The sequence below is a fragment of the Tinamus guttatus genome, unplaced genomic scaffold (genome assembly GCF_059628265.1).
Source record: "Tinamus guttatus ecotype Peru unplaced genomic scaffold, ASM5962826v1 Tinamus_guttatus_pri_ptg000659l, whole genome shotgun sequence".
NCBI classification, from domain to species: domain Eukaryota; kingdom Metazoa; phylum Chordata; class Aves; order Tinamiformes; family Tinamidae; genus Tinamus; species Tinamus guttatus.
The window spans coordinates 1,974,623-2,551,338 of record NW_028289193.1 but is presented as its reverse complement, the minus strand read 5'-3'; the positions used below and the strand labels follow the sequence as shown (position 1 = coordinate 2,551,338).

The 576,716-nt window shown below is 42.0% G+C and overlaps 3 protein-coding genes and 1 long non-coding RNA gene across 6 annotated transcripts; 2 read left to right on the top strand and 2 right to left on the bottom strand.

Moving 5' to 3' along the window:
• Positions 1–4,774: 4,774 nt before the first annotated feature.
• Positions 4,775–52,261, bottom strand: LOC104564775 (coiled-coil domain-containing protein 178-like). Its single transcript, XM_088536367.1, has 12 exons — positions 52,159–52,261; positions 41,766–41,846; positions 41,021–41,148; positions 40,353–40,387; positions 38,058–38,152; positions 36,488–36,688; positions 32,349–32,569; positions 23,841–23,936; positions 12,883–12,996; positions 8,486–8,631; positions 6,890–7,049; positions 4,775–4,792 (listed from the first exon to the last, which is right to left on the bottom strand). Exons 1-12 carry the CDS (start codon positions 52,259–52,261, stop codon positions 4,775–4,777), a joined length of 1,398 nt encoding a protein of 465 aa, XP_088392493.1.
• A 22,498-nt stretch (positions 52,262–74,759) lies between these two features.
• Positions 74,760–96,653, top strand: LOC148591983 (uncharacterized). The gene is made up of 3 exons (XR_015913982.1): positions 74,760–74,830; positions 94,697–94,760; positions 96,571–96,653. It is a non-coding gene; the product is annotated as an uncharacterized LOC148591983 (long non-coding RNA).
• A 25,357-nt stretch (positions 96,654–122,010) lies between these two features.
• ASXL3 (ASXL transcriptional regulator 3) lies at positions 122,011–505,294 on the top strand. The gene is made up of 11 exons (XM_088536351.1): positions 122,011–122,119; positions 123,473–123,584; positions 133,003–133,124; positions 145,754–145,871; positions 146,792–146,911; positions 151,169–151,332; positions 173,540–173,636; positions 174,093–174,198; positions 178,494–180,447; positions 183,356–187,056; positions 505,280–505,294. The coding sequence occupies exons 1-10, from the start codon at positions 122,042–122,044 to the stop codon at positions 187,022–187,024; spliced, it is 6,540 nt and encodes a 2,179-aa protein (XP_088392477.1). The 5' UTR covers positions 122,011–122,041; the 3' UTR covers positions 187,025–187,056; positions 505,280–505,294.
• NOL4 (nucleolar protein 4) lies at positions 231,767–400,565 on the bottom strand. 3 transcript variants are annotated; one of them, XM_088536343.1, is made up of 12 exons: positions 400,299–400,565; positions 369,141–369,290; positions 357,987–358,098; positions 357,372–357,484; positions 353,691–353,823; positions 306,104–306,387; positions 277,968–278,147; positions 277,051–277,242; positions 266,373–266,486; positions 244,981–245,161; positions 241,075–241,155; positions 231,767–233,702 (listed from the first exon to the last, which is right to left on the bottom strand). In XM_088536343.1, the coding sequence occupies exons 1-12, from the start codon at positions 400,563–400,565 to the stop codon at positions 233,509–233,511; spliced, it is 2,001 nt and encodes a 666-aa protein (XP_088392469.1). In that variant the 3' UTR covers positions 231,767–233,508. The 3 variants fall into 3 exon arrangements, with proteins under 3 accessions (XP_088392469.1, XP_088392470.1, XP_088392471.1); XM_088536344.1 differs by lacking the exon at positions 277,051–277,242; XM_088536345.1 differs by lacking the exons at positions 353,691–353,823; positions 357,372–357,484; positions 357,987–358,098; positions 369,141–369,290; positions 400,299–400,565 and adding an exon at positions 322,411–322,509.
• Positions 505,295–576,716: the final 71,422 nt, after the last annotated feature.

Genomic DNA, 576,716 nt, shown 5'->3' with positions numbered 1-576,716 from the left:
GTCCAACTTTCCTCACTAACTTTCTCTCCTGGTTCCTGGTCTGTTTATGAGACTTGGTAAGAGACTACTAGTTTCCCTATGGACTTAGAAGTCTCTTCTAGTCTCCAGAAGAGAAGGTTCTCTTGTTCCAATGGACATGTCACTGTCCACTCTTTTCCTGTCAAGTCATTTGAGCCTTTTGTGCTTGGCAAAAAGTTTTTCCATCTTCTTGTTCTCACTTACATGGCTTCCACTTATCTTCATAAAATCTACAAGTCAGCACTGAAAGGACATTATGTTAGACTTTTCAGAGATCTAAGATCAATCTCACTAGTGTTCTCACTTACTCCTGCATCATTCTTCACTGCATAAGGTTTAATAGTTCATTCTATCCCATCTTAAAAATGAGCTAATGAAGACGATGGCTATTTTTCACTTCCAAGCTGCACTGCTAGCTCTGTGCTCCTGGCTCTATATCTTGGCACCTACATTTCTCCATCAGGAGAAGGGACTACCAAATAGCTTTCAATTTTCAGAGTCAAAATCTTGCTCTAACTCACCTAGTGTCTAACAGCACTTCTCACACACCAAACAACAATATGTATGTTGCGCTGGGTTAATTGGGTTAATTATGGATAGGTGTGAAATATTATCATGCTGGAACAGCTCATACTGGCCGTTGTCTCCAGGCACATGGAGGACAAGAAGGTGCTCAAGAGTAGTCAGCATGGATTCACCAAGGGGAAATCTTGCCTGACTAACCTGATAGCCTTCTATGATGAAATGACCGGCTGGATAGATGAGGGGAGAGCGGTGGATGTCGTCTATCTCGACTTCACCAAGGCTTTTGACACCGTCCCTCACAACATCCTCCTGGGCAAGCTCCGGAAGTGTGGGATAGATGAGTGGACAGTGAGGTGGATTAGGAACTGGCTGGATGGCAGGGCCCAGAGAGTGGTGATCCGCGGTGCAGAGTCTAGTTGGAGGCCTGTAGCTAGCGGGGTCCCCCAGGGGTCAGTCCTTGGTCCAGTCCTGTTCTATTTATTCATCAATTACCTGGACGAAGGCACAGAGTGCTCCCTCAGCAAGTTTGCTGATGATACCAAACTGGGAGGAGTAGCCGATACCCCAGAGGGCTGCGCTGCCATCCACAGGGACCTGGACAACTGGGCGGTGAAAAACCTCATGCAATTCAACAAGGCCAAGTGCAAGGTCCTGCACCTGGGGAGGAATAACCCCAGACACCAGTACAGGCTGGGGACCGACCTTCTGGAGAGCAGCTCTGCGGAGAAAGACCTGAGTGTCATGGTGGACGACAAGGTGACCATGAGGCAGCAGTTGCCCTCGTGGCCAAGAAGGCCAATGGGATCCTGGGGTGCGTTAAGAAGAGCATCTCCAGCAGGTCAAGGGAGGGGATCCTGCCCCTCTACTCAGCCCTGGTGAGGCCGCATCTGGAGTATTGTGTCCAGTTCTGGGCTCCACAGGACAAGAGGGATGTGGAGCTGCTGGAGAGAGTCCAGCGCAGGGCCACAAGGATGATCAGGGGCCTGGAACATCTGCCCTATGAGGAGAGGCTGAGGGAGCTGGGCCTGTTCAGATGGAGAAGAGAAGGCTGAGAGGGAACCTGAGCAGTGTCTAGAAGTACCTCAAGGGAGGGAGTGCAGAGGATGGTGCTGGTCTCTTTTCAGTGGTGGCCACTGATAGGACTAGAGGAAATGGCTGGAAACTGAAGCACCAAAAGTTCCACAGGAACTTAAGGAAAAATTTCTTAACAGTGAGAGTGCCAGAGCACTGGAACAGGCTGCCCAGAGAGGTTGTGGAGTCTCCTTCTCTGGAGATCTTCAAACCCGCTTGGACGCAGTCCTGTGCCACGTGCTCTGGGTGACCCTGCGTGTGCAGGGGGTTGGACTAGATGACCTCTAGAGGTCCCTTCCAACCCTAAGCATTCTATAATTCTATGATTCTATGATTTTGTGATATTCACAGCCTGTTTAAGAGCATCCCCTTTCAGTTTTGTACTTCGTGATACTTGAAAAAAATATTCTAGTTGGTTTGTTCAACTACTGAGACAGTAGCTGTCATTCAATGTAATGTCTGACAAGAATTTCTAGGAATTCTAAATCAGAATGTCTTGAACGTCTCTCCTACAGTAAACTCCTCTATACTCTATAAGTTAGAAGCTTCCTATTTTTGATTTTCCCACTGTAAGGACTGTTTTTTCAATCACTCGTCTCTCACTTTAAACACAGGCATAGCCCTGTCTTACTCCATTATCTTTCAGTCTCTCTCTTTCACATGTACTTCCTATCCTATCTGTTTAACTTGGGTTCAGGCCCCCAAAATCAGAGCCTGTAAAAACTGGTCACAGATGTGTGTTCCACACTGGGTGACAAAGCCTCCTAATCTACCACAAAGCACTTCCACGTTGCATTACAGCATCATTGCAGTTTTCTGTGAGGATGGTGCATTTTTTGGCCTGCTCTCCATACAGTTCTTTCTTTCTCAAACACTCCTGGGCTTCTCTTCTTCCCTGACTTTTGTGAGTCTTCTTCACAATCTCTTAAGCAACCTCAAGGGGAAAAGTCCTTGCAAACAGCCAGTTCACAGCTTCTGCTCATCTCAGCAAATTTCTACATCAGTGATTTATGAAAGCTAGAACAACATATCGGGATTTTTTTTCTCACACTTTTCCCAGACCATTCACACTAGCCATCACAAAATGAAAAGATACTAAAGGGCTAGAAGGACATTTCATCCGATTCAATAATGGAACTTTTATGTCTTACATCTGAACAATGAAGACACTCTTAAATTCTCTGCTGTTTTAAAGTCATCTGCTAAACATTAAATTCCTTAAGTCCCTTCTTTCTCCCCAAACAGTTTCTCTCTTCTACATTAATGTTATAAAACCTATCATACTTCTTGTAATGCCTATATGATACTGCACCAATAAAAACAGATGTATGTGTCTTCTTTTTCGAAGATATTCATGCTGCATACATCACGAAATCCTGCATTAGATTATTTTCAGTGTCAGTTATATTGCATTTGCCAATTTTCTATAAGACCAAAGAGAGATGTGCTTATGTCATATTTTGCTTATGTTAGACACTTGCAAACCTCTTCTCCCCATTCATCTTTACCTTCTATAGTCAGAAACTGCAGTGGTGGTCTAAAAAAACCAGACTTTTTATAAAGTAACTATCACCACCATAAAGACTAAGGCAAAAAGAAAAATACTACACTGATTCATTCATTCATCTTTCTTTTTTGTATTAAGTGACTTCACTTTATTTTTAAGTATTGTTCCCTCATCTTGCATCAAAGTGAGCAGACTTCTCAATCCTGGGCAGATCTCTATTGATTAGAGTTGGTCTACATCTCAGCACCAAATAAAAGAGCAAAGAATCACTTATGTGTGGTAATGTATGGAGGGTGTTGCAAAATATAGGTGTCACAGTTCGATAAATGTCACTCTTCGTTATTACAAATTTGTGAGGTGACAACAGCTGGTATTAAAAAAAAATCACTGTCAGCAGAATGAGGATGTATGTATTCCTCAAACACACTGCTGAGTGTCTTCAACGGAAAATCATGCTTTGGCATAAGACAAAACAAAATAAATCACTTCAGAGTTATTGGGCTTAGAAGAAAATTAATAAAAGGTCATTATAAAAGCAGGGACAGTGACTGAACAGCCAATTGATGTAGTCTCAGAATTATGAAGTTGAGCTACACTTCCAAATGAGACGTAAAAAAATTAATAATAAAAGTACCTAGACCTGTTGTTGTCAACCAGGGCACACAGAGGGGGACCTGGGACAGTACAGAAATTCATCTGCATACACTTGCATTTATTGCAGCTCAATTCACAACCTATTCAATATGTAACACAAATAGGCTCTTAACTGCCTAGCTATCTATTTTTATGCAATCATACAGATATGTATTTACTCAGCAAGACTCCTAATCATGTTGCATTTTAAGAATCTTCCTAATTACCAGTATCTAGTTAGAATGAGTTCTGCAAGGTAACAGTATAACACCTAAAAAGTCTTTTCTATCTTTCACCCATCCCCTGCATTTTCAGAAAATCTCTTACATCTTTCATTGTATTTCCAAAGACATTATATTTCCATTATATTTTCCATTTTTACTCTTTTGTAAGCTAAATAGTCAACACTCCTAAGCTGTCCTGAGGAACGTCACTGTCTATTCCCCCTCCATATCCTCTGATAAATGAAGACCTACAAAAGAAACATATTTTTATCTCTTTCTTTAAGTATGTGCAAAGAAGGGAAATGTATGATAATATTTTATCGCCAAAAGTTTACAAAGAAGAGAATATAGTGAAACACTACGAGAACTACTATGGTTCACATTTCAAAAATGAACTCATTAAAAACACAAAAAGCAAGTCTTGAATCTGGGGGGAAACAATCACTCAAACACTGACAGCTCATAGTGATCAAGGACCACGTGCTTGCTGCCAGTCAAAAATCCCTAACACATCACACACTTTTATCCTATTTAAATGGCTTTGCAAAAATGCCTGCTATTGCGGAAATTGCAATGAAGAAGAAGAGGAAAATCTACTGTAATACATGGAAGAGAAGAATTTTACTCCTCACAGGCATAAAGAATTTCTAGTTACCAGATAAAAATAGTAGATGAACCTGTGAATGAAAAATAGAAATTTGCTGCCCTGGGAATACGAAGCAATAATTATCTGGATTACAAGGAACTGCCAGTCTATCTGTCAGAGAGGAAAAGAAAATTAATTTGGAAAGAAAAATTAAATTCTCTGTAGAATCTGAAAGGGAAAATTATACTTACGAAAACCAAAGGCACAATGAGGTGATTTCTAATGGTGACACTCTCACACAAAGGGCTCCCTAAAAGGTTAATCATGAAGTGTAAGATATGGACAAAGACAGAAACAGACAGATTACTGTGAATATTTTTCTGTGAGAAAAGGACAGTAAATGGAATAGATTAGGTAATGGAGAGAAAGAGGGGCATTTTTTACTTAACAGAAGTACATCGGATTTTTTTTTCTCAGTTTTTTTTTTTTACACATTTGCAAATGGATTAGTGTGATTTTTCTGGTTGCTGTGAATAAATGCTTATATCTGCATTTCCCACAAAGATATTGAAGAAAGAATTTAAAATAACTGGGTAATAACATGTAAATATTTAAAGGGCGATAGGTTGTGCCTCCTTTTCAGCTGCAGGTGTAGAAGAAAAGATGGTATCATAGAGACCAGAAATGTGTTCCACTTCTTGGTTCCTCTTTCTTGTGTGTAACAAAAACATTGTACTAACATTAATTCAATAAAGAAATACTGTTACCCATAACTCAGTAAGCAAGATAGATGGAAGTAGATACTAGATGTAGGGAACTAGGAAAAAGTCTTGAAGTTCTGGAGAAGGAGCTAAGAAAGGTTCCTCATTGGAATAATGGAACATGGAGTGATTTCTAAATTTAAGATGAAGATGAGATAGTGCATACACCAGGAAGTATTTTTGACCTCAGAATTAATTTAACAATAGCAAATACTGTATTTGGAATGGATTGGTATCTCTGTTAAAAAAAAATAGAAATTTCCCCTTAAAGAAAAAGTGTTTTATTATTATTTCATTTTCTTTTATATCCTAGTCAATATAGATTTTGTGAAAGCAAAGCAAGTATGCAACAGCCTAATAAACCACAGCATCAGCCATGCAGCATTGAGACAAAATAAAAATCAGTGTAAATGTTTTCCACATCACTACTATGAAAGGAGATTTCAGGATATCATTGTGTATTAATTTTCCATCTTTTTGCACAACTGAAAACAACTCAATGAAAGAGGCAAGAATATTGATATGTTTACATAAATTTCATGAGTATATTCTTGGTTTCCAAAAGTGTTTATAAGAAATGGAAACTAAAAATGAATATTAAATACAATTAAGTAACTAGTTTATTTTTTTCAGCTATTTAAAGTTATTTGAGGAAAGTGTATAATGAACATGAAAGTAAAAAATACAGAACTGAAATGTAATATTTATACTGTTTTTAGCACACTTGCAAATGCAAAAATATTAACCTAAGGATAACTCCCCAATCAAAGGAAGGGCAAATATTTTAAAGTGGTCATTCTCTCATAAAAACAAACTAAAAATAAACATGAGGAATTAAGTATTTTCCTAATTTTAGGGAAAAAAGTAGGAATATTGCAGAAAAGAAGTCAGAGAATTTTACTGCATCTGCTTTCTCTGAAGATTTGGTACTAGCTACAGCATATTTCATACTCCTGTTTCCAAAGACTCCGGTAGCTCAGTTACATCCACACAGACTCTGGCTCCCATCTGCCTGGTATCAACTGCAGCATCTGAGATCCAGATGGGGGGTCACATAACTGAGTAGCTCTTGACAGGTCAGAAACAGCTTTATCTAAAAACACAAAGTTTGCCTGCCCTGCTCTTAATTCTATATGCACTGAACACTATTCATGTAAGGAAGTGATGAAAAATTGCAGACTGATCAATGCTGTGAGATTTTATACCGAACAGTTAGTGAAAAGGATGATTAATGAGAATAAGTTTTTCAAGTTAAGAGGAGAGATTTGCTTCTTTCCATAGGAAACAAAATCAAACTTAAAGAAAATATAGAAGATAAAATATGCTTAAATATTAAGAGAAAATTAAAAGTGCAAGATCAAATGAACAATTTTATAATTTTTCCTAAAATCACCTATTTATTCTCAGAAATATAAAATCCTACCACAGAAAAACAATGATTTTCGCATACTGACAAGAATATACTATTGATTTTAAGCTTTAGATAAAACTGCACATCTAAAAAGAGTCAGAAGGAACCAAATAGTTTACTTCTATAAAATAACACAAGACTAGTAATACTCACTTCCAAGTCTTTCAAGTTTTTCCTTCTAGTCTGTAGTAACTTTCCATATGTTTTTTCTTCCTGAGTTAATCTTTTTTCATATTCTGCTAGCTCATCTCGGAGATCATTAAATGCCATCTGAACATTTTGCTGCTTAGACATCACATCACTTAATTTTTTCCTTTGAAAGAAAAATGTTTCAATTATTTAATTGAGATATTCTGCCCACACAGAATGTTAAAGCATTTATTTATCGTTTTAATATTTAATTTAATAATCAGTAATATAGTATGAACCAAAAAAGATATGACTCCTCCTGCGCATCTCGATATAACATTTCACTGGTATGAAAAGCCTGACTTCAAAGTGGTTTTGAGGCATGAAAAGATGCCTTCCATTCTTGAAGGTCAATAAGCTCAGCTGCACATTCGGTCCCCCTGAATCATTGTGTTTGAATAAAGAGCTGAAACATCCACTCACATACAGTTGGCTTAAAAATGTACATAGAGAACTGCTTTATTTTTTTTTTCTAATCAAGAACCTAACGGAATAGTCTTGCAACACAACAATACGTAAGTGCATGAGATGGCAGACAGAGAAATGTAATACGATGACACCTGGGTCTTCCTTTCATGAAGAGGGATCCTTCCTTTCATGAATCCTGTAGGATCCAGCACTACCAGCTGCGTTCCCTTTGGCCTTGCCCAGCGGGTTCACCTTGATCCTTGCAGAGGAAGCCTGCTGGGCAACCAGCACCAGCACACTTCATAGAATCATAGACTGCTTAGGGTTGGAAGGGACCTCTAGAGATCATCTAGTCCAACCCCCTGCACACACAGGGTCACCTAGAGCACGTGGCACAGGACTGCGTCCAAGCGGGTTTGAAGATCTCCAGAGAAGGAGACTCCACAACCTCTCTGGGCAGCCTGTTCCAGTGCTCTGGCATCCTCACTGGCAAGAAATTTTTCCTTAAGTTCCTGTGGAACTTTTGGTGTTTCAGTTTGTGGCCGTTTCCTCTAGTTCTGTCGGTGGCCACCACTGAAAAGAGACCAGCACCATCCTCCTCACTGCCTCCCTTGAGGTACTTCTAGACACTGCTCAGGTCCCCTCTCAGCCTTCTCTTCTCCAGCTGAACGGGCCCAGCTCCCTCAGCCTCTCCTCATAGGGCAGATGTTCCAGGCCCCTGATCATCCTTGTGGCCCTGCGCTGGACTCTCTTGGCCCTCCAAGGCCTGCGTGGCCCAGCAGGCAGCCTGCATGTGCCGTTGGCTAGAGCCCTTTGAGACTATTTGTGGGACTCATCAGTCACAGTAAGAATTGGTCCATGTATCTTAAACCAGAGAAAACACAGAATGTGAGGAATCCTCCATCAATTAAGGATGCAACTGACCATGAATATTATTAGATTTCCAGAAATAATTCTGATGCCTGGAATTCCATTTGCTAGGCAGACAATTTATCATGAATGACTTCTACAAAGGCATTAAAACTGTAAGCAATAATCAAACAAAAATACCTTCAAATCATTGAGGAAAATTGTGTTATATTTCCTAGAAATAATACTGTAAAAGTAATAACATAACTACCCTTAAAAATTCATATAAGAGGTAGCTCTTACCCCAAATCAATTATAGATTTTTCTGTATTTTCGATCTGCATTTCCTTCATGTTCCATAATGAATTTAATTCACCAAGTTTGTTTTTAATATCTTCAGTAGTGTGAGAGTTTTCAGCAATTTGACTTGAAACAGCTGAATATTTTTCCTGGAAATTAAAAAAATATATGGCATGTACAGTAGGCAGGCCTAGATTTCCAGATACTGTATTTTAAGCACATGATTGTGGGCAACAGGGCATGCAGTTGTATCCCCAAAGAAGCAGAACTGCTTTCAGGGGGGGTTGCTGAAGCACTTAGTGCAACTGGAATAATTGTATATCCTTAAGAGCACAACTTCAAACATCCCAGTTAGAGGTTCCCAAATTCTTGCATGGACCTTCTACTATATATGAATAAAAATTTTAATATGACATTTGCATTTTTTGCAGTTGTGTGTGGGTATGAATGTTTGTACTCCTTCCTCATAAAACATATATCTTCATTTAATTTGCTCTCACATAATAAAGTTTTCAAAAAACGGTTTGCGCTGCAAAGACATTGTTAGTGACAGTGAAAGATAACAATTTTCATATTCGACACAGGTCCTGCCTATTTATTTCAGCACACATAGAGTAAGAGATTTAACTGGCATCTTTTATTACTATATCATCAAAATACTTACATGATTTAATACTGTTTCAAGGCAGACACTTGAAAATCTTGACTTTTGGAACAGTCAGTATTTCTAGATGTCATTGGCTCAAAGGAGCATGCACTCATTAGTTCTGAAAAACTGCTATTATTCATTTAGTTGACAAATAGGCAACTAAATTTTCCTCTCAGATATGAAGAACACTTGTGCTACACTATAGATAGTGAATGACTAAAGCACAGAGTATAAGACTTGTGAATTCAGCTTTAAAACTTTTCTCATCTACAAGTACACTCCTTTTCAAAGAGATGCTGAGGTATCTGTCTCCGTTGAAAACTGAAGCCTGATGAAAAACTTTAAATATATATATTTTTTCACTGAAGTCCCTGTTCTGCAGGGGACTTTCTTTCGTTTTAGATTCAAAGTTCTTTTCCATTCAAAAAGTGGCTGACTGCCACAGGGTCAAGAAAATGTAAAGATTCATTATAGAAGCAAACATTACTTTCAGTAGAAACAGTATTTGGTAAAAAAAAAAAAAAAAAAAAAATGCAGCTTCTCCAAAACAAAAGGGGTAAGCAAACCGTGGCAGCAAAACAGTAATACACAAGTGGGAGTCTACTTCTGGCTAATACTTTTAAAGTGGTCTTGTTGCATGCAAGAAAAATTAAATCTTGTAATCTATACTAATGAGTTGTGAGGAGCTATGTAAGTGAGTTAAATTGAGAAGGAGGACAATACCTTTTGATAACCCTTACACACACGGACACACACTACATATATATAATTTAAGTATGTTATGAATATGAATACTAAATTTCCATACCAATCCCCATATGAATACTAAATTTCAAGACCTCACATTTCATTAGACAAAGAATGTGCCAGAGTATTTAAAGATTACAATTCTTCTGTAAATACTGCCTTATTATGGCTCAAGCAGTAGTCTGATGTATAGTCCATTTTTTTCTTAGGAAGAAAAAGGCTTCTTAAAGGCATACCTGGTAGCTCACAAATTCAAGAATCAGTGTTTCTGTAACAGATATGAACAACAAAAAAAAAATTACAGTGTTCAAGGTGCCACAAACACATGACACTTCTCAGGCCTCTATCTGAATTTTATGAAGTTTCTGTACAGGATTAGATAGAAAATTCAGATTGCAAGCAGGAACATAAAATCGTTAAAAGGAAATAAAGATATGGTAAATAATGCAAACCCTGAGGCAATTGAACTGCCTACAGAGTCTCAAACCTCTGAGGAAAACTCTTATAAGCTGAGACTCAATTCCAGGAGAACCTGGAGAAATATCCTGTGATATACAGAATGCCACAGCTGGCCTGGCCTTAAACTTTATGAAATAGTGAAATCTGAGATGCCCAGGACCTAATTATATAAATATGTACAGAAAAAATCACGACCTTTATTTTTGTCCAAGAATAGCAAGTTCACATACGAGCTACTTTACAACCAAACCACCAATGCAAAAGAATTTTCTTTGACTTCTTGTATTTGCTTTGGGAGTTCTAATCTTTACAACTGAGAAGACAGATAAAAACAACAAACAAACAAAAACCCTAAGATTGGCTTCCAATGAAATGGAACACTAGCCATTAATCAGTGAAATCTGGTATCTATTTTAGAAGACTTCACAATGAGGTTTTAAAGCAAACAAACATAAATGCTCATATACTATGCATTCCATGATCCAAATGTTGGTAGGACTGAACATCTTTTTGGCTTGCTGCAGTGGGTAACAGCCAATGTCTTATCTAGCCTGAAAGAGTTCCTTGACATTGGGTCACTACCTAATGAACCCATTTTTTCTTAGCTGAAAAGACGACAAATGAATTACAGAGTAGAATTCACCTGCTCTTAACTAGGTATTTTGATTTTAGACATTTAAGTGCCAGCAAGCCAAACTAAGTTACTTAGAATTCAATGGTGAGAAGCAAACGATTCACCTTGTCCAAAAAGAGAGAAATTATGAAAGATTGGGTGAATTGCTTGATCATCTGGATGTTGGATTCCCCATATTATTTCTGCACTAAGAACACTGTAGAATCATAGCCATTTTCGCTGTAAGATCATTTAGGGTACACACAGGACAAACGTTAAACAAGTTATTCTTAACAAGTCAGAAGAAGCCTCGTTTTCCTATGATCATGTGAGCTTTTTATCTGATTAATCCTAGCTTCGTCCCATGTTGCCAACGCCGTGGCATCTTTGCTTCCGAGTCAATCCTCTCCCACCTATCTAATATGCCTAATATGCCTATATATCTAACAGCAAACAGGTGGAAACAAGGCTGTATTATTACTGATAAAAATAAGACAGCCCCTTTTATAAAGCCTCAGTTGATTCCTTTGCAGAGCTACCAGATGCTATATCAGACTCTAAGAATGTAACTTTTAAGCTACCCAAATATTGTTACTAGACATTAAGAGGATGGGGCAAAACTCTTCTCAGCGGTGGCCAATGACAGGACAAGGGGTAATGGACATAAATTCAATTAAAAAAGGAAGTGCCATCTCAAGTTTCATCTTCCTCTTCATACGAGGAAGAACTTCTCTGGTGTGAGGGTGCCAGAGCCCTGGCACAGGCTGCCCAGAGAGGCTGTGGAGGCTCCTGCTCTGGAGATCTCCAAACCCGCCTGGATGGACCCTGTGCCCCTGCTCTGGGTGTCCCTGCTGGAGCAGGGCTTGGACTGGGGGATCCCTAGAGCTCCCTGCCAACCTCAACCGTTCTGGGATTCTGGGATCAGTAATCTCATTAAAAATATGTTTTATTCCACTTACCCAGAATGTTACTCCACTATCTCAAATTTTGCTCAGATAACCAACAGATAGAGTTATTGACACAGTTATTAGTAGAAGCAGCCTCCAAAAAAACATCTAAGAAGGAAATCTCCTTAAAAACAGCGTAGTTCCTGACTACTAGGCTGACTCATCAGTCATTTCCACGTGTTCTACAATCTTTCTGTAAACCACCAGTTTGGCAGAAAACAATCATTAACAGGGAGAGGTGTAAAAAATCTGTCTTCCCTGCCAAATTTAGAAACCTGAGAGAATCAAAGAATTTTCCAACTATTAATTTAAGATCAGTCCTCTATACAGGAAGTCAAAGTCTTGCTGTTTTACTATATAGGCTACCAGTTATTCTGAGCTACGTGAAAACCTTTTTTCTCTCTGTGACACACTTTGGTATTATTAATGAATAACTTAAGTTCATACAATATAAAACGAAAAGATAATAAAAATGAATAGACTCTTGAAAACAAAATGCTTGTTTCTTATAATGCTTATAACCATATTTTTATAAAGCATAGTGCTCAATAATGAAATTCAAGTAATTTCCTTCGGTGGGTTATAGAGTTTAGTAACTCATAGAGTAGATATAAGCCATCATTTACAAAAAGATGCCATCTGCTGAGCAAACGTGCAATCAGCAGGCACTGGTTATTATACCAGAATCTTTTTCTTCCTTTATTGATTTTCTCCATTGTATTTCAAAAGCCCCTCCAGCAATCTGAGCCAGTGTAGCAAATGAAGAAAGCAAAGGACTTCTCAATGACCCCAATATCAATTCTGCTTTGTACTTCCACCCTGTCTCAAGGCTATGGACCTGATAGGTTAGTTCAAGCAAGAGACAGAAAATAGTACCTACACTGCAGGAATACACATACATCCAAAGCAACTGCGCAGAAATGACAGCCTAGCCTTTGGAATTAAATATATTTCCAAAAAGCCATACAAGCACTACGTTATTCACCTGTATATCATTTAATTGCTGCTGCAGAGTAGTGCTTTTTTGTTCCAGTTGTTGTTCTGTTTCCTTCTGCTCCTTATCTAGCTCTTGTGCCTTCTGATCCAAACACAACAGTTTCTGGAAAATATATGCACAAGCAGATGTGTTAGTGTTCAAAAGTTATTTTTCTCCTTTCTGTAGAAACATATCAGTTGTTAAATAACTCCTTTAAGAATTACCATTCACAAGCATATTTTTCTTTCCCTTTAAATATCTGTAATTCTATCTATATATTACTTCCTATGTTTATATATTCTGCACTTTGAATGACAAAATCCCAAACTTGAAAATAGGATATATCTTTGCTGCTTCATATAGCATTTACTGTTTTACATCAAAATTTAACTTCTTTTATTCTCCACGTATTTCTTTATTTATTACTTGGCAAAAGAAAGTAAAGTTTTGTATTCAAAATATGTATTTTGAATAGCTGCCATGGGAGTTCTAAAAAGCACAAAAGAAATGCTTATGATTTATGATCATTACAATATAAGAAATTAGAAGTGGGACAGTTAATCAGAAAATGGAAGAAGGAAGAAAATAAAACACTGCGATATTACGTTTTTATATTCTTCATTAACCTATTCTATTATTAACTAGCACATCGAGAAAAACAGTTCTTGTCTATTGCATTAAAACTGTGTCAACTATTAAAGGATAGAAATCATTATTGAAGAAAGTAATAAGTAAAACTTTAAATTGTATATACAGATTGCACAATAGTTATGTTACTCAAGGTCTATGTTCATATATAACAAAGAACACTAAAATGGGTAATAATATTTCTACTCTGAAAGAATATTTTAAACCTTTAATCAATGAGAAACTTCTTCCCTGAAATTCCCAATACCTTTTACACATCATTCCCATACAAATCTCCCTGTGCAAACTTTCCTTCCAAGCTTTTAAACCAGAAGTGAACACCCAGGCACAGGCGATGATGTATAGCCTACAACACACCTCCCTAGGTTTCCCAGAGACTAATGATGTGATCTTTGTCACATTGTTTCTATTTAGTTTCAGCTGGGGAAGGGCTAACAACATTAGTCACTGCCATTAACGCGTTGTTTTGAAAATACTATTAGCTATTAGAAGGTATTTTTTAAAAATAATTCAATTTGACTTATTAAACCTGCACTGAAAATAAACGATCATACAATCCATTATCTGAAGTGAAACAATTCAACACCCTCCATCTCTCCTCCAAAAATGGCAAGATATCGCTACACAAAGATGCTGCAAAGAACCCTTCAGATAGATTGAATAAAACTAAAACCTGTGGAAGAGGATCTCCAGTGACAAGCTACATACTGCTACTCAGACAGCTACAGGCTGATTCAGAGACAAAAACATCACATGGGTGAGAAGCAGCAGCAAAAATTATTGTATCTGTGCACTGGTCTGAACATGTTCAAAAAAACGTTGATCTTATTTACCTAAAAGAATGCTATATAAAAAAATATATGGCTTACAGAAAACTATCCCTGGTTCTGTACAAAACCAACAATTTTGTTTCCTCTTTATTTTGAAATAAAAATGAAGACATTCTGCTTTTTCTTTTCTGGCAGTAACGTCCATTGGAAATGCCCACCTCTTTCACACAGTTAAGAAATAATTATTTCTTGAAATACATTGATTACTGTATTTTCAGTTCCATTTCCTAAGACACTTATTTCCTTTGCCAAAAAAGTAAAGCTTCAAATACGTTCTCTAGATTGTGTAGCTGCTTCTCACAGTGAACAAGGTGTCCCTGACCCCCCCGTCATACAAATGTGAAAGCCAAAGTGTTGCAATCATGACAGAAGACTCAGAGCTTCCCCAAAAGTACAAGGGTGCAAAAGGAGTGTGCAAAAAAGGAAATACTTTTAATTTTAAAAAAAATCTCTGAATAAATTTCACACAGTTCTGCAAAATAATTATCGAATGGTTTTGTCTGAGTTTTTTTCTGAAATATAATGTACAGCTATTATGCTTGGTCCTAACCAAATTATGTTTGGTTTAGAGTCTGGATATCTCATGCCATTTCAGAAAAGAAAGGACTGTTTCTACGTATTTTGGTTGAGGTGGTGGGGGATATGGAACTATGTGCATTGCTGCACTGCCTGCAAATGCCTGTCCACCTTGCTTCAGGCTCATATTTGTAGGACAGCTAGCTCAGGTATTTTCCAAAAGCATCCATCATCATCCCACTGTGATTCTAAACACAGTAGCTGATTTACACAGCAATGTCACTGTACACCCTGTCCTCTATTACCACCCTTGTAGCACTCATTTCGTATGCAACACTTTGAAAGACCTTAGAAGTCATCAGATCTAAAAGACGAGATAAACCTAAAGAAGGTGTGCTTCTCAGTCATACACTTTTATTTAGCATTTCTGTTATCCTTTTGAGGAGGAATAGACAAAGGTTACTCTGTTAAGTAGGTAACAAAGGTTACATGTTCATAGAATCATAGAATAGAATCACAGAATGCTTAAGGTTGGCAGGGACCTCTAGAGATCATCTAGTCCAACGCAGGGTCACCTAGAGCACATGGCACAGGACTGCGTCCAAGGGGGTTTGAAGATCTCCAGAGAAGGAGACTCCACAACCTCTCTGGGCAGCCTGTTCCAGGGCTCTGGCACCCTCACTGGGAAGAAATTTTTCCTTAAGTTCCTGTGGAACTTTTGGTGCTTCAGTTTGTGGCCGTTCCTGAGGTTGACCCATTCACATATCCTGAAAATATGACAGAAGAGGCTACGAGGGCATCATCGGACAACGGGAGGAAAACGGCCCCTTGGCCGTCCTTCCAAGATGACCAGAGGGGCCAACCGAAGTGCGTCCGATCGTGACAGTAGAAAGGGCTCTACCAGAAGCAAAAGGAAAAAGGAATGGACCTCCTGGCATATTTAATTTAGACAATTCAAATAGGTTGAGAACTTGTTTCCAAGACAAATATCTATATCTATCATTACAGACAGCAGACCCTTCACAAGAGGAATGAAAAAATTGTGATTGTTATTACTCATGAATTAGGAAAAAGAGTCCCTGGACTGTAAATACACTCTCACACATAGTTTGTTCTCTTCATCTTATAGCTATAGCAAAGAGGTATAGAGGAAATATAAGCAAATAGTGCATATTCTTCCCTTTTGTATCAAAATAGATCACACAAGAGAAAGACTTTGTCTAATAAGGAAAGCAAGGAAGTTCAAAACTAAGGCTGATGCCTTGTTTCACAAATACAGTATAACCCTTCATTGAAAATCTGGGCAGTATAGGATCACACCTGAATTCTGGGCTACAGGTTTGTTGGGTTTCTTTGTTTTGTTTTGCTTTGTACTACCTAAACAGCAAATAACCTAGTGAGTATTCTTGAATCTACCAATTTACCTCATGGTTTTCTTTAAATGTATCTTTATTTCTTCTAAATTTTGTTTCTAGTTCAGCTACTGGTCTCTCAATCTCTTCTATTCTCTTCATGTCTTCTTCTTTTTTCTTCAATCCCTCTTTTCGTTTTTCCTCCAGCTCACTATAAATTGCTTTAATCTCAACCTGTTTTTTAAGAGTATAGGTAGAATTAGTTTGCAATATATAAACCAGAAGCAAAAACAGAACATGAAAAAAAATCCAATTTTGAAAGAACATTTATACTCTTAATTAGATATGATGAACTGACCAAAAATTAATTCTACATACATGCACAAAAACCAGAGGTTAAGAAACACATAAGGAGATTTAAAATATCCTCAAAATGAAATAAAAATTAGTCATTAAGCCAGAATATGCCAGAAGCCCTTGAACAAGAAAGATTGAACAGCCAGCTGAATTGGCAAAAACAAGTATGTATGCATTACTTTGAAGCATACAATGAAATTACAGTATTACATCAGCAACTACTAGAAAATGATTCCATAAAAGAGCTTCCTTCCTAAAATGTTAAATATTTATTTAAAGAGTGAAAAAACCCTCCGATGAAAAGACACCTACACACATATTCCTCCTTATTGGAAGTACTCCATGCTGCATAATATTTTAAATTCGATATAATGAAACAGTATTTAGTGAAGTTATGGATAAAGTTCCAGATGACAACATAGTTGGTAGCAAAAATGGTTAAGATTTGCAGGAAAATATTAATATTTCTCATTTTCTGGTGCTTTAAGCTTGGATGCCTTCAGGAGCTGTGCAAGAACAGCCCACTGCATAACTGCTATGCACTTTGACAGTAACTCATTAGTGATAGCTTAGTTCTTAGATCCTGCAACAGCCCTTGACATCATGATTAAGTTTTGTCCTATTAGTAGGACACAACTCTCTTGACAGCAGGGGTATGGAGACTGTGACAGAGCTTCAGCTTTAGAAGGAAAACAAAACATTCAAACAAACAAACAACAACTAAAAAACCCACCTGAGAAGTGTAGGATATGATCAAGAACTCAAAAAAGAAAATATTCTAAAAACACATGAACCGTGAAGAAAAAAAGAAAGGACAAAAAAGACAGTTCTGAGCACTAAATCTACATTCTCTTAGGGATTTTTTCTTTTTCCATATGTAGGTCAAAAGAATCTTTTAGCTAAAATTTGCCCGAGTGATCTTTGTCAAAATGAAGAGAAGGAAAAGGAGAATTTTTGTTCCAGTGAATGATCTAAATGACAAGCACTGAGGCCCAAAAACCGAGGAAGCACCAAATCCAACCTGTCATGCTATGGCAGTCAGGCCCAGGTGTGTTTTCTTCATCCTTTTCTGACACAAACCCTGGAAACCAGAGGGGTCTTCACAGCCCACAAATACACGTAACAGAGATCTTGTGCACCACATGGCTTAGAAGAGGAATGTTTAACACTTTTATTAGTACCTGAGATAAACAGGGCATTCAAGACCACTCTCAGGGCTCATCTTTCTAAACCTGGGAGACCCAGGTACTCGACTCTGCTACTGCAAAGTTCAAAATCAAAGAACGGGTGATCATAACAGAAGCAAGATGGAGACTGTGAATGAAGCAAATCTAAGGGTTCAGAACATCAGAATAGTGACAACGTAGGAGTGATGATGAGGAGGGATGAAATAAGATGAACAAGAACGGTGAGTGTGGGAGGCACAGTACTGGGAATATTTTTCCCTCATATGAAGAAAGACATGAATCTCAGATGCATTCACCTACCAACTATGAAAAGGTTCTCAGGATAGGTTATGTACTGCTATGTTAATGACCACAGCAGATCTTCAGTATTAGAGGAATCTTGGACGAGAAGCAAGCAAGCAACTGGTACTAAGTTGTATGAAAGAGTTTTGTTTTTTTTTTACTTCTTGCAAGGAAACTGATTCAGCCGGTGCAAAAGGGTTGTTGCCATTACCACTGTATCACATCTCCATACAGGACTTGTAAGCAGACTAAAAATCCCAGCAGCACTAGTAACCCCTGGAAATCCAGTACTTTATCATGTCGACAGGAACCAGGGCAAAGACAGTATCAAAGCCAGTTCAACAGTCACTGATTCTACTTGGTCTCCTGTCTCAGTAAGGTCTTTATTTTGCTGGATTGAAACTTTGAAGGATACTTCAACGCTGAAAAACGCTGAAAAGATATCAGCATTTCTATGAGGATGGTCAGAAAGTATCAGTGCAGACCAGACCAAAAGAACTACATTCTCAATCCAAATACTAAACCATTGGTGTTAATTTGACAGGGTACGCTAGGAGGAAAATTGTGTTAGTGTTGCATTGCCATGAAGTATGGCTGTGAAGTAAAAACAAGCAAATAAACACAAAACAACAACTGCATAACTGTGGAAGAATTTCAATTTGACGTAAACTGGTTATTGTGATATTTACCTGAATCTTTCTCACAATTCCTTTTTGAACTTGAATTTCTTTTTTAATAGTCACCTCCAATTGCTAAAAAGAAAAAAAGAAGTAACGCATTAGAAATAAATACACGGACAAGATGATCCCTAGAGGTCCCTTCCAACCTTAGCCATTCTGTGATTCTGTGGTTCTGTGATTAACACTAACATTGCAATGAGAGTGAACACAGTTTGTCTAAAGTATCAGACTATTAAAAAAGGAAAGTGTATTTGTGGACAAATACACAGACCACCTTTTTATATTTTATGGCGGATATAAAAATTCCACATGTTGCATTCTTTTCATCTGTATTTCTGCATGCTGAATCTTACACATTACAGTACTACTGATCGTAAAAAGCACTATGCAGATGTTCAGGATTATTTACTAAGAATTGGGCAACGGAAAAAAAAACATCAAAAACATATGCAATTCTTCACAGACATTGCAAGGTTGCTACATCAGGATGACTTTCAATAACAATTCTTGATAACCAATCACATCCTACTTCGAAAGAAAAAAAAATAATGTAGTGTTTTAGTTTCAATGGCAATTTAGTATCAACAAATTGTATCAGATTGCTCTGATCATTGACTTATATAAAGAATGAGATTGTTATTTACTTCCATACATTTCACATCATTTAGGAATCACAAGAACTTTGTATGGTTGGAGTCTGTCAACTGTAATCTTCAGCCTTTCACTGCTTCTGGCCATTCAGTAATCAGTTTAGTTTCTCCTCAAGAGGTTACAGTTATCCACTCTTTTTGAGTGTTTTAAAACACTTGCTAAAAATCGAAAGTTTTGTGTTATTATTTCCTTGATGCTAGATTGCTCGTAACAATAAATTTCTGATATGAATGGCAGTATTTTCTATTTTTCCACTATAAAATGATTAAAAAATGTACAACCTTGTAGTGGATTTTTTCACTTGTTATTTTTTTTTCCAAGTCGTCATACTTTGCTTTTTTTTCACTGTAAGACAATTCAGCATCATAGAGATTTTTCTTCACTCTTTGTATTTGCTCTTCAACTTTATGTATGTTTTTGCAGACAGTCTTTATTTCTGACTCATATTTCTTCTTTTTTCTTGAGCTATTGAAATAAAATGAAATGATATTACTTCACATTACTTGCTTATAAAGTATATGGGATAAAATAAAAAGAAAAATTTATTGAATAATATAAAATATTTTTAAATAAAAATCAAAAGCAATATTATCCTTCTGCTTTGATGCTGAAAACAGCATGCTTTTCCCCAAAAATCCTCTTTTTTCATAAGCATTTGCCTTTACAGTTCACTGATATCAAACTATTACACATTTTTGTCTTGCACATCTGCATTATTAATCTGTAATATAACACTATCATTTTGGGATAAGGAGAAAATGGCAAAAAGAGCCACTAAAATATTAATATTACTCGCACAACCTCAGTTCATCTGTCTTTCTTATAATATATGAGCATGTTCAAGGAACAGAGTACTTCATGCCAGTGCTGGGAATACTTCATACTAGTGTTGTGGTGCAGGTCAGCCATTCAGCATTTTGCTATTTGTATAATTCTTAAGTAGCATAACACAGTTGTAGTTCACTTTATTATAGTAATAAGAAAGAAAAACATTCTTTAGAAGTGAGCTTTTTAACTGAAGTGAACTTAAAATATTATCAGATTAGAATATCAGATTGCAGAGCAGAAAACAAACTAATAGAAATAAAAAACTCCCAACAGGTCAATCCGCAGGTATAACCCCTGTATAATTAGAACTTAATGTTCTCCAATCAAATGTTTCTTTATGGAAGAATGGGATTCCTGAAAAAATAAACTGCTCACTGAGGATATCTGCTGAATCAGCATGATAAAACTGAACAGTACTGTAAGGATCCCCACAGGCCACACACATCATACTTAACCTGCAAACCCTGCACTGATTACCCATATCCCCAGTTGAATTAGGGGCCAGAATGATCTCTCAAAACACAGAGTATCATTTGTTCAGTTAAAAGAAGAAAGCATAAATAACCTTGCAAAGTGCAAAGGTTACTGCACAAGGACTAATCTTCATAAATTATTTCTTCCACATAGATACACACATATTCTACTTTCAGTGCACATGAACCACTCATCCTAAATACACAGTTTTACAATCAGCAGTATCTTTTATATAATTCTTGAACATTTTTGCACTTTGTAAGGCAGTGTAGGCCCACATCAACTTAATTTGCCTTTCTGAAATTCAAATAATACAGAAGAACAAACCAAGAGAACAAGGAATATTGTCATTATGCATCTTGGTGAACTACATCTACCATGTATGTAGCATGTACTACAACTATCCTTCCTCTGTTAAAGGACTGTCATAACCAACGCTTAAGCAGTTGACTAATGTGATGAAGACAAACCTCACAGTCCTGAGAGAACTGAGACAGCAGTATGATTTTCCCAATACTTAAAAGAAGATCTGGAAGCTTTAGGAATGCCACACGCCTGAAAGACACTGTGTTTAGAGCCATAAGTGACTGCTTCACATCTTCACATAAAATCATAATGCAGATGTTTTTCAGAGATATTGTAGAAGTTGTAATAACCCTACCAGGCTATGTGAAACTGGAGGCACTACTGCTGCTGCTTGATAGAAAGTGCTGCGTAGTGACCAACCAAGTTAGGCAGTTCTTAAACAAAGGCCTATGTCCAACTGATGAGACCAAAACCAACCAATCAAACAACAACTCAACTTGGCAATCTTGGCATATACCAGTAAGATCTTGTTTCTTGTAAATTAATACACTGGAGATGACAAAAATCTACTATGTGGAGTAAAGCATCCAGTCACACAAGCATGTTAGGAAAAAGAGAGCTGAGACTATGCAAGCAAATGGCCCAAATTAGCCTTAGATGATAATAAGAAAGAGCAACACAGGTCTTGTTTATAGGGAGGCAATACAAAGGCAGAGGTACTCTTGTCCTTCCAAGTCTAACACAATTCAGTTAGGAAGTATCATATGAGAAGGTAGTAACACTCCTATTCTTTAGACTTCCATAGGTCTGCCTGTGTCACATACAATGCTGACACTTTCTGGCACATCAGTCAAGTTAGCAATGTGAGTAGTTTCAGGTGCTGTGACATAACCATGAGTTTATGAGAGTTATGCTCACCTTGTACAGAAAATAGGAATATTTAGAGTGCAGGTGTCGCTAAAAACTTAGATGACCAAGAGATTTATTTCCTGAATGTACTGCATGATCTAAATCGGAACGACCCACAACGAAGCATCCCAGAAAGAAGATGAGAAACAAGTTCTTTCACTTTCTTGTAGCCTTTTAGGAAGTGGCCAAACGCTCATTTTTTAGTCCTGTTTAAGTAAAGTGCCAGGACTCCTGTTTGTATGCAATTAATCAGAACAAATACTCCAATTCTTAGACTAACACAAGACAATGTATTGGTTTTAGAAATTACGTTCTCATGAATTACTGCAATTTCACAAAACATAGCGATTTTTCCCCAATAAAAAAGGACATAGTAAAATCAGAGTGCACTCAGAAAGAAAATAAAACATGAATATGTTGAGGGAAGAGCTGCGAGAATTGCTATGGTTGGCTCTGAATCTGAAACAAATGTTCTGACATGCCCTGACAAATATTTCTTAAATAAGGCAAGAGATTCAACGTTGTCTTCAAATCATCCTTTGAAGATATAAATAGACTGAGCTCCTGGAATCCTTCACTGCCAGGAAATGTCTTAATCATTCTCTGGCTCTTGGATCTGAACTTTCAAATACACTTCTTGAACCCCTGAACATGTTGAAGAACACAATAGTCATACAGACTCACTGTCATACACACTATAGTTGAAATGAATAACACTCAAAGGATTTCTCTCATGAATTTGTCCATTCTTTCTGGGTTGCTTGTAAACATTTACTGCAAAATACAATCTCAGCTAATGATACTTCCCAAAGCAGTTTTCCAAAAATTCCCTTCTCTCTCCATGTTTGCCTGTACATATTCTTAGAAGCTTGTGACTCATCTTTCAGCTACCAGTTAATATTCCAAACAAAGGCAAAATCCCTCTTCATTGCCTTACAACTATGAACAAATAAAATAGTCTTAATCCATATAAAAACTAGTCAATTAGTCAATATAATTGCAAAAAAAAAAATTAAGACGACAATGTTCTCTAATTCTAAAATGTTCTAATCATCTTAATATATATGTCCATAAACAGCAGAACTCATGAAACCTGGATCTTTACTCCTTTGTGTCTCAAGGTTGGTTGACTTTGGTATATAAAGGTAAGATCTAACTTAGGGCATTAGGAAACTGTGTGCACCTATCTATCTGCTTTCTTTTTTCTCTTTTTTCTTTTATTTTTTTCCTCTTTTCCCACATCTCATTAATACATATATTAATATATATGACTTTATAATAAAATACTATAAAGTAAACATTACAATTTTGTAATATTAAAATATTAAAAAATAAAAATAAAGTAAAATACGAAGTAAAATGAAATATATGTCATAAGTGATAACAAAAAAGTTTTGGAAACAGAGTTTTCTGTTAACAAAAAGAATATTCTTTTTTTAGAATATTCCTTTTTTAAAACAAAAATAATTGACGAACTTAATACTTTATTTCTGGTAGAATTTTAGTTTTGTTCTTGAATTTTAAATGAAGGTCAAAAAAGATAAATGGTAAATTTCATCCAGACTTGATTTTAAATTATTGAAAAACTACACACAGACTTAAAACAACAGAAGTGAGGTTCTCTTTTATAGGCATGCTTTTAGTTAAAGCATAACAATTGCTTCCTACATTTACATTGCATAATGTTTTAATTACCTATCTGCAGAATTATGAAAAAATTCTTCACTTTCCCGAAGAAGTTCTTTATTTTCATGTTTCAAAGCATTCAGTTCTTCACTAATATTGAGTAGCTTTTTTTTTATAGTCTGTAGATCCCTTTCCCAGGTGAATTTCTAAGGAATGTTAAGACATTAAGACATTATTTAGTAGAAACTGAAACTATTTCAGGCTAGCATAGATGATGCAAGCACCTACTTCAGTTACATAAAAAACAACAAAAAAACTTACTAATTTTTCAGTAGCTTTTGTCACTTCAGAACAAGCCTCTGATATTTTTATGTTCTCATTTTCTTGGGCAGCTATTTTATTATTCAAATCTTCTATCTAGAAAACATGTTATAATTAAATGATATAAATACATCCTATATTTATTTGCAACAATTAAACAACATATTTAAAAATAAATTTAAAATAGAGGTAAGAAATGAAGGTTACTGAACAGTATCTACGAGGAAGGACTAAGCGAGCTGGGACTGTTTAACCTGGAGGAGAAGGCTGAGAGGAGATCTGAGCGACATGTACAAGTCCCTGAGGGGAGAATGTAGGGAGGATGGGGCCAGGCTCTTCTTGGTGGTGGCCGGTGACAGGACAAGGGGTAATGGGTACAAGTTGAACCCCAGGCAGCTCCATGTCCATGTGAGGAAGAACTTCTTTGGTGTGAGGGTGCCAGAGCCCTGGCACAGGCTGCCCAGAGAGGCTGTGGAGGCTCCTGCTCTGGAGATCTTCAAACCCGCCTGGATGGACCCTGTGCCCCTGCTCTGGGTGTCCCTGCTGGAGCAGGGCTTGGACTGGATGATCTCTAGAGGTCCCTGCCAACCTCAGCCATTCTGGGATTCTGGGATATTTCATGCTTTGTTATTCATATGTACATGCCCATTATCTTTATTATCTTTAGAGTTCAGTAAGCATATACTTATGTCATATATGAACTGGCAGGGTGCAAGTGGTATAATTGACTCCATTAGTTCCTCTCAGCCTCAAAATTGTCTTTAGTGTTCCAATATTTCCCAATATCCTTTGCTGACTTAATACAGAGACTTATACATAGATTCAATGACAGATCGGTGATTACTTGAACTTAAGGAAAACAAGGATGTTAAGGGAAGGAAACATCCACAGGGTAAGAAAAACATCTGAACTGGCCTCAGATAAGTAACGGCTTCCCTGCTCACTGGGATTTTGATAAACCTTTTTTTCCCTCACCACCCTCCTTCCTCTGCAGAAGCTGAGCAATCCCGGCAGAACTTGGCAAAGCCTTATCCTTAGAGATATGGGTCCAGCTGGGATACGTCTAGACTGCAAGCATGCCCAACCACATAAACCCACACATATGTTCATACACACACACATTTACACACACACCACTGTCCCAGGCACTTAGCCACTGCTTTAGATCTGCTTCATCCCATTTTCCATTAGTACTGCACACATCTGTTAAGTGCAAACACCTCGTCAGGCAGTGCAATGATCTTTGGATTTGAAGGTGTCCCATACAACAGTGCAAGGTGCCCAAAGGAAAACTGGGCTCATACAGGAGAAAACTGCGGAAATCTAAATAAAGGAGGTTATCATACAGTGAGCGTAGTGCATCATTTGTTATCTCAGTTAAAAAAACCCAATGCTAATGCACTCATGCTGTCCTGAATACATTCCTCCAGGTGATTTGAGAAAGATGAGCCATATTAAGTAGCCATGCATCCAACAACTAAAAATATACATATCACTCAAAGGACTGTGAGATGATTACGATACTTTCCATATACACAACTGTGAACTAATACTACAATACAAGAATAAACAAAATCAAGAATTCTATACAATAATATTACCTTTTTAAAATCAGTATTTACTTTTTGCTTTTATCGAGAACCTTAACTTTTAAACACACAAAGTATTCAGGCATTACTGTACTTTTCAATAAAAGATACTCATTTACTTGCTTGCTTATAAATATTCAATACTCACTTTGCTGTTCCAACATTTTGCATCTTCCTGGATTTCTACTTTTTGCTTCACTAACTCCTCAAGGTGTTTTTCATCCTTTATAATCTTCTCCTCTGTTTCTTTTAACTTTATACAGTATTTGGTCCAAATACTTTCGGAATGCTTTAACTCATTCCTAATAGAAATACACACAAAGTGAATCTATCTATTGGAGATATTCCAAGGTAGTCCCTCTCCATAAAGGAAAATGTAAAGTAGATCTGAATTAATAAAGATTTATTTTGGTTCTCTATGGTGACTACATTTCCTTTACAGGTATGCATGAGACAACTTCCAAATATCTACCCTGGCAGGTTCATACAATTTCAGCCAGACATCAAAACTACTCATGCTGCCAGTTCACTTTGTTTCACATCCCACATTAATAAGTAAATAAAAACAGAGAGCTTTCTCTACTCGGGGATAAACCTAGTTCGGAGCCTTCTTATTAATCCAGTACAGTACCATTTAGCGAACAAATGTCATTTGTGAAGAAAAATCCTTTTTTCTTCTATATAGTCATGTAACCAGTATATTTGTTGTCATCGTGCAGTTAGACTTTCCAGTCCCTCGGGTAAAAAGGAACTTGCATATAAAAGACGATGAGGTAAAGACCTTACACCCTGAATCACAGGTTTATCAGCAGCCATTGTATTATCAAAACGAAACCAGATAACAATAACTGCAAGAATAGCCATAAAAATACTCCCACGGGACAGGCTACACACAGGCTTTTTCTTAGAGCTGTGTATGAGAATGAATTTGGTGAAAGGCAAGAGAAATGGAGGGGATCAGGTTAAAAGCTTACACTGACTACTGTCAGTGTCCGTGGTGCTTGTCCTTAATTTTCAATATTGCTCCCTCATGCTCCCTGGAGAACCACCTTAGTCAGTAACGTATTTCTGGAGTTTGCATTAAGTAGCAAAATACACCCACCGCAGCAGGACTTAGACAAACAGCAGTCACGATTTAAAGACATTTACTGAAATACAGCCAATAAAAACCTTATCCAGGTGTTGCACACTTAAACGCAGTATAAAACAACAGAAAAAGCAATGAAGAGAAGATGTCACCAGTAGTTCAAGAACCATTCCTACAAGATTGCTTGACAGACACTCCTCTTTGCTTCCAAGATCTCTGGCTAGTGATGGAGTAAAGACTTATTTTGCAAAGAAGTTACTTCTGAAATGTCACAGAATGTATATTATGAGTATGAAATCAAATACTCCTAACACATTCTCCACTCTTGTAGGTCCCAGCATCCATAAAATAAACATATCAATGACATTTCAGTTTATTCTAAAAATAATAAAATAAAAAACGCAACATACACAGTATATGAGAAGGTGTGTGCAAACAGTGGAAGCCCGTACTATGCACAATGCAAGCTCCTCTGCACATTTTTTGAAATCTGCTCCACACACGACATCTAAGAACTTAAAAAGTTTCCTATAGCATCAACCCTATATATTAAAAAAACAAAATGAAACAAACAAACAAAAAAAAACTTTGGGAAAATATAAGGCTTTAATTAGAAAACATTTATTTAATTCTTTTCTGTCACAGACATGTAACAGAGTCATGTTACACAATGTAATTTTTCTTTTCATATTATCCATTGGCCATAACTTTTGTGAGTATACCATCAATAAAAACACAGTGCTCTCAGCCACAGAGAATATGTGCCTGACTGTCTGATGCACTTGTATGATTGTAAGACGTACTCCACCATCAGTACTGGGAGTTTCATGCAGCATTCTTCATTCTCTCCCTGATGGCACTAAACACACGGAAGAGAATCCACTCAAGATCAGTACTTGAAGTCTGTCTCACAGCAAATTTACCTTTCTCACAGCTATCTCATGTTATTCTAGTCCTCCTCAGATGGCAACTGAAGGGTTTTGAGTACACAGAACTGAAGAGCCTACTAATTTAAGTACGACCTGAATTACCACTCCTGCAAAAGGCTGCAAGAAAAAGAAATCTACAGGATACAAAAAAAAAAACAAAAGGTGATCACTTAGGAACAGAACAAACAGTCTTCTATTCAATTCTTTCCTGTAAATGTGGGTATTGCTAAGAGCACTTCTCTCATTATCAATTTTACTTTAGTTTGCATTCACATAAACAAAACAGGTTACGAGATTCACAACAGTCTGTATCACTGTCCCGTGATACGAATCATAACTACATGAACCAGGAAATAAACATGGTAGTTTTCATTTCATAGATGATGAATTTGGTCATTGGGATGTTTTGTACACTACAACTTGTCTCAAAGGGATACAGAATCTTTGTAAAGCAATTATAATGCCCCTTAGAACATGAAAACTTAAAAGTGGTAATTGGCCAGTAACTGAAGATCTGCACAAATATTTTTTCTTCTTGTATGTAAAACAAACTCAGAGCCTGCAGTTTCACCAAGACTACCAAAATAAAGCAGGCTCGTAGGTGGGACTCAATGAGAGAATTCTAAAGAAAAATAAACAACCTCATCCCCGCCCCATAAAAGACTACCAAAAGTTAAACAGTCATAGAGTAAGATAAAGAATCTTAATGCTATTGAGAAAAGATTAAATGATCGGTTTTCTTTTAAATGGGTCAACATCATGACATCTCAACATCCCATATCTGTTGTCTGGATATATAATGATTGGAAAGGGTAAGGATTAGCAAAATCAAAGATCTGCAAAGAATACGATTTGTAACAGTCAAGATGAAAGAATTGAAATTTGAGAAAATTTTCAAGACAATCTAAAGAGATGTGAAAGACAAGAGCATATTACATTTGGTACTCTGAAGAAAAATACATCAGAGAGAAAAAGATTAAGCAGTTAGTACCTTAAAATTCTTCATTAACTGTATCAAATTGAGAAACACCTCTACATATTTTCTCATAATACTTATAAATTCTACTCAACATTTAGTACAGCTAAAGCTTTTAGAATAAAAAAGAAACCGTATGAAAAACATTATAATAAGAAATAAGATGTCCTTACTGAAGCCATTTACCCATTTCAGAAAAGTATATCAGATAAATGAAAAGAAGACAAACACCATCACGGACAAGTCATAAGATACAGGAAAAGTCTTATTAAACTATACTGAAAATAATGAAAGCTGCCTTAGGAAAAGAGATAAGTAAGAGGGAATGAAGAGGGAATCCAAAATCATAGAATACAAGTTAGTCAAGGATATTCATAATACACAGAAAAATTTATCATCTTACCTTACAGCTTAGATTCACAAACTACAGACCTGATATTTCCTTAAATTAAAAGCAACAGGAAGGTCTGCAATGAACTTTATGGTTACAGAATTAGGGTCTGTGCTGCCTGATTTCTCTCAACTGTAATCCAAGCAAGAGCTAACAGTGATCACAGCATCCTTATATATAAAATTTCAGGCATTATCAAGACAAAACAACCTGAGTCATTCCAGAGGTTCATATATAAGTATTATCTCGTACTCTGCACGTACTCTTCAAGTCATATATGGTAACTTTCATTGGAGAATCACATGGTGATTTCCAGTAGTCAGTCCAGTCTGCCCACTCACCGTTTTGTTACCGTAGATAATGAAAACAGTTTATTTACAAAAAAAAAAAACACAGTTATTCCTACTTTTCATATGAAATAAAAAGGTCATAGGCAGTGCCCTAAGCTCTCACAGCTACAACAATGACTGGCAAGAGACATCTTGTAGTAAAAAAAACTGCAATGTCTTAAAGTTTAAGAGACAGAACTAGCACAGAAGTAGAAATTTGAGATGGTACATGTATCTCTTGATTAAAAAAATCTTCTTCTAAAGCTAAAGGTACCCCTATTCTTTTTTGAGAATGAAGAAATACTGTGATCAAAAATCCCTTCTTCCCTTCTGCTCTGCGGTTGCTCTTTTATTGCTCCTCGGTAAACTAATGATGTCATCTCAAAAACAAATGCTAAGGAGAATGAGCCTTGAAAAGACAGAAGGAACTGGAATTAGACGGAACAGTCCCTGGCAGTGACTCTGCTGCATGGGGGATGACCAGACTTCAGTTTACATGTACGTCTTAATAACTACACTAATTTTGCTGCCTGGAGAGAAGCACCAACAAGCAGGGCATGTTTACGCCTTCTATTGCATATCGAGGGCTTTTGGCATCGACTGTCTGGAATTAGCAGGACTGTATGTGCTGTTTCTGCTCAGGCTTTGCATAGCACAGGTGGAATTATGGAAGTGGGATACAAATTCCTAGAGAACATGAGGTAGTTCTGAATGAAAATCATGGGCCATATTTATTTCTTACCTCAAAGGGTAAGTACACTGTAATTATTATACACAGCTTTTGAAATACCTGGTGTTTGAAGCACAGTTGCTGCCGCACGGCTGCAGTATTGAAACATCTGTTGTTGCCAGGGAGGGTACCCTGCCAATTTCTGCTCTTCCAGTTATGCCTACAAGCTCCTCTCAGCTCAAGGGAAAACAGTCACTATGTCACTTGGTCACCAAACACAGCCTAGCCAGCAGCCATAGGCATAGGCAGCAGAGTCGAGTACAACTTCCTACCAACAACAAAAGCACTCGCTATTCTTGTTCACTGCCACGGATCTTCTGGGTCCTTATCAACAGCTAGGGTTCTTCTGCCAGTAGGAGAAGCTGTCCTACAATCCAACAAAATTATAGTAGCCTTGTTTGCTGGGTAAAAAAAAAGAAAATATAGGCATGACATTTGCTAAGCTCAGATGTTTGAGCTGTTGGCTAGAACTGTTCTGGCTAACAAGTGAGTTGGAAATTAAGTTATTATTATAACTATGGTACTATGGTAAATGCTGATGGTTGATATAAGTAAGTTGTGCAGTCAGTAAGACTGACAGTAAAACGTTCTATCTATCAAAGGGTTTAAAAAATCATAAATAACTGAGTAAAATAAGGTAAAAATTGCATGCCTAAGGAGGATTCATGAAACACGCTGTTTGTTTGACTGATCTATCCCTTCCTTACTCCCCTTAGGCAAGGAACAGTAAGCAAGGAAAAATGTTCCTATATATATGATTCTTTATATACAGAAGACTATTCTTCAATTATAAAAAAAATATTTTTTTTCTAAATGCAAATTTTCTATGCTTTGATTATCACTGTTAAAAACTGCCAGCTTTGAATAGCTCTTACTTGTATTGACTAAACAGCATCTCCGCATATTTGATTTTCTGAGACATAGATTTTATCTCCTTTTCAGCCTCTTCATCAATTCTTTTCATTGTATTTTGGATTTCCACAAGTTCGCAGTGAACGTCATTATATATTTTTGATGCCTAAGAAAATAAAGCATTTTTTTCTGAAAGATGTTTTTATGAAAAAATCATTTATAATGTTCAAAATACAAAAATGATTATATATTCGTCTGAATCTCTGCTGTTTTAAAGTGAGAACCTTGAAGCAACACCTTGTGATATCATACAGCCTAACAGCAAACACTGTGTGGTCTGCAAGAGATGCAATCGTGGTAAAAGAGAACAGACTATCTCTTGTAAAATTGTGTGTCATTAAGAAGCCAGTGTTAGCAAGAGGGCTTTCCTTCTATCACAAAACTTGAACTGTTGAACTTCTATTACAAAACTTGAACAAAACTATTGTGAAAAGGTGGCTACTTCCATGGGAAGATAGTGACCTCTGGAGCAGAAAGACAGAAATAAAGTTGAAGGGAGCCACTAAGGTTTCACTCAGCAGTCTGACAGGACCATTACTTAGAGGTCTCCTAAAGGACGTGCAAGTCACACTGCCACAGATATAAAACAGGGCCTGTGACAATGCAAATAATGATGGCTATTTTCAAGGGTATTAACAGCAGTGAACTACTTTGTTCCTAATAACTTCAAATGAAGCTATGCACGTGGCTACTGCCTCTGCTTTGAAACTAAAACCGCAAATATCGGCAATTAACATGATCTAAAATCATTATTATAATCCAACACTTACTTAGCTGCTCCATCTGGTTCTCTGGATATTAAAAGCTAGAGATTCAAATTAAATAATTGTTTTAATTACAAAGAAAATTAAAGTGGCAGCTTCTTTTATTTTTAAGGCTATTGGATTAAAAAAACACAACAGAAAATGAGAAACAAACATACATACATTCTAGCACAATAAAAGACATAAATATTTTAACTAATAAATAGTAATTGTATTGCAATGAAATATATAAATGAGCTAGAGTAACACCAAACTCTGTTCCTACGATATGCAGTGTAACTTCTTAGAAAGAAAAGAGGAAAAACAAGGAAAAAGCTTTTTTTTAAAGCAGCTTCTCAAAAAAGAATTTTGAAGTCATTATTTTAAAAAATAAATTAGGAAGACAATGCGCAGCATCAATTAAAAAAAATCTTACAGCTTTTTCTTCAAAAATCTTTAGCATCTCTATATCCCACAGAGAAATCTGAGAAGAAGAATTTATGCATAAAATGGATAAAAGCCTTCCTCTGCTTCTGTTGGGGTGAAAAATGCCAAACACAACCTACTTATAAAGTTCAATTGTATGCCGTATATGCTTAGAAGACATGCATTAAAAGCCAAGAGCATTAATTTTCTCTTCCCTAGATCGCACCTGCTCCGAGCTCCGGTATAAAGCAGACTGCAAACTGTGTGCCTCTACTTTGTGTACTGCACTTAAAGCAGTCTTTGGTCCCACCAAAATATTGCTGCTTTTTGAAGTCACTTGCAGCTATCTAGTGGAAAGATTCTAATAAGAAGCCCCTTGGAATTATTTCTAGTTACCTTTTCATAAGCCGCTAACACATCGCTCAGGGCTTCACCTTCCCGCTTCAGCTTTTCCTCCAGCAGAGGGCTGTGTTTCTTCATGAAGTCTACATCCTCCTGAAACTTTTTGTTGGCTGTTTCTATCTTAAACACTTGATTTTCTACCTGTTGTAGCTGGCGGCTTTTACAGTCAAAATGCCATTGTAGTTCCAAGATATCTTGAGTACATGTTTCATATTCTGTTTAAAAGATATTGAGCATTAAAAAGGTGAGTAGCTGAGTAGCACTACAAATACATAATGAGATGGAGAAATATGCTGATGCATTCCAAAGTATTTAAGACTTGCAAAATTTTGCTGTAAACTACTTTAAAGGACATTGATTATAAAAGATATCACTAAATACTGCATTGGAAGTGGGAGTGTTTTGGAAGCCAACCATAGTATATCATTCAAACAAATCTTCAAAAAGTGAGGGATTTTTGCTTTTGTTTTTATGTAGGTTATTAAAACATCTAGCCTTCGGGCACATCCAGAAGAGATGATTTTAACACAATAACAGCTATACGGAGCTTCCTAGAATGCAACAGAAGACATATGAGGATGTCTCGTGTATATATGAGGAATCCTCATGTATACACCCTAGGAAGAACAGAGTATGTACCATATTCCTCCTGAAATTCTCTTATATGCCAACTATTTTCATTTCAGTCAACTTTATGTCAACTATTTCATTTAATTTTCATTTCATTCCATTCCTGAACAGAACATTTTAGAAAAATGAACTAAGGATGCAAATTCAAAACTTACTTACTTTTGCCTTACAAAAGTAGGTCTATTTACAAAAGTTTTTTATTTACTTCTGCAAGTAACAGTCACTTTTCCAGGCAAAAAAAAAAAAAAAAAGACATTTTGGCCAGGCTTGCCTTCATTATGTGCTGCTTTTTGCTGAGCATTTACCTTAAATACACAGGGTTCTGAAAGTCTCTGGCACTATTATCACTCTCTGGATTGAGAGGCATTTGCTAAACAACTCAGGGTCACATGCACCAGAGTGTGGACACTTAGTTTTCATCCAGGAAGGTACTGTTCCAAATCATGCAACTTCTCTCACTCTATCTTCGACTTCCTTTTGGCATCCAGTACCATTCTTAAAACTGTAGTACAATTCTATGCAGATCACAGCTATGCCTTGCTAATTAGTGTTTAGGAATAAGATCTGTCTTCCCACCACCCCTAAATAAACAAATTTTAGTTTATCACAGGGTAACAAAGACATGTGGCAGGACGCTGTGATGGATGAGAGCCTCCAATTTCCTGTTTCACAGCATCCAAACAAGGAAGCAAAAAAGTAGCCAACAAAGAAAGAGAAGATGGGACTGACATTTCCTGAGGCTCTGTTCCTGGAACAGCTACAAACACTGCTCTGCTGCTCTCCATCTCAGAAACATATAATAGAATGAAAGGAGAAAACTGTGTTTCAGAGCAGAAGTAGTTATCAATCACAGGAAACAGAGTTTAGTGAAGGTACATTGACCACTGAATCTCTAACAGTGCAAGTATGCTGCTGTGGAGATATTTTCTCCTTCTAAGACTTCTCAGTGATAAGAGTTTGCCAGGGATTTATGTTATCACTAACAGAATACTTGTATTTATCCTTTCATATAAGCTTAGAAGTCTATAAATAGGTATGCTGCTTTTGGGTAGCATACCAAGCCTTAAATCAAAGGAAAATGTACCGACTACGTTGTTACAAATTGGAAAGTCAGCAGGCAGAATTATCTAGAGGGTCTGTGAAACAGGTATGGGGATTGCCAGCCCCAATCTGTTGATTTGCTAATGTCTCAAGATGTTGTAGGTTCTGCCCTTCCAGCTGGCGTGGAAGGGCCATTCAGTCCCAATGACCTTCTTGGGTCCACAAAACTTTAGCTTTTACCAAGGAAATGTGGTCTGCTTGGGTTTGTGGTCTTTCACAAAATTTTACAAACATCAAAGAAGAAGTAGCAAAGTTTCTTTTTAAGCAAAAACAGACTATCCTGTCCTCTTCAAAGACAAATTTCCAGACAAAGATCTACAGCGCAAATCAGAAAGGGACAAGAAGAATAAAAAAAAGAAAAAAGTTGTAGAGATTTTGCAATACAAAACAAGAGGTTCATTTTTATGATGATACCCTTCTTTGCTGAGTAACCTACTATGGCTTATTAATCCTGTTCACTCCATGGAACAAATGAGCTTGCCTGCCAAAGTTTGCCATTTTCTGTTGGCCAAGAAATGGCTGTAGCTTAAATCATACGGGCAAATAATTTTCCCCAGTTCTCAAGTACTTGTACAAGAACTAATGCATGTTCTAACGCTTTGCAGAAAGAGTCCCTAGCAGAAAAGAAATAATCCACCACTATGGAACCTATTCTCCAAGACAAGCAGTCATCTTGTGATTTCTTCTGTCGATTGCTCTCACATCAGTATCTCTGTTATGAGAAGACTCTTCCTACTGAGGGAGAAAATTATTGATGTCTGATCAGTTAAACTGACTCCTGTCAGCAGCTTAGGAATTTTCATTCTTCCATTCTTTCTCACATCAGAAACTCCTTCCATCTTTGCAATGTGCATGTACGATGCTTAGCTGTTTCCTCTGGTGTTCATTTTCTTTGAAACCTCAAGTTTCTCTGACACACACATGAGGTTAGTGCTTGTGGACACAGAGGTCTGAAACTGAAGTGTCAACCCCATAAAGGCAACAAAAGTGCATTCTATTTTGCAAATAAACTGTTTTCTGGTTCCAAAGACTGCCTTTTTGTTTGATTTGAGGAGGTTATTCTGGAGTATCATATGATAAGTTTCTTTCTGGACTTTCAGAGGAGCTAGCAGTCATTTGAAGCTTTACACTATACTCACTTTCATTTGGATTCATTAAAGCTTGTAATGAGGGCTCTGGTGGACTGCACTGTGAATCATATACTGTTTCTTACTGTGTTTTGTTTAAATACTGGGATGGCAGGGATCTGTTTCCCCTCAGCATCTTGCATGGGCCAAAATAACTGTTAGACAAGGCACAAACAGGAAGAACAAGCTCTGGGTGGAGGTCAGGTTGTTCCTAAATCCAGTGCAGCCCTGCATACATCTCACTACAGCTTTACAAACAATGATGGTAGGAGTTTCACAAGATGAGAAGGATTACTTTATTATTTTCATATTATTTTCAGATGTTATTTTCATTTTGCCTACAAAATAAGTATGTGTTTGTTAAAAAAAAAAAAAAAGGTGAGATGCTTAAGACTACTTCTTTAACAACTGTAATACAGTCCAATATTAAACTCCCTCTCACACTGGCCCCCAGAAAAAAAGGAAAAAGAAATAAACAAAATCAAACCCAGAGGTGAACTATCGTTGCAAAACTGTATCATAGAATGATGGAAGAGTCAGGGCTGGAAGGGACCCAAAACTCCTTTGCTCAAGCAAGGTCAGATCGAGCAGTGCCCACGAATATGTCCATGGAAAAAGACAGGCAGCCTCGTTGGGCAGCCTGTTCCACTGCCTGTTTACCCTCATAGCAAAGTATTTTCACGTGATCAAGTGGAATTTTCTTGTCCTCTCGTTGGCCACCACTGACAAGAATATGACCCTGTCCTCTTGACACTCGTCCAACAGTTATTTATACAAATAACAATTAAAAAAAAAGAGGAATTTGGAAAAGTTAGTAATCCACCCAATACAGCATGCAGCATTGCCAACTGAAATGTATGATGTTTTCCATACGCTATAGCAACATATACCACCAATGGATGTATGTTTACTTTTGTCCAGCAACATCATGCTTTCCTGCAGCAACAGGCTATAAGCCTAGAATTCAGCTTCTGAGTGTACTTGTTTCCCATAAGAACTCTTGGTCAGGAGACAAACAGTTCCTCTATAGCTTTTTCTCCTCACATTGATTTTTTTTTTAAACTGGCATCTATATAATAGAATTTATCACAAAAGGCCATAGTAAACTGCCTTAGAGCCTGAGATTTAAAGAAAAACTATCATAGGTCATACAATTCCTATTAAATATTTAAGAAGAATAAATATGTTACTCAGAGAAGACAACTATAGGTGATCACAATTCTCATTCTTAATAATGAACTGACTAAAAATAGCAAATCCTTTCAAAACGAGCACCTTTTTGGACGGCTGCAGGGACCTGCTGAAGCCTCCAGAGTGACATGTAATCAAGTTTCATGGCAAGCTTTTTCCTTCGCAGTTTCTCCTGCTCCAGAGCTGCTTCTGCTTCTTGGCAATCGGCATCTAGTCGCTTAATGAGCTCAGTAACCTCCAGTAGCAAAGCTTTTGTTTCCAGCTTTAAGGTTGAACTCTTGCTGTCTTTAAAAATACATTAAATGTTATTTTTTTAATGAAAGGTTAAACATATACTGTTTATTATACTCCATTCTTAATACAAATCTAGCTTATTCACATGTATCCAGTAAACACAACTGGTTACACTGATGTGTTTAAAAATACATTCAATTTTTTTTTTAAGAATGCTTTAGCATACAGTCTTCACTCCAGTTTAATTCCCAATATTAAGTGGGACCTCTCCGCAGATATCAAACAAAACACAGTTTGCAATACAAAAATTGCATACTCAATAGCAATTTCCTCCAGTTCCATTTAAATATATTCAACAAAAAATAACAATTGGGATTGTACATGATTTTCATCTTTGTCTCATTGTTTGGGGAAGTAATCATTCAAATAATTAAGTTCCAAATTACCTCTTTAAAAAAAAAAAAGTACTTCTTATTTCATTTTATTTTCCTAAGTATCAATGACTACATTAAAATCTTCAGAGTGCTAATAATATTCAGTGTAATATCTCACTGTTTTACTATTGACTCATGAGCATTCAACATTTCGTTCTGTGAAATGTGGATACCAAAAACACATCAGACATTTACTTCCATGCAAAATGCCTTGTGCTCATCCATCATCCTCACTTGGTTATTTGATCCATTAAAAATAAAAAATAAAAACAAAAACTTACAGACTCCAAAAAGGGCATCCCAGTTTTAATTCCACAGTTGGAATTATTTTGATTAAAGACTACAAGCATTGAAAAGAAAGTGAAAGAAAGCACTGAAAGAAAGCAAAATTGCTTAATATTTGTGGTGACATTTTGGCTTCACTGCCATCTGCAGAATTTTTAACACAAAATCTGCTGTAGGCAAGTCTCTAGCCTCTACTTCCAAAGATTGTATGATAGCTCAAAAAAATACATTTAATCTCTTGAATATTTAAAAAACAATCCAAAATAGTATATTCAGAATAAAAAGGTAAATTAAAAAAAATAAAAAGGAAATGATTATCAAGAACTCATTATAAGTATCCTTCAACAGGGATGCACTTAATTATTTTACAGAAATCCTCCCCCCTGCAAAAAAGCTAGAATTTCCACTAAACAAACACAACTTAGTTGCTTTGAATCACATAAAAGTTAAAACACAGTATGAATCTAAACACAGAAATGTAAATTATCTTCTTGCTAATTATTATTATATTGCTTCTATATTGCTTAATAAAACATTTACAATTTAGATGTCTTTCAGACTGACAATAATACAAGCATGCACATATCAATTACACAGGACATATGCCAGGCAACTGGAAACTCTTGTTAAAAATGCAAAGCATCTATTAAATGAAGTAAGTAACTCTACAACTCAGACTGAGTATTAGGAAACATTTTTACCTTCACAAGATACACGAGCATCTTGAAAATCCAATCGAGTGGATAGCGGTAACCAGGTATCATCATTAGGTTCAGCACTGACCTTTTTTGTTATCCTGCAGATAAAACAAACTCTCAGCAAAAAATTCTAGACTGTATTTAAATTAATATTGTTAAATAAATATTACTAAGTCAAAAATTTACCTTCTTTAATCTTATAGATTTAAACACGGGCTTAGTTAAACTAACGTAGAGGTTAAAAAATATCTCTAATGGTACAGAAGAATTCTTAATTGACATTTCTTAGCCAGGCTATTGCCATTTAAATACTTTTCTCACATTTCTTTACAAAAACACTTTTATAAACATATGAGAAACAAGTTGCTGTAGATCCTCAATTTTAGCCTCAAATCTAAGGATTTGCCAAAGAGAAACTGTTGTATATAAGTTGCTACACTTCCTCGGTTTCTTTTATCGGATTAAGAAAAGTTGAGTCAACAATGAAGAAATACTTTAAGATTTTTTTGCACAAAAGAAGGAAAAATGATCAAGGCATCTGCTTCATCAGTCTCCAAGCCAGACAAGTTTTTGATACTTGAAAGGGTCAAGGGCAGGGAAGGGTCGTGCACTGTCAAAATGAAACCAAGACAAATTTAAGCCAGAAATCAGGGAACAAAGACACGGCATAAGAAGTCAAAGAAGAAAACAAACAAATCATAGCTCTTACAAGAACTCAGGAAATTCTAGTCGCCCTACTGGAGCTGGAAACGTATATGCACAATGTGGAGGAGAAAAAAGAAATCTGAAAGCACTCCAGGAAAATGTTCCATTTCCACGAAGTAACAGACACAAAGCCTATGCCAGGCAGACAAAAAGAAATAAATCTGAAGCCTCCCTAGAGCAACAGAAAATGCACCTTGTATACTGAGAATAGAATGAAAAAAATCTAGATAGCAGTGGGAAACAAAAGACATTGGACAAGAAGATTGGGACCAGGTAATGGAGGAGAATCCAAACCAGATACAGAAACCGGAGTTTGATAAAGGGCAGTTGGGTAAACAGACAAATACAAACTAACTCAGCAGTATATCTGACATGAGTATAAAAATGTAATAAAACACAAGAAAACAGGGGGCTGGTTGAGCAAAAAGGCTGCAATATGAGTTCAGTGCATAAGATACAAAGATGAAAAAGTATGAATGGGTGAATATAACTAACACTATATCACAGTCTGCTTCAAAACAATTCAATTTAAAAATCACATAGTGGTCCTAAGACCGAGGACTTTCTCCTTTCTTTAGTGTATTTCAAAATTTCCACAGTTATTAGGAAAAAAAAAAGTGCATGCTTTGTGCTTTAAAATTACATTCAAAATTTATAACTTAGAAACTTTGAGTATATCCAGATATTTCCAGTGCAACTTATCTACAAATACAGCTCATCAATTTGCTCTTTTTAATTTAGCAATTGAATTTTCTGTTGTTCTGTCTCTCTTGTTCTATAATCTGAAGTTATTCAACTGTAAACACTACAAAATGGTTCAAAGCAATTTTGTTACTCAAAAATGCACAGAAGTTTGAAAATGCAAAAAATACAAAAACGCAGAGAAGTCAGTGTACTTCTGACCAAGTGCACTGAAAGCAACAAAAATCACTTATTTATTAAGAATCTAAATAGTATGCAGGATAGGAAAACTAGGGGTGTAAGAAGAATAAAATTTTGTGGGTTTTTTCCCATGTCTTATTACAACAAGCTATGATGCAATGGCTTTTTCATTCAATTTTTTACCTCTTTGATGTATAATTATTTGTCCCATCACAAGACTCTAGACAATTGGAAATTAGATTAAATTTGATCTCTACCAAATTCAGCAAATTGTATTCAGAAGCATTTGAAGACGTTTACACAGATTGGAGTATGCAGAAACATTTTAAAATTTTAAATTTCATGTTCCCAACATAAAATTTAAAGCAACAAGAGCCTTTTAGCCATATTTAAGTACCTGAGAGGAGGCAGAATTTCAGAAGTATTAATAACTAACAACTCTTATCTACAGAAAGTCATCATTAGGTGGGTCCTGAGACCTGAGATCATCTTGAATCTTTGTAAATTAAAAAGTGAAATGAAAAATTCTCCACCAACACTTCTGGTTTCTGAAGCAACTAGCTCCGACAGGCACTAAGGATGTTTATTTTAGGTGCATTCTAAATAAGAACCTAGCAAACCCTGCAGTTCATAGAGCAGATTTTATAGCCCGACTAGCTACCTAAATAATTACTTGACATTTTAGCAAAACTGGTTCTGTATGATTCTTACCATGGTGTTTTCTCCTCCTTAAATACATGATCGTACTGCAAAAGCAAAAGACAAACTCTGTTAGACATGTCAGATGGTATCTATTTCTTCTGTTTCCTAACAAAAAAATATAATAGGCCAGTGAATTTTGTATCACAAGAGGGTCTAATCAGCATAAATTTAGATGTCGTTGAAGCTCATGTACCTTGGATTCTGCAGTTGCAGAAATCTCAGTGCAGAGAATTTAACAATGTTTGTGGAAGACACTGTAGTCTACGTTGATGTTTATGCTATGCTGCTATAATAACATTCTTCTCAGTACTGGAGCTAGCTTATTTAGGTATAATTTGTCTGCACAAGTAGTGAGCACATCTTATTATTATCCACTTCACTGAGACAACCATGTGAGCATCCGAATTATCATATATGAATTACTAATTAATTACTAATACTTACAATATATTACATTATATTTATTATATTTATTTGAATAATATAGATTGACTTGCCAGAACTGTAAATAGATAAAAACACACCGTGACTAATAAACAAACCTACTAGGCAGTGTTAGGTAGAGTACATCCATTTAAAGTCAATTTTTTATTAAAAAAAAAAGAAAAAAGTAAACTTGAATCACTTAGTTAAAGATAAAAAAGGATTTGGCCATTTTCAATCAATCACAAACATACCTGCTGAAAGCATTTCTCCAACTTTACCTCTAACTCTTGAATGTGATGAATAGCTTTGTTAATACATGGTAATGGAGTATTTACAAAAGCACAACTACGCTGCCTTGTTGTGATATACTCGCTCTTATCTGGAGAAAAGAAGCAGACAGAAAAAGCTGCTAAACTACACATGCAGGCTGATAGGAGTGAACATATATTCTTCTTTTAATTTGGAAATTAATAAACTTTGGTCTTGAAATTGCCTAGTAGGTTGTAATTGATATATTCATTAATAGACACACATTTTCCACAAAATTTGGTTGCACTTCAGTAATCCCCTGAAATAAGAGGAGGGAAACTCAAAAATCATGAAAAAAGATTTTAAAAAAAAAGAGAGACATGATAAAGGGGGATAATGTCAAAATACTATTTGCTATAATTAATTATAAATAACCACAGTGAGCTGAGCTTTAGATTTTACTCTAGTTCTCAGAGAGAACTAGATTAGACCCTTTCACACACACACAGAAAAAAAAATCCAAAAGGGTGAAAGTGCCAGCATCTAATATGCTTCTAATATATGACTGCTCCTCAAAGTGCCCAGTGGTATAATTGCTACAAAGGATTTCCAGCACCTTGCCAGAAACAAGAATCAAGAAGGAGGATTAGACATTGTTGCAAATATAAAATACAAAGCAATTATTTAGATCCTATATTTAAGCCTTCATTAAACTACGTGAAAGGGAAATCGTAAGAGACAACATACCTGGGGATGGCTCACCAGCGTCCTTAGAAGAACAGGGAAACAACTGTGCTTCAAACATTACTGCCAGTAGTACTTTCCACCCTAAGAATAAAAATATATACCTGTATATTTACTTTTGAAAACTCTTATTTTCATCAGCAGATAATTTATTCTGTTAGAACTTTATCTACATTTTTCTCTAAAGGTTGCCAAAAGTCTGTTTTTACATTTTCTATAAGACATAGAACCTATTAAAGAGGTGCGGCATTACAAACCACAGAGTAAAATTTAAGTAATGAAAATGCAATTTAAAAAGCAAATAAAAAACAGGACTGAAAAAATTTCACGTATGTGGCCTGACTTTTTAAATTATGCAGGTTATTTTGGATACTACCATGACAACAGTAACTAACACTAACTGCAAAGATGCGTCAAGCAAAATGGATAACTATTATATGAATTCTAATTAAGAAGTAGTAGAAGGTAGATTCATAAGTCTGTAGTGAGAAACACTGTTGTCTCAGTGGATAAAGACAGGTAAATTGAAAAAAATGATCTCCTTTCATCTGATATAAGCTTATATAATTAAGTTACTTATATAATTTACAAAATACAAAAGAATACTGGCTGAAAAGTTAGATAGTTAATTCCAGAGACATCCAGCAACTTACCAGAATGTTTTAGCACAATTGGAGCTCAAACTAAAGATAAATAACTCGATTGCCATATGGAGATCCTCACAGACCCCATACACATAGGAAACTGTGCAGTTGGCACTTCAGAACTTCACAGTAAATCACAGTTTCTAACTGCATCCATCTACAAAAACTGGCTACTTAAAAAAAAAGAAGAAAAAAGTCTTCATCAACATGAAATCCTTGAATCAAAAATCTTATGGAATTTAGCAATCCATATTCTTGTAAGTAAGACTATCAAAAATACAAATAAATTTATTCCAAATTCTTTGCAATGGAAGATAGTCGTCCAAAGTACAACTGGTTCTATGGCAGAGCAAAAATAAAATAAAATAAAATAAAATAAAATAAAATAAAATAAAATAAAATAAAATAAGAGCAAGATCAAAACGTGCTCTTCCCACTTCACCTGCCTCCGTTTGCTCATCTCCCACACTCCGAGTGAAGTGTGTTCCAAAGGCACGTTGGAGGAATGCAAGTGAACGACGCTTGCCAAAGGAAACGCCGAGTCCATGGCTCATCAGCTACGTGAACTTCCATGGGGAGCAGTGCAGCAAATATTACTGTTCTGTGTTACTGTAGCAGATTAATTGACTTAGAAAGCCTGAACAATGCCAACAACAACAGCTTTCAAACTAAATCTCTGGAACAGATTTCTTTATTTAAAGCCCACAATACATAGACCAGGTTCAAGACACCACATTTTCACCTATGTATCTCACATTAGGAAATGTACAAATGTGATATATGATCCATTCTTGCATGTAACTATTTCATCTGCCGATTAGCACTTTTTTCCACGTCTAGTAGCTTCTTCAGTTTCCTACAAGAGCTATGGCCAATGGTGAGCCTCAAAGATACTCGAAGAGAAATGCCAACTTGGCAAGCAAGAATTTTTAAGTATATCTGTGATAGGATGTCAGCTTCTTGGACCCTGCAAAGACATAATCTACCCTCCAACTGGCTCATCCTGACGGTCAAACCAGATGGACCACATTAGCTCCAACAAGGACTACAGAAAAATCTGAAACTTAAAAGCCAAAGGAAATCTGCGTGCTGACAGGCAGAATATCTCCAGAGCAAGGAGAAGAGAGGGCAGAACCACACACATGTATGAAAGGATGAAAGGGTAAGAAACAGCCTCAATTTGTGACTGCTTACTTAACCAGTAATGCAACAGGAAAAAGCTATCAGCAGTTATTCACTGGTATGTGAGCACATGTTAAGAACAGGAGGAGAACATCACTTGCTCGATATGCAACTACTAGTGCTACACACAACACAAAAACTCACTCCACTGTATAAATGTGCACGATGATCTCCGGAAAAAACACACACATTGCAGAAGCTCACAGCTGGGGACAAAGGATATCCCTGCAATGTGATGCTTAAAAAAAGTTCCGAACTTACCTCATTGAGTGTGTCTTGAAAATGCTGCTCCCAACATTGAAATACTAGATTGTGTTCACAACCGTAGCTATCAAAACACAAATGAACTCCTTCCTTTGATATTAGCCTACCCCAAAAAATAACATCCATCTACGGAGCCAGCCCTCCTGTCCCTGCAGGATATGCCTCTTGCAGCCCACAGCTGTTTTATGCAATTTAAATTGACTGCCTTGCTGTGACAAAGATAATCATATTATTGATACTGCCACAATAATACCTTTATAAAGTCACTGTACACCACTCCATTGAGGAAAGGTAAAAAAAAAAAAAAAAAAAAGTACTGTGAATGTTTCATCAGATTTATAAATGTGTAAAAAGCATCAACATCCTATTTTGCACTTTATTAAATATATCTGAAAGTAAGTGCATGCACAAAAATTAATTTCTTGGTACTTTAAGCTGCTATAACAGAAATCATGCATCAGGATAGCTGCTAGAGACATTTTTTAAGATCAAAATCTTAAATAAAAGGGTCAGAAACTAGCATTTTTTTTTCAAAAGCAAAATCCTCAGAAAAGCATAAAGTAAAACTTTTCAGTGTAAGAGATTAGAAACCAGACATTTGAATTACTATCCACCAAACATAAATTACTATTAATATTTTATATCAAAAGTACTATTCCCTAGGCAGGATCTTGGAATATTTTACAATTCATAAATATGCTCCATAAAAGGACTATTCTGTAAAAACCTTTCTTTCATCAATGTTCATACTTAACACCTCATCAAAACTCTAATTCATTATTAATGAAATTTAGTGCAAATCCAGACAATCATAACAGATTATGGCCAAGTTACAGAAGAATTTTCTTTAAAATATTTTCAATGGTTCCTGCTTCACTGTGACTACACTACGTGTGTTGCGAATTTTTCCTCCTTAAGTGAAACAGTCCCATAGCTAAAAATTATAAACTAATACATATTTTAAAGGTGTTAACATTCCGTGAAGAAACTTCATTTGATTTCCATCTCTCCTTCACTTGTGCATGCTAACTTTCTGCAAGCAGAGCATGCTACCACGCAATGTCGCTAGGGTCTTTCAAACGTGAAATCAAGACTTCATGTAGAATCACGACAGCCTGTACAGACGGGTCAAAACAAACAACCTACTCTGACAAAAAGAATATCACCCCAAAAGAATATTGCACCCTATAAGTGTAATAAAAAATAGGAAAAAGTCCTGAGGTCAATTGTTGTATTTTTTTCCTTTTCTAGGGACAAAATTCCTATACAAGAACTAGTCCATTCGAAGCTTCAGGAGAGACATCAGGATCCCCCATACCTCTGCCTGTTCTAGTGTACTCCCATGAACTTCTGGTAGCATCCAGAGCTAAACAGATTAGAGCTGAGAATACCCTACTATCATAAATACCTGAAATAAATCTCACAAGGTGTTTGCCTTTTTGACAACAGCAAGTTCAGCCTGAAATATTCTTTAACATCAGATAGCTTTCTGTAGTATTGATATTTAAACAGTTGTATTATACACTCTATTGGTACAGCTGTACACCCACTTAAGTACATTTTTCCCTTTCTGATTGCATCTGAATTTCCCAGGTCATCTGTTTATCAAAATCACTTTGATTTTTATCGAGTATTCCAAGTCATCCCAGCTTGATAGTCTTCAAATTAAATAAACTTTATTGCTCTTCTTTAGCCATAGACCTTAGTGCAAATATCTTTAAGCAGAAAAAACAACAATTAATTAGGTGAAAACCAGGGACACCAGAAATCTCCATCACAGAGGACAATTCCATGCACTTATTCCACACAATAGCCATGAATTATATACTCTGTACTTCTCTGTCTATATTTTTGCATTTCCCCTTCTTGATATGATTCCGGCAAGGGAAATAATACTCCTACCAAGCAGTATTAAGATACATCGAGGGGGTTAAGAAATCGTGGGTGGATCGGACAAAATATTTATAGCAATCTTTGACTAAAAGCACTAACCATTTTCTATGGTTATGGCACTATTTCAGTTCTCCTCCCCACATGCATCAAGTGAGAATTAAAACGAGAGCAGGATTATTCTCTTCCTGATTCCTGTGAGGTCAACGAGACCTGACAGTAGTAAGAACAATCTCCCTGTTAAAGGGAAAAAATAATTCAACTGTTAGAAATGAGCAGCCAAAATTCTTTTACCAAAAGAATGATCCAAATATGTTTTAAAGATGATTACTACCAATGTTCATGCTACTAAGCATGTTAATTATTTGATCTGTCCCCTTACACATAATTAAAATATCATGTACTATAGCACAATATTTTTGCAGAGATTATTAAATTTTAAACCTACCATTTTCAATTCTCTTGTATATGTCTAAATGAAATACAGGGAATATTGGTTGCCATAGTAACTAGAGAACTGAAGAAATTTAGTTTTGGCATAATTGCTCCATATGTTTGCACAAATTACATCTCCTATTCTGAGCATTAAAATGAAGACATTCTATGTTAAAAAAATGAAGAAACAAAAAAAAATAAAGTATTTACAGACATAATAGAACATATTCTTGTATAACTCATTAACTTTTTTTTGTTGTAACAAATTTGAGTATATTTTCTTCTACTATATTAAGCTGTTTGGCTAAATACTGTTTAAACTATGTTTTTACTTATTTTACTGATAATTAAGCCATTTTTGTCATTGTCATTAAACTCAAAATATTATTTTAAAATAATGCATACATCATTAGTCAAACATTCAGAAATGCCTAATGTAATTCCACCAATAACGGTCCCCCAAAAACCTAGAACAGATAAGTTCTGTTTCTTTTCATTTGCATGAGGCTCACATTGAATAAGGACACATATATTTGTTTCTTTAATTTCAAGAAACATTAGAAAAAGTGCTCTAGGCATGTCAACACTGACTTATGATCCTACAAGAGCATAATTTACTCAGCAGCATTAAGAAACACCCATTCAGGAGGAACACATTAATTCAACCAGCTGGGAATTGGTTCACTTCTTCATCCACTCCCAGAACGACCTGAAGTGTCTCAAAAACAAAAGGGAAATAAAAAGCACCAAACAGACAGAAAGAACCAAGGTGACATGGCTAAACAAACAGGAGGATGCCTGGACTTCTCTGGAGTGGTTTATTTCAACATAAGGCTTTAATCCTCTCCCTTCCCTAACTTTATTTGCTCAATGACTTAGCTCTGATTCACTTGCTTCAGGGGCACCTTGTATCCTTCTCGCCTAAGGACTCATCAGCTTCTTGACCATTAGTAGTAATTAGCATAATTGATTTTAATAATCCCATATATAAACATCAGAATTTCAAAGAGAGCTCAGGAAGACATAACAGACTGAGGTAAAGAGACAAATAAATGTTAAGGAAAAAAAAACAACAAAACCACTGATAGATCATCTTGAAAGCTTTGAGTCTTGGAAACTTAAAGCATTTTCTTAAACCTCCACACACATTGTACAACAACTCTGTAGTGGTAAGCCAACATATTGCAACAAAAAGATGCAAAAAAACAAACATCCAAGAGGTTGTTTTGTAGCAGTTTCATGCTTCTAGCTTGAAGCGCCAACAGTATCATTTTTATTTCAGCTTATCTCTGCAGACCATGCTGGTAACTACTGTGCCTGTGCTTAAAGCATTAGCAGAACAAGGTTTTAATAAATTTGTAGAACTGATATACTCCAATTTTGACAGATGCAAGGGCTAACAAAATTAAGATAAAGAGGTAAAAAATGGGTGACTGAAAAATCATGTTGTTATTATTTAGAATATTATTTAATTCCTGATGGGCTAACTTCCATTGCAAAGAACGTGGAGAAAAAACACACTACGGGCATTTTACAGAGAGAAAACGAACTAAAACACAGGAGTTCCCATTAGGAGTTACAAAGCCCAGTGTCCCACGCGCCCAGGTCCTTGCAGAAGTGCCAGCTCCTCCGGTGTCGCAGAGCACGGTGCCCATCCCGGCTCCTTCCACGTCCCCGCTCTGGGCACAGCCCCTGGCCGGCCCGCACAGACTCACTGTAACTCCCTGCAACTACGGAACTATTCTGGGTCTATCTTTCCCCTACTTAGCTGCCAGTTTTCATAAAACCTGCGGGAACTTACCTTCTTTGAGGCTTCTACCCTACTGTAAAACCTGGTTAAAACTGAAATATGTTCAGAAGTTGGAGGAGGACACGAACTGACAGCCTATCTAGCCAATGGGGCATACCCTGCTTCCTTAGATATACCAAGAAAACCTCAAAAGTGGAGGCAAACTAAAGTGACTGTCTTGATGTATTTTGTAATCCTTCTATCAAGCTGCATTTTGTAGGGATCTTAAATGTGGCTACTTCAGCAGTAATGTGGGTAATGAAGAAAGACAACATCTTGCATAAGCCAAGAAATAAAGAACAACTTAGAAAAGAAATAAAGACAAAAAAAAGCAGAGAAGTGAATGAGCAAAGCAATGAGGGTGCTGGCAATGCTAAAGTAAAGCAAACAGGGTAGCGCGTTTCCAGGACTGAGCAGAGCTTGCAAGGCAGTGCTCAAACACATGATTATGCAGTATGAAAAAAGGAGTCAGTAAAAAGATGCCAAAGAGGGATAAACACTAGCTACTAAAATTGGAATGGGACAATACAATTAAAAATGAGATAGGGTCTAGCCTGTAGAACTTAGTGCTAATTGAGTTCTCATTTTCATTCTTTATTTTACAGATTAAGTTCTACAGTGTAAGTCAATGAAACTGAAGTAGAAACTTTGCTTTCCCTCTAGCAACGCCAGAAGCGCTGTGGAATGTGAAGACAAATTTCATTCACAAAATAATACCTCAATGGAGTGAAAAATGCCAGGCAGCAAACCTAAAGTTTTCCTGACAGACACTTGGCAAATCTGTTTTAAAAATCTTCTTGTGGCAGTTTCCACAAAATGTCTATGTAAACTTAAGGCAAACTTAACCATCCTTGCCATGAGTTCCTTTTGCTGATGTAATCTCCTAGCGCTACCTGAAGTGGACACTAAGCAGCAGATCCCCTTGGTCTTGTGAAGCACCTCTTAACTCCTTGGGAATGGCCCGTCCCCCTCCTCTGCGCTAACCAGCCCAAACTCTCCCGTTCTCCGCTCCGAGCGGAGCTTCCCGACCTGCTTCCCAACCACCTGATGATCCTCCTCCTTCTTCCTCCACGTTCTCTCCAGTTGGTGACACGCAGCCAAGCGGCACCAGCGCGCAGCAGAACGTAAATATTACACAGTGCTCTGGACTGTGTATCCCACTACAACCCCCACTTGTATCACAACAGCGGTTTTTCCCATTTAGCTCCATAATCTGGAGATCTTTTCCCACCTAACTTCACATTTTCTCCTCTACTTTATTATTCTAATTTCTAATACTTTGTACTTATCCTCATGGCAGAGTGCTTGCAGTGACCTGTGCTTAATATATTTTTATGACAAAACTATGCTGTTTCAAAAAAAAAAAAAAAGAAATCAACATTTTAAAATAATGATCCATCTCTATTGGATTTTCTTTTTCCAGTTGTATATATTTCATTATTTCATGTCTCAAGATTCATAATTAGATATTATTTTTAGCCAGTATGTATGTTATCTAAGTAGTCACAATCATTAGCAAAATAAAATTACTGGAAAATCTGATTTTTTTTAAATAAAAAGGAACAGTACACACTACTAAATAATGTGAAACTGCATCTGCATCATTTCTACACTAAAGAGAATATCTTTTGACAAACTTCAAATCAAGTAACTGTAAACCTGTTCTGTTGGAGTAAGATGTACTTTGTGGCACTGCTCAGACCCTGGCAGTTAATTCATTCCTGATGCTATGTAAAAGTATTATTAAAAATGAAAAATAATAGAAAAAATAGCTTGAAAGATACATTCTCAGACTGCCTTTTACAAAGATTCAGTATCAAAGAGCACATTTTTGCAACTGTCCCTCCAATAAAGCCTTAGAAGACAAAGCCCCAAATGACAAAAATAAAAATAAATAAGACGATAATAATTAGGAAATCATCAGTATCACCAAGCAGACAGGAACAGCTGCAGTTTCAATCTAATACTTCTTTACTATCTACCTTCAGAGTGAGACACACTAAATCATAAAAATTGCTGAATAGGAAATGCAACTGTTATTTTCATTTAGTGTTTGTGCTCCATAATTTAGTAAAATAGGTTAAATAATTATTTTCCAGGTAAAACTAAAACCAGTTAACTGAACAACAACAACAACAAGATTCTAGTTAGATTTTAGCACGTACTTGAGCAAGGAGAATACGGGAGAACTTTCTTGGTCTAGATCTACCCTGTCTCTAATAGTGTTTCTTCTTCACCACTGGGTTGTCCTCAGCAGAATGCACAATGTTCCACACGAACGACATGCACAGTTCAAAGGTCACATTAACAGAAATGTTCATAGAATCATAGAATGCTTAGGGTTGGAAGGGACCTCTAGAGATCATCTAGTCCAACCCCCTGCACACACAGGGTCACCTAGAACACGTGGAAAATGTTCACGACAGAGTTTAATTCTCTCTCAATTTGCACAGACTGGCCCAGGCCTTATTGTCTTTACTGTCCTTTACAGGAGGTAATAGCTACACCAGTACATAGTATTTTGCCTACTTGCAGTTAGAGTAATATTAGAACTACTGTCATGCATTAGTCACAATATTACACTTTAAGGTACAAGTTTTGTGGATAGACATGTCCTGTGAATTTAAATATGAAGAGCCTAAGGGATCCATGCTCCATACTTTCTCAGTATTCAGCACTAAATTGTTTCTTCTTTATACTGTGAAGGTAAAAGATTCAGAATACGAGAAATGTTATGTATATCTCAGATTTGGATATGAATAACTTAGAATTCAAAATCAGCTAAAGTATTTTACATATTTATACATATGTATAATCTAAATTTGATAGTTTCACACTGCACCTACCATTCAGGCCATTCCAGCATAAAAAAATCAAAAGCCCCATAGAAAGCTGGAACATATAAGGTTGACTTATTTATAATTTGAGGAGTTTTTCTTCCTTACAATTTATGGCCATACTCAATTTTTGATTTCTAATCCCATTGCAAAGTCTCTTTTAGCATCAAGCCCTCTGCTGCAACAGGCAGCCTGTAAATATCAGCAAAAATAATTTTATAGTTTAGGTCAACTTCACTAGAACTTCAATGTATGATACGAAGAATTTTGGTTCACTATTGTGCTGTTGACCTCTCGTATTAGTGCAGATTATCATTTGGAAGAATGTTATCTCCTGCAAAACTGTGGCAGCCACCAAAGGGGGAACGTTCCTGCAGCATACAAAGTCATCAGCCTTCAAAAGGAGACACTTTCCCTTGTTCTGTCTTGAGGACCTTGTGGACCTACCTGCCCCATTCTGTAAGATAACAGCCCTGAAGCAATCCACTGCAGTGCAGTTACTGCTTCCATGCTCTCCTCTTCTTTAAGTCCACCTGAAAGCTCTCTCTACAAAGGCTTACAATGTGTTATTGAAAATGCAGCTTATTGTATCAACATTCTGATCTTTTGTGCAGTCAGGTACTTCACCAACATAAAACTCTAATCTCTAAAGTCTCACCTAGGTTGCTCCCTCTAAAGAGAGCATTTACAAAAACGTAGCAGTAGCATAGAAGGCTTAAAAGATGCATATATAATTGTTTGCTCATTTAAAGCAATAGCCTGACAAGATAACATTTTGTTATCAACTGATTTCTCCATTTAATAGTGACACGCTCCTCAATGAAGAGATAGCAGTGCTGCAGCTCTATGAAGAACAATTCAGATTCTACCAAGATTGCAGATAAACACCTCCAAAGCCATAGCAAAACTCTAAATTCCCAAATGAACATTCCAAAAGTATTTCATTGTGTTATCAAACATAGATTCAATTCTCCAAGCAGGGCAATTTGAAGAAACCATATCAGTCCCTGATGACTGAAATGATCAGACACTGTGTTCTCATTTTGGGTTATGAAAAACCCCCATCCTCCAAAATCCATCACAATATGACGAACACTTGAGTACAAAAGGATTGGGGTTTGGGGTATATTGCGCTGAAGAACAACAGTGGAGCCTACAGTGCTTTATGGAAATGTTGACGTATTCACTGGGCTCCACTGACTACAGCTTAATCAGAGTTCACTCAATGACACAAATTCCCCTATCCCTCATTAACTCTTTTCCCAAAGAAAAATAACTAAGTACAGGCATTAAGTACAGGCATTAGAGATGAAATATAATCTGCCTTAGTCTTAGTAACATCCACCCCTTCTTGCCATCTTCTACAAGGTCTACTCCACTTTGGCGCAAGGTCATCATGGAACGAACTAGGAGACTTGGTTCTTCGGAGAACGCCTCACACTTTTGGAAGGCAGTCATATTCCGGAATAACTCCCATCCCAACCTCCCCATCCCATCCTAAGCACTTGGCTTTTGAAAAGGAGGGAACTATTTCATCAGAGACACCCCCCCAGCGATGGCTAATCACATTCTTCAGCTGGGCAAGACGCTTCTGTCACCCACCTGAAACTTGGAAAGGCTGAAAACTCTTGTAAGTTGTATCACAATATTTTTTTTTATCTGATCAAGAATTCTGCAAGTCCAGCCTGCAGATGCACCTCCCTAGGACGCGTTAGCTGCTGCAAGAAGGCAGGGGCTTCACCCCGGTACCCCCAACAAGGGGGCTCTTCCCGGAGCCCGCAGGCTGTGCAAGGGGACAGCAGCCTCCGCTGCGGCCAGGTGAAGGCTGAGCGCTCCCTTCGCCTCCTCCTGCCACGCGCAGCCCAGGGATGAGGAACGGGAGGAAACGCGGATCCGCCGCACGCTGCCCCGCTGAGGTGCCCCGCGGCCGCGGAGCCGCCGCCGCCCCCGCCGCCCCGCGCTACTCACGGCTCCGCCGGCGCCGGGAGGCCCCAACGGCCGCGCGCGGCCAGCGGGAGCGCCCGTTGCCGCGGCAACGGCGGCCGCGCGCGGGAACGGCCTGGGGGAGCGGCCGTTATCCCGGGGAGCGGCCGTTATCCCGGGGGGAAGGCCGTTATCCCGGGGGGAAGGCCGTTATCCCACGGGAACGGCCGTTATCCCGGGGAGCAGCCGTTATCCCACGGGAATGGCCGTTATCCCGGGGAGCGGCCGTTATCCCGGGGGGAAGGCCGTTATCCCGGGGAGCGGCCGTTATCCCACGGGAATGGCCGTTATCCCGGGGGGAAGGCCGTTATCCCGGGGGGAAGGCCGTTATCCCAGGGGAAAGGCCATTATCCCGGGGGAAAGGCAGTTATCCCAGGGGAACGGGGATGGGGGCGGGGGCGGGGGAATGGCCGTTATCCCGGGAGAAAGGTCGTTATCCCGAGGGAACAGCCATTATCCCGGGGAAAGGCCGTTATCCTGGGGGGAAGGCCGTTATCCTGCAGGAACGGCCGTTATCCCAGGGGGAAGGCTGTTATCCCATGGGAACGGTCGTTATCCCCGGGAAAAGGCTGTTATCCCATGGGAATGGCCGTTATTCCACAGGAACGGCCGTTATCCCACAGGAACAGCCGACCGGGGGGGCACCCCGTGGCAGGCCCCGGCAGGAAGGAGCGGGCGCCTCTTCCTCCGGCCAGGAAAGCGCCTGGCTTCGTTACTCGTTTTGGGGACAAACTCGCTGCTGATGAAGGTTGTGCTGGGAAAACTTGTCCCGGTTGACAGTGCTCCGCAGTGCCAACACCTGGGAATGGCTGTTGCGGAGAGGAAAGCCAATTCTTTTTCATTTTTTCCTTTATAAATCTTGTAAAGTAACCAACCTGGTTCAGACCGACCCCACCGGTGGATCCTGATTATAAAAACACCTTCCTGGGAATCCTTGCACAAGGGTGCAATCTATATGAGAAGAGGCTGCGTTAAATAGAGTGCTGGGCTCAAAGGACTCGAGAGGGACTTAATTAAGGAAATGCTGGTTTCCCTCATGAGACAATTCCCGGAAGCCTCATACTACTCCATCTCACCTATTTTAAAGGGATTAAAATCGGAAATTTTAGGAAATTCCTATGCAAACAGGAGCAGGGTGTCTCAGAACACCCTAATATGTTTATATTTACTCTTAAATGACTGTTACCTTGTACCATGTCCAAAAAACATAGCAGACAGCTCAGTCCCTCCTGTGCTCTTCGCCCTCATCCTTTCTTTGCTCTGCATTTGTGTGTGTGATAATTTTACTATGTTCAGCCTGTGTGTTTTCAATGAAGAAAGAAAAAATAAAAGAAGGAAGGAAAGAAGGGTGGCATTTATCTTGCCTCACCTGACTTCACTTGCACAATCTTAGTGAAGACAAGATGTAGGTAGTTTTTTTCTTAGAAAAGGTAGACCAGGTAAAACCCTACAGTGAAGGGATAGCACTGGCTCTCTGTACAAATTTCAAAACTATCCTTATTTGTCAAATGACAGTACATTGAGATAGATATCTCAAAAAATGCTCTTTCATGGAGAACAAAAAAAAAAAATCCTTTGGTCCTCCCTAGTGGCAACGGTTATTTAGAGAATAAATTCTCTAGAATTCTTTGGTATTCTGTAGCCTTTGAAATCATAGTTTCAAGCTTGAAATAATTATCTGGAGCAAGACTGAAGAATATTTTGTAACAGAGAGATACTGCATTTTTATCTTTCAACCTAAATCCAGGGATTCAGATCTCCAAGCTGTTGCGCATCTTCCTCATATGCTGATTTCTTCACTATTTATTTGGCAGTACGTGATTTCTGGCCAATTGCAGGCTTTTCCAAGGAAAAAGGAAACCACTCTGGAAGCAATAAAGGGATCTCTTTTGCACCTCAAATAGATGACAAGTCACACTGTTACTGGGTTTGTTATGGTCATCTTGTATTATGAGGCAAAGAGGATTTTGATTGCTATCGTAGAGAGTTTCATGGTCATCCTCAATCATAGAATTTCTTGAACAAATTAAGAAAAATTAATTAAGATAGCCCTCAGCTATTTGCTACATTTGAAAAAAAAAGATGCTTTATTAAAAAAATATTTAAAAAGGTGTTGGAGGACAACTCCAAAAGTTGGAGTGTCCTTTGTAGTTAGGTCTGTAATTTATCTATAAATGGGAATGAAGCTTCAAGAGCATATATTTATTAATCTCATAGAAAATATTGTCTGGTACCTTTTTTTCTTGTTTGACTTATTCTTACAGTTAAATGCTTTCAAACTTAGGATCAAAGACTGTACCTCTTACCTCTATGATGTTCAAAAGAACCAGAACTAAGCACATAATGTTTTATTCATGTAAATATGCACAAAGAAATACATATATATTTTTGAAATGATAGCATTATAGTCATATATGACAAGGGGCAAGAAAGCATGGAGATCAGCAACTGCTAGTCAGTGTGATAAGCAGTTAGTGTATCTGATGAACACCTCTCATAACCTTTCACCTTCGTTACAAGCTGATTAGAATCTTAAGAGAATAAGAAAAATCCTGAAGATGTTTTTTATATGTTGCTGTTTTGAGCAATTCGTGTAATTATCTCACAGAATGTAAAATGAAACAGTAGAGAATATTGCAAAAAGGCGCTGTACTCTAAAATATGTACTATTCTACTCTTCTGTAGGCTTGCCGCACTGTCCAAAACTGCTGTGCCTTCGTTTTCTTTGTTATTGGCAGTTCAACACATGCTAGGTCAATGTAAGAAGCAAGGGCAGATGGTCTGCAGGATGTGTGCTGCAGAAATGCAGGAGACACGGACTAATCCTGCCGTTCACCCCAGCCTGTCATCCACTCTGCACCAGGTGGAGCAGGAGCGGGAGGCAGCCAAGCTGCTAGCGCTGAACGCTGAGTTGCAGTACTGAAATTCAGAGTCCACTTTTGCAACCCTCCTTTCTGCCACGTGAGTAAACTTGTACCTGTAGGACGGGAAATTACAAAAGCAAACACAACGTTATATATCTTTGCTAACGAAGATGAGAGATAATATTGGAGAGATGCTAGGCCACACAACATGAGGCATCAGACCAGGATTCACAAAGGTGTTTCTGCGGTCTAGCTAATAACGGGTAACTTAATGCTTTTAATCTGAATGAATTGTGTAAAATCTTCCACAAGACAAAAGCTCAGTGCTTGAGTGTTGTTGTTATCACTGCCGGTGACTGACCAGTAACCGCCTGTAGTGGGAGAAGGCTCGGAGCAGGCGGGCTGTATGCACCCTCAGCAAGGTTGCTGATGATACCAAACTAACAGGAGTGGCCGACACACCAGAGGGCTGTGCTGCCATTCAGAGGGACCTCAACAGGCTGGAGAAAGGAGCAGAGAACCTCATGAAGTTCAACGAAGGCAAGTGCAGGGTCCTGCACCCAGGAAGGAATAGCCCCAGACACCACTACTGGCTGGGGGTGACTTGCTGGAGAACAGCTCTGTAGAGAAGGACCTGGGGTCCTGCTGGGCAGCAAGGTGACCATGAGCCAGCAATGTGCCCTTGTGGCCAAGAAGGCCAAGGGTGTCCCGAGCTGCATTAGGAAGAGCATTGCCAGCAGGTTGAGGGAGGTGATTCTCCCCATCTGCCTGACCCTGCTGAGGCTACATCTGGAGTAATGTGTCCTGAACCAAACGTTGGTAACATAAAAAACCTTAATGCCCTTCTTTCTTTCTTTTTCATACTTCATTAGTAATAAAATAAATTCTGTTGGACCTCCAAGCTGTGCTTTAATTACACCCATGCCCTGACTATAACAATGCAGCTTTTGGCAGTGTGCAAGGAGCATGACAGTCCAGCTCACCTTGCAATGCTAACAGGAACAGAAAGCTGAATGTCGCTCTCATTTACACTGTATGCACCACAAAGGTTTTAGCAGATACAGGGAGAAAATCTACTCATTTAGCAGTGTAACTTTCTTAGCATGTACATTTTTCAGAACAAAAACGGTCCTTCAGACTGACTTTTTATTAGGCTTTACATTTTCCGCCTTTATGAAAAATCTGAATAACACAGTATTGCATTGTGTGGGAAAACATCTACATCCCAGATTCACTTCATAATTTTTACTTTCAACAAATCAAGCAGAGCAAAATTAATTATATTTAGCATAATGAGGTATTCATTCTACAACTTTGAGAAACTCCTAGGGTTATGGAGGAAATACTTAAGCTGTTCTTGTATCATACTGAAAGCCCATTAAGTAGGATGGTGGAAACGAAGCATATTGCAGGATCTAGCACTGCTGCCCTGTCCCCAGGTGCTGCAGTCATGTTTTAAGACAAGGCATGAACAAAACCCTAAAACAGCGGTGTGGAGCACTTAACAGCAGAAGTATTTATAGAAGTTCATGGAAGACACGAAAGAGATTTTTTTGGTGGGAATTTGTGGTGAATTCTTATAAACTATTCTATGAAACATATTTTCAATTTTAAAATGTATTCTGTAATGATATGGATTGCATTAACAACTTAATAAAACTACTTAAATGCAATCAAATCAAATCAATTTAGATAACTACTCCACAGCAATGAAAACCTTAGTATAAAAATTGGCAGTGTTGGTATTGGGGAGCAGATGAGACTCCCAGCAAGGAATGGATTCGTGTTCTGTTATGGCCTGAGCGATGCTCAAATATTTGAGTCAGGTTTGATGAGGGCTACTTTCCTGAAGGCATCCTCATGGGATTGAAAATAGCAGTTTGAGTTTCTCAAGGTAGAAGAAAACACTGCATGCGGGTTTCTTATGTCTGCGTTGGCTGCTCCATTGCTGCGTTCCTGAACAAATGCGCTTTTGTGGATGCAGATGTCTGTGTGCTTTGCTTTTCTTTCAAGTGCCTCAAAATAAAGATGTCAGTATAGAACAAATGGTATGTCTAATTTAGCACAAAACTTTTGGATGTGAAAAACACAACTTTGCTTCTCATGACTCATTTCTACTACACATATTTCTCACTTTGCTTGTGAAGGCAAATATTTAATTATTCATGCAAATTTCTTCAGGACGCACTGCAGTTATGTTAGTATTCCTTTATTCCAGAAAACACTGTGCTTAGAGATGATGCCTTGGCTGCAGAAACCAACATTCCTGCACAGGAAATGTGTAAAATTTAATAATAGTGTTTAACATTTCATGTGCTGAAATCGAGGTACTGTGACCAGCAGAAATTTGCTTAAAGAGGTAGCTTTTGTAAGTATATAAATGCCATCTCTGTTGCATTATCTAAATACAACAGCAATTCCACACTGTACTCATATACCTTTTTCTATCTAACCAGTTTTTGATAATACTTGTAAATCTAAAGGAAATTGTCAGTGAAAGAATAGAATTGCTCACTTTACCCTAGTTGGTTAGTACTGAACCTGAGGACCGACCTTCTGGAGAGCAGCTCTGCGGAGAAAGACCTGGGTGTCATGGTGGATGATAAGGTGACCATGAGGCAGCAGTTGCCCTCGTGGCCAAGAAGGCCAATGGGATCCTGGGGTGCGTTAAGAAGAGCGTCTCCAGCAGGTCGAGGGAGGGGATCCTGCCCCTCTACTCAGCCCTGGTGAGGCCACATCTGGGGTATTGTGTCCAGGTCTGGGCTCCACAGGACAAGAGGGATGTGGAGCTGCTGGAGAGAGTCCAGCGCAGGGCTACAAGGATGATCAGGGGCCTGGAACATCTGCCCTGTGAGGAGAGGCTGAGGGAGCTGGGCCTGTTCAGCCTGGAGAAGAGAAGGCTGAGAGGGGACCTGAGCAGTGTCTAGAAGTACCTCAAGGGAGGCACTGAGGAGGATGGTGCTGGCCTCTTTTCACTGGTGGCCACTGACAGAACTAGAGGAAACGGCCACAAACTGAAGCACCAAAAGTTCCACAGGAACTTAAGGAAAAATTTCTTCCCAGTGAGGGTGCCAGAGCCCTGGAACAGGCTGCCCAGAGAGGTTGTGGAGTCTCCTTCTCTGGAGATCTTCAAACCCGCTTGGACGCAGTCCTGTGCCACGTGCTCTAGGTGACCCTGCGTGTGCAGGGGGTTGGACTAGATGATCTCTAGAGGTCCCTTCCAACCCTGAGCATTCTATGATTCTATATCTAGGATCAAAATAGATGGTATAGTGAGACAGACATTGTCTTCCCACAAGCAGATGCAAACAGCAGGGATGGAGTTGTTAATAACTCAGAAGCTGCTGCCTTGAATTTGAAAAGAGAAGTTACTCACTTAGATCAGAGTAGAAAAACCAGCAGCAGCATGTGAAGATACTGCATACAAACACATGCTATGGGCGTAATCTACAGAAAGTAATTTAAAATAGACTGTAGCAACCAAGGCATTAATAATAGATATGGAGATGCATCACTGTGTGGCATGGAAATAATGCTGTTTATAAAACTACGGTTAAATTTATATTCATTTAAATGTAAGTAATGGAATTGAAAATTCTATACTTAAGGCTTAGAAATCATATAAAAATCAATTTTAGGGAAATAAACAAAGACAAAACATTGATTTAAACCAGCTGAGTACTTGGATATTTGTTTCTTCCCAAGAAATACATCTCTATAGAGGAAATATTAAAATATGTGTTTTTATTTTTATCTAATCCAAAAATAAGTACATTAATATATGATTGTCAGCATTCCTAACTAGAAATTAGCCATTAGCAAAATCACTACAAGTTGCAGTTTCATTGATTTAGTGTCATTTACTTGCATTTTTAAAGGAATTCTTACTTCACAACAATGTAATATCACGGATCAGTATCCAGAACGGCATCCTGAAGGCGAAGGGGGTTTCACTGGAATTAGCTCCTATTAGTGTATCAGTTAATGTATATACATCCCCACATATACATACACCCACACATAGAAAAAAAAAATACCCTTTTTCACCTTTGTGATACAGATCTATATTCTTCCCTATTTTCTCAAAAAAAAAAAAAAGAAAAAGAAAAAAAAGAACCCTTGGTTGTGCGTTTTGATGTTCAACCTCCTTTACCATATGCAGAGCACTGCCATGAGTTATTTATGAACCTCGCTGCTTGGCCATTGCATGCTGCTACATAACTCAGCTCACTGAGGTTTTCCAAGTGAACATTATTTGCGTGAAGAGCCTTGTTCATAATTTTTTGGGGGGCAAGGTTGTTCACAGGATTCTTTTCCTCAAAATACAATATTTTTAATATTTAACATAAGTCTACAAATATTTATCTCCTTGGAAATACCTAAAACTCAACTAGATCTGACTGATCCAGTCAAAGTTTGAATTTGGCCCTGCTTTCAGCAGTGGGTTGCATGTTGTTTCCTGCGGAGATCCTCTTGAACTGAAACCTTTCTGCTTCCTTCATACGACTAATTCAGTCTTTCATTCATTTTTACACCCTAAGATAATATGCAAACAAATACAAATAAAATAATAAACAAGAATCCATTTTTTCAGTCTGAAGGTGTTATTTTATGTTTCATGTACAGTTTCTTTAAAAATGCCTAAAATCTTGGTTTATCTTTTTTATGTTTGAAAAGGAAAATACTTGCTAAAATTTTGATGAAAAATCACAAAAATAATGATATCTTAAATTCTATGGCATAAAAACCATTTTAAATGTTTAGATAAAAGACATAATTTGGACTACTTTGATATTCACCATTCAATTTGCTGTCTCCTGAAACTGCAACATTTTTCCTGGGCATCACTTCCTTGCACAAACACTCCTATCAGATGCTACCGAATCAGGACAGGCTTCAGAATATATCTGAGATGGCCAGTACACTTATGCAGAATTTAATAACAATATCGGTATAAGGCAGTAAACTTGAGACCCTGTTTCTTTTTAGTATATGCGATTTATAGCAAACATAAGATTGAGAAAAAAAAAATCCAATGTAAATACGTTACCAAGTGTACTCCTGGCAATAAAAGCTGTGTTGTACTTTGGAATCTGTCTACAATTTGAAAACTTGCCAAGAATTGTTTCATCTTACATCTTATGTATAACAAACAATAATATTTTTATTATTTATAATATAGCTTAGCTGAAATTAAAGTTAAGGAAAATACTTAAAGATAGATAGAAAGAAAAATCATCAGTCATTTCAGAGCTCTAATTGCTATATTCAAAGGTCCATCCCCACTGTTTGAACTGTCATTCAAAACGTCTCTCATAGAAGGCCCAAGGCCTGACAAGTGTGTGGCACTTTGGTGGCTTTCAGGCACAAAGACCCTCCACTTTATTGCCTTGTGAGAAAGCAGGGGGGTTTTCCAAGCACCATCATCTTTCTCAAGACTTAAATCATATGAACAGCAACACCGATATAGGTACTTGCAGCACTGATGGTCTTATGCCCTTAATTATACTTTATAGGTCAAACTCTTATAAAGAATACATAGGAAAAGCACGGAGAAATTTTTTTCCTCCAACATCATAGATGTCTCTTATCAATCTAATGAAATTTTAATCTAGTTAGCATTTTATATAACTCTAAAATGCATGTAGTTTGAAAAAGTTAGTTTTATTGGAGAAATGTCTTGTTCTTATTTCATTACATTATTTCCATGGATGTTATTGGACAATAAAACTATATCTTTCTATTGCCAGTATATTTTCATTTAACGGTATCTGATGAGAGCAGAAAACTAAATATATATTTACGAGGTTTCTGGAAAGCACTGTAGTGTTTTTCATTCACTATGAAGAAATAGCAGGAGAGTTTCCTTTGATTTATTTTGCCTGTTATGCTCATGAATTATTTTACCCACTACCAATTTGCCTAAGAGAAATATGTGTAATAACAGAGAAAAAGAGAAAAGGAAAAATGGATTCTGGTCTGTGCCAGCATGCAAACTACGATGTTTCTAGCATTGCTTTTAGTACTTGCTAAACTTGCTAAATACATTCAAAAGTAAGAACAGCTGTTTATCTTGGGGGTTAAAATGAAGACATGTGGACTTGTCAAGAAATAACATATTACATTTTAAAGAGATGTTTTGTTTCTTTACATTCATTAAAAATGCACTGACTAGTTTGCATTTATACTTGGATATATCACTATGTAGTTTTCAGTATCCACATATTCCAAACAGATTTCGTTTTCTGGATAAAAAGGGTCTGTTGCAAGATCCTGCAAGTAGGACCTTTGAGTGAAGAAAGCACAGGAAAAGCAGATCAAATCAGTTTAAAAAAATGCAGTTATAAGCAGTTAAAAGCGGTTTTAAGCTGAGTAAACTAGCGGTAACCGCTACAATATTTGTTGTTTTATAGAAAGTGCTAACAATACTTGGACTTTGACTGTGGACACATTTTCCAGAAGCTCTTAAGTGGTCTGCCTAGACTTCTAAACAAATTAAGGTTCAGTATTTTATCATCTGGAATTTTACCAACAGTTGCTGAAGCATCAGTGAGAAGCTGGAGGGATTCTAAGAAAGCAAAGTGCAGGAGGCACCACAAAGTCTTGGGAAGGACTTATCTGAAATAAAATCTAAAAATACATGCAGCTAGAGTCTGAAATTCTTATTTTAAATAAAATGTAAATATATGTGGGGAAAATATAATTCTGGATCAGAGTATGCAAATGCCATGTTGATATTTCCAGTGAAATGAGCATTTAAAAATATATATTCTATCCAACTGAAACATGTTCCTTCCTTTAATAAAGTCAATTACTTGTTGTTGATTATGTAGACCTTTTGCTTCAAAAACATAATGATGTGATGTTTTCAGAAAATAAAAATATATTCCATTCAATTTTATCTTTTCATTGCTATAAACTATCCTTCTATAATGAATTGATAACATGCAAAAAATAAATGTAAACAGAATAATGTTTCTTGTTCACAGAAATATTAAGTGAAGAAATCTATTACATATCACATCTTCATTTGTGGGGTTCGCTATGTATTAGCGACATTTGTTCTGCATTCTGTTTCTAAAAAAAAAGGCAAGTATTCAGATAAAAACACAGTCTCTGGTAATTTTTAGAGTTGTTATGTACATGGATGTAATTTAAAACATTTATTGGTACAGGAGCTTATGTATCTTTATAATACCAAGATTGATATATTTGATGGATGGAGTGCAGACATGTTCCTATGCTCTGTATTTCTCTCTATATTTTTGTTATATTTAAATAATGAACCTGCTCTCAGATGACACAGCTTCTCATTTGACTTTCTGCAAAGAAAATTCTGAACCGAGATAAGAAATGTATGTAATTCCTACCAGGTAAAAAATGTGTTAAATAACTACACTAAAGTTATTCAAACCCTCCTTTTCTGACACTAGCAGATACTCGTAGACATTCATACTATTTTGATCAAAATGATTTTTCTCTTTTTTTCTCCTAATTCTGGGCGTAACTATCACAGACACATTTTAGCACTATTTAGGATTTTAAACTGCTCTAATGGTGTTTGAATACCTTTGTTAATTGCAGAAAGAGATCTAGTGTTCATTTGTGATGGAAAATGTGTGCTACAAAAATAATTAAAGGTATCAGGCCTTATCTGTATCTGATCTGCATATTAAATTGACACCATTATTAAGTAGTGATTTGATAATTAATACTTAATTTTAATGGGGAATTAGTTTAAATAAATTACCAATGGTCTCCTAAAGCAAAATTGTCAGTTTAAACAAAATAGAATCCGTCAATTAACTTTATTGCTTTCAATAAAACCCTGAGTGATGTTTTAATAATATTTTCAGCTACTCAATTCAGAAAACATGACAAATCTGTTGATTTCTGATGATTTTTTTAAAATGAGCTGTTTTCACAAATATCTATGTCACTTGTGATGGAACACTGTTTCTAGATGACGATGAATGAAAGCATGCAGTTAGATTTATAAAATATCTTACATGTGTTCACGTGAATTAATTGGGTTTTCACTTGTCAATATTGCTGCCCCTAGCAAATTCCAAGGCTCGTGGAACAGTAGCCACGTGCTCTAAAGACATGAATTTCGAAAAGCTCTATATGATCAATGTTCAAACGTTATATAGTGGGTACTAGAAAAATATCGCGACCCATGAAGTCAATAGCAAAATTTCCATTGATTTTCTTCAATCTGATTCTTTGTTCTTTAATTTCTGTTAATGTCAGTTGGAAGCTCTAGGCTGTTCTTTAAAGTATTTTGTCTCTCCTTTCAATATAAATGCCACTTTCTTTTTTAGTTTAAACCACTTTTGAATTAAACATGGTTAGAAGAATATTTATTCAAAAAAGGAGAAAATAAATATAAAACTTTTGTCAGTTCTTTTAATTGAGAATGTTAAATCTCAGAAAAACCTGGTAAGACAAGGTAGATGTTTGTATAAAGTCTGACTAAGCAACTGAGGAATTATTTCTATATACATATATATATATAGGTATAGTGATACACACCACCCACTTCCTAAAATAAAGCACTTACTTACTTTCTATATGTATCAACTGAATTCTTCAGTGCTTTAAGCAGATTTAGATAATGATTTAGTACAAATTGTCAGTCATGGTCTCGTGGGTTAGGAACAGAGGATGAAATTGTAGAATTCCTTCGTTACCATCAAAGTTTCAATTCTTACGGTTTTATGGAGAAAGTGAGCTCTCATCAGATATCTTACATTTTTAACGTATTTGTCTGGATTGAATTGTCTCTTTTAAATATATTCACTCCATACAATATGTATGAATTACAATATTGTCAATATATATATAGGATTAGTGCAAATCAGAAATTTAAGAAAGAGACATCTCCCAGATATGGTCATAATTATTCCATAAATTGCTGCGAGACACTATGAATAGTATTGACTTTCATTCCTGAGTTACAGAAGCGTAATACATTATCTGAATTATTTATTTGGAAGAAGAACATATCACTTTCCCAATAAAATGCTGGAGAACTGTTTGAAGTATAAATAGCATAGGCACATGAAATACAAACCGTTCTGAATCTCAACATTTTTACATTTTAAATCAATCAATTATGGAGCACTGCAGAACATACTATGTGGATTATAGAACTCTGAAAAGCTATGGAAATCTGGCCTTTAGGAAGAAGGTTAAAACCTTTAAGATTCAGATGGAATAATATTCTGAAAGCTGAAATTCCCCAATGGGGAAGATTGAGCACTTGAAGAGCTAGTGTTCAAAGATTATTTGGAATTTGAATTTTAAAAGAATAACATTCTGAAAAAAATGGAGTAAAAGCTGAAAGAGTCAATACATGATATTTTGTGTTATGTTTTTATGACCTTCTCTTACTTTTTTAATCACAAAAAAAGCCATTTAATTTGGTGTTTGTTTTCTTATTTTTTTCTAACTGCTTATGCCAAAAAAAAATCCTCTCTTTGTATCAAGAGCACAACCAAAATGCTTACATTTATTGGGGGACAAAACAAACAGTGTGAATAACACACCAGTATTTCCTGCTTCTCCCTAGAATCGCCTAAAAATAATGTAGGCTCATTAATTACCTCTAGTCTCTGAAATCGCCTTGTGTGGCCTTAATATTATACACCCAAATATACTATGTATATAAGAAGAGCAAACCATATTGGTTCCATGGTTTCTGGTAATGAAAATATGATTAAACTTATGGCTGAACTGCTCTTCAATATCCAAATTTCAACCAGTGATACCTTCTCGAAGAGTACTTTTCTTCAAGATAAAACTTCTTAAGTTAGTTACAATTTAATTTTTTTTGCCAATATTTTACAATGTTTGGTGATGTCAGTCACAAAATTCCCATTTATCTTAATATTTATAGAAATATCAGTAAGTTCTTTCGTGCGATGGCCTCAGAGATGAAGATCAGGATCCCGTTCTATCTGACATACCAAGAGATTCTCGGTCCCTGTTCTGACAAGCTTTCATCTGAATAAACAAGGAAGACAAATGGAGGAAGAGATGAAATATTAACATCTGTAGTTAGAGGTGGGGAATTGTGCTAAAGAACAGAATTACTTCCAGGGATTCAAAGAGGGAGCAGAGCTAGGATCACAGTTTAGAATTTCTGTGAAAATGTGTCTTACAGTGTCTCTGTAAGAATATTATCTTTCTTTTATGGCTCACAGGATTTCACATGTGATTTTTAAAAACCAAATCTGATTTGCAATCCTGACTGCAGCAACCACAGTTTTTCTTGTTTAACCATCCTCCATTTATTCTGGAACTTGAAGCTCTTGTTCCAGCCTCTTCCCCACAGAGGAAATGCCAAACAAAAAAGTGCTTTAATAATGTATGAGTAACCACAAGAGTAAAGCGAGAGTAATTTTAAGTGAAATCTGATCTTATCAAAGAAAAAAAAAAGCCATTTAACTATCTCAGTGTTTTAAAGTATAACTACATTACATTAAGTAAATAAGACTATACTTTTTTCAGAAGCAGAGATGGAACACAGTGTATTCACGAAGAACCTTGTTTAACTCTGATGACTTCGACTGTTTTCTTTCTGTGTGTTTATCTGTGTTATACTACACCTAACCAGAGGTCTAGTGCTTATTATCCTTAAGGTGGTTTGAGGGATTTTGCCTGGCCTCTCAGAGAAGGGATGCACAGAAGCAGGGCTGCAAGAAGCGCACAGGGAATATTTGGTGGAAGAGGCAGGCTCCAAGCACATTTCCAGACAAGGAAATTCTTGAACAGAGCTTTGGGATTTGTGATTTTGGATTAAGGCATTTCTGCCTGAGTCTAATTGAGGCATTTTAGTCCTTTTTGGCATTTAAGCACGAGAATTTTTTCTCACAATTACCTTATGGCTGCATAAAATGAATCCTGCATGTAAATGTTTACAGAACTGGTTTTCAAAAGAGTTACTTAATTAAAGGGACATCATTGCCTACTTTTCACTAACTGTAGTCTCCTGATTTGGAAAACTTATAAAGAACATTTTTTTTCTTTGAAATTACAAGGACACATTTAAGCACAGGTTGCACATACCTCACCAGGTGCAGTTGCAATATGTGTGGTTGAGCTGCTTCGTGAGCACTGAACCATCTGAGCAAAGGCAGGAATCTCCGTGAGGCAGCAGATTAAAAACACATCTGCTTATTCTTGCTATAGGATTCCATTGCCCTATAGCTAACCCAGGCTAACCCCCTACGCAGCACACAGCGTAAAGGATACATAGGAGTGAGCTGGTCCCTTGCTCAAAGGCACGTTTCCATCTAGGAATATAGGCAGAATATGTGTGGTTTTGTTTAAGTAAGTTTTATTGTAGGTCTTTTGCTGCTGGGCTGTAGCAGTCACATTTATCTACCTGAAATACCTTTGTATCTGGATTGGTATAACTGATGTTTTCTTTTCCACAATATTAATATGGAACATTGTCTTATACTCTGAAAAACTGATTATAATGCACTCCTTGGACTGGTTACCTTGTTTTTGATAGATTACCAATGTAGACATTTTAAATCAAATCAAGAAAGGCATTTTCTGCACTTTGTACAAAAAGACTTATTTTTGCTTTCTTCTCCCACATGTACATAAACGTCTGGCCTTGATAAAAGCAGGATAGATGCCGCGTGTGCAGTATATTATTCTTTTGTAAGCATTTGCAGTAATTATGCACAACTTTTTTCTTTCCTTTTTTATAAATTCTAGCATGATGAATGCTGAAAATAATGAATTATTTTAATGGTCTTTTAAATGCAAATTGAGTGGACCAACCTAGTCAGCTATGAAAGCATTTGATCAGAAGTGATATTCTCCTGTTAATAACGTGTTAAATTCTTTCACTTCCAAAAATAACTTCCTTAGAAGCTTTTCCCTCTTCTCATTGTTGAGCATAACCTACGAGCCAACTATTTGGACTGATTGATCTAAAAAGCTCACAACGCACAAACCTTTATCACATATTGCACACTTATAATCTGCCTTGTAACATTTTCTTCTTCTCCCTGCCCTAGCCTCAAGCTCTTAAAAGAGAAGCCATCTTCCATGCAAATCCTTAAATTTTCCAAATTAGCCTCCCAGTAAGTTATCGTAATTTAGCGAAAGTGTTTCCAACCCATAAACTCCACAACGGCCATATAAAACCCAATGTGGTTGTATAGATAACTTGCAGTTGCGACACTGAATATCCATAGGTGATAATTTTCTAGAAGAATATACAAAACCATCTGATTGTCTGTTTAATGAATTTATTGAACTATTTATTGAAAACATAAATTTCTTAGGTCGGAATTAACTCTGAGAATTTATAAACTCCCATTTTTAAGAGAATACTGTAAAAAGATATTGGGAGATTAGAAGGTTCAAAAATAAATTTCCATGAATTATCTCTCTGCCTTACCGCAGGATCCGTTAGGGATGCAGGATAAGTGCTACACTCACTCGTTTTCCATGCCTTGCAAAGAAACAGAAGATCCAAACAGATGTGCATCTTCTCCATGGGCTATCTGCAGTCCAGACAAATATCTTCCAATATAAGTACTAGCTGCTGCCACGCTAGAAGTATGTTTCTATTAATGTTTAAACATTTCCTTAACAAAATGGTTCTGAACTTCAATAGGATATCTATGTATTTTAAATTTAAAAAAGTATAGATCTGAAATGGATTTGAAAGTAGCAAGGGCTTCACACTTCAGCTTGCTTTACATTTGAAACTGTTATGGGAACAATACATGTCTTATGGCCAGTAAAAACTGTGATGCATGATATGTTTTTGCAGCCTATGACATGCATGGAGAGCTGGATATACACAACAGAAATTAAAGTTTTATGTCTTAGCTATAGCAGGAAATTCTCCCTTATTAAAGATAAAAGGTGGTATAAAATAATTTTCCTATATTATAGTATATTAGTTATTACAGTAACTACTTTATTTGGCCTTTGTATGGCTTTTATACTGCTTACATTTAATTAGCTAATATATTATAAATTAAACTCTAGTCTGATAAGCAATTGTGCAAAATGGCACTGCATCTGCAAACATTTCCCAGGGTGGAGGCTCTTGCAGACTCAGGGCCATAAAGAGCAGAATTGTTCCAAGCACATGTAGATTCATCTGCTGAGTTTAGGAGAAAGATGTTTACTGCTTCTGCAGAGTCAGCACAACTCCAATCCAGAAAACTAATATAATAACTCTAAAATAGAGTCATTTATTGACTTCTATTAGTGTCCAAGTATTATGTATTCTGTGGTGTCACTGAAGGTTGATTCCATAGCCAGAAGGGAGCAACAAAGGCAAAGGGAAAACAAAGCTCCAACACGTCTGCCCGAGTCCTGACTACGCACACAACGAGAGAGCCCCACACTGAATTTTCCCTTCGTTTTGCATCAGCACATCTGTAAATGCCCTCTGCTGTTTCCCATCAACACTGCATTTTGGGAGCCCGCGTTCCAATCTGCTATCATTAATTAACCAACACCTTGTTATCTTTGGGCTCTTTTTTCATTATTGCCTAACAATTTCTAAGGCAGGCACATAGTTACCTGGAACTGGTGGGAGGCTGCCCGGAGTATCTTGTCTGGGAACACAGGGAAGGACACTGTTTTATTATGAGGAAATGATTGAAAATATTTTAAACTTTCCCCTTGGCAAGCAAGGGGATTGAGTAGGAAGCATTCTGTGCTTGGGCAAAATGTAGTTTATATGAAGTCCCTCACCCCAATAGTCTTGAGAGGCAGCATAAACTCTGACTTCCCCTTTCGCAGGATTCCAGGGTTTTGCACATACAAAGCTAGATTTGAACTGCCTGCAAAAATGATCTGTGTTATTTATCTTTCTGTTGCATTGCTGGCATTATATCTGATTGAGCTACTACCTCAGCTTTGCATCTTTTCAACCTAGCAACATTTAACTTGGTATATATAGCTCTCCCGGGCAATAATTTAGGAAGTGATTACATGGTGCATTACTCCTTAAATTTGTAAGCAGTTCATAAACAAGATTCTCCAAGCTTTTCCTTCCAGGTTAGCCGCAAAGTCTCTTTCAAAATCCTATTGAACATTGTTCACTGCCTTGATGGTAACCTGATAATGACCTTTTATATATATTTCTCTTTCTCAGAAAAACTTAACTGAAATTATAATGTATTTGGCTAAAAAAAAAGCCAAGAAAATGACTGTAGTAGCAGATGTCACACTGTAAATGCTGCGTTTGGTCATTTTATAATGTCATTTACTGAGAAAGGGAAGGCTGTAATTCTTTCACTTATATACAGGGTAATATCTTAATTCTGGTGAATGACATAGAGATTTTAGAGAAGCTTCTGTCAGACTTTTCCATCTGTGGCCACCAACACTTGTTCCGTAACTGTTGGTTTGTACTGACCATCTCCTTAACATACGTCATCATGAGCAAGATGTATACATTTTGCTCTTATTTCCTCTGGAGTTGTATCTTGGCAATTCCTAAAAAATACCATGCACCTTGCTGTGACATTTTATCACGTACCTGTGTTGTGGGTGAAGTTCACTCTGTTGACTAAAAAGTGGTATTTGAATAGCATCAATGTATTTGGAATTTCTGGATCACCTTCTAGAGAATAAGATATGTAATTGCTGTTAAATTGGATACTACAAGCGAATCGTTTCATTTTTTTCTCTTGTAATTGCATCAACCATAATTATAATTTGTGCAACAACTTCCTTATAATCAACTAGATAGGCATCTGAATAAGAGCAGATGAGATAAACTATCAGCTGCTGTGTTTTCGATTTAACTAAACTGTCATACACACACACAAAAAAAAAAAGACAGTAATCCTGCTAGCCCTCTAGTTCCTGCTCCTCTGGGTCTTTCGGTTGTTCCACGAACTGCCCAGAGGTGTGATCTGTATGCAGTGTGAACATAAAACCTCAGCAGCAGCTTCTCTATCTTTTTCTGTGGCATTTTCTTTCTAATATTTTTCCTAATTTCTATCTAATATTTTTCTGGTGTCTCATAAGCCCTTCTTGGTGGTCCTCATGGGCGGGGGTAGAAGTGGCTCCACATTCCTCCTGTGAGCAAGTGACAGCCAGGCAGACTTAGGAGAAGGGCTGTCTGGAAAACTGACTGCAATTGTAGCTGGTTGAGAGACTAGTTAAACTAGGGGCATTACCGTGCACATACTGAGAAGGTAAAGCAGACACACGGTTAGCTGTAATTGTATTTATTAGACAATTTATTAAAATTGTATTATTTTCTTGTGGCATTGCCACAAGAAAGCCGAGTGTTCATCTGGCTCCCAGAAGGCATGGGGGAAATTAAAAAGATGCCCTAGGCTTACAGTAGTTGGCCACCCCTGTGCTGAGATGGTATCCACACTGAAATATTTTATTGTTTGAAAATTAGCCACAGTGACTTATGTCCAGGATAAACTTTAGGTCCAACAAAGTGGCAGGACAGTTCTACAACCGATGCGTAGCTAGGAATAAACAATGTAGACCTTGACTTGAGACTTTAAGGAAAATCATGACTATAATTCCCTAAATAGATTCCCTACATTCTGTATAGAATTATAAATCCTATTTTTATTATTTTTATTTAAAATTGTTTTTGGAAAGTCTGAGCTCTGCTACATGCACTACAACTGTTTTTTCAGTCTCAATGGAGAGATGAGATCCCTAAGAAAAGACTACTCTGTGCATCTGGCTGGGTACTCAGCAAAACCCAGCTCAACCCTCCTGCACAGACACGCTGAAGTGCACCCTGCAGGCGTTTTGCATGAGCTTCAGGAGTCTTTCCAAATACAGGAACACATCCAGATAATATTAGATTCCGGGCTCGTTATTAAGAATTATTAACATATTTGAAAAGCTCTGGATGTTGATGCAAGTCCATATGGCACATGATTAAAAGAGAAAAGTCCATTAAGGGTAATAAATGCTGTGAAATTCATGTTGTCTGAATACTTGGTATTAAGCATTCTTTAAACTAGGAGTAGAAAACACACTGTAAATGGATGGCTGCCTGTCACACTGGCATTGCATTCACACAAAAACAAACACTGCAGCTTGATTTTTGTCAGTACTGTGGGTACTGTGGGGAAACTAATTCAAAAATGCACTGTCATTCTGGGCTACGTTTGCGTTGTTTGTTAAATCTTGTGGCTCAATATCTCTCACTGAATTGTGATACATGAAATATAATTCCCATTAGATTGAACTTTAAATTCTGAGGGTGAAGGCTTCTGCACATCTAGTGTTTCTGCATAATGGTTGATACTACTTCTTTGGTAATAGTTGAAACTGGAATTTGCACTGTAGGACCGTTTCGTTATATTGAAGCAATGCATCCATATATGCTTGCACATTTAGTGCAGCTTAATAGGAATATCACTATGCACACCAGAGACTTGGCGGTAGGCATCTACGGTTGTTATTTATAGGCAAGAATCAACATGAACAAGGTTGTTCTTCAGATGGATCACCCGATAAATCAAGAGTCAAACTTCTAAAGCGTGGCAGGAAGATGCACTCATGGGGTATTGAAACTCAGACCCTGATGTCCAGCATTATTTAGAAGTCTATAGCCACTCTTCTGATATTACAAAAGGCAACATGACAAAAATGCATCTATAATATATATCTTCCTCTACCTATAGGCAAACAGTAATATCTGGCACTGTATCTTCACATTAACATTGTTGAGGTAGCATATTATCATATATTTTAATATAACAATTTTAAGCAGTGCTTGCATAAACTTGTGCAGGTAATGTAATGTGAATGACAATGTACTGTGAAGGCAGTATTAGCATATGCATGTAGGCATGCATGCATACACACGTACGCAACATACATATATATGTTGCCTATTTACATATATGGGTGTATAGATGTATACATACACACACATACACATATATGGAGCTGAGATCATGACTCTGAGAGGTAAACACTGCAGTGCTGAGTGCTGAGCTTCTAGGCACACTTCCCGTGGTCCCAATCTGAACAGTTTTTGCCAGCTTTTCATTCTCAATTTTGCTCATCGACTCCGTTAGAATAGTTATGGTGTTGGAATGTCAGCTGCTCTTCATGAAGGGAATGCCATCTACAATCAATTGGAAATGTTTTCTTCTGTAAGCTGAATTTGACCTTCTGCTGTGCTTCTAGACTTACTTACACAAGGTTGTCAGCTTCCTGAGAGCAGCCACACAGTGTTCCGTTGATTTACCTGGTTTCTGTGAATCCCAGCATTGTTTACAGGATTCAGCTACAACACCTATGGAAGAAAATAATTTCATTTCAGGAGCACAGCTTCATTTTTTATCTGGAGGAAAGGTAAACAGAATGCACGCTGGCTCTCTGCTCCGATACAGTGAAGAACAGGGATGGATTTGTTTCTTCAGCAAAGTCAGTGCCATTAACTTCCAGAGCAAGAGGAGGAACGTAGGAGCATGTGCTCGTGCTTGGGATGGTGCAGATGAACTCAATGGTGGGACTCGTCCCATTGCTCGAGCAGCTGAACATAAAGGGTGCGACACTGAAAAGATTATTCCATGTATCCAGAGCAATACCAGATGAAAGCATCCGACTATAGCGGGCACTAGCACCAATAAACCAATCCAAAAATAATTAGCCTAGTTTTAGAGCAATTAAGAGCTGTGCTCTCCTCCGTCCATGAAATGCAATTCATGTTATGTATTTGGTGTAGTATGCTCTGCCAGGGGACCATCCTCTAACTGTGAACTATGTTTGGTAACTAGTGCAGGGCATTATTTTGAGTCCGAAAAAAAAAATGAAATGAAAAAATTTACTTATGACGAGGATGACTGATAAACTTCTCTAAATTTTTCATTTCTGTTGTAGTTTCAATACTGAAAATCATGAGGTATTTCAAAGTCAGCTTTAATTAAGTACCTAATTAGTAAAGATTTAGGTTATTACCACGGGGGATGAGAATGAAGCCTATGTAGTGCAGAACTCAGAAGTTACTCAAGGAGAGGAAATACAAAAGAGAGAAAAAGGAAGTAGGAAAGCAGCATAAAAGGCAGAGAACAAAGAAAAATAAACAAAACATAGACATAAAAGTTATGCTAGCAGCAAGTTCCTTCCTGGAGGTGAGGAAAAGTTACTAAGGAAATAAAAAATAAAGATTAGGAACTTGTACCTGTTTCTACAACTGGATTATCTAAGGGACTACCTAGCTCTGTTGAACCTTCTAGTGTCTACAGCCTTCTCCTTAGGAAGAGTTTGGAAGCACATGCAGAATGATGTGGTGAATTCTGAGGGAAAATGCAAGCAAGAGCCGAGAATCAAAACTGAATTTCAAAGCCAGGAATCAAAACTGAATTTCAAAGCTGCTGCTCCAATAGCTGCTCTGTTTCATTAATGATTTTATTTTCCTTCAAGTGGAAATCTGGAAAGGTGTCACGATGAAGAACTATCTTCCCTGTATCATATCCAACTATAGTAGAAGGATTAGGAGCACAAGCAGGACGTGTCGTCGGTGGGGATCCTGCGCACCATCTGAACGCCTTTTTGAGCCTTTTGGAAGAGGGCTAGTGGGCACTAGCACCGTCCAGGGCATGAGGTAAAACGGCCTTACCACAGGGCCAGCCAGGAGGGATGGGTTTTTTTATTGGTGATTTAGGCGATCTCCTTCCCTGGAGAGCTTCCAAACCCGCTTGGACGCAGCCCTGTGCCCCCTAGGTGACCCTGTGACTACATGATCCAACCTTAATGGTCTGCCCGAACCGACACCGGCGGCGGCGGCCCCGGCCCGGCCCGCGCGGCACCGCGGAGCTCCCTATCGGGAGCTCCGCGGTGCCGCGCGGGCCGGGCCGGGGCCGCCGCCGCCGCCGCGGCTCTCGCGAGCGTTGGCGGAGGCCGGGGGCGGCCGCCGCCGCCTCCGCGCATCCCTCAAGCTGTCAGCGCCGCCGCGGGAGCCGCGCGGCCCGGCCCCTCCGCCCGCCCCGCCGCTCCGCGCCTCATTGTCCGCGCGCAACCCCCGCCCCGCCGCGCGCGCGCGCAGCCCCCGGCCCGCCCTTCCTCCCCGCCTCCCCCCGTTCCTCCTCCTCCTCCTCCTCCCCCGCGACCCGAACCAGCTCAATGAGATGCAAACATGAAAGACAAGAGGAAGAAGAAGGACCGCACCTGGGCCGAGGCTGCCCGCCTGGTAGGTGCCGCCGCCGCGGCGGAGGCGGCCGCCCCGGCGGGGCCGCGTGCGCGTCCCCGGCGCCGCCCGCGCCTTTGTTGTCGGCGGCCGTTGGAGCCGTTGGAGCGCTCGGGGCGTGTGTGAGGGAGGGGGAGAGCGCGAGGCTGTGTGAGGGGGCGGCCGGGCGTGTGAGTGCCGGAGCGCGGGAGGGAGGCAGCGGTTCGCCGGGCAGGGGCCGCCGCCTCCCCGCTGCCCTCCTCCGCCCTGGCCGGCGGAGCGGAGCGATGGCTGCGCGCGGCCCCGGGGCGCTGCGTGCGCGGGGAAGCGGCGCCGCGTCGCTCCTCCTGCCTCTGCGCGTCTGTGCGCGCGTGTAAATACCCCGCGGCTGCTCCCGTCGCGCTGCGTCCGCGCATCGCGTTCCCCAGGAAAGTCCTTTCTTTTCGTTACGCAGGAAAGTGAAACATCGGCGGCGGGAGGGCGGGCTGCTTTGCGTCCCTGTAGTGTGGAGAGCGGGGGAGAGGGACAAGGACATGAGGGAAAACTCGTGTCTTGGGATTTCCCTTCGCCCGCCTCGGAGCAGGGCAATATCCAGGTAATCAGTCCCCTCTGAAGGCTCTCGCTCTGGATCTCTCTGTACCCCTTTCATTAGGAAACGTCTCCCCTTTCCTCCTGTGTCTGTTTCCATGATTCCATATTATCGTCCGCTAAGTGTAATACAGCGCATTGTTTGCATTGCTTCTCAGTTTCAGGCTATGTCCATTTTTTTTTCCCTAGGAATTTCACAATAAACTGTATGCACAAGGCAGCTGTATAGTTGTACACTTTGGTATGTGTGTCTCCTGCAAAGTTGGGTCTGGTTTAGCTTCAGTTGGTGCATTTATCAAAAGAAAGCAAACCAAGAAATATATGCTGCTCAGGACGTTGGTTTTCTGTTTTTCATATCCACGTCAAGTTTAATTTTTATGCGTTCTTTGATACATTCTTAACTGCTTAAGTAACATGTCTATCACAATGACATGCATTTTAGTGTACTGATGGTGTTATTACTTGTTTAGTTGTGAAGCACATTTCTTGAAAAAATAATGTTTTTTTTTCACCCTGACGTATGAATTCCAACATAGGAAGTTCAGCCTTTCTTTCCTGCATAAGTAATTATAAAGTATTAGACAGAGGCTACCTATAGATGTCTCTGTCAGCTGTACCTGGCTATTTTCGCATGTTTGGTTAGTGCTAGATTCTGATATGGTTCACTTATCACATTTTGCAGTAATTCAGCTTTGCTGAGGGGGTTCTGGTACCTATATTTTGATATTTGTATAAAAAACCACTTCTGCTCACAGAATGAAATGGTGCCACAGTCTTAGAGTGTCGGCACTATCTCTTATTTCTCACAATTCTAACAAAATTTGAATGTTTAAAGCTGCTGCTTCATGCTTTCAACTGGCAAAATGTATTAAAAAGTGTGTAAAATACACCAAGTGCTCTCCTAACTTTACCCTTTCAAGTGATTGCTGCAGTTGCCACAATAATCTGTCTTTTGTTTGAAGGAATTTTAATGTGTATCTATTAAAATCGCTACTCCCATGTGGTCCAATATGTGGAAAAGTTTAAAAGCCTCCGGAGAACAAAGGCCGAAGCACTGCTGAGGAGAAGGGCTAAGACTTTCTTTTATTTTCATGATGTCATATCACCCCACACTGCCCCCCTCCATTCCCCAAGCAGTCGTGATGTGCCAAAATCCAGTAAAAATGATACATTGCTGTGTATGAGGGGGAGATGCGCACAGAGCGTGCAGTGTGGTGCTTGGCCTAGCCTGCCAGCATTGCCCGGTTACAGAGAGCCTTGTCCCAAGTCCCTTTCCTGGGGAATGATCCGCAGCTTTGCTCGTGTCGTGATTTATGCTTGCGAATCGCACTGAAGGGCGCAGCCAGAACTGCCAGGCCGCACCGTGTTTTATGTTAGAGCCCTCATGGTTCATTATGACTTCGTTTTCTTGGGATATATCAATAATGTATTACTGCTAGGTTTGATTAAATCAATGTCTTTCCAACGACAAGTAAACAATGAAGTGATTGATACCTACTCGCGAAAAACGGCTCATGACTTACCTGGATCGATATGTTGTAAAATTGTATGCTACTGAATTATTTTTAGGAACAAGGGGCAGATTTAATATACATAGCAAATATCTATGTGTTAAATTTGCTGCAAAAAAACGTATGTTACAAGAATGTTGGCCTTTCAAAGAGAAGTACTTAAAACTTACAGAATGACAAAGTTAAGCTTTGGGCGTTGCTTTTTTATTTATTTATTTTATTTTATTTTATTAATTCTGCTTTATCGTGCTTGTTCCTAGATACGATCCAGACTTTAACCAACATCTTTATATGCTACTTTCCCTAATACTTCAAGCTCACTCTGTAGAGCAATGATTTTCCTTTTCTTTTCTTTGTTCAATGCGAGGTGCCGTACTTTTTCCCTACCCCTTTCAAACTCTGTGCTTAAAACATATTTTTCTCTTGCGTTTCAGTGGCACATACATAGCTATTATTAGCCATACCTAGTAGCTTCCCAAACACAAATGTTTCTATACTTAAAACATGCCAATGAAGTTAAGCATTTTGACCTCTGCTTTACCCATGCAGAGTTGAGGCACGGAAAGATTAAGTACCTTACCCCGAGCCGTACAGGAAATCTGTGGGAGAGGCAGTTACGGTACCAACAGTGTCTCCACAGTAGTTCCGTTTCCTAGACATAAAATCATCTTCTTTCGATGCCTGGAGTTTTGCTTTGTTCATTGTACAGTAATTATAAGTGAAATGGATACGTTCATGTCTGTGAAATCTCTATATTGAAATTCGTAATGCACCATGTAATAGTTATCGTGGGTAAAAAGAAAGTACAAAACTGGACTCGAGCCTGAAATCATTACAGATCTCTCCTTCATTTGCCATATTCACAATATAAGAAGCAGAAGTACATTAGAAAAGTATATTACATGATAGCATTAAAATAGTAACCTGTAAGTCGAAGTGGTTGGGCTCCATGCTGACAGATGGGCTTGCATATGTGGTTTCTTGGTGTTAGATTAAAGGTCTTTGAAACTTAGAAATTCCTGCAGTGCAGTGGCTTTCAAGATACTCCCTTAATATTTAAAATGTAAGCAGCAAAGGACTTGCATTGTATTCAACTTGCTGTAAATAGCTTCTATGTGGTATAGCCAGTGAGACAGGAGCTTTTGGAATGTTCTCTATTGGGTCTTGCATTCTGGGGAAGCAGTCTCCTGCAGAGAGCTGACTCCTCCTGTGCGTAACACGCGGCTTTTTTCTTTTTTTTTCTTTTTCCTTCCCCTCGTGCAAGTCTGCTTATCTTAGAGAAAGGCATAACCCAGCTTACAAGCATTCCTGAGAAATGAACGCATGTGCAGGATCGGGGGAATGGTGGCATACCACTAACAGTTCATGTTACAGAACCCATTTTGCAGAACGCACGTTTTTATGGGTGAAATTGCAACCTGTCTTTACAACCTGCCAAAGGGCAGATCTTTGATGTAGACCCAATATGGGAACTCACAAGCATTTTGCTGCAATGTTTATGTACAACCTGGACATTATCTCCATACGGTTTTTCTGCTGTTTATGTCTAGAGGACTAGAGCACATTTCAAAGAACAATAGCAAAAGAAAATCTTCAACAGGGAAACGAAAAGCTCCCTGTTTTTCCTCTGTTGAACCCCAGTTGTTGAAACTGTAGGTGCTGCCCACTCACATATCGGACCCAAGAAACTGAACAGAAGAGTTATGCATTTGAATAATTTAAGCAATTTGTAAAAAAGCTTGTGTCCCTTTACCTTCACCTGTCCTTAAGCTCATAAGGGCTCTCAAGCAGTTTGTTAAAGTCCTGGAGCACTGAATTTTGTCCTTTCTCATTTCATGCAATAAGGTACAGCATAAAAGATATTGAAATAAATTATACTGAGAACAAAGCACGCCCCACATGCCCAAGAATACACCACCAGGCAGGAACTGATAACAGTTTTAAGCTGGATCACTGCTACCTACTTGTTGTATCATTGGTTTTGGCCGTCGAGCATTATCCCTTGATATTTGTCTTGAAAGGTAAAAGAAACCTAAACAGAATGAGTACAGGCTGCTCACCTTGGGAATGCAGAGCTCGGCATATGAATGAAGCACAGAACATCTGCACACAGAAGGTGATAGCTTATGGTAACCTTTTAAAGGGATTTTTTTTCTTTTTTCCCAAGTAGTCTGCTGCATTATTGTTCACTTTCCTGTAAGTGGTGTTAAGTCACTACCCCTAGTTGACTTAAAGAAGAAAAAAAACCCAAGAGAACAGTAGTGTTGGTGGTATTATTCATTCATTAGGTGCGGCTTCCCGTTTCCAACGTTCTTGCTTTTTCTCTTCCAAATTTCCTTCTCTGAACTTCATTCTGGAAGGAAGGTTTCGCTTATGTTACTGAAGACCATATACGCTTTACGGTGCTGTGGAGAGCACCTGAGGTTCAGGTGGTACGTGAACCTCGGGTGAGCAATACTCGCACCTTAATTCCTGTGTTCCTTACAGTTGTTTCCTGACAGGATCCGACTCTTAATTAAGAGTTGTTCTGCTGCTCTTGTAAACTTTAAGAAAATTATGCCAATTAATTAAGAAAACCAATGATAAAAAAGCCAATCCCATTGTAATTGTTAACTTGTGTGTCCCTGTTTAGTGTGGCTGCCTGTCCAAACACTGATTGTTGTTTCATCTGGTCTGCTAAGATAGTGTAATTGAAATAGATCATATAGTGGTATGAAAATATTTTTGCATTATAACTTCATATTTAAAAAACACAAATTAAATGAGAAATTAGAAGAGCAGCTTCTGCCTTTGACTTTTATCTCAAGTCTTTACTTCTGTTACTATAAATACTCTTTAAAACATTGTGAGAGGAGATTCATGTATCTCCAGACATGGGGGATTTGACGTGACTTTGTTTTACAGTATTAAGGATTTCTTTGTACCATATTAAGGATTTCTTTGTTGCTGCCTTAACACAGGCCTACTATTATTTCCATATTAGTTCTGAGTTGATTCTTTTACAGACATGCAGAAACACTGAGGCTTGGGAAGTTCTGATGGCCCTTCCCTTTGATCCACAATCAATGCTGCTTTGAAGAGCTATATTTTATTTTGGTTTGCTCTAGGGTTTCCTCCACTTCATTTTATTCAAAGTAATTTTTGCAGTTGTTAGACAAGGTCAAACCTGCATTTCTGTGCTTGTGTTTTAAGTGTCAGTTTCTCATTTTGTTGGTATAAAATATTGCAGAAATTATTATGATTTTTTTTAAGGTGACCTACAAACAGAATGTAAATTTAATACATTTCAGCTCACCCTTGACATTCTTCAAGGGCAGCCCGAGAGGAACACAGATTCTAACTCTTATCTTCAGCCAGCCCTTTAACCCTTGACATCACAGACATTTAGGAAGGAAGGAAACCTACCCAAGGACCAGCCCTGTTCTCAGTAATGTCACGTCATTTCTAACAAAGCAGGATAACATCAGGAGAAAGTCCTTGCAGAAGTGTTCATCTGAACATTCCCACAGCGCCTCAAGGTAGTGTTTCCTGCTCACTGACCTGGGGAATGGTTCTAATGGCTCCTCGCTTACCCTCCTTTCTCTGCAGGAGAAGAACCGGTATTTTCCTGCTTTACTGCATGTTTCTGTTGAAATATCTGTTTTTTTTAGTTTTACAGTCAGTTTGCAAGTTCCTCACACACAAGATTTGGTCTGTTTCATTTGGGATCACTGGGTTGAGGGATGACCCTCAACCTCTAACAACCAGATCCCATATTAAAAGCTTCGTAAGGGCCCCAGATACTGCAGAAAGCTGATACAAGACTTGTCAGCTCATGAAAGACATGTCCATGGGATCAACTGAAATCACTGCCACTCACCACACCCTAGGCCTTGTCCCCTGCTGTCAGCTGCCTTGCAGTGTAACCTGTAACCTTAACCCTGTAACCTACACTTTGGCTTTGGAGTAGTAAGTGTTTTTGGGATGTTGTATGTCTCAAAAGGATTCCCAATTCCCAGAGAATCGTGTTAATCTTGATATGAGCAGTAAATAGCAGTAACTCAGCATTTACCTCCTTTTCCATTATGTATGGTTTCAGGACCAGGCAGTAGGTGTGATTAGTGGCAATTATTTCAGCAAGATTCCATAGCTTCCAGTTGCAGTGACCAAATCCTTCCATTTATGAATGGAAGGAGTCAAGCATCCAAACAGCCCAGGCCCTACATATGTCCTCAAACTATACTCCAGTAATTTGCTATAGTAATTTAGCAGAGACATAATGAGATGTTGTGAGATACATTAGTAGTCACCTGGCAGCACATACCTTCTTCCTAGGTCTTCTTCAGTGTCATTGCGTTGTTGGGGTGGTGTTTCCACTTGGTGTCCAAAGAACTCGGGGCACTTCCACTAAATTTTATTCTACGGCAGTTCTGGTATTTCTAGCATTGGAGCAGGCAGCAAAGGGGCTCTGCTCCCATCCACCAAATGCTAAGTGTTTGACTCTCTTTAGCAGCTTAAGCTCAGCATGACAATGTCTCTGTAGACTTGAACATGTCTGGAGCTGGGCCTGTTCAGCCTGAAGAAGAGAAGGCTGAGAGGGGACCTGAGCAGTGTCTAGAAGTACCTCAAGGGAGGCAGTGAGGAGGATGGGGCTGGCCTCTTTTCACTGGTGGCCACCGACAGAACTAGAGGAAACGGCCACAAACTGAAACACCAAAAGTTCCACAGGAACTTAAGGAAAAATTTCTTCCCAGTGATGGTGCCAGAGCACTGGAACAGGCTGCCCAGAGAGGTTGTGGAGTCTCCTTCTCTGGAGATCTTCAAACCCGCTTGGACGCAGTCCTGTGCCACGTGCTCTAGGTGACCCTGCGTGTGCAGGGGTTGGACTAGATGACCTCTAGAGGTCCCTTCCAACCCTAAGCATTCTATGATTCTATGATTCTATATGAGTTTCCTGCAGTATCTGTGGCCCTTATAAAGTTTTTTAAAGTTTTAATATGGGATGTGGCTGTTAGAGGTTGAGGGTCATCCCCGCCAAGGGTCACCCTGTACCTCATGTGTCTGAAATGAACCTGTGCTATAGCACTGTGGGTTTAACTTCTGTTAACAGCGTTTGTCAGCATTGGCAAACACAGTTCATTCTGCACACTGGGAGCACTGGAGACATTCGCAACTCTCAGCAGACGACTTTCCAGGTCATGTCCTAGAAGATTGTTCATGATTTTGGAGCACCAGAAAGTGATTTATTTAGCAGGCAGACATTATGTATTGTGTTTTAAAACTCGTCTTCCTACATGCCTAGGTTGGTGAAGTCGAGTCGCTCCGAATGAGAATCTCTTCACTGCTTTGCAGAGGTTCAGTTCTAGGGATCATTTTCAGCAGAGTAATAGTCACATCCTACAGGAGATAACCTGACCTACAGGTAGTAACATTCTCTAAAAATCTACAACTTCAAAAATGTTACTCGACAGACAAGTGTCTTGAGGTAGTAGATGATTTGGAGAACTTAATGTACAAAGTATTTTCTTTTTCTTCCTGTGATCTTGGTTATGGAGAGGACCAGGAATTTGGCGAAACAGTTCCCCTGATTAGGTTCTGTATTAGTATATCCTGGTCAACTTCTTGAACAACGCAATGTTTAGAAAGTGAAAAAAAAAACAATCAAAAAAAACCCCCACAAACTTAATCGAAGGATATATCAACCAGTTGACTCTTAGAAGCCTGAGCAGTGGGTCACTATAGTTGAAATCCTTGGTGAAATGTCTACAAAATATAGTAAATTATAGTCAGACCTTCATATCCAATATCATTTTGTTCTTTCTTTCATTTCTTTCTTTCTTTGTTCTTTCTTTCATTTTCCTTTTATATGATCAGGCCTTCCCACCATCACTGTATTGCCAAAATACACAACTTCATCCTTCAGTAAGTGATAACTTTCTGCTTTGAATTTTTTGTTTGTTTTAGTTTCATCCATTTAAATAACAAATTCGACATCCATATAATTCAAAAATCCTTGTACATTTTTTGGATAAATATTAATTTTTTTTTTTTAGGTTCTAAAATTCTCAGTTACCCACGAGCTACTGAGATGCATCTTGGTGTTACTATATCAGACAGGTAGGCATATTAATATATGACATTGTATGGATGTGATAGTCCTGTCATTAAGTGCGCTTATTTCCTAGCAGGTTTAATGCTAGAAAATAATAGACGTTTATTAGCATTTAATGTCTCCTTTGTAAAGTCCTCACACAACTGTGACTTCTGGTCTTCTGGACCAAGGTTCTAGCTATCTTGAAGTCATGACATTCTCTGATCATGTCAAGCTGGAAAGCTGAAGCTAGATAGAGCCCCAAGAAGTCACCCTGTCTATTTACAGGTGAAAATAAGTCACATGCCCCAAGTTAGCTTTGGTTTTGTGAAATCAGTAAAATAATTTTTAGACTTCTCTACCCATTTTTTGAGCTAGGGCTCTTTTGGCCTTTGCCAGCATCTGGTCTTTTTATGGAATTTCATGTCCTATATGAAATGGGAGAACCAAGAGAATAAAATGATTGTGAAACAGTGCCCAGTGGCTGTGATTTAGAGTTCAAATGCATCTTTACCTCTTTTTTTTTTCTTTTCTTTTTCCTGACAGTATCTAGGCAGAAAACCCCATTTTTCATCACAAATGCTCATTTAATGGTGCTGCTGCCTTTTTGATTTTTTTTTCTAGAACTTAAAGGCTTCAAGCATCTTCAATAGTTTGCTACAGCAATGATGCAGAAGGTTCCTTCCTAGAAGAATAGGCCTAATGTACTATATTTAATAATTTATTTCATTCATAATGCAGATTTTGAAGACATCTTTGTGTCCAGCTGGATGTCTGCAAGCAGAATTACTTAGAGGGCTCATCATCCAGCTGTGAAACAACCTCAGTAAATGTAGATTGCTGCTGCAATCATTGCACATAATTTACTATTGAAGATATCTTACTGCCTTTCCATCACTGGAATGCAGTACTTGTGCAATACGTGTTTGATGTTCATATTAACTAATTGTGGAGTGTTACTTTAGCCTCCAGACCCACAACAGAATTGTCGCTTGAGGAGGAGACTGTAGAACTCATAGGGGGTTGTCTGGGGAGTCGTTCAACAAAAAGAGTGTAAATACGGGAGAAGTGAACAAACAGATGCCGGACTGGGTGTGCTGGAGGAGTGCAGGATACCATGCCAGAGATGAGGGAGAACGGAGGCACTGAGGGAGAAAACAGTTCAAGTTGTTGGGTTCATGGACTGCAAAAAGGTCGTCTCTGACCGGGGCTTTGAGCTGCGGGTTGAAGGCTACAGCAGCAGGTGGGAAACGAGAAACCAGACTTGACGTGTTGGAGCACTCGAGGCAGAGCGGTGGGGCGGGAGCGCTTTAGTGCCTGCATGGTGTATGGATGTGCAGAGCGGTCCAGAAGAGGGTCACCCGCCGCCTTTTAATCTCTTCGAAAAACAAAACGAACGCACTTAAAATATCTTAATCTTTCACATTAGTTTGGCCAGTTTGGCCTAGTATTTAAAAATATTTTACAAATTAACCTCTAATGAAGGAGTTAATATGTTGCAAAAGAGAACATTTCTATCTCTTCCCATCTGTGGGGTCGCTTTCAGACAGATTCTGTTTGAGATTCCCTCAAAAAATTCTCATTTTACTAATTCCTGAAGTCTTTAACACTTCCATTAATTTTTTAAAATGTAAATATGTGTGTAGCCAACGTTAACTTTGCTGAATTACATCAGACTTAGTTTCATTCTGAAATTCTCCCTTGCTCACGCATTACATTAGTGTCTGAGCTGTCTGCGAATGTTTCAGATTAATTATAGATAGCAGTGCTGCCGTCTTCATGCTCAGATCTGCAAAAGTGACTGCCTGGATAAGTGAAGCTGGAGCACCCGCATAGGGGTTGGGGAATGCTTCCTGAGGAGCTGCACAGTGAACAACAGGTTAAAAAACAGATACCACTGCACCTGCTTGCTGTTCTCAACGTATTTAAAGCCAGAATGGCAAGAAGCCTCATGCAGTGCTTAAAAGTTGCAGTTAATTTTATGGAAAAAACAATAGGGTGAAGGAAGAGGGGAAGGATCTGGGGATCAGCATTCTGAAGATTAATCTTCCAAAAAGATTTTTTTAATGGTATATGCATGTATAGTAATAGGGGTGGAGCTCATTACTGTACATACTTACATGCATTTTCAGAGATTAGTAGGAGAGAATGAAACTAAGTCTTGGTCTGTTGGCCTGCTGTGTGCCGAACAGGGAGCTGTGCCTGAGTAATACTGATGATCCTGGGGGAAAGATGCTGCTGCTGCACTGGGAAACAGTAAAACAGAGACTGATGTTTTCACACTGGACAGGCATCCAGTGTGAGGTAGAACAGAAAATATAATTTCATGTTTGAAAGTGAAAGGAATGGAAAAAATACTTCTAAATTCTAGGGTAAAGTTGATTTTTTAAAAATTTACTCATCATTTTGCTTAAACACTTAAACAGGTAACCGCTAAAGTCCCTAAACTTCCCATGTAATGTTTGGATTCTTCTCAAGCTTTGATAATGCAAGAATGGCAAAGATGCACCAAGATAAAATATCCTGACTTCTTTGCTCTGTAAAAGATAGAGCCTTTGTCTTGGAAATGAACTATTCTGTTTTTATTATGTTGCAGTCTATCTAATTTTGGAACAATTTCCTTTATGGCCCATCTCAGCCAAAGGGGTGTTGTTGAAATTATAAGTAATTCCTTTGAAATAATTGAAAAGAACCATTTGCCTTCCGAAATATTCTTTCATCCATTTAGTAATAAAATCTCCTATCAGAATTTTCAGGATTAGTTTCAAGTGATCTTGCCCAAGTTATTTTGAGGACAGCAAATCACATATATAAATAGTTCTTCTAGAATCTCCTGTTTGTAAAATCTATCATCTGGCATGATGCTTGAAGATGAGACTGTGATAGTTTCCTTGTTATGAATCTGGTGTATTTTTGTTTCAACATCAGGGAACAGTGTCTAAATCTTCTGTGCATAATTTTGTGTCTTTATATGAAGTTGCTTGGCACAGATAAAGGAAAATTGTGTTCCTGAATTTGAATCTCATAACTTACTTGTATTGGTTCAATGGCACATTTATGAGTTCAGTAGCTGAAGTGGAAGCCTAGGCTGAGGCAGTGTAAACTTTACATAAAGCAGTTTTCATTTTTTCTGTTCATTTGTTGCTTGCTATTTTGGGGGAAAGTGGAAGATATAGCTAAGATGTTTATCACTATCATCTTTTAAAACATATCTATAACATTATGACTAAAACCACAGACACTGAAGTCCTTTGCCAGTAACGTTTCCTAGGAGGTGATGATTTTTACTGCTACATTTCCTGAGGAAGTGTGATGTTTGGGAAAACTCAGATCCTTAGATGTATGCATGTTGGTGCTAATAGAAAAGAATAAAATCGTGAGTGAATCCATTATCTAACTACCATGTTTTAGCCTTTTGTGGTGTTTTTTTTTGGGTAGTTTTGCTTGCCAGGGAGCAGCTGAATCTGCTCAACATTTGGGGATGGAGGGGACAGTCTGAGGATAAGAAATACACTGGGCAAATTAAAATCTATTAAAAATAAAAGTTTGTTTTCCACAGGAAACTTGGCTTTATAAGAAGCCTCTGTGTTTATATTCCCTCAGAAAATCCAGTGTTACTCCTCTCTGCTGCCTGGTTACTTTGCTGAGTGAGGAGATGGCAGTTTGTGGAAGTGCTCGCAGTGTGCAGCTCCTCCTCAGATCCCACTGTAACTTGGTCAGTGGTTGCCCAGCTTGAACCAGGGAGTCATCCAGGCTCAGAATAACCCCTTTGAGCACGCTCAGGGGTTTGGGGCCTCCACAACAGGCAGGGATTATCCTGAGCACCTTCAGATTTTTCTCTCGTGGGCGAAGACGTGTTCTGCACTTTGCACTGTTGGTTTAACAGTCAGCTCTTTATCTCCCCACGACCTCCAGTTTTGAAGTCACAGTTCATCTTTCATCTTCTTTATAGGCTGGAGGCCCTGTTGAATGGGTTTACCTATGCCACATAATTGCTCCTATTGGTTTAAATCTCTAGGAAAAATAGCATCCAGCTGGCAAACAGCTGTACTGGTGAGGACCCACTGGTTTTTCTCTTGAGCTCTTACCATCAATAAGAAATCCCCTTAGCTTCCATGATACTTCTCCCTTGCCATAACATTACCGTGTTACCCCCCTGACAGGGCTGGTCTCAGTTGGTGATTAGGTTGTATGTGGATGTGGTTGACAGTCTGATAAAATTGTTTAAGTCAATGCTTGAGAAGCTTGGATAAGGAAATGCTTTGTGGTGAGAGCTCTCTAATAACATGTTCCATTTGAAATCAAGGGTAAGGTTGGGAAGATTGGCACCTTAGCAAGATACCATAGCATCCAGAAAAGGAGTATTTAAGAAAATTAAGAAAATTCATTCTCCATTTTGGGGGAAAATATAGTCCTTGCCCCTTTTGCAGAATTTCTGCTTATCATGGTTTCCACGTTCTGATCACAATGTGATCTGAAGGGTTTTCTTTCATAAGAACAAAGTCTTACATGTACATTTCCCTAAAAGGAGTGTGTGTTAAAAGATTATTAGTTTACGTTCAGGATGGTCAGATTATTTTGTAATGTCCTTGGAAAGAAATGGTCATACAGCTTTGCTGAATACTTGAGGAAAACTGTTCCTATCCCTTTTTTTTTTTTTAATGTATTTGTATATGAATGCAAACACAGATAAAAATCCATTGTCCTCCTTCTGTTCTTCTCATGTGTTTCTCAGTAGTAGTTGTTAACTAGTATATTGTTCAAGCCTTTAAACAGATGCGACAAGCAGCACTCTGAGCCAGCAGTATACACTTCAGTCCTGCAAGACGTGATGAGTTTAATGGAGCAAAGGTGGGAGGACTTAGGCAATGAGGTGGGGGGAAGGACTGTGTGCAAAGACTGCAGAAGAACTGAGCAAATACATGACATAAAATGCATATGAATTAGTGAACCATAAGATATTCTCCTATTTTTGAAAAGCTTAGATGAGAAATTGTCAACCGTGCCATCTGTAAGGTGGGCTTCCAAACTCGTGGCAATTAGGACTGCTCAGCATCCCACTCTAGCCCTATATTTTGTTCTGTGTACAGTCAGTACTGAAGACTAATCTCTTATGACATTAATCGTCTCATGAGGAGAGATGGAATAAATCACAGTAGCCCTTCCTCTCTTCACTCATGAAGATAAATGCCATAACATGATGGCTGATCTTTGTTATGACACTAACCATTATATATTTAACAAAGATAGCAAAATCCCACTGACAGCTAACAAAAGAATTCTCTCCTTACATGTTCTATGAGGAAGCTGTATTTACTTTGCTCGGAAACATGACTTACCATATCTGTTCTCAGAGCATTTTAAGCAGCAGATTTGGATTGTGCCAGTACACGGTGATGTCATGATTCAGGCTAATGAAAGCTGATGTCAAATCATTTTGTAAGTTTTGCGGGAGAAAAATGAACTCCGTAACACACAATGACTCTAAAGCTCTTCCCTTTTGTAATGCAAGCTTTGCCAAGAAAGAGTATTTCTCTCCTATTTGAAAAAAGAGAAAAAAAGCTAACCCCCCCAAGTCAAAAGCTTTCATCCCTCTTTCTTTGCTAGAGTTTTCCTGTTTATCATATAGCCTCTGATACAGGTGAGTTTAAGGAATTGAGAATGGCTCTTTATTGTGTCTGTAATTGCAAAGGGTTTTTTTGACCAGCTATATTATTTGTTCTACACCTCCCAGGAATTTATTTTCAGTTTTGCCATGCACTAGACACATTCTGTTCTTTTTTTCTGGGATAAAATTACTAAAAAAGATTCCTAGTAATTTCCTGCATCTCTGCGTACTTACTACTGTTAGGTGAGCAATGCTCTGTATCATCCTGTGGGTGAGGAAGAGAGCAAACAGCAGAGTTTTTAAGTTTATAGATTCTCCTTGTGAGGTTAAGAGGATCAGTGGTACTTTAATTGGCTTTTCACCTAAGCATTAAAATGGCCTGTAAGTTTTATGAGTATTTTCATGGAATCTATCTCACAGATTTAAAAATGAACTATAATTTTGACAGTTAGCATTTTATTTGTGTACGGGTTATCATTAATGCTATATTAGTAACGTGGACAGAAATGCTTCTTGGGTGGTTAAAGACTGCGTCACGCTGCATCAGTGGTGGCGGTGGCGTGAAACCTGCCTTATCATTTCAGTAAGTGACTTATTTGCAAGAAATACTTAAAAGAAGATGGCCAAACTGGAAATGTAAGAATGGAGTGTGGATGGAGCTGCAGCGTGTATTTAAAATACTTCATTTGTGGTATGTTATGCTTCTAGATTTTTTTTTCTTTGCCTTGGAAATCTTAGGTCTATATCTTTAGGACACTGTCTAACATGATAAGCTGGGGTAGCAGAGCAATGGCAAGAAAACCGGCGTTACTGTCTCCTGTTGTCAAATCTAGTCTGCTCAGAGAGTAGCCAGTAGGAATTTTATTTCTCACGTTAGAAGCAAGCCTTACACATTACATTTGCCTGAAGAAATTAAGTGTCAAAGGCTTTTAAAACAAACACATTCTCTGTATTGATTTTATGGTAAGTCTTCTGCTTCATATTTTCTTTTGAGCTTGCTCTGCTGAAACATCAGTTATACAGCAAACCTTTTTCAGTCTCAGAGAAAAACTCATATTAGCTTGTGTTAGAGAAAGCAGCATGCATGGAGGTGAAGATGCTTGGGGCTCCTCATGGTATTTCTTCCCCGTTCTTGGTGCTGTTGAATGCCCTCATGGGTTGGACTCGATGATCTAGGGTTGGTCTTGATGATGTTGAAGGTCTTTTCCAACCATAATGATTCTGTGATCCTGTATTGCTCATGCTCCCCCCGTTGCTGTAGCATAGCGACAGCTGAATGAGCCGTCTTCCACCCCGCTCCGTTAGTCCCGGTCACCCCGTCACGGCCTCTCAGGGGTAAGTGCCAAAGAGGAATTTTTATCCCTGGTGGAATTAGAGGCATTTCAAGATCATGGCCTGCTTGACCACCGAATTAGTGCAGATTTCCATGATTTTGGGGGATGGTGGATCTCCATTTTGCTGCTGGCCCCTTCTCTGTAATAACGACTCGTAGTTGTAAACAGCTTTGATCCACGATTTTCAGCGGGCCGCAGTGACACAGTGACCGCAACTTCCATCCTGACCTTCTGGAGGAGGCCACGCGTGCCCTGCAGGAGCCGGCGCTGTTGCTGGTGGGTCCTGTGGGCGCCTCGGAGCCGCGGGGCGCGTGGGCGCTCCCTCAGCGCGTGCCCGTCTCCTCAGCGCCCGGTGCCGTGCCCGTGGCGGGGTTCGGGGCAGCCCGCAGCGAGGCGCTGCGTCCGCGTCCTCGTGCTGGTGCCGGGGCAGAAGCTTGAGAAATGTGTTTGGGGAGTGTGCTGCGGTGAGGAAAAGAGAAGAAAGGCTCATCAGAAGGGAGGCAAAAGATGAGAGAATGTGGGTCGTCCAAAGATGGGAGTATCAGCATGGGAGCTGGGAAGGGCAGGAACGTGCGAGGCGATGGGGAGGTGTGGTGGAAGTGGAGGGAGGTAACGCTCGCGTGGTCAGCAGGAGCCTTCGGAGGCCGGGCTGCCCTGCCAGGACTGCACGGCCCTGCTGAGGGCCCCACGCGCCATCCTTGAGCTGAAGCCACTCTTGGTTAATTCTGCTGATAATAACAAAATCCGTTGCGGGGCAGAAAGGTTGGCATCCTGCTCGCTAGGATATCCGTCCTGGACCCCGATCTCACACCGAGATCTGGTCAGATGAGCCCAGTGAATATGCAGAACCCTGTTAAGGTTCTTGTGTTCAAGGATCTGTGCTGACAGATCCTGAGGTGAAAGTTGCTGGCTACTTAGACAGACTGATTAATTAGTAAAGAGAAAAAAATAGGAAGCTTTTCTTTGTTTCAGTATGGTAGACCAGATCAATAGGTTGGTATTAGAAGTCATTTGTTTAGGGTTGAGAACTTTTCTCTGTTTTCTTATAGCATGATGGCTGAATCTACTAGCAACAGCAAAATGTGCAGCAAGACCTGTCTTTGCTGCCACACTTTATGCTCTCCAAAGGAATAGCCCAAGTGAACAATTTTAGCTCAATTGTAATCCAATTTCTTTTGAATTCAAAACGTCAAGTGTGCAGTTTGTTTGGAATTTCCGAAGCACTGTTGCAGCCCTGATACCAGGTTAAAAACATGACATTAAAAAAGATTATAATAATACAGGTTCAGACATTCCAGGAGCATCAAGTCAGCCAGTCAAAGCAGTGGAATGAACAAACAGATCTTTCAGCTTCTTTCCTACTCTTTCCTTTCATCTAATATTTTAGAAAATGATTATGTCTTATATTTTTGGTGGCTTAGCAAAGCTAAGCAATTTCAGAGCAACTTGCAAACCAATTTCAAAGTAGAATCTGTCCTACAGGAAACGCTCTCCCAGTTGTTCCCTCTAGTTCAAGCTATAGAAACTGCAGCTGAAGTGTTTTTGACCGGAAGAGGGTTAGGAGAAAAAAGAATTGGGGTCAACAAAACTTCAAGCCATTGGGCTTTATAGGTCAACAGCATTACCTCAGAACCTACTAAAGTGTGGCTTAGTAAGCATGAAGTTGGTAAAACTTCATTTAAAGTATTTCTGCAGTTTTTACATATTTGTATGTGTTGTTTTCTTGTTTATGCAACATTCTTGTTCCTTTCCTTGCTTGTTGCTTTTCTTTCTCATCTGGATTGATGCATGAATTACAAAGGCAAATGCAGAATACAGAGCATATCATGAAGCCATCTTTCACAGAATGCATCTCCTTCCACTTGCAATTTTATAACCTCCTTATTGTAATTGCAATTGCTTATATAGAAAAGTCCTACTAGGAGAATTACTGCTCCCATTTTAGGGTTTTGTTTGTTTGTTTTTAAATGTGTTTTTGGCACCTGGAAACTACCCTTTACCTTCTTTCAGTCACCATCAGCAAGAGCTCCAGGAATGTCTGTTTGAGAGCTTCTGTTCAAGTATCTTGTAGTGTCCTGTGTTATTTTCATCCCTCTTTTCTCTTTTTCGTATATTGGTCCCCTTCTCTCTTCTTTTTCTTCTTGCCTTTTTCTCCTATTCATCTATCTCCATCCACCTCCTTTCTTCTCCCACTCCGTCCTCTCCCCTCTTCTCCTAGCCCATTTGCCCATCTTCCCTCACACAAAAGGCTTTGAACTTTTACCAGACAGCCGATAATTCTCCAAGGACTAAAGCCGTTAATCAAAAATGAATACAAAAGATTTGAGTGGGGTATTTCCCACAATAGAAGTCAGTCCTCCTGTTAACCTCACACAAGCAGCTGGAAAAGACAATGCTGGATTTATTCCAGGATGCTGCTCTTGCACCCTGTTTGGGACTCCATTTTTCAATTCACTAACTTAGTAATGGTTGACTAGAAAATATCGTATATTTTCTGCTTAGGAGAAGAAGGAAAATTGCTTTTCTGTTCTTTTATTCAGCCTGCCCTCTTTGAGTAGTAAAAAATGCCTGTTGTGCAGTTCAGCTTGACCCTTGCATTTTGAGTGGGAGAGCTGGCGCTAACTGTACTATTCTTCCTCCTCCTGAATTATTTAAGTAACCTTGTAAAAGAGAATTCCTCCAGTCTGTGAGTTTGGCTGATAGTTTGTCCAAGCAGAAATGATGGAGCGGACCTCATTTTTGTCCCTCGCTGACCTTCAGATCCTCGCAGGCTGTTTGCAGAAGGGCTGCGCGCGGTCCCGGCTTCCCCGACGCGGGCAGGAGCGGGGCCGGAGGCCGCGCTGCCCCGTGCCAGCCTGCACGTGGCTCCCAGGAGAGGCCTCGTCTTCCTCGACGTGTAACCGGTGGCTTGGGAGCGGCGGCCGCTTCTCCGGTGGCAGCGCTGCGTTTACAGGTGGCACTTGGTGTGGCGTACGGTGACTTTGGGCTTTGCCTTACTTCATGCTGTCCCTCTGCTTCTGTCCCCTCTAGTGGCTGCAGCACAAACGGGTGAGCAGCGCTCCTCAGTGGAAGGTACAAATGAAACAAATCGCCCATCCCTTGCATGGAGGTTCTCATGTAGCAGGTCAGCTGCGTGCCCTGGGTTTCTGCCCTAGGCAGAGCTGCGAGTCCTGCCTGCGCTCCAGGATTCTCCACTTAGCAGCTCCCTGGGAGATGGTTTTTCCCGGTGTGGCATCTGCTTTGCTGAGCATTGCAGAGGCCCAGAGTGACAGCGACCCTGCTGCGAGAAGGAATTTTGATTGCTTCTTGTCACATATAACTGACATAAGTTTCCCATTAAAGGGGGAATTCTTGTGTTTGTGGGATTTATGCAGTTATTTGATCTCTCTCGAGCTGGGGGTTGCTGTGTGTTGGTGATGCAGCCATAACCGTGGCTCGGAGCACCCCTTGCTCCCAGCTTTGCTTCCCTCCGCTCGCGCTCGGTAGGGTCGGCATCTTCTTGTCTGTGGGTGCTCACCCTGCGTTTGAGCGAACGCCAACAACACGTTGCTCGGTGCAGTGATACTGCTGTATCTTGCAGACTTCCCGGTGGAAGTCAAACCATTTGTCCCACTTAGGGGATGTCCCTTTCTGTGACATCGCCTAGCTGTGGCGATGTGGCATGAGTAAATAGGGCACATTTGATCCCTGGTGCCAGAGGTGCCAGTCAGTGCAACCCGTTCTTCTGCCACTGCCCTCCTTGACAAAATGCTGTGAAACAGTCATGCTCTTCCTGGCAGGTACTTCGGCTTGTTTTAATTTCAGCATTGCTAGGCCCTGCCCAACAAGATCCGATAGAGTGGGTACGTGGAGAGGGAGGAAGGAGAAGGATATTTAAACAGATAAAGCCTCTTCCTCCTCAGCGTTACTTTTCTCTGACCAAGGAGTCTGTGACTTCATTATGCTAATGCATGTGTTTTATTATGTGCTGTAAGGGACAGTTAGTAATCTGGTTTGATTTTCCAATGCTATTTTTAAAAGACGTATGAATGCAGAAGTTACTGTGGGTTTTTAGTGATGTTGGTGGCAAGAGGCACTAGTGCAATTTTCAGTTCGTTGTAACCTTTAGCTCACAGACTCTTAAATAATACTGTTTTCCGTAGCTGAGGGAAGAAAATAATGGAATTGTCATTAGAATGCTTTTGTGAGTAGTTATTTTTATTTTCCTACCATGACAAATGGTTTGGCTAAAGGTGTTTTGGAAGCAAGGATGGGGGGCGGGTGGCAGGAGGGGCACCAAAAACATCCTCACAAACATTCTCAACTAAATTAATCTTTACTGTGATAAAGAAAAATAACTTGGCTGCATGGTAAGATTGCTTTCAAGTTAAGCACTTGGAGCTGGACGATTGTCCAGGCCTGTGTGTGAGGGCTGCGATGGGCAGCGTGGGGCACGGGAGGTGGCCCGTCCAACACGCTCCGTGTTCCAGCTCGCCGCTACCCCCTGGATGTGTTTGCTCCACGCCGTGGCATTCAGCACCCGCCGCGTGGGCTGGGTGAAGTGGTGCCGTGCATCCTGCGTGTTGCTGTCGCTTGTGAAGACGCCCTCCCGTCCCCGTGTCCGGCCGCTGTCCCCACCGTCCGGAGCGCGCTGGCTGCTGGTGGCTGCGCAGCTCTTCTCTTTCCTCCTCGCCGTCCTCCATCCCACCCGGTGATACTCAGCCCTTACACTGACTTGCTAGAGCAGGATGCGGGGGCGTAGAGGAGGGGACAGGGCTACCCAAATTTTCTCAATTGCAGGGAGCAGCTGCCCAGGTGTGCTGAGGGGCCTGTACTCAGGAAGAGAAACAGGGAATCCTCCACAGTGAGTAACCCCGCTTTCAAGTGCACCCAGTTCCTTCATAGCCGTGTCCAGTACAGTGTAGTTTCCTCTTCTGTCCTTTCCAGTTTTACCCAGTTTGCCCTCTGGAGTGTTCCCAGTTCAATTCAACTCTCTCGTTTTCTTTCCATTTCAGTGTGCCATTTTACTTTGTCTCTTTCCTTTGTCTTCCTTCCAAAAGTTAAGGTTTCCATTTTTGTCTCTTCACAGCATTAATCCTTTCTCATCTTAGTCTTAATCCAATATACATTGTCATCCTTGCAATATGTTTATGGTTCTACCAGTAATGCATCATATAATTTCTCCTCCCTTGCTGTGCAAAGGCCCTTTTTCCAGCTCTTGCGGTTCCTTCTGACCGTGGTCATTGTCATACTCTTTCCTGAGTACTGTTCTTTGTCCTTTCAGTCACCTTTTGGTTTTCCTTACCCAACAGGTCCCCTTTGGATCTTGCCTATTTGTGTACGTGCAATAAGCTCAGTTCAGCTCCCAAACCTTTCTAGCGCAGCCCTCACTTCTGCATTTTCCTTTTGTAGAACTGAAAGGTAAAGGGTACCAAACTCACCTCTAAGAGAAGATCCAAAGGATTTGGTACACGGTGTTTTGGATGAGAAAGGGGAGAACAGGCAGAAAATCCCAACAGTGAGATGGCAGGAGAGGGCTGAGCTGGGCAAGGAGCTGGTAGTGAGTAGGGAGGCTTTGTCTTTGGCGGGCCGCTCGATCCCAGCCCTGCGTAGCGCCCTTCCCACTTGGTGATTTGCATGGTACGACTTGGTGGTGTCTCTAGTTCCTCGTGGGCAGGTGCCCACACAGTAGTGCCTGCTTCCCCAGTTGCCAGCAATCGATAACCACTAAAGAGAAGCTCAGGATTGGATGAGTTCGGAGACCAAACCGATTTCTCGTTTGCCCACGGTGTAAATGCAAGGCATTGCTGCAATATGTTGGCAAGACGTGGTGGGGAAGGTTGCATTGCTGGTGCCTCTGCTGCACCTTTTATTGCCGAGTCAAAGGGCTGTCAGCCCGGCACCTTCCATGGGCAAAACAGTGACTCATCTGGGTAACTGCTTAAAACTGCTGGGGCAAAAAGGAAATGGAAAAAGTAGCAAAGCCCATAGAAGGTGGTTGTAACTGGGAAGAAGAGTGGGTTAATTTGGACTCAATTGGAAAAGGCACAGGAGTGGAAAACTGAGCTGAACTGGAAAAATATACTGCACTTTGAGTCATGTAGCATCTTACGTGCTTCTGTGACTGCTCCAACTACTTCATTTTTCATCTTTGTTAGGAACAAAAAAACATTTAAAATTAAAAACCTATCTGTGTCAAACTGTGTCACAGTAGCTCCTCCTCTGCAAGTGGAAGCTCTTAGACAATTTTTTGAGGTCATGACAGAACCTAAGTGTAGAATATTCAAATGACCTAAAATAGTTTTAAAGAAATAGGAGAAGAAAACTAGCTGTCTCTTTCATTTTTGCTTTTTTTTTTTTCTTCCTGCCTGAAAGAAACTGTTTCCGTGTCCTAAAATTAGTTTCATACTTTAATTCTTTGATTTATTTGGAACCTGGCAAGAATTTTTCCCAGGCATTTCAGCAGATGATGCAGACAAGCAGGAAGTAAGTCTTATTCTTGCTGCAGTTTCCTGGATTGTGTCTGGCCTTCCAACAGACAGAGGACTCCAGTCTCAACAGTAGAGTTCCCTGCCTTTTACAAATGATCATATAGAGACTGCATGTTCACATCACCTTTAAAATTCACAAGACAGCTGTGCCTTGTCACTTAAACATTTATTATTTCTTTTTAGGCATTGGAAAAATACCCCAACTCACCAATGACTGCAAAACAAATATTGGAAGTCATTCAGAAAGAAGGGTTAAAAGAAACAAGGTCAGTGTTCATATATTAATATTTTTAGTGTCTCTTTGAAAACCATCTAGGAATTGTGTGTGATCTTCAAAAATGCTGAAGTGCTGATTAATGACTGAGTTTATATCTCAGTACACAAGGTGGGAAGTGTGGGGTTTGTTTGTTATTGCAAGTCTTTTAAAATGTGCCTGGCTTAACTTAATACCTTCCCAAAAGAGTCTGTGGGCCAGCCCCAGGGCAGTGGCTTTTCCAAAGGAAGATGGTGTGATCTGCTCAGGGGGCCCAGGGCTGCTTCTCCTCCCTGCACATAGTTCCAGGCTTGGCGTCTGCGTCGCCTCTGCCACCACCTGCATGGACAAAGCAGGACATGGAATGGGAAGCTCTGACCTCTGAGCTCTTGGGTTTGTGGTCACTGCTGATGTTGCCCGTGGTAGTGGGGGCTGTGCTGAAAAGGAAGAGGGTTGGGAGGGCAGCAGTGTCTGAACTTGGTGGCTGCAGAGGTTGCATCCTGACTTAACAAATTACAATGAACTCTGGATGTAGGTTTCTGCTATAATCATTAAATCCTTAGAGGACAGGCAGGTTTTCCAAAGCCTGCGGAAATCAACAGTTACTTTCCATTGATTCCAGTGTGTTGCTGATCTGATAAGCATGGCCTGCAACAGATAGACATGCGGCATCTTGTTCCTCCCAGGTGGCTACATGGCAGATCTTCTAGTGAACTGCAGATGAAAACTTGGATAAGAAATAAAGGAAAAAGTAGTGGTTAGGAGGTGGTCTCCTGTAAGATGCAGTTTCTTCTTCTCCAAATGATATAGTAAATATTTTTGTTCTAATAAATGATTTTAATAAATGTTGCTGTCTCAAAGCAAGCAGAGGGAGACATCTGCTTTTATTTTAATTATGTTCTTTTAGCTTGGCACCTAAAATCTAGAGCAAGGGAACTTCAAAGACTGTTTAAAAGAGTAAAGACACACTAGACATGTTACTTCAGAATTTACTCTGGTGACCCAGAAATAACCATGGGATGTCATTTTCCCGTATGTAATATTGTTCTTAAGAAGAAGAAATGCTCTGCATGATCATTTGCAGTGTACAACTATGCACCGCTTTGTTCGTAGCCTCCTAACATGCTTATAATATCTGTATTTTGGTAGAATTGCAAAAGAGATCATGTGCAAGAACTTAAATTCACTACCTTTGACAGATAAAACATGTTTTAGTTTCTGTCAAGAAACTGCTTGAAGTATGTTAGGCAATGACAAAGAAAAAAAGGGATAGAAACTTTTGAGAACAAGTGTCCAAACATCTAGGTTATGCTGCAAGGATTTGCATAAAACAAGCAAATAAGTTGTTTGAAAATCTGTTTTATTAAAGTACACTTTCTCACAGCAGTGAGTAGATTGCTACTTCTTCTTACATCTTGTCATATGAGAAAACTGCATGCGAAAGACTGGGTTCTAATTATGGTGATAATAGCATTTCTTTGTGATTTTGAAAGTTCTTGATTGCCTGAATAGTGTGTGAATAGAATCTGTTGTGCAGGAGTTAGGAGAGGAACTGAAAGCAGCTTTTTACTGTGATTTCCATACAGAAAATGGGGAAGCCCTTTCTAATTGCTGCAGAGTAAATAATGGGAGAAACACTCCTGTAAGGAACCTGAAAACCAGATCTTCCCTTTCATTTCTTCAGTAACTCAGAAACTGTGGATGTCAGGCAAACAGGAAGGAAAATCAGATACGTTCTAGCATGGTGTGTGTTCATAGTGTGGTGTGTGCGGGTGTGCATGAGTGTGTAATAGATTATAGGGTGTTGTATGCAGTGATGAGTATTTAAATAAGTCAACGGGGATTTAATGTTTTTTGCTCCTTACCTGAAAAATTGTTTTAAGTTACAGGTTAGATCACCCTCAATTAACTAGCCTAAGAATTATCGCTTCGGAAATTCTTAAGACATAAAATGTGATTCTTTATTATTTTTAAAAGTGTATGGATTATTATTTAGCTTATGATTTAATTTAAAAGTTTGTGTTTCTGTTGTATTTTAATAGTGATTAGGCACAGACACAAAGTTATCTTAGTGCTTATCTCTTAATAGGAACTCATAAGCTATTAGCCTTGATGCCCAGTTGTTAACTGGGTCTCAGTGCTTAAGTCGTGCTCTGTTTTCACAGTACTAGGCTCCAATCATCCATTTACTTAATTAGTCTCTGCAATTTTCCCCAGTAGTCATGATGACTTTGCCATTGCTGAAGATGGTTTCTCCTGGTGTCCATGACAGTCAGCTAAAATAGACAAGGCTATAGATTTCATGATGTGCTGTCATCTGGTCACAAGCACCAGGGTGGCACTAGCCTATTTCTTTCTGCTTTAAGTTGTGTTTTCTTTAAAATTGGACTTGAACCAGCAATATATTAGTACATCAATATCCTTTACTAATTACACTGATTATCAATGACAGCAGAACCTTGGCAGTCCTAAGTGAAGTTCTTCAAAATTTCTCCTCCCTAGTCATTTTTCAGATATATTGTAGCAGTAATTAATTTAAGGGTTTTTGCTGAAGAAAAACAAACGTTACTCATTCAGATTTACTACCACAGCAATCTCATTGTAGTCATCAAGGGTAATCTTTAAAAAGACACACTCAGACTTTGCAGTTTCTTCTCTTGTTTATTTTTTTTGTGTAAGAGAAATATCACATTCCACATTTACATTTTTATTATTGATTGTTATATGCATTAGGTGGAAAGTTCAAAGTTAAAAAGCAGATATATATTGGAAATTAAAATAAAAAGCTACTGGCACATTCCGTGGGGGTTTATACAGCTACCCAGATTTAGATGTCATTGGGGATGTACATCTCGGATTTGTATGCTAAATATCTTTCTAGCTACGATGGTTGGTTGTATGACCATCACCTTGGCAGTTCCTCTCTGGCTTCTTAGAAGGATCTACATCTCGGAGATGTAGAAAACGGGGTTTTATTTGCCCAAAAAGTGTTTTTATGTTTGTATTCATTTTATATTCATGTCTCTGGTGATAGTAACAGTACCAGACTAACAGGCTTAATATTGGAATTCCCTTAATGAAGGAGGTAAGCAGCAGATAGCCCTAGTGCACACTGCTCCGGATTTTCCTTCGTAGCAGCCTTTGTCCTTGTTATTTTGAAGGTACCTCCCTGTCCCATAATAAATCTCTGCTGACTTCCAGCCTGGTGTCCTATGCATCCCATCATGAGATGGTGGCTGTGACTGCTGGCCAGGTCATGGTCAGCTCTAACCTCAGTGTTCCTTTTCTCCTGTGCTATTGCCTAGCTGCTCACTCTCCATCTTACATTTCTACTGCTGTTTACTCCTCCTAAGGTCTAGAATTCCCCATCTATCTTTAATGCATTGCATCTTGGTTTTCTGCAGGCTGTTTCTCAATTTTACTAAGATGGTTTTAACTAGTAATCTTGTCTTTCAGTGTGTAGGTAGCCCATACAAGTTCAGTGTCATCTGCATATATGAAATTATTTCCTTTTGCAGGTTTATAGATCTGTCATTAGCTTATGAGAGCCCCATGAGAAACAATGTCTAAAGCCTCACTGGTCAGGCTGCCTACGGCTCCCTTATCTAGAGCTTTAATACTATGTCAAATATATTTTGTTAGGTTTGAAGTAACCTGTTTTTCACATATCTGTGTTGTTACTGATCTTATTATCTGCAAAATGCTTCTAATGTGTTTGTTCCTTACTTTGGGGAAACTGAAATTAAATTGCTGTGCCTCTCCTTCCTTGGCCATGCTTTCGCCCTTTTTTAAAGGTAGTCACTAGATATTTTCAAGTCTTTTGCAATAGCTGCTGTTCTGTATGAATTCTGAAAAATAGCTGTTAATAATTCTGACACTGATCCAGTCACCTCTAAATGCCTTAGGGAGAATTTCAGCAGACTTAGTTGATTTGAGAACATCTAACTTACTTAATTACCATCTAACCATTTTTTCCGTGGTTTGTCCCCAGTGTTGGTTTTATTAGTGGTCTAATCAGGCAGTTGAAAATTATCAGAGAGATAAAAATAGGACAGAAGTTAGTAAGAATCACGTGTTTAGATTAGGGAAGAGAAGATTTGAGTTTAGATACAGTAAGTCTTCAGATAAGCAAGATAATTTATGTATCTGATACGACAAGAAATAAGGCTTTTAAACTGTAGCAGCAAAAGATTCAGATTAGATAGTAAGAGGGATTTTCTAACAAGGATAATTGAGTGCTGTCATAAACTCCGGAGTCTATATCTCTAGATCACTCTAAAAACAATTTAGGCAGATAGACATCTGCCAGGAATTGTGTAGATTTGGCTGGTTCTGCCTTGAACTAAGGGAAGGATCTAACAGATCCCTGGCATTATTTTTCTGTAGCAATTTTTAGTTCAGTTTGCACTGCTTAGGCCATCCATATTGGGGGGAAAATATCCAGCCAAATTCTGGGGGGATATCCAAAATATCCCCCCCAGTCTTGGGGGAAAATATCCAGCCCAATTCTGATAACTGTTTGATGCTAATAACCGTAGGTCATGTGTTGGCTTTTCTGTAGTTCCCTTGCTCCTTTGCTTGGTGAGGCTGGGGAATTGACTTGTTTTCTGCCTTCATGTCTGGAAAAGATTAAAGCCAAAGAGCCTTAGTACGAGTTAATAGCCAATAAACTTTGAAAATGGGACGAGCAATGTTTAATTTTTTGGAGTGCAACTTTACCCCACAGCTATGCTAGCTATTTACTTTCCTCCTCCATTAGACTGAGGACTCTGAACCCTGGAATGGGATCATTTCATAGTATTTTTGCTGTTCAGCTAGGAGGACTGACCTATGTATTGTCAAGTAACTGAGACTATTGTCTCCAGTTAATTTACAGAATCTAAACAAACAAACAAAAAATCCTCTCGCCATTTTCAATTTTCCAAACGGAATCTTGAAAGTCCTTTTTCTACATGTCTCTTCATTGATCCTTATCTCAACTACAAGCCTCAGTGCTAAGTCCTCCTCCTTTTCCCCTGCATGTTTTGTACTGGGCTGTGCAGTATTAAGCACTCTATTGATTAATTGCCGTGACAGGAGGCTTTCAGAAGAGCGGGAAGAGACGCTTGCCACTGGCAGGAGGGCTGTTTCTGCTTCTCTCCACGTTGTTGATAATATTTATCATGAATTCTATCATAACTTATTCAGGCTTCTGAACCTAGGAAAGTAATTAATCTCAAGATACTCTCTTACTAGATTTACACTCTTGTGCAGAAATATTAAGCCCGTGGTTTAGCTGGAATTAAAACCAACTTTGAACTGTGGAGCGGAATCACTGATGCAATAAAACATCTGATGTGTGCAGGGTCTGCTTTTAGCTCTTCAGTGAGATGGTGCTCCCGAAAATACTCTGCCTCCCCTTTGAGTGCTTTGATCTGTGTGAAAGTGTCTGTGAGCCCTTGAACGCTTCCTCCTTAGATCCTTAGAACTATTGTCTTAACAATAACAACAAAAAAGACATTTCTGAACATGACTCTTTCTGTAAATAGGCTAAATGAGCTGGCATCTTGGAGCCGGTTCCTTGTTTTGCTATATGCGTGTAGGTAGAAAGAAACTTATACTTCCTGCCACTATAATTTCAAGGTGTTGTTGTGATGAAGAATTAGCAGCATGTCAGTCACCTTCCCCTTAAAAAAGTCAAGTGTAATCAAAGTTTCTTAAAAACCTCACTGAAAGAACTGGTTTTTGTCTTAAGGAGGAACGCCGCTAGTTAAAAGGCTTTGGTGGTTGCTTCTGTCTGATGGAATTTATTGGGAAGCCTGTTCAGCTGGAGGAGACCACAGCTTTGGCTTTAAGGTGGTTATTCCCTACCCTTTCAGGTTATTCCTGAAAAGCAGACTTGATGGGAAGAGAGAAAAAGCTTTTGCCTGGTCCTATTAGATTGATTCTTATGCCTCTACAGATGCTGCTTTTAGCTATTGAGCTCTGGAAGAAACAACCTTTCAGCGCTACCTGTCTTCCTACATAAATAGACCTCTTTGAAACACCCTTCTTCCTAGTGCAACAACAAACTGCCTGATCTGTACGCAGCTGGGATTGCAACAATTTGTCCTGCTCCTCCCTGTGCAGTCATTCTGACATGGTCATAGAATGCTTCAGGTTGGAAGGGACCTCTAGAGATCATCTAGTCCAACCCCCTGCACACGCAGGGTCACCTAGAGCACGTGGCACAGGACTGCGTCCAAGCGGGTTTGAAGATCTCCAGAGAAGGAGACTCCACAACCTCTCTGGGCAGCCTGTTCCAGGGCTCTGGCACCCTCACTGGGAAGAAATTTTTCCTTAAGTTCCTGTGGAACTTTTGGTGTTTCAGTTTCTGGCCATAACCTCTAGTTCTGTCGGTGGCCACCACTGAAAAGAGGCCAGCCCCATCCTCCTCACTGCCTCCCTTGAGGTACTTCTAGACACTGCTCAGGTCCCCTCTCAGCCTTCTCTTCTCCAGCTGAACAGGCCCAGCTCCCTCAGCCTCTCCTCATAGGGCAGATGTTCCAGGCCCCTGATCATCCTTGTGGCCCTGCACTGGACTCTCTCCAGCAGCTCCACATCCCTCTTGTACTGTGGAGCCCAGAACTGGACACAATACTCCAGATGCGGCCTCACCAGGGCTGAGTAGAGGGGCAGGATCCCCTCCCTCGACCTGCTGGAGACGCTCTTCTTAACGCACCCCAGGATCCCGTTGGCCTTGGTCCCTGCAGTGGCTCCCAACGTGGATGGATCTCCTCCCTGCTGCACGTGAGACCGTAGTGTGGATGACCATGCCCAGGTCGTTGCTGGGGTCACTGCTTCAGGCTCTGCTGGTGACGTGTCCCCAGCGCAGCGCAGGGCTCCGTGTGGGTCTGGTGGCTCCTGGCCACTGCTGCCGCATTCCGATTGCAGCGCCACTGTTTAAAGCTTCCCTGCATGTGCCTGTACAGCAGTAATTCTGGCTTTCTGCTGCTTTGGAAGGCTGTTCCTGGGTAGTAATGAAATAGATATTAAATAATAAAGCTTCAATTATATTCTACCAGCTAACTGCAAAGATGCTTACAAGTTTTTTGTTTTTTCCTTTTTTATCAGTGGGGCGTCTCCTTCCATTGTGTATGCCTATAAATGATATCTTTCTATATAAAACTTTCAAATGTTCAATGTTGAGCTTCATTAGCTTCATTTTTTAGTCCACTCTCAAGGTTTTAGAAATTATTTATAATTGATTTTTCTTTTAATGCTCCTTGTCTTTCTAGCTTGGGATCCAAGCAAGCTTTCTTCTCTAGTTTGATTCCAGGACTATTTTTACGGAAAGAAGAACCTCAGAGCAGTGTCATCATTCCAGCATGTCTGGGAGCTTTAATACATAGTTTAGCAACAGTTGAACCCGCCATCGCACAACAGTTGATTCTCCTATTTAAGATTGTTATTTTATTGCCACTTTTCCATACATATTTTTATTTGTGAGTTCAGTGCTGCCGTTTTCTATTTAGTGAGCTCTGGTACAATAATCCCCTGTGTCTGGGTGCTGCTCCAGCGTATGTTGTAACCACCATTCCAGCCTTCCTGGGAGAAAAATTGCTACTTGATTTCTTGAAGAAGGCATTTGCAATAATGTTATTCATTATGCATTTTAAATCTATTAGCAACTCCGCAAAGGCTTTTGTAAAGACTGGGAAATTTGGAATGCAATCTGAGTGGTTTGCTTCCTTGGTACTATTAAGAATATTTCATTTTACGTGTGTAGTGTAATTAGCTTTGTGCTTCTCCCACCCAAGCCTGGCCTGTGTTTTCTCAAAGAGCAGTGTGTTAGTGGAGCTGCTTTTCTGTTTGCTTGCTTGCTTGCTTGATGCCTCATTGTTGAGGGAGAGTGCTTTGATTATCATGAAATATTAAAGTTATAATAATCTCATGGAGGTATAAAAATTTTACAGTTAGTCTGTTTTGCTGTAATTGGAAACATGATCACTATTAAATTTTGTGGTGTGATAAACATGTTTCACCATTTTAAGATCTGTATTGCAAAAATGTTTTACTTTTGAATGCATGCCAACTGTGTGCTCAGGTATTGCAGACAGATTTGCTGAAATTAAAACCCACATAATCAGTTTGTGACATATTAGAGATATTCCTGTTTTAATACAAGAGAAAATTGAATAATTTCCCTGTAACAAATAGCACCAGTATAAATGTTGATGATTGTACTTATAAGAGTTAGTAGTGATTTTGTGCAATAAAAAGCAACATTTTATGGTAATGGACATTTTATTTGGAAGTAGGAAATGGCTATCAACTGTGAAAATTAATTGGTGTTAGTTTATCAACAAATTCAGTGTTGGCATTTTTCCATAGTGAAATAATTATTTTTTCTGTATATTTGGATATTCACTGTAACAATTTAACTGTTTTCCTATGTCATGCTTTCAATGTAGAATATCGATGAAAAGAGAAATCTTTTGTATTATGAATTTTAGTTACTAATTGTGAATTTTAGTAACTAAAATGTATAATTATAAGAAGACTGTCAAGACTTCCAACATTTTCTTAGAAAGTGTAACTTCTCTTTTTGTAATATTTAAATAAGCATTTATTCTATAGATCTATTTTCTTTAACTTTTCTGTATTTCAAAGAATAATTCTTCTTTAAATTTTGCTTCCCAAATTCAGAAGGAGAAGCTCAGGAAGGATATCTGAGAGATGTAAACACATTCAAATCAGATACTCGAAGCAGATGAAGGTGGGAGAGGTTGTCCAGGTCACTGATCCATCCTCCCAGCAGCGCCCGTGTCGCCTGTGTAGGGCATTTCCCCAGCACAGTGCTGTGTTAAGCCTGATTTCTTTTTTAAACGACTAAAGAAATGAGAACTTCCAGTCTACAGATGGTTTTCCGGCTTCTTTACCCAAAGTTTGTCTGCTGTTGTGTAGATTGAAGCATCATTACTTGGGAGGTAGATACATGCTCCTAGATTTTACCACCTATATCAACCAGATTCGCCAGCATCTTTTGTTTAGGAGGAAATAAGACATCGGAGAGCTTTCTAGAAATTCCTGGCCATTGATGTCCTGAGTCAAAGCTTTCTAATAACTCTTTGGGAAACTGGGATTTGGGTTCGCTATTCTCAGATGGAGAGATGGATATATTGACAGGAAAGTATATAGGTCCTAAACCAGCCTTTTAAAACAAAAATCAGAAACAAGAATTGCAAGAGAACTGAATGTTCATGGTTTGGGGCAAAATGCAAGAACTGCTGGTGAGTAGCCAGCAACCTTCTTCAACTCTCCTGTGTTTACAAAAGACAGGAATAATCTACTCTATTTCCTTCAGGAAGTGTTTCAGCAGAAGTGATTCAGTTCATAAGCTGAGAGTATCAGGCACATACATCAAGCGTTCCAACACAGAGCGATGCGGAGGCTTTAGCTCGGAGGAGTTCCCATTTGAATGAACACTCGGGTGAGATATTCTGAGGAAAAGAGCTTAATCTGTCCAAGACTTAAGACCTGCAGTGAAAATTGGAAGTCTGGCTGGGGGCTCAGAGACATGACTGGTTTAATGGATTTGAGAGCTTTTTTTGCAACATCTGAGTAACCTTAAAAGCTACTTTTTCTTGCAGGTGCAAAATGAATTATTCTAGGTTTCAACCTGCCTAGTTGCTGTTTGAGATTTATTTGGGGGGTTTGGATATATTTTGGGCTTTTCTGTTTTGATTTCTAGGTTCCTCTTGTGCATTGAAAAGTTAGGATTTAAACCTATTCTTTATTTCAGCAGCAGCTTTGAATTTCATTTATTCCACAGCAGACTTTTTCTGTCTGTACCTCTAAGCACTCTTATCTTACAGGAGATGTGCACAACCTTCCACAAAATGTTATAATCTGTTTTTTTTTTTAATACTATTTCTAGTATTCAAGAGCAACTGAAAAAAAAATGAGCCTAAAGTGAACACTGCAACACAGGCAATTCGTTAGATTTTCCGCTCAGTATTCAATTAATTGTCAAGTCCTTATTTTCATCATTGCTATATTTTTCATAGAGCAGAAGCATAGTCACTTTTGACAGATTGAATTCGATGTGTTATACTTGAATGTGAAAGAAGTAAACATTGTCAGGCTTTTTATGAACACATCAAAATCTAATGGTTAAATTTATTTTTTGGAACAGTTGGCTATGGATATCTTTATTTATCTGTAAAGACGGGTGTATGTGTTTCAGTCTATCTGTAATTAAGCCACTTTTTAATTGAAAGAGGAAAATGGGAATAATGAAAATTTTCATACTGAAAATATTACTGCTTCTATTTTAATGCGCTGGAATATTTCCTTTACATTTCAAAGCATGCTTTCATAGAGTGAAGACCAAAAAGGGCCTCAGAATTTCTCTGCCTAAGAAATATGACACAGATCAGCTATAACTGTTGAGAAAATTTGTAACAGACATGGATTTCTTTTCCATCCAAGGCTAGTTGATAGCGATTCTCTTTTGTTTTGAGTCTCAACGCTATTCTTCCTAATTACTGTGAAATTAAATTATTTGCACACTCCTCATTTCAAAACAAAATTGTAATGAAAAGCCCTTAAACTTTTTCTCTTGTTTACTTACCTACTGTTATCTGAAAGAAAAAATATGTTTCTTATAAGATCTGTTTTTCTTTCAGTCATGTGGAAAACTCGCATCTTCTGCTTATAATTCAAATAAACGCTGCATTTTTTACTGATTTTTTCTTTTATGATAGCTGTGTGCTAAAACTAGAGATTGTGCGGCTGGCAAATATTTTTATTATTAATAGGGAAAGCAAACATACGTATAAAAATACAAAGAGGAGAATGTAAACATGTCCAAATGTGTGTTCATGGGCTTGGGAGTGCAAATTCACTACAAATTCACATGTCTGGACACACGGACACATGCATGCACATATGTATAAAGCTGCATATCTAATCACAAAATTACGTTCCCATACACTCACTGCCAAGTTGTTCCAACAGCTAAAACTTTATGGAAAATAGCTCAAAAGAGTCCTAAGAGCTGTTTGTTCTCACAACTTAAAAGAGGACAAAGGGATTTCTTTTCCCATTTCTTTTGGTTTTCATTTTATTTCTAGTCTAAGAAAAAATAAATGGGATCTACTGGCTGTTAGAAGTTAGTACTTCATAAAGGAAAATGGGCAAAAATAGCTAAATGTAGTCACCCTATTCAACATCTTATAACATCCATAGCCACTTTTAAAATGAGATTCCTTGAGATGTATTTATCTGCTATTAAGAAGCTATCAAGATAGACTGTTCTGTACCTTTTGTTCTTATAAGAGCGTCCGTTACTTTATTTTATATTTCATTCACAAATGAAATAAAGCAAGAGAGGGACATTGACTACTTTAGATTGCTAAGTCAAGAGGACATCACCTGTCCTCTACAATGACCACAGAGGAAAAAAAGCTCTAACCCAAGAAAAAAGAACAAGTACGAACTTTCTGAGAAGAAATTTTGAAAAACATATTCCAAACTGTTATTTTTTAAAGACTGATGACTTTAAATCAGGGAAGCTGTTAATAGTAAGTGAAAATTAGTCAAATTTCAATCTGTCTGCTTTAACCCGCACTCGCTTTCCGCAACACGAACACCACTAAACCCAACTCAACCTATAAAATTTCTCTGTTATAGTAGTATTATAAGAACAGGAATATAAACAATTGCATCAAAATATTATTCAACTAAATGATATGCTGAACTACATGAACTAAAGTAATAATGCTGCTGTGTAGAAAGGGAAAGCTCAGGCTTGCTATTAGAAAGTGTAAATGAAAACCATCCATCTGAGTCTAGAACATAAAAAGGTAGCAGTTCCCATTCACAATGTGCTTTTGACTGTCGGTAGATTTAAAACTATGTTTATTTTTTTTCTTTCTTTAAAATTTCGACCCAGTGATCAGCATGGATGACACAAATCTTGAGAATTTTGCTTGTGATGATATATTACATTACATTTCTTTGACTCCGTATGTATGTGTGTGTCAGCCCTTTATTCAAAGTTAATTTATTATTGACTGAAGATTCTCTTCAGGTGGGATGATGGCCCTATAAACTACGGCCAGTCTAAAACTTTTATTTATTTATTTTAGGCAACAGGGCTTTGATTTTACAAATTATTTGATGTAGTATAAATATTATTGCAATGTGAAAGCTATGTCTGTGACATTTTGAAATTAGATTGATCTTTAATTCAGAACTCAAAGCTTTCAGTTCAAATATTAATGTACTGTTATAGGTCAAAAAAAAGAATAAAGAGATCTACTAATAGTTTGATTTGCAAGAACAGATGGATTAAGTTAAAACACAAGACTAAAAGTATCTGCTTAGTGCTTTGAGGGAAGGAAAGAACCTTTTGCTATGCTTTTTGTGCCAAGTTAAACTCCCTTATGCGCAAACAAGCATAACTTAAATGTTTTACACTCCCCCCCAAATATTTTAATTTGAACCAATATGATAAAACATATGCTGCTATATTTTTTAAAGGTACAAGATGTGCAAGATGTTAGAAGATGTTACAGGATAACCTATTCCGTATTTATTTCCAGGCTTTCCTTACAGAAAAGGGCACTTACTTAGCAATAATATTTTAAGGGCATAATTAACTCTTATTAGGCAGCAAAATTATAGTCGTTACATTTATTTTAATGTAAGATACAAAATCACCTTTTTGAATACAGAAGTATTTTTGTAGGAATAAATATTCCCAGAAAATGGTAATTTTCTTTTTGCATGTATTATTTGTGGTCGCATCCAGCTACTTCATTCTTTATATTAATTTCATTTTTCTACTTGTTTTGCGGGTTGCGAAAAATATACTCAAGTGTGGAATTATGCTTTAAATATAGACATATTGAGAAAATCCCTCTGTAATGGAAAGAAAATTTTGTATCGTGCACTTGATAGACGAGATAAAATTATTTAAGTGATTATTATCATACTTAAGAGTATGAAATGAAAACACATAAAAGAGTGCTTCTGCTGTATGTTCTAATTTCCTCTTTGTGGGTTGAAAGCTTTATTTTGAATGCTAAACATAGATACGACATTTTTTCATAATTATCATAGAATTTGGGATTTGGTTTCAAAAATTTTAAGTTCTGCCACTAAAATTCATGCAGGGATTGGAGATGAGGAAGCCATTAATCACTGGAAGAAACAAAGAAAGAAACAAAACCGTCTTGGTGATTTCCTGGATTTTTGCTATGGAGAAGGAAGAAAGTGCCGGGGTTCCGTGTTGCATAGTGCTGCGCTGTTGTGTTCGCCACACTCTGCAGCAGTCGTCATTTTAAAATCTCATTGCAAGGATTGATTTTTGTTTGTTTGTTTTGCTTTTGCAAGCATGCCATACCAGTTAGACATGTCGTGCATCTCTGTTGATGTAATCCCAGTTTCATGATTTGCAAATTCTTCTTACATAGCTTTAGGAAAACGGGTAAGGCCGTTACTCTACAGGTGCGTTCTTCAGTTCTTCTTGGCTGTACTATCCAACTGTTTGCTATGTTTTTAGTATCCAGATTCGTTTCTTTCCATGAAAACATCCTCATTCCTTTCTTTGTGTGCTCCTGCTGTGCATGATATAGGTTGGGTTTTTATTCCTCTTCTGTATTTGAAGTTAGTCTTCTGATTTCAACATGGTATTTACTGTGGGCATACCGTGACGTTGCAGACTTTTGAGGAATATGGCAGAGAAACAAGGACTTCTTATTTATATCTAAATGTTGCTTACAGGGAATGAGAGGCGATGCAAGTGAGGCGAATGAAAACATAACAAGGGATCAGAATTATTTCCAAGCAGAGTATTTTTCTAAAGCTTTTCACCGGATTTTAGTTATTTTTAAAAGAAAGAAAGTCCAAAACAAATAGTAAAAAGGATAGAAATCCAAGCAGGCCTGCTGTGGTCAAGGAATGTGTACTTGGATGCTGCTAGCAGCAAAGACAATATGTTTATGTGCCTGGGAGAGCTTGTGTGTGGCACCGGGATCTGCTAACCAGGACCTTCAAATCGCTGTCTACCAGGTAGAAACACTAAAACCTGTACGTTAAAATAACTCTGCTTTGGCAGTTTCGGCATTGCTGTTCAATGAATAGATGTATTCGTCTCCGAAAATATCCATAGAAATTTCCATAGAAACTGTATTAAGGATTAAAAACTTTCTAATTGATTCAGAAAAGTGGTTACTTAGGCAGATGGGTTATATGAGCGCAGTGAGACGATGTAACAAACTGCACGAGCCTGCGTGTTGGCACATGTCAATCTTAAAGAATGGCCTAAGATAATAATGCAATTTCATTAGGATAACTGGAGTTTAATAAGATTCTGGGGAGTGAAAGTAGAGAAAGAAAAATTAAATCTCCACTACGTTCTGTACAGCCATTTGTTTTAATACTGTCTTGCAATCAGAGAGTAATTTTTTTTTATAAAATAATCTCATATTACAGCCTGGCAGCTCAACATACTCAAGATTTAAAGTTTCCTAAAGTGGAAAAAAAAAAAAACAGAAAACCCGTAATTCTCAGCAAACATAAACAGCATTTTAAAATTGTATGGGGGTTACTGCATTTGCCTAGTAGTACTTGTGGATTATTATTTCCTTTAGGTGGTTAAATACTGGAATGATTTAGCCATTCTTCCTTTTTTCCGAAATACGTTTATCTTTTAAAATTCGATTCCAGCAGGGCTTAATGGTATGTTTTGTTTTGTTTTGTTTCCTGGGTTTTCCTTCTGTTGCTGGGGGAGGGTTGGGAGGAGATGTCTGTACGCGAGCACCTGTTCTGATCCGGTACGTGCGGCTGCCTTTAAGGACAGTTACTGGAAATTGGAAATTTGCTATTGGGAAGGCGCAGGGAGCTGGTGCCGGGCAGCGGGGCTGCCTCGAGGGGCGTGGGGCTGCCTCTGGTGTTAAGGGCAGTTATTGGAAACTGGAAATTCGCTATTGGGAAGGCACAGGGAGCTGGTGCCGGGCGGCGGGGCTGCCTCAAGCCTCGGCCCGCAGCAGGGCCGGCTGCCTCAGGCCTGGGCCCGCAGCAGGGCCGGCTGCCTCAGGCCTCAGCCCACGTCAGGGCCGGCTGCCTCAGGGCCGGCCCCGTTCTGCCCGCTCTGCCGCTTCCCTTGCAGCCCCTGCAGCCGCCCGGGTGGCTCTTGGGTTCCTCGGCCCCCATGGCTTTGGGATCAGCTGGCAGGATCTCCCCGACAGCAGTGAAACGTGGGCTCGTGCGGGAGTGTGACACGAGAACCAGCTGTGTCAGGCGGAGTCTGTCTTTCTCCGGATAGTGTAGCCAAAGGAATAATTTGTCCTTTCTCTTAAGATGCTCTTCCTGCCCTGTGCTGCCCACTGCCCGGGTTCCAAAAAAAGAAACACAAATGGAAGGGAAAAGCAAAAGCAGGGCACGGAGGCAGGGGGGAGCGTCACGACGCCTCAAGGGAAGTTTGGCGGCTGCTCCGAGGGGCAAACCTGGCTGAAAGTGACCCATGTTGGGCGCTAAACTCGGTGCACTGCGTGACCTGATGAGAAAGAGCAGAGGACAGAACAGCGCAGGTAGCATTGCAGTAAACATCTACAAACCACCCGACCCATTGCAGTAAACATCTGCTACAAACCGCCCGGCCCAGGAGAGGAATTGGGTGAGTGCTGGATAACTGCTGCAGACCTTGTCGTTGCAGACGATCATAGGAATGGGGGATGCCCGTTAAGGCAGGAGATTTCTGGAAGTAACTGATGGGACAGCTAGGGAACATGCTGTGCTGGACTTGTTGCAAACAAATAAGGAAGAAGTGGTTGAAGGTGTGAAGGTGGATGGCAGCCTGGGCCCCAGTGATCACGGACAAAGGAGTCCAGGAAAACTATTGATGACTCCAACTAGTGATCAGCTGGGTCGTGTCAGTGTCACTCACGCTTTGATACTGAGCTCGATGGCATTGAATGTTGCTATTGAAGAACTGAACTATAGGACAGTGGACTACCTACTTAATTAGGGATGGGGATAGCTACAGCAAGGAGCAAGACTGCCCTTCAAAGGGACAAAGGCAGAAACAAAGGAAGAAATGCACTAAAAGGAACACTGTAAAACTTAGCACAGGCAATATCAAAGTCTTGCACCCTGGGACTTAATAATCCATGTGCCAGAACATGTTGGGGGCTGGCTGGCTAGAAAGGAGCTTTGGAAAAACAATCTGGGAGTGCTGGTGGTCAACGTAGTCCATGGCAGCGGTGCACCCTTGCAGCAAAGGCGGCCATGCCGGTATTAGGCTGAGTTAGCAGGAGATAATCACCAGTAGGTTAAGGAAACCAGTCCTTTCCTTCTATTCCACACTGGTGAGACCACATCTGGAGTAGTGTGTCCAGTTTTGGACCACCCCAGTCCAAAGAAGACATTGACGTGCTGGAATGAGTGGAGGGCCACCACGACCATGAGTTTTCTGGAGCGCATCATGCAAGAGGAGAGACTGGGAGAGCTGTGCTTGTTGAGACTGAGAAAAGGCTCACAAGGGATCTCATGGTAGTTCACAGCTTGCTAGCTGGAGGCTGGAGAAAAGAGAGGCTGTCTGTTGAGTGCACAGTGATAGCATGAGAGGTGATGGACACAAACTGGAAAACAGGAAGTCCTGATTAAATATGAAGAAATATACTGTCACAGTGAGAATGCAGGACGAGGTTGTCAAGAGAGGTTGTGCAATCTCCACTCTTCGAGACTACACAAAGCCTGACTGGCCAAGGACCTGACCCAAGTGACCATGCTTTGAGTTGGAGACTGCACTAGCTGGCTTCTGCAAGTCCCTTCAATCCAAAGGAGTCCATGACTGTGTTAGTCTATGAACTTCAGTGGAGCTGAATGTTCCTTAAAACAGCAATAACTTTTTTTTTTTTTTTTTTTTTTTTCTGGGGGGAAGAGAAGGGTGACCTCAGTAACAACACAAGATATTCTCAAAGCGGTAGAGAGAAAGTTGTTGTTGTGGAGACTGGCCAATTAAAAAGCCAAATTAAACAACAGAATTTGAGATAACCTCAGAGAGGTCCCTCGTGTAGGATGACTAAATTTTAGAGGCTGAATGGCACTCAGTGGTTCCTAACCCCATCTCCTTCAGCATAGTCACTTCACTTTCCACCTTAATTTTTTGCTGAAGAGTAAGCAAACTTAACTCAAAGCCAAGAATATTTGGAAGGGCTGCTTTTTTCATTTTATATATTGCACATTTTGTGGCAGTGTTTTTCTTGGGTTTAGTACATTTCTGATTGTAGCACAGTCATTACTTCATTTTTCTAAACATATGTATTTAAAGCCCACAAGGGCCTATGAAAGCTGATACTAAAATAAGATATCGTATGTATCAAAACGGTGGTTTCTTTAGGAAAGCCATTTTTAACCTCTACTTCATAGTTCTTTTTCTGTGTCAGGAATGCATCTTTTTCCTTTCTTTATAATTTTGTCCTTCACAATAGTCATTGATATTAAAGTAGAAAATGAAGAATATGCTACTGTTTTTAATAAAATCCAATAAAATCAGTTAGAATTACTCGAAGGAAATATTTTATTAAAAAGGAAAAGAAAAATCATATGGTCTTGCATAGGAAGTAGCTGTCAGAGAATTGTATTATTCGACATGTATAAGAATTTGTTACACAGATAAATAGTTTCTTTCCAGGGATGCTAAACGAGGAGGGTGTTCCTTGCCCAAAGGACTCCTCAGCTCACATCTCAGCTCTCATCTGTTGTGACCGTCTCTGATGCATGCTGATTTCTTGCTCTTATGGTATAATTTCCTTTCTGAAGGAAACATTTTTCTTTTAGAATGATTTCAAAAGGGACTATAATTAGAATATATATTCCTGGATAGTCATGTAGGAGAGCTTTGCTTGACCAAGAAACCTAAGTACCTTTTCAGATTACATGGTCAACTGGCCACTTGTGACTGCGTGTGAGCTAAGGCAACCAGACTGACAAATCCTGAAACACAGAGGCAAACCCATCCTTTTCTTACCGGTATCTCACCTTCACCCTCAGCTATTAGTTTTGTTCAATCGTCCCCCTTGGTTATATAAAATAACTGGCTATATGATGGCAAAAGCTTTGCTAGCTTTGTGCTGTGCTCAGTGAGTTCGTGTCACGTAAGTAGTGCACGTAGTGCCTTGAAGAAGACTTACAAAAGCTCTAGGAGGAGAACTGATGCGTGTAGGAGGGCACCAGAAGTGGTAGGATAGGTCTTAAGGAGAGAAGCGTGTTTGTTTATAATGTATATTCTTTTGCAGAAGACTTAAATAATATTTGTGTGTTTTTCTGGGTGGTTGCTTGCCACTCCACCAAGAAGACAGTGAGATGTTTAATGCCTCAGAGAGTGTGATAATTCATAGAAAATACCTAATAGTTCTGTACATGCAGCTTCAGCTCTGGTTCCTTCGCTGATTCCAGATTTGTTTTTAATTTTGGATTCAAAAGTTATAAATGAGATTTTGAGTAGCTTTTCTGTTATCTTGCTAAAGAATGAGGAAAGTTATTTTTGTGTTATACTTGGCTTGAACTTGGTATACATGCAGGATTTCTCTCTGGTGTTCCTCCAGATTATTTCACTTTCAAAGGACAATGTAAAGATAAATTTCCGTGGTGATTTATCAGATATATGTGAATTGTGATTGCAGTCTTCGTAACTCCCTCACGAGCGACAAAGGGCAGCGTTCAAGTTCATTGCTAGGTTCTTCTCTTCAGGTACTTGGGGTTTACAACTTGGGTTAACTTCAATTAACAGTGAAAGCTGATGGGCAATATCTGTTTATCTTGTGAGACAGATTCAGAATAGTTTATAAAGAAAGTATTACGTTTTAGCATGCACGTGCTGGTGTTTGGTAATTACATGCTAATATATTTACCCTTCTCTCTCTCTCTCTACCCTTCTCTCTCAAAAAATCTGAAGGTATGAAATGATGTTAGTAGCGTATATAATGAGAGCAGTGTCTTTTCTTATCATCTTTTAGGCTTTATTTGCCGTCTCTGAGGCTTTATGATCAGAGCACTTGTGCTGATCTGTCTAGCTGATTGCTGGCTGTAGTGTTTCTGGCTACTCAGTCTGCTCAAGAATAGCAGTTGTGTTTCTGATAATGCTACAGTTGAAGTTCAGGTCCTGAGTGTGAAATTTGTGTAGGACCGGAGATGTAACCTTTTGTTTAGGGCACTTTCTGAACGAAAACAAAGCCAACGTTAATCTTGGCTAATAGAGATAAAATTAATTTTAAAACAAATTTTAAATTAATATAAATTCAACTTTCCCTTAAAATACATTTAAATATGTAATTGGGAGGGTTTATATTATGATTAAAGCTTAATTATAATTTATTCAAACTATATAAATAGTTTTCTGTCAATATGCACTTCTTATAAAACCTGAGCAAGCTTCTGCATAAGTGAATTGTGTGGTTAAGACTTTAGAACTTAACTAGTTTTGACAGTCACACCTACTGTAGATATCAAGAGTATTTTCTGTAGTGCAAATTAGTAGTTCCTTTAATATTCAGAAGCTAAATGGAAGTTCAAAAAGAAAAAATGCTTTTCTTGTTCCAACTTATGAATACCAACTTTGTGTGAAGGCCAAGCCTACCAGTCCTACAGTCCTGCATTAAAATAGTAGTGGGTTCTCTAACTACAGATAATGCTTTCAGTGTTTTATAGATTGTAGGATGTGTAGTATTTTTCCTTTTCATATCCAACTAATTCCGTATATTTTCATTCAGTTCTTAAAAGATCTTTAATCTATTGCAATTTCTTTTCAAAGTAGCTCAACACAAATACTTGTACAAGCTCTTGTAATCATCTGGTAAATAATATGTCATTGTTTTCCTAACTTTGGGTTAGAATACTTTCTGCAAGTTAAGTTAGAAAATTGCTGCATATGTAGTCTGATCTCCTAATTAGCAAAAAGCAATATTAAATGGTGTGTAAAGCTTGATTTAATTGCTGATTGGAGTATTTTAATCATTTCAAGCAATGAAATAGAAAAATAAGTTGACAAAATATGAAAGGAAGATTTAAATAGATTTTTTCAAATCAAGTTGTCTATTTGATGCTTTAAATTGGTTTAGTTTTGTTTAAGCTGTTTAGTCTGTGGTTTTGCAGTCTGGTGAAAGAGAATGAAGCTGAATGAATGAAATTTTATCTGGCACACCTGCTCTATAGTGAACACTGGATAAGCAAATGAATGTACTGCTTCTGGCCTTCACAGCCAGGGATCTACAAAATAACCAGACTGTGTTTGTAGGTAGTTGACCAGAAAACCTGCACTAATCAATATCATTCTCAGCCCTTTTTTTGTGCTCTCTACTTTCATCTTTCCAAGGGAATGATCCTGCGCCTGTAACATTGAAACACAGCGCAATATATGTAAATATATGTAAATAGAGTGGTGGGAGGATTCACTTTTCTCTTCGTGGGACCTAGTTCTCCCTTAGCCAAGCACGGCACGGTGGGAGAGAGGCTCTGGAACAGCCACTGCCCCTTTCCCAGGATAACGGGACAGTTATCCCGGCATTGCTCCCAAGCAAGGTCGTGCCTACATATTTTTAAGGCAAGTTTTGGTGTTTTGGGGGAATGTGATTGCAAGCCCATGGGCACACAACCCTTGAAGATAGTGGCAATGTTTCTTCTTTGGGTCCCTGGGCATCCAGCACCGTGCTTCATAACACACCTGAGCAAGCAGAGCACGCCTAGACAGGCAATGAATTCATCAACTCTTCAGGCTGTTGAATATATCGGAAAAACTGCATTTAGGGTATATGGTTAATCTCTTGGTTAACAAAATTTTGATTTGATAAAGAGCTAGAGTGCTGGGCACACTCTCAAGAGATCAAACACGGGGGTAGGTTCCAGTGTAGGCGTCAGCCAGGACAGGTATTATCTGCTCTTCTGCTGAAGGTCCTTCTGCAGCTCCCTTGTCCTGTTTTGGTGTCATTCAAAATAACAGCAGCTACATTCACACTTGTCATGCATCTCTGGACATTCTTTTCCTAGTAGTCATAAAGAACATTTATTTCCATTACAACTTACAACTGACTCTTAAACTTTTTAGAAAAACTATAATTATGCCTTCTTTTACTCCGTGCTGTGGACCATGCAAATTTCTTTTCTGCAGCCTTTCTTCCTAAGTCTGTTACCACTCATAGAGTTCTTTCTAATTTTTGTCTGTGTCTCTTAAAAAGGTTCCAGAATTTGATAGCTAAATGCTAGCAGTAAATGTAATAGGGTATTTACATCTCGAGTCTCACAGAGGACGTCTGAATGACACATTCTAGTAATACAATTTGTGCTGCAGTTGCCTTCGGATCCATGTCATTGTGCCTGTGTCTAGCCCTTCAACTTCCCGTGAAAAAATGCATTTTCAGCATTTGATTTCACATTCCAGCATGGAGCAATTTGCATTTCTTTTGGCTGAATTTCATCATGTCGATTTGAGATTCTCGCTCCAGTTCATCAAGATGCTTCTGATTTCACATCCCATCTTCCAGAGGGCTTGCAGCCCTGCCCGTGGGCCTAACCTACATGCATTATAAGCATATTTGATTATATGTGACTTCGTATCGGGTCTAGAAATTAGTGACGAAGCCTTTTGGTTTTGCTCTGTTCCCAGCAGCGAGCAGAAATCGTTCTTCTCTTGTGGCTATTTATGGATCCACAGAAAGCGAGCGGATGATTTCAAAGGAGTAAATCGTAATTACACTTATGGTAGGGAAGCGCTCCCGGTGCAGGGGCGCCTGCCCCGTGCCCAGCTCCCGGGAGCCCTCGTGGTTCCTGGAAGGGGCCTCCGGAGCGCGCGGGATCCCGGCGGCGCCGGCTCCGGAGCGGAGCCCGTTGGGTTCCCGGCTGCCCCCCTGCAGCGCGCTGGCCGCGGGCCACTTCTTTTCCATATTTAAAACATCCGTGTTTGCCAAGATAATCATTCTGCCTTGGCAAGCGGTCTAGCAAAGACCGTTAGAATTAAAGTGTAACCATAGAAGTTTTCCGTTTTCTTTCTTAAAAAAAATAAGTCCCCAAACTGCGTGTTTGGGACGATTTAAATACAAGAATAAGTAATGTTTTAACAGATTTTTGTAGGGATTTGGGACAGGCATAGGGGGAGGGCAAAGGAGAGAGCCACAGAAATCTGCACTTCCCGTGTGTGTTTTTGCTGGACTGTGTACATGGAGATAGGTCCAGGGCTTTGATTTCCATAACTCCGGCTGCGTGACCAGCAGAGGGAGCCCAGAATCCCAGAATATGGATTTATCTTGACCGGGGGAGCTGGGGTGAGAAGCTTGGCTTTATAATACAGAGAAATATTGTGGTTATCCTTGGAAGGAGGCGTTGAGTACTACCGATTTACAGTAACTCTGGTGAAGGGCACACGCGAAGCCCTGAAACACCTCCTGCCTTTTAAATGATGAAACTGCATTGCCAATTTTTATTTTGGAATGCTAATCTGAAATTATTTCTCTTTCCCATGTTACCGGCTGTTGTGACTCCATATCATCAACACAGAAAGTAAGTAACATTTTAATTTTTTTTTAATCTTGTTGAAAGGATGCAGGGGTGGGCAAAGTGCTTGTATGTGTATGTGTATATATGTATATGCATATATATACATATAGATATGTATGCAAGACATACCATCAGAACGTTATGAGTGTTAAAGGCATATTGGTATGGACAATGATTCCCATGTATTGCTCTTAGGATACTTTGAGAGCCTAAAGCGACATCACCTGGAAGATGATAAATAGTATAAAAGTATAAAACAGCATAGTAAAAAAGTCAAAAGTGTAAAAGTGGAGGCTGGTTGATGTGGCTGCCAAAGGACACCACTGAATTTCGCCTTGAGCTGCCAGCTCAGCCCATCGAACCCTGCAGTGTCCGCATCCTTATTTCACTTGCAGCTGCAGTTGAGGTGTGTTTTCTTTGGCACCCATTATACCCAAGCTCAGTTTTGAGGAAGGGAGGATATGAGGCTTTGCTAACAGCCCAAATTATTTGGGAATTGCTGCTATCTGTGTGCAACAAGCATTGCAGAAGTTGAAGTGCTTCTTGGCTTGGTAGCTGGTAGGGATTTTGTCGTAAGGCAGCGAGTAGTTTCTATTGTCCACTTGCCAGTTGGCTACAGTCCGAAGATGAAGATATCTGCTGCGAGCCCGGCAGTGGTCATGGCATATTGCCAGGTCCTATATCTTGGGTTCATTCATCTTGTGTCATTTTAATTGCTTAATGACACCTAACAATAAGTGTGGAGTCCAGAATTTCTGGACAAGGATGAGAGAATGATGCAAATCATTGCGTAGACGCACACATAGGGCTGTTTCGTGTCATTTCATGCACGGAGCTTGTCTTCTGTTGCAGAGTCAGCAAGTTCCTCCTGTCTTGAAGAAGAAATCTTAATCTGTGATAGTGTTTCACTAAAAAATCAAGAGCGTGAGATGCTAAATTGCTTCACATTATGTATGTCACCATATGGAAGCAATTATGCAACTAGAATTGCTCTGTTAAATGCCTTGTGTCTTCCACTGGCAAACAGTAATACAATAAGGAAAATACATAGAAGTGTACTCCTTATTCCAAATATGTTTTAAGTAATCGTTAAATTCAACTTCAAAGAAACTTCTTACCATATTCTGTGCTACTGCTAGCAGTATCCTGTATTTCTACCATACTTACTTTTGTATTCTGATATGGTATTTTATCAAAACCAGATGTGGTTTTGCACTAGTTTGATTTGCACGGAAAAAGTAAACAACAAAAACTCCTCAGAAATTTCATACCGAGTGATCATATTTGGAATACTCATAAAATAGATTTCTATTTGATTTGTTATGTGGTCAACAAGCTGCATTTTTTCCAGTCTTTTTGATTTTGGCTGAAGAATGAGTTCATAAGCTGAAAGTCAATACAGAAGTAGATATTGCAGTAATGTGATACATTAGGGGACCGACAGTAAATAAATTATATTGGACAAGATTTCCTGTCCTGAAGACATTTTATAGCTGTTTAATTTTTACTGGAAGAACAATTATCCCATTATCCATCTTGCCATTAAATTAATATATGTACATTATAGAGCAAATTCTGTTGTAACGGAGCTATTGAGCTCAGCAGAAAATGTCTTCTTGTGGAAGGTGCCAATTTGGAGCCAGTTTTATTTAAAGAAAAAATCAGCCATGCAGTTTTTCAAGGGCTGCCTGTTGTGTTATGGGAGGTGCCTGAACTATTACTGCTGTATATATTTTAATACGGAGCAGTAGTAACTGATGGACTTCTAAAGCCCTGATCCTGGTTTCCAGTGGATTATATAATCAATCCTGAAGTTCTCCGCTACGCACTTAATGTAAAGCACAGGCCTTGTTCCACTTAGCCACAGGAAGAAATTCCACTCGGATGAAGATCCGGGCGCTCCCAGGCTAAACCCCCCCGGGAAGAAGCGGTTTCAGGGTCAGTCCCTGAGTGCACCAGGCAGCAAAGGGGCACGGGGGAAGATGGGATCTAGAAATCTGTAACACTGCTAAATTTCATCTTGAAATTAAATTCAAATGTGACAGTTTTGTGAATAACTCCTTTCCCACTGTTTCTAAGATAAACCTATATCGTTCTCAAAAGTTTATCTGGTATCAAAATGTTTGCTGCTTTTTCTGCTGTATGCATGCATGTATCAGAGATGTGTGTGCAAACACTATTTTGTTCTGTTGAGTTTCTTCTTAAATAGTCTCTTAGCACACGTTCCACGACAGTATTGCATTTAATTACTACCCTGAATGGGTTAACCTCTTCATCTCAAACAATCCTAAGTAGAAAGCATAGTGATTCACAGAAGTATAAATGTACGTATATTGTATGTATAGTAACACATACAGGCCACGTTAGGAGGAGGTTTAACTATATATCACTCTTAATTTTAAACGTGCTCTTCCTGGGCTCTTTATTATTCTTTTGTTGCCTTTCATCCTATGGGATGCAGCTGCCCTTGAATTTGGTACTGTTTTGATCATTCATGTGCAGCAGCCACATTGTCTGTAACGTTTTAAAAATGAGGCTTCGTGGTGTTATTTGCGAAGTAATTCCACATAAATATTTGGACTTTGCTTCTTGCAGAATGTGGGGCTGGTTGCTGTGCGAAGAAAAGCATAATTATAATTCACAGACTTTTAGCCTCGAGCCTAGGGGACAGATGCATATGATTAAGTTTGAAACTGGCCTGTTATTGTAATGTAGATGTTTTCAGGGTTGAGAGAATTAAAAAAAAAAATAGCCAGGCAAGTATGACTTAAAAAAAAATAGATCGAGGGAATAGTTTTACAAGAGGCGCTCAATCTTGGACTGGTTTATTTTTGCACAATTTTATTTTTCAGTGGAACCTCTCCATTAGCCTGCCTGAATGCAATGCTTCATACTAACACTCGTGTAGGTGATGGAACATTCTTCAAAATCCCTGGGAAGTCGGGACTCTACGCGCTCAAAGTAAGTTCCCATTTTTGTGTATAGAAAATACACAGAGCTATTAATCCACTTTATGAATGTCTCAGTAGATATAAAGGTAAACAGATTAGATTCTTTGGAGAGGAAATGACCTGATAGTCCTTCTAACTGCTTTCAGATGTCTTATAAAAGGATTTATAATGAAAGTAAACACTCACTGTTTTATCTTAGAAAGCGTATACATGTTCTTGAATTTGGCATTTGGTGTAAAAAACATGTTGTAGCTCAGCTAAAGTGCTGCTTTTCAGAGCTGTTAACAGAAAGGTCTTTGTTTTGTGAGTAGTGAGCTCAAGAGGATCGCTGACTCTCTCATTAAGTAATTGTATTAACGTTTGATTTTTGCGTGGTAGAAAACTATTTGCAAGTCTAATATAAATCAGCTTTTAATTTCCAGATTGCGCTATTATTTTTGACTGGGAATATAATTGTACTGAGAGAGTCTTGACTGAGTGCTGTTTTTCTTGTTCCTCTTTTTTTTTTTTTTTGATGTACATATGATATTTTTTCATGGACAAAAAGAAAATTGTTCTAAATATATAACCAAACTAGAGTGGCTTCATGATAGGAACGGGGGAATGTGAAGCAGAGGTGAGAAAGAATAAAGTGAGATTGCATGTTTGGGGCAGTCTAAATGTAATCGATTAAATTTGTTGCTGTGGGGGGAAGGATCTTTTGAAATTCGTGGCAGACAAATTACATGTACGGGTTAGACGCAATAAAAACCGTATGCATTTGCCTGTTCCTGTTAACTACAAATTGTACATTTGTGATCGAATTAATGGGTTACAGGAGCTCCATTTTCTAATTTACTAAAACAAATGCTGTTGTTTTGCTTTAAATGTGGAGATATTCTTGGCACAAATCCAGGTATTCACAATCGCTCCCATGCTTGTGGGCTCCAGGTTGCTTCAGCCATTTGAATTCAGGAAACAGGCAAAGGCAAAGAGAAACATTAAAGGATCTGTGTTTTGCTGCAGCACTCTGGACATTCAGCTGGAAGCCTAGCATTTCTAACGGCCAAACAACAAACCTGTTTCTGTTATTAGAGGAAAAAAAAAAAAGTGAAGGAATTTTCATTTTATTTGACAGTTTTCAAATAAAGAGCATATTATGATCGCAAAATAGCTTTGTTGTTTTTCATTTGCAAGTTGTCTTGCTTAAAGGTCTGTTTTAACATAGTCCTCTGAAGCAATTAATTTACAAGTTATTTTATTCTGTATTTTGGAATATAAGCATGCAATACATTGCAAAAATCTATTTTTGGAGATGCGCCAGGATCATGATTGATTTTTTTTTTCATTTTGATTTTAGTTTTCTTTTCTTTTTTGACTGTAGAAAGAAGAATCAACGTGCCCTGCTGATGGAACATTGGATTTAGGATGTGAATCTGAGTTAGATGGCACTGAAATGGCTGAGACAAACAATAATAATGGAGATGAAAATGGTGGTAGGTGTTATTTCAACATCAGAAGTTATGCGGGGGGGAGAAGTAATATTTACCTAACATTTTCATGGTGGGATTTCTAAATTGTGTAAGTAATGCTTTGCGCTCAGTGAAAATATTTTTGATTGCTCTTTACCTGTTTGGGCCTTGTAAAGAAATCTGGGCCATCAAGTGTCTTTATTTGCCTTAGTCGTGTAAAACCTATGAAGTGCTGATGCGGGGACTGTTGTGACTAGACAGGATTTTAGCTCATGTTGTTCCAGACCCCACAGTGCACTAAGTGGCCTTACTTAAAACCTGCAGAGGTTGGACAGATGTTCATAACAGCTCAGTGGGGTCAGTGGGGGTGTGTGTGGGTCCTGGCATAGAACAGGGATTTGTGTCTCTCTGTTTCAGGCACAGATTCTCCCGCTGCCCTGTCAGTATAAAGACATGCTGAGCTATCAAAGCAGGTGAATTCTTTTTCTCTGAAACAATGACAAAATGAAATATTTCAAGCAAATAACAAATGACAACCTTAGAAAGCAGGCATTTCCATTTTTGAGAGCTAATAATTGCACATAAAGAAAACACGGTTCCTAAACCACCTAAAAGTAATAGTGGTGATTATTCTTATTATGAGGGATACACTGCTGTTCTGCTTGTAAAGCGGATGCGTTGTACAAGAATCCAGCTTCCCAGGGCTGTGTGCTGCTGCAATAAACCTTTCCTTGAGCTGTTCTTCCATTGTGCCTACCCCCCTGGAACCTGTCCCACTGCTGGGCTGCAGTCTCCTGCCTGGGATTGCTCTGTGCGTTGCAAGAGGATGTCCTATTTATAACTAGGACATGGAAAGACCTGGTTCGGATCTGTGCTCGGCTTCCTTTCTGATCCTGAGTGACTGACTTAGCTTCTGTGCTCTAGCTGCACAAGGCTGATGTTGCTAGTGCAGTATTGCTCCCCAGCAGTGTTCAAATATTACCAAATACTTGGTGATATTGGTAACAGAATGACCTATAAGTTGTTTTGAAACTAGTGGGGAAGCATATGAAGCCCAATGGAAATGGAAAAGTCATGAATTTTTAATGGCTCTGCTTCTTCGTTTTCTTTGATACATTATGGTTTTGAGTTAAGCAGACTGCACGTGCAGTGTTTTTATGCTTATGTAGTGTATGCTCCATGTATGACTGATTATATGTAAATATATTGAGTTCTTCGGCAATCATCCAAGAAGAATTTGTTGGTGTACACTGCCCAAGTCAGAGGAAGAACCCAGCAGTGAAAAGCAGGGCAAATGCACTTAGACATAGGAAGAGGAAGCCGAAGTTACTAAATAAACAAAAATCATAGCCAAAGCATGCCAAGTATTTACAAACGGCAGGATGTTAATAAGGATGCCGAGATGCCAGAAGTGTCTAACTGGGGGGGATTGTTTTGAAGGAGGTCACTTCTCCTTCTTCACTTCACTTTACAGTAATGGCTTCACTTCTTCACTTTACAGTAATTAGAAAAATACTCCAGCAGTTATGAGAAAATAAAAGGGCAGCTGCGAAAATATAACATTTTTATATATTGGGGTAGAGCATAATTTTCACTTAGATTCTTTTTAAAGCTGAGAGTATTCCCATGCGTCTTTAACAAATCTTGGAAAACTGTGAGGTTTATATAGATAAGAAATAATGTATGTTTATGTATATATCTATATATAATGCAATCAGTGTATTTTAAGAGAGTAAATGAGATGAGAATATTGAGTTTGTATTACATATAAAGGCCAATGCTGAGTGTGATCAATACAGAATTGAAGATGACAAATCTTGTATCTGTCATCTGATACAGAATACGGTTTTATCAAACATGTTTGATAATAACAAGTTTGGTTGATAAAGGTAACTGTTGACATATATTTAGAATTCTATAAGGCATCTGATTTGTGTGTTAATACCTGGCTTAAAAATAGTATCATGCCCAGTCAATGCAGCCAATTTTAAGTGGATTAAAAGCTGCAAATGATTAGATCTGCAAAGGAGTAGGAATCATCATCCGAAGTAGGTATTTCTGCTGCTCTCTTGAGAGATGTGATTTGGCCCCTTTTCTTTCGGTATCTTTTTCAATGCTTTTGGAAAAGCATAAAAATCCTTCCTGATTAAATGTATTGATGAAGCAATAAATAATAATGTTGAGACCCCTCTCGATTGCCCTGGTAAATGATTGCGTTTGGACAGCAAAAATTTAATTACAATTTAAAGTAAAGAAAATAGATCATATTTGCAGTGAAGATATATATTCAGGAAATCAGGAAATCTGAAAAGCACTTAAGGATCACAGTGGAAAGTGAATTGAACATGAGCGAGATGCTCTCACTAATTAGTTCAGTGCAGTTCTTGGGCTGTAACTCTGGTAATATTGATTTAGGAATATAGGAGTGGTTTTTCCTTTGGGTATAGCATTAATTAAATGATTGTGACTGTATTGCATTCATTAGAGCTGTAAGAAAGAATTACGAAACACGAAAAGCAGTTAAGCATTTAGAAAAGAGCTACAAGATCTCCTGGCTGAACAAAGACCTTCCTTGTCCTGAGGAATTTAAGAGGTCCTTTCTAGTTTCCCAAAGATAAGGAGGTGACCTGATCAGTTCGGAAATACTTGAGAAAAGGTATTTCCACAGGCAATATTTCATCTAGCCGACCAGGCGTATCAATAGTTCTTATCTGGTTAATTTTTCAGATTAAGACTTTTTCCCACCCCCCAGCACAGCATTGCCCAGTCTAAAGGCGACGTTCAGGCCAGAACATCTCCGCGCCTTGGAAACGCTCCGGAGTTCAGATGTGCTGTATTCTTAATTGCTTCATTGATTGGATTTTTATGGGGTAGGCTCTAGAAGCTCCAGTTCCGATGGAGGAATTAAATGTCAAGAGAAATTGTTCAGCGAGGATCTAAAAAGTATTCGCTTTTAAGAGAGCAGGAAGCAGAGGATGAGGCTGTAACAGAGGAACTTCAGCAAGAGCCTCCCTGTCTGGGGGCTTTGGATGAGACTCTGCAGACTTCTGAGTCTGCAAGTAGCAGCTGGCATTCAAACGGGGAGGAATTGCATTATTCACCAGCAGGCACAACTGAGCCATTTTATTAACAAATTAATATAGAGATTATCACAGTTCTATATTCATATATAGTGTAAAAATTCCTCACAGTATGTCAGTGTTGTCGAAATACAAGTCAAACAGTTGACTCGTTGAAAGCTGTTGACGCTAGCTTTACTAAACTGGTACCTGGAATGCCCATACCTGTGGATTTTGCAGATGCTGTGCAGAAATCTGCCTTTCCCCACCTTCTTCCCAAGCCATGTGTTAAAGAAACTCTTCGTGTTGCCTTGTTAACCTTGTGCAGAATAGGATTTCAACAGAAACTCTGTAACAATCTTTCATAAATTTTTATAAATCCATTCCACTCAAAAACAGAGGTAGTATGTAAAGATGCAGGCAGTAAGGAAAGTATTAAAATCCCAGTTACTCCTGTCTGGGAAAAGGATGGCTATAAATCCTTTTGCCCATCAGTAGAATATTCTGTTGTCCAAAACACCCGTCCCCAGGGTTTCTGAGAGCAGGGTAATTCATAGAGAGAGCAGCTGATTAGAGACTGTCTTCCCACTGCACTGCTCTTCACCGCTATTCCCAGGTACAATGATCCGATGTGGAGGAGGCAGCAATCCCGCTGCCTGCGCCTTCCCTCCCCATCCCAGTCCAAACACAGGTCCTCAAGCTTGCCCAAATGTGGGGAATCTAATTTCCCCTTGAGACATCGTGGTTCCCAGCACTTCCTAAAGTTTTAGGAAAAGTTTTAGGAAGTTTTCCTAAAGTTTTAGGAAAATGAAATGAAAATGAAGTGGCTGAATTCATTTCTGATGCAGTTTTCTTAGAGGTGGTAGACGGAATGCTGGGAGATAGAGGATCAGATTCACGCCGAATCCTGGAATTTGGCATTTGCAGCTGCTGTGCTTTTGAACACCTTGTGCTTTCTGCACTACGAAGCCGTTCAGCCAAGTCCTGTGGGGAGGAACGAGTATTCACCATTGCTTGAGAGCTGAATCCACATTTAGATATCCACTTCCTTTGCACGAATGGAATTTGTGGCCGTTCAGGAAAACCTGTCGTTCTTAGCACTCTGTTCCTTGGGAAAGCCAGTAGAGGATTCTGGTGAATATGTCTGGAGTACGTGGCAACATCGGCGTGCACGGTAGGGTCTTCGGAAGCAAAAGCAGCTGCTAAAGGAAGAGTTGGAGAATATTTTGAGTGCTGGCTGACACGAGAGATTCAGTTTTTCATTTTTTCCCCTTTTTTCTTTCATCTCTCCACAAATATCTATAAAAATACTGTATCTGGGGTTGAGCTTAGCTTTCATGAGTCTCATTGCCATGAAGGGGCAAGAATGAGGAGATGCTGTGGAGTTTCAGGGAGAAATCCTTCTCATCTGCTGTGTTTTGCTGTGTAGTGGAGTTAATGGGTGGAATCGGTGGCTTAGTGATGACTGCCTATATTTTTTAGTGGTAATTGTTGACTTCTTTTGGCGTAGTCAGTTTTCAGGGATTCACCAAATGTTTGGGCCTAAAAGTAGGCAGAATAGAATGTGATTCAATGTGAGTTACAATCCCAGTGATGTATTTGTGATGTCTTCTCCCCCTCAAAAAAGTCGAATGTTACTCCTCATTTCAAAATGCTGGTTTTGGCTTCCAAAAAGAGTATCACAGTTACAGAGTTGCCCTTGCTGTATGCATCTGTTTTTGCATAATTGGTGAACTCGTACAATTAACGACATCCCAGGTTGGTTTTTGCTTTTGAAACAGTCACGCTCTGAACTGTTCAGAATTTGCAAGTTGGGCTCTAGAGATCAAAGAATGATTTAAGTAAATTGCTTGATACATCTGTATTGGCAAACGGTGACCATTTATGTCAATACAAGTATTGATCGGTGTCACCCAGAGAAAATATTGAATTTTATGGATGTTTTAGAGAGATTTTGTGTGCTTGTTTTTCTAGAGCAGTTCTCTGTGTAGTTTCATACCTCAAGTGTCCGTGTATTTTATGCTTGAGATAGACTATGGTCTTTAGCATATGGTAGCAATATTAATTAGTGTTTTGTAATGTGGCCATTAGTAAACAATCCTTCACTTCTGCTGTGGTTTCTGTAACAAAGAAGGAAGTGAACTGCTGTTGATTTTACTGGTTTGATTTTAAATCAGTATGGGCTGGCTGGAATGAATCAATTGTGTTATTTATTTGGGGAAAATAATCCCCTTAGAGCGCTCCAGGAGCTTTTCTGCCTATCTAGTTACATAAATCTGTTTATAATTATTCCTAATAACTTTTAGTGGCAATGAGACAGTAATTTTAAATTGTATTCCTGTAAAAATTATTTCTTTGAAGAAACTTACATTCTAATATATTTTGTGGGGCTATCATAATTTTGGGGGGAAGTTAACATAAAAACTCATATAAAATTTGTGAGATGTCCTATAAAATTCAAAATTAAAAGACACTTTTGCAGACTCCTGTAAAGCGTAGCTTTCTGCCAAAATTATCATTGCTGGTCTTGGAAAAATGGAGGGGAGAAGTGGTTTTTTCTGTTGTTTTTCTGTTTGTTTTTAAGAAGGTTACCAAAGGTGTTTTTAACATGCTTCTCTTACGCCCTGTAAAAACTCACTAAGGAGTCTTATCGTGAGAAACCCAGCTGCTCTTCTAGCTCATAACCCTGCACTTTATGATTTAATAGTTGCCTTTTGCTTTATTCCTTTGCTGAGTCCTGGCCCTTGGAAGAGCTGATTTAAAATCGGTACTAGTTGTTCTCCACTAACTGGAATTGCTGGCTGGAAGCTTCATATTGCTCTTGTTTTCTTCTACCATGGTGAATCCTCTTATTTGTTACTCAAATTTTTCCTTAATCTGTTGCATTCTTTCTGGATTCTTCTCTTCCTCCCATTCAGTTTATTTTTTCACAGACTTTTCTCATTAAACTTCCTTCTAGAGGACAAGAATCTTGCAATATTCATGTATCTTCACTGCTCATGGACAAAGTGGTTCCAGCTTTCCAATGCTGGGTATATGTACCAGGACCATTAGCTCTTCTTGAATTGGTTTTTCAATTGCTATTTGCTTTGTTTATCGCAGTAGAATGAAAAACATTGTAAACTCCAGGGTTTTTTTTTTCCAAGAGGACTATCACTGTTCCCTTCATATACTGACACAGTTTTCTGTTACATTTTTCCTTATTCCACTTCTGCCTTGTTCAGAGAAAAGCAGTTGTACCCTTTCCATATAAATGAATGAATAAATAAATAAAATTTTCTATAGTCACAATCACTGTAGAATAGTGAGAGTTTGGCTTGAGAGATTGATTTAAATAACGAATTTAAAAAAAAATGCTTTAAGACCTAAATTCATTGTTTTGAATTTGTATTTAATTTCATAAAGAAATGTTTATTCATGTTGTTTGGTAAATAATAAACATTTTTCTTTGTCACTAAATAAAGCCTGTATATCCATTTTGGTATTACTTTTGCTAGCAAGAGAATAGCCTGTTTATGCTCTTAAGCTAAAAATTAGCATAATATATTCAGATTTTTAATATGTATAGCCAGTATTGTTGAAAAACAGGTACTGGTATATTGTATGTATTAGATGGTTACGTTTGTACCTGGATTAAAACAGAAATTTAATTGAAACGTGGAAATGCCAGTATTTAAAGTAGCTTCTCACTATTCTAAGCTACAAGGAATATGAAGGAATATATTTATTATGAATAAAATATTTTATAAAGCAAGTATCATTTATAGTTAATAAATGAAATCTAATCACTCTGTCCTTTAGAATTTGTAAGCAGTAGATTCCAGCCTCATGTAGCTATTTCTTTAATCATAGACTACAGGAAGGGCAAGATTTTTTGTCCTCGGGTTGCCCTTTTTTTCCAAAGCTCCAAAGAAACCTATTTTTGAGTTGTGCTAATCCGAACCAGTTTACAGTGCGTTTCTCCTCCTGTAGTTGCAGAAGAGATGACATTATGGAAAGCTACTTTCTGACTTCAGCAGGGTTTAGTCCCAGTAACTTCACCAATTAGAGTGATCCCTTTTCCTTGATTTAACTTCTTTGTCATTTTTTAATGAATCAAAAGAAACAAAAACACTGATAATAATATTCTATTTAATGTTGAAGTCATGATCAAAAGAAGCAGTATGGCCTGGAACATGTCATAACTTCACTTTTAAATTTAAGAGGTTGTTATTGAAATAAAAACAAATGCAAGCACAAAATGAATGTAGAATTATCTTGATTTCTGACCCTTGCAGGGTCGAGAACCACCAGTTAGTGTGGCCATGCCTCTGTGACAAACCTTAGAGCCAAAGTGAATAGGGGAGACCTCGGCATAATGTCTCCAAACAGAGCCACAACAGTCAGAACTGCCCGTTTGGATAAGAAGGTAGTAGGAGTCCTAGTCATCCCAGAGAGTAGAAATCCATTTTCATAGCAGGTTGGGGACAGGTAACCGTGTCCTAGTTTGCATTCTTTGCCATTTTCACACGTGTTCTGTCCTAGTCTCCCCAGCTTTGGCCTTTGCTGTCCTCCCAGTAGCTCTGCTTTCTCCTTCAGTTCTTTGACTCTCAGACTTTGCCAGAAAACATAGTAGAAACAAACAAACTCTTTTTAAAAGAAGAGACCAAACGGAACCTGGGTAATTTGGCATGACAGGTTTTTATTCTGGTGTGGGTGTTTTCGGTCACAGGAGCAGGGATTGCAGAGATTTAGAGGATATAAAATAGATAGTTTGTTTTCTGCTGATGCTCTACTGCTCCTTTATGCCAGCTTTTTTGATAGTAAGTTTTGCTCATCAGCTGGAAAAGACTGTTCCAAACCGGATGATGCTGTACGTAAAGAACCCCCTCAAATATCAGACACCATAGGGGCTAATATTGGTTATAAATCTCGTGAGAAAACTGACTTTGTCTTATCTAGCGATGAAAATTCGTTATCTACTATGAAAATTATGTTGACACAATGTCAATGTCATAAAACAAAGTATATTCTCCGAGGTAGGTATTCTGGATTTATCCTTGCAATAAGGAAACAAATATTTAATATGTTATCTTATGGAGGCCTTTAATTATTGATAGTTAAATTGTCTCACAAATATAAAGAAAAAGCCATTTAAATATTTAGTCTATGAGGCATTGCTGAAAACAGAAGAATATTGAATGCAACTTTAGGTGTCTGCCCATCCGATTGAAGGATGGGAGGAGAAAAACAGGCAAACAAAGAGCTAAAATTATTCCTGGCACATGTCTGTGCAACTTGCTTTGAGGTTCTTCAGGCTGCTTTGAGTTAGATGTGTTGACTACGGCAAACCTTGGAAAACCACACGCAGTTGCAAAGCATTATGAGGAAAATATGTCAGCATGTGGAGCAGCTTCGAGCAGCGGGCTGGAAGACAGGCCTTGAATTGCCCCAGCACAGGAGAATGGGAGAAAACGGCCCAATTTGGGCATCCACGTTAATGCTGGTTTAGCTTGGCTGTCTTAAATCACTGGTGAGAATAACAGTAATGAAAGGCTTTAAGGGTGGAAAGGGCTTTTTTTTACCATCTTTTTACAGTGTTTTTGTCAAGTATGCTGGCTACCAAGATTAATAGGATCCTGCAGCTATTTTCATAGTTTTCAAGTCTATTAAATAAAGCTGGGTTTTTAAAAGCAATTAATCATATTTCCTTAAATTTTTCACCAAGAGACTTTTTCAGTGTCTCAAATAGCATGTATTCCAGAAGCCGTTTAAAGCAAGTACTGTAGTATTTATTCATTAGAACATGTATTATTAAAAAGGCTGACAAATAGCAGTGTGTATTGCATGAGAGACCAGGATTCCTCTTTGCAGGCTATTCCAGTCCACCCATTAAACAGGCGAGTGTGTGTTCTTACCAAGAAGTGCTTATAAAATAGATTAGTCTGGCTCCAAAGAAGCCATTACAATTTGTTCTGAAGTTACATATTTATAAATATTTGTACAGCACAGGTCATCAGTATCTCTTGTATAACTACACCTTTAGAGACACAATAATGCATTAAAAATGTCTTGGGAAGGAAAAGAATTTTAGTCTAGCTTCTGTGGGAAAACCACGGATAAACTATTTCAGTTACCTTGCAGGACCTGGAAGGCAAAATATGCAGGGCCTCCAGAACTGCACAGAAAGGATATGATGAGGTATAAATATTCGTGCAGCAAAGCATTTATTTAGAACATGGCCAGGTTCTCAGTTCATTTGGACTTCAGGATTAGCTGAATTTTATACCTGACTCTTTGTTTTCCAGGTACTGGCTTATTTTTTTGGCATTTTTTTTCATGACTCTCCAAGATACATAGGAAAGATAACCCCATAACAGTATTTTTTTTTTCTTTTTATAAAGTTTGCCCAAAGCAGACATCTGAAGAAATGTCTTCCAATCGTGATTCAAGCCTTACTAATGCACCCGTGCAAAGCAAGCTAGTATCTTCCTTCCAGCAGCACACAAAGAAAGCACTTAAACAGGTAAGCTGGTATTGCCTGAGCCCGAGGTGCCTTTTCACTGCCTCAGTACTACACGAACGAGAGATCAGCGGGATTTCAAGGTGTTTCTGCGGGGATTTTAACACTTTGTCTAGCTGTGCATTGAGGGGGGAGAGGGGGCTGCTGCTGCAGTCCTGCTATTTGCAGTATTTTTGAGGTTTTTCTTAAATGCTTTTCAAGTAGAATTGTTTGTGTTGTCACATCCCCAGTTTTCTTATGTAAGCATTCATGTTGGAAATTGCAAGTTAGGCTAAAAAGAAAAGAATTTAGGAAGAATTACAGTTAGGTATTTCTGCTGCTGTTCATTTTTTCTGTATAGTCTGTTCAGTAAAATATCTTTTACGTACTGTACCTGATAACTGCAGTGCATAAATTGGGGGGCTGGGAGGGAATCACATTTTTGAGCGAGCTGTGATTTTGAATGATTTAGGTAGCACAACAAACAGTAAAGCCTTTAAAATTAGCTTGAGTATTCAAAGTCAGATAGTAACTGAGAGCTTAACAAAGTGAAAACTACCCTTCTAACAGTACCACATTAGCTCAAGTTACAGCAGATGAAAAAAGCTTAAAAATGATCATTCAAAAAAAAAAAGCCACTATCACCTCTCAATTTTCAATATGTAGAGATTATTTCAGACTCATAAAGACTGTGAAAATGACATACAACTTTTCCAAACATTTTAGTATAATGAGATGGTGTTGCTTTAATTTTTCTCCTAACTGTTCTCGTGGGTATGTGCAACTGAGGTATAGTATTTCACAGGGTATGTTATTGCAGAGTTACTGAATTAGGCTTCAGTTAAGCAAAGCCTGTCCACATCTCAAAACACTTAGGTATTTGCACTTAATTTTTCATGTCATTTGAGTTTAAATGCTCTAAAATAGGTAGACCTCAATCATCCACGTAAGGTTATCTTGTACCTACAGGCTTCGAGGACTGGGGGGAATTGTTTAATTAGGGTTTCAGGTCTGCTTAGTCAGGAAAACTGAGCTGTAGGCAAGAAGCAGCTCGCTCTGTGGATGGCTGTGAAAAATATGTGCAACTTTGGGGGAACTTTTTCTTTTATGTGCATCTGTTGTGCTACGTGAGCTTCCTTGGGACCGGGGAAGGGCAGAAGGGACGGAGAAAGGAGAGCGAAGCCACTTAAGTTTGTATAACTTGTACTATAACTTGTATAAACTGTTTAAACCCTGCGACTTTGTCACTTAGCAGCTTTGTAGCACTGGGGATAATTTAAAAAGGGCAAACTAATCAAAGTAGCTTAATTAATATATAAAGTCATAACAATGATGGGAATCTGAAAACATTCCCTAGGGCAGCTGGGTTAGATGAACATCAGAAAGTTAAGCAATCAATAGTAAGAAATCAGTTTTAATTAAGTAGATGGTAATTAGATCTTGTACTTCAGGTTATGAGATTATTATTACAGCTCTCACTAAAATGTTTTGTCTATGAACAGTATTTTGCAAATGGACATTTGTATCATGGGGTAGTTTGAATGCATTTGCTATTTATTTAATAATATTGCAATATAACCATAAGTATAAATAACACAAACATATAGCAAGATAACAATATAATAACAATATAGTGATGTTATTATGCATGCTGCTGATTTCAGTTGGTATTGTAAATCTTGTAGCAAAGGTGAATAAATTTTAACAGTGATTTCATTTATAAAATTACTGTTGGAATTTTATTCTTCTTTCCATTCGCCATTCTTTCTATTGTGTTTATGGATACATAATACATTTAATTTGTATGAAGAATAGCCTGTAGTTCTTGATACACAAGAGGATCTAAGCAGCTTTATGCAGTATCCCTCCAACTTGCATTAACTTACGGGTTCAGTTCTGAAGTAGCAGAAGATGAGCCATGATCATGCTCTCAGCTACAAACATTTATACTCTATAAACATGTGCATATTGTATATATGTCATAATGGACTCTTCCCATTATCCTGTTGCCTTTTTTTTTTTTGTATTACTAAACAGCCCTCACAGATTGAAAAGCTATAATATAGTCTTTCAACCATTGTTATATTTACTTAAGAACAACGACTTCAGCTAATTAACTTGATCTTGTGTGTATTTGTCAAGTGAGAGGCAAGCTGACAGTGTGAAGTACTGCTGAATATTGGAGCTAGAATGGGAAGATTTTCTCTGATGCTTGTGTTGTTTGTTAACTCATTCTATCCATGTGCCATTCTGTTTAAATATTTTATGCTGGATTTATCTATGATTTGACTGTTTTAAAGAATTGTAGAGGTTATTCGAGGTTTAGATTGCAAAGAGTAATATCACATTTTCATTTAATTATCAGCATTTTGAGATATTCCCATGAGGCAAATTAGTAACAATATTGGATTTCTTGAGCTGAGCTTGGAGGACAGGGCATTTTCTGAGCTCTGGCTCTGGATCTTGGCTTTTCCCACGTAGCACTGGCACGGGGACGGTCCCCAAGCACTGGCATGGGGAGCAGTGCGGGGGGACGTTGCCACCCCACGGGACCCTCAAGGGTCTGTGACAGGTCAGACCACATCTCCTCACCTGCCCAACACAGGCTGCCCTTCTAGCCTGGGAGCTTTCCAGCCTCACGACCATTCCTAGTGTCCCTGCTGGGCAAAGACATTTTGAGCATTTCATCACTGATATATGTTTCATTTTTCATTTTTGAAGGACTTTCAGGTTTGCTCTTGAATAGTATCTGAGTACAAACAAAATATCCCCCACTCATGAGTGTTTAGACAGAAAAGTGTGTGCTGTAGAACTGCATTTTGTGCTTGGCTTTCTGATGGCAGATTTGAAAGATTTCTGTTTCCCTTCTGCTTTTGGGAGTGAGTGGGTATGTGTCCCCAGCCATTGCTTATCCAGTACCTTTGGAGAAGGGGTGGGTGACTTGCTGTCACTCCCGTCAGTACTGATCAGTTCCATACTGATTTGCTTCATTTTCACACTTGAGAGTTTTGGCATGTAGATTCGTGTAAGGACATCTTCCCAGGAAAGTACTGAACTACACCTGCATCTGCTAGTGGTGGTCACAGCCTTGTGTGAATTATTCTTGCTCTGGACAAGGCTAACTCAAGTATGGACATCAAGTCATGGCATAGTATCTACCCTGCCTTTCTGTGGTCAAGTTTCTCTTCCGTTGACTTGGGGTGATACTTTTTTGGAAGTCTTCTCTATGTACAGATTGGGCTATCTATCAAGATGTTCTTGGAAGATGTTCTTGTTTCTCAGAAGAAATTATTATACCTGCAAACTGGCCTCATGTAGGTAACACTGAGCATGTGTGAAAATCCAGGACCTTGAGGTGGTATTAGTGTCTGGTGGACTCTCATAGCCGAGTGTAAGAGCATCTTGTCCATCAATGTACCAGTTGTTTCCTGGGGCAGTGCCAAGAGAGAATAAAGAACTCGAAGACGCAATGTAACGATGTCTGGGATGATAGTAGACCTTCCAGACATGGAAGAAAAGCCTACCTCACTTTTGGCACTTGGAATCAGCACCAAGATGGGTTCCCATAAATATTCTTTTGGGAGAAGAGAAGGACACTTCCATTCAGACTCAGAATCTGAATACAGACCAGGACATGTCTGAGACTGTGCTGGGCATCCAGATCTCTTTGTAGAGACAGAAACTCCAGAAACAGCAGCCAAGTGGGTTTGGGAGGAGAGAAGCTCAGGAAATAAGGGAGTCTACACAAGGTATGTTATTGCTGCTGTTTTGTTTTGTTTTTCCTACTTTGGGCTTTGTCTGCATGCGTGGTGGCTGGGTTCATATATGTGCCACTATTCATAAAGTGGGTAGATGCAGTCTTTCATGGACAAGGAATGTATATGATCTGTTCTTGTAGCAGAAGCGGCGACTTCGTGCCCCTTTTTCACAAAGGCTGCTTTTACAAAGCTGCAAAACCCCACGCAGTAAGAGAGCTATGGGCAAGATACGCTTTGGCTCATGCGTTGATTTTGAATTACAGGACATTAGATCTGTACAGTTCCAAATGCATTTCACGCTGACTTTCTAGCACAACCATGATTATTAGAAACCAACCTACAACCTGAAGGCACAGAAGATTAAATTTCAGAGCACAATGACAAACAGTGTAATTTAGCCCTAATTTGCCCAAATTCACAGGACTACTTTATCAAGGGTTTGTTTACTTTTTAAGGCTGAAGCTGTCAGAGTGCCTACGTTGGCACTGAAGGTAGAATCCTGAACTCCCTTGATGCTGGTGTGGATTTGCTTTCCTTTCTTCAGCTCACATGCACTTCTTGTCTTGCTATGAGAGAAGAACAAGAGCAAACTCACCAGTCTGGCCCCCATCACACTCATTCTGCCAGGACTTCTTTCCATCACAGCAGTCAGATGCAAGTTATCTTGAAGCACTTTGCTGTCCATAGTAATCACTATTTGTCTGTAGGGTAGTTTCTGTCCTTTGGCTCCATCGAGGAACTGCTCACTCATATATTCTGATATAAGCATCGTATGTGCCTGCCCCGCTTCCCCTTCTCTTCTGCCAAAGAAATGAAGGTGACAGATCATGATGTCCTTATCACTTACAACTTGAGCGCAGGGTGTCTTCCGGAAAGGCTTTGAAATTCCAGAATGAACAAAGAGATGATTCTTGCACTGAGTTCCTTGATGTAGAGAGTTTGTTGGATTATCTCAGGGTCTCTGTTAACCGTTGTCTTCTGTTTCATTTCAGATACTACAAGTTTATCAAGGCCACATTTGGAGAATTCTGGCTCTGTAGCTGAAGACTTTGATCCGACGTTTGGCAGCATAACTGATGATTCTTGACAAATTTTCCAGTCAACAAATGGGAAAGAAGAAAGGCCTGTTGCTTTTTGACTTCTAGAGAGACTTGAGAAGGGACAGTGGAATTTACAAAATGCATTCAGGAAAATGGAAGGTAGAAGATGATAAACTAAACTGATTTTCTCATTGCCAAGAGAAGTCTAGGGAAAAGGACAGAGAAGCCATGCCAAGGAGACTGCATAATGTTGAAAAGAAGCTGCAAGAGCAGGAGGTCCCGCAGGAGCTCTCCCGGGAGCACTTGCATAGCCCGAAGGCAGGCTGCACGGTATGTCCCTCCGAGGGTCCTATGCGTGGGCAGCACCTCCCAGCTGCTCCACACAGTGCCTTGGTAAGACGCAGGACACTAGTGCTGGGACCTTCTTCTGGGTCATCCCCATGGTCCTCGGGGGAGCCCCTGTTTGTGATGGAAAGAAAAGGGGTAGGAATCTGCCTGATCCCTGTATTCTTTCTTTGTATTGTTATTTAATAATTCCTGGTTTCTGGGAGGTCTGCTTGTTTTCTCTCTCAGGTTGTTTGCGTAACATGATCTTGCAGCTGTTCTGCATGTTTTATGTTCTAATAAACGTGGATTCAGAATCTCTTACTCCGAGAAATAACTAAGAAAAAAATTTAGCAATCTCAGAACGCTACTGTGTTGAAACATAGGTACCCCTTCACTTTAGGGGAATACCCCTTGTCTAGAATGTGTCCTGACTTGAAAGTTACTTTTGGTTAAATCTGCCATCCTGATAGAGTGGAATCCTCTTCCCAAACAGGAATTGCAAGTTGTCTCTGAGTTCTGTTGTGTAGATGCTATTGCTGCTCCAAAGTCTCTGATGTTCAAGTTGATGGCACTGTAAACTTGATGGTTGTAAACATTGCACTTGTCTGATAACATATTTTTAAGTAACCAAGTGAGCTAGTTGGGTAGGGTTGGTTGCTCCTGCAGTATTAATGACCTATATCATCACTGTAGATGAGAGCCCCATTTTGCTGGGCTCCGTTCATAGCAGCTAGTCTTTCCACATTACATTCCCAAGTGATTTTTCCATATACTAGCAGTGTGTGTCTAAGTGACTGTCGTCTTCTGGACCACGTTGAAAAGACTAGGTTTTGATTTGAGTAGTCCAGCATGTAAAATTATACTGGGTGAGCACGAATTTTGCCTTGATTTTCAAGCATTCCTAGAAATGATTGCCATTTTCAGGGGAGCCAGGAGTGGGAACAGCTCCCAGTGGTTCAGGGCTGTAGGGATGAAGGCCCCTACCAGAACCAGCTTCCTGCGAATGTGGCTCTGGTCTGTTGGGGAGGTTTCTGGAGGGCTCCATGTGTGGACACGTGTGTGGCAGAACCCAAGCTGAATTTCTGGAAGCGGGGCAGGACGCTCTAACTACTTGCACTGCTGCAGTGTGTGCAGTCCTGCACGTTTCTGCAATGGAGATAGTTTATCTGGAGGATGGTAAACTAGTCTTGTAGCTCCCCTGTATACTTGGAATCCTGTGCAAAGTCTGTCTGCAGATTTGACTTAAAGGAAAGCCTTAACAATTTGTATTGACATTTCTACCTTTATTTTAGTTTGTTTTTAAGCTGCTGTGTGCAAGTGGTTTCCTTGTCTATATGTACTTTGTTCTCCTGAAAAAGAGATTTCCTCATAAAAGCACTTTGAAAGTTACTGATATTATTAGTTCAATATTATGCACACAATTTCAAAACAAAACAAAATCCTCCTCTCTTTTTTGGAAAAAAAAAGAAGTATTATTGAGTCGAAGCATATGCCATCTTCATCCCCATTCTCATGCAAGTCTGAAGAGGTGTTGAGCCCATTGTGGATTTTCTTGTCCTTCTCTCTTGTTTCTGCTCTTGGGAAAGCAACAGAAAAGGTTTCTTGGCTCTTGATAGTGATCTGCAGCAATTGCAGCAGTGGTTGCATTATTGTTCCCCCTGTAGAAGGTAGAAGTGACTTGCAGGTGTGTGAACACTCACATAAATGCACATCCATATGTCCATCTCTGCACCAAAAATATCTGAGTACTTCATTTCCATGTTGGAGAACAGATGTTCAGTTGTTTATATATACTGTAGTTGTACTTAAACTGCCTGACCACTGCCAAGGCTGCTCAGGGAACAAATATGTGCCCTTTATTAGGCTTTTTAAAGAATTATCTTTGTTCCAAGAACAAAAATAAATATGTCACAAGGCAGGAAAGTGACATGGGCAGGAATGGGCATGTATTTTAGAAGTTAGCTAACAAAATTTACAAATACAACCTAGATTTCCAAACTTGCAGCTTGGTATTATAGCACCAGACTTCTCTTGATTTCCAAATTATCGCTCTTGTACATGTCGCACCAGTATTTGATCCACAAGACTGCCTGGAAGTAAATTAACTGGTTCTCTGTTTGGAAATAGTACTTTGTATTTTGCAGTTGTTTCTATGAGAGATCTGTTTTATTGTGTTAATTTTACATCTGTGTGTTTACAAATGAGTACTTTTAATGCATGTTAATTATAAGTAGTAGTGGCATCCCGAGAATAACGTGTTTGCTCTTCATGATTTGTAGTGCTCACTCTTATATTTTAACTGCTCAGTGCACCCATGAAACAGGTTGCCACTGAGATTGTAATTTAAGAGAGACATGGGAATAAAAGTCTTCCTTAATTTTACTAACAAAATGAGGATAAGGAAGAGGACAAAGACTGAATTTTATGATGGTGTTAAATGAATCAGTGATAAACTATAAATCTGTTTCATCTTTGCCAATTCAGGATCCATGACCATAATGTAGAGTTGTTATTTATTTTGTGCAATAGACTTTTCTCAGCATATCATAGATCTTGTTTTTCACATGGCAGAACAGAAGAATTCCATAGCTTTATATTTCTGATCCATAATGTGTGAAATTTCAAAGGTTATGTTTCATGATACGAGCTTCAGAACTTGACATTTATGGAACAAATAGAAATCTGGGACAGTGTTGCTGAATGCAACCAAGTATAACATAGCTTTGTTGCTATTTACTTAATTTTTAATATTCAAGCATGTCATGCATTTAAACTCAAATGAAAGTGGTTTTCTGCATTAATGGTTTGTTTGCATGCTGCATTGTTTCATTATGTGTTGAAAAGTTGTGAGAAAAGAAAAATAATTTAAAAGAAATCCTACGCAGCAGTAAGATAAGAACATAGAGCTTGACATTTTGCTCTTGGGGCTTAGACAGGATCTACTGCATTCTTTTGGGGATGTATTTTTTCCCCGCAGTTACCTTTTAGTTTATATCGTTTTCTTTCATATCTGCTTCAAGGAAAACCTTTTTATTTTATTCTTATTGAAGATGGTCTGCCATTTTGTCACATCAGTTTAAAAAAAAAAGTCTTTCCTATGTTGAAGTCAACTAAATATGAAAAGACTGTTCTTAGAAGGGACGGTGGCATTGGTGAAGCCTCCAGCAGACTGGTGCGCAGTGGGGATGGACACTCCCAAAAGTAGAAGGAGATCTGCCCTTATGACCTCTTCTTAAAAAATCATCTTGGATTGGAACATTACTGTTAGTTGTATCTTCATTTTTTCTTTTGTCACGTGTTTTCAGAATTTGTGTTTTCTTAGTACACATATTTTTGTGTTATTTTGAGTTTCTTTGGTTCAAATTGGGTTGAGAGGTTACTTAATGTTTTCAGCATTTAAACAAATGCCTTTAATTATGCCAGACCCTGCCTAATGACCATGGCAATGTTATTCAACAGATGGTCACAGGTTCTGTTTTATGAATAGGGATATTGGGAGTTCTTCATGCTCATTATGTACGAGAGATTCACAGATGTACTTTAAGAATTCGCTTATGAGAAGCTGGACGTAAGTACTATATTTTGGTGATGATTTTGAGAAGGATTTTAATGTTTAACTTGCATACCACATGAACTTCTGTTTTCTTTATTTTCTCTATTTCTGTGCTGTGCAGGCAGAATGGTAATAATGTTTTACAGATTACTTTGACGGTGATCAGTTCTTCTAGGAATTTAGAGCTTGCAGCTTTTTTTTAACTCAAGCATTTACCACAAAGTGATTGAAAGCATTTGAAATGTAAACATGGAAGCTCATCTTTTTAGGAGAAAATACGCTTTATGCAAGCTATTATACATGCTGTATATATTTCTGTGTTACTTGAAATCGTAAAAATGATTCTTTATCATGTGGCAGAAACATTGTCTCTTCTCACAGACAGCCCAGCTAGGAGGTCATATATCTAAATATGCATGAGATGGAAGAGGTTATGTCTGTAAAAGCTGCAGATGTGGCTTGTGTTAGTTGCTGTCTCTGTATCCACAGTGAGACTCGGAACAATTTTTCTTTGGAATCAGTTTAAGAAATTCTCATTTTCTTCAGTGCTTATTACAAATTTGACTCATCTACTCCGTGTTTATTCCCTTCACCCAAAGCGCTAAACCTAGAGATTTGTCTGCTAATGGGGACTAGGAAAGCACTAAATGAGCTGGTACGCTGAGGCCTCAATACAGCCAAGCAGTAAGTGTATGTTTCACTTTGAGTAATCCCATTGACTTCCTAGCTAAGCAGAATTAATCTTGGGCTACAAGATTCTTGTCTCATCCTACAGTAGTCTGGTATCCTAAAATTAATACCCCTCAGGCTAAGCGCGGAGCAGTTATATATTCCTCCTTGGCAGTGGCTGCTCACGGTGCCCTTGGTTTATACTTAACTCCTCCTGCTGTTTGGCTTTTCTAAAAACTAGACTTCAGTCTGCAATTTCTTGGTTGCTGCTAATGTTTTCTTGCAGAGACTTGCGTCTCCTAGATCGTAGACCTACAACTTTAAATTAGAGTTATAGAAATGCAAGTGTGATTAGCTAGAAACGGTCTCTTCTACTAGACAGGATGAGTCAGCAAAGCCCCAGCCATCTCTTTACTGTATATACCAGAGGCTAGACTATTTTGTTGATATTTTATTTCCTTCCTGCCCTGCCTCATATCTTTCCTTTGTCAAATGAAATGATGGAGGGGTGCAAGGAAGAGTATTAGTCTGCTTGTTGGACACTGCACATTTCATTGGCACTTTGTGTTAAAGTTTTGACATAGCAATGTCCACCTTGTTTTAAAAGATGTTCGTCCTATAGCCTGTCTTTCTGCTTTCCCCATGCGAGCATCTCTTCTGTCAGTCAGAGTCGTGCTGCACACCCTAAATTTTGCACTCAACCATGGGGCCCGCGTGGCGATCTGCTCTTTGCATTATTCACAGAATCCCAGAACGGCTGAGGTTGGCAGGGACCTCTAGGGATCACCCAGTCCAACCCCTGCTCCGGCAGGGACACCCAGAGCAGGGGCACAGGGTCCATCCAGGCGGGTTTGAAGATCTCCAGAGCAGGAGCCTCCACAGCCTCTCTGGGCAGCCTGTGCCAGGGCTCTGGCACCCTCACACCAGAGAAGTTCTTCCTCGTATGGATTCTTGTGAAAGCGGAGACGGGCAGAGGCACCAGCAGTGAAATAATGAACGTTGCAGGGAAAAAAAGAAAGAAAACTTCAAAGCAAAAATGTGTCTGAGGGGAATGTCCTCGCTAGGGTTGTTTCTCACCTGTTGAGGTGCTTGCCTGCTCACTGAGCCCGTCTATCTCAGGGGCGGGCTGTGCGCCACATGAACCCTTGTGGACACGAGTCCCTGGCGCATTTTGTGGCTCTGAAAATTTGTCGTGGCAAACGCTTGTTGTTGCTGAAGTGCCAAAACTACCCCCACGCGCTCCAGGCCCACCGCAAGTGGCCCTCCCGCGTCTCAGAAGAAGGTAAGTGGTTCTGCTGACCGCCACGGCCGCTGCCCTCGCCACAGCAGGACGGGCGCAAAGAGCGCCCCCGAGACGCGCGGTGACGGGAGCGCCGCCCGTGCCTCACGTTCATGGCGCCCGACCCCGCCTTTGTTTCACTGGATCTATAAACCATAAAGATGGTGTATCCGAAAGGCGCTGGCAACAAAGTTACGGCCTTTGCTAGGGGACAGAGCGACCCAGTGATCTTGCAAGGCCACTTGCTGGAAAGAGGCTGAATTTTAGACTGGGAGATGACGGGGTGTCGCTTGGGCAGCAGTGAGGAGCCCTGTGGTGTCCTCTGCGATGCGTCACCCCAGCAGCACCAGGGCTGGGTGGCACTTCGCGCGTACACGGCCACCGCTTGGCTCTCCTTTCAGTTGATCCTTAAGGGACTGTTTGTTACTGTGTGCGTCACTTTGCTATTGAATGAGGGTCACACGGCTTGACACGTAGCTTGGCAGGACCGTGCACTTAGCAACAGTTTGGGTAATTTGGGGTATTATTTGAGAAATGTTAATGGTTTGGAATTTTGTGCCTGCAAGTGTGACTGTCGTTGCCCAAAAGCAATATGAAATCTCTGTCTGGAAAATGACAAAGATACAGTTTGTTTTTCATTGCTTTGTGCTTGCTGCTTTGGATATGTACAGATCTGACCAGCTTCTTTTCTTTGTTTGATTCCAAGTGCTGTAATTTGCTTTTTATTGTGAAGTCCTTATGTGTATTTTAAGAAGTGTACTATAAAAGGAGTTAATCAATGAAATAGCTTTTGTGTGGCTCCCTCTATTTTATGTTGTAAAGTGTGTTATTTAGAAGAGTAGAGTGATATTGATTTATTTTTCCAGAGGGTTTTTTGACTTAACTATGGGAACATTTTGGAAAGATATTACAGATTAATTGAAGATACAGACTAAAATGTATAAGTCATTGGTCATTCATGCTCATAAAGCTACAGGGATAATTCGTATCAAATACATACCTTATTGGTACAGTATCACTTTAATAAATCCTCCCGAAGACCGTAACACAAATCACAGCTATAAAAAGAGAGTGCACAGTAAGATTAGACAAGAACAGACAGGATGATGTAAGAGATCAGTATTAAGCCCAACCCATTCTGATTTGTTCCACAGTTTTAATGTTTGCAAATCTATTAACTGGCAAATATTCATATTTGTATATAATAGGACTTTTGAATCAGACAGCATTTTTCCATATAAAACAGTCTGCCAGGTATTTGCTATTTCTAAGCTTTAAATATTTTGTATTACATTATCAGCCCTGCATTCAATCCATTTATGAAACACAAAGCACTCCCATTTGTGGAGATTTATTTTTGTATCGTTTTTCCCCAGATTTGCCAGAACACCATCATGTTCGTGTTCTGAAGGTTAATGCCCAAAGTCAAGCAGACAGAAGCCAAGTGCCGCAACGTTTCCAAGATTAGGACTGATTCCCTTCACAAAAATAAATGATTCCTGCCATGTTCAGTGATTTTGTGCAGCGCTACTCACGGCTCAGTGAGTGCATCAATACTGTAGTCCTTACATGCTGTACATGCTGATGACACTCTGTGTTAACTTGATTGACTGAGCAGTATACTGGAGAGGATGCACCTGCAAGAGATACGCAGACATATATTTTTATTCTGGTTTTAAAGCTTTTATTTTACTTATTTTTTTTTTATTTGGAAGTCTTAGTTGCAAATTCCATGGGTAATCATGTTGTGCTGCTAAGGTAGAGCAAACAGTTATATGCTTCTTTGTTGTCAGAACTGTATTGGAAAATGATATAAGGTGCATCTTCTTTCTTTTTATAACCAAAAGCCTGATTTTATGTTTTAAAGGAAAATGACATAAAGGGGACGAGTATGAAGTCTGGCAAATCAGTAGCTATGTAAATTATGCTTTCAGAGATTCAGTTTAATGGTAGAGAAATGTCTCATGCAATTCATTTATGAGCAGTATTTTTTGTTACATTTTTATGTTTTGTTATCATTTTTGTAGGCTTTAAGACAACAGCAGAAAAGAAGAAATGGAGTCTCAATGATGGTAAACAAGACTGTTCCTCGTGTTGTTTTGACACCATTAAAGGTGTCTGATGAGCAGTCGGATTCACCTTCAGGTAAACAGCTAAAGCTCTGCTTGAAAGATCACTTCTAGTCACAGAGCCTTCCTGTGAATCAGATATGCAGCAGAGGGGGTTTGGAGCTGCTGAAAATAATAATTCCATGATGGCTTTGTTTAACATTCTTTTTTTTTCTTGTCAAATCTGGTGACTTCAGGATGCAGATTTTTCTTTAATTTTAATAAATAGCTGAAGAGACATAATAAAATGACAATTGAATATAGCAGCAGCTTTAAAGGAATGCAAAATAACGTTTTGTTGGGCTCTAGTGGAGGACCACATGCTGGTACTGAATGCCATAAAAAGGGGAGAGAAAAAAAAAAAAGACAGGCTTTTCTGAGGGTGTGAATTTGTGTCTCAATTCTGCACTGCAATACTGGGAATCTTTTGTTAGCTTTTCTTGTTCTGGTACCATTCTTACCACCACAGCGTAATCCTGACCTTTAGTTCTGGCTGTTAAATTGCTTCATTTTATGAGATTCCTACATCTGTGTTTAACACAGATTGACAATTGGGTTTACAGGCATAGCTTTTTATGAAAGTTATTTCACAAAGAAATGTGTTTTTTTTTCCTCCTTTAGATTGCTTCAGAGCCCCATAACTTAATGTTAAAATTATTTTTAAAGATATCTCTTGGGCATTAGAGGAAAACATTATTTTTATTAGATCAGTGAACATTTTTATTGACTGCAGTGTTCAGTAAACTTTAGTTTTCACCACTTAATTGATTTATTGAGCTTTTACTTCCATTTCCTCTGATGATGAGGAATCGAATCGTAACCAGAAAATCGTGACTTTCAGCCAGCAGATGTCATATTTTTTATTAATCTTTTTTGTTGTGTTAACAGTGTGTGTGTGTTGGGAGGGAGAGAAGTGCATCAGTTTCACATTTTAGATTTTTGTTTTCTTTTCCTCAGGGTCTGAATCTAAAAATGGTGAAGCAGACGGTTCTGATAAAGAGATGAAAAATGGGCAAAAGTCTCCAAGTGGAAAACAAACAAGCCAGCACTTAAAAAGGTTAAAAAAATCTGGTTTAGGTGAGTAAAATGAAAATAACTGTCTTATCTGTTACTGTAGTACTGTTATTTTTGAAGACTCTATGTCCTCATTAGAGTTTTATTTTTCTGGCTTATCATCTGGGTTCTTCCTGAACTCAGGAGATGACTCCTTCTCCAGCAACGTTTTTCTTTCTGTCCTCCTACAAAATCTATAGGGCTAACTCTCCCAGAAGGCTTCTCTGTTGTTGCTTTTTGAGGTTTGACACACCTTAAAAGACCTAAGCAGCCAGTGGTCACTTAGCAGTTGGCTTCTGATTGCTGCATTATGCTGTTGTGTGTTGTTTATTTTTAACCAGCAAATATTCTTTTTTGCTGTTACATACATTTTTACTGCCAAAGCAGATAACATTTTCTTACATATATGTCTTACGAAGATGACCCTCTTTTCTTCCAATGCATTTTCCCTTGTCATACTGAGTATTGACATTATCATTTTTGGTTGATTTTCTTTGTTTGCTGGCCTTGTTTCTTCAGTTGTATCCTTAATTATTTTGAAGCTATATCTCTAGAGATGTTTGATAAAATTTCTGTTTGTTATTTTCCACATTTTTCAGCAAGATTCATGGATGATCATCTGTAATTAATAAAGAATGTTCTCTGAAGAGATGATAAGAGTAAATTCTTAATAGCTCTGTGTGATATGCCGATTTTCTTGCTCTGCATGGAATATAATTGGAAAAGTTCCCTCAGGAATAGAAAATGTAGTGTTCACTCAGACTCTTGTCTTAGCTAAGCAAAGCAGAATAATTATATAACTGCTCCTTTATCTTTACAGAGGACTTTTTGCATTCAGCAGACCGCTGAATCATTTAGAGAAATATTTCATAATGTGACCAAGTTGGAAAAGTTAGCGAAAATCTTTTTGTAGTGCTTGGATAACCTCAAAAATTATTGAATGTCTTTATGGTGATTTTTTTTTCTTCTTACCTTGTCATATTTATCACATAACAATTCTGTAAAATAAACTTATGATACTTTATTTGCTAAATAACGTAGCTTGCTTGTTAAATCTGTTATAACCAGTTTCTGGTGAACTTTCATTCGAGCTTTAATATTTTCCAGCCTCCTGTGAAATTCGATTTCGTATATAATCTTCCTGCAGATTATTCATCGGTCTCTGGGAGATAGGTCATATTCTATGTTAATCTAATGGCATTATCTAAACCTGAAAATCTTCTTCAGGATTACCATTTTTGTCATGCAAACATATGTCCAATCCTAGATGATTTCCTGTAACTTTCCTCTGGATTTGATTGAGATAATGCTGTGGTCTATCAAGTCCTCCCCATGCCCTGATATCCCATCAGCTCTTGGCCTCTGAGACCATGTGTAGAATAGATGCATTATTTTGTGTGTGTATTTCAGAAAAAAATAATCTCCCAGCCTTTTTTGGACACAATCAGGATTTGGAAGGCTGGAGTCTTGCTTCAGGTTTACACGTCTCTGTTTGGGTGCTGATGAAATGCTCACTATATGGCCCAGTACTTCTTGGGATGCTCCCAGAACAGTTGTGGAGCATCTTGGAGAGTTGTCCAGGATCCTATACAGGGTGTATTTCCATTCTAGGCATTGCTCACTGGTCTGAAGCTCTGCTGGTCTACCCAATAATCACTGCATATTCTATTAGATAGACTTGGTGATCCTCAATTAAATATGGCTTCCCCCCCTTTACTTAAAAACTTATTTTGAAGGCATGATTTCCATTTACTTCCTATTTTGTTTTCCATACTTCGATGCAGAACTATGGGGCTTCCACCCCTTTCATAGTTGTTGGAGACTAACCTTTCCAAGCTTCCAAGTTTGAGCTTTTCTGTCCTCTTTCATGTCTCGTTTGTGATGCGGTCAGCGGTCCCTCCATCCCTGAACGACGACAGCAGCCACGTAAGAATTCAAAACGTCTTTCTGGGTAGGAAAACGCCGTGATAAGCACTGGCTTCCAGCTTCCTCAGAGGCCCCATGCTATTCCCAAGCATTTCCCTAAATGGCATCACCCCGTCGACACCTGCAGCAAAGATCTTAACGTGGCAGCTGGTTTGTATCTTAGAAAGGGGGCAGGAGACAGAATTTGCTGCCCTGAAGAGCTTCTTTTTTTTAAGTATAGCTTTTATATGCATCCTTAGTGAGCTAATGGCCTATCATCCTAGGAGTAATATACATTTCTCAAGCAATTTCCTCCACAAATTGATGCAATCTCTGTAGTAGCCTGGATTACTGGTAGGAGGTCAGATAATGCAGTAGAAAGATGTTACTACCTTTGCAGTCCTGTAGTTGGTTTTATTTTGGAATGCCTGGGTGTTACATGCAAAATGTTGTGGATATATTAGGTTAAAAAAAAGTCACTGGAATTTGGAATCACACAGATGATAGGAACTGGTATTCTGTATTGGTTAAGAAAAAAAGGAACATATATATATATGCATTAAAATTAGATACACCGTACTGCTTGTTTTACACGTGGGGATTGGGTTCTTTTTTGCATTTATATTTAGTGGGTTGAACAGATGGTGAGGACAGTTTATTGCGATGTACTCATTAAAATGAGCACTTCTTCCACACAATTGTCCTTTATAGCAGGGCATTCATTTGTTTGTAATGGAGTCTTTGCTATATTGAAATATAGTAGGTTGGAAATATGTGTTGGAAAAGGTTGTCTTCTGCTGAATGCAAAGTAATCCTTGTCTCATTCAGTTAGTACTGCCTGCTAAAAGTAGCAGAAAATTGCAGGAATGTTTGTGGGAAGCTGTGACTGCGGGGGAGCTTGCAGAAGTTACAAATTTGCTGCAATTTGTTATTTTTTTTCTTTCTCCATTTCACTTGTTTTGTGGATGATGTCATAGGCTTTCAGGGAAGCCCACACCATAGACTTCTAAGGAAACAAAACCATAATTTTCATTAATGTTACTGTTAAGTGCCTTGTAGCATTTGAGGAGTCCCTTATTATGAGTATACACAAACTCCTCCAAATAGATCTATTCTTCTTGAATCCATTTGAATCTTGCTGAAAGGTCCTGTGTGAATGCCAGATACTGCTCATAGTAGGGGAATATTTTTCCCAATTGTTTTCCTAGAGGCTCTGCAGGAAGTTGTACAGACCAAAGCCTGAAGGAATTGGAACTTCTTGGTGTCTCCTGGCCACCTGTGTCCCTGACTTATTCCAGTTTCAGATTGGATGCAGTGGAACGATCTGTTAAGAGTGGATGAAACAAAGGACTGGATCACTACGTAGACACCCTCGAGCAGGCTTTTAAGGGCTTTAAAAAGTATCCCTTAAATCCCAGAATCCCAGAATGGTTGAGGCTGGCAGGGACCTCTAGAGATCCCCCAGTCCAGCCCCTGCTCCAGCAGGGACACCCAGAGCAGGGGCACAGGGTCCATCCAGGCGGGTTTGAAGATCTCCAGAGCAGGAGCCTCCACAGCCTCTCTGGGCAGCCTGTGCCAGGGCTCTGGCACCCTAATGTTATCATAGAAATAATAATTTCAAAAAATGGTGCCGGAAGGGACCTCCAGTGGTCGTCTAGACTGTTCAGCAGTCCTACGGCAAGATCAGTTGTACATTTGTCATTCCTGACAGATATTCTTCAAACCTATTCTCAAAGCTTTCCAGTGATGGAGACCAATGCCTCCCTAGGGAATCTGATCCAGTGTTTCCTTGCCCTGCTTTTTTCCAGTATCTAACACAAATATTTCTTACTGTTTAAGCTCATTACATTTTCCCAATGCATAGCCAGAACACATTGTTCCCTAAGCCTTGTGTATCCACCTTGTGTGCATTCTCCCTGACCTGCACCTTTTGTGCAGAGCCTCTGTGGAGTCCTCTTCATCTTGAGCATCTCCAGGTGCAGTGTAACAAGTTAGGCAGCCCCAGTGCAGATGCAGAACATGCAAGTTCTGCCTAACGATTCATTCCCACCAGCCTCATCACGCAGCCTTTCGCTTAGGACTAGATGCTTGCTAGATGTTGATGAAATGACAGGAAGGTTTTCTTCTGATGCTGGGCTGGAACATCTCTTGAGCTGGAAGGAAGAATATCTCAGTTACAATGTTGGCTGGAAGCTCAAAAGGGAATATAAAAGAAGTTGTTCAAATACTTAGAAAAGGCTCTGTTCCCATTCTTAAAGTACTGTTTCTCTGGAGCTCATTGTATTTCACAAAATTATGAAATGTTTAAAAATAATTATTGTTCATATTCTCTTCCTTTGTTTGTGTTTAAAGTCACTTTTTGTTTATTTACTCCAGGACATTTGAAATGGACCAAAGCTGAGGATATTGACATAGAAACGCCAGGATCTATTCTAGTGAACACTAACCTGAGGGCTTTAATCAATAAACACACCTTTGCTTCTTTACCTCAGCATTTTCAACAATACCTCCTGCTTTTGCTTCCAGAAGTAGACAGGCAGGTAAGTAAACACATACTATATTTATTGTCATACTTAATGAGACTTTTTATCAGTGTGTTTACATAGGTTGACTTCTTCGACTTGCAGTTTTTCTAGGAAAAATAGGAAGAAAACAGCTGTGATTTCTTAAGTAAGGAGACAGAATGACTGTAAATTTGCCTTTGCCTTGACCAGCTCCAGCTGCCTTGGGGCCTTTGTTTCTTCCCCACTCTGAAGGCTCTGCAGCTCTGGGATTTGTCGAAAGGCAACTGGCCAGCAGATTGTCCTAACTTCCAAAATCTCTTAATCAGCTTCTCTACCTACAGCATTAAAGATAAACCTAAAAATTCTCATTGTCAAGCTTATGTAGGGTCTCCTTTCATCCATTTCTCTTCCTGGGCACTCCACCAGAAATGCCCAGTCACTCTGAGTATTTTGGGAGTGCCAAGGTGGAAGCAAAGATTCACCCTGTTTTACCATTTCCAACAATGTTTAGTCCTTTTGGACCTACTGTTTAGTTTGATTGCCCCTAAGAGCAAGAAAAGGCCCTCTGGCATGTCTAGCAGTTAAAAAATACCAGAGAGGTCCAAAACACCTTCATTTTTCCCCCTGTCCGACTTCAGGATGTCAGTAATTTCATTGATTTCAGTGGGATTACTCATGTACTTAACTCAGACACATTCTTAAGCACCTTGCCCAGTCAGAAGGCATTGCATTTTATGCAGTTGGCCAGTATTCCTCTTTCTATGTATTTTCCAGAAAATGCAAGTCTCTTAAATCAGACTGTAGAATGCCATGATTTTATTTTTTAAGCTCTCTCTCTCTCTGTAGTGTGGTTAAAATCTACCACAAAAAATAAATCAGGAAAAATCAGTTCAGTATGAGGCAAAAGAGAAGGATAAAATATATTGACATACATTTATTCAGTGACTTACCAAATTAGGTCCTTTATTTTATGGACCAAAGTTATGCACTTTAGTAGTGGAATATTGGAAAGAGAGCATTAAGAAACAGAGCCATAGCAGTTTCTTGAGTTCCTGTAATGCATTCAGAATCAGTATTGACATATTTTAAGAGAACCTTTTATGCTAGCTGTTAAACAGATTTTAAAACTAGTACATTCCAACATCTTGCTGATAGTTTTGAAGTTTTTTTTTTTCTAATGCATCAGAATAGATAAAAATGCCTGATGGATAAAAAACACTTTGTCTCCCACCATCAGTGTTTGTGTTCTACACTGTAAATATCCCGATTTAGAGGTTTCTTATTTAAAGACTGCAGAACACTGGAGTCTCTGAAACCGAAAAGCCTTTTCTGCTTCGTAGTAGAGGTCTTAAAGGAGAGTTCTTGGTGCGAAAATGAGGATATCTGTGTTGATTTCAATCATAACTGAGTGGTGAAAATCTCGTCATTTCTTTGTAATTCTTGTGTCGGAAAATGTTTGCATAAAACATACATCTTAAGTGTTACTTCTACAATGCAGTGTTCAATGCAATTGAACACTACTACTTCCCAAAAGAACTACTCACAAAAGAGTATTCTTCTTGCAGTTCTCTATGGGTTTCTATAGCATACTGTGTTTTTGCTTGCATTTGCAAAGGCAGGAGTCTCCATACATCTCTGGAGGATTAATTGAAGTGTTAGTCTTCTATATGTGATTGTTTGGGGGTCCTTTTCTTCTACTGAGTAAAATAGCAGTGGGCAACCCCTGATTCTCACTTTGCAGAAGGCATAGGGGAAAAAAAAATGCATCTGGTTTTTGTCACTTATATGTCACTTATATCCGCAGGTGCAAACTGATGGAAATAATTTGATAAGCTTTTCCTTCCTGCAGTAAGTGCAAGACACCATTATAGTGTTCAAGAATGAGGAAGAGAGAATGTGCTCAAGAGAGGAAGAGGCAATTCCAGCCAGGAAGTTCTTGTCAGTCCCTGATGTTAGTCACTCTTCCTGGTCTAGGCAGGAATTTCTTTGTCCAGTTTTGTCTGAACCAAGTGGGGCCTAAGACAAGCAAACACGAGGTATTCTTTGACTTAGTTTTCCATCTTTGAGGGTTCTGTTTTCTTGTTTGATTTGTATTTTCCTTGTTTCACCTGAAAATTAGTACTTCTGCTCTTCTGGCACGGAGGTGTTTCCTCTGGGTGTGCTGCTCTGCTGTTGGCTGCCTGTATCTTCCCCAGAAAAAGCTCCATTGCTCTCTTGTCATATGGGTGTAGGATGTGGAGCACCGCAATGAATGGCACTATAAAAATGTAATAGAGTTATGCTGGTTGTGTGTATATATAGTGCTCTGTGAAATAAATTACTAATGAAGTGCAGTGTCATTTAGGCTTTATTACTGCTTCACACAGAAGAACCCCGTGATGAATGATCTTTTGTCATGTCTGTCATAAACACCATTTTTCTGGGTGGTGTAACTCCTCCTCCTCAAATCTTAATGAGCTGAAACTTGTCGTGCATGTGTCAGTTGGAATAAGCATTTTTGAGAAACCATTAGTTAAGGGAGTTGAGGTTTTCTTGTTTTATTTTGTTGTGTTAAATATAAATAATTAACATCTCACTGAACGCGGTCACTCCAGTATGTTCAGAAGAAGTTCAGGACAAAGTCAGGACCTTCCCAGGAAGTCTTTTCTGCATTTTCTTTTGCTTTTAAGTTTTGTGATTGTTATCAGGGAGTCATAGGAACCCCTTATGGGAACACGGAACAAAGGCCCTTTGGAGTGATGTCTCAAGGTGCAGTAAGTTGGGATCACCAACTTATCTGCTGATGTTGGTGATACCCTTTTTCCTACTCCAGCTAGGTTTTTGCAGGCACAGAACTCTAGGATTGTTGCCTCACTTTTTCCTTATGAAAAGATAAATTATATCATTAGCTATTCACAGTTCAAATTGTGCCTGTAATGCCTGTAAAACAAATTGGGGCAAGCTGGCAGTCACATAGTTGTTTCCTCAGGATTTTATTTAGTTTCATTAGTGTTGAGAATGAAATAATATGTGGACGTTGTTTACAGAATAGAAACCCTGACCTGGATTTGCCTGTTCATAGGGCTTCTCTGGAATTTTGGATGCTTGGAAAACGGGAACCTCATGCCTAGAATCTGGACATCCAGATTTTCAGCTCTTTTTCAACCTAATGCACTTAAGGTTCAAAAACCTTAATGCTGCTCTGCTGTGGAAGCCTGGCAGGAGGTTCCCCAGGAGAACTAGGTGACCTAGCTGACAATAAACAGAGGTGTTGGTATCAAAAGCAAAGGCTCTGCACAAAAGATGTCAATTATCAAAAAACCCTACAAAGACTTTTTTTTTTTTTTTTTTGCTGTCAGCTCTAATCAGAACATCCATAGCTGAAGAACAATGGATTTTGATCAAAGAAATCTACCTTTGATATTGATACATCAAGGTGATGATTATGCGTAACAGAAACCTTGCTAACCATGCAAATACAGGAAATTTCTCTCTTTATCTGGATTTTTATAGTGCATCAGAATCTCTTTAAGGTGAATACTAATTAAACCATGTAGGTTGTGCAAGGATGTGTGTGACAGGCTCTGGAAAAGACAGGTAGCAGCAATAGCTTCTTTGCATGAGCTTTCCTTGTTGCTGCTATTGGGACAGTCCAATTCCTGCTATTAAAAACAGGGAAAGGGGAAGAGGAAGGGAAGTATGACTGTTTAGTCAAACTTCTCCAGGAACAGGAATACTGCCTCATCTGCCCTGTGCCAGAGAGCTCAGGTGATTTCCTTCACCCTCAGAGGCCTGAACAAAATGGCTCCTAAAAAATACAGCTTTCCAGACTCTGCAAATGCTTAACTACTTTCTGATCTTTAATGTAATTTCCCTTCTTGTATTTTCTCTTGCAGGGGTTCTTCTAAGCTTCTTATGGTTTACAACTGCATTGCCCTTTTTACCCTAGGATGGGAATTTTCTCTTGTAGATATAGCTGTGAAGGATCCTAGGGCTTCCTGAGACCTTTGAGAAATTTGCCATGCCATTTTATCTGACAAATAAAGGAATTTAAAACAGTAAATGATGTCCAGCCAAAATCGTATCCTCTCTTAGCTCTACTTGCTTGGTGGAACAAATTTTAGAAAACTCTTATTTTCCGCCTTGACTCAATCTACAGTTTATAGATAATCAAGAGAGTTTTTTAAATACAGAATTCTAAACTTGGAAGGAATTTTTAGAAAGTGATATAGAGAATTCCATTTCAAAGACACTGCTTTCATGCAGTTTGAGTGTGTTTAATATCTGTTACTGCCATTTGAACAACAGTATGTAACAGATAGCCTTTGATTTGCTATGCCCAAGTTACTCAAGAGTCTTTGGTGTACCAGTTCGAGCACCTCAGTGGAGAGAGGCAATGAATAATACCAAAAAATACAAAAGAAATTACAGTTGTACAAGACAAGGAAAAGGGTCTGTCAACTCCCATTCTGACACGTAGTATTTATTTTACTACTGGAGTACAAAAGAATAAAATAAATACTATTTAGTGTATTTTTTACTCTATATAACGTGTGTGTTAGAAGAGAGCAGGCGAAGCCGCGTGTTCGCGGTTCCTTCCCCCTGGCAGTGTCACCCCCTTCGTGGTTGCTCTCAGCTTCATCTCTGCTTTCAGGTCACGCTGCCATTGTCCTTTCTGCCTTTCCTTTGTAAGACAGCAAACTGTACAAAAATTATTCGTGTGTGTATTATTTGCTCCCAACTTTGTTTTGCATTTCTCTCCATGGAATTACTGTGCTGTAATAGCTAAATGGTTGCCTTGTTTTATGTTAGTTGCCTTTCCTGCTAATATTCCAACCTTTTAATTGTGCTTTTCAATTCTCAAAGCTCAATTTTCAAAGCTATTGAGTTTTCTGTTATTTATTTTAATGTTCGTGTAAAAGTTTGTGTTTTACTCTGAAATAGTTTTAAGGTTATTACAAAATCACTCAGAGGAGAACATTTAAGTAGGTTGAATGTAACATATGTTTCTGCACCTAAGCACGAGTAGGCATATTAAAAAAGCTGTTAAATTGGCACCCTTCTGTGTGTAGTAATTGAAGGTCATTCTGTGCCACATTTCTCCCTTTAACTGACATGTTTTCTTAGGTTTTATTGGTTAACGCGGACAGGGTAACATTGCTGTAATGTGCTTTATTTATACAGCTTTCTAGGGTAGTTTTAGGCTAGATGGATGAAGAAATTCCGAAATGTGTGAGCTGTCTTTCCAGCTCTCCCTCCCGAGCCCTGCCTTTCAGGGCTGTTTGGAGAGGTTACTCCCCTCGCCAGGCCCCGCTGTCCTGGAGCTCCCTCCTTTTCAGCAAACCCCGCGGGACGGATCGTGTAGTTCAGAAGTGTGGATTGGTGTTTTCCAGCATGCAGCGTGGATGGTCTTGTTGTGGAACCTTGTTGTTCAAAGTCTCTTGTTGTAGAATCTCGCCTTTACAAGCAATGATTGCAGAGCGTTCTCAGAGCTCTTGCAATCGCACTGGTGTGTAGCAAGGCCCAGCTTAGCTAAAAGCTGAAAAGCTAAAGCTCTGGTGGGTGCTGGATTCCAAGAGCTGTGGCTCTCCCCAGCGTCCTTTGCCATAAGTGCTTCTGGGGTGAGACAGGCCCCGACCCCCTGCTCGTTTTCCTCGTGTGAGCTGTTGAAGTGTTCACTCCTCTAGCCTTCTCTCAAGGCTAGACAAAATACAAGTTTTATAAAAATACAGGTTTTATAAAGCACTCTGCATGGCTGTTACCACCCTCCCCACGCATCCAATACCACTGCCATTTGTGTTAGTACGAGCGCTTGGGAAAGAGAAATCCTGCCCACCACGAGGAAACTACAAATGCACTTTTAAAAACTCCGTGCTAGGAAGCGCTGTGGGAGTGTGTGTGGAGCATAATAGTTATGTGTATGGACACAAGGGACTGGCGTGCTTCAAATTATGTGTCCAAGGAAGTGTGGCAGCACTGCAAGATACAGCATTTGAGCTGTTCCTTCCTGGTCAAGGAGTGACAATTAAGTGACAGACCTGGTCTGCAGCGCCTCCAAGGTCACCAGTGTGGGGCTGCACTGGAATTACAGGGGGAACAGAATATTCCTAAGAATATTGAGTTAAAAGATAGCCGAGGACCTAAACACAGGATGTTGCCTGCCGGTGATGGGAAAAGGAGAGCAAGCTGGAACGACCCATCCATCCTGCTGCCTATTCTCTCCTCTTTCCCTCCGTTGTTTTCACTCTGCCTCCTTCAGTGTCATAAATTCGGGATGAGATAAGATTAGCAGACAGTTGTCTAACATTGCATTTACTTTACTATTTACTTTACAATTTTTTAAAAAATATTTCACCCTAGCTTAAAGACAAAGGGAAAAAGTGAGTGAGTTTTTTTTGAACAGTCATTTCAGAAGATGACTCTTCTTTGTCTTAGAATTATCTGAGTTCACATTTTCTTTTATGTTTTTCCTAAAAGCATATAGGTAGGCAGTGTGTTCTAATAACTAGAGAAAAGGGACAGGACACATGTTCATTTCTGCCATTTATGACAAATAACTGACCAGTGTTAGATCCATAGCATCCCCTCACCTCCTGTTTATCCAGGTCAAGGCATATATGTTTTGTTTTATCAAAAGGTAAATTAAGAGACTCTATCTGCTTACACCTGTTTTTCTATGTCTTCCCCAACATGTGAACATTGCTGAATAATGGAACAATTTTTACGTTTGCAAAACCGCCAACCCTTTTATTTTTTATTTTTAAACAAGTTTCATACATGCTGTCTTGATCACAGCCTATGGATTTTTTTCCCGCCAGACTTTTATACCTATTTTAGTACCTTTATAAATATTTGTAGTTTTTTTACATGTTCTGGCATGCTTTGGTTTGCTACTTGTATGACGGATACAATAGAAATACAAGTTTTATTTGCAATTTCTCTAACAATTTAAATGCCGTTTGCTACACCTTCTGGTTTTCCTTATATTTCATTTGTTTTTTGCTTCATTTTAAAACACGCTTTATCTCTCCTTTTTTCCAAGTTTATTATTGTGTATAAATTTTTCATTTTTATTTCTCGCATCTCAGCTCGACAGGATCAGATCCCATTGTTGTTTTTGACACTACAGTGCATTGGAATGAATATAGCTGTCCCACGTGTCTTCTTGATTTAGACAAGGTCTAAATGAACATTTCATTTTGAAAACATATGTTTGCAATTCCTCAGTCTTAACTTGGCACATTTCCTGCTTTAGAAAAGAAGGAAAAGGTCTTTGTTGCTTTCTTCAAAGCTTCTTCTTCCTTTTCTCCTCTTCCTGTCAAAAACAAATAGTGCTGTAGTAGTAGATTTTATTTGTATGGATCAGTTACCTCGTAATGAGGACTAGATAAGATATAGGCATATTCTGGGCCAGGTGATACTGTGTAGAAAAGACAACTCTGAGAGCAGTTAGTAAATCTAATGCTTTTATTGCTGTATCCTTTCTTACAATTCTTATGAGTTTAAGTGACATCTGTTTTATGGTCACGACAGCAGAAAGATCCCAATCAGTTGCACCTACTCAGAAGCAATTTTCCTATACTCTGTTTTCCGTACTTTAAATTCTTCCTTTGTCGTCATCTTTAAACACATTGGATCTGTTTTGAGAGAGATTTTTCTTCAAGTCATAGCACTGTGTGTGAGTGTGTACAAGTATTTTGTGTTTAAGATGAGTGTCTAAATATTCCTTATCTTCAGGCAATGAAGTGGTTGCAATCCTTTTGTCTCTGCGTTTTTGGCAAGTCTTGGCTGTGTTTTTAAATGTTCTGCAGCTTCCAACTGCATTACTTCCCTCACATTCCTACCATCTGTGTCGTCAAGATCTGAAATATGTGTTTTGTGCTAAACTTGGTAATTTTAAACTTATTTACTATTCATTCTTCCTTTTTTTTTTCTCTCATCTATATCTATATTGCACTCTAGGTATTTTTTCCACCTGTTTTTTTTTCTTTCTTTATGAAACGATTACTGAAAGTTTGCCTTTCTTCAGGAAAGATACAGGAAAGACAAAAAGGGAGTGGGAGGATGGCCCTTTAGGTGAGCAGACTCTGGGTTTATTAAGGGATCCAGTCAGTGGTGTCCAGTTGGAGGCAGCTCTGGAGGGCAAAAGACCTCAGGAAAGCTGGCTATTCCATAAAAACAGCATCCCCCAGGGGATGGCCCCATCCTAACACTTGGGATAACAGGTATATGTATCAGGAGACCACCTTTGCTAAACAGGTAATGCATGGGGAAGGTCCAGTGCAAAAAGGCAAGTGAAGATGGATTTGGGAATGGGCTCCAAGGAGGGTTTTGGAAACACTACCCCAGCAGTCAGCTGGGGTAATCTGACTCGTTCTTACCCTTTCCAGGTAGTTCATTCTGTATCTGAAGATAACGTCTTTCCCTTTTCTATTTGTGTGATTTGTATTAGCCACCAAATCACAAATGAAGATTTATTAAAAAAAAAAAAAGGGCATTCCAAAAGTCATTATTTTCTTTCTCTCTCTTTTTTTTCTCCCCCACTAAAATATTTTGCAGAGACATACTTTGGATTTCATCCTTAATTCCTTAAATCAACCTCACACAGTTATTTATCTAAGAATTTATTGAGTCTAGTGTTTTTTTTTCTTTTTCTTGCTCACTGTACAGCAGCTTCCATTTGAGATGCTCTTGTTTTGCTGTCCTCAGCTTTTCTGTTGGCCCTGCTCACATAATTTTTTGGGGGGCCAATAATGTTACTTATTTAATCTTCATGTAGTTCCTTTTCCTGGATATCCAAAATGTCTTTCATGCTGCTTTGGAGGGAAACATGGTTATTGAATTAACCTGCAAATCTCCAGGTACTTCCTGTGTTCTGTCTTTCTATAAATGTTTCTCTGTGCAAGGTTTACCCCCAAATTTAGAGATAATCCAAACCTGAGCTCTATGATGAGGTATTCTAGACTAGATATTTAGGCTTAATGGTGATAGTGGCGATTTGGAGCAGGAAAAAACACATTGTTTTGCCCTGGAGATAATGATATGGTTTATTCCACTGATAGCTTCTAAATTAGCTTTGAAGAGATGGTGCAGCCATGATTGTGAATGGCACAGTGACACAAGAGCAACAAAGAGGCTGCATTAAGAGATAAAACACCATTTCATTAAATAAATAATATTATGTCATCATCTTGAATATTAACTATGGTCAATATGGCTATGGAAAGCATCCAGAAAAAAGGCAGTAAGAATTACATCAACCATAAAAAACTTTTTTTATATGAAAAATTACTGGATTGGGGCTTTTATTCCACCAGAATAAAATTAAATGTGAAGAGCAACATTTTGGATTACAGTCAAGTACAGTATTTCATTCAGTAAACAACTAACCGATGGAAGTCTCTTGCATGATAAAAGTAAGTATTGATTTGGGACAGATTTTATCATATAAATAGAAAATGGTTGATGCATATACATAAGTAGCAGCCGCAGTTGCATTAAATGGGCTAAAATACTTAGGAGAAATAAAGATCCCCTTTGTCAGTCATATTCCAGCCATGTTAAATAGAAATACCAAGCTTGGGCTTCACCAGCTTTCCTAGGGATCAGCCGTTACGGGATCCTTCGCAGCTTTCCTTCCATGATCCCTCCTTTATGATTTTGCAAGGGTCACTTGAACACTGAACCTTTGATTTCATCTGGTTTCATGGGCAACATATGGTACCACTCCTATAATAGGGACTCCTGAAAAATGCAGTTTCTTTGCTTAACGTGGAGTTGTGTAGCAGAAGAACTGTCAGTTTATCACAAATACTGCCATTGTTTAACAGAACTTACAGATTTTCTGTGACAACTACAGCTGCTTTTCCTCTCCTTCCCCAGGCACATTCACACTCATTCTCTATTAGACTTGCCAACTGTTTCAACATCCTTTTAGTTTGGTTCCATTTATCACAGTCTCTTTGAATTGGAGTTGTGTGCACAGAAAAATGACTTTCAGAGAGGTAATGGCATACTGGAACAGTCAGCAGTATCCTGTAGGAAATGAAACCTTCCCCAGTGATTTTCGTAGTAGAAGTACATGCAAGTTTCCCTAAAAGTGTTTCTCAGATGGATACACGTTAAGTTTTATAGCTGACAACTACTATTTGACAGGGAGAACTTCAGTCGTGGAAAACTCCTCGACACCAGTAGCTTCCAGATCCTTAGCCAGCGTTTTGAGCCGGAGAGTCACTCTTACTTTAAAGAACTCTGGCTTAGAGAAATGGAAGTAGATCTTGCTAGAGGTTTTTGAAGACTATGTGAAACAGAAATTAAGCAATCCAGAGATTGACAAGAGCAAATATAAGCAAGTTCCTTTATTAGTACCTTGTCCATTTTGCAATAGTAGCAAGTTTTTCTAAAATAAGTTTTTCTAAAAAAAAGTTTTTCTAAAAAAACTTGCTACTATTATGGACAAAGCCTACAGCCTTCTAGTACTCTTTGCTGCCATGCTAGAGATGTATTATATATTTTCAAGTGATAGTCTTACAAGTGGTAGCAGACTCTAAATTATTTATGAACCTTTTAAAGACCTCTTTATATATCAACATAGTAAATACGCTTTAAAATGATCCTGAGAGGGTGTTTTACCTGGTCTTCTCTGCCTTAAGGGAGAATCAGCCATGTCTGCTGTTTGTGGTGCTTGTCTCATCTGGTTTTGACTCTCCAGTGATGGAAGCTCCACAACTTCTCCCAGTGATTGAATCTAGTGCTTCACTTTCTGTAAAATGGGAATCCTTTTCCGCAGGATCTGCTTTGAGCCCGTTACTCACTGCTCTCTGTTCACTGTGTTCGTGTAGCAGGAGCCTTCGAACATGAAGGCAGGAACCCCACCTCCATGTTCCCTTTTCGTGGGACATAACCCTCCTTAATGCCGTCTGCATAGAGATAGGACCCTAAATCTGGGGACAATCTCATTTCTTTTCTCTACACTTTATACTGATTCCGAATTAGAACAATCAAAATTAAGCATATGACTCCAACTCTGATGCTAAGTAACACCAAGCATGGCAGAATTGCTTTTATGTTTTACTCATTACTTCCATTTATAACACCTAGTGCCTTGCTCATCTTTTTGCAATCATATGTCAACTTTGGCTTATATTCAGTTTTGATCAGCCTACATATTCATACTCTGCAAATCCTTCTCTGCAGAAGGATTATTTAGCCAGTCAGTCAAGTTTCGGAGATCCATTTTGTATTTATTTAATGAATTACTACTTCTCGGCTTCTGGAACTTTGCATCTCCCTATACTGAGTTGTCCTACTCTACCCCATTGTTTCCAAAGTAATTTTCAAAGTTGTTGAGAGAATTCTCAATTTTAGTTCTAGCTTTCATCGTGCACTCAGTTTCTTTCAGGTTCATACTATTTGCAAATTCCTTCCCCTTTTTTTCGTTGTTGTTTTTGTGTCCCTGCAATGCATCCCTCTGATAAGAAGTAAATAGTGTTTCTGAGTCTCTCAGTTTTCTAGCAGTTCTGCAGTCACCTAATTGCAATCTTATCTAGTTCATATATCTGAGATTGGTTAAGAAAACAGCATGTCACATGGTGTTGTTAAAACTCTTGTTTCAGCACCAGGCCTCTGATGCTGTCAGCAATTAGAATGATTTGATATGATTTGTTCTTGACAAATCTATGTTGGCTGTTGCTCAGCTTCTTGTTATCTTCCAAGCAGTTGTGTATAGTGCAAGTTCATGTTGTTTCATCGTTGCATATATTCTCCAGGACGTAAAGGTGGGCGGACCAAGCAGGATTTTAAAACATTGGCTTCTAGCAGCAACTGAGAGCGGTCTGTGATACGTACCTGGTACCTGGCTCCTTCGGAAGGGCACTGGTCCACTGTGGATTCTGGGATGTATCTGCCTGTTTGATAGGAACTTCTTAGGTTGCCCTTGGGCATCTCGGGAAGGATTAGAAGGCAGCACAGAGGCAGCAGAGTTGCCCTGAAGCTGGCTTAGTCTTCGAGAGACAATATGCATACATATTTACATAATACATGCGTGTATATATGTATATATTCCATATCTTTACTGCTGTCCCATTCTTCAGTGCTGTATGCACTCTGAAATGTGACTTCTGACAGTTCTGAAATAGATTCAGCATTGAACATTTAACTGGCTTAAGTCCATCAAGGCTAGCTGATTTGAATACATTTAAATAACATTTGCTCAGCTTCCTGCTTATTCAAGGGTGAGATCTTACCCTTTTGTTGCTGGTATTAATTGTATTAAGCACCTCAGTGTAACAGATTTTCAGTGAAGATGAATGCAAAAAAAAGCATTACATATATCAGTTTGTCTACATATCACTCTGCAATTTTTTCTCTTTTTCAGCCAGTGGACTAGCTGCTTCTTTCATCTTCTTGCTGCTAATGTACTTACAGAATTATTTCTTCACAGAGCGTGATGTTCCTTGCAGCTCATTTTGGCCCTTTGTGCCATGGCGTTCTGTGTATTCCTGCTCAGTAATTTGCCCTCATTTCCATTTTTTGCATGCCAGGAGATCAACAGTGAGTTCATAACCAAGACAGTCGGCTCTGCCTGTACAATCCCCGTTGTTCCTTAGCAGCACTCAGTGTGGTCAGTATTGTTTAATGAACAGTGAGGTTTCTTTAGCTGCTTTTTTTCACTTGCACAGAATTCCTAGGGGATTCCCATAGCTAATTCAGCATTTATATAAGTATGCCTATTTTTTTTTGTTCCATTCTTTTCTTTTCCATATTCTTTTCTTTTTGTCCTAAACAAGCTTTAGTCTTTTATATTACTATTAGTCATATGAATTATCACATCTCCATTTTGCCAATGAAGTCAAAATGTTGATTGTCAACTGAATCTTTCAAGTCCTCCTAAGTACCATTTATAGTCTTTGCATTAGTGTTCAGCCATCAAAGGCTAAAATAAATATACCACTGTTGTCATGTTGACCCCTTCTTTAACCTCTCCTTTTTTAAATAAACTTAGTTTTGGCAGTGATCCACAGCATTGTATTCTATACCTAATAGTTCTGGGGTTTGAGTTGTTTTTTATCTGCTCTGTTGGTTTAGTTTGAAGTGTGCCTCACTTGTGGGCTTGATTGGTGATTATGATTACCCCATGCATATAAATATGGCCAAAAGATTTTGGAGGAATTAAGTCTGTCTTTATAGCATGTTTCCTTGCTGTCCAGTGGCTTTTTTTCCAGCTTTCATTACCTATTGCTATACCTAAGTACAATCTGGGACATCAGCCCATGTTGAAGATGTCAAAGCTGTTCTGCCATTTCATCTATTCAAGCACAGGATCATTACAAGTTTATGTCTGTTATTAAAAACATTAGCAGGTCTTGGAGACTCCTTCTCATTTCTGATCTACTCACTGTCATTTCTGGCTGTATTTGGAGAGCAAAGGTAAATGGACATCCAAGCTCAATAAATAATCAGCAGAGTAGATGGATTTGCGGGTCTGACACCATCCAGAATTTTAGAACTCCCAAAGGGTTCTTCTATTGTCCTTACTCCCCTCGTTTCCCCTTTGCAATCCTGTTTGGAGGTAGTGAATCTCTCGGGTACTGGGAGCCCTGTCTTTTCTTCCTCTGTTCTTGGGATTAGTTGCTCTCTTTTGCTCTGGCAGATTTTGATTTGGACAGTATTTTCTATGTATAAGAACGTTGTATTAAGTGACTACGAGGGAGAGAGTTTTGTATTCTCTGACTCTATGTTTTGAGTCCGTTTTGCTGTTATATATAATTTTCACGCTTGCAAAACAGGCATTTGTACATGTAAACTCATTAATAGTGCCTGAAATTGTTTATTTAATATTTGCTTTTGTCCATTTTATATATGTTGTCTCCAACAGAATAGAAATATAGTCTTTGTATCCAGTGTAACAGACAAATGAACTTATTCTCTGCTATGTTAAGGCTCAGGAACATGTTTGTGACTGCTTATGCATGAGACATTTTGCCCAAATGTATCTGCAGAGTAGGTACCATGTTCTACTATGAATCACACAGTGTGTCTTTTTAAGTTTCGAGTTGTTCATGTCCTTTGGAAATGCATTAAATTATCTTTTTTGTCGTATTTTTAGAAGTATTAATGCAACTAATTTGTTACATTTTCCTGTTACTTTTTCCTGTTACTTTAACGTGTTGCTTCTTTAGCATATTTCTGTTGAGTTTCTGATCTCGTTGAGGCAGAGGATGGGATTCAGCTCTAGCGTGAGATGATTCCATTTGGATGTCTGCAGGTGTGCTGAATGTCTAAACTCCTGTGCAGATCTAGCCAACACACGGACAAGAGCTCTTGGAGAGCTATTTGGCTCACCCTGAAGTCGGTGCCTATTGACTGATTGACTGGATAGTTCTCAGCTCCATTGACTACGACCACGTCTAGGCATCTCTGCATTAGTTGCTTTAATCTGCAACTTCATTACACCCAGGAATGTTGCCACTCTCTGTGCCTTTCTAAGCTGTGTTTGGATAGAGCAGTAGGGCCTAGGTTGGGGTGCTTTTAGCACTGCGCTATAGAAATCGTAAATAGAAATGTTCATGACCTAATGAGGATTTTATTATTGAATGCTGGTTTGTAAACAGCAGGTTTCCACTGTGGTTGCTGGCAGACCATCCTGTTGACGGAAGCCCCTGGTCGCACGATGCAATGGGCCAGTTTTGATGGTGCACACAGAGATCTACCTGCATCACCTGGGGTCAGACTTGGTTCTTGTGCTGTCAGTGTTCCATTCCCATACCCGTTCAGGCAGCTTTGGAAAAATCTCACACCTACACCCAGAGTTTGTAGTAAGTTGTCCAATGGCTAAAAATACTGATTATTTACATCAGTTCTTGGGAGGCTAAAGCAATTTGAGTAGGAAGCCTGTTATTTTAAACAGTAGAGACTCCAAAAGAGATGGCAATTTGCTGCTGTCACAACATAAACTACCAAGCCTGGTGCTAATGAATTGTGAGATCCTTGTTTTTGTTTTTTTTCCAGCAAAGATACTGTGTCATGAAGAAGCAATTAATACCTCAGACTTCATGATGACCAGTAGGAAGTGGTAGAAGTGTATGGGCCAACAAACATGTGAATTTGCATGGATCAGGTTAATGGATGTGTAAGAAAGGCACAAAAATTAGTCATTAACGTGTGTTTTGGTACTCATCAGATTTACAGTGTCTGCATATCGTAGCTGAAGCTTGCTCATGTTGGGACATGAGTCGTTTTGCCACAGGCTTTTAGCTAACTATCCTTTTGCACCAAATTCGGCACTGTGGAGCAGCTGATAATGTTGGACATTAAAAACATTTCTCTTGATATTGGCTTTGGATTTAAGCTTTGTGATGAAGCAGGCTCACACTAACCAGCATACCCAACTATTTTAGAGCACCTAATTAGGAGCCTGGTCTCCACTAGGCTTCCTTTGCAACTGCTGAAGATAGAGGTGCTCCTCTGGATTGCAGAGCACCCAAGTTGTTTTTGTGTGCTTGGACTCGCACAGTTGTTTCTTGCAGGGTCTCTTCTGTATTGGTCAGGGAAAATACAGATAGGGCTTTTTGCTGTCACCTGCCAAACTTTGTTGTGTGATTATCGAGAGTAAAATAAGCCAGACCTGGAATGTTGTCTACTGGGCTGAGAAGGGCTTCGCTGTGAAATGTTGTGTCCAGAATGCAGTTGGTTTAGCTCTTTGTCCTATTCCAGTATAACACACGTGCTAATTTGATTCCTGCCTCCTGCCCAAAACTGAGATTTTAGTGTGAGAAAAGAAGCCGCCGTGAGCAAGTTTCTTACACGTGTCTGCCCTGTACCTGAAAGAAGGGAGACCACAGCACGTTCAGAAGGTCGCCCGCTGCGTTATCACGTCTGCAGCGCCTGACGCCTGGCGGGTCACTCCATGGAGGTGCCCAGTGCTAGAGAACACGGTTTGTTCCATGTTACAAAATGGCAATGGTGTCTTTCTACAGATAAATAACACACAGGCTTTTTTTTTAATGTGTGTAATGTAAACACTGCTAATCTTTTCAAGTTTAGTCTTTGGGAGTCTCCGTAGTGCAATGGATACGAGCTGTCATAATGTATTTACTCACAACTTCCCTCTTTCACCCATAATTGCTTTTAAATATCTTGGGGAAATGCTATGAATTATAGAGTTTTTTTTTTTCCCCAGCATAAATATAAAAGCACGAAGCCTAGTAGCAGTTTGTGAAGAGTGTATAATTACATGACTGATACAGACTCTTAATTTAGGTGCATCTTCACTTCTCTAGGTTTCTGTGTGTCCGTGTGGTGAAATTCTGTGACCAAATCACATGATATTCACATGCAGAAGCTCTCATATAAGAAACATTTGCTACTTCACAGGAACTACAGAGAGTAGATGGCAAGTAGTTTTATAAATACACAGGGACAACTTTGAATCACTTGAAAGAGGGATAGAAATAATAAATTTGCTAATTCCTTGCCTTGTACCTCACCTACCTATGCTGTATCCCTGCCAAAACACCAGTATGCATCTTCAGGCAGAGCTACACAAATAATCCCTGCCTCTTTGTCACGAGAGATTTTGCAGTTGAATTTGGAGCAAAAGAATTAAATAGTTGGTTAAAAAAAAAAAAAAAACCCTGTCAGCTTAGTTCTATGACAACTAGGTTGGACTTTTTAATGTTCTGTTATGCAAGCAGATGTTTTTTAGTAGATGAGTTGGGTGGTTTTGGTCTGCTTTCAGTAAAAAGAGGAACTTTTGACAGCCATTGTGAATTCTGCATAAAAGTATTAATTAAATTGTAGAACATAAATAATTCTACCATTGTAGAAAATCAGAAAAACAGAAATTCAGAGCCTAAGAGAATAAAACATAAACTTTTCAAGAAATGTTTGCTGTTCCAGCTCATTAACACACTGTCTCTGTTAGACAGCATTTCTTAAAGACCATAAAAATTAATAGTGTTTTTAAAGATCTACTATGTAGGCATGTTTATTGAAATTCTAATTTAGACATACTGGTTAATTGCATAGTTTCCATTGTCAGAGGACAGAGAAGTAAATAGACTCTTTTGCTTCAAAATTTTTAATTCCCCTTTCAGCTTTTTAACTTATGGAAATACATTTCTGAAAATGTATTTTCAGAATACATTTAATTACAAAGAATACCGAGAAATGTATTTTGTGAAAACACATTTTCTGAGTGAGATAAGATTTCAGTAGAGCAGCTATTAGCTAATATTGTAAGAAAAATATCTCTTGGTTCTTCTGAGTTCAACAGAACAGTATTTTTAGCCTGATTTCACATGCCTGGTGTATTGAGAAAAGGATTAAAACTTTTTTGTTAGTGTTGTCATTGTTTCTAGTAGATCTTTGTGAAGACCGATGATATCTGTGATGGAATGAGGTATTAAAAGACTTACTTTTTTCCTTAATTATTTGATTCTTTTCTGTTTGCTTTTCTGAAATAAAGTTTAGACTGTTCCTCTTCTTAATGCAGAGCTGAAGTAGTTGAGCAGTAGTGTTCCATGTTCTGAGATGGAAAGTGACTGCGTTATTCATTCATTCTCTGTGACTCAGTCTCAATTAGTAAGAGTGTTGTTCAGACAACTTCAATATCCAGATTTGAAAACCGTAATTATGTTTAGTTTCTATGGATCATTTTTGATCCTTTATCCTGGAAGATCCAAGAATCATAGAATCATTCTGGTTGGAAAAGACCTTCACAATCATCAAGCCCAACTGTAAACCCACCACCACCATACCTACTAAACCACAGAATCATAGAATCATAGAATGCTTAAGGTTGGAAGGGACCTCTAGGGTCATCTAGTCCACCATGTCCCTAAGTGCTTCTTCTACATATGTCTTGGACACTGCCAAGGACAGTGGCTCCACCACTTCCTTGGGGAGCCCCTTCCAATGCTTCATACTCTTTCCGTATAGAATTTTTTCCTAATATCTAACCTGAGCCTCTCTTGGCGCAACTTGAGGCCGTTTCCTCTTGTCATGAGTTATTTTGGACTTGGCCTTGTTCAACCTCATACAGTTGGCCTCAGCCCATCCACCCAATCTGTGCATATTCCTAGAGCCTTCTTACCCTCAAGCAGATCACCTCTTCCTCCTAGCTTGGTGTCACCTGCACCCTTGCTGAGGGTGCACTCAACCCATTCATCCAGATCATCCATAAGATAATAAAGTGGAGGGGCCCCAACACCGACCCCTGGAGAACACCGCCCGTGACCGGTCGCCAGCTGGATTCAACCCCCTTCACCACCACTGACTGGGCCCAGCCGTCACCCAGCAGAGTCCACCTGTCTAAGCTGCCAGCTTCTTCAGGAGGAGGCAGTGGGAGCCTGTGTCCAAGGCCTTCCTCATGTCAAGGTAGACCATGTCCACGGCCTTTCCCTCATCCACTGCGTGGGTCACCTGGCCACAGAAGGAGCTCAGGTTGGTGAGGCAGGACTTGCCTTTCATGAACACGTTTGGCTGGGCCTGATCCCCTGCGCTCGCCCTTGAGATGATCTGCTCCATAACGTTCCCCGATACCAAGGTCAGCCTGGATGATTGTGTTTTTCCATTGTTCAATTATATTTGCTTCTTTAAAATGAATATTTATATGGGATTTTGCTGGCTTTGTGACTGTTCACTGTTGTCCTCCCACACACACACACATAAAAATCTTCAAAGGAATCAAAAGTAGCTAAAAGGTGAAATTTCTTTGGCCATTTGCTCGTGGGTTACTTAGTCTGCTTTCTACTTAGTATTTCTTTCTTCCTTACAACATTTTTGGGTTTTTTCCTGTCATTTACTTGACCTCCTCATTGTGAGTTCCTTTTGCTTTTGTGCCATCCTCCCTTTTTCCTCTGAGCTTTGACTGAGTGAATACATTCTTCCTCTCCCATTCCCAGTACAGACATTCTTTGATCACAGATTTTCAAGCAGGTGTAGTAGCAAAGCAGTAGAGAGTGGCCAATTTTACTTCTTGCATTTTTATTCCAGAAGAAGTGCTGATTGGCATGCATTATTTTAGCAAATTTTGTCTGCTTAAAACGATTCCAAAGCTTTTTCCTATGCTGGTGGATTTTAAAGCTTACTCCCATGACATTCGACTGGAATGCTTTTGAATGTTTTGAATTTATTTGGTCCTACCCTGAGTTATGTTTACCAAGTCTAGCTAGTAATGGTGTTTTCATGCATCCCTCTATCCTGTTCTTTCAGCCTGAAATGACTTTTTCAGATCATGTTAAAATAGGTCACTGGCGGATCCTCCTCTACTTAATTAGCATGTTTCTGCTTCAGTATTATTCTATAATTTTCTGCCCAGCTTTTGGCTATTCCAGCTATGTTTTTCCTTAAAGCTTTCCTGGGCTCTGTGTGCCATGAGCAGAGCTCTTAGTACAACTTGTCTGCTTGATCACCAAAGTTATAGCCATCATGAAGTCAGCAGTTACTTCTCTTTGGGTTTGTTCATCTTGCTTTCCTTAGTTAAGCATCTTTAACCTCATTTGATATCTTGAAAATGTCGCTCCCTAATACTGGGAGGTTTTAACAACTAATAGCTGAAGTGGTGAATGCAGCATTCACAATGTTCTTTATGTCTTCAGCCGTGTCCACCAACGATCTCGTGTGCCATCGTTCTTAGCTGCCCTATACTATTAAACCGCTTCGCAGGTAAACCACTGTGATCTTCCTCTTAGCCCCTGCTTGTTGCTTTTTCTGGTCTGCAGGAGCTAAAGCCTTTTTATCTCTGTCCCTTCTAACACCTGCTTTTTGTTCTAAAATTACTGCCTATTTTTTTCTCTCAAGTTAGGAACAATTTGCTTAAATAATGAAAGAAAAAAAAATCTGAAAAAATCTTGACCATTAAAGCCTGGGCGTTAAATTCTTGGCTCTACTTAACATTTGAATTTGGTTGAGTCACTTTCTAGCATTTAGCTTGGAGTTTGCAGTTTCTTTTTCACACCTTATAAAAATTAAGTACACCAAAGCTCAGAACTTTTTCCAGGTTTATCAGCCAATATAATAAAAGATTCAGTAACTCTTCCTACAAACCTTACTTTTCTCGTATCCTATGGCAACACAGCTACAACAAAGTTAATGCTGTTCGTCTTATACTCACATGCTGATCTAACTTGGCAGTCTTAGTAATGCTCTTGATTTATGCAGTCTAGTGAAATAGCTCAGTCACACTTCGCTTGTAGTTTCAGATAGTGTCTACTGCAATTTTCAAAGGATTTCTGCTGAGAGGTGGTATTCTCCTTCTTGCTGTGCATTCTGACTTTGTATGAGATCTAGTGGTTGTATGGCCTTAGGATCAGTTGGATCATCTGGTTGATTTAACAGAACATCAGTGTCTGCAAACTATTACTTTCGTGTGGGAGTTGCTGATCGGACTAACAACTGTGTCTGTCCTGTGTATGACCAGCTGAGCAAAAGGATTTGGGAAGACCATGCCTTTCACAGCCAGCCTTTAGTTAGAGATTAAATTCAATAATAATAAATATGTGTATTTCATGTCACTGCGGAAATGTTACATATCCACCCTGCTCTTGAATAAAGTTCTGTGAACTGTTGGCAAAGCAAGGCCATCTAGCATGAGCTCCCAGGCAGTGCTGCAGGTTGGTGTCCAGCCGAGACCCCGGGGCTGTCCCGGCACGCGCAACATCCACTGCTTCCTTGCTGGAGTCCTTGGAGTTACTTGTCTGTCAGAGGGTTATCGCTCTGGTTCTCCTTTTACTACTCTGCAGGTTTTTGTTTTACTCATACATGCCCTTATTTTGGAACAGGACATGAACTAGGCGATAGGAAAATGAGCTAAAACTGCTCTGAAAGTGGGGCCAGAATTGTCAGTGAAATCCAGAGCTCACTGAGGGTGCTGGACATCATAGAATCATAGAATGCTTAGGGTTGGAAGGGACCTCTAGAGATCATCTAGTCCAACCCCCTGCACACGCAGGTCACCTAGAGCACGTGGCACAGGACTGCGTCCAAGCGGGTTTGAAGATCTCCAGAGAAGGAGACTCCACAACCTCTCTGGGCAGCCTGTTCCAGGGCTCTGGCACCCTCACTGGCAAGAAATTTTCCCTTAAGTTCCTGTGGAACTTTTGGTGCTTCAGTTTGTGGCCATTTCCTCTAGTCCTATCAGTGGCCACCAGATAAGTACCACTAAGTGCTCCTGTCACATCTGCTTCTTTCTGCCTCTTGATTTGAAACAGGTTCTGATAGGCAATATGACATAACTAAAATATGTGCTAATATGCTGGAAAAAATAAGGTATTTTGTTTTAAAAAATATGTTGTCAAACATTTATTTCTTATTTAACTCAAAAGGTATGAAATGAACCATAGTGAGGGTGAGTTTCAGTTCAGCAACAGTAATTCCTCCTTTTGCTGTTACCTCTCTTTATCTCTTTATTTACTTGCTTTTCTTGTTTCTTTCTGTATAGCCATAGTGGTGATGATACCCACTGCTAATTTATTCTGTTTAGTTACTTTTGCCAGTTAGTAAAATACTCGAAATACTTAAATAGTTGGACTGAAAAATACTTTAACAGTTGGAGATATTCTCACAAACTGAAAGTAAGTATCCAGTTCTATGGTACTGGGAAGCTCCATACTTAGATTGCTTTAAAAAGTAATTGCAGAAAACACTGTAAGATTTCTAATGATGTCAGATTGACTGTTTGGCAGACGCAAAAGGTAAAGATAATTATTGGTTATTTTTCTACAGATTTTACTGTTGATGCCTATAAAATTATGTGTGTAGTTGGTTTTGGTTTTAGTGATGAGCTTTGCTAAGGTTACTTGTCATCAATTCTGCTTCCAGTCCAGTATATTAGCTAATATGAGCACTAGGTTTATTTGGCATTGAGAAAGGCAGGAAAGTCACTGTCCTCGTTATATTTAATTAATTTGTTTTGCGCTGCATTCCAGGCAGACGCACAAGTACAATAATGGTCTTGATTTCCAATTGTATACAACAGCTCTAGCCATAATAGTCTCAAGATAGAGGGCTGTGATTAAAACATGTCAATCAAGTAGTCCTGATGACTGATTGCTGGTGAAGAGAGCGCATGGACGTGGATTAGGCCACTTGCATTTACAGCAACGACTATAATGAAAACGCTGTTTTGGTAGCAGTAGTTGATTTCCTTTGTTATTCCCACTGCCTTTCCCTCCCTATTTCCCTTAATTGGAACTTTATTCCTATGTGATCATAGTTGCAGCTATTTCTGACTGTCTTCTGCTGCCGTGGGCTTGTTTTCTAGATGGGAAGTGACGGAGTTTTGCGCCTCAGTAGTTCCGCTCTGAACAATGAATTCTTTGCATATGCAGCACAAGGGTGGAAACAACGATTGGCAGAAGGTAACTCCACTTGTTCTCCCATTTACCAGATATTCATTATTGTTGTGAAGGATGCCTTTGTTTCGCTGTTCGAGAAATACTTTTGGAATGGAAAATGTAATACAGCAGCAATTCAGCAATGAAAATATGCTGATGCCATTTTGAATTCTACAGCCTGCCATGGCAGCTTATTTTGACAGTTAGAAAAAAAATACAAAAACCGTTTTCATCACTGTCAGACTTGGAAACATAAATGCATGGGACTAAATCCTCCCAAAATACCTTGTAAATACTAGAGTTATATGCTAAACGAGATCTTTCTAGGTCAAACTCACTTTTGCTTTTCATCATTTTAATTTTGGCTTGCTGGATGACTGTAAGAGCATCATGTCATATGTGTATCTGTAATTTACAATGATCCTATTTTAGACTAAACCTTGACAACTTTTATTCAATATGTTAGTATTTGTTTTTTAGGAGAATTTACTCCAGAAATGCAGTTGCGCATCAGACAAGAGATTGAAAAGGAAAAGAAAACTGAACCTTGGAAAGAAAAATTCTTTGAAAGGTTTTATGGTGAAAAGTAAGTACTGAAGCAAATAAAAGCATTTTTTTTCATTTTCTTTTAGGAGGAAATGAAAATATAATTCTCTGCTTCACATAGCGCAGGCATATGCTGTAAAACTTAATAAGGCAGTTATCAAAGGCAGTCATTCCCCGTATAAGAAGCTGTGGGTAGAATTATAGCGGCATGTCTGCACTTGCATTACAATTGCATTTTTAAGGTTCATAACTCATCCATAAAAATTCATTCTGAGGAAAGTTTAGGACACAAGGCCTAAGCATATATTTTATTTTTATTTCTAAAGATAGCATAAGAGCAATTCTCTCCTCCTGTAAAATATAAAATCAGTCTCTGCAGAATAGAAGACTACTGGCTTGGTTTTAATTATTTTTCTAAGTTAGTTAGTTGTGAAAGCTTTTAAAATCAAATGGGGCTTTTGAGTGTTTGACCCAGATGCCCTTTCACTGGACTGAAAAGTGCAGCATGGAGAAAACACTGGTTAGAGACCAACCCCCCTGGAAGTGACACTAGCTGCTCTTATTTTGGAAGTGCGGTACAAAGAACAAATATTGGCTGAAGTGAGTTAGAAAATATCATTCCAGGTGCTCAGCTCAGGTGGCTCAGCACGATTTTCTTGATGCTGACACAGAGATTCTGCAACAGCTAAAGATGTAGCCCTTAAATTCTGTCTGTTTTAAAAATATGTTTTCCAAGATTTTCTTAAGATGTAAGAATGTTGCTTTTAAAGATGACATCTGAAAAGTTATTCCATCAATACTTTGCATTACATCTCTGTTAAAAAACTCAGAATAATATCACATTTTTATTTTAAGGTAGGTTTTAATGTAATTTCTTAATAACATTTAGTAGACAAAAATGTCCCAAAGGAACCATTATGATTTGAGAGTTCTTAATATTGTTGTTAGGTACGTTTTATTTAGGAAATCAGGAGCACTGAGAAGCCTACAAGTGAGCGATTAACTTAAAAGCTATAGCTCTGAATAAAGCATTTGTGTAACCAGCGGCTGCTGCTCTCAATCCACTGGTCTTGGACTACTAAAAAGTGTTGTGAAAACAGGGCAACAAATAGACAGATGACTATAGTGTTTACCTTGTTTATGTGCTTTCTCCTGGTATGAAAGCTATTTCTATTCCACCTTAAATATAAGGCAAGTTCTGTGGTCTTAGCATGGCAATTTTTTGTCATTGTTGTCAAGTGCTTAATTTCATATTTAAAAGCCTTGAGACCTCAATTTAGTCCAGCTCAATCCATTTCATATATCTATAAAAAAAAGCATTAATTAACTTGTTAGGTAAGCAGCATAATGGCTTCTCGTTATGCATGTCGAGATAAGTCATTTACAGATTCTGCACGAAGGAGGAAGCTGTGTCAGGTGCTGCCACAGAAAGTAGAAGTTTAATAACAACGAAGCACGAGCGGCTCATTCCAGCTAAAATGTATTCCCAAGGCACAAATGAGTATCACATGCACTGAGAATGTTACTCGGGATTTTGCAGAGCCAGGAGTCCTGCTGTGCCAGCTGAATGCTGGATGCTCTAGCAGTTGGCAGATAATAACTCAGTCTGCGGTGGTACATGTCATTTGGAATGATAGATTCCTGACATCCACATTGTTATGCAAAATGCCATATCCTGCATAATATCTGTTTGTGACTACAGAAGTGAATCTGGTTCCCCCTTCCCTCCCCTTCCCTCTCCCCACTTCTCTTGTTTCAGTTCCTTCTTTCTCCTGGCTAATATGCAGGCACCTTCCACTTCACAGCTGCTTGCCTGGTCTTTAGTATCTTTCCCCATTATTTACAGGCTGCCTGGTAGTTCTTGCTATAGTTACACCTGATAAAAATTCTTATCTTTTTTACTTCATCAGTTTTTAAAGTTGCTTTGAGTGTAATTGGGCTTTGTCTAATTTCAGTTTCGTTGGTGCTACTGAAGCAGCAGATTCTGAGAAGCTTTCTGAGCTGTTTTGCTGTGACTTTGGTAGTTTGGTCTTTAGGTACTCCATAACTAAATTCAGCTTTTACCTAAGGAAAGGATAATTAATAGAATCTTGGTAATCATTTTTACGGACTATGGAGCTCATGACTTTGAAAGGCTTCCATGTAGGCTCTCTGCACTGTTTTTTGTTTGCTCACATCTGTGCCCAGGCCGTTCAGCATGAGGCTGTCAATTGTAGTTTCCACACCTCCATTTTATGTTTTTTTTCCTGCTTTTGCAGTTCTGTTTCTCGTGGTGATTCCTCTTTTCCTCTCTCTGACTTTGTTTGAAAAACCAGGACTTCTGCAGTTGTTTATCGTTAACGTGCTGATGCGCGTTCCAGAAACGCACGTTCCTCTGGCTTTGCCCCCAGGATTGCAAGGGTTGTATTCCATGGCCTCGCTGTGTTATTTCTTTTCCCACTCTTGAGAGAGTTGGATGTCAAGATGGTGCTGTCAGACCACTGAATCAAAGGTTTATTTTGGGCATATTTCTTCTAAATTTTATTGCTGATTTAACCCTTCATTAATTTTTAATATTTTCCCTAGTTCTTCTCACAGCAGTAGAATATCAGCCTCTCTGAGTAGCTGTTTTGTCTTTTTTCTTTGATGAGTGGCTGCCCTAACTTTATCACTTGAATCCTGTCCTTACCGGAGCTTTCAGAGATGGCCATTTCCTGCTGTTCTCATATTTTCCTGCTTTATTGCAAGCTTCCTTCCTTCCTTCCTTCCTGCCTGCCTTCCTCCCTCTCTCCCTGGAATTTTAGGGGAAGGATTTTTTTCACCTAAAATCAGTTTTCTGCTTCCATATATCGTCTATCAGGAGAACCCCATTTTCAGAAGGGTTCTTAGTGTGGGAGCAGTAAATTAGCTGCTCTGGATTTCTCTCTGGAGGATCCTCCCTCAGCCTACTGATGGCACAGGGAGACTATGTACTATGTATTAAGTGACTAGTGGTAGCCAATATTAATAAGAGAGTCCTTCTTGGATTCCAATTCTAGCCTGATTTTTTTTATGTTTATAACTAGCATTGTGAATACTGTATCTTTTCAGTATTTTTCAAATGCATGATCATAGTCTGATTTTTAAACATTTATTCCGTGCTTTCACATGAATAGGCCTTTCTGATCTCTCTGGCCATACCCTGACACAGTTCTCTTGCTTCCTTAATTCTGAATATCTGTCATGCTTGCTTAGCAGCCACATTATTCTTCAGTTACTTTGTTTAAAATGAGAATAGCCAGGCTTCTGTGTATTTTCTGGTGTTATAGAATTGCTCAGGCACAGTGTGTGGAAGATCATATTAAAGATGCTGAACACCAGCACTCCCACTCCCCACAGTATGGAATAAGAATGTCAGGGAGCTTAATTTTATAAAAAAACCTTCTTCCAGCCCCTGGTTTTTGTTTCCTCGTTGTTTTTTTAATCCTCTCAAAGTAATGAAGGTAAGAACATCTTCTGAAATATAGAGAGATTCATATGAAATATACCGGTGCTTCATTTGCACTTCATCCTTGAAAATGCATAAAATATAAATATAGCCCTTGCATAGTATTGGATGAATGGCATATGCATAGATTGGCTTGTTTAGGAATAGTTTATTAACATAAATGGAGTATTTATAGGGTGCTGAAAAACATACAAGTTGTCAAATGGTGTCTTTATAATTGACTCCTGACTGGTAAAATGAGGCTGGGATTGAATTATTTTTGTTTCCATCACATGTATGAAATGATTGTAGAATTGCAAAGCTGAAGTGAAAGCATATTTTGCTTTATTAGTTTTAGATGCAGAACTTTCATTCAAGTGCAGCATTTAAGCTGTGTTGACTCTAAATACAGTTGTAGGAGGAAAAGGGATTTTCTCCAGAACTGTTATTGGTGGAAGAAAATACATTTATGCTTTTCTTCTGCAGTGTCAGCAGTTAGTTAGTTAGTGTTTCAGTATTAAGCTAAAACAGAAAAACTTAAATAAATAAATAAATAAAACCCCACAACAGCTGTTTAAAGAGTTTGAATAGAGGTGAATCTGTATAGCTTGCTTTTTATTTAGTTGAAATTCAAATAGTTAAATAATGAGGAATAAGGTATTTGGGTTTTTATTATTTTACTTTCTTAACAAGGGTAAGACAAGTAGGGTCATTCATTTTCCAAAATATATAAAACAAAAATTTCAGTCATAGTCTGATACTATTTAATCAAACTGTTACTTTAAACGGGATAAAATGTATTTTTCATAAATAGATATAAGAAAAGAATGACCCTATTGCTCTTTATGTTTGTGACAAAACAGCATTTTAATTTCTGTGTTTTTGTTTAGATCGGGAATGTCGAGAGGAGAATCGGTGAAACTCACCGCCGTCCAGAACAACGATGAAGATGAAAGCAGTTCTTTGTGTGGATCTTCTGACCTACCTGGTCCTTCTAAGCAAGCAGCCCTTGAGGATCACGAGCAGAAAGGTGCTAAAATCCCACCATTGCCAGAGAGGGATCGTTGCCCACCTCCCTGTACCATGGAGCAGGCTCCAGCCAAGGAGCTGGTGTCAGAATCAGAAGATATACTGATACCCGAGGAATCCATCATTCAGGAGGAGATTGCTGAGGAGGTTGAGACGAGTATTTGTGAATGCCAGGAGGAGAACCATAAAACAGAACATGAGTTTTCTGAGGAGTCAGTAAGTCCAGCAGGCACAAATGAAGAAACGGAGGCAGCGCAGCTTGGAGACAGTGCTGAGTCTTGTGTCACGATGAATGATGTAGCTGATACTGTGTCTCACATTGAAATTAAAGTGGAGGTGAAGTCAGAATGCCCTCAGGAGGAAATGTCAGTTGTGACAGATCGGCTGGAGGATTGCGTGTCGCCGGCACGATCAGCCTCATCTACAAACTCTGTCAGTGATACAGCAGAGAGGGATCCTGAGTCTGCAAAAGAGCTAATTGCTCCAGAAATGCCAAATGCTGCTCTGGAAGGCTCCTTGTTCACTGGTGGAGGCATTGCGGTGGATATGGAGCTTCAAAGTGACCCTGATGAACAACTGTCCGAAAATGCCTGTATTTCGGAAACTTCCTTTTCCTCTGAAAGTCCAGAAGGACCATGTGTCTGCATTGCCTCTCCTGGGGGAGACACTCAGTCGACTTCAGAGGAACCGTGTACTCCAGCATCTCTTGAAACAGCTTGTTCATCTGAAGGGTCCAGTTCTGAAAACACTGACGGTGACATTCAGCAAAAGGCCACTGATGAAAACTTGAACACACCCCTGATGTCAGAAATTTCTCCAATGTCCACCTCACCTGTAGCTTCAGAAGCATCTCTTATGTCAAACTTACCTTTAACATCAGAGGCATCACCAGCTTCTAATTTACCTTTAACATCAGAAACATCTCCTGTATCTGATTTACCTTTAACATCCGAAACATCTTCAGTATCTTCTGTTCTTCTGGCCTCGGAAACCTCTGTGGCAAATAGTTTACCTCTTCCATCAGAAACATCTCCAATTTCTAATTCCTCCAGCAATGAAAGACTTATTTTGCAACAGAGGAAATCACCATGTTTGTCGGAGGACTCCCTTCCCGCTTTGAAAGAAGAAAGCTCTACCATTCCTAAGGTTGTTCAAGAGGAGAATCTTGTTCTTCAGCCAAAGCAGCTTCAGAGTGCACCTGAAAATATGAAAGTTGGTCCACTAGCAATTGTGCCAGATATTTCAATATTGGAAGAGACGCAAAGCAAAAGCCTCAGTCATCAGTCATGTAAGTCACATTCTGAAATTGAGAAATCCTACATTGCATCCATCCCAGAACACTCTCCACCAGAAGTAATCAAAATTAAAAACCACAGTGTTCAGCAAAGAAGTGACAAGAAAGGTACTGTCCTGTCATCAGAGGTCGGTGTCTTATCAGAAGGACCAGTGGGCAAAAATATTGAACTGCTTCCATCAAAACCACATGATAAACTGTATACCTCATCTCTGGAGAAAGCTTCGTTCTCCGAAGTGGGCAGAAGCAAATCTCACAAACTACCTGGCAGCAACCAAAGCCGCCTGGAGAGTTCACATTCTTCCAAGCCATTAGAACCCACAAAATCAGCTGAAGTGAGGAATGAGAGTAGAGACCCAGAGATCCCAAAGAGGAAAACAGCAGAGCAGCACAGTTTTGGAATCTGTAAAGAGAAGAGAGCTAGAATAGATGATGATCAGCCCAACCGTAACGCTTCATCGACGAGTCCATCTGATAAAGATCAGCCCCCCAGAGAAGAACCCCGAGTTCCACCCCTCAAGGTAAAGTAGTGAAACAGGCTGATTTGGAGACTAAGGGTTTATTAGCCCTCCTCTGCTGACTACCTGTACACATAATGTGTGCTGCATGTTTTTGTGATGTGAGTGAGTTTACTACTGACTTTTAGCTTTACTCTTCCATTCCTACTGTGCCAAATTACCTCCTGATACTGGTTTACCTGTAAGTGTTCAGTCAGATTCTTTGCTACAGAATTGCTTCTGTTCATGGAAAAGCTTTTCAGCCTCCATGGCTTGGTCTAGTTCTTGAGCCTCTCCTCACTTACACAGTGCTACTTTCCTGTCTTCTGATTGCCCAACTGTATTGCCCCCTTATTCTCCTGCAAATGGGTTCTCCAAGAAGCACAAATAAAAAATATTACCAAACAAATACTGAGAAAACCAATTAGTGCCTTAATCCAGCAAGAGAATCTGAAATTAGAACCAACCAACATTTACAAATCCCCTTGTGAGGCCATGGCTTGGTTAAGGGTGAAATGTAAGAACTCCCTGTAGAATTAATTGAAAGCAGAGATCTTGTTATCGAGGGAAGTGGCTAATTGATATCTGTACAGATATCCTAGTTAATGGCAAGGAAAAAAAAAAACTATACACCAGCTAAGTGTATCCTTTTTACCTATTATTTTGCTATGCAAAGAAGTGAATTCCAGTTGAAAAACTCCCCCTGCCCAAGACAGGGATCTATAGATTTAATTAGATTTAGTCTCAGCATTTTGTCCTCATAATTTGGTACATGATGATCCAGTTTTCTGGACTTAAACCATTGGCTTTGCAATAGTAGTTCCTAATTATTCAGAGATGCCCTTTTCTGCATTTATTTTTAACTACTGCAATCACTGAGCATTGTTAATATGGCCAGGGGGGCAAATACAGTAACTGTTTTAATCACTAGCATGGCAGCATATTTCAGCTAATTTATTTTTATGAGCAGTGATGCAATTGGAAGTTAGCCCATTCTCAGTCTAGTAATATTTTTTCATATTTGGAAAGTGTCTATCTAGCCTAATAAATTGCAATCATTCTCTAAGCACAAAGAAAAGTAGATCACTGGGGAAGGAGAAAGGTCATAAGTATGTATTTCTATGTATAATAAAAATAATCTATGTATAATAAAAATAATCAAGCTATTAGAGCTTTAGCAGTTCTGATGATGCAAAATAGAAACTGAAAAAATTGATGTTGAAATGAGAAGCAGAATGTTTAGAAGTAATTGTAAGATTGTAATACACTTCAAGTACATTCATATAAATGTTAATTCAATTGTTAAACAATAGATGGAGAAATCTGATGATGCAAGAGATTGGTTACAAATAATGGATTTTTTCTTACATATCATGCCAGACAAAAATCCAACTGAAAAAGCATAGTACCAAATTCAGAATTGGTCTTTTGGCAGGGGTTTGTTAACATATATAAAATGGAGCAAGCCTGACTCCTGTTCTCATGAAAGAGGGTTTCACAAAGCTTCACAACATTAGGCACCAGTGAGCAGTGTTTATTGACAGGCCAAGAACTGACCTGTTTGCAAGAGTGAAATAGCCCAGTCCTCCAGACCAGAATAGAGCCTGCCCAAGTGTAGGGGTGTCTGAAGAGACTTACCCTGTCGTTGTCTATCTGATAAAAGCGGTTGTATGTGGGAGAACCATCTTCATTTTGGTTTCCACTCATCCCTAATGGAAAATCAGATGCTTTCAGCCTTGCCCAGTCTCGCCAAATTCATCTTCCTGAAGCCTCCAGTCAGTGAATGAAGATATTGAAACACTGTTTGTCTAAAAAATAACTGCACAGTCATTTCAAGAATGACTTTGTGTGAAATACATATTTGGCCTTTATCTGATTCCACCCAAAACACCCTATCTTTTATTATTAAAAAAGGGAAAAGGATCATGATTCTTCTAAGGCCCTGTCACATAACTCCTACTTCCCATCATACCTTATGACTGACCATTTCCTACAAGTGCTACCTAGCACTAAGTTTCTTTCAGAAGAGAAAACACAACATTAATCAGTAAGTCCTGTTGTTATGGACAGCTAGTAAACATATGTCCCTTTATAGAAATTGGAAATTTTTGCCAAGCTCTGGTTATCCAAGATTGTGTAGGAGCTATACAGTGCCTCCAGGACTCTTAATCTCTAAACTTGAAAACATAATTCCAGTGATTTTACAGGTTATTCTTTTGCTTAAAAATTTGGATATTTAATTAATATGTAGATTTTTAGTATTTGTGAGCTTGAAGGTTTCGTTTTTGAACTGCAGTAGTGCAGGAGGTGTGCCAGGGATGCACTAAAGTGGGTGTCTCAAAATTGTGAGTGAGGAAGGGAAAGGTGCATCCTCTGGTGATGCACTTTTATCCTACTAATTAAAAAGTTCTGGGGTGTAGCATGTTCTGTGCGAGTGGAGACTTTTCTGGGTCCTGGGTAGAGGTAAGATTGATTGCCCATTGAATGAAGCAGAAGCCAGGCAGTTCCTCATGTCTCAGTGGAGACCAAAGAGCAAAAGCACTACAAGATGCTTATTTTTTTTCACATATCTGCAGCTTAGTGCTTAGTAATAGGGGCTTTTTTCCATGTCTGTTGGTCTTCTCAATCGGATACACTGCAGATCAAACAGGTTTGGCATTATCAGATAAGCATTATCTTGTCATCCGGTTCAGCCTTCTTTATTCCTGTCAAAGGGGCCAGGCTAATACAGGTGTCCATTATTCCTGCCAGAACATGATAAAATACAGCAGTGTAAATATAATTAATTTTTATCATTTTTCTTTCCAGCTGCGCTGAACAATATTTCCCTTCACTATCCATCTCTGAGCCTTTTAAGAGATAGCACGTCTTTTAAGATTCTAGCACATCTATGATCTCCTAAAAAATACTGTTTTTTTTTTCCTTCCCGTAGATTCAACTCTCAAAGATTGGACCACCCTTTATCATAAAGAGCCAGCCTGTTTCCAAACCAGAACCTCGAGTTTCCCCGAGCACATCAGTGAGCAGCGGGAGAAACACAGGGGCTAGAACCCTTGCAGATATCAAAGCACGAGCTCAGCAAGCAAGAGCACAGAGAGAAGCTGCGGCGGCGGCAGCCGTGGCCGCGGCGGCGAGCATCGTCTCGGGAGCGATGGGGACCCCGTGCGAGGGCGGGAAGACGAGGACACTGGCACACATCAAGGAGCAAACGAAGGCCAAGCTGTTTGCAAAGCACCAAGCCCGAGCTCACTTACTGCAGACGAACAAAGAAACGAAGTCACAGTTCAACTCAAAGGAAAGTACCTCATCTCTAGAGATCCCGGCTTCCACTGATACAAAGATTGAAGGTTCTACTGGTGTCATTATAGTTAATCCTAATTGCAGGTCCCCTAGCAACAAATCTGCTCATCTTCGGGAGACTACGGCGTTATTGCAGCAGTCACTTAACACAGCTACATTACCAGAACCTGCTACTGACATACCGGTGCACAGTTCTGATGAAAATATACCTATGCCACAATCGTGTGAGAAAATTATTTCATCTACCTCTACTGAAAATAACAGTGTGCCAGTGCTTTATAATAAAAATTCAGTCTCTGTGTCTGCTTGCAGCACTGCTATGTCTGGAGCAATTAAAGAACTTTCTTTTGCAAGTTCTGTTGATAAATCTTCTGTTTTAATGTCTGTTGACAGTACAAACACAGCAGTTTCAGCTTGTAATCTAAATATGCTGAAATCCATCCAAGGGGCTGATACGGCATGCATAGCCGTTGCACCAAAATGCATTGATAACAGTAACGTGCCAGTCTCCATAGAGAGCACGGGCTTATCGAGTGCCATCGAGGACAAAAGGTTGCCACTACCAAGTAGCAATGCGAGCAATGCAGTCTCCAGTCACTATGCCACTGTGCCAGCTTCATCTATTGCCAGTAATTTGCCAAATCATCTCTCTGGTAGTTCTGTACTGATTCCCCCGGTGGGGACTACCAACAGATTTTCTTCTGATAAGATAGCCATAACTGGGTGCAACGAGCAAAGCACTGTCTCCATTCACACCACTGCTAGGGCAGCTTTGAGTTGCAGTGAGGCTGTTGCAGTAGCAGACTCTGTTGCGAGGCCACCCATTTCAATGTTTACTGGTAACATGATGACAATAAGCTCTTACGATAACGCTACTAAATTAAATGCTGATCTCTTAGAAAAAAGCTCCGGAGCGCGAAACCGAATGGATCTCACGGGTAAATCTCAGCCCGTGAGCTTTACGCAAACTGCCATGAATAGATCTATACCTTGCAAAGTCATTGTAGACCACACCACAAATCTGAATTCCAGCCTGTCACTGTCTTCTTCTATTGAAAGTGCAGAGAACAGCATAGACCTGCAAAGCAGACCCGTGAGGGCAGAAGCTGCCTTACAAAGTATCGCATGTCCTCAGGTCTCAGTAATAAGCAGGCCTGAAGTAGTTTCTAATGAAAGCCTTGAGCACAGTTCCAGCTTTATGACCATTGCAGCAAAGCAAGACGGCAAGAACTTGCAGGCAAGTTGCTCCGGTCTTCGAGAAGTGCCTCTTGCTCCTCAAGATAAATTAATTGAGGTGGTTGCTTCCAGCCAAGGTTTTGTTGAGCAGTTAAGAGGTCCTTCAGCCTTTAAAAGTGAAGCAGATGCTGCCTGTGCCAGTCAGTATAACACGAACAGTCGAATTTGTTGGCATGACGAAGAGGCCATGAACACAGACCAGCCAGTGGTCAGCCATCTTAACTCCCATAAGCATAAAGAATATGCTGAGCAAAACTGTTTGAAAAATGTCAAAACCGAACCTTCCAGTTACACGCAGATGTCTGAACTGCAATCCAGGAGTCTTTTGACAAGCATGGCTGTTCCCGTGAAATCGGAGACTAGTGAGTCTGACAAGTGCTTCAGGATGGACACCGAGGACTTTACGGGACCCGAAATGCCAACGCAGCCTGCAGAAATAGCCACAAGTGTACAGCCAGCCCAGACCTCCAAGACATCCCTTACCGATGCCATGGAGGACCCTCTGTCACTGACAACGGACACCCTGAAGAGAGTGTCAGGCGCTGGGGGCTCTGGCTGCCGCCTGTCGTCAGTGGAGGCCAACAACCCCCTGGTGACGCAGTTGCTGCAGGGCAATCTACCCCTGGAGAAAGTGCTGCCGCAGCCCAGGTCTGGGGCCAAACTGGAAATTAACAGGCTCCCCTTGCCTTTGCAAACTACCTCAGTATGTAAAACGGCAGCGTCCGAGAGAAGTATCGCTGAGCATCCTTCCAGCTCTCCTAATCCGGATGGGAAAGGATTTGCGGCAGGCAGCATAGCCCCGCTACAAATCAGGAAGCGGGAAAACCATCCGAAAAAGAGGATGGCCAGGACCGTGGGGGAGCACGCTCAAATTAAGTGTGAGCCTGGGAAGGTGTCAATGGACACAGATGTTAAAGCGGCTCCTTGTGTAATTAGTTCCAGCATGAACCAGCTAGGGCACGGTCAGCCGTTCAAGCAGGAGTGGCTGAACAAGCACACGATTCAGAGCCGGGTCGCTCACAGCCCGGAGATCAAGCAGCAGAAGAGGCCGCTGCCTTCGTGCAGCTTCCAGCAGAGCTTGTTTCACGTTGATAAAAACGGCAGCTTTCACGCAGAAGCTAGTACCTCACACAGACAGCATTTTTACCAAATGTCCATGGCTGCAAGAGGCCCCGTTCCTACGGCAGCTTTGCTGCAAACCGCTTCAAAAGGCCCGCCTGGCTGCAATGCCTTTGCTTTCGGCAGACACCTGGAACAGAAGGCCTTGGGAGACGTGACTATGTCCGCAGCCGCTCACCAGCTGAGGCTGGGAAGCGTGTTTTCCCCTAATCTCCAGATTAAGGAAGGTGACGACGTTGCCAGTGCCTCTCAAACGCTGCAGAATAAAACCCTAGCGCACCCTCCCCCTCCCCCGCCGCCCCTGCCGCCTCCCCCCCCTCCCCACCCCAGTGCCGAAGTCCCCTCCGATCAAAAACAACCGCCGGTTACCATGGAAACCACTAAAAGACTTGGTTGGCCTCAGCCAGCAAGCATCTGTAGCAATATAAAATCTGAACCCATTTCCTTTGAGGAAGGTTTAAGCAGCAGCTGCGAACTGGGCATGGTGAAACAAGCTTCCTATGATCAGAACGAAGTGAAGGAACAGTTGAAAGCGTTTGCATTAAAAAATGCCGATTTCTCTTCCTATTTGCTGTCCGAGCCGCAGAAGCCTTTCCCCCAACTCGCTGCTCCGAAAATACAGACGCAGCACCCACAGCAGCAGCAGCTCTGTGGAAACTACCCGACGATACACTTTGGTAGCACGAGCTTCAAACGGGCAGCGTCTGCCATCGAGAAGTCCATGGGGATCTTAGGAAGCGGCTCGAGCGCCGCCGCGGGCCTCCCCGGCCAGAGCGCCCCGATGCCCGTGCAGAAATTCGCTGACAGCAGCAACGCGGACGAACTGGAATTGAAATGCTCCTGCAGGCTGAAAGCCATGATTGTGTGCAAAGGCTGCGGCGCCTTCTGTCACGATGACTGCATAGGGCCTTCCAAACTGTGTGTAGCTTGCCTGGTCGTACGGTAGAAACCGGATCAAAGATGCAGTATCCCTTGTGTGTCAGCACGGGAGAGCAGGACCCAGAAACGGAGCAATTGTGACAGGTTAGGCCGTGGCTAATCATGGCTTTCAGTTGGTCGATTGGTTTTTTGGTTTGGTTTGGTTTGGTTTTGACTTTATTCCTTGCGGTGCTTTCAGAATTTAGTTATTCCTCCCTGATTGACATTCCCTGGAAAGAAGAGGAAATATGTAGAACTAGTTAAAAAGAAACGACAGCATTGCTCCTAAGGCTTCTATGAGCTCCCTTGTTATGTTAAAGAAAACAAAACAACAACAAAAAAAAAGCAGCTATTAATGCATGTCATTCCCAGCTTCTATTTATTTGCACAAAGTGCAGCACATTTTCCCCCACTTTTTAGATGGTTAACACAAGCCGCAGGTTAAGGATCAATGGAAGACTAACTCGACAAAAAATGCAGAAAAAAGCTATGCAGAATGAATAACACACTGAATACTGACTTCTTATTTTGAGTGGGGTGGAAATGTGTGGGTTATCGGTCGTGATAGCATCTAAGTTGGTTTGCATTTTTTTTTGGTTTTCTTCGATCGACTTTTACTGTGTGCGGCTAAAACAGAGCCAGTTCACCTAGCAAAAAAACGAAGTTAGATTGATAGAGATTCCCTCATGTGCCTGCCAGGGATTATGGAACTGAAATTTTAATCATCATCTCTTCTTGTTGACTCTTTGCAAAAGATTTGTAAACGTGATGGGTTGGTGGGACCAGCACTGGAATCTGACTGGCTTCGGTCGAGACTGCAGAAAGCAACTTCTCCACCGGAGATTAGAATCCTGTTTTCCGGTTTCCTACTCAAATATTTTATATCTGTTTTTGCCTCTCTAATCTATCCACTTGGTTTGCCAATCCTAAATATGGGGTCAGACTTATGTAACAGGTTCTGGATGTTTTACTCTTTCCATGGCCTAAAATTGATACATTGCTATGTTGAATGGTTAAGGAAAGATTCTAATTGTGTATTGAGTTGAACATTAGATTTTGAGTTATTTTTGCTCTTCTGTGAATTACTCTCTATTTAAATTATATTTCAGAGTTTTGTCATTTAAAGTAATTCTGAAAATCACTTGTAACTACCTTTTTATTTCTTAAAGGAGTACAGGCCACTTACTTTTCAGAAATTGGACATAAAAAGGCATTTTTAAAAGGGATACTGCATCTTTAAAGTAATCTTCAGTATTTATCCAGTACTGTATTTACACTTAGGTCTGTAGCTGCATTCCAGATGCATTAGCCACTATAACATCAGAGAAGAACAACAATAACTTTGGGCCAGTAGTCACTTAAAAGGAAAATATTATAAAGGGATAAAAGCACATGCAGTTGCTGGGGAGGTGAAAATACCTTCGTTTTCTTTCCTCCCAGTTCAAGAACATTTAAGGTGGAGTGCGAGTCATCCATTTGCCAGTTTGTGGTTGGATCTGCCCAAATACGAGCATCAAAGAGAAATGGTATTTTTGCCATTACAGTAGAACCTCACTAATCCAAATACCTTACAGTCTGCTTAAAAAACCTTCCAGAGTTCTCAGAGAAAGATGTACTAAGAATGTGAGACATAATACTGCTTAGATGTCAGTGTTTTAGTAAGTATGTAAAGCTGCGTTTACTGTCTCCTCTCAGATATTAATGTGAACGGTAAGACTACGTTTAAGAAACAGAAGCTACATTTTACACTATACATTTTTATATGATCTTTGTTTGCATACCTGCTCATAAGGGGTGATTGGTCTCCCAGACATTGGTGCATATTAGCGAGGTTCTACTAAGTAAGTGGAGGAACTACACGTATTTTCTTGCGGGACCATTTTTGCAAACGTGGTAAATGCCATTTATTGTCTTAAAAGTGAGCTGGAATATCTGATGACATACATTCCTGCTGTGGGAAGCTCTACGGTGCACCCTTATATTCTATTTTGTTGTAATTAGCAACATATCAATATGATTTTTGACACTGTGTGATACAAAGGCCATTTGTTGCTAATACAATAGTATATTTTTTCTATACAAAAGTGCTCCTTAATGTGAAACAGCTTCTCAGCACTTTCAGGTTTTCTGGTAGGAAAACGACAAGGCAGCCAAGCAAAAACCTAACAGTAACCATCTGAAAATCAGCCTCCAGTGCCATGCCAGCCGCTGGCCAAGGAGAACGCTCACGGGCAGCATGGGCACAGCCAGTTAATGCATATCAAACTCATATTCGAGGAGCCTTTGTATTGGAATTGTATTGTATTGTATTTATACTTGGTATAGGTAGGTTACATTTATTTCTTTAAAGAGAGTAACCAGTCTTACAATTCTAATAACCTGTGTTTCTACAAGCCAGCTGGGAATCCTTATTTCTAGCTCAGGTTTTCCTGTCCACAGCACATAAGCCAATATTTGTTTGTACTTGCATCTTGAAATACTTCTTGTATTGACTGACAAAGTGCAGAAATAAATTCCAGCCGCAGAACCGTTTTGCTTTGTTCAAAGGATAAAGGTTTGGCTAATGTGGTAGGTACTTCATTCCTGTCATGTTGTCATTTTGTATCAGGATTGCAACTTGCATGTGTGAGGTTATGATAAAATGTTATTTTAAATGGCATTAGACTGAATGGTGCTATGTTATATTATTCGACTGACCAAACTCTTCCATAGTGCACTTCCATTGATTTCATTCTTGAGTCACCGAAGTTGCACCAGGAATAAATCTGACCAATTAGTTAGAGACAGTTGTGAAGTGTTGTTACTGATTAATAGTTTTAGGGTATTAAAATTTTGAAAAGCAGCTGTGATGATATAGGAGCCCTGTTCAGGACTTCTGTCCTTGTTTAGGACTGAATCCAAGTACGACTGGAAATCTTACCTGGATTCTTACATCACACAAACGCTTGGAGAGAGGCGACCCGTGCTCTTAAATGAGAACACAATCACATTCAGAAGTTAATTTGAGCAATTCCTTTTTGTTTGTTTAACTGTCCAAATTTCAAGCCCAATGTCATTATGTTTTCTAATGACCATGTAGTTTGCAACATTGGGTGTTAATAGTTTATGCACTGAAAAGTGGTGAAATAATGGCTTAAGCTCACACTGCTCTTTGTTCGTGTGTGTGTGCGTGTCCAGCGTGTGTTATTTACATCCTTTCCATTTCTTTTTAATCTCCAAAGTTGTTCCCCCACTCCTACCCCAGGAGCAGCACTTTTGAGAGAGAGGGAGAAACACTCTTATTTCCTTCCTCCCTCTTTCTTTTTTCTTTAACTGCGTACCTGTGAGATATGCAGAGAACGTTAGGGCATTTGCAGTGTTTTTGTGTGTTTCCATACAGAACTAACCTTCCAAGCAAAAATTCCCTTTGAAATAATGTAAAATTTAAAAAAAAAATACACAAAAAACCCACATGAATAGTGAACGGAATACTCCCTGTTTGCGTTTTATTTACCTGCTGAGGTCTAGTATGTGAAATAAGGAACTGTTTAAAGGACAAAGATCAAGGTTGAGCCATAGAGGGGTGTTGAGTGTCCTGGGCCTGCGTGAGGGCAGTGCGTGTGGTCAGGGCAGGCCGCAGCGCGCGGACGGCGCGCCGGGGCCCTGCGGCTCCTTGCAGCTGACAAACCGATGCATATGGTGCTTTATAACGCAATTTCTGAGGTAAAATTACCCGATGCTGCACCCCCCGCCCCGTTGTGAGCACACACACAGCTCCGGAATAGCTCTTGTGGCCTCTGGTTTAGCCGTTTCCCCCGCCGTGCGGCGAAGAACCGGGACGGACAGCGGCGCCGCCATGGGAAGCGTCGCCGCGAGGGAGCGTCGGAGCCGGCAGCCCTGCCCGGCGCCATCCGCACGCCCCGAGGTCCCGTGTGGCCCTGTGGAGCTAAGTGTGTCCGGGTCTGTGGAATCCTCTTGTCGTCATGCTCTGTCACTGTAAAACCAACAGAAAAAAACAACAAAAAAGCATTTTTTAGTCTAATTTAAGGAGCTGCTTCTTTTATAGCACATAATATTTCGCTTTGTACTATATTTGATAGTTAAAGGATAATTTAGTCCGTAGAATAACTTTGTTGTATTTGTACTGTTCATGAATGTTACAAGAAAAGTGCTTTACTTTGTTGCCATAATTCTCTTGTACTGCTGTAAAATATTTTTTTCTGCTTTACAGAAACTTAACTCGATTCACATTTCCAGTACAGGGTTTTTTTGTGTGTATGTAATTTTTTTTGTCAGTATTCTGAATGTTTACATCTGTTCAACATTAGCCATCTTATGCCTTTATAGGGCAGTATTACTCCTGCAGTATAACAGCAATGTGAAATCCACTCATACTTAACATGCATGAGAAATAGAGATTTACTGGGGAAATCCCGACCATGCATAGGTATTTTTTCCATCCACATTCAGTGAAGTAAATACCCTCCTTCAGTCGTCTACCAAAGAAAATATTATTCCCACAGGACAAGCTCCGAAAATGGTTCTCTGAATCTTCCGAAGGGGGAGTAGGTGATTTCAGCGGGATCGCTACCGTTCAATGCTGTTATGCTTTGCGTTGTTACCCACCTAGATGGGACTGGGTGAAATTTTAACAAGTTTTGGTTTTGAGACAGTGTTTTTTTTTAGAATTCAGGGATCATGCTTTCTTTAATGGTGCTGTTTGTTTTATTTTTTTTTAAGAATACAGAACATTTTATTGCCTACAGAAATGACCATTCACAAAATCATAAATAAAATGATTTGTCTTCATAACTTCTCTCTTCTCCCTTTCCTTTTCCCTTCCTTTTCCCTTGAAAATAACAACTTGGGCTTCAATATTAAAATATTCTGAAAAAAAAAATAAAGAGATAAAATAGTATTTGTCATTTGCTTATTTTATGTTCAGTGCCTTAGGCAGAAGACCCTACTTGTGCACATCTATTGTATGTACAGGTTGGTGAAATAGAAATGAGAGAGAAAGAATGGTTCTACTTGAGAGTTTTAAATGATGATGATGATGTAAGACAAAGTCGGAATGACTTCTGATGTAACTCAAGTATTATCATCCTATAATAGCAAAATAAAACTAGGTGTTGTATATGAAGTTGTTGTAAGTAGAACGGTTTTTGGATGAAAGTGCCTCGGGTAGCGACGTCTGGGGTGTTTTAGTATCCAACCGCGTCCAGAATGCGCTTAACGCATCCAGGGCCGCCCTCTCGTTGCCATCCCCACAGCAGAGGAGATCATAAGTCCATCGTGCACAAAAGCCCGTGGGTTCAAATTCAAGCTGTTAAACCCTGCAAGATCTCCTGGAAATGGGAATTTAGTGGCCATTCTGTCTAAGCAAAACAAACCCTCCACATGGTTACGCTGCGTGGAGCCAAAGAGGTGGGAATGGAGCTGCTTAGAGGAATGGGCGAGCAGACGTCTCCGAGGCCGTGCTCGAACAAACAGCCCTCTCCACAGTTCGTTTCTGTCCAACCTCCTCGCGTGGTTATTGGAACTGCGGTGGCCTTTGGTGGCCTCGTTAGCGGGAGCCGCAGCCTCTTCTGACAGAATTTGTGGAGCCAAGGAGAAGATGGTGCCATCTCACATGGTTGTCGTCTGAGGACCTTTTTGTTTTTTTCACATCCCAGCACGCACGTAAGGTGAAGGAAACTCACCTAATGAAACATGCAGATGGTTATTTACATTATCTCACTTTGCTGAGATATCTGTCTTTCCGGGGAGCTTTGCAAAGTCAGGGACTAGGTCGGCCTGTGGCAGCTACAGCTTTTCAAGCCAATTTTGAGCAATCTGTCATCTAAGCAAACTGAAATCAAATCATTCCCTTAATCTGTTAGAGCTTAAATACTTACTTTTGTCCTCTCCTTTTTATTTTTAAAACCTGTAAAATGCTTTTGCACATTTTTATTTGATCTTGAAAAATAAATGTGACTATTCTGTGGTGCTTTCTAAGTGCCGTATCAGTATCGCTCAGTAGTTATCCTTGTGATGCTCTGCTCCTAGAGCACATCTCTGGGTCTGCTCTGCTCTTAGGTCACATCAGAGCAGTTTAACCAGCAGATGGCATCAGGAGAAAACATGCTGCTTTTTTCCAAGGAAAAAAAAAATGGCCTGATTCTCTTCAGTCTTGTCCTTCAGAAAAAGCTCAGAATACACAGAAAAGCAACCTGGAATATACAGATGTTATCTCTTATTCCTCCAGGATTGCTTTATGCTTTTTAGATGTAGTCCTTCAGTGTAAGATGCTTCGTTCTGGATTATGCATTTCCTAATGGGATGCTTCATTCCAGAATGGGTCATTTAATTTAATTAGTTATTTTCCAGTACAGACCCAATCTCCTTTGACACTTGGGTTCTCGTGCCTTGCTGTTTTATGATAGCAGTGCACTGGGAGAAAATACTTGGGAATCTTGCCGTTACTTCAATGTGGGGCTCTTGCTGTAGTAAGAGCAAGTCCTCCTTTCCCCCCGCAATCCTGTAGCTTGGATTTTGATGGAAATGATCCCCTGAAGCTGTGTTGATTAAAACGATCCCCCGAAGCGCACATCATCTTTCCCTGCGCTTGGCAGCTACCCTTGAGAGCACTGGCAAGGTTCTGCAGTCATGGAGGTGACGTCCTGGCCCAGGAAAAGCCCTTTCCCAGGCCAGAAGCCGGGCACATTTTCCTGGTGTTTGCTTGGCCACTCGTGGATGAAGATAAATAGCAACGTGATTGATAGATTGTATTGAGGTTCTTCACAGATGCAGGTGATGGTGCTTCAGTTGTCTGGCAAGGAGAGGCTCTGCTGCAACCAGCCTGATGTCTGTCAGATCCCTTGTCCTACAGTGACACGGGATGGTCACAGCTTTGGGCACCCCTTTGGGGGCATCCGGACACGGTAACGAGCGCGATTGGAGTCACTCGGTACCCGCCGGTACCTGCCTTTGGAAATGGGTTGTCAATAGTGCTGCTGGGTTGTGCGGAAACCGGGCTGGACCTGGAGCCAAAGAAGCATTTTTCGAGATATTCTCTCCCAGACATCTGGACACCATTTGCTGTATTGTAAAAATACATAGTGGTCATTTAGGAGAGGAGTTTGTTATATCTGTCAGTTAAATGACAAACACTTACTAACTTCAGGTATTAACAGTTCAGTGCTCTCAACTGGGAGGTGCTGCCTGACTTGCTACAGTGGTTTCACAAACCCATGAGGGAGAAAATGCCTGGAGTTTAGTTTTGGAGGAGTAATGACAACCTGGATAGAAGTGAGTTTTGTGGACAGCTCTCCTTTCTAAGCTGTCTTTTAGAGCTTAGGCCAGGCTCCATAGTCAAATCTTTGGGTCCTTCCAGCGAAAAGCCAAGAATTTTCTACAGGTGGCTCTGAGCATCCTTATGTGGGTACAGGAGGGTAGAGGACAGCTTAAGATGCCACAGAAAAAAAAATCATGTTTGAAAATAAGATTAATACCTTAGTTAATTGGCTTATATGAATAAGAAATCTTGCTAAGATGTAAGCTTATGTTGCTATTAACATAAAAAGGGTGTTTATATATACATATATACACATTTTTTTAGAATATACTAGGTCTTGCTGTAAACTCTCTCGACTGCCTCAAATTCTTCCCCAAACTGCTCACATTCATCATAAAAAAAAATCTATTTTGCCTCCTCCCCATTGTGAACTTTCAACCCCTCGTCCATCGCACAAGGTCTTTGCCACCAGTTCATTTCTGGCTTTTAAAGAAACAAATCTGGAGGATGAAGGACAGACTCGCACACGGTGCTGCCCCTTTCAGCCATTGGCTTCAGCTACGTGTTGCAAGCGTGGTAAGAGAATAAAGATAAAATTAGCCCTTAAAATGTGATAATCCTTGAATATGTGTGTGCCTTCCTTTAGGTTATTGAGAGGAAAAGTCCAAGCCTCAGCTATTTTAGTGCGTGTGAGCAGCAGAGAAGCCGCAGCAGCCAAAATAGACCATTTACCCTGGGTTCTGTCCAGAAGTGAGTATTTACAGTTCAGCAAGTCCAAATAAATGTCCTTAGACATTGGGAAAACATAGCCAATGAAGATATTTTGTCACTGAAAATAAGCAAGAAAAGGAGAGAGTTGGCATAAGAGTAGTGAACCCCAGTTCGGTTTTGTTTTTGGAACAAATGATTGTGCCAATTGTTTCCAAATTTCAACGTCTGTGCAGGTTGGGAATATTAAGAACATCTTTTGTAGCTCTTAATTGGGTGAAAGATTTAAACATATAAGAAAAAAAAAGATCCACAACTATTTCATAGTATAGCATTATAAAACTTTATTGCTAGGTTCTTTAAAATGTCTGTTTAAAAGTGTTCCATAAAGTATCTAGTTAGAATATTAAAAAGTTGCTGGAAATTAAAAAAATACTCAACATTTTTCAAAATAAGGATCTTTATTTTGGTTTCCTAAGTAGGAGTTTCATCCGCTTGCTTTAGTCTCCTGTTTGTAATAGTCTTTGCCTGGATGGCTAGGCCTAGCATCTGATTTACATTCTTTGCTGTGTAAGAAGTTGCAAAAGCAATCTAGGTGTGCAGTCAGTGGCAGCCATTTCAGTTAACTTAGAACACAAAAACACATGTTTATTTTCCATTTTTTTTCCCAAATTTTTAATTTGCACATTTATTTTATTTAAAATCAAATGAAAGGATAGTGAAAATGGCCATGGGATTCAAGGGGCTCTGTTGTTGGACTTGAGACACAGCACTTTTGTATCTTGCATCTTCTGAATTTTCAGAGAAGGAATATAAAAAGATCTTTCTGAAGTGTGTAGGTGACAGTAAAGAGGAATGATATATACGCCAGTGCCACCGGTACTTGAATATTTAATAAAAAAGGATTTGTAGAGATTTAGGCGGAAAATGAAATAACACTTTGGAGAAATAGAAAGAAATCTATGTGACATGTCAGTGACAGGAAGTTGCTGTCTCTGGCATGTGATGATTGCAGCTGAAGAGACATGGTAAAAAAAAACTGATTATATTTAAAGACTACCAAAGGAGACTAAGGCATTGGGAAAGTGGGCCATGAAGAATGCCTAAATGAGGATTATGTATTAGAGCATTTCTCATGATGCAGAAAGAAGGCCGTTTCTGTTCATAAATTACAGGATCACAAACACAGGATTGCCAGGAGTCAGCAGGCCGGCCTGTCCCCCCTGTCCTATGCTGGGCTGAGCCGTGTCCGTGTTGTTGTTGGCACTGCTACGTCTGGCCCTTGCTTAAAAGACACTGAGACAATTTGCTTCAGTGCTTCTCTTTTCTTGCAATTAGGAAGCTTATCCTAATGTTTAACCCAAATCTTCCTAGCTCCAATTTAAGCCTGTTCAGTCTTATCTACGCCTTGCAGACATTGAAAATAACTTATTCCTTTCCTCTTCCCAGCAGTCCATTAGATAGACTGTTAATTAGTCTCTAGGTTTTCCATTGTTTAAGCTAAACAACCCTAATATGAAGTCTTCCTTTATAGGTCATGTTTTCCAACCTCTTATCATTTTCATTGATCTTCTGTGGACTCTCTCCCATTACTTCAAATCCTTTGCAGCGCGGTTCCCAGGAGTGAATGCTTCACATCAGCTGGAGCTGGGCAGAGCGCTGGGATGGGTTTGCCTGCTCTATAGGGTAAAATTCGGTTTCTGCTTCCCAGAATAGCGCTTGGTTTGTCCATGGCCTGTCTCACTCAGGTCCGGGTTGGACTTTCCAGTAAAACTATTTCTAGACACTTCTTCCCCATCCTACATTTGAACAGTTAATTATTTCTAAGCGTAAAAATCTCTTTTTATCGCTACTCAATACTATCCTAGTATTTTAAACTATAACTTAAGCTTGCAAAGATGATTTTAAACTCTGGTCTTGACCACTAACAAAGTCATAGTCCTTCCCAGCTGAGTATCATCTGCAAATTTAGGAAAATAGGATCATGGGATCATAAGATAATTCAGGTTGAAAGGGGACCTCCTCTAGGCCAGTCGCCTATTCATTACTCACTATGTTGTTGTCCAATTGTCCATATAATTAATGAAAACGTTGGAAGGAAATGGAGTTATGTCAGAACCTATTCTGGTATATTTCTCATTATGACAATATAGGAAACATAGAATCATTATGGTTGGAAAAGACCTTCAAGATCATCGAGTCCAACCGTAATGATTTTCCAGCTGCTTTTAACTGCCTGAATAACAGTTTGGTCAAGGCCAGATTTTACCAGTTTGCTTAACAAAACATTACTTAAGCAGTGCTAAAAGCCTTATTGAGATCAAGAACAAAATCTGATGCAGCTTTGTCCGCTGTGCCTGTTACTCTGTCGTGGAAGGAAATTATATTGGATTGACCTGGCTTCTTCCTCACAAAGTCAAGCTGACCGTGGCTGTTCTGCTCTTCATGTCTGGGGCGCCCACAAGCCGTTCTCTTGTGCTAGCTCCTTTCCAGAGGGTGATAAAAAGCTGATGATATCAATTCCCTTCACTCCTGCTTTTCTCTCTTTTGAAATCTGGGCACTTCCATTTGTCCTTCACGGCTCCTCGTTGCCCTCCCGTCCTTCCTGAGTTCTAAAATAAAACTCTACATGGCCCTGTGCCCTCATCAACCATCTCTTCAAGGGATAACAAATGAGGGCCATACGCCCATGTCATTTTAAACATATCACTCATCCAAATATTTTCTAACCTATTCAAGGCTGAGATGGTGCTTTTTGCTTCCAGTATTTATTAACTGTGATAATTAGGTTATAATCCACCTTTTTATAATCCCCCTCCCCTTCAAGCAGCAGACGGTCACTTTGGTGTTCTTACTGTTGATATATTTCCAGAATGACTTTTTTGTTACTTTTTTTGCCCTTGGCTGGTTGAATCTAATTTTGTGCTTGGTCTTTCAGATTTCACCTTTACACGTGTGTGCTCTAAGCTGCCATTTCTGCATGCTAACATTCCTTGAGGAAAGAAGGGCAGGTGTTAGCAGAAGTTGTTGTTCTGCTATAGATATTCTTCCCCTGCTCTCTTCTTCAAACACGAAATTCTGAAGAAGAGAGCAAGAAACAGAAGGAAATTCTGAAAAATTCTAGTCCACAAAGTCACATTAAAGTGAATTGTAAGATACCTATTGATCATTACTAAGTAGTAAAAAGTAAAAGATTAAATGGATTTCAGGATCTTCAAGCAAAATAATAACATACAGTAAAGGAACATTAAGATCAGAAGAACATATTAATAAGAAAGCAGCATTTTTATACAGTAAAAGTTATCATCAAGTTCTGAAAAAAAAAAAGTTTCTGTATTAAATATCACAGAATGACCTGAATAAAATGATGCTATATAACAATGAAATAATAATGAACATAGCATCTGTTTAATTAAAATATTGGCGAACCTAATGCATTAAACCCATTCTAGTGTAGAAAAATATGCATTTCAAAGAACTACTTCAGCTGATCATAAACAGTGAATTAAAACTAGTGGCAGTTTACGTTGCTGCACATTTTGCAGAATTTTGTATTTAATGTATTTTTGCCAGCTTTTCCTTTGCTTTGTAGTTTGTAGGTATTTTCCTGGTGTTATAAAGTGTAACTGGATATGAGTTCACAACTGCAGGATTTGAATTTCATTTTAAGTTTCTTTCTAACCTATGTAAAAATCTGGGTTGCCAACAGCAATGAACTATTTCCTTTAGCGTTAATAGAGGATTTTGGGCCACCTCATGTGAAAACGTTGGAAGTGCATGATGTGAAAACTTTGGCGGGGGGGGAGGATATACCAATATTCAGAGCATATGCAAGGTAAATAAAGAAACCCAGTGATTTTATTTATGGATCGAGGTTGTTTTGGAGCAGGAGTGTGTATGCAGGAGGAGTGTGCTTGGTTGAACTGCCAACCAAAGTGCAGTAAAACAAATGCAGAGGCTGTTGATCCCATCCCAGGGCAGTAATGCCTCCTCTTGCCTGCCCAAGAACTGGCTGTTGTGGAAAATAAATAAGTTTTCTATGATCCTAGCAAGCAGTCAGGTCTCAGCTTTGGCAGGTACAGGAATGTAGAGGAAATAAATGATAATCCAACATTTTGAAAAACAAACACCGCTTTTTTTTTGTGACTGTCCCAAAGTACTTGGACATTACTAATTGCTATTGCTTCTTAATTACAGATGCACTTATGTTGTACATAAAAGTTATACCCCGCGTACAGTTCATACCTGCAAGTGAGTCCTCCTTTTCTGCTGGGGAGTGTTACCCTCCTAGATGAGGAGGACGTTGCCCCCGGTTCCTTGCTATCCAGCAGGCCCTACTGGCTCTGAGCTGCTAAATGGTGTGTGCTGGGAAATTCTTGGTGCAGGACAGCACGTGTCTATGCTAATAAACTCCCTTAGCCTCCAAAACCAGGTTTTTCCATGGATACTCCTCTGGGATGGGCGCCTGGCCTGCTCTGCCTCGAGAAGAGGCTCAGGAGCTCCCTGGAGCGCTGCTCTTGGCACGGCCCAGAGTCTCGGCAGAGGGAATCCCAGCAGTTTATTAGGAGACATGACAATGTTTAAACTCTGGCAATGGTCCCGAGTGCTTTTTAATTTGCAGCTGGACATGAAGCCAATGTGTGTGTCAGGATGTATAGGAGTTACTTGCTGTGTTGCATAGATGATATGTGGAGGCACAACCCTGCAAGCTTTTTTCCCCTCTCTATTTATATAATTTTGTGTCTCCAGAGCTGTCAGCTGGAAAATGAATAGCAGAACTGAAAAAAAATCTTCTAAGAGTGAACTAAAAACTTTATTACAATTAGGAAATTCTGTTGGCATAAAGACAAATCTTGCTGTTATTAGCTATGCATAGAATCACACAATGGTTCATTGGGAAGGGACCTCTGAAGATCATCTAGGCCAACCCCTTGCCCAATGGTCAGCATGTTATCTAGGTCCCTGTCCAGACAGCTTTTGAATGTCTGCAAGGGAGGAAACTCCACAGCCTGGGCAACCCGTTGTGACAATAAAGAAGCTTCTCCTCGTGTCCAGAGGGAACTTCCTGTGCTTCAGGGGGTGCTTTTGGCCTCTCCTCCTGTTACTGGGCACCACTGAAGAGACTCCGGCCCCATCCCCTTTACACCTCCCTTCAGATCCTTATGCCTTAATAAGATCTCCCCTCACTCTTCTCTGCTCGTCCTCACACTCTTCTCCAGGATGAAGAGCCCCAGCTCTCCCAGCCCTTCCTCACATGAGAGATGCTCCAGTCCATCTCAATAGCCCTTCAGTAGATTGTTCCAGTAGCTCCACGTCTTGTATTGGGGAACCCAGACCTGGACTTCAGATGCAGCCTCGCCAGGGCTGAGCAGAAAGGTCACTCCTGTCATCCTGCTGGCACCGCAGAATGTTAGTGTGTGAAAGGGACAAGAGCCAACAGCTGGGGCCTGGAAAACACCTCATGAGGCTGCATGGTGATCAGGACGTGCCTGGTGTGCCCAAGAGGTAATTATGGGCAGAGCCCAGCTGACACTGCTAGTAAAAATCATTAGTTTGAACACAGTATCAAATTGATCAAACTGTAGAGAGAAGTACGTCTGAATAATGTTTGTTTAATATTTTGTGGGTGAAGTAGAAGAGAACTGTACCTTTCTTTCAATAAAACCTGCTCCAAATTCCCTAAAGGCACATAACTTTAGGACTGAATTAATTTAATTTAAAATTGCTTTGGCATCAGCCAGGTAGATAGAATTGTTATTATTTCTAAATCTGTCTCTCGTGAAACAGCCTCTTGCTGAATGAGGCAAGTTTCCTCATTATATCTTCTTGACATTGCTATTGGAAAGATGACAGGACTTAAGGAATTTATTTAAGTGAAAGTGCACATTTATAAAGCAGCCTTTTATGTGCCTAGTTCCCTGCATTTCCGTAGTCCATTCCAAGTAATCTAACTTCAGCTTCTCAAGTCTATTGAGACTTGGAATTAGGCATGCCGGATAAAAATAACTTCTCAGAAACAGAAATTACTCTCATGAAGTTCTGACCTTGTCAAGATATATACAAAGGCTGAGGGTGTTTTACTAGATTATTAGATTTTATGTATTCCTTTTTATTATATTTATGATCTAAATGCACTTAATAGAGCTACTTTAATACAATAAAAATGAACAGACTATTCTGGGAAGAAAATGCTAATTTAAAAATTTTTGGAGGAGATATTTTTCTCTCTGCAATTCCCAATAATTTACCTTTAAATGCACTTTGATTGATATATAATCTACTACTTTTTGTCCTTTCTGGGAAATATACAGAGATTTCAAATGTTAAACTTTTAGCAACACATTATTTGCTACTGAGTTCAAAACTTAACTTTGATCAAGCTATGGTTTCATGCATGTTTGCCTACCTATGGTAAAGAAATAGGTACGTTCTCCATGAAAACTAAATAACTGCATATTAATTTAAGCCAACAACTATTGGTCAAGATAAATTTTGCCAGCATAGACCTAAAGATTGAATCAAAAACATACGTGTTTCCATATGTAATCATCAAATTTCAGAAGATAGAGGTTACATTGCTTCTTTATTTGGCTTTTGTGCATCTGCAATCAAAACCCTCTAATTCTGGGGGTGCACAACTGAAAAACAATTTTGAAACCTTTATGAGAAGTTGCCAAATAACCATAGAAAAATTTAAAAGACTGGGAAACCTGAAAATGAAAGACTTTGGAAGTTCGTAGTATCTAAACAGTGAAAGGGAGAGTAGTTAAAGCAGTGACTTATTCGTGCCCTATGAATACCCCCAGGAGGAACAGTAATTTATGAATAGCTCGCTCTGTCTGTTGAAGGTATAATAAAATCTTGTGGTTGGAAACTAAACAGGGTAGTTTAGCTTGCAACCAAAATATGCATTTTTAGCAATGACAAGAAAATGCTGGATGATGAGGAGCTGCTAAATTACCAGGCGCTGTGGAGGATTCTCTATCACTCTGAGACTGTAAGTTGAGCTTGACAGGACATTTTACTAGAATTTTTCTGTTTCAACAACTGCAGTTGAAGAGACACAAGTGTCATGAGCAAAGCAGTGCCCAATGGGGCAGTTTGTACATAATTTAATGGCTATTAACATTGAATTCTGATCACAGTTTGGGTAGGGTGCAAAGGAGACTCCACAACCTCTCTGGGCAGCCTGTTCCAGTGCTCTGGCACCCTCACTGGGAAGAAATTTTTCCTTAAGTTCCTGGGGAACTTTTGGTGCTTCAGTTTCCGGCCCTTTCCTCTAGTTCTGTCGGTGGCCACCAGTGAAAAGAGGCCGGCCCCATCCTCCTCACTGCCTCCCTTGAGGTACTTCTAGACACTGCTCAGAGCTCTTGTGCCGCTGCCCCGACTCTGCTCCCCTGGTTCGTGAGTGCGGTGGTTTCTCGCTGCTGTTGCTGCTTTCACTTGTGTCACTCTGTCCCCACGGGGGTGGCCATGGCTGTGGTCCCTCAGGGGGTCCCTGCCCTGGCTTGGGGTTCCTCTTCCCAAGGTTGCCCCTCCAGCAACATCTCCTTCCCTGCCGCCACGGCCTTGCTGGGAAGCAGCACGTTCTAATACCCAGGAATTGCTCTCTGCTGCTTCGTTGGCTTGTTCCATGTTGACAAGAAAGCAGGTTGCCCAGAGAGGTTGTGGAGTCTCCTTCTCTGGAGATCTTCAAACCCGCTTGGACGCAGTCCTGTGCCACGTGCTCTAGGTGACCCTGCGTGTGCAGGGGAGTTGGACTGGATGATCCCTAGAGGTCCCTTCCAACCTTGAGCATTCTGTGATTCTATGATTCTATGATTCTATATCCCGTTATGGCAGAAAAAAAAAAAGATGTAAAAATGCTGATTTTCACTGCAGCTTAAGGCAACATTTCTGTTGATTTCAGTCATTCAGATACTTTTACTTCTGTTTTTAAATCTCCATGTTAAAGGCACCTGCCTAAAATAAGATACCAATTTAGCACGATAGATACGCCTGTGTGGAACCATAAACGTATTTAAGTTGATTCTTTCTCCCAGAAAAGAATCTGAGCTTCTAAATATCTACCTGTAATTTAGAAATTCTATTTTTGAAATAAGCTCTTTTCTGAATATCAAATCTTCTTACCCTTTTGCAATTAAAACTTTTATTGAATATGTTAAGTGGTAAGATTTAGCCTTGAAACATACCCTTTTATTACATTTTGATAAAGCTACAAAAACACTTTGAATATGGAAGAAAAAAAAAAACTATTGGTGACATTTGTTACTGATTATATCAGGATCTGATAGATGATTTAATTTTAGACTGCAAATTCAATTCCTGACCCACATGTCACTACACAGAAGGTTTATGTAATTATCATTAGTGGTTGTTATTTATCCATGTGTAGATCCCGCTGACTTTTTATTATTTGCCGCTAATGTTGTCATTAAAAATGCATGCCAATTAACATAATTTTAAACAGAGACATGAAAAAATACCTAATTTTGTTTTAAATTTCAATTATTTCATTGATTTATTTATCATCCCTTTCAGCATTTGTGAAATAATGTTTCAGGAAGAGAATGGCTAGAGAACAGCACCCAAGGCTGGTCATTCTTTTACCCCTGTACCTGGAGGTGGGAAGCTCATTTTGCGTCAGGGAAATGATGGGCTGTCTGCTCTCTTGGGTCACTCAAGTTAAAAACGCAGAAACCTGGCACAGATGGCACGTCTCGTTGCAGCGTTAGTTCCAGGCCTTTCATGACTCTTTGTGGATCACTTGAGTACATTAAACAGCATCTGCCAATTTTATTTTAATGGTTTTATTGAAACCAGGAAATTGGTGACACACAAGTATGCGTTAGTCTCTACTTGGTGCTTTGTTATAGAACTCACTTCTCCAAGATGGCAAAGTCAGATGTGTTTTCTGAGACTTTTGGATATATAGATATTTTTGGCTCATTCACTTGCCTGAGGAGGTTTAATGATCTCAATTTTATGAGCTCTGTTCCTGACAATGCTAAAAGTTTTGACATCTCTTTTAGATCGACTTTTTAGATCCTTATATAGAGCACAGTGTTCATGGAAGCTTCAAGATGAAAACTGGAAGTGGAGCAGGTGCTTTATGGGGGGTGACCCTGTGTGAGGGATGGGCCCCTTCCCCAGCTCAACCTGACTGCTCACACATAGCCCTATTCAGGTGTTAACTACCACGTTATCTGATCCTGGTGGCTGCCTCCCTGATTTCTTCCCCCACCCAGACATTAACCATCAATAACAGTCCTGATGGCCCTGTCCTGATGGGGAGATAAGGCTAACTGTGAGTGCACCAGCCAACAGTCATTTCTGAATTGAAAGAATGACTATGAGTCAATCATCTTACCCCATACACATGGGGACAGCCCGAGAGGCCATTGAGCTCTCCTTGCATGGCAGTGGGCTGCACACTGGGATCTCCCCTTGAGCAGGGACGCCTCTCAAGAAGACTCCTCGTGGTTGAGAGATCCTTCCCACTACAGACTCGTGGTAAGTGACTATAGCGCGTCTTTCTCTTTCTGAACTTGTAAACTTTGTAACTGGGCACAAACCCCTTAGTTACACAACGTTGACCAGGTCTGGGACTAAGGTTGGATCCAGCCGCACCCAGACTCCTCTCAGAAGGAGTTTGGAAAGGAAGGGGGTCCAATCTGAACCTTGTGACCCAACGGGAGGGTGTCCTTGGTAATTCTGTGTGGATCTCGAACCTCCACGCAGTGACCTTGCCATAGAATCTCATGAAACCATTGTCATTACCACTAAACCCTATTCCTATTTCTTTCCCACGAGTGAAGTGCATCGTGTCACTCACGATGGGGGCACCACCACTCGTTCCGTGACACCCTGCTGAACCCTTTTCACATGAGGACATTCTCGCCCTGCCCAGGAGAGAGCTGTTCCCGGAGGGAACCGCTGCCGCCCGCCGCGTCCTGTGAGAGGGGCTCAGCACGAGCAGCTCCTGAAGCCAGAGACCTGCGGACCTAATGCTGGAAAGGTTTAAATGCACTGGAACAGGTTGGCAAGAAGGGCTGTGGAGGCTCCTGCTCTGGAGATCTCCAAACCCGCCTGGATGGACCCTGTGCCCCTGCTCTGGGTGTCCCTGCTGGAGCAGGGGCTGGACTGGGGGATCCCTAGAGGTCCCTGCCAACCTTAATGATTCTGGGATTCTATGAGCCAATGGCTGCTGACTGAGTCCCTCAGGCTACTCATGGCTTAAGGCTAAGTTTCCCACCATATGCATACACAGCTCTTTCCAAAATAACACTTTCTTACACTCAGAACCTTGCACCTTTTTTTTTTTGATATTATCTTCTTTGCCTTTTCTGAGCAGATCGGAAAGCAGCCCAAACAAGGTTACAGTTTCTTCCAGGACTCACACACTGGTTCACTAACAAAAATGTAAATGAATTTAGGAGCAAATATTTTGATGCCCTCTTTCTTTTGATTATCTTTCTTTTGAAGTCATGCTTCAACTTCACTCGTCATTCCAGTTCTGCACCTAAGCTGTGTTGCTTACTGCCAACAAATGGAGTTCTTGGAAGTTAGATCTTACAGTCATCAACTTTTTTTTATATAACTTTGCTACTTTCTTTGTTTTAAGGCTCCACCTCACCAGTCCTGTCATCATTTTTGGTTTCTTTTCCGTTTTTCAGCACTGTGGGCTAGTGATGGTGCCCCAGCACAAAAGCTCTGGTGACCTCCGAGCTGATGGGGACCAAGATCCCACAGTGAATCCACAGCCACGGGGAACAGAAGTGAAACATGGCATTGATGTTGATCATTTGAGTAATGTGGGGAAAGGAAACGCTGCCAGGGTTAATACCCTTGGTTTGTTTGCATGTATGATGTGAAGCATTTGAGTGCTATGCACTACACAGGGGTATATTATCCGCTGGAAAATGCTTTTTCTCTCTGGACAACAGCACGTTCAGGGCTTTCAGGTGCTACTATCCTCAATAGAGGGAGGCCAAGGCAAGGAGGGTGATGAGGAGCAATGCCCCTCTTTGCTGGGCAACAGCTTTTCTGGCCTCATGAAGACATTGGAGCTGCGCAGGGCAGGGGCCACCTTTGCAGATTGGTACATGAAGGAATTAAAAATTAATATACTGGCTCTCTCAATTCTTTGCCTTTTTTATTTCCCTGATGGAATAAAAGTGCCAAAGTATAGGCAGTGTTTAGCAGAAAATGTTCCTGTCAAAGATTCAATCAGTTTTAACATAACTTTTATGTTATTTCTGATGACGGCAACAAAACTACCTCAAAAAAAAATAATTAGGCATATTTATCTTGAAATGCAGAGCATTTATCAGAAGCAGGATAACTGATTAATCAAATAATAATTATAACCATGGTAATTTACTACTTCAGAGGTGAAATATTAGGAAAAAAATACAGCTTTTATGAAGCATATTCATTGATAGAGAAGTCTGGGAGTTTTAGTCTATGTTTTGTGTTTTATTTTAATTCCTAGCTTTAAATACAGAACACACACAGCAGCCTCATGAGAGAGCTTTATGGACTAGGTTTATGTGTCAATTTACCAAATTATCCATGAATAATTTAAAGCAAACATTGGATTTAGAGAAGATGAGCTGTATCGTCTAATAATAAAATTAAAGAAAAATTAAGAAACAGGTAAGTTTATTTGTTTATTCAGCGAAGAGATTTTCATGTGACAGATTAGTCCTCTTTAATCAGAACCGTGAGGCAGCTGGATAAATCCTAGTGAGAAAAATATTGGGTCATTTGTTAGCCCTCCAGCCAGATCCAGCTGCAGCTGCTCCGTAGTCTCTTTCGCTTCTCATCATTGGGCTTGAATGTTTTTTCCTTGAAAACGCTGGAGGATGCGGCCTCAACGGGGGAGAAATGCAGGGCACAGAGCTCTGACAGCAGCAGGGGGGCGGTGGATAAAACAGGATCCTTCTCATCCACAGTGGGGAGCCTCAGTGAAACCTGCCCATGGAAATGGGGAGCTACAGGATCACGGTTTGGTCCTGCTGCTGAGACACGAAACTTCGGGGGAGTTTGGTAATATTGTTTGATTTTTTTTTTTCCCTTGGAACTAAAAGAAAGCAATTTTTTTCTACGGCTTTTAGCAACTGTCCTGCAACCCATGGGTGTTTCAGTACCAAATAGACTTTAGTGACCCCAGCAGAATAGAGGTGATTTTTATCTATTTTGTTCTCTCCAGAGGCTGCGACTGGGGCCCTTTGCTCTCCAACCCAGCGGGTTGAGAGCAGCTGGGTTAAAAGAGAATTCCGCTGGATCTTGCTTTGTCTAATAAATACTGTCTTTGTAACTAAATACTGATGGTTTGTTGTGCCACCTCCCCCTGCGGAGCGGCCGGGGCTGGGACATTCACTGCCCGGGCACAGGAGGAAGGACACGGGACACGGAGGCCGGAGCCGATGACACCGGGTCGCTGCGGAACGGGCCGGGCTCTGCTTGATGCAACCACGGAGAGCAGCACCGAGGGCTCGCAGAGCGGGAGCCAGAGCAATTTTGGCTGTTTTCTCTGCTCCCCCTCAAAAATTAGGATTGGCGCACATCTGCGGAAGGACGGGACACTGAATTATTTTAAAGACCATATTCTGGACACTCGTGTGTTGTGCGTTTTCTCGCAGCGCCGTGGGAGACCTTCTGGTGCTCAGAACCGTTTTGTTCCCGTTTATTTCCGCGCTGCCCAAAGGGCTCCCGGCAGCTCCCAGCCCAAGCAGCAACACGCGCCCCGGAGCACGCAGGAGATGCTCTTTATCTTGGAAAAGGACCACAGGGCTCCAGCTGCGAGCCAAGATGGCAAGAAATCAGCCTGAACGCCATTTTTCCCTTTTTTTTTTTTTTTTTTTTTTCTGGCTGCATTTTTGTGTTTTCACAGAATCACAGTATGGTTGCGGTTGAGGCTGAGGCTGAGGCTGGAAGGGACCTTTAGAGATCACCTAGTCAAACCCCAATTTTTTGTTTGTTTGTTTCTTCTTTCTGCGGTGGCCAACACTGTCCCAACAAGCTTGCTTCCAGGAAGGAACCCATCAAACTCCATAAACTCCATCTAGAGTCACTAGAAGAGTCAGGCCCCTTTCACAGGATACTCACATCTCATCCATGTGACTCCTGCCTGGTCTTTTTCTTCCTTGTTTTTTTTTTTTTTTTCTTTTGATATACCAAATTTATAGATATTTCCTCAGCAAGTCTTGTCTCTGTGTAGCAAAGGTTGTCTGAAAAGTCCTCAAACATTGGGAAGCAGTTCAGGGAAACGGAGGTCCTGATGAAATCTCTTCTCCAGAGCAGGTCATCTCAGCGTACGAGTTCCTCAGTTCAGTGGTTTTGCTTGCCAGGGGCTCGCGTGTCACTCTGGGGCACCAAATTGTCTTGGAAAGAAAGGAGATGCTACAGCTATAAGAAATATTTGTATTTAAGGAGCATTAAGTCTATTGATTAAAGTGGAATTGTCCTACTCTACCCTATTTTTCTTCTGTGTTTTGGGAAATTTACCGTGCCTCAGTTGCCCATAGGTAAGGAAGGGATCAAATACCTCTCCCTTTCTCTCTTTGACATGGCAGGACAAACGTGTTTGTTACAAACTTGCAGGCAGGCTGTTGGGAAAGATCAAGGGACCCTAGAGGTAGTTTCCAGAGCTAAAGTGACTGAGGTTTTCCCAAATCCCTTGTTGAAACTAGAACTTTATACTCGCCCAAACTGAGAAGAAAGCCAAAAAACCATGGGTAGGGAAATATTAGCATAGCATGTGTGGCATGAGATGCAGTTCTGCAAGTGCTTAGAAAATGTTGTGCAACTTTTTTTTGCTCCTCAATCGGTTGTGCAAGATAAAGGGGAATCTGCTTCTTCAGTAAGGCACAGCGTGGTGCCCAGGTCACCAGTGCATCATAGGCACTGTCCCCATTCCACCTAAGACTCCTTCCAGCTGCACCCTGGGCAGAAAAGCCAGCGGGTTGATTAGCCACATTTCCTACCCTCTCCCACTGTTCCTCCTGCAGTCCATGAGAAGTTCTGGCACAAAAATGGACTGTTTCTCTGCTTTACAGCAGCCAGCAGCAGCTGAAGCCTGTGGGATATTTAGGTGCTAAATTCTACCTTATGTCCTATTGACTAGTCCTGTCTAATACACCAGCTCTGTGCTGCAATATATCCCCTGGGTTACTCTACATGGTAATAACAGTATGTGCTCTATCTTGTACATGCTAATTTTAAATTATGTTTACACAATGTATGAATGTGAATCAATTGAAGCTTGACATTCCTATTTCAGGGTAGAAACAGTAGTCAATATGAGCAGATAATATTGAGTGGGCTGTTTGTGTGCCTGTTTTATCAACTGTACAGGTAATGAATATCAATATACAAGAGTTTGCTCAAATATTTTGTAGTCAAAAGCAGGAGGAGTTCACTGAATGTTAAAGGCAGTCTTCCATGTTGAAAAGCAGCTGCCAATATTTTGGTAGAATAGATTCATCTGTAATTTAAAGTATACGTAAAAAAAGGAAATGTGAGATCCTCTGTCTTGGAGGGAAAACATGAGCATATGTTTCGTGGCACCCTTGTGCCGTGTCTCACACTGCAGGGTGGCTTCTCCTGGGTTTGGGCAGGGGTGGAGCTGGCATTAGGTCCTTGTGCCACCACGGCCGTTCTTCTCTTCTGGCATCTGAAGCAGTTGCTCTATGATGTCTTGCCTTTGAAACTGGCTCCACGAAGGCAATCAGGAATGGATAATATGTCATTAGTATTATGTCATTAGATCACTAAGTATTCACTTCCCCTTAATTACAGTCTTTGTAAAAGAAGAGACGAAATCTATTGATGATGGGAAAAAATGAAGACTCTGACCATGAGCCAGGCGCTGCCATTACTGACAGAGACTCCAAACACACCACGGGGAGCAGCAGTTTTTAAAAATTATTTTAACATTTGAACTTGAGAGCAATTAAGTTAAAGTGAAGCAAACTAATGAATCAACTCTCCCTGTTTAAAATGGGTTTCGCCCCACTCAAAATGCTGCTTGTTCTGTCACTCAGGGTTCCTCACATGGAGTCGGTCAGCCACATACCACAGCTTTTCTTAATCTGAGAAAGCACTTGATGTTCTTGAGATGAACTTGCCATTGCTTGTCCCCATGGTAGAATGGGAAAAGTAGTAATGGGTTGTTGCATATCCCCTAAATTGCCCAGTGTTGAAGCTGGAGGGACAAAAAGCTGCTTCCACGAGGGCAGGAAACCTTCTGCCTGTGCCCCATAGCTGGGGACGCTGGTGTAAGTGTTACCAGCATCTACTTCTGCCTAGCACTGAATAAATGAGGTTAGAAAGGCAGAGTGGCAACACGAATATCTCAGTTCATGGACATGAATGCTGACGTTGCTCCATTTGGCTTACCATGGTATCAATCTTTTCTAGACGATTAAGGAGCGGGCACTTTTGTTTTTATTCAGTGATGTGCTGTGATGAACCTGAAGAATGTTGGAGAAATTTTGGATTCTCCCGTGGCAGCCCATCACCTGACTGAATCCCAATGCTTTTATATTTAAAATCTTAAGTCTAGCTTTTTTTCTGCTTTTATTCTAGCTCATGACTCAGACCATTTGACTTACCTATGATTTTCTGAAAAGATCACATTATAGAATTATTCAATTAAGCTTGTTATCTTTTTTTTTAAGTAAAGGGAATAGCTGTTTTAAAGGTTGGATGGTTTCCTCAAGTTTGTTGGGGAAATTGATGGTTGTTTTAAGGTGAGGTGATATTCTAATTAATTGGTAGACTGTTATAGGGGTCACTTCACTTCCTTATAACAAATTCACTCTCTTGTTTACCACAGCCAAATTCAGTTTTCTTCTGTATGTTAAAATGATTTCATCTGAAGAGGCTGCACTTGAAATGTGTTGGCTGCTTTGATGAAAAACTCTCTCTGCTCCCAATGTTGATATTCTTCATAACCTTCAGGAACATCTTAACTGGCCTGGGGTGATTTACAATAATCATCTAGGGTGTTTTCTCTTTCCAAGAGATTATATTAGGTTTTCAGCTACATCTTTCTCAAAGCACTTTCCTTTCTTTTGATGCCCTGAATTTGCAGGTCACAATTCTGTATTTACCATGCAGTATGGTAAATCTAGCAAGAGTGGCCTGTGCTCTGCCAATTTGTAGGTTTAATTCAGTCTTGTTTATCCTACACTGGACAGCCAGAAAAGAATAATCTGCAAGTTGTGTATTTTATTTGGATGCTAATTTCTCTGGCAGAGGGGTCATGACAAGTCATGTGGTCTTACTATGCAGAAATTTGGAGACATGAAAGTCCTCTTGCCTTTGATCACCTTTGGGATTATAAAAATGTTAAGGGATGCAAAATGTATACTAATTAATGCTCTTTTACTGGCACAAGATAGAGAGTTGCAGTTATAGAATACATGAATGGAGGGCTGGAGGGGAAACGTATCCATCCTGCTGCTGGGTTGCCTGAGGAAGATGAGGACCATCCTTCAAAGTGGCATCCTCAGTGCTCGGAGCTCCAAACAGAAGCAGCAAAACAGAAGATTTTGCCTGGTATATTCCTGTATTTTGTAACTTAGCTCATCGTATTTATCTCGTACCGAAGGCAGTTGCTGCTCACACGCACACACACACATATATATTCCTTTTTCCCATTACATATGCAATGTGTGTGTGTGTACACACAGTGTTTTCAAGCAGAGGTGGGAGTGGGACGATGCAGCCACCTGCTGCTAGAATATTGATAGATTATGAAGCCAAGGGGAGGACTGTGATTTGACTTCTTGTGTAATACTCCTCTGTGTACACTGTGTACAATAGTTTGAGGGGAAAATATCCCACTTCTTTGATTTGTTTGCTTACTAGTTGGGTCAATCAGTAATGCTCAATAGTGAGGAACTGACGGTGTTTATTTTGTGATAAGTTGGTTACTCACTGAGACAAAAACTGAATTAAAAATATTGCCCACCTCAGCAGTTACTGGATTCCTTCCCATGCCCTTTCTCTCTGTCCCTGGCTCCTTGCTCCTTGTAATCTGCACAGATGAAAAAGTCTTGCCCTCCAATCTCTTGAAGTTTTGTTTTTATTTTCCTCAGCTCTCCAGTAAGAGGCATTTTAAATTTCACTTACTGTCACATTTCCTGCCACCTTCTGAGCTGACAGTTTGGTCTTTGTTCCTTTAATGCTTTTTGCTTCTACTTCTGCTTCTACTTGTCAGCCATACATCTGGTTCCCTTCCCTCCTTTCTTGGAGGGTGCCCAAACTCTGCTTTTCCCTCAGCCTTAGTTTTGTACATGAAAGAGAAAAAAAGAATCTTCCCTGTCTGTGTTTCTTTAAATAGTCCATATCTTTGGCTGTTTTCCTGCGGCTCCCTGCTCCAGGGGTGTAGCTCTGTCACCGTTTTCCGCGTTCATGTCTAATTTAATTCCTCTTTTTGTAATGACTTTTCCTGCATTTGCAGATAAGCATTTTGGGCTGCCCCCTGCAGAGCAGTTTTGCTCGCAACCTCTGCCCCTCGCAGACGTGGCTGGGTGGGCTGCCCCATCTGTTTTTAATGTGCTTTTTCTTTCTTTCTTTTTTTTTTTTTAAATTTGTGTTGTTGTTAGGACGCAAACAGCTCTGTTTTTGAGAACCCTGAGTATCGCTCCACCAAGCTGACCTCTTCCTGACGCTTTCTTTTAGTTCCAGCTCTGTTTCTTTTTGTCCAGTGAGTGTTTTGCAATCAATACTGGAAAGAAAATGCTTTTTCTTGAATTTTCCTTCTCTGTGCTCACACAGAGGGGGAGAGGCCCATCCAGTACGATGAAGCAAGGGCTGCTTTTTGCATCCTGCTTCTGCTGTGTATATTCCCTTTCTTGTACTAGGAGGAGGAAGCAACACATTTGACAGAAAACGGATATATTTTCCTCTAGATGGGGAACACATGTATTAATCTGTATTAATCTATTTCTTTTGACAGCTACCTGTGTTATTTTGTTCACTAGGAGGTTTCTACAGCTCTCATTCTTGGATTGCACATGCTTAGGTCACTTTTGCATGCGCAGAGCTGATAATCTTCCCCTGCTTTGGCTTGCTTACAGGCCAAGGAGAACTAAAACCATATTTAGGGTTTCTACTCGAAGAGACCCAAAACAAGCAGATATCTGCACCAAAAAGCAGCTGCCTGTGCTTCTTCTTTCTTGCTTCTTCGAGCACACAGAATGGTTTTGGACACACAGTGGTTTTGGACAGCTCTTTAACTCCTAAAAAGAGTAAAGAAAATATCCTGAGCTCCAGATGCCTGCATGGGCAGTGTACAGTGTGCTGGAACCTTTATGGCATTAGGGATATGGGGCAGCCACTAGAAGGCAACGTGATCACACAAACAGCACAAACCTGAAATTCCCTCTGCGCTGGTTAAGCTGAAACCTGCACTGCTGCTCAGCCAGGCCAGTTCTGACACCTGCACGTGTGATTAGAGGGCAAGCTGTTAAAAACGCAGCATTTTACATCTGCAGCGAATGCGGTGCCACGAGATTGCAAAGACAGGACCGTGGCCACGTGGGCATCTCAGTGCTGGGCTTGAGCATCATTTACTGCATTGAACAACTGTGTTTGCAAGCCTGGCTGGTGGCAATTTATTGGAAAATAGTTAAACGCAAATGGTAAATGTTCATGACGGTCTTCACCGATTTCTTAGGCCTGAAGCTCTGTGTAGAGAGGCTTTGCTCTGACAAGTTGTTTCTGTGGAATTATTAGTAATAAATAACTTGTCTCTATCAGAAATCTAATGCTGTCAAAACATAGTTAAACTTAATATATTCGCATGTCTAGGTAGATGTTACCTAGCCATGTTGCTGTTTCCCTTTCATCTTTCTTACAGCCGAGAGCCCCAGCAGATGGTCCTTTATGTGCTTCTGTGTTAGAAATGTAGCATAAAAGATGCTCTAAGTATTTTCTGTGTTTTAATTTTCTGGAAGACATATAAATGGAGGAAATCTTACCCTGTGGATCAAAAGAACTGAGCCCAATTAGCATTACTGTCTGCTCTGTCAGGGTGCTGCCCCAGATTAAGTATTATCCATCTTTTAAGTGGACCATCGTGAGCTTTTACCACCTGTTCCTTTTTTTTTCTAGCAGTTACCTGGAATTTCACCCTTTTGCCCTAATTGGTTTGTCTCTTACAGACGCTTTTGTCTTACCTGTGAGTAACAAACCCTTTTTTGATGTTTTTTCCTGCGTTTTCCGTGTAGCCTCCTCAGGCACCTGTCGCTGGCTGCAGCAGAAGCCGCCGTGTGACCTAGGACACGTTTTCTTCTGCAGCATCAGGCAGGTATCCTGGTGCAGGTAAGTAACTCCTCGCCCTGAGTTCTCCTCCTGACTCTGGCAAGCTCATGGATCCAGACGTGTATTTACCGTGCGGCCTGACCAGACATTAAGGTTTAATTAAGCCTGATAGAAAGAGGAACAATAAAATAATCCCATTCTGGCTTTGAGAGGCAGGTGCTGGTCTCCTGGCTTTGCTGATTAAACCTAACAAAAACCTGCCCTTCGCACACCTGCCTTTCCACGCTGCTCCCAGGCCGCTCTAAGGGGCTGTTACCAACCCGCCATTAAGCTGTTTGTGGGCTTAGCTGGCAGCAACGCGAGCTCCCACCGCGAGGGCTCGGCGAGGGAAGATCCACGCGGGTCCCCTTGGGCCCGGCGGGTGTTGGAGAAACGTGATGCCCACTGCAGGTCTCAGGGTGGGTGAATGGGTGCCACACTATCAACATCAGGCAAAAACTGCACGTGGGAGCCTGGAGGTGAAGCAGGCCCGGTGAGCGGAGCTTGGTCTTTCCATGGCGAAATGACCTTTTCCTGGGACCTGGGGTGGGCCTCGTGGGATGGTTAATACCTTCCTGAGAGTGCGTATGATGGATAGGGTTCTGATGCATCGGGCATCGCAGGCAGAAAAAGGCCAGGAGGACAAGGGATCCATCAAAGCCTGAGGAGGGCTCATGTGAGGGAGAAAGGACCTTTAGACTCCTCGGGTGACTGCTGCACATCAGCCCTTAGCAGTGTGTTTTCGTGATACGCCCGGGCATGTACGTGGGCGGCTGCTCCTTGAAGCTGGAGATGGTGACTGCTGTTTCTGAGATGATTCTGTTCGCAGGAGGGCAGGGAGACCTGCTCTGAGCACGGCTTTTGTAACCGCCCTTCATATGGCCAGGCTGACAGAATGAATGCATTCAGCAAAAACGACATCATTGCAGCGCGGAAAACTACCCCGGTTCCTGCAAAATTCATCCCAGGACTTACACTTGCTGCTCTGATTGCGCTCGCTGCCTCCTTTCCATGTCTAGGCAAAAGGACGGTGTGTGCGTGCCTGTTAGCGTGATCATCTGTGCATTTTGGATTGCTCATCTGAAAAACAGATATTTGCAAATGTAAAAGGTAACTTGCAAATTCTTTATTTTGCAACAAAGGCATCACAATATTACTAACAGCCAAATATCCCAGGAATACCTGAGTCATGTGCCTTCACGGGGAGTGGAATGATTCTTATGTGGACTCATTCTCTGTGCGCTGTGTATGTTTGCAATAGCAATTATTATATATGCATTTTTCTTCCGTATTGAAAGGAAAACCTGCAGTCTCTTGCCCCCTGCAGTTTTTAGTGAATACTGTACATAAATCATTTATTTCTTTCTTTAGAAAGGGCCTTGCTCTGCACAGCATCTGTCATCCCGGGATTTCCTCCTCCCCCTCCTGCACAAACGTAGCTTAAAGCTGTTTGAGTCCATCTGAGCAGAAGTCGGAGTCGGTTGTATTAATTCCATCAAGCTTCACATACTCTTTAACATTCTCTTTCATCTGGTGAGGACCTTCATTAATATGCACCATTTATGATTAAGGTAGCACTTAAAGGACTATCGCAGGGTAATGTGCAGATTGCTACATTTCAGAAATACTGCCCTGCCATTCGCCTGTGAAATTCTGCTTTGACTGTAAAAAAGCATTAATTTTTATTTTAAAAACACTATTTTGAATCACTTTCATTCTTAATCAAGAAAAGTCATGGTAACAATTGCTCTTTCATATATGATCTCTTGAAGTTGCTACGGCAGGGGATGGGCAAACGGAGGAGATTTCAACTGTTGGTCAGGGCAATATGTAAATTAAAATAGACCAGAGAAGCTGACCTATAAATGTCAATAACTCACTGGGACCGTAGGGTCTGATGCTGTTTGCTCTTCCTGAGTGGAGAAATAACTTTGGTGCACTAACTACTGCATGGTAGCAACTAAATAAATGTAAGTAATCATGTGAATTGTGATATATTTTTTTTTCTGAAATAAACTCCAAAATAGCATAGAACTTCTGTGTAAAGGCTGGGAAAATTCAGGTATCGGCATGAGATTAAAAGGCAAAAGCAGAATGGGTAAAAGAAAAGGCAAACTTGGAGAAGAGCAGCAGAGGTCAATTAGGAAAAAAGATTTAATGGCTAAGTAATTAGAGGAGTTTTCAAGGGAAAGAAAATGGATAGAAAACTACATATGGTGGAGAGAGATTTTTGAATTCTTAAACTTGAAATGCAGTTGTGCCTGTCCTCATGGTCAAAACTGAACCCACAGAAGGCACCAGGCAGATCTCAACGGGTGCATTACGAAGCCTACAAAAAGCACAAAGAGCGTCACTGTTCAAAATGGGAAATGCCACTGCCAAGGGGTCCTGCTGGCACTTCAGTGATCCCAGAGAAGGGCTGGAAAACTGTTACCAGTGGAGAGGAGGAGGCTGAGCACCCGGAGCACAGCTCTGCCGGCCTCGTGCCCTTCCCGTGTTGCCAGTGAGCTGGAGCCGAGCGCAGGGCCCGGGGCCTGTCGGGAGAGCAACGGGTACGTTGAGCAGCTCCTCTCCTGCACCGAGTGCGTGGGATTAGGAGCAGGGTCTGGGCCTCTTGCTGAGAGAGACATCAAAAAGAACGGAGAGGTAGGAGACCCATGGACACATCAAAGTCAGCCGTGGTGCTCGTATGCCTGAGCTGGGGCTGGGAGCAGCATTGCTTGCTCAGTGAGCAGAATGCTGAGAACTTACCCTTATTTCAGCCCAAAGTGCATTGTTTTGTTGTTTTGTTATTTAGCAGGTCAGTTCTATGACATGTGGTGGGATGCATGGCTGGGATGTTGGAACACATTTATGAGAACAGCATTTTGAGGCGCAAGGCAGCAAGAATTGCAGTTGAACCAGGGGAAAAAGAAGCCTCTAAAAGGGAGGAAAGCCCTTGTTTACAGGATATTAAGGGATCTCTGAGTAGGCTGATCCTATGATTTCAGTGCTGGCAGAACAGGGCTTTTTTCCTTCTTTATGTGAATAATGCTAGCTGTGCCTGTAAGAGGAAAACTCTGGCTTTTTAGAGTGGCCTTTGCAGGACGGCACATGGCTGCAAGTGTGCAGAGGAGCAGCAGGGCCTGTGTGCCTAAGAAAGATGAGACTCTACCCATTCAGCAGGAATGTTGTAGCACGTTGGATGGAAGGATGAGTTCCAGTACACCGAGCTGGAGAAGAAAGGAGATGGTAATGGGACAAGAAAACAAGAACACAGGGTGGGTGACGGTGTCTACAGACCATGGCCAAAGCCTGGTTGCTTTAAAGGTAGGCAATAACAAGAGCAAAGATGGGAGCTGTGGTTGTCCTTCCTTTTCTCAGAGCATATGGATCACAGACAAATAAATCAGCCCTGGCAGGGAGTTGCTTTCCCCTTCCTTAGCCCTGGCTGTGCATGTCTGTGTAAAGTGCCATAAATAGAAGTTCCAGGATCTTTATAAAAAGGGAGGTAATATCCATGTCACATCTGTAGTACATCACATATTTGCACACCAATCTCCTTGCTTTCTCCTTCTACTGTTCAGAATTTCAGATATAGTGTAGTTGAAAGCAAATATTAAATATTCAGTAGCTACTGGCTTCTTCAGCAAACACCATTCAATCATGGGACCACACGCTACTTGCTAAGAGCAGGCATGGATGCAGGGAAATAGCGAAAGAGCCTAGCATAAATAGTGGAAACTAGGTACTGGTTTTAGGGCTTTCAAAGAGAGTATGTGAGCAGTAAATGATGGCTGGTGGTGAGGAAGGGCAGGGCTAGTGTGATAACATTAGGCCCCAGCATCAAAAGCTACTGTCTGGGTGAGGGGGAAGGAAACTGGATTTCAAGCCTTGCCTTCCACAGGAAAAAGAAGTTTCAGTCTGGAAGCGAGTGGAGTACTCAAGGTTTAGCTCTGTGCTTATGAGGAAGGCGACCAGCCCATGGAGGGGACAGGAGTAGGGAGGCACCTCATGGCGGGTGGACGCCGGGCGTGTGGGGAGGGAGCCGCTGCCGGCCTGGCAAGGGGACGGCCTCCCTGGCGGCAGCCGGGACGTGGCCCAGGCCTGTGGATCAGAGCAGCGGCCATGGGGACGCAGAAGGGAGGAGGGCAGTGGGAGTGAACACGAGTGACTGGCACCAAGGTCGCCTCACGTCGCCTCACGAGGCAGCGGTGTGAGGCGGCCTGCGCCGAGGGTGCCTGAGCTCAAACGAGGCCCTCCCAGGGGGCTGCCATGTGGCGTTACTCACCCACGAGGACTGGGTTTTGCTTTATATATTGATTACTACAATTTTTAAATCTTGCAGCATTGTTGAAACCAGAATCCACTCTCGGATACTTGCTTTTTACCTCAGGAAGGAGAGCAGAGATGTTGAACGGAGGAAATGTGGCTGTGTCAGGTGAAACTGGGGCATCTCCTGCTCGAATCACCAAGTTTGCCACCCAGAATTGGGGCACATGTTAGTAAAGGATGTTTGGATAAGAAATGGAGTCAGTCATCTACCTTCCTACTTTCTTTTTTTTACTATTAGCTTCTTCCCCTTTCATCAAGCCTCCCCATCCCTGCCCTCTTTGCCAGCTACCCTGTCATTTAATTGTGTCTTTTAATTAACCTGTCTCGTATATATGCCCTGACTTTCTCCAGAATGGTAGGAAGGGACTGAAGAAACAAGGACTAAAATACAAGTCAGAGTAAAAAAAAAAAATCAACAGAAGACTCAGTGCCATGTTGGTTAAGTGTAGCATTCTCATTCAATGAAATTAACAGTACATTCCCATAATTAATTCATTTTTCTTGCAGTTACATCAATTAGCATATAACACAGATAAAGAGAAAAGAGGCCATGGGTTGGTATTTTGCCTCCAGCAGCCAGCAGGGCAGTGTGCTAAGCCATCAAATCATGCGTGCACTGCAGATCATCTCTCCCTTTGAAAAAAACGTCCACTATTAAGGCACTAGCAAAGAAAAATGAACCACAAGTTTAAGGCAAAGGGGCAGTGCTTCAAATGTACATTTTATGCTGCTCAAGCAATCTGCAGTGCTGTGACCAAAATCCCATTAAATGGAACACTTTCTATGCAAACCTGGGACGTGTTCCTGGTGTTGCAGAGGGGGCAACACCCGTCAGGCTCAGGGACGGCTCCGAAGGGCACCGCTGACTCCGACTGTCGCTTCTCAGCACAGCTCCCCGGCTCTACGAGCTGCAGTCTCGCTGCACATGGACCCTCAGCTTGCAGACCTTGCACAGAGGAGGCGAGAGACTTAGTTCTCTGGTACGAAACCCCAAATCGTGCACAGAAATTAGCTTCCTACTGCATCAGGCAGTTCCGGCTGAAGTCGATCTTTATCCACTATTAGCATTTGACATTATCTAAAATACCACCCTGAGCTTCCTCTCAAAGGCTGATTCTAGCATGCTGGGTACACTGAGTGCTGACTTGCATTAAACGCTGGCTGTTCAATGTTTAATAAGTGCTGTGTGCATGGAACGGGGAATCCAGGAGCTGGCAAAGAAAAAGATGCTTAATGAAACCTTCATAAAGTCTTTCATCTCAATCTCCCCAAATATTGATGATGTTATAAACAATAACATGAAGAGAAAGAAGGAACTGACGTTAAACTAGGAGTTCTATTTTGCCTGCTAAGGGGGCTAAAATAATCCCCCGTTTTTACATTCTCTATAAATAGGGCTTTTTTTTTTTTCTTTCCAGTGCAAATGCTGTTCTACAATCATGACTGATAAAACATACAGAACTATGGCATTCTTATTATTATGAATATTATAAATATTCATATTTACATGGATTATAGAGTATGGAGAAAACTCATTAGATCTGGGATTCCTCTCCTAGAAAAAAAATCTGGATATCAGTAGCCAGTAGCTCTGCTGGAGCTGTGTTTTACTTAGGAATTTTTTTCACGTCTTGTACTAGGATATTGGGAGATTTTCTCTTTTCTCTTTTGACACTGGTTGGCAAGTAAGTTTACTTAGAGCTCTGGTGTCCTTAGCTCAGTTCCGGGACAGGTCTGGAATACAATGGGAGGGAATAACTTCCCGGAAAGCATTCAGTGTCTAACTAAAGTGATATGATTCTCTTGCAGTTCTCAGCAGACATCACAGTTACTGGGAAAACTGATCCTCTCCTTGAAGGTCTCGGAAAGGACGCAAAGGCCTGGATCATCTACGAAACACAGGCTCCAAGGTAACTGATTTTTCCAAAGCAGTGCTTAGCTACATCAATTGGGCAGCACGGAGGAGTCTATATTGGTGCTTATCCACTCTGCAAATAAACAGGACTCCAAGGTCTTCCCTAGCTCCTGCTGTGTGAGATGTCAAGTTGGCCAAACCACTCCCCCAAAAGCACAACTCAAAAGGAGGCCAAGAGCATTGATACATATCAAAAGTTAGGGGTGTGTTAAAATACGGTATCTGCCAGGTAACTGAGTCCAGGTAACTTTGTCACAAGTGCATTTTTAATAATTTTCCTGGCTAATACCACAGTTCACCCAACTCCTCGGCGCTGCCATGCAGCCGTTGCACCGCATTTATGGCGCAGCAGGAATCACTGCGCCAACCCCAACCAGCCGCTCCTCAGAAAAAGGAAAAACCCCACGTCCCACAAACAACCCCCTGGCTTGTGCCAGCGGGAATTAGGCGGCAGAGGACAGGGAAGCTCCTTCCAGCTCGAGTGTGCACAGCACTGGCAGGGAGGCCGCAAGGGAACGGCTCAGTAGGTAGCACATTGAATTAATGTCTCCTCCACGCTTGCTCCCTTCCAGGGTGGCCACGACACGTGGTGCAGAGAACCAAGTGCTCCGTTAGGCTGAACAAAAGCTTCGCTCCCGCTGCTGCTTAATGCTGTAACTTTTATTAGCAGCAAGTGACAGCGGTTTAGCCTCCCTGCCTTCTCCTAGATGATTACACTGCTAAGCTGATTGACTGTGTTGACTAAAGGCAGCTCTTGATCCACGCTCTTTCCTCTAACACACACAATGGCACGGCAAGAAAAGAAATGCCAGCTTTTATAGGCATGGGATAAGCGTAAGACTTTGGTTGCCTGAATGGAGGTGGAAAATCTGTCGGAGGATCTCAGGAGCTGGGTATCCCTGTGGGAACAGGCTGCATGTTTGCCGTGGGTTTGGCACCCCGGGACGCAGCTTCCCTTGCGCGGCCACTTTCCTTTCCCTCTCCCGCCAGCCTTGGTGGGGCAAAGGAAGAAACGAAGCGTTGCCATTCCTGGCTCTGTTTCTACCTCCAGTTCCAGGCAGGTGCCCTGCTCCACGTCCAGACGACCACAAGGACAGTTAAAGTGGCAGCTCTCATTTCTGCTAAAGCGTGGGGACATAGGGCCAGCGTAGGGGGTCTCCTTGGATAGTGCTGCAATGGCTCAGTTCATTACACTCACAAACGATCCTTTGAGCTTGTCATTTCAACTAAATACCCTACTAGTGAGGATGATCCTGGGAAGTATTCCCCATAGCCAAAAATAGCTGACGATCTAGCTCTTGCCAAGGTACTTGTTTTTAAGTAAGTAGCTTGTGTATGTGAACAAGAACATAATTTTACCCAGGAGAAAAAATGACAATGGAAGTGATTGGACCAAGCAGATTACAACTATAAGAACCCCATTAAACTTCATTCAAGAAACAACGTGCCTCAGATATCACCTTCTCTGGTGTAAATTAATGGAAAAACCAGTCTCCTTCTGCAAAAATTTAGGGGGAAATTTTGTGACGCAGCATCTGTTGGCTGGTAGATTCATCAGTTACAGGTCTCAGGAGAGGTTGGTCTAACAAGAAGGCTCCTGCTACTGCTTTGCCTCAGGTGAGATGCAATATGCTGCTGAAAACCACATCCCACAGTCTTCACTGGCAAAAGAATGCAAACGAGGAAAGGTGATTTCTGTGCTGCACGAACCAGTGATGCAACTGATTTGCAGTGTAAGGGATCTAGCCCATAAACTCAGATTATTCCTCTCAAATAAAACTGCTGGGTGTCTGGTTAGGATCTTCTCCAACTAATGCTGAAACACACACTGAAAATCTTTGTTGTGTAAAATCCAGTGCATGCAGCCAAAATACGATAAGTGTTTTTAAAGGGGATGGTCATGTCCGAGAAAATATTTTGGCATTTCAAATCAAAATCCTCAGAACTGGTTGACACAAAAGGTACTTTTCCTATTGGGAAACCACCCTATCTGTGCAAGTCTTTTGGAACCTGCATAAGGAGAAAGTTCCCTTTATTGTGCTGCATCTTCCTGGCAGGAAAGACAAAATGCAGTCTACAAGTGCTGATGTCCCTTCCCTCCTTCGCTCGTCTCTGCCTATATACGCTTAAGCTTCCATTCAAATTTGTGTGACATGAAATGATTTATGCAGTTGCGGTATTGGCCAGACATACCCTTAGTAAACTGCTGGAAAGCTGCTTGAATCTGCCCTTTGCACGGTGCAAATGGATTTATTGTAGTGGAAGGACTTAACAGGGATGACAATTTGATAACTGATTTGTTACAGACACTTAAGAACATGAGGAAACCTGGACTGGATCTCAAAACTTGAGCGGACACAGACAGCACTCACTGGTAAACCACGGCCCGAGGAATGAAACTGTCACCAGTGTGCTGTCAAATAGGTGAATTCTACTCAGAAATGATATAAGACACATTAGTTAGTTAAGCAAATAGCTTTCAGGACGGTAAGAGAAATATGAGCGTGAGTCTGAGATAGAACAAAATGCCTGAAAGAGTCCAGTAAAGGAAAATGGAAATGGGCTGTAATTTTGTAAGGCAGAAAGTTGCCTTTTGGAAACATTTTGGAAGATTACACACCCACTGAGGGACTGATGTGGTAAGACAAAGTATTATAAATTCAACGCTCAGTGACTGCCTACTGTTCATGCAAGTCCATCTTCTATGTTTGTTTATGCAGATATTTTTGACCCAGCAAAGAACAAATGATAAAGGAAGAAGGTCAAAAAAAAAAAAAAAAAAAAAAAGCTAAATTCTACCACCTCTGTTCACAACACCTTAAATCCACCCCTTGTGTCCTCAGAATTAGTCCATCACTGCTATGCTATCTCAATTGAAAAGGAGGTCAGATTTACATACAGCAGCCTGGGTAGAATGTACCTATTCAAGCTGCTTCTCAGTGAGGAGCTATCGTTTGCCATAACTTCAGGCTAAACCATCAGCTATCCCTTTCAATTAACAATCCTGTCTTTCATATCATTACTCTCTTAACTAGGATAAAAAAAAATGAAATTCAGCTTCAACTGAAGGCAAAACCCAAAATGAAGAGTCTGGCAAGGACTCCAGCGCACAGAAGCTGAGCAGAAGATGCCTAACAAGGACACGGTTCAGCCTGAGCAGAGATTTTCCCCTCCTTTCAGCTGAGCAGTTCACAGGAGCATGGACAGGCCCTGCCCCACTTCGTTTAGGACTGTCCAAATGCAGGGAGGACATAGGTGTCCCTTGCAGGTAACGTGGCAGCAAAGCAAACATCCCTCCTCTCTCCTCCCTGATTCCTAGGCTGTGGTGATGGTACCTCTGGGGGTACCTGCATCCATCATCACTCCAGCGAGAAGCAGAACCCTCAGCTGTGCCAGAGGCACCAATTTCCCCCTTCCCAAAGAGCTGTGCCTGGCTTCTGGCTGGCTCTGCCAGTAGGTGTCATGATACTGCAGCCTGTGAGAAGCTCCATGCAGCAGGAGACAATGTGCTTAAATAAACAGTAATAATTACTGAGTTTCAGTTATATCATTGGATGTTGGTGGGTAAAATGGTGGTTAGTTTTGATAGATACAATCACCCAGACTTCTTGCTTGGGATGTGTTACAAATAAAAATCTCTGTCAACCCCAATTTTTTCTTTTCGATCCCCACCTAATACACCTTTTTCCCTTGTTCCAGAAACCACGTCTGCCCTTCAGTGAGATTCACTATTAACAGGGCGGGCAAGTAACATCTTATTTATGGTGAGTAACATCTTCCTATTGGGGAGGATGATCAAAAATAAAGACACTTGAAAAAAAAAAAAAAGAGTCATTTTAATGTCTGCATTCCAGATTGAAGTAAATGACCAGAGAGCAGGGAAAGCGTTTCAGCTTGGGCACATCTGCATTCCCTGAGATATATATTTTTTTAATCTTAGCCCTTAAGGATTGTAGTATTAAAAAAAAAAATCCTTACATGATAGGCTCTGCTACTGCTCCGTGAGGGAAGGGAAAACTGGAGCATAACATCTTATTAGAGCTTTACAAACCCTCCTTCATTTACCCTTGCTTCATGTTCTCAGCAAAGTTCTTGCTCTAAGCTCTAGGGATCATGTCAATCCACTCTAGGTATTTTTAATCATTTTGCAAACCACATTCTGAAGCTGTTTTTCATGCATTTGTGTTTACAAGAGAATTTCTAGATTCCTAAAGGGCTAATATGAGGAAATAAACCCTCAGGACCAGTGAAAGCAGAAGTATTTAAGAATATGTATTTCCCGTTACTGACAAAATCCTAATCCTGCAAATACAGCGAAGATGCTAAACAAGAGTGTGAGAACAAAGATGCCATCAGGTTAAGGAGGCACCAAGGAGGTGTCAAAGGAGAAAAGGACTCCTGGTCAAGCAGGACTCACTGAGCTCTCTGCCTCACACTGCAGCGGCACCTTTCAGGGCTGAGCACGGAGTGTACCTGAGCGTTGGGTGTCACACAGCACCGCAACGAGCACTGCCACCTACACAACTGAGTGACAATGTTGGAGTCACTACACTTGGCTAATAACGTTGCTTTTCAAATCTGACATACGGAGGTTTTACTCTGCACTTCTCGAGTACTGCCGTTCTTGAAGGAGCTGCAGCTGGACATTATCACTCCATAACTTGCTTCAGGGAAGGGCTGCTGTCTGTTGCATTCCTACCAAGAAGGGTTACCTGGCCTTTCTGGAAGTAAGGAAAAGAGGAGACAGTGACACAGGAACCAATCACGGAAATATTTATCTTAACTCTTACTCCTAATTATCCAACTCTTTCTGCAACATGGAAAGAGAGCAGCAGTTACTTTCCTCTGAGTGTTCTGCTATTGCTCAGTAGCTTGCAGAAAAGCTGGTTTTGTAGCATGGTGCCAAAGTGGGCCAATTTTTCACTCATCTCTACCTAGGTCTCAATTTCAAAGCACTATTCCTCATGTAAAACAAAAGTGAGAAAGTACAACTGTGTGCATGCTTGTCACAAACAACACCCCCTTACAGTGAGCTCTTCATTTATTACTGTTCACACTGAGTCTGCTACTCTGCAGCTAAGTTTTACAGTGAACATGAGTAAATTAGATAGCAGGTTTCAGTGGTAGGTTCTCTGCCTCCCCAAAATAAACGCTTGTCCTTTTGTTGACTTCAACAAGAATCAACCAGTAATGAAAGAGCATTTTATCTTTGTCAAAGTCCTGGGCAATAGATAGAGAGTTCAGTACTGATAGTCTGGGTCACTGGAAGAACTATTAAAACATAAGAGAGGTGTAATCAGCTCTGCACTTTATCCAGATAAGTAACGGGCCTGTTTTAGTTAAATGTGTTATTGTTTTAGTTGTAGTGCAATGTAACTCTGCCTACTTTCATGGACATCCCCACTTGTGTTGGGATGACTATAGTGACCACTCAGGTGACCACTTCTTTTTTTTTTCTTTCATATATACATACATACATATACATATATGTAAGCTCTTAGCCTGTTCAGCCAGTGTGTCTCTCTTCTCCCACTCAAGAGTGACCTTGATAGCTGCTACTTCCAGGAACTAGAATGTTTGACCCATAGATTTTTTTCTAATTTTTCTAAGTTTTTCTAATAGTTCAGTAATACAAATTTAGTAAACAAAAAGCTGACATGCAGACTATAGAAAATTGCATTCACCCAGTATAGGTGGATTTGAGTCTTGAGTCGAACAACTTAAGACAAACAGATGTGGATCTACAAAGTTCTTCCAGTGCTTTGCTCTTATCAAGGCACCTAATGCCTACTGATTTCTTTCATGGTGCTGTGGTGGCATTTACTCTGCATTACCATAACAATATCATCCTCTTGTTGGTGGGGATCAATAGAGTTAATAAAAATCAGTATCCCTGTCAGTACTGTTATTCTCCCCTACAGAAGAAAAAAAGAAAGCTGTCGCTTAGAGTGACTATCAAGGCCAGATCGCCCTTTTTAACCAAATGGGAGAAATTCATTGTCACTCCTTCACATCACGAAAAGGTACCTTCCAGGGCGATGTACAATTTGGTAGCTATCAACCACATTTCTCTCTCAATTTCCTGACAATGGAATTCACTTCCAATAAAATATCAGTATGAAGTCCCAGGGACAGTGATATAGGAAGGGATATAGTGCCACTGAAGATTTTCTAATCTATATTAAAACTCCCTCAGACTGCTCGAAATATCTAAACCATAGCATTTCATAGAGATTTTCCACAAAATTTTCAGCCCTTTGATGGTCAATATGTTGTCTAGATGAAAAGGTTCTGTGAATCTTAATGATCTTCATAAAGCTTACGAACATACTATTAAAGTCAGCCTCTACCTAAAATCAGATTATTATGTAACACAAGTCATGTTTCTATGCATTTATATTCACACTAATTCAAGAAAAAACATTCCTAGGAATGCAATGATTACTCCAAAGACCATCAAAATTGCAGTCTTCCTATAGCATCATGCAGTAATCATAATAACGACATACACCTACACATATTGTAGAACGGGCCAAGATGTCAACACCCATGCTCTAAATGAATTGATGTTTCAAAGACCAAACTTTAGTCAGAAACTGTGTAGTAGTCTTTGACCATAATTTCAAGTCCTTCATCTGCAAAACGTTCAGAGGGAAACAGAGTATTTGGCAGGGAGAATCAACAGGGGTGTTCTCCTTCCTTGTCTAATTGGGATGAACTGTAGGGATAGAAGAAAAAGATCTGGAAGGAAGAAGAAATCAGGTCTCTCTGTTATGTAAAATAAGACTCCCCTGGACTTCTTTAGGATTTCTTTCCATCTTTTTGAAGTATATGTCTTCTTTCATAAGTTCCCTCCTGTCTTTTCTGCATAACTTCTTCCTCCCCCTTAATAAAAAATGAAGCAATCATATGATTCTGTATTTTAACACTGAGACTATTAAAGTGCTTTCTGAATCTGAACCTCAGCTCAATGTTAGGCATTAAAGATTGATATCAAATCTATAATTTTCACTTTTATTTCTCTTAGTATTTTGATGTTTGCATTGAAGGAAAAAAAAAGGTTGGAAATAAGCACTAAAAATAAAACATAAAAATTACCCTGTGCCTCTAGTTACTAGAGGACGGATCTGTAAGTGAAGCCCTGTGGCTTCTAAATTTCAGGTGTGAGGAATGGCAAATGAAGGGCAAGGCTGCCTGCTGGCTAGGCCAGTAAGGGCTTTTCTCAGCTATTCCTCCGTATAGCCAATCCTTTTCTCCCTGCCATACAAGATGAGAGGAAGTAAATAAATCAAACTGGCAGTGCTAAGGCACTCTGAGTTGGTAACCAAAAATAAAATTAATTTAAAAAGTTAATCAGAGACAAGCCTGAAAGATTAATAATATGAAAAAAACCTATCCTTTCTATGTTTCCATTTTTTCCTAAAAAATGAGCGTAAGAAAGAAAACAGCTTCAAGAACTAATTATCAGCCCTACAATCACAAAACAGCAGCCTCACAGGATAAAGGGAAAAATTATCTGTTTTAAGTTTCCAGGGGAGCACTAGGAAAAGCTTCAATTACAAACATTTTTTTAAAAACCTTGAAACTCTCTAACACTGTTTCTCCTTTAATGAGCTCTGTGGCCCTTGTCCCGGATGAGTCAGCGGTTCCCTGGAATCGCAGGGGACACAAGGACAGTCCTCTCGGTGCGGCTGGATCCTCTTCTCAGCAACCCTCACACCACAATTTTGCAGCAGGCTTGCCACAGCAGAGGTGTACTTACAAAACAAATTAAACATATAGTCACAATAATTAGAACCCTTTCCCATTGTTTCCAGACATTCATTGTTAGATTAGGGAACAAAAAACTTTGCATTAAAAAAAATCTTTCTCCACATTCAGAGAAATTAACTGAATTAGGTGGCATATCATAAAGTCTCTATTCATAAGGCAGGTATTAATTGTACAGTCTTTCCAGTATCTTTGTGCTCCTTTTTTCAGTGGTGAAAAAGAGATTTAAACAGGTTATTCGGATTAGAGTATAAAAATTAGAGTATAAAACCACTTCTGCGTCCTCTCCCTCAATATTTGATCCTGTCCTGAGGACAGCCTGGCTGGAAAAAAAGGGATTAGAGGGCTGGACTTTACACACTGTACTTGGCACATCTGGAGAGCATTTTACTGGGACAGGATATTGGAAGGCAGTCAGAAGACCTGGCCCAGGCATTCACAGGTTGCATGGCCTCAGGCAACTCATTTGCTTTTTTTGCCTGTTTTTTCTTCCCATTCACTGTTATCCATATAGATAAGGAGTGTTTTTAGAGACGTGTGGTGTTTCACTCTGTATCTACAAAACACTCAGTACAATGGATTTTGGTACCTTTGGTACCTTCTGGATATCTCGGGAATTTCCTGAGTTCCAAACTGTTGTAGCCCACAGAAGAATATTTAGGAAGCACTGCTATATGACTGTTCTCCTTCTGCTCTGCTTTATCTATTACAACTATCCCTGCTTATTTATTATGAGAGTCAGGATAGAAGGGCGGGTGACCTGTTGGTCTTACCCAGGACAACCACTTCATATCCTTATATATTCCAGTAACCATCTGGTAGACTTTGCTTGATTCGCACCATTATTTCACAATTCATTTTCATGTGCTGTTTTTTTTCATACGTTTGGAGTCAGGGCTGAATTCAATAGCTATCATATCTGTCAACTAACAGCTTTCCTTTGAACAAAAACCTTTGCCTTCCTTATGAATGCCTTGCCAGCGTCTCAAACACATTTAAATCTACAGGAGTTTTAACGAGGTTACAGGTTAACATGACACAGTGTTAGCAACTCTGAGAAAAACGAAACTGCTCCTTGTTTCAGTGCAGTTCTTCCACCAAAAAAAAAAAAAAACCCAAACTGTAGTCAGCAGGTAACTACATCATTACAGAAAGAATACCCGATTTCTGCAGTGTAACTGGTCAGGTACCTTGTTCATTTGATTGGCTTCATTCAGAAAATTCTCCAGAGGGGATAGGCATTAAACCATTATACCTGGAACTGTTAAAAAATTCTCTTTTGCTTACCTACATGGTGGGTTTCTGTAGCTTTTGGTAGTCAGCTTGACTCATATGGTGGCTTTTTTCTTCAGGGACAGGCAGGAAGGTGCCAGTCTGGAACAAATCATTCAATTTCAGATGTCTCTTCATGTGTTCTTGCTTCAGTCTCTTCGGCTGACAATGTGAAAAGCGTCAAAAGCTACAAACAAATCTAGTTAGTTCCTGGTCACATTGCCCCACAACCCAAGGTTGCACCTATGGCTGCTACATGGTGGTAACACATGCAAAAAAAACAGCCTGTCAGAGAAGGGGGAAGAAGGGGACTTGTCTCCCCGGTGTGGACAGTAAGCCCAAAGAGTCACAACCCAGTTAGAGAATAGACAAATTTGGTACTCAGCTTTGGGCCCCCAACAGGATGTGATTTTTAGGGTCAGTAGAGATCAGAGCCTTCTTAAACCTCCCACCACCCTGACCCTTCCAGCCACCCCCTGTAGGACTGAATTTCTTACAGGACCAATCTCAAGGAAACTCCAGGATAACTGGGAAAGATATGAGGCCAGCCCAAGGAAAAGCAACACCTACCCCTACACACTGATGAGGTTCTGTAACTTGAGAGACTGGTATAGTAAGGATATTGGATAAACTCTAACATTTTCCGAAGGCAGTCTTAAGTAACAGTGGTGTATGGACATGCCCATGCTAGAAGTGGTTGGCTCTACCCTAACTGTGATACTTAGCTCTGGATTCATCACGCAGTCTGCAGCTGAGAGAGATCTGCTCAACTTGAGTCCTCATTTCCTTTGGATGTTCAAGGCAGTCAGAGAGTAGGTGGTTCAGGGAGTGATATCAGATCCAAGAAGACAGATTTGATTCTGATGCTTGGATCTGTATATAATGCACAAAAGTTGACTTAGGCTTATGGTCTCTTGCTCACAGGGCAAGAATAAATTCAGTATCCACTTGGAAGAGAGAAGCTAAAATAGTAGTTGAATCTAAGACTGTTCCAAAGCAGAGATGAATAAACTCAATACTTAAACGTGGAAACAGCTACAGAGTGAAAACTCTCTGTCAATCTGCTGGGATTTGGCCCAGATAAACCATCTGAGAACTGAAAGCTAAGTGTCAGTGTGAACTTAAAGAAAAGGACATAAATTCCTCCTGCAATTGAAGAAGGCCCTATATATTTCAGAAGTGGCAGCAGGGGAAGAGGATGTAATATAAAAACGTATTTGGAGAACTACGATGGAAGGCTAGGAATAGAGCAGGAAAAGGTGGACACAAGCCATATGTCTTGAAGGTCATACAATGACCCCCAAATTCTCTACTTCTTCCTCAAAAGAAGGCATATTTGGGGGAGAAGGAGGGAGAAGGTAGAGGAGAGAACACTGAAGTAAATCTCTTACCTCCTCTTCTTCCAGTCTGTTGTTGTATCTGGATTTAGCAAGACAGCTCAAAGCAGTGACACTGCCTAGTTGAGACGCACTCCCACCTGGCAAAAAAAAATGCTTAGACAACCTGCTGAGTTGCTGCTTTGCTGTCTGGCATACAGACCCTGCAAAACAGGACTAAGGAAACTCTGAACCCTTCTCTACGGAAAATGTGTGCCGTAACACCTCTGGCTGAGGATCCAATAATGACCTAGCACAAGGCAGTGCTTCATCCCCTCCTGAGACGCAAGACAGGGAAGAAGTTGTAGATCTTGGCTGAAAGTCGAAGAGATGAGAAGGCACTAGATCCCCAAAAGACTTTTGAGTGTCTTGGTGAGACCTAGGCCATGTTGTAGAGCCAAGGCCTTCGATAGGCTTTGACATGCAGGGTGAGGAGATGCTAGGAGAAAATACCTTTCACAAGTGATGGATAGCAAGAATTTGTAACAACATTCTCATATTGAAGAATCAGCAACTTTAAAAAGGCCTCCATTAGATTTTTAAGAACACATGCATAATGGCAAAATCGCGTTACTTCCAGCCACCTTTAATTACAAAATGTTAAGTGACTCAGATCTTCTGATTTATGGAACACCAGCTTCTGCTCCTAGCAAGAGAATTCTTCATTAAAACAAAGTTCCATCTAGATGAGCTGACTGGATCTACTCAATAATTTTGAGAAATCTGCTTTGGCTGTCTGAATGTATTGCACTGGAAGTCCCCTTTTCCTGTTTAAAGAAAATAATGCTTATAGCTTTAAATGCTAGGTGAATTTAAATGGTATAATGTTTCACAATCATGTATTTAAACACAGAAATCTGTTTATTTACCCAAACAAAACAGAGGAAATGATTCCAGCCCTCAAGTTTTGAATTCTCTTTTAGATTTGTGAACAACAGTCCACAATTAGAGATGTTTGTAGCTACGTACCTTCAAAATACTCATATGTCATAGGCTTTTTTCACATTAATATTCACCAACAGTATCACAAAAGTTCTTTTTCTTTTACATAACTGTAAGCAACAGTAATTCTAGAAACACTAGAGAAAATAAAAGCATAGCAATGTCCACAGTTACAAGAAAAAGTGCACATTACTTGGTCACAATCACAGTCATTACTTGGAAAACTATATGTAACAAGTAGATATAAAATATCACTGATGCCTTAAACTCATTGTCAAAAATGGAATTACATAAAATTTTGTACATGAAATAAGGCAAATTTAGGAATGCACAAGGAACTTGTTATTCAACAAAAGCTAAACAACAGAACAGATAGTACAATAAGCATAAACTAAAGTACTTTTTTCTATATGCTTAAAAATAAGCCTGCTGTAGTGCACAAAGAAAACACCATTAATGTGTAATCAATATTATAAAATAAGAAATAGAGGGGTTGGGAAGAGTTGGGGGTGGGGAGAAAAGAGTTTCATTATCGTTGCAGCTGCATCCATTTACATTTTAGTACAGTTTTAGCTAGGCCTGGGAATTATACAAGTCATACCAGAAGTGTCAATGACCTTCCTCTATAAGAATTTTGTTTAAATTAAGGAAAACAAAATAAATACACACAAGAGTGCAAATTTTCAGATTGTCACTTGCAACCTCTTAACATTCAGTCATCTACATCCAATCACAACTAGAGGGACTTGTACAGGACAGCAGCAGTGATCATGGAGTTAGATGAGCTCACCGTAATAAATCAATTTTTCTTTTTTTTTTTTCCTCAATGATATGTCTTAAAAAAAATCTTTATTAGTTACTAATAAAGCTGCAATATATTACAGAATGGAGTTGAAAGTGGCAGGAAAGTAGGAAATGCATGCTTCCTTTGGAAGGTGTTCCAGAGATGGCCATTTACAGTACACAGGGGAAGAATTATCCAGCATCAAGAGTTGCTTGTTGTAGAAAGAACATGAAGGTGGGGAGAAGGGCACAGTCAGGGGTTCAAGAGAGGAAGGGGGGACTTACAATAGCTCCTCAAAACATTTTTAGGACCAGTGAAAAAGTTTACCGAAGTAAAAATGAAAAATCTTGAATGAAAACAAAAATCTTTTGTTTTGTTTTTTTATAAAAATTACATTTTTTTAAAATACAAGATCCTTTTAATTGCGATTGTGCCCTGTAGCAACAGGACATTTGGCAACGTTTTGCCATATACTGCAGCTTTAAGTCCAAGGAGTCAGTATCACATTCCACTAATATTGCACGTGGATCTTGAGCCATTTTTTTAAAAAAACCATCACAGCATCTTCCGTTTCTCCACTTGTTAGAAGGAGTTAATTTCTAGCCACTTTTTCGATATTTATGCTGACACACTAAAACAAAAAGCTGGACACAGTAAGGTACCTTGGAAATACCAGAGGTTGAAGTTCACTTGAAGCACCTTAACACATCACTTTATGGATCAAGAACAGCGTGGCATTATGGTAATTAACTCTCCTAAAAGACTGTGCAGGAACTGAAGTGTGTGCTCTGAGAAATCAAAGTGTCATTAGTGGAAATGCTGAGACGAGACCGGGCCAGTTTGAAGGTCACATGCCTCAGTTCTGCTGCAAAATAAGGTTTTCCAGTTCATCTGCAGAACGCAGGAGAAACGCGGCCGATTCTCGGTACCCTGCCACGAGCTGCCGCACTGCGTTTATTTCGGTGGGACTCAGCTGGGGTCTGGAGCTTGTACTACTGGAGGATCCGGAGCTGGTTGCTAACTGCCTCTTCATACTGAGATCTGTTGGACCTGCAGAAAACAAGGGGAAAGAAGGGAAGCCTCAGATCTCGCTGCTAGAGACCTTGCACCACCACGGGTTTGGAGTTAGAAACTCAAATGCAGCAAATTCACTCATGGTTGAGTACCAGTGAGGAGCAGCACACAAGCACTAAGTGTTTCATTCCTGGTTTCCTCGGCAAGCAAAACAGCAGTTATTTTCTATATACTACAGACACCTCTAAAGTTCTGCTCATGTAATGTGAGGTGCAGCCCTACTGCCAGCAAAAAATTTGCCCTGAGGGATCCGAGCTCCCTGGTTGCTCTCGTGGCCAACGTTTCCCTAGATGTGATGCTGGTGAGCAGGACAGAGAGCTCCTTACCTGTGTCCCCAAACTGCAGAGCCCTTCGCAGCCCTCATGGCAAACTGCAGCCTTGTGCTTCCATCACAGAGAAGCAGGCCTGCATGCTCTCTCTCTCTATATATGTTTCCCAACTGTATGTCCTTCAGATAGCAGGTGGCCAGCTTGTGAATCCCTTTGTGATGCAGATAAACGGGCGCCCACTTGAACGGCCCCGATGCCGCGTGATCACTTACATAAACAGCCTGTCATGAACGAGTTTCATTCTGGCCCCGGCCTGGCTGCTACAGCAGGGAATACACTCTTGGCAGAGCTGCTGCTCCTGCGGGGAGGAGTGCAGCTGGCAGCGTGTGACAAGGACCTGCCGAGGCCTCCCCGCTGACAGCACGACGTGCAGCGCTCACCGCGTCGCGCCGGCAGCGTTATCCGCGACACCGACACGTGGAGCCCGCTCGGAGCCTCAGCCCGGGGGGACTTCCCTGGCATTGCTCAGCTGCAAGGTGCTCTGATGAGGTGCTTGCATTCTTCACTTCCTCTTTTCCTTGTTTAAAAGATGGCAACTATACCTATTCCAGTCCTGTTCAATTTATTCATCAATGACCTGGATGAAGGCACAGAGCGCTCCCTCAGCAAGTTTGCTGATGACACGAAACTGGGAGGAGTAGCCGATACCCCAGAGGGCTGTGCTGCCATCCAGAGGGACCTGGACAGACTGGACAACTGGGCGGTGAAAAACCTCATGCAGTTCAACAAGGCCAAGTGCAAGGTCCTGCACCTGGGGAGGAATAACCCCAGACACCAGTACAGGCTGGGGACCGACCTTGTGGAGAGCAGCTCTGCGGAGAAAGACCTGGGCGTCATGGTGGACAACAAGGTGACCATGAGGCAGCAGTTGCCCTCGTGGCCAAGAAGGCCAGTGGGATCCTGGGGTGCATTAAGAAGAGCATCTCTAGCAGGTCGAGGGAGGGGATCCTGCCCCTCTACTCAGCCCTGGTGAGGCCACATCTGGAGTATTGTGTCCAGTTCTGGGCTCCACAGGACAAGAGGGATGTGGAGCTGCTGGAGAGAGTCCAGCGCAGGGCCACAAGGATGATCAGGGGCCTGGAACATCTGCCCTGTGAGGAGAGGCTGAGGGAGCTGGGCCTGTTCAGCTGGAGAAGAGAAGGCTGAGAGGGGACCTGAGCAGTGTCTAGAAGTACCTCAAGGGAGGCAGTGAGGAGGATGGTGCTGGCCTCTTTTCAGTGGTGGCCACTGATAGGACTAGAGGTAATGGCCGGAAACTGAAGCACCAAAAGTTCCACAGGAACTTAAGGAAAAATTTCTTAACAATGAGGGTGCCAGAGCACTGGAACAGGCTGCCCAGAGAGGTTGTGGAGTCTCCTTCTCTGGAGATCTTCAAACCCGCTTGGACGCAGTCCTGTGCCACGTGCTCTAGGTGACCCTGCGTGTGCAGGGGGTTGGACTAGATGATCTCTAGAGGTCCCTTCCAATCCTAAGCATTCTATGATTCTATGATTCTATTCAGCAGTTTATGAGGTGCAAATCTGACAAAATTCTGCTCCTTCATTTCAACAGAGTAGCAAATCTAGATTTTTTGCAGAAGATCAGCCTAGTCTGATGCTTCTCTCCTTGAAACTGAGATGGAGTTATCTAAAGAAATGCATCTTGCTTTCCTATGTGGGCCATTTCCAGAAAAATGTCACCATTCAACTTAATATGGAGAATGCGTATCCATGCTCCAGCTTGCTCAGCATTGGCACACTGGACAGACTTTGCTTCCTAAGGAGACTGGGTTAATTAAAAATTTAACACATCAAATACAGAATGCACCTACTTATTCTCTAGAGATTCTCCTAAATAATCTCAACAGGACCCCATGATTCAAAACAATATATATTAGCTTGGCCACTATTTGAAAGAGATGCATTGATCTCCAGATGCTGAAGATCTGGTCATAATCATTACTGTTTTTTCTTTCCTTCATGACTATCCTGTGATATAGTTGAGACCACTAAGAATGCCACAAATGCCATGTTCCCACTCTCATTAAAGTTAATGAAAATCTCCCCTTGACTTGACTGAATGAAAGCAGAGCTGGGACTGTGAAAAGAAACGACTCAGACGAAAGGGTCACGTTAGATCTCCTAATTTCCAGCTATGCAACTAGCATGCACACCACTTCTCAGCCTTAACATTATTTCACCCAGCTTTACATGTGCATAAAGGAACTGATTTTTATTATTTTTCCAGTGTGCAAAGGACAAATAAAAGGACAATTTGCTCAGGGGAGGTACTGCAGTGTGACAACACCCTACCGGGAAATGACTATTTTGTGAAGAAGCTGGGAGGATTCTACTAAGGAAGCAAAACCTCATCCTGGGCCTGAGAAGAGGGTTGTACAAATAACAAAGCCAGCTGGACTCCGTGGTTGTAAGAAGCCATTGAAGACTTCAATGTTTACCAAGGCAGTAGTGAAAAAGCTACTGCTTTTTTACCTACTTTATGTTCTTTCCTTGACTCTCACTCATGTCATTGCCAAAAACACACACACAATATATGGCGTAACAGGGCTTCCGTGGCAGAGCAAGTTTGGGGTTTTTTCCAAAGAAAGTGAAGGGCTTTTCTCCATGGTAATTCAGGTTGAATAGGCTGTTAAATTTGTTTCTCTCATAAGAAAAAAAAAAATGAATCATTCCCCTTGTTTATGTCACTGAATTTTCCTTAGAAAAATAAAGAGGCACAGTAAAAACATCACTCTGAAAGGAAAACTAGGAGAAGGCCAGATGTCCTGCAGGTATAATTCAGTGCAACACCTCATAAGTCTAGAGCCACTCTGGTTTACACAAACTGAAGATCTGGCCCTGTATCTCTAATAGCATTGATTAACTCTCATGAGGAAAGTTTCTCAACTCTTCAGAATATGCATCTTTGATGGAACTGGAAAGAAAGTTTTGTGCAACTGTAGCTAAGAATGAAAATAAGGTGCAGCCTGCATGTGCAAGGAAGCATCAGGACTCAGGACTCCTCCTGCTCTCGAAGGCTTATGTGGACAACCAGTGCTTGCACACAAAGGAAATGAGAAAACTTGGGTTTTAATTCACCCCAGCCACTGCAAACTATTTGATATAAATTTTTATATAGTAGGAAAATGCCTTGTACTTCAGCCTCAGTGTTGTCCTCCCACTCCTTCTCCAAGAAAAGCCTCAAACAAGAAAGTAGAAAGATCCAGCCATAGAGAAAAGGGTTCCTGTTTTGGGGCAGTGAGTGCCTTCCCGGGAAGGGAAGCTGCTCATGCTGGCAGAGGTCTGAACAGAAAGAGCGCGATCCCTCCTTGATGTGGGAGTAGGAATTTCAGCTCTTCCTTCTCTTAGGTGACCCCTGCACCTCACCTGTTTAAAATAAGTAGCTAAGGAAGACAATTCATGCACCTCTACCTTCAGAACCCATCACTACAGATGACTAAATCTGGAGCAAGCTGATCAGTTTAGACACTGCTTCTTTTAACGACTGTCTTGCACTTTTAGAAATATTTTCTTAGTATTCTTAACATTATTTATTAAGTTGCCAATTTCCACAGCACCGAGGAAATGTATCCTTATATAGAGAAAAGTCTGATCTCCATTTTTTCGCAATGAATTTTGCAGTGTTAGTTTCCTCCACAGTACTCCTGCACATTTTAGCATGTCCTGTTCCATCCCAAAGAAGTTAAAGCAAGTAACAAATCCTGAGTGAAGGCATTATCAGGTTCCACAGTGCCAAAGATAAAGCACATCTTGCAAAGATGAAAACAGGATATTTTCTTTTCTTTTTTTTTTTTTTTTGGTGCGTATTGTTATAAATCAAAGTCGTTATCTGCAGTGCTTTCATTAAGCAGTGGGCTTAACGAATTGCTGAGCCAGATTCTTTCTTTAATATTATTTCCAAACAGTGTTCCTGTGGCAAACAGTTCCTGTGCCTCTCGGCCAGGCCACCCGACTGACACTCCAATAAAGGGACATTTTACATGAACCACCTCAGTTCAGCCCCATAGACCTGACTTCGCTTGTGAAGTGATTCCTGTTGGAATCACATCAAGCAGAATATGGAAACGCTGAAACCCACTGCCCCTGCGTGCTCAACCATCTACCACATTAACTGCTGGGAACATCTGCTAGTAAATGCACTGTGGGGCAAATGGCTTTCCTGCAAATTGCAAGACTTAAACAGAGCTAGTTATTGCCCCATGCACTCCTACTAGAAACATGACTTATATCAAATTCCAAAATATGGGTCAGATGTAGATATGTCATTAGAGGCACCGATAACAGTACAAAAACAGTAACAAACGTCTCAGCAGAAATCCCTTAAGGACTGTCTGTTCTGATTGGGTAGCCTTCAATTTTAAAGTTAGCAATTATTGAAAGAAAAGAAAAATAAACGTATCAATGACTTTCAGAGTGATTGCCACTATTGCAGACAATAATTCAGAATATCAAAAATAATTTTAAAAGGTTATATTTGTGTTTAAGCAACAATGCTGCTATATTTTCACTAACTGTTAAGCAACGTTTTCTATCAGCCAAGGTGTAAAAAGCAGTGGCAGTTATTTATAGAAAAACACATTTTCCCTATGAAGACAGGAATTGCCTGTGCTTTGAAATCTCTTACATGTCTTTTCTAGAGCACCTACTCTCCTCCCCGCTCTTTTCTTCCCATGAGTGACTTTGGGAGTAATGAATAAGATTCTCAGCTACTCTGGTAAAATTGAATAGAAACAACCATCCAATATGATACTTTTCTGAATCAGATGTATTTATTATTGCAAGAATGTTTTACTGTGATAATACACATCTGCCAATGATTCTCCTTTTCCTGCCTTCAAACAGAAAGCAGATGTATCTAAGACTATACAAAAAAAAAAAAAAAAAAGATGAATTGGACCTTTTAAGCTTCTTTCTCTACCCTACACCTTCCTCCCAGGAAAGAGATTTTCAGCTAATTTAGACAGCAGAAAAAACCCTGCTGTGTAGCCTGAGGAAAGAGATGTTAAAACACAAAGATGCCTCCAGCCATTGAATATAGTGCATTTTCAACAAGCCACAAACACGATGGTTTGAGGGGGAAGGATTACCTAAGGTCTTCCTACGAAACTACTATGAAACATACACCTAGAAAATATGTTTCTGCTCCATCATGGAGATTAGTTATATGGCATACCTTGTCATATGGCATGTCTTGCCTTAATGGCAAAGGTAGAAGAATAAGGTACCTCCAATAGCTATAGACATTTCATCCCATTTCGTATGGTGGAACCAGAATTACACCTGTGAATCAGGAATCATGGACAACTATTACGTAAACCTCTTTGTGTTCAGCAATCTGAAAGAGGAGGAAGGAAGAGGAGGAATGTAGGGATGATCTCAATATAGAACCAGCCAGTAAACAGGGAGAGAGAGAATTCCCAACTTTGCCACAGCATTGGTCAAACCACCTCGCTTCTGCCAACCGCTGTCACCTTTTGCCCTTGTTAAATGAGGCTAAGCAGCTTCCCCCGGTTCCTGACTCTCTGGCTGTGTTCTGTCTCTCTTCATGCCCCAATCTTCACCAGGGTTAGTGCAGAGCTGTTTTGGCTTTCCTTTCTGCTCCCACTGTGATGCCAGTGGAAGAGCTGGGGAGAGCAGCCACAGGGAAGATCCTTTTCAGTGCCTGCATCATGGCCAGCCATGCTGTGGGGAACCCAGCCAGCACTTTAAGGGCTGCCTACGTATCGGATATTTTCAAACGGATTTTTGTTTTTCTTAGTTTATTTGGCAAGAGTCTCTACTGAATATGACTTTACTGAATTTAAATGCCAAGATTTTTTAAAGGGTAACAACCTCATTGAATCTGAACAAATTTTCTCTGAGCTATGACAACGTGTAACTCCCCTTACCATGGTCTCCTGAGCACCATGAAGGTGCTAGAGCTTCACATGTGCACATGGGATAAGTGACATGTCTTCCCAATAACCTTTCCCTGAATTGTTTTTGAAGAAATAACTCCAAAAAAATATTGAGCCTGTGGCTCAATTCAATCAAGACTTTCAATTCAAATAGTTCAGTCTTGGTCCAGCTATAAACATGGAAAATAAGGTTGTATAATAGGGAGAGTGGAAAAGAAAAGAGATGTGGCAATTTCCTCTCACATGCCTGAAGTTACTACATCTTAAAACTGTCAAAATTTGAGATGCAGGTTTCTGTGAATTCTCTCATTGCTCTTGTCAGTGATATCATCCTCTGAACACTGTTATTCCTGACCACAGCCATAGATGTGTGGGGAGGGACAGGGGTGAAAACCTGCACAATGACTTGAGCTGCAGTAAGCACCCGGAGCTCCAACACACATCATCTGTGTTAACCTACACTGGGAGGCACCTTTCCTTCAGCCACACCATTAGCGGGACGTGCTCAGCCCTCGTCCCTGGGGCATGGGGACACCACTCACCCGTGCTCCGTCTCGCCTCCAACCAACCCTCCATCCTCAGCAGGGCTGCCCCGCTCGTAGGGACCCCACCTGGTTACTGCCAGTCCAAGAGCTACCCTAGAATAACTTGACTTATTCTCCAAGGAGTGAGGGATCAATAGGCAAATTGAACTTCATGCTAATCAATATTTGTGCCTGGTGCTGCAATTATAACTCCATTATATGCTAGTTACAATAGCAGCAAGGTAACCTGGACGTAACCTCAGAACTGTGTATGTGGTGGAGTGGCGACCTCCTACACTACAAAGCCACCACAGCCTGGGTGTTTGGCTGTGTGGTGGCCGGGTCAGGAGGTGCAAGTGCCAGGCAGAAGGCCAGGTCAGAAAGGACAACAGCTTGGAAAGGGCTGCCCGTGTGGACCTCCGAAAGGAGGACGTGGGGATGGGGCAGCGGTGCCATGGGCGCCCAGCAGCTAGAGGCCAGAAACAGGGCTGCCCCAGGCTGAAGGCCTGTCTGTGGAAAGGGAGGCTGAGAGAGAAGCCTCGTAGGGCCACGGACTTGTCTGCTTTGTGGCTTTATTAGAATTTGGCTGAAAGACTCACCTGAGTTGGAAGGGGATTGGACATTTGTAGTGCCTGGGATGCAGTGCTGAGTCGCGGCCGTGGTGGACGTAGGCTGAAGATCTGTGTAGAGAAATGGGGACAGAACAGCTGCTTTTTCTTGTCATGGAACAAGGGAAGGTCTTGCATGGGCAGTCTAATCAGAAATTAATCTGAAATGCCCTCTCTTTGCAGGGGTAAACGGAAAAGACAGAAATTTCTACCAGAAGATCAGACAACGACACAGAAATAACAAGCCCCAAATCATCTTCAGGAAACCAAGCAATGGCAACAGAAACAGTCACTGCAAGCTCTTAGGAAAAATGGATCTCTGAAAACTACGTGGCTGTAAAGAGCTGCCTCAAACAAGCCAGCTCCAGCTCCAGAGACCACTGGCCAGCTGACAGTCACCAGCAGGCCTTTGAAAGGACAGACAGAAAAGTGCTAAGACACCGGGAAAACATCACCAAATGGTGACCCCATTTCTGTCAGGAGAGGTTCTGGCAGCACGCAGGGACTTGGACAGTTTCTGGTGGTCTCACTCCAACAGAGCAGGGCCTCCTGCCCTCGGCTGGGATCCCTCCACGCTCCGGCCGGGTGCAATGGAGAGGGGCCAGCGGGGCCTTTGCGGCTGACTCGGGGCTGGGAAGTGAATTTCATTCACACTCAATGGCCTACACTGCCTTGGAGCTTTGCTGTTACTTCTGCTTCTCTGCTCTAGCCCATGTACAGGCTGGCAGAGGCTCTTTCAACCCACAGATTTCATGGTCACGGGGTGAAGTTTTCAAGGTGGGTGGATTGGCCCAGAGAGTCAAAAGCAGCGGGGAGAAGCCTTGGTACTTCAAGCCTTTCCCCACGGTGCCTTTCTTTCTCTCTGCCTACAATAAAGAGGGGCCATTGCACAAACTGCTGGGTTCTGCTCACTTGCATGGAGCAGCTGCATGGAAGTCCTCCCATATAGAGTTGTGTAAGGAGCTAATTATGGTTTTGCAATTAGCCATGTGGAAGGGCAGGCTGAGGAAGGAGGCACTTGCACCAATGGGTAGAGACAGGTCCCCAGTCAGAGCCACTGAACAGTTGGCTGGGCAGATAGCTAAGACTATAACACGGGATCATGGTAGGGATGAACCTTACAGCAGAGGAATAACCCATTAAATGAATCACGGTTTATAAAACACACAAATCAGCTGGGGGGATAGAGGGGATAGGGGCCACAGTCATTACACTAATGTGCAAAGATGTCCAGAAACAGGTAGGTATTCAGTCAGCTAGCTTTAACTAGCCTTTGCAACCTCTCCTTTTTGTTTTAGCAGATAGACAAAACCAGACTGAATTTGTTTATACACACATCCTGACTGAGGTGTAGATTTATTTTTACACTAGGAGAACATTTGTAAACATGTCAAGAACTTCTGAAGGGTTACTAAACTGAAAAGGAAATGCATTCTCAAAATTATTTCTTAGGTCCTGAAAACAATTCAGACACAAATATCCTACTGTGCAGAGAGGGAACTCATTAACACTTTTAACAGCCTTGAATATATTTGGAACAAGGGTCCCTGGAGAAGAATACTGGTTGCAAACAACTGTGAGATCTGTCAGGAGAGCAACAGTTAGACCCAGCTGCACCTCCACCCACTCCTCTTACTTCTACAAAGAAACAGCAAATATTCTTGGACATACCAGGGAGGACAGACAAATAAATGGCCTCCAAACTCTCCCTTCTGTACTATAAGGAGACCAGCTAACACCAGACATCGTACACCCCGTAGCCAACAGATAACCAAATTGTCTGATTCTGTGGCGAGGTAACCAAGAGATTGATGGAGTTGCTTTTCCACAAGTTTCTTAAGGAACTTCCTGAAATGGCAGGAAGAATACAAATAAGTAATTAGCTCCCTGACAGCATCATCAGCTGGTTTTGCAGGAGCCCCGTGCGCTGGATCCTGCGAGGTCCCTGTGGAGAAGATGGGCACCCTTGCACGGGTCTCCAGCTGAGCACAACCCTCAGCGACACTGCTGGGACGGTGGCCTGCCACAGCAAGGGGACATGCCGACAAAATTTTCCTATTTCTGGGCATATCTCCATATTCCGGGCATATCTCCATATGGAAACTGTCAGCATCTACCAGGGTTACAGTCCCTTCATACCAGCAGTACTACATGGAGCAGGACACAGCTCTCTGGCTGCACTAGTTGAGCAACATTGGGCAGCTCAGGATAAGCACTGCTGGGCCTACAAAACCCACCGTGTGTTTTAACTGCGCTAAAGCTCTGGTGTCTTCTCCATTAAATACACACGGAAAATGGTGCTTCTGATTTGTGACCTTCAGTTTCTACCTCAATTTTTAAAATGGTATACAGAAATGACATAGAATACTTTTTAAATACTACAATTCACTGAAAAATGGGAAAAATGAGTGAAATGAGTGAAAAAAGTTTCCTTCTAAAAGGACTTTGAAGGGAAGAACAAGGATACAACAGTTGTGATCCCTTACAATTCCGGATTTTGTAAAATGGGAGAACAGGCTTCTGCTGACAAAAAAGACAAAGGGAACTTAATGCCACCCTTAGTTAGGTGAAAGAGAAAATGCCAACTGTTTTCAGCGGGAACTGGCTCGGACCTCTCTGCCCACAGTACAAAGACAATTTTAAAGTTGTTGTGTGTTTTCCCAAGAAACCTGATTTCCACAGCTTGTCTTATACTTATGAAAATATTTGATCAGCGATTGTATTCAGTGCCTCAGATATATTCTCCATGCATATGGAAACAATTCTGATCATCATTCACTCTTTAAGTCAAACACTTTTGACAACTAGAATATTTTAAAAGGCTTTTTAAAGCCTTTTGAAAACTTAAGGCAAACTATTCACAGACCTTTGAGGATTTTTTAGGGAAGTGAGAAAGCGGACGTGTATGAAAGTCGCCAGGATACCACAGACTCCTTGCAGGCTGCAGCCCTGGTAGCTTTTGAAAACTGCTTAGCACATTGAAAACTGAGGCTGTAACTGACCTGTCTTGCCAAAGCCAGCCCAGGTACCTGAAGCATCACTCTGGATTCACATCTGGGATGAAAGAGCAGGGATTTCCCTGTCCTCTGAGACTGTCTTTAAATCTTGCTCTTGGAGGCAGGAGACCCTCAGTCTTCTAGAGTAATCACTGTTCTCTGACAGACAGACGATACTCCTGTTGTCAGAAGGGGCAAACCATTTCCTTTCCTCTAAACTCACATGAAATTAATTTGGGGACTTTTTCAAACAAATGAAACAATACATTTCTATTTGTTTACTCTAGATGTTTGCCAACGTAAGGAGAAGGTCATGTTGTGTAAACAAATGATGCTACTTTTTGTTCAGAGGGACATACAGTCTCGTGGTGACACATAATTACCTGCATCTTTTTCAGCTTATGGTATAAATAAGGGGGGGTCAATTTCTCATTTAACATTGGTTATGCCAGATTCTCATCTGCAGTAAATTAGCTAGAGAGACCATCCTGAAATCCCCTCCAATTTACTTCCATCACAGAATGTGGAGTTTAGGATTTTCAAACTGCAGCCACAAAGACATAAACGGCCTCATTTTGTCCCTGGTATAGGAGAGGGCAACAATGACAGGGTAGGTCTTCCCATACTCACGTGTATTTGCTAAAGAGCTAACCCAGCATTTTTTCCTCAGTTTTGTCAGAGACCCTAGGTACAGTCTGTAAATCAGCAGTTCTTGAAGGGGGACAAACATCCCGTGGGCAAGTCTTTTTCCTCAGCCATAGCAGTTTGTGGGATTGTTTTCCTGCTCAGTATCTGGCAACAGTCAATGGATATTGAACCCCTTGGACTAGCTCTTTGTACAGCCAGGGCAAACGTACCCAGCAGCACATAAACACACAGGCACATTTTGTGGGCAGCTCACCAGTGCTAGAAGCATCGTTGAGATTTAGCAGGCCACCTCCGAGCCCTCTGTAACTATGGTAACTGTAGGTCCCGTTGCCATTGATGTACAACACCTCCTGCGTGCTGGAAACAGCCGATGTTGAGTAAGTGACCTGGGCTGGCTCTTGTTTGTACTGTTTGTCAGCTGCAGCAGCCTCATCCTGCAAAAACAACCAGAGGTTTTCAAGTTATTTTTACATTTCGCTTTCCACGAGATGGGCTTTTCCATTTTTAAGACTTCTCATCCATTGCTTTCAGGAAAGTGTAACGCACATTAAACAAGCACAGGCATGTTTCTGAACGATCGCTGATAAGAAATAGCGGATACAGGTAGGGATACAGGCTTCCCACAAAGCCTGATAATGTTTATGTGTTTGTGCTCCACTAGCCAACCAGACTGTTCCCCAAAGGGGCAGATTCAGCCTCTCACAGTCTCCTCCAAAACCAAACTCTAACTAGAAATCACATGCAAAAGAGCAGAAAACAAAACAAAACAAGCATTGTTTTATGGCTACAAGAGTGAGTCTTCTGAGTCAGAGTCATCTTCCTCAGTGAAGTAAACCAAAACAGAACATTAGCTGATTCTCAAATGCTTTGGTCTCAGAAATGATGGAAGGAGCAGCACAAAGCTAACCCACTGTTGATGTTTTCAGAGGACTGAGTGAGTGACCATCCACACGGGCAAAATGGAAAGGTAACTCTACAAACATGACCTGAAAGCATCCCTGGTGGTGTGTGAGCAGTGACTGCTGCAGGCCATGGGCTCATCTCACGCTGCTTGCCTTCTAGATGTTGGCATATTCAGCAGAATTTAGCAAAATGGCCTTCTAACCTTGGCTTAAAGATGACCATGTTTGAGGGGAAAAACAAAAACTCAACTCTCTTGCCTATGTCTGTTTTTGTCAGCTCTTGCTTAGACCACCTCACCTCCACTCATGATCACAGAGCGTCTCTGGCGACTCCAGCAATGACTCAGGTGAAAAACAAAACATCAAGAAAAGGCTGAGTGCATTTTAGTAGCTGAAAGGAGGGAAAACTGTGAGCATGCGACCCTTCAGCCCACAACATGGATTTGAGCGTTGAAGTTTCTGGTTTAGTCTTCATTTGTATTTGATTTTTTTTTTCTCTACTTTTAGACTTTTTTAATGGGCCTGGTTTTGCATTATTATCTGGTGAAAATTTTTCAGTGATTTCATATAAAACGCATCCATGAAACATCAGCATTTAAAAATACAGACCAGTTTAGAATATTAATATCTCTCCTTTGTGTCATATTTTGTCTGGTTTATGCCTCTCCCTTTAGCACAACCATTTAATGGTTGCTAAACATATACAAATTATTTAGAATGTTATAAATCATTTTAAAGCCTTATTACAAAGTGTATTTAAAAATAAGACTTTAAATACGAGCACAGGAGGATTGCAAAGTTACCTAAGTATTCAATTTCTGTGTCTGGGCAAAAAAAAATCTCAAGTAGCTTCATTCTCTCCATGAGGAACAGAAATCAGTTCCACCCCTCAAAAATGAGAGCATCAATTTTCTGAAATGAAGGGATGCCTGTCTTTGAGTTATTTATTGGTTAAATAGACTGGGACACAACTGAGATGTCTTACAAGAAAGAATATATATTATTAACAGAAATTTTAATATTTAATACAGAACAGGGAACCATCAGATAATTAATTCCACAAACAATTAGAATGAGACCTTTTGGGCACTAATACAGATTGAGGCAAAGCTTTGCACTGTTAGAAGGACTGGCCAATTCTAAAGTCTCCTATGTATTTTCTTAATATTAGAGCCAAAAAAAAGTTAAAAATCACCATGTATTTTTGCCAGGAATCCAACTTCAATATCACTTACCTTTTATCTTCAGAGGTCGTTGCTGTCTCTTACAGAAGAGAATATATTATTGCCCTTGCTTTTAAATTAATGTAGAAATTAAACAAGTATAGACTTGAGATTTTTTAATATTCTGTGTTAGCTGTTCAGCACTTCACGTGGATAAAACTTCCTCTCTTGCATTTATATTGCAAAGGCTTCCTAAATTATTTAAAATATATTTTGATGTTTTAATTCCATAATAATCAGTAGTAAGCAAGCTTAACCTAACTAATGGGAATACACACTGGTCTAATTCATAGCATACTTGTCGAGTATGAACTAACCATTTTAAAGCTATTTATTATTTATCTTTAATATGAATTATGGTGCAAATAAAATATTTGTCCAACTGGAATTTGACATATAGAATCTTTATTTGTATATGTCAATAGAAATAAGTCATACTGCTAACTTTTCTTTACTTTGGAAAAGAAGTGATCTAGATCTTGAGCATTTTTTTTTTTGGAAAATGTTGGGAATAGCAGAAATGGAAAAAATACAGCAATGTTGAAGATCCTTTCTGTTCCCCATCTTTTTCATACTGCCACCTCCACAATAATAGAAGAAATTAAGAGTTAAAATAAAAACCTCTGCCAATGATATACCACTGAGTTTTGACCCCAGATACTCAGCAGTGTCAGCAATGGAGGCACTGCCATTAAAAGCATTGCTATTCCTCTGTCTGTTGCTCCAGCGCATGTAAATCCCAACAGGGAGGGTTTCTGCAGACCAGCTCCCCTGGACAACGCTGACCGACCAAAAACCTGACAAAAACCTTTACAACAAGGGCATAAATGGTAACGCTTCCGAAACGGCAAGGACGGCCACACGCGTTGAACTCGTTGCCTCTGAAACGCCGTGTCTGCCAGTGTCAAACCAACAGCTCTGAGAGGGGCTTTGAGCTGCCCCCGCGGCCACGTGCATTTTTCTACTCAGTTGGAACAGAGAGAAAAATAAGGAAATATATTTTTGCCTTATGTTGCTTAATGCTTTTTGAGGACGTTAAACTGACAAAAAGTGGCTTTCTTGTTGTTCTTCTCAATAAATACTTCCCTTAGAATGCCCCTTTGATGTTGGAATTACTTAAATGCAGCTTAGCCTTCAAACAGACAGGCAAGCCAGGGCGCCTGTATTTGCATATGGCCTTCCATTTTTTTTCAGCAGAGGGAAAAAAAAGTCATTCACATGAAAAAAACAAACCATGCTTTCATGTGCTTTACAAAAAGTTTAGCCTCAGCAGCCTGTAGTGTGGTTTTAGAAGAGCAGAGATAATTTTTCAAATATTTTCCTACATTTGCCTGTTTGGAATACACCAATTTATTTTACTTTTGATTTTAAAATCACAGAAATAAACAGAAGTACACGATAAAACCATGTAGCGTTTTTCAAAGAACGTCCAATTAAGCCTCACAATAGTCCTGCTAGACAGGACCTTTATCACTGCATTTCAGATGGTAAGATTCAGAAAAGAAAGGGAACCTTCAACTACCTAATATGTAAACAGCTTGAATTCTGCAACCACAACATTTTATTATTATTAATGACATAAGAAGCCCACATTCCATCCCAGGGGATATCCCAGTGAATCTGCAGGGAGGATCTTGCAGATCCTCTCCACCATACTCAGCCTTCCATGCAGAGAAGCAAACATGGAGCAGGGCCCTCAAAGAAGGATGAGCCACGGAGCTCCTGGCTCTCACTGCCGGGTCCGTGAGGTGGTGAGTCCTCAGAGACCCACACGTTTCTGTCCTTTCCTATCCCCAAGGACTGACACCATTCACCCCATGCTATCTGTCTTCAAACGTGACTCCTACTGGCTCTTCCAAATCCCTGACTCCTCATCCTTGCTTCTCCAGTTCTACCTCCAACCTTCATCCCAACTACAGTCTCCTTGCCTAGAAAACCTTCACCCCTTCCTTCCAAGCACGTCTCTTACTTCTTGACCTCCGAGTAGCTTCAGCAACTCAGGTGCTTTCCCTTCTCAATTTGTATTTAATGAGCATTTCACCCTCTTATGATCCTGTCTGAGTTTTCTCTTTCTCCTCAGCTTCTTCTAAATCTCATAATCCTCAGAATCCTGTCCCACAAGGAGCAAAGCCATTTTCCACAATTAACTGAGATAGCTCCTATTTTCAGTCCACATGATTTTTCCTCCATCATATTCTGACCCTCTGACATCACTAATTCATTAATTTAATAGCAGTTCCTGGTTACATTTTCCATTACGCTCAGTCAGCCTCAGCTACTTGCTTCCTCATCCAGGCCCATTTCATACTCTCGCTTTCCCTCCACCTCCTTTCATCACTGATCCCATCATGGTTCACAGCCCCAACACTGACCCCCTTCCCTCAACTTTCTACTCACACCTGCTGAAATTCAAATAATCTGGGAATTTAGCTATTAAAAGGCTTTGTATGTGTAAGCAAGGGCATCCAAAGGCACATCCTTGGCATAAATGTCACCACTCTAATGTCAGGACCAAACACACCCACACAAATGTTAAGATATGGTAAATATGCTCAGGGACCAAACTACTCATAAAGGACAAACCTTTATCCCTTCTGGGAAATGGCTGATATTTTCCCTGAAAAAGTTCAGCACATGGAAGACAGAATGGAAAACGTAATGCCTCATGGCTGAAGGTTAGGAACTTATTATCAACTATTTTAATACAAAATGTCAAGTAATCTTAATAATGATACTACCAACTGCTTGAATGACATATATTGTTCTAAAAAAAGCCACCATACCTTTCATTAGCTTTAATTACCTTAAATCAATTCTCTAGTGTTTGACTTATCTTTTAATTTTATGACCAAGTCATGGGAGCCTACACAGTGAAAAACATTTTGGCATATTTTCCTTAAATTTTCCTTAAACACTTAAAATGTTCCTTAAACACTGCAAGAAGACTGTTGATTCAGTATGTTTAGGAATGATGGAAATGATATTTCTGTAAAATGACAGATGGGAGTTTTGACTTCACTTTTGGTTTCCACTTGGTTTCCATTTTTCCCCTCTTCTAGAGTTGGTTACTGTTCACCAAAAACAGCCCGTTCAAGACAGAGGCCTGACCACAATACACAAATGCACATGATTTATTGAGTATGAAATCCAAATGAGGCTTTTCAGCAGTGTTTTGCTGATGACCTTCACATCTGAAGTAGTAAATATTATAGTCCCTTAAAAGCACAATGCATTTTAATATTGTAGGAGGTAGAAGACTGCTCTTCGATCTGTGCTGATCTAAGCATGGAAGCATGGGAAGGTTTGCAGGAAAAAATAAAGTTTTCTCCCAGACTAAGAGAAGAACCAAAAGTTGATCTAATAAAAGATATTACTTTTCCCTGAAAACCTTATTTCTCTTATAACTCGAAAAATGTGTTTAGTTAAAAAGTCAGCCTAATTGCAGTATCTACAAAGAGCAAGGCCAAACATCTACCGCAGATTCCCTGCTCATTATAGTTAATTTGTGTGACCTATTTGCCACGGTGCATACTGCTTTCATACCTCAAAACCATCCTGAATATCACCCTCCAAGATTGTCCATCCCAATATTGAGGGATTACTAATTCTAATTTAACATCTACCTTAGGTTACAACTGATGATACCGAATTTATAGCTGAAATCTAAATAAACACGGAATTGCTAGAATCTTTACGGTCTATTTAGGAAAATATTTAAACATACCAGAGATGTATTTCATCTGACAGCTGAAGTTATTCTCTGATAACTTTCCAAGACTGATATCTATGCCAAGTATTTCTCCACCTTCCAGGCTGGTCACAGGATTCTTTCAAGCTATCAGTCTGATGATATCCCCTCAATCTGTTGTCGAAAATCATCAGGCTAAATAGACCAAAAAAAAACCCAAAAACCAAAAAACAGAAAACTCTGTCTCTGCACAGATTCCTTCTCCATTAAATTTAGTTGTTTTTCACAAACAGTATTGCCGACCTTTGTCAGGGATAAGGTACTAAAACAATGGGTGACTACTTGGCACACCCCATGAAAAGGCTCCTGAGTTTTCCCATGGAAGTATTAAAAGTAAATTTAAGCAATGTTTTAAATAAAACACAAAATCAAGTGTAAATAATCCCTCAGAATGTAAGCCAGTTATTGGATTGGAAAGATTGGAAAGTGTTTGGCTAATTCAGAGACGGACTTACCTGTGAAAGCAAGAGGACCACAAGTGCCTTCCTTGTGCACGGACACTCTTCTCCTCTGGTAAGACACATCTAGGGGACTGCACAGCTTTCATTTCTCACTCTTCATACTCACATCCCTGTCTTTCCCAGCCACACTCCCTGCTTTATTTTATTCACTCTCGAATAATTAAATCAAGACTAGAAACACCGAAAAAAGAACAGGAAAAAAAATATATATGAACAGAAGAAAATCCGGACAGATCTCACAAGAAATTCTGTTTTTGGGACACATACTGCCCCATTTTGCAGCTCAATTAAAGATGGTTATTCCAGTTAGGCTGAACACCCACAGCTCGGCTGCTAGTCTAACAACTCACCCCTCACTACGTGGAGTATCTGCTTACAGCTTTCAGGCACAGCAGTAACATTAATGAACAAAATGCTGCTCGCACGAAATTACAACTGTATCTAACATTACTACCAGAAGACCAGGTATTAATGACGACTTGCTGTGAAGTCCAATATCCAAACGGTTTCCATATTTTAGAGACAAAAATAAGAAACGTAATATTTTAGGTGGGGAGAAAATATTGATATGCTAGAGCTAACAGAGAGTTCAGTTAGGCATCTAGACTCCCTGTAATAGCACTGGAGAAATGTGGCAACTTGAATAATATCTGTTAGGATGCTAAGTTAGCTGCCAAAAGTTTGAGTATCTCCAAAATGTCTTCATGACACAGGCCACAGAGCAAAGAAAAACACTGTATTTCAGCTTCAGATCAGAAGGGCAGTATGTTCTCTTCTGCATTCAGGTTATTAACACTGAAATGAACCCCTAGCATCTCTGCTGTCACCAGGCGCCAAAAAATGACATATGTCAGTGTTTGACAAAAAAAAATAAAGCATGGAACTGACATGAAAAAAGGAAGATCATAATAAAAAGTTGCTATTGTGCAGAAGACTGAAAAGCAAACCTCAATTTTTCGCATTCCTGATAGAATGACATATTATTTGTAGGTTGAAACGGGCATGTTAACCTTAAATAAAAGGTTGGTATTTTCACATTTCAGTGCTCCAGTCTTGTTTTTTCATCACTGCCACTTCACCTGCAGAACTCTGTCAGAAGAGGTGCTCAGGCGGCTACTGCAAGGAGTTGTTCAAAAATTGCTTTTGTTGGAGCAGTAGCAAAGCAGAGGGATCATTTTTCACAGCACTGTCAGTTTTAGCCAGTTCATTATCTGCTGCAATAGCAGAAGAGCGGATGAGGTTTCCGAGGTCACCAGTGCTGGTGGTCGGGATGGAAACACAGAAAAGTCACCGGAGAACCTGGATTCTTCTAAACCATATCTCTCCCTGTTCAGATTAAATAGGATAGAATTTAACTTTATCTGCGGTGCTTGGGATGAACTTGCAGGTTTTACACAAAGCTCTAGATGTGCTCTTTTTCCAAAAGAGACCAAGAAAGAGTAGAAAGTGTGACCGAGTGTAGCAATCACTTTTGAGAATGGAAAGCGTCCTACAAATTAACTTTGTACACGGTCCCTGCTGGTTTTGTCTTAGGTTACAGCTATCGCTCTGCACAACCTCTTCAAGAATTCCCTGCTGCACCAGAGATAGAAGTTAGGAGCACTGACATGGCCACGCTCTGGATTTGTCTTGAGAATCTTAATGTATGAAGAAAATATTTAGTTAGGTTAGCAGTTTCACCACTAGCAGTATCAGCTGAAAGTGGTCTTTAGCTAGCAGTAGGTAATACAATAATGCAAAACTGCAGTGTGTAAGGAACAATGCCTTCCTCAATGTAATTTTAATTATTATGAATATTTCCAGGCATGTAACAGGCAGAACTAGACCTGGTTCAAGTAACAGGAATGGAACAACGTCTTTGAGCTCTGGAAAAACCCTGCACACTACTTGTGGAGTGATTCAAATAAACACAGGCATTTCACGGAATACATATAACATTTGCTATGAAGAAAGCCACATCCACCTAAATTCAGATAAGGGGACAAAAGTAAAGAACAGAGGAGTCCCTAGAGCTGCCATTTTCTGTTTTGCAAAGGAGCATAAAAGGAGAACGCATTTTTTTTCCTCCCCCTCATACCAGCAGAAGATTTATTAGATTTATTTTTGTATACCATAAATACTTAGATTTATTATTTAGTCTGCAGCAGATGTGTTAGTCCTCCTATTTTTTCCTTTCAGGAGAGGCAGAAAACAAAGGCAGGTTTTGACTCTCACCTGAAGAACAGCCTAGCTCAGCCTTTCCCTCAGAGTTTAAGAATTAGGCCCTGTTTTAGCACATGACCTTGAGAATCCCTACCTCCTTTCTCAGCTTGAATTTCACTACTTATTCTCAGCCAACATTTTCCAGGAAAGAAAAGCCAGTTTTTCCCAGGGGACTGCATAACTGAGTCCTTCAGAGGATGGGATTAGAGAGAATATGAAAGGATACCACCTTATAGCACCCGCATGGCCCAAGAGAGCTGAAGGCAAAAGGCAACACGGGGCAGGTAGGCCGAGCCGGGCCCTAGGAGAGCTCATCTGGTGACTGCCCGATCCTACAACGGAACTGCTGGAGAAAGAACTCCAGGTTTGCGATGCTCCTGCTCAAAGTAGTTAGATTAGTGGGAAACCTGAAGTAAACAAAGGCAAAACTTCTGTAAACACAGGTTTCTCCTCAGCAAAAAGCCAAAACCAAAACCAAACTAAACCAATGAGGTACATTCCAGTGTACCCCTCTCATCCTCTCACAGCTGGTTCTCCTGGAGTGGCTGGCAGCTTGCTGGACACCAATACTGATCATTTTTGCTGCCTCCTTGCTGACAAGCACTACAAACAGATGACTTGGAATATGTGGCCTTTCATCCAAACAAGACCAACCTAAACCGCACGAAAACAGTGCCATGTTTCCCATCCCACGAGACGCTTTGCCTGCAGGTCACAGTGTTGAATGAAGGTTGTGGAGTCTCCTTCTCTGGAGATCTTCAAACCCGCTTGGACGCAGTCCTGTGCCACGTGCTCTAGGTGACCCTGCGTGTGCAGGGGGTTGGACTGGATGATCTCTAGAGGTCCCTTCCAACCCTGAGCATTCTGTGATTCTATGACTGAGTGTGCTCTGGAGCGGATCCACAGTATTTACTGCTGAACCAGACGGACGCAAAGCAAGAGGAGCTCCTGCTCCCCGGCGCACTCCTCTCATCCAGAGCAAGGCTCGCTACGCCTCAGGCAGCTCCGCTTTTTAGGGTAAGAACCAAGACGTTTTTTTCCTGTGTTTTTCATATTCCCGCGTGCTGTCCTTGAGAACCCTTCTCAGCACAGCACTCCCACACGAAGAGGATGTTCCCTCTGCTCCCCAGCGTGCCACTTTGCGGTGAATCTGACGGCCAAGACGTGGAGCCAGGACGGATCAGCTCCGCTCCACGCAGCGCAGGAGGGCTGCGGCACCGGAGCATCCACAGACAGAAATGTTGAACTCGCCAAGAAATGCTTAGGAGCAGCAGAACGTGGGAGTCGTGCAGAAACGCCTGTGCCAGCTTGGCGGATTTATTGCTACAATATCATCACGGTCACCAAAACGAAGCCTCCCACTGTAGGTCTCTTCGCCTAGCGCGTTACAAGCGACTCCGCTCCCACCACTAACAACAAATCTTCTTGACACAAAACAGCTTTCCATACACCTGCTCGCTCCAGGGCAACTGCTCCAAAAGGCTTCCATTTATGAAAATGAATTTTATGAAAAATTATGGGATATCATTTGGACTCGTTAGAGCTTTCTCCTATTTCTCTTGTGCCCCACACTGTCTTTTAATATTACATGTATTGGACTCTGTGGCAGGGGAATGGACCAAAGCATTTTATATTAGATTCTAAATGAAATTATTCTTCATTTAGAAACAGAAGATGGTAAGTTAGACATGAAGCACTTGAGGTTAATGCTGAATTAACTTCATCGGTTTCAACTAATTAAAAATGCCTGTGTGTTGTGCCTTGGAAAGTTAAAAATAAGCATACTGGAGATTCTGGCATATTGCCATATTTATATTCCGTTGTCTCTTCCACAGGTAAATCTAGTAGAAGTTATAGATAGCTGTCTTGCAAACAAGAAAACCAAAACAATACAAAAAACCCAAACAAAAAAAAACACTTTTCTTGTCTTAAATAGAATGTGAACAAGTTCTTCCCTGCATGCATTTATTGATGGCTTCTTGCTTATATCAGTAGGTTTGACATTTTTAAAGTGCTTTGTCATGTATTTGATACATTTGGCTGGTAGCTACTCCAAATCTGCCTTCAAACTTGAAGTACATGTTTGTGAAAATGAAAATTCTTTCCAAGAACTGAATGCAGGATGTCTGTTCTTAAACACTGCCTCAGGCATAACCTGACTTTTAGAGTTTAAACGAAAAGGAAAAAAAGTTTTTTTTAATATATAGTAAAAAGGATCTTAAGAAACATTGACCTTCCCTCTCTCTCCTAAACACATCTGGTAGAAAGACAATGTTTGGCCCCTGAAGAACAGCAGACCTACTTTAAATTTTTGAGAGAACTTTGCACACTTTGATAGTGTGCGAGTTTTGTGTTTTACAGGAAGGATTGGTGACAAGCTGTGATGCTTTGGGTATGGCCTTTCCATTCCAAAACCATCAAACCAGAGTAGCGAAAGCTGTTGGAGGGAACACAGGAGTGAACTTTGACTTGCCTTTGGAAGCTGCACCCTCTGATCTGCTTCATTAATGGAGAGAGTAAAGCTCAAGCTCAGTATGAAATATCCTAAGTAATAAGCATGAAATTTGTGCAATGTGGGACAAACCTGTTCCCTAAATATTCCCATTTCAAGGAGGATTCTTCTGGCAGGAGGCCGGGCTGCCTTGCCCTGTGCCCACCCTCTCCTGCAGCTGCTGCTGCTCCCCGGCAGCACACGCAGTTCTGGCTCCCAAAGCTTGTTATATTTTATTATCTTTTTCTTGGAAAAAAATATGTTTCTAAATGTAGCTTAGAGACATCAAGCCAAACTGCTGAACTACCAAACACAGGCAGCCTGTGCATACATTTCTACATGGAGAATTGCATTGTTCTAACTGAGGAATACAGCTGAACATCTTGCGTAACTGCTGCTTTGAATTTAAGAGCAATCTGTGATTGCTGAGAAGCTACTAAATGTACTGATTCATTGAGCTAAGCCAAAACAAGCCACTTTTCTCTCAAAAAGCAGGAGTTTGCACACTGGGTTTGGACAGATTTCACCAAGTGGCCCAAGCTCTGCACAGAACAGGGGGGTTATTCATTGGACACTCCCTTTGCTCCAGGCAGCAGGATGCATGAAATGAAGTCATTAGCTAAATACTGGAAAGCAAAGACACAAAATCAAGCTTTTACATATTGGTCCTTAAAGCTTCTCACTCTTTAGAAAAGGCTTCAAATTTAATATTTTGTTATAAGAAGGGAAGGGATAAGTAAAACCATCTCCATCGCTGGCTTTCAGCATGGGGATAGGAAGAACAGACCCTTTCTCCAAAATCTCCATCTTTGGGCCTGCAGTTTTATGTCTATATTTCAGCTGGCCTTTCCTCTTTTGTCCCCCTCATGGAAGATGACTAATCCAGGCTCAAACAGGGCAATATTCTGCTCCCTGCTCATTCCCACTCCACCTACAGCAGGAAGAGCGATGCCTTAAAATTACTACCTAAGAAACAGCTTGCTACTCCATTCCCAAGCCTGCAGCTGTGTCAGCCTCCAGACTGGAAAACTTGCACTAGCATTAATTTTATTTCACAGTCTAGATCCTTTTGCAGCTCGGGGTCTTTAAAGTGTTCTCTTAAATCAGCAGCTTGAAATTCGACATATAAGCACAGCATAAAGAGTCTGGAGAAAAAAAAAATATATATATATACATACATAGAAACCTACAGTGTTTTCTAATTTAATGATCTCTGTGCTGAGGTGAAAAACTAGATGTTCACCTTAAGGCCTCCCTATAAAACCAAGGCATGAAATTCTTTGCCACTGCATGCCTTGTACACAGCAAATTTAACGTAAGCTGGGCTGCAACGTGGTGGCAGGGGGGTGTTGCCCTGTGATGCTCAGTAGTCTGTTCCAGCTGCATCTGCTCATCACAGAATCCTGTCCAGCACTGCTGAAATCAGGAATTTTGCCACTGACTTGAAAGGCAGCAGGATTTAAAATTACAAGGCACACCGCTTATTTTCTTCCCCTTGACAATACGGCCATCGCATTGTGGGTTTCTCAGCACTGCTACATAATTTGATCTCTGGACAATAATCCACATGCAGCTGAACAGTGCCTGCATAACATTTTGTGCCTCAGTGGTTACCGTAGATTATTTGGAACCACAAAAAACACACACGCATGCACAAAAAAAAGAAAACAGAGACCAGCTCAGAAGTAAAATAATCTATGGGCCCTGAAGGGTTGAAAGTGACTAAGGCCTGAGATGCCAACTAGCATGCAGGTATCTGACAACTTTATAATCTTACATCACTTTAAGCATAAAGTCCAAAAAAGTATTGATGTTTAGAAGACACTCCAATTCCTAATAAATACCTAATCACAAAAAGGTGTCAGAATGAAAAAACAATTACTAGGCTTCATAATTGGCATTGAGTCCTTTGCAAGTTAAAGTGACTTTCATGTCTTATGGATTTTAGGAATTCAGTTGCTATTTGGTGGCTTTTTATTAAATCACAGAATTATAGAATCACTATGGTTGGAAAAGGCCTTCAAGATCATCAAGTCTATTCTTCATCCTCTGCCCTTTTCTACAGCCCAAGACCAGCCTCCCATTCTGAACTGAAAATCACTCTGAGCCTGATTATTTTTGGTCCTTGTGTAAACACACAACGAAGGCTCCCTCCCTCATCCCTCTGCACTGCAGCCAGCATGGATGAAGCCAATCCAGTGATTTGCCTTTCCTCTAAAGCAAATTAGTCTCCAATTAGTCTCTGCGAAATCCACGAGGAAGTGAACTCCCAGTGCCTTCTCCTCCACCCCTCGCAAAGACATTTAGCTGATGTGCTCTTCCTGCATCCTCAATAGCTGTGGCAAGGGTTCAGTCTCCCTGAAGCAAACCCACTTGGGAATTCACAGCCCACTTTCACAGATGCTGCCTCATGAGGCCGATCTCCAACTCTCCACTGGGAGAGATTTTTACATAACTCCATTTTCTGTAACCAATGTTGTCAAAGCCTGCCCTTGATACAAAAATAAATATAAATATATATATATAATATATATATATACATACATAAATAACAGAGCAAAGGGAGCATTTAAGAGCCCTACAAACGGCTTCTTGCTTCCTTTGAGGAGCTGCGCGTTGATCAGGCAGCAGAACAGCAGCGCACACAGTGACACCAGCACTCAGTCCTCTTCCCCTCTTCTGCTGTCTGAAGTGTAATGCAAGACATAGGTGCTCAGTGTCAAGATTTAGAAGCTATGCATTAGTGATAGACCTGAGAAACATTTTTTCTGTACTCAAATATTTGGATTGAATATCTTTTTTTCCCCTCTCAATGCTGAAAAACAGATGCAGTGATCCTGACACGGCCCATGCCCTAACTACCATTCAGATTTTCAATTAGTTTCTTCCAAAACAGTTCTACAATTACCTGTAATTTGTTTGCCAGTGATTTCCTTCCTTCTTAATAGGGACACAAACTGTTCCTGGCCTGTGACAGCCAGGCTTTTCTTTTGTTAATAAAACTGTGTTTCAAGAGTCTTGCCTTAATTCAGCCCCCTTGCTCCATGCACAGAGACGGCACCGTAAGTTGTATGGGGGCAGCTCGTTAACATCTCCTTCCAAACATCAATTTGTTTCAAAATGAACATTTAAGAATTAGAGGCAAACAGAAGGCGCCACAGCAGCAGCGATTTCTACGTGGCGGTGCGTGTGCCCTTCTATTAATATTCAGATGTTTTGCATTAGCACAGAACTTGCATCCCGTCTGCGAGCGGCACTTGCAGCAAGCTGCTCTATTCAGCTGCTGCTATGACAACTATCCAGAGGCAAATGTCAGGTCAGCTGCCAGCAAACGTGGCTGGGCCATAATTGCTTTGTCAGAAACCTAATAGCCACCTACTCCCACTCCTCTAACGGCTAACAGCAATATTGTTAAAATTACTAAATGATGTGATATTCTTAACCTCCTATTCGCATCCTACTAGAGCACTGGAAACTTAACATTTGCTGTCATTTTTCTGCAAAACGAGAAGAGGGGAGAGGAGTGTGTCTACTTGCAAATTAACATTCATTTCAGTATAAATCTGGGATCCTTAAATTTCTCTTCCTTGGGGGTTAGATATTATCTTTCATTCTGCCATGATGATTATTGATACTTAATTTGCATGGCTACAAATCACAGCACAGAAAAAAATCACAGCTTTCATTTTGATGAGGATTTTTTTTTCAAAACTGTATTCAGTGTGTAGCATAACGAACAGTTTCATAGTATCAACCTGAAATGAAAAGCTGAGGTAATCAATGCTTTATTTTTTTTCAGTTTAGCTTTTATACTTAAACTAGTAGACTCCGTAGGGCTCAAAAAAATCACATATATATTCAGTGTAATTAGTATTCATACGTAATCACTAGTATTAGATAGATCAGTAGATTACTGAGTAGTAGATCAGTAGATTACTTACTAGTATTAGATAGATCAGTAGATTACATATGAATCATTAGCATTCATATGTAATCATTATTCATATGTAATCTTACATTATATTTTTAATGTTATACACACATAACATTTTTACATACATACACACACATAACATTTTTAATGTTATACACATATTGTCTTTGTCTTATAGGTAGTGATAAACTAATTGAATTAAATCAAACTAAACAGATTATGAGTTTTACATGAAAAGTATTATTCTTATGTCTCTGCACTACAAAGGTGTGAAGACATCATCTCTCTCAGGCTGCAAAGTTCTATGGCTGTTGTTATTTTTAACTAGCTTGTGGAGTGAAAAGGAATTATAGCTTTTAAATTCACAATTTTAAAAAGGATAATACAGAAAACCTTTTTCTTATCATGCATACTCTGTAAAATATTGACTGACAAGCACTTTGTGAAAAGCCTGCTAATTTAAAAAGCACCAGCTGTGGCTGAGAATGCCTTGATTAGGCTGGAAGATAAGTAGGCTGAATTTCATTCTCCTCTGAGCTTAAGCTCTCTTTTGGCTCCACTGGTAATTTCCTAGGTGGCTACAAACAAATCATAATTCACATGCCCTATTAGTTTGGGCACCGGTATCCATGAAGTGTATTTACTCCACTCTTTGGGCTATTCAAAATTCTGCGTGCTGTGGTAGCCTTTTCATGACACTCTCCACGGAAACAGAGGCCAAAGTGCCAAAATAACATGGATTGGCTTGAATTCAGGAGATAACTCCATCCGCTGGCTTTCCAGGCATATGTGACCACTGTTTTTCTATATACAAATATAATAATGAATTCACAAAGGCTCAGATTCCTAATGTTACTGACCAACATATTGCAAACAAAGCTACGTCGATTTTCTAAGTGATCCAGTTAACTATACACAACATGTCTACACAAAGGGTCACAGGGCTCTTCAGACAACATTCTGTGATTCAGTTCTGCTGTTTATCCTCCCCCTGCCCTCCCCAGGTGCTGAGGTTTCTTTCTTAATCACAGAACACTTCTTTTGATTAGAAGAATAAATACTCGATCATAAGTCTTGCAACATGATAGCACACAAAAAAGGATCAATTCTAAGCAACAGAACAATGAAACATAATACATTTATCACATAAAGCTCTTGCGTCCAAATTAAGATGAAGACAATCTTTTCTAGTATTATTTTTATTTTTTTCCAAATAAAGATTTCTCCTTGCCACTTTCCTTTGGAAAAATAAAGGGGCAGGTGTTCTCATATGCATTCACTAACACATAATTTAGTTTTTCCTCTTACAGCTTCTCAGAAGGAAGGCGACTGGAAGAAAATACTGCTCTTTTATTAATACCACCTCAGAGTATTTGCCAACCTTGGAATATTCAAAGAGGTCAGAAGGCTCATGCAAAAAGACCTGATATTCAACTTTGTCTTTCTGATTTCAGACAAGAGGAAAATAATCCTAACCCAACGGCACTTTCTACAGAGGATCATATAATCACATCCCAACACTACTCCAGGCTGCCTTATGATGAGTTTTATGAAGACGAAAGAAAAAAATAAGAAAGAAACAAGACACATCTACCTCCTCTGCAGAACTCCCAAGGGATGCCACATTTAAGCTCTCAGAACAGGCTCCCACCTGGGTGACTGACGAGACACAGAGGGACGTGGCCACGGACTTGGCAGCGGCCGTCCCACGGCCTGGGCATCCCGGCTCACGTTCTCCCTGCCCACAGCAGTCAGGTCACGGAGACTTTTCCCACTTTCCTTGTGTTTAATCATTCCTCCTTTGCCCAGTCAAGACACAATGAGGTTTGTAAAATGAAGAAAGTGAAAAGGTCATGTTGTTCACCAGATGTGACGAAAGCAGGCCAAGAGGTCTGCACTTCTGCTGTCCTCACTTTATTTCAAGACCGCCTTGTCCACAGCAGTCTAGAAACTCCACTCCAGAGCAACGGCTTCCTACTTAATCTTGTTTGAGATGCAATAACGCCATCTTGTAAGATTATTCCAAGACAGTATCCCAAGAAAATATGGAGAAGTGCAGCAAATCTTAAGGACTCAGACAACGCCTCTTCTGTCTCTAACTGAAACAAGGCATAAAAGGTCAATCTGACTATTGCTCCTCCATTTGTGATCAACTGTCATCAAAAAAAAAGGTCCTCAAAATCCAAGACTGGAGTGACTCTATTTTAAAATCTGGATTCAGTGGAGATGATTAGGAGAGCAGTAACCAAAAACTCCATGACTGCTGTAGAGCCACTTCCTTATCTGGATGATGGAACAGTCAGCCAAGCCCAGCCCAATGTCAGTGGCCATTGCATCTTTTGCAAGTGGCCTAAATAAAACTACATAATTTCAAATTTTAATCTATAGAATTTACGTAATGGAATAAATTCTTCTTCTTAATACCAAACAGCATTAAAAGGAAATGGAAGCAACAGAACTCTCCATCAGGTAATACATATTAAATATGTAACTTCTCTGCATTTAAGCTTGCAGGCCAACCAACAGAGCTTGATTGAAAGATAATGAAAATGCACTAAAGTTAAAACACTTGAGTAACATCTAACACAGTTAGACAGCCAGAGCAGTATAGCCCAAGCTGCCATGACCTAGTAAACACATTTATTTCACTTACAGGGAAGTCTCAGAAGCTGACAATGCTTTTATTGCTACAGTTTCAAAAACTACAGAAATGTACTAGTTTCCTTATAGACAAGATTCCCATTACGGAATCAATGATGGTCTTGAAATAACTAATTTTGAAAAATAAGAATTGATACCAATGAGACCATTTTTCATTTACTTTGTACTTTTGCATGAAGAAAAAAAAAGCCTTGAGTTAAGAAATATAAAGACTATATGTGTGGAATTTGAAAATAATGGCTTATTCCTTTAGACTAAACTATGCAAAATTAGCTATACCAGGGCTATATTAAGCACTGCCGTTTTCAGAAATACTTCTAGAATGTCATTCGTAAGATGCAGTGTTCACTGTGTCTTCCCCACAGATGATATAGAGAGGTTTCTTCTGAACAGGTAATAAGTCAGTGCCCAGGACTCAAACCACATAAACCCAAGCTTTCATATTTTTTACTTATGAAAGAAACAGCTAATACTCATGAGCATGGCCAGTACACTAGGTTTACGAAATAAATAATGAGCTCTTTAAAATTACCATTGTTTTTACTTTTGCCATTGGCTCTTTCTGCTGGGAAATCATTGAAATGTTTTCTCATCAAACAACTGCTAATATTTATACTCTAGGCAAAATCATTCCAAACCATCTTTGGTTTGGAAAGTCATATTTGCATTTTACCAAAGCAGAGGCTTCCATCGAGTGCCTACATGCAACACACTCAGAACTCCCTGCTAAGGGACTGTGTTCTGCTATGGAGAGGGAAAGAAGTGGAAAAGTAGAAGCGAAAAGGGCAAAATCAAGAAGAGAAAAGGACTCAAGAAGTTGTTGAACTTTTGTCTTACTTTTGGGACTGGGCAAAAATCTTGTTGGTGTGTTTGGAATACAGGACAGCTGTCATTCTAGCATGGGCTGCTGTGTTAGATGCCCTGAGCAGTTTGTGTTGGTGATGACAGCAGCCTGGCCACGCGGGACATTGCCACAGGAGGTGGCTCTGCTCAGCAGGGACATTGAACCTCTTCTGCACTTGTGGCACTGAGTGCGCAGAGCCTGCAAACCAGAGACCACGAACCTGCTGTAGGCAGTTTTCAGCATAAATACATAGACATTTTCTGCAGAGCTACACATATAAAGACATGAGGGAGACCAAGAAAGAAACATGTGAGTGAGCACACAAGAAAGTGTGATTAGGACCTTCCCAGATTTCATCCAATTTGAAAAAGGATCTGACCAATTACATCCTTGAGGTCCTTTTAAACACCACCATGCATTTGCTTTCTTATCTATCGATATCTGTAAATGTACATACTCCATAACAGTACTAACATATATACACATTTTGGAGTAATATTCTGAAAAGCTGGTGGAAGGGATGCAGATTAAATCTTGTTTTGAGACAGACTGACTCATCTGGAGAATACAGGGCAGACCTCTGTGCTGCATGTGAGAATAAAGCAGCTTTAATTCCCTGCTTCCAGCCAGCTTTGAAGGGAAGTGCTGAATGAGGGCTCTTACAAATCCGTTTAAGAATCTGCTTTCCAGGACTACGTAATGATTGTCCTCCATTAGAAGTCTCTCGATACAATTTATAAAGTGGTAATTTTCATTATCCAAAGCCAGCTTCTTCCCAAATTTCCACTAAATGGTCCTCAAAGCTTAAGTCTTCCCTATAGGTGTAAAGCCCAATTTTACAAATTTATGTTTACAAAGGAGAAGGCTTTCTATTTGCTTATTTGAAGCAGATGAACAGGGAAAGCAAACACAAAAAAGGCAGGTTGAACTAAACTTTCCTATCTCATTCTTTTTAAGACAAAAAAAATTATTCAAAATATTTCATTTTGGATATTGGTAAGAAAAGTGAAGGAAATCTCGAAGTAAATAAAATGGAAAAACAGGAAAAGGAGAATGACAGAGTCCTTTTACCTAGGAGGCCAGGATGTGAGGAAGCAGCTCAGTTCCCATCTCAGCCTAAGCACGGAGCACAGCAGCATGTGTTAAATGCCATGCTCAGAAATATTCTGGTGTGCTTTGCTCTCAAATTATGTGGTTTGTGTTATGTATTTGGAATAAATAAATAACTTTTCAGTAGGACTGGGACTAGAACCTAGAAACTAGGTTTTCTGCTTCTCTAATGACTGCCCTAACTGTTCACCTTCAGGGTAAATTTCAGTTTTATAAAACCACCAGTACTCTCTCTATTTTTTTTCCAGACGAAACTATTCAGAAAATCCCTCCTGAAGTCACAAATAGTTTAGCAGCCACCACAGGTACATCATCCAGTTAATTTACTACTTGCTCAGGCAAATGGCTGGTGCTATTTGCAGCCATCTCCACCGTGTTCCTGGCACTCTCTGCCAAGGAGGGAGCTGAAGGAAGCGGAACCCAACACATTTATTTTTCATAGACATATTTGCTACTTTAACACGACCTTTGTACTGAAGGCCATTTGAATGGAGCAATTTGGTCTATGGATTTTGAATTTTGTAATGAACTGCAAAGAATCCCCTCTTTCCTCAATGATAAATGTTATCAAATCCTTCAGTGACAGTAATGCCACAAATAAAAGAAAACCCATTAATAGTCTTTTTGGATCCCGTACACACCTTTTTAAAAGAAATCCCACTAATACTCTTTTTGGCTCCCATATACACCTCTTAAAATGTTTTTGTTTCAATTACTCTCTATCTTTCTGAAGAATATTATGGGCTTCCTGTTAAAATTACTCAAAAAGTGCCTCACCCTGGCTGGACCAATGAATTAATTTTGCTATTTCTGTGATTATAAAGGACAGGTTAAGTTTCAGCCAGTGCAATGAAGGTAACTGATGTTCCTATAAGCCTTTCCAGTTCTCCCTGGGCTAAGCACATTGCCATAATAGCTTTTTTTTCTGATCGTTACTGACAAAGCAGAGAACAAATGATAGAATAAACCTGCACAATTTGAATGAGCTCTACTTCTAGGCTATGTCATACTAAACACTAGAGTGCTTTGATGTCCCATATAATTTGTAAACCTTAAGGCACATGTACAGCATTAATGAAAATATTACCCCAAATTTTTAACAGCAAAAGCCACCAAGACCCTCAGCCCCTAATCTATCACTATTATAAGGATAAAAGTAGGAATCCTTTATTCAAATAGGTCAGGACCTGAAAGAAGTCAATGGGCTATCTATAAAAGGAAAATGCTATTTTAAACACTAAATTCCATGAAAAAGTTCATCTACCATGACACAGGCAGATTTCTATACAACTGAGATATTACTAGGATTTGTCTTGGTGACAATCTTCAAGAGAAATAAAGCATAAAAGTGTTTGCAATAAAAATGTCATACATTCACTATATCCTTGGAGCAACTGAATAATCAAAGCCTGAAACAAGCACCAATTTGATTATAAAAAATTGGAAGAAAATATGCAGCTCTCTGCAAGTTAATGATAACGAAATACTAGCCCACAATAGATAAATAATCACATAAAAATAAAAGAAATATTGGTTTGAACTTTAAAAACTCATTAATAAGTCATATATATCACAACAACTCCTTATATATCATAATAACTTTTCTGTTTCAGACAAATAGGTATTTTCAGGAATTGACACAATTTCACCTTACATTTACAAATCCATACAAAAATGTGAGAGTATGCAAACACACTGACTCATGTATACACACACTAATTCTGTTATGTCCTTAAATTATACATGCTATATGCTGTATTTCTTATAACATTACTATGCAGATTACACCCTATGCCCGGAAAATCTACAGATCTTAATAAACAAACATGCAGGTTTATCCAACTGCACTTCACTAATGCACTAGCCTCTCATGCAGCTTATGTAAATATGTACATAGGCACACCTGTGTATTCATTTAAACAGCTACGGATTTTGTCTTTTAATTGCTCTTGCTAACGAGAAACGTATAAGGGATTGCACCACCCTTTTGTATGGCATCCTATGTAAATGAGTCTAACTCCAGTGCACGTATAAATATGGATGTGGCAGACCCCCAAACAACACAGTACCTGCTGTCTATCCAAGCGCATCCTTTTTGCAGCATTTCTGCTTTCACTCTCGCAGGCGGAGGCCAGGATACTCTCTGCAACTGCTGAGGTGAGGTGTGAGGGAATAGGTCGTGACTATGAGAGAAAAAAGAAACACAGCAATTATTCCTCGGATAATCCACGGCATCCTCAGCAGAGCACACAACACTGTCATCAAAGCTGAAAGTCCGCTCATTGAAATGTAGTTTATACCAACAAAACAGGGAAATGAAACTTGTAAAGATGAAAAATGAAACTAGTTAGATGTTAAAGCTGCAGGTGATCCATAGATCCATCAGAAGCCCTTTCCCCCCACAGCTCTATTGTCCGGTGTATTTAGTCTGGCTCATTAGGCTGTATTTTGAACACACACTGGCATATTCTCTGCGTTCCAGCAACACCCTGATCATCTGATTCTTGTTAAGAAAACTGCAAAGCTTTTTATCCTGTATAGCATGTGACAGAGATGAGTAGTGGGTTTTTTTATAGTCATAAGAAAAAAGCAAAACAAAAACCGCAAGTGATAGGGTTGAAACATCACTGAAAACATAACAGATTGTCAGAACATTTGAGTGCAGTCTCAATCTGTAGTATATGTGTATTAGCGTTCTGTACTGCAATATGACTGATGTGATTAAAATGACTTTTTTTAAAAAATGCTTTTCCTTTGATAATGCCAGCCTTCCAACAACGTAGATATTTTATGATTAAAGTAGATATGGCTTAGTTTTCTGAAACGACCCCCCCCTCCCTATTCCTCATTTCACAGCTTTTACATATTTTAGGTCAGATGCACCAATTTAGGTGCAACGAATCACAAAAAAAAAAAAATCTTTTTGGCTTCATTGCTGGTTATGAATTCCAGTATGATCTTTGCTACCATTTTAGTAAGGTGCTGAATTCATTTTCACACTTTTTTGGTCCTAATTACTGGCAAATAATATCACAGAAAGATGAAGATCATGCTAAGACCAGTCTTCCTCATTAATATCCAAAAATAGATCTAAATCAAGAAAATATCAAGAAAATTCAAAAAATGTGGATAATACCCACTTCTTAACTTCCTTAAATTTTCAAAGCTTCATTGAAGTCAAAAGAACTGTGTAAATTATACCTTCTTAGGAACTGGTTATATGTGTCTTTTGTGGAAATCCACCTTTTTACTCCCAACATCGTAAATATGAACCTGAAGATGAAATATCACCGAGTTTTGGAAGCAAATTTTAAAATTACTCCATTCAGTACTTAGACAACTTTAGAACCATTTATTTAATTAACTCAACTGATTGTAGGCTACAGAATCTGCAAATGATTTAGTATTTCACTCCGTAGTACAGTACGGTCTCCAGTACAGTACTACCTCTATGTATACTTATCTCCAATGCTATAGGATTCATTCTCTCCATCCAAACAAGAGCGATCCATTTAGCATTAGTGTAATAACAGTGTAAGGAAGACAGACAGGGGCTACAAGAGTACAATAAAATATGTCTTTTGGATTAATCAGAATAAACAAGTTACTGAACTTGTTCATGGTTTGCACAACAAAATATTCCCATGCCTTTTTTTTGACAAAAGCCGAATTAGTCTAAGAGATGAGGGACACTGATGTTAAACCCTGGGGACATGGATTACAGAAGTCAACATTGCAATACAAGCACATGTCTTCCTCAGAGCTCCACAGAAGGGTATAAGCCCTTCAGGGTGATTTTCTTGGCAAAATATTACAACACTTTTGTCCTTAGAAGGGGCATGTTACTCTGTATACATCACTTCACCACTTAGCCACACTGCAGAGTCTCTCCATACTAAAGACGAGGACAAGTATCACTATAGATGCCACTGTTTTACTTTATATTCAAGACACCTCTATTATGTTGGCCGAATGGAAGTCTCTATTCAGTGTGGTGCTCTGGCAGTGGCCACACAATGACATTCTAGAAAACTGTGAGTCCTGCTAAGATGTAAAATTAGCATTATAACCATATATACATCAGTGAATTTCAGAAGGTGGTGCATGAGCCAAAAAAAAAAAAAGTTCTTAAGGAAAAGTAAAATGAACCCAGGTTCCCCCAGATTATATGTTTATGGGAAGGAATATTGAGGTGTGTATGAAAGGAAAAAAAATCAACATCAAAATCAAGGAGTCCCATGTTTTTTTCTCTAACAAGAAGTGCAGTAGTTTTGTCTACCATTAAAACATGACATACAAAAGTATCTGCAGTATTGAGGAAATCTCCAGATAAAGGTGCGTGCTCCTCCTGACATAGGTGAGGAGTGTTCTCTTGCTCCTCACTGCAGCTGCCCGTTGGTATGTTCATGTCAAGAACTATCTACAGCAAACCTTAGGGGGATGTACTGAATGCACAGCCCAGGCACCTGGGGATAAACCCTGTAACAAAGCACAGAGGAATCATCTGACCCGGGCTCCGGTTCTGCCAGCTTAACTCAGGCAGAGCTCTGGCAGTGATGGAGGAGACAAACATGGGCCTCTCCTGCTGATAGCGGAGCTGTTGGGAAGAAGGTTTTTCTGTTCTATGGAATGTCAGATTTGTGAAATGTCAAAAAGATCAATTTTGAAATGCCTTGCCTTAGGGGGGAAAAAAAAAACAGGCTTTGAAATAGTCACAACGTTTCTTCGTACTTATTTATTTATTTACATTTTAATTTGTAAATAAGCTGAATCCATGACCCTGTCTTCTAAGCTCAGAGGCCAATTCCAGCTCAGTTTAATGCCATCTTCTTTGCTTTGACTACACATGACCTGTGCAATGACTCTCAGCTCTCTGTACACATGCTGAGGTGCCCCAATCCTTACTGAGTTCCCAACACATCTAACACCAAATCCCAGGGTGACACACAAAGACCTTGGGACACACGGCCAAGGATTCACCATTCAGTAAAATCAGCTTTCAGGCTCTGTGAGCTGCAGCCTGGAGAATCTCAGCCAAACTGGTGTTTTCCAGGTTCCCAGGCTCCCTTCTAAATTTCCCACAGGAGGAAATTTGGCTGCCAGGGAGTCCTTATTTCCAAGGGTGCCCACATTCCCACAGAGGCCCTGGAACCCCAACCCACTCGCTAGACTCCCAGGAAAACGGCTTGCATTTTACTGGAGTTTGACAAAATGGAAAAACATTTGATGAACTAACATTTCTGGAAGGAAAGAAAAGCATCAGCAGAAAATTCCTGGCCAGTAACTTCCCATTGCTGTAAATCAGGCAATATCTATACTGGAATTGCCCATGTGTAAAACACTGGAAGAAACTAAGCCTCTTTATCAAAACAAGGGACTCACACGGCAAAAATAGAAAACGGGATAACATTGTTTCCAAATGACAAAAATGAAAGATTGAAAAGACATGACTGACAATTTTATAGTAACTAAGATGAGTAGATACATAAAATTTAAGAGAATCTTAAAAACAGCATTACACAGACCTTCAGAGAAGACTACATGGCTCTGTCCATCACACAGCAGCAGCAAAGAACTTCTCTGGAATTTACTTGGAAACTAGTACTGCCTGTGACTGAAGTAAAACAGCAGCATCACTCTGAATATGCCCCGTTCTTTGTTTTTGCTAATCAATTTGGATGGCACCAATTAATTTTTTAAGCCTCCAACATATTGTAGGGAAAGACAAAAGTCGCAGGGTAACCTGTTAGGTTTTATGTAAGTGCATAAAATCATACATGCATCTGCTTTTACCCTCGATTGAAATGACTGACAGTCAGGAGATGGTTGATATTCCCTCAGTAACCTGTGGGAAATGTCCTACCACTTGCAGTCCTCTTGTGTTTGAAACTGTAGTTTAAAACAATTCACACCTGGTTCTTGAGACCACGTTGTCACCTTACAGTGACAACGATGAGGACAAAGCAAGAGGCCCACATCCTATTTGACAGGAATTTTTGCATAATCATTTCATAATCAAAAAGCCAAAACATTTTTTTGGCAAACTGTTATGGAGAGGACACTTTCTACAATCAATCCATTTTTGTAGAAAATGTGCAAAATATTGGGGAATATCTTTTTGCAGATTTCTTCATGAAAAATTAGCTGATATTCCTTATAGTCAATTACCATTTGCCTGCTTTAAAGAACATTAAAGTTAGCAAAGATTTTGGTGGTCTATCAATCTGGTTCTCAGTAATCCAAGAATCCTACAAGCCTTGTTGGAGTGATGGAATAGTCCTGCAAGGTACTTTATTTTTTTAGTAAATGAAATCAGAAATCCTTGGGGATGACTCCCTGAAAATTAGGTGTATTAGCATAGTCTCTGATTCCTTAACCTAAGAGACTACAATTATTAATACACTATGCAATATCCCTTCAAATGAGGCCCCTTTACTGTATTTCCATGGGAAACATAAAATACCCTTTTTGCTTTGTACACACAATTCCTGTATTTCTATAGGGAATCTAAAAAACTGTTGTGTTCTAATTTCAATTGTATAGTTTTGGTCCAAAATAGAGCTATAAACATAGAAATAACACGTATATATTTTAGTCTAAACCACTAGAAGCAGCATATTCACAAGAAAGGAGTTTGCAGTACTACTGTATATATTGTGGTTAGATGACTGTTGTCTCTAAAGCTAATATCTTGGCATTTTGAGGCCCAATGTTTACTTATAACATAAATAAAAGCCCAAGCTGGCATACAGAAGCTTGGTCTGGGTGCTCTGATGCACACTACAAAGGTCTGAGGCTATTCTGTATAATAAATAAATATATAAATAAAGCTATGGGCACACACACATCTGCTGAAACACTGAATATCCTGACATTAATGCATGAATAGTCCCCTGTAGCTTAGGCCAATTACCCCTGAAAAGGAGAATCGTTCAGTATACAATTGCTGCAAGCACATCAGCACAAAGCAAGTTACTGCTTTTTTAATAGAAGCTCCAGCATAAATGAATGAATGAGGACACACGTTAACTATTACCCAAACACGAAAACACACACAACATTTTTCATATGAAAATATGCAGAGTGCTTTAGGAGAAAGGGTTTTCCTGGCTGCAATGCAGACAACCAGCACAGCCGTGGCCGGCGCCGCTCCGAAGGGCTCCGCAGCGCTTTGGTCTGAGCTCTCCTGCAGAACGTGGGACACGCGGTACCCGGGGGCTGCCTGGGATTTTCACATTAACAGCCTGCACCCCATTGGATGCAGTTTTATAATTATTATTTAGCACAGAACAGCGAAATATGAACAACTCAACTGGCATTTTAATGCCTGCAGCCCCGTGCAAACTGGGCTTGATTATTTTGCTCAGACTCACAGTCTGCAAAGGAGCTGTGATAAAAACTCAATTCTGACACCTATCAAGGGATGGCAAGAACAACTAGAAATATTCTGCTAAAAAGCAGAAGTGGCTTTTTTTAAACATTCTGTGAAGTTCATACAACTTTTTTCTTTTCATTTTTCAACTTCTAAAGTCATTTAATTGAAATACTGCACTGTACACCTTGATTATGATAGCACATAAACAAAATAGCCATATTCCTGCCTACATGTTATGCAAGTGACCCATTCCAGCCGAGCAGAGCTTTCCTGCTGCTGTGGTGCCTACCTACAGGGCTAAGTCCTGAGGTCCACATATTCAAGTGCACAGTTTTAGTGAAGCTGCTGAACATTTTAAATGACTTATATGATCAGCAGAAACAGGATCCATCTAATACGACTTTATCCATCTAACACCTATGTATTTTACCTAAACCAGACACCTGGCTTCCATTTTTAAGTCATTGGAAAAGAGCTATTTCCAGAAGTGGATTTATAGCGTAGCTGGGGATGCAACATCCTCTGGCTGGGGTTACCCAACTGCTTTGCTGGTTGTGGAGGGAGTCCATGTCACCCTGCTTCTCTAGATCCTTAACTCTCAGCTAGCAAAATTAGGTAAGATTCCCCTTACCTCAAGTATATTTGCCATTTCAAAATGAAATGGAAACAAAATACCAGATTCCAGAAGTTACTAAAAAGCAAGCGTTCAAAACACTTAAAGCACAGTTCTGGAAAATCACATCAGTATTCATCTTACTGTTCTGTTGGGATAAAAAAGAAAATCAGATGCTTAGAAGAAATGATTCTGGATTTCTTTAAAAGAGCAGTAAGTCCTAACACAGAAAGTCCAAGTTTGTCAGAGAATAATTTCCTCCTTTGTTAACCAACTGTACTCATTAATGTTAAATAAGGTAACTGGTGTCTAAGAAGAGATAGATGCTTAAAAATGAGCAGTTTGAGATATAGTGCAAAACAATTCTATTTTCAGTTGTACATCTCCATGAAAGGCCCAGAGAATTGAAAACCTGAGTGGCTGCGAGGGCAGCTGGCCTGTTCAGCACTGAGCTCAGTAAAACGTGAAGCCAAAAGGGAAAAAGGGAGGTTAGAGATCCATCCTGAAGCATCTTCATGAGGACGATGTCAGAAAGCATAGGAACATTTGCAAACCAGCCCCCACGAAAGTTGCTCAGTTTGCTTGCACAAAACGGAGGCGCTCCAACTCACCAGACACTTCTAAAACATGTGCAAATCAGTTGCAAACCATTAAAACACCTCTTGCAGACAATCTGCACAAGCAAAACACAGAAGCAGTGAAAGACATAGAGCTTGTTTATTTGTTGTGGATAATGCTGTTGTGTGGGAATGGGATAGAAGGAGCTGAGATGCACATCACTGGGATCTAACGTGGGATCTAAGGGATCTAAGCATGAACCTTTTCTTCTTTCTGGCCAATACATCCAAACTCGTCTTCCGCCAAAGAAAGTCATTTATGACTGACCTTTCTTTCCAATTATAGCAACATTTTTCTCTTTGATATTGTTTTACAGCAGTGCCTAGGATGCTCTAGGATGTTTCCTAGTGCCCTGGATGTTTCCTCTTGCTTGAGCAAAGGAAAAAATCTGTGTGTTGGTGAGCTTTTTGGTTTAGGGCCTTGCTTTTGCTTTGGGGGTGCACCTGGGAGAAAAAAAAGGCACATCTGTGCAAAAGATACTGTAAGGTTCAGTTTCAACCCAGGTTCAGCAAGTGAGATTGATGACAGATCAGGAAGATGGAGGGATAGGAGTAAGACAGGCAAATAGGAGTAAGAATATGTAATTATTGGGTTATTTCATATTTGATCATTTCTATCAACTAATTTTTTTCTGCACTGTAACTAAGTAAATAGATATCACACATCCTCAAAAGTTTTCTTCTATTATTTCCTATGGGTACACAGACAGAGACAAGTCTAAAGGACAAAGAAGAAATTATTAGTGAAATAGGTCATTTGGCCATTTCAGGAAGAAAATTCCTCTTGTATGGCATGTATACTTAAAGTATATACGGAAATTCTCATTAACATCAATCCTTGGGAGACAGGCAATAATATTATTTTCCTTTGGCCTGTGGGCTTATGAAGAGGAAAAGAAAGAATTTCTTTAACAACGTCTTAAAGTTCACTAGAGCTTAACGCAGATGACGATACAACCTACAAAGTCAATGACTTCAGGACTAAGCCAACTTACTTAAAAAAATGAGGAAGAAAATAGAGCTTAGTAAGAGAAAGTTCTCACACAGACTGTAAGGAAGATAAAATGGGAAGAAAAAACGTGTTTTTACAATTGACAAGAAAAACTTTGACACTGCCTTGTAAAGGGACATCCTCGTGTCAGAAGCAAAATGAAAGCAGCACAATCACAAACGGAATAACCAAATTAAGTGGAACATTCCCAGTGCTGAAAGGGGACTTCTCCAAGTAGTATTTGTAGCAAGTAGCTATGCAAGCTGCCTTGGAGCCCAAGGATACCCAGCTGGCATAAACACAAGCAAGATAACTACCTATAAGCAGTCACTTAGAAACAGATATTAAGCCTAAGAAACACAATAACTAACAATGTGAACACCTGCAAACCCAAAACTTTCCTGTTTCCTCAGAGCTGCAACTAGCCTGCTAAGCAGCAGCAAGTGTCGGGAAGACTACAGATGGCAAATAATACCTGACAGACACAGGCTCCAGGCAGGCGTTTCATCTTTTCCATGCTGTCTTACACTAATTAAGCTCTGTTTACTTTTTCTCTTAACTTTACACACGATGCTGTAAGATAGACGCACTGTTCCACCTATAGTCTGAATTTTCATAGGCCACATCTGAGACTGTTCTCGTTTCTCTTGCAACCAGGTGCTCAAAATGTAGTGTTCTTGCTCTGAACAAAATGAAAAAGTTATGTTCAATATGACCATAGCAAAGGCATCTCCTGTGAAGACTACTACCTGACATGCTATTTAATATAACAATGGCAGCACTATCACTCCTGAGGAGATCATTATCTTGCTTTGCTCTATTTATGGGAGAACCTGACTGAAATCAGCACCAACTCGTCCTCTCATGATTGTTTTGAAGAAATGTCATTATCCGAAGTGATTCTCTTCCATTGTCAAAATGGCAAATACATTAAAATAATCACAGTCAAGTGCCTCTGTCCAAGGTAGCACTTTTAAAAAATGCTTATAGCCACGAGGTACTGATAAAGTAATTGAGAAACTGGAACATAATTAAAAACGTTATGAAGCCTTATTCTCTCCAAAGGTGAATGGGAGATCTTCTGGAGGCTTCGGATAGTCCTTGGCTCATGTTCCTACCTGTGAGCAGGGAAGCAGGACACATTTCCCTCCTGCCCATGAGGGCTGCAGTTTTTGGCGGGAGCGCCAATGCACTGTCACCTTCATTCATGGTCAGCAAAGTCAATAATTTGAATGGCAATTTTTTGTTTATAAAGCAGTAAACCCCACCATAAACTGTAATGGCACATTTTATAAGAGCAGGGAGTATTTCTGAACTACAAAGATTGCCTATTTGAATCACGTCCTGATAATCTTTGTGCCTTTTCCCCTTCCAGGAATAAATTTGATCCTGCAACCTTTATTCATATGAATATGTGAATAATCTGCTGAAGTCAAACCAACCTAGCTGTTACGGGGCAGGCTGTAAAGCCCTTATTCACGCTGAAAAGCAATTTTGCAAGTCTTCCAGATGACAAAAACGAGCCAGTTTAAGTAAGTGCTCACCAGTGTGAAAAATGACAGTAATGGGGCCATAAATTGGAACAGGGAGGAGATCTTCTAGCACTGGCTAATTGTGCAAGCTTTTTCAATGAAAGTACAGCAAAATAAAAATATTTGGCACAGTGATGCCTGAACTTGACATTTCTTACTTATCTTTAGCCAGAGTGAGTAGATGTAACTTGATGCTACTTACTGAAAATATCTGGTTTCTGGTTTTCCTGTTTTTACTTTGGAAGGCTACACAATATGACATGTATACCACCAGTCAATCCTTGGCAGTTTTATCCATGCAGATGTCCTTTTTCCTACCTGTCTCTTTTCACCTACGTTTTCATTGTTCAAAACCAGCATTAACCCATGTTTCAAATAATAAAACCATGCAGTCGGTCAGATTCATGAACACAGACAGAAATTTAGCTCCTGTCTCTGCTTTTTGAGCTATCTGTCTTACTCTACAGATGTGTCTGATATTTTGCTCTTACAACTGTCAACTTGCATTTTAGAGCTGACATATGGACTTCATAAATATCCTGCTGAAACTGCAGGAAAGTGAAAGACAGAGAATTAGAGAGAAACAGTAAAATTCAGTCATCCCCATTTTTTTAATGTAATCAATGGGTTTGCAAATGATTCATTAAAATAAAAAATGATATGTTTAATCAGTAAATAATCTCTATTTGCGATGATGAGGTGATTTAATTGTCATCTAAAGGCTAGAGAGATAGATATGATAAATCAAACATAAGTTACTATTTCATTTCCTATAATTTTCTTGGGTTTGGGAAATATAAAAGTTTTTTAGAGATTCTTAAGTTGTCAGCCTGTGCACATAGCTATTCTTTACACACTCTTGGGTATTGTGTTGTATGAAAATATTAATGTCTGAAAACACTGCCATTTGGGCACCAACGTTGTTTTCATGGTCTTTGGTTCAATACAGTCAACAATCCATTGGGATGGCAGAAATGTAAACTTGAAGGTGCTGATGTTCTAAAGCCCTACGTAGATGTGCAAGACATTACACCAGCTGAAAGATTTCAAAAGGATAACTTTAACTGATTGTTAATAGGACAAAATATGCAAGAGAACAATCAAAACCTTCAACTTTTGCGACCGAAATGTTTCTACACTGGCTGTTTGCTTGGGTCTAGCACTTCTCTAATGGAATCTACTTCACACAGAGCTCACGGAAAGCCAGTTAGCAGAAGAATTTTAAAGAAAAAATCCATCTTACTGCAAGACTTTGACAGGCAAAAATCTGCTCTAACCATAACCTAAGGATTAAAATCCTACATAAGCCTTAAATTAGTTTCTTTTTTCCCATAGATTCATCGTAGTGTACCTTGTGAACTATACTTTTCTTATGTATTCATACTAGTTTATCCTGTGAAGTATAGCATCTCAAAGCATTTTTAAATCAGTGAACAAAGGGAATAAATTCTGGAAGAATGAAGGAAGGAAAAAGAAACCTCTGACCTCATATTGCCAAAATAAAAACCCAAACAAACAAACAAACAAAAAAAGACACTAAGATGAAAACAAAATAGTGCCATGGATTTACATGTGGGGTTTTGATGGAAACTAGGGCTGGGTTTTAAATCAAAACTCACCATCTCAAAACCACTTCTTTTCATCCGCCTGCAGGACTTGAGGTAAGTACGTATGCGTTTTCTGGCACGCTCTTGATACTCAGGGAATTGTCGCCTGCATGAGTCAATGATAGCCTGGATCTTTTCTTTGGGCTGCTTAGAGATTGGGACCATTCGGTCCAAGTTTTCATCTACAAACAGCCTGACAAACATCTGTTGGCAAGAGGGAGACAGAGGAGACGGGTTTGGAGGGCTGCTCTCTTCTCTTCCTAGCTTCCTGTCTTGATTACTGAGAGGAAGACACTTTTACTATCCACTGAAGAGCTTTGTAATGGGAAGCCAGAAATATTAAGCAAACAATTCTTTAAAGGATTATTTGGGGGGAGGGAGTGGGGGAGGACTGACAAAAAAAAGACAAGAAAAGAATAGTCTATAGGATACAGAGCTTGTGAGATAAACCAGAACAGACTGTGGAAATAGGCAACACTTCAGTTTCATTATTAACAATAAGTTGTGATTGCTACATTGTTTTATCGAACTGAATCTTTTCTTTCTTTGAACAATTGCCTGTGTTTTCATGCATAATTACATACATTGGGAAAGCAAGTGGAAACAGCTGACCACTAGAATGGTCTTCTGATACACTAGCTACAGCCCCTGTGCATTCATTGGGTGAACATGCACACACACACATACACACACATACACACACACAAAACAGAGCTTTGTTGTGCTCACTGGTAAAGATGGCCTTAAAATTCTAAATAAAACACAGTAAATCTGGTGTCTGTTGGCATGAGTTTAATGTGTTTTAAAATAATAATCCAAAGATCCTGCAAATTAAATTAGTGTGCCTCTAGTGTTGTCCAACTTATCCATTAAAAAAATGTAAAGGAAGGTAGTGGAAGAAAACAGGCAACGAGTGTAAAAGCACTTACATTAAAAGCTTTCAGTCGTTCAGCTTCTACCCCATCTGATTCGGTCACTTTCTCAGGATCTTCCTGTTCGTCATGGTCATCCTCGTCCTCATCGCCTCGATTCAGAGACAGATCCTCAGCACCTCTGTCTACACTCTCGTTCTTGCCAGAGTCATAGCTTGAATAGCTATGTGCAGGGGACTGAAAAGAGAGAAAAAGAATATATTTATAATGGACCATGTAAATAAGGTCTCCACATGCTTTATAAACTCCTAAAGAATTCTGTGATTTTTTAAAAAAATCTTTATATTACTCTGCCCAGAGGAAACATAAAGTGCTCCTAATTCTTGTAAGAGGGAAGAATTCACAGTATTATTCATTTCAGTACTTTAAATAAATGACAAATTCAATAAATCAATTATTACATGAAGCTTCTATAATAATTACAGTTAAAATGAGACATGAGTTATATAGCCCTGTTTAAAAACTACATACAAACAACTTTATAAATATTGGTTTCTTTATGATAATCAAGATGTAAATAAGATCAGTGCATTTCCACAAAACTCCAAAGGAATAAAAAAAAAACATTCTAAGGCAACAATTAATTAAGTGGCAACCACTGATATTCATCCAGTCCTTAACAAGAGCTGCAATGTTATTGAAAACATGGCAATTGTTGTGTTCTATTTTTTACTCACAAAAACCCATAATGAATTAGAGATGTATGTGTATCTTAATGTTACTATTGCTCCTCTAAGAATTGCAAAAGTCAAAATGGCAAATTTTATTTTCCCATGTCAACGTTCTGCACTTTCTCCTGAGGAGAACAGTTACTTTGCTGGATAGATCAGATGACCATCTCATTAGATTGTCTAAAAAGCAGTCAGGTACAGAAAGTGTCAACACTGTTCACTGCAATACCACATTTTGGCTACCTGGTTCCTCTGCATACACTTCACACTGCAGATCCCAAAAAGATAAACAGTAATTAGAAACCTTCCATGATTTAACACTTTAAGGTCAAATTTTCCTCAGCTACAAAAAAAAATACCATGGAGTATCTCCATCAAAGTCACCACATTTACGTTCAAGTAATCCAGAGAACAACTTAACTTCTGTAGTATTTTAGTCTTGTAGCATACCAAAATTTTCTTCTCTTGTGCTAAAGCACATTGTACTCCTGATGAATTTCACACTTTTTTTTCTGTATCTCCTGTCTAAAAATCGCAAAAATCAGAAGCATTAATCCTCAACCAAAAATATATTCCAAATACACATGTGTAAAATTACGCACCTCCATCTACATTTTGAACCCACTGAAGTCACCTTTATTTCTGAGGCATTTTCACCAAGAGCGGGGCAGGAAGGTAGGAGGCAGAGGCAAACAAAGCCCATCAGTTTCGAGGCACATATCTTACTTCGTATTTGTATTCTAACTAATTTTTCTCTCCCTGATTTCATTTCCAGCTCATGTTGGTCGCCTGTACACTGTGAGCTTTGCGGTCAGTCCTGTTCTTTGCCTTGCCTTTGCAGCAAAGCGTTGCACGTTGCAATCCTTAATGCTCCTCATGTCAAAGCATTGCACGTTGCAATCCTTAATGCTCCTCGTGTCAGACCTTGCAGTCTCTGCCCACCTTTCTTGGGAGTCTTCACCCCCTAGAGCACCACATCCCACCATGGGATAAGGAACTTCTGCTCTTCATTTCACCCCATACGTTACAGCTGTAATTCTAGTGTTATTCTGGGAGCATGTGGAGGGTATCTAGATAATCAAGAAGCCATTTCTGCTCCTAGATGCTATATAAAGTTATAGTAAGAAGGAGCTGCCCTGAATAACTCTACTGTCTGGAACCCTTATTCTGCCAACACTTGCTTTTGTATGAGTCATTTCATCAGACAAAATACAATTAGACTACTCATGTGCATAAAGTTAAGCAGATGCAAAACTGATTTCAGCATGTACATATGTTTGGGCTGAATGCCAAGATCGTAAATTATGCACCAAGACCGAGATTCGCTTTCTGTGAAGGAAAGAAATTTAGGCCAAAATGGATTAGCTATGTCTCTCTAAAAATTATAATACTAATTTTTTAAGAAAGCATTATACAGAGAGTCCTGTCCAATATTTTCTCCAAAATATTTATTTTAAGTGTAATTTTGGCACCTGAAATGAAATTTGGAGAATTGCACACTCTCAGCAAATGACATGGCAGAAAATTATACTTATTTATCAGGCAGCTTAAGACTGTTTATAGTAGCAGGAAAATAGGTGGATTTTTTAGAGTTGGTTTGTCATACTAAGGAGAGGGGTTACAAAAGCTTAGTTCGGAATAAAATTTTTATATTTATATAACTTTTTATATTTCTACACAGATGAATCCTGTGTGATAGCAGACATCAGCTTTCTCACACTTGCGTTGACTGAAGTAGCACAAAAGTCTGTAAATATTTATTTTTGGTGTTCTAGTGAGCAGTTTTGTACGAACCAAACATGGGGCATGAGAGCAGAGGACAACTTTTCTTACCTGCATTTTCTTACCTACATTTTTGGGCCTTGTGCCATTGGCAGCAGATCTCTTCAGCCTGGCAGTGTCCCTTACAAAGGCAGCTGCCACCCTCGACTCATCCTCCTCTCTTTGCAGCCCTGCCCTCGTGCTGCCCACACACATTTTTTTGCGTCCTGCACTGAACTAGTTGGCAAAAGTGACCCTGTCAAAACTATCTTTTCCCCTCTTTTTCCAGGCTGTTCAGCAGCAGGATGAGTTCCTGGCTCCAGCTCACCACCTGAAATGCTTCAGCTGGCAACAGTAAGTCAGTTGAGGTCAGGTTTAGTGTGAAATTATAGAAGAAAAGGCCTGGAAAGTTATCACAGTGTTTCCTGTTCTCCTGCCACAATGCAGGATCAGAAGGACATTCCTGACCACTGTTTGCCTGTTCTTATCTTATAGATTCCAGTGATGCAGATTCCAAGGATCTCCCAGACTGCCTATCCCAGCGTTTCACTGTATTCACAATTATTAAGATATTTCTGACACCTGTCTCCATCTCATAAACTGTATTAAGCCTGTTTCTTTCTCATCTCCCTACCTCATGTGGCAATGGAGGATGAGTGTGGTTGGAGAAGAGAGAATTCTCTTCCCTCTTTACTAGGCTCTTGAAGCCTGCTAACATGTTTCACACACTCAGTCTTCTCAAATCATTCATTCATTCTTTGTACCTCGTGTTTGCCCGATTCAATCTCGTTTTGACTGGTCTGCTATGGATGCCCTTTATTTGATCAAAACTTTCCTTAAAGAGCAAATCCCCAAACTGCCAAGGGTCCTGCTCCTAAGGGCTTTCTATGGAGTTATCCTATGGAGTTATTGACTGATTTCTAATCTGCTTGCAGCAGCAAGAGCAGATCATCCTATTTGCCCGACTAAAGAATTCCTCATATATGCAACAGATAGCAATGCAGAAACCCCAGAGCTGCCAGGAGAAATCAATTTGTCAAGAATGAAGATGCATGAATAAAACATGGGAAAAAAAAAAAAAAACCCTCTACCGTGGTGCCTCCAGTGGCACTGCTGGACCATCGGATATGATCTGTGCAGGCAGGATGATGCCACACGAACTAAGCTTATCCACTACGAGAAAGCTAATCATTAAGGTTGGTTATTTGTCATGACCAAAAATCATGACTTCGTGATTTTTTAAAAAGTTTTTTTTTTTTTAAAAGAAATAGCTATATGGAGAAAGACTAGCATATTTTTTTTAACCAGACTTCATTTTTCCACATTTAGTTGGATAGCATATAATGATTTCAGTCATGAAAAGACGCATTCATTGGTTACATAACCCACAGCGCTCCTGTTTAGTGTAGAGATTTGTAGGCAGAAATTGGAAGGGTTGGCAGGTGTTAGCATGGGTTTCCATACTGCATGGAAAGGACAGGGGTTGCAAAACGATATTTATGTGTAGGTAGAGATGAAAACATTGCACTGGCTGTACATGATTCCCTTTCAGAAATTTGTCTCCATAGGTATAACTTCGTAATTGTTTTTCATCACCATTTTTCATCAAATCCCCTGGGTCACACCACCAACCATTTCTTCCTTCTCTTTCCTTTCCTTAGTCTCTAGCACTGAATATGTCAAATTCTGTAATTTCAGCAACTACTCTTACAAATTAGGTGCTTTTCTGAATATATTTTCCACATTCAATTGTGCACATATGTTTTTATAGAAATCATTTATATGATAGAGAAATTGATTAAAATATTGCGGCAGTTTGATAGAAGACTTTTTCCCAAAATTGTCAATTAAATTAGTATTTGGTTTTAATTATTTATTTTAGCTTTACATTTTTAACAGATTCTATGTATTACGGGATTTTTAAGGCAAGCATAATATAACAGTTTTCAGTGAACTGACTGTATGAATAATGCATTTTATTCTAAACACAATCAAAAAGTCAAATCTGTAAGGTTAAGGGCAACTTGTATATTTATATCTTCCTCTTAAAATTATATTTGACCTTAATTTATTAGAATGCTATGCAAATGCTATCTTTCTCATTTGGCTATGCAAATGTGCATTTTCCATATTTTCATACGTAATTTAGATATTTTAATACAAAAACTACAATGTATATAAATATCACAACGTACAGCATTAAATTAAAAGGCATGCATGTCCTAGAGCTGTTATTAAGAGTTCATTAACCCATGAATTCAAACACACCTATTTTTTTCTCAATTCAAACACTAAAGTATCAGACAAAACAGGGTTTCCTCCTAAGCGTTCCCCTTTCAGTTTTTACAGACAAAAGTCCAAACTTCTACTATTTTTTGCCTGTAAGCCATTTTGTCCATAATTTCATTTAACCCTTACACCTTCTTCTCTGCCAACCTTTACTGCTATTATCTTTTTTTCACATGGTCTCTTTAAACTTCCATACTACCATATGCGAGGAGCTTCACTGCCCACCACTTTTGTTGCATTACGGAAGGGACTGTAAAGTCTCCAACACCATTCTACTGCGGCACCATTTATTTCTGGATCCAATTAACCAATTAATGTCACACATTTGCTCGTGCTCCCTATATCTTTGCATCTCCCTCCTGTCATACCGCAATTCTGGTGCACACATCACAATTTTAGCTTTCTAAAATTTCCAGCCTGATAATGGAAAGACTCCATCCTGCAAAGTTTCTGTTATTTGAAGCATGAGTATTAGAGCATTTTTAATGGCAGAAATGAAAGCTGAAATTTAGGATTTTGTAGGCTTGACTCTCTAGAAGTGTTACCTAACAAGTAAATTGTTTTGGAGTAGATCCTATAGGAAATTTTACCATAAAACTTACATTACACTGAAATATTAAAAGATCTTTTCTGTTCTCTTTGTGTTAATGCAAGGTCTAGAAAGATAATTCTTAAGTTATTTACAGTATGAAATAAGAAAGATTTTTTTCCATGAATTATCTTTGACATGGTCTTTTCCGCAACTCTTCTGTTTTTTCAATAGTCAATAAAGGAATAATAACTGTTCCCAAGACTACCTGTTCAATCTTTCTCAGTAATTAGCCAGCCTGTATCATATTATCTGTTTGCCTATGACATTCCCTTTACGAAAGACACACATTTATTAACAATAAGTAAAATAAACTCTCCATTATCTAGACAATTTCATTCCAGTAGAATTTATCTGGATAGATAGAAGTCTGGATAATTGAAAGATAAGAGATAATTGGAAGCTCTTGTGAAACAGATATCTTCCAGCTGTACGTTTTCTTCCTTTTAAGTAAAATATATTTTATCCTGGGTCTATCCCACTGGTATTGACTGACTTTACAGAAATGTATCACGTTACCCTAATAGAAATAATCTCAGAAATTAAATAGAGAATGAACAGAGAGAGGCACCTGAAAATGTTCAGTCAGCTAGAAGGATGAAGCATGCTTAGAGCTGATACACAGGAACTTCTTTCTAATTCCTCCTCTAACTCCTGCTGCTGCTGGGCACTAGGTTGTTCTCCCAGGCACTCTGGAGGAGCAGAGTTCGGAATGGAAATGTCAAAACCTGCCCAGTCTGCCAGTGTAAGGACTAGCAGGGCACAGCAGATTTAAGAGAGCAGAAGCCTTGCCTACTTCTCACAGCTTTTGTTTCATGAAGTTCCTCTGTTAACGACTTACAGAACTCCTGTCGTTGATGTGGGAAGTTAGGCACTTTCAACCAGCTATTAAAAACTAGTTATATAGCAATAATTGGTTATATATTGCACAATGTGCATGCTGTGTTTTTTGGCAAAAAAATACAATGTTCTTCGTGGGAGTTAAAAAGCTAAATAGTGACAGATTCATATAAAAGTCGAAACTATTTTCCACATCACACATTGCTGTTTTGAAGCTTTGAGAGAATTCAGCAGACTTTCTGTGAATTTATGAAGCAGCCGTCAGACAAGAAAGCTCCATCACCATCATCAAGAAAGCTCCATCATCAAATAAGAGCAGGGATAGACACGTGGGTTAATAAAAGGTCAACACTGCATGGTTTGTGTGCCCTGAGAGTGGCAGCACCAAGAGAGAAGCATCAGCTTTGGTGGACAGAGAGGAGAAGAGGGATGGCAATGAAGAGCAAGGATCATAGAATCATAGAATCATAGAATGCTTAGGGTTGGAAGGGACCTCTAGAGATCATCTAGTCCAACCCCTGCACACGCAGGGTCACCTAGAGCACGTGGCACAGGACTGCGTCCAAGCGGGTTTGAAGATCTCCAGAGAAGGAGACTCCACAACCTCTCTGGGCAGCCTGTTCCAGTGCTCTGGCACCCTCACTGGCAAGAAATTTTTCCTTAAGTTCCTGTGGAACTTTTGGTGCTTCAGTTTCCGGCCATTTCCCCTAGTCCTAGTCCTCCTCTGTCCCCTTCTTGCCAGGCCTTTGGCAGAAGGCTCCTATCTGAGGTTCACAAACTTAGCTACTACCTCCAGAGTCTGCCGAGGATCAGGCACTCCTGGCTGTAGTAAATGCGGAACGTTGTTTGCTGAACTGTGGTCCTATCTGTCCCAATAAGGACGGAGGAGCAGTATGTTTTGAATCTCATTTTTATCCTGACTCATATGAGCAAGAAGCACACAAAGAAGAACAAAAATATAAAATAACGAGGAACTAAAATTGATGGCCGGGACAAGAAAAGAACAAGGTTTAACAATGGTATGAAAAGGACTTCTCTTGGTGCGCTCTTTCCTAATTTACTGCAAGCTCTCTTCTGTGCCGATTTCTTCTAACTAACTACTTCATTCCTATACCTCAGTATTTTAAAGGTTCTCCCACCTTTCTCCTCTCCAGTCTGAACATGGCAAAAGTTCAAATGTTCAGGAAGAGGATTAAAACCAATTGGTGGAAGCAGCAGAGAACTCTCCTGTCTCTGAGACAGGAGACACGTTTAGGCTCAGACCCTAAAGTCACAGGCCAGAACAGGTGAGAGGAGACAGCCCTGTCCCTCCTCCTCTTCTGATCGTGTGAGTCTGACCAGTCATTCACATCTCGAGAAGTGCAGACTGGAGGGAGAAAGAGAGCAACAGTATTCAGAGACAGAGACTTATTCGGACACAGGCTCATGTGAAAAAAAACAAAGCCAAGTGGTTGATGATAATGGCAATGGTAATGCATGTAACACAAAATAACCCGTTCAATACTGCACAGACATTTAACAAACTGATCCTGGTCATCAGACGACATCTTAAAGCTTGCCCTTTTCCAGGGAAGGCAACGGGGGTGCTACACAAATCGGCTGCAAGTACAACAGGGGAGTGCACTGGTTACAGAGGAACACGGGACACAACTGGAGAGGGGAAAAACGCCTCCTTCCTTCCTCTCTTTTGTCTCTGTTCATAGCTGCAAGCTTTTCCTTTGCTACGTTTTCTTAAATGTCTTTGGAAGAAAATCTGCCAGCCTGTGTTAGCAACTAGCTTAGACTAATTGCCTTAATTATTGCTTGGGGGCCAGATGGGGGGATTTTGAACTTGAGCCAAATCAAGAGGGGACAGATCAAGACAGTACCGCTGAACTGAGGGTCTGCTCCTAGCTCTGCAATATCGGGTTGATGGCAGAACAGCTGAAGCTGGTAGAATAAATTGCTGTTTATTTCCCTACTTATCTGATATAAATGGATCTTTAGACTGGTTTATAAGAAATGCTTGTAACTTGACCCTCCTTTTCCTATGTATCCCACCTCTCCAAGAGAAATATTCCATTAGAGTAAAACAGGCCTATTTCTTGAGGCTAGCACATGATCACAACCGTAAAAATAACATTGGAAAGTTCTTTATAAAAGCAATCTTTAGTCTTTAGTCAGCAGATTAGTGTGTCCTCAGCATTCATACAGAACGATCACCAAAAACACAGAAGTGACAGAACCTTTCAGTCCTAGAGCCACATTAGCTCTGCTCCTGCTCAAGACACATTCTTTTTTTCTTTTCTTTTCTTTTTTTTTTTTGGTAAGAAATGGAGAGCAATACTATAAAAAAAAAATTAACATGACTCCCAAAACAAAAGGCAATTTCTGATCAAACTATTCCAGAAACCAGTTGTAGCAACAACACAGTATGTTGAAGAACACTCCAGAAGAAGTACGGAGATCACGGTAGCCTCCTGAATCTCTGTCAGCACCATCAAGCGTCTCTGTTGCATTGTAGCTTTCATGCTACAACTCTGAAGCAACCAGAAACTCTCATATATACATTACATAGAAAAATGAGCAAGAACTTTTGGATGGCCTGAACATAAAGAAGCCCTATGACTTTATGCCCAGCCTGTTGAATTCTCAGTGCTGTTGGCATCATGCTGATAGCCTGGTAGCATGGCATGGTGTAAGCCCCCATAACACCTGCTTTGGGAAGGAAAATGCAGACAGTTTCCATCAGTGCAGGAGAACATTGCTGAACTTGACTCCTGGCTCCAGGAACCTCCGTGCTTTCGTGCAGCCCCATAATCGTTGTTGCCTGCAGGACATTTCTGTCACAGTGACATTTAAAGCTCAGGTAGAGAGGATGCTCTGCAGCCACTTCACAGCCCAGGGGTTTCCAAGATGACTGGTAGAAGCCCATGGTCACTTATAATGGACATTTTTTTTTCTATTAGTACAGATATTTTGAGTTGTAAATTCAAGCACCACTTTGCCACATGCATTCACTTTGGATTATTGATTCAGGGCATAAAGCTCATCTCTATTGCCAGTCAGCAACGGGGAATTCCTTTAGCAAACCAGAAAATCCTATTTGGCAAATCTCAACTTCCTCCACAAACCAATCCCAACCCACTGTGCTTGCTTTACAAGAAAGATGTGTGAGGAAAAACTGGTAGAAGGATAGCAGAAAAGTGGTAAAAGGAGAGCAGTCGCAATGCTTTCTCATATTAATACCACAACCTAGGAAGTGCCTAACTATGCACTTGCTAAGCCTAACTATGCACTGCTAACAACAGCAGTGACCAGCTATGGGAATTGCTCAGCGTCTTGCTCTAAGCCAATTTACCCGGATTTTTTCCCTAAATTCAGGAGAAGAGGGATTTTACCCTATCTTATATTCAGCTGACCATGTAAAGAGAATTAATTCAGAAGTTCAAATCCAGACCTGAATCAGTTTATCTGCAAGGTGTGAGATTGTGATATGCATACGAAGGAAAAGACAACAGTTTTTAACCCAGTATCTTTACAACTTCCTTGCAGTCTATTAAATGACAACATTTAGTGGTTCCTAGGGGTTAAACTGCAGTCCAGTTCTGTGGATTCCAAGACAGCTGTGTAAAATAGAAAACAAAAGTCATCTGCTCTCCCTGCTTTACTGATTTTTGCACACAGGAGTTTGAGAACTCCTGGTGTGCATCTAAAAAGCTTCTCAGCAGGTTTCCAATTAGACACTGGACATTAGTAGCCAAGAGTCTCTAAGTGTAGGAGTCATCAACGAAACCGGGACTCAGCTCACCCGGATGAGTTTGTGGGGGCCCTAAAAGGTTGCGCTGGTTTTATTTGGAAGCAAAGGGATTGCAGGCAGATTTTCTAAAATCCAAATGTAAACTCTATGGCTCAGAAAATGCTCCCCGGGCAGTAGGCTTTCCTGAAATACATATGTACCAGTGCATTTTTTAGAGAGATATATACACCATCATGCTTTGCAAAGCTAGAATTTTGAAAACAGTAATGTTTACTTATCTGTAATGCAGCATTCATAAGACCACTTCCCATATTTTACTTTCGACCTCTATATATTAATCTGTTTGATAATCTGGTAGTCTACAAAGTAAATATAACAGCATTCTTTTGCTGGCCCTGGGCTTGCAACCTGTGTGCCAACAAACCCTTGTAATAGGGCTCTATGTGAACACAAAAGTCTCTTCACATGTAGCACAGGACATTAACAGCTTTGTTTTCCATTATCAAAATGTAATATTACACAGATCATAAAAATATATAGAAATTTGTTTTCTATGACAAACGACCTCTTCAGTCTTGTTAAGAGAATTTCCAACTCCAGTACTACTATTTTAACTGAATATATATATATTCTTATATATATTTACCATTCTATTATATCCATTATATATACATATCATATATAAAAAGAGTGTGATTTATTTTGACAGTATATGGACTATCTCCCAGGAAATCCAGGGTCTGCTATGTCAATACAACTCATAGAAATGAGTCCCATAAAGAACAGCTCTACCTTCCATTTAGTAACTCCTGTACCGAACTATTCAGTATAATTATACTTACGTTATATTTATTGAATTTATAGGTTGAACAAGTTGATCTTCAAAAAGTAGAACTGAAAAAAAAAAGATATCCTACTGCCTTCCATCCCACATCCCCAAGCATCAACCATCCCCTTCATCTCACTCCACATCACTCCTGCTTCCCCCAGGGCAGGAGTTTGTGCCTTGCTGCAGGCCAGGACAGGGCTCATGGTTGCACAAGGGACTTCTGCCTTTTCAAACAAAAGGCCCTTTCAGACCTTGACCTCAGTCTTTCTACTTGAATCAGACGCAAATTTTCACAAAACGTGTCAGACCTCATCGTTATCAGGATTACTGCTTTATGAAATTGGAGCGAAATTGGCCAAGAGCTTCAAAGGCTGGGTAGGGAAATACACCAAGAGAGCTGAAAAAGAGTCTTTAGGAAATAAAATCAAGACCGCCTACGATCAGCAGGAACCACAGCAGACAGATCCTTCCACATTGATGGAATAAACAATATCATACCAATAGCAAAATGATGTTTTTTCTAGATAAAACTTCTTTGCAAGCAAGACTTTAAAAGACATTTCTCACCCGGGTCACAAGTAAAATAGGCAGAGTTTGGTATAAAATCTCTAGAGGGCACTTTGCATCCAAATGTATTTCTATGGAAAGTCATACTTGAAAAAAAAATGTAGCAGGTATCTTGCAAATTCTTGCTCTTAGAGAGACTGAATTTCAAAGACGTGTGTGGGAAGGTTCCATGCAGAGAATAACCCCATAGTTATTAATCACCTCAATATCACTTTGAACATGTACTCTTAGTTTGCTAGATATGCACAGAAATATGAATATATTTGGTGGCATTACTATGTAGCTCACAATAAACATTATCTCCCAGTCTCCTTCTGTATTTCTTTATTTAATATAATTGCACTTTACAGCTTTAGCAAATGAAAAAGAAAGTAAAATGACGGGTACAGAAAATCTGTCCAAGGTGTGAAATAGCTCTCTGATGAAAATGAGAGGTGATGCTTTCAAAAAGACTGAGTTTTCCAAGTAGCAACTCTTATTTAATAAATCATTAGGAGGTTAACCAATGCACAACGCAACAAGCCCTGCACACAGCCACGTTCTCACCGATGTGCCACCTTCCAGGGCTGCCTCTTAAGACAGGTCTGACAAATGGAGCATCCTGCAGTTCTTAATTGCTAATAAATTCTGCTTGCTATGCTTAATTAAGGCTCCACTTGTGTTTTAGGACAACCTTAGTTTTTTTTTTAATAAAGAAACAAAAAAAAATCAGGATTATAACCTGAAAGCAATTTTTTCTGCCAGTTACCATTCATCCTTTCAACACTGCATAAGAAGGATACACAAACTACTCTAATAGAGTGTTATCAGTGTGGGAAAACCAGCAAAGCAGTTACAGCTCTGCTTGCCAGACTGCTCCCATACCTCAAACTTCTGGATTTGCACAGGAATTCCCCACCAGCCTTTCCCCGAACAAATTCTGCAGGAGTTTGATGGAGGCTGATTTCATACTAACTCATAAACCTTCCTTTTCACAAAGCCTTTTCAGATTACAAAAACAAAATGTCACCAGAGCCTGGCAAGTCAACTCTTATGTTGCCAAGAAGATGCAACTCTTCCCTCTTGCAAGAAGTTTTTGGTCTGATCCCTCGACTAACTCTCAAGAGTACTCCCCCCCAAAGGCTTTTCATTGAAAATTAACCACAAGGAATTATTCTCCCTACCACCACTGCTGAAATGCTTTTAATACATTTATGCTAATAATATCTTAAATAAATAAGCCATTCTTATTTTTCATCTTATTAAAATTGAGAAGCAAACATTCAAGCAAAATTGCATACTAGCCTGAAAAATGTTGAAGCTAGAAAACTCTCAAGAGGCAGCAATACTCCATTTCATTTTACTATGTGGGCTGTATTCACAGTTTCTAATGTCAGCATTTCAGTAGCTGTTCTATGAGGAGCCTTAAAATAAACCTGGGGCCTATTAATCTTTTGTTGTTGTTTTTCTTTCTGCAGATGAATCAGACTGCAGTCTGGCACTTCTTGACTAAGGTATCTACAAAGTGTTTTTGCAGTTTTTGGGATTCTTTTGATTGTAAAAATTTGACCACAGACAATTCCATGGTTTAGCAAATTTCTGAAGATCCACAAGTGACAGGAAGATTGTGGGGCCAAACTTAAGGCTTTGCTGTCTTGCATGTTTCAGAGCTCACATTTTGCCAGGTTTAAATACTTGGAGCTATGGAAACACACTGTAAACCTTGTACACCAAAAAGTTGTTTACCTTGGCCAGCCCTTCGCTTAACCTGGGCACTGAAAACTGCAACACAGTTAACTAATTCAGGATAAAAGCCTGTTTTCTGTTTTTCTGGGGGGAAGAAGGGTTTTAGATTAGGATTAGTGAGTCCCATGGAGTTTTTGAAACTAAGTGTCTTCCCTTTGCCAAGGATTCTGCTATTTCTATGCCCTGAGGAGGGTGTTTCCCCTACCTGTGCTGTGGTCACCCTTAGCTCCTGGCTCTTGCTGCTCTCTGGCAATGCTAATGCTCAAACCCACCCTGATCTCGGACATCCCCTTTGCAGAATTACCTCCCTTTAGTGCTCTGCCTTTCCCCATTTCCTTGTTTGCTCTCTTCTCAGAAGAACTTTAAGAACAGCTGCTCTAAAAGCACCGTAAGAAAACACTGTTGCATCGAGTCCCAACTTCAACAGCCTACCACACATTTGCTTTGTGAAAACTCCACTAATTACTATTACACTGTTTCTCCCCCGCATTTTCAGAATTTTCCTTTTTATTTGGCTGTCCTCTTTTGCTACTTTCTCACAGACAGTGCAATGACCTGAAATGTGTGCTCCCAAGGTCATGCACGGAGTGTCTTCTAACTATTTCTGCTAATCTCACCACTTTTTCTGTTGAGGACATCATCCACTTTTGACTGAATCTTTCTGAGGCTCTTTTTGCTGTTGTTGAAACCAGTGGTAACAAGAAGAGGTCGCTGAAATAAGGCAGCGATGAGGTAAAACTCATTCTGTGAACTGAATGGGCAGCACTTTGGATTCCTCTGCTGGCTTTTGCCTTCACACATCGTACCAGAGGCCACAGGGAAAGCTTCTGCTTCTGGCACAAGTTAAAACTGTGTCATCATCTGTTAGGATAATCTTGAATGAAGAAAAAAACAGCATATAAAGCATATAGAGCATATGCATCTTTTGAGCTGAATAGTCTCACTAATAACATGGCTGATCTGGATTAACTTGTGAAGCTGACTGGGCGAGAGGTCCCAACAGCACGACAGACAGAAGGTAATAACATAAAAGGTCATTCTGTGATTTAGGAAAAATGGACAGATGAACTGAGAGCATAAAACGGCTGCAAAACAGTGGAAATTTCATGTCCTGGTGACAAAGCCATTTTTGCAGAGGAAAGAAGCAAGAGGCTATTGCACACCCAATCTGTACCCTACTGCAGAAAACTTTGTGGAGCACCGAAAAAGATGGAGTATGTTCATTTTTTCCTGCAGTTCTCCATATTCTTTGCTATGTAAAGTAAAGAAGCTGTTAATTTTTGAACGTTTTTGGGTTTTCCATGTTAGCGGTTCCCATTACCGCTTGCTCACGAAGCAGGAGCCCGGTTTGCCGCGGCGGTGTCTGCATCCCCACACCACACTGTGCCTGCAGCGGCCAGCAGTGCTCAGCACTGAGCAGGATTTATATATATATACATATATATATATATACACCACTGCTGTGAAATAGGAATTTAAGGAGGCAAAGAACTTGCTTGATTTACCCATACAGACACACACATGCATGCACATTTATTCTGCATATAAACTGTAAACCTAGATTTCAAGTCCAATACTTCAACGATCTGAACAATATTTTGAATTTTGTAATTTTTTTCATACTTAAGCTGAAGTTTCCTGTCTGGTCACACAGCTTCTGACACTTATACAGGGTTGATGTTCTGCACCTCTCTCAGTTTTGGCTACATACTCATTGCTTAGTTCAATCAATGATCCAATCAGCAAGTTACCATCTGCACCTTGTCCAGCTCTGCAAGGCCATGGCCTTGTTCTGAGATACGTTTAAGGAAATTCAAAAACCAAATTTTGGCCTCCTATTTTCAGCATGCAAAAAAAAGGACTAAGTCATAAAGGTAACTAGAACTAACCATACTTTATATCAAAGTACTCTGAACCTGGAAACAAATGTATGCTACATTAACTGATCACACTGAGCTTCCTCTCATGCTTTTGGTTTACATCCTTCCTTATTGCCAAAATAGGAATATTCATATGAAGATATAGTTGGCATGCCTTCTCTAGAACCTCCAAATCTGGCTCACTGCATCCAAATAATCCATCTCATATAGCAAGTGGCAGGAAATAAGAGAATAAGGAAATCAAATACCTTATAGCACACATTGAAACAACGTTTTCCACAGAGTATTTTCGACATTCCTACAACTTCTGATCACTTGATAAGTATGTTCCATTCCCTTCTTATTTACATATTTACATATAAAAAGATAATATAAAGATAATAGTCAATGCTACTGAAATAAATAATTTACATTTTGTATTTCTTTTTCATTTTTGACCAAAGAACCCTAACATTCTTTCTAAATTACATCTTTGCTTATGAATTGCTAACAGCAGGATTATATTGCAACAGAATGTTAACAAATGAGCTGGTAACCAGTTGTTACAAAATGTAAACAAAAACCCTTTGCTATGGTTTCTCTCATTATATTATTTCTGAAATCAGTAATATTATCACTGACTGAAGCCCTCAAGCCAGTGGCTGCCTGTGGCAAAACAATACTTGATATTACGGATTGAAGCCTTATTTAGAATCTCTTTGGTTGTGGAGAAGTCAATGAATTATGTCCTGCCTATATCTCCTAATCAATAAACAGTGATGGAGTCTGCATCCCTCATGGGAGTGAACTCAAGTTAAACCGATTTATTTTTATTGATGTTTTGAGAATGCCAAACATGCTATATAAATGCAAAGAATTAAGATACAGGGTCCCTTGGCAATGAATATAAAGGCTCAGATACAAACATCTCTGTCTTATTGTATGAAGTTATGTAAAGGATTATCTCATTAGAAATAATATAGCCTAAAAATATATTAACTGTATGAATTATAGATATCAAATGACAAATGTAGGAAATGACACTGCGGCATAACACACAGGGTACAGGACATAGTTCTTCACTAGGATAAAATAACGAAGGAGCAAAAATTTTGCAGATCTTCCCAACACGAAGTCAAAATTCATTTTTGCATTTGTTATTTAACAGAGTCCTAGACGTATACTTTTGGTACTGTAAACATCATTAGAAAGCCAGCATAAACTATGAAGAAAATTGAAATATAAACACAGAAGCAGAAAATATAGAACAAGATGAAAGTATCAAGTCCCTGTTAAAAAACAAAAATAAGACAAGGCCAAGTTCAGGAATAGTCCTAAAACTACTTACCTAATACACTGATAAGAATAATTTGAAATTGACATAATGACCACAGTAAAAATAAATGTCCTCTCCTAGGGACTACACCCCAAACATGATGCATGCAGGACTACAATGTACTAAAGATTGTGAGATACAGGCATCCAAGACAGATTTTTCAAAAACTTATGCCAAGGAACTGGCAGCTTGAGAGGCTAAAAGCCTTATTGTGTCTTTAAGCATTCGAGATGCTTTTACAGATTCATGGATTTTATGCCCAGAAGAGATTTCTTGCACTGTAAATCATCACCCAGCAAGCCCTGAAAGGAGGGAATATCTCCCACCCTTTTCTTAATTAATACAATGGTACTAAACAACTTGCAGCTAAATTAGAAGAAATATTTACAAAAAGAAAGCCTATCATAAACAATTCTTCATGTAATAATTCACTACTTTCATAGCAATAACTAGTTACAATCATAGTAGAGAAGTTTGATCTCATTTCCAATCTGTTTTTTTTTTTAATTTAACTTCCATCGACTGAGTCTTAAATTGTCTTTTAATTTAAAGACAAACTATGAACTGCTAAGAACCAGGGAGAAAAATCAGTCACGAAATCACCACTTTCCTTTATCTCTGAAAAGGTCATTCCCTCTTTGTATAGCAAGTTTTTCATTTCTTCATTATCATTTTTTTCTGAATCCAGTATAGCTTTTTTTTTTTTTTTCTGTATTACATAGACCTGTGCAATACTTGCATGACTGGTTAACTGAAAAAGCCCTGGTGCATCACACGGAATCAACAGCTTGGGGAGATGGTCGCCTTTGAGGCACAAGTAAAATAAGACGCACGTGCCAAGACAGGCCACGTCTCCAACTCCTGGCTGAGCCAAGGGGGTCTGAGGTGGCACTCATGCCCCCCACACACTTCTCCATTCCCCAAATGATCCCTATAAGCAACCACACAGAAAGAGACTGGGATCTTTAGACATTTATTTTAATTGTTTAATACATTTTTTGATGGGGGTCCAGTCCCACGGGGTTCTACCTGCAAAAGATTTTTTAAGTGCACATGACTAACTGCACAAAGCAAGAGAGATATATGTACAGGAGGGGGAAGAGGTGGAGGGGAGGGAAGAAAAACTTACACATCATTGAGTCAGTACTAAGGTCCAAGGAGTATCTACAAATATTTTTGAACTCTCAATATGATGTTGAGGACTGAGGACATGGTACATCAGGGTCATTTTTGCTAGCCCCTCAAGAAATTAACTCACCTTACCCTGTTTTTCAGGCAGATTCTCTAATCCATCTGGAGACTCCACAGCCCAGTATCCCAGGGGCAGTAGGTACAAAGCAGAAATACTGAATAGTTCTGCAAGGGATCTTCCTGCTGGAGCCAGGCGACTCTCAGATGCCACAGGAAACACAAGAGAAGGAAAATATTATCTCGTGAGCTCTATGGAGCCTTGGCCATAAAATGGAGTGGGAGGTGACGTACAAGATGATACCTTCCTGGTTTTAATTAAAATGCACACAGAAGAACATTGTACATTTTGTCTACGGGAGCACCCGTGCACAAGGTCAGGCATATGACAGAGCAGATGCCTCAGTGACTCGCAGAACTGTGAGCTCTTCATATGCTCTTGGTTTGCCTGTGTGATGGGGTCAAGTTTGGGGACATACCCATTGGATAGGCTTTTTGCAAGAAACAAGAGGAAAAATTAACACATATGGGCATGCATATATACATGTATCTATACAGTGCATAAACGAACAGAACAGCATGGATCAATGTCCATCAGACCTCAGGAACAGCTCATGGCATCTTCGTGACGGGAGCGGTCAAGAAACCTCGGAATCAACAGAGGAGAAGTGACACCGAGAATGACAGTCTGTGAACACAGCAGCTGAGGAGACGAAACAGGTTTATGGAAAAGGGTTGCACCATGACAAGATCGAAGCAATACCTTCAATATTTCATGGAAATAATGCGAGCTGCAAAGACCAGCAGCTTATCAGAAAGATCTTAAACATTCATATGAATTCACCCAATATGAAAGTGTTTCTCTCTAGGCCAAACCTGTCTGAGCGGGGTGAAAACCCATGCCAGTTACAGACCCCTACCTTTAGCTGCATATTTTCACACTTGGTCATGTTTTCATGCCCTGTCATCACTGCCCCAGTGAACAGGATATGTTGCCTGTTTTCACAGTTTTCAAATACCAATTTCTAGGATCCTCTGCTGCTTGCTCAGGGTTACTCTTCTGTAATATCCATAACAGTTGGTGGATTGTCTGTTACCATGTATTTTAAAACACTGAAAGATTTCCATTAACTGTGTTTAATACAAATGCACATGGCACATACTTCATGGCTTCCACAGCTTAATTACATCGCCTCCCTCCCGCCCCCAACCTTGATATGTATATGCTGCTTTTTTTCATGTTTTCTTTGAAGTATTCAAATATTTCAAGTATACTCAAATACCTGAAGTATTCAAAATTCGCCACCATTAGGGGCAAATTATATGGCAGGATGTTTTGATGAAACATAAGGCATACAGCACCCCAAGCACATCAATAAGGACTATTGGAGGCTGTGGTTTTTTCCCTTTCTACTATGCAGAATGATATTCTTCCAGGAACTGTCTGAGAATTTCACCTAGGAATATTCCTTGCTGTTGCAGGGATTTAGTACATCAGTAATGACTTCATATCTCTTGTGCTGTGGCACATTACAGCTACACCACTGTTGTTTACTGTAAATCCAAAGGTTATTGTAAATCTTGAAGGATATCTGAAGGTTATTCTGCGGCTTGAATGAGTTGAGCTGTTGTGGACCCCCTTGGATTAAATGTCTGGTGAACAAGTTGCCATTTCCAGAGGACTGGACTCAACAAACCAAGTGATTCCTCTTTTATGGTAGTCGACTTTATCATCTAGAACTACCGTTCTGTTCACAAACACAATATTTTAGCTAGGTCTTCCTAGGAGGTCTTTGGAAGTAAATGAGACAAGCAAAGCAAGAGCAGCAAGCAGAGGGTTTAAAGTCTAGTAACAGAAACATAAAAAAGATCAAAATAATTAAACAGTTTCGAAGCTGAATTCTACTTCTCCCTTATTCCTTCCCTCTGACAAAAAGAGATGTAAGTCTCTTGGTGTAAATGGAGCTTCTGTCCGTTCAAGAGTCACAGTTCTACTACTGCATTGCCTAGCCATTTCTGAATGAGTTCTCAGGCCTGCTGAAGAGGGCAAATGGAGAGTGCCCAACAGCACGGTATGTTTGAAGGTGGGTCAAGCACGCAGTAAGACATTTGACTACTGGCTACCATTCATCAGAAGGCAAGATTAGAAAGGGAGATGTTCGTAAGACAACTAATAAAAATTATATTTATTTTAAACTCCAGCAACATGTTGTCATAAAACACTCATTAAGATTAAAAAACCTTTTCTTCTTTCCTCTCTTTCTTCAGCAACTCACTTGGTTTCAATATCAGAATAAATTAAATAAAAAAGAAATGGTTAGTGTTTCAGGATTGTCAACTCCTTGAAGAACAACATTGTTTTGGAAGAGTGTAAAGTGGGTAGGAAGTGGCCGGCTCTCAAGTCATTCATCAGCTCTTCAACCTCTGACATCTGAAAAAGAAAAAAAATAAAAAAGACAGCTCATGAGCTGCAAACAATACTAAAATTAAGTTCAGTATGGTGGGTAGCAGTTATTGCTGCCCCATTAAATCTTGATCAATTTACCATCAAATAGCATTTAATCTTCCAAGAGCAAGAATTGCTCTCAGGCTTCTCCAGTTGACAGAGGTGGTTCAAATGTGATAATAGGAGAAGAGAAAGCTGCTGTGAATCATTTGACCTGGCGGGACTTCAACACATATTCAATTTCCTTCCTAAGAAAAAGAGCCACAAAAATAAGAGTTAGGAATTCAAGACATCCACTGCAACAATGGACAACCCTGAAGAACTCTGTCGGGAACAAACTCTGGTTGAAGGCAACAGGAATTTGTCTGGAAGGTACAGGCTTGGGTTCCCAAGCTGTTGAGTTAGTTACAAAAAGTTCTTGTCTGTGCACAGGGAGGGGTTAGTAACGTCATACACCTTACCTCACAGCTGCTGTTGCCCTTGAGAGCATTCCTTCTTGTCTGAACAGACGTGCAGCCACTAAAACCAAGTGGGACAGAGTCCTGCATCCCCTCCAGGTACAGCCGCTTCTGTGTCAGTGTGAGGGACCAGGGGCTCCGGAGGTGAGTGTGAATGAGAAGAGACAACTGCATCCGTGAGTGATACCCATGCAATCTGGAGTCAATAGCACAAATGTCTGATACCTGACCAGTGTGCACCTGTATCCTTTAAAAAGAAATCTGAGAAATTTTTATGAAAAATCACATTAAAAGTTATTCTATTCCTTGCCAGTGGTATATTAGCTGGGATTTTATATGCATACTGAGCCAGATTGTATTCTCTATTACCATTATGTAAATCTGGAGTAACATCATCGACTTCAATTTAATTGTTCTGGATTTACATCATTGTAATGAATACCCTGCAGGAAACCAATTTCATTTTCAAGAGTTTTCTTTGAACATGAAAACCAGCTACTAAATATATTTCCAGTGGGAGGGATTAGGAACATAGAACTGATGTTATCATAGACAAAGGACTTTGATGAATGCACTATTTTGCTAGAGCATTCACATTTTTCTTTCATACACTTATTGCACTTTTCATATGCCTGTAGTTCTTTCTCTTTGTAACACTGCTCTATTTAGAGATTTATTATGGCAAACCCCCAAACCAGAAGATTCAAGTGTGGGAAAGATAAATTTCTTATAAATTTGACTTCCTTTTCAGGGAAAGGACATCTTTGGCCATTTTCCATGAAGAAAAATAAATTTCTTTGGTATCAGAAAGCTGCTCAATGGTCTGTCTCAATTCACGTCTCAAAGAGCAGCAGAAAGGAGGAAAGATGATTTGCTCATACGGTGATGCACCTTTCTCCATATAACCAATAGGCTGACCTCTGCAGCTAGACAAATACGATTTTCTCGGCTTTGTCATTTTCTAAAGATAGGAGAAAGTAAAGCCACAAAATTCGATAATTTGGTTAAGCAAAAAATGAAAGGCTCAGTCTTTGCAATGAGATGAACTTCTAGAAATCCTCTATATGAAGTAGGAATTAATATGCAAAGAGTTAATAGGACAGTTTCACTCTTGCATGGCCGCTCCCTTGTTGCAATCTGAAAATAGAAGAACAAGGTGCTGCGTTCAATACAACATTTGATACTCCCCCACATACCAAAGCCATAAAAGAGGTGTGGAGATGCGAGCTACGAGCCACAAGGTGTTGTAGACACCTAGACAAGATGGCTGCAGGGGTGCATTTCGCCTTCCGTTCAATTCTTCCATCATTCCTGCTTCCAAATCTCAGCACAAACTACTTCCAGGTATTCAGCAGTGTTGGATCCATCCAAAAACAAACGGGGAGCAGCTCAGAGAAGTCCCCCCCTTCTCCGTGGTGCTGCGGGTTGCGAGGGCAGGAGCAGCTGAGGGCCAAGCTCAGCCACGAGTCCTGCCCACGCACCCTACCCGCCTGCCTGACCTCTTCACAGATCCCTCATTACGGCAGCAAACAGAATTTCGTTCCAGTTATCTCCCCAGTTCTAATAATTAGGCCTGTCAAACACATGGACTGCAGACTCTGAAGATGTTTGCATTACAAAACAGCAGTCACTAACTCATGCCATTGCTTTTGCACCTTCTATCTGACTATAGAAGTAAAGCAAAATACAACAATTAAGGGAAAAAATAAAGCTCCAATTTCCTGTTATGCCATACCTAGGAGGAGAGATCCAGCTTCAAGCAAAACAGATGAGTGAGAAGTTTTGCAGAGAGGATGAGCTAGAGCCTAAAAGTCCTTTCTAAAAAGCTTAACTAACTAAAAGCTCAATGCAGACTCATTATTTGTAACCTGAGCCTAAACAACATGAACCAGAAGAGCAAAACCTTTTTTTTTTTTTGGTATCAGAACAGCCAACCTCGCTGAGTTCAAGGAGAAATTTTTACCCTAAACTTCCCAGTTTTCCTTTCTGCTTATAGCTTGGGTGAGCGTCTCATATGAGCACCAGGTGACAATGTTGTAAGTCAGCTGAAAGCCTTCTATGCCACTTGAATATAATTAATGGATGTTGATAGAAAAAAAAAATTTTTAGTTCAGTAAGTCAGTACAACTTAGAAAAAAAGGAAGGAAAACTCAGAAAGTAAATAATGTTGCTAACCCTGCTCTTCAACAAGCCACACTCCCACACATTATATTTTACCTTTCAGGTAGATGCACATCTGTTTCATCCTTTAAACAGAATATTTTTTTAAAATAAACTAAATTACTACTCAGTGAGATACTAGCAGTCTGTAAGAAAGCCACTATAGCTCCTGAAGGCACAACTTACTTTGGAAAAAGCCATATGCCCACCTTAATCCAAGCACTCCCCAAGCAAACATGCAAATAAAAACATATATAAAGTCAAACAGACAGACTGTGACTCCATAGGTCTCAGAGACACAATGTCAGACCCACTGCGTGTTGGGTTTGACCCTTCATACTGTACTAGGATATAATCATATCTTCAAAAAGAAAAGTGAGAAAGAAATACACTGGAGCTCTGTTATTCCTCAGAGATGCAATGAGCTGGCTGTTGCTGCATTCATGTGCAACGTTGGAAACCAGCTGGACTCACACACCATTAAACTACAGCAGGCTTATGAGCATATTCATTTTTTCAGGTCAAGCTGCTTGGATGGTAAGGCTCTTTTTCTTCAGTACTGATGAGTTCCAGCAAAACAGATGCTGTGAGACCCTGCAGCTGGTCCAACCATGAAGATGACCATGAAGATGAAGTTTGAACTGGAGCAGAAGGCAGTAACTTCAAACCACACCTCATCCAGGATCCCGCAGGGTTTCAGACCCCCGGGTTTCATACTGCTCTGGTTTCCAGACCCCAAGCAAGGTTAAAGATCTGCTCAGCGCGACAGGGACGTAGCAGCGGGCTCCTGGTGACACCCGCCACGCTAACCTGTCCTCATGTAAACGTGTCCATCAGCAACACCTGCTTGAAGCGGCAGTGCTTGGGGACAACCCCCCGGCAGTGGCCCAGGGCAGTGACACTGTTCTGAAAACAGGCTGAGGAATAGAGCTGGAGAAACATTCAAAAATGCAGCGTTACATGAGTGACAGAGAATAATGTCTTTTAGAAATGACATGAGAGCCTTGCTCTGTTGTGGACCACAGTAATTATAATGAAATGAACATTATAAACACAGAATTAAACAGGTTATTGGATGCAGCAATCATTAATTACTGCTCTGTCCTTCAAAACTGATTTTCTTCTTCAGTCCTAAAGAAAAATTACTTATCTTGTTTACATCTCCACCCAAGCACTTACACACAAGGACATATTAACCATGGGACATACTAACTCCGGCTACTAGACATCCAGAGACCCTGGATCTGTCCATTTTTTTTCTGCTGGAAATTTGTGTGGTAGAAAAAAAAAAAAGGCAGACATTAGCCAACTGTCTGCAATGAGTAGGCAGATGGACAAGACGAACACTCAGTGTGACCCCCGTGTTACTTGACTTTAATGCATCTCCTAGGCATCCATGATATATCTGGCAAAGCCCCAAAAGAAACATGGAAGTTTTTTTGCATTAAATATGTCCTTTGCAAGCATGGAAAGCTAATTATTACCCTGGCTAAAAATATACAGTGTAATAAAAGTACAGCTTGCTAACTCAGAAACATATTTTCCCATATTGCTTCACAAGAGCCTTGTCGTAGAGCATTTATAGATCAGCAATGTATGTCTTGTGTACTACAAAAACTCTGTCCTGCTAAAATTAATATATATGTAGATGGTTGCACCTGTACAACGTTTCACTGGCTTCAGCAGAGCCCTGAGTGGGTGCAAGAAGCTGAACTGCTGTGAACACCTTGTTCTCATTGGAGGATCAGGTCCTTATTACCAACTTAATAAATGCATCTATTTAAAGCATATATATGCACACACACACTTATATATACAAGCACACACACATGCATATATTAAGACTATGAAAAATGAATTCCTGCTTCTATAACTTTTTTTTTTCAGTAAATGGTAAAACCCTTTTAGACCAGCTTTTAAGGTTATGTTACAAGCTGGCAACTGCCACACGTAGCTTGTGGTCTTTCACACAAGGAGACGCTGTGATACATTCCCACTTCCTGAAACTGAGGGTCCTAGGGAGTAAGGTTACACGGTCCTCTGAAATGCAACTCCATCTAAAGAGTGTTGTCAACATTAGCTTTCAAAATCATGTTCTAAAGTGATTCAAACAGCGCTCTTTAAATAATATACCACAGTACACTGAGATTTTGAAAGAAAATTTCTTCACAAGGTTCTCTAAGCTCCAATTATTCTTCAGCCCTTTCAGACAAGGAAACTTGACCAGTTAGGCTCCAAAAACTAGATTTCTTAAAAACAACTAGTGATTTTGTTTGTGCACATGACAGAGTCCCAGTTTTAAAAAAATGTTAATCACCCATGTTTTGAAATTCTCTCGCAGAATGAGGGGACTATCTAGCAAACTTTCCATACAGCACAAGCACTTCAGTGCTTAAAATGGGTACTGTAAAAATGGGAGTTCTACAAATAACTAACCACTTTCAAAAAGTATTTGTCCACTAGGTGTCAGATATGGAATGAAAATATAATGAGAAAAGTACCATTTTTCCCAAACGCTTCTTATAATCACATCATACATATTTGTGTAGCACATACAATATAATCAATCATCAGAATCATGTTGTCAAATGGTGGAGACCACGACCATGTATATGAAGGAAATACCGTTCTTGAAAATAGTGTGGAACAGCCAAATATATACAGCATAGTTGCATAAAAATGTGCTTCTTTCTAGAAAACTCCTGAAGAAAATATATGATTTCGTGGAGGTAGAATAATTTGGTGCCGATTTTCCACCAATAAGTAACCTTTTGGCACAGCGTGGCTACCTTAGCTCGGATGTGATAGGATGAGCCATTATTAAACCAGAGCCGGGCGTGACGAGATGCAAGCTGAGCACGGAAAGGTTGGTTAGTGATTAAATAAAACGTGTATGATGCAGCATCCAAACAGGTGATCCCGACAGGGCCGGGAAGGAGCACAGATCGTCCCAGCTTTGGCCTTCTGCCTGCGGGTTTCACGGGAGCGCTGACCACCTCAAGCAAACAACGTCCTTTGCTGGCTAACTGCAACGACAGCCCAAGAACCTCAAATGTATTTCCCTTCACTTACTTACAAACCAGATATTTTCTTCACTAACTTCTCACGTGAATTTTCTCACCTTTTGCCACATAAATGTGCCATAAGTAAGCTCCGAGAAGTGGCATATCAATTTGATATTTGCTAAACACTGCAGATTATTTCTCTCACAGGGAAAGAACACAACTCAAGGTTACTCTAAATGCATTTGCTTACACTTGGCTCCCAGTAATGTCACAGTTCAGGTCTGGTCCTGTCCAGCAGCTTGGATGCTGTGTTACAGGCTGTCTCTGTGCTGTACTGAAGGTGTACAGTTTCCTGGCTGAGTTTTCCCTTCGGCCTCAGAGAATCCTCAGATGACTTTGACAAACAACCCACATATTTGAAATATTTGGGGTAGAAGGATATGTGAGAGGTGGATCCTAATAAATTACAGTACTCTGTGGTTTCTCAATCCTACCCCGTATATGTGCCCATATGAAACACTGAGGTGTTTCACAGTCTTTTGCAACTCCAGCACACTGATGTTTGTTGTTGCGCCGGAAAATAAATAAATAAATGAATTTTCAAAGAGTAAATTTACCTGTAAAATAAGAAATCAGCCACAAAAAAATACTTTTTTGCTCTATGCTCAGCTTACAAACCTCTGACAAAATTGTGTTCATCCCAGGAATGCATTCTGTGTTCATCCTGAAGTCTTTACTCCATAATTAAAAATCTTTAACACATATTTAATAAATCATATATTTAAATGAACTGTAAACATCAACAAAAGTTTCATTCTAAGACAAAAAGAGGATGCAAATTTGCATGTTGTTGGCAGTATAGAGTGGGTTGGGTGACAGTGAGTGATGAAGGAATATATGGATGTGGGAGTGTCTGATGAAAGAATATATGGATCTGAGCTCTTTATAAATTTGGAGAACAACAAAGAACACGAAGGCTTTGACTGTTACCTCAATTCATTGCAAAAGCATTTTAACACTTCTTTAAATAGCTTTTTTTCACCTGAGAATATACTACAGTGCTGGAACTGATTAAAATTGAACAACATTCTTTTCTTAGTTCCAGCAGAATTCCACATGAAGTCTCCTTCCTCCTCTCCCCAAGCTTATTTGTGTAGAACAACGGCAGGAGCAGTACAGGACCTCAGGCGAAAGAGCCTCTGTGGCCATCAATATTTAGGTGACTGGCTTATGAGAGGATTGAAACAAGGTACCCTGGAGCAAACGAAGATGCTGTTTATATTTATTAGTCAATTTGGGATGCTCTGTGCAACTGGCCAAGCACTGAATAAATCCAGCACTATAGAGTGTATAAACACACTAAGTCTAGAGCTATTCAGAACATTTTCAATGAAATTAAAATGTGCTGAAACAATAATATTCCATGAAGCTAACCTGTTTTTGACAAATATTTTATGGAGCAGGTTTTGGGACACAGTATCTGCTAAGTAGGAATGGCAAGAAAGAGAGTAACTAACAGTCTCCTACTTGGTCTACCCTCTTTCTACCCACCAAAACCAGACAGCTGAGTTAAAAAAACAATTCAAGTTTTTATTTTTGCTCCACAGGCAATGAAGACAGGAAATAAACATAAATAACTGCCATTCTCTAGACACCAGTCACACACAATCCCTTTCCAGTCAGATACACCTAGAAAAAGTGATTTCACTCCTATTTCAAAGTCTTCCCAAAAATGTGGCCATTCAAATATATCATCTATGTTGCCAGGTTATTTTATAGTGTAAGCGAGTGACCAGCATTAATAGTATTTGAATCCAGTACATTATATTATTGCTACAGGAAAATTGGTAATCCAGTTGTAATGGATCAGGCAAAAAGCAGGAACTTGTCACCAATGAGAGCAGAGCAGATCAATGGATAAATTCTGTTACACAGGCCATTTCTTTAACCTCCTTACAACATCCCCTCCTGACAAATGCCTCCCTATCAAGCTAGCTTTGCAATCTGTAGGATCTGTGTTCATCCACTTCATAACCACCACTTCTCCTTACCCACATAATGGAAACTACAGAGAAGGGCCCGCAGGCTGCTTAGAGCAAACTTGTCAGCTTTAATTCAGGTTAGGTGCCTGCATAACACAAACAATCAGGAAGGAACCAAATCAGTTCCTTTCAGATGATATAATTCACATGTAGGAATTTCCTTGGGCATACACAGTTAACATTCAAACAGACTCACTCTATTAATACACAGTACATGTAATGAGATGGTCATCTATAACTATATATACATATATATATATATACACACAGTAGCATACTTACTTATATATGTCTGCACGGTTATATAGAATGGATAGTGCAAATAAAAGAACTGATAAAATTCATGCCTGATAAAGAACTGCACTGACTTTTGTTAGTGTGTAAGAACATTGTATATGCATATACATACATTTACTCCCATGTACATACATAACCACTTAATGTATGTATGTACCATATACGTGTAACAGGGCATACAATTCTGCGTATAGCATTTGAGAAATGATGTGCCATACATTACACACATTGCATTAAGTGCTTAGCTGGGAATAACCTTCAGCTTGGCCTTACAAATCTTTTCCTTTTCTAATCTACACACTTCATATCTGCAGCATGTGGAAGCACCTTACCTTGCTTCCATTTTCTCTTGCCTCCCGTTCCATCTTGAGATCAGAAATTAGGAGAGTCTTGTATTTGTTCTTTCCATTACTGCTGTGATCATCTAGTCTGTATTCTGAAGTCAGCTGAGCAGAGAGGGGACTGTCACTCAGGTTCAGAGGCTGCTCATCCTGCTCCAGATTTGCTTTGCCATTACTGTTGGTTTCTGCCATCTCCCTGCAGTGTGTTCCCCCTGAAGCATTGGAACTGTGTCCCATGGTCTCATTGCCATTAAAACTCTCTGCGGCTGAATCATCTATTAAAAAATATATATTTTCAGTCACATGCCACATCATCATCTCTGTCCAGATCAAACACAATTTATACCTTCACAATGTTTCTCAAAATAGAATTAAAACGGTTTATATGATTACTCGCCCCAGTGCATTTCTGCAAAACGTGCACACACATCCCTCCATATTTTCAAGTAAACCCATAAAATTACAAGTTAATCAAGATGATCTGGGCTGACACCTTAGTGCTATTGTGTACACAAAAAGATAAGCGTCACACAGGATTTCTAGGGACAAAGTCTGTCTGAATCCATCTGTCTGTCCATATGTCTACGGAGCTATTCCGATTCTTACAGCAGGCTCGTTACTGTCGCACAGCGTATTCCCGAAGTCAACAGACATGCACGTGGTTCCGAGAGAGAACGCAGCTCTCGGGAGGTGTGTGAAGGGCGCACAGCACCCTCCTGCACAGGCACAGCGTGAGCGCGTCGGGAAAGCTGCCTCCTGCAGCACAAACTGCCTCCTCCTTCTGTGCCTGTGCTCATGCGTTTTGTGTCATCGTTGATTTAAAATACCACTTGATAACAGATGAAGCTGCAGTCTTAACGTAGCGTTTGGAAACTTTGGAAGTCTCCCTGCTCTCCGTAAGACTTTGCAGCTGAAGTGTGTGGTTACGAGGTGCCTTTACGTACTGTGGGAGCTGGTGTTCTGTGTTTGTGAGGACTGTGCTCAGGAGCACCTACTCAGCACTTCCATATTCTTCAAACAGCCTTTTGGCCAACAGGGCTATCTAGAAAAAATATATGTCATGCAGTGGAGGATATGGGAGCAGCATCTGGCCCTCAGTTTGCTTACTCATGCTCTAAAGCATGTCCTGCATGGCTGCTTGCGTGGAGGTGCAAACACCTCCACAGGGCTCTACAAGATTATGTTCATCACAAACAGTGAAGCTGGAACCAAAACTGGGCAGCGAGCAGCTAGAAATGTGCACAGGTTGATACTGGAAATATGGGATGACATAGACCTCAATATATTGACACCTTCATGAACCAACGGCTTTCAGAGCCTTCTAAACTCTTTCCTTGGAAAAGAAACAAAAACATTCATATGCACACAGAATTTAAAAAATAAATCATGATACTCTCTTTAAAGGATGTGCTCAGAAATACTCATGCTTGAAAAGACATGATTAATCATATTGTTGACGCTCCATCATTGATAGAGTAGAAACCCACTATTCACTGTCCTCAGATCAGAATTTTAAACACGAAGAAAATATTGTATAAATGGATAATTATCTAATTCAATTAAGTACTCAAGAGAGCCATAGACAAGTCGTCATACATCAGTGTCTTGCCTGCTGTACTCATTCAACAGTGCTATCTTATCAAGTTTACAGGAATGGCTCTACATTCTGAACGTATTTCTTTATTTGCTTAGTTTTTTAAACCTGCAAAAAAATCCAGTTTCATGAAAATACATGCAGTCACATTTTTAAAAGTTTTAATTTAAAACCATTTTTGTTTTTAACCGAATGCTTTGTAATTAATGGTTACAATAAAAAAAACTATACTGTGCTTTGGTACGTACCAATTTTATATTACCTCTCTTATTAACCTAAATGTTTATATAAAAAGGAGACACAACATTTCTGGAATAAGACTGTTAAATGCACACAACAGATCTGCTAGTCACCGACCCAACTTGCAACATGAGCAAGGGAATCATTTTGCTTTAAAACCCTGGGCCTACTTGAGGACTTCAGTGACATAAAGGAATGAGGTGAAAAGGAGTTATCGCTACCTTTATGCCATAATCTGAGACCCATGTTTAGAGGGAATAATACATTTCAAAGGTTAAAAATTCTGAATGGGGTTTCAGAAAAAAATATATAATTTAATCATAATTCTGAAGTAGAAAAGTGTATGGAAAACACAAGGCCTTTTTTAAAGAAAATAGCTACACCATGATCCCACTCTTTAAAAGGTTCCGAAATATCTGCAAGAAGGTTAGTTTTCTTTATTTAAGAGAGAAACGGTTTGCTGAGCGCTGATCGGTGTTTTGGGTTGCGGAGAGGCAGTTGACTTCTGGATTACGAACTTGACAAGCGACAGCTAGTTTCCAATTAAGTAAGTCAAGCACCGAAGTGTTCAGCAATGCGGGAGCCCAGGAATCCCCCAGGGCTGGGAGCAGGGAAGGAGAGGGGCGCGTGCCCAGGGGCTGCAAAAGCAGGAGCGGGTCGGTGGCCCCAGGGCCTGGGCAGCCCGGGGCACAGGGCACAGGAGCCAGGACGAGGGCACAGGGGCTAAAGGGAATGAGATTTGGGAGGGAGGCTCTGCCTCGGGCCACATCGGGCCACAGTAAAACACAAACTGTAAGTGTGGGCTTGTAGTAATAAACACGAATGCTTTTAATGATTCCCTCCCGCCTTCTATGATGATTCATCAACAATACAAACTTACGTGTGCGTGAGCATTACAGTGTAAAGGGAAAAAGAAATGGAGAAGATTTTTTTTAACTAGCTGTTCTGAAATATAACCACTGACAACTCCTAGCCTTAATAAGCGTGATTGAATACTATAATACTTTGAAACAATAACACAAGGTTCGCTTTGGCTCGGCTTAACAAAAGCTTAGTTACTTGATGATAAACATCAGTTTCTACTATAAGACTATATAGAACTCTGTGTATATCTGTAACTATGGTATATTTATATGCTTACTATGCAAGTGGGATACCTGCTGCTTCCATCGTTTCACCTTGCATGCTAGAAATAGGAACTAGCACTTGCCAGGATAGCGTTCAGGAGAAGAGCTACACTGCTTCCAATCACACTCTTGCCAAGCAAACATAAATACATATTGCCATAAAAGAAATCTCAGGGGAAAAAAAGCACGTTTTAACACTGACAGCTCCTCGCAGATGTTACCAAGGCAACTAAACTACAAGGTTTAGTCCAATTCACTTCTGGGCAGTTGGAGTATTATTGGCATGAATAAGGTTACGCGAAGCCAACAGCCAGGCTGCTCTCGCCATACCCAAAACGCAGACCCGGGCAGGAGGACCCCGGTCTGGCAGGGAGCTGAGCGGCTTCACCCCGGGACGCAGACCCTCCGCAGGGGCAGGAGGTGGGAAGCTGCCTCTGAGCGAGCTGGGGTACCCTCCTGGGCGGGAGCGCGCATACGGGCTCGCGCAGCGCGTCCTCCTTACGACGCCACAGCACCAGAGCCGGCCGCCATTTCCTTACCAAGCACCCCTTCCTCCATGGCGCTGAGGCGGCGGCGCGGCTGCTCGGGAAGCGCCCGGCCCCCCGCATCCTCTCAAGCGTCCACCGTGGGCACCTTGCAGCCACTGTGCACCCGGCCAAAGGGCGCTGTGAGGGACGGGGACAGGGTTGTCATCATCGGAGCCGTGGACAACATGGCGCTGCTGGAACCCCCTGCCTCGGCGCGGCCGTTGGGGCTGCAGTCACGGGTCGCCTCCCACAGCGGGCGGGCACAGGAGAGAAGGAGCAAAGCTCCACCAGGATCCGCTGTGACGGGACACGTTGTGCCCGGGCAAGGAGAGCTGTGAAGGCCATGGTTGCCACAAGCAGCACGTCGGGGACAGCTGGAGGAGCAGCTGAGGGGGAGCTGGCTTCTTCCCTTCTCCCCTGGGGCATATCTAACAACATCTAACATCATCTAACATCGTTTTTGATACTTGGGCCTGGAAAAGGAGAGCTCAACTGCAAAACATGCCATGTACGTAGCTCCTCAAAAACCACTCGTACTTCTACTGATGGACTCCCTTCCAAGGACCCAAGGACACCTCAGCAAGACTAGGACAGCAATGAAAACACCTTTGGATGGAGCAGCATCTTGAGCAAGCAACTCTGTCAAGACTTCAGCACTGATTTCTCACTCACAGACCAAAGCACCAGCTAATTACTCTTAAACACCCACGTGCCAACTCTTTCTGCTCCCTCCTTGCTGCAGAGCTCCACACGGATCACCTGCCCTGATCAACATTGCTTGGACACCTTCAGTCCAAATACTGCATTTAGGCATAATTCCCAAAGCAGCGACTGCAGTCATTTTCCTTCTTCACTCCTTCTTAGTGTCCTACTGCCCCACCAGAGCTTCCAGCTTATCCTTCCTGATCGCCTCCATGATAGCTAGGCACCAAGTGACATTGGCTTTGCTCCAGCTTTTGGATCTTGAGAAGCGCAGGCTCTTCCCTGAGAACTTTCTGGATTCATTGCACTCACCACTGTGTTAGCTTCCCCACTGCTTTCAAAGGAAACCTTGAGATGTGGAAGACGAGACAACCCCAAACAAGGCCCACACGGTGCTCTCAAAGAGATACTACGAAGAGATTAAGCAACTGGAGCATCTCTCCTATGAGGAAAGGCTAAGAGAGCTTTTAACTCCTTGGACTCTGCAAGTTGATAACCATGACAAAGATTATTTAATATAGGTTGAAAACTTCTGATTTAGAACAGGAAGACAATCCTTAACTTACAGGAGTATATTCTCCCACCCAGCAATGCTTGGATTTCTGTACAAGCAAACAACACATTTTTCAAGAACTAGAAATTCTTCTGTGAAAGGCATAAAATACAGTTCTGTCACACAGAAATAATTGTCTGCAGACCAGATATGTCAATACTGTTCCCAATAAGACTGCTTTCTTAAAGACAAACAAGCTGAACTGTACACAAAGCTGGCTTGAACAGCAGATGTCACAAACACTAGTTTTCTACAAGCACAGATTTAAGATCTGATCTTCACATCATTGAATTCTTGAGAATCTCAAAATAAAATGCCTATATTCAAGTTTCTTCTTGAGAGAAAAGAACCTCAGATGTTTTGAAGGATCTTTTGTATTGCTGTTAGAGAACAAATTAATTCTATGTAGCACTCAGGCTTTTTCCAGTCCTTGCAGATAAACCAGAGTAGGAGTCAACCAGCCATTCTGCACAAAGGTGTATCTCTGAATAAATCCTCTCCCTTTCTCAAAATAATTCTCAGACTAAAAATCAGTAGATGCTTAGAATGTGCTTAACTTTTTTTCTATATGAGATATGTATGGCAGCTCCCTCAAACTTAGTGTGTTAGTAGTCATTAATTCAGTGTTGGCTTTCAGCTCTAAGAGCAGTAGCGCAGCACAGTCCTACAACCATATATTCACAGGGAAGCTCAGACTTACAGAAAGAACAGAAGTAGAGATGGGTCGGGGAGCTACGGATCCCCTGCATAAGCAATAAGGATGAAGAGATATCTCTGCACCCCGTGATACCACAGCAGCTCTAATGCAGCTCCTTTTTTTGCCATGAAGCAAGTGGCCTGCTCAGGAGGCAGGCCGAACAGCAGGAAAGGTTACTAACCTTAACACATTTTTGGCTCAGACACCCTGAAACATCTTGGTTGAGGCATTCTGATCCCTTGAGTCCCACAAACCACAACCCTTCCCAGATCCCCAAATCTGATTAAGCACACGAAGTGACCAAAGCGGTCGTTGGGGCCGCTTTGCCGTCCCGCACCAAGGATGGATAGGGGACAATGGCACATCAGCAGCCGAGCAGACACGGATCTTGCAGGCTCCGAGGCAGCTGCGCACTAGTGCAACGCATGCGCTGAGTGGGCAGCATGTTGACAGAGCACCGCTGAGAGCAGCAGTTAGTGCGGGATGGGGAAGGATTCCTTCTGAAAGGAGGAGGTTGCAGGCGAATATGCTGAGTGGGAAGGGTGAGACTGAAGCTGCTGTCTGTGTAAGCGCAGGGCTGTCTGTCATAGAGCCCACTCTCACAGACTGCCTCCAAAAGTTCTGTGTCATAAAGGCTGCTTTAATCTTTTGAAGCCAGCTCCTACCAGCCTAGGCCTTGCTGAATTATACCTTACACTCATAGCAATCATCTGATTCATGTGAACAGGCCAAACAGTGGCACACTACAGCTGTCAGTTAAAATGCTGTTCTTTGCCCTCCATATTGCAAGTGCTTTTTAAATGTATTTTAAGAAATAATTTTAAGGAGAGTAATATGCTACATAAGTAAAAATTTAAAACTAAGTGGGGAGTTAGTTACATTCTTTCTGTAATTCCACAAATCAAAGATGCACTATCAAACCTTAATAACCGGAACTACTGAAAAGAATTACTGCAGTGGTGGCGGCTGATGGCAGGCAGCTTTGGGACAGAAACACAGGGAACCAGGAGAACAGTGACAGAGTGCTGAGTCATGAAAACTTGTGCCATATGAAATAGCTATAGGGACTTTTCTAAAAGAACTATTAAATGGCAAGGTCACAATTTACTCTCACTACTTTTCACAGTGACCGTTTCATATCGACTTGTCACAGTCATGTCTTTGGTTATGCTTCATTTGCATCACAGGACATGTTTGAAGCTCAAGTTCAGCATCTAACTCAAACGGCAGTAAAAAGCCATGGCATCCATTCCCTCCTTTTTGGGGGAGGAATAGGTCAAGAGTTACTTTCAGTGGTCACTCACTGCATCAGTTTATGAAAAAAGAATAAAAAAAACTATACAATTAACCCTTAGCAGTATCAAGTACAGCAGGATACTTGCATTAGCTGGACTCTAAGTGTTAATTCATTATTAAACAAAATACAATAATTCAGAAAAGAAACGGAGATTTTTCACAGATAAACTTCTGTTTTCTTGGGGGAAGTACAACACAGGCAGATGTCTCATTCAGTTATAACACAGTCCGTAACCAACAGTACATGGAAGCGCTAACACTCTACAGCAGCAGCAGCTACAGGAAAACCCCGCTACGCTGTCAGTCGCACTGGAGTTTCAGAGGAGAAGGGCTCCTTTATAGAGCTTATCAATTCCTCTGCCTGCAGAACTACTGGCTCTGCTCACACACAGTAAGTAGGTGAAGCAGAATGGTTATTATTATTATATCCCGCACATATAAATAACCAATTGCATAACTCAGTGGGTGCACAGTAGTGTTAACACTGCTATGCACCTATGCATTTGTGCTTGTGCTTTGCTATTTCCACCTCAAAAGATGTGGCTCAGAGCCTCTGGGGAAAAAATCCCCTGGTTTTCTCTTTCCTTGGAGAACCCTCTCGGGCACTTTCTGTGGCTAAAGACTGCCAAGCAGTTCTTAATACAGAAAAACTTGCAATTCTTCTACAAGTTTTTATGCAGCATATAGTACCTTATTTGACAGGAGAAATGTTAGCCAGCATTGAGAGCTGTGGCTAAGGGTTCTACCTCTGGAAAAGTGTTACAAGAACAAACCTGAGCTGTATAACACGAGTGACAGCAGAGATACAGGCTTGCAAACACTCATCTTGTACAGGACATCAATCTGAAGCTGTATTTCAAAACAGTACATCGATCTGAAGCTAGGAACTGAGGAACTCCAGCATGCAGGCAGGTAAGAGGCCGGACAGGACAGACTGGGTCTGATTTTTGAGAAGCACAGGAATTCCAGTCGTGTACACAGTATATCTGCAACAAAGGAAGCTTGACTGAGAGACCCATTGCAAAAATAGGGAAAAATATGAAACCTTTTCCATAACATAAACTGAGGAAATATTTAAACAAATAGAATATTTAAATGAAAAATTGTCGGTCTTTTAAATACAGTGTCCCCTCTGCCACGATCAAAGATAGAAGATGATCTCATAAAACAAAAATACCAAAAAGTGTACCCTAAAGGAGCTTCTGCTTCTCTTCAAAATCCTAACTAGACGCCTGCATGGTTTTCAAACGCGTTTGGCATTAAACAGCTTGCCCTGACCTTACCCTTTCCTCTGCCTTGCGCAGCCTGGAAGAGGCAGATCTGCTTCCCTGGCTGCAGTGAGCAGCAGCTGCTGCCATTCCTGGCAGAAAGCAGCCTCTAGCGCTGGGCCAGCGATAAGAATAACACACAGGTTCATGTTTGCTTCCTAAGTTTCAGTTCAAATGGAGCTGAAAAAAATCATGCTAAGCTTATCTGCCACTCGGATCGGGTACATGTGAGTAATGTTATACTTTACTTCCTCAGCAGGATCTGTCAGGAGAAAAAAAGCCAAGAGGAGAGATCAAGCTGGAGTCAGCAGAGACAGTTCTCTGCAGGCTGGATGCTCCGAATCCTGGCATTTTTAATAAAGCACTTGCAAAGTCTAAAACTGACACACCAGCTTTGGTGTGTCTGGTTGGGTTCACACAGCGGCACCAGCCATTCCTTAAGCTATAAAATAACTTGCTGGTGCCTCTAATTCACTTAATGGCTACTGGCACCACAGCAGGAGTCAGCAATAGCACTGGATCACGCAGAGTATTTGTAGCACTTGCTTTTCGCATGATTTAGAGTATTGGTAAGGAACCATCACCAATGAAAGCAGAATATTTTGAGAAGATTTTAACCACTGTGAACTAGTCCTGCCCTCATTAGAATTCCAACTGTTTGTGCACAAAATGTTGTTAAAGCTCAGAGCACAGGAAAGGAAAGCAATAAAGCCAGACCAAAGGGTCCTGCTTTAATCATGTACGTGACCTCCTTGCAACATGGGGCTGGCTAGGAGTGAAGAGCAGCATATGAGGACAAGCCACGGCGCTTTGCTGAGGCTGATAGGAACCCAGGCATCGAGCCCAGCACTGATGTTCCCTCTTGCACAGCCAGCGACGAGAGGAAAGGGGAAGCCCAGGGTGAGAGCGCTCCCCAAAATGATGGCCATTATTGCAAATATCTAAGGAGAGGACAGTGATTTGACTGCAAAATCCACTTAAAAGTTTGTTTTCCCTTTAATAACTTCCTATGAATATGATTGCTTGGCCTATAATGCACACTGTTTTGAAAGGATCATGTTTATTTAGCCACTTTAACAGAAATGTGCACAAGATACTGAAAGAACTGTTGCTTTTACTGATGCGTGACCAATCTACTCCCAAATTTCTTGAGGATTTAGAAAACACTGTCTGCAAAAAAAACAGTGAAGATAATGAGAAACACTTGCTGACAGTCTTTCTCCTGCTTAAATTAAATGGCAAATGCCCATCAGAACAACAGAAACGTGGGAAGTTCCTTCAAGTCCCAGGTCACTCTTATCATCACCCTCAAACTGGTCCCCTCCCATCCCAAACACCAGTTATGTACCAGTTCCAAAGGAAGCGTGTTTTCCAGCAGCTCAGTTAAAAAAAAATCTAGAAAATGGATCTGAAGATGGCTTTGAGAACAGAATGATCTTCTGACTTCATAAGCAGAGTTGCCACAGTTGGAACAAGCCGAAAAGTTATGCTGCAATATGAAACACGTGGTATCAATCTCCATCAGGAAGAGAGTGCTATTTCCTCTAACTACTACAATCTGGGAAGGGTGTTATCTTTTAAATCTAGTGGAAGAGCAAACAGCAATAATACCAACACTCAACAATGTGAAATGCCAAGTACAGTCTCATTCAAACAGCAGCAGCAGATTTTTCTGCAATTGCAAATAACTGCTATCAGGGGAAATAACACAACCAATGCAACAAAAAAGATTCATTATTTAAGGAAAAGCTGGCATTGGTTAAAAGCACTGTCATCAGCTCAATTACTTGTACTTCAAACAAATTTGGGTGGGAAAGCTTGTTGCTGAGGGCACCTACAAGTGCTCCAGATATGACAGCTTCTGATACTGCTACTTGATCCCAAAACACACAAGAGGACAAGAGAAAATTCAGAGCTAGACAGTGAATTGATCAAAAAACAATCTGGGAAGGCACACTTTTATTGCCACTCATTAAGCGAGTATGACAGGCTCTAACATACAGAAAAATATTGATATAAAATAACAAGTCACACTGTATATGTCAATTCAGACACTCAAAACATGTTTCAGCCATCCAAGCAAAGAAAAGGTCCCCATCTCTGATTCTGTAGCACACACACAGAAACTTTATGGAGGACTCCAAGGGTAGCCGTTTTAATAAATAAATTGAAATACATTTATACATTTATTGAAATACATTTATTTCAATAAATAAATTTAATAAATTGTATCACCGATGCCAACTACAGCAACTCAGAATGCAGAAGCATTTAGAGCACAGCCTGAGGAAATGGCCCTCCTACCCACAACACTGTGCAATACTTCAAAGCTATTCCTCCCCTTTATGAACACAGCTAAACGTAGCAGCTCGAGCGCCTGGTCCTGCCTCCCTGGTGATGGGTGAGCTCCCGAACACCGGGATGCAGTCGGTGCACAGTGAACATCCTCCTGGCTACACAGAGTCCTGCAGATGTGGCAGTTATTAGGGACATGGAAACACTTAAATTCATGTTTCTGCACTGCTTGACTCAGACCCGAGGCTTGAACGAACCTGTATCTCTCATACCCCAGCAGAAAATGCCCCATCAGGTTTTTGGACTCCTAGGCAAAAAAAAAATTCAACTTGAATCTGAGCAACTTTTCACAATTAAAGCTTCTTCAGAGTTGTTTTAATTTCAACATTATCTTAGGCTGAAGGACACTAGAGAACTCTATCTCTGACACAGGGCAAAAGCCCTCCAGAAGTTAAATGAAAATCCCTGGCACAGAAGAAGTCTTTTTTTTTCTACAGATGTCATCACTGGATTCATCCAACATTTCCTGGCTATTTTCCCAAAACTCTTTTTTTTTTTCTTCCCCCTAAATTCAGCACTGAAATCTGCAATTTCTGTAGTTTCCTATACCACAAGTACCTGCCAATCTCCACAGGACAGCTGCTATTGCAGCAAATTAAGATGAAATGCAGGGACTGGAAGCTAATCTGAGTTTCTATATTGGAAGTGGCGCTATGCTGACAGCCCATGTGCGGGCAGAAAAAGGCCTGGCGCTGTTGGTACCGTTCCTACACCACGTGCTAACCACAGGATGAGCCATTAAAATCAATATTCCACGGCCTGCCCCTTTGGGTTGCTGCTCCCTGCAAACATCCACACACCACGGATGCCCTCGGGATTGCTGCTGCTGTTGCCATCAACCCACACAAACCTTGCAAGGGCCAAACACTTCAGCTGGTTTAAGTCTGATTTTCAGTTCAACTGCTCACATACAAGAAACAGATAAAGCAATGGAAAAGCTGAAGCAAATAAGCAATTTAATCCACCTTGTAAAAATTCTTATAACACTACTATGAATCACAATAGATTTATAGAATCTCACCGTGCGCAGGGTTTCACTGAAATCTAGCAAAATAACTTGAAGTCTGGACTGGCATGCAAAATTTGATGCATATATGAAGCATGAAGGCTGGTATAATATAAAAATAAACACCTAATCTTCCTTTCTTCAACACATTGCACAAACACAGCCAGGTGTAACGACTGGAGGAATGACAAACACTAAATTACCAACTATCCACCTAAGGACAGCTTATTAAAGGAGTCCAACCCAGGATATGTCAATGATAAATGTGCTGTGGAGAAAAAAAAATGTCATGGAAAATTAAAATGCACTACAGGTGAAAAAGACTCAAACCTTGAGCTCATCACATTCATTGCCCTGGTCCCTGCAAAACTCCAAGTGGAGTGATTTGGGAAAAGAACAGGGTTCCCTGGATTCCCTCTTCAGTTCTCCTACAGGAATTCCTACCACAGTTGCAATTTTGACATTAACATGTGGGTTGCAAAATGAACCTGCATGGTGGCCCACAGCGTGCACGTTCACCCCTCTCACAGCCTGCTGCTCTCCCAACCTCCACGACGACCTCTGGAGAAGATTTCTTTTTTTAAAAAAAAAAGTTTCCTATAGCAAGTAGCATATAGAGCCATTGCAGTAAAGGAGCTGCAACAAGAACAACCCCACTCCCTACTGCACCGGGGCTGACAGCCAGACACCAGGCAGCATCTCCACCAGCACCAGGAGCAGAGAACTCCTCCACAAAATATTTGTTCTTACTCCTTATATTTGGCCTTACTGGAAACTAGCCCTGCTCTTCAGTTAATACACAAACTTTTTTATGCAAAAACCATGAAGTTGGCAGCACAGCCCTGAGAAATAACTTTTTAATTAACTGCTACTGAGCTGGCCAGAGTACCACATACAGGGCTGCAATCCACCTTTGGAGGTGTATGTTCTTAATCTCACTAAACCCAACAGGAACCAATGTGCGGAGCCTGGAAAATAATTCAGTCCAATAAATTCATGCAAATTACATACAATTAGTGGCTTCAGAGTTTTACTTTTGGGGAGAAAAGGGAAGATAAAGGAGGTTTAAAATAATCAGAAAATTCCCATATGGCCACCACTCTTTCAATTAGGGCAAAATGTCAGCTCAAAAAATATATTTTTTAATCCTTGCATATGTTTAAACAATAAAAATAGATGTTAATCAAAAGGTTTTGAGCTTATGCTTAAAGAAAAACACAATTCCAGTAGATTTAATTTTCCTGTTTCTGTTGAAGGTAGAGGTCGTTCATTGAAGCATTCTGCTGCTGCTTGCAACCTTGGCCTCGGATACATGATGTGCATGTACGTTGCAAAGGAATGAGAGGCAGGGAAGCCTCGGGAAACAAAACGCTTCACAATCATCAAAAGAAAATCACCACTACTGCAGTTTTTTTTTTACTAAAATGTGAAGGATAAATTTCTCATGTGGACAGATGCATCCATTGCGCAGTATGAATGCAGTGCAGCTTAACGGTTGTAAATAATACAAATTTATGATTTCTGCTACTGCTTTAACAAGAGTGCTAGCAAGATTCCTGCTGGGACAGAATAGGGTTTACGACTTCCACATAATTTGTGGATGTCAACAGCCAGCCAGGTTCTGTGAGGGGCAGAGCATCCCCTGGGAAGTGCTGGACATCTCACCCATCTCTCCATGAGTGAGGATCTGAATGAAAGGGAACCAAAACATGCATAAAATCAGGTGTAGACACAGACTGTGCTTTACAAGTGGGGTGTGTGTTTGAATAATGAGAAATACTTCAAGGAAAGCAAGTGACGCTATTAAAAATACTTTCTAACTTGCTATCCTAATTTGTGATCTTGGTCCGGTGAACAGCTCTACCCGTTTCATCCTCCTGACTGCTCTCAAACGTGTCCAGGACACTCAGAGCACTGTGTTTGCCAGGCTGCTAGGGCACAGCAGCCCAGGGAGAAGCCAGCTCGGGATTTCGATACCTCCTTCTGGTAGGGAGCAACGATAGCAGAAAGAAGAGGAATGAAGAGCCGGGCAGAGGAGCGACCCGCTGCTGTCTGGAAAAAAGTAGTTCCGGAAAGAGGAGTGCAGCAGAGAACTTACTACCTCTACATTTTTTCAGGTGTTTAGGAAATCTGGTTCATTATATACACTGATTGCTCACCTCTATTTTTGTTTTATTTTGTTTTGTTAACTCAAGAGGAAGAACTTTCTTAAATCAGAACCCAGTGTGTATGTGACCTCCCTTTAGGTTGGAGGCTGTGACTTTTGCTTGATCTGTGTCTTCATTCAGACACTCAGTACAGGAGACACATGTAGTGTCATTTCAGTGTCGTTTTCACTAATGTCCAGTTGGACTGTGGATTGCTTAATATGTGTGGTCGTGTGTGTGTGTGTGCAGATTTAGAGCCTACATAATCCCTACACATACCCCACAATGCAGACGCTGCAAATTGCAGGCAGAAGCACAGCAGGTGACTTTGGGGACCTAAAGGATGTTTTCTTGCCTTTATAAGTGGATATGTAGCCTGTTTTATAAGATGCAATTACTGTTTCTTGGAATATCTGAGTGAAGATGGATACTGAGACTTGGGCAAAATGAATTATTCGTGATACCACACTAACAGTTAATTGAAAGACAGAAAGAACATTTATCTTAGAAGAGGTTTTGATATTCAGAACACTTCATCTATTTTAATGCTTCTTCTAGTTTCAGATGGGAACAGAAATGTTTTCACACAACTAGAGGTGTGAAAACTCAATAATTTTGATTCAGAACTAGGCTATTTCATTTTAATATGGCCAGTCTCAAAGGAAATGTTTTGACAATCCCATAGCCTGTTCACTATTGGAGACAGGCCCCAGATCTTGGCCAGTATGGCATCTCTTACAGATAGAATCAAAATATTCCATGTTTACTTGTTTACACATTGTTTTCTCTTGTACAATGCTAATAAGTACCATTATTTCTATGGCCATCCTCCATTTAACATTGCTCTCTCCTATGAGACTAAGATGATGACACTGATGCACTGGGATGGGCTAAGGAATGAGACAGCTCCACTGTATCGTAACAGAGAGTGACGCCCCACTCAGCCAATCTATCTGGAACATCTTAACTTAAATTATTTTGAATTTCCTGACACAAACAGAAGTTTTTTTTTTTTCCTAGTATCTTCTGTACTAGAAACACAGCTTTTCTGCAAGTTACATTTTGCATGAAAAAAAAAATTGACAGAAAAATTCCAGCTGTCTTTGATGAGTATGCAAAGTATCAGTTCACTGAGCAGCAATTTCGTGAATGCAAAGCTCCTAATATAATGCATTTTGGATGTCTGTTAGCAAACAGGAGCCAGCTAACCTCTCTAGGCTGTGAACCTGGGGAAAGCCTGCTGAAGAGCCAGTGATGCCTCACAGACCGTTACCAGGAGCACAGCCGGCCCTTCCTGCAAGGCAGTGCAACACACGCTTGGGTTTTGTTGCATGCTCTGAGCCTCACCGTACTTCCTCAGTGCAAATAGTCCTGATTTCAGGGGTGCTTAAAGCTGCCTAGGAATACATAGAAGGAAGACGACAACTATGGCGAAAATTCAGTCTTACTAAAACTGGCATCAACTTTTGAAGATCGCAGCCCTTCTACACAACAGATGCATGCTGGCTGCTGAGTCTATGGCCTACAAAGAAGACAACCATTCTCTTTGATTACCTTGTTCTTATTATTGGCTAAATCACCCAAAAGAAAAACTTTGCAGGAAAGGCCAGTGTTGCAGTGTGGGGCTTATGTATAACTCTTGCTGAGCTGCTCTGGAAGTACAAAAAATCCCAGATTCCTGAAATGGCAACACTGGCCTTTCATCACACCAGTCAGGCTGCTTTCCCTTTTCTCTACACAGACATAAACAGCAATACAAAATATGCTGGTTTTCTAAGTGGGCTAAGCCTGTTTATGAGATCTTCGCAACAATAAACATTATAGGTGAAAAATATCTATTCTTCAGGAGTGAAAACAGATCTTTTACTTTGCCAGCACGATATTATTACGAATCACTAATGGGCCTCATTAAAAACAACAACTTCATTTGTCTGCATATACATATATGCATGTGTATTACAGAAACACACGCACACAGTTTATATATGTAAACATGTACATGAATAAATAGATCTAAATTAGAAAGTATTTCTGTATCTTAAATAGCCATAAAGGGTTTTTTTGCTTAAGAACACAACAGGAAAACATAGATACTAATAATGCAAAAATACGTACGCTGAAAAAAGTAAGAAGTTATAGGAAAAGCTGACAGTAATGAGAAACAAACAGTTGAAATCTTATTGCAATCTCCTAGTTCAAAGCTGGGAGACCTGAGCATCTATTAAAGTACAATAAAGGACCATACCAAAGAAAACTAGAGCATTAAAATAGCCAGAAATGGAATAATCAGAATACACTCCATTTAACTACTACCAGTAAAAAAACACACACATTTCACGCATTGTACCACACCACACATCACCTTAATTTAGCTAAACTGAGTTTTCCTCAAAGAAAAGCTTGTATTATGACTATACCTTTAACAAGCTCCTATTTCTCTGTGTGGGCTTTACCCTGCAGAAAAGCACATGCTGATTCGGGAGCAATGCGTTTTCCTGTGTCGTGTTCATAGCTGAGCACTCTGGGGCGGCTCCGTGGCGCTTCCCGCTGCTCCCCGCCGCAGGCTGCGGGGCGCGCAGCTCGCCACGAGCTTTTCCAATTTCATCCCCTCGTTCCCAGGGCACCGAGGCTTCGAGTCTGTCTTTGGAATACCACCTCGACTGGTGAAACATATCGGTATTCCCGACCCGGCCTCCTGCTGTCATTTCACTGTTGGCATGGGACGGTCTTCACCAGGACTTAGAAACCCTCATTCAATATTCCTCTCTGGAGGAGCTGACACTTACTGTGAATTCTGCTCTTCGACTTAAACACCAGTGTCTGTGGCAGGCCAGTTCTATCACTGCAGATTCAGCATCCCTCGGGCGAGGTCCAGCCTTTCTCTCGCGGTGCACCCAGGGATTAGCTCGGCTTCCCCTCAATTCTCTCCTCGGAGAGCCGATCCCTCCTGTCGGAAGCGGGAGACGGGGTTGCCATGGCAACCGGGCACATCCCAGCAGCGGGGCCGCGACGCGCGCCGGGCCGCGGGCGCCCTCCGCGAGGGTTTCCTTCCCCCGCGAGCTCCCTGACCGGCTGCCACGTTGATTATCTGTGTGTTCTGCTACGGGGCGATGCCTAGTGAAGAATACGGTTGAGGGATCAGAGCGTTATTTAACGAAACTGCCATTCCCGCTCAGGCTAAACCGCTGATTTCACGTGCGGCGGGGGCTGCTTTAAACCCTCTACTTGTCCATACATATTCATCCTACCATTAGCCCACGATAACACCTCACCGTCATACGGAAGAAGAAATCAACTCACGAGCCAAGTCCTGTGCTTCAGGTTTGCTTTGGCTTCGCATTAACCTCTTGCCTTTGCGGGGTGGCTTTGCCCTCGCACACGTACGCGCGCACAAAGAGCCCGAGTGACATCTGGGTTCGAAGCCCTCCGGTGCCTGCTCGTGGGGGAGGGATGGTGCTGGCAAAAGCAGCTCGCGGCAGCCACGGGGCTTGCAGAGATGAGACAAGGGCCACAATCGGCTCTAGGAACCTCGTTTATCAAGGAGGGAAAACCGGGTAATCCGTATTGCAAATAGCAGCCATTTACTGGCCCAGAAAAATATCCGGATCCTACACTTGAAACATTTTTTTTTTCTCAGCGAGAATAACAGAAAGCTTTTATAGTCTCTACCTTTCAATTATTCACACATTTTTAATTGTTCTATCCTGTTTTCATGCAGAGGGCTCATGTTCTCATTTCCTTCACAAAGAAGGCACACAACGCATTACTGGGGTGAATTCCCAGCGGCTGGAACGCGATCGTGTCTCCTTGTGTTACTTGGACACAGCCAAGGAGCTTTCCCCTTAAAGAAGCAGCAGCCAGGAAGGCAAGGGGCAGCCCCGAATCCTCGGTCTGCCCCGGGCTGTCTCCTTCCTCCTTTGTGCCTTCGCTCTTGAGCGTGTTCTGTGTGTGGATACACACATCACACAGCCTCTGCAGATAGGATGTGTCGACCCCGCTCAGGTGCCTGTGATGATGCTGTTTCTGAGCACTAAAACAGTGGTAAGATGAAACAAATCTTTACCATCTTTCCCATTAGGTACTAAAATGAAAAGAACCTTAATGACGTAGTCTGACATTTGAAAAAGCCCAGAGGTTGCCTCTGAGTCAAATTTCTGACCAGACGGGCCAAAACAGAGCAGATATTTAACAGCCTTCCCTACAAAGCAAGTTGGCAGGTCCATCCCAGCTAGCTTAATCTTGACAGACTGGTAGCTTTGCAAACAAGGTTCTGCCTGTAGCAGGAAAGTGCCCTCCTGGGGTGGCACCTTGGTGCTTGGAATGGGCAAGTTAATTGGGGGAAGTTTTGGGGCTAAGGGATGGGTATGCCCAAGTCGGGAGCCCTGCGGTACACTTAGCACTCCCAAAAATGCAGTTTATTCTCCAGCATCAGACACGGAAACCTTGGACAAAGCACCTCAGGGTAATATAGCCCTTTCAGACTTACCTTAATATGTAGCTTATATCGGGATATGTACAAAATAGTACCCTAAAATACACTGCCTGTAACAGCTGGCTTGGAAGGCCAAGTACATTACACACACAGTATCTATACTTATTATCATCTAATTAGTGTTAGGTGTTTCCTCTCCCCACTCACTTTTCCACTCATGTTCTTTGTAACTGGAGAAATGCCAAATTGTGTAAACGACATATGGTTTTGCTTTTGAAATCATCCATCCAGAATTCCCAAATACTGAAAAATCTTTGGCTAAACAATTTTCAGCTCAAAAGACAATATTTTACACCTTCAGTTCCACTGGGAAACACAGATATTTCCAGGCATGCAAATTGGTTTTGAGGAAAAAGGGCATTTAATCAGAAGTTGAATGATGTTACAGATTTTTCCTGTCATATGCTGTCTCCTCACAATGTGAAAGGAACAGTTTACAGCAAGATTAATGCCGTGAAAATAGCTAAACTACTATTATGGCTAATGAAAGTGAAGCTCTGTTTCTTTTTTGTTTCACAAACTATGACTGTAGAAATCAGTAAATATTGCCCTAAGAAAGCAAATATTTCCTGCTTAACACTCATGCACAGGACTTCCATTTGACAATGCCAAGTTGTAGTAAATTAAGTCTTTCAACCCAACACAAAATGCAAGCACCATATCCCTTTAGCCAGCGATAGTCAATGGATTTCCCTGCCAGCACTCTAACCCAATAGCACAGAGTTACTAAAATGGGTCCAAATTAACCCTGAACATCTTCTTCCCGGTTGAGGTGGAAATTTCTTGGGTTTCCTTCAGATGAATATCCTAATCACTGGCTCAGCAGGGATGCTCTCTCACACACACGAGGAGAACCAGAAGCACTTTGAATCTGCAAAGAACAGAAATTTCCTGGGACATCCAAGGGCTCACTGCTGTTGCATACTTACTTCTCTGGACCTGGAGGAAGTTTTTAGTGAATTCATTTGGAGTTTAGTGAATTCATTTCCTTGTCAGTGCAAGGAAAGAGGCAAAAGTGAAGGTGACGAGATGTATTTGAGGACGGAGCAACATGTAGCTACCACATTATCGGAGCAAAGAAGGATGGCTGTGTAGCAATCTGGTCCTTGTTTTGGGGCAGACTGAAAGGCCACAGATGAGAATTCTGAGGATTTCTAGTTTAAAATCAGCAGAAAAAGAAATGGAAATAAAATATATGGGTCTAACAGGAATAACTAATACTGAAAGAGTGAAGATTTCTGTTTAGATTTCCTGTCTTCTTCTTTACTGTGTTTAACTACAAAACTGCCACTGAATTCTCTTTATTATATACAGTTTCTGCACATAGCTGTCCACAGAGTGCTTTGAAATCTGTGGATGAAAGGAAATATCTTTTTTTTTTCCTTTTTTTTTAAGAACTATTCATTGGAGATTAAACCATGCTAAATGCTGAGCCCTGAACAAAACACTTCAGCATGTGTAAGTCTTGTCGGAACACAGCTACAGTGCCCAGCACTTTACAGCATCAAAACCCCTTGATTTGAAGTTTTTAAAGCCCTAATCCACTCTCATTTCCTTTATCTTTTTTTTTTTAAATATATTGGTAATTCACATCCTGCTTTTGTCCTAAGAACCCCTGATCTGAAACGCTGACTGTCCTTCACACTTCGTGCAGTGGAAACAACAAAAACAAGTCTGCACTAATGCAAGCTTGCACCACCTCGTGATACCCCTGAGTTTTGGTATTGTAAGCACAGAATTCATGATTTCAACAAGATGATCCTTCTCCTATGTCTGCAAGATTATCATATGGAGAGTGGTGGAGAGGCATAGCGAAGATTAAATTGCTCTTTCCAATATGTGCTGCTTACACATCTAAAAAATGAACTTCCTCACTTTTTTAAGCAAGCGATTATACAGGCTGCTTTGCAGTAGCAGAGTTCCTAGTTCCTCTCAACATTTACATTTTTTTTCTCCATTTTTGATCTTTAGGAAGGACCTTGTTAAAAGCCTTTAGGAAATGCACTTTTTTTATCCCCACTGCAGAAGGAAACCCTCCTGCACAGGAGATTTGCACTGGACAAGCAAGCTGAAATGGTCCAGCGCTGCTCTTGGAGTCAGCAACAGTTGGAGGGAATGAGCATTTGGGCACTGTAGAGTTCAGGCTTGCTGAGGCTGGGCCTGTTTCCATTTAGCATATAAATGTACCCTACATCTGCCACAAGCTCAGGGACGCAGCCAAAGACTAATAGGTCTGACTTTTAGAAGATCAGAGTTCCTGACTCTTTCTTAGTACATTGTGTTTATGCATTGTATACATTGTAATATAATGTACTCCTACATACTAGCACTATTCATCAGCACAGTTTCTACCAATGTGACCAGTGCAGACCTCAGATTATTTTCTTTTGCAGTTCCCTGGATACCTGATGTAGCACTGAAAAATTCACATGCCATTTCAATGCGAGACACTTTGAAGGTCAGACCATTTGTAGGCACCCAAACATAGGCATGAGCATTGATTTTTACATTCCCAACACAAACACTCAAGGAATAGGTGTCTTTTCTATTTAAATTAAATGTGATCTGGGTACTATCCCCAGAGAGTTGCATTTAGCACCACGTCAATCAGGAGAGTCTGCTTGCAATGTTCACATTTAACTCTATTAAGAAGGTCACTGATTTTCTTCAGGTGAATGTTGCTCTAGAACCTGTGTCTTTGCCCGTAATCAGTCCCAAGAGGAGCAGGCTAGCACCATGTTGGGCTTCTCAGAACTTTTTCAGCTAATTTTAGGAATCTGAGATAGCTGAGGGTTTACTGGTCAAGTACGGTAAAACCTTTAAGTAAATCTTCTGATGAAGAAAAAAAGTCCTAATCTAAATTAGCCTCATACAGGCAATTTCCACTTCCTTGTTGATATCTCATAATCTCATAAATATTAATTAAATTTTAAGCATTACTGCCAAATATGCTGGTGCTTACCTCCCTTTTCTAATTCTTCTGTACCTTTTTCCCTGCGTATTTTCTATCCAGCAGCAGAAATAGCTGTATGTCTTTCTTTTAAATACAGAAAATAAACTCTTTTCCATTACTTAAAAAAAGACTCACAGCTAGTGGAAATGCAAGAGATACTATCAGCATGATAAATTATTTTTATAGTGCTCCTGGTTTCAAATAAAATTAATTTTGGAAGCTGCATCAGATTTCCTTCCCATTACTCCAAATCATGTCACTATAGTACTTGGACTGATCTACTAAGCATTTCTATGCTTGAATGTGCTTAGGTCCATTTAACATGAAGTCTGATTTTCTCTGACATAATATTAGGTCTCTTAAGAATTGCACAGCTTCTTCTTACATAGATCAATTTAACCTAGTGTTGAGAAGAAAGATACTGATTCTGAAAGAACATGGTAATAGGATGCAGCAACACATCATAGTGAGATTACCAAAAGTTCTGTAAACAAACAGCTTTGAAAGACCAAAAAATGCATACTGAGTGCTATGAATTCAGAGTTGGGAAAATATATTAAGTAATCTCTACCTTAAAAAAATCACAAAGAATAACAAAGCTTATGTATGCCACTCTGCCTGATGATGTTTCTCCAGGAGCTGCCATTTGTGACAAACACAGAGAGCAGTGATGCCATGTTAACGGTCCAGCAAAGTGACAGAAAAGCATCTGAGCGATTCATCTCTTAAAATCTATGGATGAATATTTGGTGTAAGACCAAGAGCATCAAAATCAAAAGTGAAGCAATTGGTATTCTTTTTCATTAAATAAAGAGGACAAGAAAAAAAGGCTTACAAGATCTGTCTTGACAAAACTTCATAATCAAGGAACATACAGTATGAGAAATGTGTCAAATACTCAAATTTGCATTCTGCTTGAGTGTATGGCAGAAGATTTGAAAGAAATTACTTGTATCATCACAGCAAAGGTGCTGCAAAGAAAGTAAGAGCTATAAAACAGGTGCTTTTCAAGCATCCAGAATGGTCAGATTCTCTGACTTTACAAGCACAGCTGATCCTACCTACCTCAGTTCTTTGCTTTACAACAAGGTTCATCTCAAAGTTTTGTATGAGATGTTGAAGGTACCAATTTAAGAGGACACCACTTCATAAGTAAAACTATGAAGAAAACTTTAATTCCTCTCACTGTTCCCAGTGGGCTCCCAGGTTCCATCAGCACGAACGCAGACAACAGTTGTCTGGTCCTAGCAGGAACAACAGCTAAACACAGTTTCCAGGACGTGGGGGCATTATGAAATTGTCACTTAAATTCTTATTTTACATTCTGAGCAGAAGAGACAGCAGTTGACTGACTCAGGATCTCAACTGGCATTAAACTGAAAGGATTCTATGAGGAAAATACTCCAAGGACACCTACCCTGCAGTGAATCACTTATGTATTGCAGATAGAAAAACAAACAAACAAACAAACAAAAGCTGGGACACGAGAGCAATGCTTGGGTCATAACCTTGCTTGTTTTCTCCATCTGCTATCTAACTCGCACAAACAAACACTAAAGTTCTGGAACATTTCACAGCTATGGGCCAGTTCCATAAAACCAATCAATGACTATTCATTGTACAGAAGAAAAGGGAAGAAAAAGAGATGTCTTATCCGTAAGATATTCTAACGCTCAAAGCTGCATATTCCAGGTGTGCCAGATACGACTGATATCTTCTCTTTCCTGCTTTGAGCAGAAGTAGCATATAAACAAATATAGAGAGACTCTAAGTCTCAACTGAAGTGAAAACTTCCATATTGCATATTCCCAGTGATGGTTTACAACCAGTCAGCAGTACATTATCAGATTAAGCACTACTTTAGGAAAAGTCCTATGGCAAAGTCCATTAAAATCCATGGGAACTGTTGCACTGATTCTACCCAATTTGGATATAATATGTCTTGCAGAAATGATGCTCTAACTGTTAACAGTTTGCTCACCATAAAAAAAAATGCAAAGACTTTTTTTAATTGCACACTAGTCACAACAGCATGAATGAATTCTGTATATGTGACTTCAGAATAGCTTGATTAACCTTGTTCATGAAGGATCTAGTCCAGGGCTCACTAATGTCATGGATGCTTTGCATCAGGTTTTGGGTGCTCTGCATACAGAAGAGGAACCTGATTTGATACTTGCTGTAAGAGATAGCTGGACTGAGACTTATGACCTGGACTGGGATGTTTGGACACACAGTAAGAAGGATTGCTCAAAACCCAAGTGAATGACAAAACTGTGCAGGGTTTCCATGGTAAAAAACTAATTCCAGTAAGAAACATCCAGCCAGGACCAGGAACTGGCATCCTGGTCATGCACAGAGGCTAATGCGCGTCTGTCTCCCGCGACATTAACAGCACTGTGACCTTTTAATTTACAAAATGAAAAATAAGCAAAGTCGTAGTAAATGCACATTAGGGTGCAGTAGCCAGTTCCTGAGGAACCCAAGTGCACTCCCAAGTACAATCCTCCATGCCACGACTGGTGGCAAGGCAGTGCTAAAGCAGACATCCTAACCAGCCTAATAACCTCCTACACGAGTCAAAACTGAGGCTGACATCCTTGATGTACAGCCTTGCTGCCAGCCCAGCCCCAGCCATGCAGTACAGCAGGGAGCTGCATGGATTAGTGTGGGTAGCTCCCAACCACATATTAGTTCTGAAAATCCCACTGGGAAACAGGACAGACATCTTGTAATCGGGGAAGACTGCTCCCCCGTCACCCCACCTGCATAAAACCTTTGCTTACCTCAAAATGAGAATGGCAATATATCAGCTTTAAAACACGGAATGATTTTCACTGAAGAAAGCCCCTTTTATTGTTTGCAATCCTCTTTCATCTCTCCTCAAACCAAATCACTAAGAGGAACTCAGGAGACGAGGGCAGCACGGCCGCCCTCGCGCCTCAGGAGACGAGGGCAGCGCGGGCGGCCGCCCTGGTGCCTCAGGAGAGGAGGGCAGCGCGGGCGGCCGCCCTGGCGCCTCAGGAGAGGAGGCCAGTAATCACCTAACAGTTGTCTTGTTCTTTTAAATAGTATCACCAAGCTCCTGCTTTAAAGAGATTCTTCTTGCTGCTTGAGAAAGGCTAAGGAAAAGAAAGTGAGGACAAGAGACAGTGAAGGGCATGCGGGCAGTAAGGGCCCCAAACTTCCTACTCCGTGTTCAGGTAGCTTGTTTTTCCACGGTGTGTTTGTTTTTTAAAGTATTGCCACTGCATGAGCACTTACACGCCCTGCCTTACACTGGGTCACCATTACACCAGGCACTGTTCACCTGCGTAGCAATGAACTCTCTGGCCCCAGGGCTCACAGCCTAGCCAGGCAAGGCAGCAAGGAGATGGACAGCAAACAGCAGAGCACTATTAATCCCTCCACTTCACAGTCGGGAAAGCAGACAAGAGGAAAATCAAGTGACTTGACCAAAGTCAGAGATGAGAAGCCAGAAAATGACCCTAAATCCACTGAATTCCATTTCTGCACCCATCCTCTTGCTGTCGGTTGGACTTGCACACTGGTTACTTCTGCTGCTCAGCCACATTCCCCTACCACCTCAGAAAGAATACTTTTTTAGGGATACTTTATTTCTGACAGACCTATTTGATCTTCTGTGTGACCAATGGTGCATCTAATAAGCCATTTTCCTACAAGAAGAGTAGAAAAGGGTCAGCAGTAGCAAACTCCTAAGCACCACAGGATGGAGGAACTGCATGCGCTTCCACAGAAGCATCCAGGGGTCTGAAAGAGCAGAATAGATTTCCTCACTACTGTTTCAGTGAAGAATTCCATTTCACCTGATAGGAAGGTATATATTAGACAACTAAGGGAGACTAAGGACAGAGATTGAGACAACAGCCAGGGTGATTCCTAATGATAACTAGAATAACGTACATGCAAGACCAAACAGCAGGCTACGGCATAGCACACAACTGAACACTACCTTTCTTTTTTGCTAAACTTCACCTCTCTGCTACTCTATTAGGGCAGTGAACCTCCTCAATGCTTTTATTTACAGGGCATTTTTGTTTGCCTGTTTGATACTAAGAAGGGTGTATGTGCTACCATTTGAAACACAGAATTGATTCCTGAGATGCATAAAAAGCATCACAGCAGTTTAAGCAAATATTAATCTTGTCAAGTTTCCCAGTCCAAAGCAGATGTTGAGGAAAAGACTGCAGGAAAATACATGATGATCCTTCTACTGATACATCCCCGCAGCTTCCAGCAGTCGGTACTTTACAGCCTTTTTTGAGTAAAGATTAGCACAAAACTACAGTAAGTAGCCATCAGTTGACCTATGCTTCAGGAATTTGTCCTCACCACTTCTGAACTTATTTATACTTTTGGCTTCTGCAACTTTCTGTGACAATAAATACCACAATTTAATGATGTGCTGTGTGGAAAAAAAAAGTCTTCTCTTTCTTGTGATCTCACCAAATATTTTATTGTCTCAAGTTTTTACAGTATGAGAAATAGTGTAGAAAAATACCATTTTCTACTACTTATGATCATGTATGATAGAACTTTGTCATAGTGTTCATATTGAGACGTTTTCTTTTTTTTTCAAATTGAGGAGTCCAACTTTATTTAATGTCTCCCTATTCCACCTTCAATTCTAGTCTTCCTTCATTGTGCCTTTTCTAAGCCTAGAAACCTACAACTAATATCAGTTCTCTAGGAAGCACAGAGAATACAACACAATAATGAATTCTTATTCAGTAAAAAATATTTTTTGCAGCATTTAAACACAGTTTGAAGAAGCAACAACAACTTCAGCAAACATTTCTGCATAACTGCCAAAACAAGAAAACAGATCAAGTATGCACAGAAGAGACTGAACATCTGTAGATTTCAAAGTTCAAATTTGAGACTCTTTCTTGTAAGGCCACCAAACATGTGCACTGAGCACAGCATGTTTAAAGGACATCCTATGGACTGGATATCACAGAATCCCAGAATGGTTGAGGTTGGCAGGGACCTCTAGGGATCCCCCAGTGCAGCCCCTGCTCCAGCAGGGACACCCAGAGCAGGGGCACAGGGTCCATCCAGGCGGGTTTGGAGATCTCCAGAGCAGGAGCCTCCACAGCCTCTCTGGGCAGCCTGTGCCAGGGCTCCATCACATACACGGTGCAGTGATGTGTCAGGGTCCAGCACGTCTCCCCCATGCCGTGCTAAACGCACACCTACTACCCGCAGCAAGTGCCCAAAAGGGCCACGATTCCAGCACGTGGTGAATGTGCCTCACAGTGCCCCGTACGCTAACAACAAACCCGCTGCACTTGGGCTTATCCCATTCACTGTGCGTGTACAAGCTGCCTGTGAAGCTGCTCTGGGGGCTGGCCTTGCACTGCAGACCTTTCCAGATAGCAGATCCCACACAGCAATATGCCTTAATCCCCTCCCTTCTCTGTAAACACATAAGAAATATATGCTGTAAGAAATACCGGCAAACACATCACACATGACCTCCGTTTTGGTATGTTAAATAAAGAGAATGCAAGTCCCTAAGGAAGCTTAGTCCCAAACAGTGTAAAGTGGATACAACATAACTTAAACACAGAAACAGGTAGGAAGCCAAAGCTCTTCTGTCAGTAAATGATAAAGCTCTAAAACGGATACATTCGACTGGCCTCCATATTATAGATACTATCGTTGGGGTTTTTGATTTTCACAGTATGAAAATCCTGGCAGTCATCAAGTGGTTGCTATTCTAAGAGGCCCCCCGGGGAGTGAATTTATTTAGGTAGAATAGTGTTCCTCCGGGAAGGCTCGTGGAGCATCAGGACATCTCCCCTGAGCCTCCCGAGGGGACAGCAGTCAGAGAGCCTCATTTCAGCACCCTCCAGCACAACACAGACAACGTCGTGCAGGACACTCGCTCCGGACAGGCAGGCAGCCACTGTCAACATCTCATTAGGCTGTCACTGGAAGCAAAGGCTTCCAAGAGAGGGATATCAGCATTCCAGCCGCTGAATCTATGCTACATGCACAGCTCTTTCCCCTGCACATATTTATATACATGTATTAATACCAGAGGAAAACCCTTTCCAGTGCTTGCTTTCACCCAACTTGCTGCACACAAAGCCAAGTCCCGTCTGTAAGTCAAAGGCCTGAGGGGAGACTATTTATAGACCCTAGCCTTAAGTAAAATGCACAGCATGTTGATTCAGTTAATAAAACCTGCACCAGAGAGGGCTTTCGCCAGCATATTACCCACATCCAGTTCACTGAGTCTGTGATATTTAATTAACGCATTTAGTAAGAATGCAGTGCCTATATAGTTTACGTTGTCAAGATTTCTGATCTCACATGTAAGCTGAAAAGAACTCCAGCAGCTGAGAGGCAAATGCATAATGGTTTCCATTTTATCATATAATGTGTCTCAAAATGGGAGCCCCAAATTCCCTAATTCATCTCTTCCTGTATATATATGTATATGCACACACATACATGCCCTTAAATCAGTATTTTACAGCTAAAATGGTTTTTTGCATTTATGCATGTTCATTCAGGCGTTGCTTTGGGTCTGTTTGTTTGGAATCTGCTGCCCACAGAACTCCCCAGAATGGACAATACTTTCTGGAGGACTGCAACAACAACTAACAAAACCAAGAAAGCATGAGCGGGATGCATGTCCGCATGCTGCCACCTTGAATTCCGTCTCTCGTGTTGGATGCATCTGTGAGCTTTAGAAAGGGTTGGGAGTCTCACAAAGAACCATATTCCTCTCATTCACTCCTAATGCCTGAATTTTGGCTGAGGTCCCAGTCAAAGACACTAGAGAGCATAACTAGTGCTAATAAACTGCCATTTGACTTCTCATCCCTTCTCCACAGCGAAAGGAAGACAGAGGATGGAAATTTGACACATTTTGCTCACAAGAAGGAGAAGTAAGGCGCCTTTTCCCAGTCCAGATGTTCCTTTTTTTTTTTTTTTTCTCCCCCAAACCCTACTATTTGAGGAAACAGAAGAAAAGAAAGAAACAAACCAAAAAAAGCTGTTCACACACTACTTACATTGCTACTAGCTACATGGAATAAAGCTTTGAAGAGGTGGATCATCAATTCTGGGGCAATGGTAACTAGGAATTCAGATGTCTGGAAAAATAAAAAAAAAATTGATTCTACCCCCTACCGCCATATAATTTCATTTTAGAGTTAAAAAGAAAAATGTTTCCATTAGTTTTGCTACATTGAGAGTCTTTAAGTAATGGCCCATTAACCTCACATAGCCTACATCTGCTTTTACTTAAATATTGAAAGAAAAAAAGCCCATGCTTATGATGTATCTTGTACTTTTTCTCTTCCTCGCACTAATCAATCCCAGTGCTCATCCCGCCCAAGCATGGGATGCCCAGGAAAGCTGGGCAGCTCCAATCTTCTGCCCGTTGCCAGTCACTCTGAGAGCACCTCAGGGTTATACAACAACTACAGGGACTGCGAATTCTGTATGAGGGAAAGGAAAAGGCCTGGATATTATAAAGAAAGAGAGATGGTAACAGTAACAATTATTAATAACAAAATTTAAATAGCTTTTTTTCAATCAAGTCTTCTGACCTGAATGAAAACAGATGAAGCCTCCTCTCCAGAGCTCAGATACAAGGTGATGAACAGATGATAATGAAAAGAACAGACAAAACGGCTGGAAAACACACTCTTTGTGCTCACGTTTCCCCCCAGCTACTTGTCTCTGCCCATTTTGCTGTGCCGGCTTCACCGGGAAGGCTCCTCTGGAGCCCTGACAGCAGCCGGGGGCTGCCCTTCCCCATGGGAAGGCGCAGGGCTGCGGAGAGCGGCTCCTCCGCCTGCTCTCCCGGAGCGAGTCCTGGCAGGACGCGGGGCGCCAAGTGAACAGCGAGGCCTCCGGGCCTCCTTGGAGCGAGTCCTGACAGGACGCGGGGCACCAAGTGAACAGCGAGGCCTCCGGGCCTCCTTGGAGCGAGTCCTGGCAGGACGCGGGGCACCAAGTGGACAGCGAGGCCTCCGGGCCTCCTTGGAGCGAGTCCTGGCAGGACGCGGGGCACCAAGTGAACAGCGAGGCCTCCTGGCCTCCTTGGAGCGAGTCCTGACAGGACGCGGGGCACCAAGTGGACAGTGAGGCCTCCTGGCCTCCTTGGAGCGAGTCCCGACAGGACGCGGGGCACCAAGTGAACAGCGAGGCCTCTGGGCCTCCTTGGAGCGAGTCCCGACAGGACGCGGGGCACCAAGTGGACAGCGAGGCCTCCAGGCCTCCTTGGAGCGAGTCCCGGCAGGATGCGGGGCACCAAGTGGACAGCGAGGCCTCCGGGCCTCCTTGGAGCGAGTCCCGGCAGGATGCGGGACGCCAAGTGAACAGCGAGGCCTCCGGGCCTCCTTGGAGGGAGTCCTGACAGGACGCGGGGCACCAAGTGAACAGCGAGGCCTCCTGGCCCTCCTCAGAGCAAGTCCCGGCGGGATGCGGGACCCCGAGCAGGACAGCAAGGCCTCCTGGCCCTCCTTGCAGCAAGTCCCCACGTGGTGCTGAGTGGGACAGTGAGGCCTCCTGGCCCTCCTCACAGTGAGTCCCTGCAGGACACAGGGCACCGAGTGGGACAGCGAGGCCTCCTGGCCCTCCTCACAGTGAGTCCCTGCGCGGCACCGAGCAGGACAGCGAGGCCTCCTGGCCCTCCTTGCGCTGCCCGGAATGCAGCCCCTCTTCTGCTGTTGCATGAAGGGGTGGCCAGCAAGGAAAGCAAGACCCAATTCCAGGGGTGTTTCTCAGGGAAGGAAAAGGCACGGTCACCTTTATGTGGTAATTTCACTTTGAAGTGAAAGAGGATAAAAAAGTATTTCCAGAAAGGGCACTAATAAGAACTACCTTGGCATGACTTATGCAAAAGAGTTCACCTAGTGTTTTAATAAAAAGCTTTTTCATGACATCTACTATTGTCTACTAGCAATTTCCCCTATTAAAGAGGTTTACTCACACAAATCACTCCAGCTAACTATGGAAGCGCATAGAAATATTCTCATGTATTAAGATTGGGAGAAGCAGCCACCAGATTTTTTTTTCTGTTATAATAAACAGCCTGAGAAAAGGCAGATTTTACCGGCTTTCCTTTTCTTTAAATTGCAGGCAACTGCTGGTGCCCTCAAAAGCACAACTAATTGAAGTCCTCATGCTTCAGCAAATCAGGAAAACTATCCACAAGAAGCTTTCCACAAGATAACCTAGTGCTGCCCTGAGAACAGGGAGCATACAGCAGTCCCAGGACAGTCACTGCACAGACAATACTTCAACACAAGCCACAGTTGATCCTTCACAGAATGACTGAGGTTGGCAGGGACCTCTAGAGATCCCCCAGTCCAGCCCCTGCTCCAGCAGGGACACCCAGAGCAGGGGCACAGGGTCCTCACTCTGTTCTTTCCCAGTCTTCGTATCACGTTTTATCTTCCTAAACGCCCAGACACCCACTTTTGCACATTACCATTAACTTCATTTGCTGTTCAGATACAACCTAAGAGAGGGAGTATCTAGCTTTCTTGCTCTGCAGAATCTTTCATATGGATAAAAACAGTGTTTTCACCCCATTCAAACACAAAATTTAACAATTCATCCTAGTTCATCAAAGCACCTGCCTAAATACACATCAGCAGCAAAGCTCTCAAGATGGTCTCATTTGTATCCTTGGCAAAACAGCTGCTATCCCGATTTAAGTGACATTGCCTATGACATTACCTTTTTTTTTCCAGGAGGCAAAGACATTATCTATCTATCTCCACTTGTCAGGTACCAAATGGAAAGCACTATCAGACAAAATCTGAACGTGACACTTCGTATGAGACGCACAGGTTGCGACTGGTCTAGCTCATGACAAGGAGGATGTAAAACACTTTGCAGAACAGGCAGCAATAATCCTATTTAATTCTAAGTCAGTCAGGTGTCAAGTGGATATTCTCACGCCCGGTTTCCATTCCCTACAAACTATAGGTGACCTGAAGAATCATGGGGCAAATAAGACTTACCTATTTCTTGGTTTGTTTACTTCGACCCAGAAGAAATATTTGCCACCTTCTATTTGCATAGAAGTCTCTGGAGAAGAGTCAGTAATGTATCACCCCTTTTGCACCAATGAATACATGCCTATTGCTGTGATGAATTACTAGGCATGCAGGAAATTACAATAAACATTAATAATCTACTTCACAGTTGTTGTTAGATTTTTTAAAAGCATAAAACTAAGATCATTATAAAGAGGGTTTATATTTTAAAATTTAAAAGTCCTCAAGGGCAGATGGAATTTGATAAGGTTGTAAAAGTTATTGATTGCAGGATAATTTCATAAAAATACGGTCTGTTGCAAGGTTAACAGTTAAAAAGTATTCCTCACAGTGAACTTCATTATGATATACATATGTGCTGAGTGAATATACTTGGGAATGTCTTAGCCACTTTGCCTTTCAGTTACAAATTTTACATTGTAATTCTTTCCCTACTCCAGTAAAATAGTACTTAACCAAAAACAACACTAAGAGCTTAAAAATGTAGAGAATTAAAATCATACATATCATAAAGCAAACAAAGTTTAATGACGCAATTTCTTTTAGATGAAACGTAAGATTTTTAATACTTTTGGAAATAATTAATGTTGGCAGAATTTTGATATCAGTGGACCTCTAGTGGCTATTACAGTAATTGGTGATTATCTTACTTTTTAACCTATTTTTTTCCAGGAAATAAGGAGGGAGAGAAACCTAGGAACAAAACTGCATCGAATTGTTATTAGAGCACAAAACCTGTAACAAATTTCTTATTTAAAAAACATTACTGGAAAACACGTTTGAATTGTGAGATTTTTCACTCTCATTCAATAACTGCTGCTTCATTCACGGTAGCAAATCCATCTAATTTCAATAAAAACAATTTCCAATTTTATTGAAAAGCATACTACGAAAATTGGCACTCTAAGGAAGAAAGGTATTTTTGGCAAAGGACCAAAAGGAGAATGAAGTCTTTACCGGCATTATAAGTTAAAGAGCAGTTGGTAGGTAATGTGTCTTGTGCTTGAAAGAAGTTAATATTGGAGGGTCAAATGAAATAAAAATACTCACTAAAATAGAACCACAATGGAAGCAAACTATATATATGGGAAAGGGAAGCCGTTCACAGAACACCTCCCTTTAAATCTAGGTATGTTTGAAATGTAATGATTGTGGATCCCATAGAGCATTCCTCAACGCACAGTCCATCACTGCTGCTCCTAATGCTCCAATCCACACACGGAGAACGGGAAGGTGGAGAGTTTATGGGGAAAAAGAACAGAACTGTCCTCTCAGATGTCATTACGGCACTGTCCCCAAAGCCATGTCAGGAAAGGCCACGTCAGCCTTCCAACCGAAAGGCAATTTTCAAGAAAAATCGAAATGCAAAGGCCACATTTCAGCAAGACGCAGAAAGGCCTGGCCAGGAAGGGGACGATCTGTGCTATGATATTCAGATGTAGGTCATCTGATCTTTGCCATGTTGCTAGTTAAAAGACTTTGCTGATAGTTAGGCTTAATAAACACTTAATGGCTGATGTAGAATGTAGTAAATATATTTTTCTCATAGAAAATCTAAAGAGAATCAAGGGGTTTCATTTCCTCAGCTGATGGACTCAGCATCTTGCAGTACCAGTTAGAAAGCAGTATGAAAGTTCATTGACCATTTATGATGCTCCATTTAGTTTTTTTCACATACTACTTCATTCAGATGTATTTTATGTTCAGAGTAGCTATCATTTTTTCTTCCCCACACAGGGTTGCATATTCAATAAACTGCCAAATCAAAAGCACTGTAGCAAAAAGTGCTCATTAGATTCAAGAGATTCCTGATGTGACCTCATTCATATGCTGGTGAAGAAATAATTAATCATATCTACAATCAGAAAAAAATAAATTATTATTTAAGGGACAACTGTGTGCACCTGTGCATGAAATACACTTCTGATGGACCTTTGTGCAAGGTGACTTTCACCACCTAAAATGATCACAGAAGAAAATGTAATTCTGCAATACCTCTTTAGGTTTATAACCTAAGTATATACAAAAAAAAAAATTCTATGCATGATCTGACACATTCATGTATACAAAGGCGGAAAACACAACATTTAAAAGGCTGAACCTGAAACTTGTCATAGAATTTTTAGAAAGATTTGAAGCAATCAAAGAGAGATCATTTCAATGAAGGTTCACGGAGGAAGCGAGTCCAGAGAGACCTGGGCACACGCGGGGAAGCACGGCAATGTGAAAACACCCGTCAGGGTGGAAGCCTCTCTCGAGGAAGAGCTTCCAGGACACACGCATTGAAGCTATTTTTGACTGATTACTGCAGGTTGAGCAGTTCAAAAAGAGCATCTGGGCCATCTGCGGCTCGAGATTCATCTTTCAGAAAGTTGGGCACACGAGCTTGGCAGCCCGTACCCAATACTATCTATTCACACAGGATGATGGCTGTTCATGATCAAATCATCTCTTTGCCTAGGGGTGTTGCCACACTTGTTAATGATAAGTTTGGCTGAGCAACCTGTATGACACTGGGAGCAAAATCACACTGCAGAAACTTTGTGCTGCGTGCCAGCAACGATATAACCTGCCACTGCAAGGCTGGCTGAGCAATGCAGAACGTGACTTGGATTTTTCAGACAGAAAGCCCCAGAAGATTTGGTTAATTTATTTATGAGGATTCCTTTCATTGCCAAAGTGTATAGACAGCTACAAATTGAAAAAAATTTAAAAGTGTGTTAGTTCCTAGTACATAACAGTTTTTGGATGAAGATAGCCTGGAAGTGCACTGTTTATTATTCTTTAATCTCTATTCAAATATTATTTTCCTTTCTCAGCATATCAGCCAGCTCCTCTAAAATCAGGAAGCGTGCTGTCTATAAATGAGATGAGCTTACACCTCAAACAATTCTTTACAAACATTGCCAAGATAAAAGTTGATCCAAACTGTAGAAATTGCTACTTTTTACTCCGCTGCTCCGAAGCTTCCTCGGAGCCAAAAGCTGAGGAGAGCCAACCCCCCCGGACAAGCTTCAGCTATTCCTATGTTCCTAGTTGGAGCGTCTGGAAACCAAACAATGGAAAGCCTTGCAAAAGGGAAGAGTTTCTTTAAACTACCTGGAGCTCAGCCCAAGAGGGCACCTACGTTAGTAGAAAGTCAATATGGAGTTGCAAGCTGAGCATTAATTGAATGAGTTTAAACCACCTTCTGGTGTGATACCAAGTGTGTGAATTGGCCCAGGTATGGAGCAGAAACTGTCAGCAATTTCCCCGAACAGCTACGAGTCTGAGGCATATTGTGAACTCGGCTGATTCTGAACTGCCCCCAGTCCTAGGCAGCAGACTGAAGATCTGATATCAGAATGACGAGCGAAACCATCTCCGCTCCGATTCTGCTACCAAATATTTACTATTAAAATTACGTGGGCTAAGGCAATGGATGTGCAATCCATGATACTCCAACACTAGTTAAAGAGTTACACTAGGCCAGGTTCAACCTGGGTTCGAGTTTATACATTATGGCTTTTTTTTTTTTTAATCAAGTGTTTTAAAGGCTTCAGGAATTACCAGACTTAAAGCAAAGAACTCACTGGTGTTTTGTCTGCCTACTCAGAAACAATATAGGTATGAGGAGATACATATCATCACTCAAAATCCAAATGCAAGGCCTCAGCCCGGTCTTGAAAACATTAGCTACTGACAGCTTCCATATGTTTTTAATGTCACCATGCCACATAGCTAGCAGAGCTTTTACTATGGAGAAAGTGTCTGGTCTGTCTTCACAAATATCCTCTTCTTTCCTGTGTGAACATGTCCCTGAAAATGCCTTCAGATTGAGCTGAGCTATATCACGCAGAACGCCAAGGATCCTATTTTGGATATCTTTGGCTAATCTGAATCTTCAACCCATTCTCATATTTGGCTTGTTTAGAGAATCTAATATAGAGCACCAAGGACCATCCCATAAGATGTGGGTGGATCTTAAAATACCATCCAGAATTCTGGCCTAGTCTAAAAGCTGTTCTTTAACATCAGAAAAGTGGATTTGTTAAAAAAACACAAAATAATAATAACACTAGTCAATGCTGAATCAGTGTGAACATCCATATTAAAAAAAAAGAAAAAAAAATCAATTACAAAACAGTTTCAGCTGTCAGGGCCAAAAAACATCTTTTCCTTCCACAAGCTGGTCACATTTGATTAAGGACTAGTGTAGACGTAGCTTAGGGTAGAATGTCACCCAGGAGCTCTACAGCTCTCTCCCCTTAGATTTTACAGAGGCCTGATAATCTCTGTCACCTCCTCTCACTCTCACAGAATGAACACGGCAGCAGCATCCTCTCTGTTCTCTCTCCATCCGCAGGGGCTCCTTGACACATTACTTAGAGCCTTTGCTAAATTCCAACATCCACAAACTAATAACTCAGTTCACAAAACCATATTTTTTAGACTATTTTGCTTTCCTCGTTTCACAACCAGAAAACCATGTTCTGGTTTTCCACCATATTATCGTTAAATTCTGGTATCTCCAGGTTCTAAATAATACATATTACTATAACTCAAGGCCTTGGACATTATTATTTTGTCCAAAAAAAAAAAAATCCTTGCATCATTTCCCCAGTTCCATTGGCCTTCTGATTTAACTGGAAATGATGAACCAGGAAATATAAGAGCAACCTTTCTGAGCCTCGCTATCCTTACAAATAACTGTAAACATCCTGGATTAAGAATGCTCTGAGTCATTGGAAATTGCTGCCACTCTTGTTGAATGTATGGGTACATTTGACAAAGACAGCAATATTTCCCCAAGTGCTCCCAATTGAAAATGTTTCCTTTAGCTGTACTACTTGGAGCGATAAAACTACTGAATCAAACCTTCAATTTAAATGCACTGGCAAACACCCTCAGATTGCTTTGAAAAGACATTCCACATACGGAGGGTGGGTGGCAGAGGTAGGTGACAGCATCTCTTCTGAAACGTAGACAACATAATACAGCACGCTGTTTATGCCATCTTACTGACTAGCTCTATTCCAGAGCAGATTTTATTGCACTGAAATCAAGCAGGAGCTTACCACAAATATCTATTTAGCTACTCTACCATTTTAAGATGTTAGTGGAGAACGGGTGGTCCTCAGTAGGATATTTTTACTACCACTGCACTTTGGACATGTAAAATGAGCCTAACAAATAATGTGGTGTAAGATTACATTTTTCATACTTGCAAGGATGTGGTGACAACTACCAGCTATCACAAAAATCAATATTGTTGCCAGAAAAAATAGCTGTTTTTAAACAGGCTCAGAACCACTTTTGGCATAGACCAGTGTAGGCCCACTAAAATTATGAGGTAAGACATCTAAATTTACCTTCGCTGGCATTATCATTTCACACTGTGGCAAGTAATACCCTCTGAACCAGCTCCTTTGTGAGGTGGCTACAAGAGGAGGGCCAAACCTTCACTGGGAGCAGCATTTGAGGGTCCATGTGGCTGAGGAGCTCTCTCACCTACCACCTCCCTGCAGGAATCACAGGCCCTGAAGATACCTTGTCCTTGCTTTTATTTATTTATTATTTTGCTCTACTCCATTTCATTCTCATGGAAGTACGTACCTTCCAACCATCAGCTCATCTTCTTTACTACTACCATCCTCCTTTGATATTATATCACATATTGATTGGTAACACTGCAGAACTCTATTAGACTGAAAAGTAAGGAATATCATGGAAATGCAAACCATCACTTTAAAGAGGCAAAAGCCTCAGTGTTCCTCCCCAGCAACCATGTCAAAGGGTGGGAATACCTTCTCCTTACCGCTGTAATGCCAGTGTGAAAAGCCTGTCCCCAGAACTGGCTTCTGTTCATATGGCCACACACCCGGGTTTACAGCCAGGGAGAAACGAATGGAAAGGCAGCTGCCTTATACAGGAGATGGGAGTTGGTAAAACTGTACTGCCATTAATGGTTTTGAAGACAGACAGCTTTTAGTTCGAGTAGAAATAATAGAGGAGTCAGAAAAGTGATTTTCTCCTATTTTATTTCCTACCACGGTTCAAAGAATAGCTAGTTGCAATGTTCCCAAGAGGTGGAGAAACAGCCTGAGGGACCGGATTCCTTCCTTCCTGGGAGGAATGTCATTAAAGAAACTCATTGTTTCTCAGGGAAGCCCACTCTGCAGAGCAGGGACAGTTTAAAGAACAAACGTTGCCCTCACACTGAAGTCATCTTGCAGCATCCTCTTCTGCTCACAGAGGCACATCCACAAAACCAGGAAATGCCCTGGAAAGCATCAAAGCCATCCCGTAAAAAGCCAGGGACTGAACAGATCATCAGTGGGGCTACTCCAAACCAGAGAGCCTACCAGGAGGAGGAGGAAGGAATAGAAAGGCCCAGGAGGCTAACGCCACCCATCTGAGGACAGAATCCACACGACAGCAGCTTTTCTAGGAAGAGCCCCATTCTCATACAGAGCTGTGGCCGTGGCCAAGCTGCCTGTAGCAGGCCAGGGTGCTAGGAGCACCCACAGCTTCTCAGGAGGCGAGGATTTCTCAAGAAAATAATCCTTTTACCATGTCCATCCTCTCCTTCACAAAGGTCTGTTTTAGTAAAACTCCAATGAAATCAACAGAGAGATACTAACAGAGAAAGCTAAGCTCAAGAATCAACGTGAAATCACTTCTTAAATCACTGTGGAGACTTTGGTCAAGCTGTACTTACTCTTCAAAACCTACCAGTGCCACATCCCTTTTAATACTGTCATCACTATTTTCCCACCTCAAAGCAATCATTTTAGACCCTTTTTTTTTTAAATTTATTTTCCAGAAAACGAATGGAAGTGCACTGCTCAGCAGCTGATCTGAAGAAAGGAAAAATGTGTCCTCACTAAGAGACTTGACAATAGCCCTGCCCTGCTTTTAATTAAAATAGGGTATATTTGCAGAAGATATGTGTGCAACTAAGTTTTTTTATTATTATTACAGATGTATGGGAATAACCAGGCACAATCTGAGCCAGGAATCTAAGCATTTGCACAGTTCCCAGAGAGCACACGTAACAACTAGTGCAGAACTGCAGAAAGGTAACAGAAAGAAGTGAGGAAGGTCCTGGAGCTCAGACAGAGCCTGGCTAGCACAGCGAATGGAAGCTTATCACCCGTGCATAAGCTGCACTCACGGTTTAATTAGGAGGCAGAACCAACTTCCAGTGCTTCTCAATCAGCTCCACTGCTCCAAATCTATTCTGAAAACATGAAAGATGAAACCTTGGCTCCAATGGAGTTCGTAGATGCTCTTATCATTGACTCGAGTATGGTTTTAATTGCACCTATGTCTTTTGGACACAAACCAAACACAAATTTCAAAAGCCAAATGATTAGAAGTCAGATTTCTTTTGAATTTTTGAGAAAAAAACTGGTACTAAGAGAGATGCTAAGAAAGGGCTACCCGTTGTAGAGCTCCCAGCTTGCTTGGTGAAGAAGGTGCATACAGGCTTGCGTAATATTCAATTATTATTTACAGATCTCTTACAAACATGGAAGTCTTGTTTAAAAGATCTGGCAGCACTGGATTCTTCCACTCACTTTCTGCCTCTTTAGCTCATCGGGCTGCTCTCACCATCTCTTCTTGACAAGGGCATACTTTTCCCATTGCTGTAAATTCACATTAAGAGTTCTTAAGTCTTGTAGTTCTCTCTCGTCGTCCTCTCTTCAGTAGGCTGAAGCGTCAGCTCCCTTTGGAATAACCTTCCAATAGTTTTATTACATTATGCTCTTTAAGCATCTACCACATGTCTTTCCCTATAAGTCATTAAAATTGCAGTACGTTTTGAATTGTTGCTTAAGTAATTCCTTATATAATTTTTCTGGATGCAAATTATTTTACCCTCTCAATCTCCCAGCCTAGAAGATTCTATTCTGAAGGCCCATTTTCTCACAAAAACAAGCAAAAAAAAATTACTTCATGCAATTGAAGTGACATATTTGTTCTATTGCCTTTACAGAAAAAAAAATCATTCCCTCACTGTGTACATTCCTTAATTTCTTCTCCCATCAAGTCACTGATAGCGATTATGGCTGCTAAGAATTTAGAAATATTTTGTTGATATCGTGGTTATATCACAATGTTTCTTAAAGCACTGAATCAGGTTTTCTAATCAACTATCACCCCAAAGTACATGTTACTGTCATCTTATTTAAAAGCTGCTACTGAACCACAGGCTTTATTCAGGTTTATGATCTCGTTTAAGTATCATTAAATGTCTATGGTTATAAGAAAACTAAGTGTTATTAAGAAGTGTCAGAAAAAGGGGGTCCTGCTGCTCCAGAATATGGTTACTATTTAGCAACATTAAGTCAATGGTTTGAATACACTGCTTCACAGGTCTCAGGAAAACAAACACATCTACTCCCTGTGTGTTAAATATTACAGAATACTACAGTGCTGAAAAAGTATGACCTTATTTTTGTAATGAGGGCCGTGCATCTGGTTAGCAACTGACTCCTAGTTTTAATCATTCAGCATTAAAAATACTTCACCAAATGATAAATGATTTAAAGAAATTTCCATTTCAGAAAATCTTTCACAAGGCAGCCCAGTGTCTCTAGGGAACTTCCCGTTACAGGAAAAAATAATATTTAATTAGACTCTAGCATAGTAAAGAATTAACAGCCAGCTTTAGTTTTCCTTAAAGCACCTGGCCTTACATCCCTTTTACTGAAATAAAAATGCACTATTAGATTTTTTGCATTAAAGGAAACAGAAAGAAAACAGTAAAGCAAATACCTAGTTTTCGGTTTAACAGTAATTATGAAAAAAACTCTTACCTACACTGTAAGGAAGTAGGTCAAATGCAGTCAAGCAATCTCAGCACACGGTTCCTGCTACAGTCAACTGTTATTTATGGAAAGGAAGCACTGGGCAAAGTAACTGTACTAGAAATCAAAGCTAAACATAAGAATAACCCTCCTTATTTTTGATGTTATGGAGAAATAGGAGGGAAAAGCCTAAGAGATGGAAAGATAAAAAAGGAACAAAGAAGAGCAAAACTGAAGCAACACTTTTTAACATCCCACTAAGCTTATTATGCACACTGAAGCTATGATCAAATCAGTTTCTTCTGGAGCTTTTGGCCTCCTTTGCGAGGAAGAGATGAGTTGGTTGGTATTATTTCCAAAGTAAAATATCTGTTGATAGAGATATGACACTGATGCAACATGCAGAGCTGTTCTGAAGGTGCAGACAGACACAGAGCTGAGATTGGCCTTTCATGCAAGAGCAGGTCCCACTTAACGCTGGGTTGCTCATGCAAAAGAAGAGGGCTGTGAGCAGCACGAATGGTCTGCAAGCGCTTTCCCATTCCTTGTGAGAAGATAATTCTCATTTCTGAGCTATTATTGGCCAAAAGAATTCCCCTGTGTAACTGTGCAATAATAGCTGAGACCTTGATTGCTACCAACAGTTAGTAGTTTGTTGCTAACAAGGCAAACATGACAAACAATTTTGAGGCAATTACTGCCATTACAAGGCACAGTCAGTTGTTCAAGGGGAGCGTAATGGAAAGTGACAGTTGTGCAGCTGGGACGGTGGTGCGGGAAACACGATTGCTCCCTGGTTGCAACACACTGGTCAGACTGTAGCCAACAGCCTCCTAAATGTGTAATTCATACTTAATAGTGCCTGAACCTCTGAAGCAACTTACAGTATAACATCAGAAAAACAACAGAGATGTTAAAAAAGAAGATGGCTTATAAAATGATGAGAGAACGTATATATTTAGAATAAAAACGCAGAGGGAAGAAAAGGCATTTAGCACAGCCAACACACAAGATGCTTGCAAACTTGTGGCTAGCAAGTGAAAATGCAGAAATTCTACATACACTACTACAAGAAGCCGGTATTATTAAAATACTTGGTTTCCTGAAAACTACACTCAGCTCTCCAAAGGAGTCGTAATCATCTTAAGGACCAAAAGTTTTTAATACAACTGAACCAACATTTCAAGCTGTTACACCAGCTCAATATGATGCATTTTCACTGACACGGTAAATGTGCTCGGAGTCATTATGGTGTCACCTGTAGCGCCTCGTGCTTCTGCACCGATACTGCTTCATCTCTAAAGAAGTCATTAACGTGCCAGTGGAAGTAGATTTCTCCAATTGCCTTGTTTTCTCCTCTTGGTTTTTTTTCTTCCCTCTTAAATATATTTGTCTGTGCAGATCAAATTACATCAAAGCAGATCTGATGGGCCAAATCACCCCAGGTGTAGCTCCCCCGGAGCAAAATAATCCTATTAGCACATGCCAAGTTCTCTCCCTTTAACTCTGTTCGGTCAAAAGTATTAATTTTCTCTAATGGAGCAATATATTATAGCTAACTTTCTGTCTAAAGAAACAGATAAGGCTCAACCCATAAGCTTAGCCAGAAATACGCACATGTGACTTGTACCTTTTTTCTGTGTTCTGTAACGAATTCAGCGCTTGGGAAGGGTGACAGGGTGACAGCTATGGAGAGGGGACCTTCACTTATCCTCAGAAGAGCTAGTGGGCAGCAGCAGCAGAGACCTTCCTCGCTTGCCCTGCCCGTCGGCCTCAGCCCCCATCTCAGCACAAGGCTGAGACCTTCATTCGGGCTCTGCCGCCCAGGGCAGCGGAGCAGCGACCCCAGCCCGATGCTCCTCTCTTCTGTGGGCTCTTCTGCTCAGGGAAATTAAAGCAAGATCACTAACGACTACACCTAAAATTTCATATTATAGCACAGTGACTGCGCCCATCTCTTCTATCTTTTCTATCTCACTGTCCTGATATCCTAGATGAGATCACTCAGAAGATTTATTGTGTCACCCATAGTAATGCAAAGTGACTTTTTGGTCAAAATTGTCACAAGTTTCATTGGCTCTAGCAAGACTGGAAGGTTTGAAAAAATCAAAAAAAAAAAAAATCCATGAGCAGTCTTGACCCCAAGCTGAACGTAATTTTCAATTGCATGACACTTTGCAAAAAAGGGCAAATTATCTTTATAATGTGGAAATATTTTTATAAGGTAAGAGAGCTACATCCTGCATTCTTAACCAGCACAAAGCCTCATGATTAAGCAGAAATTCTTCTTTAAGAGTAAAATGCTTACTACCCCTGCATCTCCGTATATCTTGTTATACAGTTATACCTTGTATAACTGTATAAACATCACTGGTAAGCGGTATAAATACCACTATAGCTGTGTCAGTAGTGACCTACAAAGTCACTATGAAGTAATAGAAAATTGAAAAATTGAGAAGTTTTCTAAAAGTACATGAGGTTGCAGACAGAAAAACTGTCCAGCTGGCAGGATGCTTTTTATTTTAATATTATTGCTAAACCCGTGGCAATTTCTCTCTGTCCCACACAGCATGGAAATGGCATTTTACTAGTTTGCTTGTGCTTTGTTTTGAAGCCTCAAGAAGCCAAGCCATTAAGTTAAAGACAGACACCCAGAATCTGCAAACATCTGCACTGATCTTCACTGGGTCTCTGTTGGGGTGAAGTGGACTTGGACCTCAAACACCACAGGGATTTGTACCTCATTTCAGTGCCAGGACAAAATTAAAGCCCCAGATCCCTTAATGTAAATGAATTTTGTAAATTAATGTAAAAGATTTTTCTACTGAAAATTCACAGTTTACAGCAGAAAGATTGCTGTAGGTTTAGTGCTGTGAAACTGCTGCTCTTGTATTGCCTTTTTCCCCCCCACTCACTTTAGTCAAAAACTGACCCAGCACTCGGGCAGCAACAGAGATTTACTCTGCTGTGCTCCTTTGCCAAAATATCCTCACTTTGGCCTGCGCTTGCTGTTTGAACCCATACATCTTGCTTAAATTACTGCATGGAGAAAGCCAATAATTTAAGGCAATAAGTCCAGGTTTTACTAGAATAAAGATAAAAGCTGAAAGAAGCACTACAGCACAACCGGTTCCGAATGGGAAGAGGGATGAAAAACTTGACTTGGACCCAGTTCAGAGAGCACACAAAAAAAGGCAAACATGGGAATGGCTAACTCTGCACCAGCATGTGGGTACACGGTTTTGACAACTTAATCAGCTAATGCTCCTTGTTCTAGGTGAAGTTGTTCAGGAAAGATATAGCTCTGACACAGAGAGCAAGTACCTGGGTGACTGACTCCATCAGTTCTTATAAACACCATATGAGAGAATGAAATGGTTAAAGTGAACAACCACAATCTGTTCAATCTACAGTGGAGAAAGCCCAGCAACCTCAACGTGTCTGGGCAGAAGGACCGGTACCAGCCGTATGACCACAGACTACTTGAAGGAATAGCTCCCCACAGCATTAGGGTACAGTTTCTCACTTTTTTATAAATTAAATTTAAAAAGTAAGATTTTTTAAAAAGGAAAAGATTAGTAATAATCACCACATCTAAGACTTACACCATAACCCCTTTATAAGTTGAATCACGACACATTTTATTATAGCTAACAGCCGCTAAACAGTGCTTGCAAGGACATTTATATATATGTATAAATATATAACTAACTGCATCATTTTCAAAAAAATGAACCCCAACCTATATCCTTAATATGCTAAATGCAAACATTAACATGGTTTAGTGCACTGTAGAAGAGAAATACTGAGAACTTCTCACTGTAGGGAGAAATACTGAGAACAGGTGAATTCTCCCTCTTGCACTGAGTCACAGTGTAGATCAACTAGTCCCACCCTTGATTTGTATTTGATAGCTCATATAGGGAAAAACAATACATTTCAGTACAAAACTCCCCCAAGCCATGTTACCTGCAGGGATGCACCCGTGCACGTTCCTAGTTTCCTTTCATCAGAGCCACCCCCTCACACTCCCCTCATTCTTGGTAACTAATGAGGCACCGCAGTCAGCCCACAAAACCACTCAGCAGCTCCTCACGGGCTCCCAAATAGCAGGAGAGGCAGCAATAAACTCCCACTGACCCTCCGTGTGCTGGACCTGCAGTCTTTACTGTAAGGAAGAAAAAATTAACAACAACAGCAAAAAAAAAAAGCAGCAGCAGTGCGGGCTCCCTGCTTCAAACCCAGTTTGCAAGGCCGTGGTCTGAGCCAGGGGTGGCAGGTCGGGATGTGGGGAGCTCAGAGCGCCCCGAGCGTCACGAGGGGCAGGAACAGCCGGGCCGAGCGGGCGCACCGGGAAGCACGGACACGGCACGGACACGGCTGGCAGGAAAAACGGGGCGAGGAGGCGGAGAGGGCGCAAGGCAGGGAGCAGCAATCCGCAGTCCTGCTCCCCAGGCGGCTGCAGCTCCAAGGGACTGCTAAGCGGGTCGGCCTACCTCGCTCCCGAGCCGGGGATGAACTGATGGCAAATTAGAGCTGCCTCCCCTTGACGTCCCCGGGGACGAGCTCCTCTGCAGCTCCCCCCATGGCAGCAGCACCCTGGGGTGCTGGGGCTGCTGCTCGCGGCCCCTCGGCAGCAGGCGGGACTCAAGGCCCTGTCACCTAAGAGCACACAAGGCCAGTTTAAAGGCAGTACTGCCCTTTGTAGTTTCATTGCAACTTGAATATTACGGATAGTGTTCACCAGTCCTTCTCACTTTTCCTTTCTTACTCAACTGCTCATTGCCCTTCAGCCAAACAAGCTTATATAGAGGATCTTCTGAAGCCTTAGCCCAGGGGCATGTACCAGGACTTCGGAGCAGGTCCTCTGTAACTTTTATTCCACCTCTTTCCATGTGATATTCCAGCTGATCCCCATTTTTACCACCAGCAGCCATCTGAACACACATATACTCTGTGCCTGCCTCCTCAGCAGCACCTACCTACCATGATGGCATTTGGAGGACTGGGGGCTGGTCTCATATTTGCCTTTTTTCTCTTTAGGTTCAAATACCTCAACCACGAGAAAGAGAGCACAGAGTACTAGACTGAAAGACTAGGAGAAACCTCAGGTCACATTTCCTATGGTGAGCTCTGCAACCGAGTACCAAAGCAAGCACCTTCCTAAACACACTGCAAGCACAGTACCAAGGAAAGAGGGTATGCAGCATCTTGCTCTTTTTAAGTAGATAATCTAAGTATTTCACTAAACTGTGATAAACTGAAGAGGAGTCTTTCCACCTACCCCTCAGTGGGATGACTTGGGTCACCATGGCAATCCTCAGGATACACTGACTCCAGCTATACGCTAGTAACGAATCAGCCTGAAATCCACGGGAAAACAGTGATGAGTGTCTCAAAATATTCTCATGCTACCTTATATGAAAGGCCATAATAGCACACTGACAGAGCAGGTCGCTTTTAGGTACTGTGGGTCTGTCACTCACGCTTCCCCAGGCAGCAGTTTTGCTAATGATTCCCACTAGCTCCCAGGGAGGGCATGTCCGTGGCTGCAGAAGCCACGTGCTGCCCCTTCCACCACAGACACCATTCACGTGTGCGTGGACACTCAGCAGGTGCTCCCATGCCAGAGTGTTTCAGACACACCTCAGCCAAGCCCAAAGCTGGGTCCCTCTGCCTGCAGACTGAACGTGCTGGCTCACAAATGCCCAGGGACCTATAAAACAGCTTGAGGCAAGGGGAAGGGATCACCCTAGAAACATGCATTCGTGGTCTGGTGATCGTTTCGGTGTCGGGCACTATATCTGCTATTAAAACTGTAAAAACTTATTGTGAAGGCTGTATACAGAAGCCAATCTACTGCTAAATTCACTTAAGTACCCTTTTGTCTTTCCTCTTTCCTGTTTTCACTTCCTTCCTTCTCCTCCTCTGTTTTCTTCTGATTTTCTTTTTTCCTGCACTCTGCTTTTTCCTACCCTTCTCTAATATCTTTCTTCTCCTTCAGCCCCTTCTCTCAAATCTTGAAAAACAATAATGCTGTAACTAGCCACACTCAAGGTTGCTACCTGATAACAGCCCAGCACTGGAAAACCATGAAGCACAAAGAGCTGCTGTTTTAAATCTATCAGCAGATGTTTTAGCTCAAAGAGACGCAGAAATAGCTTTGCCTTGGGAGCAAGTTCCATTTGGGAGAAAAAGAAGGAAAGAAGGTAGACTTCTCATAATTTTGTAAGATCACACTACCCAGAGTTCAAAGTCCACAGCACATTTATTTGCTATAGATTTTAAATACCAAGTGACAGATTTACAGTGTTTTACAACTCTTTTACCTGTTCTAATATGCTTAGATGTGGCATATGAATCTGGATGCAGCAGATTTCAAGACTTGAATGACAGGCATTTCTTCATAGGTTATCGCACTGGGCTAGAATTTTTACCCGAGGCACACGCATGCACCCATTTACTGTTAAGAGATACTTTATAAGCGAAACGCATTAATATATATGTAATTGATAACCTCTAAAGCACAGTTCTGCACTGAAAAAGAGATATAAAAAATAGCACCTTCCAAATCCTCCCTACAAATTCTTTATTTAGTAGTAGTATTATGTGTCTACCCTGAAGAGTCAAATTGCAACAACAAAGTGAACTGGTTTCCCCTACTCCTGGTGCATCAATAAAATTGCTCCTTTAGTGACCATATGCAGATAGCAATTAAGTTAAATGTTATATAAATTTTGTGATAGTTTGAGGACACCAAGATAAAAGGCTGCCGTGGTTAGAATCTGTCCTATGAAAGTATCATCAACTTTATTAGTCTACAGAGCAACAGATCCCAAAGTCCTACCCATAACCAGATCCTATCCCACACACAACATACATGCGTGCCTAAACAACTTGCAAGCTAACAACCAAAGAGGACACATAAGATGGAAAGAATCCATCTTAACTGTCAAATTCCATATATTTGATATTCAGCAGAAATAGAAGAAGCACCTTTGAATTGATGTATATGGTAGGGAAATCTAGAGTAAGATGCAAATATATTTGTTGGAGTAGTTACAGAATAGACCTGCACTTTTGGGTGCAGATTCCTGTGCATCTACGACCCACCGTAGCAGCCAGCACCAGAGAGGCTCTGGGTGAGCTCCATTCTCAAGGAGAAAGTTCACCCCAAACAAGGTACTTCTGAGACTTTCTCTAACCAAGGCTGAAGTCAAAGAGTATATGTAATCTATGCAAAGCAAAATTCATCTATTTCACAAGCAAAATAGCTTTGTGTTAGAAATAAACTTGAACAACTAAAGATTTTCTGTTTTCTTTATATTTTTCTATTTTAGTCTATCATTTTCATCCTTTCTTTTGACTACCATACCTCTTCTCAAACCACCATGTTTCTCTCCTTTTCTCATTTCTGTCTCTCTCTCATTTCAGCCACTAAAAACCTCTGCCCTCTGTGTTGCCCCAGAAAGATTTGAGTTCCATTACCCTTTTTGCCTATGTAAGGTCACATTATACATACATAACAATAATAAAATTCTAATACTTAACATATAGTGATCTTGAAGCACTCACTCGTTGCCTAAGCAACAATTAAATTAACCTGCAAATGCCCAACTTCATCCTCATGCTAAGACAAAGAGAATGTATTATTTCAAGTTGCCTAATGAAGCATATTATGAATAAAAGAATATAGCAGGTATTTAAATGAGGGCACAGAAGGGGAAAGAGACAAGGAAATACCACTATTTTCTGTAGGAAACGAGAGCCTTACCATCCTGCTGGCCCTGGAGGGTCTGAGGACTTTGCATTCTCTCTTCAAGATTTGAGCTGAGGTCTGAGTTCACAGCTGACATCCTAGTAGAGTCACTCATATCAAACTCATCACTCTCTATTGAGCTCTCATCCTGCAATTGAAAGTTTCAGAATCATATTAGAAAATGTCAGGATAACATATGCTGTTCACTATATGTAGTTTTAATTCATTCCCAATTATTTCACTCATACCTGAAGTGGAACCCCTACATTATTCCAATTTGACCGAGGAAATCTCTCCATATTCCGTGCCTGAATGTCCCACCTTACCCAAGTAAGGTAGGTTACCCTGTGAGTACCAACCAGAGTAATATTTCATAATAACAATTTGACCTAACAAGAATCCATGGCCAAATTCCCTTAGCAAGATGTCAACCTAATAACAACACTGTTATTATGTTTAGAGAAGTGTCTGAGAAAATGATATAGCTTATAAAGATGATAAAGATATATATATATATGACATAGATTATAAACATGATAAAATGACATTCAATGGTAATATAATCACATGAGAATCACCTGGAATTTATTCTGCCTCAGACATCTTTAATATGATTTATCCATCCAGTTTAATTACACAGTCTCTACTAGTAATAATAATAATAGAGGGCAAAACGTGCCAGTCAGAAAGCTTGTCCTCAGTTGATCTGCATAAGCAAAACAGATTCAGCCCTACTCCAACAAATGTTCACACGCATGTTTAACTTCACTTGCTTTGGTCCTGCTGAAGTTTATGTGTCCATTCATGGACTTAAATTAAGTATTCACAAGCCTTTCTCTATTAGCTGCTGAGACAACACACAAACCAACAGTGATACATCTTCAGTAGCAACTTTTCTTAGATAAGTACTCCTGTTATGAACAAAAGCCATTTAAGAACATGCAGAGAAACAAGGCGGCTGATTATATATCTCCTGAAGAAGAGTTTTAAATACTTTTCCATTGAAGATAATTAACATCAGGGTGTATTTTTCATTAAAACAGAACTTAAACTGACAGGATTCTGGCAATTTGGGGGCAAGGGGGTGTTGCTCACCAGAAGTGACCTAGAAAATGGTGTTTTCAATTTGACTTATTCTGTATTTGTTGTGGATGCGTTTCCACAGGCACTACAATAGTTGTTTTCCTCTCTTTGAACTGTTGTCCTTTAAATCTATTCCTCTCAGTGATTCTTCCAGCTTACACGGATCTAGTTTCTCTAGTTTGAGGAAGGAAATTTCCCCACAGCCGGCTCTCTTGTTGAGCTCCCAAATGCCATTCAGGAATGAGCCTGGGTAGAATTTCCCAGGCCATGCAGCTCCACACCTGGACAATTTTAAGTAATGAAGCAGACATATCTTGTTCTCAAAGTTTCATACAAACTGCAATGGGTTAGTGAGGGCTTCTCCAGGATCAGCTGCCAACCTTGCCCGCGGTATGTGGGAAGTGTCACAGCTAAAGCGACAGCAGATCCCAAAGTAACTCCATCCCACAGGAATGCAGGAAGGGATGACCGCCAGCCTCGTGCCCCAGGCAACGGGGCTGGGAATTTACCAAGCTGGCTCTGAAGTTTAGGAAAGTGCATGCTGCTTTCTCAAAGAGCAAGGTCAGAACACAAACCCCCAGCTCTTCCAGAAGATTGTGCTTCTGGCAATGCACAGGGTATTTCCCATTGATTCCTGCAGGAATCAGCCGGCAGCAGCTTACATTTTCCAATTTGAGGTTAGGCAACCTGCCGAGGCTCCCAGGAAGGCAGCTTTGCCTATCCAATGCTCACACAGGTCTAAAAGAGCAGCACCACACCAAGGCAGCCTGCATGTGTCCATAGCACTGCGCAGAGTATCTCCCTGAGCTGTATAAAGCACTTATAGAGAGCATGTATCCGAGCCTCATATCCACACAGGCACGGGCAGAGAGGTTGTTGGCCAGGGGCTTCTTGGAACCAGTTGCAGCACCGAGATAAGTTCAACATTTTGACGAGTTTCCTGTAAGATCAAGTCTGTTTTCCTTTCATCGACAGCCTCAGCTTCGAAACGATGAACCAAGGGTGAAAGAATTAAGAAGCATTCAATCACCCCGCTAGCTCGTGGTGGCAGCCAAGTTCACTCCTGCCTCACTCTGCCCCTCCACAGAACACAGGTATGATTGATGAAACCTTGGAAACGAGCCTTCCAGCAAACCCCAGCATGGGCTTTAAGCGCATGAAAGAGTTTGAATGCATGCAACAGAAACCTTCCTGCTTTGTACTGTAATATATTCACTACCATTTTATTCTTAGTGCAACAAATACACACCTTGGCCAAAAAAATCATTTTAGCAAAGCTAAAGAGGAAAGACAAAAAGATTAGCATGAAAACTTTCCTGCCCCATTGTGCCCAGGCAAACACATTGTTACTAAAACATGTCCAAATTACTTTTTTCTCCATTTTTATAGTGCTGTGGACATTTCCTACGCAGTAACGTAAGAGACGCAAAATGGGCAGCTGGGCAGGAGATAGCAGGCAATGGTGCTTCCTGATGCCAACGTATTTTTGCCAACAGTTCATCTGGATGAAAGACTGGTTTAAAGAAAATTCCAATCATTGGACCAGAAAAGACGACAACAAAACGTTCAGGCTACAGAAACACCATGGCAGATGGTCCTGATCCAGCATGAATGCTGGACCCTATTGTGGCAGGAGTAACTCTCAATGGGAGGAAGTAGGGAAACCAAAAAGCCATTTAGCTCTCCAGGCTGCTGCAAGGATAAAGCCTATTACCTCCTGCTGCTTGAAATCCTGCAGCCGGATTCCTGACAAGGGGCAGCCTGTGGAGGGGAGACTCAGTATGAGGGAAAGGAGGCTAAGCTACATTCCTGCATGAAGTACTCAGAATCAGGGATGTCTTCTCATACCCTCCTCGTTCAAAAAAAAAAAAAAGTGAAAAAGTATCCTGATATTTTTTAGAAAAGTGATGAAATTCCCATTCAGTGAGGTATTGAATAATTCACAAATCTCCACCAGTATTCCATATACATTTATTATGAATCCAGATCTGTCTGACTTGACAGAAATCAAGAGTCAGTCGGGGTCTTTGCAACAATCCAGCTGCTAAAATTTATTTTAAAGATCTTCTTTATTAAAAAAAAAAATCTTCTAGTTGGGCAGAAGGACACAGTATGCCGGGCTGATTTTGGCTGGCACATAGCAAGGCTTCTAACTATTTGGCAGCTCTATTGACAAATGAGCATATTTCTAACAAAACAAGTTTATTACAAATAATATTGCTACTTTCCATCTAATGCATGAAGCACTTTTCAAAAATCTGAAGAGCCTGCATAAATCACAGAAACAAAATACTTAAGAAACAAAAATGCCATCTAACTGCAATCCTTTCTGAAGAAGCTTGAGGCTGAGCTTACTTCTCTTTTTTCCCATCATTTTAATTATTCAGCTCAGAAGACATCCCAAGGCTTATTTATGTTGATCTTTTACTTAAAGATTTCAGCTGATGTTGTTAGTGCTTCCATCAGGATCAGGATCAGCCAACATGGGTTCATGAAAGGGAGGTCCTGCCTGACCAACCTGAGCTCCTTCAGTTCATTTCCTGGCTACTAAATACACAGTACCAAAGAACACAAGAGAATTTAAACACCAGACTTCAAAGATTCCAGTTTTACCTCATCTTGCTGTGAATTCAATAGCTGCAGCTTCATGTGTTTCATATAGGCCATAGTAATTGGCATATTGTAATCAATCATGCTGGTCACCAACGTTGGAGGTTTTCCATTATCTGTAATAAAAATATTTATTATGCGTTATATTTTAATTGTGGAGGTTACTTCATCCTACTCTGCAGTCGAAGTCAGACAATTATTTCATTTAGTTCTAACTTTGGAATTTCCATCTGCTTATAAGCTATACTGAGCTAAAGAAAAATGAGAATCTTATTCAAGCCCAGAAAAATGATGAGCTCTTCCACCCTAAATTACTACAGCACATGCACTCTATCTATTTTTTACATTTAAGTCCTCATATAAACATTTCCATAGCAAAATAAATTATTTCTTCCAGATAAAATCATCTTTCTATTGAGGGTGCACATGGCATTACACTCCATCCTTAAGCATAAGCAGAAGATTCACTACCTTCCAGCTTAAGTAAATGAGATGATCTGACTTGTTGAACTGTTCCAGTCTAACAAATTTTTTATGGACTTCACTTAAACTAGGAAAATATAAATGGGTACTAGGAATAAAAATACTTTACATCCCACTATTTGACACTGCAACTACCTTTATGATCCGCTCCATCTGGGTTTAAATGCATTCTTTTCTGGCACTCTGAGCAGCTCATTAGAAATCGTGTCACCGCTTCTCTCGGTAGGAAGGCATAGGTCTCTGAAATCTGAAACGAATAACAAAGTATAGGTGTTATTATTTAAGCTGATTGAACATGATTTAACAGAACTGATCATTATATTTCCAAACAAGGCATATTATCCTGTAATGCCAGGAAGCACAATGAAAGCATGTTCTGCATACTACGTAGCATTTCAAGGAACATCCATCCAATCTCCCTACTTAGCATTTAATGGCTAATACTAGTTGATACTAAAATAAATTTCATGCACATCAAAAGGGGTTTCATTTTCTGTTTACAGTTTTTTCAATTTATTTTCATTTTCAGGAAAAAGGATTCATATGTTACAGGCATTCTCTCAGAGCTGTTAAAAAAAAAAAGTGATCTATTCTGATCTATACATTATAGTCAATACCAATCTACTCACTATCTCAATTTTGTATTTGCATGTTTTCTGAAAATATTCTCAGGATGCCTGTGATTAGTAAAGTAGGCTAAATACATCATTTTGAGTAACAGTTGTAGAATTTAGCAGGCAGTCAATTACAGAGGCTTCACCTAGAAATATCCCAAAACAGATTTCGGTTATTTCCTCATTTCAAAATAATTAGTTTTTCCAACGATATACAAGAATCTGAGGGCTTTTTCCTTTTTCTTATTTGAAGGCAGAAAGGAGGAAGCACTTACTGCTGTTTTTGAAGGCTGTGTTTCTAAGCGTGTGATGCACATACTCCTAGAGGCCTTTTTGCCTTGCTGAACAGGAGCTGGAGGTGTCCTTCGTGCCAAGCTGCAATTGAGCCAGCAGCACAGCCTGCTCTTAAATCAGGCAGACTTCGCGTTGGCTGCATTAAGCGTGTGGCCACACTAAAGAGAGTCATAATTTTTGGTCATAACTCGGTGCTGATGAGGCAGCAGCTGGAGCGACGTGTGGCCTGGCCCGGCCCAGCTCAAGAAGCTGTTGGGAAGCAGGAGGGAGCCCCGCGTGAGGCCACCGCGGCGCCCGGGCCTGGCGCAGCTCGTCCGCTAGGGAAGGCTGAGGGAGCTGCGTGTGTTTCGTGTGGTAAAAAGGAGGCTACAGGGCACGGGGAAATCTAATTACGACTCACAGCTACGGGGAGGGGGGTTAGAAAATAGTGGAGAGAGAACTCAGAAGGTAAAGCCAGGGACAACTGGTTTGGGCGCCCGTTTGGGGCGTCAGACATGACATTAGGAAAAACATCATTACCACGGGCCTAATGCAATGAGCAGGATTACCAGGGGCTGGGAGAACCTCCAAACATGCAGGTTTTCAAGACAACTAGTAGACAAAGCCATGGCTGACATGGCCTCATGCTGGAAAGAGTCCTAACCTGGGCGGGGGGTTGGACTAGGGACCTCCAGGAGTCCCTTTCAAGCATCATTTTATGTGAGCCTTATCATACATTTACAAATATATATAATATATACGCACAGCAGCAATATAAGTATTGAAAAGAAGTTCTAGTTCCTGTTTTCACCAAACATGGTGAATGTTTGTCAAAGGAGATACTTCCCAAAGAAAGATGAAGTCCCATCAATAGAGTTTAAATGAAGAGTCAATTGATATCTGCTTGCGTTTCACTCCCGTAAAGCTTACAGCAAGATTCACTTTCTTATCAAGCAGCAATGTTGATAGGAGCCTATGGAGGAAGACAAGTGCAGAAAGATGGGGTTGGGGTGTATGAAAATGCACTCACAGAAAGGACAAGATATCCCGCCTTAATTGGATGTAAATGGAATTAAACATTGTGCAAACCAGCCATGCTGATCACAAGGGTGCCAAGAGGAGGAATGGCCTTTTTTAACTGTTACACTCTTCTCCTTGGATTCTTTTTCACTTTCCTTGTGCTGAAAGTTACATTTCCTAAAACTCCATGGACCAAATTCAGCAGTGGCAGAGTACTTCAGAAAGGAGATGGAGTTTAAATTAGTACACTTTGCTGTGACAGGAGGTTGTCTGGAAAATGATGCATTGCAAAATAAGAATATGAATTATATCATCCTCTTTACAGCATTGCTTTTAAGCTGTGTCCTGTTGTTGTTTTCTTTTATATAACAGGAATCTTACTTTGGGGAAGAAAGGGATATTAATATAAAATCTCTCTTTTTTTTTTTTCCTAAAATGTCCCTTGGCATAAATTTTCTCTCGATCTGAAACAATTTATCTGAAAATCAGTATGATGACACTAAATGAAGTTACATTTGAACAGAAGAACCTGCAAATTAAAATTACTTTTGATTATTTTTCCTGTTTTTTTAATGCCAAAACAGATGCCTATGTACCTAAGGATGGAAATACTGCTTGAACTGAGGCCTTATGAAATCTAAAAAGGAACTTAAAATCACCTAGGACTTATCACTAAGGAAATCTGTAAGTGCACATACACAGCAAGAACTCTCACATAACATTTAACACACTTAGCACTGTATTAAAATTAATGGAGCTTACCCATGGATTCCTTAGTTTTCTGCATTTGACAGGAATGCTCCATTTATTCTAATCAAGCATCTCTGTCAATCCTCAAGCAGGAGGAAAATCCTCCACGGAAAGCAAGTGAGGTAAGCCCCAGATTTCATAGGTGTGCTGTAACGGAAGGGGGTTTTATATCTAAATTTGCCCACATGGCGGATGCTTGTGACTCCAACCTCCCACTGCAACACAGCTTTAATGATGTCCTTCCCTAAATAACAGCAGTTTTCACCATCTTCCCCTGTTTACTTTGTGATTGGAATCACTCATGCTCACAGGCCAAGACTTCTGCCCACATACACTGGCAGAACACAGTGGGTATCAAGTTAGAAATGCAGAAGAGACAACGCACAGCTTTCCTTATTCTTGCTGCTCGAATATACTCCAAAAGGTCTTTTCAATACTCCATGTCAGAAAAACGCTAGTTCCAGACAAGTTCTCAGAACCAGCTGTGGCCTCTCTCAGAACCAGCTGTGGCCTTGGCATGTCCAACCAGATCAGCTCAAGGTGGAACACCAGATCTCCCGCTGTGCACTTATGGCTCGTACTACCTTTGGTTCACAGAACTGGGTGCATGTGAGTTTTTCAGAGCACATGGAGGCCTATGACACTTCAGAAGCAATTATATAGAGGTACTCTGGCCAGTGGTCTGACTTCATAGGGAAAAGAGTGTTTCTGTCCTCCGTTCTGCCTGAAAGAAAGCAATAACGGCTCGGTTCTCACTGATACTCTTACTGACTTCAGTAGCTGCTCTTAGCTCTCTTCTCAAAGCCATAAGCTAACAAAAATACAGTCAAATTATCTCATTCAGTAATATCCTGCAATAAAATAAAAGTTATAGCTTTTCCACAAAATAAATAAAACCCACATGCTTCTACATCTTAAGAAAGAAATAAGGCAGAGATGTGAATTCCAGTAGGGAATACTGCATTATTTACATCTATGCACTGGTGATGCTGAATTTTTGCCATGATGTGCAGAACAGGTCATGCATGCACATGTCCATGCCAATCAGAAAACAGCCACTGCCTATTTTTTATATTGATAAAGTATCCTAGAATATGATCAAAGAGGGAAATATGATGTGGACTGCTTTACAAACTAATTATCAGCATACCTCCTTCAAATGTGAGACTTTAGAAGCATCCTTATGTTATTGCTTATTTTTACTGGTGGTTCTACTGCACATTAGTATAGTTTCTATTGCTTGTTAAAAAAAAAGAAAGAAAAAAAAAGAAAATCCTTATACTGGATATAATCTGTACCAGAGACAAAATAGAAAATAATGTTGAGGTTAGTTGGTATTGTGTGCTAGATATAGCTCTTAGAGCTGAATAGCTAAATACTTTTTATACTATAAAGGGAGAAAAATATATGAAGAAAGGCCTAGACATCTGGAACTTCAAGCAAAGAGTGCCAAAACAAAATCCTGGCTGTTGTATTCCCAGAAGTTACAGGTAAGAAGCAAAACGCTTCCTAACAGCCCTGCACACCTACATATATTTTGTTTTAATTCTAAACTCAGAGATAAATAAAATCAGAGTGGGCTCCAGTGACAAAACTATCTTTTATGACTTTATTTCAGTGTTCATGAGAATTCTGTACGATAATAGATTTTGGGATATACCAATGCAACCAAATCGACACCTAACAATTAAGTCCCTCTAAATCTGTAATTAACCTACATGCTATTTACTGGCTCCCATAAAGAGCATAACTACCATAAGGCAAGTAATCCAGTACCTGAGCATGCAATCTGATTTACTTCGGAGCTGAGTGAAATATGCCCTAATTACCTATAAGAACTATCTTGCATTCCTATTGCATCACTTGTGAGAGGAAAAAAAAAAAAAAAGCAAAAACTTTATGATACTTAATATTTAGAGTATTGTAATTCAGGATGTTATGATGATACAGCATTCAAAGCTACATTTTTACTTTGAAAATTAACAAGTTCTAACTGGAAGGCAGATTTTAGGACACATATGGCAGAGCAGGAAAGACAAGTGTGAGGAAAGGGAGTGAAATTTTGCAGATGAACCTATTAACCCCTAAAGCATTAACATACAGGATGTATGTTTAGTCTGCAAGATATGATGTGTCAGTGTCAGAACAGAGGGATTTGGGGTTGTGCGTGTATGTTTTTTTTAACTATTTGGGCGGGGTGAAAGGGCAAATGATCCAAAGAAGAATTCAAGAAGGGAAGGGAAGACAGTGAAGATGATAACGTGTCCTGGCCCCACAGCCATCAAACCAGGTGGTAGAATCTGATTTCTTGATGACAGAAGGGCAAACCAGCCAAGTAAAATCCTCCCTTTTCCTCAGTAGGGGGTCAGAATAGGCTGCTAGAATAGGCAAGCAGATATATTACTGCTGAGCGTTTTATCAAGTGCTCACTGCCTTGGTATACTGGGGAAAACGTTGTTCCCTCTCATAATAAACTTCTTTGCAGCTTTTTTCCCTCCTTGCATAATAAAACTAGCTTGAAAGGAAAGCGTTAGGAAACAGCTGTTAGCTGGTTGGGTGCCAGGAGACTCAAAACTCGCCCTTTGCAAAAAAAAAAAGGCAAGAACAAGTCAGTAGAGTACAAGTGCACAGGGCCCAGTTGTTTGGCCTTGTGCAAAGGAATAGCATGGAGACAGGGATTTAAGTGTGTCAAGATCCTGCACAAATCTCATATCCTTTTGCTTCCCAGAGGATAAGTTCTTAAGTTCTTCCCTAGATCGAGAACAGCTGGGCCACCAATCTGCTTTAACCCTGTTTGATTAGTGAGGGTGTCCTGGAAGGAGCTGGTATTATTTCATAATAATGTCAAAAACGTCTTCCCGAAGGAAAGCACTTTCACTGTGATACTTAGAGGGGACTCACAAGCATGTTCTTGTTTTGGGAAGGTAAGAAAAGTCATACCACATTTCACAACTGAAAAAGTTTTTGTTGGGGGGATAGGAAAGAGAGAGGAGACTTAATAACATGGACTCAAACCAAGAAACAGTTCTGACTTCGACACGAAGCACAGGACCCCAGATACTGTCCCACGCTTTGTAGACTTAGGTTACTCTGCAAATACTACATATTTATGCACTACTTATCTGATCAGAGACTTTCCCCAGGCTACTTCCCCTTGACACATCAATATCTGCCACATTTTATAAACCTATTTCTCTTCTAGCTCATCATCCTTATGCTCTTTTCCATTCATGGGTTGGGAATTTTATTAACTGACTGGTTCTTCTGCATAGACAACACAACCCCCCTCACAATCCAAGTGCACGGCCATAACAGTTCAAAGCTTTCCAGGTTGTCTATGCAGACTCAACAGGCAGATATCAGATCATCAATCTCAGGTAAAAATATTCAAACACACAGAGATTAAAGTGTTTTAGATGGCTACAAGACTTACCCAAAGAATTCTAGGGTAGATGAGTCATTTAGTTACAGGAATCTTTGACCATGAATAACACACCAAGGTGAAGCACTTGCTCCTCATAGTCTATTGTTTAAATAATCGAAAAACAAATCTTTAAGAGTATTAAATGAAAATAAAATCTACTCAGGAATTCAGGGCTTGATCCTTCCTGTACTCAGAGCGGGACCTGACAGGAGGCAGAGATATTTCCCATCTTCAGTCTCATCAAGTGGCCATTTGAGTACCTTGAAATTTAATTAGGTTTGCACTGAACCACAAAGAGTTGTCTTAACAGCTTTGAGACTGTGGCGTTATGCTGCTCCTGTAGCATAAAAGCACAACTTTTCCCTTTGATTCTTATCTCTCATATACTCCTCAGCACTTGAATTTTGGACACAGCTGAATAGTATATAAGGGCACAGGAAAGCCAGTGAGGTACTTGTGGTGTCTTTCCCGCTATGCCATAATATTTTTCTTTAACGTTTCTCTTATGTGTCCCTCCACTTTCATAGTACAAGTTCTCCTTTATGGGACTGATACCTGTACACTTTATAATAGTCCTTTAGGACACAGAGTGAAAAAACACTGTCTCAAAACAAAGCCATCTAGGACACTGGATTTTAAGGGAATGCTACAGATTCACCCTCCCAGCACATCCTCTGTCCATTTTCCCAACTCCTTAACCAGTTCATTTAGACAATGGGTTTCACTTCAGCTTCTGTGGAGTCTGATATCCCAAAGGATTTGGGTAGAATACATGGGTCATATTCCAGCACTGCGGCTTTCCCCATGAGCAAGGAACATGTGGTTTTCACCTTCCTAGTCACCTGTGCTCCCGCTGAGCGACTGACATAACCTGGCCTTGTGTCACCTATCCTGCCCTTGTGGGAGCAGAAACTCCTTGGATCAATGTCCTTCTTACTGCTCCTCTTTGTAGACTTCCACGGGATCCATGGAGCTAACTAAAAGTATGAACACAGCAGAAGAGATTCCTTCGGTGTGACAGATTTCTGTGTCAATACCACAATGTGCTGGATATAATTTAAAGCTCTAAAGGCATGAAAACTCTTGGCTTCGCTTTATACATATCTAAGTCAGCTTTCTTTTATTGGTGTAAATCTACAACAAGTACAGATATATCAGCGGGGAATATAGCCCCAGGGAATATTTTACCCTGGATAGAAGTTGGGCACTTGAAATGAGCTTGAAACACTAATACTTGAAAATATATGTTCTTGCTAGTTCATTGTGTATTTTCAATGTCACTCTACCATAGCATATACATAGAATCTGTACGATTCTCTACCAGTGTGTGGAAAAGCAGCAGTACTGCTGTTACTGAGTACTCTTAAGTACTGAAGTAAAGATGCTTTCCAAATTAGTCTATAAAGTTTGTGCCAAGAAATCCTGAAGTTGGAGTTTGGCACACAATTGCACGAATGGAAATACTAACCTTCTTTCTAAAACATTGCTCTTTTAGAGCTACTAGGCACCACATCCTATTTATCTTCCTGTGCAGTTCTACTGTAGGAAGTCCCACAGAAATTAATTGTAAAACATCATTCATTTTCATGGAATCATAGAATCCTTAAGGTTGGAAGGGGCCTCCAGAGATCATCTAGTCCAACCCCCTGCACACGCAGGGTCACCTAGAGCACGTGGCACAGGACTGCGTCCAAGCGGGTTTGAAGATCTCCAGAGAAGGAGACTCCACAACCTCTCTGGGCAGCCTGTTCCAGGGCTCTGGCACCCTCACTGGCAAGAAATTTTTCCTTAAGTTCCTGTGGAATTTTTGGTGCTTCAGTTTGTGGCCGTTTCCTCTAGTTCTGTCGGTGGCCACCAGTGAAAAGAGGCCGGCCCCATCCTCCTCACTGCCTCCCTTGAGGTACTTCTAGACACTGCTCAGGTCCCCTCTCAGCCTTCTCTTCTCCAGCTGAACAGGCCCAGCTCCCTCAGCCTCTCCTCACAGGGCAGATGTTCCAGACCCCTGATCATCCTTGTGGCCCTGCGCTGGACTCTCTCCAGCAGCTCCACATCCCTCTTGTCCTGTGGAGCCCAGAACTGGACACAATACTCCAGATGTGGCCTCACCAGGGCTGAGTAGAGGGGCAGGATCCCCTCCCTCGACCTGCTGGAGACGCTCTTCTTAATGCACCCCAGGATCCCATTGGCCTTCTTGGTCACGAGGGCAACTGCTGCCTCATGGTCAACTTGTCATCCACTACGATGCCCAGGTCTTTCTCTGCAGAGCTGCCCTCCAGAAGCAGCTCTTTTTAGATAATAAATAGCAGCCCTATTTAATTTGGCACATAAATAAGAGAGTAGATTACGAATTCACTAATTGAGGTTTGAACTGCGCTAAGTAAGTTTTCAGAGAGGGATACAGATGTATTCTAGCATTCCAGCATCTGGGAGGACTCTATCAAAAACGAAAAAGACTTCTTTTCACATCAGGGGAAAGGTGAATACTCAGCGCTATCTCCACATATTCTGAATCTGTTTCTCCATATAAATACAAGCAGCAGTTAATTAAGTTACCTTTCATAATTTAATCACCTTTCTAATCACGCTTGAGTACTATTCAAAGTTTTGAATGAAGCACATTCACTAATGAAAATAGTCCCACAAATATATAAGCCAATGAATTACTTGAATATAGTATGATGCCATCCATTTTTTTTTAAATAGATACTGAAAAATCATGACAGTATTTATGAATTTCCAAAGTTTAGCTATTTTGTACCCAGAAGGTAGTGTTTTCTCCCCCTCAGTTTTCTCTTAAATGCTTTGGTTGTCCAGTCAGGAAGAAGTAGCAATGAGATCATCACACACTCGGAATTATGAATAACAAACAGCAAAATAACCATAGCATACACTTTGTGAACCATCCTCACTCCAATTTCTCACTCAAATTATTAAGTAAATACTTATATACGACAAAGACATCCATAGATCTCAGGGATCACTCTCTTCTGACTAGTGAATAAAGAAACAAGACTAAATTAATCTTGTTCTGAAGTCACCTAATAAAATTCAACCCCACCAAAGTACTGCAGTTTGATTTATAAAGCTCTTAGGGCAACATTTTTGTAAGGCAGTTATCTGAGAGGATTTTTTTCCTTCTCTACCACCACAGAGCATCTACTGCCTGGCCTTCTGGAACAGGATGGCACTAGCACTCCTCTTCTAGAGGAAAGACATTTTCATTGAAAGGTCCAGTAAGGTGTAATGCATTTCCTCAAGTTATCCAGTAGAATTTGAGGCCTGTTTATTTAACATAACCCTCATGCTGGGATAGCGTGCAAGAACTGATACTTGATACTATTTTGATCGGGAGTGTTTTCTCCTTCTTTATTTCATTTACAGAAATATCTTAAAATTATAACTGGGAATCCTGTCCTTGAGACATATGATTTAATGCTCTTGATAAACCAGTATGCTTTGAAACAAACACACAAATATTTCAAACACTGATGACAACACTGGCAAAGCCCTGGCAAAGGGCTTCTTTATCATTGTCTCCTAATTATATAAGAAACTCGTGCCTCAGTTACAACAAAAGTTAACATCAAATGAAACTACTGTGCAACCTACTGAGTTTATATGGATTCTTCCCACAGAAGAGGCCCTAGTTCTCTTTCACACAGCTCACAATAAACACATCTTATCAGGCTTGGGACCAGGGGACCCTCAGAGTAATAAATATTATGCTTGGCCCATATTTGTAGCATTATGACTTATTCTATTTGCAGTTGGTAACATTCTATAAACTTGTATATTATTCTCTGAGGGCCGCAACCTGTCCCTTAGAATAGCTTTCTAAAATAAAAACAAATATAAAAGTAGTGGTCAATTGCTACTTTTCCAATGCCTTCCAAAAGAGAAGATGAAGTTTCAAACTGGCTAAGGTGACAGATGAAAATTAATTCAGACAACTTGTGTTTCTTCACTCTGCAGTATCACTGTGAGCCTTACAAAGCACACCCCAATGACCAGTGTTTTCCTTCGTACATCTGTCCTCAGGTCAATACTGCCAGGCACACATTATAAGAAATATTGCTAGGAGCTTATGCAACAACAAACTGTTTGAAATAGCTTATAAATAAAGTATTTGTAAAGAGATTCTTAGATACATAGTAGAGATTCTTATGTATTTTAAAGGCCAATATTTGAAAAAATAATAATAGAAAGATTTATTACGGTCAGAAGCTAAAATTTAAAATGCTGGTACCAGACCACAGTTTGGGGTGGTATTTCACAGAAATGGCCGGCATGATTTGCAGGCTGGTTTTAGGTTTAGGAAAGCTGCAGCGAGGATGGGCGGCCCCGCTGTGCATGTGCCAGGGCCTAAGCCATGGCCCCGATGGCCACCTGGCACAGATGACTGCAGATAAACCTTGGAGTTTAAGGTTTAAGGTTAAAACCACTGCATTCAGACGGAGCAGCGCATGGGAAACGCTAATAAATATTTTATCGGTTCCCTTTAAGAATAGGAAGTGTTTTATTTGTGCCACTAAACACAAAAGCAATGTATTGTTATTTAAAGGCAGCAGCTGAGCTGTTCAGGTCAAGCAATAAAGCACAATTAAAAAGCTTTGAAATAATCATTTCTCTTTATTCAGTCAGTTTACGTGGGTTTGACAGTTGCCCCCTCAATAGTTCTTTCATTGTACCCAGGAGTTTTCCAGCTGTTTAAATTTAGGAAAGTTACAATTTTTCATACCACTAAACCTTAAAACATAATCTATAGCAATAAAATATAATGAATCTTCATTCATTTGCTCAAGTACAGTACCTCTTTAACAAACTTATGTGGCAATGCCTTTATCCATGTAATAGCAATTAAAAGATACCATGAATATAGTTATTACAAAAACTGTCAAATCATGATAGCAAGAATAAATTCTCTTGCTTGAACCAATTAGAAAATCCTTATTGAAGTCAATGGATCTGGCCCTTAATACGTAAAAAAGATGGCCCAACTGATTTGTAAACTGTATGTTTTCACAAATTATTGAAAGACCGCTGAAAGAAACCTGATGGTTGCAATACTAATCCAATTGAGAAAAAAATAAAAAAGATACCAAAAAAACCCTACCAATTTCATGATATATAACTGAAAGGACAAATAACTCACACTTTTATAGACTGATGTTCACTTTCAGCTAATTTGTTTCAACTTGTTTTACTTACTGCTTTATACGTTCTCTTTTGTCCAGCATGTTTTCTGATTTGTTCTCCATTAGGCCCAGTTTCAACATGCATGGAATAGATAATGTCAAAGAAATCTTCTACCACGGCCACCCGCCGTAAAGACAGCTTCTCATCTACACCTACTCCATCCTGAAAAAGAAAACAGAAAGAAAGAAAAGAAAGAGTAAGGAGGACAGGATGAATAGATAAATGGTGATCATCACAGAATACATTCTCCTTTTCTAGCAAGACCTGATTAGTTAAAGACCCTTCCCTGAGATTTGAAGGTCACCCATGCCACGAATGACAAACAGTATTGCAGAAAAGGTGTATGATCACAAGGATCATGAGATTTTGTCTTTTGCAAACAGATCATTTGGACCAACCGGAACATTTGGTCCCTCTGTAATAAGTAAGTAATCTTCCACTGCAGTAATTAAAAACCAAACCAGCACGTGCGTGTGCTGGTTTCTCCAAATGCACAATCAACACCCAGAGGCAGAAGCAGCCCCCGGTCCCGTGGCAAAGACACACATGACGCAGCTGCTGATCAGGATGCAGTAGCTCCTTTATGTTGCCTCATTAATCCCTACCCCCTGCAAATCTATACCTAGCATTTCATAAAGGTATTGAATAAAAAGTTGTTAACTCACAGGTGACCGAGCTGCCTTTAGTTATGAATACAACAAAGTTGTTACAATCAGTTCACCACTGGAAACCCTCTGAAATGGAAGACAAATCGCACTATGACGAAAAGAAGGAGGTTTTTTATTTATTTGTTTGTAATTTTTTACATAGACATCAGGCTGGGAAAGTGACAGAAAAGTGATGACACCTACATTAATGCTTCTATAGCATAACTTTCTAAAGGTACATGACTCCAAATCAGATGAGGAGGTGCTGATACTGTATTAGCCATAGGAGCTTTGTTTTTTCTGCTCCACTATGGCCCACTTCTGCCAAGCCTTCCTCAAAGAGGTCCTTGCCCAAAGCTGCCTCTGCTCTCCCCACCATATCCACAGCAAGTTGTGCTCTTCATCCCCAGCAAACAGCTGGAGCGGAGCAGAACGGCCTCGCGCGAGCGAGCGGAGCCCCGCCGAGTCTGTGGAGTCTCCTTCTCTGGAGATCTTCAAACCCGCTTGGACGCAGTCCTGTGCCACGTGCTCTAGGTGACCCTGCGTGTGCAGGGGCTTGGACTAGATGATCTCTAGGGGTCCCTTCCAACCTTCAGCATTCTGTGATTCTATGATTCTATGATTCCTGGGAGGGCAGCGAGAGCCAGCAGGGATCGTGTGGAGGATTCGGGCTGGAACAAAATGAGGAATTTGTACCACAGCCTCCAGCACAGGTGGAAGTCAGGGCGCCTTTTGTCTGTCACAGTGACCCGCTGGGAACGGGCGCTCGGAAAAGGCAGAGGGACTGTCCCTGTCCCGTGAACAGGGGACAGGGGGACAGGGACTGTCCCTAAAATTTCCCTAGCCATCTGCTCCAAACTTTAGGGGTACCATGAGTTCCCAGCATCAACACCATGAAGGATGGCAATGATACTGCCCATCACCACTGCCCGATATTTAGGAGAAAAAAAGGCTTCAGGGATGGGGCCCAAATTTGAGGCACTTTCATCTTCAGGTGAATTCACACTTGAGCTCATCGGGGGGTCTCCATCTTCAACCATTACTTTCTCACCACCCAAATGGCACAGTGGGAACCCTAATGATTTCAAACACTCCTTATGACGACAGTGTTACCTCATGCTGCTCTCAGAATACTTAAAAGTTTATAGTGTTGATTAACTGATAAAGATTTAATCTGTTTATTACTAATGAGTATTGTTTCAGGAAATTTCCTACAGGGGAGCTCCTCTTAATTGAAGAGAAATGCTTTACAACAATATTAATTTAAAACCATAGAGGCCACATCAGCACAGCTGGCACATAAAGGTATTAGGTATGCATTAAAAGAACAAGCTTACAAGAGGAAATCCAATTTGCTGGGTTTGGTGCCCATGGGATGCACTGGTCTTTTTTGGTAGGTTCCCTGCCCGCATCCCTGGGAACCACTATCCAAACGTGGGCATGATGCGCACGTGTCCTTCAAGATGTGTTTCTGCAGGCCGCTGAGTAAAACCCTAACGCTTCTAAAAATTCAAGGAAATAAAATTCACACAAACTCCCTGCCACGTCTTCGAATTGAAATGCCATAAAATGAATGCAAACTTTCAAAATCTTGTCAGTTAGAGTAGAAAAAAAAAGTAGTTTATATTGAATGGAAACTGTTTCCTGAGAACACTATTACAATTATTAATTGCCATAACTATCTGGCAGGGCCTAAGCAATGGTTAGGCAGGCTCCCTTTGGCTTGGTGCTGCAGAAGGTAGTGAGATGATCCTTGTTTCAGGAAGGCTGCGGTGTTTAGGACACTGCTGAGTTAGGAATGAGGCCACAGCGCGGAGCTGTGCGAGATGTGAGCTTTAACTGCAGAAGCAATACCCCTCACGAGAAACTCGAGGGAGGACAGGGTGCATTTAAAGGTTATTACTGAAAATTCTCATATTCCTGACATCCCAGGAAGTACGGGCAGAGGATCCAACCCCAAATCCCCGCTTAAACCACAGTGTCTCTGAAGTGGACACAGATGTACCAAACTCTTTCCTACCATATGCCATCAGGGTACACTTTTTTTCTCCTGCTATTTTTTCTAACTGCTATTTGATGAAGACATTAACAAGCAGCTCTACTTGTGAGACGGCTGTGGGTAAAACATTTCACAGAGCCTAAGGGGCCTTTTTTTAGCCTCAACTAAGTATGAGGAAAAGAATAAGGAGGGAATACGTGTTAATGCTGTTCTGATGCCTGAAAGGCTACGGAATGTCCACAAGGGACAGAACAAGTAATAGGCTTAAACCATAGCAAGGGAGATTTTCATTAGACCTTAGGAAAAAATTACTATCAATATGGATTGCAAGAATGGTAATAGACTGCGGAGGAGGTCGTGAGGTCCCTGTTATAGGAGGATTTTGAAACGAGGTTAGACAAACATCTGTCAGAGATCATTTGAGTAAAGATGATGTTGTCCTGGATAAAGTAGATATTAATTGAGTCCCTTCTTGTTAATTCTGTGACTGAGATGCTTAATTGCCATTTTCAAAGTGACTTGGGTACTAACAGCTCTTGATGCCCAGAAGAGCAAGGAGGGCAGGTATCAATTTTGAGGCATTTTTAGGACTTCATTCCAGCATGGCAAGAGCCCAACCCCACTTTCAAAACTGGCTTGGGAATGAAAGACTCACCAAACATTTCTCTTCAAAATTGGAATTAGGCTCCTAAATCTTTCAGGATGGGTTTCGTTCCTCTCGTTTCAGCTGCCACCGTGGTGGGGCCTCTGTTCGAAACCAGCTTTCTAGGATTCCTCTGTGGTCAAGAGATAGTGACAGGCCCTGACAAAACAGTGTTCATTCCTACAGGATCTGGGATGGTTTCACTCTCTACCAGTGAGGAGTTACTCAGTTTTTCCCACTGAGGCTGCATTGCAGGGTTTCCTGTTTATTCTTGTTTCAAGTTGATTCACTGATTTATAATACAAATAAATAGATGTTTCTTTTCAATGCAAATTCCATCTGCATTCTGAAAGCAAAGCTGTTTAGTTATTGTTCATTTATAGTATATACACAAAAATAACTTTCTTCTCAGGAGAAGGCACTTGTGGAACTCTCGGCCTAAGGATCCCTGTGGACAATAATGTGTGAGGAGGGACTCAGTCTCTTTGACTGACCTGGAACCCCCTGGGCTAGGGGGAGTAAAGAACAGGAAAAAAAAATGACATTGAGGTAAGCATACAAAACTCATAATAAAAGTTTGACTACAGAAAGATCTATTAAATAAAGGTATCATTTAGCAGTAACTTTGCAGAGGAGAAAAATATTTAACAAAAGGTTTTAAAATTAAAGCCACTGAAACAAAAATGCATGTAGTTCCTTCCCATGTGATCCTGAAATTTCATGGGGAAATAGCTTTCCTAGAACACCCTTTTACCTCATGAATGAATGTAGCTATCAGAATCTGTATAGTGTTTAAAAAATATTCCTATAAACATAAGACAGATTGACGGAGAAAATCAAAGTAAAGGGTTGTTTCCATAAAAATTGTTCAGGTCTATAAAAACCTCTGTTGTAAAAGCATCAAAGCCAGAGGCACCTACAAAAAGAGTAGATGGAAATAATAATCAACTTAATTCATTGCATAACATAAATCCCATACAAATTTAAGACAACTTTGAATGAAACAATATTTATTACTGTCTGAAAGGCTGTATTCTGAGTAATATGTATATCCCAAATAAAATTTTTGCACATAAAACCTCTCATCTTGTTACCCTGTGCATAGTGGACACCTGACATTATTGTGAGTTTTATTCCTTCTGGGGCGAACACTGACATATTTGTATATTAACTGTAAAGTAGTGGTAATCTGTGTACAACATGACCTTTACATACCTGTCTGCAGAAATCAGTTAAAATAAATAAGCAAGTTGAAAATTCCAATATGTGTTACAGCCTTTATCTGCTTGCTTCATAACAGTAAAAATATTAATATTTTAAAAGAGACCATTTAAGATTGTCTCTCACTCTCATATAAGTGAACAAAACTGATTTCATCAGCACATTGATTGGAATTCTCAGGTTATTAGTACATCTGTTTGAATATCTAACTCACTCCTCCCAGGGTAGTATAACCTACAACAGATCAAAAGTTATTGGTGTTTGATAACTATTATTAAGTGGCCTAAAAATAAACAAATTGATCACTTCTGTCCAGTTCCCAATGGAAGGTGCCTATACCCATGAAAGGAAATTAAAGAAAATTATAGTTTCCGCTGTTGATGCTATGATCAGTTTCAACAGAAAATCTTGTCTTTTACCAGCAGATGGAGACAGGAAAAGTCAAAGAACTGTCTGAAGGCAGATCTCCATTCCTGGCTCACTAGTCCTCTCTCTGGAACTCTTTTGAGCAATCAAACCCACAAAGAACAAACCCATCAGCTAGAGCATGGCAGCAATAAGTGAAACAAGCTGTGAAAATAGATCATGAAAATAAAAAGAGTTAAGTGAAATAAAAGGGGCAAAATAATTTGCCATTTGAGACAAAAGACTAAACAATGGACACGAAGTCTGGGGCTTTTTCTGAATGGAAAATTTTATGAAAGCTCTCAGTGAAGGAAAGTCCTCTGACTGTCTTGATTTTTACTGTCTTGAGTTTAACAGATCCAATAAGCAAAAGTCCCTTTCTCCCTAATCTCTTGGATCCAACCAAATGATGGAAAAGCACCAAAGCACACAATTGTCAGTGCCAAGGACCAAGGGCCCTGCTGTAAACATTTAAAACCCGTTTCCTGGGGAGAAGCTTTGCTCCTTTATCTTTCTTTGGGCGGAATGCAGATGAACAGGTCTACACTAATCAGTGTTAGTGCAGGAGAACAGCTTCAGAATGAAACATGGGACCTGCCTGATGACTCCTGGATCTCCTATCTCATGGATATAGAAAGCAAAAAGTCACCTCAAGACCAAATGCACTCAGAGTCTTTACAGAATGACAGAGAAGACCACAATGAGAAGACAAGCAGAGCCCTGGCTACAATTTGCTGCTCGTATTTAGGAGCTATCTCTGAATCTGAAGATCTGAACGCTGGTTTTCCTCAGTGCACTGAGGAACGCACATCTGGCGTTCTTCTTTAGTGTTTAAACATTTACACAACCATCCTGAACATAAATGGGTCACAGGACAGGTCATATTGTCCGGTTTGTCACGTGTGTTGCTCCAGGCTAGCCGAACACCTTGAGCTACTATCTGGATTTGCAAGTAGGGCAGTGCAAGAAGAGCAGATCTGCAGAGCAAAGCAGAGGTTGGCAAGTATCTGATGTCCCCGCTGTGAATTTCAGACTTGCTCTCATCTGCTCCCCTGCACTAGCGCACATTTGTGATCGGGGGGACATCATATGCACGACAGAACAAACTCAAGGTTTGTTTTACTGAAAGGAACCCAGTTCACACACTGAAAAAGCACTGCGCTGTGAAACAGGGCACGGACAGGCAGCATCGCCATGAGCTCTGCTTCGAAATTTCCAAAGCACATTCCTTGCCCAAGCTAAACTTCCAAGGTAGATGCAGCCATAGCTTTCTTAGTAAGACAGCGAGGTTAAGATCTTCCACAGATGCACACTGGGATGACGATTACCCAAAGCGATGAGGAAGATGGATCTCTGATACCCTTCAATCTCTAGCTCAGGGACACACAGTGCCCTCATATGAGCAGAAAGAGCAGAAGGAATGAAGAACCTAACACAGTCCCTCTATCATCTCCCGTCTCTACAAACCCCAGCCTGTTCAGCCTCTTAAAGTGTCGGACAACAGGACGTGTTCGTTTGAGTTCTGAAGAACAAGTTAAGTCAGCAAATTGCATGGGAGGGGAATGATAATTAGAACTTCACTCTAACTCACCAATTCTTCATTAAAAATATTTTGCAGAATAATTTCTGATCTTGGATTGTTTTTTTAAAAAGCTCAGAACAGTCTATGTAGTCTATATTCTACAGCCGAGAAGTGATGACTATTTCCTTCTGTATTTACTGTCCCCTGAAAAACGCTGTCTACTTTCTAATTCTATTCAATATAGTTTCTAATTCTATTTCTATTAGGAAAAAAAAAATCAAATTTTGAGTTGAACTCTACTTTTTTTTGCAAGTTAGCTCTAGAGAGCTGAAAATATTCAGTAAAGTTCATTTCCTTGCTTCAAACTTGCTGTTCCTTGTTAGCAGCTGAGAGCTGGCAAGCATCAGCTAGGATGTTAAGGAAAAGCTGATTAAAGGAAGTGTAACACTTTTATCTGGATTTCATCTGAAGTTTTTGTTTGAGCTCGCATTCATGGTCGAAGTTCTAATGCATTTATTCCTTCCTGATAACTAAAGCTCGCTCATCTAGATATGGGGAATTTTTATCAAAATTTTCTCTGCTTGTGTAAATTGGAAGAAACTCCAGTGTTTAAGGCCAGCATAACCTGCCAGTACTTCAGTTCTATCATGAAACATGATGAAAGTGTGAGAAAAATCATCCCATTAAAATACCAGGTTACACTGAAACTCACACTCACGCTGAGGTAGGTATTAGGATATAAATAAAAAATCCTTTTAAAAGACACAGAAAAAAGGAAAAAAAAAAGAAAAAAGAAAAAAGCAGTGGTTCTGGGGCTGCCAGTAATCCTTTTGGGTTCATATTTCTGCAGATGTAGAAAAAAAAAATGTAAATACACCATCTGGCTACCTCAAAACGTAGAAGGATCACAAGTCTGTGAAAGAGTGATTAGGAAGTGATTAGGAATTGTACAAATACTGAAACGACTTTCTCTTAAAGCACTTTTTCATGTGTTTCTACTCTTCATGTATTTCTTTCTGATAATTATACCAGCAGTTACTCCCAAGATTCACACGAAGGAGGCTGCAATGTCAAACCAGAAGTTTGGCAGGGAACTGCCGCTCCAGTCGCACGGGGAATCCGGCAGGGTCAACCTTTAATGGTTCGTATTTTGAAGACAGGGAACTTTGGCTCCCCCATCTCACAATTTAGAACATTTTACATTAACTTACATGATACCTGATTTAAAAAAAAAATCCTAGAAATGACAACATGTGCAAAACTTAATTTTACTTTTTTCTTGAAAACAACGGTTCTTTGTACCACCATGAGAACAAAAATTATTTGCTTTTCCTAAACAAGGTTACAAGGATAAAACAATTAATTCTCTTCGAATGTTGACAGTAGAGGTTATTAAAATTAATGGGTATGGATCTAAGAGTGTACCTGTTTAATTGGTATATTTTTTTTCTAAATTAGAATCTCTCATACTATCATCAGCAGAAAGTAATAAGAAAGTTACTAAATAAATATTATACTAAATATTATACTCTTAGCATTCCTTTCATGAACAATTACACAATTATATTTTAAAGTGCGCTGTACTTTACAGGTATTCCAGAGCAGGGAAGAGCAATGTAGATCTATAATGCCACCTTTTTTCAGACTGATGAAATGCAACTTCTGTATGCTCAAAGTAGCCTGACACTAAAGTGAAGCTTAAATTATGAGAACTCATTACTCTAAAGTGCTGACACTGAAATTAAATGTGTATTTTTGAACTGTATTCCGAATACTTGTAAACCGGTCATGTAAGGGTGTTCCCAGAGGGAGCAGCTTTAATAAACAATGTGACAGGCATTTACCAAGAGTGACAAACTATAATCAGGTTCCAGGAGGACACCATAGCCGCCGATCAACACAGCTCGGTGACAAAAACCGCGGCTGCTCACGCGTCCGCGCAGCCCGCGGGCTCTGCAGATCCCAGAGCTGTGGGGCTAGCTGGCTCCATCGCCAAAACCACTGCCACAACACGCCATTAATTGGGAACCTCATTAGCAATATCACTAGGGAGCACAGTTTACGCTGCACTGGGGCTGTGGAGACAGCTCACGGTAGGGACAGATGAGCAAACATTGGTGGCTTCGCAACACCCGCACGAACCCTTAGTTCTGGTGTGGTTCAGGCCCTGGCTCAGCACATCACCTGCGAGGCAAAACTGGGAATAAGCGAACACAGGACACAGGGATGTCCCGAGGACAAGGCACTGCACACAGGGCTCATTTCCCTGAGCACAGACACAGCCGATGTCCTTGCTACACGGGCAGGAAGGTAATTGCTGTGGGAAGCAAAAAGGCACTTACAAGACTAAATATTCCTGGAGTTTGACCTAACAGCCTCTAAAGAGGGTTCTCTGCCTCCTGATTTCTGTAAGAACAAATGGTCAGAGATAAGGAAGGGGCTTGCTGTAATTACACAGGCAATGTATCCCAGCCAGGGACACGGCCCTTCGGTCGCCCAGCTGCCAGATAAGCACAAAGCTGCGCTCACAGGTTTGTGTTTGGCATCGATTCCTGCCTGCACTGCACTTCGTTTCAGCAGTAGTTGGGCTGCTAGAGCCCCGATGATCTAAGAATAGAGCAAAGCAAGAACCGCAGAGAGAATCAAGGCTGCTCTCGGACCAAGCAACACAGCTTCGAAGAAAACGGGCCAGGCACTGGATACACAAGCTCCCCATCAGGGCTGAAACAGAATTAATGAACATCAGGCCTGATGTAGGCAACATATTTTCAGTGTAGGCAGCAACATGCCATGAACTAAGCACCTAACGATGTGCTTAAAGAAAACTTATTGTGAGGGTTGCAAAAGGGGAAAATCCTCCCAAAATACTTAAGAAACTTAGTTTGTTACTAGTGTCAGACCTGAGGGAGGGCTGGTACACTCAAAATGACTGTCAAACTAAATTAATCAGTAAATAAGGAAGACTGCTTCCCCCCCCCCAGACTCTGTCCTGTTTTGCTTTGTTTTGCTTTAGTTTTGTCTATGTGAGCGTATGTACCCACCAGATCCTGCAACACAAAATGACCTCAGCAGGCTTGTGACGGGATCTTTAAGGGCTTACCTGTAGGCTTTTTCCTTAAATAAATTACATTTGCCTAATCCTATTTTATTTCTCACTCCTACAACAGCACTTTTCTCTCGCGGGTAACCCAGGCACCAGATGCAGAGGCCTGTGTTTCTCCGAGGCAGCGCGACTGCAATTACTCCGGATACCTAATCCACTGCTTTCTCCTTCTCCTCTTCCTCCTCCCTTCCCGAAACACCAACAAAGTCCACAGCACGAAGAGGCCAGTCCCTGCCAGCAGAACCGGGTTTGCAGAAGCTCTGCCCAACCATATGTTGGGCCCAGGCCGGCGCGACCGCGGGGCCTGACATCTGCGGACGGAGAGATTGTGTCGCGACCAGCAGGAACATGCGCGGGTCTGGGCTCCACACACGTTTCTGAGGAGAAATTTTCAGCCCCGGCCTCCAATTTCACTTTTGCCAGTTAGTTTTTGCCACAGAGACGTGACAGAACTAAACAGCTAAAAAAAGCCTGAGGGGGAAAATGGTGGTGGAGACTGAAAATGCGAGGCTTTGTGAATGATTTCAGTAACCTCCTTTAGAAAAAAAAAATCTTTAACAAATACTGTATGGCAGTTGCTTGTGCAGGAGAAAACACTTGCTGATGTTGCTCCTGATGAGCCCTTGTGAAAGCCCACCCACCATGCTAACGTTACTCGGCCTGCATGGCTACTCCCTGAGTAAGAGAACACCCATCTGTCGTATACAACTACTGCATATATCGTATATACAATTATTAAGTGTCCTTAATTACTTTGGAGACCCAATAGAGTCAGTTTTTCTTTTAGCAAAACTGTCAGCCTTTGTCATCAAGCTCTACAGGAACACACATCTTGCCTTCCTCAACACCCTTCCTGTGGTTGCAGTACTGGATCTTCTTACAGGAGCGGTAAGCTCAAAGGCATTTTCCCCACCACCCTTTTCCTCCCCGTTGCCCTCCTCAGTGTGTCCGCACCTCTTCATGCAGTTCAAACTCTTGGCTTCTTCCAGAGCTTAAGCAGATTTACGGATAGATATGGATATTTTCCCTTCCAACAGGGACTGCGCGTGCTCTCTCAGGCGCGCTCAAGCAACCCTCACATGAGGGCTGGGAATCACAGCTCCCGGCAAGGGAACGCACTGGATTCCCGCTTGTTCCGCCCTCTTTCCAGGTCTTTACTCCAGAACAGTCCCCTTCTTCAAAAAGCTTGTCCTTAAAGATAAGCCTCCGTATCAATTTTCATGTAAATGTTTTGCAATTGATGCATATGTACCACTGATAATAAAAGCAGGAGGGAAGGGAATTATTTCCCCTCATTGTGTTGTTTTGAAATTGAAATGGATACAGATGCCTCAGCTGCATATTCCTAGGGTTCTTGGTTACATGAATTTCACAGAGCACATCCACAGCACCAAATCTGGAGCATGCCCTGAGCGCCAAACAGCTCAAAACAACTGGACGTACAAATTACAAAGTTGAATTTGCAAATGTTGCTTTATCAGAAAGGGTTTTTTTCCCTTTCAACAGCATAAGTGAAAATAAGAGGTACACTCTGGTCTAGTCATTAGTGATTCTGGACAGCAGCCCTTCTCCTGTCTTTAGTAGAATTAAAGGAACACAAATAATGAAGAACAGTATATTATTTTCTCAGTGGTACTCATAAAATAGATGTTTTGATTAGGTAGTAAGCAGATAAACCCAAAATCTAATGGATGGTAGAAGGTAGGATATAATAATATTTTATGTTAAAGACTCCATTTTCAGAAGATCGCAAGTCTCTTACTTAATCTAGGCAGGCCCACGAAATTACTAGCATATGCTTTGAATCCTAATATTGGTGTAGGTAAAGCACAGATCATGAAAGAAAAGATGCAGATGAAATAGCCTGCTTCGCTGTAATTAAAATTCATATTGTTCTTTCGTAACTGCAACAGTTAATATGCAAACTATGAGAATCTCCATAATTATTAGTACTATTCTGTGCTCTAAACATGAACTAAATATAATATTTTTTTTTCTTTGAGGATGTATCCTTAGTTGTTCTTTCTCTTTTTATATGAAAAGAATATAGTTTAAATTTCTTAGTTATTTACCAGAACAGGAAGTTGAAACATAGCATTAGCATTAAATTGCATTTTAAAAACAGTATAATGACTTAATCATCAGGCTCACTAGGATCTGATGCTCTGTCTCCGAATATCTCCGTTTAAACTAGTGTGTCCAAACTGTAGCATAACCATAATTCACCAGCATTAAGTGACTTGCCCATTTTCTTGCTCCTCTGTGTATACTGGCTGTATTAAGCTAATGGGATACAGCACTCGGATGTGTTCAATAATAATAATGATAATAATGCTTCTCTTCCCCTCATTACTGTACAGCTTGCTGTGTACAGTTTGACTGATGGATACAGCCCTCCACCCCAGAGTCGGGGGCAATTCTTGCTTTGCTTTGCAATGAGCTACACGATCTCTGGAGAGGAATAGTGCTGTATACAATCAGAGACCTGACAGAAGAAAAAATATCATCTGGTCCAGTCCCTGACAGCACAGGGATTGTTTTCACAGAATCCCAGAATGGTTGAGGCTGGCAGGGAGCTCTAGGGATCCCCCAGTCCAGCCCTGCTCCAGCAGGGACACCCAGAGCAGGGGCACAGGGTCCATCCAGGCGGGTTTGGAGATCTCCAGAGCAGGAGCCTCCACAGCCTCTCTGGGCAGCCTGTGCCAGGGCTCTGGCACCCTCACACCAAAGAAGTTCTTCCTCACATGGACATGGAGCTGCCTGGGGTTCAGCTTGTGCCCGTTACCCCCTTGTCCTGTCACCAGCCACCACCACGAAGACTTTGGCCCCATCTTCTTTATATTCTCCCCTCAGATATGTATACATATTGATCAGATCCCCTCTCAGTCTTTTCCTGGCTAAACAGGCCCAGCAAGTCACCAGTCCTGATTAGTTTTCTGTTCTTTATGATGTACTTTGTTCAGTCTTGTTTTAACTGACTCTTCTGATGGTGCTTTCATCACTTGCTTCGGGAGATTTTTTAATGGATTAATAGAGGTAAATGCAAAATGTTCTGTTGAGTCTATGGCAACTGCCTACTACCAAGAGTTTGCACATGGCAAATTGAGTTCTTTGGTTACGTTCAGTCGGAAGGTAGAAACAATACCAAAACTCTCAAGGATGAATTTGGGGAATAGGGTCTCTCCTGTACAAGATTATATCTGCTGAGAAACAGTGTCAGCAAGGTCTCTTGGGGCATTTGGAGATAGGTGATCAGCTCCGTTGGGTTTCACCGTCTTCTTCCAGAGTAGTTTTGCACGTGTCAAAACCAGCGTCCCTTGCAAGGGATTCGCTGGACTCTTTCTTCCCAAATAATAACATAATTCAAAAGCCCATTGAAGGCTCAGATTGATTTTAATGAACTATGGCTCAAACTCCAAAACTGTTCTATTCTCCCTAAAAGCTGCTGTGCCTGCAAAGGATGAGGACAGACCATCGTACGTTTTAATTCTTTAGCAGGGCTGGTACAGTCACTGAGGTTGTAATATCCCCGTAAGGGTTTAGAGCTACAAATTGATGTTACAAAGAGGGCAAGTATCTATTTTTTATTTTGTTAACCACCTAATAACAACATTTTTAATTTGCAGAACAAAACATTAACAGAAATCGAATTTGAAAATGAAACATTTTGCTTCTTGCTGTATCAGCGTAACATTGAACTACGCCTGCTGAGAGGCTGCTGTGCCTACAGGAAGCTGCAACTTGCCATCCTCAATCGAGTCTCTTTTTCAATCAAGAGACTTGATTCTCTCTGGACTACATTTCCCAAGACTCACTGCAGAAGGAGCTGCAGGAAAACGAGGAGCCCAGTGGGAAAGCAAGGCTTGTGTCACAGATCCCTCCTTGCCAATGCACTGCACCCATTGCTGGCACGTTATAGCAACCACATCTTGAAATATCCTACGGCTTAACAGCACTTGCACTAAAGGAGTCACCTACCTGGACTGAATATACATCCAATCTATATCACTTAACCCTGTCTGCTCCAAGACAGATACGCTGTTATTCTATTTATGAAGCATACCTGCCACCCAAACCTATATGTAAGGCCAGTTCCCCTCACTTGGGAAACTGTAAGCTCCAAACCCTACAGCTACTGGAGCCAAAACAGCGTGGATCACCAGAATGATGCCCAAAGCCCACGTAGACAAGTCCTGGTCTGTTTTGTGCAAACAGCCTATTATAGTACTCTATTTTGGGTCTACAATCTTCCAAAGGAAATGACACAGTAATTTCCTGTCAAATCAAATCATTTCTGGCAGAACTTTTTCTTGGGGGTATTCTGAATGTATTCTGGAATTTGTTTTCTGGGGAGCCATCCACCACAGCTGCAGGTCTGGTAACTGTGTGTGTTTGTTTTTTATGCGTGCGTGTGTGAAATTAAATTCAATTGGATTCAATAATGCTTTACTGGCACGGCCAGCCGGGTAACCGTTGCTGCAGAAGAATGAGCAGACCCTTGAGGTAACTGTCAGCAGCTGGTACAAAGTGTTCAGGATGAGATTTCGTTCTGGGGGGTTATCCCACGTGTACCCCTTTACCACAAAAGCCCCTTTCCAATCTTCCTCAGTCATTTTTAGCAGGATCTTGCCATCTGAGGGTGCTTCACAGGACAATGCCATCACTGCTTCCTCCTCACAGGGTTGGGAATTTTTTATTCAAGCTTTTGTTGAAAATATTTTATGATTTCTGATAATCACATAAAATTTCCCTCTGAAACTCTCTCCAATGTGGGACATTGAAGTAAAAAGTGTTGCTCCATTTTATTTTCTCCTGGCAGGCTGCCTGCTCAGCTGACCCTCTTTTAATTTGTGTGTGTGTCCTTGTGCTTCCACTTGCATGGTACGGTCATTCGTTCTCCCTTTGCTGTATTTGCCTCAGCTCTATATATTCACCAAAATGAAAAAAAATCTCTTAAGAAGACACAGAGCCCAGTCTAGCATCCCACTGCCTGCATCCACCCTCCACAGACCTCAGTTACGCTGGGTTCCACGGGCTACAGATGTGCCAAGAACCATCATCTCAACTCATGCTACACAAATAAAGCCATATGAATTCTCTGAATTAAATCTTGTGCATTATTGATGAAGAAGGTATCATGGCTTTATATTTTGCAATTTTGGTTCCACAAAAGGGAAACCATTAAACTTATGGAGCCCAGGAAGTAATGGCACTCATGGTGCTTTCCCATTTGATCCTCTTACATTGCAGCAGAAGATTCCTGATGTGGCTGAGATGGTGCCTGGGAAGAATAGTCATTTAGTAAAATGCTCTGCTTCCCTAGAGCTTTCTTTATAGTGCAGCATACTTGCACATTTTTTTTCTATAATGCTTTTACAACCTGATTTGTAAACTTCAGAATCTGAAGCTTCTAGATTCTTTCCTGTTACCAGACCCAGCTTTATATGATTGAAGATATAGTCCATATTCCTCTCTGCAATTAATTTTTAGTCTGTTTCTGTTGTTTTGAGCACCTTCTGATTTTTTTTCCAAAGGGCTTAACAGACATTACCTCAAAAGGATTCCACTGAAATTATATCCTTCTTTTACTCCCATATTTGTGGCCTTTGTTTTGAGAATGATTACTTAACCTACATCTGACACATTAAAAAATAATGAAATAGACTATGGAAAATCACCAAATCAGCCTGGAAAAAAAGTCTTACAATTTATGTAAAAGAAGATTCATTTTCTATTTTATAAGCCTGCAGAGTCCACTTGGGACATCTGCAGACTTTATAGGGCAAGTTCCCAAACTGCAGCCTGCAGACCATTCATTACTGATAAATCAGCAGTATTGGTCTCTAGAACCACACTAACCAGGTAGCACTTTATACACTCATCACTCAAAAGACTGATAACAAAACACCCTTGGTCCTTGAGAGATTTTCAGAACTGACAGGAGCTGTTGCTAAGAGTGACAATCTCTTCTATAAACCTATGAGGATTGCTAAGTGTTTTTGTCTCTTTTTTTTAACATAAGAGTAGAATGTTCACATAGGACTATAGGAGGGATTTTTTTAAGACAATGACAAATACCGTAGGACTCGCAATTAAATCTTAACAGTTCATAACACTCCATTTTTAAGTTGTGTTAACATCTATAAAGAAAGAGAAAGCTTCCTGTTCTTTTTTTACATTAACATTTTTGGGCTACTATTGTGGCTTTGCGGTTTGTTTTTTCGCAGAGGAATCCAATCGGATTTTCGCAGATGATGTCACTACCCTGGTCAGGGATTTTTACTACTCTTTTAGGTCTCAGCTGTGCTCTGCTGCAGACAATGGGAGTCCTCCAGCTGTAGGCAATGACAACACAACCAGGCATTTATTGGAGCTCGTAAGGGTTTTCTCATATTACATCCAAAAGAGAAACCTCCTGTAGCACGTGGGCTCCTGAACACCTCCTCTTCCCGAATCCCTGGCTGTATTTTCACATCAAATGTGAGCGTTTCTATCACCCACAAGAGACAGTTTAGTACCTTGAGGGCTGTTAAGTGGAATAATGCTGCTTTTCAGCCATAAGTATAGCTATATACTGTGCTCTATAGGTATGTACATGTGGTAAAAAAGCACGAGCACTCGTAGGTTAGAGGGGTCAGTTGAGTGCTGGGTTCTGGAAAAAGTGGAGGGTGAGGGTGAACACCGGCCGTGACAGCAGAGAATGGTTTTATTTTCATTTTGTGCACCTAAAATCCTGCCAACCACAGCACGTCACTATTTGCAGCAAGTATTTTTAGCTGCAGCACTGCTGGCCAGCCCGGTATTTACCAACAGGGTCTCCCGTGGTGTCGTGTCATGGTGTTGTGAATTTACTCAGAGATTTGGGGCTTGTCTCCGAGACAGGGGCTCCCTCAATTCAAACTGCCAGCTCCGTGACGCCTGTGATGTCCGTGTCCCGTACGGCTACAGCGCAAACGTGCGGTGGACACCTGGGATTCCCCTGAGGAGAGCGAGGCACAGCAACAGCCTCCTGACAGCAGCGCAGGCCGGAACACACATCCGCCATCCCGCTATCCCGCTATCCCGGGTGGGAAGCGAGGAGCTGTCCAGGCCGGGAGGCGGATCCGAAGGGACGATGCGCACGGAGGAAAGCAGCCGGGTCTTCCCCATCTTTCCGCAGCACCAGGCATCTCGCTCGTCACCTCTGCGCGTGACTAATGCCGGGAGCCACGGGGAGCGACTGCGCGGGAGAGGAATTACTGCAGGAATTACCCTTCCTCCTGCCGCTCTCCGCGCGCGGGTGAAGCCGCCCGCGTCTCCAGCCCGCTGCAGCCCGAGGGGGCGGCTCTGGCTGCGCTGGCCCCTATAGAAGCCATATAGCGATTCTATATAGAGATTCTATATAGCGATTCTATATGGCGATTCTATATATTCCTGAAGGCCGGGGGGGGGGGGGGGCGCACAGGTGCCGCCGGTCGCCATGGGAACGCGGGCGGGCGCGCGCCGGTCCCCGAGGTATTGCACCGTTGCCATGGGAACGCGGGGGGGGGGAAAATGGCGGCAGGGCCGCGCCCCCGCGGTGCCCTCAATGCCAGGCCCGGCCGTGAATCAATTAATGGAGCCGCAGAGCGGGGGCGGCGGGGGGGATGGCGGCCCTTGCCCTCTCCCCGCCTCCCCGGGCAGCCCCGAGCCGCCGTGAGGCCGCGGCGGGGCCCCCCGCGGGCGCGCGGTGACGGTAACGGTAACGGTAACGGTAACGGTAACGTAACGGTAACGGCTGCCAGCTGCGCGCGGGCGGGCGCCGCGCAGCCCCCGAGAGGCGGGGACCCCCTCGGAGCGGCTCGGGAGGAGAACACGAGATAATAAATAAATAAATAAATAAATAAGCAAGCAGACGAAAGGCCCGGGCGCCATATGGCCGCAGGGGGAGGGGAGGGGAGCCGCCTGCCAGCCCGTGCGCTCATTCTGTCCGTTGGAGTCACAGTCAGGCGGAGCATCCCGGCGCGGCCCGCGATTCCCCCCATATCCCGTGCCGCCCAGGGAATCCCCCCACCGTTCCCATCAAAAACGGGGAGTTTTGGAGGTTTTCCACACTCCAGCACACCCCGAAGCCCGGGGCAGGTGGGCCCTGAACCACCAGGGAAGCTCTGAGGCTCAGTGCCTCATTCCCAGCCCGAGAGGAGGCGGGTTATTTTATTTCTGGTAAACTAACGTTCCCTGGATAAAACGAAATAAAAATAATTTCTCCAAATTCTGTTCCTGTTCAAAGCTGGCTACATCCTTTGTTTGCCCAGGGATGAGTGTTTGGTATTTGGCTGCATTTTGAATCACAGCGCTGTAATACTCGAAATGTAAAGGAAAATGAAGGGAGAAAAAAAGAAAAACACCACCCACATTGCCAGCAGCCTTTGTGGCTCGGTGCACGATGAAAACCTGATCCATCTCGCGGCTTTTCCATCTATTGCTGACAGCTATTAAAGAGCCCCAACCCAAGTGCTGGGTGCTGAATGCTACGGGAGCGCTGCGGTGATTAATATTATTTTCCCAGCGCGGCGGTCGCTGGTTTCGGAGCGGGCCCCGCTCCACGGTGCTGATGGAAGCAACACCCTCCATAGCGCATCCCGCCTCCGGAGAGCTCCCTGGCCGCGGTCCCTGTTGAAATGGCTCTCAGTGATTCACCACAGAGGTGCTGAACCTCTGCCTTACTAGAAAGACAAAATCCACAGACCGCTGTGCCCGATAATAGGGAACGAGGCTGCTATCCATATTGCCCTGAAAAATTGAAGTATTGATTTTTTTTTTAGAGCATGGTTTGCTACTTAGCAGATCCATCCCGCTACTACTCCACTCGGTGGGATTTTAATAGTAGCGAGCAGTTTTTGCCCTTAAGATGGTCTGTTTCATGTTATTATGATAATGGCATCAAAGTAATTCTTAATATCAGTCTCCTTGGCCTTGGACACTTGAAAAGATTAACACACCACATTACTGCAGCTCAACCAGATTCACCATATTTCTGGTCGTCCAAAGTTTTGTTTAAATAAATAAATAAGATAGATAACTTACTGCTCCAGATGTCTGTGGGTGGATTGGACCTAATAGAATCTCCAGTTTCATGTTTTGAGTGTGTCTTTTTTTTTTTTTAATTTTACAGAAGCCCAGATTTAGAAACCCGTTTGTAGAATCCCTTTTGTACGCGGCTTAAACTGCATCTGTTTGCCTACCAAAACAGTGCTCCTTCCAAGGAAAGATTAAATATATTAAAATCCAGCCAGCACAGTTCAGTTCAGCTAATGTTACCCAAATGTGTTGCTCCTACTGCCCATATGTAATATACATTTGAATCTTGGCACCTGCCGGTGGATTGAAATTCAAAATAAGAAACAGCAGCCCTCAAGCTCTGGAAATAAAGATGACATCAGTAAAACGCAGTTCTGTGACTATTAGTAAATAATCATCTGCAGCAGAAATGTCAAGAACCAAAGAAGCTGGATAGCACAACAGACCCCAAACAGACATGGGGGCTGCTGCACGCTGACGATTGCATTCAGATTCAAACTGCCTGCTCTATGTAGCACTCATACCAGTTCTTTCCATGCTTATACAAGGACAAAAACTTTTAGTGTCTAGTAACATTCTGCTTGCTTACTTTGGGGTAATCACGTGATACTCATTAAGTTAAAATGTACTTCACCTACATGCCGAATAATCAACTAGTTAACGCCAGTGTTAAAGAAAATGCAGTGGAACTTAACATGGAACTTACTAAAAATATTACTGAAATTTCAGTGAAAAAGGAGGGGGAAAAGCAATCCTATTTCATCTTCCTCTCATTTCAAGGCAGTTTTAGATGATTAATATGGTCATTCTATCATTATAGGTGGTCAACAGCTATACTTAGCTGCCTAAATACTGATGCTAAAGATCAACAGTAGGTTTATTACCAGATTAACAGGAAGCATCTCCCTTATTTTACCTAGTTTACTTCATTAGCTTTAGCTTTGTTATTGTGAAATCTGCAGCATGTGCTTTCCAGGCTTATTTAACTTTGCAGGCTTATTTAAATAAGCCTTTTCCAGGCTTATTTGCCTTTGCCCACCATCTATTTCTGCCAAAGCTGACTTGCTTGCTTGAGGATGAGCTCACGGGAAGCTAATACCTGAAAGTTTATGTTCTGTTTGCTGAAACACTTTCCTCCATTCCTCTGTCATCTTACTTTTCTTCCATTCTTTCCTAACATAAATAGAGTTTAAAGGGACAGGGAGCAGGGAAAGAGATCTCGTTTTCCCCCAGAGTCAATGTCCTGATGCAAAACACATTGGGAAAAACAAACTATCCCAACAATACCATTGGAAGTGTACGCGTTGCCTATCTCATCATTTCCCCTTCCCAACTAAACATACACATTTTGAACATAATATATACAGAATATAAAGGTCTGAGATTAAATTGATTTTCCTGTTCAGTTTTCCCCTCCTAAACTATCAGAACGTGGGGATTTACACAACTGAGGGCTGCCTATGCAGTGTGTTGTGAGAAACACAACTAAGGCACCTCATGAGATCCCAACCCAAGAGGAAGGGGCAAGTTCCTCCTAAAATTGCTTAACAGGTGAATCTGGCCGCATTGGAATTAAACCTCTGGTGTTTTTTTATACATTTTGTAAGCACATTTACACATTGCTTAAATACTGCTTGCAAGTAAATTATTAGTTACAAATAGAAAACCTTTATTTGAATGTATGCTGTGTATTTAGTATATACATGTATATGTCTATGTATATGTGTAGTCAGTCACTGCCAGCTGGTTGAGGGAGACCAGGGACGCGGCTGTAGGGCCCACGCGGTGGCAGCTCCATGGCATGTGTCTCCCTTGGGTGCCACAGAATTGCTGCCTTCTGCCTTCCAAGCAGGGCCATCATCTCTGTGCCAAGAACCATTCACAATCCCCCTGGTCGTCCCATCCCAGGAGGGGGTTTTACCTAGAGCAACTTCGGATGACAGAATTGGGCCTTCAGAGCATCTTCCATTTCACCAGCTTGGCTCCCTCCAACTGCTGCAGCTACAGCTTTGCAGCTCTTCTGCACATCTGTTAATTCACTCTTGGATCTACTAAGCAAAAATACTGATTTTAAAACGTTTTAACATAACCTTCTACATTGTCCTTTGTTTACTTCCTGCTTTCACATTACAGCAAACATGATAAAGCACATTTCTTAAAAGTTTTGGAAGTATTTTCTGAAAACTACCTTGACATTAATTAAGAATCAAATTTCTAAAAAAAAAAAAATCCAGTAACTGCATATAGATGCCTTAAATTTTGAAAACAAGTAATACTGGAAAAGCCACAGTTCATTAGAATTCTGTTAATTAAAAGGTTCTATACATTATTTTTTCCTCCCATTTAAAAGTGAGTTTTCTTACGCAGTTATTGAATATAGTTCTCCTGGCTCAAGTAGGAAATGCAGGATTCAAGCAGGAGAACAAATAAAATAATCTTTCTTCTACAACTTCCTCAAAGTCCAATTATCTTGTCAAAATTGGGCTGATTTGGAGGGAAATATATTAGAATTTGTTACATAGGACAATTAAAAAGAAAAAAAAAGGATCAATTTTATTTGACTTAATCTTTATTTATATTGCTTTATTATTTATTTCAGCACAAATTTAACTCCTTGAAAACTCACCATATGCCAAATTCATCTCTCAGCTACCCTGGCAGCCAAGAATTTTGCGCTGGTAAAATGCAGCAGATGATTTAAGTGTGTAGGTTTTGTACAAGAGCAGTGTGAAATTGCAGTGAGTTTGGAGGCTCCATCCTTCTGAGAAACCCTGCTGCATCCAGGCAGGGCTTCCTCTCCTGCCTCCTCACTGGATAGGCCCAAACTGGGAGAAAAAGGGGTAAGCAGAAAATGCTCTGTCTGAACAATAGGTTTTAGACAGACCCTTGGTATTCATTACAAGTACTGATTAAAAAAATGTTAATAAAAAGACTGAATTTATTTTTAAAAGGGCTAAGTTGTTTGCTGTGAATGAAATGGATTAATATTACGGCAACCACGGCTGTGGGGCTTGGTTGAACTCTCAGAATATAAGGAGGCAGAATGCCTCTGTCTCTTCTTATTAGAATATAAAGATACAAATATATATTTTTTTAAATCTATGACCAAGGCTATGTTCGGGGAGTAAAGAACAGGTCACATTCTTTATTCTTTCCCATTGCTATTTCTTGAAAAATCCAATGGGACAAGTCATCTAAATGCATACATGCCACACTTGCTGGTAAGGCTCGTCTGAAGCAAAGTCTTCCAAAAATCCTCTTTATTTGAAAAAGTTGGGGGTTTGTTTGTTTTCCCTCATACTTGCAATTAATTCCAAAACAGCTTTGCTCCTTTTTATTTTTTCTTCTCATCATATTAAGAGTTTGGAAATAGCTGCAACTAGCTCCAATAAAAATGCTAAGACAAGTAATCAAAAAAGTTGAAAACAATATCCTGCTTTTTATCAGAAATGGAGTAAACTGGAAAACAGAGATGCTTCCTTGCAGAGCTTCTGTCTAAATCACTATAATCTCTAGTCCACATAGGGTGGTACCAGAGCTTGGAAAATGGGTCTCCTTCCTTCTTCCACACTAATACTACCCCAGCAGCAACGAGCACTGAAGCTGCTGCTGTCCAACTGACCGATGAACCCAGTCCCAGTGTCCACGGGAGCCCACAGAAGATATTTCAGAGGTCAGGAATTGGTAAATTAACAGCTATACCCCTAAACAATACATGATGCATCCAATTGCATTATGTAGGAATGACAAAATATTTTTGTCTTCTAGCCCCTGCCACCATGGAAAGGTCCACCTAAAAGTGCTAACTTGTTTTTAGAATTAGCATGAAGCAAGCTCGTGAATGCTGGGACCACCAGCAATCCTGAAACCCAGCACGTCAGGGAAGGCAGCAGGAAGATGCTGGGGTGTCAGGGCAGTCCACGTGCATTTGCTGGTGCTGACTGCATGGGCTTGAATATAACTAGTCCCAAAGATGAATACGCTGCGGGAAAGCCTATGGAGGTGCTCCCTGGGTTCATGGAACACTCAGGGCTGTTGTTCCAGGTAAGTGCCAGCAGTCCCAGGGGAACAGAAGGGCAGGAATAACCTTGTCCTCTGCTCTGCTCCAGCCGGCAAAGCTGAGCTGACATAGAGAGCCCAACTGCATCCTTACAGGGAGCCGTGGAGCTATCCCTCTCTTGCAAAATCCTTGGAAGAAATTCTGCCTGGATCAATCAGAATTTCTCTGGGGGCTGCAATGCAGACTTTCCACTGCCATTAAGTGTTATAAAACAATGACCTAGGTTTCCATTTACCTTTAAAGAGTTGTCAAAATATTCTTATAAGATGGAAAAGGGTTAAAAAGGGGGCTGTTAAGTTCTCTTTCTGCTAGACATCAGTCTCTGTATCACACCAATTCTCTCATCTTTTTTTTTTTTTTCTTTCCACATCTGTATTCTACTGTGCATTTTCTCTTAACAGTAATCTATCTTGGTAATTTAACTATTAAAACCTGTTTCTTTTGGAAGTAGCCCTTTTCTTTAATTAGCTTAGTTAGCTTCCTCGGAATTTTCAGCTCTGTCACAGCCTTTTGGAGATGAGGTAAACACCCTGAGAATATTATAAGTCAAGGACAAGGACTTAATTAATGAGAAGAATATGTTGTCAGTATCTTCTCCATCCCATTCCTAATGCTGATTTTTGTTACCCCTGCTATGCACTAGAAAGGTATGCCCAGTGATTTGTTTGAAATTATTCCTCAATATTTCCCTTGAGAGGTTATGCCAAATCTATAAATTTCAAATGTGACTGAAAAACTTGAATTCTTCCTATCATTTCAAAAAGCTAGTGTCATAATGTCATAAAATGTAAATTTTCTGGCAATGGTCTGTAGGGGATTTTGCCTGCCATGATTTCTTCTTTCTTCTTCCTTTATTATGCTATTTCTACTTTCCCTCCCAATTCTTCCTCAACTTGCTTAATTTGTATCTCCACCAAATGTTGACCCATGCATTCATCTGGGTCATATATACATGTGTGTGGTTGTATATGTATATTTGTGTATAAATCCACACACACACGTATATACACATGCACACATTGGATTGTATTTGCATAGCTGTCAAACACTTCCTATGCATTCCCAACTCTTCACCAGCTTTAATTTATGTCATCATAGCTGAAGTTTCAATCCAGTTTTTGAAAAGTCAGTATCAGATTCTTTTAATTTCAAAAGGAAGTCAGAACAAAGTTTTGATCTGAAAATTATTTTTAAAAGACTGTCAAACATCTGACAGGTTGGGGAAAAAAAAATACACTTAACCCTTACAAAATCCAAGCAAATTGCATCAACCAGGTGCAGTTCATATGGACACTTAACTCTATTTTTAATGATTTTCTTATTGATTTTTGCTTGTGTTGAAATATGGTTCATTGGTTTGTCATTTCCATTAACCATCTTTACCACTTTTTTTTTCTTTCCAGTAGAATTTGGCCATCTTCCTGTATCACTGCTGTATATAGGGACAAATTATACATTTTAATAATATTTAAGTTCCTTCACTCGTTCTTCAACAGTCCTGAATTTGTATTGGTCCTGGTGATGTACAGCAATTTAACATCTTTAGATGCCATCACCTCTTTTTTATTCCTCTCCTGACAATTCTTCAGTTTTATCACCTGAAAAATGTAATCTTTGTATGTGTAATGTATGCAATCTGCAGGTATTTCCTTATCACCCACAGCAGAGAAGATATGCAATGAAAAATGCATTCCTGATATAGTCTTTGCTGAGGAAGCCCCTGGCCATTAGCTGCACTTCTCTGGTTGTATTTACATAATTGTAGAATTATTTGTGTGCTACTCAGCTTCTATCAGCTCAGGGTAGGGAGCCCTGCGCCTTTCCTAAGTTTGATTTTCCACATGCCAGTGCAGCTGCTGTTTTCCACACAGGCCCATCATGATTTATCAATAGTAACTTAAGCTCTGGGTCTACCTTCAGCAAAGATCTTGTACAAAATCCCTTGGCAGTGTTGTTAGGGATACACATAATTAATTCCACAGGCAACACTGGGAGTTATCACAAAACTTACTTTACTCGTTCAAAGATTGTACTTTGAGTTCACGTCCAAGAGATTGATGGGATCATACCCTCTAAATATCCTTAAGTACAATCAAAACATTACAGCATCAATCTCATGTTATATTAAAATGTTTGGGGTAACAAGATTTACGAAATTGTTAGACACTGGGATCTTACTGGTGATATTTCATTTCCCACAGGAGCTTAATTAGAGTCTCTTCAATGAAAAAGGTTGAACGAGTGTTATCCTAGGTCATTTAGTAAGTCACCCTTCAAGCCTATACAGAATATTTGTCTCAGAAAGAAAGTCCTTGCTTGAGGTTAATGCTACATAGATCAGATTATTTTTAAAAATAAGCTTTTCACTACAAGTAGCCCCTTAAGTTGAAGAGTATCCACGGATTGAAGTAAATCGTTTGAATTCTACCATTTCAACAACTAGTTTCAATCCCTGTGCACACATGCATTAACTGTCAGGTTCTGCAGAACTATCGAATGAGAAGGAATTTATACAATGTCTGCAATAAAAGTGGTAATGTTGATTTAGAAGGAAGTCCACCGCATCCAGAAGAATGTTCAACTCTCTAACCTGCAGGAAGCCTTTCTAAATATTTTATGTTCATAGACCAGCAAGAAAATTCCTAGCTAGCAGAAATGCAAGGTTACGAGGCTTATCTGCTTAAGTAGAACCAAATCTTAATTCACTGCTGCTGCAGGACAACACAGACTTAGCTTGCATGGACTAGCCAGTATCTCCTGAGTTTTCCCAAGTCAAAGAGGCTTCTGGCAGCTTTAAATGACTGGTGCAAAATCAAAACATCTTCCACGTTCCGGAAAGCTGTGCTCATTTTGCAGGCTGTTTTAGAAGGTTCAACCTAGCCAACAAATAGCAAGAGATTCCTGCCATGCCCTGTGGTGCTCTGGGAGGCCTGAAGAACCTGGTAGGCCTCAAGAACCTGGCAGGGTCTGCCTAGGGTGCTCGCTGCCGTGCTATCCCTCCGTCTGCCTCCACATCTACTTCATTTAACTCCCTCCTCAACATTTCCTCTGCCTGTTGTACTCCTCTTTTACCGGAAAAGTCTCCACATCTCTGTGCTGTGTACTAGGGAAGGTCAGATCCCAAATAACTTACTTGAGACTAGCGCCAGCAGCCACTAGTTGCCTTCTTTCAAAAGCAGACGAAAAGTCATGGTTTGATGTCAGCCAGTTTTAATTATTTAGTTATTGTAAAATTAGATTTTAATCAATGACTCCCACGTTAGTCTAACACCAGCCTTCTTCCCGCAGTAGCTGGTGTTCATAATAAACCTTCTCTAAATGAAGTCTCTTCTTCTGGAAATATATATGTGTGGCCTCTTCAGACTGTATCTTTGCAGAGCACAGAACAAAAACAACACGTCAGGGAAGAAAACAAAACATCAGGAAAAAAAAGAAGAAAAAAGTAAAATACCGTCATGTTGTCCTGATACCCATCAGCCTAGTCAAGCACTAACGTGCCAGCAAATGCCCTTTTACTTCTCACTAATCACGACTCCCCTAGGTAGCTACAGAAAGAATTCTTGGTAACTTTCAAGAAAATCAGCATTAAAGTGTCTGTACTGGAGTTCCTGTCATGCTGCATCATTAGCGAAGCTAACGTGGCTTTACCAACAAGAGGCTGAGGTAAAAAGCCAACAATCAAGTTCACAGTCATCTCGGGCTTCTCGGCAGAGTTTCTCAGCTGCCTGAAAATTCAGCTTTCGGAAGGCTTTTTTTGGATCACTGTGAAGAGGGGCTTTCAAGGTAAATGCCCGGCCTTTCCTGCGCAACAGGATTTCATCTGCTTTCTGTATGTACGCATGTATAGAGAGGTTATATTAGTAAGGGTGGGTTTTATTTCCCCTTGTATTGTTACACCGAGAAGAAAAATTTAAATCCCCGTGTTACTCGCTTTAATTAAATGCCTACGTCTGGCATAGAGCCACCTCACAGAGCACCTGTGCACCCTACTTGGTGCTTCTAAGTGATGCTGACATCTTCTAGTCGTATAGAGGAAGCACTTCAGAATGTTCCCGTTAAAACATTTGCTCTCTTGGACTCATCTCTCTTTGGGGAGGTCGGGCTCAGCACTGTTTCCACGATATCCCAAATCCTCCTCTCTTCGCTTCTCTCGCACACACGCACATGTGGAGGCAGCATCTCGCATATGGCCACTCTAACATTTTCACGTTTTGGGACAGTTATTCTCTTTATTCACACACACTTAGCTGCATGCCTACATTAAGAGTTGCCAACTAAACCATTTTGTTCCATCTGCTATGACCATTTTCCAACACTCTGATTCACCCGTTTCCCTCCTCGCAGAGCCCACAGGGAGGCCTGAAAACGGCAGGACAGAGGGTGGAGGAGCAGGAGGAGACGAAACTCCACAGACCTGAACAAGGGTCCGGGAAACTGCGCAGGGCACCTGGAACAGGATGGAGCCTGCAGGATTCTCATGTATTGGAGCTTTTGAGTTGCAGGTACATTTAAGAAGACTGTGAACATTGCAGAATTGCACCTCGTGGTGAACTATAGCCCACCCTCAAGCTCACCGTTATTGCTACTTACTCCCATACGTGCTGACAGTTCAGGAAGCTACAGAGCTACCAATATATATTTGACAATTTTCAGATTGCTATGAAACATCTCAAAAGAATGAACATAATTTAAAACACTATAAGCTGTTTGTACCGTGCTATTTTTCTTAATGTTATTGTTCATTAAAAAGTAACATATCAGAATCAAATGAACAATAAACTCACATGCTAATCCACTATTTTTCAACAAGCGGTTGGCTGGGATGCCCCCTGTTCCACGGGACTCGCTCGCTTGTCGTTTTTAAGCCCTAAATCCCATAATCAGATTGAGCAGCGCAGCCCCGCACCTGCAGAGCCTCCCTGCGCTGCGAGCGCAAACCCACGAGGCGCCCGATCCTCCTGGAGAGGCAGCGGTTTCACTAAAGTGAACACAATTCCGCTTCTGAATGAAGGTTCATCCCGTCTTCATAAATAAAGCCACAAAACAACACACGAAAATTCATACTTCAGGTTTGTGATTTAAGTCAGCTAAGATTGTTGAAATTAAGAGTGAAATAAAAGCGGTCGGCACTGGCCCTTGAGGTAACAGCCCTTTTAGTTTGCAAATACGGCCTGTATTTTTTCCTCTCGGATATATCTGGCAATCATGTAGGCCCTTCATTCTTTAAAGGAAAGTGCTGTGTGGAATCTGCTGATACAACTTGGGCTCCTATTTTGTAGCTTGCATATTTTTAAATTAAGCCTGACTTTAGGAGCCATATTTGTGTCCATGAGAAACGCAGGGCAAGAGAAGGAAAAGTGGTTAAAAAAAAAAAAAAGTATTTCTTTGCCTTCAAGTTGCTAATCAATAAATAACTCCACTTAAAATTCCCAGGCAGAAAATACCCTCAAAAATTACTTCAATCCGGTATGCAGTCTCAAAGGCTGCTATACTAGTGATGTTAAATCCAGACGTTCTTCCAGGTCGCCAGTCCCAACCATGAGAAGTTGCTACTAATTACTGTCAGCCATTTGGTGTATTTCTTGGTCTAACACATCCATACGACGTGTCTAAGCGGGGCACCCTCACCCTATTTTTATACGGTCAGAAAACACGTGGCAGCACCAGCAGAACCCGGGAAGCAGCAGAAATGCGAGATTCACCAGGCTGCCGGCACAAACACCTGCCTGCGCGCGGCCCCGTCTGGACCTAAAATGGCTGTTTTGCAGGGGAGGTTGTTGCCTGGTGACCAAAGTGCATCTCCTAGGCCACGGAGGGATGCGAGCGCTCGCGGAGCGCCTCGTTCCTGGTGCTCCTGAGGAGACCACAGCGGCAACGCGGAGCCAGCCAGCACGCAGCCCCCCGCGCATCCGCTTTGCTGCCCTGCTTAAAACCGGTATTTGGGCCTGAGATTTTAAGCCACTCGCTATCCAGGCAAGGAGGAAATAATTTAAAAAAAGGCAACATAAACCCTAGTGTGCTGCTGTCCACAGAATACGAAAGTAGACCAAGCTCCAGCTACTGTGAGCCTGCAAGATACCCTCGCTTCAATTAAGGCTGTGTTGTACATCTAGCCTGTTCCGGTGCAACCTCCCAGTTGCTATCGGGCTCTCTTTCTTTCATTAGAATCAAGTAGTTAATTAGCCCCAGCCTGTCCTCTCTCCTTCTCTCTTTCCCTTTAACGCAGCAGTAATGATGTCTAATTACCAGCAGCAGTGGATTACAGCACCATCAGGAGCAAATCTCTCTGGCTGACAGCAAAGCTGAGCAACAAATCTTCAAGCTTCAAGGAGAGAATAAATCCTAACAAAGTATTTTTATATTATTTGCTTATTTTTGACCAGCTTGTGACTTCAGAGTACAAATTTCACAATCATCCATCCATCCTGTTATTGCAGGGGGAGCGCTCATGCTGCCAGCAGTGATTAATTTTAAATTGGAATTACTTTTACCTGTGGTGAGATCAAGTGACAGACGGGAGAGGATGAGGGAGGGAACTGCTGTTTGGGGATCTCACGGTGTTTGCAGCTCTCTGTGCATTGGACAGGCTCACGTACATGTGGCAACAGCGAGACAAAAACAACAAAACAGGGCGGATAGTTCTGAGCGACCCTACATTAATAAACCCTGAAGTAGCCGGGAAGAGTTAAAGAAATGAGAAAATGGGCTTTTAAGGCTTACCAACAATTACGTGTCCAATGAAAACCCCGCATTTCCCCCTACGTTATCGTTTCAGGCTGGGTGAAATCCTGGCCTGCTCAAGTCGACAGGAGCTTTTCCTGGGACAGGACTGCATCCATATGGGATACGGGGGCGTCCAGCACCCGGCACACACTGGCCCTTTCCTGGCAGTCGCTCCTACTAGCAAATAGGTGCTGCACTACAGATGTACTCAGATAACTCCCTGCCTTTTGGGACCGGCTGGTGACAACAGGGTCCTGCTTTTGGGAGGGAGGTGGCAGCTGTGTCGCAGAGCCGATGGCTGTGTAAGAACGATGAGAAGAAGCTCTTCTCATTGCCACTAACAGCCGAGCAAAGAAAGAACTTTTAACCTAAAATGAAGACCTTTTCCGTACGGGTTTATATGTTGTACCGATATCCCGGAATTGCTTACAGCTCTGTCCTAGCAACTTTCCTTCCTTGCTCTTACGAAGGCTGCTTGGTTGTTAAACCTGGTAAGTTATTTCTATGAGAGTCTGAATACACATATCCTTATGCAGAAACAGACCCAGAGCATCCTCACAGCTGAGGAAGCGATTCCCCAAATGAGCAAAGGGAAGACCAGGAAGGAGCTCAACCTCTGGAATCTCTGAAGAAAGGAAATCAAGAAGAAAAAAAAAAAACGAATATTTGATCTGAAAATAAAATAGAAGAGGGGGCACAAGGTGGGATTCCCAGCTTTTATAACACAGCAAAGTGAGAGACAGCAGAAACATTGATGATCCCTGAAAAACCTTTTGTTTCACAGACCCTGATTCCCACTTAATTCTTAAATTCCCTCCTGTAAAGTTGAAGTTAGCTGCCTGTTTATTAATGTAGCCAGCACAGTTTTACCCCAGAGCTACCGAATTTGCCGACAGTTTTCAACTTGATGTGAAATGGATGCTCCTAGGAATAAAATCCTGCCTAATAGCTCTTACCATTCTACTTAGCAGGAGAGGAATTTAAAATAAAATCAACCTACCGGAGATTTCTGCAACTTTTGGACAACTTGCGTCCAGATTTCACTGAAAAATGGCATTTCTCTCATTCTCCCGCGGGGTCTGCGGGCGCCACGTGCCCTCTCCCCGCAGCCGGGTCCCCGCGCGCGGGGCCTGGGCGCGCGTGGCCGCGCGAGGCGCTGCCCGCGGCTCCCCGCGCGCTGCCGGTCCCCGCATCCGCGACCTGCGAATCCCCCTGTGACAAGGGGGCAAAGGGGCCTCCGGGGATGCCCAGGGCTGTGACTTCAGCGCGGCAGGTTCCCCCCGGCCGCCGACGTCACGAGCGGAGCCGTTCCCGAAAAACGCCTTCCCGCTCGGAATTGCACCCTCCTCCCCCGGATCCCCCTCCCCAAATTCCAGCTGTCCGCCCCGGAGAACAAGGAGCCACGAGGAGAGTCCCCCCCCCGGCAGCACCTGCTCGTGGCCATCCCGTCCTCTCCAACGGGAAAAGCTCCCGGGCCCGCACAAAGGCAGCGGGCGGCACCACCGAAACAATGGCCCCCGCCGGGACAATGGCCCCCGCCGGGACAATGGCCCCCGGCGGGGGCCATTGTCCCGGCGGGGGCCATTGTCCCGCTCGCTCGCTGCAAACCACAAAGACCCGAGCGCTCTCTCTATACACACACATATATATAAATATATAACGTGACACGCGAACGCAACATGGTGATGATGAGTGGGGGGGAAGAGGGAGGAAGGAGCCAAGTGTGGCTGCGGCTCCCCCTTTTCCTCTCGCTCCCGGCGCGGGCTGCAGCGGTCGACATAGAACAAGGAAGACAATTCTCTACTAACCGTGGTTTTGACTGGCACGTACAGCACTTGCTTCCCTCCTCCAGCACCACCACTGACCTCGTCCGAATTGCCGAGCTGGAAGCCTTTAGATTTGACCCAGAATTTGAATTTGGCGTTATCCGTGGAGCTCGCCTCGGAGCCGTTGAGGAGCTGGACGATCCGGTCGTATTTTTTACGGGTCACCGTCTTGGTTTTCCCCGAGTCTCCGTAAGTCCTGAGGCACCAGTCCTGGAACTGGCGGTACATGTCCCGCTCGCCGCTCTCCATCCTCTCCCAGGGCCCCCGCGCGCTCATGCACCCACGCGCGCCCCACGGAGCCGCCAACGGGCTGCCCAGCCGCACTTTGCACCTGTTCACCCGGCGCTCATGGAAAACGCGTCCACGCTCGGAGCCGGAGCGAGAGGAGGTCCCGGCGCAGGCAGATCCCAGCTGATTTTTTTTGTTGTGGTGGTGTCGGGCGAGGGGGGGGCCGGGGGCCGGGGAGGGGGATGGGTGGGGGGTGCAATCAATTCTCTAGTGTAGCAAAGCTCTCCCTCATTTTATTATTATTATTATGATTTCTCAACTGTGCCGGCTCACGGGAGGCAAAGCGGGGCTGGCGGAGGCTCCTCTTATCCTTCCACTGAACGTGATCGGTCTCTTTAATAATCGTGCCAGGCAGGACTATCCCACTGTCTCCAGCAGCGTCTCGCCCGGAGAGGGCTCGGCGGATAAATAATTAAAATCCCATCCCTCGGCTTAGCGGAGAGGAAAGAAAATATCGGCTCGGATCCTTCTTCTTTCTTTCCATGGATCGGCTGCACCCGGATTCACCCAGGATGGTGCAGGTGGAAAAAAAAAATAAAGAAAAACGGGAAAAAAAGGGCCAGGCGGCTCCGGCGGGCGGCTCCGGCGGGCGCGCTGCTCTCCTCGCTCCCCCTATTCCGGGCCCGGTTCCGCTCGAGTCATCCCGGCTCCGGGCATGAAGGTACCGGAAAGAAAGAAAGTTCTTACCTGCTACGGGTTTGGGTTATTTGCTTTGTTTTTTTGTTTTGCCTTTTTTTCTCTCTCTCTCCTAAGCCTAATAGATCCGATCCACGTTTAAGTGTGTGCTTTTATTATCACGGTTATTATTATTTGTAACGGTCTGCGGGCGCTTCGCTTCCTCCTGCTCAGTCCCACTCAATTTGCGGATGCCTTTAGAGGAGATTTCCATCTATTCCCATTCTATTTATTTACTCAGCAATCCCAGCAGATGGAGGAAAAGAAAAAATATATATAATGTGCACGGGAGGTACCCACGGAGCTGCGGGAGCCGAGGCGAGTCCCGGCGGCGGCTGGCGCAGGGGGGAGGCGGCTCCCGGCTGCTGACGCCGCTCGCGCACGCAGCGCGCCCGGGGCGCCGCTCCGCGGGCCGCGCCGGCCACGCGCGCCGCGTGGCTCCAGCGGGGGCCGCCCCGCGTGGGGGCCGCTCCGCTCCGCGCGGGGGCCGCCCCGCGTGGGGATCGCTCCGCTCCGCGCAGTACAAGGGCCGCCCCGCGTGGGGATCGCTCCGCGCCCGCGCGCGCCGCCAGCCGGGGCCGGCTCCGCGCGCGCCCCCCCCCGCGCGCTGATTGGCCGCCGGGACAAAAGTTTCTGTGGCGACGGCGGCCGCGCCGGGCCGGGCCGGGCCGGGCCGCGCTGTCCCGTGCCGGGATGCGCCCCCGCCCCGCCGCGCGCGGTTGCCATGGCGACGCCCTCCGCGCCCCGCGCTAGCCCCGCGCTAATTAGCGCAGCCGGGGCGCGGAGGGAGCCCGGGCCTGCGCGCCCCGCGCGGCGGCGCCTGCCCGTCCCGCCGCAAAGCCCCGGATGGGCCGCGCGGGGCCCGGGCGGGCCGGGGGCGCCCCGCTCCGCGCGCGCGGTGCATCGGGCAGCGCCTCTCCGCGCCCCTGCGGAAGGAGCGCGGCGCCCGGCGGCCCCCGGAGGCCCCGCGGAGAGGAGCCGGGCCCCAGCGGCCGCCTCGGTGGCCACGGGGCCCGCGCGCCCGCCGGGCAGCCCCGCGTGGGCGCGGGGAGGGCCGGGCGGCTCGGCCTGCCCGCGGCGGCAGCGCTGCCTGCGGCTCCGCGAGCGCCGCTTCGGGGGGGACGAAGCCTCGTCCTCCCTCCGGGGGAAGTGCCTGAATTCCGCCGAGTTTGCACCGTGCCCTAATAAAAGCAAAAATACATTTTTTTTCCAGCTATTTGATGGAGAAAAAAAGCAAAAGCTGCTGCAATATGAAGTGAGGATGGAGAAGAGAAACGAGCATAAGGTTTGCTCAGCTGGATCTGCTTCCAGGCCGTGTTTTACAGCTGGCGTTGGTGATTCCCGGCAGCGGAAGGTTCTGCCGTTTTATCGCTGCCTCCGTTGGCTCCTAGGGCAGAGCTCCCGGGAGCTGCTGTCCCAGAGCGGAGGCCCCTCCTGGGCAACCAACCCGCGCCCAAAAACGCCCTCCACAAAGTGTGTGTGCTGCAAAGAGGGCCGGCTGCGTGGCACTTGGCTCCATTTGCAGGGAAATACACCCTGTAGGCCATACATATGAATAACCTATGTTCATTATATAGGCCTATATCTGTATATACACATATGAACTGGTTTCAGCATATTTGATGAGTTTAGGATGCACGTTTTTGATCCCCGACTTGTAAATCATCTGAGAGTTTCAATGAGAGCTGTAAGATTATAGTTTGAAAAGGAAAATTAAATGGAATTGGGCTCACTTCTCTGGGTTTTGATAGCAAAGTTAGGCAGGCTCCCTGCAATGAAAGGGCCAACACACATACGACTGGTCAAGAATTCCAGTAAGGCAGCATTAGGGAGCCCAACTTCCAGAAACTCCCGTAATGTCCTTGAGGAACGGGGCCACGGCGGTCCTGCAGCGCCGCAGCTCGAGGCTCTTGTTTGGGCAGAATTTACCTGGTTTCTGCTAGAAAACTGACGTTTCTGAGCGCTGGTTCGGAGGCAGCGGCCGCGCGCTGGGGTCTGCAGGCAGACTGCGACGGGGCAGCACCTCGAGACGGGCCTTCCCCATGGCTGCAATGAAGGGCTAGTCACAGAACGGAGTCCAGACCATCTGCGTTGCCTTCTGTGCACCAGACTGAAAGAGGTTTTAGAGGAAATCATGAATAAGTTACAAACACTTTATTTTTGGAGCTCCTGGCTCTACCAAGTCCACTAGCAGGAGACAGAGGTGGTGGTGGTGGCAGAGCACCGATTGCATGGAGAGCGCTGAGAAGACACTTTCGTATTTGTAACTCTTGCTGAAAAAAAAGAGGCGGCTTTTACTCGAAATATTTCAACCTAGTTCTCCCAAAGAAGAACATACAGGAAACCTTTCACCATATTCTGCCTAAAAATGGAGTTATTGGACAGTTAAGGGTAGCGTTTGAGGCTAAGAATTTTCTGTCTCTGCTTTTTTTGTTCATGGCCGTAGACAGAGAAGTTATTTCAACACTTCCTGCCATGTGCACGAGTTATAATGCAGTTATAATGCTTTCTGTGCAGAAATCCTCCTTGCTGCATTGAGGAGATACATGCCTCCGAATAAAGAAACCTCAGCGCCAAATAATGTGCTTTAAAGAGCAAAGCTGCTGCCGCTCGCGGAGGGGTTTCAGCAGGAGGGAGTCCCGGCCCCTTCGCGCGCTGGTGGTGAGTGAAGACACGGAGAATTCCCAGAGAATTCCATAGTGCTTCCAATGCCAATATTTTCTATTTATTTTTTTTTTTTTCAGCAGGTGTTGGTCAATTATCGCTGAGCTTGGAAAACTAAGGGGAGATAGCCCAAGGCAGAATCACTGCTGTGGATTATAGGAACATACCAGACTGCTAAATCTTTTGAGGAAAAAAAAAGACTGTATTTTCCTGGATTTAGAAAGATACCAGGAGAATGGTGCCACAATTCTGGGTAAGACCTTTTCACATTAGAGTGATGCTGATGACACTGATGAGAGTAAGATAGGGAGATAATATCCATACATTTGTTTTAACAATGTCATTTGGAGGCATTTGCCATCTCTTACGGAAAACACACAAATTCCCTTCCTATTAAGATAAGTTCAAACTCCTCTTCGCTCTGTGGTGCTGCTTTGCTTTCAGCAGTAGTTCTGCAAAGGAGAACCACATATTTTACCTATGCTTTATCACTAGGAATATTTGCATAAAAACAAGGACTTAAAATGAAGTTCCTCCTCTGTATTCATCGCCGGGTTGAAAGCAATTGCAGTATCTTTTACAGAAGGATCTCATACCTTCAGAGGAGGAAAATATAAGCAGGAATAGGCAAGCTTGCAAGCATCTAAGCTTTTGCTTTCATGCAAATGTCCTCATTTCCTTAGCCATAAAGGAAGGAAAAAGGTAAATATGTGGCATATAGTAGACAAAAAGAATGTTCCAAGTATGGAGAATGTTAAAGGTTTCTTTGTGGGCATCAAATGTCCCTTAACATTATAATGATGCATTATATTCAAGTGTGCTTGCTTTTATCCTGAAGGAGCAGGTGCGCACACACAGTATTAAGACTCCTTTTGTGTAGGATTTTTTTTATTCCCTCCACAGGTCACGTGTCTTCCTCAGCAAGGGCAATATTAATATAAATCAGCCGGTGTTTTTTCTAAACCAAGCCAGGACTGATAACTAAGTGCTTGCCCTGCTAGCAGCCTATGTCTGTTAATGTGCACAGCTTCATTACCAGGGATGAAGTTGTTATCCTCGTTGGAAATTTTGCCCCAGAGTGGCAGACCCAGCCCTGTGGTGGCTGTTTGTGGCACTGCTGACCAGAGCTGGTGGAGGGAGCGCGCTCAACTGGCTGCCGTTCAGCTCGCTGCGACGGGGAAACCGCGGAGGAGGGCGAAAACATCACAATTTGCTCAATGTTTGGCAGAACGCAATATTAATCTCGCTTCCTCCCTGAATAAAGCCAAACCTCACTTCATGGTGGACAACAAGTTGACCATGAGGCAGCAATTGCCCTCGTGGCCAAGAAGGCCAATGGGATCCTGGGGTGCATTAAGAAGAGCGTCTCCAGCAGGTCGAGGGAGGGGATCCTGCCCCTCTGCTCAGCCCTGGTGAGGCCACATCTGGAGTATTGTGTCCAGTTCTGGGCTCCACAGTACACGAGGGATGTGGAGCTGCTGGAGAGAGTCCAGCGCAGGGCTACAAGGATGATCAGGGGCCTGGAACATCTGCCCCATGAGGAGAGGCTGAGGGAGATGGGCCTGTTCAGCTGGAGAAGAGAAGGCTGAGAGGGGACCTGAGCAGTGTCTAGAAGTACCTCAAGGGAGGCAGTGAGGAGGATGGTGCTGGCCTCTTTTCACTGGTGGCCACCGACAGAACCCACAAATGGCCACAAACGGAAACAGCAAAAGTTCCACAGGAACTTAAGGAAACATTTCTTCCCAGTGAGGGTGCCAGAGCCCTGGAACAGGCTGCCCAGAGAGGTTGTGGAGTCTCCTTCTCTGGAGATCTTCAAACCCGCTTGGACGCAGTCCTGTGCCACGTGCTCTAGGTGACCCTGTGTGTGCAGGGGGTTGGACTAGATGATCTCTAGAGGTCCCTTCCAACCCTAAGCAGTCTATGATTCTATGACACCTCGAGCAGCTCCCACCGCTGCACAACCTCCTCGTGGGGTGGCAGCGCAGGAGATGGAGGTCACCTCGCATCCAAACACCGCTTCCCTCGGGGTTTTGTCCTCTTCAGCTGCTTAACCTGAGTTGCGCTGGCTTCACAGGTGAAGCCTGTTCAGAGTGCTCCCCAAATCTGTCCCAGTGCAGTTTGAGTAAGAGCTAGCAATGCTCTTAAAAGACCCGTGCCAATTTTGTGGTTATTTTATTTCATTAAAAAGTGCCCTTTCAGAAACTGCGTCATTACTGGTAGCTTTTGACTCAGGAACACACACACACTGCTTCAGTGTCCCAAATAAGGTGTCACCAAAACACTGAACGAGTGCTGTTATAATGGACTTTGCGCAAAATAACGGCACTAACAGCATCTGCCCTCTTGTGACTTTTCCCTTCTCAGCAAATGCAGCTTATCCACTGCGTCTCTCATATTGTTCTCTCTGCTCTTGCTTGAATCTCCCCAAATTTTACTCTCTATAGCCCCATCCTGAACAATAAAGAGCATTAAGAAAGAGAGAAAGCAGAAGCCACAAACAAAGAAGTTCCCAGGGTAACTGGGGGTTTATAAATAAAAGTAGGGTACACATCTTCATTAATTTATGGAAAGTAGAGCTGCTGCAGGCCCAAAAGAAGTAGGGGGGTTGTTTGGTTCTTTGGGGTCATTTGTGTGTGTTGGTTTGTGTGTTTTCTATTGCTGCATGTTCCGTCTGACAGGATTATCCTGACAAAGCCGCCAGCACAGACACGCTTGCACCAACGGATGGCACTTTTCCTTGCGGATCCTCAGGGAAGAGGGAAGCCCGGGAGAAACCATCCCTGCAGCAGCAGAGCGGCGTCTCCAGGCTGGAGACAGAGCAGCGCTGCGTCGCCACAGGAACCTCTCTCTTCCCAAAGCTCAGACACTTACATTTCGCTTCTTAATCACAACTCCCTCGTGTGTAGGCACTGCTGAGGTGGCTTTAGCAAGGAGATGCCGGATGCTTTTACCTTTTGGATCCTAACTGCAGACAAGTCTCCACGGTATCTCGGGCCTGTGCGCTGCTGCTGGCGGCCGAGTGCTTCCCGTGCGTGCTCTGCCATTCCCATTTCCCTCTTTCCAAAGGAAAAGACCAGCCGGGAAAAGTAGCTCACTGAGTGATGCCTCAAGGTCCTCAAACTGCAGAACTGCACAGTGGAAAACCTCCGTCCTGGCAGTGCCGTGGCTGAAGTTCAAAGCAGACTGTGGCTGTTTGTACGTGCCCTCACTAGCCTATAGAGAATGATGCTGCATTAGCAAAGTCCACACTCTGTTTAACACATACTGAGTTTTGTACTGTTAAGCTCTATATATTTTCATGGTTTTCCTATTGAATTTTGCATAATGGATTTTATGGAAGAAAATGAAATTGGAGCTTTTTACACTTCACACAGCCATTTTTTAAAACCAGAGGTGCACTTTGTTTTCTGAAATTGATCTCCCCTTTCAAACAAATACGTGATAAAAATGTGTTCATGTGTGAAAAAGCCATATGCAGTGCTGAGATTCTGGCCAACTTGTTATGCAGCTACTGCATGCTAGAGAAGTGATGACTCAGTAGGGGAATTTTACTCATCGCATAATACACTAATAACTTCAGCAGGAGGGTCTTGCCTTCACTGTTCTTAGTCATGGCAAGGTCCAGGGAGGAAAGATGTGCATAGGAATAGGCAGGGTAGCTCAGGAGGCTCTTTTACTGATTTCTGAAGAAAAAAAAAGACAGAAGATGGTTAATATCTGTGTAAGATTGTGCACTGGTGTGGTGCTTCCCAGTCTCAGGTGGGAAGGAAAAGGATATTTTGGCCTTTGCCTCCAATCTTGCAGGGGTTCCCGGCGCTCTGCCACCCACTCGGCTGTTCTCCCTGCCGTGGGTCCATTGTGGGTCCATTCCATTAATGGAGCTGAAGGAACCAGGAAAAGAACACAGGCTGGACCAAAATTTGTGCATCTTGCCATTTGCTAATGCTGACTGGCCCAGTTGGTCACCTTGTTCTCTCTGTTATTTTTAATTTATGTATTTGGATTCATGAAGCAAGTGATTCCTTGGTCCATCGCTTACTGCAGGTCTCCAAGAATGAATTAAAATGCTATAAATCCAGCAGTAGATGCAAAAAGGCAAACGTTGAGCTTGTATACACCGCAGGGCATCGTCCTGGCTATATGGCTTCCTTTCTCTTCCTAAATCCCTCCCAAAGCATAGATCCAACAGTAAAAGTTCCCTCATCAGCCCACTTTTTTAAAAAGTGAGACTAAAATACATCCTAAAGGACAACTCAAGGAGAAAAAGGCCTTCCAGATGACACTCACTCAGTAACTGGTTTGTTGGGTACCGTTCTCCAGCTTCAGCGGCATAAACCATGGAAAGAGACAGCATCCAAAAGACTTCCCAGGGCTCTGTAGGAAAATCCCAAGGGAAAAACAAGCAGTGATCACAGTTTCTTGGAGCACACATCAGAAACAGCTCCTTGGTAAGTGGATTGCTGCATTATGGTCTACTGGTGGGCCTGCCTCTACAGAAGCAGCTGAGATGCCCCCTCTCCTTCAGAGAAATCCAGTCTTCTGTCACACTCAACTCCTGCCAGATAGGCTTCCTTTCAGACTGGACATCACGAGGCTCAGAATCTCTGGGCCCGCTTCAAGATTTGCTATTTTAGTCTTGGGACCATGTCTATTAAGATTCTATTAAAAAATCAGGAGTAATGGTGGACAATCTGCTGAACGTGGAGTTCTCTGTGCAAGAACCAAGTCAAAGGGTCAATGTAAGGGGTCTGCCTTATCCTGAAGGATAAATATGGCAAATGATGTTGCCTGTTTATTGGCAGAGGTGCAATTTCTTATGAAATACTGTTTAGTTTGGGATCCACCATTAGGGAAGGGGTCAAATAAGAGCTAGAGGAGGGAAAGGGATGTCTTTCAGTGAGAGTCCCAAGGAGACCAACCCATTTGGCTTAACAAAGAGAGGGTTAAGGGAAGAGTTGATGAGAAATTTCCCCTTCCTGTAGGAATAGAATAGAGGACTAGAAATGTGATAATATATAGCATTTCAGTCAAGTAGAAAGCGGTTTGACAAGAACCAGTGAACTTTGAAAAGTAGGCACATGTTAACACGAAAGGTAATTATTAAAGCAATTTACCAAGCCATGTGGTGGATTCTCCATCACTGGAATTCTGAAATAGATTATTTTCTCAAAGAAATGCTCTAGTTCATAAACGACTTAGTTCAAGGAAGTCCTGTAACCTGTGTAATATCAGAAAACAAATTAGATGATTACAGATAGTTTTTCCAGCTTTATAATCTATATGGAAAAGTACACCAAACAGGTAATGCATAGCAGCCTATGTCTTATAATTCTCCAAGTTTAAGCAATATGTGTGATTCCAATATTTTGCTCTTTATTTGCATTTGCTTAGGAAATTTACAGTGAGGACATCGTACATTTGCTGTTGACATGTGACTTTCTGTCTGGCACACAGATTTAAAGATTTTAAGGCTGGGGAACCCTTTTTCATGAGCTAGCATGAACTCCCCTGGCATGGAGGACGTAGTTCACCCCATAGTTGCAGCTGACGTCCTAATGACAGAGTAAGGATATGGATTACATTTCACCACAGGGATATTTGGGGGAAAGCAACATGCCCTGCTCTTTGCCTGCATCAGAGGAATACGAACACCGGCTTTTTCCAGGCTCTGCCATAAATGCTACCCCCGTGTAAAGACTGAACCTCTGATGTCACTGAAGTCACAGGACACTTCAGTTTGGATTTCACTGAATGCTGCTAGAAGAGTCTAAATGATGCTGCATTTGCCACAATGAAAAACCCTGAAGTTCGATTAATTTTTTTCCGTAGACTTTGTTATGCAAAATTAGGTGTAAAATAAGATGCCACTGGATCTCTATAACCCACGGCCTCTCTATTCCTCATCACCTTTCAGTTATATATATAAAATAAGAAGCAAGAATCTACTAAAAGCTAGGAGGCACAAAGATTGTTGTTTCAAAGCCTATCAGAGATCATCGAGCTCAGCCATTCCATCAAACTGCACTGTCTACATCAGGCAGAGCCTCTAGCTCTGGTCGAGGCACACTGCAAGCGTTACTTCCCATAGAAAAGTCTCCCAAGGAAAAGGAGAACCCTTCCAGGATCTTCAGGGTAAAAGTCATGGATATCAACTACACAGAGAGCTGTTTATTAGCATTACCTGCAAGTGTAGCTCTAGGCAGCTATGTATCACTCACATGAAGCATTATAAGATGCATATGTATGTAAGAGTGTCAAGGTATGGGAGGAAATGTCTTTATGACAGCTGGAAAAATAACTGTACCAGTTTCTTCAAGCCGGAGCTTACCTCTTGGCAAACTTTGTCTCTCACATCTTTGAACTATCAGGGCTACAAGGCTGCTGCTATCTCTGCACAAGCAGTAGCGTTAATATGACTAATTTTATATATACAGGATAGTACTTGAAAGAAAACAAATCATACGTTGTAAAACGTGCTCCTTAAAGCAAAGATGAGCAAAACAATAGTTAAATCTCTTCTATTTACAAGATGAAATGACATTTGTGTTTCTGAATGTAATTTTTAAAGTAATGCCCTCTCCCTCTGCATTAGACTGGGAAGTTCAAATGTTGCAAAAATAGCAATAAAAATCAGTTAAAATAATCTGATCAATCCACAGGCTGATTTGTTCATTTCAGTTAGTTTCTCCACAGAAGATAGCCCTGTATGAATTTTACCCATGATCAACTTGAATCTATTTGCTATAATCGTCCAGAGATTGTATCGTTATCCTTCTGAAGAAAGCTCAACTCATAATCACTTTTCTTAATTTCACATCACAGCCTGGAAATTTGTTTTAAGAAGCTAAAATATAATGGACACAACTTTAAAAAATCTGTCGTTATAGCCAGCAAAGAAGGGAAGAAAACAGCTCAGACACTGTGTGTCTTTTTCTGTGCAACTTACGTGGCAGTGACATTGGAACAGAACACAGAAATATCCCCCTCTCCCACATCCCTTTCTGAACTCTAGAACTCAGAAATCACTCATTTACTAAATGACTTTGATGTACAACTACACTTAGACTAGGGTGTTAAAAACCTGAATGAGATTCATTTTGCACAGGATAGGGGTGATTCAGCTCCTGAGAACACGTCCTCAGTGATCTGAACGGTGCTGATGTGCATTAACAGCCCAGATTAGTCAGTCAGCTCTGAGTGTGCGTGTGGCAGTAAGTGGCAATGCACTGTGAGGCACTAGACATTTGGGGAGGATGAGGGAGAAGCAGGGAAAATTACAGCTACCTACTGTGCAATTTAACATGGAACAGCTACTTTAGAAGGACAAAGAAGCACCCAGAGCCTCACGTTTGCTATACTGGACCAGTTAGGGGACTATACGGTGATCCTATAGATCATTGCACTGTTGGGATACGTGCTGCTTTTGACATGACGTTCGGGATATTTTACGCAGGACATCCACAATGGCTTTTTAAATTTCTCTTTCTGTTTTTGTTTGTTTGTTTTGTAGTAATCTCTAAATATTTAAGAAATTTTGCTCATAACCTTCCTTTTGAGAAGAGTGTTCAATGTCGTGAGCGCGGTCTGGAGCCTCAAGATAAACTCACAAGAACTCCTAGGTTAGGGAAAAATCACCCGTTCGGGGTCATCCTGACAAATCTGCACGAGATTCAAGCCTGGCAGTGGTAACTTTACCACACTTTTAAAGGTGTGTTTTGGATAGGAGGATGCTGCAGTCAACCCCTGCCTCCTCAGTTCAAACTTGCTCCAGTTTCTCATGTGACACACCGTTACTGGATATACCTGCACTTCAGTTTTACTGATACCATGTGAGAGGTGTACAGGGTGGAAGTGGTTTGCCTGCACTAAGCCCTCCATTCCCACCACCCTGCGTAGCTCAGGAGCAGGATTACTGCTAGGAAAAATGGGTAGAAATCACTTACCATACAGTGAAATTTCTCAAGGGAACGCTATGCCTGCCTGCCTTATACAATCTCTGAAAACGCATGTTGAACACAGCAGTAAAAGGTAAAAATCACCACCACATTTAGCTTGTGCCTTAAATCTATCCACAGGACTAAATCTAAGGGCATGTCTACAAGGCAGCCCGTGAAGGGTCAGGATGACCAAACCTCCCTGCTGTTAGCAGCAGCTTCCAGCCACAGCAAAGCCCACATTGTGCTAATTTACCCTGTTTCTTCATGGTGAGACTCTTGACAAGAGATGCGTGGTGGAACAATATGTGATACCTTTCCGTATTGCTAAATAAATGGCACATTGACCAAAAAAAAAATTGCAACTGGGGTAACGCTGCAAAATAGAGAGACTTGAATGAGTGGGCAGCATAAAAACGGGCCCCTTTGCTCCGCAGTTGTGTATGGGTGATGCCAGCCTCAGCAAGTGACGGGTGTGATGAGCTGAGCCACGTGTGGGACATTCCTGTCCTGCAGCTCCCTGATTAGGCAAGGCAGAGGCCCAAGGATGCGCCCAGGACATGCAGGCTGAGCCCCAGTGCTCGAGGCCTCCGTGGAAGCCCACATGGAGCCAACAGGCACCTCTGCCTTCTGCACGCGCTGCCTCTCCTCTTAGAATCATAGAATCATAGAATCACAGAATGCTTAGGGTTGGAAGGGACCTCTCGAGGTCATCTAGTCCAACCCCCTGCACACGCAGGGTCACCTAGAGCACGTGGCACAGGACTGCGTCCAAGCGGGTTTGAAGATCTCCAGAGAAGGAGACTCCACAGCCTCTCTGGGCAGCCTGTTCCAGTGCTCTGGCACCCTCACTGGGAAGAAATTTTTCCTTAAGTTCCTGTGGAACTTTTGGTGTTTCAGTTTGTGGCCATTTCCTCTAGTCCTATCAGTGGCCACCAGTGAGAAGAGGCCGGCACCATCCTCCTCACTGCCTCCCTTGAGGTACTTCTAGACACTGCTCAGGTCCCCTCTCAGCCTTCTCTTCTCCAGGCTGAACAGGCCCAGCTCCCTCAGCCTCTCCTCATAGGGCAGATGTTCCAGGCCCCTGATCATCCTTGTGGCCCTGCGATGGACTCTCTCCAGCAGCTCCACATCCCTCTTGTCCTGTGGAGCCCAGAACTGGACACAATACTCCAGATGCGGCCTCACCAGGGCTGAGTAGAGGGGCAGGATCACCTCCCTCAAGGAGATCATCTCCTCCGTGGAGACCAGGCAGATCTGGAAAGATGTGTGGAAAAAGGGAAAAACGAAAATGCGGAGTGTGGGCACAACTCTGCTGCAGTTTCCCCCTCGCCACAAGCAGAGCCAGGGCGAAGGAGCTGGGAAGAGCTTTAGCCTCCTGCCCCCAGCAGCCCTGGGCGACACAGGAGCAGCTTTCGGTGCATGGGCAGCATCCTGCCACCACAGGCACCTTCCCCGGCCCCTGTCCTCGCCCAGGAGCCACCACACCACTTCTGTTCTACTTGTCGGTACATTCCCCAGAACTTGTTTTGTAAATAACGGCAGACAAATACAGTTATATTTAACTGCAGAGGTGATTACTTTAGAAGCTCAAACTGAGAAGTGAAAAACACCTTTGAAAGCTTCAATTAGCCTGTTTTATAGATATGCATTTTCAAACTAGTGGCTTCATTTAAAGAGCCAGTTTCCTTGTGACAATAATGTTCACAGAGTGGTTAACATTGGAAGGGACCTCTAGAGATCATCTAGTCCAACTTCTTGTGTAGTGGGACATATTCTTTTCAAATTTAGACCCAAGTTGACACATTTCTCACACGGCCAAAGCGAAAATACATTCACAGGCTTTAAGAAGGCCGATTTCTCATCTAATCCATTAAACTGTATGACACAGGTCGTATGATTTCAACTAGTTTTCTAGTGATGTATAATTCTCCTCCATATATGCTTAGCAAGACTGGCGTTCTGGAGTTTGAAAAGAGCACTCACCTGATCGCATGCGAGATGAAGCTTTCAGGAGATGGGTTTAGCCCCTACCTGTAATCAGCTGTCTCCTGGCTGATGAGCCTTATGGCTAACAAGCAGCTTACTTAAGGGATGGAGCGTGCTGGGGCCGAAGAGCCCAGGTCATGTTAGGAATAAGGCTCTGTTATGCAAAATTGGGTGAGCTGCCTGCTCTCTAGGTGGTGGTGGAAAGCTGCGAGGAGGCAGGCGGTAAGATTTAGCTTACCTATTTTACCTGATGTGGAATTATGCTCGTGGTTGATTCAGACCTTGCAGGAAGGGTCTCAGCAGTATTCAGCTCAGCTCTCTAGCCTTCATCCTGCTCCAGGGAAAAGAGAGAGCTGAGGGAGGTTCTCCCTGAGTAGAAAATATTCAGCTGACGCAAAGGTTATTCTACCACAGAAATCCTTCCTGACCCAAGAGAGATATTTAACTTGACTGTGATATATTTCCATTATCTTTTAACAGATGTCATTTCATATAGTATTTTATCTACCTTTTCAGTCCTTGAGCTATGTTGCAACTGTAACTCTAATAGGAACACAAGTGTTTATCAACGTGCAACCTAGAACTATGTCAAATGCTGACTGAATCCTAGAACTGGACACTGAATGCCTAAAGCAAGGGAGAGCATTAACCTTCTCTGTAGGAGTTGCAGTTCACCAGTGAAAGCATCTGTAATATTGCAGACATCAAACCTTCCTGGAGCCTGCCTAAAAAGCAGACTTGCAGTCCCAGGTGCTCTGCACAAATTGGTTTGGTAGCTCCCTCCAACCACTTCCTACCATCTGTCATTGCAGTGTGGAAATGGGTCTCCTAATCCTGCAATGTGAATGCCGAAGCCCAGAGAGGCTTATCCAGACTCACTCCTCCACTCTGGAGTTCGGGCAAAGATCCAGCAGAAAGGATCTGGGTATCCAGGGTATAAATCAGGCAGAACACAGAAGCCACGAAACCACTCCGGCATATTTTGCTGCTACTCACCAGCAACTCCCTTCTACCCTGTCCACGTGTTTAGCGCTGTGGTTCCCTTCCCTAATAAACAACTCGTGGAGATGGGTTTTTCCCCGTCACGCAGGCCCTGCACCACACTAGGCCCTGCTTAATGCCTGCATTTTGCTCACGTCTGTGTTACGTATGGCCCTGGATCTGCAGCATCCTAGAGCTGCAACTTTTTCGACTCATTTTTAACCAACATTCTGCGGTCATTGGCAACAGGGGGGTGTTCAAGAGGGTTCAAACCAACTCTGTAACAAAAAAAGTGATAGTGTTCATTAGAAACCTGTGCTAAGCTCACCTTTTTACCCCAGTACAGGTAAAGCAGGGCCTGTCAGTGATTACACTCTCAGTCTCAGACTGCTCAGCTCTGATGTGATCTTCAACTGCTGCCCGGACACCCAACCTCACCTCTCTCATGAATAGAATAAAGGGCATTGGTAGAGTTGTTGCAGACATCAGGCACTTTACAAAGCAAGAAATATGAATGATAACATGGCTTTTAGTTATTGATCAATAAATGCAGAGGGAAGACATGCTACGGAGTAACAAATCTCTTTAATCTCATCGATATCCTATAAATCTGTCAGTAAACAACTGGGGCTTCTGCCCACAGAACAATGTTCAGCTAATTGTGAAGTTTTGTTCTTGCAGGGTGAGGGTCCTGAACAAAATTTGGGAATACAGTTGAGCTCTTAATCCTTTGAGTATTTGAGTATTACAGCAGTATTCCCAATCAGATGCCAGTCCTGTGTTGTGCCCTGAAGGGCACATTAATGAATTGCTGAACACCTGTAAACGTGCAAGCATAGAGTCCTAGCAGAAAGCTCTTCAGTATTTTGTGACCCCTTGGACATACTACATGCACTTGCACAAGTCAGGCATCAGATTCCCTTACCAGTGCATAGCTTCTGCATGACTTCTGTTTGAAAATATGTAATAAAGCAGCCCCATTAGTCCAAAATTTGAAGAGATCCAAGTACTCTTAACCTAAGGTAGAGGTTTCAAACCAGCTGGCAGTAGAAAACTTAAAATAATTGACAAGAGCCATTTTAACATTCCATGGATATTTCTAAGGATGGACAGGGTACTAGGAAAGGACAAACAGGATATCTCCCTCAGAAAAATGGGGAAAGGAGAGGAGCCCATAGCTGTAGACTGGCCAGCCTATTGTCTGTTCCTACATAGGACAGAATAAGTTCCTACATAGGAAAGAAAAACATAAAAAAGGCTTCTAAGCACATGGGAAAATCATAAGGAAATGAATTAACAGCCCCTGTTCATTCATCGAGAAGGAGCAGCTCATTCTGTGACTATGAAATGGACCTTTTAGCCAGGGTGAAGCACTAGGAGACATCCTGACTATTTTAATGCTGATCCATATGGTCCCAACTTAGGCAATAGAAGGGAAAATTACATATGAAGATGAGTCAAGGTAGGAGGGACTACAAGTGCACCAAATGGTTAGATTAGAATGTAGAAGATCTGGAAAAAATGATTTGAAAGTGCTGGGTAGGATCCAATAAAGACAAATAAGACAATATATTGGCTAGTTGAATTTCTGTTCTGTACAGGATGAAAAACAAGTGGTTGCGTAGCATTTTTTCAGAAAAGGCTCCCAGGAGTACAGCTAAACATAAATCATAACAGTGCTGTGCTAACACTCCCTCCAGATCTCCCAGGAATGAGAGCTATAAGCTGGAATATAAGTTGCAAGACACAGGGTGAGATCCTTCTCTATCCATCATTGATCAAGCCTCAGCTGGAGCACTGCGGTTTTGGATATTACCCTTCCAGATCAGTGTAGCACACTTGGAAAGCATCCAGTAAATGACAGGTTGTCACTAATAAAGAACATAATCTACAAATAAAAGATTAGAAAATGGCATTATTTAGAATTACATGAAAAAAATGGTAGCAGGAGAACAGGAATGATCACAGTTTTCCAGTACATAAAGACTCTTTAAAGAGGAAAATAACAATCAGATCTCTTTAAAAATGGTAGATAAGAGCAAAGATTTTAACCTGGTGCAAGAAAGACTGGCATTTGACATTAGTAAAAGCTCTTGAGCAGAGAGAAGCCTGTAGACTGCTGAGGAAACTGTGGAGTTTCCAGCACGGGTGAGCTGTGTTAGCAAATGCTCCTCGGGGTCTCCCCTTGCCCCAGTGAAACTCAGTGGAAACTCTTAAATAGAAGAAGATTTAGCATTTTTTTCCTTTATATTGTGCTTCTGAAGAAGCTAACAGTTACAGAAGCACCTCCCGCTCACCCAGTGAACTGCTGCTTCCCAATTTCACCCAGCGAAATTGCTGCAGCAATGCTGCTGAAATGCTTCTTTGATTCAATAATTGGAGCTTTTCTCTGAATTAGCGCAAAGAATGCAACTTATTTCATAAAAAATAATGATTAAGATATGGCTGAATTTCGGTGCAAAGGTACCTCTGCCTTATATACAAAAATATCCAAAGTTACTTTAACAAGCTCTCTTTACAACTGCTAAATGATCCCGGCTCAGTAATGTGGTTTTCTTATTCCTGAGCATTTCACATGAAGAGCTGGGAGCCCACATTCAGAGAGAAAAAAAGTTTTAAAGATTTTCTGACCACTTCAAGAGACTTTAATGAGAAAACTGCTTATCCTGTCATAGCTTATGAAAAATATTTCCTACATGAAGCCCTTTAAACTCACAGCTTTCTGTAAATTCTACAATTTGATATGATATTTGATGTTTTCCATAGGGAATGATATTTTTTCTGCTTTTATCTTTTGATCCCAGGACCTTCCAATAAACAACTAGAGCAAAATGTGGGTGTCCCCAACTGTTTCCAGCTGACCAGGCACCAGCAAAGTGCCCCTGTGGCCAACAGGGCCAGCAGTGTCCTGGGCTGCATTAGGCAGAGCATGGCCAGCAACTCCTCCCCTGGGTTTTTAGTCACAGTTTTCATACCTGTTTTCAAAATGTGTATCTATTGCATATGAAATATGCAATAATATGCAAAAATAAAGACCCAACAAAATTATCTGAGAAATTCAGCCTTGAATGTTTCAAATGTGATTCATTTAAATATTTTGAAATATTATAAAATAAGTGCAAAAATGAATAACAGCCTTCTAGTCTTGACTACCCCCATAAAACAAAAATAGGAATTTTAATAAAAAAAAACAAGTTTGCATACCTAAATGCCAAAATATATTTAAGGCCGTAGGAGGAACCTTTTGCATGCTGGACTGACCTCAGCTGAATGTTTCTCATCCTCTCTTTGCCTCCTGCTCAGTACATGACTCTCACTGTGCTGAACAGGATTTAACTTTACTGAAGCCAATAAAATTAAGCCAATTAACAAATGACAAAAAGGGCCCAGCCTGGGATATTCTCTGCACTAGGATTTCCAAACTGCTGGTAACTACAGTGCAGCATACATAGAATTAACTTTTTTTTTTCCTGCTGTTCATAGATTATCATATTAGCAAAAATTCCATTCACCATTGGTATCCCATGCCACAAGCTTCAAGGTGGTCTTTCTTTAAAGAAAAGTGTAACCTCTGTGTAAAGGGAAGAGAGCAGCACTTTCTGCAGGCATTTGATCAGCTTCTGCCTGTAAAACCCAGGAAAATCACTTGGCTCACGTTGCAATGAGCAAAGGCATCAACTGTGGGCACGACAGATAATTCCGTTTTTTTAAAAAAAAAAAAGATATCACAACTTGCAGCCTGTCAAGGATGGCTTCACAACAAGCTGCTTTTCTGTGTAATAAAGCAGGATCACTCCTCTCCAGGCTGCCTCTTACCTGAGAAGCATTTTTACAAGCACTGGGAAGCAGCGGCGTTTCCACGAGCAGGACAGTGCTGCGCCGCAGCCTCCGCGCGCTGGACGGGAGCGTAGGTGGGAGCTGCTACCTGCAATAAAGCAAAAGCAATAAATGTCCACCCGTAAACCGCTGCCACGATTTCCCTCCCCTGGGGAATAGCCCCTCTTAGCACAAAACCATCCACGGGAAGGAGAAAATAACTTCACAGCACTCGCTAGGCGACAAACGAGAGCAGTGCTCAGAACTGGGGTAAACAACAAGGACGATGAGCAGCAAACGCGACGTTGGTTCCACTCTCGGTGCATCCCAAGCCTCTGCTGTGGCAACCAGACAAGGGGTCTCGTAGCCAGTGACCCAACACTGCAGCTACAGCAGTTAATTAAGGTTACATAAGCCTTTAAAAAACCCACCTCTTAAAGCAGTTGCATTCCCTGGGAATGGTGGGGAGGGAATATGCTTCCATCTCCCGTGACTGTTCGTATCATGAAAATACTTGTCTGATGTCCAGATATTTCGGGGTACCTTTTTTCCTGGAATGGTACCTTACTGGCATTCAGGGGAAAGCTTCAGCAAAGATTCCAGTTGTCCCTCTGCTCCACCAAAACTGCAAATATGAATAGATTTATACTAGAACAGATACGATTTTTTTAATACACAAGGTTTTTATTAAAGAAGGTTTGACACAAAGAGATGAGGTATCAGCCATGCCCCCTAATTCTTTGTTCAGAGAGCTATTTTTCTGATTAAAAAACATGCCTTGTTTGGGATTCATATGGCTTGTTCCTTCAGCATCATTCCTCCTACTATTCTGCCTTCCCTGCTAGATTAAATAGCTGTTTGAATTTTTCCTCCGCTGTGAATGTACTTTGCAGTGTGATCAAGTCACTCCTCAATCTTCTTTCAGATAAGCTAAGCAGCCTGAGCTCTTTAAATCCTTCACTGCAAGGCATTTTCTCCAGCCTGCAAACCACTCGTGCAGGCCCTGTCTGCATCCCTTCGGTTCAGGACTGGGCTCATCTTTTCCTATTTGTTTCCTGTGTTTTTTCTCTAAAGCACTAGCAGCCAAACGTCATGCAATATTCCACTTCTGGTGGCTCCAGTTCCCCGTTTAGTGCTAAAATCCCTTCTCTTCACAAGTTGCCTGGCCACAGACATGAGGAATGTGTGAGCCCAGATCACCAGAGCAGTGCGCTGGAAACTCCTACGTTGCTTTTTCTCGTAGGACCCTTCATCTTCTTCCACGGCTGCTGGTTTCTCGAGCTGTGATCATCCACTCCGCAGGGATGAGCCGCATCCCTGTGTCCTAGCTATGGCAGTTGCACTTGGCTAAATATTAATTCAGTGCGACTAGCTCCAGAAAATCAAGTAAACCTCTACAACGCTTTTCTGAACTCAACAAAAATCTAAAGCCCAGTCTTAAGAAATTAGAAGCATTCTCCATTCTCTTGGGCTTAACAGCTCCAAATATCAAATATGTTATAAAATCTCCCCTTCTAACTTTGAGAAAGTCAGATTTATACTTTCCAATTCAAAGATTAATAATTTAATTTGCAATAAGGTTGGAAAAATAGAGCAGATATAAATTACAAAACTAAGTGCTAAGGCATATCAACCAGAAAGGGAAAAATATGCCTAAAAACAATTAAATACATTAATAGATGAATGAGACATGACAGAACAATTAATGTTTCGGCATGAAAGGGTGTTCAGTAGAACCACATCCATTGGAGGAGGGAAGGAAGAGAAGAAAGGAAGGTCACAGGCTGCGAGCAGGAGAGTCACGGACAGCACAGTCATTGCTGGACTCCGATCCCGATAACCTGCCCGGGCTGGGACAGTCTTTGGGCACTAAAGCAGAGGGACTCGGAATCGTCATGTTCTGACCAGCAGAGCTGTGGAGAGGGGACCACGTGCTGCACGCAGTAAAACAGAAGGGAAGTTGCTGCCCCGCTGGTCTCCGCTATATCCAAAAAGCACAGGGCACCTGGCTCAGTACAGCCAGGAATGACAGTGACCTCCAAGGAGCACCGTTGCTCCCAGTCACTTCCTCCTTCACAGAATCATACAATGTTTAGGGTTGGAAGGGACCTCTAGAGATCATCTAGTCCAACCCCCTGCACACGCAGGGTCACCTAGAGCACGTGGCACAGGACTGCGTCCAAGCGGGTTTGAAGATCTCCAGAGAAGGAGACTCCACAACCTCTCTGGGCAGCCTGTTCCAGGGCTCTGGCACCCTCACTGGCAAGAAATTTTTCCTTAAGTTCCTGTGGAACTTTTGGTGTTTCAGTTTGTGGCCTCTAGTGTTTCCTCTAGTTCTGTCAGTGGCCACCAGTGAAAAGAGACCAGCACCATCCTCCTCACTGCCTCCCTTGAGGTACTTCTAGACACTGCTCAGGTCCCCTCTCAGCCTTCTCTTCTCCAGCTGAACAGGCCCAGCTCCCTCAGCCTCTCCTCATAGGGCAGATGTTCCAGGCCCCTGATCATCCTTGTAGCCCTGCGCTGGACTCTCTCCAGCAGCTCCACATCCCTCTTGTCCTGTGGAGCCCAGAACTGGACACAATACTCCAGATGTGGCCTCACCAGGGCTGAGTAGAGGGGCAGGATCACCCCCCTCGACCTGCTGGAGACGCTCTTCTTAACGCACCCCAGGATCCCATTGGCCTTCTTGGCCACGAGGGCAACTGCTGCCTCATGGTCAACTTGTCGTCCACCATGACACCCAGGTCTTTCTCTGCAGAGCTGAGAGGGGCAGCCTCTCCTTAAAGCAGAGGGGCTTCAATCACAACCTAGGTCTAACGTTTGCATACACGTGAAGTCAAAGGTGCTCCTACACATTAACTAGGGCTGCGTTCCGGTCGCCCTGGCACGTGCTCCGTGCTGGAGGGAAAGCCACAACTCCTCGTGCAGCCTTCCTGGGCAGCCTTGGTGCTCGCCCGTGGTCACGCGTGGCCCCGGTGAGCAAAGAAGCCCTGAGGAGCTGCTGCCTCTCTAAGCAGAAGGGACAGCCTAGAAACAGCGTGGCCTGTGGCACCTCCCTGTCTCCCTGAGAAGCTCTTGCCTGCCACGGAAAGTCAAGATCAGGAAGAAAGAACCCAGACTATCTGAATTCACATTTTCCATTCCAAATCCGCCCCCCCCAACGCCAACGCCGCCAAAAAAACACTCCCATATCTAATGCAATTGCTAAGACTGAAGTAATCTAAACAGATTTGACACATGAAGAATCAATCCTGGTTAATAAAAGACTCCAGTAAACTGGACAAGCCCCTCACATTGCATTAATAATGATGAAAGCAACTTGAGTTTCTTATCCTATCCAAGCTCATTCATTTTATGTCTCTGTTCATTCCTTAGGCTGCAAATTCCTGAAGCTAGAAACGTCCTAACAGGCTTTTCTGCCCATCACAAAATGCACTTACTACCTACACATAGAAAAGTAATTTGGTCTTCTGATTTTCAGCAGTGATTTCTGTATGAAGTGCAGTGACTTTTAGCAGAAACTGTCAGCTCATTTTTGTATGCTAAAAGTTGAATAGTGATCCCCACCTTCAGTTCAGGCCAGGTTGCTCTTCTAATTGGATTCAAGCTCGTTTTCTAACTAACAGGAAAAAATAACTTAATATTCTTTGGATCATAAAAAGTGCTATCTGGAAATACTTTGAGCCTGATTTTGTGATTGAGGTATAATTCCTCACAGCAGGCTGTGCACAGAAATAATTGTTGGTTAGGGATCTACACAGTATATGGAGCAGATTCTGCAATCTGGTCGTGGTAGTCTGTGTTATAATAGTGCAAAGCAACTATAAAGTGCATTTAAGCAATCGTGTCCTTTTGCCATGGATTATATGCAGGAGATGTGAGGCCACTGTAAGATTCATGCTAATGGGTAGCTAATGTCTGGAGTCAGGTGCTGCTGGGAGACAGGGGCATTTCCAGCTGCAGCCGTTTCATTCATTTAGAACCATGGACAGAAAGTGTAAACTGGAGACTGGTCTATTAAAGGGTTGTGAACTGAGTGACTGATGGGAGTTCTGAAGGCAGAAGAAGCTCTGGCTGGTGCTTCCAATGGTCTTTCTTTTCGATCATCACAAAGACAAAACCTGCCCAGGATGTTAAATCATTCTCAGTTAACTTTGATATTTCAAGTTGAAATCTATGTAAGCCAAGTTCACCTTTCATATATGACTTTCCACTGGAATCTCTCAGCTGCTCCCTCAAGTTTCTGCAGATGAGCCACAGCACCAGGGATCAATAACCCGTCCAGAAAATCAGCTGCCCGAATGCTCTGATCTAAAGCCTAGTGTTCAAGTGGAACCAAGAGAAATCAGTGGAAACATTTCAACTGGAACAGAAATCATAAGTCTCTTTTGCTAGAAAATGTTTTTGCTAGAAAAGCGAGCAGAATTGTTGGCATCCTGACAATTCCCTGCTCTCACAGACAGGAAAAGCACCATCAATGCAGGCCTTCTTCTGGAACAGCTTTCGGCTCTTTCCCCCTTCCACCTGCACCGCTAACAGGAACACCAAGCGCCACAGCCAAGCTGATGCTTTAGAAACACTAAGGTTAAAAACACAGCGTTGCTGAACACTACCAGGAGAAGCCATGTGAGCAGCACGTGTGTAATGAAGGCATTGCTGAGCCTGTGTGCTTAATGTTCTGCAGTGATGGCAGGACAGGCCCCGCGGCTCCGGGAGAGCAGAGCCGGCAGCTCCGAACGGGAGCCGCGGAGCCGCAGGCAGCTCGGCCTGCGCTCGCAGAGCCCTCACCCAGACCACGCCGCTGCACCGGGGCCTACTAAACAACATGTGCAAGCCCAGGGCAAGAGGCAAACACATTTCCCTCCTCTTCGGGAGAAAACAGAGCACTGCGCTGTAATTCAATTTGTCAGGCTCTACTGTAATATGATGGCGCAGATGAGAGGGGCAGCCTGCTTTCATGTCAGAGCCTTGGCAGGGCTATTTTACAAACCATGACATTAAGAAGTTTGTCTGAGTCCTTCATAGTCCATAGGGCAGTATTTAAGAAGCATAGGTTATGAGTTTGGGGTTTGTTTTTCTATAAGGTGATTATAGAAGAAGGATGCAATTTTTAATGCTAACAGAAATACAAATATCACTTCTCTCCAAGCATAAAGTACCTGCAGTATCAAACTCTTATCCTGACTCCGAAAACCAAACAAAACATAGCTGGAGCAAATAGAAGGACTAAGGATTTTTTGAAGGATTTCAGTTCTGTTCTCTTACGACCAAGTCTCTGTAATCTCAACGGACTCACAGAATCCCAGAATGGCTGAGGTTGGCAGGGACCTCTAGGGATCCCCCAGTCCAGCCCCTGCTCCAGCAGGGACACCCAGAGCAGGGGCACAGGGTCCATCCAGGCGGGTTTGGAGATCTCCAGAGCAGGAGCCTCCACAGCCTCTCTGGGCAGCCTGTGCCAGGGCTCTGGCACCCTCACACCAAAGAAGTTCTTCCTCACATGGACATGGAATTTCTATTGTTTTCAATTTATGCCCATTACCCCTTGTCCTGTCACTGGTCACCACGGAGAAGAGTTTGGCCCCATCCTCCCTACATCCTCCCTTCAGGTACTTACACATGTTGATCAGATCTCCTCTCAGCCTTCTCTTCTCCAGGCTGACCAGGCCCAGCTCACTTACTCTTTCCTCATAATGCTCCAGTCCCTTGATCATCTTAGTCACTTTATGCTGGACCCTCTCTGGAAGTTCCAAACTTCTCTCAAAGTTCCCAGGTGATTTGCCCCTAAGATGAGGGATATTTTTTCCCAAATGAAGATTTGCAGACTCTGATTTTTACATGCTTATTCCTTCTTAAATTTAAGCATACTTCCTCAGCCCCCCAGGAAGCACAAGCGTGCAGGGGACAGAGTACTCCTGGGTGCTTTCCGTGTATACTGTGCTACTGCATTGCAGCCTGCCCACAGAGTGGCACGCAGTTCATTTTGGATCATGCCTGCAACCACCTAGGACATCTCCAGTTGTTGTTGTATGCTCGGATGCCACCATGATCTAAATCCTTGGCTGATCCCTGCAAATAGCTAGTGAATACAAGTATAATATAGATGGATCACCATGCTGCTGTACTGTGCAATAGCTTTCCTCCACCTACATAGCCCTGATCCGTTTAATGACCCCCTGTCTCTCTCTTTTTAAAAAGGAAGTCTTCTTGACCTCCATCAATGTTTCTTCAAAGTCCTTCTTCCCCTGCCCCTATCAAGTTCATGCTTCTTCTTCAGCCTTTAATACTCATTTGCTAGTGTGGGGTGCCCTTGGTCACTTGCTGTCACTCTCCCATCCTGTCCTGCCCTATGCTGGGACATCTTCTAAGCTAATCTTCAACAGTGACATTTTGTGCTCAGGCCCATTGCGTTAAGTGGGAGCAAGTATTGGCTTTCACAAGGCAACCGGAGCAGTAGGTGTGTGACACAGCTATCATGGGGAATAGCTGATACTGCCAGTGGACATGCAGTTTCTCACATGAGTCAAAAAAAACCAACCTCTCCATTAACAAGTGTCTGTCTGTGTCTTACGCCTTTACGGCATCTCTACTGGAGCAAACCTCAAGCTTCTGAAAACGAGGCAGTGGCGGTGATAAGGGAAAATGCTCAAATTCAGGCCTCTTGAAACTGGCCATACCCCTGGGATTTGCCTGCTGGTGTTAGGGCTGCATTCGCTGTGTTGTGTTACCCAGAGGAAGCAGAGGGGGGCTCAGCTGGACCAGCTCCTTCGAGCTGTGGCCGTGACACGTGCCCTTGTGTGCGAGCCCTGGCAAACACCCCCGGCCACGGAACCACACGGGAAAAGGGGATCTGCCGATGCCTCTCTCGTGACTCTGCCCTGTGCAGCCTGTGCTTTGGCAGAGGGAACGGGCATCCCCTGCCACAGAGGCTTTTGGTAGCTAAGAGGGAACTTAAGGTGTTTTGTGACGAATGCCCCTCATCAGCCTGAAGGGCACTGTGTGCATAACAGTGGGCAGCCTGCAGAAAACAATATATTTGATGTTCTTTCTGTGGAGCATACCTGGAGGATGTGGGGCATACCTCGGGGAGCAGCAATATTGGCCGTGGCAGTTCAAAATGCCATGCAATACCATGCAAAGGGCTGCCAGGGCACATGGGTTTGCCATTTAACAGGTTCACGCTTTCACAGCACCCCGTCTTGGACAGGAGAAAGACTGCCCACCTACACAGACATGAACTTGGTTTTAATTAAATCTTCTTCATTGATTTTGCCAGCTGAAGAAAAAAGGAAAGGGCATGGTTGTTCTGGAAGTGGGTACAGCTGTAGGTAGCACACAGATTTGAAGAGGATATGTTGCCCTCCACGCTGGAGTACAAAGCAACCTATACTGCCACAGTGGAGTATGTGGCCCAGCTACTTTTTGACAGGAATGATGAAAGAATTCAAGTTCATATATGCCTGAAGATATCAACAGCTGAACTGTACTGTGCCTACAAAGACTTTAAACTTGAAAGCGCAGTTGAAAAGCTTCTCTTCTTTGCTATCTCCCAACATTCACACTCATTTCATCATTTTTCTCCCACCCTTCTAATCATTCACTCACAAGGGCAAAGGGAGAGAAGAGCCTAGACCCAAGGGAGCTTTTGACTCCATTCAGTGCCTACTGCCAGCTCCTGCTTCCACTTCACCACTTTGCTCTTCTGCCCAGGACAAACTGAGTTTCACCCTTTTCCTCTCAGGAAACCTCTCAGGCTCTCTAAGCAGTGATGCTGTATTAGAAAAGCAAATGTCAGCTTACCTTACCTGCCAACTACCCCAGCCCAGAGTCCCCCGCTACCGAGAACTTCCCTCTCAATGATCTTCTGCCTTTGACTTCCCTGTCCCTGTTAAAGCTACTCAAGTCTTCTTCAGCCAAGCCTGGGCCTCAGCTCATGGACAAGGACAGCCAAAAAGGCTAATGGAGGTTGTCACTTCCCTTAGCTCCTTCTCTGGCATGGTAGGATTCCCACACCCTCTCGCATCAGTCATTCCTGTGCCAAAATCGCTCTTCAGCTTAACCTAAATAGCCCTTTGCCCTTCCTGCTGCTGGCTCTTCTGAATTACTTATAAAGAGGGATCTTATAAGCTCTCAGCCTTTAGTTTTGCTGAGTTGGTTACTGGGGTAAGTGTTCTCTTCTAAGACAATGACTGCCTCTAATCATCATCTTTATCTCTGTTCCAGGCTGAAAAAAAATCTTTTCTGGCAAATAGTGACCAGTATAAAGGATTAAAGATGACAGATTTCTGAGCATGGCAATACCTCCTGACCTCTGTAGGAAATACTTTGCTTAATAGATTTTGTGAACAACTTTTTTTTTCTTTGGAGTCAACACACCTCAGTGGCTCATTGTCATCTTGTCATGACTAATAAAACCAAGACTTACTCCTCCTCTGTCACTCACAGCTGAACAGCTCAAATTCCCATGATTAATCCCAAAACAGGGAGACTATTGCTTTGTTATTGAATATATTTCCATTTCTATCACAGGCATTCTCATGCTCATTTTGCTTTAGGCTTTTGGATAAATTCTATTGCACTTTTCATTGGCAATGCTTCCCAATGTGGGGTCAACAATATTTACCTCCTTTCCTGTGCTTCTGTCTCTCGTGAAAATACAGATCAAGGCCACTGTTAAACCTGACCCCAGAGGAACCCCATCACTAATTTCTTACCACACTGGTAGTTTCTCTTCCAAGAGAAACCTCCTTCTGTGCCAATACAACAAACAGTGAACCCTCTCCTCTATAATACACAACAGCGTGAATGCAGCAACTTCTTGGGTGATCAAACTCAGGCCATGATGGTCTCAGTTACACTCGGGTCTGTTTGCATCTCCCTGACAGCATTTTGGGGGAAGAACCGGTCTCCTGCCCTTATCTCCTCCTCGGCTTTGAAACGCATTCTGCACCAAGAGAGCTTAAAACTAGTTTGGTGTCTTCCACCTGTCCTCCTTCTCACGGACAGAGAAGGGGGCTCAATGGTTTTATCTTGGCTCTAGTGAATTAATTCCTGGTTAATTTTGACTTAAAAAGTGTTTGTTTTTTTCAGTTATATGAAGAACATTATTTTCTCAGGCTGGCAAGTGAGAGGTCTGCATGAGCACCCACATTTCTACAGCATCAAAATAGATGTTGGAAGAGAGGGTGGATGACCTACAAGATAAGATGTTTACACTAACGAGACATTTCACGAATGGATAAGAGAGATGGGCATAGAGCATTACCATATTTTTTTTCTGCAGCTTGTTAATTTTAGTTCATCCTCACTGGAAGCACATATCGTATTAAAATATCACAGTGTTTTGTGATAACTAGATGAAAGGCTTATTCTTCCATTGCCCACAAAGGTAGGAAAAAAAAAAAACTCCATGCATTTTTGTATTTTGCTTTTCCTGAACACTTGTGGTTTTCTTCACTCTATTTAAAACGTCTAGCAGCTCTTTTGTGGTCATTGTTTCCCACCTACCCCTATTTTATTTCAAGGCTGACACAATGACAAAAGCCATTTAAGGATGGCAGCTAATAAGACATCTGTTTTCCCCTAGCAAGTGTAAGGGGTGGCTTGTACGGCAGCAGTCAGAGGAGTCCTGGTAATGAGATGTCTTTACCTTTCAACTCTGGGTCACTGCTTCACCCCGATCCTTGTCAAAAGTGACCACGAGTTGCTGCCCGTCCGTAAATCACCAATCCAGAGGCTTTTGCTGCGAGCCCTGCTGGTTTCAAGCCCACAATCAGGCACTGTAGCCAAGACAGAGCGGCATGAGCTGCGTTGTCACCCTGTCACCCCGGGGGCAGCAGGTCAGGGGCAAGGCAGCTGCTGGGCACAAACAGCTCCCTTCACCCTCCAGCACTGCGAGTTCCACAAGCGCTAACCACCCTCCGCAGCCCACAGAAACAGCAATAAAGCAAGCTGAATTTAGGCAAAGTGTAGATTTTCTTGTGATTTGCAGAGCATGGTTAACAAGAGAAATCAATGTCCATTAGCAGAGCGTACTCCTAGTAAGGGACGACTAAATAAAGAAAACTACATGATAAAAAAACAATCATTGTCAGTGGCCGCAGACTCGCAGGGTAGAGGGCTCTGTGGTTCACGTTAGCATGCGATGTGTGTAACCGAGGCCTTTGTGCTGGTTTTGGCTGCTTTGTGGTGTGCACACACATATATCATGCCAAAAATGCCGGCCAGCTGTTCGGCATTTGCAATACAGAATGTAAATTTCATTTTTAATATCTCTAGATATCTAAAGATAAGAAAGTAAGATTTACATTAGCAGGAGTTTTCTTAAGTAATGCTGTTTTAATCAGTAAAATATGCAATGCACCAGGTGACCTGCATGTAACTGTTTGTGCTATATATAATTAGCAGTATCTTTCTTAATTTCCGGTTGTCACAATTACCGTATTACGCATATAGATCGCTGTATTTATCTAAAATTTTTATGGATGTCAAAATGCAACCCACACTTAATCACAATAAAAGGGCATATTGAAAAGCTCCATTTGTGCTGATTAAATCATGCGCTAGCCTCAAAGACCAGAAGGTCTGACAGGATGCTTAGGTAGTTAATGATTATGCTCCCTATTGTCTCCTAGTTTTTCCCTGGAAATGGTCATTCAGAAGGCCTCCCTTCGAGCACCTTGCACTTTTTCAACTGTCCAACTGCAGTGTATAATGAGAAAGACACAGGAAAACAAACTAGTTTATTGATCATTTACGAAATGAGGGCCCAAACCCGATTTATTTTCCTGGTCAGGAGCAGATGTGTAAGGGAGACGTGTAAGGAAAGGGCAAACACAGAGTGATTCCTGCACCTTCCTACATCCTTAACCACCAGTACACTGAGACCCCAAAAGAAGGAAGGCCTCTGAAGCAGCCTATACTTGCAGATGGTTCAGATTTACTGATGTTATCCAGAAAGCGTTCATTTTATTTTTTCGCCCGCACCTGATTTGATGCAATGGACGTTTCTACTCATGGTGCAGTCCATCTGCACAAGCGCCCATGCCTTTGCCCTGTGCTCCTTGGGGCCTTATTCCAACACCAGACTTAAGCACCCGCTCACCCAGCAGCACAGGCACAAACTAATCACGGCCACAAGCAGAGGGCCCACGAACCTGAGGGCACCAACACGCTGCCCCACCGACAAAGATGAACGCAGTGTGCGCGGGGAGAGCGCGTGTCCCACCCGGTGAGGCTATTCTCTGAGAATGTACAGCAATGATGGATTTATTTTATTTTATTTTATTTCATTTCAATTTTTTTAGAGGCTGAAGCAGTGTGCTGGGAATTGACCTGCCTTCCCAAAACAAGGCGGCTTTTAGCTGTTAGCTCCCACGGATATTCCTGCTCGGCGGTAGCTTGGGAAGGCTCCGGCTGCATCCCGGTGGCGCCGCGGACCCCGCAGAGCGCCCTCCGCCCCGGGGGCAGACTGCTTTTAAAACAAGAAGGAGGGAAAAACCCGGGGACGGCGGCGGGGAGGCGGCCGCGGCTCCGGCCCCGCGGCCGCCCCTCACGGCGGCTCCAGGCCGCTCACGGCGCCAGCGCCACCGCGCGGGGCTGCGCTGGGGCGGCGGGGCCCCGAGCCCCCACGGGCCGCGGGGCTGCGGCCCCTGTAGCCGCCATCCCCGGCACTGCCCGTCCGTCCCCTGTAGCCGCCATCCCCGGCACTGCCCGTCCCCGGCAGCCGCCGTCCCCTCCGCGGCCTTTCCGCGGAGCCGGCCCTGAGGCGGCCACATCGGCCGCCTTCCCGCCGCCCCTGAGGCGGCGGCCGCGTCCCCCTGAGGCGGGCGGCGGGGCGCGAGTCCGCGGAGCATCCCCCGCCACCCGCCCCGCTGCCTCCCGATAAAGCGAGCGTTAATCTCCGTTGTTCTCCTCCGTGGCCGTCGCTGTGCCCGCGTGGGTGCCTCTCGTCCCCCGTGGAAGTTCTGCTGGCAAAACGACTTGAGCGGGGATGGGGTTTTGTCATTGGATCCCCGTTTTGCTCACGGCGAAAAGGAAGGAGTCGCTTTTGAGGGAAAATGGAAGTAAAAGGAAAGCGCAGTTGCTGGATGGTTCTCTCTGACGTTCCCATAATGTAGTATATGTCCTCACATGACATTTATGTGAGAGACAAAGAAAGGCATCGACTGGAAAAGACTGCAGGAGATCTTCAGTCATGAAGTCATCTCTAGGCAGTAGCGAGTCGCTGCAGTTTATGAACAGCTTCAGTTACCATCCATCTGCATTTGCAGAATTACAGCACCATTTAACCCATTTCTCTGCTGACACTTCTCTAATACCCAGCTTTGATTTTCCTTCCTAGCAGTAGTATTAAAGCAGGGAATTAGATCATCTCCTGGATTTAGGGAAGATGTTTGCGGCCGTTCTCCTTGCCATCCTGTCCTCCACCAAGGAGAGCGCTGCGCTGTTCCAGTTTTGATTCTGTGAAGAAGTAAATCCCAAGCTTTTCCTCAAGCAGTCATGACATCATCTATTTCCATATTACCCACTGCACTTAGAATTTTCCTCCTATTTCTAAGCACTGTGATTTTCCCATGTCGTATCTCCGGGTTCAATTTATTTCTACAGCTACAGCACCTAGAAATCCTATTTCCATTCAGCTCAGAGCACGTCTTTCTGCAAAAAGCTCTGCAGATGTCCTCACAGTCACTGGCTCCTGCACATCTCGTGCAGCCAAGATTACTGAGGACAAAAATCTAAATACAGAAACCTAACAAAGCAGTTGTGGAAGAACTGGCACTATATTGATAGGAAATATAGGGAGTGAGACAAATGGCTCTGTTTTCAGACCCAGGCTGGGTTAGCTTAGCTGAGGGGGCCTGGGGCATCAGGCAGTACCGCTGTGTGGCTTCCCGTAAAAACAACAGTATTTTAGAGACTGAAACAGTATTTTAGAAACTGAGACAGAATAGGGATGGCCGCTCAGCAATGCTCGAGCTGCTGCTGCAGTTTCTGGGCTGTGCTCTGAGCATGACCTTGGCAAGAACATCCGAGGAGCAGGGAGCGGCGCTGCGTCACCTTCAGCCTCCTTGGCAGCCCTTGCCCTGTAGGGCCTGCAGGTGAAATCATCTCTGTCACAAGGTGTAAAAGACGCACCATAATGCTGGCGTCTTCCAGCATATTGAGCTGGTTACGAATGTAAAAGAGGTGATAGCCTTGTAAACACAGGCTGGGTGTTTTTACATGGCACACGGACGATATAGAGACAACTTATCCTCTAGGGCAAACAGAAATGAAATGCAGTTGTGGTGAGCTCACAAAGTTGTCTAATTTCACCTGATCTTTGGCATCTTTCTCAACATTACATTTCAGCGCGTGGTTAGGAAATGCTTGACCAGAGTGACCACTGTTCTGCCTGCGTGTGTGGGAGTGTTACCAGCCATAATAACTTCTCCTTCAGAGACAGTGTCTTCTGTGCAATCCTATTACAGTTAGAATCTAGAGGAACAAGAAAAGCTTTATATCCCTTTGATCTGAAAGGAAAATAATATAGTGTGCCTTGTGCAAAGCTGTGTTTAATTGGAGTCATACAACATAATATTTGCTCCCGCAGGCAGCTGCACAGACATTTATGCTTAAGCTTGCTGCATTGCTGTTTATACCTGGCTGTCCTCACACTTTTACTGAAAAACATTTATTTTCTCTTGCAAGTTCTATTTGTCCATGATCTTTCAAATGCATTTCTATTTCTATTTTTAGCTTTCATTTCTGAATTGAATGCATAAATTTCTGCCAAGTGAAACTGAAGATGTGTAGCATGCTGTGTAGAGCATAATTCTGCCTCCTTTTTTAAAATAGGAAGCACATAGGTGCCAAGGAAAATTGTGAAATCAGGAATTATAAACGACCGGCAGGACTGTGTCTAATGAAGAATAGGTCTAAAAAGATAGAGGAACTCAAGAACTGTTTAAAATGCTATATTTTAATGAAAATCTTAACCTAAACACGCTCATATGATTGCATAATTGAGAAAATTCTGAGCTTTGGGAGCTTATTTAAGGGTTGAACAAAAGCTCCAGAGGATGTGCAAATACCTGCTCCCTCTACTGGTAAAACGGGAAAAACTCTTGGAGAAGGAGGGACTTGGCAGGGCCTCCGGGTCCACCAGGCGTTGGCGAAGGCTGGAAGGCACCAAGAGCCTGTGTGTTGAGGAGGGTCAGGGCTGCAGCGGAGCGGCCTCCTCCCGGCACCTCTTCTTGCCCATGTGAGGCTTCACGGGGAAGGATAAACACGAAAGATGGGAACAGAGATGAGGGGACTCGGGTTAAGACTCCATGGGTGCTTCAGCCAAGCGCCAGGCAGCACCACACATGGACATGTAGCGCCAGAGGGGCTGAGGAGAAAACACACGGCAGCAGAAGGGCCCTTGTGTGCGAGCCGTGAGCCCGTAACCAGCCAGGGCTGCAATAAAGGAGATTCGATTGCTCACTGATTCATAAAAGAGAAAAACTACCAGTGGTAGTAGTTTAACGGCATTTCACCCTCAGTGTGGCTTTGCTGTGGCACTCTTTATAGATTTCTGTTTGTAGGCACTTTGGAGGGCTTGTGAGCTTGGGAAGCTGCCACTTGAGGTGGCTCAATTCAAGTTCTTGGTGTCTAAGTAGGTGCTTGATTCACTGCAGTTGTCCTAAACACACAAAAAGAAACGTGTTTGGTGCTGCTCATTACTGAGAGAACAATTCCATATATATGTAACTGTCACAAGTATAACTTTCACAGGCATTTCTAGAGCACCTGCTGCTTTAGTATCTGAAGTTGAGGAAGAAAACTGGTCACTAGAGGATGATTTATTGCCACAAAGGCCTTAAGGAATAATTTAGATAAATTCCAAGACTAGGTGATCTCTAGAGGCCCCTTCCAACCTCAACCGTTCTGTGATTCTGTGATTAATAAAGCTGGGAAGGCAAAAGTAGCTATGAGTAACTATCAGGACACGGGAAGGGTTAGTTACTGAGGCTGTAATATTGGAGTGACTATAAAGATTCAAGCTACGTGAAAGAGAAAGCATCCATAAAAACAAAGATTGAAAACAAATATAAGAAGGATGTGTTTGAGGGAAGAAACCTGTGTCTGTAGAAAACCTGCAGCTTGTGAGGCACATAAATGCTATTAGCAGAGCCATTTAGGCATCCTCAGGAATACGTGTAGGATTGTCTTCTGCACATGGAGTCAAATTTTGGCTGGAATTGGCCTGTCCTGGCTCTTGGCAGTTGCCTGACTCCTAGGTTTAGCTTCAATGGCACCAACAAGTGGAAGAGATCTCAGCGAGCAGCAGCTCTCTGCAGTACGGCAATACAGCTGATTTTCAGAAATCCAAAACCATTTGAAGATTATTTTTATGCATGAGTTTCAGCTGATTTGCCTCTTGGTTGTAAGCTGTTAAATATTGTATGACTGACTTAGTACTGTAACAGTGTGTCAAAATATGCTATTACGGTAAAAAAAATAGTTACTTATTGAGACCTAGGTTCACCAGTCTGTCTGCATTTGGCAAAGTACTTAAATATTTGCTTAAAATTATGTTTGTGTCCTACTGATTTCAGTGGGACTGTAATAAATAATACATGGTAAGTATCCCCCATCACTACTGAATTCACTGGAAGCTTAGGGAAGTTGTCATTCACTAGGAAAAAAATGGTGCTTTGCAAAGTGCGATCCTAATGAAGCAAGTGATACGTCTTTGTTGACGCAAAAGGAAAAAGGGAAAGCAAGTGGTCATAGTACAGGCTAGCTGAATAAAACAGCACCAGAGTGTAACACAGAGGCAGCAGTAGGAAAACTTCTGAACTTTGGATCGTCACTATGCAATGTTACTACGTGCTGCAACTTCTGGAGGCTACCGGGTGATCTAAGTTAAAAGGGGAAAACGAATAAACAGAATAGAAGGCACAAATGGTAGTCGCACGGCCGCAGCCTGCAAAGAATGTCCTGTCTATAAAATTCATTAAAGACACGGCTTAAGCTGAGTGTAACAGGTCTGAGCTTCAGATCGCAGAATGAGCAGCCTAATAGGAACGGGGAGGGAGGCTCAAGGGTCTGTGAGCTTGTAGGAAATGAGTTGTGAGCTCACTCGGGGCCCTGGTGTTGTGGGTTTCTGTAGCGTACAAACCTCCATCAGGAGTGGCACTAAAGGCTGGCCTGGCTTTGATGAACTGGTGGACATGCATAAGAGGGGGTGTCCTGAGTTGCGTTTCTTGCAGTGTTTTCACCTGAGATGCTGGTAGACCTTGGGACTGGCTCCCCCTTCCTTTACGAGCAGCTTAGGGCAGGATGTATTTTGTTACTGTCAAAGCTGACGTGGGTCTGCTGGTGGGAGGAAGAGGAGGACCGAGGAGAGAGACCTTGGTCAGCACCACCGCATACAGTGTGTCTCGTGTGGCAGGACAACCACGGCCACCACCGCCACGTCCATCCAACACACCTCTCTGGGCAGAGACTTCCTTCCCAGTGCTAGTCGCAAATATTCCCATCCTGTTTTAAAAAACCATTATCCTTGGCTATATATAGGCTGCGCGTTGCGTGCGTCATCACGCACGTTAGTACCTGGTGTTGCGTGGGGAAGGGTTGTGGCTAAGCTGCTGCTAAAGGAGGGTGACAGCCCTGCACACCGTGCTGCGCCTGCGTCACCCTGTCCCATGGAGACCTGCTTGTCCCGTGCTTGGAAACCTGTCCCATGAAATTGTTGGAACTTTGCTCCGTGTATTCCCGGCGCATCTCTGTGAGTGGAAGCTGGTATAGAATCACAGAACCACAGAATCGTTAAGGTTGGAAGGGACCTCTAGAGATCATCTAGTCCAACCCCCTGCACACGCAGGGTCACCTAGAGCACGTGGCACAGGACTGCGTCCAAGCGGGTTTGAAGATCTCCAGAGAAGGAGACTCCACAACCTCTCTGGGCAGCCTGTTCCAGGGCTCTAGCACCCTCACTGGTAAGAAATTTTTCCTTAAGTTCCTGTGGAACTTTTGCTGCTTCAGTTTGTGGCCGTTTCCTCTAGTTCTGTCAGTGGCCACCAGTGAAAAGAGACCAGCACCATCCTCCTCACTGCCTCCCTTGAGGTACTTCTAGACACTGCTCAGGTCCCCTCTCAGCCTTCTCTTCTCCAGCTGAACAGGCCCAGCTCCCTCAGCCTCTCGTAGGGCAGATGTATCATGGGGACCCACCTCAAGCAGAGGGGGAAAAGGGAATGTTGCTAAACACGAACTCGCAGGCGCACACAGAATGCAAATCCATTTTTCCTGCAGAAAACACATGCGTAGAACATCTCCGGAAGCACCAGACGTTGCTTGTTAAGAACTGGCTTCTCTTCAACAAAGCTACCAGTTATTTTTCCATAAAACACATTAAGATTCAGTATAAATGCCTTTATGGATTTCACACCACATTAAAGGGAGTGAGTGATTGACTACATTCACAGGGCTTATTTTTCATCCGTTGACAGCTGTTAACGAGACAGAAGCATTATTAGTTCAATTTCTCATGCTGTAAAAATATTTGAATATAGGATTTTGGCCAAATTTTGGCTTCTTGTTTCTGGTTTTCCGTCAGAGTTGCTTAGATTGTTTTGACAAATCTCGAGTGTAACTAGCACAGCATCTTAAAGAGAATGCTGGTTCTGTTTCCAAGCCTCCAGGTTTGCTAAGGCAGAGCTGAGGCTCTAGCAAGAGGACAGAAGCTCTGGTCACAGCAAAGCAAAGCACCAGGGCGGTGAGGGCTCGCGTTTGGCTTGGAGAATGTCTCTTTGTAAAGCAAAGTGCCTGCAGAATGTGGGTATCATCTGCTCCAAAGTTAGGATCTCCCCACCGTGATGACAGATGGTATCTGAAAGAATATTGTATGCTGTTACCGAGCTGAATCTCCTTTTCCTAATGCAGACCTTGAACAGGAGAATATTGTTCATCCAGGTGCGTGTGGTGAGTGAATCAGCAAGGTGAGGGTTGCACAGGACCTAGCGCTCATCCCAGTGCGCCCAAGAAGCGAAGGAGCAGCATCAACACCAGCGCGTTGCTCTGCACCCAGGTCTGGGGGAGGCAGCAGCAGGGCCTGACCTGCAGTTCTGGGACATTCGGGGTGACAAACGGTGCCGCTTCCCAGCCACGGACTGTGGTAGGAAATCTGGGAGATTTCAGCTTTCGGGAAGAGCTTCTTGTTGACGGTCATAGTCTTCCCATGGTGTGGGAAATGCGTTAATCAAATGCCCGAATCATCCTCAGTGTGTTTGCTTGAATTACAGTCTGATGGAGCGGGAAAGGGAAAACCCTATGTTTGGGTTAAACATAGGAGCAACTTTAACGCCTGCTCTCTTGGAATGTGGTTATTTTCAAATCAACTCCGAATTTTAAAATGGAAATGTCACCAGCCATAGCCTGGATGCTAACTTATAAAGTATTTTTTGTTTTTCAAATGCATAATCCTTTTTTTTTTTCTAAATAGGCATATAGGAAATAGGCATATTGCAGAAGTGCAAAATGTTCACTGCTGAGCAACATAAATTAGAAACTGCATCTACTGAGTTTGCAATCTAAGTATTCTTAAACAATACAAAGTACTAATTTATTGTTCCAGAAAAATATTTATGATTTTATATGCAGACATGTAATGTTCTAAGTGCGATATACTATTGCCAGAAATAATGTATACTTACCTTTCCCTGAGCTCAGAGCCTCAGCAAGCTCATATGATGTAGGTGTTTGCTTTCCCTACCATGAGAAGAATAGGAATCTCAATAATAGTTTTTCCCGTATGCTAAAAATCCCAGAGAGACATTGTAAAATAAAAACAGCAAACAGAAAATACAGCGTCTGCATCGCTCTCAGTTGTAAAGAATGTGTTGCTGCTGCAGAGCATTCCCTTTTCCTTGTGCTTGATCAGAAAAGAAGTCCTATTTCTCCCGAAGTCCAAAAGGCAAAACAAGAAGAGCTTGGACTCCTGAAGCCCAAAAAGCAAAACAAGAAGAGCTTGGAGTCAGGAGCTGCAGCCCCGCGGCACAACACGGCCCTGGACCTTGAGCAAGGGTTGAACAGCAGACCCCAACGCGATCACCTCCACTGAAGAAAACCCAAACGGGCCAAGTGAAGCTGTGAGTTCTGCATACAAGGTGTTAACCCCCGTTATTGCCATGAATTAGACACAGAAACCTACTTTTGTTTCCTTGGGCTTATTCATATAATTAATTAATACCTCAATCAGCCAAGAACAGACAGACGTAACAGTATCTCAGTGCGTTCCTTGGGGAAACACTGCATGGAGACAGCACAATTAATTTAGATAAGATCCAGTTGGATAGCAAGATAGTTTTAATAGATAGAAGCTCTGTTTTGGGAAAAAAATAGCAAAAAAGTCACGTTTTCTTTCCCCTTACCTACTTTCTGCCTCAACCAAGCACATTTTTGTTTGAGGGAAGGACATGCAGAAAACACAGGAAAACATCTGTGGAATTTCTGCAGATATCTTGTCTTTACCTGGGGCATTCAGGTCTTGTGAGAGTGAGGACTGGGCGGCTCTCTGGTGCTTCGGAGCGTCTGGAAATTTGTCCCCCAGCTCATCTACCTAGTTGAAAATGTATCAAAGGCTGAAAGAATATCAAAGTCTGGCTTAACTATTTCAGAATGAGTTCTCCTATAGTTTGTCCGTAAGAAGTACATCTCCCCAGGGCAGAGACAACTGACTAATTATGTTTTTGAGTGTCCTGCCGTCCGTCCGGCATCTCCCTCGCCCTTGCAGGCGATGGGGAGAAGGGTAAAACGCTGCATTTTAGCGAAGCAGCGCTTTTATAGTTGGCAAAATACATCCTCGGGTGCTTGAAACTGCTTTTGGTGCTTGTTTGCATCTGCATCTCTTACCAGCTCCCCACGTAGTGTCAGATTCCACCCGTGTTTGCGCAGATCTGCTCTTACCCCCAAGCACAGACTGCACTGGACAGAGCAGACATCAAGGAGAATTTCTCTGGTGAATCATAACGCAAAGTGTGGGCCGCTAATTGCCCTGTGACAATCAATAAAAAAATGGGAAAAAGTCTATTTTCTACTTCACCATTCACCTGTATCATGGGCTGCTTTTCTAGCACATAATAAAAGAAAGTCCCAAGTCTTGTGGACCAAGATCATTCATCCTCTGAAATCTAAGGTAGATTCCCAAATTGTTTTCAGTTTTCAGTTACAGCTGAGAATGACTCCAAGGTTGATAGGAGAGGAAAATTCACTAACCATAAGTTAAAGAGCATGCCTTTGTGTGAGAAGCCTCTCCTGCAGTGATTTTAAACCCTCTTTAGAGGCAGATGGGCATCTGTCTTTCTGTTTTCATATGAAAATGAAGAAGGACACATTTTTTTAGGCTTGCTGATTTGTGAAGTGTTACTTAAAATTTACTTCTATGCCCATGCAAGAGCTCGAAGCTTTTTGGACAAGACCACTCCTATGAAGACCACTGCATTCATGTCAAATTTAAAGTCTAATTATCAGGCAAAAGGGATGTTCTGGAGAGGTTATTTGACACATGCGATTCCCTAGCTGTCATCGTTTCCTTTTCATATTGCACTACAACAATGAACTTTTTAGGTAGTTATTCCTCTAAGACTTGTAGATATATTTGTTTGAAGTCTGTAAATGCACTGGTGCTGGTCTCTTTTTTTGGTGCTGGTCTCTTTTCAGTGGTGGCCACTGATAGGACTAGAGGTCATGGCCACAAACTGAAGCACCAAAAGTTCCACAGGAACTTAAGGAAAAATTTCTTGCCAGTGAGGGTGCCAGAGCCCTGGAACAGGCTGCCCAGAGAGGTTGTGGAGTCTCCTTCTCTGGAGATCTTCAAACCCGCTTGGACGCAGTCCTGTGCCACGTGCTCTAGGTGACCCTGCGTGTGCAGGGGGTTGGACTAGATGATCTCTAGAGGTCCCTTCCAACCCTGAGCATTCTATGATTCTATGATTCTAAATGCAGAAGTGGAAAAACTGTGTTTGGCTCTGGAGCTGAGCCCGCAGACAGCAGTGCAAGGCCAGGGCCCTCTCACAGCAGCGGCAGCAGCACAGAGGGGCTGAAATATTCCCAGGTGCTGGAGCAAAGCCCAGGGATGATAATTCCCGGGACTACGAGTGCTGGCCTTGCTGGAGCTCTGCCACAAGGAGGCCTGAGCTGAGAGGGAATGCTCCTGCACCAACCCTCCTACCAAAGTAAGTAGCTTATTTTATGTGAAGTGCAAAGAGATTTCACACTAAAATGAATTAACAATTATTTGCAATGGTGCGAGGCAGCAGCCTTTTCCTGTCAGAGTCATTCATGCACTTTTACCCCAGACAACTTACATAGGTCTATCTGTCCTCTGGCCATTAGACTTCACACCAATCTGCTAGGCATTCAGCTGCAATACCCTTCACATGGGGTTACCAGTTCAGCTTATATCTATTGTTTAATCAATGAGAAATAAAACTCTAGTCACTGTCTAACTGCTGCTTCGGCTAATAAAAGCCTAGTCTGCTTTGCCTGAGAATCCTAATTAATAATAACAATGAAATAATATAAGTAGATCTGATTTATATGGAAGTCTCTCTTTTCTTTCACTGATCTGGGAACTCAGTAATGCCTGGAGTTTTATTTCTCGCTGAATTATTCCTTAATTGGAACAGACTGGCTGAGCCTCTGTCTATTACTGCAGCTCTCACTAAGCTTGGCTTAGGGAAAGCCTTTAACATGACCACCAAGAGGGCTGCAATGCAGACGGGGAGGAATGGAAATCAGCTCTGGGTAGAGCAACACATGCTCTTTTGCCCAGCTGGGTTAGAGGGACATGTTGTCAGGGATGTCCTGTTTTCCCAGACTGATAGGGATGGGAATGGTTGGGCTGCTTGTGCTTGGTGCGCAGGCTGCAAGAGCAGGGGCAGGAGCCTTGTAAAAACGGTACCAAGAAGCAAATATCCCCGTTTCCATGCAATCCTGTGCCCCTCGGAGGGCCCTTAGCTGAACCACTCCCTGGGACAAAAATCCCTGCCTGGTCTGTGAAGAATCAGCAGACCTTAGCACACAGTAATAGGATTAACAGAGACACTTTGGGGAATCGGGGCTGGAGCAGCTGCATCCTGGTCTCCTGAAGATTAAATGGCTTTTTGCGAGCTGGAGGGCTCTGCCAGGACCTGTTTGCAGGCAGCGCTTCCTAAGTGACTCCTCTCAGTGTGCTTAAAAGGAGAGAACGGAACCAGCACAAATACAGGGGTTGTTGTGAAAATATTGTTCAGTGGCTGAGGGGAACAGGTCGATCTCCTGGCGAGCCGAGGGTGGAAGGTGTACGTGGTTTTATGTTCCTATAATTTGAAAATGTACACGGAGCTATAATGTTTTATGACAAAAATAATTACTCAGAGTAATATAGTTGATGGTTACAGTGTAGGAAACATGGTCATTAGAGTTTTCTTGTATCAGTATTTAGAACGTTTTTTCCCGTTATACTCTGGGGAGAAATACCAGCTGTGTTGTGCAAAGCCCTCATCTGGTTAAAAAAAAAAAAAAAAAAAAGGTGGTAAAATCCTTTTGAGTTGGTGGCTGAATTATGTCATTGTAATCTCCTTTGCACACCTCAGGACATTTCTGAGTGATCTCCCATCCCGCTCGTGAGAAGCAGTTTATTAAGGAGCCGTCTTTGTCCTCTGCTGTGCTCTGCTGTCCCATTGCTTGCTGGAGCAAATGGGGGGAGTCACTGTGTTGTGGTTTGCGTGAGGCCTCGTTTTTAGCCCCTTTGCTTCTACATATTTTACTTGCCCTTTGTTTCCCTTTCTTCTTATTTTTGGCTTTTCTCCATGATTTTTGCCGTAGCACAGTTCAGTTTCCCTTCTTCCGTGTAATCAGCTAAAAAGCTTTAATTTCAAGTCTTTTTTTGGACTGGGTTAGGATCCTCCTGAATAGCATGAAACCAAATAAAATTTGCAGTGCAGCTCCATTACCGCAAAGTTCAAAGGTACTCGTGGGTATAGATCAGAGGAGGATTATATGCAAATCTTGAGCTAAGATGATTATGGATGGCTCAGGTCGCAGGCACACCTGGAATTATGAGTAGTTCCAATTCACACACGAAAATTCTGTGCACTCATAAAAAGCAGAAAATATGAGGTGGGGAACCAAATTTATGCTAGACCTGGAAAGTAAGATGTACTACATGGAGAATGTATGAGGCAGCCAAATTTGTATTGTCTAGCATAATAAAAACTCTAGGGAGAAACAAGCAGGATCTATGAATACTATCAAGTCAGCAATATAAAGGAAAGAAAGGAATTATTTAATTCCAGAAAATAATAGATCTAGGAGAAAGAATATAGAGGTAATAATAGGAAAACTTATAGAAAGTTGTTTATGGAGCAGCTAGATGGTCATGTGTCTAAAAAAAAAATGGGTGAGATCTATTTTGATTTTTAAGAAGTCCATATTAGCGTGACTATGTCAAAGCAAAGCCCCCTTGAAGATAGGCTGCCATGGCATAGAAGAGGATTTGCAGTTGGTTCAATGCATTCCTAAGGGTGACTGATTAGAAAACATCTCTGATGGTTTCAGAATTGCCCTACACCTGCTATATTATGTGTTGTGCAAAGCAGGCATAAAATGCTGTGCAAAGTCAGATGCTGTTGTCCTGGTTCCGGGGTGCTTTACATTTATTTTGCTGTGTTGCATGTTCCTGCATATGGCAAAGACAAGTCAGCTCCACTTTTGTAGATATTCAAGTGCAGTTTAAATATGTCCGTCAAGATAATGTCATCATTAGAAGACAAGATTATCTTCCAGATAGACAAGACAGGACTGACCCGAATTCCGACACCATCATCTATTCTTTCAAGAACCCAATTTCTTTCCCATTGAAGTTGATGGGAATATTTTACCTCTTCTAACTTGTTACTGATCCAAAAGCATGTGATGGGTACAAGCTGAACCCCAGGCAGCTCCATGTCCATGTGAGGAAGAACTTCTTTGGTGTGAGGGTGCCAGAGCCCTGGCACAGGCTGCCCAGAGAGGCTGTGGAGGCTCCTGCTCTGGAGATCTCCAAACCCGCCTGGATGGACCCTGTGCCCCTGCTCTGGGTGTCCCTGCTGGAGCAGGGGCTGGACTGGGTGATCCCTAGAGGTCCCTGCCAACCTCAACCATTCTGGGATTCTGTGATGTGGTTTACTTTCATGTTTTCTTGGATATCTGAAATGTGATCAGCAAAGTCAATAGGATTCTGGAAGTGGGATGTACAATCTCATTTAAACATCTTTACTTATCAGCTGAACAAAGAATTGGACTGGATTCCAATTTGTTAATTTGTTTGCTCCACATGGATAGCTATTCTCTTGCAGCAGCACTTTAAAAATCATGCATTTAAATTATTGTGTTAGAGCTTATTCTATTTTTCAAATAAAAAGTAGCGGATAATTAAAAAAAATCATTTAAGATGAAAAGCACATTTCCTACCATAGGTAATGTATTGAAGGCAGGTCAAGCTTTGAGTTCATACTAATTGATAATATTCCTTCAAATTAGTTGTGAATTGTCAAAATCGAAATCTGTTTCTATATATTAGCATGACATTTTCCATCGCTTATGTTCTAAAGGGATTTATGTAAATTTTAATAGGAGAATCTGTCAGTAAATCTTGTAAAATACAGATCTGAACAGCTATTTATCAGAAATAGATAATAAAAATATGACATTTGGGCATTGTCTTCAAGTTAGCAATGCTAATTGGTCTAACTTATGTCTTCAAAGTCTCTGAACTAGGAGTAATGAGGAGTGATGAACATAACTGGGTCCAAAAAACTTCCAAAGACTTACACATTGGTTCTTATGTGGAAGAAATAAAGCACTTGGAGCTCTTTCTTTTGTGGATCTAGAGCTCCTTCTGCTCTAGACTGTGCAGCAATCTATTGACAAAGACATATAAAGCACTAACACCAGCAGGACTGAAATCCGGGAGCATTCCCTCAGCATAAAGCCCATCAACATGAAACCCATAAAGCCCTCTAACCTGCTAGGACAATTCCCTGCAAATGTTTTTTTCCAGATTAGCCAGAGTGTGTTGTTCAAACAACTTATTTCTAAGCCATGCTCGTTAAAAGGAATTACGGGTTACAACGCTACATGAAGGATTCAAAGTCAATGCGTGTTTTAGTTATCTTGAGTTCAAAAGTAAGAGCATCTTACAGGCACCACGGGTATCCATCAAATAAGCAAAGAAAGATAAAAGACAGCATGTTACTTTATCCACTTATAAGTGCCACTATCCAATCTGTAAACTAATAAGAATTCATTATAAAGATAGGAGAGAAAAGCAGATTACCTTGGATTTATGGGAAGGTAAATCTGGTTTTGTTCACTCTTTTTTTCTTCAAAGTCCTTACAACGAACAGCCATTGTCTTATTTTACTTTTATAGACCCTCACCAATGAAGTTTAAAAGAAAACATTCGTATTAAAAATCTTATTATCTTATTCAGATTTGAATCAGTTTATCCATTTGCTTTTTTTCAATCCCCTGAGCTTGAAGTAGATGCTTTTTCATCTGCATTCCTTCCTAACCTTGTATCAGCTGGTTGCATGGGATAAGATTTTCAAAAGAGACTGCTGATTTTATATTTCCTTTACAGAAAGTGTGTAGCACCCACCTTCTGAACAATAGAAATTCATTAAGAAAGAAGAGCTGGAAGACACTATGGCATGAGACATATAGAGTTGAGACACCCAAAAAAAGAAGAGTTTGGAGAAGGAAGGTAGGAGGGAAATGCCTGGTAGATAGGGAGGAGGTGCAGGTAGAAGCAAATTAAAAGGGGCATATATAAGATAGCACTTAGAGCATCCAGCCCATGCACCAACAATCTCAGATCAAGATAAATAACAGGCAAGTAATTTCATACTAAAAATTCTAGATTTCTACATTGATAAGATATTGGAAGAATACAGGGATTTTCACAGGTAAGGATCCAGGGGCAGTGTGTCAGTGGAGAAGGGAGAGGTGAGGAATGGTGTGTCCTCGTAAAACAGCTCCTGGTTGGAACGCGTCTCCTCGCTTCGGTTCTTATCCTACTACCAGTGGCCTGGTATACAGTGTCCATAGAAGTCTACCAGAGAAAATCTCCTTTCAAAAATCCATGCTGATGCGCGGATAAGGATTTTAAACCAACCTTGCAAATTGCCACTGCTGTAAATTGTATCCAAGCTGGGGCTGGTTCAAGAAGATCCAAAGTCTCCATGTACTCCACGCTCTTTTACACCAGGAAAAACACTCTGACGCTGGTTATTATTCTTCTGTCCTAATTAAGATATCATGGCACAGTCAAATAAGGCCCTATCCCTTCTATTTTCTCCATGGAAACCCTCGCTGGCAGCATATCTGTCCAGCCAGGTCTAAGGCTGGAAATGTCCCCTCACCTCCACCTCATCCTGAAGTGCCCTATTGAGAAAGGCAAGAGCTCAGCAGTTTAAGGCTCACAGGTGAGGAGGAATTTTGCTGTTCCCAGTTAGGGTTGGTTGTATATGAGGAACAAATCCTCTTGCTCTGTAATATTCTGGCAATTAATATTTTTTGGAGATTGATTAAATTTTTGGAGATTGATTAAATGCTTCGGCATTGCTCAGTCTATTAATTTCAGCAGCCATTTATCGCTTCATATACTGCAGCGCATTTGGGATTATCCCTTAAGCACTGTGTGTAGAAAGCATGTAGCAGTGAGATACAAATCATGTGCCTTGGAAATGCTTCCCTGGAAATGAAGGGGTTGTCAATAAAAATCTGGTCAGTTTATATTGGCATTAGATGCCTCAAACTTTTGTAATCAGTACTGTAAGCTCCCATTTCCTACATGAAATAAATAATACTCAGTCTATGTGCTAACAACCTGCATACTATTGCTGCTATTCCCTTACTTGCCTTTTAATTCTAAGTGATATCCTTGTCAATGAAAAGGAGACTTAAAATACTGCAATTTCCATAGAGCAATATGAGTAAATGCTGTTGTGTGTAGGCTGGAACTCTCAATCTCTTAATTAAGTTGTCTGCAAACATTGCAGGTACTATTATTATGCATATTAAGCATATACTTAGAAGCAGTATGTGCATCCTAGTGCATGTACTAATCTAAGAGATGCTCAAATGTATATGTAACGTATTGTATTAGCAACGAGGCCATCAGCTTGAGCATTGCATTTTAAGGACAACAGAGTCATATTTTGTCCACTTAGGGACATTAGGACTTGTTTATTACTTAGGCACCTTCTATTTTCCTACTGAAAGTTGTCAATAAAAGAAGTGAAGGAAAGAATTCGGAATAGTAGGTGGATTGAATAATGCAAAGTGCTGGACTATGTACAATAAACCTTCCCAGCGCTGTTGCTGAAGGCTCTACATAGATCATCCACCGTGCACCGACGATGACGACAATCAAGAGCCACAAGAACAAGAAAGATTGCAGGATGGTCCCTCAGATCCATCACACAGAAGCCTGGTGGCTTGCTATTCCATTTTAACTTCCATACGGATATCCAGAACACAAAACTAATACTTCACACCTGAAAATTCCCAAACAGTATCTTGGAAACAGCATGTTCCAGGGGGAGTGCACAGGCATTCCCAATCACGAGCTACTGGCAGTTATCTTTCAGGAGAGCAGCTTATGGGCTGTTCATCCCATACGGAGTCTCTGAACTCTGTCCCGTGACTTTAGGCTCTAACCCTTGGTCTCAATGATATTACGCAGGGCACAGCGTTCAGTTATAATTCCAAGCATGTGTTCCTTGGATGTCTTGAGCGTTGTGTTTATGCCTGCTATTCCATCTCCTGAAGAGAACGCCTACCGTCACGCCGCAGATGCTCACATAATAGTGACATAGGCAGGTTTTTCTTCTATATGAAGAAAATGAAATGAATGAAAGAAAGCCATGACTGTCAGGGGAGAGGAGAAGAAACGCTGGTGGAATTTATGTTCATTTTGCCTACCGGGTTGAATAATTGCTTTTTTGTTGTTGTTTTTTTACAGTTTTCACTGAGGAAAGTAGGTAGCAGTTTATGAATATTGTCTAACATGCTTTCTCAAACATTGCTGTTGATAAACATTTCAGGCCATAAAATTTAGCAGAGAAACACTGAAACCCTTCCATTTCAGGACGCAGTGGGCTGCTAAGGGGACAAATGGGACACGCTGAAAGCAGCATGCATGAAAAACATGTAACCTCCTGGAGCCCTTGTAATAGTGAGGGACTGTAGCTCTTCAGGCCAGTATGCAATACAGCCCCTTCAATCTCCTCAGGCCAAAATAGCTAGTGATTAATTAGAAGCAACTAGATATTGGGAGCTTCCCACATGCTCATTTCCAGGGAAGTGTCCTTTGACAGTCTCAAGCTTTTCAACCATCACTGGTCACACCATTTCTGCTCTAAAATCCCCTCCCAGCAATCTGCATTTCTTTCTGTGCTAGATAAATTGGTAGAAACTAGGATAATGACTACATGTAATAGAGGTAAAGCCAAAGCATGACACACTGGGAAAAAAAAGTTGCCATGCTTATTGTAATGGGAATTTTTAAGTTACTAGCTTACCAGGGTTATTTCTAAAAGTTAAGGAGTATACAAGTAAGTGAGTTATTTCACATAGTGTACTTTGATTTACAAAGTTTTTAAAAGCTTCTTGAAGAAGCTAAGCCTCTTGAGAAGAGAGAACGTCCCCTCCTAAACTCATCCCCAATAAGAGGTAGGGAAAAAAGGCAGGAATAAATGACCGGTTTTTGTAGCAGAGATTGGTTGCCGAAGATTACTGCAGTGGTACCTGCACTACTGCCTGTTCTGTGCCCCACCACGTCACCTCGAGCAGGGTTGTGCTGTGCAGGGTGTTTGGTAGCAATGCAGCAAAGGGCAGAGTGAAGTAGCAGCGTCTGCAGGCGCTTATCATTGCACAAAGTTGACCATGGAGACTTGCAAAAGAATTCTTGCTACATTTTATGAATTGTGAATTTTTATGAAAAAAATATCAGCGAAATTCAATTGCAATACATATAACATAATGCATATGGAAAAAAAAAAACTATGCATACACAGTCATGAGGCATGAAACAGCTATTATGACTCAGAAAAGTGATCTTGGAGCAATTCTGGAGAATTTTCTGAAAATATCAGTCCAGTTCTTGATGGCAGTCAAAAAAGCAAATTGCTTATTCAGAATGATTAGAATGGAGCAAAGTAAAAAAAAACCTATAAAATGATGATACCACCAAAAAAATCTATGCTGCATTCTCATCTTGCATACAGCAGGCATTTCCGATCACCCTGTACCATAACGAGCACAGCAGGAGAGGAGAGAGGTGACGGAGCAATAAATGTGCACTGTAGCTCCCATATTATGAGGGACTAAATAGTGTGGGTTTCTTCAGCTTCCAAAAGATTTGTAAGATGGGAATAGGGAATTGTTTTTCATGATGTTTCACAATTCAGTAGCCAAAGACCTTTCAGACTCTAATTTCAAGCAAACAGAATTAAGAGAGATTTTGTTTTTCCCATGGAGCTCAGAATTGAATTGTAGACCTTAATGCCACAAGATGCTCTGCATGTCAAAAGTATAAAAAAAATTCAAAGGTATTATAAAGGTAATGCAAAGTGACCCATTGATGCTATTAAACAAAATAGTCTAGATTCAATCTTCATCAGAGGTAGAATTCTGTGTACGTCCTAGGGCACAAACATTTAATATGCCCTATTTCAACATTTAATATATATGGGAATGGGTCTAGACAGGCCTGTGAGGTGACCTATAGCAGAAGGGCTTGTGCTGTTTCATTCCCTGCTCCTGGAAAGAGCCCTATGCAATGTGACATTAATTTCAGAGATAGCGGCACTTCTAAATGTCACTGCCATGCGCTTTCTTTCTCTACTCCCTGGCCATGCTAGGAAGCCTTGCCCAGTGCAGGTCTTTAGGAAATGTGAGTCAAGGCTGAAGCAGGGCCCTGGTTCCTGGGGGCCGTGGGATACCCCGCACAATCGTCGAGCCCCCGTCCAGGTCTCTGGTTGTGCCAGCTCCACCGAGGGAAGTTAGAGACATTCCTGTTGCCTTCTGACCACTGAGGAACAGGGCATCTCGCAGAAAAGGTGATGAATCTACATGAGGCTCCTCTGTCCTGGGCCACAAATTCGCTCTCAGGTGTCAACAAACTCTTCTGGCACGTGGCGTTTTTACAAGTATATGAGAGGGCGTAGGAGATGAAGATTTACATGACTGTCAAAAAATATGTTTCTAACTGCAGTAGAACAATCTCCAAATGCGCTGCGTCCCATATCACCCCAAAGGAACATGAAATATCAGGTCACAGCACTGAGGGGGCATTTTGAAAGAAAAATCTTCAATGGAAATTCTCTCATGTAGAAAGCTCTGAGTATGAAATTAAGCTCCTTGGGTTCTTTTATTCCAAAGTTTTCCATTGCCAGATAGTGAAGCTCAAAGCCATTTAAGTGTTTTTTTTTAATCATTACAGAGTTAATATAATATTGCAATGGCAACTAGAGGCCCCCATTAGACACCTCTACAGGTGTCAGAATTGTACAAGAGCAAGGTCTGTGCTGCACTGAACTTGCATGATTGGAAGTCAAGAAACAGGGATTTTTGTCTGAGGTGGGAAATCTAGTCCAGTCTTCAAAGACAGATGGATAATACTGCAGAAAAAAAATGGACAGGCTGCAGTATAGCCATGATATTACTTTGGAGGAGTTTCTAAATATTCTTCTGTGTGAATGAAATGATTAATGGTCTTGCTATTTCTCCTCACATCTCAGTAGATCTTATGGTCGATAATTACTTTTTGTTCTTGAATAAAATGGCAGCTTTTTGCTAATATCTTCTCTAGGTTAATGGGTTAGACAGTCAAAGTTTGGTGGGAATAATTATTCCCAAGTATTCAAAAAATATCTCCAGTATTTCCCAGCGAGGCTGTTCTGTGATAGGAAAGCAGGATGCAGGGAAGAATTTATGGAGCCCATGCTGGAATCCATCTCTCTGCTGACATAACCTGAACGCTTTGTTGTAAACTCGGAGTACTTGGCTTAAGACACTTACCTACCTACTGCTGTGTTCATGTTCCTCGAGCGACACAGTCATATATATTGAGGCCAATAATGTTAACTCAGCAAACCAGCAGCTAATGCTGTCCGTAACTAAGCACTAAAACCCCCATATTTACTCACGGGCTCCATTTTGCTGCCTTAAATCTATGAGGCAATATAGCAACCACTGTTTTACTTTAAGTGAAACAGTTTAAAAGTGGTTAATCTGATGAGGACGGCACAAACCCAAATGACCTTTTGCCAGCTGTTCATTGCTCGCACAGTTAGCTGAAGCGATAGCCGAGGGGAAGGTTCACATGGCTGAGGAAAGCCAGCGGGCTCAAGCACACGCGTGTGCTCGGTGGGCTCGCGCAGCCCCGTCCTGCTGCTGAGCGTGGGCTGAGGGCATCGCCGCCGGCGTTGCCGCTTGGAGAGGTTATCGTCGCTGCCGGTGTGACACTCCTCACGGCACAAGGGTCCCAAGCAGCTCCTTATGGCACAGAGGAGTGCGTGGGCACCTCTTTGGCATAACAAATGTTAGCACGGAGCAACATCGAATCGGCAGCGAGCAGAGGGCTTCGCAGTGGTGCTAAGAGGAGCCTCTTTGCTGCCAGGTGGAAACCTCCCATCCGGGAGCAGGGGGGTCCGGTCAGGAGGGGTATTTGCAAAGAGAATTTGTCTCAGGCCTGCTTGTGTATTCCACAGAGCGGGAAAGACGCAGCGGGAGGACATGATCTTCATGTAGGTAGGAAAGATTCCAGTTCTAAGCATGCGTGACCACAGTGATGCATCAGTGCATGAGCTGGACACATTCCTGAAAACCTGTGTGTTTACAACAGGAAGGTGCTTAGAGCTTTCCGCCCTTTCTGCCAAGTCCATTTGCTTGGTTATTCATGATTTAAACCAGCAATGTTCAATTATAAAAGGCCTGTAGGTGGTGAGGAAGGGTATGCTTTGCATGAACGTTAAATGAAATACATACCTTTACTCAAGAATTAATATTTATATTTAAGCAGCTTGGTCTTTAAATCAGTTTGTTACTGTACTTGAGTTCTGATACTTTAAAAAGTATGTGACTTGTGTTAGCTTTTTACAGACTCTGATGGTTATATTTTTATAGAGTTATCACAGAGCTACGTGACTTAAATTATGTTCTGGAGTCTATATTCCCACTTAGCTCAACTTATTAAAATAAGCAGTATTAAGGTTTTGTCTTTGCGTTACTGTGATTCTACTGCTAAGTAAGTGGACTAATACTGGCTTAGGCCTAGCGTTATAAAAGCCTGCTCTTTCTTTGCTTTTCCTAATTTGTAACCCACACTGGATAGGAACCAAAGTGCCTGCCGGGAGACTTTCTAAGCAGGTTTTCTTTGCAGCCCACTTGCTTCCTTGTAATGGAACAAGGTGGGGCTGGATCTGCCAGTCAGTGTTAAAAGGCTTTTTGTAAGAATGTTGTGAGCCACAACCTCTTGCTTAGAGCTGCGATTGCTTTTGAAAAGGGCTGTCTGTTCAGAAGAGGTCTCACTTTGTCAAACATTGGAAAGGTTTACTTGTTTTCTTGAAACGCAATTATCCCTGGGGTTCTACAAGTGGTAGCTGTGAAAAGGCTAAATGAAGCTGAAATCATTTATGTCATTTGTATCAACTGATCAGCTGACACAAACAGTTGCAGCCTTATTGTACCACACCAGAGTATTGATACTGCTGTGCCCAAATTCTGTTGTGATTACTGCCGCGTTCTTGCATGCTCATTAGTCAAGCTTGCTCTGTTTATTTGCTCTCTTTGAGGCTCTCGCTCCATGTTATCAACACTGGAGCATTACAGTACTTGGGAAAGCTGACCCAGGACCACGGTGGAAATTACATTTCTGGACAGTTAGATGGAGCCCTGAAATATGGTTTTACACTGCCAATACTTTGTGCTGTCTCTGTGAGTTATTCCCCATCCAACACCAGCACTAAATGGGCAGTAAATACCTGATCTGGCATAAAGTCTTCTCAAATTTATCCCTTTAAAATTTCTAGAACACACCTGAAGCAGTTGAATGGGTTGTACCAGGTCAGTGCCTTTCCTCATCCAGCTGTGGCACTTTTATTCCCTTCTGCTAGGTTTCTAAAGCCTTGCATGCTTCCTCTTGCAACCACAGCTTAAGACGAATGGGCTCCAATTCCTTAAAGTCCATCTGCTTTATTATTAAGCTGATAAACTGCAAAATCTTATCCTGTTACATATCTTCTCTCTCCTGCAGAGCTGTTCTGGCTCATCCGAGGGGCTGTCCAGCAGCCGGTTGTTCCCACTCCTGTTAGGAAATGCAAGACGTGTGTGTGTTCCCGGCCTCGCTGCAGCTGGGCCTGACGCGGCTGCCTCGGCCGTGCGAGTTGCTGTGAGCGTTCACAGAGGAGCAGGGCTGTGCAAGCCACAGAAGTCACTGCTGCTTGTGATAATGTTGTCCCAGCGGAAGCAAAACAGTGCACCACAGGTCTGGTATCTCAACCACTGCGTCTCTGTGAGATCTGGGGTTCAAACAAGGTGAAACTGTGTGAAAATATCCGTTTGTTTGCTTTGTTTTTAATAAGTTTTATCAAGTAGACTTAAATATTAGCCAAAAAAATCGATCTTACTTTCATATAATTAGGAGTGTTAATGGCAGATATCTCTTTGGTGACAATTTTTTCTAGATGTCACACAGCAGACATTATGTCATTGCTACAAAGCTCATCACCAGTCACATTTGAACTTACTGTTTGGAGAACCAACACGTCTGAGCATTGTGGATGTGTAAGTGTATGAATATCTGAAGATGTGACTGTCTGTCATGTTGTACCGTGCTAAGTGACCAGGGAGGCTCCCTACAAGCGGAGGAGAGCGCAGCCTCGCCTGTTCATCTCAGACTGTTCTAAGACTGTTTCAGAAAGCAAACCCTTACCTAGCTGGAAGGCTGGCAGCAGTTTCCTCACAACCACTTGCCCCTCACTACTCCATTTTTATTTGCCTCCACTGTAAACAAAGCCTACAATAATTACGGTTCTAATGTAACGTTCTGAGGACATCTGCGGTTGATCATGAGCTGAAGCTAAATGTATTTTTTTCATCATTCCAGAAATGGGCACAGTTTAGTGAATACTTTTTCATGGATGTGTATTTTTCCTTCCCACTGCTGCCACTTTCCAAGTTTTTCTGTTGTTGTTGCTGAAATCATTTGCTGGCTGTACTTAGAAGCCTTCTCTTAACATCAGTAAGGGTCCAGAAGCGCTGCTAGGGTAACTCCGGGAAGGCTTTTTGTGGGGCGGGCTCCCTGCTGCGCAGACCCAGAGCTCCATCACCTCAGCAGCGCAGGTGCTGTGGTACTCGGTACCTATTGCAGTCTGGACACTGCTGCTGCTGGAGTGCACATGCTGCTGGCTGTGCGGGCAGTGCTAGGGGTAATACTGCTGCTTCCAAAGCTCATCCTTGCTAGCAAGGCCAGCCCAGCTGTCCTGGGAACATCTGCCCAGTCCCTCTCTTGTTCTGGACCAACAGATCATCCCCCGTAGCGGAACAAATGCGTGAAGCCGGCTCTGCTCTAGGACAAGCATGAGCGTCCTTGCAGTAAGCGCTCCGGCAGCTCCGGCGTGACGCACGAATCCCCGAGCAGCTGCAGAAACACAAGGGTTCTAGCAGGGTTTGTTTGCTTGGTCTCAGCACTACGTCAACACGACTCTCCTTATTCCATCTGGAAGTTGGCTCTGGATGCAATCTACTAGTGTATCTTTACCCCTACGTTCCCCTTGTGGCTACAAGATCAGCAAGGAGAGAGCAGGGGGCCTTTGGAGCATGGGACTTGCAAACTGGGCAGTCTAATGATGGAGAGCTGGGAGCTCCAGGAAACGAAGGGCTCCGGGGAAAAAAAAAGTTAAAAAAAAAAAAGGGTTTCTCATTAGATACCAGTGAAAGAAGTGCATAATTTCAGGAGCGATTTCACTGGAGATAAAAATATCATCTACGAATAAGGGGGGGAAAAAAAAAAAAGCAATGAAAGTAGATATGGTGGCCTGGAAGTGAAGGGGAAAAGTGTGAGAGGAGAACATAGGGGTATCTCTGATCATATCAGCCTTCGATCTTCACTCTGCCAGATCCTATGACATGGTTAGAGTTTTGCCCTCATGGGAGAAATGTTTTGTGTATTTGGTTCCCATCCCGCTCCCTTGCTATTGAATATGCCATTTCATTTGTTAGCATTGATTCCTTCAATTGTAGTTATTATTTATCTTTATTTTGCACTTTGTAAATTCTGTCAAAGTCTCAGAAAAGCAGCCTGTGACAGACAGTTGAATGTTATGCAGTTTTCTGACCTAGTAATTTATCTAAGCAAAATCTGCCTTTGGGGAAAATTCTTCTCTGCAGAATGAAAGAAAAAGACTGATATTCCCCATAATTCATCAATAGATTGATATAGAGTTCAACAAAATTAATATACTACATAGTGAGTAATTCAAAAATGGTGGTATTACCATCATTGCTTAAACAAAAATCTATCATTCTTCAATTTATTCAGCTTTTCAATTTTTTTTCCTGTGAGCTGGATGTCAGAGCAGCAGAGTGTCTGGTGGATAGAAGGTGTGGATACATGTAGAGAAAAGATATAAAATAATGTATATTTGATTCATATTCGCTTCCTGCATTTTTGCTTTCTTGTAGCTAGTGGAATGCTTGGCTAGAGGAATGCTTGGCTGAGGGAAGTTCTGAGGAGCTCTGGTTTGCAGAAATACTCATTTTATTTTAATAAACCAGTGCTTTGTTTCTCTTTCCTGTTTCCATCAGAAATTAGGAGACTAGACAATCCTGTTACGCTCATGTACAGTCAGAGGATGGAGCCTCTTTTGTCTGCAAGTTATGGCTAAAGTGAACAGTATTACCATGAAAAACCCTCTTCAGGATGAGCACAAAGGCCAGTTCTCTTCTGTTCCCGGGGAGGTGAGTGCTCTGCTCACCTCTGGAGGTGACTACGCAGTACACACAGTGTGAAACAAGACAGGGTCGGATCAGCACTCTTAGCCAATGCCTTCGTGACCAACTGCAGATACCCACCGCAGTGGGTATGAACCACACTGGTTCCATCAAACACGTGTGCATCTTCTCTTTCTTCTTTTCACACTGGTGTTTTCATCCATTGTTTCCTTGCTCTTGTGCACAAAATTTTAACGCTACTTGCTTGTTCCTTCTGCTGTCAGATGTCAGTGATCCCTACCCCTTAAACCCCATTTATCTGTTTCTCTCTCTGTTTTCACACAAAGAAATATACAGTGCCATGCACTCCATCTGACACTTACACTTGTGAGATTCTGGATATACCCTTGTACTGTTCACTCTGCCCAACTGTAATCTTAATGCAATATGCTAGAGAAAATAGAGCCTTCTTTTTGCTAACTAACTTTTCCACATACCTTGCACAAGCATTTGGTGGGGAATATTCCAGCCAGTTCTCACAGCAGACATAACCATCCAGTCTTTCCCCTAGTGAACAGTTCAATCTTTCTATCTATCTGAAGTAATCTTTCTATAAAATTAAATCCACTTTGCTCAGTCACTAAGCTAGCTGGTCTCAGAAGCTCAATGAATGTTGATACCAGACTGCCTCTTCTTGCTGCTTCAAATTCCTTTACAGATTCAGAATTAAGTTCAGATCACTTCTCATTTGAGGTATGATTGTGATGGACATAAGGCTCGCCCAGAAGGCAGGGTAAGCAGAACTGCAATGGTGGTTACCACCTACCTTAGCCAGATGATCTCCAGGAATACAATAGGTTAAAAGGCTCAAGAAGAAGGAAAAGAAGCAGCAGACAGAAGAGGCAGTGGGAGGGCTGGAGAGTGCCCTGCCAGCCACTCCCATGTCCACAGAAGGAATGGGATAGAGGTCAGTGTGTGAGGAGAGGCACGAAGAGCAGACGTGAAGATGAGGCCCAAGAGACTCAGCCAACTGTGAGTAGAACAATTTTAACTCCCTTATTAATAAACCTTTGCTGTAAAAGGTAGCAAAACTATTTTTATGGTGGAACATTGCTAGGTGGACCATCTTGGACTGGAAGAAGCCAGGGCACTGACTAGGTAAGATGGCACGGCCTGAAGGACTGGGCTCAGGGCTGGGCTTAGACCTGTCTGATGGGCTTGCTCTTCCTTTGTCTCGTTTGGGTTGGAGGGTAGTTTTCTGCTTCCCGTTGGGCAGCAGAAGCCTGGTAGAGATGAGGGATGGCTGAAACGTGTATGAAGCACAGGGCTAGGAGGGAAGCACAGGGAGGAGGAGTAGGAGTTCAGAGGCTTGTTCGGTGTCAGTGTCATGACAGAAGGAGAGATTGCAGCTCAGAAAGAAGAGCAAGAGAGGCCAGGGCAGTGGCTTTTTGTCTGAGGATGCGGGAGGAAAGGGCTCTGCATCGCTGCCCTTGGGCCCTTGTGCCTGCCATGGAAAAACCGGGCACTCAAGAAACTCAAGGGTCTGTCAAGTTCAGGTGCGGGCTGGACTCAGAGGGACTAGGGCCACCTCCATCCTGGTGCGCAGGAGCCATCCCCTCTTCCCAAGGGAGCTGGGGAGCCTCCCACTCCCTAGGAAAGGGGTGACAGACGTTACAGGAGCGGCCGGAGGGTGACAGGCAGGGCAAAGGGTTAATGAAATGCTCTGAGCCACAGACTACCCAGCCCCCTGTGTCGCCCCCACCTTAATGGCTGCAACAAGTAAGGCTTAGTCTAATTACCTCATCTCCAAAAATAAATGTCTGGTAATGGAACAAGGAGAAACCAATCAGTGAATGAACAAGCAGCATCTTTTTGCAGCTTGATTTATTTTACAGTGTTTCTTCTACTCTAAACTCAAGGATTCTAGGAAAAGAAGAGGAAAGAGAAAAAAATGCTGGAACAGAGTGTACATGGCAAAAATGAGTTGTATCCTTTTACGATGCTATTATTAGAGCTACAAAACATTATTTCTAGAGATGCTTCAGGCCCGGTTCTCAGCTGCTGCAACCTGCCAGACCCGTATAAGCAATAGAGCTGTACGGACTCTGGCCAGCTGCAGACGTGGCTCTGCACAGCAGCAGCCCACATGGACTAAACAAATGCAAAAACAAGTGTCTATAGCATTTCTTTTCACACATGGAATCGGATCAAGATTTGTGTTTGAATGGGTATAATCCGCAAATATCAGTGAAAACAAGCCATGGCTTTTATTATTAAATTGGTAAGTATTTCTGCACAGTGCATGTGTATGAAAAGAAGCCCACTCCTTCAAGCTTACCCAGAGCCAATGGCTTTTCTGCCTGAATAAAGGTCACAATCTTGCATAAAGACATTTGTGAAGATGCTTAGGACTAGACTTTTTAGTAGAAGAAACTATGCTGTACCAAAGTATTATGATATATTAGGTTTCCAGTTCTGTACACCACTGTCTTGTCAGAGCTCTAAATTAATTGACTAGTATTGACTAAACACCTCAATACTGAATTGCAGAACTGGATTGTTATGAATTATGCTACCCCTTGTGAGTCAAGCTGTTAGACAAAATCATATAAAGTTGGAAGAAACATAAAGCTTATGTCTCCTTTGAGAGAGAATGAAGTCCACCTAGGGTATTCCAGAAAGAATTTCATCTGCCCCATCCTTCTAAAACTCTGACAACACGAATTCTTTAAAAGTCTCTTCAAATGCAGAGCTATACTGAGAAAATGATTGTCTAGGATATTTCTCTCTTGCTGGAGATTAAATGAATTACTTCTCATCTTTCTTACCTTTTTGTGGGCATGGAGAAGACTTGATTTTCTTTGTAAGCCTTTCTAACTGAATGCACAAGTGAAGAATGTTACCATGTCATCACTCAGTTCTATTTAGTCTACACTTCATAAATACATTTCTTTCAACTCTGCTTCACTGATCCTGGTTCTGGAATTCTTCACTCCTTTTGGTCTTCTCTCATCATCTGTGTTTTTGTTTTTTTTTCTTCAAGAATGGTGTTCAAAAGTGGACACATAACTCTAGTTATCAGTGCTAAGCAGAGCAGAATAATTAGATTCCCCAGAATTACATTTGCTTGGCTTATGGGGCAGTAAAATTGAGTTTTATTATTTTATTTTATTCTTTTTTTTTCCAGCAGCAGCAGCATTATCCTGCTGACTCATGCTCAGTTTGCGATTGGCTGGAGGCCTCAGAGCTTTCCTCCAGCACTGCTGCCAAACCAGTTACCCCCTGCTTTTAACTGTGCATTTGATTTTTCCTCTCTTCAAGGAGTTCTTTACATTCTTTATTGAATTTGACCTTATTGATTTCAGAGCATTTCACTAGTGTAGCAAGATCATTTTGAATTCTAATCTTGTCCTCCAAAGAGCTCGCAAACCCTTCCGTCGTGGTGTCATCCACAAATTTTACTCTCTATTCAAATCATTACCCTCATCCAAGTCATTAATGAAAGCACTGAGTAAACCTGACCCCAGGCAGACCCCTGTGGGACCTCACTTACAACGTCCTCCTTCTTTGACAGTGAATCATTGATAATTACTCTGGATGAGTGGTATTTCAGGCACTTGTGCACCTACTACACAGCAGAGCAATTTCAGGCTGTCCTTTTTTGGTTTAATGCATAAGAACATCACAGGGGACCACATCAAAAGCTGCTAAAAAAAGCCTTACTCGCATCGGATGCTTCCCACATAGCAAGTAGGTCAGGGATGCCCAACCCGTCAGCTTACGGGCTGTTCCCGTACGTGAGGATGCCCAGACCTCCAGCAAGGGCTGGGTGCCCTTAGCCAGGGCCAGGCTGCTGCTTTACCTACGTGGACAGCAGGTAGCTTGTCCTGAAACACTTGGTTTCAGCCAACAGCTTCCTCCTGACGTGGGCAGAAGAGGGGCTCACCTGAAAGCAGGCTCAGTGTCGTGCTTGCTCAGTAAATCCAGCACCTACAGGCAGAAAAGGCCCTTCAAAGACTTGAAGTGTTTTGCAGGTACAAATTTTCCACTGCATAAGGAGAAAACGAGGCAGTTTCCACACGCCTTCCAAAGAGCACCTGCCACCAGCAGCACCATGCCAGGCACTATGGCACCAGGCTGTTTGCCCTGGAGAAAAGATGAGGTCCGTTTAATAAGACTTTTCTTCAGCAGTGTTTGCTGTCCTACTGTACTCTACATGTTCAAGAACATACTGTTTAGTATGTTTTAATGCTTTTCTCAGTGACAGTCCTACCCTGACTGCTCTGGAAGCCCCTGTTTTCTTCTCTTTCTCCTTTACAATGACAGGTACTAGTGTTTATCCTTTGGGACCTTTCTTCCAGGAGCTATCAACAGTTTTTGCTCGTGCTTCCAAGATTGCCCCAGTGCTTTAGATCTGCCAAGGTAAATCTCAGCAGGGCGGGCTGATTTCAACATACCTACATAGCCTAAGCATTTAATATGCATTCTTTATTTAGTTTAGGAGCTTTTAATCCCTTGTTAAAACAACGCATGCTAAGTTTTTCGGTACCAACACCTTGTTTGTAAATGAAAAAACAATGCGTATTTCAATATTTCCCCACTAAGCAACAGACCTTCCTTCACCCTTCCCCTATTTCTAACACCCTTGTCATTGCAATTTGCCCCTTGTGACTCCTTTTGTGCCTCAGCTTTTCTGAGCTCTTCTGATTGTTCGGGCACCTTTTGTCCCTGCCTCCCTCTCCGCACAGTTGCTTTTGTGCGATTCCCGCATTATTTATTTTACAAGGTGAACTTGGACACGCGGTCGCGTATTGCTGTGGTGCCAGGGCTCGGCGCAGCCGGGAGCACAGAAAGGAGGCTGTGCAGTCACCCAGACGCTGCCTGTCACGCAACGCAGAGCGCGCACAGCTGAGGGAGCAGCTCTGGCCGCTTTAACCGCACACTAACCCATGCACTTGTTAGCCTCTCGAGACAGGACCTCTTCACACGCACGAGTCCTGCGTGTGTTCCAGTCCTGCCCTGGTCCTATGAGGAGCTCTTCCTCGTAGCTATTTTAAATGGTGGGTATGGATACGCCTAATTGCAAACAGGATATTTACCCTTTTTCCTCAGTTGGTCTTAATGCATTTCCATCTATCCTTTCTTTCTGCCAATGGGGTGATCTACATATAGACAGGCAAGGAATATGCCTAGGCCAACACTCAGTTTAGGCTGAGTTAGAAAGTGATACCAAATCTGCAAACCCCAGGCCAGTATTCTTGCTGTCAGGCCACGCTACCCCACCAAAGAACTACTGACTCCCCCCAGCACGTACAGAGGACTTTGTTCTCCACACACTTACCTTCATTGCCAGTGCCAAAATGCTACACACATTGGCACAGAAAGCAGCAACACTCCAGTGAGAAGGATTTGTACAGTCTTGTATTGCTACAAAGTGTCATTTCAACATCCAGCTTCCAAACTCTTTACAGGTGAAGTTTTTCTTTTGCAATTGCCAGGTGTGGAACACAACAGCACTATAATGCACTACATTAATGCAAATAACAGTCATAGGCTTGCAGATATAAGTTGACAATAATTGTGCAGCATGACGGTTTTTGTTTTAAGAGATAGCTGTGACTTATAGAGTGTCTTATTTATTGAAGACAAAAAAAAAAAGAGGATTAAATCTTTTACTATTTTAACTGACAACATTTGCAGCTTTCTCCTCACTGTTTAAAATGAATATAGCTTAATAAACAATCCCTCTGCCTGGTATGATTTTGTGTGTCTTTCTCTCTAAAGCAGTTGTGCTTCCAGCTTGCCTTCCAGGTCGTTATTTTCTCTGGTGGACAGGCTGGACTGGGAACACGAGGGTGGGAGCCTCTCAGAGCCGAGCCGAAGTAGTCACACAGCTGCAACTGCAACAGAAGAAAGGAAGAGGGTTTCACCAACTGCACACCATGTCTAACACTTGCTTTAGGAGGTTTTAAACCCCTCTTGGAATAGAACAAGCAATACTCTCAGCAGACGTTTTGAGTTTTACATGTGAGCTGTTCCCTCATTTTGCAAGCAAATAAATGTCTGTTGCAATGTGCGACCTCTCCGGGATTGCTGTCATGTTCTGAATAAATCTCATAGAGCTACCACGAAGCTGCTGGGTTAGGAGCAGCCTTAGCCACAATTCTAACTTCGGCTCATTAAGAAAGCCCAGGGTTACACATGCAGTCTGGGCTACTATACTCTCTACCTTATTTTGCTTCTTCTAAGGAGAGAATAAATTATATTATTTTTAAATAATTATAAAGATACAAAGTGTTTTGTAGTTTCCTGCTAAGACATTTTCCATTGAAATCTTTTCTATACAGTAGCTACCACATCTCAGTGTTGCTACTTTCTTTCAGAGTATATTAAGCACTTTATTCTGTCCTGTAATGAGCCAAGCAAAGCACCAGCTTTGAGTGGTGTTATTTCACTACTCTTGCTTATATTGTGCTGTTTCCTACCAGTTCGAGATCACAATAATGATGGCACATCCACAAGTTAAACTTGGTAATGTATCCAAACGGAACAAAATCGGTTTATTATTTGATTTCTCAGGCACTTAATCACCCCAAGTGATGGCTAGATGGCACGGTGACAGACGAAGAGGGGCAGGATGAGGTTTGTTAACCGTGACGCTAAGATCGCTGCTGTCTCGTGTGATGCCCTCTCTCCGCAGCCTCGCGCAGATGTGGCCGCTGTGACCTTCCCTCGCGCCTCAGCACTGGCACGATGCCGAGTTAGACACCCCATAAGTGACATCAAGTGGCAGGAGGGCTTCTTGGTCAAAACGCCTCATAATGGAGTCTGCCATCGTCACTGTTAAAGTGTCATTTATGTTACTCGAGGAAATCAGCTTACTATGAAAAACTTCAGAGGACTGTTACAGAGCTGGTAGTTGTTAAAGTTACTGAAGGCGAAACACAGCAAAGCCCGTGAATGACTTGTAAAGTGAATGACTTGTAAAGCTTCATCCACTGCTGCTGGGAAAGAGGTGCCGTGTTGCACACTGACCAACCCACTGCTTGTTCCAAGGTGAGACAGAGAGGGGGGCCATGAGTGCAGGAGGTATTTTAATTAAAAAAAAAAAAAGAAAAAAAGAAAGATGGCTGCACTGTAAATAATTGCTCTGCACTGGAAGGGACAAGCCACACAGATAAGCCACACGCTGTTTGTACAAACTACACTCCAGGCCTCTATGGATGAGACACGTCCTAAAAACTCAAGGTGACGGGTAATAAGGCAGCTAAGAAAGGACCTATTCTTAAGTCTGCTCTAGAATTACGCTTGAGGTTTGAATGACTCTTGGTCATTCTCATCATCCAGCCTTGCAATTAGGAGCTTGAACTTATGCCTTGCTGGCCTAGTCATTTAATTTGATTAATGCTTGTACTTGATGAGTGTTGATGACAACACAGCTGAAGCTGACAAACTTCAGACAGTTTGTCTGAAGTCCAGTTCAGTTCAGACAAACAGTTTTTATACTTGGAGGTAACCCAAACGCATCCAAGAAAGGGCCATGAGATGGCAGCTTCCTGAAGAGATCCTCCCCAGGATATGTAGAATACATTGCTATACGGTGCATCCTAAACAAAATAACCTTCCTGGCCTAGAAGCTGCTCAGTCAAGTGGGTGTGCTTATCTTTTCTGTCACTACCAATAAGAAGTGATAGACTACCAGAGCAGCACGGAAATCCGAAATTCCCGATCCTAAGCCAGCCTGCCAAGGATCAAAATGCTTTTCAACGGCAATTCTGCCTTTCGTTGGCGATAGGCTGTTGAACACAAACCTGCAAAACCTCAATTTCCATTGAAATATTTTCTGTCCCCTCCTCCAAAGACTGTAACCCACATTACTAGCCGTTGTTTAGTCATTTAGATCTGGAAGGGCATGTTTTGAAGAATGAAAGATTGTGATCTATCATGGCGAAACATATATAGCATAGATAATTTAATGATGGTGTTAAAACAGCAGAGAATTTACCCCATAACTTCAAGTAACACCCCCTGAAAAGGCCTCGGGGAACCTTCCTGTTCCTCAAACTTGGCTTCAGCTGCTTTGTCACCTCTTATTCACTGCATCCCTCCCTGTTCCTCCTGCATTTTACCGAATCAGAGGGTGCCATCGGGCTATTCTCTGTGGTAGCTGCTATGCCCGTGTCACCTCCTTATCCTATTCTCACCTTCCTTTCACACTCCTTCAGCGGTGCAAGGAGGCCAGTAATTGCAAAATGGCGTAACGGGGCATCGGTGCAAACCCAGCTGTGCACAGCTACGTTCCAGCCCTCAGTTTGCTTTTTTACCATGCATTATTAGGTTTTTAAATGTTTGCGGGCAGTAAGACAGTTTGCATAAAGCCCAAACCATCCAACAAGCCAAATTTTACCCTCCGCAGTGATCAAACCTCCCCCTCAGTTTTCTGTTGCTTTCCTCCAGTCAGTACTGGTGTCTCTTTAGGTTGTTTTCAGATTAGTCAAAGCACCCGACACAGGATCAACATAGCGGCACCCCAAAAACCTTCAGCCCTCCTGAAATCATGCGATGAACACGGATTTGAGCGATCCAGACCCCTCAAGAGTTAGCTGAGCTCCAGAAAGGTGGTGCAGTTCGCAGAGTTACCCACATTGACAATTAGCAGACAGAGTTATTCACATTGACAATTAATAGCTTTCACATGCAGCCTGAAGCAGATGGGAAAATCCACAAAAGCCAAACAGGAAAGAAAAAAAAAAAAACTTTGAAATTCTGTTGCTTAAAGACAGTAGGTTGCATACGTAATGCAGAGAGCTGATTCTTACTCCCAGGTGCGCATGACGGATTAAAAGAAGCACGAGACTGCTACTCCGAAAGGTACTGAATTCTCTCCTCCTGCAGCCCCGTGCACTACACTTGTTAATCCCCACAGACCAGCGCTCGGGGGAAAGCGGGTCGCAGGAATGCGGCGCAAGGGCCCACCTAACTCCCCCGCTACATGGAAACGCGGCGGTTGTCAGCGCGGGGGGCGCGCACCATTACAGCGCCCTGGGCACGGGGGGAAGCGCGAGGCGCTGACCCGCGGGGCAGCCTCCCCCGTTGGCGCTGAGGAAACGCGGCGGAGGAGCCGCTGGCGCCGGGAATCCCCCCTCAAGGGCTTGTGCGCGGGCGCCGCGTCCCAACGGTTCCCAACGGCCGCCAACGGTCGCCAACGGCCGCCGAGGCGCCGCCGCGAGCAGCCCCCACCTGCGGCTCCTTACAAGGTGCGACACCGCCCCCTCCCCCAGCCGCCCCGCCCCCGCGGGCAGCAGGGTGACGTCATCCCCCTCCCGAGGGCTCCCCCCGCGCCGCCGCCGCCCGCCCGCGCCCCGCCGGCCCCGCCGCGGCCCCGCGCGCACGGGCGGCCCCCGGGGCGGCGCGCGGGGAGCCCCGGGGCGGCGGCGCCGCGGGAGCCCCCGCCGCCCCCCCGCCGCATGACGTCATCCCCCGCGGCGGGCGGCGGCGGGGGCGCGGCGGCGGGTGCGGGCAGCGGCTTCGCGCGCCGCAGGGCGCCGGCGCAGAAGGCGCCGCGCCGGCGCGCTGGGGCGGGCGCGCGTGCGCAGCGCGCGGCGCGGGCGGGCGCGGCGGGCGCGGGGCAGCTCCTGCGCTGACACCTGCAGCATGTGCCAGGCGCTGCAGCGGCAGCGGCCGCCTCTGCCTCTGCGCGGCGCGGCCGCCCCGCTCCGGCGCCCTGCGCGGCGGCGGCGGCGGCAGCGGCGGCAGCTCCCGCGCGCGGCCGCGCCGCCTCCCTCCCCGCGTGCCGCGCCGTGACCTTAGCGGGCAGGTAGCGAGCAGCCCATCGCCGCCGCCGCGCCGGCACCGGCGGCAGGAGCAGGCAGCCCGCGGCGCCTTCCCGGAGGTAGCGCTTCCTTCACCCCGCGGCGCCCCGTCCCGGGGGGGCGGCGGGGGCGCCGCTTGCGGTGGGGGCCGGCGGGGCTGGGACGGACCCGTGAGTGTGAGTGAGCGAGTGAGTGAGTGCGCGCGGGGGGCCCCGCTCTCCCGGGACGTTGCCCCGCTCTTCCCCGGCCGGAGCGCGCGCTCTCCGCGCCGCCTCGCGCCTGCCGCGCGGCGGGGCCCGGGCTGGCGCGTGTCGCGTGCGGGCGGGTGCCCGGGCACGCGCGGGGGCTGCGCGGGGGCCCGCGCGCCGCAAACTTCGGCCGCGGCTCCGCGGAGGCCCCGCCGCTCCCGGGAGCCCCTCGGCCGGCGCCGCGTGCCCCGGGCCGCGTTCTGGGCAGCGCCGCCGGGGGTAAAGGAGGCGGCGGCGCTGCAGGGGCTCGGGCGGCTTCAAAATGAGGCGTCCGCGGGGTGCGGAGCGTCGAGGCGCCGCCAGCAGCTCGAGAGCTCGAGGCCGTGCCGGGGAGCGCGGCCTGCGCCCGGTGACGGGACAAACTCCCCGGGGGAAGCCGAGCGCCTCGGGGCCGGGATCTCGTTCCCAAAGGCTGCGGGAGCACGGGGCAGAAACCAATGTCATTCTGTTTTAAGGTTTGTTTCTTTATAGCGCTTCCCAGAAGAGAATAACCCTTCTGGTAGGTCTTTGGATTTCACCCTACTCTTGTTGCAGTCCCCAGCAAAGTTCTCATATTTATTCAATGTTTAATGCGCTAGAAGAATGCGTGATTTTATATGGACTTTATTTAGTGTTTTTTTTTTCTCTTTATCACAAGACAAAGTTGAAATCAAAGGACTGAATGCCTAAAAATAAATCTCTCCTTCTATAAAAAGTTCCATGAAAAATGCCAACTCCTGACATGCCCTCTCAACAGGAAATAGCTGTAGTCGGAATAAGGTGCTATGGTTTTGCAGAGGTAAATGCACAACTACGTGTGTGTGCGCACGTTGTGCCGGGAGGCAACGGGATAAGTCGGGCGCGCGGCTCCCCCGGGGTGTGAAGTCATTTCCACGGGCGGTTTTGCTGTGTTATTGTTCGTGTGCACCGAGGCCCGCGGCGCTGGGCTGCGGGATCAGCCGCGCTCGATTCTGCTCTCTTGGAAGCGTCTCGGGCCCAAGTTGTAGCAACAAGTGTGGGGCTCTGACCCCTGCGTGCTGCGATAACGGACTGACTGCGCAACTAGGACAAAAACAAGTGAAAACGAGAAGTACGTTATGGTAAACTGCTACAGAGCGATCTGTTAAGCTGTAGAGGAAAACCAAGGATGGGTTTCATTTGGTCTGACTTTTGAAAATGTTGTTTTTGACTAATGATTTCCCCAATTTGTGTGGTTAGACAGTGTAGGCCGTAGAATGGGTTATCTCCTTCTACCCATTTTACTCAGTTTAAGTCTATTCATAAGGGTCAACACTGATCTGCAACTCCCATACCAGGCAAAGAATCAGATGTAATTTCACTGAAATCAATGAATATACACCGACATAAAACTGTCAGCAGAAAAATGGTCTTGTGTTGCTTTGTATTTGTCAAAAATAGCTGTTAAACACTGTGCATCCTTATTATTATTATTATTTCAAGAAAAGGTAGTCTGTCTTCTGATTGCCCCAAAAGTTTCTTCTGTCTCAGCAGCTTTCAGTTAGGAATGTGAAGGTAGCAGTGTTGGAATGGGAGCTATTTTGGAGAAACTCTTTGTTCCAGTGACTAATCTCCAGGTCCTTAATTCCGTGCTGTTAATCTTAGCTCGTGCATGTACACGCTGTTAACATTTGGCAATGCCTGTTTTCCTGAACAAGGCTCCTGAAGTGTATCGCTTGGTGTCGTGGGGTTAATTCCAATGACTATGGTGTAAACTGTTGCTCTTTTCATTAATTATATATGTCGCTATCTCCAGGCATAACAGCAGAAGTGGTGTGGAATGTTACGTTCCAATTAATTTTGCTGCGCAAGCGGGGATTACAGTTGATGGGTGAGCCTGGCGTGTACTGCATGGCTTGTCATGTGTTTCCTGGAGAGAGAGGATCTTGGGGTTGAGTCACCATGGAAGAACACGGAACCCCGAAGGCATAAAACTAGTGCAGTGCCTGATGAGTCAGACCTCTTATGTTTAAATTGGGTGTTTTGAGGGGTTCGTGTGCCAGGTACAGTGCATTCCTTGTGAGTCTAGCAAGTAGCCAACAACTGGAAAAGTTGCTTAAACGCCCCTCTGACGCCAGGGTGGTGTTTCCTTGGCGGAGTTGACTCTGCTGTCGTTGAAATTGAATGTTATTGGATCACGTGGGAAATCCCGGCGTATTAATTTGCCAAGCTAACCAGGTTTGCTTGGCAATTAAACTTCATTCTTATGTCATCGCGTGTCCAATCTGACCCAGTACTTACCTGTTTGCTCCCTGCTAGGGAGGGGAGTGAGAACGGTGTCGGGTCTTCGCTGTTCCCACTGTTTGTCCGTGACAAATGACTTCTGTCCCCTAGGGGCGTTGCTGGGGATTGACAGCTTTGTTCCCGAGCCCAGCGGACATCGGTGTTGCTGCAAAATAAATGTAAATAATAGGAGGTTCTTACAGAGGTGATACCTCAGAAACACGTTAAACAGAGAGAGCGAAAACTGCTCGCGTGGCTGTTTTCCGAAACAAAGCAGCCTTTCGTCAGAGGTGTCTTGTGATAGGCAGTTATTCTGAACTTCCCCGAGTAGTGATCTTTAATAACACCGTCTTCTCAAGCTAGCAGAGCATGCAAGTTCCCTGATTTATAGTGATTTAGGAATAGATATTTGCAATTCTGTCCGCTTACAGAGGTAGCACAAGAATGACTCTTCAGCGGAGCACATTGGGATGAAGGACAGGGAGAACCGATTATGTAATTGGAATGGCCTGGAAGAATATAACACATTGGCTTTCCCTCCAACTTCATTACAAAAGCTATTAGGGAGGCTGGGTTGGAAAAATACATGGGATTTTTATGTGGAAATCATAGTAGAGTGTTACTGATCTGTATATTTTAAAATCTCTTTAATGTTAACAGTCACTGTTCTGTGATTACCACAGACACAAGGACTGAGGTTGGGGTGTGGGGAGTTGGTCATAGTCCTGCAGAAAAAAGACCCTGGCTTCCTGCAATTCCTTACCTAGGGACAGCATTACAACGAAGACATGTTGGCAACGTACACCAATTTTAGATCTAAAGCAAGCCAGTTCCAAATAGAGCATAGCTTTTAATTTTTTGGTTATTGCATACACTGATTGTATTCTGTAGGTGCATAGAGACATGGAGAAACATAGCGTGATGTCAGCGCAGGAGAGGCTTGGCAGCCTCAGCAGTGGAGGTGAACTGAAAGCCACTTGCAAAAAATTCTTGGGTATTTCGATGGTCTTCATGTTGTGGTGCAGAGATCATCCAACCTAAGATCTCTTCTGCTGGTGAAGAAAGTGATTTCAGAAGTGGAAATCCCCAGAGGAACTCCTGTGTTAAATCTAGAGATACAGGGATCTGAGGAATGTCTTCAAACTGCTGGTGTTTGGATTTTGTTACTGTAGACCTGGAGCATCACAGAGTTGCAAGGTGATCTCCTGTCCCTTGAAACTGGCACCGTTTTGCTCTTGTCTTCCCTTGAGTCCAGGGTTTGCCCCAGCACTTAGGTAACTATGACTGAAATGTGTGGAGCTAAATCCTTCTATCATTCGTGGTGACATGAATTTAACATTTCCTTCCTCACAGCGAAGAGAGATTACAGCTCTGCTGCCTCTCCACAGCACGCCCGCAACTCCTGGTAGGAGAAAGAATTATTTTATCCTGTTCCAGTGTATTAGCCCTAACCTGTACTATTCATGCTCTAATGTCATCATCTCCTCCTGTAGCCGCTCTAGTTGTACTGATCATATGGAGGTACCGCTGTCGGTGGCCGCACTGTGCCTACGCTGCAAGGACCTACAGGGAAACCACCAGCGTGCTCTGTACAGCCAGAACAGCCTGTAAAAGGGAACGTGGAATTTCCTTAATTGTTCAAAAGAGATTACAACTTAGCAGAATTCCATCCTATAATACATAAAGTACAAAAATAAAGGCTCTTTTCAGTTAAATCCTCTACCAGATGGATGCCAAAAAGCAGCATAATATCTCAAATGATTTTTTTTAAAATCTTCTTAGCTAGAAGGGATGTCAGAAGAGCCAAGGATGGAGATCTACAAAAACGAAGCAGAAGACTTGTGGAGTTTCTTCATGTAGTGGTCTGGATGTCTCTGCTTCTTTTATTTAAAATGAAATTCAGACTTCAGAAGCACACTTGATTCCCTTTTCTCTCGGTGCTGACAAGCTCTAGTTTAGCTTTGTTGTCTAAAGAGGTAACAGCAATTAAAATGTGATGTGACAGCAACTTCTATAAACTGTTTGGTGATGTCAGAATCGTAACGTAAGATTTTTCTGACATGATAAAAATTAACAGGGGAAAGGAAATCCTTCAGCGTTATCCAGGGCTTTTCAAAAGTTCGGCGGAGCTTCCTCCGGATCGCTAACCCCTCCGACACTGGCGTGTGAGAGCAGACCCCTCTGCGTGATGAAACCCCTCTATAGTCAAGTGATCACTAAGCTGCTTTAAATAAAAGCCTGACAAAGTTTTGCCTTTGGGCCTTGGTACTGAAGAGAGGAGCTGCTGGTTTAGAGCCAAAATTTGCTTGTCATGCTTATAGGTGAGTGTATCCATTGCAAGCAACGAGCCCATGCTGAACCGTTCTCGTTGGTTTGTGCAGAGACCTGGAACCGTTTCTGCCGCAGCTCCTGCCAACGGGGAGGCCGGGTGAGCTGCCCTCAGGTGCCTTGTTTGCACCGAAAGGAAGAGCCGTGTGGAGCTGTTCCCAGGCAGCCTCCCTCTTGCGGGATCCATGGGCGCCTGGAGAGGAAAAAGGAGGAGAAAAATAATGCAGCGCTTTCTGGAATGTAATTATTACCGATAAAAGCTTAAGAAAACAAAGCTAAACCCACAAACCATCTCAGGCTTCCAATGATGAAGAATAGTGCAAGGGCAAAAATGAAAGATCAGCTATAATAATAATAAAAGGAAGAGGGAGCAGTAGGAGCAAGCTGGTAGTAGGATGTTTCTGGGAAGACTTGAGCACTGAGATCTGATACCTGTTGTTCTCATCTTGGCTCCTGTTTTGTGGACAGCTCCAGTTCCTCACCGAGCCTGGACACGCGTGAAAGGAGCCGAGCTCTGTTCCGTGGTGGTTTGTAGGTGCCCGCACGCCTCACAGCCACTACACGGGGCAGTTCTATTTGTGCGCGCTGCGTTTTCGCTCCAGTTCAACGCCCGCTGGCCTTGGCGTAGCCACAGAGCCCCGTGCAAGGCAAGCGCTGCCACGAAGCCGCTCTCGGCGCCCGCCGCACGCGCCGCCTCGTCCCCCAAGAAAGGAGGCTCCCGGCTGCCCAGCGGAGCCCGTCGCGGCGCCGCGGGCACGGTGCCATCCCGGCAGATGGAGCGGGATGCGGGCGGGCGGCAGCGCGCGTCCGGACGTGCTGCTGCACGTGCTGCGGGCGCAAGCGCTGGGAAATAGGGCTCCTTCTCATCGGAAAAAGTTGCCAAGATGAGAGTCTGAGTTTTAAAATAATGAACCAGAAAATAGACTTCTGTTTTTCTGGCGGGGGGAATAAGGTTTTAAAGTGCTCAAGTGAAGAGTCTGCACTTGCTGCTTTCTGCTTGCTGTTTCACAGATTATATAATAAACAAAACAGCCTATTTAGTCTTTTGAAAGCGCTCTTGTACTGCAGCTACTGCAGCTGAGAATATGGAAAATGACACTTCATTGCAGTGTATCCTTTACAAACCTGTTTGAAGTTTGTTACCAGCTTGGATTCTATCAACATGTTCACTAGTGCAGCTTGAGATGAGTGGAAATTGCAGCACGCCAGGGTTTTTGTTTGGTTAATTACAGTGTGCAATACTTCACTTAGCAAGAGTTGCTTGGAGATCAGTTGGCAAGGTGGAATGCAAGAAACCTTTTCCTATGGGTACTAACTTGGATGCTTCCAAAGTCTGTGTGTAGCTCTCAAGGCCCATTCCATAGATGATAGTTAGCTCATTTGACTATTTATGGGGGCTATCTGATCATTGATCATTAAATGTTCCCAAGTCTTTTGAAGAGCTAAACATTAGTTGCTACCTGTACAGAAGGGACATAGAAAAGCAAAGTGGCTTGACCATAGAGGGATTTGATTGCAGAAATCCATTGACCTCGAGTCTTCTGCCTAATTTTATTAGTCCAGTGCTGGGGAATTGCTTGGCCCTGCTGTCTCAGTTCACACAGGTGTCTTGGTTGAAGGTCCAGCTCTCCGTGTTTGGGGAGAGCTCTGGGTGGCTGCAGGGTGAATACCAGTGCACTCACAGCTGAAAATGGATTGAAGCTCCTCTTAAAATTCTGAAAGGTCTGTGGACACAGTTTTCCTCGAGTTTTATAGGGCATTCTAAGGTCTGTGATTTTTGGCACAATCAGTAATCAGGCCTGGAATCAATTTATTTCTGCAGAACTGTCTTCACCACCCAAAGGACTGGAGATTTGGGTGGTGAAATAAAAGTAGAGATTCACCTCTGTTTCTAGACCCTTACATGATCTAGATTAGCCGAATTGACCGAAGACAGAAAATACCTTTCCCAGGTCCTGGAAGTAGGCAGTATCCATGAGATCGGAGGTAGCTCCCTCTTCGTTTAAGCTGAGGATGGGGCAGTTGTTCTTGTGGCCCCCGGATCAAGACGGGGGCTGCGGGCTGCCCTGGGGGAACGTGGTGCACAGGTTAAACTGCCCGTGGGCCTTGGCCTAGGAGAAGGGACCAGGCTTTGGGGGGCTGACCTGCCTGCAGGGGTCCAAACCGACCGAGGCAAAGGGAATGCTTTGAAGAAGGGCAATAATAAGGTCATTTCCTAGGGCCAGGACTTGAAGATTATCAGAAACTCTATAGTTTTCAGAAACAAGTATGTGTGCACACATTCTTATTAACGCTTTATTCTTCTTTAATCTTTCAGACGTGTTTACTATGTGACTCCGCTCTTTTTTTTCCCCTTCTTAAATAGTAGCCTTTTAGACACAGTTGCCCGGAAAAAGCAGTTTAATTATAGTGGGACTAATTAATGAAAACGAGCGAATTTTAAATGGGCTGTATGGGAATTCTGCCTGTTTTGTCTCCTGCCTGCTCAGACCACATCTAACTCTCTTTTGGGCAGAGCAGTGGGAGTGTGCCCGTTCCTTGGCAAACCTGCCAGGATAAGTCTCGGGTGACTTTTATCAGTTTTCTTATCACCTACCTTCAGCTGCTTCTGCTGGGGCTTCTAGAGAAGCACAGAACAGCCCTCAACAGACTGGGAGAGGGCAACGGCGAAGAGAGAGGGGCTGGAGAAGGAGAAAATGGGGCAGAGAGGAACGAGACTGAAAGGAGATGGAAAATAAGGCAAGAGGCGACCGTGACAGAAAGAAAGCAAGCAAGCAAGCAAGGAAGGTAATATTAGAAGGTAATATTAGGTAATATTGCAGTTCATGTTTCTGTAGAAAGGTATAGGAAATTTAAAAGCAACCAGTATTTGTGAGCACTTTAGCAGACAAACCTTAAAAGGCGCTTTGCTAATTTTTCTTCCTGACCCCAATTTGCTCCAGTTTGCTCTAGTATTCAAACTGACCTTATTGTAGACACCTGCGTGAAACTTGTTTGCTTTGCGGAGATAAACAGAAGCTGTTGTACAAGATGAATAACTTAAAATGCAGCTGTTTACTAAATTTCTGTGTCCCATGGCTTAGACAGTCCTTTCTGGGTACCAACCAGGCTAATGCTCCTGTGTGTAGCCATAGCAAATGCTGGTTTGTAGGTATTGATGGTCTGGAAGCCACATATTATGATTGCTCTTTGACCATTTTCCTTCTAAAAATAAGCCAGCAGAAATATCTTTTTTTTCCCTGTGCATTTTAGGGATTTCTTTTTTTTTTAAATGCATGAAAGTCTGTAGTAGGGCTTCATAAAACTGTTGATTTGTCATAAGCAAGTGGACTTTGATAGTGTTCCGGACTATTAGAAAAAAAATGAGTGCAGCTTCTTAACCAGAAGCTCTATTCCAAATAATTAATGTAATGTTAGTGGGCTTAGTGAAGCAGTGGGCTATATTACAGTGACTGCAAAGCATGGAAACATACTGCGCCTTTCTGTCGTAAAAAGGCCCTGCCTGGGCTGTAGATCTTATGAAGAATTTGTGGAGATACTTGAAAGGATAAAGCACTGTATAAATTCCTAAAGTTCAAAGAGAAAATACCACTCAGGATAAAAAGGGGAGCTTAGCCCAGCAGCAGCTTAACCATATATGACAGATCTAGTGCTAAGTCCTGACCATCAATGCAAATAAATGCCTCTGGAGTTCTCCAGGTGCCCGCACGTGAGGAGTAGAAGAAAGACCTGGAGAATAGTGACTGTCTTGGTGCAGAGAGAAAAGGCACCGTTTGCCAATGAACGGATCTGATTCCCTGGCACTGTAAGAACAGGGAAAGCTCAAGACAGTTGTACGATTAGATCTGTCCTGCATTTCCTGTGAAAAATACTTTTAAAAGCATTAGTATGTATTTGTTGATATTACTGTGTAAATACCAAGCCAGAAATAAAACTGGGACCTACGCAAGTCATCAACCCCGCTTCTAACGAGGTTGGTAGTTTGCCGCAGCTCCGAATGATAACCTGGAGGAGAGACTCGCAGCGACCCCGAGGCGCTCCCGGCCTTGGAGCCTCCTCTGGCTCTGCTCGCCGAGGTCATGCAGAGCGGGCCAGGTGTGGAAGGCAAGGAGACCCCAGCCAAGGGCTGGGTTGGAAGGGACATCTCCTCCCGGCTGCTCCTCGGGGACCTCCCGTAAGGCCGCGCGTGCGGCCTGGGCTGCTCGTGGCACCAGGCCGCTCCCGTGGGGCCGTCTCTGCGGCCGCGCGGTCACCTCGCGAGGCCCCTGCAAACCCACATGGTGGTGATGCCGCTCGCGCCCGGTGTCCCGCGGAGCCACACGAGTCTCCGTGGCCGTGGTGGGCGCAGGGACAACTATTGTGGGTGCCCCGGGCAGGAAGGGAATGGCCGAGCGGTACCTTAGCAGATGTGTCTGCTGATACCAGGTCATGCTTCGGGCTGCTCCTCCAGCTCTTGCAGCCTTCCTTCCAAGCAAAGAGGACACGCTGAAGCTAGGAAATGATGCTGTGTTCAGAAGAGAAATGAATGCGGACGTCGAGCAGTGAGGGCAGTGCCACGAAAGGTGTGTGCGAGACCTTCGCCTGCCTTTTGGCCCTTGCTGATTGCTGCAGGCGCGAAGGTGGCTCACGACACTTCTGTTCACATGTAGGAGAGGGAGCAAACGTGGAGCCACATCTCTGTTTTGAAGCTAATCTCTAGATTAAAGGCCCTTTTTCTCTACAGTTTTGTTTTGTAGAAGACTGTAGCAGTGTATTCTGAGCAGTCAGAGGAGCTTTAATGTCCCTTCTTCTTAAGAGGCTGTATCCATCAACATCCGTAACATGATTTGATGTAATCCTTTGGATTTCCTCCTGTTTGAAAAGTTTGCCAAATCTTTTTCACCTAGGAAAATGCATTTAACTGTTGAATTTTAGCAGTGAATGTTTCTGAAATCTGCATTTTGCATATAGTCTGTTTGCTGGCCCTACTGTTTGTGTATGTGAATGCACAGTTAAGGACATAACTTAGGCAAATGTAGAAGTTTGGAAAAAAAAGAGACAGAAGTAAAATGGTACTACTGGTCTTGTTGCTCTGCTTGGAATGCATGTTTAAAAACAAAGTTGTATTTTGTTGCAAACTTCGAGCCTGGGAATTGGTCTCATCCTACTCCTCAGCTGTGGAGATTTGTCCTTGAAACCCAAATGTCCCCTACATACATTGCCATGTGTTTTGCAAGCCCTTGAAATTAAACGATAGGAGGAAAGCAGGAAAGTGCTGCCAGGTCTCCTAGATGGTCATGGGTGCCGGGGACTGAGCAGAAACTCTGATTTCATGCGCTAGGACATGAAGTTTGGAAGGCGCCGCAGGGAGGTCTGAGCCGCTCTCGCCTCTGGAGGCCTCTCATTTCCATCACAGTTTGTCTGCCCCAACCGCTTCAGCCTTTTCTCATGTAGGGATAAGTGGAAGGAGAAGGATCTGCTGGCACATGGATCGCACTGGGATGCGGGACAGGAGGGAGGACATGGAGGCCTGGAGCGCTCCGGAAGGAGCAATTCCGCGGTTCGATCCTGTTTTCTCTGGGGTACCCTCCGTGGCCTGTGGGACAGGGACAGAAACCCCACGATGGGCAGGGCCCTGTGACCTACACGCCAGCCTGTTTAAAGCAACAAACTCAGCTTTCCCAAGCTGCAGAAACCCAAACTTGTTTCACCAGTAACTCAGAACTGCCCGCAGCCATTCAGGTGATTCACGAGGGGCTTTGGGGAGGGAGAGAAAAGGCTTTTCATTTTTCATTGTGCCATTTTTAGTGTTTCTTCACTTGTTTTTCCTTTCACTAAATTCCTTTCCACTGAAATGACATCAAAGTTTGTGTGCTGCTATAATTAGCTGTTCATATTTCCTTTTCATTTAGGTATTAAGAAACACTGGGCCAATCTATATTTTTCTAGTACTCTTTAAACGCAATAATTAAGAATTTCTTGCTTTGTTCCCAAAGCCCAAGCCAAAAGGAGGGATGTTCCTTCTGCCCCGGCCTCGTCTTCGGCAGCAAGGAGCGCAATTCCTGGGCCCCTGTTACTGTCAGCCTGGCTGATGGCTCTGATGACTCTCTTGGTAAAAAGGAGGCAAAAACTCACTACGGATATTCTTGTTCTCTTTGCTTTTCCTCGCTGTCTTTGGATAGAAAGTCCCTTGACTTCATGAGAAGTTATTAGGTGTTGTACCTGTGGTTAAACTGAGGTTCAGCTCGCACCCCTGTGCAGGACTTGAGCTTCAAATGTTCTTTAGTGGGTGTTACGTGAGCAGTTAGACTGGAAGCTCCCGCCTTTCAGAGGGCCTCTACAATTGTTTTTTCAGTTGTTGATTTTTTTTAAAGAGGATTTTTTAAATATTATTTTTTTACGGCAATCCTCCCCAACCTTGAAAGATCTGAGTGTTTGATGTGACTTTATTTTAGATTCCGGTGGCACCCACTCTGCTGCTGTCCTGAATCCCAAGTGTCATTAGACCACCAGGTATCCGGGTTTTGGTGCTTCGGGCTCTGCTCCACGGTGTCCCTGCATCTATCTCGACTGGTTTCTCCACTACTATTTATTTCTAATGGGCAAATATTCTCAGCAGAGAGGCACCTGCAGCGGTTGCTTCTGAAAGGGCAGCATTCGTAATTGCAACTGTACTGTCACCGCTGTGTCTTCCATACTCTATTTTTAAATTCCTCTCTTGATAATAAAGCACACGGAACCGTTGCCAAGAAATGCAGCAGCAAACTCCCACAATCCAGGAGACTTTGCAGCAGAACAGGGAGCAGCTAATGTGCGCCTGCAGGTGTAACCCACCGCCCGAGCAGCAGCTCCGCGAGAGCGCCTCAGGAAGAGCCCTTTGGAAAGGGTATTAATCCCAAATTGACTTCTTGCAGGAGGATATTTTCAGTGTTGGGATTTGTGCTGGTGTTCTTGGCGATCTCAATGAGGATGAGAGTTTCTCACTTCTAATTCGAGTAACGTCAAGTCAGCCTATTTCTCACTGTGGCATCAAGCCCCGAACAGTTGAGATTTTATTCATTGTTTTATTTACCAGTCAGGTGAATTTGCTTTGGTGTTTAAGCTCTGCTTCCCTGATCACACTGACGACTGTTAAAGCTAATGATTCTTTTTCTTTTTTTTTCATTTTCCTCCCCTCTCCTCTTCCCCCCATATTTAGACCTAACAATAATGAAGTCAAAGAACAAATGCTTTTATTTCTGTCCATGTCCCACCTTTGTATCTTTTTCAGCACAGCTAGAAAGAATGACATCAGGAAAACCTTTTGGAGCTGCTACTGGACCTGACTTCCAATGGCAGTCTCTGAATAAAGCCCAAGATGGCTTAGCATGATCCAAATGCAAAGTTAGCCTCTGGTGTAGAGCGAAGATTTTTCAAGGCTGAATAATAATAATTCGGGATTTTGCATATTTAGACCCATGTTTCATTCACTTATTTCCTCTTTTCTTTTCCCATCTGAGCACTTCAGATGATCAAAAATAACTGACAACCCTTTTCTGTTTGTTTGTTTGTAAGTACTCTTCTAACTGACAAGACATGAAATCTTCAGACCAACGGACAGTATTTTTCAGCGGGTTGCAAATGTCTGGAAGTAAAAATGCTGAAAATATTTGCCTGAGCAATGCCATAATAAGATTTTTTGCTTTGCTGCATACTCCAAGGCTTTAAGATTATGTTACTTATGCTGGGCTAAATCCAGATATGGGATTTGGTTGTAGAATATACAAGGAGAGGTTTGTGGCTACAGAAAGTCTCTACAATCCTCTTTCCATGAGAAGATCCTAGCTGAGCTGAAAACAAGGAATCCGCTATTTGGGCTTTCATGCAATCCTGGCTAAACTAATAGTTATCTTCTTGTTCACACCTCAGCAGGGCTCCTGAGAAGCCAGATGAGACTTACCTCTTACTTGAGACTTACCTCTTACTTGAGACTTACCTCTTACTTGAGACTTACCTCTTACTTGAGACTTACCTCTTACTTGAGACTTACCTCTTACTTGAGACTTACCTCTTGCAGAAGGAGTAGTCCCAGGTAGGACATCAGGATAGGTTTGCTGCTCTGCAAATCTTAACTGATTGCTTAAATGATTAAATGATTTAAATCTTAAATGATTCCTGCCTGGAAACCAGCTAGCCTGGCACCGAGAGGTCTCACACAAACACCTCGTACAGGATCGCCCAGATCTGGCTCCTTTTCTGTGGAAAGAGCCAGGAGGTAATTTATGGGTAGCAAAACCACATCTAGCCTGAAAGAAACTGCAAAATGACCAAAGAGCCGTGTGGGAAACCACGCTTATTTGTGCCGTGAGCTGACCGGGGTGCTTTCCCTTCAAGATCTTTCGGGTTCATTGCAGTGTTGGAGCTTGCGCTGATCACAGATGTTTGAACCCAGGGAGCAGAGCTCCCACGTAAGGCAGCCCAGCTGGTAATGTGGCTTGGGGAAGAAGCACTCGTGGGTGTGCACAGTCCCCAGCAAAGGGCGCCCGGCCATGGGGGATGAATGCCCATGCAGCCAAACTACTATCATTTGATGACTCAGTTGCAGTGCTTATTTTCTAAAAATTGCATAGCCCGTTCTTAAAAGCAAAGCAAAGAAAAGCAGCTGCGATGAAAAGAGAGGAAGAAAAACACTCACAAACACAGCAGCCTTGTAGATCCCAAACCACGCTCCTAGCTAGGAAAAAAGCAACAATTTTCCATGCCTTATCCTTGAAAAAAATCAGGAGTAAAATTAGGTTTTGGAGGTACTGTTCATATTTTAGATAATTAGCGAAAGCACTTGTGAGTCTAAAATGTTTGAATTCAGTTCTGACTCGCTTTTTTCACTTCTGTAGAATTTCATAGAGAAGAAAAAGAAGGTTTTTTACCTCTTTTGTATGAAAACGTGTTTTATATTCAGTATGAGTGAATTTTGGGCACGTAGCATTACTACTGAAGTAAACATGCTGCTTTTTAAATGTCAGGAGCACCAAAAGTGACTGATCCAAGTTTGATTCTGTTTTGTCATGGAATATGAATAGTGACTTCATTGTACTTCTCTTTTTTTCTAGCATAGTTTGTTTCTAATTTCATTCAAAAAACAGAAAAGTAGTATGACAGAAAAAAAAAATTATTTTCAGTATTATATAACTTTATTTCAAAGTGTATTTGCATTCTATGGAAACCATTGACTAACAAAAAATCATAGCTAAAGAGTCGCATTCAGAAATTTCAGAACATTTCCATTCAAAATTTTAGACTGAAATGAAATATTTTGATACCAAAGGCACCAAAATTAGAAGACCAGTGAGTTACTCCAGCAGAGACACAGATTATCCCTAAGCAAAACAGTTTCCTCTGAGAGTGGTGTGTTTTTCTGTGAATTAATCCTGGCTTCTAGTGAAGCACTTCAATTTTGCTGATGGAAAATTTCAGTTTTCAGCCTAAATTAAAGCACTTCCATGCAGAAATTCCCAGGGTATTGTATTATATGCTATCTCTATTCCAAATGTGTCTTCTTTTGCACGGGTTATGCCCAGGACATATCTTTGCTGGAAAGGATTCTCCTGTTTTAAGAAGCGTTCCTTGTTCTTGTGGAGTAGGGAGTAGTGCGATGCCCTGAGCAGAAGACCTGCGTGACGTCCACACGATACGTGTTCTTGGCCTCACCTCCTATGGATTGAATTCTCCTGACCCCCAGTAATCTCCTGAATTCAACTTTAGGCCATGAAGCTGCCAAATGTGTGAACGCACACAAATAAATAAGAACCACAGAGGAGGTGGTGGTCTTTGCAGTCTTAATAACATGGCAGTATGTCTGTTAGTATTTCCTTTGGTGGAATAACTTTCTGTTGACATAGGCAGTCAGACATTTTTTAGCGGCTTTTACAAAGGTGATTTATGAAACAAAGGTGAAAGGGGCCATTATTTTCTGGAATGGGCCAAGAATCTTTTTGCTAAAGCTTTTTTTGCTAAACCTTTCTTCTAGGGCAGCATAAAATGTGAGCTGTAAATGGGATGACAGTAATTAAGATCCAAGAAAATGCACGTAGAAAGCTAGGATTAGAGAAAGCAGAAGAGCAAATTTCAGACAAAGAAGAAACGTCTGATAAATGCATTGAAAGCTTTTGATGGCTGCAAAATGTATAGAAGGGAATCTCATTTCATATTGGCTTTTGCTTTTAGCTGTCAATTTACTACTACTGAGCTTTTGTTTTCATTCTAAAGAACATTTTTGGGAAGGGCTCTTGACTGTGATCAGCAAAATAAATTTGCAAGGCTGGGCGCACGAATGTGCATTCTCCCAGTGTTTTCGTAAATCTAGATTAAGCCATGGATTTTTCTTTTTGAGTTACGTCCTATCATTCCTTTGTCTCTTGTGCATTTTCTGGCTTGCTATTGTTGTTGCAGTCTTCTTCTAGAAGCCCATATATTAAAAATAACCCGTTTTCATAAGAATCCTAATGCTTCTGGTTTGAAAATCTATTCCCAGTGCTGTCTTTTTCAGGCTTGCAGTAGAGCCAGGGTACGAACGTGCTGCTTGATCATTCGTGCTCTCCTCTGCCACAACCTACTGCATCCTCCGGGAGAGCTGCCCTCGTGGATACTTGTCCTCCAGCTGGGGCAAAGCACTATCTGTGGAAGTCTTGGAAGTGAATTTGGGGAATGAATTCAGGAGCTTCAGATTTTAGTTTCTTACTGGCTCTTCCACAAGAACAATAGACTTACGAAGCCCTTGTACAGTCCTATTCCTCAGTGTCCTGCTCTTTTTTAAAAAGAAACAGCTTCTAGATCACACAGGACTTTGAAGTAAAACAAGTAGGGTTGTGCAGAGAAGTTTGGAAATGAAATATATAATGTTGGAAACTAAGCTATAAACATAAACATTGAAAAGCTCTGATTTTTTTTTAACCAGGACTGTTATTTCAGGATGATTCATGTTCGAGGGCCTCTGGTGATACTCTGTTTTCATTTGAAAATAAAATCAATATGAACCATATTTTTAATCTAAAATTAGTTCAGGCACCAAACATGTAGGTCACTTGGAGCATTTCAGTACTGCTGTACTGCAGACCTATTTGAAGTATAGGGATTAATAAAATAATTTTAGTAATTAGGAATAGCAGTTTATAGTTCTGTATGTACCAGTATGCCTTAATCTGAGCTGAGTCTTGGTTCTCGTTGGTCAAAATGCAGTTCCTGAGCAAAGATAGCGGATTTTCAGCTGATGTGTGAGTTAAGAGCTAATTTACATCCATGTGTGCTTGTACATATTTTTCATATTTGTGTTGAAGAAATTATAGAACAGTTTATTTCCTTTCTCTTCTTGTAGCTCGTATATCCAAAAATGGGAATCTCATTGGTTTTCAAGAACCATTGAGCTCCTAAAGCCAAAAAATAATAACCATATTTCAGAAGGCAGCGTAAATCACTGCTCGCTCTTTCCTGTGAGCTGTGTTGCGAATAAGGTAGTTTGCGGAGAATTAGCATGTGAGAGTGTTTGCAAAAATATTCAAGAGAGAAGAGCTGAAAACGGGCTCTGTCAGCTGCGGTTGCGTTCTGCCTTCACTGTTAGCTCACTCAGCAGGAGCAGAAATATTTCTAATTAATGACGTTCTTCAGTGTGAGAAAATGTGAATCCGCTTTGACTTCCAGCCGTGGCTGGGGGTGGATTTGGTAGCTGGGGACCGGGAGCCGTGCGTGGCCAGAGCGGTGTGGAGGAGGCCAATAAAAGAATGATTGCTGTGTTTCCCCCCATCCTGTATACTTGGCATAGTTGCACTTCTCAGAAGCTTCCATCCACAGGGACGTTAGTTACTCGTATTCTTCTGGGATGAGCTCATGTCATTAATATAGCAATAAAATTGAAATGTGCATGAGACATTTACACGTAATGAAGGAGAGGAGGGAAAAACGGAGTTGATGCGAGTTGTATCCCGCCTCCTGGCCTTGCGAGGAAAATTCTGAAAATTCCTAGCAGTTAAAAGCACAATGCAGATATTGAGACGGTACCTGACCAGAACCTTCAGTGTTTCAAAGCAGATTTTAAATTCCCTTTGAAAACATTTTTAAGCATTGATAGCTGTCATTGTCCTTTCACCTATACTTAATTCTTTACAGTAATTAAAATAGCAGAAATACATACTTGAAGAATAGATCAGAGTAGGAAAAGTGGACTCTGACAGCAGTAATTCTTTGCAAAGGGCTGTCTTATGGAACCCAGTGGAGTTTCTTGTGGTGTGTGACATTATATGAGTGCATATATATCTTGCGTGGCTCTGAACTGTGGATAAACACCTTTATCTTCTTGCCAGGCAGATAAAACGGCACTGAGAAATGCTTTCTCTGAGGCTGTTTAGGTGAAAATCTAATACTAAATTGTTTCTGCTATGCTTCATTAGAGATGCTTGCAACTGGATTGCTATTGATTGCCTTTTAAATCCGATTCTGTATTTTAAAAAGCTATATCAGAAAAATGATGGTGATATATATCCATCCCAGTAGCCTCTGTCAGATGTAGAGGAAACTGCAGTTTATCAATTACTCGTTAATGGCAGAGAAGCCAATGACTATTCACAACCTGAAGGTCCCGATCCTGCAGTCATGTAGGCATTTGTGTGTCCTTATTAATGTAAGTAACTGCACTGAACATTACGGGATTACTCATGTCAGTATTGTGAAGTGAGCTCTAGTGTTCAAGGGACCACTATTTGAAAGTTCCTTATGTAGAAAAAGCTGTGATCAGTTAATCAAAATTAGAAATGAAGCTACGGGAAAAATAACAGTTCTGATAACACTAAAAAATTTGCATCACTTTCCAGCTCACGATAGCAAAATTCGCAGTGATAAGTGATAGGAGTTTGTGGTGTTAATCACTCAAAGTGTTTTTCCGCTTTTGAGGCCAACTTTCATTACTGGCTGAAGCCCCGGCCTCTCTGAAGACAGTGGGTTATGGCACGGTGCAGATGACGGCGAGGTCTCCTCGCTTTCACCCTGTCTATACTTGATCTTTGCTTTGTGCGTGATTTCTTTTTTATCAGCCCTGCTGGTAAGCGTGGTGTCTCCTTATCATCTTCAACATGATAATGCCATCAACTGCACCGGTAGGGAGTGCTGAGATGTCACAGGATGGTTGAGGTTGGAAGGGACCTCTAGAGATCATCTAGTCCAACCCGTCTGCTCCAGCAGGTCTTCGGGTCCTGCTGTGCTGAGGAGACCAAAGGGCCGTTCGGCTCTTGTGGGAAGCATTTAGCCCCGTGCATCGTTGTGGCTCCCCTTATGCATGTGTTTCCAGTGGGTTTCCTGTGTGTTTCCAGCGTATACGTGGGAATCCCAGGCTACGTAGCAATGGTTGCAGGACCGAGTCACCCTCGTTGAGAGCAGAGCAGAGCGCAGGGACAGGAGCTACGAGCGGCGGCGGCGTCGCTGCTCCATCCGCTCCGTGCTGGCTGCCCCGGTGCTGCCTGAGGTGACAGGGGCCGCATATGGCCTGGCGCTCGCACCACACGACCCGGGCAGCGCTGCGACGCGCCACGGGGCGCCCGTCCTCATCATTGGGGCAGGAGCGGCGAGGGCAGCCGCGCACGGCCTGGCGCTCGCACCACGTGGGCAGCGCTGCGACGCGCCACGGGGCGCCCGTCCTCATCATTGGGGCAGGAGCGGCGAGGGCGGCCGCGCATGACCTGGCGCTCGCACCACACGACCTGGCAGCGCTGCAACGTGCCATGGGGCGCCCGTCCTCAGCGTCGGGGCAGGAGCGGCAAGGGAGGCCACACACGGCCTGGCGCTCGCACCACACGACCTGGCAGCGCTGCGACGCGCCATGGGGCGCCCGTCCTCATCATTGGGGCAGGAGCGGCGAGGGCGGCCGCGCACGGCCTGGCGCTCGCACCACATGGCCCGGGCAGCGCTGCAACGTGCCATGGGGCGCCCGTCCTCAGCGTCGGGGCAGGAGCGGCGAGGGCGGCTGCGCACGGCCTGGCGCTCGCACCACACAACCTGGCAGCGCTGCAACGTGCCATGGGGCGCCCGTCCTCATCATCGGGTCAGGAGCGGCGAGGGCGGCCGCGCGCGGCCTGGCGCTCGCGCTCACACCGTGTAGCCCCGGGCCCCGCAGCGACGTGTCCGCGTGCGCCGCGTCCTGCTGAGGGCCGTGGGGGCGCTTGGCCTTCACCCCGCGAGCGTCGTTGTGAGCGTCACTGATGGCCTCCTACAAACGAGAGTTTTTAATTTTAAAGAGTTTTTGAAGGCTGTTGAGACAGGATGTTAAGAAGTGAGGTTTTCTTTTTCCTACAAAACAATGATTTTCAGGTTCTGTTTTCTCCAGATTTTTTCCCTTTTTCTTGCCTTGTGTTTTCCTTTATTTTAACTTCATCCCTGCTTTAGTCACAATATTTAACAAGAGAAAAACAAAACAAAGCAAAACAAAGTGTTTCTTGAAGGCAAAAATTTTGAGAGCTGGAAAAATGGGAATAAGATTCATTTGTGCAGTTTAAACTGCAAAAACAAAAACAAAACCCAGTGACTTCTGACAGCTCTAGTATTTACAGTTTCATTGACTGTGCTGTGCATTCTTGCTTGCCCTGGATTTTCCCTCAACTGATAATTTATCTCCCAAGATAGCTGGTTACATCAAACAAATTCTCTACACCCAGCTCTTTATTTTAATTAGATGACAGAGCAAGATTCACTTGGGCCAACTCTGTGAGTGAGAAGTCGCTGTGTTGTAAGACTGGAAGTTTTTCAACTAGGAATCCGAGTTCACTGCCCAAAGTAGTGTGAAGGTCCTCTAATAGGTTTTATTTCTAAATGTTAATAAACATAAAAAAATGAGACATATAAATACATGACAGTACTTTCCTAACGCCAATGCTCTATTTGTTCTCTGTTAATCTTAAAATAAATCAGAGCCATTTTATTTTCCTTTAACATTTCTGATGGCAGTATGGTTTGATTGAAAAGCAAAGTATAAAAAATCATGAGATGGGGTCACATTAAAGTGACCTGCCTGGCTAAAATTCTTTCCTATTTTCATTGGAGTGGATTTCCACCAAAGTTTTAAGTGAAAAATGTGGGTAAATATCCTTGTAGTAGCATTTTTTTCTTATTATTTCAGGTTTCTTCTGCTACTTTAAAAACACAGGGAAGAAAAGGCTATTATTTAATTGCTGTGTGTTGGTATGTATTTTCCTGTGAGAAAGAAAAACAAGTATTTAAGTTTTATCCCATGTGTGACATTCACAGTGATGCCACAGCATCACTGTCTGGCTGAATTCATTACTTGTTTTGAATGTATCATTTTCTAATTCTAAAGTTATTTGGACAGTGATACCCAGAAACAGTCAGTGAAGGTGGCTGGAAATTGATATCCTGTGGAGTATTTAGTCTCTTTGGGAAAAGACACGGAAGATACAATAATTTGCCTGCAAAGCAACCAGGCTGCTCCCAGAGCATTCCCTGGCTTGTTGCTCCTCTCCTCCCTTCAAAGCTGCTTTCCATCAGAACATCAGGTCTGATGAACCACCCTCAACCTGCCCCAATGACATGCAGAAGAAGCATGGAAGATTTTTATTTCCTGAGTATGCATCTTCCAAAATACTTGAAATACAAGACTCTTAAATTGTGGAGAATCACCTACTCTCCCACATACCTGGACAGCTTGGGGAAGATTACATGTTTTTGTTCTTTGTTGGGCTGCAAATTTCTAGTTGAGATGTTTTTATATATATAAAAAGGCAAAACATCACAGTTAGAGTTTTCTTTCTTCTTAACAAAAAGCCTTTATTATTTATAGTAGCTATCGCTTTGGCCATCTTGCTTTTCAGCTAAATGAAGTTACATCATTTTCAGATTTATCTGACCAAAAATTATTATCTATGGTTAAACATAAAAAAATAGAAAAAGAAAAAGCAGCCCCACCCAAAAAGCTGACTTATAAATCAGTTCCAATATATTCTTTCAGGTGAGGAAAGATTTTGGTCCCATCAAAATGCGTGTACTCATCATAGAGAAACGGGCATAACTTGTCTTGTGTGTAGAGGGAATTTTAAGTAAACCATCGTTGCATGGGCTCTCTGTTGAGTTTCGGGACATCCTTGAATACCGTGTATATTTATATGCTATTGCATATTAAAAATTGGCTCCTGTGCCCGTTACCACGTGGCCCCATGTGAGAGCCTGTCTGCCTACATCGCCGTCCATGCACAGAGGCTGCCATGTCAAGCCCCAGGCAGGCTCGCATGAATCACAGCTGTTAGAAAGGAAGCCTTATTAGTCACCTACTTCATGCCCTCCCTATACAGAATTATTCTATATTGTGCTGTACATTTACTACTTTTTTGCCAGTCTAATTTTAAATTATCGAAGTAATGGGACTCCCACCACTTCTCTCGAGAAACTGTACCAAAGCATAATAGATCTGCTGTCAAGAAAAACACTCATTTCCTGATACTCATTTTTAGCTTTATTAACTTCATTTCATTGCACCAGTTACTGTCTTCTGTACATTTTCCATGATCTCACTTAGGCTCTGCACCCTGCAAATATCTGTGTTTATTTTCAGCAACAATATGTGCATATAAAGGGGTACAAATTAACCTCTACAGGCTTATAAATTTGGCTCATGTTTAGTAGGAGTAAGCCAATAAAACTGCTAAAATTAATTGGTTCATTTTAGAGCAACACATCTTAGCAAGAGCTCCAAAAGTAATTACAAACACCAGCTAAAAATTTCATGTGAGCTGAAAGTTAATTTCCTGGGCCACCTTTTCCAGAGGATGGTTTCACTATCTGAATGTAAGCAGGCAGAATTAAAATAGGATAAAACCTTGCATGGACATTTGTTAGGATTTGAGCTTTCTAGTTTATCTGGAGCTTTTATAGGATAGTTCAGACAGCTGAACAAGCTACAGTTTCCCAGCTGATTAATGTTTGTTTCTAGGACGTTTGTTTCTAGGCTCTCCTAGTCCATTTTGATGCTAACTGAAGAAGACCAAAGCAGAGCCAGTGTTGCCTTGCACTGATCTGTTACCTCTGCCCTGAAATGGGTGAAGAACATTGACATGATCATTACAATTCCATGGTACAGGATGGTGGTTTAAGATACGTCTTCCTGCTCTGCATTCACATGAACTTCCTGACCTTAGGAAAGGGGCAGGAGTTTGCCACAATATCTGTCCAGGTTCATCAACACTCACCTGACTGCGTCAAACTTGTTTTCTATTGATATCAGTTAAATGAAAAGAAAAATCTTGAATGGAAATGAGAATATTCACATCACGTTTGCAGTAGCTAGTAGTTAGCACGTGTGTAAAATTTGTGTTAAATTCTGCAACTTTACAACATCTCATTGCAAATACATACCTTCTTAAGTGGTTCTTATCCACAAAATACTGAGAAAATCTACTTTTCCTCCTTCCACGCTGGAATTTGTCGTTTGCAAAATCCAGAGCACAGGTAGTAGAGTGGTTATCGGTAACCACCACAGTAGGTGCACGGCAGGGATTAGTAGCACCCAGCAGCCACAGTTCCTGGCACAGGAGCAGCTTTCAGGGGGTTTATACACTTCTAGCAGCCGACTCTTTCTGTTCCTTCATGGTCTTGGACAAGTCTGTTCTGTACTGACCTTGGCCAAGCTGGCAGCCCACTTTGTGCTCAGTCTGCCTATGGGATTCCAGTTGGTGCTCCCTCAGAAAGTGATCAGCCTTTATGTGATAGCATTTCCCTTGAAAATATGTACAGTAGAATTCATTGACAATGAAATACAATTTAACTGAGGCTAAACATGTGCAATAGCATGAACAGAATTTGCCTTTTATAGGCTATCGTCTGTAGTCACAGATCCTGCTTTACGGGGACAGGAATAAACATCTGCAATGCAGAGAATGAGAGAGAGCAAGCATGACCGCCCTTTGCTCAACAGTATCTCCCATTTCTCTTGGAACATTCAGATCTCAGATGGAGGGATTATGTGTCCCTCCAAAACCATGAGAAGACTCCAAATGACATCTCTAGTTTTGTTTCGGTGTGTTCAGGGTTCCTCTCCAAATGTCCAAGCAACCCATACCAATGAAGCAAGAGAAAAGAACATCATTCAGATGATCCAGTGAAGAAGAACGGGACATGCTGCCTTCTTTAATCCTCTTTGCCAGAAGGATTTTACTCACAGAAGCTGGGTAATAAATGGGAGACACTCTCTCCTGAAGTAATAAATTTTAACTTGCTTTCTTAGCTCCTCAAAGCAAAGTCAGTGTGCTTGAGAAAGGACAAAATAAAATGCAAGTCAAAACCGAACAAGTCTTTTGGGTTTTGTTCCAATACTTGTTTAATTGGGATTGCTAAAGTTGCTGTGATTATATTGCAAAAACTACAATCAAATGTTCTGTGTTCGAATAGGCTTTTTCATCGCTTAGACGCTCAGGCCGTTTTTACCTCGAATGTGATTTTGTTGCCACCAAATGATCGTACTGTCCCTTTTGTAAGCTAGAAGTATTTTTTAAAAGGTAATTGTTCTTTGAAATTGGATCTTCAAACTTTGCCTGATAAAGCTGACTGTGCAAAATGCATAAAATGGCATTAGCTTTGTTTGATGCAGTATAACTGGCCATGCATAAAATTCATGCAGGAAACTAAGCCGTGACAAATGAGTCCTTTGTCCCTGTTCTTCTCACTGAAATCTGGGTGTGGAGAGCGTATGGAAGGGCCAGATATTTAGCAGTCTGAGCAAGATCCATTGCTGAAAAGTCAAAAATACTCACTGGATGTTTCAGAAGTATTCAATTTTACTTTAATACTCAGATCTCTAGATTTCTTGCCAGAAGATAGATCCAGGTTGAGTGTCTTTGAGAATAACAGAGCTGAAGTTGCTACTCTGCACGGAAAGCAAAGACCAATCCAGAGCAAGTTAGTTGTGCACTGTAATAGATAGGTTTGTTGAGATGAGCTTCACTTTTGGGAAGTAACAACAGAAATAAGAAAAAAGAATTAACTTTGCAAATCAAAAAGGGAGACTAAGAGTAAATAGTAACTAGCAAAGAATAGGCTGGACTAATGCCATTGTATTCAACTTATGTTCCACCTAAATCCTACTGTATACTATCAGCCTTATAGTATATGGAGACATTTTAATATAATCTTTATATAAATTAGTCTTTGAATCTATGGTCTCAAAATGTTGACTGTGCAAATATATATGAACTCTGCATATTTGTTTGTAAGTGTTTTGGGGGGTCCAATTTAATATCTCAGAGAAAACAACCAAAAATCCAAAGGCAGCAGAAATGTATCTATAAAACTGGCTGAGATGATATTTCAAGCTATTGAATATGTCTGTTCTCTTCCAATATCATGTTTTGATCCTCAAGTAGATCCTGTGGTGAAATCCTGACAAAAAAAAATGTGACTTCTTGGCAATAAGAAATTAAGATCTTGCACAGTGACACTAGTGGGGGTGAAGGGGAAACGTTTGAGAACAGCAATTGTAAAAGCATACTTATCTGCAATCTTAAGTACAAAATAGTTCAAAGAAAAAATTACATATAAAGTAATTTACTCTCAGTTCGCCTGAGGAAAATTCTTCTTATGATATTGCAGAACAGCTTAGTGGAGCAGTAACAACAATTGTCAACCTGATTTTATACAGAGAACCAAGCACTTTTCAGCAAAGGGAGAGACTCACTCTGTCACATACTAATGAAGTGACATGTTTTTAGACAGAAAAAAAACAAGTTTATTATCCACTTACCTGTCTTTTTGGAAACTCCTATGAGTTTAGAAAACTATTCTAAACTATGAGCAAGATAATATACAGTTTCTTATGAGTTGTGTGGCAGCGTGAAGCCCAGAGATGGGAAGTTTGACAAGACATTTTAATTTGACCATTTGGCTATTTTATGTGCAAATGGCCTATGCAATTAAGAGTGCGTTAGTCCTGCTGATACTCCTGTCGTGTCATAAATGCAGTGACCCTCAGCAAACGAGGTTAATGGCTTTTGTGTCCTGATGCCTTTTGTCCAACAGAGATGTAAAACAGAGCGTTAAGGGGCTGGATTTGCCGTGTTCTTTAGCCCGTTCAAAATATTATTTTATAAATGGTAGTTAAGAAGTTTTAAGGTATAGGATGCAGATAAACCTCTAATTGCGATCTTCAATCTTCCATCTTTTGAGTGAAAATTATTTGCGTTCAGCACAAAGGACCTCAGTTTAATCATATAAAAAGTAACATTTTTTTTTCAAAGCAATTAAAGGGCAAGTAAATGCTTATTACTGGTGAAGAATCATAGTAAGCCACATGGTAAGCCAAAAAAAATGCTAAGGAATGACCTTATAGTTACTCAGGATTATGCTATAAAGCTGAACTGCAGTGTATGGGCCTGAGGCTCTCACGGCACTATAGGGAGGCTCCATGTAGGAAGGTTGGGAGCAGGCCGGAGGCTCCCGGGACCTGGCGGTCACCACGTCCCGAGCACACAGCGCTCACAACGGTCAGCAAAATCCAACAAAATTCATGGGTGTTGAAGTCTGGATTATGTATGCATTAAATGGAGACTTTCCAGGCACTTGCGTGTAAAACTATAGGAAGCTAATTGGCTGTTTTCCTTCCTTTAGCATGACATTTTCGGAGAAGGTCACCATTCTGTGTGGCAGGCGTGCGAGGTGGGACTGAGCAGATCACTGACCAAGGGCTCAAAGAGATTAAGCAGTTGTGTCTGACTCTTCCACTGCCGCCCTTCAAGGCTGGAGTCAGCTATGAACGCTCAGTGCTCGGGACTTGAGAACTGCGAGGTCCTGTGATCGCTTCCTTCGGCCCGCTCCAAACCTCCCCATGGGGCAGCTCCTGTGCAGCTGGCCCAGATCTATGTGGAGCGTGTGTGGAAGACAGATAAGTCCCCCGGAGAGCTGCTGTCCTCATAGAATCATAGACTGCTTAGGGTTGGAAGGGACCTCTAGAGATCATCTAGTCCAACCCCTGCACACGCAGGGTCACCTAGAGCACGTGGCACAGGACTGTGTCCAAGCGGGTTTGAAGATCTCCAGAGAAGGAGACTCCACAACCTCTCTGGGCAGCCTGTTCCAGGGCTCTGGCACCCTCACTGGGAATAAATTTTTCCTTAAGTTCCTGTGGAACTTTTGGTGCTTCAGTTTGTGGCCATTACTTCTAGTTCTGTCATCTGTGCTATTTTGTTAATGATACATTCACATGAAACATAGTGAATTCGGTTTGCAGTGATTTAGGAGCACTTCATTCCTACAAGATTTGCACAACATTAAACCCACTTAATTCCACTGAGTTCTGTAAAAAGGAAAATGTTCAAGTTAAAAGCAAAGTTCATTCAACCAGAGTGAGTTTCACTTGGATCTCAGTGAAAAATCATGAAATTATACTCACTTAACAAACATCCTGATAAGAAAAGTTAAAAAAGGCGTTTAACTAAACTGCAATTCAGATGAGCTTTGCATGATTTTAGGTTCGATCCTGCTTTGCACATTCCTTGTCCTCAGTGGAGCCAAGGGCGCTTGTGCAGGATTTGGGAAGCAAGGGTGAATCACCTCTCACCTATAACCCCTCTAACATTAATGGAAATTACACACATACATTTCTTGTAGGATTTACTGCCATTGTTACAGGAGCGCTCTGTAGAGAAATCCCGTAAATACCGGGGGAAAATGCTCTCTTAAGCATGCAGGGCTCAAATTAAATAGGCTGAAAACCCAAGTGCCTGTCCAGATTGTCACCTTCCCTTCTCAAGTCCTCAGTTGCCTACCTGTTAGACTTGACACCGATTTAAGATATGTAGGTACGTATTTTTGTGCATTTTGGAAATCCAGCAGTGGGCAGAGGTTCATGTGTCTTGCAGCAACTGAGCAATCTTATTAGCTGGGTGTTACTTGCATGCCCCCGACAAAATTACTTCCTTCTGCTAGGATTACTGGCAAAAATGTTTAAAAGAAATTCCTGCATCGAGATGCCAGAATGGCGTGTGGTTTTATTGTTTGTATTTTTTTTTAAAGGTTAGGTTAATGTCTGCGTTTCAGCGCATTGGCTGAAGGAATATCAGCTGTATCAAGTGACTGTCAGCAGTACAAGTGACCTCATGCGGTTCTCCTGGTGTCTAAGCATGTGGAGGTAAAGACATCGCAGGAGACTGGCATGGCAGGGAAGGAGTGGGAGAGTTGTGGACGTGGCTACCACTTTTCCGCCCATGGAGAGTTAAATTTAAACATTAGCTTTACAAGTTGCCTTGTTGGCTTTGCCATAAAGCGCCCACACGTTGGGAAGGCGCCTGAGGAGAAGGAAGGCCCCCACGCGTGGCTGGCGGGTGGCTCCAGACGAGTGACACCAGGGAAAGGGGCTGCCAGCAACGCACAAGAGCAGAGCAGGTTCCCAGCTCTCCCGAACGGCCCGAGGAGGGAGGGAAGAGCCGTGGGTTCTGGCACTGCTCCCACAGTGACTTCCCTCACAAGGAGTCGTTCCCTAGGGCGAACCTGGTAGAAGGATCCGGAGCGGAGCTGCAGCCTCCCTCCCATTTCAGCATTTGCTGCGGGAGGGAATGAGCCAGCCCGAGGTCACTGCGGTTCTGTTGTACTGCCCAACGTGATGGCTTGTTGCTGTTTTTAAAATTTAATCATTTTGTGGAATGGAGGCGGTAAAACAAATCGTTGCTGTGTTTCATTTACGCACCTAATGGAAGAATGGGGCGAGGGAGCTGCAGACTCCAATTCCCAATGACAGGACCCAGTCCCAATGACAAGAACTTTTGTATGTCATCCAGAAGTGCAAGGGGTGACATTTGGCAATGAACTCCCATTCACCCCAACTGCTCGTTATATCTAATGCTGATTTATAGCATCAGTGCCTTATACTTGAACTCCAGGTTCCCCCATGATTTTCATTTTAAGGCAAAAATCACCTGACTAAGGGTACAGACGTGACCTTGGAAAAGGCTCCTGCTGTTTCAGCAGAGGTAGGAGAAGCTAAGAGTGAGAGCAAAGATTCTTACTGAGGACTTAAAAAAGCCACCAGGGACTGGGCAAACTGAAGTGGGGATGTGTCCCTAGCAGCTTAAGGATTGATAACGGTGGCACTGCAAGGCTGGGAGCTTGACTTGCAGGGCCACCGAGAAAGGATGGAGTGTGAGGGGCGCTTAATGAGCCAATTGGAGGATTGCTGCATTTATTCGCCATCTAATTTTTTGCATTTAGAGCAGAAGGAAAAGGTAGAGGTCCTGTGAGACTCTACTCCAAGAGCAGAAAGAAAATTCAGATGAACGAAACATGGAAGAGGTGGAGTATGCATGAACCTCCTGGTAGGCAAAGGGAGAAATTGCATGATGCCGGCTGTGGATATGTTGGATATGCCAGATTCTGTGCAGGTGACACCGTGCGGGTGCATCCACCAGGGTTTGAGAGAGGAAATTAAGGCAAGAAGTGTGTGATAGAGCTCTGTGTGTAAATGGCTCTTTCTACACATTATGCTTTTATTTATTCATGCAGTTCCTTGGTGATTAGTCCTGCCAGTTCGTGGTTTTTATATGTCTTAAGGAATTACTATATTCACAGATTTAGCTCTATTTATACTAATTAAATATTAGTAAACCTGTCCACCTAAGTGAATAATTTTACATCATCTTTCCCTCAACTTTATGCTAGCCTTGTCTATACTCCTGGCTATTAAAGCTGCTATATTTTTTTTTATGTTCTTCTTTCTTAAAACAGTTAAGTAAGTTTATAGTCCTGCATAATTTAGCTATGCCCTTATTACATTAAACTCATACAGACAAAATCATGACTGATTATGTAGGAGGATGATTTCCAGTTATTCAAGGCCTGAAGTGATGAAATTGCATAGCGATTTATAGGTTTATTAAGCAAAATTGCATCATTTCAAGAACATTTCCATTGCATATGAGCTTGAATACCATGAAAAAAAAAATCATTATTAAGGTTATCTCCTTGAACTTCTTCTAAATAATTTTTATGCAATGTTAGAAAATAACATATAGCACCATAGTTCTTAGGAATGGCTTATACTAGCAAAATAATTTTTCATGATATGGAAGGCCATCACAAAGCAGACTATGTATTGTCCAGTGATAATGAAAAGGGGAAGGAAAAAAAACGTGTTTCAAGTAAAGGAAATATCTGAGGTATAATCCTTAAGAAACTGAAGCAGGAGGATTTCTAGTTCTACAGAATGATCATTATTTGTAAAAGCGTTTTGGGCTACACACTTTGCCCAGACCAGCCCTGTCCCTTGCTCCACCAGCCCTGCTCACCTGCTGGTTTATCCTTTGCCACTAAGGCACAAAGTGCATCACTCACTGCTTGGTGATCCAGGAATCTGCAGTCAGCAGTGGTACACACTGAAAAACTGTTTTTTCCCATCTTCCCAAACCTACTGAATCACTTGCATGGTGTCCCACCATTCCCACAGGAGGGATTTCCAGGGAGGGGACCTTCCAGGCTCTATTGGCAAAGAGCTTGTGCTGTGTGGATGTCTCTGTTATTTAGCTATGGTGCCTACAGAAAGAATTGCTTTCCATATAGATGTACAGATTAATCCAGAGGGGTTTAATCTGGGAATCATTACAGAGCAAGGAGCCTTCAAATTTGATGTAGATGTGGCCGGGTGTCCTTTACCTGCTGCCACCTGGCAGCGAGGGAGCGGGTGCATGTTTAGATGACTCTAAAAGAGGAAAACAGGGCACGTGCTTTGTAGGGGTATCCCCGAGGGAGGAAGCAGCAGCAGCTTTTCCTGCTCACGCAGCTCTCTGGAGCAGTAATGTAGTCATAGAAATTCGGTGGAGGGGCTTGTTCTGCCATGGACCCTGCGTTCTTGTTCATGCTGCTAAAAGCAGTCACCGGGAATCTCAGTCTCTTGGAAGACAGTTGTATGTTATTCTACAAAATTGCATGGATGGTGCTGTAGAAATGGGTTGTTTTTTGTATTTCACAGCCACAGAGGGCTTGGCATCACCACTCACAGCCCCCACGCATGCAAGGCAGGATGTCCCACAGGCACCTGGCACCTGGACCAGGGAGCTGGTTTTGTGCTCGATAGAAATGTGGGCCTTTCAAACCAGAATTGTATAAACTCCCCGTTGCCTCTGCAAGAAGATACTCCCTTTTGTCTCCCTCATGCCTCTGTAGTCTCTCTTCAGACTGCCTTAGTAGCTCCATTCCCTTTCCAGAGGCCCAAAATGAGTAAATCCAGGCTTGCTCTATGCCCACGGGCAGCACTGCGGATAGGGCGTTCCAGAGGCCAAGGGAAGCGAGCCACATTTGCTCATGGAAAAGGGAAAGAGCTGCAGCCATGCAGTGATGTAAGGTTTATCCTGCAGGTTCACCTCGGGTTACAACTGGCTCTAATTCAGCACGCTCTTGTCAGTACAGCTTAGTTCAGCCAAACCAAGAAAATACCATTCAATTCTGCGGGTAGCCCAACTCCCACATGCAGCATCAAAAAGTCACCTTTTCCAATTTAATTCTTATTGCAATCCTTTTTTTTTTTTTTTTTTCCATTTGGAGAACTGTTGGACCTGAATAATTCGGGGGTTTTATCTGTCTTGTGCAAAATGAAATGATTTTCTGAATTTGATTAAAGAACTACCTCGGAGTAAGCAGGAGAATTTCACAGTTAAAGATGTTCCCACACAGCCGATGCTAATGAGGTCGTGCAGGAGAACATTGCTCTTCGGGGGCTCTATTAGTGCAGGGTGCGTTTTCTCCCTGGGAAGCAGTCCTGCTCTGCACTCTTACAGCATGTTTGGAAGTAGCAGTTTCAGCGGAGGGTGTATTAATCCATTTCTTTTTTTAGCATCTTGATAGACATCAGCAAATGAACTGCATGAATTCCACAACGTGTATCACACCCAGTGTAGTGGGAAGCTTCATAAGCCCAAAGACCCCATCGCTCCTGTAATTGCAGATACTCTTAACTGTGGTGGCAGCCTAGAAGTGAGGTTTGTGCCGACCATTTAAAGCTGCTCAAAACAGGGAAAAGAGGCCCAAATGAGCCCAAATGCAAGCAGAGCACCGGCGGAGCGATGCTCCCGTGTTAATTGGGTGTTGTGGTGCGGGACCTGCGCCGACGCAGCGATCCCGCGCTGCGAACGATGCTCCGCGGGAGCTGCCGCAGGGATCATTACAGAGCAACGCCACAAAAGGGGCATTTTCTTCCTAATCCTTGACATTTAATCAGTGCTTGTGTCACGACATATAAATGTTGATATTCTATTGCTTAAATAACAAAGTTCATTAGCGATCCCATTCTTTCCATTTAAATCGACTGAGCTTCTAATAAGAACAAGCAGGATTTAACAATATAATGATTTAATTTTTTTTTCCCTTCTTGGTCCCAATTATGTTGCACTCCAGACAGCATCAGAGGGTAAACTATGCTTTAAAATTATAAAGACAGAACGGAATTTTCTTTAATGCCTTTTAAAGGCTGGAGCAGGGGGTTTGGACTAGATGATCTCTAGAGGTCCCTTCCAACCTTAACCATTCTGCGATTCTGTGATTCTGTGATTTACAGAATCATTCTGTGATTCTGTAAATTTGCCTCTCGGTTTCAACCTCATCATAAAATTATTATATCCTTATAATATATTATTATTATATTTTATTATTATTTTTACCGTTTATAATTTGTACACTTGTCCTATCTCTCACTTGCCTCCTCTCTGGATAAAATCATCTCAGTCCTTCGCAGAGCTGCTTTCCAGAGCAGTGCAGAAGTCGTTCCCGTTCCCCGGCTCAGCGGCTCTCTGGCTGCTCTCCTTGCGGCTCCGTGACGGGCACCCAGTGTGAAATTCCTCGTGGCGGCTGCTTCGTTTTGCTTTGTGAAGTGGTCAGAGTTTCCCTGGGGTCTCGGGCCGTGTGTGTGACCTTGGCGGTGCCGCCGGAGCGGGAACGGGCTGGAGCTCGACGGGGTGGCACCGGTCCAGGATGGGATGGGATAGGATGGGCTGCCACAACCGCCCCGGCTCCGGGATGGAGCTCCTGCCTCCACCAGCTCCAGCTCGTGCTCGCTTTGATCCCCTGCAATGAAAGGCCTTAACACAGAAAATGGAAGGGAACAGAGAGGAGCTTTAATTATTTACTGGCTAGGTAGAATCCATACTTTTTGTAATGAGGCTTCTTTTGTTGTTTCTGGTCTATTCAGTTTTCTTTAAGCCAAATCTAAGCCTTTGTGCTTAGAATTGATTGAGATTTTGGGGCTGATTAAAGAGACTTTTGAAGGGAGCTGGGCTTTTTTTTTTTTTTTTTCTTCTTTAAGTTAATTTTTCCATTTAGTAAATGGAATAAAAATACTCCCCAAACTACTTGAATTGCAGAAATGGTGGGAGGCCCTGGCTCAAAGTTTCAGCTGTTCTTAGCACCTCGTAACGTGGCATCCCTCGTAAAAGCATGAAAGTCTACATGGACAGAAGGGATAGAGAGGGGGAGGGAGGAAGTCCAGGGCACAGAGGCAAGGGAAAACAGGCTGAAGTTTCATGGCACCACCGTGTTTGTAACCAGAAACAACCTCACAATTACCCTGGTAGTCTTAAGCAGAAAGGTGCCTTGATTTATTCTGGTAGCTAGTGCCTGCATGGGATGTGCAGCTGGAAAATCCACCCGCTTGAGTTGATGTTCGAGGAAGCCTTTCAGCATCGCGGTGTCTGCAGCTCCTTCTGAGAAACAGCAATGTGAAACACGGGGATGGATCAGAGAAATGCCCTTGTTTTATCCTCACTGTCCTGGTGCCTGTGGCTGCGTTAGCTGACTACGGGGTACATAGGGGAAAACGTTCCTTTAACAGGTCTGTCTTAGCTGCTGTTAATTTGATTTCCCTCAGGTATTCAGTGTACAGGCACGAAGTCCTGAAGCCAGACTTCCTGTAGGAGGAAGAGCAAAAAATGGGCACCATCATGTCTAAAGTTCTTGGAGCATTCACTATTCCAGACAAAGTAAAAAATAATGTCTTTGCGAATGTCTTCTCTCCAGTCAGAGAGACTGGAGGAAGGGCTATAATGAGGGAAATGGTCATTGAAAGCAGCCGTGTGAGATCTGAGAGGGAGCAGGTCTTGCCCAGAGCAGTGCTGGGGAGCTGTGTGTAAACACGGTGCATCCGTGGGCTGTCCGTGCCTGTGCTTCCCAGGACAGCGCTATGGCAATCTTCCCTTCCTGCTGGATCGTTACAGAAAAAGCACTTTTCAAACAATAACTTTTCCGATGAAAGTTGCTCAGTTTATGCTCTCAGTTCCGCTCCAACTGTAACTGCAGATGAGGTTGCTGCTCCTTCCCGGTGAACCTGAGCAAGTGTGGACATCGTGTCTGTCCGGAGGCCACGCTGCATCCCTCCGCATTCCTGTAAATCCAAGCAATGCCTTTGAAATGCATGTGTCATTCCAGTGACACACTGAAATATGTCATTAGGGGCCAAAGCCAGTTCTGCCCCTAACCAGCAGGTCGCATTCCCTTCCTGGAGCCGCTAGGTTAAGGTGAGATTTTTCAGTAGGACTCGGCTGCCGTAGCGTTGGCTCCATGGAGCTGCGCTGATGCATGGCTAGCACAGCTTTGCACAGGCTAAAATTGAAGCAATCAGAGCAGAATTAGGTCACGAACAAGTGTGTTTGAAAACACTATACTAGTTATTCACAACTTCAAAATTACTGAATGAGTTTCTTCCAAAAGTGCCTTGTTCTGTGGATCCAATTGACATTTTAATGTAATTCACTTTATCACAGTGTTATATGCTAAAATCCAGATTCTAATATTCTCATTAGCTGGTAGTTGTTCTATAATCTAAAGGAATACAATACTTTGAGTGTGAAGAAAAAGAGCATGCAGTTAATCTCTTAGCATTGCTTTTCCAGACTTTACTGCCTGTTTTTTCTTTTTTTAGTCTGATTTGGGAATTAGCAGGATTTTTCATTTCATTGCTTGCAAAAGCTGTATAAAGTTGGTAAAATTGCCCAGGAAGTCTGAGGTGTGTGTAGGACTGTCCTTTAAAGTCACCAAGTCCTAAATGGTGCTGCCAGCCTCCCAGCCTTTCAGCTTTCCTTTCATATGGAAAGCACAGCTTTTCCTGAAGGTGCCCATTGCTCTAATCATCCCTTCCTATTCTGATGAGTTCGCGCCTTCTCAGAAAGAGGTGCTCGAGGGTGATTTCTTTCTTTGAGATAGTTTCTACACTGGTTTGGATTTCCATAAATTACTGCTAAAAGGAAAGTTTGGAGCGCCTGAAATACTACTCTGGAGATCAGCAAAAAGCACACTGTAGCATCTGAGCGTTTGGAAATGCATATTTTTCTTGGGGTGCAAGTTGTCACTGTATTCCAAGAAAGGCTTTCATGGCAATGGCAAATGCCTTTTCTAGGTGGTATCCTGAACTGCTCAGCCCTCAGAATTGGAGCACAGTGTGGGGTTAGTGACTGCAGTTACATTCAGGTTGCTGCGGGCTAGAAACACCCTATTCTTTTTGCCAATCAATAATTTCCAAATGATTAATTGGCTGCATTTCCATAAACCATCCCCCCCACTCCCCGTTCCATTCTTTTTGCCGATACTCCGTAACTCTGGAAATCCAGAGCGGCTCTAACGTGACTCCCGGGCTGTGGGAGTCCTGCCCCGTGCGATGGCCGCGGTGCCCCGCAGCGTCGCCTGGCTGCGTTCCTGCTCCGGCACGGAGCCTCGGGCCGCCGCCGGCGCTCGTGGTGACGCGCGTCCTCCTCGGGAGATGAGATCATGCCTAAAAGTGCGGCCGGGGGAGGAGCCGCAGCGCCGGCATCGCCTCCCGGTGCTCCCGTGCCAGCGAGGATGACGCCTGTGGCAGCGGGAGCGATGCCGGCGGCGTTGCCGTGCCACCCCGCGCGCAGGCCGCGCGCTCCCGCTCGCCTCTCCTGCGGCCTTGGCGCCTCTCCACAGGATGGGCACGGCAGAGGGAGCAGTAGCACAAGCACAAACCCGCCCCCGGCTCGGGCCTCCTCGATCCGCTGCGTCCCCCGCGGCCCAGCCGGCCCCGCGGCAGCCCCGACCGGCTGCGCTGGGCTCAGCGGGACCGTTGGCCAAATGTCCCTCTTACGTGAGCGGTCTGGCGCGTTGGGCGCTGTTGGCCTACATCTGAGTGCCCCAGCTCTCATCATCACCTGAGATTGCAGACCTCTCTCTGCCTTAGTGTTCGTGCTGTGTATTTTTTCCAACACAGACAAAAAATAAGTGTTTCCCTTTTTCCCACACTTTTCCAGGGGAGGGTTGACTAAAGTGAGTTTTTGACTTTCACTGTAAAGCTGGGGGTGGTTCCAGCGGTATGCGAGGTGAATGAGAGAGGATTCCCTCCGTGCTGGGCCAGGCTGAGCGGGGAACGTGTTTTACACGTCGCGCTCCTTCGGCGCTGGACAGGAGCGTGTGTCACTCCATGCCTTCCCGTGTCTGTCTGCACGCACACGGAGACGGCGGCCAAATTTCCAGCCGCGGCCTGTGGTTCTCTGTCCAGGCAAATGTAAATACCTGGCGTTTGTGGCATCCTTATGGAGGAGCTTGCTGGAGTCTGCCCCTGGCAGGATACGGGCTGCAATGACACCGAAGTGCTAGAAAGTGCCGGGGTAACAGAGCCATTTCCTTGACAAAAATACTCGGTTCATGTCCTAATTTAAAGAATAATCTGTACTTTCACAAACCTCCCAGTTACTCTTTTTGGGAGTCGATTTTAATGAACCATCTTATTTAGCATCCTTACCACCTCTCAGGTAGGTTAGAGCAGATGTGAAACCTTCAAAACCCTGCAAGATTCCTACCAACAAGGAAGGGAAGGCAGTCACATGCTGTAGTGAACATAAATCTTTGCAACTGACTTGTAGGTTTTTTGTTTGCTTTATTTTGCTTCTTAGTCTGACTTGAGAAGAAAATGCAATCATGCTATCTTTGTGTCTCACATTGCTCGTCCCTGTCAGTAATTTTGAATTCATTAGGCACTTCTGGCTAAATTTAACACAGGGGGAGAAATCTCAGCTATACTGATTCTCCGTCAGTCTGGGATATGCAGCTTCCTTAAAGAGAGGGGTTGCATTCAAGTGAGACCTCCAGTAAGGACAAGATTTCCCTCTAGATCCAGACGGTTCCTGCACATGCTGCCTGCTCAGTTGGAGCACACACAGCTCCCAACCAGGTGCTCTCTGCTTGTCCCCTGTACAGAAGGGGAACTGGAGCCTCGACTAGGGCAATATCTGAAAGAAAACAGCATTGGAAACATCCTGGGAAAACAACAAGGGGATGGAGAAGGTGGAGGGCAAGCTGGGTGCATGTGACATGAAAAGAAAGCGTAGGCAACATGCAAGTACCAGGGGGTAGGAGTGGGCATGAGAATTCAGAGGCAACCGGGATCGCTCTAGCACGGAGCAGTAAATAGCAAAGGAACATAAATCCTTAGGAAATAAATCTTTAGATGCGCCGCTCAGGAAGCAACTTTAAAAGAATTCAGCTGTCACTTCAAACCTTTCAAGTTCAGCATGTTCAGGTAGGGAATCAGCAATGGATGGTACAGTCTTCTTATTTATACATGAGCCCTAGCAGATCAGAAAAAAAAAAAAAAAAACTTTTCCAGAGTTTAGCACTGTGCAGGATTATTTATATCGGTCTTTTTTTATCCTTTTAGACAAATATTTTTCCTTTCGCTCTACTAAAATTAAACAACTTGTCTTTTTTTTTTTAAAAAAAAAGTTATCTTGGTTTTATTATATCTCAAAGATCTTAGTTTTGCTTATCAGTTTGGTCATTAGCCAAAAAGAATTTTTTTTTTCTGTATTTAGTGTTTGGATTAAAGAAAAATGGAAGCAGAATTATTCCAGTTGACCTCTTAGGTATTTCTCAAGTAAACTGATTATACTTGGCAGTGCATCTGATAAATAGAAGTTTGATTTTGCAAAAAAACAAGAGAAATGCTCAGGGTTTTTCACAAGTTGCTTAATTGTTATTGATTTACTTTTCATGCTTTGTGCTTATGTAGAAGAAAAAAAGCCCAAGTCTTCTTACTCTGGACTGATGTAGATATGACATAGGAATATATGATGATAAACACAGGTTTAAGCCACAGATTTGTCCCTCGCTCCCTCCCAGCCCAAATAAAGAAGATACAGTGAAAAATGAAATAAATGTTCAAAATTAAGTAATAGATTTTTTCCTTTATCCAGTAAAATGGATTAACTGAAAATACGACTTATTCCTGAAGCTTAGATGTATGACCATGGACATGCAAACTTCTCCCAATATTGTCTGAATCGCAAAAACATAGAAATTCGAAGTAGAAAAACCAATACAGAAAATCCTCTGTTGTTGCAAAGCTGTTCATAAGCTATCTACTGAATGCATTTACTTTCTTCATATTTACCATGACTGTGAGCAATGACTTCATTGTGAACGTGGATCTGAGCCCCCTAACCATTTTTAGGGGCCATATGTGTTTGCCCCAACTTCCCCTGTTAGCTAGTGAGCCTACTGGAGCCCCATCCCTGCCTGTGGAAAAAGTGCTTGGAGGGAAAGATGCAGCTCGTGGAGGCCTCTAGGCCAAAAAGAGCCTCTTGGACCATCTGTGGAGGGCTCTCTGCTTATAGAGGAACTCTGAGCAACCACGGCTGGAAGTCGGCTTGGGGGGATAGATAAGTAATTCCGAATAAAGTCGGTGTGTTTGATCCACAGTGATGCGTGGGGACTGTGTTCCTATCAATGTAATGGTAGCCTCCTGCTCAGAGCTCTTATTCTTAAACAAACCTGTGTTGAGATCATCTGTGGAGGTTAATGAGATTATTCCGAAGAGAAAGAATTCCTCTGAACAGGACTTAGAAGGACTCAGCCCTTAGGGTAAAAAATGTTCCCTGTTCCAATAAGCCCAATCTTAAGCCTGCCAAGACAAATGAACTGAAGACAGTGACTAACCAGGGAAGACAAAGCACAAGTTCTGTGCACGTTAAAAATAGCGAAACACGGAGGGACAGACTGTGCCTATTAGGCACTGGACTAAATTGGGAGTGGGTAGGAAGTCACATGGCCCTGAACATGTCATGCATTTACCCTCTCTTCTCTCTTCTCCTGCCATTAACTCATGTATTAATATACTTAATCCATATATGTGAAATGCAGTGCGTGAGCGTCGCAGACCCGTTGCATGTGTTGGTGTTTGTAAGCAGCAGGCATTGCTGGGAGGGAAGTGAAGGGTAGCGCTGCCTCTCGTAGCTTCCGTGAGTTCCCCCCAGCTCTCACTGAGCTGTTGCCGAGTTTAGCTCCGGCCACATTAGGAACTAGTATTATTACACATCACTTCATCCGAGGAAACGGGATACCGTGGACATATGACCGCCGACTGTCCCATTCATGGGAATGAGATCTTGCTGCCTGTGTTGACATCCAGGGTTTCCTAGTTAAGCATGCCATGTAAGCGCCACCTGCACTTACTCTTAAGTTTATAATTAACCTTGTAAGAGATGGGGCATTAAGGCATCCTTTTAGAGGATTCAAAGCCCAATCACTGTTTCTTCATATCTCATACGGGAAATACATAAATGTAGACAAAATAATGGAAATGTCTGTATGGATTTCCCTGTCTTGCTGTTCCCCATTCTCTAGCAGTAGGCTGAGCTCCTGGGAACAGTCCACTCTTAATCCTCGATGTTCACAACTTCTTTTGTCAGATTTGTTCAAATTTTAGTTTGTCCATCACACTCTTTGTAAAGCTTTTTTCCTCCTTACTTGTTACCCTAATTAGAAAGGAAGCTCAGCCACAGAGGTGTCACTTTTCTCTGTTCCTTCTCCTTTGTCTCCGTGAGCATCTAAAGCACTCTGATTTTTAAGACCTAATGCTAACAGCTAATCTCTGCTTCAAGTGATTATCCACCCTCCAAGTCACATCCTTAGAGAACAGTTGGAAAAAAAAGATCGGAGATGTGATATTGTCATTACATTATGTTAAGTTGCTTCATTTGGGCTGGATAAGAGACAGTGTGACTTGACTTTCTCTGGACTGCGGGATTTGTAAGCCGCAGTGAGAAATAAATTCACTCTAATCCCTGAAACCAAACGCAGGCGCATTCCCCGAATCACATCAGCCATCCCCAGTTTCAAGAGCTGGGGCAAAGGAGAAGTTAAAGGACTTCCTTAGTGCCTGGCAGGGAGTCCACAGCATATTTTTTCCTTGCTGAGGGTTTTAAAGCTCTGTGCAAGTCAGGCATTAAACATACAGTAACAGAAGTCAGGGATTCAAAACAATCGTTTGACTTTTCCAGAGTTCCCTTCTCAGCTTGCCTAGTCTTTAGTGTCTGTGTGCCCCTGGCAGCTTTTTCAGGAGCGGGCACCCTAGCTGACTGTGCGTTGAAAGGAGCCCTTATCCCCCGGCCCCTGGGCCTGGCCATGGAAACGGCCCTCGCGTTCCTTGTTTTCATCGGGCCTTATCTCCCTGGCGGCACCGCGGGCCGCAGCTCGGGGGGTGAAGTGTGGGCACGCTTCACTGGCACCAACGCGCGGCCCTTGCGGTCGGTATTTCACTGCCCTCTCGGCCTTTCCAGATCGGAGCGGTTTTCTTTGTTAGCCTGAGGTAACACATGGCTACTTTCCTGACTAAACTCATCCAGCTTCTCGACAGTGCAAAGCCTCGTCAAACCGGAGCCGTGCTTGGAGCTCAGCGGTTGTGGCCGCGGTTTGGCCTGCTCCCCCGGCCCTGTGCTCGGCTCATTCAGCCGCACACGCGGGTCCCCCTCGCACCAGCTCAGCACAGCGAGGCAGGGGCGGCCGCCACGTTGCTCGGTTCGAATTGCTGGGCCTGCAGGTCGGTGTGTTTTCCAGCCATCAGTTGCAAGTGTTCAATAATTCATGTTTTACATACAGCCTTGTGGCTCGCGCTGTTCTCGCTGATGCTGGAGATAAGGAGATCTTGATGGCAACCAGGAGGCAGCCAAATGTGCATTTGCAAATTAAAAATACGCTGCTTCAAAAGGCTGCAGTTAAGATAGACAGGGCTTTTGTGTCAATGCGAGTGGCTCCTGAAGTCCCCGGCAGTCCCGCTGGCTTTCTGGGTTATGTGGGAGGGCCTTTCCCTTTATGTTTTTCACTTCAGTCACCTTGGATGCTGTCATTAATTAATAGTCCAGTTGGTTCAGTCAGGCTTCTGAACAAAACTGCAACACGTTGGTACAGTAAGGAGACATGAATTTACTGGGCTCTGTGTTTAAGATATGGTAACTTTTTATTATTATTATTAATACAATGTCCCTTAATAAAGATCTGTGCATGGGCACAGCTGCAAATGTCCACATATGAATCTCTGCAGAAGCCTGATATGACAGAGGATAAAACAGCAAAAAGAGGCTGAAATGCTTTTTTTGTGCCTCCCTTTCCCTCAGGCCTTGCACCCCTCTAGCTTGTTGCATTAGAAACCGCCTATATTTAATGCTTTCTTGAGATCTCATTATTGTGATTTAATCAGTGATCCCAGGATTCACACTCGCAGGCACTGCCTTTGAGTAATATTAGATTTGGCACAAGCAATAATTGCAGGTACCTCTGTGCTGAGCATAAGCAGCCAGTGCCAGCTTGTCATTTTTCTTTTGACGTGCTGCAGAAGCGTGTTTTGAAGCAGGTTTGAGGGAAGGACCGGATTATTTTAGCTTATTTTTATAAGCTAATTTAGCTTCCTCAACATGAAACACCATGTGCGGCGAAAAAATGCGATGAAAGTCCGGATTTGCCGGCCGTCACTGCGAGCGCCTCACAGAGCTGCGGGAGGTGGCGCGCGGGGCGAGCGAGCGGGAATGTCGCATTCCCGCTCGCTCGCAGGGATGTCGCATTCCCGCTCGCTCGCAGGGATGTCGCATTCCCGCTCGCTCGCGGGGATGTCGCATTCCTGCTCCCGGCGGCCGCGTTGGGAAGCGGGCTAATTCCTGCGTGGCTGTGGCAGCGTGTGCGCTGGCACGTGCGTGTACGCGTGTCCTGCCCTGCGTCCATAGCCCCGGCGAGCAAGGAGAGCGGCAGAGGTGCAGGGCAGGGCTGGGGACAAGGAGAGGGAGAGCGGGCAGGAGAGGGAAAGGGGAGAAGGATACGGAGGAGGAGAGGGAGGGAGGGAGGGGGCCGGTGCCTGTGATTGGTACGCGCCGGGAAGGCATCTGCCAGCAGGACTTCAGAGGAATGTGAAACCAAATCATTTACAAGTTAAAGATAGACGCAGAATACGCAGCATCGGGAGCCAGGGTTTAAATTCATCCCTCTCCGCCCGCCTTCTCGCAAAGATCTGCTTGCCAGCTTTCCTCTGTCTGCTCCAAAGACTCTAGCATTCCCTTAAAAAGTAGCGTAATTCTGGATTTATTGGAATTACTGAGGTGGCAAAAGGGATCATGGTGCACACTCTGGGGTAAGTAGGAAGCTCGCCATTGCATGCATGTGTTACAGGAGTTTCCCCGTGCCTTGCTTTGCTTTCAGAGCAGTTCCCTCCAGATGAGGGGATTGTTTACCTAAATATATATTTATTTAGGTAAAGATTTCTCCTTAGGATTTCTTTTCTGGAGTTTTCACCTTCTCGATTATCTAAACTTTATTCCTGAGTGAAGCGTGTGTTAAGAGACAAGTTTACTTGTCTTTGTGAACCTCATGTTGGGCTTTAATAATCTTATTGTTACAGTTTCGAGTGCTCCTATCCTTCAGTTAATTTTTTAATGTACTTTAGTAGTGGGATTTGCTCTTTGAAATGTGCTTATTATTGCAAAGTTGAAAAGTTGTTTTCCACATAAGCAGGAAGGTAGTTAGTGTTTGCTTGCTTATTTGGTTACGGTTCCATTTACCTGCTATTTCTTCATGTGTGGGTTTGAACACAATAAATTGTTAATTAAATTCAACCCTTTTTTGTTTGTTTTGTTCCTACATAACGCTTTTATTTAGCATTTGACCTTATTTTTCTCCCATGTTGACCTTTTTGTTTTCTCTGAACAAAGTAATTCTACCAGCAGTTGGAAAACATGCACATTTCCCTGATAGTCATTACTTAACACATGCCTTTGTGGGTATAAGAAGATTCGGGTTGTCCTGGTTCTTCTTAAAATTTACCCGGAGTAATTTCAGTGTCCAGGAGACTTGACATTTACTTGGTCAATGATATTTTCAAACTGTTTCGTGAATACTTCTCATGAAATTGTGTGATGATGACTAAAAGGATTTTTAAATATGAGAAACTTGGATGTTAGGTACAACAGTTAGCAAGAAATTGCGTTCTGAGAATTTCTGCTAAAGCTATGATTTGTATGAGAATTTCCTAAATGCCAGCATCCTTTTTAGCATTTGCTCTGGGCAAATAGGTTTTGCTTTTGTAACAGAGGCGCTTCTAACTTTGGTTTTGGTGGCAGTTTACCCAAACATATTCAGAATACCTTAGGGGTTAATGCTGCCCATAGTAACCATAGGAAGTAGAGTGCTGCCTGTGGATAACTGAAGCATCTTACATTTTTGGTTATGGATATGAGTGCTGAAGAGACTCCTGTAATGACATGAGTCAGTCTTTGCTGTGCAAAATATGTGGAACTGCATGAAATAAAATAGAAATGCTTCCTCTCTTTGGAGGATAGATGGTGTAGCTGATATATTTTATCATCCTTTTGAGTGATCTCATGCCTATTGATCAGCTTACTAGAATTTTGCAAAACATGTGGGTGAGTAGATCTGCTGTGAATTAAGAGGTTAAATCTAGGCATAAAGGAGAGGGAAAAGACAGAAACATAGAACCCTTAAGGTAAATCTGAGGGAGGGAAAAAAAAAAGGACTGAGAAATGACATTTAAACCAGTTCCCTTGTAAGAGCTTGTGCTAGTTGTGTGTTCCTTTAACTAGTTCAGACTGGCTAAATATTTTAGTCCCCAACTACATGTGTAGGATGGGAGTTACATGAAGGCATCATTGGGTTTCTTTTGGATGCTTGTTTCAGTTGCTGTTTCTTTTGTTTTTTTTTGTTTCGTTTTGTTTTGTTTTGCGGGGAGGGGGTAGGTTTGAAATAGAAGTTTGAAATGCAAAGTGTTGAGTGAAAAAAAAATGTAATCTGGGGCTTAGCAGAGCTGCAGTTAGTTTCTGGCTCATCCACAAAATTCTTGTGCAACTTCGGGCAAGTTGTGCAGTTCTCTGAGCGCCTCGAAGCTGAAGGGAGTGGAAATACCTTTCTTGCTGACTTTGCCTGTGTTACGTGCTCAGATCGCAAGTCCTCCGAATAGGCAGCACCTCTGCTGAGGTTTGGTGCAGGAGGCTTCTGCTTCCAGGTGACTTGCCCCCTCCCCAGGCCGTGGCAGAAGGAGGGAAGGGATGAAAATCCCCAGATCTGGAACTAAAGGCTCCTGCGTCTTCCTAAACTGAAGGAGAAAAATAGACTGACATTCAGAGGTGAGCAGATAATAGAGCTAATGTTCCAGGGGAAATTCCTGAGTCAGTTCAAAATTAAATTGCATTTCCCTGCCACAGCATATTGCTTTTTAGAAGTTATAGTTCAGGATCACAGTGTTCCCATTTCATTATCCGAGACCCTCCTTCCATAATTAAAATGCCCGAAGGGCTCTGGAGACTTTGTGATGAGGAAAATTGCTGGTGTTCTGGGAAACGAAACCACTTGAGAAACCTGGTTCCTGCCTGGTGTGGAATGGGGGTCTGACCCACAAATAGGGACTCTTCGGGCTAAGGAACTGCAGTATTGGATGTATTTCAGAAATAATGTTGAGTCGTGTTGGATTGACCTTAAAATACCAAAAGGAAAAATATTTTGTTGTATCCAGGCCACCTGAAATAAAATTTTCTGTTTGCCTTATCAGTAAATGGAAAATTTCAGCAAACTCTCTCTTCTTCCCTCCTCCTCCTCCTTCTCTCTGTGCTCCTCTGCCATCCCTCTCTCCTGCAGTGGCTAGGATTTGTTGAGAGATGGAAGAGGAGAAGGGAAAGGGAGAAATGTCCTTTCGCAGAGTCACACAGAAGCAGAGGGGTTGAAAGGCTCCTCTGCGGATCACCTTGTCCAACCCGCTTGCTCCGGCAGGGTCACCTACAGCAGGTTGCCCAGGACCATGTCCAGGTGGCTTTTGAACATCTCTGGGGATGGAGGCCACACAACTTCTCTGGGTAACCTGTGCTCTGTTACCTATCAATAAGGAAGCCCTTTTTCCTAGAGGAAGAAGAAAGCCCTTACAGGCTCCGTGGCCAGGGCTTCTGTTAGAAGATGTTTCGGGAGGCCGGTGTTCCCTGTGGGGCTTCCTGCTCACTGCAGCCTCTCCTTCCCTCCCTCCCTACCCTCCTGGGGCTCACGGACCCTCGTTAACCCACGCGCGGTAACGTTTCACTGGGAAGGTTGAGTCCTGCTGGCTGAAGGGCTGAGGAAGACAGGAGGACAGGTCACCTCATCACGGGAAAGGGAAAACCGTGCAGGGCCTGGTCCTCTCCTCAGAGGGCAGGAGCAGGGAAGGAGCCGGGGGAAGGGGCAGCCTGTGAGGCGCAGCGCGTGCGGCCGCCGCGCTGGTGGCGGGAGGTGTTTGTCAGGAGCCGTCTGCTCCGTGTCACCTCAGGACAAGGCCTGCGTTGTCACTGTTAGTAGCGCTTCTGCTTTGGAGTGGGCAGGGAAATGCGTGTGGATGTTAAAATCCTTCCCTCTTACATTCTGCAGTTGTTCTGAGTGCTCATGCTGCATAGTTGAACAGCCGAAAATAAGAGCATAGGGGTGTCATCAGAAACTGCTTTATAAAGAGTTTAAGGAGTGTTTCTTTAGGGTTCCCTGAGAATATGCTGGTGTGTTTCTGAACTCAAAAGTACCTAGAAGAAGTTTGCAGTGGTATAATTTCCTTTGGGTCATAATAAATCCTCTCCCAGAGCCAGCAGCTAATTTGTTTTGGCAGGATGTAGCGTGCAGTGCTTTATACACTGCATCACGCTGTGGAAATCTTCAGTTCTGTAATATCAGAGGCAACTCAATGAGAAATAAAAAGCTAAGGAAATTATGATGTCCTGTGTAGCCGTGTCATAACCTCTGAGTCCACGTGTTCTCCCAGTCCCATTCACTGGAAATTCATGGCAGTCCTCCAGTTCGAGTGGTATCAGACCTCCTTCCTTCCCTTACTACTGATTCTGGCCCCTTGTGTGTCAGGGGAAAAATACTTCCTGAACTAATTATTATCGAAAAAGGTGAGTTTACCTGGAAATAGAGTGATATTCCCACTAATAGAATACTGAAAAATGGAGGTGATTGTAGCTGTATAAGTTCAGAAATGCCTAATGGGCTTGAGTAAGATGCCTTTTCTAGCAGAGGGATAGTACGTGAAGCCACATTTTACTCTTTTTCGTATCTGAACCAATTGTGTAGTTTCTTGTTGTATTTGCCTTTAAAGAGCTGAAGACTATATTCTGGATAATAAAGAAGAGATGGGAAAGCACTGAAAACAGCGACTTTTTATTTGTTAATTTATTTGTTGACATGATGGTATCTATTTGGTGAATTTACCATCCTTAGGGCAGTGAAGGGAGCAGAAGACAGAAAGTCAGCTTCGGTTTCTGTGATCTCTGACAAGCCAAGCTGGGCCTTGGCGTATCCCTTTCTGAGAATGGTCACAGTAAAACTTGCCCCCTTGTGCGAAGTGTTTAGAGATCAAGGGCTGAAAAGTGGTACCTAAGTGCTGCATTCTTCTCTTTTCTGTCTTTTGTAAGGGTAAGATAAAATGCCTCCCTGTAAATTTGTCAGAACATTTGCACTCACCAAAACCTAAAAAAAAAGGAAAAAGAAGAATGTAGCAGACACACAAAAAGTCTGGCTTGAGCAAATAGATGTTAAAATAATTTATTGACAACTCCTAGTTCTTGTAAAAACAACTCCAGTGAGCAGAGCTACAGCAGAGGTGAGTATGTTTCTTTTTCCTTGAGTACGCATTACAAATAAGAACAGCTGTAGAGAGAATTAGTAGTTTTATCCCTTCTTGATCCATTTTTAAAAATACCATTTTAAAGATGCAAGAAGAACAGATGCTTTCTAGTAATTATTACCTTTGCAGATCTGGTTCATTCTTAATGTGGTGATGTCCTTGGAAAGGGCACAAGATCCAGCAAGGCTTTTGATTCTTTCCAGATTTATAAAGCAGTGATAGTTTGACTGCATTTACATATCTCATTTCATGTATCCATATTTTTTATACACAACTCATTTATATCAGATCAAGAGAACTACTGTATCATTCACTTGATATGGAAATGCACTTCATTCCCTGGTGTCAGATCATTAATTTTTCCTGCAGTCTGGCTTCGGGATGACTTAAGTTTGTATCTACAGGCAACACATTAATTTAAACATTGTCTAACTTTTGAGTTCATAATTCTGAAACCTTTGTACTCTCTTAATGTGGAGTTTTAACTAATTTGTGTGACTGAAAACTTCCTCAGCTACCTGAGAAATTTAATCTAGGAGAGATGGCCAGTCTTTTGCAGGCTGGAAGTCCTGGGAAAAAAAAGGCACATAATAGATCCCTGTTTGCAAGCTTAACCTAGTATTTAATGGGGCATTTTTGTTATTACAGATATTTCATATTGCATTAAATATACACAAATAAACTGTATTCCCAAACAGATCAAATAAAACCAAAAGTGTTTTATATTTTTATTTTTCATCCTTAAAAGTTTGGTCAATTTGCAGGTCATATTAAGAAAAGAATATCACGCCAGTTTAATGTAAGCGTAAATTTTATTGCACTGATGCAGGAATGCAAGGGACCCATAACGTAGCTAAGAGTGAAACCACATATTTCCCCAAGTTATTCTGTAAACAGACTGTGTTTTTCTTTCAAAAAGAGGACATGTGAAAATACCAACGACAACTTTGGAACTTTTCTCCCCTATAGCTTCTTCTGTCCTGCAAGCTTTGTGCCCATCTCTCTGCCCTCTGCCAGGCTGTTGTTAATATCCTTCAACCCGACCTGTAAACCTTCTTCCATCCTCATTCCAGTTGGATTATCCTCCAGTTTTTGGCCGACCCATTGCATATGTAGCAAGAGTGACTTGCATGCACGTGATGGCAATATGATGGACCCCCTTGTCCATCCCCACTGTTTGCCTCCTGCAGTCTCAGACAAGGAGGAATTTTCTGGAGAGGCAAATGTTCAAATACAACAAGTAGTGTGTGGTTTGCAATTATAAGGGTCTTTTTTTAGTATAGGTGCACAGGTGAAACTTTTTTCCCCTAACTTTATCTTTGATACGTATAAATAATGCATGCCTCCAATATCTAGTATGTTAGATTGCAGGTCAAGCATAGAAAACTGCCCTATGGTGGTTTTCCTTTTTCCTTTCAAGTTTCATGTTTCACATATTTATGGGATTATACGGGCAGTAGGCAGGCTATGCCTCTGTCATAAATGTTTGGAAAGGAAAAATATTGACATGAAAATGGAAAACAAAGAATCTCAACAATGTCACATTTCTGCCTCTGCTTTCTACCTCATAAATCTCTGCTAACTGGTCAAATAGTAGTCAAATAGGTCAAATAATAGGGGTCATGTTTCCAGTCCTGAGTTTACCAGGTTTCCTGGATTTTTTTACTGGCGTTTATGGATTGTTAAAAGCCTGTGTGGGGAGCATGACTGCCTTTTGGCACTGCCTCTAGCAGAAGCTGCAGTGGCCCCGTTACACGTGGGAGCAGTGCGGAGCGCTTCGAGCTGTGCCCTCCATCAGCCTTCCCACGTTTCTGAACGAGCCACGCTGCATTCCCACAAAAGCGAGGTGCTTTCATACAATAAATCTCCATTTCCAGCTTCCACAATCTCATAACTGTCTGCTGAGAGTCATGCACGATTATTCGTGACACCTCTGCAGTAACTTGAAGTAAAGACACTTAATCTGTGCTGTTCTACTGCTTAATATCCATCCCCATTGAAACAATGTGTTCTCTAGGAAATATGCATAAGGTAAGTGTTGAGACTATGGTAATTTATCAGGCCGCTCATTTTTCCCTAAAATTGAAATAAATTCTGTGTGTACAAAGCCTCAGCTTCAGTGACTGTGCATGCAAAGTACCAAATAAGTCATCCACTTTGTCATGCCCGGATTTTGCAATGAACCAACCCTGGATTAACCAGGTCTGGCTATACCTATTTCACAGGTCATTAGTTCTTTTTGTTTTATACAGCACTGTAGATGACTGCAAGGGCTTGGATTGGGCATAGCTTTATTCACTGAGAGACTTAATAGAGAGCGAGGAAATAACAACAGGTAATGCATCCTTTGAGGAAATATTCTTCTTAATTTGCTTTTCTTTCCTGCCATAGGTGGATAGAGCAGGGGAATGAAAAAGAGGAAGGTTACACAAATACTGGCCAGTCTTTGCTGGATTTGCAGTGTTTTTCACTATGTGCCTATTAGGAGCACACAACTCACTGCTTTTCACGAGGCAGTATTGCAAAAGCATGTTTCGCTTACAGAAACTATAGCCCCAAAGGGCCCACGAAGTTTTTTGTTGATAGTTTTTGACACCAAAACAGGCTGGGGAAAAACTAGCGATACAGAAACTCCCCAGAAAAGGATAGGAGTTACCGTGGATCTCAAGTTGGATGGGAACTGGGGACACTGAGCTGTTGCTCACCAGAAAGCAAGGAAGGGGAGCCCTGTGTGTGGAGCAGCCCTGCACGATCCGTGCAGGAAATCTCCACATCGGTACGGCCTTCCCGGTGGCCTGTCCGCTCTGGAGCGCATCAGGAACGTCGTGGGCCGGCTTGGGAGCAGAGAGGAGGGCAGCGAAAGGGAGCAGAGAGCCAGGACGTGTCCCAAGGACGAAAGCTGAGCGGCCTGCGATGGTGGGTGGAAAAGAGAGCGGGCAGGCGGCGAGGGATGGGCGGGTTGTTAGGCCCAGAAAACACAGGATAGGCTGTTGCAAAAAGCAAGCAAATCATCTCTTTCCTGTGCCCTGAGACAAAGAGAAATACGTTTAAAGTGAAACAAGATTAGGGAAACCTTGGGAAATGTTTATCCCTGAAATAAACTGCCAAGGGATGTTGTGCAGTGTCCGTCTTCGGAAGTGTTAGGAATGGCTTCGGTAAAGATGAGTGAAGTGTATCTGACTTTTATCTCGCAGTGGGAGGTGGATGAGACATATTTGCTGCCGTTCTTGGGATTTGCTGATCCTGGCAATGATACTGCATGTGGAATTGTTTTCTTAATGAAACACGTGCCTTCCAAATTCTGGCTGGAAGGATCTCTGTGTGGAGTGGGATGTGTTTCACTGAGGGGCAGTTAATCATCGTATAGTCTCCTCATTTTGAAATGTTCATTAGGAAAATAATTAAAGTCTAAATGGCTGTCTTTGATCTCAGCTCAAATATCATTGTCCTGAAATACCGGGGGACATCACTGTGTCAGCTGGCACTTGACAATCCATCCTAAATTTGAAACACGTAATTGGATTCTCAGAATGAAATCCGAGTCCCCGTGAAGTCATGCATTTTTACCGGCTAAAAACTCCATGCCGAGGGTGGAGCGGTGTCCACTTGTGTGTGCTCGGCTTTGCCGTCGCCGGCGGCCCCGTTCGGGATGGGGCCCAGGGAGCGAGTCGTGGCAGCGGGTGATGGTCGGCACGACGGGCCCTGCCCTTGAGCAGCAGAGCGGGAGGTGAGAACGGGAATCCCGTGAGGCGAATTCACTCCTTTCGTTTTACAGAATGTCAGCAAAACTCATTTACACCATCTGGCCTAAAAGAGAGAAAGGAAATCAGTAACGAAGCACCAATTTTGGCTTCTAAAATTCATTTGATTAGACTTAAGGTGTTCTATGTTCTACTCAGTATGTTTTATCATTATTACTGTTATTAAAGAAAAGAGGAAGTTTGAGGAGGGTTCCCCTCAAAATATGTTTTTTCTTGTCATTTGCCTTTAAATTGAATATAGTATTCAAAAAACTATAGTTGGAAATTATTAAATTTTCTTTTGCAATTGGTTAATTAGGGAGTGGAGGAGGACGGTGATGGTCTCTTTTCAGTGGTGGCCACCAACAGAACTAGAGGAAATGGCCACAAACTGAAACACCAAAAGTTCCACAGGAACTTAAGGAAAAATTTCTTCCCAGTGAGGGTGCCAGAGCACTGGAACAGGCTGCCCAGAGGTTGTGGAGTCTCCTTCTCTGGAGATCTTCAAACCCGCTTGGACGCAGTCCTGTGCCACGTGCTCTAGGTGACCCTGCGTATGCAGGGGGGCTGGACTAGGTGATCTCTAGAGGTCCCTTCCAACCCTGAGCATTCTGTGATTCTATGATTCTAATCCCTTCTGATGAAAGACGTGCAGACAACTCTCCTGTTGTTACGATTGCAATAGTGGTACTGAAAATACACTGGCTTTGCTTATGGAAGCATAAATTCAGAGGAAGTCCATTGCTCACAGTGTAACTACTTCATATTTACAAATTTTACCCTGAAGTCATGTTGGTGAAAAAGCAGAGTGCTAATCTCAGATCTGGAGGGGTTAGAGGTTCTTGTGCCACAAGCTGTTGCTGCACTTCTCCAAATTTCTTTGCAGGCCTATGTGACTATGCAAGGATGTGCCCTGCTTAGGAATTGGACACATACACCTCAGTTTAGAGTACGCCTGCAAGGAGGCACAAGAGCCAGACTTTGGGACCACTGATATATCAGTTGTTAATAGCCTTACAACGTTATTATAGCTAACACTGGAAGCATAATTAAATCAGAATGATTTGGAACTGCCATCAGGGGGAAGAAGACAGAGGAAAACAGTTTCATCCTCACAACATCATGTTTTCATTGACCTACTTACAGTAAGGGAGAAAATGTGTCCCTCCCCATTACAGCAGAATGGGTTTGTTCAGCAGTTTCATAATGCAGCAGCGCTGGAGCAGACTGGCTGTTCTAACCACTCCGGGAGGATTTGCAAAGAAGAGTAACATTATTCGCACGCTTAGTAGTAAGAACTGTAACTTCCTGTATAATATTATTAACCTAATCAATTTGGCAGATAGTGCTGGCTGAAAAAAAAAAAAAAAAGAGGAGGAAAAGACTTGCATTCAGGGGTGAGAAGAGGTGTTGTGCCTGGTCTGGAACCGTGCAAAGAAACCTTTTATTGGCAGCCCCATTGCCATTGTCCTCGTTGCCTTTTCCTGGTTGAACACCCATTGCAGTTTAGCAGATGTGCTGTTGAGTGCTGAAGTGGACGGTGGTGTTTTCATTGCAGGAGTTCTCTCCTGTGCTTAACGCTCAGGAATCACCTAAACACACGAACTGCCGGCTCCGCGGTGGTGGCGTGTCACAGAACGAGTGGTGGTGCCCCCATCGTGAGTGACACGATGCACTTCACTCATGGGAAAGAAATAGGAATAGGGTTTAGTGGTAATGACAATGGTTTCATGACATTCTATGGCAAGGTCACTGCGTGGAGGTTCGAGATACACACAGAATTACCAAGGACACCCTCCCGTTGGGTCACAAGGTTCAGATTGGACCCCCTTCCTTTCCAAACTCCTTCTGAGAGGAGTCTGGGTGCGGCTGGATCCAACCTTAGTCCCAGACCTGGTCAACGTTGTATAACTAAGGGGTTTGTGCCCAGTTACAAAGTTCACAAGTTCAGAAAGAGAAAGACGCGCTATAGTCACTTACCACGAGTCTGTAGTGGGAAGGATCTCTCAACCACGAGGAGTCTCCTTGAGAGGCGTCCCTGCTCAAGGGGAGATCCCGGTGTGCAGCCCGCTGCCATGCAAGGAGAGCTCAATGGGCTCTCGGGCTGTCCCCATGTGTATGGGATAAGATGATTGACTCATAGTCATTCTTTCAATTCAGAAATGACTGTTGGCTGGTGCACTCACAGTTGGCCTTATCTCCCCATCAGGACAGGGCCATCAGGACGGTTATTGATGGTTAATGTCTGGGTGGGGGAAGAAATCAGGGAGGCAGCCACCAGGATCAGATAATGTGGTAGTTAACACCTGAATAGGGCTAGTGTGAGCAGTCAGGTTGAGCTGGGGAAGGGGAACATCCCTCACATGGCAGGAAGGGGCCCATCCCTCACATGGCGGCGGTGCCCTCTGGCTCTGCAGACTGGCAGAGCCGCCACAGAGCGAGGAGGAGGTGGCAGCAAGGACAGCTGCGACGTCGGAGAAGCTCACGGCAGTTTCCTTAGAAACTTTGGTGCCCCTTTCACAGCGGGGCAGTGCGGCAGCGCTAGTACAGGCCGCTTCGGCCGGGCCTCGAGTCATTCCCACAGGTCACGAGCGCCGTGGGCAGACGCAGCGGAGCGCGCGAGCCAGGACCTTGGCCCACAGCAGTGTTTGCCCGGTTACATCTGGGTTCAGAAACCATCTCTCTGCAGAAAGAAACACCTGCAGCCGGTCCTTCTTAGGGTCACATTCCTCCACAAGGTGTTTCTGCTAATTTCGTATTGCTGGAAGCATTAGTCACAGCCATAGTCGCTCTGCAGCTCACGGTAGGGGCCAGCTAGTAATTAACAAACTAAAGATTTTTTTTGCCTTTTCCTCAAATATTTCATATGAGATAAAGTAATTGGAAGCAGGACCTCGGCTCTTTAAAGCTGTTGCATGGACTGAAATCTTCTCGCCGTGTTAGGAAATTACTCATTCTTTTAATGGTCAGCTAGGCCCGATTTGGCTCCTGTCCCAGGACTCATAAATACTCCCCGGAGCGCTGTGAAGGAAGCAGAGCGCCAGCCCTGGCCCTTTGAACTCCTTGGTCCACCTCGTTTCGAGTAGTCACCCCAGTGGCTGGTCCAGCGTCAGTCCTTAGGTGTGACACCACCCTACAGGTCTCAGCTGCTCTCTTGTGTGGTTGAGTCTCTTTGAGGAAATGTTTGGAATGAGACAAGTATGTGTGTGTGTACGTGCAGTCTGTGGAAAAGGCAAAGACAAAATGAGCTTGCACCAGCACCAGAGATACAAAGCTAATACACTTTGTATTAAACTGCTCACCTGGAAAGACACCTCCGCGGGAATGCACAGGATGGGGGTTTTCATGATATAGTCGGAAATGCCCAGGCTTGCTTTAGCTCACTCAGTGTTCCCTTATTGTATCGCCAGATGGTGTCCAGCAGTTTCAAGTTAAGATGCTCTCAGTTACCTGTGCTTGATGGTCGAGTGACAGCGCGCGTTGTTGTCTCCTTTCCACGCCACGTCAGCCCGGCGCTCCTCGGTCTTCCCGCTGCCGGACGCCGGCACTAGGCTCCAACTATCCCCAGCCGTTGACTCTGCTTTTTCTCCGGGGCAGGATCTGATGTGAGCGCTGTGAGGCAGAAGAAGCAGGGAACAGAGCGAGCAGTCGGAGGAGCGACATTGCAACGGGTAGGGAGCCGTTCACTCTCTTTGCGGGGAGCTCTTGGGCACTGGCAGCAGAGAAATGCAGTTTACCTTCAGAAACCTTTTTATTGAAGAGAAAAAAAAACCCTTGCTGAAAAATGTGAATGGCTGCTTTTTGCTACAGAGTTTTTGTTCAAGTCTCGAACTCTCGTGGTGCAGGTGTGGAGCGGCGACAGGATGCCCTGAAAGGCAGGGAGGAATCGCCCCCGTAAAACCTCTGCTCTGTGCTGCCTGAAGGAGCAACACTGGGGATTTTAAACAATGTGTTCCTGAAGCCTGTGAAAGAAAAGGAATTCCCGGGGTAATTTCTGTTGATTTTTTTTAGCCTCATAGGGTCAATCCCAGATGTTTGGAGTGCTTCCTCAGACCTTTTGTGCTCTGGCATAGAGGAGAGGCTGTCAAGGCATTCACGCCACACTGTGAACACTGCGGGCTCGGTTAGGGCACCCCGAATTTTCTTTTGTTGCCAGGGCTGGGTTTTGCCTGGGGACTTCTGGCAGCACTTAGAGCTCAGGATTGTCTGTTTTTACCTTTGCTTTTGCTGGGTCAGGGTAGAGCGTGGAAGGCCAGGCAGGCCGGGGACGGCAGCGCAGCAGGGCCTGAGCGGAGCCGTGCCCAGGAGCTGGACAGAGTGACCGGCTCCCGGGCACTGCAGGCCCAAAGGGCATTGCAAATTTAACTACAAGGAGCCTTAGGAAAAAAAATGTCAATGTTACAAGCTTCACGATGATTATACCCTTCTAAAATGCTGCATTCAGATTCTTGTTGTTGTTGTTGTTCTAGCCTTTGGGCTAATTCAGTTCTCCTTGCTCACTCTGCAAGTGCCATTGTGTCCCATGGAAAAGCAGATTACTGTTGCAGGGAACGAAAGTATGCAGCAGGAAAAATAAAAACATTTTCTTTCTTCAGTGTGAGACTTCATGTTGCTGCAGAAGGTAGGGAGTGTCTTTAATGCCTTTCACTCCTTGGTGCTGCCACTTTAAAAATATATGCAGATAAATCCTGTAGCTTTCCCTTCACATGGGAATGAAGAAATACCATCAGCCTGAATCTCCTTGCTTGCTGTCTTTGTTCCTTTTCTCACATTAAATTGCAGGTTACTATTCCTGCAAGGAAGATACACAGAAATCTCAGAGCAACTTAAGCCACAAAGTCTCTTTTCTTGAGTTTATTTTAGCAAAATAAGGACTCCAAAATCTATATAGCTTTGAACTAAAGGAGCATTGTTATATCAGGATATTACCTCAGTGCTTTGCATTTCAATCCAGTTATTCAAAATAAACTTTGTATAGGTAAAAAATATTTCTTCCTGCATTTCTCCTATGCTGAGCTGTTGTGCTGAATTCAATTATTTTTATTTTAACTGTGCAATAATAATCTGACATGGTTCACTCTGTGGTGATTGCGTCCATTGTTTAAAACAGGCTAAGGCTGTCTAATTTTTATTTTTATTTGATGTTTGGGAAATGATAAGCCAACCTCTGAGTTCTGCGATCAATCTGGATGACAGAGGGTTGCCCCAAAGACCACTGCTCACCTCCCCATCACTGCACCAGCAATTCACTTTAACTAAGATAAATGTCAGCACCCTGCAGCTGAGCTCTTTGGTTCAGAATGCAGAGGGGTAAACTGGAAACCCATTTAGTTTTTAGCACTTCCAGGAGCTATCCAGAATCCCCCGGGGGTTGCATGGGCAGTAATGTAAGTGCTGCAGTTCTACGAGGAGCCCTGCTCGAGCCTGCAGGGGATCTTCGGCAGGAGCAGTTCTGAGCTCTGGGAAAGTATTTCCTTTCATTTGGAAGAGCCAAGCAGAATGTCCTTGCCAACCCAGCCTCCGTGTCCTCCCTCCCGTAGTGAAACAGCAGGTGACTGGGTCCTGATTGCCTTACCTGGCACATTGTACAGTGCTTTTCTGCACCGTACTCCTCAGGCAGGCAGGAGCGTGGACTTGAGGTCATTCCAGCTGCTGTTTCCACCGCTCTGTTCAATGAAACATAGGACGATGCCTGGTTTAGTCACTGCTGTTTGCTGAGGTTGATTTTACATGTGCATTTAGTGCAGGCAGAAGACCCCAAACAGCACGTGTAAAGATGTGCACTGACCTCCTGTTGTACCTCCCTGACGGTGGGAGCCCACGCATGGACTTCAAAGCAGATGACCGTGGTGTTTTGTGTGAGCCTATCTGCTCAGTTTCTTCATTTGAATGTAGCCTTCCATGATTAATCACTTCTATGAAAACTCGGCCCATCCTGTTTAGAATTACTTGTGTTTATTCAGCCCATTGTCAGAGCTCGTGCCATTTTTCATGCATGATTTTTGCTTCTGTGTAAGTTTTATTATATTTTGATCTCTTCTTGTAGTGCCCGACGCGCTTTTAAAAACCACTTCCCCACAAACTGTTATTTCACTGTAATTATAAGAGAACATGGATGTGAATCACCAATGAGAATATTACCCACTGGATGTTCCTAGAAATAGGAGAGCACTTACGTGCAATACAATATATTAATCATTTATAAGGAGTTAGCTATTAAACTGAACTTTTTTTAATACTGTACATTGAGAACAAAGATGATGTGAGAAGCCTTTTCAGTGAAGATCTTTGTGGGCTTTTGAAACTTTCTTTCTTGATTTAATTTTCTTAAGTTTCCATCATCACACTCTCACTATAGGGAAAAAAGGAACAGGTTGGTCCCCTGTTTGGATGATTCCAGGTTAGAGAACTCTGAAGTATGTGAGTATATATGTAGGCATATGTGCATATATGTGTATATATGCACACACATTTATATGTGTCTGTATGTGTATGGGAGTGTGTTTTGATCCCTTTTGTACAGCTTTCCACTTTAAGGAAGCCCGTGGTGTATTTGGTGCAGCTTAGCTTCAGCAGGGCTGCTCATGGGCAAGGGCTTTCCCTGCTCCACACATTGGCAGTGCGGGGTCTGTGCTCCCTGTACACAGATTTCCCAAATAAACCCAACTCCGGTGCATCTAGCCGAGATGTCATTTCTTAACAAAGCTCCATTCTTTAGGATAGCCTCAGACTTGGTATTCCTGAATGTCACTGAAAACGGAAAAAGAGAGGCATGGAAGAAGCTTCAATAATCTTCCTTTGAATTGCCCGAATAAAGGGACAGGCAGCTCCATGTCCATGTGAGGAAGAACTTCTTTGGTGTGAGGGTGCCAGAGCCCTGGCACAGGCTGCCCAGAGAGGCTGTGGAGGCTCCTGCTCTGGAGATCTCCAAACCCGCCTGGATGGACCCTGTGCCCCTGCTCTGGGTGTCCCTGCTGGAGCAGGGCTGGACTGGGGGATCCCTGGAGGTCCCTCAGCCATCCTGGTATTCTGGTATATATCTGGTATTGCTGGCTGGCCACGCTCCCGCGCCAGCCGCGAGCTGGACGTCAGGTAGGCAGCACGGAGCCCCGTGGGGATCCCCACGTTTCAGCAGCTGCCGGAGCTGTCACCCCGTGCAAAGTGCCCTAGGGCTGGGCAGGCGTTTGCCGTGGTGGCCCCATGGACTTTCCCGGCACCCGGCTGGCTCCCAGTGGGGTCACAGAGCCGGAAACCTTCGCAGCGCTTGGGGGAGTTGGAAGCCAACAGGCTCTAGTCCAACTCCCACTTTCAAAGCAAGGTTATCATTGTTGTGTTATTAACATTAATATTAATAATATATCCTTGGAAATGAGGCAGGACGTGGTTCTGCTTTCCTGGCAGTCGGCACCCCCTTGCGCAGGGGCTGCCCAAGGAAGGCGGCTGCTTTGGGGGGACTTTGCACCACGTTGGCACGAAGGAGGCTTAGTCTGGGTCACTGTAAATGACCTTTCTGCTACAGGCAACAAACTAGAAAGGAGGGATGTCTTGAGGAATTCATAGTCATAGCTGATAATTTAGCTTTTAAATAGCTGCCAAATATTTCCCAGAGTTTTCAGGAAGCAGCAAGAACAGCAGGAGAGAACAGTTTATAAACTACCATCTTTTCTAAGTGCTGACGTTTGTGTGAAAGAGATTGCGGTTCTCCTGGGAAGAGAAATCTGTATTAGGAAAGGCTGATTCCCACCTAAATCCCTTCTAGACTTCAGCCTGGGAAATGCAGCACTGTTCCGAATGGGAAGCCTTTAAAACTGACTTCTGTCTGACCGGGATGCACCTGGTGGAAGTTCGCTCGAAGCATTGCACCAGCAACGACTATGATATCATGGGAGCTTTGCAATGCATACCAAAAATTTTAGGCTCTGACAGTCACCCTAGACCCAATTTTATGGTGCAAAGCTATGATTTTTTTCTTGCTCTGTGCTTCCAGATATATTCGGTTTCTCTTGTGTCTGTCTCCTTGGAGCTGGGAGGTGCACATGTGTGCGTGGACAGGAGGAGAAGGACACAGGGACGAGAGAGGGGACCCACATCTCCCTGAGGGAATCCCACGCGTGTGTGGGTGCGCTCGTGGAGGGGACACACTCTGCAGGACCCCCCTGCGCTCAGCCTTCCTCAGGGAGCCCCGCCAGCAGCTTCATGCATTTCCTCCCTCATAAAACATCATCATTTCATGTTCCAGAGGCACCTCAGCAGTGGAGAGCACATTGCTTTCCATAGCTTGAAGGGTGGCATTACTGTTTACATCTCGCTTTGAGAGGTGCTGATGAGCCATATCTCCGGATGGAGTGCAGGGAAAGTGTATGCAAAAATCACATCATCGTTGTTGAAGTGTAGCTCTTTTTGCCAAATTTCTCTAGTTTTTCTTTCCATGCCAGTCCCTAATACTTGAAACTCAATGGGTTATTAAAAGTAGTTCCCTTACCCTTTTTATCTTATTTATCATATTGTACATGTAATTTATCCTTGTTTTATGCTGTCATGTACAATTCATGGTCCAGAACAACAGTGATTCTACTGACCTTATAGAAAATTGATGGGTAAAATTGCTTGGAAAATAATCTCCAGTGGAAATCATATTAAAAGTAAAATTCAACTAGTTATTACTAAATTGACAGCGCTATTCATTCACCTGTCTAGGACAGAATGGAAGGTCGAGTAAAATTTGAACCCTTGGTAAAGAACTGTCACTTCATATTAGTGTAACAGGCAGTCCAAATATAGGATCACATATTACTAAAGATGAGGCGCAAAAACCCACTTATAAATTCAAAAGCAGCATCCTATAGAAGTATGGTTATCGAGTAAGACATTTGTATTATTAGCTTCCAAATGACAGCCCTATCTGTCCATAATTCATTGTGAAGTGCAGAATTTCTGCTGCTCCAGGATGTGTCCTGAGGTGAGAACTTTATCAGCTTAACTAATGGCGTGTGGTGAAAAACTCCAGGAAATTAAATACATTATTGCAATTCTAAATCTCATCTTTCATGCTAAAGATATATGCATTTTTTGCAGCAACTAGTAATTATTATCCGATGGACACTTAAAAATTCTAGAACCTGAATTTTTGTATAATTTGCACGCCTGCAACCACAGGTTAGAATGCATTTCAAGCTGTTTCTCATGATTAATATTAAAGTTAGCAGAATGTAAACAACCAGACTGTTAAGTCTCTACCGGTTTGCACTTTGTTTGTATAACTCTGAGAGGTCCAACCTGTATATTCCAAACTTGGCTTGTAGCTGAGCTCCTTCGGGACCTCTGTGTGCTGTTATAGAAACATTTTTAATTGAATTGGAGGAGGAAAGGAGATGTCCCAGCCCGGAGCGTGGTCCGGCCCGCGCTGTCCTTGCGGGGTTCCCTCAGTGCTCGTTTGCAGAAGGTTCGTTCTGCTGCTCCTTGTCTCAAGGTCCGTTCGTGTAAAACCTGCTCCCGTGTCCCCTGCGGCTCGTGGATGGCACCGCGCGTCACTTGCCCGCGTGTCCCCTTGCCTGGATACGAGCTCCCCTCTCGGATTTCCTTTTCAGCAGCTGCAATACGACTGTGATCACTTTATCGTGTGGCTCCGCGCGCATCTGCGCACCCGTCCGTGACCTCGGGAGAGGCAAAGGCTGCTCATGCTGTGAAAGCCGTGGGTACCGGCGGGACGTGCCTGTGTTCAATATCACCTTGAAAGCGCATGGCACGTTCAGCACCCTGTCCTCGTGCCCACGCTGCACCCTGGGTTTTTCAGGACTCGTTTGAGTTCAGCTGCCGGCTCTGCCTCCTGTTAACTTCCCATCTCCTCTCTTTACTCCTCTGCATGCACCGGAGGGCACCTGCCAAGCGACCTGCCGTAAACCGGACCCGTAAAATCCCCAGTGTCTGCTGGGGCGGTAGCGCTGCCGGTTCGGGAGCTGTCCCTGCGGAACCGCGGCGCTCAGGGGATTTGTGAAACTTGGGACGCTTGAGCAGAACGTTTGCAGGCTGCTTTTCCTTTTTGGAACATTTCAGTGATTTAGTAACACTGAGAACAAGGCTAGTGAGAAAATACTTTTTTTTTTCCCCATGTTAAGAGAAGAAAACAGGCATTTTCTTCAGTATGCTCCAGCATCCTCATACACGGGAGCAAGGATATACAATGCTGTGGAGCACGTGGCCTTTGTTCAAGGGATGTTTTATTTGTTCCTGTGCGAGTCCGCCCAAGTTTGACCTATACATTAGCCCTTGGCAGGGAGGAGGAATCCGGAGCAGCTCCCACACGCTCCGAGCTGGCTCTGGTGTAGGATGATACTGGAAAGACGCAGCCTTTCTGCATGGGCCGGCAGCCCCACGCTGCCCCCGGAGCTGCTCCTTGGTCCTTGAGCTCCCTGCAGACCTTCCCGAGTGCTTTTATCTTCACACAACCTTGGGAGACAGGGAGCTCTTATGCACTTTGCAGACCGGTCCTCACTGACAGGTCCACGGGCAACCTGAATTTTGGCATCTCTTGTCTTCTAGCTAGAACGGCTGCTAATTGAAACAAAATCAACCTTCCCGTTGCCTAATTCTTCTGGAATAACCCTAGATGTAGCACAGGGTTCCTCCCCCTCCTGTTGAAGGTTGGATGAGGGAACGTGCAGAGCTTTCCCGTATTTACATGACTGAGCATCCACAACAACCTCGACCCGGGATCTCCGGTCCGTCCCGGCGCCACGCGGGGCCGTGTGAGCTGTGCACAGGATACACAACGAACACGCGGCGAGAGGGAAACCCGCGTTCTCCGGGGAAGAACGGCGCTCTACGGTAAAGGTGGCTCCTGTCAACTGGGTTTGGTACAGAAGGGGTTTTCCAAATTTACAGGTTTCTCCTAAACTCCAAACGCTCACTAAGCTGATCCCAAAGGGAGAAGGCAAAGCAGAACAAATGGAAGCAGGTGAGCAGTTTGAAACCCTGGTCGTGGAATACTGGCCATTACTGAGTACAAAAATAATGCTCATGTCATCGCTGTGTCTAGTGACAGGAAAACCGCTCTCTTCTGCTCTCTGCGTTTGTACCTGTCTCTTTTCTCTTTAAGAAGAGTCTTTTGATCTAATTTCGCTTTTTTTCACTGTGGTCAGATGAGTGTTATATCAAGCCTCTATTTACTGTATTTCGCTCACATGAGTAAGTGTGCTTGGGAAAAACATGAAAATAGCAAGATGGAAGAAGTAAAAGGTTAATTTTTTTTTTCGTGTCTACCTAATACTTCTGGATAAGTTTCTCTGTTGATCCCCCAATCCTCTTACATCTGCCTAAATAACTTTGTAGCTCATAAGGCTGCGAGATCCCTGCGTCCCCAAAAGGTGCCTTGTTTATGCAGTGCCGCTTTGCTGCAGACTCAGAGCTACTGCTCCAGTTTCATTTGCAGTAGTGATGATTTAAGATTACATGAGAGGCAGAGTTTGCAAGAAACAATGTTTTTATTTTTTATTTTAACAAGGTCAGTGCTGAAAAAATGAACAAGCCTCTGAAAAATGGGAGTGATGGTGTCTTAAAAGAGATATGGTTGGCACCTCCTCCCTCCCCATCATCTGTAATAAGGTGGCTTGGGGATTTTTTTCTTATCTGTTTCACAAGGTTTTCTGGTCTTGCTTCTCCTGCCTTTCACCTCACTGGACCTCATGTTTCTTGACTGTTTGATGAGAAATATTCTGGCCTGAACACGAAGAACATGAAGAAGGAGATATGAATACATCTCAGTAAGTTTATCTCTGCTGACAGTTTCCCAAGATGCTAAAATATTTCATCATCTGGAAGGCTCAAAAAAATCCATAGTTAAGTGGTTTGTTGAAGGCATGGCCTGCTATGAGGCAGATCTTCCCACTATTGAGGAATGTATGTCTGTACTAAGGAAACAAATAAAAAGAAGAAAATCCCACATCTTCACAATTTCACCAGACAGTGGTTGCCTTTCTGACTTACCCGAAGTAGCAGTCCATTTCACATATTTATACGCTGTACTTTATGTGTTAAATCACAGGCCTTTGTATATGGGCATATTAAGAGGTACACAAAGCTATACTGAAACAGTCATTATTTAAATAAGCTCTGGGCTTTCACACCTGAATAAATGGATTACCAGCTGCCAATATAAAAACATTTTTAGTTAAGACAAGAAGGTGACTGAGAGGTTTCATGGGCAAACATACTTCCCGGTGTTGAGAGGATGCAGGGAAGTTGAGAACCTCGTGTACAGGAGTGAAGGATGCTGAGGGGAATAGCGGGAGGCTACGTGCAGCTACCACCAACCGTGAGCTTATATCTCTTCTGCAAGTGGTTTCACGTGTCCAGAAAGAACTGCTGCCCAGGCCAGGCTAAATGCCAGAGGCACCTTCTCTGCTTGGACCTTCTCTGCCAGCACTTGCCCCCGGGGTGACGTAGCTATTGGCAGGCGTAAGCTTAAACTATCAGGGGTCGCTTTGATGTCTGCAATGTGATACGGTGCACAGGAGCCTGGTGAAGGATGGCTGCAAAAGGAGGGGCAGAGACAAGAATCCCTCTGCTTCCATGATGAGAAATAACAGATGGGCAAAGAGGCTGCCCTGGTTCCTGAAGGCCACAGAGGGAAATATGAGCGTGGAGCCCAGTTCTGCTGGTAATTTTGCCGTTGTTTTCAGGCCAGGCGCTCTGCAAGGTGACCGGGTGTTGTGACGATAGGTGTAGTGCAGGAGATGTGCTGTTCTGCCATGGTGACAGGCGGAAGTCACTTGGATGCTGTTTGCAAACAAAACTCAGGCTTCTGTATAAATGGCATTATAAGGAAAAGCTTAAACAAAACAAAAAAAAGACCTTGGATTGTGAAAAAAAAAATCTTGCCTGTGTAGCTGGGAGCAAAATCTGTGAGAGTTACTCCTTTACTTTGTGCATCAGGTAGTATTTAAAGAACAAAGTCGTCCTCATAGATCAGCTGGGAAATGGATCCAGGTATCAACTCAAGTGGTCTCGCTCTACTAACATCAAATGTGGCTTTGGAATTGAAGCTGTGCCTCTGGCTTCGTGCGAAAGGAAGCAAAGCTGCTGCTTTCAGATCAAGTTTGTAGTTCACAGGATACGCGATACCATGAGATACGCTTCTTGTCCCGCGAATTCTCACCTTACACAGCAGGACACAGAAACCCCTTCACTGGCGGCACTGAGCAAAGACCTAGATACAGTTCAGTCACAAAAGGTCCCATTGATCCTGTCTTTGGTTAACAGGCAGCACAACATATAACAAAATGACTTCTTTGAAGAATATTGTGTGTTCAAGGTTTTTCTTTCCAGCTTGGAGGACATAATGTTGTCAATCTTTCTGCACCAGGGAACATAGGTAGTTTTTTGAGAGCTGCTTTGTTTTCATTCTCTGGTAAGATTTTTCCTACATCAGCACCACTTCTGTTCATTTAACGACCCCTAAATTAAAAATACTTGAATTTACAATATTGATTCATAGAGAAACTATTAAAAGTGAATCACCTATTATAAGGCAGGACAGCTGCCTTACGCAGTCTTTACACTTGCCGAAGAGTTTTGTTTTCTTGTTTCTATCATGGAGGATGATGATTTCTTGGGTAAGGGTGCTCTTTAGCTGTGTTTCTTGCTCCTAGCATACCGTGTTGTTAGATAAGACCACCAGAATTTGCCCTGGTCGGGTCAGATTATGGCTGCTTAGAGCATCTTGGTTGGCCTTTCATTTTCAAAGAATGAGCACAAAAAGGGAGTTTAAAGGATTTGATCTTTACCAAAGTGCTTTCAGGCCTGAGCAACCTCTGCCATGACTCTCACTTGTGGTTATGCAGGGCATGTATTCCACGCTGTGGGGAAGGTAGTCATTTTTTTCAGATAAATCAGGTGGTCTAGGATCTCCTGTTACTACTGTATTATTATTTTAAAGCGGAAAGGCTGATTTTGGAACATGAGCTTTTCTCAGCAGCGTGTCAGTTTTATAATACATGGGCAAGAGCCCTGGCACGCAGATGGATGCACCTTGCTGAGGAAGGAGGCAAAGACCCCGGCGTGCTGAGTGGTTCCCTGCCCGGGGCATCGAGGCCTGGCCTGTCCCATCAGATGCCCCTTAGAGTCTTCTCTGGTGTGGCTGTTCCATCCAACTCCGTCTCCACAAGCCGCAGCCTCCTGGAAATGGCCCTTCCTTCCCCTGCAAACTCCCAAGACGTGCTCAGGAACTGCTGGAACAACGATGGGTATCCCAGGAGCGTTCCCTCCCTCGGCTTGTCCTTTGCTGGGCAGGATCTTGCTATCAGCAGGATTTTTCACGAGATGTGACATGTCCAAAATTCTGTATAGGTTTTTTTGTATGTAGGCAGGAGAGGATTTGCAGTTAGGAGGCAAGCTGAAGGAGCAGTACTGTACGGCTCTGATTCCTTTTTGGGGAAATAGTTCCCTGATTCATGACTTTAAAGGAAACAGTTACTCGTGCTCGGTACTAAGCATATAATTCATTCCAAAGAAACTCTTAAAATTAAGCACACAGAGTCTATAAAATTAAGCACACAAAGCCTATATCTATTCCTGCCTGGTACGTGAAGGTCTAAGTATTTCCTTGTTTCTCATCCTGATAATGTAGCTGTATTCAAATACCAAAACGCTGAGCACAGAGGGAATGCTGAAACGCAGCAGAGCTGCCCACCTTTTCTTCCAACCTGAGGCTATGTGCAGTGCCCAAGCATGGGAAAAGAAAACACGTCTTGTGTAGGCCAGTTCAACCCATGAGCCCTCTGCAGTCTAGTAATAACCGTAAACATAGAGACATTGTCCAGGAGTTGGATTTATTTCTTTTCTTAGAAATAAATCTTGTGTTGAGTAAGCAGGCTAGTTGGGTAGTTTCCTTCATTTAAATTGTAAATTTGACTTGACATATATATCTTTTTATGCTTTGAGCTAAAGTTTCTTGTATAGTTAACAAATATTTTCATTTCCCTTAGAGATGAGTCTTTCCCCACGCTTACCCCAACCCTTATAAAACAGTAGCTTTATCTTACAGTTTCTTTGTTCCTAGCTTCATGTGTGTAGCTAACTCTGGAATATCATGATCAAATGCATTTTAAGATGTTTCGATAATGGTGCTTTTGCATGTAAAATGCCATTAGGATTTTTCAAGTCACAGACAAAGCCTAACTGTTGAATCCAGCTCAGAACTTGATCCACAGCCTAATATGGATATAGAATGTGTCTGGCCTCAGTGTTTCGGATCACTAGCCTGCCAGAATTTCACTTTGGACCGTTTGCATGATGAATTCATCCTAAGCAGTAAACAAAATGTGGTTAAAGCTCTAAATAGACTGCCCTGTTTCCTGGGTTCTTAGTGGTTCAACATTTTTCTAAATTCAATAACAAGTTTGTTTGTCTTTTTTTCAAAGCAGAGACATTTCAGATTTTGTTACATCCATGTATATGCATAAAGCAAAGCTACAGCACTGTGAAATGGTTGGTTTAGTTTGAATTCAGTTTTACTATTTTTTGTGTTGCTGTTGTCCTTGTATTTACAAACTCCCTGCTTTTAAAGATTCCCCCAAAAGTGGTATTTTTAAGCATAGGACTATCATGCTAGAAGGAACGGAGCAATTCGTGGGTAGGAGACAGTTCAGCTGCTGTATCTGTCTGTGCAATGCCCTAAGAGGGAGAAGCCACTTGAACACTGAGGTTAACTTTAAAAATGTTGGATTACCTAATTTTTCCATTGTTTATAATTGCCAAGAAAGTTAATTAAAAATCAAAATCTCTCTTCAATGCCACTCTAGACACACATGGCAGAGTTCTCTTAGATTTGTGTCCTTGTATCATGGTCTGTGGTAGCAGGGTAGTGGGCCACGTGGCCACAAAAGCCTATCTCAGCGGGTGTTTTTAAGCTATAGGAAAAGTTCTGACAGGTCCAGGGAATCTCTTTCAAATATAGTTCAGGAATAAAATGAAAGGACTGGCCCCTTCTGGAATGTCATTTCTAACCTTGGTTTGCTTGAAAGGTCTAGAGGGGAGACTCAGCTCTCTGTGTTCACACAAGCCCTTCCGCTGGCGGTATTAACTTGCAGCAGTTTTGGCTCTGATCATCAGAACTAATCATTAACTTGCCCGGTCTCACCTGTTCTGTTCCAGAGGGTTGGCCTTGAGAGAGTCACCGCAGAGCCACACGAGCTGCTTTTTCCAGAGGGCTGTGTTACTTCCCCAGCTTTGCTAGGTAGTAAGAATCTCTTCTATAACTTCATGTGGCTGTTATCGGGGACCACCTTTAATAAGGTATTCAGGTTGGTGGTTCCTTTTTATTTCTGTTCCGTATCATGGAAATATTGGTGCTCTTAGTGTTTCATTTGTGCCAGCAGTGGGTTTTTACCTAATCTGCCTAATTGCTGAAAAGGTCAAAACGTGTGGGGAGTTTATCTCCTCAAAGAATAAGAGCTCAGGAAAAAAAGATATATATGTATATATAGGTACAGTTTTATGTTTGAGATCCTCAGTGTGATAGAAAGTCTTTTTTTTTTTTTTTCTTCTATTACTATCCCCTATAGAATTACCCAAGTTAATTGTTCTGGAGATCTGAGAGTACAGTTGTTTTATTTGAAATTTCATCTTGTTTTCTTAAGGAAATAGGTAATTAACCCTTGAAGAGTGAATAATTGGGGCAATGCACAATGGTTAGGATCTTGTGAAGCTCAATTGTTTCCTAGGCTCCTCTCATCACCCTTCCCGGTGTGCACTGTAGTCCCAGGCTGGAGGCCATTGGACATACTCCATTTCTAGCACATAGGTTCACTGCAGAGGGCTCCAGTTCCCTGTGAAGAGTGTAGGACACTTCTGAAAACCATCAGGAAAAAGAAAAGGAAAGAGAAAGGGAAAGGAAAGGACAGGGAAAGAGAAAGGGAAATGAATTCATCTGTCTGTGGAGTCCTTGGAAGCAGCAATGTAGTTTTTCATTTTGTCTAAATATAATTGATTTCTTCTATAACATAAGGAATTCTTGGAGCATTTTAGATCAGTTTTTCATTGTGCTTTTGTTCCCACCACTGGTCTCATAACCATTCATGCACGTGCTATACTCAGCCCAGGTAATTAACCCTGCCTACTAAACAAGTGTTCAAATATTTTTTCATAAAAATTAGATTTCCCTCTTAAATTCCTTGGATTAGAAGATGTTTGTTAGATAAACTCATTCACCAGTATCTTAGCAATGACCAAGGCACCATGAATGTGTCTTCAATGTAAATGATAAAAATATTTATGTTTAGATTCCATTCTTCATTATGCCATAGTGTAAAGAGTAAATAAACAAAGGATAAATAGAGAAATGTTAGATTTAGTATTTTGTATTGCTAGGCATGTAAAAGAAGTTACCAATGAGGAAAATCGGTGGAAAACTATATTGATTTATATAGGTGATGAAATTCATAGTTGTTATGGTACAACAGAATAAAAGCTACAGGTTGGCTACAGAATGAAGATGGGAGAGGTGAATATTCTGTATCTCCTTATCACAATTTTGACTCTAAATTGATAAATAAGTTTTCCTCAATATTTGGAAATGTTTTTCAAATTCTGGCACACACAAGATGTTTTTTAAGACTACTGTTACTATTATGTAGTAAAGGTTAACATTTGGGTCTAATAAAAGTATCTTTAATCCCTAAACAATTGGAAATGAAAATAAATTCTTATTTTTAATATTAATTTTAAAGGATTTTGTATAGACTAGTACAGAGCTGTTGGGTTTGGGACTGTAGCATAGATTTATATATGCTGCAATGGTTGCAGGAGTGAAATGGACAGTTGTTTCCATATTTAGAGTTGAAAGCTAAACTAAATAGTCCCTGAAGTAATCTAATATAGAAAAAGAGACATAAGGTTTGGGGGTTTTTGTGTGTTTTTTTTTTTTTAATTCAACCTTTTCTCTTAAGAAAATACTTTTGAAGTACTAAATGGACTTGAGCAGAGTCTCCTCTGACTGACATCCAGCCACAGAAGGGGCCTCCTCGCCCGTGCGGCAGGAAGGATGCGGCGTTTATCTCACCCTGCTCTGCCGGGGCCTCCTCGCGATCGCCGCCGGCTCCGCGCGTGCCCTGAGCTGCTCCGGAGCCGGCGCCAGCGCCCAGGCTGCGCGGTGGCACCGTCACCCCTGCGTGTCACCGTCCTTGGACGACAGGCCCCAGCTCTCGTCTCGAACCCGGCCTCCCTCCCGCCTTGATCAGAGAGCCCTGGCGAAGGTTTCAAAACACCTTGACTGCAGCTCGCTTATCGGCTTCCTGTTGGACCGAATCCCGCTCATTTTGGCAGCGACAGGGCAGGCTGAAACAGCAGCGGCCTCGTGCTCCCTCTTCACCCCGGGCCTTGCAGGCAGGCCGGCCCTCGCGTACCGACCCAAGCCATTACCAGAGCCCCGGCGACGCTGCGGCACCAAGAGCCAGAGCCCACCCTCGGCTGCGCAGCAGGCCTGGCAGTGGCTGAAACGCCTATTTTTTGCATACTTTGATGTGGAAATCCATGGGCTGGTCATGCAGGACAGTATCCTGTTGTCTCCCTTTCCAAATCCACATGTGTCAGATCATGCAGCAATTCCTACCCATGCAGGGTGGGCATAGGGTAAAAGGAAGCGTTGCCTGTAGGAGAAACCGGGCACAGGCTTCCAAGGGCGACCAAAGTGATCTATATAGTTAGATCATACACTCCCATAGGGAACCAACACCTAAGCTGGTCTTCTTTTAACATTTCTGTAACGATTGCCAAGGACAGACTGAGAGCCAGTTAATGGGGATGCTGTGTTGTAACACGAACCAGTGACAAACTGGCTGTAGAAACTGTGGGCTTGTTTCAGCATCTCGCAAGGAAGCGGGCATTCACATGTTTTATATTTAGCTTGTGAGGGAAGAGTAATTTAACGTTCCTTTATATCTCATCTCACAAAGCATCTTCACTACGGCAGGATCTGTAGTCTTGGAGCTAGTTAACCCAAGACTTTCTTGTCTGTGAAAAATCATTTTTGCAAAGGGGAATTGCTGAAATTATTTTTCCCTATAAAAATTTAAGTAGAACTGATTCCAGCTCTCAAACTCCAAAAGCAGTGGAGTTCAAACACTTTCCACTGCTGGCAGCGATTTGTGGTTCACAGTATATGGCTGGGCGCATTTTCTTTTCAGGATGTCATAAGCATTTTCAAATTTTTATTGCAGTATTGTGTTGCCATTTGCTCTGATTTTGGCACCTGTTAAAGTATACACTGTTTTGTCTACCTATTTTTTTTTCCTAGAGGTCTATTTTCATTCAGGATTTTCCTAGAATCGCTGTCACTAGATCTTAAATCTCTAAGCAGAGATGATCTAAACTACTCAATCTTAGTTAGTTCTGAAAAAAATATCTCCCCTCCTTCCCCCTTGAACTTCAGTACCACGGCTTGTTCTTTAGGTTACAGAAAATCAATGAATTATTTATAGCGCTTCATTTTCCAGCAGTTGGGTAATGAACGGGGCTGTGCGATGTCTCTGGTCAATACTCATACCTCTCTTCCAGCACACGTTTCTGATGCATCTTTAACCTCCTTGCGAGGCTGCTTTTACTTTCCCTGTTGTATTTTTCTGTGAAGCAGCAGCGTAAGGAGAGCTCTGGTCTTCCTGAGCGGAGAACGCAATCTGCAGAGCCTGTATTAAAAGCAAAGCAGGAAGTCAATGATTATTAATTTTTAGAAAATACATTTCTACCCATCTTCAGAATGACTCCTAGTATTGACACGTATAAAAGGACAGCCTCCGTGCCTGGCCAATGTACTTCTAGCTATTTGTAGTATCTTTTCCTCTAATTATGGCAGAGATTCTTCTCTATTTTTAAGACCTAAGGATCTGTATGAATAGCCACAGACCTATCATTAGTGCCTGTGAATAGTATGTATTGAACAGACTGGTGAGGATAAATAGGTCTTGGATAAAACAGATGAGTTGGGGTCCTTGTGCTCTTGCAGTTTGCCTGAGTAAAGAGCAGCCTATGGCAACGCTAGCAAGGAAGAAGTTGTGCCTCGCCGAGGCTCTCCCTAGCCCGAGGAGGTAGTAATTGCTAACCACCCTCACAAAAGACGGTTCCTGGCGTCCCCGTGCCAAGCGCAGCGTGTGTGGGTGATGGAAAATGAGGCTTTCCCAAAACCTAAGCACCTGCCTGAGAGCAGGAAGGAAATCGGCACAGGAGTCATGGAGCCGGATGCCTGGTGTCTGTTTTGCTGCCGGAGGGGCACCGGGGCTGCTCTGCCACACGGTTACCTTCCCCTTTGGATATCTCCGTTACCCCCGGGAAGCAACGCGGGTGTTTGTTGGGAGCCCGCTGAGGAGGAGCGGGGCCTGCCTACGCACCTGCCAAGAAAGGGAATCCTAGACAACTGCTCCATCTCCAGCGAGATCGGGAGCTGGGCCAATGATTTCATACGTGGGTGATTAAATTAGACTCCTGCATCCATACGTACATTCTCATTTTGAAATCACTGCCTTCTCTCTCTCCTCATGTCTTTTATGTAATCCCCTAATGCACTGGTGGTTCCCTGTTTCCCAAAGCTCTGATGGTGGTCATCAGACACAGCGAAAGTGAATTTATCTTCCTCCTCTGTGATCATATTTGATCACACACATTGGGACACAGCTTCTGTTTTTTACTTTCAAGTAATATTCCCTTGGCAAGGATCTTTTTTGAAAGGGAAAAAGTAATAATCTCTCCTTTAGCAAAAGAGCCAAGAGTGGAAGTGCATTTGGCTTCGTGCCTCTCCTCACGTATTTTCTTTTAAGCCTGAACAAACAGAGCTGCCTGGAGCTGGCGCTCACTGCCGAAGAGGTCCCAGGCTGCTGGGAAAGGTGTTTCAAGGGAAAGGACAGGGATGCATGGAAAGGTACCCAGTGCCTGCAGTGTGCTCGACTCCAGCCTGTTCCGCTCGTAAGCGCCAGAATAGCTGAAGGAGAAGAGCAAGTGAGGCAGGAGGGTATGGCCGAGCCACCTCTGCTTGCGCGAGGTGTGCGCTCAGCGAGCCACGGAAACTGTTGACACGGAGGGGCTTTGTGCCAAATCTGAGCTTTCCGTGGCTTGTCAGCTGGGTGAGGATGTGTAGATGCTTGTCATTCATCAGAGAATGCTTGGATTCAGGCTCCCAAAAGCCCTGCAGCAGTCAAAGCCCCCAGGTTCGTCTAAGAGAAAACCCGTACCTTTCAAAAGGATTATGGTATTTCTGTGTGTTCCCCCTTTAATAGCCCTTCCCAGGAAAATGGGAGGATCTTCTGGACTGCCAGGAAGCCCCCATGGCCCCCACAGCTTCTGCTTTCGAGGCAGCCAGGCTGCCTCGTGCCCTGCTTGGGGCTGCACAGCCAAGCAGCGTTCAAGGGCACCCAGTGCCGAGGCCAGTGGGATCAGCACCCTCCTTGGGGACCACAACTGGCTTCAGAGAGAGAAATCTCCACACGGGGCCCTGAGGAGAGGGCCCGGGGCCCTGCTGCGCGCTCTGCTGCCTCAGGCCGCTGCCTCCCCGACGGCCTGGAGAGGCTCCAGGCTCCGAGGCGCAGGCCAAGGAGACACGCGCGGCAGGAGCTCTTGCCCGAACATGGAGCTGGGACAGGGCTGCAGGGCACACCCGCATTCAGAAGGGTTTGGTTTTTTTTAATATCAAAATTAAGGACAAAGCACCTTGTATAGCAAAGCGAAGTTTACAGCTCGTTTCAGCCTGGCAGAAGACTCTTTAGAGCTAATAGTGCTGGCAGTGTCTCCTAACAACCCGGCTGTGTTTATGGGAGATAGTTTATCTCAAGCCATTCTTTCATTCCTGGTTATTTTGCATTGTTCTCCCAAACTCTCAGAACTAAGTAAAACCTGTGAATTCATAATGAAACATCCCACTAAAGGTTCACACAAAATGCATACTTTTTTACAGAGCACTATTCTCCACTATTCCCCAAACCGTGTCAGACATCACAGTTCTAATAAGACTTAAACTTTATGTATGATTCCTAAGCATCTCCCTCATTCAAAAAGAGAGTTTCCTGATAATTTATGTGCAGTATCATTGGGTTATATTCAAGGCTTTGCAAGTAGAATTGTTAATACTACAGTAAATACTAGCAAGAGCACAAAATAGGAAAGATTCAAAGGGACACAGAGCTTCCAAGAACTGCAAAACTCCTACTCATGTCAGAAAATGTGGGTGACTGAGGAGTGGAGGGAAGCCTACGTAAATGACCCACAGAGCAAAACAGGAGCAATGTTCAGCAGTGTATAGCTCGGTTCCCCACGTATAACACAGTTATACATTGCTGAATATGTATTGAGTAACCATCAGCATGTGCCTAGCCCCAGGCTAGCCGCCACACGTGCCGTTTCTTTCCTGGGAAGGTTATCGCAGCCTGCTGCCCCACCACCAAAAGTGCAGAAGTCATTGCATTAAACAGAGAGAAGGGCTGGAAATTATATACGAAGGAAGGACATTTCCTGAAAGTCAGGTATCACTGTTTCTACAGTTTAAAGAATACGTTTTTTGTAATAATATACTATCTGTAGTAGGATATGTCTGTTTGCATGTATCTGCATATATGTAGATGTATATATAATCTGAACATACCTATGGGCAAAAGGAGCTCTCACTGTTGTTACAGCCGTAAGCTAAACTTCCAAGGTTGTGTGTGTGTGGGAAGAGGGAGCATGAGTAACTGATCTGCACATTTAGCTGGGGCCTTGGTATTGTCACAGCAGCTGAATCATTGCCTACGAGCTGCCACGTTTGCCATGGTGATAATTTGACAGCGTGCCAACATTGCTGCCTACAGTCTCGGAAAAGCTGACCTTGTAGCAACATCAACATTCTTTCTTTGGCTTTTGCTGACATACTCTAGGCTCTGGAAACTGTTTTCAAAACAAATACATAATCAAGTATTGTGCTTGTAAAAGCAATTGTGTTTCCGGCCATCAGATGATTGTTTTAGGGTGTCTCGTCTGCCAAAGGGCAAAGCAAAGGAGCACGCGAGGAGGATGCAGCTCCTAATGTGAGCAGAGATGTATATACAGGAATGGTAGGAATCAAAGTAACCTTCATGAAATCAGCAGTTAATTGTAAAGTGGCGAGGCATCGGCTCCTAGCGCTGTTCCATCACTCTTGGCTTGCTAAAGCCACCGAGTTGTTTAGAAAGGTCACAAACAAAGCAAGGACGAGTGAGCAGAGCCTTACAAAGAATGCAAAGAACATACAAGGTCCAAAAGCAGGGAAACCTCTTGACATTTAATGTTTGCAAAATCCATGTATTATTATATGTCTGTCTTAATGCTGACAGAAAAAAAATCAAAAATACCAATGGATTTTTTTTTCCAGAAAAATCCTTCACATGCCCTCTGCTTCTCCCAACTGCAAAGGGGGCAGAGAAACCTGTCACAGTCTCACCCCACACTTGCTCCCGCTTTGATCCTGGGGTTACCAAAAACGTGTTACCATTTTTTTTCTTTCTTGCTGTCCTTACCAAACTAAAGGAATATCACAATTATTGTCATCCTAAATGAAGTTCTGCAGAAAGTTTTTGTGAGATAGTAGAGGTAAGATGTTTCTCCTTGAAACTGCCATGCAGCGCACAAGACTCATACAAATGGGTAGGTAGCAGCAGTTTTAATTTTAGATAAGGGACTGCGAAATGCAGTTAGATAAAACCTACAGCTGTGTAGGCTAAGCCAGAACTAACTAACAGAAATCAGAAGGCAACACCTTTATGAGACACACCGGTTCTCACTCCCCTCAGAGACCTGTTTCCAGGTGTTGCCAGAAAGGAGAACACAGTAATTCCTACCCAGGTATTTCCCATGGATCCTTGTTAAAGTACAGCCTTTGGGATTTGTTCTTGCCAGGTGACTATTTCTTATGCTGGCAATTCTGCTGCTTTTCTCCATGTAGAAGTGAAGTGATTCTTGGTTTTGTGTGGTCGGGGTTAACACTGTACAGTTTGCACACTCGCTGGTTTGGCTGCTTGGAAAGCCCCCGTAGATCAGGCACTCTGACCTGTGCACGTTCTGAACCTCAGAGGAGTTTGAAGCTAAATGGAATCGGTCTTGTGTATATCAGTGTGTTACTCTGCCTTTACACAGTTTATACAAGGCCTAAAGAACTTCAGCCGCTCTGAAAATAGAAGTATTATTTGAGCAGAAACAGCGGAAACATTATGCTTGGCTTTGCCTTGTTTTCCAGTTTGTTTGTTTTTGTAGTTCAGTGCTGGGTTTTAACCTGCAAGTTTGTGGCTGGGCTGTGTTTTTTGGGGATTGCCTTGTTGTGCTGCTGACAGTTGAGCTAAACCCACGAGCGGGCAAGGACCGCACAGGCTTTCACAGTAAAGCAAACTTGTCATGGGACAGATGGGCAACCCAAGAGCCCCTTCGTCCTAAGGAAAACGGAGTCTGTTGCTCCTCAGAACATGGGAGTGGGGGAGCAACTCGGGCTGTGAAGAGAAAGGCAGGAAGATGCAGGACACGTTGTATGTAGTGGAGATGAGACATCCAGGTTAGTTAGAAAGGAACATTGTGCCTGGAAGAAGGTTTGTGCTGGCCTAACCAGCGGCATAGCCAGGAATGGAGGATGGAAGAGTTGCAAACTCTGGTGGACAGTCAGTACCCAAAACTTTTGAAATACGGCCGCGATAAATGTGCAGATAAATGTGCAGATTTGGGAAGGCTTAGGGGGTAGTTGAGTGAGCTGCATCTAAACTCCCTGCCTGAACCAAATGTGTAACAGAAAATTGTTGCAAAGATTAATCTCCTGAGATTCTTCCGAAAGTTCATGTATGTGTGCAATAGGACTATATATTTTTCTGACAGTGTGAAAATTCAGTTTCTCAGTGTTCAAACTTAAATTAGGAAGCAACATAGCTTGTAAAACATTTGGCCTTTTGCTATAAGCATGGGCTGGTTTTGGTGCATTGCTTTAAATGCTAAAGTTAAATGTTAACCCACTGTCCAGCAGAAACCTGCTTCTTCCAGGCTTGACTTCTCCCGGGTGGCAAGGAGGACTTTCCGAATGACTTTCCAAAGGCATCCAGAACTAATCCAGTGGCTGAGCTGGTCCTGGCAGTGCATAATTGTTAGATTTATTAACTTATTCTAGTTTCTTCCTGGGAGTGGAATTACACAGCAGAGACCCTCTCAGTGTGCAACCCTTAATAATTATATAAAGAAGATTTTCTCATCAAAGAACAGATGAGAAATTGTTCCTCTGTGAGGAAGCGGATTTGACACTATCCAAGGCAGAACTCCCAGGAGGTCCACTAACTGGCACCTAAAAAAAGGCAAATTAATTTAAAAAATGATTATTGCTTGACTCTTTGTTTCTGGAACCAAGGGAGCTCTGCATTAGTTCCGTGATGAACAGCTTGATCAAACTGGACCATGGCAGGAGAAGAAGAGGCTGCCATGGAAAATGAGGCCATAGGCTGAGGCTGACTGGTTCTCATTGTGCTTGGAAAGGTCTCATTACAGCCATATCCTTTAAGCCCTGAGGAGACAAGATCCATGGCCAAGAACGGCCTCTCTGATCACACGCGGCTTCCTCCACCAGCCTGTGTTCTTCTAAAAATAATCCTGATTTCACACGTTAGCTGACAGACCTCCTACCAGTTAAAATAGACACAACCTGCCTAGAAAACACCCGGCAATATGGAAAAAGCTCTGGCTCCACTGTATGAAAGAGGCTGGGCATCACTTTTGATGAGGCATCCTTTGCATTAGATTTGTGCTGCCTATGTAAGACATCCTGATGCTAATTCGAAATACTCTGCCAGCACAGAGAATCCTCTGTGTTTAACAGCACTGTGCACCACCCAAGTAAGGGCAGGTGCTCTGCAAAATAGAGTTTTTGCCTGGGACTGGAGCAGCAGGGGGACACGTGTGACATTCCCAAGGGCTTCAGCACAGCTGGGCCCAAGCAGATGGTGGCATTCAGTTAGCCCTAGCTGTAAGTAAAATGGGTTTCTGGACTTCAAAGAGAAAAATAGCAACAGGAAAATAAGGGCAGCACAGAGCAGATGAGTTTAAAGTACATAAGCATCTCAACGAGGTAAGTCTGTAACCCCAATTCACTGCCGCAGTTAGGACAGTTGGAAGTAGTGAGATATTCGGTAGCTAGTAAAATAAGCACGCAAGAAGCACTAAATAAAAATATTGACAGTAAACAGAGATTTTCCCATGGGCTTTTGCAGCTGCTGAGTGTAGATACGGAATCGCAAGGTCTCTGATTAGGGAAATGGTCTGTTGATGCAGTTCTCACCATTTCAGCGCTCAGGTGGGTGGCTTGGAAATTACTGTAAGACACTGGAAATTACTGCAAAATGCCACACTGTTTTTAAAGCACCGTACAACAATTTCAGGGCTATATTTATTTTCCCGGTAAATACATTTTTCAAGCTGTCAAAATAAACAGAGAGGGTTTTATGCAGTTCCATCTAACTCGTGGCCACAGCGCCTAGCTGGGTGAATTACTTGGGAAATCCTTGCATGCCATCCAAAGATGATGGCTGCCATGTGTTTGGGGTGAGGGTTAAGCACTGCTAGCCACGAGGATGAAAGGCTGGGCAGCTGTTTTAGGGAGCTGGAGGGGAGGAGGGATGTTTACACTTCCAGCTCCCTTGATTTATTGCTCAGTTATGAGAGTGCATCCCAGCAATGGTGTGCGAGACGCAGAGAGCGCTCCGCATTGTTCTGATTTGTATTAACAGCCTCCAGAATAACAGCCTGTGTTAGGAACAGCTCTCTCCTCTTCATGTCCGGGGAGAAAACATTTGAAAGCTTTTATACTGTACGAGTAAATTAGGGGGAGACAAAAGGTGCCCTCGTCTCCTGCTGGAGCTTGATTTCTGGTCATTTATGTTTTCACAAGGAACAGTAAAATCCAAGGCATGGTGTACAGTGCTGGTTGCTCTTTTTTATCTCCTTATTTGTGTAGCATTTTGGAGAGATGCTAACAGGCATGTAACTGTGGAAATACCAAGGGCTGAGTATTCAGGTCACTGGTATATAATGTGAGTGATGGGGGAACGCCGCTTGGTTGCTGTGAATCCTTATGTTAATCCTCATGGAGGGAGAGAGGACTTTGGTTAAAAAAGGAAGATAACAGACACTACGGAGCTACTGTGTGTGGAGATATTTTGTGTGTTATGCAGGATAAGTTAATTGTCATCCTGCATGCTTGAATGGTGAGAAATCAGTGAAGTGCCCAGGCTGCTCGGAGCAGACGCTGCAGACGTTATGTTGTGACACAAACCTATGACCTGCAGTATTCAAGACAGCCTGCGTTCAAATCTGAACTGACTTGAGCATGGCTTGAACAAGAAAGTCTCCTTTGTAGCTGCTAATTCTTCCGTCTCTATTTTCACCACCATTTGCCTCTCTCAGAGCATCTCTCCTTCTCTGATGCAATTTTTCATTTCCTTTGCCTGTTTTTCTGCTCTCTTCTTCCCTGCTCCTCATAGCTGCTCCCCTGCAACTTCCTACGCCGCTCTCTGCCACGGGAATATCCCATTCCCTGCCTATGTCCTTGCTCTCTGCCACCGGGCTCCGAGGTGGAATACCAATTCTTTGGAATACCAATTCTTTGGAATACCAAGACTGTGCTGAGCCTGCTTTTCCTGCAGGCTGGACAGTGCTAGCAGCAGTGCTCTGGCAAATGTCACTCCTGGGTATTTCCATGCTCCTCATCAATGTCTTTATCTTACCACATCAGGCTCAGGAGTGTCTGCTTCCTCAAAAAAATTCTATTGGATACAATATGCGGTAAATCCCATTTTTTATAGATAGGGAACTGAAGATCACACTGAATGAGGCATTAAACCAGGGTCTCCAGCATTATGGATTAGTATGGTAAGGCTTTCTCCTTAGAGGCATACTGTGTAATTCAATTTGTCTGGGCAACTTTTTTATGCCCGATTGCAAAAGCGTTTGGAAAGAGGAGTGAACCAGCATAGTTAAAAAAGCTGTCCATGTTTGGAGGGGGTCGCTGTAAGAGGAGAGAGGAATGAGTTAGGTTAATGGCATTATTATTAGAGCACAGTCTTGTTCTCTTGACGCTGAAATTTCTCAGTGGTGATACTGCATTTTTTTCCATTTACCATTGGTTCAAAGCTAAGAGTTATTTTCAAAACACCATCACACATACGTTATGATAGCCGAGAGGTTAGGAGAATTGCTTTTCCTCTTGGCATTCCAGTGTCGGGCTCCTGGGCTTATTGTGGCAGAGCTAGGGAGCCAAACACGGGTCTTCCCAAGCCCTAATGGATGTCCTGGCTGCTTGGTCGGTGTGGACCCCTTCTAGGCTTTGAACAGAAATTCCACCTTAGACCTAAAGGGGTTTCACAAACCCATTAGCAAAACCAGGATATGCAGGTGATGGGTGTTCTGGTTGATGGATCAGCATTTTCATATTGCTAATTCCTGTTGGAAAAGTGCCAGACAGCTTGGCTTCTCATACTAGGGTATAATAAATGTTGTTGTCTTTCATGTGCAAGCGTTTAACCGTGTTAGTGTTATGCTTGCTGCGGTGTCTGACCAGATAAGCTGATGTCCATTATCTTTTATTTGATTGCTTTATATTTGTTTTCAGTTCAGTACCATTAAAAAAAAAAGAAAAAAGAAAAAGAAGGCAAAAAGAAAAGCTTTTATCTAAAATGCCAGTATTGGATCTCGGTGTAGCAACAGTAAGTTAAGTTAATCATTGCTGGGGAGGAAAGAGGTCTAAACTCAGATCTCACAGGAGAATATATGAGGATTTGAACACATATTTTGGGATGCTTTCAAGGGAAACTCAAGTCCTGATCTCCTAATAGTGCCAGGAGGGAGTGACTCTGCAATGGAGAGATTAATCCCTATTCCCTTTTTCTCCCGCCTGCTACTTGATTCAATCTTATCCCTCCCAATTATGCTAAGCAAGAAACATAGTCAAAACAAATGAAGAAAAAAAAAACAAAAAACCCTCTTTGTTCAGAGTTTCTGACTGGGAAACACGGGCTTTCTGGGAAACTCAGGCTTCCACGGGCTGCTAATGGAGTCGCTGTGCTCTGGGTAAGGGGTGCGGGTGCCCAGCGTGTTCTCTGGACTAGTCCGTGCTCTGCAGTACCCAGGCAGCGAGAATGAGGAAGCTGGGACCAGGCTGGAGGTGCCTTTTGCTCTTCATTCCTGCAGGCTCAGCAGAACCAGAGCCCCAAAATGCCTCTGTTAGCTGATAAAAATCTAGCCCAGCACAAATAGTAGAGCTGGTACCAGAATTGTTAGTTTTCCTCCACACTCAGCTACTCATATTAAGCATTTATTGCAAATGCTTCCTGTTGGATGCAAGTGACTTCTAGCATAACTGTACTTTGGCAATTCTTTCTCTAAAAGCAATTTTATGCATTAAGATAAATACAAGGTACCCAGTTATGAATTATGTTGCTTTTATTGCAGTTCTTTAGATTTACAGGTTGTCTTTTTTCCCTCTGTGGAAGAGTTTTAAAAATAAAACGTTTATAATGGTATTAAAGTATGAACAAAAATTGGCTGCTATATAAAATTCCCTTTTCATTTTGAAGTATTTACATAAAGGATCCAGGGTGTTTTGCCACTGAAATAATTTCCGTGGTGCCTGGAATGTCGCTTCTGCTGAACGGAAGGTGAACACTGCCTTTGGGGCTGGGTAGGACAAGTTCACCATCAGAAAGGAAGATAACAAAGAGAGCCACTGTTAACTAAATAAACCAGGTGAATGCAGTATTTCCAAGATATATATTGACTCTACAAATACATAAATACTTTGAAAACTGATTTGTCGTAGTTTGTCGTAGTAAGACATCACAGGCAAAGCAAGGAGGCCCGGTGGGTTGTTGCTACACGAGGAGTGTTAACGTAAGCAGGATGGCATCACCTCTGCTGTGGGGAAGGAACAACCTGATGCTCTTTGTATCTGCTGCCTTTCCTAGAGGATAGTGAAATAAGTCTGTTCCGTGTGTGGTCTGTGCTTTGTATCTCAGTTCCCCTACCCCGGAGGGCTTTCCTTTAAAATGCAGGAGTCTTGATGTGCTTCATTATGCATCTTTTCACCACAGTTTAGTGGTCTGTCATACCCATGTTAGCTATGGCTGTTTGCTTTATGACCTGCATATTTTTCAGAGCTGCTGCAGCTTCTGTAATGACGACGGCAGGGGCTGCAAGGGCAGAACGGGCAGGATTCCCAGTGTCTGGATCAGGCAGGCAAACGCTCAGCTTGCTCCCTCACCGCCCAGCGCTCACTGACTCGCTCAGTACTAGTTAAATTAAAGCTGTTTCCATCCACTACAGCTGTATTTCACTTGGTTACTTTGAATACAAATTTCCAGCAATTTATCTTTCCCCAACAATTATCTGTGAAGAGGGGTAAGTGTAATATTCACATTACTCGTATTTGCACAAGGGCATCATTTAGAGGCCAGCAGTTCCATTCATCAGACGTTTCACAGGCGTTTGAATCCCAAGAGGGCACAACGTCTCCCAGGGCGCGACGGATTGAACTCATGGGGCCACGAGTTAAACTCAGAGGTTTTTGATGGGGCCATAGAGGTTTTTTATGCTGCAGTGCTTAACATGGAGATTCATCCCTGAGAACAGGTAACTGCTAAAGTCACCTGAAAGGCTTTGCCCTTTCAGCTTGCAGTATAAAATATAATAGGACTCTTTGCATCATGAATATCATCTTCTCTTTATACAAACATCCAGTGGTGCAAATTATTTTTTTCTCCGGTTTCACTGAGGAGGTGTTTTAGAGCAGTGAACAAAGTGCAATTCTACAGTGGGGTGAGGATGGATGCTGCTTTTTAAGACATTCAGAGTTGGCTGCTTGGTAAGGAGGACAAAAACTTGGGAGCGATGCAGGATTTAGAAGGTATTCTGAGGCAGTTAAGAGCTTCCACTGCTGTTAAGTCACCTGAAATAAAGAACACTTCCTCAGAGTGGAAGCAAAACGAGAGGATTTGCAGGGAATTTTGCAAATCCTCATCTGGCCTTTTACAAGTCCACACCAGAGTACATCGTTCTGTAGAAACACAGCAGGAAATCTGAGGATGCAGATGAACAGAGACGGGATCAGGTGCAGATCACGTATCGGGCATCAGGAGACCTGGCTTCCCAGTTGTCTCTGCTCATCTTCTGCAAGCATTCACACCCCAAACTTACTTTATTATTTTTGTCCTTTTCCAGCTCGTATACTTGGGATGGCAATCCCGCATATAGTCCTTGGCTCAAAATCTGAAGCTTAGGGGAGCACCAACATTGAGTTTTAGGTCATTCAGGAGGGTTTTGGGGGTGAAAAAGGGTGGGGGATTGGTCAGTTGTATTTTGGACCTTATCCATAACTTAAAATTTGTTTTTAGTTCTTTCTGTTTTCAGACAAAAATGAAGACCTGAATATTGCCATAGGTAGCACTTCATAAATTGTCAAGCATTTTTTTCTAAAATTTCGTAACACACAGTTCTATTCAGTTCACAGTTAAAGGTACCTCCTAGCTACAGTGAGTGCCCGGTATAAATACCAAATGTTGCTATTGAAAGGAAAACAGCTGTAGTTAATTTTAGGTTAAAAACCAAAAAAATCAAACATTGCCAAACTGAAGCTTTTAAGAGAATACTTTTCAACTTTCCGCTGATAATAGAGTTTAAGCTAACAACAGTGAAACTGCTAAAACTTACTTGAGTACATCCTTTAAAATTTAATGAGGAAATATCCTTGTTCAGTAAAAAATATTCAAAACTGCGGTTCACTTTGCATGAGTGCAGTTTGCGTTGATGCTGTGTTTTTAAATGATCGTGAACCCAATCCAGCAGATTACCACTTGAGAATTCCTTTTCATCTGCAAATTGCTATTTGGTTTCGGTATGGTTATACGAAGAATTGTGCCGGTCCCCTCAGGAAGGTGAGGGCCGTTTTGTCTCCTATTTAATCAGCCTCCCTCCTTCAGCTTCGTGCGCCGGCCTCTCCTGAGAAAAAACCTGCTAATCTCCTCAAATGGAGAGAGAGCTTCTTTCTTGCGGAAAAACACTGGGAGAAGATTGAATTAATTTTCATTTGCAGTATAAGTAGGAACTGAATCCAGCCTTCCAGAGCTGGAAATAGAATGGACTAAGTCAGTACAACCTTTCTGGGCTTTCTTGGCCCTTTATATCAAAACTCTTTTCAAGGGAAAAAGATACCAAGGGATCTGTTTGAGGAACTAGATGGGATAAATGTTAGGAGGAGGTGGGCGAATGGCTGGCAACCTGTCCTGTGCTGTCTCTGTCCCAGCAGAGCCAGTGCTGGGAGAGGGAGCGAGTGGGGAAGCTCCTCCAGATGTGGCTCCTGGGCGAGGAGTCTTGCAAAACCATTTGAACATGTTCAATTTGGGCACAGAGTTCTTCTCCAGTCTGTTCCAGGCTTGCCATCTGAAGCTTTTAACAGTCTGTTTCGACATGAAAGCTGGGAGTTTGTTAAACGTGTGAGCTAATTTTAGACCGAATGTGCAACATTCCTGTTTCCTGTGCAACATTTCACACATAAGCGAGTCTGAATGAGGGAACCTGCGGATATTATGAATGAGGTCCCAGCTCACAAACGTGGAGCTCTTTGGACATTGCTACGTGTCACGGATCGCTGCGTGTCCAGATGAAAGAGCTGAATTTGCTCTTGTGCTGCCCACATTTGGAAACCAGAGAGTGGGTCATCTGCACAAAGAGAAAATTCACTGAAACAAAAAGATTGCCTTTCAGTAGTTAGCAATATCAGGTCTCTTGTCTCATCTTGTCACCTTCTGCCTTTCCTTTTGTTCCTTGTATAACTGAGTATTTCAGGATAGTCCCATCAGGAAAGTCAGGTTTGCTTTGGTAGGAGTCATGTAAAAATCACTGGGGTTTACCCCATGTTCATATTCATGTTTTTCTTTAGAATTGTTTCTCTTGAATGACTTCTGCATTTATCACAACCCCTTTCCTCATGCTTATCTTCCGTGCGAACAGAAGACAGACACAGTAATAGTAGCACATTATTGTAATTGCTGATGATGGTGCCCTGTATAGTTAAGGTCACTTCTTTCTGAGTAGTGTTAGATTTGCTGAATCCATCCACCTTTATTTTTATTAAATTAAAAAAAAACACACATTAGCATGCTGTCAAAGAGATTTAGAGAATCCGCTACATCCCAGTGCAATAATTAAGAAAAAATCGCAAGTAGACTCTTAAATGGAAACCAAGTGTTGTTTTTATTTAACAATTCATTTCTGTCAATGCAAGATTCATTGATCCCCAGTCCTCTCAAATGTTCTCCAGAACTTATGGTTGTGCTGAACAGGACTCACTGGCTCAAGAGCTGCGTGTTGTGCTGCGTGGACGGGGGCTGGCGACCATTTAGCACATCCTAGAAGCACATCCTGCTCTGCCTTGCTCTGTGCGGGGGCAATAAGGGCCAAGCACTGCAAGGGACAGAAATTGAGGCAAGATAATAAGGCAAGATGAAAAACTGCAGCAAAACTTGGCTCCTTTTCCCCTTCAGAAATGCAGATAGCTGTTGCCTGTTTAAAGTGTGATAAAATATTAAAGAGTTAAAAATAGTTTCACTTAAGTGCACTTCCCTTAATCTCTTGTCCGGATTTTTATTTTAAGATTACTTTTGTTCAATTACTACTTGCCTCCTTCTCTATTATATTAAAAATGCACGAACAGAAGTACCAAGTGCTATTTTAACCATAAAGCAAACAAAAGAAGCAAAAGAAATTGCAAAACTATACAGAATCATTTTACTTGAAGTCATTTTAAGTATCATGTGTAATAATAGCATATTTAAAACTCAGAGAAGTGATTAAAAACAACAACAAAAAAAAGAAGCCGATTCTATTTTTTAAGTGTTCTTCATACAAAATGCTATCATTCTTCAGTGAAAACATAGTGGAACAAAAATCCGGTGCAGGTTGCTGCTGCTTTAGGGCAAAATAGCTCCCATAAATGCTCAAGGAGAGCTGCTAGGACAGCCCCCAGCAGAAGGCAGATGCTGTGCAGCAGCCCAGCAGCACCGCAGCAAACCCCAGGGCACGTGGACGAGCCGAGAACCGGGAGTTTGTTCTCATTGCCATGGTGTTTGGACACCGTTTACTTCACCTGTCAGATGAGTCTTTGTTTCTTCCCCTCTCTTCTGGAAACGCACAACCATCATCGTTTGCCATGGTCAGGCCACAACATGCCCCACCAGCAAAGGGAGAGGATTTTTGCTCTTCTCTTTTAATCATAGAATCACAGAATGCTCAAGGTTGGAAGGGACCTCTAGAGATCATCTAGTCCAACCCCCTGCACACGCAGGGTCACCTAGAGCACGTGGCACAGGACTGCGTCCAAGCGGGTTTGAAGATCTCCAGAGAAGGAGACTCCACAACCTCTCTGGGCAGCCTGTTCCAGTGCTCTGGCACCCTCACTGGGGAGAAATTTTTCCTTAAGTTCCTGTGGAACTTTTGCTGCCTCAGTTTCCGGCCATTTCCTCTAGTTCTGTTGGTGGCCACCAGTGAAAAGAGGCCGGCCCCATCCTCCTCACTGCCTCCCTTGAGGTACTTCTAGACACTGCTCAGGTCCCCTCTCAGCCTTCTCTTCTCCAGGCTGAATAGACCCAGCTCCCTCAGCCTCTCCTCATAGGGCAGATGTTCCAGGCCCCTGATCATCCTTGTGGCCCTGCGCTGGACTCTCTCCAGCAGCTCCACATCCCTCTTGTCCTGTGGAGCCCAGAACTGGACACAATACTCCAGATGTGGCCTCACCAGGGCTGAGTAGAGGGGCAGGATCACCTCCCTTGACCTGCTGATGTTGTCCATAATAAGCTTCCTGGCCCTCGTGGCCGAGGAGGCAAGCTCCGACGCAGGACGGCCACGCTGTGCGTTGAGCGGTGCCAGCCCGGTGGCACCTCGAAGCCCCACGCGGTGGAGCCGGCCGCAGCGGCCCAGCCCTGCCCAGCACCACAGCCCATGGGGACGGTGCTGCTGCCGCCAGCGCTCAGGCAGCCCTGCGGCTAGGGACGCCTAGGGAAGGGGTTTCCACCACCGCAGGCCTGTGGGTGGTGAGGAAGAGGGGGACACTGAGGTGCCCCAGGGTATCGGGGCGCCAGCTCTCTCTGCCAGCCTCCAGAGCTGCTCTCACCGCGCTGCCATCTGGGGCAGCTTAATGATCATCTCCAGTGCGGGGTGGGATGAGCTCTCCACATCAGTTTTTCCCTTTACAGTTTATGCCAAGTTGTGAATATAACGTGCCAGGTTCTGGTATAAAAGGACTCTGTCTCATATATAGTGACACGCTTCCCTTGATGTCTTTAAACTAACTGTAACAAAGAATACCAGACTTATGCATATCAGTTTTAGCTGTGCAGCTAGTAATGTCATGGTGCTATTTATTTTCAGTGATTTTAATTTTATCATGGTGGCATTACTGCTAGTGAACTACTATAGACAGAAAGGTTGCTGGCATATCCTTTATAATTCTGAAAATAAAATATCCTTCTCTCTGCTTGAGAGGTTAAGTCATGCTATAGGCCCTGCCTGTTAATTTTCTCATAAAAGACTCAAATCCTAGGGTTAATTAAAGCATGGAATAAGTATTTAGGGAGGCATGTATAAATGCTAGCAGGATTCTTACCACATATCTTCAGAGGAAAACATCACTATATATAGTATACTGTATGGATTATGTAGCCTTAACTTAGATTTCTTGCAAGACAGACTTTTTATAGTTTATTAAAAAATCCAAACAATAACCAAACAACACAGGATTTGACCACAGTGATATGTAAATATATCTGTAACAATCACAGGGATCAAACATCCCAGAAGATCTTACAGGACTTTGTATTTACAGTAATCTTAATATCCATTCCCCTTAGAGGAGCCTGAACCTGGGGTCAGAAAGTGAGGAAGGCTGCTCTGTCCATTTGAAACAGCAGCAATCAGAATTAATTACTTATCAGGTAACTGAGCGAGGACATCAGGCCAGGACGTGATGAAGAACGGCATGATCCATAGTGACAGCTGATCAGAAATGGTGTTTGACACCTTGTCTAAAAACCCCAGTGCTGAGAACTGCTGTGGGCCCTGGCTTTTCCCCAGCACCGGTGGGCCTTGCTCGACTGGCTTGTGTTTTGCCCATGGTTTCCATACCGACTTGACCCTCTTTCGTTTATGCTGAGTACCTGACGTAGAGGAAAATAAATGTGGAAAGTAATTGTTTTAAATGACACCCTCGTTATGGTTCTGTAGCTAATTGTTTGGACCACTTTGGAATAAGGGGATTCTGCTGAGGGGCTCTCCGGCCACCTGATAGTACAGGTTTAGCCCTACCTTCCAGTAACTGATTTTGTTCCTTTTAGAAGAGGGTAGTGTTTGTCTGCTTGAATAGGAGATGTACTGATACCATCTGCCTTTGGCATCCAACTTGGACGAAATTCAGAGGACGGTGTTGGGAGCAGAAATTCCCTATAAAGTCAGTGCAGAGAGGCAGGTGTCTCCACATGGGTGATTTAGGTCACTCGTGTTAGATGCTTAAAATAGAAGACACGCAGATTTGGATTGTCTGCTCCATGGCTTACATATATTCATGTCTTAAATGTGATTTATCATCTGGCTGATGATGGAAAGAAACTGCGCGGTCTTTAGAATCGGCTGCCCAATGTGTAGAACAGGTCTGTGTTGAGCTGTGCCCGGTGGGAGGACGCGGGCCCGCTGGCACCGCGGCCCTGCGCCACGGCGCTCCGGAGCCGCCCGCCGCGGCGGGAAGTGACTCAGAGAGCGGGGCTGCCCAGAGGGAGCAGCAGCAGCCGCGGCCCGGCCCCGTGGGCGGCAGGAGGGCCCGTGTGGGGCTGCCTTAGCCCAGATGGCTTCAGAGGCTGCTCGAGCTATTGCCCTTGCAGGAACAACGTGCTAAAGTATAAATGAGAGAATGTGTTCTGAATAAAACACTCTGCTAGAGTGCACGAGTGACTGCAGTGGTAGGGGACCTAATTGCTAATTTATTTGCAGAAGTCTCTTAGATGTGTCCTTTGAGAAACATTAGAAAACGGCAGTTTTGTCAGACTGCTTCCTGAACCATTCACCTTGTGTGTTTGTGCCCGTGCTTCAGAAGTATTCAAAACCTCATGCTGCTAAATAGTAGCGGTCCGGTCTTGCAAACATTTGTCGTGCTTCATCTGGCAATCTCTAGCCTTACGGTGAGTGCCATAGAACCAGGTCCATGTGAGTGCATGCAGGGCAAGGCTATGAAGACATCAAGCACCCAAGAGCTGGAAAACGCAAAGCCAGACCTGACAACGTCTTGACACAGATAGCAAAAACGTGCAAATATTTCACGAGAGACAGTGAATTCTTCTCCTTCCTAATGGGAGGAAAAGTAAATGAGCAATTTGGAATAGCGAGCAAAAATGATGAGCGGCTCACCTCTAATTAAATAGGAATTGCACAGTCCTGTGCTAAGGGACTGTGTGAAAAAGGATGCCTGTGGCAGCACAGGGAATACATGTGAAACCTCCTAGGGTCTAGGTATTTTACAGCCAGCATATTCGTCTTGCAAAAAAAGTATTAGAGGCTGGAAATTGTATCTGTCCTTCTCTCTTTCTCCTTCTCTTTTTCCCTTCCCCTTCACTCGTACAACTGATTTTCTCCAATCAATCAACACACTTTTAGTAATCATCCGAGAACCCCACAGGCTTTCTGTGTTCAGCCTGGGAAACACAGGCAGACTTGGTTATTGTACTAGCCCTCTTCATGTCTGGATCCATATTAGAGCCTCCCTGGGTGGCTCCACTTTCCTCCTTACCACTCCATGGATTTTTCTCAATTAAGTGAAACAGAAGGTTGAGTTCAGCATCCAGACTGGTCAGTTATGTCTGTTCTGACCAAGCCAACTGGACCGATTTTGCAGAAAATACTTTAATTTGCCCTGAAAGTTCAGCCACAATCAGAGGCCTGGCGTGAGTGAGAAATGCTGCTCCTTGGGGCCTCCCGGTGGTTCTGCAGGGCTCTCTCTGTGGGTCTCACACTCTGGGGCTTGCCTGGGGTTTTGGCTGCCAGGGCTACGCTCTGCAGGGTATGGAGTATTTTGGATCTTCAGAAAAGACAGAGTATAGGAAGGGAGGGCTTATGAAGATTTCAGTTGTCATAACCCTTGTTGGGCTCTTCAGAAGATTAAAGCTGCAGTTTCAATAACCAATAAATAAGCAGTTTGACAGCCAGTCTCGACGCAAGGTCTTCCCACACAGCTCTCAGCTGCCTGCTTCCGTCACCACGTATCATCTCCTCAGGAAAAGAAAAAAAGAGGAAGTGCTGGCCTCCCTTGCAAAGAAAAGCCTAACGCCGATACCCAGCTGTCGCCCGCGCCTCAGAAGCCAGGCAGTCGACAGAGCAAACCACGGATCCTCGCTTTTAACGTCTCACCATCGCCCGGAGCCCTGGAACTCCCCGGGTTTCAGCCATGCGGGCAGTGCGTGTGGCGCAGGGGCCCCGAGAGCAGCGTCAGGGAGGTCGCACGCGCCGAGCGGCCTTGAGGGAAGAAGCACGCCTATGGCAGCACAGGGACTCCATGTGAAACCTCCTAGGGTCTAGGTATTTTACAGCCAGCATATTCATCTTGCAGAAAAAAAGTATTAGAGGCTGGAAATTGTATCAGTCCTTCTCTCTTTCTCCTTCTCTTTTTCTGTTCCCCTTCACTCGTACAACTGATTTTCTCCTGCCGGCTCCTGCTCGTCCCGGTGCTGGAGCGGAGCCGCCGCGCTCGTGCCATGCTTCAGAGGGACAGCTGAGTCCTGCTGCCCTGGCAACATTCCTCCAGAAAAGGGCAGCTCTTTTAGACGTCAGATTTTACACTTGTTTTGCATGGATTCGGCTCTGTATGAGAGAATCAGGTGTCGCATGGGAGTAGGAAATGAATCTTCTAGAAAACTCTTAGCACATTAGCAACACTTCTGGTGGGAAGACCCTTGGGTGGCAAAGCAGACCCTCATCCTGCAAGTCCCAAAGTGCTGTGTAAAGCAGTCCCCGACTAATGGACATGAAATAGTGGCCCTGTGCATACATTTGGTGTTGGCTCAGCATACCTTGCATTCCCCAGGTAGTGTATTAACTGACTGCGTTCCAGGGCAATAAGCATTTGATGCTCCAAGCCATAACAGACCCTTTCCATAAAAAGTAAACACCATCTGGAAGCAAGTTCCCACGTTCCTCAGGAACACAGGCCAAGTGTCTACCTGTTTTTAAAAATAAGGAAGTGTTTGGAGCAATTCCTATTATTGACAAGTGCAATTGCTGCAAACCCTTAAAAATGAGGGTCCTGTTGCTGGAGTGGGGAACCCAGCAGAAGCGATACAGGCTGTTAAAGTGTTAACGGCGAGTGATACAGGAGGCTGCTTCTCGCCCGAGGACACTAGGGTGGACATGAATTATTGAAGCTACAGCCCTGCTATCCTCGTGCTGTCCGCCCTTCCATAAGCAGCCAGTGGGTGCTCCGCGTGCACGGGAAAAGCCCTGTGGTCCAGGCGTGCAGGGCTCCAGCACCCCGTTTTGGCTACAGGAACCGGGGGGACGTTGCTCTTCAAAAGCTTACGCTCATTTCTTTCAAAACACATGACTGCCTTTAATATTCCATTAAGCTCCCTTGGTAGAGTTGTTGGGGTTTGTTTCCCTCTATGAAGTGATTAAAAGTACACAAGAAAGACAGTGACACTTATAGACATGCATGAAAGCTTTGCTTGCCTTGCAGCTTTCTTGGACTTTTTTGTATTTTTTGTGTTTTTTTTTTTTGTATTTTTTGTGGGGTTTTTTATATTTTTTGTGGAAGGTTTTTTTATATTTTTGTGTTTAAAGTACTCATCACAGAGTTTGCAAATGACAAATGTATGTAACAAATGAGACAGAATCCCATTATGCAACTTTAGGATGTGCTTTATGGCCTATCCTCCTGATGGTGGGATCTGGGTTGGGTGGGAATCACTGTGTAATAGCAATTAAGAAGAAATGAGTTGGGTGATTTTAGAAACTGTTCTGAGCAGGATCCTCTTGCACTTTTGTCCCTCCATCTCGATTATCAGCTACAATGTTTAAAATAAATATATAAATAAATACGTACTTCAAGGCAAGGTAAGGTGGGTCTTCCAGGAGCTTCGGTTGTGGTTTCCATCTTTAGAAACCTGTGAGGACCCCTGTGGCTCTGAACATCTATGAAAGTAAGAGATCAGTGATTCACTTTCTACCACATTGAGAAATACAAAAAACTAGAAAAGTTTTCCTTTTATCAAGTAGTTGCAGGAGTACTTTCTTATTTCGGACATTCCTGGAGGAGTAGCATCTTTTGCCGCTAGGATAGCCTTTATATCTTGGAAATGAGAGTTGTTCCAGCCCAAAAAGCTTAGCAACTTTTGTGAAGATGAATTGCAAGGAAAGCTCCACTAGAATCACTGCTGAAAAACTAGAGCAGTTCGTAGGACAGCATTAGGTTGGTGTCAGTCACTTCTCTGGAGGGAACTTCCTGCAGGTGAAAACCCCAGCGCCTCTGTGTGTTTCCTCCTTCTCTGCCTCCTGAAACTGCTGGAGAAGACTGTGACGGCCCATTCCCGTGTAGGAATCTGCTCTCCTGGATGCAGTTGCAAGGCTGGGGCTCATGTATTCTAGCACCCTTTCAGACCACCCCAAGAGAGAGTTTGAACGATACTGCTGTGATGTCTCAGCATTGCAAGAGTTAATTTGACACTGTAAAGCATCGATGCTTAACTAAAAAAAACAAAACTGCTATGGCCTGCACACAATTTAATAGGGCAGCATCAGTGATGATTACTTAGCATTTTCCAGATCAATACATTTTTGTTCCACAAGTAAACAATTTTGTATAACTTTTCCAGGCCGAGTTGGTAGAAATGCGTGCCTGTTTTGTTCCTATAGCTGCAAATCTAATGCTCATCACCTGTACTGACTGTGCGACTGTATCTTTGTATTTCTGTCTGAGGATGGTGATTCTGCCATCGCATTTCCTATGGAAGCAGTGACCTAAATTTTGAAACCACTGAATGGCAGGAGCAGAAAAACAATGATCAGGAGTTTAAGGGATCAATGGTGATTTCATACAATTAACTCATTTGTTTTCTTAAAAATAAAACCCAAAGCAAAATGTATAGTTTAATTGTGCCTTTCTATGTGGACACCACTGTAACTTAGCTGTCATAGGTGACAGGAGTCTAAGTGGATTAGATTTAGCACGCAGGTAACCGCGAGTTTCAGTGAGTGGGTGGACAAAAAACAAGAAACCAACCTAAAAGCCCCAACTTTTTGCGTGCGTCCTTTCTGTTGCAGCACAGCACGTGATGAGGGGTATTAGACTGCATTGTGCGGGTGAAGGTAAAGGCTCCTCCGGGGTTTCTGCCGTGGAACTGTGTGAGCACAAGTGTGTGCTCAGAGAGGAGGATCAGGCGCATGGGGCTGTGTTATACTACACAACTAGCCAAGGTACAACTGCATCTGTGAAGCTGCAATCCTACCACCCCTCACACGGCCGAACTTCCTAGAGTTTTCTGTTCATCTTTCCATGCTTTTTGTTATTCTGCTGGTGTGAATACATTGCTGGTGGTTTCAACAGTTTGAGAGACTCTCTTCTTATGCAGAGATTTCTTATGCAGAAATCTTACAGTTTTGGAGGCCATTGTCCTCAAATCAATGCAAAAGTACTTTTTTTTTAACTTCAAGGTGTTGAATGAGTTTTAATTTTTGCTATTATCTCCACAATGATTTGGAACATCTTTCTTATCAGTCAGAATCCAGTATTCTACCTGCTTAGTAAATTTTATTAGTAGTACTTTTGAATAGTAAACCACTGATAGAATTCATTATTATTTCTTCTTTCCTGCACCCAAATCAGCAACATCAGTGTGTCTCAATATTCTTGGAAATTAATTTTCATGTAATTTCCTCCTTTTCTGCTGCCTGCTGAAGTTTTTTTAATGCAGTTAGGCAGACTTCACCACACCTGTAAGGATGTGAAATAAAGAGCCTCTGAGAATGTTATCTTTACTCTGTTCCTATTCAGCAACATATAGGTAATTAGAAAGAATTAATATAAGGTTTGGATTTACCTGTCTACACAGACTCACATCCAACTCAGAAAAGCTTTACTCTCCTTGGTTCTCTGTGCACCTTTTGTTGGTGTGGGGTTTTTTATTTTCTTCCTTTTTTTTTCTTTTTAATTATGTAGCTGCAGGAGTGCTTTCTTACGTTGAACATTACTTAAGAGAGAGTATCTTTTGCACCTAGAACAGCCTTTTTTGCTTTGAAAATGAGATTTGTTCTAGGACAAGCTTTCGAGTAGCAACTGTTAGGTGGAGGACAACAGCAGTACTTTAGAAAAACAGAAGGACAAAGACCAGGACTTCTCCTGCCCCGTGAGGAGTGTCTAACGTTTTCAGTAGTTTGTTATCTGCAACTTGGAAGGTGCTTCTTCTTCACTACGGGGCTCCTGCTTGTTCCTGCAAGTAGTTGCTTTCCTCCTGTGACAATCTAGGAGGTGGTTAAGAGCCTCAACACTTTGCAGTGTGGAGAGCACTGGAGAGCATTGCCAAGACCCAAACCCTTCCACGCCAGCTTAGGGCCAAAGGTGAGGCTCAGGATTAATGAACATGTTCAGCCAGAAAGCACCATGTGCCTGTATGGAGGCACGTGTGAGACCAGCAACGGTGAAAGGCTTCAGCTGAGACGAAACGGGAGGACAGGCCCTGCTGTTAGCACATAGAGCACCGCAAAGGAGTCCAAACACGTCGTGTTTCTTCACTCCTCTAGGTAGATGATTTCCAGTGACCTTTCTGTTCCCCTACATGTATTTATATCCCTGGCAAACCAGTGTTTAAGAAGTCTCATTCTCACCATAGGCAAATTGGAAGCATTCCTGTGGAAAGGGATGGCTGGTGTGAAGGTCAACCTGTCCCTCCCACTCACCCCCTTGAGTGGTGAGGCCTGCCTGAGTTATGGTATAACTAAAACACGTCTGAATGAATAGTAGGAAACTTTGCCACAAGCAAAGGGTAAGTGTACTTTATGTGACACTGTAGGGAGCAAGTAGTCAGAGCTCAGATTTAAACTGGATTCCTTCATCTGTAATGAGGTGAGTTTAACAGAGGTGAAGAAAGAAGCAGCAGTCCTACCTGTCAGCTCACCAGAGAAAAATTGTGAAACGCAGAAATGCAGGAATGGGCAGTCAGCTTATAATGCGAGAATGGAACAGGTTTTCAAGGAGCTGAATTAGGATTGTTGAAAATGAGGTTTTGATAAAGGTGGAAATCTTTGAAGAGGCAGATTAACCATAAGAGGAAGTTCGTCAAGCAAAGTAGGATCACGGTTAACTCTGATTCCAACAGTTGAGCAGAACGAGGACAATTCATATTGAATTATCTCAACAATGAAAGAAGTTTAATCTCTCTAGATTTAGGGACCTTGTTCAATCTGGTGAATGAGGAACCTAATTCAAACACCTAAGAGCTGACATAGCACAACATACCCATTGCAGCCAAAAGCACAGAACACCCCGGGTGCAATTCATAGCTGGCATAATAGCACTAGCACTCGTCTAGCCAACTGTCACAGAGTGACTCCAGAGATGAATTTGTCCAGGGAGTTCAAAAAAGAATCTAGATAAAAGGAGATAAAGCACATACCTCTAGCAAATGCCTTCCTCTCCATGAATTTCAGCCACCTGTGAAATCAGAACTGTGATAATCACAAAGAAGGGTAGGGATAATCACAAAGGTAGCAAGAATCTTAGGGCCTTCATTATTAAATATCAACAGTAAAAGATGACAGAAAAGGGTATATGTAGCTAGTCGTCTTTACTGGAGTTGCTAAGAGGTAAGAGATTATGAAAGTGTGGGTGTTGAAAATCATATTCTTAGTGAAGCATTGTGAACAAAGAACAAGCACTGTCAGAGAAAGCTTCCATCACCAAAGAAAGACCATAGAGGCTTTCTTTGCTTTGTTTTTGGGGGGATTTTGTTTGTTTGTTTTCTTCTGGGTTCCTATTAGACTCTACATATGTTTTCAAAGATGACAATCCTGGATTTAAAAAGTAGTCATTACTTGGTGAGGGAGATGGTATTTACATCACCTTCATTTGCGGGGGTTTATAAAGACAAATGATCCTTTCCATTTGTGCTCTTATTCTGGTTCTTTTCTACTGTCTTTAGAACTTGTTGAAACTTGCATAAAATTTCAGTACAAAGACAGTATCTCATATGTTCCCTGACTGTGTAACTTAGTAGTGCCCAGTACTAACTGAAACAGGAGAGGTGCCATAAAACAAATAATAATTCTGTATAACCTATGAGCACCTCTTGTATGCAGACCAGCTGACAAAGGTAGAAGAAGTTGCTGAAATGTACTGTTTTACCATTTCACTACAAGATTTTGCTATTCAGATTTTACCCATCATTACAACTACAAGATTACAAGACAGATCTCATCTATCCTCTTCCAAAGATTAAAACTGCATGATTTACTAATAATTTTTTTCACTGTTTTTAGATGCATGAAAAATAGTGGAAAAAAAAAAACAATCAGACTCCACAGGAGAAAAACCAAACCAAACCAAAACAATTGGACTGACATAACTGTACATCGGCGTCTGCAAAGAAAGAAATCTGGAATCTTGATTACTGATAATCAAAACAGGCAAAATTTTAAGGCTACTTAATATGATGTGTATATCTGTTGTATGCAAATAATAATGTAGGCAAAGTTCCAATAAGGAACAACTTGCAGTGACTAATTGATCTAGGAATACGTGTTCCAGTAGGAGCAGGCTGGTCCCTCACTCAGCTGTCAGATGGCTGAGATATTTTTCAAGGGATAAATATGTACAAGAGTGATTATAGCAACAGATGCTACTTTAAGAGCTTGGGCTTCACATCAAAATGTTGATCCAGCTCAAGTCAAAATGGGCAAAGCGTTTCCAAAGGGACATCTGACATTTCCTGGGCCACATTTCTTGGATTGAGAGGGGGTATATTGATAGCAGCCCAGGGTGTCTTCTGTATAGGCAGGAGTTAGGCTCTCAGGGCCTGTAATTTCCCAAAGGTCTGGCCACCTAAAGCATTCAGCATGAAGAGTTAAAATATATATATATATATATATATATATATATATATATATATGTATGTATATATATTCTGTCTTTGAAAGGATGTCTACTATGGAATTGTCACAGAAAAAGTTGACTCAGCTCTTCATTGAGCACAAGAGTTTGTGTCATCAGAATGTTTCCCTTGGATATGTGTAGAGCTAGGCGCACTACTCAGTTCTGGTTTAGGGGTGTATTGCAACAGATCAGAACAAACGCAGTGAACAAATGAGACTCTGGTACCCTGACTGTCCTGTCAACCGAATGAGTAAAATAACTTTGTATATAAATGCATTAGGGAGAGATGTAAATCTGCCATCCAGCTATATTTGCCTGTGGTCAAACTTTCATCAGTTCTTCCTCCAAGGAACCTGCCTTCAATATTACTAAGCCCCAGTGCTCACAGATCTCAAATCAATACTAGAGAACAGTCACAGGATTTTAGAGGTTCTCCACTTTCTCAGTCGTTCTGGCCCATTTCATATTCTTTTCTGCAACCAGGAACCTCAGAGAACTTAAAGTTTACTGTGGAGCAAAGGGAATCTGTTCAGCCTCCTGCTTCTAGTTTCATGATCTCTAAGAAAAACACACCAAATGCTGTGAGAGTCTGGGATGTGATCCTCTTTTCCTGATGTAGCACTGGAGACACAGACAGGGGAAGAAAGGGGGATACTTGGGAGCACGGGAGTGGAGTGAGGTGAGCAGACAGCACAGAGAACCTAAAACTTTTGGGAACTTTGGGGAGACTCTTTCAGGAATATGTGCAGATGATTACTTACAGTGAAGAGCTAACATCACATGAAAGAAGAAGAAGAAATCGTCCGAGTTGTTAACCAACACCACCAGGCACATGATGAGTCTAGGAGACATCATCTCTTCAAGAGGAAAGGGAGCATCATTTGTTCCCACAGATTTGTCCCCCAGAAAACCCACACTGACATAGTCTCCAGAACCCAAAGTTCCTATCCAGATCCTGAGCTAGGGAAGGATTCTCCTCGTTTGACTGCACTGCCATCAACTTCCAGCAATGCTACCTTAGTTACTAATCAACCACCAGAGCCCTCCCTCCCTGCTGTAACGCTCACGTGCGAGCTTTTCTTTGTACATATATGGGCAGATGTACACACAACTGCACTTAAAATGAATCCTGTCTGCTGACTGTAAATCATGAGATATGCAGTTCTGGAGTTTGGGATGAATTCCTTTCGTTTTCGTAGTTTCCAAAAAAAGATTTCAGAAAAGATTAAATGCACAGATTGTGTTAGTAAAGATAAGTAACATGAATAATAATACCACACAGGGTCAAGGAGAGTAAAACAGGCACAAACTGCAATTCTCTCCTCCCTTTTACTGGCCAAAGCCATCAAATTATGTCAAATTGTGTGTTGTTTTTGTGGGATGTGGGATGACGAAGTATTTTTTACTCCCTGAGGCAAACCATCCCAGACTCTTTTGCCTAACATGGGATTGGCAGTACCTGCATTAGCAGGGATGAAAGGCACAGTGCCACCTACCTACGGACTGAAATTAGGCATGTTGTTTCTCCCACATTCTTTCCTGAGGTGAAAGCTAAGTGCGTGTTAACTGTCTCCAGTTATGGATATTTTTATGTGGAAAGCTGCTTAGATTTAAAAGTGCCAGATTCGACTTTCAAGAACCTTTTGACAACAATGGGGAAGTTGAGGGTGAACTGTGGAATACTAATACTGAAAAACCAGGAACATCTTAATTGTTAATTCTGCTGAAGCTAGCAGAGCAAAGAGGAAAAAAATAGTTGTATTTTTTTTCCTTTTCACAACCCCTAGGCTTCATAAATGCATCACACTTCTTCCTTATTGTCAATTTGCTTGGGAAATCACTGCTGACATCTCACCTAAGAATTTATTATCATTCTATTCAGGCAGTCTTTCACTTATATTGAAGACTTCTTGGATTTTGACCAGCTTTAAATTCTACTGAAATTGAGCAGATGAACATTAAATTAAAAAGGTTAATTGAAATTGAAATATTGCACTGGCAGAGTTAATTGTTTCAGTTAAAAAGTTTATTAGCTTAATTGAATACTTACAGAACGAAGACAAAAAAAGTTGTGCGTGTGTTTCTACACATGAAACAGTAAATATACTTGTATTCCAAAGATAAATAGCCACTAGTATTCCTTAAAAACAGTGGCCTAGGGAGGGGGAGACGGTATTTGCAAAACCTTTTTTTTTTTTTTTCTGGCCCCAAAAGCAGGGTTTTTTTATGATTTCCCAAGCAGCGGCCAATTTCTTTTAGAATTCCCTGGGTTTTATGTGTACACTGAAGTCCTGAAAGGTGTCATGGTAAAGAGCTCACCTTGTTTGAATACTTGGGCCAGCAAATTCTCAAATTTTGCTTGACTAACGATATGATTCACTTGTCTTATTAGTGGACTTCCTGAGACTGACCAGAAAGATGTCCATGAAGAGGAGTTATTATAAAAATATATATCTGTCTTTTTGTTGTTGTTTTTCTTCTGATTGGAGAGGTAGTGGGGCTCTCTTAGTGGAAAGAAAGGGAAAGAGCCATTCATTCCTGCTTTCCTGACTGAAAAGAAACTTCAGGGTGGTTGACTTTCCTGGAGAATGACGTTTCTTCACTTGACATTTCTTAGCAGCAGTGTCAAATGAAAATTTCTGTCCTTTGAAGTATCTGCATTCTTGGGGTGGGAGGTGGGTAATCTTCACCCCTAACCTTAGTAGTAGTACAACCAATTTCAAACTGATCAGATTACATTTAAATTAATTCAAAAGTTTCTTAGCCAGAGGAAGTCCTCACAGGGTATTCCAAGATAATGGATAGCATGAATTATTTGAAATATGTTTAAACATAAAGAAAGTGCTTTAATTTGATTATTTTAAAAGGTTTTTGTTTGAAAATATCTACAGTTAATAAATATATATATTGGGTATTTTCCTATTCAAATAAATGTTACACCCCTAAATAGCAAAACAAATGGAATATTTTATGCACTATCTAATAGAGAGTATGTTTAAAATTCTACTTATCCCCTGAGCTAGTTCTTTGACAGGATTTCCATCATTAGGACTTCAGGAATACAGTTAAATGCTGAGGTCTTTCAACTATGGTAATTTTTTAATCTTTAGGAAGCAACCGGTTAGACTTCATTGGCTTTATAGCATTTAAACCTGTATTTTGCTTCGTATTTTGCCCATTACAGCAGTTACCAGGCTGTATATGCCAGGACCAGCGCCGTGCAGGAGCCCCGGTGCGCGGGCAGAACGCTCTCATCCCAGCGGTGATGATAGCGAGTCCAGCGGCGTTAGCACCTGGCTCTCTGCACTAGGTAGCCTGGTACACACTAGGTAGCCTGAGGCATCGAGGTGGACAGGCAGGTCAGGATGCCTCCTGCTTTTTCATTGTAGCTCTCCAAAAAAAAAGCTTTCCCCCTCCCATTAACCAGTTGGATCCGTTTTGTGCAATTCAAATGTTCTACCGCATGTGGCTTGACAGCTGAAGTCCAGTCCTTTGTCTTTTAAATGGAAAAGCTACTGTTTGATTTTGATCGTCTTTCGTAAGCCATTTTCCTCCTTCATGCACTGAACATGCAGCTCCCATATTGGCAACTGCCCAAGAGAGATTAGATGTCCAAATGCTTCTCTGGTACTGCTTGAAACTGAGGCATTTCTTACAAGTAGACTGTCTTAAAGTCCCTGTTATTCAGGTTTTATTTCGTGTGGTCAGTGTGTCCATTCCATGTCGGAAACATAGCTTGCAAGCTCTGAAAACCCTCTGTGCAAGTGTGGAAGTCAGGGACTTCAGCGTGCTGTGAAGAACACTCTTAACATCTCAGAGTGAAAGGGGTTGGTGTGTACCCTTTAACTTCAAGACTGCGTTCATTAGCTTTTCCTGCTCTTTCTGTATTCTTACTGACTTCCACTGCCTGCCATTCTTTTCCCTGCTCATTTTCCAACTGCCAAATGCTCTTTCTTCAAATCCATTCTTTAATATTTATACTGTCATCGTCAATAATCTTTGCTGTTTTTCATTCCTTGAATTGTTCCTTTATGTTTTATGTTTGCCGTGTCTTCGGCAGCAAGTTTTTGGTATATGTTCACAAAACACAGCTTCAGTGTATGGTTCTATAAGAACGTTGATTGTTATCAGCACTTTAGCTGCAGGTATTTTTATGCTTTTTGTGAGGTGTTCAGAGGTATTAACTGGCCTTCACCCACACTCCTATCTTTGAATGTCTCTTGGGATGAATATCGTGTATCTTTGTCTCGTGCCTGGCACAGCAGTCTATGCGCGTTCCTGTGTACCTGAGTGACAAGCGGCTTTGCCGAGGCCTGATCCTTGTTGTCATTGGGGAACAAGCGCTGGAGGGCGGTCTCTGGTGACGAAGCTGCTGTCACCCTCACAGAGAAGCTCTTCCCTGGATAGGCCGGGACCAGCGCGTACTGCCCCGGTTTGCGTGGCTGCCTCGTGGACACCCCGGGGTGGCCTAGGGGTAACAGCGTCTCCACATGCGCCCTCCTGGCGCCAAGGGTGTTTCCAGCCCTTGGCCTACGTGGGCACTCAGAGCCCGGCCTGACCAGGAGGGTGACACCTGGGGATGCCTGGGGCAGTGGCACAAGGTCTGGGGTCTGAAAGGAGTCTTGTCTTCAGGGCAGCTGTCAAAGGGTAGTAGACATGTCCTAGAAGCACGCAAGTTAAAAAGTCACTTATTTCTGAAGTGTTCCTAGGGGCTAATCTGCTCTGACCTTGGAAACTGCTTCCCTCGTTACTGAGATAATACAAAAGAGCAAAACGAGCCCTAGAGTCTACACGTGGGGCACTGAACGGTGGTTTGGGGAGGAAGAAAAAGTCTGTATGAGCAAACGAGGGAAGGTAACGGGCAGGTTCATGGGCACAGAGACATGGACTGCCTGTTTGTGAAAGCAGAGGGCCGTGGCTGCAGCTACACCCTGTGCAAGGAGGCGAAACCTGCTCCAGCTCTGCTGCTTTTTCCTACTGCTGCTGCACCTCACTGCTGAGGCCCCCTTCCAGGATGATTTTATTACAGTGATATATTAAATGCAGGAATATAGTGCAATCCTTAGCCCTGATTAGAAGCTGAAGAAGGAAGATGTTTTAAGCTAGCCATTAGTACTTTTTTTTTTCTCCCAGCACTGTAAAAGTCGGTAGCTCACATAAATAACCTAAAAGACTGAAAGCAGACTGAAATAATTGTTCATTGTGGGTCAGGTTTTGATTTTAAAGAGCCTAAGTGTAATTATTCTGGCACAAGGGACTTTCTGATGGTTTTAAAGCAAACAGAGCTGGCTGTAATAGGAAAGCTATGTCTTCAAAACAGAGCAAAGTGGTGAGGCTGAAGCCCCATTAGCCAGACCTCCACCACCTCCAATTTGCACCAACTTTTACAACAGAAATAAGTATTCTCAGACAAAGCTTGAAGAGAAAATCTTCCTTGCAGTTTTCCTTGCACTGTAGCTGATGATAGACACATTTGGACTGTGTTAGGCCAGCAGTGAGGTGTCTTCTTTGAAGGGCTTTTTTTAACAGACTGATAGTTTCTCCCTCTCCGTTAAATATGGGGCACATCTCAGCATATTTAACTGAACTGTGCAGAGAGAGATAGTGGTCTAAAACTATTGAAATTTTAGGAGTCATTTTCTGGAGGCAGAAAATGTGTCGGTTAGGTGCAGGAATAGATTTTGCAGTTCAGAAATATTTTTGAGTGGCAGAATAACATTGGCCATTAAGCTTTGGGCAACGTTCAAAGAAATCATTCCAAAAAGTGGATTCAGAATATGAGCAGGACATTCTGTTCCCTTTTGTCTTCCTAAAACCCGGGAAATAACAAGCAGTGCAGTTAGCAGTTTACCACTGTAATTAGTGTGAGCTCAAAAAATGTTTCTCCGTTCTCTGAATAGTTCAGTCATGACTGAGCAATGTAGAGAATATCTACACATATAAGAATGGTGACACGAGAGGCAGAAAGTAGTTTTGCTTGCTTTTGTTAGGTCCACAGCTGTGAAATATGGCCCAAATGCAGGATAATGCAAAGTTGTAAACAAAATAAGGACAATATTACAGTGAACTTAGGAGTCTGCAAAAAATTAACCTTTCTGTCTGTATACTTATCCACAATGTCCTGCCACTGTTTGTAATCCTTACTAATCCAAAGTGTTATAGATAAATTAACATTCTGTAAAAAAACCTCTAGGCATTGTGTTTTAAAGCAAGTGCTGTGCCACCTAACAGAGTGTTTCTTCTTAACCACAAAATAAATATTGTGCTATTACAGCATTTGGAAAGGTGAAATAAAAATTTGAAGTTCCATTCTTGTTTCTGAAATCCTGATATTTTAGGGAAATAATATTATGGCTGTAAGAGCATTTCAGAAAATGCTCCCATGTTGCCTTCTACTATGACTGGAGAGATACAGGAAAAAAAAAAGAATCTCATTGGAGTGCTGGAGACAGAAAAGGGCATAACTCTGCTGTCTTGAGCATATTCCATCTCTCTTTGAAAGATAGTTGCAAAGGGCAAGACTGTGTGAGCAATTGCTAATCAGAGACCTGGCCCTTTAAGCTCCTTTTGTGTCAGATGAAAAATTGGTATGTGAAAATACCTTCAGGTCTGGAAGAAAATTTCAGATGGTTTTGCATGCATTCTAAAATAACTTTTTCTCCCCACCATGATTTGTTGCATAAAATAGCCAATATTTTAAATGTCTCTCCCTTCTGAGTGTGTCCCATTGAATCTGTGTGTTTTTTCATGCTCTCTTTTCTGTACTCACCATTTAGTAGATACATTTTTCCTATCAAAATTTGGTTCAGCTAAGGAACAGATTATTTTTATTGGAATCGGTGACTGAAATTTCTACGCCAAGGTCATTAGGTTAATTTCCTAACTTTGTAAAACAGCATAGAATTTTCAATCCAAGATTATCTAAAGTGGATAAAGATGGAAAAAGGAGCTGGTATAACCTGGGCATGATTGAAATGGTGATGAAGATGGTGAAAATGAGCTGGGCATGGAATCTCCCATCAGCAAGTATTTCACATCTGCCACTTAACGATGGACAGGATTGTGCCATTTAAAACAAACACCACCTTTTTCATTGAGGATTCTGCAATAATTAACAGAAGCCACTGTCAATCAACACGTCACCTTAATTCATTATTTACCAACTCTTTTCTCAGATACTGCCATTCTGTTGTCTTGGTTTCTCTTGGTTCTGATCTTCTCATATTACAGTTTAGCCCCATAGCATTCTAATTTTAACACTGCAACACTGCAGAACATAGAAACACACTGACTGACTGGGCCGTGGTTGCAATAGATGGCATTTCCTTTCACTGCCCAACTTGATTCTGGGTGGAGAATGAGATCTCTTCCACATGAAAGATAGACACCTAATGCATGTCTTTCAATATTTACAGAGACAACCTAAATTGCAGGTTGCTTTTGAAAACATAAGCCATTATGTCTAAAATTAACTGTACGTAAAATCCTGGCAAAACTGACTTCACTGCTGTTGTCAATGACAGCCTGCCATTGAATGGAACTGGGATTATACTCTATATTTTATATAGAAGAAGATGAAGAGTTTTTACTTCTTTCTCGCATGCAGACACATATACTCTTTCTGTTCCCTTTCCTGCTACAAATGTATTGTGCTGGAAAAATTCTCACTCTTAAGTTCACAACCTTTATGAAACATGTCATGCCAGTAGCAGAGAGGCATGAATCAGTGGAGAACAAGTATGGCTGTATACGTCAGCCAAGATTTTTCATGCCAAAAAGAGAAAGTGTTTTGGTTGACAGTGCTGCAGCAACAAACTTTGTGTAGATTTTACTCTTTTTCAAGAATACCTATTTTTCAAGAGTAACCTATTTTCAAGGTTTTTAATGTTTCACATTTCCCCCTCCAAGACGTTTCAGCAGATCACTCAGAAGAAAGCAAATTTTGCTGCTCATGTCTCAGGCTTGAGTAGTTTTCTTACATAACGAACATTATTTTCAAAAATACCTATCAGTTTTCTCCCTAATGCAAAATTGTAGAGGCAAATAAATTTTGAAGGAAAGAAGTCCATTCATTTTTTTTCTACTCATTATTTTGAACTTCTTAATGCCACAGGTTATACATAGCTCCGTAAGTGCTATGGCTAAAACCTTTGCAGGTAGACTGACTCTGTTAGGAGTCTGAGGATTGCAGATACTTTGGCACCCTCGTCTCTGGTAGATCCTTTGATGCTTTTTCTCTGAGAAGCCTCTCTCATATGACCAACTCATACTACTGACAAGTATTTGCCACCAAAATTGCTACTGTGTGCCACTTTTGTACATCAACCAAATGTCTGTTGACACTATACAGAAAAATCCCAGTAGATGATGCTGCTTTAAATGGCCCTGTGACTGATATTGTGAGCGATGGCTGGCACTTGGTACACATAAATGGTCATGGCATTGGGGGTTGCCGATGGAAATCCTGTCAGTACTTCTGCTCAGCTGAGGAAAAATGAGGGAACACCATCTAAAAGCTTTTCTTTGCCAGATATTTCAACACTTTACAGCATGTAAAGCCAGTCCTTGGAAAGATACTTGCAAGTTCTGGCTGTTACACAAATAAAATCTGGTGGGGAAAAGTCTTAAGAATTTTGCAGGAGAGAAGAGGACCATATTCACGAATTTCCATATTAGATCACTCATTTTGGTATGTCACAGAGTTACAAGAAACAAGAGATTCAACCTGAAATAATGAATCAGAAATTTCCACAAGAGGCAGTTACAATTTATTGTTAAAAAAGTTGTAAATGCTGGGGAACAAGTCTGCCTGCCTCTTTCAAGTTCACTTCCCACCTCATTTGTGTTGTAAAAGCGCACTTCCACGGGCCTGCTTGTAGCCAGGCCTGCAGCTAAATGTTTACCCAATAGATTTTGTTAAAGCTAGTTTCGGTGCCTCTGGAAATGAATCTGCATCTCTAATTCCTACGCGCCATTTGCCTCTGGGCACCTGTAGTGGATTATAAAAGAGCTGAAACAGAGTTGAGATAACTGGTAAGAAGAGTCAATAGGTAATGGATTGGGAAAACAGAATAATCCTTTGCCTCTTCAGGATTTGTAAACAGAATTATTTTAACCAAAACACCAGGCCAGACTGGGGCATTTTGGTTCCCTCATGTAGTGTTTGAGAATAGTATAGTTTCAGTTGGATGTTATCAGGATTTTTGCACCCAATTTGAGTGTGTAGGAGAGAAAGCTGCATGTTTTGGGAGGCCTTGCCCATACCTGCGGCAGTGTGTGAGGTGAAGAAGGAGGCCAGACACCCGGGGGATCAGCAGTGGCACACGGTGACAGCCCACGTGGCCTGGCTGTGTCCAGGGCAGGACAGACCCCGTGTGCTTGGGAAGGGCTGCGCTCCGGGGACAGCGCAGGCCCCTCAGCCACGCTGGGTGTAAACAGAATACGAGGCACAACAGGCACCAGGCACAGGCCGGAGGGCCTGAGTCCTGCTTAGTCCTGTGCTGGTTGTCCCGGCTCCCAGACCGATTTCTGCTCCTCGCTGCTGGTTTTGCTGTGGTTCCATCTTGCCTCTTGCCTTGGGGCCTACTGCTTAGGACTCTCATTTTCACCCCATTGAAAATACAGGCTCACAGGACATATTGTAAAGATTGATGGGGCTAGCTTTAGAAACCACAGCCTGCACCACCACCTAGGACATCTTTAACTTCAGAGTTCTCCTGATGAGAGCTGACATTTCCCGTGTTTTAATCTCATTGCTTTGTCCCTAGTTAAACTCCGTGCATCACACCTCATAATTCATCCCTCTCCCCAACGTTAGCAATGTACAGCTATTTGAATGGTTTTATTCCCAGTCCCCAGTTCACCAACACTTAACGAAACTGTCTATATCTGATGATGTTCTCTTCCCAGAAATGAGAACCTCCAGTCTCCAGCTCAGATTATTTCCCCATCTCTCCCCCCAACTCCTTCCATGCTGCCAATAGCTTTCAGACAACCTGGTGCCTAGAACAGAAAATAATAAGAGTGTGCTGGAACCAGAGCCAAGCAGAGGGAGAAAGTCTCTTGCTTCTGGCTCCAGTGCGATATGTTTGATAGTGCAGACCAAAATACATGGCTGCTTTTTTGCCAGAATAGGCAGAAGAGTGTTAGGGGCTGTCGGAGAATTAAGCAAATAGCACTGCAGGTGTGACTACACTTATCCTTGTTTACAAATACTCGTAAGCAGCTTAATTTAAATCCCCTTATTACCAACCGAAACCACCTCAGCATAGATGCCTTTGTACCGGTTTCAGTGCCTGCTCCATCTACCAACAGGGCTCAGATTGGACCTGTTTTTTGCAGTCAGTGTTACGGACACTTCTGGTGAGTTGAGATCATTCATGCCAGGTGGTGGTCCCTGAGGGAAAGGGCCGTCCTTCTGCACGTTCTCAAAGCACCAGGCCAGCGAGCTGCCTCCTGGCTTACTGGAGGATTACAGACGGTGCCTTGAACAGGAAAAGTTGTCTACCCACCAACCACTACATGGTGGTTGTAATTCCCCAGAAAAACATGCCTGTCACCCGTTACAGGGAATCCAATGATGTCTTCTTGTCCAAATCCAAGCCTAACGAGGTTACGACTCTGTGAGATGATTCCTGTAGTACTTGCACCTTGTAGGCCCAGTTCACTGTCCCATGAGCATTTGTTTTTCTAAGGGAGGGAAACTGAAACTCCCTTATGTTTTCTGGAGTAGAAGCACTGTTTCCTGCCCATGGGCAGCTCTGTGAGAATTGTTACCTTGCTCAGCTGGTACAAGCTCATTTCACAAAATTGGAAGAGCTAATACATTGTGACCTCCAATATCAGCTTGCGATAGGTCATCACAATAACTGGTTTTGCCAAATTGGGTTCAGATCATTTTTATTCATTCAATTTATTCATATCAAAGTCAATAGTAATTCTCCCAGGTAAAATACTATCCGGCACAGGTAAAAATGTTTGCTAGAGATCATTAATTCCCCCTAGGAATGGGAAGCATGCAGCATGTGAAACATTCATCTTCCCATATTGCTTTAGGTCTGCATTTAAATGTAAACTATTGGTTTTGTACTAAATGTATGTAGAGTAATAGATACATGGGCAAAAAATTAAAGGAAAATGGGACCTAATCGTGGTGTTGCAAGATTAGTTTGAGGTAGTGTAGTTTTATGTAAAACATGACAGAAGCATGTACAGACTTAAAGTGCTATGTGCCTGGGGTTTCCCGTTCTTCCCTTTGCTTTCCTCACATTTCATCCTCCCCATCTGAAAGGTAACTCCAGGACACTGAAATTTCTCTAGATTTATGTCTGCTCACAAGCATGAGGATATGCATATTTCTATAAGCTGAGATGTTAATGCTGCCCTTGGGGGGATTTTTATAACCCAAATGTTCTTTCACAATATAATTAATACTGTTTTATTGGAAATGTTCCTCTTCTAGCATATTTTGTGTTTACAACAGTTAATTGAGTTTAGTAGGATCCAATGGGTCATCAGTCATTTAGGGTCATGGGTCATTTAGTAGGATCCAATGGTCACCATTACCATCAGAGGTAATGGGTGTATCTCAGAATACAAAACCTCAGAATCATGGAATCATTATGGTTGGAAAAGACCTTTAAGATGCGATGATCCAGCCAGCCCAGCCGTAACCCATCACCAGCAGGGCTACTAAACCGTGTCCCTAAGCACCTCATCTACACATGTCTTGAGCACTGCCAGGGACAGTGACTCCACCACTTCCCTGGGCAGCCTGTTCCAATGCCTGACTACTCCTTTCCATGTAGAAATCCTTCCTAATGTCTAACCTGGACCTCCCCTGGTGCAACGTGAGGCCATCTCCTCTTGTTCTATCTGTAGTTATTCTGGAGAAGAGATTGACCCCTGCCTCACTACAACCTCCTTCCAGATAGTTGTAGAGAGCAATAAGGTCTCCCCTGTGTCAGTAAATCATGCGTTGCAGCATGTTTCCCCTTCGTCCACACAGAATGGTCACCAGACACTAGCTTTGCGTTCAGTATTTCAAAAATAAATATTCTGTTCTGGCTTAATATAGAAGACTATTTTCTACATAATTATATTGTATTTCATTTTCATCTGTTCACTACTGTAATAATGTTATTGTATAATAAAAAATGTCAGTTCTTAATTAGATTAAAAGCAATTTGGTGTGTTAGTTTTTTTTGAGAGAGAGAATAAACTAGCTTATAATGCCTATCTAGCTTTCTATCTTTTTAGTTACCATTTGCTTTCATTTCCCATTTCCTGCCATCCTGTATCTGTTGAAATAGTTTTTTCTTTTCTTGCATTATTCATTATTTTAAGTTATTCCAACATTCACTGCCTTACATATAGCATCTTGATATTGTAGCAAGGACATAAAATGCCTGACTTACTTACCATTTTTGCATAGTTTTGCTAAAATTCTTGCCCATAATAAATTTCTATGCTGTATTAATCACTAGCACAAATTAACCAGACAGATATGAAAGGTGTGGTAACATTGTATGAGTTCAGCAACCGGAGGCCAAAATTTGCTGAGGCAGAGACTGAATGTATTATTTGAACTAAAGACAATTTTATAACATGACTATGCATATGCAGGCAGACAGGTATGGAATGAGAATATCCACATACTGATTTTAATCATTATGACTTTGAGATAATGACTCAGCTGAATATACTGAGGGCTGAAGTATTACAGCTAGGTCTGCCAAATGAAATAATTTTTAAAAAACATTTGGAATTTGTGTTCACATCACAAAGGTGTAGTCTTAGATTTCTGTCTATAAATCTGTACATGAAAACAGAAGAAACTCTGAGAATGCCTGATTGCTAAAACACCTTTTTCAGACATTAATTACATCAGCCTGTAGGCTGCTCTAACTCGCATTAAGGATCTGATTTCTCTCTGCATGAGAGTCACACAGACCCAATAATCAAAGACTTTTTTGTCTCAGAAGACACAGTTACCCCCAAAAGCTCACAGATTTCGGTAGCTGCCATTCTAGTGCCATTCTTCTATTCTAGCAGCTGCTATTGCTGAGCCTCAGGAGAATTTAACATTAAAGAATGTGTGTGAGCGTTTTTACCAGTGCCTTATCATTCTGTCATTCGAAATTTATTTTCCACCTTTCCCCCAGTTTGGTCTGGAGAGACTTGGATTTCCATGGGAACATTTCTGAAGATACTTTTTTTTTTAACCTATATTGTTATCTAGATATAATTTAGACTACTTTTTCATGAATCTATTTGCTATAGCATTTCTGCAAATGAAAAAGTAGAAAATGAAAAAGGCCAATGATACCTATTTCATCGATGAGGGTGAAAAAGTTCAAACTCGCCTAGGTTCTCAGTTGGACACTGAGCGCTCTTCTCAGTTTATGAAGTTGTCAAAACTTCTCTCAGTCAATGACTATTCCCTGAGCAGCCAAAGCTATTGATGCAATATGGTGGCCAAGAGGCCGGGCCGCTCTATGAATTAATTTGCTTGTTTGACTACTCAGCAATACTTAATTTTAGAAAAAAGTACCATACATGCAAAAGAGCTGTGTATGGTCTATGTATGCTAGGACTGTGTCTTCTCCCACAGCCATCATTTACTTTTTTTAGAGGTTTTTAATTCTAAGGAGATGAAAGTGACTAATGACCTACAGCAAATAATCATCAAATCCCTATTTACAAAAGCTGAGAACTTACCTACTTTATTAGAATTGGCAGAAGCCAGGAAATGCTTCCCAACACAATTGTGTCACTGACAGCTTACTCAAATGAATTTGGGTTTAATTACGCCAGTACAAGAAGACCTGAAAGATTCTTTTGCCTAAGCAGGAGTTTAATTATATGTGAATTCCTGCCACTTCCTTTGTGGCTTTACAATGTTAAATAAAAGGCCTGAGAGAAGACCAGAGTACCAAAGGAAGGAGCTATCAGGTCCAGGTTTCCTGAGAAAAGGCCCAAACTCCTTATCCCTGGAGTTCCATAAGGTTTCCCTGCTAAGTATTCTTTTTGACTAAGCAACTGAATGAAGTACAGTAGCAAATCTGAATAACATTGGGTGAAAACCTGAGATTTGGATGCAGTTTAGATCAGAATGACACATCAGACAAGTGCGTTTGGTGTTGCACATTGTAAACGCTTGTGTTGGAGTTGGGGGGGTTCCTTTTTTTCCTGAATGTGTTTTTAGTGCAAGAGGAAAGAAATGACTGTGAGGGGAACTTATTTCTAACTAGCCCTCTGCAGAAGAGAGGCTCTGAAACATTGCAGATGAATATAAAGGAAATCAATATCAGCTTATTCATTTTAAAGTTTTAATGAAATTAGAAAAAGTTTCATTAAAGTAGCATAAACTAGTGTAAAAATAGCATTTGAAGAAAACTTTGAGGAGCTGTTTTTAAACCTCTACTACTTAGCTAAAATCATTCCATCATCTCCACTGATTTTAAACTATTTATTAGAAACGGTATTGATGAAGCACTTTAGAATGATTTTGTGGAGCTCACCAAAATAGTTTTATTGGGCCATTCTGTGCTCTTAAAGGATTCAAGCGTATTGGAAGCGCTTAATGTTTTTTTACAGCGTTTCATCCAATCGAGTAGTTTCTCATAGTGCCAGGAGGGCTGACTCTAAGAGGGCAGCACTGAAAAAATGTATCCGTCGACTTGTGCAAGACACAGTTTTGTCAAGTTTCACACATTTATTGTAAGTCTCAAGTATTTTTTTTCGTAGATGTCTTTCATGTCTGGAGTAGGAAGATGCTGTGTTATAAACGAGAAGCCCTCCTCCTTAGTGTTGCAGAGAAGAGCTGCACATTATATCCTATGAGCTTTCATAAAAAGCAGGAAAAAAGAGATTTTAGAATTGGTTTTGCCCTTATTAACATCCTCAATTCCTAAACCTGAATGTTTAGTATACAGGGAAAATAACTGGTGGTTTCTTTGCTCCCCAAAGCCAGAGAACTGTGACGACATTTGAGTTTCTGATTCTGGGCAATATTAAACTTGAAAATAGTACATTTTGATTCTCACATTTTATATCTTGTAATTGTGCTTATTTTTGCTTAGTGTTAGACTCTTTCGCTTTTTTTTCAGACTTCACAGATAAGATTTTCGTAACAGTCTTTGAACTATCCTGCATGAGTTGCAGTACGCGCCTTCCTAGGCACTTTTGACAATTTCCTGCAAAGAATATAGAGCTCCCAAAAGAGGAAAAGATAAAATATCTGATGTAAAATTCTTTCTTAAAAAATGAAGGACACATGTTGCTAAACAAATCAAAGGGAATTTCATTTTCTTATAATGTAAAAATTGCAAAACATGGCAAAAATAAGCAGAGACAGGCTTGCTGAGGCTCATGTTGGATACAAGCTTAGAATCACTTCTTTTTTCCCCTCTTCTTCACTGTAAAAAGCTCATCTAGATAAAATACAAACAAGCACTGTAAGTGCAATGCAATTATACCTCGCCTCAGGAAAGAGCATTGAACAATTTTATTACAGCACCAAAGATTCATCCTGGAATATAAAGTTGAGAGAGACCTATTAGAGCTCTGCTTCATTAAAAGAACAAGACATTCATAAGGCACCAATCAATCCATTAAGGGGGAGAGGGCTCTAAAATGGCCCTTTGTGAATCCAGGTATTAACGTCAAGGATTGCTGAGCTTGGTGACTTTGCAGATACGGTTTTACCCAGCGCTCGCTGTCCCCTTTCCCCTCCGGTGCTCCAGGCTCCCTTGGACATCAGCAGCTCCAGGGACCTGAGCAGCACCCGCCTACACGGGGCTGACCTGGGAAAAGGGGAGAGAAGGGAGGAAAAAACTTAAGAGTTTTAAGGGCAATCTCTCATTTTAGAATGAACGTGCAAGTGCAGTGCTCTATTCCTGCTTCTCAACTAGGGTTTTTAAGTTCCTCATAAAATCACTGTAAGCTAGACCCAAGAGGGCACTTTCATTTCCATAAATGAAAATTTCTGGTGCTGATGAATTCCGACATGAAGTAGCAATTTGTTGTATAAAGAGAATATTTTGGCTAAAGCTGTCCCAGGCAATGTCAGGTGGGTAGCCTGTGCTAATGATAAACATCATCACTCTCTAGTCAAAGTTCAGTTTAACATTGACCTGCTTCTTAGCATCAGATTTCTCAGTGGCATGAAAAGTATCTATGGAGAAGCCAGCACATTTCTGTTTATCCTAATGCCTTGGATTGCCAAATGCCATTTGCAACCTAAGCAAATGTGTAACCTCCAGTCCTTTACCATTTCATGGTAGAAAAATCAATGTTGTTTATACCAGGAGTGGGAGGATTCCACAGCAGGGAAATACAAACTGCTCAGATGAGGGATGCTCGAGCCTTGTTTGTATCTTCTTCAGAATGATGATATTCTTTCCACGGTGGGTATTCACGTGGATATCCATTCGGATTTCCACTGTCTTGGGTATCCGCTGTTGATTTTGGCTGCCTCCTGGAGCAGAGCTCGTTCTTTGGAGCACAAGCAGCCCAGAGCAGCCCGCACCAGCACACAGGGCTCGGGCAGCCAGTGCTGCTCCTTCTCCTTCAGGTGTGTTGCAGGGCAGCAAATCCCTTTTATCCCGTCAGAGTGACAGGCCGTTAGGTCTCCGGTCTCCATTCCAAAGCACACAGCTATGTCACAACCATCATGTGGGACTTCCAACAGGCGTGTTGCTGGATTCCCTTGGGTGCTTCAGCTGTTGTGCAAGAACAAGGTGGGACTTTAGCAAAGTGGCCTTTCTTACAGTCATCAAACTGCATGTGTATGTGTGGGTCACGTCCGGAATTTTCGACAATCTGCTTTTAAGTTTATGGAATTGTCAGGAGGATAACTCCTTTCCCAGGTAAACAGACCATTAACTACTTTTGCTTTTTTCTTTTTTTTTCTTTATTGGCAGCTAAGGATTGTAAATGGTAGGTGGCACTGCTCTTACCAAGCATAGAGGATAGTTAGAGACAAGGAAATACACTCGCTACAGGAAGGATGAACAGAGGTTAATAGAATGAGCTACATATACTGTAAATACCAAAACAAACAAAATATGTATAAGAGAAAGAAAGATTATTACAGTATTCATAAGTCGAAGCAGAATAATAACAAAGTAAGGCATGTAGTTTTCACCTTCTATGTATTATATGATACAGATTTCATAAACAAATGTTTATATTAAAAAATAGACCAACTATACTCCAGATAAGCATGAAAATTAGACTGCAATGAAACCAGGCTAAACTATTTGTTTATTTATTGTTTTCCCTCAAGCTGTTCTAAAGTGGTCATAAAAGTATTCAGCTCAATGTGTTACATCAATCATCTGTGTTTTTTCAGACTGGAAACCACACAGTTGGACCCATTTCTGCTCTGCAATGTCGGTAATACACTGAAGCTGTAATACCTTGCTAAGCACTACTGTACTAATTAGCTCATGACAAGAATTTTAATTAGACACACAGTAGGTGTTTTCCCTACCGACACGGAATAAGTTATTTCCTTGGGAAAAAAAAGAAGTGAAAGGAAAAAGATAGTGGAGGAGATCAATAGAAGATGAATCTAATCTAATCCCTGGTACGTGAAGAGTATACATAAATTAATGCTTTTCAAAGTTATCTCTTTCATAATTTATTCTGTTTTGTAAAAT

Coding starts and splice junctions, on each gene's coding strand:
- NOL4 (XM_088536343.1), bottom strand. CDS start 400,565: ATGGAGAGCGGCGAGCGGGACATGTACCGCCAGTTCCAGGACTGGTGC. Junction 358,099..369,140: donor AAAAGAGAACGTATAAAGCA/GTAAGTAAAACA, acceptor TATTCGTTTCAG/ATTTCAGAGACCTATGCCTT. Junction 266,487..277,050: donor AAAGAAGTGGTTTTGAGATG/GTGAGTTTTGAT, acceptor TTTCTCTCATAG/TCACGACCTATTCCCTCACA.
- LOC104564775 (XM_088536367.1), bottom strand. CDS start 52,261: ATGACTGCCTTCCAAAAGTGTGAGGCGTTCTCCGAAGAACCAAGTCTC. Junction 36,689..38,057: donor TGCTCGTGTATCTTGTGAAG/GTAAAAATGTTT, acceptor GTATTTTTAAAG/ACAGCAAGAGTTCAACCTTA. Junction 23,937..32,348: donor TGTTAGCGGCTTATGAAAAG/GTAACTAGAAAT, acceptor CATGTTTTCTAG/ATAGAAGATTTGAATAATAA.
- ASXL3 (XM_088536351.1), top strand. CDS start 122,042: ATGCTTCATACTAACACTCGTGTAGGTGATGGAACATTCTTCAAAATC. Junction 123,585..133,002: donor TAATGGAGATGAAAATGGTG/GTAGGTGTTATT, acceptor CTTTTTATAAAG/TTTGCCCAAAGCAGACATCT. Junction 151,333..173,539: donor TTCCAGAAGTAGACAGGCAG/GTAAGTAAACAC, acceptor CTTGTTTTCTAG/ATGGGAAGTGACGGAGTTTT.